This window comes from Bufo bufo, chromosome 3, assembly GCF_905171765.1.
Source record: "Bufo bufo chromosome 3, aBufBuf1.1, whole genome shotgun sequence".
Taxonomy (NCBI): Eukaryota; Metazoa; Chordata; class Amphibia; order Anura; family Bufonidae; genus Bufo; species Bufo bufo.
Window position 1 is genome coordinate 388007623 of NC_053391.1, and position 550295 is coordinate 388557917.

The window sequence follows — 550295 nt, forward strand, 5'->3', positions numbered from 1 at the left end:
ATCCGCCTCAGGCCCAGCCACCACTGCATTTACCCAGTGTGCTGTTAGGGAGATATAACGTCCCTGACCATGCACGTATCTGTAGTTAGGTGGACCTTGCCACAGATGGCGTTGCTCAGTGCACACCTGATTTTGTCCCCCACTTGGTTGTGCAGGGAAGGGATGGCTCGCCTGGAAAAGTAGTGGCGGCTGGGCACGACGTACTGTGGGACAGCCACTGCCATAAGGCTTTTAAAACTGTCCGTCTCCACCAGACAGAATGACAGCATTTCAAAGGCCAGGAATTTTGAAATGCTGGCATTCAGGGCCAGGGATCGCGGGTGGGTAGGGGGGTACTTCTTTTTTTGCTCCAGTGTTTGGGAGATAGACAGATGAACGCTTCCATGGGACATTGTGGAGATGCTTGGTGACCCAGGTGGTGGTGTTGCTGGCAGTCTGGCTCATCCTCTGTTTGCGGGGGGGCAGGTGCCACTGTCACTCCAGAGAGAGATGAAGAGGCCGAGACTGCAGCAGGAGGAAGCAAGAGGAGCCAGAGAGCTTTCTTTGTTTTTGAGGTGTCTACTCCACTGCAGCTCGTGCTTTGCACTTAGATGCCTGGTCATGCAGGTTGTGCTCAGGTTGAGAACGTTTATGCCTCGTTTCCGGCTCTGATTGCACAGCGTTCAAACCACTTGTGTCTTGTCATCAGCACATTGTCTGAAGAACTGCCACGCCAGGGAACTTCTTGGAGCTGGCTTTGGTGTGCTCGGTCCCTTGGTGCAGTGGGCAGTAGCAGGCGTACTGTCTAGGGGACGGCCGCACCACTTTTGCACCCTGCTCCCTCTTCTGCTGTGCTAGTGGCTCTGTGCGACCACTGCCTCTTCCTCCGAACTACACAGGTCACTCGCTTGACCTTGATTCCATGTGGGGTCGACGACCTCATCGTCCGCCACATCATCTTTCACCCAGTCTTCACCCCTGCCCTCCTTGTCGATCTGCACACTGCAGAAAGCCACAGCAGTTGGCACCTGTGTTTTGTCATCATCCGAGACGTGCTGCGGTGGTCCTCCCATGTACTCATCCTGAAACATAAGTGGTTGGGCATCAGTGCACTCAATCTCTTCCACTTCTGGGGCAGGGCTATGTGAATGGCCCTGGGAAACCCTGCTAGCAGAGTCATCAAAAAGCAGAAGAGACTGCTGCATGACTTGGGGCTCAGACTGCTTGGCTGATTTGCAAGGGAGTGAGGTGAAAGACTGATGGCCATGGGCTGTAGGTGCCAACTCTGATCTTTCAGCAGGAGACTGGGTGGGAGACAATGTGAAAGAACTGGAGGCACTGTCAGCCACCCAATCTGCTATTGCCTGTACTTCTTCTGGCCTCACCATTCGTAGAGCCGCATTCGGCCCTACCAAATAACGCTGAAGGTTCTGTCGCCTACTCGCACCTGAGGAAGGTGTTTCACTTGTACGTGTAGCTGGCACAGATCGACCACGTCCTCTCCCTGCAACAGGAGCTCCACCAGCAGCACCACGACCGGGGCCACGTCCCTTATTTGAGGCTCTCCTCATTCTTTGCGTTCACCAACCAAACTTACAGATGGTTTATGTCAGGCATGTAACCACCAATACACAACAATTAAGTTCACTGACAGTAAGGCAGTGCCGGTGTCATAAAGAGGAAAAATGTATTGAGGTCACACAACAGTGTGACAGGCGAAATTGGAATTTGTCAACCAACAATGTAACAGCAGTATTGACTAGTTGTATTGGAGTGTCACAAATGCAGCAAAGGCCGCAAATGTAGTGTCTTGCACAAAATGGGTGTTTTTTTAAAACCAGAATATAACAGCAGTATTTAACACTTGTATTGGACTGTCACAAATGCAGCAAAGGCCACAAATGTAGTCTATTGCACAAAATGGGTGTTTTTTTAAAACCAGAATATAACAGCAGTATCTAACACTTGTATTGGACTGTCACAAATGCAGCAAAGGCCGCAAATGTAGTCTCTTGCACAAAATGGGTGTTTTTAAAACCAGAATATAACAGCAGTATTTAATGCTTGTATTGGACTGTCACAAATGCAGCAAAGGCCGCAAAGGTACTTTATGGAAAAAAAATATGATTTTTTTCACCCACAATTAACCACCTCAGCCCCTATAGCTTAAATACCCTTAAAGACCAGGACACTTTTTACACTTCTGACCTACCCTACTTTCACCGTTTATTGCTCGGTCATGCAACTTACCACCCAAATGAATTTTACCTCCTTTTCTTCTCACTAATAGAGCTTTCATTTGGTGGTATTTAATTGCTGCTGACATTTTTACTTTTTTTGTTATTAATCGAAATTTACTGATTTTTTTGCAAAAAAATTACATTTTTCACTTTCAGTTGTAAAATTTTGCAAAAAAAACAAAATCCATATATAAATTTTGCTCTAAATTTATTGTTCTACATGTCTTTGATAAAAAAAAAATGTTTGGGTAAAAAAAAAAAATGGTTTGGGTAAAAGTTATAGCGTTTACAAACTATGGTACAAAAATGTGAATTTCCGCTTTTTGAAGCAGCTCTGACTTTCTGAGCACCTGTCATGTTTCCTGAGGTTCTACAATGGCCAGACAGTACAAACACCCCACAAATGACCCCATTTCGGAAAGTAGACACCCTAAGGTATTCGCTGATGGGCATAGTGAGTTCATAGAACTTTTTATTTTTTGTCACAAGTTAGCGGAAAATGATGATTTTTTTTTTTTTTCTTACAAAGTCTCATATTCCACTAACTTGTGACAAAAAATAAAAAGTTCTATGAACTCACTATGCCCATCAGCGAATACCTTTGGGTGTCTTCTTTCCAAAATGGGGTCACTTGTGGGGTAGTTATACTGCCCTGGCATTCTAGGGGCCAAAATGTGTGGTAAGGAGTTTGAAATCGAATTCTGTAAAAAATGGCCGGTGAAATCCGAAAGGTGCTCTTTGGAATGTGGGCCCCTTTGCCCACCTAGGCTGTAAAAAAGTGTCACACATGTGGTATCTCCGTACTCAGGAGAAGTTGGGGAATGTGTTTTGGGGTGTCATTTTACATATACCCATGCTGGGTGAGATAAATATCTTGGTCAAATGCCAACTTTGTATAAAAAAATGGGAAAGTTGTCTTTTGCCAAGATATTTCTCTCACCCAGCATAGGTATATGTAAAATGACACCCCAAAACACATTCCCCAACTTCTCCTGAGTACGGAGATACCACATGTGTGACACTTTTTTGCAGCCTAGGTGGGCAAAGGGGCCCACATTCCAAAGAGCACCTTTCGGATTTCACCGGCCATTTTTTACAGAATTTCATTTCAAACTCCTTATCACACATTTGGGCCCCTAGAATGCCAGGGCAGTATAACTACCCCACAAGTGACCCCATTTTGGAAAGAAGACACCCCAAGGTATTCGCTGATGGGCATAGTGAGTTCATGGAAGTTTTTATTTTTTGTCACAAGTTAGTGGAATATGAGACTTTGTAAGAAAAAAAAAATCATCATTTTCCACTAACTTGTGACAAAAAATAAAAAATTCTAGGAACTCGCCATGCCCCTCACGGAATACCTTGGGGTGTCTTCTTTCCAAAATGGGGTCACTTGTGGGGTAGTTATACTGCCCTGGCATTCTAGGGGCCCAAATGTGTGGTAAGGAGTTTGAAATCAAATTCTGTAAAAAATGGCCGGTGAAATCCGAAAGGTGCTTTTTGGAATGTGGGCCCCTTTGCCCACCTAGGCTGCAAAAAAGTGTCACACATGTGGTATCTCCGTACTCAGGAGAAGTTGGGGAATGTGTTTTGGGGTGTCATTTTACATATACCCATGCTGGGTGAGATAAATATCTTGGTCAAATGCCAACTTTGTATAAAAAAATGGGAAAAGTTGTCTTTTGCCAAGATATTTCTCTCACCCAGCATGGGTATATGTAAAATGACACCCCAAAACACATTCCCCAACTTCTCCTGAGTACGGAGATACCACATGTGTGACACTTTTTTGCAGCCTAGGTGGGCAAAGGGGCCCACATTCCAAAGAGCACCTTTCGGATTTCACCGGCCGTTTTTTACAGAATTTGATTTCAAACTCCTTACTAGAGTTGAGCGAACATCTGGATGTTCGGGTTCGAGAAGTTCAGCCAAACTTCACGGAAATGTTCGGGTTCGGGATCCGAACCCGAACCGAACTTCGTCCCAAACCCGAACCCCATTGAAGTTAATGGGGACCCGAACTTTTGGGCACTAAAAAGGCTGTAAAACAGCCCAGGAAAGAGCTAGAGGGCTGCAAAAGGCAGCAACATGTAGGTAAATCCCCTGCAAACAAATGTGGATAGGGAAAAGAATTAAAATAAAAATAAAAAAAATAAAAATGACCCAATATCAATTGGACAGAGGTCCCATAGCAGAGAATCTGGCTTCACGTCAGCAGAGAATCAGTCTCTTCATGGCAAAGCAAAGAATCTGGCTTCATGTCAGCACAGAATCAGTCTCTTCATGCCCATGCCATAGCAGAGAATCTGGCTTCATGTCAGCACAGAATCAGTCTTCATGTCATAGCAGAGAATCAGGCATCACGTCACCCACCACTGGAACAGGCCACTGTCACACATTTAGGCCCAGGCACCCAGGCAGAGGAGAGAGGTCCCGTAACAGAGAATCTGGCCTTATGTCAGCGCAGAATCAGTCTTCATGTCATAGCAGAGAATCAGGCTTCACGTCACCCACCACTGGAACAGGCCACTGTCACACATTTAGGCCCAGGCACCCAGGCAGAGGAGAGAGGTCCCGTAACAGAGAATCTGGCCTTATGTCAGCGCAGAATCAGTCTTCATGTCATAGCAGAGAATTAGGCTTCACGTCACCCACCACTGGAACAGGCCACTGTCACACATTTAGGCCCAGGCAACCAGACAGAGGAGAGAGGTCCTGTAACAGAGAATCTGGCCTTATGTCAGCACAGAATCTGTCTTCATGTCATAGCAGAGAATCAGGCATCACGTCACCCACCACTGGAACAGGCCACTGTCACACATTTAGGCCCAGGCACCCAGGCAGAGGAGAGAGGTCCCGTAACAGAGAATCTGGCCTTATGTCAGCGCAGAATCAGTCTTCATGTCATAGCAGAGAATCAGGCTTCACGTCACCCACCACTGGAACAGGCCACTGTCACACATTTAGGCCCAGGCACCCAGGCAGAGGAGAGAGGTCCCGTAACAGAGAATCTGGCCTTATGTCAGCGGAGAATCAGTCTTCATGTCATAGCAGAGAATCAGGCTTCATGTCACCCACCACTGGAACAGGCCACTGTCACACATTTAGGCCCCGGCACCCAGACAGAGGAGAGCGGTCCCGTAACAGAGAATCTGGCCTTATGTCAGCGCAGAATCTGTCTTCATGTCATAGCAGAGAATCAGGCTTCACGTCACCCACCACTGGAACATGCCACTGTCACACATTTAGGCCCCGGCACCCAGACAGAGTAGAGAGGTCCTGTAACAAAGAATCTGGCCTTATGTCAGCGCAGAATCAGTCTTCATGTCATAGCAGAGAATCAGGCTTCACGTCACCCACCACTGGAACAGGCCACTGTCACACATTTAGGCCCCGGCACCCAGACAGAGGAGAGAGGTCCTGTAACAGAGAATCTGGCCTTATGTCAGCGCAGAATCAGTCTTCATGTCATAGCAGAGAATCAGCTTCACGTCACCCACCACTGGAACAGGCCACTGTTACATATTTAGGCCCAGGCACCCAGGCAGAGGAGAGAGGTCGCGTAACAGAGAATCTGGCTTCATGTCAGCACAGAATAAGTCTTCATGTCATAGCAGAGAATCAGGCTTCACGTCACCCACCACTGGAACAGGCCACTGTCACACATTTAGGCCTCGGCACCCAGACAGAGGAGAGAGGTTGCGTAACAGAGAATCTGGCTTCATGTCAGCACAGAATAAGTCTTCATGTCATAGCAGAGAATCAGGCTTCACGTCACCCACCACTGGAACAGGCCACTGTCACACATTTAGGCCCCGGCACCCAGACAGAGGAGAGGTTCATTCAACTTTGGGTTGCCCCGCAATATAATGGCAAAATGAAATTAAAAATAGTATTGAATGAGGAAGTGCCCTGGAGTAGAATAATATATTGTTAAGGGGAGGTAGTTAATATCTAATCTGCACAAGGGATGGACAGGTCCTGTGGGATCCATGCCTGGTTCATTTTTATGAACGTCAGCTTGTCCACATTGGCTGTAGACAGGCGGCTGCGTTTGTCTGTAATGACGCCCCCTGCCGTGCTGAATACACGTTCAGACAAAACGCTGGCCGCCGGGCAGGCCAGCACCTCCAAGGCATAAAAGGCTAGCTCTGGCCACGTGGACAATTTGGAGACCCAGAAGTTGAATGGGGCCGAACCATCAGTCAGTACGTGGAGGGGTGTGCACAGGTACTGTTCCACCATGTTAGTGAAATGTTGCCTCCTGCTAACACGTTCCGTATCAGGTGGTGGTGCACTTAGCTGTGGCGTGTTGACAAAACTTTTCCACATCTCTGCCATGCTAACCCTGCCCTCAGAGGAGCTGGGCGTGACACAGCTGCGTTGGCGACCTCTTGCTCCTCCACTGCCTTCACCTTGGGCTTCCACTGGTTCCCCTGTGACATTTGGGAATGCTCTCAGTAGCGCGTCTACCAACGTGCGCTTGTACTCGCGCATCTTCCTATCACGCTCCAGTGTAGGAAGTAAAGTGGGCACATTGTCTTTGTACCGGGGATCCAGCAGGGTGGCAACCCAGTAGTCCGCACACGTTAAAATGTGGGCAACTCTGCTGTCGTTGCGCAGGCACTGCAGCATGTAGTCGCTCATGTGTGCCAGGCTGCCCAGAGGTAAGGACAAGCTGTCCTCTGTGGGAGGCGTATCGTCATCGTCCTGTGTTTCCCCCCAGCCACGCACCAGTGATGGGCCCGAGCTGCTTTGGGTGCCACCCCGCTGTGAACATGCTTCATCCTCATCCTCCTCCACCTCCTCCTCATCCTCGTCCTCCTCGTCCTCCAGTAGTGGTCCCTGTCTGGCCACATTTGTACCTGGCCTCTGGTGTTGCAAAAAAACTCCCTCTGAGTCACTTCGAAGAGACTGGCCTGAAAGTGCTAAAAATGACCCCTCTTCCTCCTCTTCCTCCTGGGCCACCTCCTCTTCCATCATCGCCCTAAGTGTTTTCTCAAGGAAACATAGAAGTGGTATTGTAACGCTGATAACGGCGTCATCGCCACTGGCCATGTTGGTGGAGTACTCGAAACAGCGCAACAGGGCACACAGGTCTCGCATGGAGGCCCAGTCATTGGTGGTGAAGTGTGTCTGATCCACAGTGCGACTGACCCATGCGTGCTGCAGCTGAAACTCCACTATGGCCTGCTGCTGCTCGCACAGTCTGTCCAGCATATGCAAGGTGGAGTTCCACCTGGTGGGTACGTCGCATATGAGGCGGTGAGCGGGAAGGCCGAAGTTACGCTGTAGCGCAGACAGGCGAGCAGCGGCAGGGTGTGAACGCCGGAAGCGCGAACAGACGGCCCGCACTTTATGCAGCAGCTCTGACATGTCAGGGTAGTTGCGAATGAACTTCTGCACCACCAAATTCAGCACATGCGCCAGGCAAGGGATGTGCGTCAAACCGGCTAGTCCCAGAGCTGCAACGAGATTTCGCCTATTATCTCACACCACCAGGCCGGGCTTGAGGCTCACCGGCAGCAACCACTCGTCGGTCTGTTGTTCTATACCCCGCCACAACTCCTGTGCGGTGTGGGGCCTGTCCCCCAAACATATGAGTTTCAGAATGGCCTGCTGACGTTTACCCCGTGCTGTGCTGAAGTTGGTGGTGAAGGTGTGTGGCTGACTGGATGAGCAGGTGGAAGAAGAGGAGGAGGAAGCTGAGTAGGAGGAGGAGGAGACAGGAGGCAAAGAATGTTGCCCTGCGATCCTTGGCGGCGGAAGGACGTGCGCCAAACAGCTCTCCGCCTGGGGCCCAGCCGCCACTACATTTACCCAGTGTGCAGTTAGGGAGATATAGCGTCCCTGGCCGTGCTTACTGGTCCACGTATCTGTGGTTAGGTGGACCTTGCCACAGATGGCGTTGCGCAGTGCACACTTGATTTTATCGGACACTTGTTTGTGCAGGGAAGGCACAGCTCTCTTGGAGAAGTAGTGGCGGCTGGGAACAACATACTGTGGGACAGCAAGTGACATGAGCTGTTTGAAGCTGTGTGTGTCCACCAGCCTAAATGACAGCATTTCATAGGCCAGTAGTTTAGAAATGCTGGCATTCAGGGCCAGGGATCGAGGGTGGCTAGGTGGGAATTTACGCTTTCTCTCAAATGTTTGTGAGATGGAGAGCTGAACGCTGCCGTGTGACATGGTTGAGATGCTTGGTGACACAGGTGGTGGTGTTGGTGGTACATCCCATGTTTGCTGGGCGGCAGGTGCCATCGTTCCTCCAGAGGCAGAGGAAGAGGCCGAGGCGGCGGCAGCAGCAGAAGAGGCCGAGGCGGCGGCAGCAGCAGAAGAGGCCGAGGCGGCGGCAGCAGCAGCAGAAGAGGCCGAGGCGGCGGCAGCAGCAGAAGAGGCCGAGGCGGCAGCAGCAGAAAATGCAGCAGGAGGAGCCTGTGTGACTTCCTTGTTTTTAAGGTGTTTACTCCACTGCAGTTCATGCTTTGCATGCAGGTGCCTGGTCATGCAGGTTGTGCTAAGGTTCAGAACGTTAATGCCTCGCTTCAGGCTCTGATGGCACAGCGTGCAAACCACTCGGGTCTTGTCGTCAGCACATTGTTTGAAGAAGTGCCATGCCAGGGAACTCCTTGAAGCTGCCTTTGGGGTGCTCGGTCCCAGATGGCGGCGGTCAGTAGCAGGCGGAGTCTCTTGGCGGCGGGTGTTCTGATTTTGCCCACTGCTCCCTCTTTTGCTACGCTGTTGGCTCGGTCTCACCACTGCCTCTTCCTCCGAACTCTGAAAGTCAGTGGCACGACCTTCATTCCATGTGGGGTCTAGGACCTCATCGTCCCCTGCATCATCTTCCACCCAGTCTTGACCCCTGACCTCCTGTTCAGTCTGCACACTGCAGAAAGACGCAGCAGTTGGCACCTGTGTTTCGTCATCATCAGAGACGTGCTGAGGTGGTATTCCCATGTCCTCATCATCAGGAAACATAAGTGGTTGTGCGTTAGTGCATTCTATCTCTTCCACCCCTGGTGAAGGGCTAGGTGGATGCCCTTGGGAAACCCTGGCAGCAGAGTCTTCAAACAGCATAGGAGACTGCTGCATAACTTGAGGCTCAGACAGTTTCCCTGATATGCATAGGGGTGATGTGACAGACTGATGGGCTTGGTTTTCATGCGCCATCTGTGCGCTTTCTGCAGAAGACTGGGTGGGAGATAATGTGAACGTGCTGGATGCACTGTCGGCCACCCAATTGACTAATGCCTGTACCTGCTCAGGCCTTACCATCCTTAGAACGGCATTGGGCCCCACCAAATATCCCTGTAAATTCTGGCGGCTACTGGGACCTGAGGTAGTTGGTACACTAGGACGTGTGGCTGTGGCAGAACGGCCACGTCCTCTCCCAGCACCAGAGGGTCCACTAACACCACCACGACCATGTCCACGTCCGCGTCCCTTATTAGATGCTTTCCTCATTGTTTTCGTTCACCACAATTTTGAGAATGGCAAATTTGGGAATAGTTTTTCAACCCAGAACAAAAAGTGTGCTTTTACGGTCACTACAAATAACTTGACCAGCTAAAACAGTACAGATTTGGTTGAATAGAAATGTGAGGCCTGTTTTTTTTTTGCGCTGTGTGACAGGTATAGGTTTAATCACAGAATCAGACTTCTATCTGCACGCTAGCGTGTGTCTTAGGTTTTTCTGAATGACACTATCAGTACCTTCAATGTAAGATATCCTTTTTGGGATAGATTTCAAGTAGGCCTCAAATACCAGAAACTAGTTATTTTGAGAATGGCAAATTTGGGAATAGTTTTTCAACCCAGAACAAAAAGTGTGCTTTTACGGTCACTACAAATAACTTGACCAGCTAAAACAGTACAGATTTGGTTGAATAGAAATGTGAGGCCTGTTTTTTTTTGCGCTGTGTGACAGGTATAGGTTTAATCACAGAATCAGACTTCTATCTGCACGCTAGCGTGTGTCTTAGGTTTTTCTGAATGACACTATCAGTACCTTCAATGTAAGATATCCTTTTTGGGATAGATTTCAAGTAGGCCTCAAATACCAGAAACTAGTTATTTTGAGAATGGCAAATTTGGGAATAGTTTTTCAACCCAGAACAAAAAGTGTGCTTTTACGGTCACTACAAATAACTTGACCAGCTAAAACAGTACAGATTTGGTTGAATAGAGATGTGAGGCCTGTTTTTTTTGCGCTGTCTGACAGGTATAGGTTTAATCACAGAATCAGACTTCTATCTGCACGCTAGCGTGTGTCTTAGGTTTTTCTGAATGACACTATCAGTACCTTCAATGTAAGATATCCTTTTTGGGATAGATTTCAAGTAGGCCTCAAATACCAGAAACTAGTTATTTTGAGAATGGCAAATTTGGGAATAGTTTTTCAATCCAGAAAATAAAAAGTGCTTTTACGGTCACTACAAATAACTTGACCAGCTAAAACAGTACAGATTTGGTTGAATAGAGATGTGAGGCCTGTTTTTTTTTGCGCTGTGTGACAGGTATAGGTTTAATCATAGAATCAGACTTCTATCTGCACGCTAGCGTGTGTCTTAGGTTTTTCTGAATGACACTATCAGTACCTTCAATGTAAGATATCCTTTTTGGGATAGATTTCAAGTAGGCCTCAAATACCAGAAACTAGTTATTTTGAGAATGGCAAATTTGGGAATAGTTTTTCAATCCAGAAAATAAAAAGTGCTTTTACGGTCACTACAAATAACTTGACCAGCTAAAACAGTACAGATTTGGTTGAATAGAGATGTGAGGCCTGTTTTTTTTTGCGCTGTGTGACAGGTATAGGTTTAATCACAGAATCAGACTTCTATCTGCACGCTAGCGTGTGTCTTAGGTTTTTCTGAATGACACTATCAGTACTATCCATGTAAGATATCCTTTTTGAGATAGATTTCAAGTAGGCCTCAAATACCAGAAACTAGTTATTTTGAGTGGCAAATTTGGGAATAGTTTTTCAACCCAGAACAAAAAGTGTGCTTTTACGGTCACTACAAATAACTTTACTAGCTAAAACAGTACAGATTTGGTTGAATAGAGATGTGAGGCCTGTTTTTTTTTGCGCTGTGTGACAGGTATAGGTTTAATCATAGAATCAGACTTCTATCTGCACGCTAGCGTGTGTCTTAGGTTTTTCTGAATGACACTATCAGTACCTTCAATGTAAGATATCCTTTTTAGGATAGATTTCAAGTAGGCCTCAAATACCAGAAACTAGTTATTTTGAGAATGGCAAATTTGGGAATAGTTTTTCAATCCAGAAAATAAAAAGTGCTTTTACGGTCACTACAAATAACTTGACCAGCTAAAACAGTACAGATTTGGTTGAATAGAGATGTGAGGCCTGTTTTTTTTTGGCGCTGTGTGACAGGTATAGGTTTAATCACAGAATCAGACTTCTATCTGCACGCTAGCGTGTGTCTTAGGTTTTTCTGAATGACACTATCAGTACCTTCAATGTAAGATATCCTTTTTGGGATAGATTTCAAGTAGGCCTCAAATACCAGAAACTAGTTATTTTGAGAATGGCAAATTTGGGAATAGTTTTTCAATCCAGAAAATAAAAAGTGCTTTTACGGTCACTACAAATAACTTGACCAGCTAAAACAGTACAGATTTGGTTGAATAGAGATGTGAGGCCTGGTTTTTTTTTGCGCTGTGTGACAGGTATAGGTTTGATCACAGAATCAGACTTCTATCTGCACGCTAGCGTGTGTCTTAGGTTTTTCTGAATGACACTATCAGTACCTTCAATGTAAGATATCCTTTTTGGGATAGATTTCAAGTATGCCTCAAATACCAGAAACTAGTTATTTTGAGAATGGCAAATTTGGGAATAGTTTTTCAATCCAGAAAATAAAAAGTGCTTTTACGGTCACTACAAATAACTTGACCAGCTAAAACAGTACAGATTTGGTTGAATAGAGATGTGAGGCCTGTTTTTTTTTTGCGCTGTGTGACAGGTATAGGTTTAATCACAGAATCAGACTTCTATCTGCACGCTAGCGTGTTTCTTAGGTTTTTCTGAATGACACTATCAGTACCTTCAATGTAAGATATACTTTTTGGGATAGATTTCAAGTAGGCCTCAAATACCAGAAACTAGTTATTTTGAGAATGGCAAATTTGGGAATAGTTTTTCAACCCAGAAAAAAAAGTGTGCTTTTACGGTCACTACAAATAACTTGACCAGCTAAAACAGTACAGATTTGGTTGAATAGAGATGTGAGGCCTGTTTTTTTTTGCGCTGTGTGACAGGTATAGGTTTATTCACAGAATCAGACTTCTATCTGCACGCTAGCATGAGTCTTAGGTTTTTCTGAATGACACTAACAGCACCTTCAATGTAAGATATCCTTCTTTTTGGGATAGATTTCAAGTAGGCCTCATATACCAGAAACTAGTTATTTTGAGAATGGCAAATTTGGGAATAGTTTTTCAACCCAGAACAAAAAGTGTGCTTTTACGGTCACTACAAATAACTTGACTAGCTAAAACAGTACAGATTTGGTTGAATAGAAATGTCAGGTCTATTTTTTAGGCACTGGGTGACAGGCTCAACTTGCCCCTGATATAGTATATGGCCAAAAAATAACCACACTGTTGATGGTTAAATGCACTTGGGTGACACAGGCTCAGCCTGCACCAGATGTAGTATATGGCCAAAAAATAATCAGACTGTTGATGGTTAAATGCACTTCGGTGACACAGGCTCAGCCTGCAGCTGATGTAGGATATAGCACAAAATAACCACACTATTGATGGTTAAATACACTTGGTGATAGCTTGTGCTGGCGCACCACAAGTCACAAAATGGGCGCCGATCACCCCAGAAAAAAAGGGATCTAAAAACGCTCTGGGCAGCCTAAAAAAAGTGAGCAAGTCAATATTAGCACTTCAATGATCCACAGCTGCAGATCGATCACAGAATGAAGTCTTTTGGAGGAGTTAATCTGCCTAATCTCGCCCTAACGTCGCAGCTGCAACCTCTCCCTATGCTGCCAATCACAGCCATGCCAATAGTAGGCAAGGCTGTGATGGCCTCTTGGGGCAAGTAGTATGACGCTTGTTGATTGGCTGCTTTGCAGCCTTTCAAAAAGCGCCAAGAAAGCGCTGAACACCGAACCCGAACACGGACTTTTACGAAAATGTTCGGGTTCGGGTCCGTGTCACGGACACCCCAAAATTCGGTACGAACCCGAACTATACAGTTCGGGTTCAATCATCCCTACTCCTTACCACACATTTGGGCCCTTAGAATGCCAGGGCAGTATAACTACCCCACAAGTGACCCCATTTTGGAAAGAAGACACCCCAAGGTATTCGCTAATGGGCATAGGGAGTTCATGGAAGTTTTTATTTTTTGTCACAAGTTAGTGGAATATGAGACTTTGTAAGAAAAAAATAAAAAAGAAAAAAATCATCATTTTCCACTAACTTGTGACAAAAAATAAAAAATTCTAGGAACTTCTAGGAACTCGCCATGCCCCTCACGGAATACCTTGGCGTGTCTTCTTTCCAAAATGGGGTCACTTGTGGGGTAGTTATACTGCCCTGGCATTCTAGGGGCCCAAATGTGTGGTAAGGAGTTTGAAATCAAATTCTGTAAAAAATGGCCGGTGAAATCCGAAAGGTGCTCTTTGGAATGTGGGCCCCTTTGCCCACCTAGGCTGCAAAAAAGTGTCACACATGTGGTATCTCCGTACTCAGGAGAAGTTGGGGAATGTGTTTTGGGGTGTCATTTTACATATACCCATGCTGGGTGAGAGAAATATCTCGGCAAAAGACAACTTTTCCCATTTTTTTATACAAAGTTGGCATTTGACCAAGATATTTCTCTCACCCAGCATGGGTATATGTAAAATGACACCCCAAAACACATTCCCCAACTTCTCCTGAGTACGGCGATACCACATGTGTGACACTTTTTTGCAGCCTACATGCGCAAAGGTGCCCAAATTCCTTTTAGGAGGGCATTTTTAGACATTTGGATCCCAGACTTCTTCTCACGCTTTGGGGCCCCTAAAATGCCAGGGCAGTATAAATACCCCACATGTGACCCCATTTTGGAAAGAAGACACCCCAAGGTATTCAATGAGGGGCATGGCGAGTTCATAGAAAAAAAAAATTTTGTCACAAGTTAGCGGAAATTGATTTTTTTGGTTTTTTTTCTCACAAAGTCTCCCTTTCCGCTAACTTGGGACAAAAATTTCAATCTTTCATGGACTCAATATGCCCCTCAGCGAATACCTTGGGGTGTCTTCTTTCCAAAATGGTGTTATTTGTGGGGTGTTTGTACTGCCCTGGCATTTGAGGGTCTCCGCAATCATTACATGTATGCCCAGCATTAGGAGTTTCTGCTATTCTCCTTATATTGAGCATACGCGTAATGAGATATTTTTTTTTCCTTTCAGCCCAAGAAAAAGGAGGGGAAAGGCGTCTGCCAGGACCTAGGAGCTCCGCCCAACATCCATACCCACTTAGCTCGTATGCCCTGGAAAACCAGAATTCTCCATTCACATCAATCGATTTTTTTTTATATATATACAAAGTGTTTGCCAAAGTATATGAACACCGCCACCTCCTCAGCTCATATGCCTCGGCAAACGTATCTTTTACTGCAGAGGAGAAATCTCGTCTTGCAGCGCCGCATACACCGACTTGCGTGTAATCTGACAGCAGCGCAATGCTTCTGTCAGAATGCACATCAGTGCTGCAGCTAGTCGATCGGTTGGTCCACCTGGAAGGTAAAAAAAACAAAACAAAAAAGAAAAAACCAGGCCGCAACGCAATAAATTTATTAACTTTTGAACAGAACATATAAACTTTTTTTAACTTTTTTAACTGAACGTTAACTTTTTTACTTACCGGTAATTTTTTTTTTGTTTAGTTTTTTTTACCTTTATAGAACAAACCTCTCCTTCCCCATGGGACAATGTGCAAAGCGCAAATCGCCCAAAGATGTGGCGAAGTACGTTATGCACTTTATCCCAGGTGAAAGGAGAGGTTTGCAGCAGCTGTGAGTAAAAGGGCCCTAATAGCCCTGTGTGCCTGTCCTGTGAGATGCAATCCCTATGCTAAGTGTACCTGGGTGTGGTACTTCCGGAAACACTCTCCAAAGCATAGGGCAGGGTGGTCAGGACAGTCAGGACAGAAATAGCGGGTGTCACGCCTTATTCCACTCCTGCTACAGACACGACATCTTTTTCGGGGTTACGGTTGGGTTGAGGTACCAGGAACGACACTGGGGAAATGTTGCTCGTGTAGACGGCTAACTACACTGGTGGATGGGGCCACGGAACCTTCTGGATACAGGAGGTTCTCGATGATCTCTTCCTGGAATTTGAGGAAGGATCCTGTTTCTCCCAGCCTTACTGTAGAGAACAAAACTATTGTACAGAGCCAATTGAATTAAATATACAGACACCTTCTTATACCAGTGTCTAGTGCGTCGGGAAACTAAATACGGAGACAACATCTGGTCATTGAAGTCCACCCCTCCCATGAGCAAATTATAGTCGTGGACTGAGAGGGGCTTTTCAATGACACGGGTTGGTCGCTCAATTTGTATTGTCGTGTCTGCGTGAATGGAGGAGAGCATGTAAACGTCACGCTTGTCTCTCCATTTCACCGCGACCAGTTCTTCATTACACAAGGCAGCCCTCTCCCCCCTTGCAATACGGGTGGTAACGAGCCGTTGGGGGAAGCCCACGCGACTAGTTCGCGCGGTGCCACAGGCGCAAATCTGTTCTAGAAACAAATGCCTAAAGAGGGCCACACTTGTGTAGAAATTGTCCACATAAAGATGGTACCCCTTGCCAAATAAGGGTGACACCAAGTCCCAGACTGTCTTCCCACTGCTCCCCAGGTAGTCAGGGCAACCGACCGGCTCCAGGGTCTGATCTTTTCCCTCATAGATCCGAAATTTGTGGGTATAGCCTGTGGCCCTTTCACAGAGCTTATTCAATTTGACCCCATACGGGGCACGCTTGCTTGGGATGTATTGTTTGAAGCCAAGGCGCTCGGTAAAATGTATTAGGGACTCGTCTACGCAGATGTTTTGCTCGGGGGTATACAAATCTGCAAATTTCTGGTTAAAGTGGTCTATGAGGGGCCGAATTTTGTGGAGCCGGTCAAAAGCTGGGTGGCCTCTGGGACGGGAGGTGGTGTTGTCGCTAAAATGCAGGAAACGGAGGATGGCCTCAAATCGTGCCCTGGACATAGCAGCAGAGAACATGGGCATGTGATGAATCGGGTTCGTGGACCAATATAACCGCAATTCATGCTTTTAGTTAGACCCATGTTGAGGAGAAGGCCCAGAAAAATTTTAATTTCGGAAACTTGGACTGGTTTCCACCGGAAAGGCTGGGCATAATAGCTTCCCGGGTTGGCGGATATAAATTGTGTGGCATACCGGTTTGTCTCTGCCACGACTAAGTCCAAGAGCTCCGCAGTCAAGAACAGCTCAAAAAATCCCAGGGCCGAACCGATCTGAGCCGTCTCAACCCGAACTCCAGACTGGGCGGTGAAAGGGGGAACTAATGGTGCGGCTGAAGTTGGTGACTGCCAATCAGGGTTTGCCAGCACCTCAGGGATTCTAGGGGCTCTACGGGCCTGTCTGTGCGGTGGCTGCGACGGGGTAACTACTGCACGTGCCACCGTACCAGCTTCAACTGCCTTTCTGGTGCTCGCCACTTCACCATGTTGTACGGCAGTGCTGGTACTAGGTCCAGGGAGGGCTGCGCTGCTGGTGTATGCCTCACCACGTGATCCGGCAGCGCCAGCCCCACTCTGCTGCTCTTGAAGCGGATCCTGCGCAACCTGTGGTCTAGCGACACGGAGCCGGGTACGCCTGGTTCTGTCAGGGACCTCCACCTCCTCGTCCGAACTTTGGGTCAGAGAGCCACTGCTTTCTACAGGTTCATATTCTGACCCGCTAGATTCGTCAGATGAGGGTTCCCATTCCTCATCCGACTGGGTCAGAATCCTGTAGGCCTCTTCAGAAGAATACCCCCTGTTTGACATTTTGGACTACTAAATTTAGGGGTATTCCCTGAGACTACCCAAGAAAAAAAGCAAGCCTGTCTTACAAAGGGGAGGCTAGCGAAGTACCGGAGGCCGCTGCGGTTGATAAAAAATATCAAAACAGATTTTTTTATCGCCGCAGTGCTTGTAAAGTGAATGTGCAGTGATCAAAAAATAATAATTTTTTGTCACTGCGGTGTGGCGGGCGTGGGAGAACGCACGTGTGGGCGACCGATCAGGCCTGATCGGGCAAACACTGCGTTTTGGGTGGAGGGCGAACTAAAGTGACACTAATACTATTATAGATCTGACCGTGATCAGTTTTGATCACTTACAGATACTATAAAAGTACAAATGCTGATTAGCGATACGCTAATCAGCGAATCAGTGACTGCGGTGCGGTGGGCTGGGCGCTAACCGATCGCTAACTACCTAACCAAGGGGCCTAAACTATCCTAAAACCTAACAGCCAATACTAGTGGGAAAAAAAAGTGACAGTTTACACTGATCACTTTTTGTCTTTCACTAAGTGATTGACAGGGGCGATCAAAGGGATGATCAAAGGGTTAATTGGGGTGCAGGGGGTGATCTGGGGCTAAAGTGTGGTGTTGGTGCTACTCACTGTGAAGTCTGCTCCTCTGCTGGATCCAACCGATGAAAAGGACCAGCAGAGGAGCAGACAAGCCATATAACAGATCATATTTACTAATATGATCTGTTATATGGCTTGTGATTCGTTTTTTTGAAAATCGCCAGCCTGCCAGCCAATGATCGTTGCTAGCAGGCTGGTGACAAAATTGTCCTTTAACTTTTGCCGGCCCGCGATGCGCATGCGCGGGCCGGCTTTGAGCGAAATCTCGCGTCTCGCGAGATGACGCGTATATGCGTGACTCTGCGCAGCGCTGCCGCCTCCGGAGGCGGTTAAACAGATGGATTTAACAGATTTTCTTTCACTATCACAAATGCAGTGCCCACAGAATCTAACAGATGGATTTACTTGGATTGTACTTTACAGAATTTTTTTTTAATATGTCACTCCCTGGGTCCCTGAACTCACAGATGGATTCCCTATATTATTTTCCCTTCCCCTGGCACATATGCAGTACAGGTGTACTTAAAAAATGGGTATATGTTGCCCACTGAACTAAAAGAACAGGATGAAATTATTGTCCCTGGCACATATGCAGTGCTGGTGCACTGAACTTGCACAAAATGGCCGCTGACGCCCACCTTACTAACAGACAGATAAAACTTATTTTTCTGTGTCACTGGGCTCAGGGCAGGGTACAAAAATGTTGCATTGCACCCACAAAAAAAAAAAATCGCTGTAGATAGAGTTAACAACAAGTTCTGATAACAGATAGATTCTTTCCTATTCTCTCCCTCACAGCAGCAGCATCCTATTCCTACACTAGTAAGAGCAGAGTGACATGTGGCGCTACGTGACTCCAGCTTATATATAAGCTGGGTCACATGCTGCACTGGTCAATCACAGCCATGGCTTTACAGTTCGGGTTCGCTCAACCCTAGTTGACTCGATCTTTGACTTTGTCACACATGACATCAGACTCCCCCAGCCAATAGTCAATAGGTTCGTCAGACACAACCGTTAGTTGGCATGGCCCGGGAGCAGGCCCTGTGCCCTCACCTGTCCTGAACCTGCCTCTGTCATTTTCTGTTCCCTCAGCCAGAGAAGTAATGTATGCTGTGGGCTCATCTCAACTATACAGTGAGGACGAGCTACTAGAAGATAGTCAGCAGCTACTAGCAAGCCAAGATGTGGAGGAGACATCCGCCGCTTCCTCCAATAGATGGGCAAGTAGTGATGAGGAGAGTTGGTGTTGCGAGCGGTATGGCTCCTGACCCAGAGAGGGTTGAGGAGGAAATCAGTGACGTGCAGACAGTACTCGATGATGATGATGTAGCTGATCGCACTTGGGAGCCGGGTGACGAAGGGGCTTCATCATCATCGGGAGAAGAGGCTGGCAGTTTGCCCGTGATGCAGCAGTGGAGCCAGCAAGTTGCTAGCGTGGCTGGGAGTCAGAAGGGTGGCAGCAGTGGGAGGTTGGTATCCAAACGCTCCCGGGTGCCTATCTGCCCGGGAAGTAGTGGTGCACGGGTTCACGGAGGCAGCGGCGGTAGCAGTCAGTCATTGCGTAGTGTTGGGGGTAAAATCACCTTCTCAGCGGTGTGGCAGTGTTTTGTTAAGCCACCGGAGTAGGTCAACACGGCCATATGTAGAATCTGTGAGTAGAAGGTGAAGCGTGGCCAGGGTGCCAATGTTGGCACTACGTCCCTGCGTGAACATATGCAGCGTTGCCATAAAGTGGCCTGGGAGAACCGTGGCTCCGATGTGGTGGTCCAGCCTGCCGCAGCAACCGCTGCATCACTCAATGGCACGCACCTGATTTCAGGCAGTCAAGCACCCACCACCTCAGCTGAAGGGAGCTGTCTGTCCTTCCCATCATCTACTGGTCCTGATGCTCATGCTCCTCGTCATCCTGCTCCTCCTAGTCAGTCATTTTGTCAGCAATTGATCACCAAAGCGATTGCCAAGTGACAACAGTATGCATGCACTCATCCAACGGCGCAGAAGCTGAACGTGCTCCTGTCCAAGTTGCTGGTGCTGCAGTCCCTCCCTTTCCAAGTGGTGGACTCTGCACCTTTCAGAGAACTGATGGCTTGTGCAGAGCCGAGGTGGAGAGTCCCAAGCTGTAATTTCTTTGCCAAAAAAGCAGTACCAGCCCTGCACACACATGTAGAACAGAAGGTGGCCCAGTCCTTGAGCCTGTTGGTGTCTGCCAAAGTGCACAGCAGCTCCGACCTGTGGAGCTGTAACTACGTTCAGGGACAATACATGTCCTTTACTTCCCACTGGTTGAATGTGGTTCCTGCACAGCCACACCAGCAACTTGGCCAGGTGACGCCGCCTTCTGCCTCCATGTTGCCATGCCATTGGTCCTGCGACAATGTCCGCCTCTGCCTCCTCATCCTCCACCGTGTCCTCAGCCTCCACTGCAGGGACAAATCATGATGCCCCTCCAGCATACCACATGTGCAGGGAACGGCGGTGTCACGCTGTTCTGCACCTCGTTTGCCTGGGCGAACGGAGTCACACAGGGGAGGAACTTCTCCATGCCCTTCATCAAGAAATCGAATCCTGTCTTTCTGCGCAACAACTGAAAATCTGAACCATGGTGACCGACAACGGGAAGAACATTGTGTTGGCGCTGCGTCAAGGAGAGCTGAGCCATGCACCCTGCATGGCACATGTGTTCAATCTGGTTGTTAAGCGGTTCCTGAAGTCTTCCACCCATCAGCAAGACATCCTAAAAATGGGCAGGAAACTTTGCATGCACTTCAGCCACTCGTACACCGCAAAGCACACCCTACTTGAGCTGCAGTGGCAGAACAGCATCCCCCAACCGAGGCTGATATGCGGCGTTTCCACCGATTGGAATTCCACCCTCCATATGTTGGACCAACCTTACGAACAGAGAAAGGCCATAAATGATTTCACTCCCCTGTGTAACTTCGATGTCAGCCAGTGGCAGCTCATGCGTGACACCTGCCGTTTACTCAGGCCCTTTGAGGAGGCCACGCCTATCTGCGCCATCGTCCATCCTCTCACAGGTCTGACCAGGGGGGCCCTTTGTTCTCACGTTCCCCTGCCATGGCTGCTGGGGAGGGGTGGGATGGCAGGAGCAGTAACAACACCATCAGCATCAGCCTGAGTCTAGAGTCTCTGATGAGCAGCTTCCTTCACCAGCATAGTGCAGGACCTGATACAGCACGTGGTGGCATACTTGGACAGCACCCTGCCACCCAACAATGAAGATCCGCTGGATTACTGGGCAGCCAAACTGGATTTGTGGCCACAAATGGCCGAGTTTGCCCTGGAAAAGCTGTCCTCCCCATCCAGTAGTGTGGCATAAGAGCTGGTGTTTAGTGCGGCGGGGGCCATAGTTACCCCAAGAAGAACTTGCCTGTCCAACCAAAATGTGGAGAGACTGACCTTTGTCAAGATAAATCAGGCATGGATCAGCCAGGATTTCCACCCACCAATACCTGATGCATCAGACTAGATCATCCATGGTTCCACACCAACACTTAGACAAAAGAGACCTGTTTCTTCTTTCTACCTGTCTCAGCTACTATTCTGGCAATGTATAATGGAAAAATTTGCACCTGTTCTGTGTTTTTGACCTGCACCTGGTTTTGGCTCACAATCACTGATGGAAATCACTGATTGAACACTGACCATACACTGACTGTGAGAAAGTGGCCCAAGACATTGTACATTCAATGGCACATGGAATTATAAAAGTCGATGATAAGTGTAGGCAACGTAGTTGCCGTATTTGTGGGAGGGGAGGCTCCTGCACTTACTACTTAAGGCACCTCCGTGCCCTCCCCCCTGGCAGCTATCATCACGATTCCCGGCACTGCAGCGTGTGCCGCGTCACTTCCGGGTCACGTGGTGCATCAGCGTCCGACGGCCGCCGTCCTGCGTTCCACAGCGCTTCACCTCCGCATCCAACTCCAGCTCCCGTCCGGCAGGTATCCCGGCACAGGTAACGGTCGTGTGCCCCCTGGCTTCATGCCCCACGTCCAGGCGGTGGAGGGTTCGGCAGCCGTGCGCCACTTCGCGGCAGCCACCTTCACGGTTCTCGCCGCAGCAGCGTGTGCCGCGTCACTTCCGGGTCACGTGGTGCATCAGCGTCCGACGGCCGCCGTCCCACAGCACTTCACCTCCGCCTCCCGCTCCCGGCTGCAGCCCCAAACGTTTATCCTCAGTGCTTGCTTCCGGTGTGCTGCGGGGTTCATATACCCAGCGTGACAGCATCCACGCAGGGTGCATAGGGAATTGCATCGCCACATTCCGTATCCCATGTGTCTTGACATACCGTGGCTACAGTGTCGTCCACGGTCTCGATACCGCACCAGCCAGTACGCAATTCAAGGCATACCCACGCAGCATATGGGTGGCACATACTGTGTAGACGTCTGGTGTTTTATGTTCCACAGGTTGTTCACTATTGCCAGTCGGTAGTTGGTACTGTCTATGTCATTGCTGTATTTTATCCCATAATAGGTGTCTTCCCAGGCTCCAGGGGCTCGAACGGTCATAATATCTAACTCCTACTTATCCTGGTGCAGGTATATTTCAGTAACATGGTTAGGTCAGGCTTAGGTTTTTCAAAGCTGACCTGGTGCTCTGTTTCGCTTCACAGTCTAGTAGTCACGTACTTCATCAGTCAGGATCCAGTAAAGAGAATTTTAAAATTTTTTGGGGTTTTCCTTTCTCCCTTCTCTTCTCTCCTCCTCTCTCTCTCCCCCTCTCTCTCTCTATTCACCAGGGGCTCCACTCCTCACCAGGGGTTTCATGTACAGCCATAATTACAAAAAAAAGAGAAGGGGGGGGGAGTTCCCCCCACATCCTCAGGCTCACAGGCGGTCCTGGCACGTTCAGCCTCGTCAGTTCTGTCACGTCCTCAGAACTCACACGCAGTCCTGCCACGTTCAGCCTCGTCAGTTCTGTCACGTCCTCAGACTCTGACGATAGGCACGGCATATCTCAGCCGCGTCACTTCTGACACGTCCTCAGACTCATACGCCAATTCCGTCACATTTCGGCATCGTCAGTTCTGTCACGTCTTCAGACTCAACGTAAGACCTGTCACGTCCTCAGGCAAACTCGTCAAGTCTGTCACGTTTTTAGACTCGCTTCAAGCCCTGTCACGTCTTCAGGCACACACGTCAAGTCTGTCACGTCCTCAGACTCAGTCTAAGTCCTGACACGACTTCAGGCATACGCAACTCTGTCACGTCTTCAGAGATGACGCAAGTCCTGTCACGTCTACAAGCGCCAGTACAGTCCCAGCTCGATACGGCCTACAGCTTGCACATACATGCCTCCAGTCTCGCACGCGTCCACCGGAGACGCCCATTCACATGTAGACGTGGGCCCCCACGGCTATCAGCAGTCAGGGCTGTACATGCCCCGTCTCGTGGTACACAATGTGGCAGGCGGGTGTCAGGGTACACTAGAGTTGCCTGGCTTGTTGCGTGTCATTCTCACAGGCACTTCAATTGTAGGAAATTGTAGAATCCGCACACCTTGGTATGGTGGTGGGTGCTCGCAGAGGACTTCAGTCGCAGAATATATAAGGATAATCCACGGCACACCAATATCTTTTTACTTTGCAAATTTATTGTAGGTACATATTGGTATTTCACAAGATTTTGTCAATATATGACTAGTCGCGCCATAACTGTGATATAAGCAAAAATCACATATACATATATTTTTTTGTAGGCCTTGCTATGTCCCAACGTTTCGGTCCTGTCAGAGACCTTTCTCAAGGGATCTGAAAAGGAGTATAAATAAAGGTTTTATTTGGCGTCTCAAAATGGCGACCATAGTGCACTATTGACCCATATGAAAACATAAACGAAATAGGAAGAATTTATATATATATATATGCATGCATGTATGTATACATGTATGTACACGTGTATGCAATTACACACACACATACACACACACATACGCACACACCCATGCACAAAAAACCGCATGCAAACATATAGATCTCAGATTAATGACTTTGGTAAAGAGAGAGTAAAAGGTAGGTAAAGTAGGAGGGAGAATGAGGATATATGACTGGTCAAGTAGATGCTGTTTCTGATAAAGAGAGTACATGATAAATGAGATAAGGCTAGCGCATGAACCCTTACTCATCAGTAAGATATCAGTCAGAATTAGGAATCAATCAAAAAGGTGGGTAAGATTTAGTATGGTGAGCTTAAAAACGTTATGTCTATAGATAAATGGAGTAGCAGTTAGGATATGCGTATATAGTATCTCGATCTGTAGTGATACATGAACTTACCCTGGCCGGTTGGTAGAACTGCATGGTGTAGGCGCTGTGTATGTGTACCTCTGGTGGCGTTTTAAGACGAGCGGCCGGAAGTCATGTGTCTGCTTTGACCTGTGTCCGGGTTCAGCGGGTCACATGATCGTCAGTGACGTCATGTGAGCAGCGCGGCCGCAGGACACAGTGGGGCATGCGCACTAAGTGCTGGGATGATAGGTAGAGGTCTAGTATTGTGCTAGATATATGTGTTATATTACGTCTGGAGGGGTGAATAATGGTAATAATTGACTGGGGATCAGACAGCTGATTGATTCACAAGAAGGGGGAGGGGTTGTATGAAGAATATTAAAGATATTTGAAGTAGAGAGTGTTTGTAGTTCTATGCTGCTGCTTGAATAAGGGAGAATAGGGACAGTTGTCGAAGTAAAAAAGGGGTCACATACATATATAAAAGGAATAATTTGAAGCATAATGTAGCAATTCCTTTGATTCTCAGCATACTCAGATATAAAGTATAAAGAAAAAAGATGAGAAATAAATAACAAAAAAGACAAAAAAAGACAAAAAGAGACAAAAAAACAAAAAACGAAAGGCGAAAAAACATTATATAGTTCTTGGATTTTATGAATGAATATATAAGCATATAGGTATCTATGCGTACTAAAATCTTATACTATATTCTAATCTATAATGAGGTGGAGGGGGTTGGGGGTGGGGAGGGGAAGGGGTGGAAGGGAAAGGTAGGAGGGGAGGCGGGGGGGGGGGGGGGGGGGGGGGGGGGGGAATGGGGGAAAAGAGGGGGAAAAAAGGGGGAGGAATTAGTTTTCTCACCAACTTGTATATTGACTATGTTTATAATCCAACTAGGGAGCCTGAAATAAAGGAGAGGTACATACGTATTAATATCAGAAGTAACATTATAGTACCATATCAGTCCACAATATTCAAAGATAAGTATAAATATTTAGAGATCACAATAAAAGTCACATTCCCGATTAAGGCCTCTCGGGGATAAGGTGTCCAGTCGGTGTATCCAAAAGCTTTCTCTTTCTTTCAATGTTTTAATCCTGTTGCCGCCCCTCCATGGGGTATTAACTTGTTCCAAGACCTGGTAGCGTAAGGATGAAATCTGGTGGTGGTGTTCCTTAAAGTGCGCTGGGATTGGTAACAGTAATTGTTCAGTCCTAACGGTGGATTTGTGTTTGGAAATACGGTTCCTTATTTGTTGCGTGGTTTCACCCACATAACAAAGTCCACAAGGGCATTTAATTAGATAGACAACGAATGAGGAATCACAGGTATAGTAGCCTTTGATAGGGAATCTTTTGCCCGTGTGTGGATGTGTAATAAAGTTACCCTTAATCACACTTGAGCACTGTGCGCAATGTAGGCACGGGAAGGTGCCATATTTCGGATTTTGTAAAAAACGTTGCTTAGGTATTTTTTCTAAAGGTCCAATATCTGCACGGATGAGGTGGTCCCTAATATTTTGTGATCTTTTATAACAGGTGATAGGAGGAGACTGGAATTCTGGAATCTCGGGGTATGCTTGTGACAGTATAGACCATTGTTTTCTGATTGTTTGTTGGATTTTTGGAGCCAGGGGATGATATGTGAGAATGCATGGTATCCGTGGTGGGGGAATGGTGGTTTGTGGAGTAGTTTGTTTGCTTATTGACGATTTGTTAGTGATCAATTGGTCAGGGTAGCCCCTTTGTCTGAATTTGGTTTTCATATCCGCTTGTCTCTGTTGTAATGTTAATGGATCTGTTACTATTCTTTCTAACCTTGTGAGTTGAGATTTAGGGAGTGACGCTTTGGTGGCTCTAGAGTGGTTACTGGTATAATGTAGTAAGCTGTTCCTGTCCGTTGGTTTATTGTAAAGGTCAAATTGGATGTGACCTGATGGATCTTTCAGAACTAGGGTGTCTAAAAAACTAATTCTCTCAGTATTGGTTATGACTGTAAACCCGAGTTCAGGGTAGATGTTATCAAGGTAATGATGAAAATGTAAAGCACTTGATATAGGACCTTTCCACAAACAGAAAATGTCGTCGATAAATCGGAGCCATGTTTTTGCGTGCTGTTGGAAAAGATGATGTGTGTAGACGAACTGTTCCTCAAAGTGGATCATAAAGGCGTTTGCATAAGGCGGGGCTACATTGGCCCCCATTGGCCCCCAGGGGTACCGCAATGGGGGCCAATGTAGCCCCGCCTTATGCAAACGCCTTTATGATCCACTTTGAGGAACAGTTCGTCTACACACATCATCTTTTCCAACAGCACGCAAAAACATGGCTCCGATTTATCGACGACATTTTCTGTTTGTGGAAAGGTCCTATATCAAGTGCTTTACATTTTCATCATTACCTTGATAACATCTACCCTGAACTCGGGTTTACAGTCATAACCAATACTGAGAGAATTAGTTTTTTAGACACCCTAGTTCTGAAAGATCCATCAGGTCACATCCAATTTGACCTTTACAATAAACCAACGGACAGGAACAGCTTACTACATTATACCAGTAACCACTCTAGAGCCACCAAAGCGTCACTCCCTAAATCTCAACTCACAAGGTTAGAAAGAATAGTAACAGATCCATTAACATTACAACAGAGACAAGCGGATATGAAAACCAAATTCAGACAAAGGGGCTACCCTGACCAATTGATCACTAACAAATCGTCAATAAGCAAACAAACTACTCCACAAACCACCATTCCCCCACCACGGATACCATGCATTCTCACATATCATCCCCTGGCTCCAAAAATCCAACAAACAATCAGAAAACAATGGTCTATACTGTCACAAGCATACCCCGAGATTCCAGAATTCCAGTCTCCTCCTATCACCTGTTATAAAAGATCACAAAATATTAGGGACCACCTCATCCGTGCAGATATTGGACCTTTAGAAAAAATACCTAAGCAACGTTTTTTACAAAATCCGAAATATGGCACCTTCCCGTGCCTACATTGCGCACAGTGCTCAAGTGTGATTAAGGGTAACTTTATTACACATCCACACACGGGCAAAAGATTCCCTATCAAAGGCTACTATACCTGTGATTCCTCATTCGTTGTCTATCTAATTAAATGCCCTTGTGGACTTTGTTATGTGGGTGAAACCACGCAACAAATAAGGAACCGTATTTCCAAACACAAATCCACCGTTAGGACTGAACAATTACTGTTACCAATCCCAGCGCACTTTAAGGAACACCACCACCAGATTTCATCCTTACGCTACCAGGTCTTGGAACAAGTTAATACCCCACGGAGGGGCGGCAACAGGATTAAAACATTGAAAGAAAGAGAAAGCTTTTGGATACACCGACTGGACACCTTATCCCCGAGAGGCCTTAATCGGGAATGTGACTTTTATTGTGATCTCTAAATATTTATACTTATCTTTGAATATTGTGGACTGATATGGTACTATAATGTTACTTCTGATATTAATACGTATGTACCTCTCCTTTATTTCAGGCTCCCTAGTTGGATTATAAACATAGTCAATATACAAGTTGGTGAGAAAACTAATCCCCCCCCCCTCCCCCTTTTTTCCCCCTCTTTTCCACAATTCCCTCCCACCCTTCCCCCCCCCCCCCGCCTCCCCTCCTACCTTTCCCTTCCACCCCTTCCCCTCCCCACCCCCAACCCCCTCCACCTCATTATAGATTAGAATATAGTATAAGATTTTAGTACGCATAGATACCTATATGCTTATATATTCATTCATAAAATCCAAGAACTATATAATGTTTTTTCGCCTTTCGTTTTTTGTTTTTTTGTCTCTTTTTGTCTTTTTTTGTCTTTTTTGTTATTTATTTCTCATCTTTTTTCTTTATACTTTATATCTGAGTATGCTGAGAATCAAAGGAATTGCTACATTATGCTTCAAATTATTCCTTTTATATATGTATGTGACCCCTTTTCTACTTCGACAACTGTCCCTATTCTCCCTTATTCAAGCAGCAGCATAGAACTACAAACACTCTCTACTTCAAATATCTTTAATATTCTTCATACAACCCCTCCCCCTTCTTGTGAATCAATCAGCTGTCTGATCCCCAGTCAATTATTACCATTATTCACCCCTCCAGACGTAATATAACACATATATCTAGCACAATACTAGACCTCTACCTATCATCCCAGCACTTAGTGCGCATGCCCCACTGTGTCCTGCGGCCGCGCTGCTCACATGACGTCACTGACGATCATGTGACCCGCTGAACCCGGACACAGGTCAAAGCAGACACATGACTTCCGGCCGCTCGTCTTAAAACGCCACCAGAGGTACACATACACAGCGCCTACACCATGCAGTTCTACCAACCGGCCAGGGTAAGTTCATGTATCACTACAGATCGAGATACTATATACGCATATCCTAACTGCTACTCCATTTATCTATAGACACAACGTTTTTAAGCTCACCATACTAAATCTTACCCACCTTTTTGATTGATTCCTAATTCTGACTGATATCTTACTGATGAGTAAGGGTTAATGCGCTAGCCTTATCTCATTTATCATGTACTCTCTTTATCAGAAACAGCATCTACTTGACCAGTTATATATCCTCATTCTCCCTCCTACTTTACCTACCTTTTACTCTCTCTTTACCAAAGTCATTAATCTGAGATCTATATGTTTGCATGCGGTTTTTTGTGCATGGGTGTGTGCGTATGTGTGTGTGTATGTGTGTGTGTAATTGCATACACGTGTACATACATGTATACATACATGCATGCATATATATATATATAAATTCTTCCTATTTCGTTTATGTTTTCATATGGGTCAATAGTGCACTATGGTCCCCATTTTGAGACGCCAAATAAAACCTTTATTTATACTCCTTTTCAGATCCCTTGAGAAAGGTCTCTGACAGGACCGAAACGTTGGGACATAGCAAGGCCTACAAAAATATATGTATATGTGATTTTTGCTTATATCACAGTTATGGCGCGACTAGTCATATATTGACAAAATCTTGTGAAATATCAATATGTACCTACAATAAATTTGCAAAGTAAAAAGATATTGGTGTGCCGTGGATTATCCTTATATATTCTCACAGGCACAACTTGCATGATCACTCTTTCTTTCCTAAGTAGTTCACCAGGGTGCATGGTTACGGGCAGTCGTCACGGTCAGCCAGCCATAGTGTCATGCATTTCATATATTCTAGATGGAGCTGCCACACAACCAGGTTCCGACTGGATCTGCGTCATCCCAAGCCAGCGGGACGTACAGTCAGAAAGAGGCATTACGCCTTCCCTTAGGTCATGGACCATATCCAGAATTACCAAGGAACTGTTACGCAGAGGGATTCCTTTCCCTGCATCTGCCAGGAAGGCTGAACTTTTTTGCTTGCTACAGTCCGAACCAGGCTCGAGTCAAGAGATGTTTACGTCCAATACCATACAGACTTCCATTACCCAGTTACACGCGGCAATTAACAACATGGCGTCCTCCATGTCAGGCTTCCAAACCAGTCTAGAGGCAATTCAGAACAGGGCATCCACATTCAGCTCTGGCGCCCCAACACTCATGTCTCCGTCAGTTCCCTCGACGTCTGCAGCGACCCCCCCCCCCCCCAACTTCCCCAATGTCGCACCATCACATTTCATACCGGCCAACGTTAGGCAGGACATTCTAGACGGTAAGGACGTCAATTTAGCCTGTCTGCTCATCGCTACACACGAGGTACCCGATAATAAGACCATCGCCTGTGGGGAGGTGTCTGTCATCCTCAAGTCACGGAACGTCAGGCTAAACCGCAAACTCAGCATTACTGAGTTTGTGCTGGCGTTTAGCCTATACCGGGACGTCATCTGTTCCATGTCGCCCAGTCGCCGTGAAGAATTAGACCTGTACCTCTACAAAGTGGTAGATCTAGGCCACAAATACGGTGGCATGGCCTTCTACGAGTATCACAGGTCTTTTTCCGCAATGGCAGCAGCCTTGCTCACACAGTTCCAGCACACCGTCGACTGGGCAGTGACGGACACCGAGCTTTTTTGCCGCCATTTTGCAGGCTTGAAAGCCCCCGCTTGTTCCACTTGCAGTTCACACTCCCACACCGCAGAGTGGTGCTCCTCCAGCAATCCTCCGTCAGGCGGCTCCCAGACTAGGCATGCACCCGATAGCGTAATGCCCAAATCCGCCACAGGGGTTGATAAATTAGGCAGACCCATCAAGTACTTAGGCAAATCGCAAATTTGCAATAACTTCAATTACACAGGGTGCTTCTACAGCCAATGCCGGTTGCTGCATTTATGCACCAACTGCTTCAGGGCCCACCCCAAGACAGAGTGCCCCCAGAAAGGCCTTTACCCGGCATGACTAGGCAGGGTGCATGTAGACACGCTAGCCACATTCCTGGCTGATCATCCAGACCAACAGTGGGTGAGGTTCCTCCTAAACGGTTTCACCGTAGGTTTCCACACAGGCCAGATATCCCTACCACAGACCACGTACGAATGCAGGAATTTGCTCTCTGCTGTCAGGAACCCAGAGGCAGTCAGTGGCCTCATTCAAGCAGAGTTGGCAAAGGGCTACCTGATAGATCCTCTGCGTCAGCCCCCTTTCGATTGCTGGAGAGTTAGTCCGATAGGCATGGTTGTTGGCAAGTTCTCCAATAAAAAACGCCTGATTTATGACCTGTCAGCTCCACATTCTTCTGACGTGCCTAGCCTCAATGCTCTCATTCCCTCCGAGGAATTTGGCATGAAATATGCGTCCATAGACGAGGCAGTTCAGGTCATACTGTCTTTGGGGCAGCACACGTGCCTGTCAAAGGCAGATATCACCGACGCTTTTAAACTGCTGTCCATTCACCCCCAACTATGGCAATGGCTAACTGTGTCACTTTTGGCTCAAAATCAAGCCCTTGGTTGTTCGATCAGTTTGCCAGCAGTCTACACTGGATCCTTGAGCACACCTTCAGTGCCCATCACGTCATCCACTATCTAGACGACTTTCTGCTGATCGAACCTCCGTCACGGCCTCCCGGGGACCTAGGGGTCCTGACCGAAGTGTTCAGCAAACTCGGTGTTCCAGTAGCGGATCATAAGCTCGAGGGCCCACACACCAGTTTGACTTTTTTAGGTATCCAACTAGACACCGTCACGTTGCAAGCTAGTTTGCCTCCGGACAAGCTACGTAGAATCAGAGATAATATCCATGAGTTAGCTTGCGCGGGCATTTGTTCCAGAGTGGAGCTCCAAAGTCTGCTTGGCATGCTCAATTATGCCATGAGGATCATCCCGCAAGGCAGGACTTTCATCTCCAGACTCCTTAGCCTTCTTCCATCAACCACCGACCAAGATAGCCAGGTGAGGCTAGATCAACAAGCTCTGGCCGATCTAGTCATGTGGGACCAGTTCCTTTCCAACTGGAACGGTATTTCATTGTTTACTCCCTCAGTGTCCAGCCACTCCCCCGTCCTCCACTCCGATGCTTCATCAGCTCTGGGCTTCGCCGCCATTTACGGCAACCACTGGATGGCCAGCGCTTGGCCACCCGAGGTTACTACCATACCTGGGTTTTCCCAGTCATCCTCGTTGTTCGAGATCTACCCCATTGTCGCTGCAGCACAGGCGTGGGGAGCTTACTGGCGCAAGAACACAGTGTTGATTCTGACCGATAACGAAGGTCTGGCAGCACTGATCAATAAGGGTAGGTCAGACTCGAGTGAGATCATGGCCTTCATGAGACGGTTCATCTGGTTGGCTTTACAGCACCAATTTCATTTCAAATGCGCACATATTCCCGGCAAGGAAAACGTGGCAGCAGATGCTCTATCTAGAGGTAAACGGCAATTTTTCTTTCAGATTCCACCAGAGACGGACCCCGTACCAACCCCTACACCATCGTACAACCTGTTAGTCATGCCTTGAACACGCACCTGGTCACAGCCAGGCTCCTCATGCAGAGGTCATTGTCCGAGAACACGGCCAGGATGTACAAGACGGCGTGGTCCCATTTTTCTAGGTTCCAGCTAAAGTGTCCACAACTGGGCATGGACGATATTACATATTTACTCGCATTTATAGCTTTTTGCCACTCAGACCTCAAACTAGCACACAACGCACAATCAAGTCATACTTAGCCGGTATACAACATTGCTGGCATATCTCCTACCCAGATAGACCCTCGCTATTCTCCGCTCACCCTATTAAAACGATCCTCAAGGAGATCCAGAATTCAGCAGCCGTCAGCACAATTTCCAGGAGACCCTTCTCCGGGGACATGTTTAAGTCCTTAGTGGCCATCCTAGATACCAACCCCTTCGGATTAAGGACTAGCGCCTTAGTTAAAACCGCCCTGTATCTATGCTTCTACGGCTTCCTACGACCCGGGGAATTCACGTGCCCTATTTCCCGCAATACTTTCATTCAGAAATTACATTTACAACACTTAGGCTCCCACTATGTGCTCACACTTAATCATACCAAAACGACCAGACTCGGCGAGACCACCAAGGTTAAAGGGCTTCTGTCAGCCCACTAAACCGTTTTTTTTTTTTTTGTTTACTAATAATCCCTATACTGCGAGCTCTGCATACATAAGTTAAATAATCATTTTGGTTCAGTAGAATTTGATAAAAAACTATTTTTAAAATATGCAAATTACCTTGCTACCAGCAAGTAGGGCGGCTACTTGCCGGTAGCAGCCGCATCCTCCGATCCTAATGACGCCCCCTCCGCATTGTGATTGACAGGGCCAGGGAACGGAATCGTTCTCTGCTGGCCCTGCCTGTTAGCATTCAAAATCTGGCGCCTGCGCCTGCGGCCGTACCTATCTTCAATCTGCGCAGGCGCACTGAGAGGCGGCCACTCGCTCGGCCGCTCCATCCTCAATGCGCCTGCGCCGATGACGTCACCCGGCGCAGGCGCATTGAGGAGCGAGCGGCCGCCTCTCAGTGCGCCTGCGCAGATTGAAGATAGGTACGGCCGCGGCGCAGGCGCCAGATTTTGAATGCTAACAGGCAGGGCCAGCAGAGAATGATTCCGTTCCCTGGCCCTGTCAATCACAATGCGGAGGGGGCGTCATTAGGATCGGAGGATGCGGCTGCTACCAGCAAGTAGCCGCCCTACTTGCTGGTAGCAAGGTAATTTGCATATTTTAAAAATAGCTTTTTATCAAATTCTACTGAACGAAAATGATTATTTAACTTATGTATGCAGAGCTCGCAGTATAGGGATTATTAGTAAACAAAACAAAAAAAAAACGGTTTAGTTGGCTGACAGAAGCCCTTTAAGTATTTTCCCACAGGCAATGCATGGTGCCCAGTAGCAGTATTTAACAAATGGTCGGTGCTGATCAAACACGACGCACCTCACTCCCCTTTGTTGGCTTACGATTCCAGCCCACTCACTATCCAGACTTTACTTAGGTTCATCCGCGCATTGTTGCCGGGACTGGGTGTGGATCCTTTGAGCATCACCGGCCATTCATTCAGGATAGGCGCAGCATCAGCCGCCTCTAAAAACAATGAACCGGGTCACATTATAAAGAGATTAGGGCGGTGAAAATCATTATACTACACTCGCTACATCCCCGACCCTAAACGCGAGATGTCTTTAGCTTTCCGGAATTTGTTACTGTAATATGTGTTAATACAGTACTTTGTTCACATTACTGTGTCGCGTATTTTTGGCCCCTTTAGGCTACCCTTTACAGCAGTTCCGCCACTACTCTACTGCTATGCTTAGGTCACGGTTGTTCTGATAGTCGATCCGAGTACAAGTGTAGGCAACGTAGTTGCCGTATTTGTGGGAGGGGAGGCTCCTGCACTTACTACTTAAGGCACCTCCGTGCCCTCCCCCCTGGCAGCTATCGTCACGATTCCCGTCACTGCAGCGTGTGCCCCTCCCACCCAACCCCTTTTTATTATCCTTCCCTATAGGGTGGCCCCCTTTAGGCTACCCTTTACAGCAGTTCCGCCACTACTCTACTGCTATGCTTAGGTCACGGTTGTTCTGATAGTCGATCCGAGTACAAATTATCACTATGGCATATATGACATGTCCAACATATTCTGTGTATAAATCATCTGTAATGCTTATCCTCGATTTACATGAATGTAAGAAAATACTAAATGTTTTATTACAGTAGGGGAACTTTTCTTTTAAAGTAAGTGCAATTAAAGTACTGTAAATGCAATTTGTCTGATTCTGCCCGAAATAGCTGAGTGCTTGTATTAAGCTTTCTCTGGCACTCCAATAGAGGGGAATGGAATGGCAGTGCAAATGCTTATCCTGCTGCTCCATTATTTTCAAGGCCCTCGCTGGGTATGGAATCCCTGTTCTCATGATTGGTGGGGATTCCAGTGGTTGAACCCACACGATCTACATATTTATATCCTGTGGACAGGAGATAACTTGGCTGTTGGTGCAGATGAGGGAGCACTTTGGACATTGCTGCCAACAGAGATACATTATATTTGCTGTGTATCTTTCTCCTTGAATGTGTGCATGCAATCATGGGTACCAAAATCTTCAGAGAAGAAAGAACATGATAAATGAGTCATTTTGTTGTTTTCATGTGGCTGGGTTTAGCTACAGCCTAAGGGATTTAGCCATCATTTTTCAAAAGTATTTGTTCTTTTCAAGCAAGTTGACAGTAAGAGAATTGTCTTTTATTTTCTTACTAAATAGAATACTGAATGTTCCTGGGGACTTAATAGATTATCACTTGAAATAGTATCATTTAGTCAATTTCCTTCTTGCATTACTACAGTGCTATGTTCTATACACTTTTTATATACTGTATTAACAGCGTTATAAAAGTTACTACTATGATTCTACAGGACAGTACTGCCAGAATATACCTATATGCTAAATCATAGCAGTTCTGAATGCACACCCAGCTATAGGCGTAAGAAGATTATTTACCTAATACTTCCCAGTACTCTTTTTAATCATTATTTTCAAAAAGTAATAGGGGAAAAAAGTTTACTATGAAAAAGATAATAGAAAGTTACCACGACCATGACACAACAAATCCTAACCTTTCCAGTTTCTGCACGACAATCACTATAATTAAGTATATAGGATTATCTTGGATCTAGTGGCAATTGTAGTATGACTATTAACAGGAGCGTACACAAATCTCATATGGTCCCCTTCTGCCCCACATAGTTTCTCAGTAGACATGAATCAAACACTCCCAGGTAATGTGACATGCCAAAGCGAGACTCCCCACATTTCTGATGAAATAGCATTTTTTTTGTGGAAATATCTAATAATTAAAAAAGTTTAAAAAATGTAGTTGCACTCAGCCACACCTGTTTTATCCAATGTCCAAAAGTAGAATAAAATAGACCAGATGCTGTATTAATATGAAGCTCATTCTGAACACCATATTTCTCAATATACAGGGTGGGCCATTTATATGGATACACCTTAATAAAATGGGAATGGTTGGTGATATTAACTTCCTGTTTGTGGCACATTAGTATATGTGAGGGGGGAAACTTTTCAAGATGGGTGGTGACCATGGCAGCCATTTTGAAGTCGGCCATTTTGAATCCAACTTTTGTTTTCTCAATAGGAAGAGGGTCATGTGACACATCAAACTTATTGGGAATTTCACAAGAAAAACAATGGTGTGCTTGGTTTTAATGTAACTTTATTCTTTCATGAGTTATTTACAAGTTTCTGACCACTTATAAAATGTGTTCAATGTGCTGCCCATTGTGTTGGATTGTCAATGCAACCCTCTTCTCCCACTCTTCACACACTGATAGCAACACCGCAGGAGAAATGCTAGCACAGGCTTCCAGTATCCGTAGTTTCAGGTGCTGCACATCTCGTATCTTCACAGCATAGACAATTGCCTTCAGATGACCCCAAAGATAAAAGTCTAAGGGGGTCAGATCGGGAGACCTTGGGGGCCATTCAACTGGCCCACGACGACCAATCCACTTTCCAGGAAACTGTTCATCTAGGAATGCTCGGACCTGACACCCATAATGTGGTGGTGGTGGTGATCTTGCTGGAAAAACTCAGGGAACGTGCCAGCTTCAGTGCATAAAGAGGGAAACATCATCATGTAGCAATTTCGCATATCCAGTGGCCTTGAGGTTTCCATTGATGAAGAATGGCCCCACTATCTTTGTACCCCATATACCACACCATACCATCAATTTTTTTGTTCCAACAGTCTTGGAGGGATCTATCCAATGTGGGTTAGTGTCAGACCAATAGCGGTGGTTTTGTTTGTTAACTTCACCATTCACATAAAAGTTTGCCTCATCACTGAACAAAATCTTCTGCGTAAACTGAGGGTCCTGTTCCAATTTTTGTTTTGCCCATTCTGCAAATTCAGTGCGCCGATCTCGGTCATCCTCGTTGAGATGCTGCAGTAGCTGGAGTTTGTAAGGGAGCCATTTGTGAGTAGCTAATATCCACCAAATCCACCCATCTTGAAAAGTTTCCCCCCTCACATATACCAATGTGCCACAAACAGGAAGTTAATATCACCAACCATTCCCATTTTATTAAGGTGTATCCATATAAATGGCCCACCCTGTATAATACACTGCTCAAAAAAATAAAGGGAACACAAAAATAACACATCCTAGATCTGAATTAATTAAATATTCTTCTGAAATACTTTGTTCTTTACATAGTTGAATGTGCTGACAACAAAATCACACCAAAAAAAATATGGAAATCAAATTTTTTAACCCATGGAGGTCTGGATTTGGAGTCACCCTCAAAATTAAAGTGGAAAAACACACTACAGGCTGATCCAACGTTGATGTAATGTCCTTAAAACAAGTCAAAATGAGGCTCAGTAGTGTGTGTGGCCTCCACGTGCCTGTATGACCTCCCTACAACGCCTGTGCATGCTCCTGATGAGGTGGCGGACGGTCTCCTGAGGGATCTCCTCCCAGACCTGGACTAAAGCATCTGCCAACTCCTGGACAGTCTGTGGTGCAACGTGACGTTGGTGGATAGAGCGAGACGTGATGTCCCAGATGTGCTCAATTGGATTCAGTCCATAGCATCAATGCCTTCGTCTTTCAGGAATTGCTGACACACTCCAGCCACATGAGGTCTAGCATTGTCTTGCATTAGGAGGAACCCAGGGCCACCCGCACCAGCATATGGTCTCACAAGGGGTCTGGGGATCTCATCTCGGTACCTAATGGCAGTCAGGCTACCTCTGGTGAGCACATGGAGGGCTGTGCGGCCCTCCAAAGAAATGCCACCCCACACCATTACTGACCCAATGCCAAACCGGTCATGCTGGAGGATGTTGCAGGCAGCAGAAAGTTCTCCACGGTGTCTCCAGACTCCGTCACGTCTGTCACATGTGCTCAGTGTGAACCTGCTTTCATCTATGAAGAGCACAGGGTGCCAGTGGCGAATTTGCCAATCTTGGTGTTTTCTGGCAAATGCCAAACGTCCTGCACGGTGTTGGGCTGTAAGCACAACCCCCAACTGTGGACATCGGGCCCTCATATCACCCTCATGGAGTCTGTTTCTGACCATTTGAGCAGACACATGCACATTTGTGGCCTGCTGGAGGTCATTTTGCAGGGCTCTGGCAGTGCTCCTCCTGTTCCTCCTTGCCTAAAGGCGGAGGTAGCGGTCCTGCTGCTGGGTTGTTGCCCTCCTACGGCCTCCTCCACGTCTCCTGATGTACTGGCCTGTCTCCTGGTAGCGCCTCCATGCTCTGGACACTACGCTGACAGACACAGCAAACCTTCTTGCCACAGCTCGCATTGATGTGCCATCCTGGATAAGCTGCACTACCTGAGCTACTTGTATGGGTTGTAGACTCCGTCTCATGCTACCACTAGAGTGAAAGCACCGGCAGCATTCAAAAGTGACCAAAACATCAGCCAGGAAGCATAGGAACTGAGAAGTGGTCTGTGATCACCACCTGCAGAACCACTCCTTTATTGGGGGTGTCTTGCTAATTGCCTTTAATTTCCACCTGTTGTCTATCCCATTTGCAAAACAGCATGTGAAATTGATTGTCACTCAGTGTTGCTTTCTAAGTGGACAGTTTGATTTCACAGAAGTGTGATTGACTTGGAGTTGCATTGTGTTGTTTAAGTGTTCCCTTTATTTTTTTGAGCAGTGTATAAATACTGTATTAACATTCAGCCACTATAGGAATATATCTAATAAATACACTCTATCCACTACTTCAGAGAAAAACAAATAATAAATAAAAATAAATATGGAAAACTGCATCAAGATACAATATACACTTAAAGGATAAAAAAACAGATGAATGCAATAATATTGATTGTGTATCTGACATACTTGAAGCAAATTATCTTATTACTTGAAATTGCAAATCGCGATTCATATGCTAATGCCGCCCTTCATTAAGGTTGCAAGTACATACAAAAGGATCGATTAATGGTGTACATTGTAGTATTATACCTCAGTATCGCTGACTACACTGCCTGCGCCTGACTCTGGTGAACAGCTGATATGTGTGTAGGGCTCGCAAAGCTGGCCACGCACAGATAGACTGCTGGGTTGATCGAATATAGTAAAATACCCATATCCCTGCCAGACTCAATTTTGGCACAGTACGATAATGCAATATATCTATCCTCACTAACTATTGACATCAACCTGTCTGCCACAGAAATATAAATATAACACCTGAATAGGTGTCTATAATTACTGAATAAGGGGACAGGATCCCTTGGTTGCCGCTGGTAATTACTAGCAGCTACTAGTTCAGTAGATATAAAACCCCGCTGCACACTGACAATTTTAAACATATTTTTTTCTATTACACTTATGTTTTAAGAATGATGAAATAAAGATATATATTTTAATATTAGATAGAGACCCCTAAAGGGATTTGGTTTGGTCTATTGACCGTGGTATACATTGTTTACTGTATATGGTGTTACTTTACACCCTACCCCCCACTCTCAGTATGGCTACAATAGGATCTAAGGCCCCTTTCACATGGGCGAGGAGGGGCTGGAGGGGTTAAAAATAGGGCTGGAGGGGTTAAAATTAATTAAAAAAAATTTAACTCACCTTAATCCACTTGTTCGCGCAGCCCGGTTTCTCTTCTGTCTTATTCTTTAAGGAATAGGACCTTTGATGACGTCACTGCGCTCATCACATGGTCCATCACATGATCATTTACCATGGTGATGGATCATGTGACGAACCATGTGATGAGCGTAGTGACATCACCACAGGTCCTTTTCCCGTGCACAGCACAGAAGAAGACAGAAGAGAAGACGGGCTGCACGAACAAGTGGATTAAGGTGAGTTAAAAATGTTTTTTTATTATTTTTAACCCCTCCAGCCCTATTGTACTATGCATTCTGTATTAAGAATGCTATTATTTTCCCTTATAACCATGTTATATGGGGAAATAATAATAATCGGGTCTCCATCCCGATCGTCTCCTAGAAACCGTGCGTGAAAATTGCACCACATCCGCACTTGCTTGCGGATGCTTGCGATTTTCACGCAACCCCATTCACTTCTATGGGGCCTGCGTTGCTTGGAAAACGCATAAAGAGGAGCATGCTGCAATTTTCACGCAATGCACAAGTGATGCGTGAAAATCACTGCTTATCTGCATGGCCCCATAGAAATGAATGGGTCCGGATTCAGTGCAGGTGCAATGCGTTCACCTCACGCATTGCAGCCGCGCGGAAATCTCGCCCGTGTGAAAGGGGCCTTACAAGTGAAGTACTTGTTTATTAACTAAAATCAGGAAAATAGCTAAAATAATGACCAGCAATAAAAAATAGCAATGAATAAAAAATAGCAATAAATTTTAAATAGTGATAGATGCAGGAGCATACACAAACAAATAAATTACAAACCGGATTCCAAAAAAGTTGGGACACTATACAAATCGTGAATAAAAACTGAATGCAATGATGTGGAGGTGCCAACTTCTAATATTTTATTCAGAATATAACATAAATCAGGGAACAAAAGTTTAAACTGAGAAAATGTACCATTTTAAGGGAAAAATATGTTGAATCAGAATTTCATGGTGTCAACAAATCCCAAAAAAGTTGGGACAAGGCCATTTTCACCACTGTGTGGCATCTCCCCTTCTTCTTAAAACACTCAACAGACGTCTGGGGACCGAGGTGACCAGTTTCTCAAGTTTAGAAATAGGAATGCTCCCCCATTCCTGTCTAATACAGGCCTCTAACTGTTCAATCGTCTTGGGCCTTCTTTGTTGCACCTTCCTCTTTATGATGCGCCAAATGTTCTCTATAGGTGAAATATCTGGACTGCAGACTGGCCATTTCAGTACCTGGATCCTTCTCCTACGCAGCCATGATGTTGTGATTGATGCAGAATGTGGTCTGGCATTATCTTGTTGAAAAATGCAGGGTCTTCCCTGAAAGAGATGACGTCTGGATGGGAGCATATGTTGTTCTAGAACCTGAATATATTTTTCTGCATTGATGGTGCCTTTCCAGACATGCAAGCTGCCCATGCCACACGCACTCATGCAACCCCATACCATCAGAGATGCAGGCTTCTGAACTGAGCGTTGATAACAACTTGGGTTGTCCTTGTCCTCTTTGGTCCGGATGACATGGCGTCCCAGATTTCCAAAAAGAACTTCGAATCGTGACTCGTCTGACCACAGAACAGTCTTCCATTTTGCCACACTCCATTTTAAATGATCCCTGGCCCAGTGAAAACGCCTGAGCTTGTGGATCTTGCTTAGAAATGGTTTCTTCTTTGCACTGTAGAGTTTCAGCTGGCAACGGCGGATGGCACGGTGGATTGTGTTCACTGACAATGGTTTCTGGAAGTATTCCTGAGCCCATTCTGTGATTTCCTTTACAGTAGCATTCCTGTTTGTGGTGCAGTGTCGTTTAAGGGCCCGGAGATCACGGGCATCCAGTATGGTTTTACGGCCTTGACCCTTACGCACAGAGATTGTTCCAGATTCTCTGAATCTTCGGATGATGTTATGCACAGTTGATGATGATAGATGCAAAGTCTTTGCAATTTTTCACTGGGTAACACCTTTCTGATATTATTCCACTATCTTTCTGCGCAACATTGTGGGAATTGGTGATCCTCTACCCATCTTGGCTTCTGAGAGACACTGCCACTCTGAGAAGCTCTTTTTATACCCAATCATGTTGCCAATTGACCTAATTAGTGTTAATTGGTCTTCCAGCTCTTCGTTATGCTCAAATTTACTTTTTCCAGCCTCTTATTGCTACTTGTCCCAACTTTTTTGTGATTTGTTGACACTCTGAAAATTGGAATCAACGTATTTTTCCTTTAAAATGATACATTTACTCGGATTAAACGTTTGATCTGTCATCTACGTTCTATTACAAATAAAATATTGACATTTGCCATCTCCACATCATTGCATTCAGTTTTTATTCACAATTTGTTTAGTGTGCCAACTTTTTGGGAATCCGGTTTGTATATGCACACATGTATATACACATATATATATTAAATTTTACTACTGAAAAATGCTAGTAGAAAGGGGATTAAAAGGTTAATCGACAGGAGGCCAGTGGGGCGCTGCTCAACACCTAATGTCATTGTATTTAATTAATATTAAAAAAATTGCAGCATCTCTGTAACCCTTAACAGTAATCTGCCATTTTCTTCACTGCCAGGTCTTTTTATAGCATGGTCATGGAAACCAATCACAGGCCGGTTCTCACGGAAATTAAGGTTAAATACATTGTTAACCAATATGACATAATTGTTTTGACAAGCTGTCATCACCAATTAAGCTGGATTGCCAGAGAACCGGCCTGTGATTGGTTCCCATGACCGTGGGAACTAGAATGTGATTGGCTAAATATTCTGTATTGAGCGATCAAGAGCTATAAAAAGACCTGGCAGTGAAGAAAATGGCAGATTACTGTTATTAGGATACAGAGATGCTGCCATTTTTTTTATATTAATTAAATACAATGACATTAGGTGTTGAGAAGCACCCCACTGGCCTCCTGTCGATTAACGTTTTAATCCCCTTCTACTAGCATTCAATTATTTGCTCAGGGGATGAAGTGATGAGATCGGTTATTTACAGTTCTGTATGGTACTTTCTATGGTTCAGTTCAGCGCCTCCGTTTTTTTAATTATTTATAATAAAAAATCGAATTATAAATTTTTATTCATAAAAATACAAGTATTGTGTTTGCAGTGATCTACCAGCGCTGCACCGACTTTCCCCGTGTGTAGTGTGTGTCTGCCAGCCTTAGGATGTGCTGTCATTAGTCCTCCTTATGATGTGCAGTGTGTGAGGCTGGTGGTCACAGGTCATGGCTCTGCCAGCTCTCCAGGGCACAGGAGACCCTTTCACTGCTGGTGCCCTGGAGCGCATGGCATCAGTGTGTACAGAGACACTGTATAGTGCACGGGAACTAACTAAGTGACTGTACAGTTCCATGCGCCATCTGGTGTTCACAAACCAACATTGCACCCTGAATTTTCTCAATGGCTATTTACGCGATTTGGGTTTGCTAATTGAATTGGAAATCGCTTTGCGCTGCTGCGATTCTGAAGGGAGCGCTAACGATGGTATATCTGTATGCCAGGAGGCTGTGTGCAACATGTACCCCAGAGTCTCTAGATCACTTACGCCAGGTGGAAGTGGGAGACACTTCGACGGAGGCTCTGCTGGACTCAGGGAGTCTGGTGACCCTAGTAAGGGCTACCCTGGTGCAGTACACTGAGTATACTGGCTGGAAAGTCATCACTGACTGACTTTGTATGTTCTGGCCCTAAAACATCAATGAAAGCATGGGGGTGTCTTTACTCCGTAATCCCACCATTGTGTAATGCAAAGCCCGCAAATAAAAGGGTGGCTTAATCCTGTATTCCCTTCCCTACATCATAGCCTGAAGAAGTTTGGCTTATAGCACGTTCACTATGATGTCTATGAGGAAGCTAAATATAAGGCTCTAAGGCTTGAGGTACCATACCTTAGGCAAACGCTCAGAAGGGGAGGTATTTATCGTCTCCAGGTCTTCTGGCTAGTCACAGGAGGAGGGTCTTTAATCCCGTGCGCTCCTGGAAATGAGACACCTCCAGATGGGAACAATCCGGAACATTAAACAAGCGGGAAGGAGCAGTCTAGGGCTTCTAACGATTCCCGAAGCAGCAGGGGTACCTGTGAAGTAATTACTGGACCTGTCTGGACTTACCATTTGGTCCTACCCGGGTGTAGGCCATTGGTGTGAAAGGTCCCTATGAAGACAGTCCGTATGAAGGGGGGAGAGAACAAGAGCTGTGAAAAGGCACACTTTAAGTAAATTGAGACATTTTTTGTTAAGTGCAATGGTTAAGTGCAATCATGTTAAACAGTGCATAAATTCACATTGTGGCATCTGGATGGATACTACACACAATGGGCAGGACACTTAAACGCTACATAACAGTAAACAGGTACACTGGTGCAAAATATTAAATAGCATGAGGATGGAGTGCAAGCGTTTATGTTGCCATAAAACATTTTATATAAGAGTAGTGCAATTTATAAGTGCAAGGATAGGCTCAACAATAACTTGAGTCCTTATTCCTAGGAGTGCTTGAAGTTGCAGAATCCTCTGGAAACTGATAAAAGTTCTTTGCAATCCACAGGGCAAAAGTTAATTGTAATTCAAAGGGTTAAAAGTTAATATAAAAATAGCAGCAACAGGCTATCAAGTAACCTGAGAAAGGGGATAAAACTTTCAACTTGGACGTAAGGGTTAAGTGATGATGGGGGGAGTCCCAACTAGCATGACCATCTGGATGAGGACAAACAATGGCAACCTGGAACAAAACGGTTAAAACACACAACATGCCAACAGGTCCTCACCCGTCAGGTAGCAGTCCACGGAGTGGCTCCCAAACAATGTCATTGATGATTTTTTAGTAGTAGGGACACCTTACAGGTAGGTGTCCAGCTCTTCATCACTACTAGAGCTGCTGAAGCGCATTAGAGGTTGCTCTAGCCTCTGGTGGTAGCTTAGAGTAGCGTTGGTGGTGGTGCGCCACTGCCCTCTACCGGTGACTGTAGAGGTTGGCTGTGCAGACAGCCTGGTGAATGCTGCAGCAGCTTGCCGCAAATCGGAATCCACAGCCGGTGCGGGAAGGGGCAGAACTTCTGGCTGCAGAGGCTCGGGAAGGCCTGGAGCAGATTGCGAGAGCTGTTTCCAGGGCAGCATGTAAGGCGGCATAAAGCACGGCTGTACTTTAGGGTTGAACATGAGCACACTGTTATTTATCTGTCCCACCCTCAGGGTTGGTGGTGGCGACAGATCCGGTATTAGTGGAGCCGGTGCAGGTTGTGCCTTTTCTTTGAATAACAAGCGGCCATCCGGGGTTTCTTGCAAACAACGAGTCCTGCCCGCAGAGCCTGGATCCTCCTGCCAGGTCTCTGGGGTAATGGCAGGGGAAAGTGGTTTCTGCAACAGGGTGACTCCCGCAGCAAAGAGTCCCTGCATGGAACGCATGGGGGTGTACTCCACCTGGTCCCCAATATACAGGTTGTGCCTTTCCTGGGGCAGATAATGTCATTTCACCGAGCGGCGGCCCACAAATACTTCGGTGCCCGAATAATTGTCCTATAGGAACCCTACACCTCGCTCCACAGAAAACCATAAAACCGTCCCGGTTCTCCTGGTCAACTTGGGGTCTCCCGACTGGGGGTCGTCTATCACTTGTTTGACGCACTCCTCAACGGCGGATATGTATTCCCATACCGTCTGGGCAAATGCGGTAATCTCGTGGGGAACATAAGGGTTGAGACTACGCAATTTGTCATAGCTGGGCGGCGGAGTGGAATCACCGGCCGCCTCCGCCGCACCAGTAGGTGACGGACGCGGTGCAGGCCTGGGCCTAGCGGCAGGTGCTGGGGTCTCTGGGCGCGGTGCAGAGGCGGACACGGACCGGGCCGGGGCCTCAGGGAGCGCGGCAGCTCCTACCTTTTGTTGCGGCCGGGCGGCCGGTTCCGGTGCCTCCTGGGTGCCATCTGGGGGTGCCATCTTTGTCTCAGCCAGTGACTTGTTAGTGGCGATGGGTGCTGCGTCAGCGGCGTCCTCCGCGGGAACAGTCTCAACGTCGACCTCCATCTGGCTTGGCACGTCGTCTTCCGCGGGGGGCGCTTGACAAGGCGGAGGGATCCACAGCCTCCGGGAATTCCATCAGGTCTGGGCCTTGTGCAGCAGGAACCGGGACCTCAGCAGCTAGGTAAGGCAGGCGGTCTTGCTCTTGTTGGCAGGGAGGAATCCACAGCCTCCGCGGTGGCAGCAAATACAGAGGGCCCACTCTTCTTTGAGACTTGGGAGACCTGGATCTCCGGTGGGGACTCTGGGTAGACTGGGTCGTCTACAAAGATCATTTGGCTCCACTTAGGCTGGGGAAATGCCATCTTGGCGACCTCTTGCATCCAGCAGACAGCGAGTTCTAAGGGAGTGGCCCAGAGGGTGGAGTCTTTATCCCCTCGGTCCACAATAGAAAGTTCACTTTCGACATTTTCGCGTCTTTGAGGGGGCGTGTATTCGACATCTTCGCCATCTTGGAAATCCTGGATGAGCTGTTGCGCCATGAGGGAAACATGGCCGATTAACCCTTGCAGTGCCAATATGTACAAGGCTGCTTTCTCGGGTCCGGTAATATAAGTAAGGAAGTCCATTTTCAACAGTTTTTCTACAATCTTAAGCCCTTGTAATGTTGTGTAACATGCGATTTAAGTCCGTTTTAGCACACAATTAGATCCGGTTCTGTAGTTAGGGATGGACAAACAATTTCAATCCGATCCTGTTCGTGACGCCACTTGAATGCAATGAGCAGGACAGTGGGTCAGTGGGAATGCTATGCAGTGGGTCAGTTTATATGTGTATAAGTTTGTGACGCCAGTTGCAGCTTGCGCAGGTACTGTAGCAGGGCCCTTTAAGATGTTATGAGCTCACGTACCAGGTGAGGAATTCCAGAGGGGGATAATGTCTCTGTGTAGTGTCAACAGTGTCTCCTACCTGTAATACGGCTGGACTCCTGTATCCCGGCTCACATGCAACAAAATTGAGTGTTGTTAATAGGAGTAACTGAGGAATGATGGGATTCCACACATATAATAGGGTCCAACTTGTCTTTACTTGGTGGTATGATATGCAGCTTTGATCCAAACAATTTACAGCAATAGCCTAGGGTCCCAGCAGGTTTTGGCAATATGCGGCAGGAATTTATATGTATTCTGCATCTATTCATACGCCTATTAGAATCTGGCAGGTATGTATCTTCTGCTCTGTCTATGGTCTGATTGATATGGGTCTGACTAGCTGATGAGGTACTTATCTTCTCCTTGTCTTGGGATCTTTACTTACAGGACTGCTCACAGGGTATGGTGGTTTCTTCCTGGAGATCTGATAGTTCTGTGAAGGGCTGCTTTCTTTGTCTACCAGCTGAGGTAAGGGACTCAGGCTGGGAAGGTTGACCTTGGCCTCAGCCGAGGCTTGGATCCTTGGTTGGGGCCCCTGGTTCTGGGAGCTCCTACTAACACGACCTACCCCAGCAGGGGGGTGGCTCACACTCTGACTAACTTCCTTCTCCCCCTCATAAAGCATGGCATGGGACATCCCACTCCTGCTCATGTAGGGAAGACTAGACTGGAATGGACTGTTCCAGGCTAGAAGATAACTACGACCTGCTGCATACTGCTGCCACCTGCTGGTGTACATTAAGAACTACAGCAAATATACATTACAGGCACAAAAATATACATTTTGGCAAATACACAGTTACGTTACACAAGATGATAAAACACATTCACATTTAACATTATGAAGCAGGGGAACAGAAGTTTTAGTGACATACTTCAGGATGTTACACATGTAAGGATCCAGTGGCAGGTAATACAACTGCACCAAGTGCATCAGTTTGACTTGGGGTCAAACCCAGAGGGCAGAGACTCAGTGATGAAGTTTGCCGAGGGCTCACTAGTTGTACCTCCAGGATGGTCCCAGTGTACCTGGCTACTTCCCTGCAGAGACTGACGGTGCAAGCACCAGTAGACCACACAAACATGAGGACTGTAACCTAGGCACACGAACTGGAACCCAAACAGCCACAAAGGGCACAGTTCAGACAAGACATAACGGGAACTAGAACACAAGCAGATGCCTGGTAGAGATGGCCTTGCGGTCGCCCCGGCAGTCGTTTTGTGGCAAACTTTGCTCGTAGGCGGTTCGCCGAACAGGCGAACATATGGCGATATCCGCCGACGCCACGTTCTTTGCATTGTGCAGAACTTTGACCCATGACACATCCATCAGGTGGGACAGGACAGCCAATTGAGACAGTTCAGCACATGGACTCACCCCCTACCTTATAAATAAACCTGATCTGGCAGCCATTTTACATTCAGTTTTCTGCCAGTGTAGGGAGAGGTTGCTGTGTGGAGCAGGGACAGACTGTTAGTGACACCAAATGCTAGCTAATAGGGGCACAAAAGTACTTTTAAGGACTGGTATAGGTGTGCTATCGATGGGTGTGATATACTTATAATATACTTTCTAACATATTTACCGGCTTCCTGCAAATACTCATTATTGGGTTCTATATACCTGTTTCTACAAAATACTGTTAGAGTGGATTGATATACCGGCTTCCACCAAATATTGATTGAGGTCTGCGATACACCAGCTTCCCACGAATATTGATTTAGGGGTATGATTTACCAGCTTCCAGCAAATACTTATTAATGGGTACTATATACTTGTTTCCACAAAATACTGATAGAGGGGATTGATATACCGGCTTCCACAAATACTGTTCTTCTATAGGGACTTTGTCACAGGGTCATTTTGAAAATGACAGGCAGAGGAAGAGGCAGGCCATTCCGCAGGGGTTGTATGGGTTGGGCAGGTGCACCAGGCCGGAGCCTAAGTGGGAAGTTGGAGATGGTGCGTTGTATTATGTCAAAGGACGCACCAGAGTTGGTTGAGTGGCTCACACAGCCTTCCGCTTCTGCACCATCCTCATCCTCTGTATCAGCACCCTCCTCACTCTCTGCTGTGTGCACCCCAAAGACACCACCACCACCACCACCATAGCCCCTCCACTCGAGTCAGACAAATTATTTTCCAATTCATTCCCAGACCTTACCGATGCGCAGCCATTCTTGGCATCGGATGAGGAAGAGGAGGTAGCAACGGCCACCATCCAGCGGTCTGACGACAGTACCAAGATTAGCCCAAGGAGGGTGGTCCCTGCTGTTGCTGCCTACTCCGAGATCTCTAATGTCAGTGGTGGTGAAGGTGACGATGATGACATGTCGATAGACATCACGTGGGTGCCTACAAGAGAGGAAGAGGAGGTGAGTTCAAAGAGAGAGACGGAGCAGCAGACAGGGAGGAGGAGGAGGAGAAGCAGGCAGAACTCGCAGTGCACAGGAGGCAAAAAGCAGACTGCAAATGTATCTGGAGCGAGCCATGCACGCGCTCCCAGGATGTCGGCACATGGCTCCGCAGTGTGGGCTTTTTTTAACGTGTCAGCTGCTGACAATAGTGTTGCCATCTGCAGCCTGTGCTGTCAACGCATAAGTCGCGGTAAGCCCAACACTCCCATAGGGACGACCGCCTTAAGGAGGCACCTGGCCTCCCATCACCAAGCCCAGTGGAAGCAACACCATCAGAACCCACAAAGCCACACTCCCGGCGGTCCACGTCCTGCCTCTTCTCCTTCTCCTCTATCCTCCACTCTACCTTCCACCGTGCCGTCGTCGCGTTCATCTGGCAAAAGGCAGGCTTCCGTGGCCCAAATGTTTGAACGTAAAAAGTTGATTACGCCAGATAACACTCTTGCCCAATGGCTGACCGCCGGCTTGTCAGAACTGCTAGCCCGCCAACTACTGCCATATAAACTGGTGAACTCAGAGGCCTTTAGAAAATTTGTGGCCATTGGCACACCGCAATGGAAGATCCCCGGAAAGAAATATTTCTCCCAGAAGGGCATCCCAGAGGTATATGGCCATGTTCAGCCGCAAGTGAATGTATCTCTGGCACAGTGTAGGTGCCAAGATACGCGTGGTCTAGCAAACACAAGCAGGGAAGGTACATAACTTTTACTGCCCACTCTGTGAACCTTCTGATGGCTGTCAAGCATGCAACCCGTGGCACCCGTGTGGATTTGGTGTTACCACCACGGATTGCATGCAGGCCTGCCTCTTCTTCTCCTCCTCCTACTCCATCCTCCGTCTCCTTCTCGGCTGACTCCTCCTTTTCCACTGCTACCGCCTCTTCCGCTGCACCCCCACAGCTCTTCAGAACCTATTAGATATGCCAGGTAAGACGTTGCCATGCTGTGCTGCGACTGTTGTGCCTGGAAGCCAAGAGCCACACCGGTCCTGCACTCCTTTCAGCTTTGCAGTCACAGGCCGATCAATGGCTAACCCCGCTCAATTTGACAGTTGGTAATGTGGTGTGTGACAACGGTGTCAATCTGCTGAGCGGCAGGGAACAGGGCAAAATGACACTGAATTTAGTCATGCAGCGATTCGTTGCCAACTACCCCGGGGTCCAGAAGGCCAGGAAAATCTCTGGCCATTTTAGATCTTACACTGCCATGGCTCGCATTGCTGACGTTCAGCGGCGACACCACTTGCCTGTCAGACGTCTGATTTGTGACTGCCCAACGCGCTGGAACTTCACCTTGTTTATGCTTGATAGGCCGCTCCAGCAGAAACGTGCCGTTAACTACTACCTGTATGAACTCTGCGGTAGGACAGGTTCTGGGGAGCTTTTTTTTTTTTTCACCATGCCAGTGGCTGCTCATGCGTGACGCATGCAGACTTCTGCGGTCATTTAATGAGATCACCAAATTGGTCAGTCGCAGCCAGGGTGCCATCAGTGACATTGTACCTTACGCCTTCTTTCTGGAGCGTGCATTGCGTTGTCATTGATCAAGCAGTCGAGTAGCAGGAGCAGGAAGATAAGGAAGTCGCAATGTTTAATGAATTCCCAGGGGAGGCTACTCCATCTGAGACGTCAGCAGGAGTCTGAAGAAAAGTCAGAGGAGGATGGAGCCTTGGGGGAAGAGGAGGAGGAGGAGCAAGAAGAGCAGGCTTTAAACTTTTCTGGGATCCCTTGTGTTGTCCATGGATGGGGGGAGGAGACCGAGGACGACATTCTGGGCGATGAGCAAGAGCTCCACCGCTCCACCGCTTGAAGAGGGACCCCTGTATAAAAAAGCATAAAGAGTAAGGACCAGTACTGGGTGGCAACGTACTTAGATCCCCAGTACAAACACAAACTGGGGGTCATGTTACCAGCATCACAGAAGGCTGTCAGAATGCAGCATTTCCAGGTCTTGTTTTGAGAGATGCTGCAATATGCTGTTGCGGGCTCTGGCAGAGGAATTTCAACCCACAGAGAAACAGTTGCGGGTACCAATCCTACAGTGCATGCAAGAAGAGGGTGGTTTGAAGATGTGTTGGTCACTTTGGATATGAGATCATTCTTGCAGCCAACCCATCGACAGCCGCCCTCCGGATCCAGCCTCAGGGAATGCCTAGACCGACAGGTGCCCGACTACATTGGGTTATCGGCCGATGTGGACGCTCTGAGAAGTGAGGAATCCCTGGACTACTGGGTGTGCAGGCTTGACCTGTGGCCAGAGCTGGCACAATTTGGCCCTTCGTCGAGTGTCCTGTCCGAAAGGACGTTCAGCACAGCAGGTGGGATCATGACCGATAGGCGCACTCGCCTAGCTCACAACAGTGTGGACTACCTTACATTTCTAAAAATGAATGAGGCATGGATCTCAGAGGAATTCAACACCTGTGATGACCACGTTTAATTGAATTTCCTCATGCCAGCCCACACATATCCGCCACCACAGGTGGCGCACCGCCAATATATACAGACCACACAGCTGCTGTGGGGTCCAGAGCGCATGGAAGGCCCCGCACCCGAACATCTGTATTATAGTTATATCGGGCATTGAGGCGGCCCACTTGTCTTCCGTCCCGCTTTTCCTCTGTTCAGGTAGGTGTGCGGGCCCCTTCATCCTCCCTGCCCTAAGGGGTTAAAAATAAAAGAACACCTCATCCACTTGATGGCGCAGCCGGCATCCTCTTCTTTCTTCTTTCTGCAGGACATGCAAAAGGACCTGCGATAACATCATCGCACTCACCACATGATGAGCGCAGTGACGTCACCGCAGGTCCTGCTGAATGACGATAAAAGAGGATGCCGGCTGCTCGATCAAGTGGATGAGGTGAGTTTTCTATTTATTATTTTTAACTAATTAAAATGTGGCTAGCTGCCAAAAGTGAATATATCTAGATGGGGACTTTCACCTAGCTATGGATACTGTGCAGCATACAGTTATAGCTGCTATAGCTCAGTGATATATATCGAGACACTGTCCCCCATTTGTTGGAGGGTGGGGATGTTAGGTGCGCCTTATTGAGATATAGCACCACTGCTATTAGCATTCAGTAATCCCCTGAGCCTAACATACGTCTCACTGGGTTCCTGGCTTTGAGGTGTGGTATACAAAGAGTTGCCACCTGCTTAACAATCCCTATACCCTCCTTTGAGGCTGGCTACAGATAAACTGATTCCCTAACTCGCGTGCTTCTATTTAGCAGGCACAGTTCATAAGGGGGCCTGTTGGCATACAGAAGAGCAGACACAGTTCATAAGGCAAGGGGGGCTATGGTGGCACTGGTTTACGATTGTGCCAGCACCACCATAACACCCCCCCCCCCTCATGAGCTGTGCCTGTGTGCTGCTTATAGTGGACATTTCCCTCAGAAAATGAATGGGGCCAATTGGAAGCATTTTTTTCCCGGTATTGAGACCCTGTGATAGATCTCAAAACCGGAAAATAGAAACGCAAGTGTGAAAGTAGCCTAATACGTACCCCGTTGCCCGGCACCTGCGCCGCTCCTAATGCCTACATGGCTGCCACTGCTAAGAGTATGGAAGGGGAGGAGCCAGGGCAGGTGGTGGGATGGGCCAGTGGTGGTTAGTGGGTGGAGTTAGTGGGGCGCCATTCAGATTCTTGCTATGGGGCCCAATGATTTCTATGTACGGGGTGGCCGCCAACCAGAACAAATAATGGTCCCTGTCTTATGTAAATACAGTGGCATAAAAGGCCTTTTCTGTCCGGTGAATACCTAATGTTTGGGGCCACGGAGGAATTCAACACCTGTGACGACCATGTGTTATCAAATTTCCACTATTATCATTTTATTTTTTTTCAAGAGGAGGGATTTTGTTAGCCTTTTTTTTTTATCCAATTTTATATTTTTAGTTCTTTTAAACATATGTATTTGACATGTATTTGGCCTGCAGTAAAATTTATATCCAATGACCGTCTAATATAATCACTTGTTCTTTTCTGTACGTTGAATGAATAATTTTTGAGGCCTGTACTCCACTGGCCTGAAGAAAAATTTATATCCAATAACCATCTAATATACCTCCAGCCACATAATCACTTGATGTTTTCTGTCCGGTGAATGAATAATTTTTGGGGCCTGTAGTCCACTGGCTTGCAGTAAAATGGATATCCATTGACCGTCTAATATAACTCCAACCACATAATCACTTGATCTTTTCTGTACGGTGAATGCATAATTTTTGGGGCCTGTAATCTAACTGGCCAACAGTAAAATTGTTATACGGTGACCGCCTAATGTACCTCCAGCCACATTATCAATTGTTCTTTTTTGTACTGTGAATGAATAATTTTTGGGGCCTGTAGTCCACTGGCCTACAGTAAAATTGATATCCAATGACCGTCTAATATACCTCCAGCCACATATTCACTTGATGTTTTCTGTCCGGTGAATGCCTAATGTTTGAGGCATGTATTCCACTGGCCTACAGTAAAATCGATATCCAATGACCGTCTAATATACGGATGTAGCAGGGTTAACGCCCATGCTTTATGTTATCTAAGGTAAATGCAACTAAATGCGTTAAACATTTTTTTTTTAATGGCTTTCGTTTCAAGATAACGCAATGAGTTAAGAAATTTGTGTTAAGAGTGTGTGTGCTACCCCTGCTACATCTGTACCTCCAGCCACATAATCACTTAATGTTTTCTGTCCAGTGAATGAATAATTTTTGGGGCCTGTAGTCCACTGGCCTGCAGTAAAATTGATATCCAATGACCGTCTAATATAGTGATGTAGTAGAGTTAACACTCATGCTTTCTTAGATTTCTGAGATGTGTTATCTAAACTAAGCAAACACCTTCAATTGCTTTTCAATGGCTTTTGTTTCAAGATAACACAATGATTTAAGAAATTTGAGTTAAGAGTTTGAGTGCTAACCCTGCTACATCTGTACCTCCAGCCTCATAATCACTTGATGTTTTCTGTCTGGTGAATTCCTAATGTTTGGGGCCTGCACTCCCGTGGTCTAAAATAAAAAATTTCTAGGCTCTAGCAGGGCACATTTTTTTTTGCATGGGAATTTTTTTTTGTGGGAATTTTTGCCATTGAATGGGGCCTGCTGACAACTTGCGATTCGCGAGCATTTGTTCGCCAAATGTCCCGGCCGATGTACGTCCATCACTAATGCCTGGACCCCATGCAGAACGGATGCATGGTGGTCAAAGATAGAACAGCCCACACAGGCAGCCAACCATATGCCTGGTCCCCATGCGAAATGACACATGGTGGTCACAGACAGAGCTGCTCAAACAGGCAGATGTATGGACCCCATGTGAACGACACATGGCGGTCACAGACTGGGAACACACACGCAGCAAACAGGCTCTGGATGGCCCAAACAAACTACCAGTATAGAAGATCGTTGAGCAGCTTCCACAGTTTTCATGTGTGCCACCTGTGTCTGGATGTTGGACATCGAAAGTGGAAGCTGCTTAATGATCTTCTCTACTGATGGTCTGTCTGGGCCATTACATTGCACATTTCTGTCTCTGCCTGGACCATTTGCACATGCTTAGTACAAAGAAATTTGGTATCATGGTGACAATTACGTGTCCTGCCATTGACAGCCAACCATTTTCAGCTTTGCAGTGGCATTGTGAATGAGAAACCTGGACTGCTACAGACTGGAGCATAATTGTTTTTCTGGTCCAACAATAGTAAGGTTCAAGTATGGAGGCCTTGTTGTGAGAGCTTCAATCCTGGCTTTGCTGTGAAATGACATAATGCCACAGCTACTAGTGTGATGATGTTGGGAGCCATCACATACGTTGTTTACCCTTAGTAGTGATACTGCCAAGCGATATTTGCAGAACTTCCTGCAGCCAAATGTGTTGCCTTTCATGGCAGGGCTTCCAACTGGCGTTTTTCAACAGGTGTAGCATGGTGGCTGGTAAAGTACTGGAGGGGGTGTATATTTCACCCAGAATGCTCAGATGGCTGGGATAAAAGAATCCAGGAAAGCTGGGTGGTTTCAGCAAGGTATAGTTTGCTGAGGAACTTTTCTTTAAAGTATTTTATGGGCTGGGATTTTTATGGAATGGCATTTAGGTGTTAGAAGTGGTACATGCCATTCCCTCTCCACTCCAGTAGAACACTTTCCTCTAACCTGAAGCAAACCGAGGTGTAGCTGCTGGGCTCATTACTGTGGGGAGAAATGCAGAGCTGAAATGCTCATTCAGAGTTAGTACCTGGATATTGCATGACCTACTAGCTGTATAAAGCCTGATCCCCCTGTTTGTATTGATGCTGAGAGATAGGTGAGGAAACCTTGTATATAGTTAGCACCCAGATGGGCAGGTATTTTGTTTTTCATAACTGGTCTGGTTTATGTTGCCGTGCGCTCAACCAAGTGAATGTTTAGCTTGGATACCACTGTGCTGCTTGTAAAATAATATTTGGACTTTTAACCTGTTGGAGCCTGTGGATCTGTCATCGCCAACCCCACACCCAGATCGCGACACCAGATAATGCTTGCCTATACACACCAAGGTTTTCCCAGGAATGTTTCCACCAGACTGCAAAATTGCCTGCCCGGTCACCATATTTATTGGCAATCAAGCATTTATAGGACTACCCGGGATGCCAGCTTTGACAGCCTATGAGTGTGCAAAATCTGTGGGTATACAGGGAGTGCAGAATTATTAGGCAAATGAGTATTTTGACCACATCATCCTCTTTATGCATGTTGTCTTACTCCAAGCTGTATAGGCTCGAAAGCCTACTACCAATTAAGCATATTAGGTGATGTGCATCTCTGTAATGAGAAGGGGTGTGGTCTAATGACATCAACACCCTATATTAGGTGTGCATAATTATTAGGCAACTTCCTTTCCTTTGGCAAAATGGGTCAAAAGAAGGACTTGACAGGCTCAGAAAAGTCAAAAATAGTGAGATATCTTGCAGAGGGATGCAGCACTCTTAAAATTGAAAAGCTTCTGAAGCGTGATCATCGAACAATCAAGCGTTTCATTCAAAATAGTCAACAGGGTCGCAAGAAGTGTGTGGAAAAACCAAGGCGCAAAATAACTGCCCATGAACTGAGAAAAGTCAAGCGTGCAGCTGCCAAGATGCCACTTGCCACCAGTTTGGCCATATTTCAGAGCTGCAACATCACTGGAGTGCCCAAAAGGACAAGGTGTGCAATACTCAGAGACATGGCCAAGGTAAGAAAGGCTGAAAGACGACCACCACTGAACAAGACACACAAGCTGAAACGTCAAGACTGGGCCAAGAAATATCTCAAGACTGATTTTTCTAAGGTTTTATGGACTGATGAAATGAGAGTGAGTCTTGATGGGCCAGATGGATGGGCCCGTGGCTGGATTGGTAAAGGGCAGAGAGCTCCAGTCCGACTCAGACGCCAGCAAGGTGGAGGTGGAGTACTGGTTTGGGCTGGTATTATCAAAGATGAGCTTGTGGGGCCTTTTCGGGTTGAGGATGGAGTCAAGCTCAACTCACAGTCCTACTGCCAGTTTCTGGAAGACACCTTCTTCAAGCAGTGGTACAGGAAGAAGTCTGCATCCTTCAAGAAAAACATGATTTTCATGCAGGACAATGCTCCATCACACGCGTCCAAGTACTCCACAGCGTGGCTGGCAAGAAAGGGTATAAAAGAAGAAAATCTAATGACATGGCCTCCTTGTTCACCTGATCTGAACCCCATTGAGAACCTGTGGTCCATCATCAAATGTGATATTTACAAGGAGGGAAAACAGTACACCTCTCTGAACAGTGTCTGGGAGGCTGTGGTTGCTGCTGCACGCAATGTTGATGGTGAACAGATCAAAACACTGACAGAATCCATGGATGGCAGGCTTTTGAGTGTCCTTGCAAAGAAAGGTGGCTATATTGGTCACTGATTTGTTTTTGTTTTGTTTTTGAATGTCAGAAATGTATATTTGTGAATGTTGAGATGTTATATTGGTTTCACTGGTAAAAATAAATAATTGAAATGGGTATATATTTGTTTTTTGTTAAGTTGCCTAATAATTATGCACAGTAATAGTCACCTGCACACACAGATATCCCCCTAAAATAGCTAAAACTAAAAACAAACTAAAAACTACTTCCAAAAATATTCAGCTTTGATATTAATGAGTTTTTTGGGTTCATTGAGAACATGGTTGTTGTTCAATAATAAAATGAATCCTTAAAAATACAACTTGCCTAATAATTCTGCACTCCCTGTATGTGCCAAAGTATACCATAAGGAACCTATATGCCTCCATGCCCAATCGTATGTCATCTTATATCATTCAATTCCAACAATTCTCTCTTGGTGCTTTATTTTTTGTTGAATTGAGCACTACACCTGTTGATATAGACAGGGAATGCTATGCCATTCTGTGTACTCATTTTCACAAAATTGGATTTATAAAGCATCATCTGCTGTTATAAATAGGTAATCCGTGTTATGTTTTGCTCAAGAGCTAAATTCCCTGTTTAATTCCATGGGAAGCAGTAATTGCTGTTTGTTTGTATACCACTCCAGGACTCCTCCCTTCAGAAATCAGCTTTAAACTTTCCACTCTTTAGAAGATATGATCTGTATGATTCCTTTGTTCATGTAGGAGGGCATTTCTGGGAATGTGACTTCAATGTGGCTGTGAAAGATAACAGATGTGCCACTCTTTCCCTATGACACCACCGAAGAGCCTGAGAAAGACTGTGAAGCTGATTATGGAAATTGATCTCGATAGAAATGCTAAAATGAAAACAAGTCCTTCATCATATCCTATAGTACAGTGTATCGCCAAGAGGTCTGTACGCTGCAATAAGAAAGCCTCAAGCTAATTTATTAGCTCAATCTATTTATGCCCCTTCACGGTATAAAGAAAATACAAGCAACAGCTTCTTTTGCTTTGCTATATAGTAAGAATCATTCACCTGCAATCCTTCCAATGTTTAGTACACAGTAAACATGAGCTGCATGACACAAATGATAAGCCAACCTCACTAGATACTGTGATGGTCATTCTGGTACTATTCTGTCAAAGGTAGATCTTTCAGCAGCAGCCCCCTCCTTATTCAAAGCTAAAGTTATGTTCAAATATCTGCACTACATGTCTAAGATAGATAGCTGTACTCACATTTGCATATGTAGTTATGGAGATCACAATTGTGAACAGAAATATTTTTATTTCTCCTATGATTGTCATGTGTGCCAGTCTCCTTTAGGGAACATAATTCTTTCAATAGAAACTGTCATGCAAAAGTTTTGGAGATGGGATATCAATGAACACTGTAATAATTTTTTTTAAATTGCTAAGCCTTATCAAAATCTGTTAACATCTTGTTTTAAATAACTGCCATACATTACAATACAGGGGATTGCAGACACTTTGTGGGGTCAAATATGCTTCAATGACACTCTACTGCTTGGATGGAGATGACCACCAATATGCAATCTGGTCAAGTAGAACACCTTTGAAACAATTAGGTTTGGGAGTCCATTTCCTCTCACCTATTGCACATAGTCAATGTTATAACAGACTTTGATCCAAATTTCAGGAAAAATTGGATTTCAAATCAATTTTTTCTGAAATGGTGGTAAAAAAAAAAAAAACGTGCTCACCTCATCCATTTGCTTGTCGAGAGGCCATTGCGGCCATCTTGATTAAAGAAACCTTGCAAAATCTCAAACCCGGCCAGCATGATGATGCGTGATTTCGCATAGTTTCTTCAATCAAGATGGCCGTGCCGGCCTCTCTGCGAGCAAATATATAAGGGGAGTATGTATATATTTTTTTAACCCTGATTAACCCCTGAAAGGCCTCAATTTTAATGTCAGATGCCATGATCAGTGTGAAACACGGCATCTGAGAGGTTCAATGATGGGAGGCATGGGGAATAATAGCTCAATCGCCGTTAACGGTCATTCCGCCCGCTACATAAAATGGAATGCGATTCATGACGAAGTAATTCATAATTAATCAAATTTCTTTGTGAAATTCACAAAACAGCCAAATCGAATGTTTGATAACTTCGCTCATCTCTAATCTGCACTAATCATTAATTTACTTATAAAGGGCTTGAAAATTGAAATGTATCATAAAATTTTTGACAGTTTGCAAAATAACTCTCTGAGTGGAGCTATGAGAGAAGAGATAAGGTCAATCAATCTGTGTGAAGGGGCAGAGGAAGGCAAAGGCCATGTTGCAACTTTTATTACCATTTGGTTCCGACTGTGCAGTGCAAACTTTGTCTTAGGCATCATTTTAGATGAAATCCTGCCCGCGTATATTTTTCATTTTCATAAAAAACATTAAGGAAGGACTGCTCCAGAAATGCTAATCATATTCATGTTTGCAGATCAGAAATAGCAGGAGCTTACGTATGGCGAGCACATGTTTGAGAACCAAATATAAACATTAAAATACGCTTGAACTTTCAATAAATACATTATTTTTAACAGTCAGTTAAATGAACATATGGATAGAAAAAACATGTTTATAGAAAGCCTAACAGGTAAAAAGAATAAATAAAGTAAATGTCATGGCTAAAAATAATTAACTGGTGATTCCTATAGTATTATACAGTACATTTGCATTAGTCAGAAACTACATATTACTATTATTTCAATAAAAAAAATTCATGTATATTAAATCTACATAGTCCTTTACAATGGCCATGTAGCAACTGTTTTTATTGAATAAAGTGGCAACTCGGTGATGTACTATAACAAGTTCTATATTTTAGATACTTAACCCGCTGAGAACGTGGCTATTTTTGGTCTTGAGGACACAGCAACTTTCATGCTTTTACATTACATTTACAGTACTCTTTATTTTTATAATATTCTTTTTTTTTGGGGGGGGAGGGTAAAAAACCATTCTTCAGTCTGGTTCCTATCAGCTTCAGCTACTGTTTCCTATGAGAGTGAGGTATCCAGTGACCCGTTTTGCTGAGTAGGGTGTTATTAGCTCCTTTTTCTCTCTCAGAGGTACAAAGTACTTTTATATATCAGAATTGGGCTGCTCCCTGAGCAAATTTCCCAAAGCTCCTGCAGCAGTGAGGTTAAAACGCTCCCTTACGGCACCATGTTGCTTCACTCTCTCACTCCAACTCTCTACTCAACTAAAGCTTCATGCAACCCATCCCTTGGTAGGAAGTGGTACTAGCCCACTACTGCCCAAAAGGGGGAGAATGAAATGGTAAGTTTCATTCTGACTAAGGATCTGATACTTTGCTGTTGGTGGTACAGTTGGTGGTGCAAACCAATACAATGGTGGCAAACCATTTGTGGTGACAGGTCCTCTTTAACTCTATTTTGCTAGTAACTATGAATTCAGCAATGACAGATTTTTATTGTGTTCTATGTTTTACTACTTTTGCATATCAGGTTAATGTTTCACCATATTCTGAGAAGCATTGTATATATACTTTTTACATTGATGGAGCTGTGTGAAGGCCTGTTTATAGGGACAAGTTGTACATAGTTTTCATTGGTACTATCTGGGGGTACATATGAATTTTTGATTACTTATACTGTTTTTGGGAGGAGAAATGGACATAAAGCAGTAATTCATGCATTTTTTATGTTTTAAAGGAGAACTAAACTCTGAAAAACATCAATAACACAAATAAGCAGTTTAGGAGAGATCTTGCAAAGAAATTTTTGTTTCCCCACTTTTCTCCATTTTTGACAATAGAATGGCTAGGTGAACAAAAAATTCTGGAGAGGGGCGAGGATTAACCAGCCACACTGAAATGTGGGCAGATAGATCTGCCTGCTCTGCTGTGGCAGTCCCTGCTGTTGATCCCCACAGTCTCTTTCTCTCCTACTCCCCTGAGATCTATCATCTGTCTCATAGCCTTTTTATTTTGCTCATTCTACTCCAGACAATTTCATTTCACCCTATTTACCCATTGAGACAGAGTTCAGCAGTGCAGAGAAGCGGTGAAGGATCTGTAAGGACCGTTGTAATGTCATGATGTGGACAGGGCTCCTGTGCTATGTGAGAGCTTAGTGGTTTCTCTCTATAAGCTTACAAATACTAAGAGTTGTAGTTCCCTGTAATGTCCTCTGATAGTCCATAATAACATCCTAGCAATGCTGGAACTTGTAGTTCTCTCCTCTTACTGTATATCCCTTTCCATTTAAAAGACACTGATGCCCCAAAATAACAGTCTGAACATGCTAGGAGTCGTAGTTCTCTCTTCTTAGACCACTCTTCCTATAATATCCACTGATGCCCTATAATAACAACTTTACATGCTGGAGTAATAATGACTCTCACTAGAGAGGACAGTCACTAATAGATTTCTGACAGTTAGAGAAGACTTCCATCAGAACAGGCACTGTTTCTGCAAACTCTTGTCTGGGTTGCATTTGTATATATTTGAGTGGGAAGGCGGATTTATCTTGGTAAATTTAGTATTCCGAATTACTAACTAGGAGATTCCTTCCAACAAAATGGCCACCCTCCCTGTGTAGTCAAAAGTTATCCAGATTAATCCCAGCCCCCTCCTACTATACTTCCTGACTCACATGCACTAGCACTAAGCTTACATGCACATGCACTAACAAATGCACTAGGGGGAGAAGAGGGGTAAAAAAAAATCTCATGGCCAAAAATATAGTGTAAGGTAGACATTTCTGATATATGAGAAATCACTGCCTAGTGAAAAGCAAAACAAAAAATACTGATTAAAAATAAGGAGGTAAGAAAAACACCTACAGTGTATAAGTACAGGTAAATTAGGTGTTATACAGGGGAAATGAGCAGTATTAGTTGACTGTCTAAGTCCCCTTACCATCAATTAGCCCCACTTGATGGTTAGTATGTGTTGGTGATATTTGTGGTCCTGAGCAGGCACAGGCAATTACCCATTTCAAACACCCTGCCTGGTAATAAAGGTATGACTACAACCCGGTATGTGAACTTTATTCACTGAGTCCAAATAAATGACTGAGGTTGCAGTCAGCCCAACTTCACATGTGAGTCAGAACTGTGTTATTGACACGGGATGTGTCTTTATCAGACATACACTCTCCCTATAGTTCTCTTTTCTCTGTCTATAAATAGTTAATTAGACCACCCTGAAGTGCCAGTGCTGATCCCTCAGTGTGCTGTCTATGTTGTCACTGTTCCTTGCATTGTCTACACTGTGCTCTTCTGCTCATTGATTACTAGTGCTCACTGCTGAACTAATTGTAAATTCTAAGTCTCCTCTGGTTTAGCGTGCTCAACACGTGTTTCCACAGTATGCGTGTGTCATCAGGAGCAATCGAGGCTAAAGCATTGATGGCCACCACATGAATGGTATGTGGTAGGGTCTCCAGCTCTAGTGTGGTCGTAAGGAGGCCGCTGAATTTGGATTTGTAAGTACAAATCCTCACCCCCAGCGTGAGGGTTTGGCCAGTATTGTCAGTAGCATATTATTGTGGTGCACCTTGGGCTCCTATATGCTGGAATATATTGGCCAAAGTTTTTAACATCAGCATGAGGGTTTGGCCAGTATTATCAGTAGCATATTATTGTGGTGCACCTTTTGCAGTGACTTATGGATTTTTATATTTTCATCCACCGATTATTCCATCATGTGTAGGATGTTTTTGTGGTGCATGTGGTTCGCCGCCGACATCCTTCATTGTATGCATTTTTGCTAGTGATTGCCACGGATCACATGCGGAGGGATTACTCCCCCGGGTATAAACACGCTACAGTGTTTGGGGTTATGAGCACTTCCTCCCATTTAGGCCACTTCATTCTGTGATTTTTTTCTTGATATATATGGAATGTGCCATAGTTTATCGTTGGTAACATTCTGTGCACCTGGTAGCCTGTGTCACATGGCCTGGTATAGGTGCGGCTTGCAGCCTTAACCTACCCTCCCATTGTATTGGTGATCTTACTATGGAGGCATGTGGGAGTTTGGCTGTGAGCCGGACCTCAGCACCTATCAGACTGTGTTCACACACTGTCGATATGTTCCTGACTGGAATATATTGGCCAAAGTCTCCGTTTTTAACATCAGCTTGAGGGTTTGGCCAGTATTGTCAGTAGCATATTATTGTGGTGAACCTTTTGCAGTGATTTATTGTTGTAATTGTACTGACCCAGAGAATGAATGGCACGGGTCAGATTTGCAGCATAGGTAACGCCGTAGGGAGAAAACCCGTACAACTGTGGAGGAATTGCGTTTTTGTTTTCTAATATCACACAATTTGGATTTTTTTTCCCACTTCCCACTACATTGTATACCATAATAAATGGTGGCATTAGAAAGTACAACTTGTCCCACAAAAAACAAGCCCTCATATGGATATTTGAACGGGAAAATAAAAAAGTTCAGGCTCTAGGAAGACAGGGAAGAAAAAGGAAAAGGCAAAAAAAAAAAAAACTCTGGTATCCTTAGGGTTAAAACAGCAGACACCCAGCGGCTATACCTCCACAGCACTTGCCATTTTTAAAGACCAGACTTCACTCGTACATGTATGGTGGATGTCCGAAAAGGTTTATGCGTTGTACAGGTCATCAAAATTGTGACAATACCAATTATACTGTGTACTAATTTTTATATTTTCAATAAAATATTAATGGGGAATAAGTTTTTTGTTGCTTTATTCTATTTAATAGTTTTTAACTGATAGGTACACTATGTGGATCCCATAAGGCCTTTGGCTGCTATGGAATCCATCATTAACCTGTATTTCCATGAAGGCGGTGCCATTGGTCACTATTCGGGCCATTAGCTGGATGTCAGCTGTTAAGTTACAGCTGGAACCCACTACTGATGGTGCAGGCACAGCCGTAGTGTACAAAATCTAATAAGTTCACCTTATTCCAATTTTAGCATTGCACTTTGTGTCCATCCCAAGTGTAACCCTGGCTTATGATTGCTGCTCTGTGTGGGTGTATGAACAGATGCTCTGGAGTTCAGCTAGTCCTTTAATAATTACACGCACACCAATGTACAGTTACATGGTGGTGAAGTCTAAAGGGTATGGAACAGGCTCATGTGCTGAGCCTACTCCATACGCAGCAGTTGCTGGCTGTGTAACACAGTAGGTACCCAGACGCAATTACTGAGATTAGCAATAACACCGATCCAAGTCATTTAATCCTTCAGATGACATGGTCAGCAGTGATAGCGGCATCAGTTGGGTTTGGCAGAAGGAGGGGCTTCCCTCAGCCTTCTGATCAGAGCCTCCAATGCAAAAATCGTGGCACTCCAATTGCTTGCCATGACCGTCTAGGGAAAGTTCCCAGGGCTGTCATGGCTAACTGCCTGAAAAGACATGCATGAGGCGCAGCTTTTCAGGCATATATCAGAATCCCATAGACCGCAATATTATTCTATTTCAGTCTATGCGACAAGCAATCAGAATATTACATGTTCAAGTCCCCCGAAGGGACTAAAAATTACAGTAAAAAAAAGTTTTAATAAATGCAAAAAAAAATTAATATTGAAATCACCCCTTTTCCCAATTTTACCTATAAAAAATAAATAAGAGTGTGTTCACATCAGCGTTATGGATTCCGTTTTTGTTTTCCGTTATAACATGGTTATAACGGAAAATAACGGAATCCATAAGACGGAAGTCAAAATGGAAGCCTTTAAGAGGCATTCCGTTTTGATCCTTCATAATACAAGTCTATGGGCAGCAGAACGGATCCGTCCTGATTTCCATTATGCAGGAGTTCAGTCCTGCATAACGGAAACCAGACTGATCCATTATGCTCCGTTTTTCTTAGCTGAACAGAAACTTCTTTATTCGTCACCCATGTGACGAGCATTTCGGCATACAATTTGCCTTTATCAAATAACAGGTGATGATAGCTCAATACAACATATACAATGCACCATTTAAATACACCTTTTGAATAGCCCACCCCTAGTCATGTGAGCGGTCATGTGACTGTGATTGAAGGCATACGCCCCCAGCCACATGACCAGTCACCTGACCGTGGCGTCATGTTGCTATGTAACCCCGTGTAAATGGAACTCAATCAATAGGAAATAAAATAGAACACGGCAGAGTATGTATCTACATTCATACATTACTACAGCGTCTGAGTCATCAATGATCCATTATGGAACCAAATACAAACATATTATAGTATACAGATATTCTTTTAAATGAAACTACTCAATGAATATTCTTTGTTGAGGCCTTTGGGGGCTAGCGTCTCGAGCCGGTGGATCCAATATGCTTCACGCTGGTGGAGCATCTGGATACGATTTCCTCCACGTCGTGGTAGGGTCACTTCCTCTATAATTTGGAAACGTAATTGTGAGATATGATGTTTTTTCTCAATGAAGTGTTGAGGAATGGGTAACAAAATATTTTCTTTCCTGATTGTGGATTTGTGTTTTCCCACTCTATCTTTTATGCGCATTGTTGTCTCTCCAACATAGCATAACCCACAAGGACATTTTAGTAAATAGATAACAAAACTACTGTCACAAGTAAAGTGACCCCGTATTGGGATTTGTTGTCCTGTATGTGGGTGTGATATGTTGGAGCCCTTGATAACATTTGAACAATGAACACAGTTCAGACAGGGAAATGTTCCCTTCCTGACTGTGGAGAAAGTGAGCTGTCGCAAGGACGTCCTGTCACTACCTATGTCCGCCCGATTGATCTTATCTCTGATATTGTAATTACGTTTATAACACATCATAGGTAACTCCCTATATTCCTGAATTGTAGGGTATGATCTTTGTAAAATATGCCAGTGTTTATTGGCAATTGCTCTTACTCGATCCATCCAGGGGTGATATTTAACAATAAGTGGTATTCTCTGTGTTTTCTCATTTTTTTTTTGTATTATTATGGGATTTTCTACCTTATGCCTTTGTTCATCTAACAGCTTAGACGGATAACCTCTATTGACAAATTTTTGTGTCATTTCCTGCATCCTCAAACTACGTGTATCAGGATCCATTACAATTTTGGCCACTCTTTTAAATTGCGAAAAAGGTAGTGATTTTTTTTATAGCTACAGGGTGATTGCTGTGGAATGATAACAGGCTATTTCTATCAGTTTCTTTGACATATAAGGCAGTTGTAATCCTGTTATTCATTCCTCTAATTACCCATGTGTCAAGGAAGGAAACACGGTGTGGATCTTGGTGCAGTGTAAACTTCAATTCAGGTCTTATGCTGTTAATATGATCCATAAAGGACATCAGGGTCTCAGTGCCGCACCGCCATACGCTAAAAATATCGTCGATAAAAAGTTTCCAACATATACAATGGTTTTGATATAGCACATTTGGGTAGATATACTCTCTCTCAAAATGTGCCATATAACAATTTGCGTACGGCGGTGCGGCATTGGACCCCATCGCGGTCCCACACCGCTGCTGGTAAAATGTATCTTGAAATAAGAAATAATTACGTCGTAGGACAATAGAAAGTAGAGACAGAAAAAAATCTAGTGCTCTAGTCTAATAATGCTTGAACAGCCAACAGGCCTTTTTCATGGGTTATACTTGTATATAAGCTACATACATCCAGGGTGACTAGGATACAGTCCTGCGACAGCTCAATCTCTCTTATTGTCTCTAAAAAGTGTTGTGTGTCCCTCAAATATGAGGGGGCCTTTTTAGTAAGAGGGGTCAACACTTTATCCAGAAAGATTGCAGGGGGAAAAAAGGACTGAATCCGTGGCTGCAACTATTGGGCGTCCTGGGGGCCGTTCCAAGGATTTATGCACCTTGGGAAGTGTATAGAACACGGGTGTTACAGGGTGTTGGTTGATTAAAAATTCTGCTAACTTTTTGTCAATAACATTTTGTTGTAAATTATCATCAACCAAAGCCTGTAACTCCCGCTTTATTGTCCAGACCGGATCCCCCTGCAATATTTCATAGACATTCTGATCAGACAACTGTCCCAGTATTTCCTTAATATAATAATCCTTGTCTAATATGACAAGGGCTCCCCCTTTGTCCGCGGGTTTAAAGATCAGGGAGTCATCATCGGTCAAATGATTGACTATCTGTCTCTCCTCAGCGGATAAATTGTGATGTACATAGTAATCTCCTTTTTTATACTTTGTAATTAACATGGAAATATCACGCTGTACCAATTGTATATATGTTTCACTCGGATGGTATATTTTCGGAGGCATATATTGGCTTTTCAGCCTTAAACCAAATTGTTGCAGATTTAACATCGATTGTGCATTCTCAATCGGAACAATGTCATGTGAAGCTACATTGGATTTTACCAGCAGCGGTGTGGGACCGCGATGGGGTCCAATGCCGCACCGCCGTACGCAAATTGTTATATGGCACATTTTGAGAGAGAGTATATCTACCCAAATGTGCTATATCAAAACCATTGTATATTTTGGAAACGTTTTATCGACAATATTTTTTGCGTATGGAGGTGTGGCACTGAGACCCTGATGTCCTTTATGGATCATATTAACAGCATAAGACCTGAATTGAAGTTTACACTGCACCAAGATCCACACCGTGTTTCCTTCCTTGACACATGGGTAATTAGAGGAATGAATAACAGGATTACAACTGACTTATATGTCAAAGAAACTGATAGAAATAGCCTGTTATCATTCCACAGCAATCACCCTGTAGCTATAAAAAAAAATCACTACCTTTTTCGCAATTTAAAAGAGTGGCCAAAATTGTAATGGATCCTGATACACGTAGTTTGAGGATGCAGGAAATGACACAAAAAATTGTCAATAGAGGTTATCCGTCTAAGCTGTTAGATGAACAAAGGCATAAGGTAGAAAATCCCATAATAATACAAAAAAAAGACAGAGAAAACACAGAGAATACCACTTATTGTTAAATATCACCCCTGGATGGATCGAGTAAGAGCAATTGCAAAATAAACACTGGCATATTTTACAAAGATCATACCCAACAATTCAGGAATATAGGGAGTTACCTATGATGTGTTATAAACGTAATTACAATATCAGAGATAAGATCATCTGGGCGGACATAGGTAGTGACAGGACGTCACTTTCTCCACAGTCAGGAAGGGAACATTTTCCTGTCTGAATTGTGTTCATTGTTCAAATGTTATTAAGGGCTCCAACATATCACACCCACATACAGGACAACAAATCCCAATACGGGGTCACTTTACTTGTGACAGTAGTTTTGTTATCCATTTACTAAAATGTCCTTGTGGGTTATGCTATGTTGGAGAGACAACAATGCGCATAAAAGATAGAGTGGGAAAACACAAATCCACAATCAGGAAAGAAAATATTTTGTTACCCATTCCTCAACACTTCATTGAGAAAAAACATCATATCTCACAATTACGTTTCCAAATTATAGAGGAAGTGACCCTACCACGACGTGGAGGAAATCGTATCCAGATGCTCCACCAGCGTGAAGCATATTGATCTACCGGCTCGAGACGGTAGCCCCAAAGGCCTCAACAAAGAATATTCATTGAGTAGTTTCATTTAAAAGAATATATGTATACTATAATATGTTTGTATTTGGTTCCATAATGGATCATTGATGACTCAGACGCTGTAGTAATGTATGAATGTAGATACATACTCTGCCGTGTTCTATTTTCTTTCCTATTGATTGAGTTCCGTTTACAGTGGGTTACATAGCAACATGACGCCACGGTCAGGTATCTGGTCATGTGGCTGGGGGCATATGCCTTCAATCACAGTCACATGACCGCTCACATGACTAGGGGCGGGCTATTCAAAAGGTGTATTTAAATGGTGCATTGTATATGTTGTATTGAGCTATCATCACCTGTTATTTGATAAAGGCAAATTGTATGCCGAAATGCGCGTAACATGGGTGACGAATAAAGACGTTTCTGTTCAGCTAAGAAAAACGGAGTGCTGGTCTTTCTAATATATTTCTAGAGTGATCCGACCTATTGACCGCGCACCCGGACCTTAAAGAGCGCAGTGCCGTCCATTTGTTTGTATTAATTGATCCATTATGCTGTCCATAGACTTGTATTATGACAGAATGCGAAGAAAATAAATTGGTTGGTCCAGCTTGTATTCGTGGTAATCCAAAGGCTTTATTCAATATTCAATAAAATCCAGGTACAAGAGTGCAGGTCTACATGTTTCGGGCACAATACAATCTTAGCCCTTACTCATGACAATTTCCAGTACACTGAAAGAGGTTTTTATAGAGAGGAGGGAGGGACTGACTTCCTCACCTGAGGTAATCAGGTTGAGGTTCAGCCACTCCCATCCACAAATCAACACTTGATTAAAAACATACCATAAATTCATGTGGTTCATAAAAACATATATTCAGAGAAATAACAGTGACATATTCAGAGAAATAGTAATAAAAAAGCAAAATAAGGAAAATAAGAAAGGGAGGAATAATGTATGATCAATAAATTGAGGATCAATATTGTAGGATGAGGTCAAGTTTTTTGTTGAGACCATGGGGTTGGCGACTTTCTAACTGGAAAATCCAGTAAGATTCTCTATTTAAAAGTTTGCGTTTTCTGTCGCCACCTCTTAAAGGTTTTTTGACTTTTTCAATACCTTGTGCTGACATACATGAGACATCCCCACCATGCACTGTGGCAAAGTGGAGACTTGCCGCAGATACATTGCGATTTGCATGGTGCGGTATGTCTGATATATGTTTTCTAATGCGCGTTTTTATGGCATTTGTTGTGCATCCTATATATTGTAGCTTGCATTTGGTGCATGTTATGCAGTAAATGGCAAAGGTGGTATTACAATTGAGAAAGGAATGTATCTTGAAAACCTGACCGTTAACAGTGGATTCAAAATTCTGGCTAATTTTCATGTATTTGCAACAAATACAGATGGAATGACCACATTTATAGTTCCCTTTTGTAGATAACCATGTACTTTGGGTGGAACGAAGTTTATCATTTCTAAAGAGGGAGGGGATTACTGAGCTGGCAATGGTAGGTGCTTTTTTGGCTGCACATTTTACGCCTTTTTGTGCCATTGCTGCCCATGCTTTGTCGCATGCCAGAACTGGAAAGTGTTTTTTTACAATATTACAGATTTGAGTGTATTCTTTGCTGTATTGTGTTACAAAGATATTTTTTCTTTCCTGATTCAATGTCTCTCTAGTGTTGTGATTGTGTTTTTTTGCATTTGTACTAAGTAGTGAATTCCTGTCAATGTTTGATACTTCTCTGTTGCATTTATCCAGCATTTTTTGTGAATAAGCCCTATGTGTCAGTCTTTTGGTAATGTTTTTTGCCTCTGTTTTGTAAGCTGACTCGTCACTGCAGTTTCTCTTGGCTCTAATTAGTTCTCCCTTGGGTATATTTCTGATGGTGTGTATGGGGTGGCATGATTTTGCATGCAATAATGTGTTACCAGCTGTTTGCTTTCTGTGTGTGCTAGTATATATGGAGGCTGTGGCGGAGTCCCCCCTGAGTCTGAGATCTAAAAATTCAATGTTGTTGGTACTGTATTGAACGGTAAATTGAATACCATTTATACATGAATTCAGATAATCCGTGAATGGCGGTATGGCAGCCACATCACCCGACCAGATAAAGATCAGGTCGTCGATGTAACGGCCATACCACCTCACATGATCCGAGAAGGGGTTGGTGTCGATGAGGAGAAAGCTCCTCTCCCACCATGCCATAAAGATATTAGCTATGGAGGGGGAGAACTTGGCCCCCATCGACACCCCCGATGTCTGCAGGAAAAACTTTCCATCAAACATAAAATAATTTCGTCTCAGGAGGAAGTCCACCACAGCCACCACATACTCTGATAGCACCACAGAGAAATTCCCAAAGTTTTCCAGAAACCAAGTCAGGGAGGTATGAACCATGTTATGGGGGATACTGGGATAAAGTGCAATTACATCCGCAGTGACCCAGGAACATTTCTGGGACCATTCAAGCTTCTGCATTGCTTGTAAAACTGATTTAGTATCTCTTAAAAAGCCAGGAATGTTGGGGATCAAAGGCTACAGTAACGAGTCAACCCACTGACAGAGGCGTTCAGAGTAAGACCCTATACCCGAGACAATTGGTCTCAGGGGGGGTGGAAAAATTAATTTGTGGACTTTTGGTAGGGCATGTAGGATGGGGGTGACAGGAAAGGCAACAAAAATATAGTCCTGTTCTTTTTGACTGAGAATGCCTAGGCTGAAACCATGCAACAACAGAGTTTTTAGTTCTGATTGAAAAGAGGGGAGCGGGTCACTTGATAGACTCATATACGTCTTGTCATCTTGTAACATCCGATTAATTTGACATCTATAGAGTTCACTATCAAGAATGACCACAGCTCCCCCCTTGTCAGCCTGTTTCACAACAATATCATCTCTATTTTGGAGATTGCGCAATGCTAATGATTCTTTCCTAGACAAATTGTCAGTGTAGAGGTCATTATGCTGTGAAGCTACAAGAATGCTCAATGAGACAAGATCCCTTTCAACCAGTTCCTGAAATCTATCCAGTGCATGAGACCTAGATTGCACCGGATAGAAATCACGGTTGGAGGGGTTAAAGTCTGATGAACAGTGCATAGTATCAAGAGGGAGACAAGTGTTTTCCAATTCAATTAAATCATAGATGTGTAACATTTCATTGAAGGACATACTAGTAACACTGGATGTCTGGTCTGGTATAGACAAAGCAATAGTTTCATTAAGGTCTGGTTTAACATTGGAGGCGAGCACACTGACCGCAGCATCGCATGGACTACACAGCTGTGAGTCAATTGATTGAAAATGCTGCTGCAGGGTTAAGCTGCGGGCCAGTCTGTTCACGTCCAATATGGTTCTATATAGATCAAAATGACAGGATGGCGAAAAGGTGAGACCTTTGCCTAGAACTTTAAGTTCATGTTCCGATAAGATGCACGCCGACAGATTGATTATCTGTAGTTCGTTTTCCCCCGTCTGGATCTTGCAGGATAGCGACGGCCTTCGATGTCTCCGTCCCCCTCTGCGTTTTTTGACATTTGTTTGTGTGAACCAGAACCTTGTGTGGAGCGGATGCTTGGTGTCTCCATCTGAAGTTGATTAGTATCACTTTCTGATTCAGCAGAGTCAGCCTCGGTTGAACTGAATGAAACTTTGCGACGTTGGGCTTTTTTGGATCGTAAGACTCTCAGAATGGATCTCGGTGTATGTGACCGCATTCCTGGCCAGGTATATACTTCTTTGCGATTGTAGTCAAGTAAATCTCTGTTGAATTTAGATTGCTTCATTTGCATGAGGGCTTCCTCAGTTGCTGCAAGGTCCTCCTTTAGTTTATCATCAAATTTCAAGAATGCTGGATTATTAATGTGTTCCAGCAATGAATCTTGTGTAGTTTTGATCTCCTTTCTTAAATCTTCCAAGGTTTGTTTTTCATTTTGAACAATTAAGTCCATGAGTTTTAGGGAGCAATTTGATAGGATAGATTCCCATTCCGTTAGAAATAAATCTGAATAGATGGTAGATGGTTTCTTTTTTAAGCGTAGGCCTCTGGGGATCATTTCTTTTTCAATATACTTTTTAAGTGACGTATAGTCCCACCAGGTGCGAAGCTCTTTTAAAAGCAGTTTTTCTAGTGTAGACATTAGTGTAATGGAACGCAGACTGTCCTGGATATCTTGCTGTGGCTGTTCAAAAATGGCATTAATTTTCAGGAATCTTTCCTGTTCATCCTCCATCGGACGCAATGAAGCGTGTGCCATAATGTTAGCCAGTGTCGCAGAAAAAACAAATGAAGATAGAAAGCTGTGGAAGGGAGTGCACGCTCTCGGGTTCTTTAAAAGGCATTCCGTTTTGCTTTCCGTCATAATAGAAGTCTATGGGAATCATAACCGATCCGTCTGGTTTCCGTTATGCAGAGCGGAAAAAAAGTCCTGTTGACAAGACTTTGTTTTCCACCTTGCATAGCGGGAACAAGACGGATCCATTATGATTCCCATAGACTTCTATTATGACTGTACAAAACGGAATGCCTCTTAAAGGCTTCTGTTTTGACTTCCGTCTTATGGATTCCGTTATTTTCTGTTATAACCACGTTATAACGGAAAGCCATAACAGAATACATAACGCTGATGTGAACCCACCCTAAGCAATAAAAAAATAAACATGGTATTGATGCATCTATTAAAATATAAAAATATTTTTCCTGTGTAGTGCACACTGTAATGGGGAAAAAAACATTGAATTTGCCATTTTTGGTCACCTTATACCCTGTGGTAAGGTGCAGGGTATCGTAATGGATGGCAGATACGTGTCACCGAGGTTCCTGGCCTCGGTGAGGTAAGAGACGGATTTTATGTGTTAACAGCAGAAGCTGTTGACACCTTTAATACTTAGTGTGGCTGCAAAGCCAAATCCGGGCCGGCTTTTATTGGGAGTAGGTAAAGAGTTGGGCGGGTGCCTACTCCCCACGTTCCAGGACCAGGTTTTGGAGCTGGGATTTAACCACTTCAGCCCCCCTAGCTTAAACACCCTTAATGACCAGGCCACTTTTTACACTTCTGACCTACCCTACTTTTACCGTTTATTACTCGGTCATGCAACTTACCACCCAAATGAATTTTACCTCCTTTTCTTCTCACTAATAGAGCTTTCATTTGGTGGTATTTCCTTGCTGCTGACATTTTAACTTTTTTTGTTTTTAATCGAATTTAACGATTTTTTTGCAAAAAAATGACATATTTCAGTTGTAAAATTTTGCAAAAAAAACCAACATCCATATATAAATTTTTCTCTAAATTTATTGTTCTACATGTCTTTGATAAAAAAAAATGTTTGGGTAAAAAAAAAATGGTTTGGGTAAAAGTTATAGCGTTTACAAACTATGGTACAAAAATGTGAATTTCCGCTTTTTGAAGCAGCTCTGACTTTCTGAGCACCTGTCATGATTCCTGAGGTTCTACAATGGCCAGACAGTACAAACACCCCACAAATGACCCCATTTAGGAAAGTATACACCCTAAGGTATTCGCTGATGGGCATAGTGAGTTCATAGAACTTTTTATTTTTTGTCACAAGTTAGCGGAAAATGATGATTTTTTTTTTTTTTCTTACAAAGTCTCATATTCCACTAACTTGTGACAAAAAATAAAAACTTCCATGAACTCACTATGCCCATCACGAAATACCTTGGGGTGTCTTATTTCCAAAATGGGGCCACTTGTGGGGTAGTTATATTGCCCTGGCATTCTAGGGGCCCTAATGTGTGGTAAGTAGTTTGAAATCAAAATCTGTAAAAAATGGCCGGTGAAATCCGAAAGGTGCTCTTTGGATTGTGGGCCACTTTACCCACCTAGGCTGCAAAAAAGTGTCACACATGTTGTATTGCCGTACTCAGGAGAAGTTGGGAAATGTGTTTTGGGGTGTCATTTTACATATACCTATGCTGGGTGAGAGAAATATCTTGGCAAAAGACAATTTTTCCCATTTTTTTATACAAAGTTGGCATTTGACCAAGATATTTATCTCACCCAGCATGGGTATATGTAAAATGACACCCCAAAACACATTGCCCAACTTCTCCTGAGTACGGCAATACCACATGTGTGACACTTTTTTGCAGCCTAGGTGGGCAAAGGGGCCCACATTCCAAAGAGCACCTTTCGGATTTCACCGGCCATTTTTTACAGATTTTGATTTCAAACTACTTACCACACATTAGGGCCCCTAGAATGCCAGGGCAGTATAACTACCCCACAAGTGACCCCATTTTGGAAAGAAGACACCCCAAGGTATTTCGTGATGGGCATAGTGAGTTCATGGAAGTTTTTATTTTTTGGCACAAGTTAGTGGAATATGAGACTTTGTAAGAAAAAAAAATAAAAAATAAAAATCATAATTTTCCGCTAACTTGTGACAAAAAATAAAAACTTCCATGAACTCACTATGCCCATCACGAAATACCTTGGGGTGTCTTCTTTCCAAAATGGGGTCACTTGCAGGTCGGATGCGGACCCATTTACTTCAATGGGCCTCAAAAGATTCGGACAGCATTCCATGTTGTGCCCACTTTCGCACGTCCATTCCGCGGCATCTGCAAAAAAATAGAATGACTGCTCTATTGAGGGCCGGACGTTCTGTAAAATGTGGAATGCACACAGTTAGCATCCGTGTTTTGTGGATGCTCAGTTTGCGGACTGCAAAACGGACATGGTCATGTGCATGAGGCCTAAAAATTAGTTTTTTAGTCAAGGACAGTTTTCTTCTGAGTTTAGTGCAGCAGTCTTCCGTTGATGCAAGTTTTGTAAAGCATTGGTCATTTCTATCAGCTAACAACAATATTATGGGATGTTCAGGTCTCACTTTGTGGAGAACAAGATCACATTAGGCTACTCTCACATCTGCGTTTTTGCGGCTGCATTCGTTCAGAATAAATCCAGTTGTATTATATTGAAAATAAAGAAACTGTGCATCTGGCACCATTGACTTACATGGTTTCTGGTGCAGGATCCAGCTTCTTCAGCTTCCCATGCCGCACACAAAAAGGTTGCTTGCAGCGATTTTGTGCCTGGCAAGGGAATGCAACAAACCAGAATGGAATGCATTCTCATTCAACGCTGTTGTGAAAATAGCCTTAGATCAGGGATGCTCAACCTGCGGCGCTCCAGCTGTTGTAAAACAAAACTACAACTTCCACCATACCCTGCTGTAGGTTGATAGCTGAAGGCTGTCCAGGCATGCTGGGAGTAGTAGTTTTGCAACAGCTGGAGGGCCACAGGTTGAGCATCCCTGCCTTAGATGAATGTCTTGGCAGCAGTCTGTGCAGTGTTTATGCCATATGGAGTTATTAGCTTCCTAATAGCTTCATATTATTAGGTATAAGGAAATACCATCCAATTTGAGTATGTGATATGTCCTTGGAGACCCCTTTTCTAGGACAGGGGAATTGCCACTGGAGCATAGCTGACTCAGAATAAAAAGGTTGTCCCAGAATGACAGCATATCAACATCCTACTTGATAGGTGATAAATGATTGTTAGGTGGAGGTCCGACCTATGGTAACCCCACTGATCATGAGAATGTGGGTCCTATGTCTCCCGTTTAACAGATTGGTGGTTGAGCAGGCACACTTCCACAAACAGCAGTACCACAGTGGCAGTGAGCAGCAAAGGGCATGCTCAACCACTTCTCCATTCATGAGGGGGACACAGGCCCCCTATTCCCATAATTGGTGAGGTTTCCCAACGGTTGTACCTTTTAATAGAGGGCCACCAATCAGAGGCTTACCACCTGTTCTTTTATCATTCTAGGACAACTCCTTTAACATCCACCCCTTTTTTTTTTTTTTTTTCTTAAACTTACACTGTAATACAGGATATGTAATAGTAACGTTATGTTTAATATAGCTGTACTTCATTTTTCTGGCACAGAAAATACTAGTTGAAAACACAGTATTTCGAAATAACTTGAAACAGTGGGGAAAAAAAAATCTCCAAGAAGATAATGAGGCTTTAATATACTATACAGTAGTACAGTAGATAGACGTTTTTCTAGCAAAATTATCACAAATAACAATAACTTAAGACAATGAATGGTACTTGTACCCCCTGATAATCAGGTATATCAATATTTTATACAGTGACTAATACAAAGTGTTATTAACAGCAGGTCCTGAAATGGTTTTGGTTATCTATCTATCCATCTCAAAGTCTTAGAAATACTTCAGTGTAAGAACATATTAAAAGAAAATCTTTTGGAATAGTGCATAACAGAGAGATTAATTGAAGTACACTTAAAATGTGGTAGTATAATACAAACAAGTAACTATAAGTTAAGCAATCATAAATATATTCCAAATATATTAGCTGTATGTCTGGTAAATCCAATATCAAGGAAATCCACTCAATATACCAAAGCGCTCCTTCCACTTTCCATATTCAGTCCTGTGAAGTTATATTTACTTTAGCGTAGGGTGTGAAGGACTGAAGTGAAGGGACTAGCTGATGTTTGCTCTTACTGCCTCTATGCCTTCACAATGAACCTCACTTTGAAATAACTATTGTAGCTATAAAGGGGTTTTCCAAAACCAGCAGAGCTGCAATACTGCTCTCAGAGGTGGTGCTGTGTTTTGTTTTTTGGCAGAAGACAAGTGTTTTTTCGTTCCTGGACAACCCTTTTTTAGCCGATCTGCAGAAACTGCTGGAGCAGATTTATCAACATACCGCAGCTGTAAACCTGAAGTCGGATTACCTGTTTTCTTCCTCCAGTAATCTCCTACACTATAAAGACCAAAGAAATATCATCTAGAAGGCTGAATAGGAGTGTCACAGTGTGCACAAAAAAGTTTTTGGATAGTTTGGTAGTTGTTTTAATTACTGAAGTTATTGATGTCAATAAACAATTATACAATGTCAATACAATTATCCAAACAATTTAGCTGTAGAAACAAACTTTTATACGTACAACACTCTAAAACACACAAATCCATATACTAATTACATACAGTTGTAATAGTTAACAAGCATGTACCATATTAAAATAGGTGGATACAAATACTCAACCAATGACTGAAAGAATTTACACATTACACAATATCTATAGACCCGCACTTGATGATCGATTGTTTGATGACATATTGAAAGTGGCAGCTGGTATAAAATTACTGTTTGAGGTCAAGTGTATACTTTTTTCCTGTGCAGTCAGCGGCGTAGATTTGCATTTCCATGGTGTTTTCCTTGATATAGAGAAACATAAAAAAGCAAGATATTATATCAGAACTTTCCACTTAACCATAAAGCCTAGTTCACACATGAATGTGTTTTGTTTATTGATCTGTATCAAAACCAGCCGTAGAGCCTACACACAGTGGAAGCTCCATTGCTGGTTTTGGCTCACAATCACTGAAGTGTGAATGATGCCTAAAGCAGAAAAATAATAGGACAGCTTCAAAGGACGTTTCTGCACATGTTGGAAAAACAAGCAAAGGACTTCTGCATCCCATATTTTAACAGGTAGTGCGAGCCTGTGCCTGCTCTGCTAAGCTAAGAGAGCTGACATGCTCCACTCAGCTAATCCTGGCATAGTACATGGGTATAGGGTACCCATGTGCTATGCCAAGAGCTAGTAATCGTCCAGGGAGTACGGACAGGAGCAGCAATATGAGCTCCTGCTGCCCATTCATAAAATGTACTCCGTACACCGCTGAGCTGTCAGCAGTGTACGGAGAACTGGGTTTTAAGCGCACAGTGAAAGTGCTTTAGGTAGGAAAGAGTGTAGTAAAAATAGAAAATGAATAAATAAAGTATATTAGAGATCGTTTTATTAGGGCATTAGGGACAACATATTAAAAGTTTGTGTAAAGGTTTAGTTACTCTTTAAATGATGAAGTCTGTAAGGAAACAATCAAAGTCCCTGGGTAGCATAGTGGCTCAGTGGTTTGGACTGGTGCCTTGCAGTGCTGCGGTCCTTGATTTTAATCCAACTAGGGGCAATATCTGCATGGAGAGTGCATTCCCTCCCTGTGTTTGCATGGGTTTCCTCTAGGTACGGCGATTTTCTCCCACACTTCCAAATATACAAATTGGCTTCCTATGAAATTGACCCCGTGTCAGAATTATAATAATTCTGGTGGATCGTATGCCAGTGGAGTTAGCTTCTAAGACTGGCGTTAGAAACGCCAGTCTTAAAACATTCCCCATATTGTGTTATGGTCCCTACAAAGATACCTATCATTCCTCCCCTACAACATCCACACGCTGCCCTGCGATAAAATGCATTTAGTGATGCAGTAACGTGTACGCATTTCTGTACACTCATACTTGGGGTGCATGGAAGCAAAGTATAGTGGCTCACGTCACCACTACATGTGCACCCAGTCAATGTGTTCTACCTCTAATGGGGTAGGTGTAACATTTCACAAATCTCGCTGTCCCTACGATTTGTTAGTTTTTTTACCAGTAAATATCCTTAATATATTTACTATGTTGCTCCAGAAAGTGTCAGCCTGGTTCTTAACTACATTTACACCCCAAGTTATATTCTATTTGGTACTTTGATACAGTTCAGACTTCATGCAGTGTCCTGGAAGACCACCGCAAAGTGTTAACATACAATACTTTATGCACTCTGTACGTCTGTATACACAAGCTGTATATGGAGTGAGAGGTCCTTGGCTACTGTTGTTGGGCAGAGCTGGCCCCACCTCTTCCTCTCTGTGAGAAAGTAAGTTAGCCTAGTGTTAGCCGCAGTCGATGGAACAGTAAAAAAATATGTGGTGCACGGCAAAGGGAGTCTTCAGGCCCTGTGCATTACACACCATAAGGGTCCATTCACACGTCCGCAATTTCGTTCCGCATTTTGCGGAATGGAATTGCGGACCCATTCATTTCTATGGGGCAGCACGATGTGCTGCCCGGATCCAGAATTGCGGATCCGCACTTCTGGGTCCGCAATTCCGATCCCGAAAAAAAATATAACATGTCCTATTTTTGTCCGCAATTGAGGACAAGAAAAGGTCATTTTCTATGAGAATGCCGGCGATGTGCGGTCCGCAAAATGCGGAACGCACATCGCCGATGTCCGTGTTTTGCGGATCCACGGATCCGCAAAACACACACGGACGTGTGAATAGACCCTAAATGTGCCAGCCCTTGAGGGAGGAGAATTACTGAATGCATCAAAAAGTTCAGTGACCTTACAAGGATTGCAAAGCGTTTGTCAGAGAAAGGTAACGTGTCTACATTGAAGCTAGAGACATCTCTGCATGCTGGTGGGAGTAAATAAGCTCCAGGCCTTCTACTATATCAAAAAGGACAGAAAGCATCTACTGTCTAGAGACTGTATTCCACTCAGAGTGAGAGAGATCATTTGCACCCCTTGGTCGATTTGGGAAAATTTGCAGAACATGAGAGAGACACTCATACCCCTGGGACTGTAAAGACTGCATCCAGTGTGTACAGTGCTTTTGTGAGCCACCTACCAACTGCTGCAGTAAAGACTATACCTTAGTTCCTCAAAGCCTACCTCATTATTGTCTCTTTCCACAGAAGACCCTGCCTTGCATCGCTAACACCAAGAGCACCCCTAAACACCATCAGGCAGGGGTGTACCAATGTCATGGAGTGCCCTGAATGGCATAAAAGGTGCACTCTTCCCATCACTGCACGGCCCAGGCAGTGTCAGAACTGTGAGTACTACTACTCCTACCCTCTGCACCGCCCCTGAGACTCACTGAATTCAGATGAAATGAAAACAATTCATTCATTTTATTACTTATTTTCTATTGTATATATATATATATATATACACTGCTCAAAAAAATAAAGGGAACACAAAAATAACACATCGTAGATCTGAATTAATTAAATATTCTTCTGAAATACTTTGTTCTTTACATAGTTGAATGTGCTGACAACAAAATCACACCAAAAAAAAAAATGGAAATCAAATTTTTTAACCCATGGAGGTCTGGATTTGGAGTCACCCTCAAAATTAAAGTGGAAAAACACACTACAGGCTGATCCAACTTTGATGTAATGTCCTTAAAACAAGTCAAAATGAGGCTCAGTAGTGTGTGTGGCCTCCACGTGCCTGTATGACCTCCCTACAACGCCTGTGCAGGCTCCTGATGAGGTGGCGGACGGTCTCCTGAGGGATCTCCTCCCAGACCTGGACTAAAGCATCTGCCAACTCCTGGACAGTCTTTGGTGCAACGTGACGTTGGTGGATAGAGTGAGACGTGATGTCCCAGATGTGCTCAATTGGATTCAGGTCTGGGGAACGGGCGGGCCAGTCCATAACATCAATGCCTTCGTCTTGCAGGAACTGCTGACACACTCCAGCCACATGAGGTCTAGCATTGTCTTGCATTAGGAGGAACCCAGGGCCAACGGCACCAGCATATGGTCTCACAAGGGGTCTGAGGATCTCATCTCGGTACCTAATGGCAGTCAGGCTACCTCTGGCGAGCACATGGAGGGCTGTGCGGCCCTCCAAAGAAATGCCACCCCACACCATTACTGACCTAATGCCAAACCGGTCATGCTGGAGGATGTTGCAGGCAGCAGAACGTTCTCCACAGCGTCTCCAGACTCTGTCATGTCTGTCACATGTGCTCAGTGTGAATCTGCTTTCATCTGTGAAGAGCACAGGGCGCCAGTGGCGAATTTGCCAATCTTGGTGTTTACTGGCAAATGCCAAACGTCCTGCACGATGTTGGGCTGTAAGCACAACCCCCACCTGTGGACGTCGGGCCCTCATATCACCCTCATGGAGTCTGTTCCTGACCGTTTGAGCAGACACATGCACATTTGTGGCCTGCTGGAGGTCATTTTGCAGGGCTCTGGCAGTGCTCCTCCTGTTCCTCCTTGCACAAAAGCGGTGGTAGCGGTCCTGCTGCTGGGTTGTTGCCCTCCTACGGCCTCCTCCACGTCTCCTGATGTACTGGCCTGTCTCCTGGTAGCGCCTCCATGCTCTGGACACTACGCTGACAGACACAGCAAACCTTCTTGCCACAGCTCGCATTGATGTGCCATCCTGGATAAGCTGCACTACCTGAGCCACTTGTGTGGGTTGTAGACTCCGTCTCATGCTACCACTAGAGTGAAAGCACCGGCAGCATTCAAAAGTGACCAAAACATCAGCCAGGAAGCATAGGAACTGAGAAGTGGTCAGGTCACCACCTGCAGAACCACTCCTTTATTTGGGGTGTCTTGCTAATTGCCTATAATTTCCACCTGTTGTCTAACCCATTTGCACAACAGCATGTGAAATTGATTGTCACTCAGTGTTGCTTCCTAAGTGGACAGTTTGATTTCACAGAAGTGTGATTGACTTGGAGTTACATTGTGTTGTTTAAGTGTTCCCTTTATTTTTTTGAGCAGTGTATATATATATATATATATATATACACGAGAGAGAGAGACATTTTGACACAAAATTGAAGTTAACCCAACATTATCTTACTATACTAATATTTTACATTTAGGGTACATTCACACGACTGCTCCATGTTTTGCGGTCCGCAAATTGAGGATCTGCAAAACACGAATACCGGCCGTGTACTTTCCGCATTTTGTGAAAAGAACAGGACCAGCCCTATATAGAACTGCCTATTCTTGTCAGCAATTGCGGACAAGAAGAGGACATGCTCGATATTTTTTGCAGGGCCGCGGGACAGAACTACAGACGCTGTCCGCATCTTTTGCAAGCCCATTGAAATGAATGGGTCCCACCCATTCCGCAAATTTGCGGAACAGATGCGGACCCAGAAATACGGTCGCGTGATTGTACCCTTATACAGTGCAAAATGTCACATTTTCTCCTGGTTCATTTCTGTGTTTTAGGACAATATATTCTATTAACATGAAACCACAAACAGCCAGCTGCATGTTTGAATGATTACGTCCATTAATCAGTCTGCAACGTTCAGATAATCATTGGGCAGTGAACACTGATAATTTGCACAGTTGCTCACAAAGCACATAAAGAGAGAAAAAAAAAAAAAACAATGACAGAAAATCAAACCCCATGCACTTGTGAGAATAGCACAGACATGATGAGGGTAACTGTGGGGGTTGGGAAGAGACGCAGCGTGGAGCTTATTTACAGCAGCCAATTTATTTTTCAGCTGCATTTAGTTTTTACTCCTAAGAACAGATAGAACAAACTATTAAACGCAAGGATCCTTGAATGACTTTAAGCCATTTGCAAAGTGTGACAGGCACCCTGAGAACAAAGATTTACAACAGTTTTTATTCTTATATCCAATTTTCTATCTCTCACTTGATGAAATTACTAGGGGGAAATTTCATATGCATTCTAAAATTAATCAGTTTATTCTTTGTTAGATCTCTTTCCTTCATCTTCTTCATATATAGAAGTTTAAATCCCGGTAGAGATGACTCAATTAATACTTTTAAATAATGTGCTATGCTGCTGCAATGCAGGTTATGATATTAAAAATAGCTTTATTACATTCAATAATTTTTTCCCTTAAAGGTCTGTTAATCCCATTATTAGATAACAGAGCTACTTTCACACTAGCGTTCAGGTGTCCGCTTGTGAGCTCCGTTTGAAGGGGCTCACAAGCGGCCCCGAACACATCCGTCCAGCCCTAATGCATTCTGAGTGGAAGCGGATCCGCTCAGAATGCATCAGTCTGGCGGCGTTCAGCCTCCGCTCCGCTCAGTAAGCCGACACCTGAACGCTGGGTGTCCGCCTGGCCGTGCGGAGGAAAGCGGATCCGTCCAGACTTACAATGTAAGTCAATGGGGACGGATCCGTTTGAAGATGACACTATATGGCTCAATCTTCAAACGGATCCGTCCCCCATTGACTTTCAATGTAAAGTCTGGACTGATCCGTTCAGGCTACTTTCAGACTTAGTATTTTTTTTAAACTATAATGCAGACGGATCCGTTCTGAACGGATCCAAACTTCTGCATTATAGGAGCGGATCCGTCTGAGCAGACATCGGACAGACCCGCTCTGAACGCAAGTGTGAAAGTAGCCTAAGAAGATAATACAATTCACCCATAGGCCATAATATTAAAATAAAAAGCAAAGCAACAGCTCAAGTTAAGTTAATGTTAAGTGTTTAGTCTGCTGCATTCAGATGGATTACAAAGTTCATGTTTAACCCCAAAAAATTTTTGCCTCTTATTACTGACACCACACCTTCAATCACCAATCTAAGGCTACTTTCACACTAGCGTTTTAGTTTTCTAGTATTGAAATCCGTCAAAGGGGCTCAATACCGGAAAAAAACGCTTCAGTTTTGTCCCCATTAATTGTCAATGGGGACAAAACGGAACTGAACAGAACGGAATGCTTCAAAATGCATTCCGTTCCATTTTCCTATACCAGAGAGCAAACCACATGTTGCAGTTTGCTTTCCGTGCTGGGATGCGGATCCGTCATGATCCCCAATGCAAGTCAATGGGGACTGATCCGTTTTCTCTGCCACAATAGAAAATGGATCCAACATGACCCACAATGTAAGTCAATCGGGACGGATCCGTTTTCACTGACACAATAGAAAACTGATCCGTCCCCATTGACTTTCAATGGAATTCATGACGGATCCGTCTTGGCAATGTTAAGGATAATACAACTGGATCCATTCATAACGGATGCAGATGGTTGTATTATCAGTAATGGAAGCGTTTTTGCTGAACCCTGCCGGATCCAGCAAAAACGCTAGTGTGAAAGTAGCCTAACACCTCTTGTCATTGTACTAACCAGAGGTGGAGCAGAGAGTCATCTGCATGTAAAACGTGTTCCCTCACAGGAAAAACACATTTGGTTAGCAGGAGCTTTGGACCTGAACTTAAAGGGGTTCTCCAGGAATGAATTAAAATGGCAGACAGTAATCTGTCCTAGAATGTGAGCAGAACTTGTTGCCTCCACTTGCAGAGCTGCCTGGGGGAAGGGGAGGGGGTGAGGGTCAGGGTCTCACTATACACTACACTTTGGTACTTTCATATACTAAATATTGGTGAGTTTTTCTGTCAGGCTGCTCAGACATCATGGCATATCACAGGCAGGATCATGTCATTACCATCTATTGTAGAACAGTGTGCAGGGAGGACCAGAAGCCATGTGGGCGATCCTATTGGTGATTGACCTGTATACAAGGTTAGCTGTCACTCATTCATACAGTATCTCACAAAGGTGAGTACACCCCTCACATTTTTGTAAATATTTTATTATATCTTTTCATGGGACAACGCTGAAGATGTGACACTTTGATACAATGTAAAGTAGTCAGTGTAAATTTGGTGTACCCTCAAAATAACTCAACAGACAGCCATTACCAAACAAACAAAAGTGAGTACACCCGCAAGTGAAAAATTGTGCCCAAAGTGTCAATATTTTGTGTGGCCACCAGCACTGCCTTCACTCTCTTGGGCATGGAGTTCACTAGAGCTTCACAGGTTGCCACTGGAATCCTCTTCCACTCCTCCATGACAACATCATGGAGCTGGTGGATGTTAGAGACCTTGCGCTTCTCCACCTTCCGTTTCAGCATGCCCCCCAGATGCTCGATAGGGTTTAGGTCTGGAGACTTTTATGGGCATTCTTGTGCATCAGCTTTAGAGGAGGCTTCCTTCTGGGACGACGCAGTCCAATTTGATGCAGTGTATGACGTATGGTCTGACCACTGACAGGCTGACCCCCACCCCTTTAACCTCTGCAGCAATGCTGGCAGCACTCATATGTCTATTTTGAAAAGACAACCTCTGGATATGACACTGAGCACGTGCACTCAACTTCTTTCGTCGACCATGGCGAGGCCTGTTCTGAGTGAAACCTGTCTTGATAAATCGCTGTATGGTCTTGTCCACCGTGCTGCAGCTCAGTTTCAGGGTGTTGGCAATATTTGTGTAACCTAGGCCATCTTTGTATAGAGCAACAATTCTTTTTTTTTCAGATCCTCAGAGAGTTCTTTGCCATGAGGTGCCATGAGAGTGTGAGAGCGATAACACCAAATTTAACACAACTGCTCCCCATTCACACCTCAGTCACATGACACCAGCGAGGTAAAATGGCTAATTTGGCCATTTTCACTTAGAGGTGTACTCACTTTTGTTGCCAGCGGTTTAGACATTAGTGGCTGTGTGTTGAGTTATTTTGAGGATACACCAAATTTACACTGTTATACAAGCTGTACACTGACTACTTCGCATTGTATCAAAGTGTCATATCTTCAGTGTTCAGCAAAAGAAATCCCAGCAAGCGTTCTTGTCTTCAATATGTTATACTCTTTAATCCAACTACAAAATTAACAGGACGCGTTTCGGCCCGTCCAGCCTTTCTCAACTGCAGTTGAGAAAGGCTGGATGGGCCGAAACGCGTCCTGTTAATTTTGTAGTTGGATTAAAGAGTATAACATATTGAAGACAAGAACGCTTGCTGGGATTTCTTTTGCTGGATTATACATAGGTGTTGCCCTTTCCCGTGCAGTGTGAATTTGGATCGTGAGCTGTTGATTTTTCTCCTATATTTTCAGTGTTGTCCCATGAACAGATATAATAACATATTTACAAAAATGTGAAGGGTGTATTCACTTTTGTGAGAATCTGTAAGAAAATTAAGCAGCAGTGCACACGTGCAATCACTGCTCCTTTCAAATAGGAACTTGATACCCCAACATTAGTGATCTTGGGGGTCCAACTGCAGAAATTGGTCATGCCATTCTGGGACAATGCCTTTAACCCCTTCAGGACCCTGCCATTTTTCACCTTAAGGACCAGGCCATTTTTTGCAAATCTGACATATGTCACTTTATGCAGTGATAACTTTAAAACGCTTTTACTTATCCAGGCCATTCTGAGATTGTTTTCTCGTCACATATTGTACTTTATGACAGTAGTAAAAATGCCAAATTTACCCAAAATTTTGAAAAGTTTGAAAATTTCCAAATTAAAATTTCTCTAATTTTATAATAGATAGTAATACCTCCAAAAATAGTTATTACTTTACATTCCCCATATATCTACTTCATGTTTTGATCATTTTGTGAATGCCATTTTATTTTTTGGGGATGTTGGAAGGCTTAGAAGTTTAGAAGAAAATCTTGGAATTTTTCAGAAAATTTCCAAAACCCCCTTTGTGAGGCTTACATAATAGAAACCACCCAAAAATGACCCCATTTTAGAAACTACACCCCATAAGGTATTCAAAACTGATTTTTCTAACTTTGTTAACCCTTTAGGAGTTCCATAAGAATTAATGGAAAATAGAGATAACATTTCAAAATTTCACTTTTTTGGCAGATTTTCTATTTTAATAAAAAAATTTCAGGTACAAAGCAAGGGTTAACAGCCAAACAAAACTCTATATTTATGGCCCTGAATCTGTAGTTTACAGAAACACCCCATATGTGGTCATAAACTGTTGTAAAGGCACACAGTATTGCGCAGAAGGAAAGGAACCCATATGGTTTTTGGAAAGCAGATTTCACTGGGATAATTTTAAGCTGCCATGTCACATTTGAAGACCCCCTGATGCACCCCTAGAGTAGAAACTCCAAAAAAGTGACCCCATTTTAGAAACTACACCCCTCAAAGTATACAAAACTGATTTTACAAACTTTGTTAACCCTTTAGGTGTTCCACAAGAATTGAAGGAAAATAGAGATGAAATTTTGAATTAAAATTTTTGGGCAGATTTCCCATTTTAATCCTTTTTTTTCCACTAACAAAGCAAGGGTTAACAGCCAAATAAAACTCAATATTTATGGCCCTGATTTTGTAGTTTACAGAAACACCCCATATGTGGTCGTAAACTGCTGTACAGGAGGACAGCATTGCGAAGAAGGAAAGGAAAGCAAAATGGTTTTTGGGAGGCAGATTTTGCTGGACTGTTTTTTTTGACCCCACTATGGGATAAGGTGGTACATATGATTTTTGGTTTCTCTATATTACACTTTTTGTGAGGCAAAGTAACAAAAAATAGCTGTTTTGGCACTGTTTTAATTTTTTTGCTAATTATAACGTTCATCTGACAGGTTAGATTATGTGGTATTTTTAAAGAGCAGGTTGTTACGTATGAGACAATACCAAATATGACAATTTTTTGGGTTGTTCGTTTCAGTTTTACATAATAAAGCATTTTTTTATTTTTATTGAAAGCCGTGTATAGTCTTGTGTATAGGCAATTTTTTTTCGGGATGAGATGACGGTTTGATTAGTACTATTTTAGGGTGCATATAACTTTTTGATTGATTGCTATTACACTTTTTGTGATGTAAGGTGACAAAGAATGGCTTTTTGACACCGTTTTTATAACTTTTTTTATGATGTTCACTTGAGGGTTAAGATCATGTGATATTTTTATTGAGCAGGTTCTTACGGACATGGCAATACCCAATATGTCGATTTTTTTTATTTATGTAAGTTTTACACAATGATATAATTTTTGCAACAACAAAAAAATGATGTTTTAGTATCTCCATAGTCTGAGAGCCATAGTTTTTACAGTTTTTTGGCGATTGTCTTAGGTAGGGTATCATTTTTGCAGGATGAGATGACTGTTTGATTGGCACTATTTTGGGGTGCATATAATTTTTTGATCGTTTGCTATTTCACTTTTTGTCAATTTTTTTACACCATTTTCATATTTTTTATTTATGCTGTTCACCTGAGGGATTAGGTCATGTGTTATTTTTATAGAGCAGGTTGTTACGGATGCGGCGATACCTAATATGTATACTTTTTTAATATACTTAAGTTTTACACAATAACAGCATTTTTGAAACCAAAAAAATTATGTTTTAGTGTCTCCATAGTCTAGGAGCCATAGTTTTTTTTTCTTTTTTGGGCGATTTTCTTAGTGTATAATTTTTTGCAGGATGAGGTGACGATTAGATTGGTACTATTTTGGGGGGCATACGCCTTTTTGATAACTTGGTGTTGCACTTTAAGTGATGTAAGGTGACAAAAAAATGTTTTTTTTAGCAGTTTTTATTAGATTTTTTTTTGACGGTGTTCATTTGAGGGGTTAGGTCATGTGATATTTTTTATAGATCCGGTTGATACGTACGCGGTGATACCTAATTTGTCTACTTTTTTTTTTTTCCCTATTTTTTTAAATAAAATTTACTTTATTTTGGGAAAATGAATAACAATTTTTTTTTGCACTTTATTTTTTGTCCTACTGTGGGACTTTAACTTTTGGGGGTCTGATCCATTGGCTGTAAGTGTATTACAGACTGTAATACACTAACAGCCTGTTTGCCTGTGAGATCCACGCGGCACATCAAGGGTTAATGCGCCAGCATCAGTGATTTCACCGATGCCGGCGCATGCCACAGGGGTCTGGCTATCAGGGACTGCCAGACCCCGGCTGCGGATTGGGTGGGTGCAGGAGATGTACAGCGCCAGTCCTTACGTCACGGACATCTGCGCCGTAAATGTACGGCGCGGGTCCTCTACGGGTTAAACTACACAGATAACTTTGGCAAACAGTATACAACACCAATAAACAAAGACAGTTTAGAACTTTAGGACAAGATGCTTGTAAAGATCAAAAATCCAAGAGAGAAAGGAGTTAGTGTAAAAAATGTAAAGTCTAAGCATTCATTTACTAGCTGGGCCCCTTGCCAGTGGTGCTGTACTTTTCCCTTTATAAGATGCAGTGCATCTTATAAAGGGAATACTAGCAAGCGCTTCCATAATGGAAGCGCTCACTAGTCTGCAGGAGGAGGGGAAGAGAAGCATTGTGAGCGCTGTCCAGTACTTACCCCTCCTCCTGCTCGCTCTTCTCAGGGCCCACTCTGCTGTGTCCTGGCTGCCTGCAGCGTCAGGAGATACAGAACCCACTCTGACCTGACGATGCAGGAGGTCAGCTGACTGCAGCGCGGGCCCTGAGAAGACAGCCAAGACAAGGAGAGTGGCGGCAGGAGAGGTAAGTTACTTTATTACTTTAAGGTCTGATCTGAGGTCTGATATAGAGGTCTAATGAGGGGTCTGGAGAGGTCTCACTGGGGGTCTGGAGTGGCCTATGGGTGGTCTGGAGGTCTGACTGGGGGGGTCTGGAGGTCTGACTAGGGGGGTCTGAGGTGGTCTAATGGGGGGTCTGGAGGTCTGACTGGGGTCTGAAATGGTCTAATGGGGGTCTGGAGGTCTGACTGGGGGTCTTAAATGGTCTAATGGGGGGGTCTGGAGAGGTCTGACTGTGGGGTCTGGAGAGGTCTGACTGTGGGGTCTGGAGAGGTCTGACTGTGGGGTCTGGAGAGGTCTGACTGTGGGGTCTGATTGGGGGTCTAGAGGTCTAATGGGGTCCTATATGGGGGTCTGGAGGTCTAATGGGGGTCTTATCTGAGGTCTGATATTGGGTTGGGGTCTTACATGGAGGTCTAATGGGGGTCTGATTTGAGGTCTAAAACTGGGGTCTTATATGGGATCTGACAGAGGTCTAAAGGGGTTTGGTCTGAGATGGGATCTGTGTGGTACCAGTATTTTCAGGGGGACTATTTCTGCAGGAAAGTATTGGGGAGCACAGTGGACACAGTATTGGGGGTGGCAGGATGGGGTGGTGAGAAGGTGAGGAGGAGGATGGAAAAGTAGGAAAGTAAGATGTCTGTTTGTTAAACTCTGCAGAGACGAGGCGCGGCTGAAAGAAGTCACCATGGCGGTCTGGTCTGACAGGAGAAGAAGAGGAAAGAGAATATCTAAATCAGAGAAGAAAAGTCACTGGATGTAAGAGGTACATATGTGGCGCTGTGTGACCCTGTATGTTCTGTAGCGCTGTATGTAATGTTTTCCAAGTATGTCTTTAAAGGGGTTGTCCGCTTTTTTTTTTGTATGAGCGCTGCCTTGTCTGCTCTGTTTACCTGCTCATCACTGCAAATGCTACAGCAAGCAGGTGAACAGAACAGAGAAAGCAGCTCTCATATGAGCGCTGCCCTCTCTTCAAATAGCTGATTGTCGGGGGTGCCTTGAGGACCCCGGCTGATCTGATATTGATGACCTATCCTCAGGAGAGGTCATCAGTAGTAAAAAGGACAACCCCTTTAACAGTAGGACTGGAGGCCATTTCAATATTTGCCTTGGGCAGCAGAAAAGCTAGGTGCTAGGTGCACCAGCTCTGATTGAAGGGGGGGGGGGGCCCAAGCTGAACTCTTGCACCAGGGCCCATGAGCCTTTAGCTACCCCCCCCCCCTCCCCGCCCCCGGCTGGAGAGATGCAATAAAGACATTGTTTAGTAAATATTTCAACTTGACATGAAGAAAATGTTAGCAAAATACTGGCTTGCAACTTGGGTTAGTGCACCACAATTAGGCACATATAAATGTTATACCCGTTATGTGACGACCAGCATTTCTTCTTTTCAGGTATTTTGCCATCTTCTCTTCTAACAGAAACATATAAGTATTAAATACTTGGTTTAAATTGGCAATGTAAAAAAATGTATCTGCCAATATGTAAAAAAAAAAGCCTGTACAAGTAATATTTTAATGAATCTTGTTATACATGGAGCAGCACTATACTTCCTTAGTGCAATGAGAAGACTATGAAGGACATTTATCAAGACCGCCTAATTTATGAGGAGGCGCCTCCTTTTGGAAATATGTTGAGGGTGGTGTTAAAACGTCACGTGTAACAAAATTTGTCACAATGGTCTCCGGGCATAGCCAAGCCCTGTAATCGACTGTCTCTGGAACTCCCATTGAAATTAACAGAACAGCTGCAGGGGGTATGGTCTCCCCGTTCTTGCGATCAGTGGGGTCCCAGCAGTAAGATAGGGGATACCTTATTGTAACTGGAATACCCCTTTAAGGGTATGGCCACACGATCAGGTTTCCTGATGCAGTTCTGAAAGCCAAAATCAAGAGTAGATTATAAAAGGAGAGAAAGTATTAAGGATGGATATAACACCTCCTCTTTTTTGAATCCACTCCTGGGTTTGGCTTAAAAAACTGCATCAAAAAAAAAACTGAACGTGTGGCCATACCATAAGAATGGAGGAAAGCTATTAATAAAAGTACTACTTCTTTCTTTGTCATTAGTGATTTCAGAAACCCTTACCTGGACCACGTCTGCTGATGTCACTATCATAGCCTTCAATAAATTCTCCGGGACAGCTTTCAGTGGCACTTCCGGTACCTCCTCGATCACTGCCAAGACTGGTCAGACTACCTGACAAGCCACTGGAGAGAATCCCACCAACATGTTTCTTGTGATTACCACCTGAAGTCAGAGTGGGCTCAGTACTGGAAACTAACAGGAATAAGATATGAATGTTTTACATATACAGCCTATATACATACACAGTAGATACATGGGGCATAACAAGAAATGACTGGGCCCCATAGCAAACATTTGAACGGGCCCCCACCCAGCTACACTCCTGAGAGATCACCCACTCATGCCATACAATTCCAGTGCTGAGTGTAACACCAAAAATGACATGCTGTAAGGTTATGCAAATCAAGGAAGTAGCGGGTGTTACTAATATCTGCAGATGATCATACTTTCAAGCACCTAGCTCTAATGTGTGGAATGTGGGAAGGGCATAAAAGTCAGATTGAAAGCAAAGGTTTTTTTAGCCACCAATTATCAAAGCTCCACCTTCCTGTAAGTCATGCACCTAGTTTTGTGTTTTTGCTTACACAGATACAATGGCTCATCCATATGACGGCTGTGCTGAGCACTGGATCTTGTCCAGTGTAAGGAAAAAAGCACAGATACAGCTACATGTGCATAGATTACAGAACTCACAGGAGCACCATGACCCTTTCAGTGCGATGACCAGCAGGGGCACTGGACCCCCACTAACAAGACATGTACAACCTAATTTCCAGTGGAAATCGATATACTGCACAGGCAGCAATATGGTAAGATGAGGGTCAGAGCAATGTAGAGGAAGCAGGGAAAGCGGGAGATGTTACTTGCAGTCCTATGTACCATATATAAAACAGAGATGCATCTAACTACAGATGGTAGATGTCACCTGCACTCTGAGTAAAGATAATGTAGTAGATGCTACTTGCAGTCCTATGTAACACCAAACATAACACAGTGATAGCTCTGAGTATGGATGGTAGATATCACCTGAAGTCCTATGTAACACCACATATAATATAGCTGTAACTCTCGGAGTACAGAATGTAGTAGATGTTACCTGCAGTCCTGTGTAACACCACACATAACACAGTGATAACTCTCCGAGTAGAAATAATGTAGCACTGAACAGAGGAGTCAGACTGTGGTATGCTGGGCCTGGACCCTGTATCCCTTAGGGTACTTTCACACTAGCGTTTTTCTTTTCCGGCATAGAGTCCCGTCCTAGGGGCTCAATACCGGAAAAGAACTGATCAGTTAAATCCCCATGCATTCTGAATGAAGAGTAATCCGTTCAGGATGCATCAGGATGTCTTCAGTTCAGTCTTTTTGACTGATCAGGACAGAGATAAAACCGCAGCATGCTACGCTTTTATCTCCGGACAAATAAACTGAACACTTGCCTGAATGCTGGATCCGGCATTTTTTTCCATAGGAATGTATTAGTGCCGGAATCGAAACTGATTAGTTTGTCCGTATGACAAACGGACAAACAGATACGTTCTTGCAATGCATTTGTGAGATGGATCCGCATCCAGATCAGTCTACAAGTGCTGTCCGGTTGCATGCAGATTGCCTGATCCGGCAGGCAGTTCCGGCGAAGGAACTGCTTGCCGGATCACTCTGCCGCAAGTGTGAAAGTCCCCTAAATAATTAATAGTTAGGCCTCTTTCACACGGGCGTGTCCGGATTAGGTCCAGATGCGTCCCGGTGCATTGTGGCAAACCCGCGTGAGTAGGAACGCAATTGCAGTCAGTTTTGACTGCGATTGCGTTCCGATTTTCAGTTTTTATCGCGCGGGTGCAATGTGTTTTGCACGCGCGTGATAAAAAACCGACTGTTACCCAGACCCAAACTTCTTCACAGAAGTTCAGCTTTGGGTTAGTTGTAGTGTAGATTGTATTATTTCCCCTTATAACATGGTTATAAGGGAAAATAATAGCAGAATGCATAGTACAATAGGGCTGGTACAATAATAATTTAACTCACCTTAATCCACTTGTTCGCGCAGCCGGCATCTCTTCTGTCTTCATCTGTGAGCAATAGGACCTTTGATGACGTCACTGCGTTCATCACATGGTCCATCACATGATCCATCTGTGATGAGCATAGTGATGTCATCAAAGGTCCTATTGCTCACAGATGAAGACAGAAGAGATGCCGGCTGCGCGAACAAGTGGATTAAGGTGAGTTAAATTATTATTTTATTTTTTTAACCCCTCCAGCCCTATTTTACTATGCATTCTGTATTCAGAATGCTATTATTTTCCCTTATAACCATGTTATAAGGGGAAGTAATAATGATCGGGTCTCTATCCCGATCGTCACCTAGCAACAGTGCTTGCTTGCGGATGCTTGCGATTTTCACGCAACCCCATTCATTTCTATGGGGCCTGCGTTACGTGAAAAAATCACAAAGAGGAGCATGCTGCGATTTTCACGCAACGCACAAGTGATGCATGAAAATCACCGCTCGTGTGCACAGCCCCATAGAAATGAATGGGTCAGGATTCAGTGCGGGTGCAATGCGTTCAACTCACGCATTGCACCCGCGCGGAATACTCGCCCGTGTGAAAGGGGCCTTAGTTATCCTCCTCCATTTCCTGGCTGATCTCCCGGCCCATGCCCTCTGCTGGCGAGAGACCCTGCTTAGGCTGTAGCTACGCCACTGAGTCTAAACACATTTTATACAGTTTTTAAAAAACTGTGATCATTATAAAAATTTTGCACCCATCTACAACAAGTTCACTATCCTTCCGTAGACCACTGATTTTAACGCTTTCTCTTGGTGCACCAGGAGATGGCTGATGAGTCCCCATGTCAGTAGGAGCTACCAAGGAGCACAGAGAAAAAATAAGTAGGTAAAACTCCCCTCTTTGTGCCCTAGACATAACCACAAGCAATTTACCAATAAATCTTATGAAGTTCTACAAAAATGGAGCTTACATTTAAAAGACTGTGAAATATTCATGATGAAGGCAGGGGACAAAGTTTCTAATTAATTACTTACCGGAGTCAATTCTATTTTTTCGGCACTTTTCATTTCTGGAATCAAATGATGCTTTATCATCCAAACTTGAAGAACTTAATTCGGAGTCACTTTCACTGTCACTGGAAGCCACTGCAAAACAAGACAGCACTACATTGCTCCACCTGCAATATTCACAAATATGACTGCAAATACAATAACCTAAGTCTCACGTAGCAGCCAATGTAGTGGCCAAAACACAGGCTCAACATACCCGTGATGCAATCAAACATGTGACTTCACTTTTTCATATTAAATGTTTAAAAGGGCATTGCTATGTTACTGTTCATTGACAATGACCATGGTTACAAAGTACTCCCAAAACTGTGCAGCCATTATCATACTGTCGCAGTTGCTAAGAAATGACAATCAATGCAGTGGTGGAATACCTTCTTTTAAAAATAACAGGAATAATGAGACATACAAATTTAAATATCTCTGTAAATAAAAATCCTAATTAAAAAAACTTCATCTATGACATGCAATACATGATCCCTTTAAAGTATTCATGGACATTTTAAAGTAGTAATATAAATTATTTTTGTGCCCATGACAAAAATTGGACAAATGCATCTGATGGCATGAAACTGTTTCTCTGGGGATTTTTCTACGGGTACTATGAGGTGGGCAGATATTTTTTCATTCACAAGCAGCAAGCAATGATTTAGTGAGTAATTTGCATTTGCAAATATTTTTTCACTTTTTGTTATGTTCGTTTCGCTTTTTCTGCGATTGTTGCTCATTTGCCGCTAGAGCATTTACATTGTCAACGACTGACAGACAAGGGGATATGACAGTGATTAACAATAATCTTTCAGTCAGGTAGATTTGCCCAATTGAAGGAAAAAAAATAGTCTATCACTCATTGTTCAATTGCTGCATGCAATTACATGCTGTGATAATTTCTCAAATTTTAATGATATGAAAATTTTAACGATAATCAGCCCATCTGATTAAATGTAAAGGCACTTAAATGTAGTTAGCATATGAACTTCAGTCTGCGTTGGCATGCTCTGTGACAAATTTATCAAATGTCACATGTTGCTTGATAGACCTTGCACATCTCTTACTTCATCCCTCTACTTTGAGACTTTTAAAAAAAAGTGATAAATCTGGAGTGAAACTCATTGACAAAGCTAACTATGCCCACTTTCCCACCCACTTTTCAAAACTAGAGATATTTTAGAACTGCAAAAAGTCACAAACTTTTTGTGCACGTAACCAGTAACCCCAAAAAGTCACAAAAGTCCTATTTTGCTACTTTTTTTTAAGCCAGAATTCGGGAGTACAGGGAGTCCTCTATATAATTATATACAGTGGCAAGCAAAAGTTTGGGCACCCCTGGTCAAAATTACCGTTACTGTTAAGCAAGTTGAAGATGAAATGATCTCCAAAAGGCATAAAGTTAAATATGAAACACACTGAGCTGATTGCTCAGCTGCTCTATTACTCTGTGCTAGTGTTTCTAATGGAGTGCCGCTCTATTTAAATCCCTTCCTGGCCATACACCAGTGCCAGTGATAGTCTTTGACTCACTAGCTGTGTTCCTAGTTCTTGCTCCTGTGCTTATTTGGATTGCTTGTGCTTCTGACCATTCTCTGTCTCTCGTTTGGTACTGCGTAGTCCATCTGGTTCTGATCTTGGCCTGTCTTATAAACACTGATGCAGGTGATGCAAATTTCAAAGCTTTATTAATACCCAGACTCCTCTAACCTTGTCCCAAACAGCAGACATGGGTTCTTCTAAGCAGCTGCTTGAAACTCTGAAAATTAAAATAGTTGGAGAAGGCTATAAGAAGATAGCTAGGCATTTTCAGGTTGCCATTTCCTCGCTTTAAAATGTAATTAAGAAATGGTAGTTAACAAGAACAATGGAGTTCAAGAGAAGGTCTGGAAGACAAGTGAAAAAAAAGAAGAAAAAGAAACCACTGCTTGTAGGATTGCTAGAAATGCAAATCAGAACCCCCCAGAGCCCCCTCTTGACTGCAAAAGACCATCAGGAAGATTTAGAAGACCCTGGAGTTGTGGTACACTGTCCTACTGTTCAGCGCCACCTGCACAAATATGTGCTTCATGAAAGAGACATCAGAAGAAAACCTCTCCTGCGTCCTCACCACAAAATTCTGCATCAGAAGTTCACAAAAAACATCTAAACAAGCTTGATGCATTTTGGAAACAAGTCCAGTGGACCAATGAGGTTAAATTAGAACTCTTTGGCCACAATGAGAAAAGGTATGTTTGGGGACAAAAGGGCACAGAATTTCATGAAAAGAACACCTCTCGATCCTTTAAGCATGGGGTGGATCAATCATGCTTTGGGGTTGTGCTGCAGCCTATGGCACGGGGAACATTTCACAGGTAGAGGGAAGAATGAAATCAACGAAATTCCAGCAAATTCTGGAAGTAAACATAATACAAACTGTAAAAATAGCTGAACTTGAAAAGAGGATGGCTTCTACAAATAGATAATGATCTTAAACACACCTCAAAAGTGGCCATTAATGAGAGTTTCAAAAAGGGATGATTACTGGCTTTTGGGCTAAGAGTGATAGTACTTTTGAAAGTGTGCAGTTTGTCAACTGTTCAAGTGCTGCTGTGGTGAATGTATATTGTGAGTGGACAAATGGCACCATTGTGAATAAGCAACATGAAAACTGCGGAGCACCACATGCCATTGATGTGAGAGGTGTACGCCAGCTACGGCGTTGTGGGAGGGCAGACTGGCAAACTACAATGTAGCAGATTACCAACGAAATGAACCAGGGGGGCAAATTTTCCTAATGTTCTTTACACAACATGTTAGATTTGTCCACCATTATGTCGAATGTACATGGTTAAACAGTTAATTTGCTCTTTGTGAACATGCTGATGAACCGTAGGTGATATTTCTTCACAGCACTGTAGGATTCAGGTGAGCCATATTGAGCCATTTCAGATGAGCCAATTCACCTCATGTTTCAGGATTTTGACCTTTTTGGTACTATAAAATGCTCAATCTACTTATAGATACAAGAGTGTTCTGTCAATGAATACAATTGGATATATTGGTTTTCACTCAGTGGACAATTTAGCAGCTGACTGTTCCATACTTCTAGATGGGGTTGCAGAAATCCATGTGCTTGCTGCAGAAACAATCCAATTTAGTTGAATGGAACTAATTTTGAATCCCAGAAATTTCTGTCACAAAGAGTTCATCCAGATTGGTTGCAAAAGGCAGCAGAATAATCTGCAACAAATCTGATGCAAAATTCTCAGGCGACATATTTGGAGATTGTCGCAACATTTGCTGCACGTTTCACCCTATGCATTGCAAAATTTAATATCCACATTGGGAATCTGCAGTATGAATTAACATGCTGCAGATTTAGGGCACCTCCACACCTCCAATCTTCAAGGAAAAAAAGCACATAAATGTGTATTATTTATTGCTTTTATTGTTTTTGGTACGGTTTTGATGTGGTTTTGCCGCAGATCTCACCCTTTATCAAAAACTATGAAATCTGCCAAAAAAGAAATGCAACAACAATTGACATGCTGCAGATTTCAAAAATCCACACTGTATGTAAACTTCCACACCTAACCTAAGTGGACGTGACATTTTTTTAATCTCATATACTTTGCTGGTACTGTATTATGCTGTGGATTTTCTGTATGAAATCCACGCATAATCTGCACCGTGTACAGGCACCCTTAAAATTTGTACCACCAATGATCTCCCACATAGATTTGTTACATGTGTTGATGGAATCCGTTTAAATCTGCAGCATATAATCACAGTGTGGACGTACCATTAGTGTTCCTTGGACACCATCTGCATATTCGGAGTCTCATTTTGATCCAATACTGCTTCATATTCAACAAAACTTTTTGGTCCTTATTAGATACTCTTCATAAATTTTGTTATAAAAGTCTGTTTCCTTATTGAATACATTTACTAGGTAATTTACTTTAAATAAGATTAACAGCATTAGACTATGTTATTCTTACTTTTAGAATGTCACTGCACAGTATATAGCTACCGTAATGCTGCTAAATAGATACTAATACGAGATTCTGATTGCCCACATCGATGTCAATCATCCTGGGCATATGCCAGATTGTACAGTAAATGCAGGGAACTGAATGATCCAAGAGTGGCTCCCAATGCAATCACTGATTAGCCGAATGACCTTTTCTTACAGTTAAATTTTATGAGCAAGGTTAGTGAATTTACATACGCAGTGCAACTGCTTAAAATTATTTGCCACCCTTTGCTTATAACTGTGAGGACCTGCATTCAGATTTCTAAGTGATAAAACTTATCCAATTGACCTGTGGCTGGCAGAGAGCAATTCTAAATGAATAAGATGTGTAATTTTCAACCTCACTTTATTACTTAATGTAGTGCGTAGACTGCATTAACCTTTAGCACGGCTCAGACGATGAGTTAATATCATGCTCTTTGATTCCTAGACACCCACTCATTCACCTACAATTGGCTACATCAGGACCTGTTCATCATTCACTCATTATTTTATTTATTGTTGAGTTAGCATTAACCCCTCAACACCATTCTTATTCAAATGGACAAGCTAAATCTATGCACCACCTATCACAGTGTCTCCAATGATTTTCTGCTATATTTTCTGCACAAATTAGAGTTAAAGGGGTATTCTTGTTAGAGAATGAATAAGGATCAGTGGGGTTCCAACCACTGAGACCCCCACAGATCACGAGAAGTGGGGGCCTCATACCCTGTGGAGCTCCCCTAAAATGGATGGAGATGCTGGTCAGAAAATGTGCACCATTGCACCATTAATTTTTTTGGAAGCTCCGGAAATAGCCAAGTGCTCTAGGGTGCTATCTCCATATAAATGAATCAAGCGGCGGCACACATTTCGCACCAGCCACTCCATCCATTTCAGGGGACTCCACGGGGAACAGGAGCCTGTTCTTGTTCTCAGCGGTAAGACCCCACTAATCTAATGGTTATCCCTTATCCTGTGGATAGTGGTTAACTTTCTCTAACCAGAATACCCATTTAAACAAGACCTAATAAATTCAGAATAAAATTAAAAAGTCCCTTTGGTGCAAAATAAAAGGACAAAAACATTTATGAATATCTCATCCTGACAAGCATTTTGGCCCACAGCCTTCATCCAAAACAGTTACATAGGTTGAAAAAAAACACAGGTATTTCAAGTTTAACCTTTCTCACATCAATTATACATTAATTGCTAAATTATAACCCTCAGTGACATAGTATCTGCCATAGCCACCTCCTGGGATAGAGCATTCTATAGTTGGACTAACTGTAAAGAACCCTTTCTTGTATGAATACTTAAGCATGGTGGCTCAGTGGTTAGCTGGGGTCCTAGGTTCAAATCCGACCAAGGACAACATCTGCATGGAGTTTGTATGTTCTCCCCGTATTTGCATGAGTTTCCTCTGGGTACTCCGGTTTCCTCCCACCATCCCAAAGACAGTTGGATGAAAATGTCTGTAAAGCACTGCGGAATATAGCAATGCTATATAAGTGCATAAAATAAATTAATTAATTAATGAAATTGCTTTTCCAACACATGTAATTAGTGTCCCCTGCTCCAATGTAAAGTCCTCAGAGAGAATAGATAATGTGTCTGTTCTTTGTACTGACACCTCTAAGGCATCTTTGTTCTAGGCTGTACAAGCCCAGTTTTTAAAGCCGCTCATTACAACTGAGAACTTTAACAAGTTCAGCAAGAACTTTTTCAGCTCAAAGCCATATAAAGGCTTTGGGCCTAAATGGACAAACTGGTGAATGCCAGCCTTCTGGTCCATTATCTTTGTTAGGCTACTTTCACACTAGCGTTTTCCCTATCCGCTATTGAGATCAGTCATAGGATCTCAATAGCGGGGGAAAACGCTTCTGTTTTGTCCCTATTTATTGTCAATGGGGACAAAACTGAACTGAACGAACCAGAATGCACCAGAATGCATTCCGTTCTGTTTGGTTGCATCCCCATCGCGGACAGAATAACGCTGCAAGCAGAGTTTTTCTGTTCGTGTTGTGGTGCAGAGCAAGACGGATCCGTCCTGATACACAATGTAAGTCCATGTTGGCGGATCCGTTTTCTCTGACGCAACAGAAAACGGATCTGTCCCCTATTGACTTACAATGGTTTTAGAGACGGATCTGTCTTGGCTATTTTAGAGATAATACAAATGGATCCGTTCATAACGGATGCAGACTGTTGTATTATCCTAACGGAAGCTTTTTTGCTGAACCATGACGGATCCAGCAAAACGCTGGTATGAAAGTAGCCATAGTTTGACATGCATATTTTGAAACTAAAAACTTGTATTTGCCCTGTGCACTTATATATGCTTTATATTTTAGTAGTATGAGGTTTTTCATGTCATGTATATAACAATGTTTGGGCATCCTTTTCATCATTGGACTCTGTTTTAATCTTTGTTGTAATTTTATCTGTACATTAATTAACATTAATTTAGTATGTTGTCAATTCTAGATTACTCAGTGTGTTAGGTGCAAACTCTGCAATATAGGTAACAATATAGGTAACATTAGTAATGAATGAATGAATGAATTATCATAATTTTTAATTATTACATCAACTCCAAACATCTTCTCACCTTGTTTTCAATAGAACAGGGACATCTTATTAATTATATGAAGCACAGATAATTATAGTAACACGTTGCAGTTACACCAGTGTAGGACTTTCATGGTCCCACAAAATTCTAAGAGAAGAAATGTACTGCCGATGCGTGATGACTGCTTTGTATATCTTGTTACTACAAGGAATATGCCTGCTCACTAGTGTTGATCGAGCACCAAAGTGATCAGGTGCTCGAGTAGAACACCTTGGGATGCTCGGTAGAAGTCAATGGAAGTCAATGGGAGAACCCGAGCATTAAACCAGACACCCCCTGCTCTGAAGAGGGGAGGGTGTCTGGTTCACATGAAAAGGTCAGAAATTAATGGAAACACCACTGGAATGGTTCGGGAACAGCATGGGAAGGATGTCTAGATGCATCTTGGACTCCCAGGTCGCTGCTGGGAACGATGTTGTCTGAGTAGTACGCCACTTTTACAGACTGACAATAATACACACAAAACTGAAGATAAAATCGATTTTAGAGGAAAAATTGTTAGGAAACATTCTTTCCTGTATATTTAATTGTATATAAAGTGCAAGTGCTGCCAAAAATTACAAGGAAGAGGCACTCCGATACAACCTGTATATCACATAAAGGAGGGCCTCATTCACATTGTGGTACAATTGTTCATGTAGTGGGACTCCAATACACCCTTTATTACACATAAAGGAAGGCATCATACACACCCTTGAAAAATTATGATTGATGGCCTGCAGGTGACCCTCAAAACATTAGGAGCAAGGGCATGCTGGTGACCCTCAAAAACATTAGGGGCGAAGACCTGCTGCTGATCTGACCATCTAAAACATTAGGGGTGAGGGTCTGCTGCTGAGCTGACCATCTAAAACATTAGGGGCGAGAGCCTGCTGCTGAGCTGACCATCTAAAAAATTAGGGGAAAGGGTCTGCTGCTGAGCTGACCATCTAAAATGTTATGGGTGAGGTTATTGGAACTGCTGTGTGTTCCCCTCGTCTCTTCTCCTCGGTTGGCCAAGGAACTACGTATTTTGCAGCTAGCGTTGTCAGCTGGAAATTTTTGGAGCAATTCTTCCAAAAGGACCTTCTGGTATTGTACCATTTTGCTAGTCCTCTCCACCACAGGAATGAGAGATGAGAAGTTCTCTTTGTAGCGGGGGTCGAGAAGGGTGAACAACCAGTAATCGGTGTTAGCCAAAATGCGCATAACGCGAGGGTCACGGGAAAGGCAGCATAACATAAAGTCAGTCATGTGTGCCAGAGTCCCAACAGACAAGACTTCGCTGTCCTCATCAGGAGGATGAATCTCAATCTCCTCATCCTCTTCCTCCTCTTCGGCCCATCCACGCTGAACAGATGAAATAAACCTGCTATGGGTACTACCCTCTGTAGCGGAGGCAACAGTCTCCTCCTCATCATCATCCAATTCGCGCTGAGAAGACAAACTGAGGGTGGTCTGGTTATCACCCTGTGTACTGTCTGCCCCCATTTCCACCTCTTCCACATGAAAGCATCCTCCTTCAATGTGAGCAGCGAGCATTTCAGTAGACACAGAAGTGGTATGGTTACGCTAAAAATAGCGGCATTGCCGCTCACCATCTGTGTTGATTCCTCAAAGTTGCGTAAAACTTTACAGAGGTCAGACATCAATGCCCACTTGTCGCTTGTGAAGAGCAAAAGCTGACTGGAAAGGCGACGACCATGTTGCAGCTGGTATTCCACTACTGCCCTCTGCTGCTCACAAAGCCTGACCAACAAGTGGAACGTGGAGAGTGTGTGCTCACATCGCACAACAGTCAGTGAGCTGGCAATTGCAAGCGCTGCTGCAGCGTTGCCAGACCGGCGTCAGCTGTAGATGACTTTTGGAAATGGGCACACACGCGGCACACCTTCACCAGTAGCTCAGGCAAATTGGGGTAGGCTTTGAGAAACCGCTGAACCACTAAGTTGAACACGTGGGCTAGGCATGGTATGTGTGTGAGCTTGCCGAGCTCCAAAGCCACCACCAAGTTACGGCTATTATCAGACACAACTATGCCTACTTGTAGGTTGAGTGGCGAGAGCCACAGCTCAGTCTGGTCCCTTATACCCTGCCAAAGTTCTGCGGCGGTGTGCTGTTTGTCACCTAAGCAAATATGTTTCAGCGCGGCCTGTTGCCGCTTCCCCACTGCAGTGCTACACTGCTTCCGGCTACTGACTGATGTCTGACTGGTGCTGCAAGATGAGAATTCAAAGGTGGAAGTGGAGGAGGAGAAGGGGGGTTGCAGCCACTAATGTAGGTGTTGGCGGAAATCCTGATGGAAGTAGGGCCCGCAATCCTTGGCGTCGGTAGCACCTGTGTCATCCCAGGGTACGACTCACCTCCAAAAATTTCACCCAGTCTGCCGTAAGGGAAATGTAGCATCCCTGTGCAAAAGCACTTGTCCGTGTGTCAGTCGTTAAGTGGACCTTCCCAATAACTGTGTTGGTCAGGGCACGGGTGATGTTAGGGGACACATGCTGGTGTAAGGCGGGGACGGCACACCAGGAAAAATATTGGCGGCTGGGGACTGAGTAACGAGGACAGTCACCGCCATCAGGCTGCTGAAAGCCTCTGTGTCCACAAGCCTAAATGGCAACATTTCCAGGACCAGCAATTTGGAAAGGTGCACATTTAGTGCTATGGCCTGTGGGTGGGTAGTTGGGTATTTGCACTTTCGTTCGAAGGCCTGGGGTATGGACATCTGTACGCTGCGCTGGGACACAGAAGTGGATGTGCTAGATGATGGTGCTTGCAAAGGTCCAGGTGCAGGGCGGGAAGCATCCGGGCCTGTGTATTGGACAGGGGATTGGCCAGCACGTAACACAGGGGAAGAGGAGGCAGAGGTGTGACCTGCAGACACTGATTGTGGACCCAGGCGTTTGGCCCACCTATTAGGGTGCTTTGATGCCATGTGGCTGATCATGATGGTGGTGGTGAGGTTGCTAGTGTTCATGACCCTGCTCATTTTGGTACGGCACAGGTTGCAAATGACAATTTTCTTATCGTCCGCACTGTCCTCAAAAAAGCGACTGCAGAACACCTACCCCTTGGCAAGGGAGATTGACGCAAGGGGGTGCTCCGGGAAACAGTTGCGGGCCTGTTTGGTATGGCCTGCCTTCTCCCTTTTGCCACCCTCCTGCCTCTTCCAGCCTGTTGCGGTGCTGTGGATCCCTCCCCTCTGTACTGCTGTCTTTGCTCGGCTTGCCACCTTCCCAGGTTGGCTCAGTGATTTCATCGTCCACCACCTCCTGTTCGACTTCCTCACTCTGGTCATCCTCCTGATTGTTGACCTAACAAGAACCTCACTTATTGACAACTGTGTCTCATCCTCATCAGGAACCTCTTGAGACAATAATTGCAGTTGACTTATTGGCAACTGTGTCTCATCATCATCATCATCCACCTCGTGAAACACTAATTGCCGTTCCCCACAGTCATCTTTTTCTGACTGTGGATGCTCAAGAGCTTGGGAATCAGTGCACAAGATCTCCTCATGTCCCTCTTCAAGCGGACTTGGTGAGAGGTCCAAATCAAGGAATGGCGATGAAAAGAGCTCCTCGGAATATCCGAGCGTGGGATCACTTGTTTGGCAAGACTCTCCATGGTGGGAGGAAGGAAGATCAGGGTAAGGATTCTGTTGACCAGACTCTTGGCTACTGAGACTGGACTTTGTGGAAGACAGGGTGGTGCTTAACCGACTGGAAGCATTATCTGCTGCAATCAAACCGACCACCTGGTTGCACTGGCATTGTGGATGAGTGTGTTTCTTGTGGTCCGGCAGCAGGCACAGTTTCACCGCGCACAGAGCCTCTGCGTGCACTATCAGCAGCACAGCCACTTTCCTGTCCCTTACTTCTCGCCTTCAGCATATTAAATGGTATATATGCTTGGAAGTATGTCACACGTACAGTAGCGCAGGTTTTGTAAGTATATGTGCAAATAAATTAGAGTGAATGTCACTGATATTTAGGATGGGCAAACGTTATACACAGGGGCGTAGCTAAAGGCTCACGGGCCCTGGTGCAAGAGTTCAGCTTGGGCCCCCATTCCCTTAGTGCTTGTTGGCAAGGGGCCTGGAAGCACAAAGCCTTCCTGCTGCCTGAGGCAAACATTGAAAGGGCACCCCCTCATGCCAAATTCTTGACCTAAACCCTTCCCTCTAGCCAGAGGTGTAAATAGACTAGCATGCACTTTCTATAATGCCAGTGTCTTATGTGGCACAAGGGTTTTTGGGCCCCCTCAGGCTCCTGGGCCCGGTAGCGACTGCTACCTCTGCACCCCCTATAGCTACGCCCCTGGTTATACAGGAGATGTAGCACAGGTAATGTCGCTGCCACCGGCAGTGAAAAAATTACACTGAATGTCACTGATATTTAGGATGCGCTAACGCTATACAGGAGATTTAACGCAGGTAATGTCGCTGTCACCAGCGGCTAAACAATTGCGCTGAATTTCACAGCGCAAATGTAACACAACAGATGTAGCAGAGGTTGTGTCACTGTCAGCAGCGGCCAAACTATTGCACGCAATTTAGCGCAGGTTGCGGTAATAATATATATATGTCAGCCAGATTAAACAATAGTCCTTAAAAGGGTCTCTAACACCTTTTACCAGTAAAACCTGCCTAACAAACAAACCAATTCCTGTCCCTACACTATCTGTCCCTTCTGCTGAAGCTCTCCCTGACTAAGACTGAGCCGGACCACGTGTCATCGGGTTCTATATAGACCCAGTGACGCGTTCCGGCCAGCCAATCACTGTAATGCCAGTAGCTAACATAGTTACGACATTACAGTGAGTGCCAGTACCTCCGCGCACGTTTATTGGCTGCGTAGTAGCAAACAAACGTGCGGGGAGGAGACTTGAGCATCGTGCTCGAGCACACGCGGTGTAAAAAAATATTCGCCCAACACTACTGCTCACCTATGCTGTTATAATGGTGATGATATGAGTGAATGAAATACAACTATTTCAGGGATTTGTTGTCTCTATGACCTCTAGATTTTAACACTGCCTGGCAGAAAATACTATTTATTATACAGCTACCACAAGTGGATGATACAGGAATAATAATTGGATTGAGGGATTAAATACAAAAACTTTACATACACTGTCTTGATGTACTATCTAAACAACAATACAATGACAGGATTGCATAAAGGTAAACCCACTGGGAACAGTATAAGCCTGAGGCAATCCAAAGCAGGAATGAATCCCGTATCTCTTGGCACCCAGACACGCATAATGCAGCATGAAAATGCCAAGTAAGACCCTTAGCTAATGCAATACTTGCTGGTTGTCAGAATCATGAACTAATCTCTGATAAAACCTTACAGAACATCTGAAACCTAAAAATCCTTTAGGGTATGGAGTTTGTTTCTTTTTTTTGGTAAATCTGAGTAATGACCAATATGGCTGCCATTGTAGCTGGTTCCTGGTGTCTGAGGGGGCTGATCCACCATATAAGACTGTGTTCACACGTGGCAGATTTTGTTGCAGAAAATTGCTGAAAATCAGTCCCATTCATCTGTGAGGCTTGCAGAAATCCGCATGTTTTTTACCTTCTGATGAATGGTACTATGCTGTAGTTGAATATAACTTATATGGTGATTAAAGGGGTATTCCAGTAAACTAACTTAATTTTGGATAAAATGCATTAAGGCTGCAAGCTGTGACCCAACCAGAATCCATACCTATACATATAACCAGAGCTTCAATTTACCTTGCAATCCATTTGTCTAGCTCCTGTGTGAGTCTGCAACGCACTGAGTATGATGGCGCCTGATCTTCCCTCACAAAACTACAATCCCCACAATCCCTAGCTTTCCTGCTGCTGTTTACTGATTGGCTGTCTGATATACAGTCCGGTCACGCCCCCTCTACTCAGTAATCACCAGCACACTAACACGGCCTTTGTTTCACAAGACATTTAGCTAGAGAACTGATAGCAACACACTGAGCATGCTCGACCACACAGAGGCTCAGAACTACAGGTCGATGCCATGGTAAATTATAAGGAAACACAGTGGGTAGCAGAGGAAGAAAAATACTTTTATAACTACTGAATGGTGAAATTTATATTATATTAGGTGATTATTGATGATGAATTAGTCTAAAACATAAGTTATATTTATGGTAATTGGAATACCCCTTTAACCACTTCACGGGCATCTTCCAACAAGGGAGGAATGCAATCTAAACGCTAGTGTAATTTTTATGAAACATACAGATCCAGCACAGTTTAAAGGGAACTTGTCACTGGGATTTTGTGCATAGAGCTGAGGACATGGGTTGCTAGATGGCCGCTAGCACATCCACAATACCCAGTCCCCATAGCTCTCAGTGCTTCTATTGTGTAAAAAAAACGATTTGATGCATATGCAAATGAACCTTAGAGGAGTCCTGTCCCTGAGATGAGTCCAGCGTGAAGGAGCCCAGCACCGCCCCACATCCTCAGAATCGCCTCCTTGTTCCCGGACGTCGGAAAGCTAGAGCGCCGTAATCTTGCAATGCGCGAACTAGCGCATGTGCAGTGTCGTCATAGTGTTCCTTCCCTGTGCTGGCATCAGCCTCAGGGAAGGAACTGCGCATGCATGGAATAGCCCCTTTAAATGTCAAAGCTGAGAACCTGTTATTGTGACAAGATACAAACTTATTCATGTGCTTGAATGATTTGGCACTAATTAAAAGGTGTGTTCCTTCCTATAGAACAAGAAATTGTGATTGTTTTTGTTAAAAGGAAATTTCCGCAGCAATATTAAATAATACAGAAAGTCTCCAGCAGAGAGCGAGACCACGTCAAACTAATTCTATTAAGGTTTCAATTTAGGAGCACTCCCAAAACAAAAATCTTCATGAAAAATTAATTTTGTGCTTGCAGTACATTGAGATTTAATTAACTTGTGTGAAATAAGGCAGCAAACAAACAACTGACTAAATATAAGGGGACTGCAGGTGTGAATAGCAAATTTAAATTACTTTAATGTGTTTTCACCATAGGAAAATTAACACTAAAGCCAGTGTTAATGTATGCGGGATCCATGTTCACTTTCTATTCAAAGTAACAAAAAACACATATAACACCTTCAAGACTGCTTAATGAATCCTTTGTATTACAACTTACTTGTGCTGGATTTATGATATATGTAAAATACTGTACACACATCCACTGGTTATGCCATTTTCGGTGGCAGGACATTTTCTATACACATTTAAGTCAGTGGGGTTTTTCAGTCTTGTAAGGTTCAAAGTTAAACACTTGTTTTCTGCAGCCTGCATGTTTTCTCATACACTGCAGGCTGCGTAGTCCTGTTCTGTGTGAAATACTTCAGTGGAGTTCCCTGAAGACTCAAGGCTGTATTACACAGCCCGATATGGCAGACGATTGTTTGGAGGGAAGCTTTCCCTTCCAGCAATTGCCTGCTTGCTAGCGGAGGAGACCGCATCCATTACATGCAGCGATCTCCTCCGCAGCATGGGGAGGAGTGATCACTATGCCATTGATCGTCCCCATGCTGTATAGGGGTTTGCCAGCAGCAGATTAGACAGCACGAACTGCTGCCTGCAAACAATTTTTTAACATGTCAAAAGATTTGGATTACCCGATGAACGAGACAATTGGCGTCAGTATTACACTGCAAGATGATCACGCACTACTTTCTCACTTTAGAGAGTTACATCAAGGTGCGCATAGGGGTTACAACATAATTGATATCACCTAAAATATCTGCACTATTAAAATGTGATATTTAACCTGCAAACCATAACAAAAAAAAGTAAAAATACCAATTCAGCTCCTTTTGATCACCTTGAGCAACAAAGAAATTGAACAAAAAGTGACTATGGAATGGAATTTATCATGTAGAGAAAGTTCATACAAGGCACTTACTAATGTATTGTGATTGTCCATATTGCCTCCTTTGCTGGCTGGATTCATTTTTCTATCACATTATACATTTCCCATTTCCAGGAGTTACAGCCAACGCTGCAGCGCAGATATGAGGTGACTAGGACAGGAGCTGCTGTGCTTGCGTGACTATGTGCACTCCCACGGTCCTGGCCACCAGAAATACTTTTCCTATAGTGTACAGGCATGGTCACCGCTGCTGGACTGCAGGGTGCTCTTAACCCCTGGAAATGAGCAGTGCATGTGATGAAAAAATGAATCAAGCCAGCAAAGTAGGCAATATGGACAATCGCAATACATTAATAAGGGTCTTGTATTAACTTTCCATACATGATAAATGCCATTTGCTGAAGTAAGACAACTCCTTTAAGGGGTTATCCCATGATTAAGGTAAAAAATGGAAATCAGATTTAATATTGAGAGATTAGAAAAACAGCAGGTGGGCCTATACAGATAGAGTTCAGAACTCAGTGGCTATACAAAATTTTTCTACATGCAATTACAAAAGTATTCAGATCCAGTTTCTGGTTTTAAAAGCTGTAGAATATTCTTTGTGGTACAACCCCTTTAAACAAATCTCATCCACAACTGCTTTCTTCTAATCCAAAGCATGCCAATTTCTGATGCAAAATTTCAATGTAGAAGGATGAAATGTGCAGTGAAATTCACACATTACTATTTTGTTGTGGCTATGCAGTGAATGCTTTTGGCAAATTTTTCAACAGTGTGTGGACAAAATTTAAAAACTAGCACACCAAATGCCAATTTCTCTATACATTCTCATTTGCATTCAATCCCATCCCTCTCCACTAAGGCTCCATTTATTTGTGTTAGTTATGCTGCAAAAATGTGAACACACACTAATAAAGGATGAGTTTTTTAAATATCCATTTTTGGGTTTAAAAATAAAAGTGGAATTGGGCTAGACTCTATTTATTGCTCTTGAATGCCTCTAAGTATATAACAGTCTGGATAATTATTAGAGACCACCTGAGTCAAACAGAATTTATAGAGTAAGTGATCAATTATTAAAACTTAACATTTAATATGATAAACATAGAAAATTGGTCCCACGATAATTGGATACAATAAATACAAAGAAGGAAGCAATGCGGAGGTTCACCACGCAGGTAATAATGATACTAACAACCAAAACACATTAAAGGAACAAGAGGTGCTCGGCGGCACCAAAAGATAACCAGGTGGTCCTACCGCTCTGATGAGATACTCCTTGGTACAACAGATGCCTAGCCGGTGTTAATGGATGTACACACCGTTGCTAGAGGCAGTTGTAAAACACAGGGTTAAGGATGCTAGGTTAGCTGGCCCTAGTAATACCCTAGGGACCTACAATGACCTAAGTGACCTGACCACAGATCCCCGTGACCAGTCACAAGCAGGAACCTAACCCTGGAATTTGTGCGCCCTAGAAAGCCCTCGCCTGCCTGATCCCTACACGCATGTTTCGCTGAAAGGATGAGTAAAAAGCTCATCAGGGGAAACACGGGAGCTTGGGCTGAAGCTGTGCAGGGTACACTGACAATAATATTAGATGTGTGCTCTGCACAAAGGCAAAGTGTGACCACGATCCTGATGTGGATACAAGTGGACAGACTAACTGTAGGATGATAGGGGGGAAAACTGATGCAAAGCCCCTCTCCTACTAACAAACTCTTGACGCATGGGCTGATGTAGCCTGAGGTAGCTCAAAAAGCCGCCACCTTTTAAAGAAGAAGCCAGCCTCAAAGCGAGGCTTGTGTAGGACATTCCTACCTGACCCAGAAGATGCGGTTAACGCCTGCGCATGCGCGAAAAGACGGATCGCATTAAGAAAGAGGGAGGTCACTGGGCGGACGCTTGTGATGGAGATGACGTCACCGCATCCAATCTCGTTTGTTCACGCGAGATGACGCGACAGTTGCCATGCAATCGGGACGCTATTCCCAGGCACTGTCGGACAGCGCAGCTCCTGATGTGCAGCTGCGCTTTAGCGAGGTATAAGGCATTAGTGACAACAAAGATAATAGTAGAATCATGAATGTATTGACAGTACACAGACACATGTGACAAAGAGAAGGGATGGCAGACTAGAACAACAACCGAGGGGGGGGGGGGCTAGAGAGAGGAAAAGAGACAAGACAAGGACAAGAGACAGAGAAATAGATATATATATTAGAAAGCTGAAGATGAGGTATACAAGATTATGAGGTATACACATAGGCACGGGCTACCTAGATAAAACAGCTGTAGTTGAGCTGCTCGTTCAGGCCCGTGGGTGAGACCATGCGTAGTGTGTAAATCCAGCGGGATTCTCGCTGGAGTAGCACACGATCCCAGTCTCCACCACGGATTGGATGCCCAACCTTTTCAATTCCCATTGCCTTTAGGCAACTGGGGTTACCCTGATGACAGTCATGGACATGCCTGGACACCACTGTGTCCCTCCTATTGGCAATGTCACCGAGACACCTGTGCAACTCGCGTCTGGTCTTGCCCACATACTCCAAATTGCAATCACAGGTAATTTTATAAATTACGCCCTGCGTTTTGCAATTAATGAAGTCCTTGATGGGAAATGTTCTTTTCAAGTTGGAGCTAAAAAAGGTTTTACCTGTCTGGACAATACTACAGGCTACACAGCCACTGCACCTAAAACAACCTGTGGGCCTACGATCAAGCCAGGTGCCCTGCCTGAGCACAGGTGTAAAGTGGCTGTGTACGAGAAGATCCTTAAGATTGCTACCCCTTCTGAAGGTTATCTGGGGGTAGTCATGTATGACTTCCCTGATGTCCGGATCCATCATTTAAATGGGCCAGTGTTTACCAAGGATCCCTCGCATTCTGTCAGCACAACTATCGAAGGTGGCTAGCAGTCGGATCTTTTGGTCTTCAATTGTTTTTACTTTGGGTACCAGAAGATCCGAGCGGGCCGTATCGGCCGCCCTGTGATAGACCTGCTTGAGTACACTGTCTGGGTACCCCCTGTTAAGGAAGATCATTTGCCTTCTTCCTAAACTCTGGCCCCTCGGAGCAGTTGCGCCTAAGGCGTAGGTATTGGCCACATGGAATACCCCTCTTGAGGGGGGTAGGGTGACTACTGCTCCAATGTAGGACCGAGTTAGTGGAAGTGGGCTTCCTGATAATAGTAGTTGAAAGTTCATCAGTACCCTTTCTGGAGATGGAAATGTCGAGGAAAGAAAGACTGTTTGGATCAGATTCATATGTGAATCTCAGTCCTATGTCGTTGTAATTCAGTTTATCAACAAAGCCAGAGAATGATGATTTAGAATCATTCCAAATGATGAAGATGTCGTCGATATAACGGGCCCACAATGTTATAGGCCCGGTACTCGACGACATCTCCTCAGAGAAGACACTGGTTGCCTCCCACCAGCCCAGGAGCAGATTAGCGTAGGCCGGTGCACAAGAACAGCCCATCGCCGTGCCCCTGAGCTGGTGGTAAAGCTTTGTGCCAAAATGAAAAAAGTTGTGTGTCAACAGATACTCAAGGAGTCTCAACACAAAATCATTGTGCTGAGAAAATTGACAACCCCTCATACTGAGGAAGTGACCCACTGCTTTAAGACCAGCTGCATGGGGAATAGACGAATATAACGCCTCAACGTCAATACTCCCCAAAATGGCCTGGGGTCCAATATTGACACCATCAAGTCTTTTAAGGCTACTTTCACACCTGCGTTCGGGTGTCCGCTTGTGAGCTCCGTTTGAAGGGGCTCACAAGTGGCCCCGAACGCATCCGTCCTGCCCTAATGCATTCTGAGTGGACGCGGATCCGCTCAGAATGCATCAGTCTAGCAGCGTTCAGCCTCCGCTCCGCTCAGCAAGCGGACACCTGAACGCTGCTTGGAGCGTTCGGGTGTCCGCCTGGCCGTGCGGAGGCAAGCGGATCCGTCCAGACTTACAATGTAAGTCAATGGGGACGGATCCGTTTGAAGATGACACCATATGACTCAATCTTCAAACGGATCCGTCCCCCATTGACTTTCAATGTGAAGTCTGGACGGATCCGTTCAGGCTACTTTCACACTTATAAGAATTTTTTTTCAACTATAATGCAGACGGGTCCGTTCTGAACGGATCCAAACGTCTGCATTATAGGAGCGGATCCGTCTGAGCAGACATCAGACGGACCCGCTCTGAACGGTAGTGTGAAAGTAGCCTAAGTAAGTCCATAGTGTCCCTGACATATGATGGCAGGGACACTACGAAGGGCATTAGGACCTTATCAATATACACACCAAGATTCTGACTAATGCAACCAAACCCTGAAACGATAGGCCTCCCTTTCAGGGGAGTTGTCCCCTTGTGGACCTTCGGCAGGCTGTAAAACGTGGCATTCACCGGGTGTTTTGGGTACAGAAAGTCCAGTTCCTCTGCAGAGATTAACTTTTTAGTTTTTGCATCCTGAAGGATGTCCCTGAGTTCTAGCAAGTATGAGTCTGTTGGGTTGGATGACAGAACTTCATAGCTATTTTTATCCCGAAGGATCTGTTCACACATACTCCTGTAGTCAACCATGTCCAAGATCACTGTGTTGCCCCCTTTGTCCGAGGGCTTCACAGTGATCGAGGAGTCATTTTTAAGGGCAGTAATGGCCTCCCATTCCTCCCTGGTACAATTATCACACAGGGGGAGTGTTGCTACTTTTTTAAGGTCTGCTGACACAAGATGGAGGAAAACATCCAAGCACGATACGTCACTGCAGGGGGGCATCTTAGTGCTTTTATTCCTTAGGGTCGTGAACGGGCCCAGACCAGTTAGGCCACCATCTAATTCCTCCAAACTATGTAGCAACCTCACATCAGATAATAAACTTAAAGGGATCCCAAGTTCCTGGCACTGCCGCTCATCCATATGTTTAAAGAATTTGCGCCACCTAAGTTTCCTGATGAAAAGGTGCAAATCTTTGGTCCAGGTAAAAGCATCAAAGCGGCGTGTTTCTCAATGGATATGGGATAGCTTGGTCTAAAAAACTCTGGGGTTGTCCTCTACCTCTACCCCCCTCTTCCCCTACCCTTTCTATACAGATTTTTATTTCTCCCGGTTGATGTGCTTGCTTGCTCGTGTTCACTGTCTGAGAGGTCGGTCTCAGTGGTAGATAATTCAGAGGCCACCTCCCTGACAGTGACCTTATCTTTGAGAACAGAGTATGCCTTGTTCTCTTTGAATTCAGCAAGGTCTTTAGTAAACTGCCGGTGCTTCCGTTCCCTGAGATAAAATTGATATTTCTCTATGGAGGCCTGCAGCTGCTTTTCTTTATTATTGAAGTCAGGATCCTGGGTGAAGGTTTTGGTAACTTCAATCTGAGTTTTTAATCTCTCCCCAAGACTCTCAAGATTAATTTTCTCCTCCTCCTCCAGCAACAGGGCCATAAATTGAAGAGAGCTGGCAGTGGCTAATTGTTCCCAGCGGTTACCAAAGCCGGGGCTCCTCTGTCTATTGACAGGGGTAAGTGAAATCCTTAAGCCCCTGGGAACAATGCCATGTTTTATATAATTATCAAGGCTCTGCACCTCCCACCAGCTTGATAGATGTTCCTTGTATAATTTATTTAACTCCTTAAAAGCAGTTTTAAAGGAGGGAATAAACTACTTTTGCACATACGATTTGTCCGAAAAAAAACTCCCTCGCCTCATCAAACCATGTGTCCGTATTAAGGCCAACAGTCAAGAAACCTGCCATGCCAAGGGAAATCAATTAAAACGTAACATTTAATATGATAAACATAGAAAATTGGTCCCACGATAATTGGATACAATAAATACAAAGAAGGAAGCAATGCGGAGGTTCACTACGCAGGTAATAATGATACTAACAACCAAAACACATTAAAAAGGAACAAGAGGTGCTCGGCGGCACCAAAAGATAACCAGGTGGTCCTACCGCTCTGATGAGATGCTCCTTGGTACAACAGATGCCTAGCCGGTGTTAATGGATGTACAAACCGTTGCTAGAGGCAGTTGTAAAACACAGGGTTAAGGATGCTAGGTTAGCTGGCCCTAGTAATACCCTAGGGACCTACAATGACCTAAGTAACCTGACCACGGATCCCCGTGACCAGTCACAAGCAGGAACCTAACCGTGGAATTTGTGCGCCCTCGCCTGCCTGATCCCTACACGCATGTTTCGCTGAAAGGATGAGTAAAAATAAAAGTGGAATTGGGCTAGACTCTATTTATTGCTCTTGAATGCCTCTACTCTAAAAATTGTACTAATTCAGCATCGATCGCTGTGTCTGCACACTATAGGAAAAAGCGCCTACCTCTCTGGTGGCCAAGACCGTGGGAGTCCACATAGGCATGCAGGCGCAGCAGCTCCCGTCCCGGCCTCCTCATATCTACTGTACATTGTCAGACCTCCACTGATCTGATGTTGATGACCTATACTAAGGATAGTATTTAGAATTCTGACAACCTCTTTATAGCTGACAATATGAATTCTGACAAACCTTCTGACTTTATATCAGCTCAGTGCCAATCAAAAAGTAAATAATTGTTACAAAAAAAAAATCAACTTTATGATTTCATACCTACATCAACCAGGCTAAGCCTGACTAGGTCTCCGAGTAAACCTAATGTATATATTGAACAAGGACTTTATTTCATGTTCAGAATTGAGCATTTCCTCAAGTAAAAGATTAATAAACCCTTCATTATTTAAATGAAGGAAATGAGTTGGAAACGTTCACCGCACAGGGAAAACTCTTACTGTGTTACTGGGAATGAAAAACATAGTAATTATGAACTAGTAAATTATCCATCTCAAGTGTGATGAGCAGAAGCAGAGCACGACTCCGTATATTATGATACAAGTTTCAAACATAAAAGGTATAAAAAGATGCATTAAACAATGTCAAACTAGTATAGGCAGGGACAGACTGGGAACTAAACGTGGCCATGGAAAATAAAAGTAAGTGGCCCCTTGTTTTAGGCGGGTCCAAATTGACCAAAGGCAACATAATTAGGCAAGGCCAATATATGAAGTTGGCAGGGTCAGCAGTATACCTCCCCAGCTGAACCGAATACCACAGTGCAGCACAAAATACTGCCACCCGCGCCACAGTTTTCAAATCTACAGATGTCCTGTGGACGTCGATACAGTTAAATTTAGGAGGGCACCTATGGCTGCTGGCCAAGTGCATAGGAGAGAATCAGATCACTATGTACACAGCTGGCGGCCATGAGGAGGGCTTGGGTGGCCCTCCAGGGATCTACGGTTAATCTGCCCGAATACAGTTACAGCAGTTTGTACATAAAGTGGACATGTTAGCTCTCCTGAAATGTTTGTCTTAGTAAGGCCCCTTTCAGACGAGCGAGTATTCTGCGCGGGTGCAATGCATGATGCAAACGCATTGCGCCCGCACTGAATCCGGACCCATTAATTTCAATGGGTCTGATTACATGAGCGTTGTTTTTTACGCATCACTTGTGCATTGCGTGAAAATCGCAGCATGTTCTATAGTCTGCGTTTTTCACGCAACGCTGGCCCCATAGAAGTGAATGGGGCTGTGCGAAAATCGCATTGCATCTGCATGCAAGTGCGGATGCGATGCGTTTTTCAACGATGGTTGCTAAGAGATGTTGTTTGTATACCTTCAGTTTTTTATCACGCGCGTGCAAAACACATTCATTCACATTGCACCCACGCAATAAAAGCTGAACAACTGAACATGATTGCAGGCAAAACTAAATGAACTTCCTTGCGAAATCGCGCATTTTTCACTGAACGCATCCGCAACGCATCCAAACCTATTCCGCTCACGCTCGTCTGCAAGGGGCCTAACTCTTTGCATTCCCCATAATATAACAATTCTGGAGCATCTTTTCTTATAAACTCTTATTGTGCTGTTACTTTGTTATTCCTCCCAGAAATTTATAATTAACGTTTTTGCTGCCAGGCTTGTTTGGACATTTTGGACTTCTAGTAGCCAGGTCACCCTGTTTTGCAAAATATACAAATAAAATCTAAATTACAAAATAAAAAAATATCATACTAACCTTACACACCCCATATGTTTTGTGAATGTAGACCCCTGTCAAAATGTCATAGACACATCTTCACGCAACTTTGCGTCAGGATGTTATTTTTCATAAATATTACAAAAAAGTTGATATTGGGAAAAGTGAGACCCAAGCAAAACTTACCATATTTTTCTCCCCATAAGACACACTTTCCCCTCCCGCCCCCCCAAAGTGGGGGGGAAATGTCACTGCATCTTATGGGGTGAATACTAATGAGCGTGTCCATTATGGAAGCGCTCATTAGTACCGGAGGATCGGGAAGTGGTGAATGCAACGCTCCACTAGCATTGTATTCACTGCTTCCTGGTCCTCTGCAGTCGGCTGTGCTGTGACTGCGCACAAAGTGAGGGCGCTCTGTGACCTCAGGCTGTGCGTGTCGGGTCACAGCACAGCCGACGGCAGGAAGACAAAGGAGCGGCAAAGCCTGGAGCAGGAGATGTAAGTGTATTTTTTATTTTTATTTTATATGCACAGCAATATGAAAGATTCTGGCATCAAATACATCAGTGATAAGGTGGGGCTGCACGGTGATGTGGAAGACAATGGCATCATATATAAATCCAAAGGCTGGCTGCACAGCGATATGAAAGATGGTGGCGTCATATATATCAATGATAAGGTGGGGTTGCACAGTGATTTGGAAGATGATGATATTATATATCAATGATAAGGCAGGCTGCACAGACTCCCTGGGGGTCTGATCTGAGGTCTGAATGGGGGGTCTTATTTATATTGGGGCTCTTAGTAGAGGTCTGATTGGGGGTCATTTACATTGGGGTCTGAGTTGAGGTCTGATTGCGAGTCTGATCTGAGATCTGATTGAGGGTTTTATTAACATTGGGGGTCTGATCTAAGGTCTAATTAAAAATATTTTTTTCTTATTGTCCTCCTCTAAAACCTAGGTGCGTCTTATAGGACGAAAAATACGGTATATGGACCACACTTCTTAAAAATAAATGTCCAACATACCACTTAGGCCTAATGTTCCATGCACATATCTTCATAAAGTCACCAGAATTGGAAAAACCCCAAATCTGGGTTTAAGTTGGAAATATTAAAAAAGTAACTTGTAAAATACAGGGATTACACTACTTGAAAAGTGTGCCTCAAAACCTTTTTTTATATATATTTTTTATATATTTCTTTAAAGCAGGCAACCTGATAATTGCAGTTGCCTTGACTGAATTTTGACAACCATGTCCACCTTCAGGTAACTTTTTGACAAACAGGAATTTTTTTTAAAAATGCATCAAAACAAACATTTGCACCTAAAATTAAACAGATTGAATTATGGATATGCCCCTGCACAATCATATACATTAACAAGAGCCTGTGATCTTACAAACAATGGAATAGAGGCCATGTAATATCATCCACATGTGTTAAAAATGTATACTGTACACGGCAAACAGCTTCCATGTTAGGTCTACATTTTCTGAGAACGTAAAACATATGACACATAAAAATATAACCTAAAAATGAATACACGCGAGACTTTGCGTAATAACTTCATAAATTAATTTGTACTGTAAAAAAACATTTCCCATACTCGGGTTCGGGTCCGAGTGGTGGGTGTTTTATCCAAAGTCGATTCGCTCATCCCTAGTTTCTAGCACAAATGGTACTCCAGTAGAGTTCTTATGGAAATAAAAGTTCATACATACCACACATGTCTACATTCAGTGCTGCATGTGAAATGCAAAAACCACAGGAATGCACCAACCCAACTTTTGCATGCAAGTATTCTGAATTGTTTAGTATAGAATTTTCCATCCCCCTATACTAGTGGTGGCAAACCTATGGCACGGGTGCCAGAGGCAGCACTCAGAGCCCTCTCTGTCGGCACCCGCCTCCTAGAAAAAGTCTATGGTGTACCAATATGCTTTAGACTTTTCCTGCCATTCATCAGCGCAGGGCGCACTATGAACAGCACAGGCAGCGCATTGAATACGCAGGCTATTATAGCTAAATTATAAAGTACATGGAAGATATGCTATATTGGACTGTAGTATTCAGGGTAAATTGTCATGTTGGCACTTTGTAATAAATAAGGCCATCCTTCATATAAGATAGGGCCAGGGGCTATCCATAGTATTCAGTATATTGGGCAGACTAGATGGGCCAAATGGTTCTTATCTGCCGACACATTCTAAGTGGGTTTCGGGTTTCTGATTGGGCACTAGGTCTCTACAAGGTTTGCCATCACTGCCCTATACAGACTGTAATCCTAATTAAAAATGATAAATTCCTGAAACTAATATAATGCCTTTGCTAAGGCCGCTTTCATACAGGTATAATATGGGTGATTTTCTCCTGTATTATGGACCCAGCATAAAAAATTGGGCATAACTTTTTATTTAAAAAGTATTATACCCATCAGAAAAGCAGCTAAATACTGTTGTTTTTTTGGTTTTAAACTATGGTAGTTTATAGTGACACACAATGAGAGAAAATGTCTTTCTGGCTGATGAAAATGATTTCCATCTGTCAGAAACATATTAGATTCCCCTCTGATAATCATTATTACTAAAACTGTAGCATGTAACAGGTTTTGCTAGAGAACTGGTCTGTATAGTTTACTCTATAAATCAGGTATGGACATGATAGGAACCGTGTAAAATATAAACTTTATTGACGTTTGTGTATTTGTGGCGTTTGGTGCAACTTATTTGGTGCTGTGATCTGAAAACTGCTAAACGTTTGGGTCATAGCGTCAATAAAAGGCCTAATCAGGCACAGAGGGGTGATTAGATGAGCCGGTGAATGTATTTTTACTACTTTTCTGGGGAAGAAAATACATAATCCAATCAGAGAGCAAGTATAGGCTTTGTATCAGCTAGAGATGGGAGCCTGACAATCTCAGCTTTAAAACAAGATCAGGACTGTGGTGCTACCCGTGAGTTACAGCCCTTAGACATCAGGTTGGGAGTGAGAGCTGTAGGTACAATATATGCTGCTTTTACTGGAACCAGTTCCTAAGGGCTATTACATTGCCCCATAAGCAGTGGGGATGTGCCTCCTATACATCACTTGACCCAGTGGCATGATGGATGGGGGTACACATCACTGCTGTGATCAGTCATTGACAGCAGAGGCACACATGACTCCTGTCCAACCAGACGTTTAGAAGCAGAAACAGGAAGTGTCAATAACAGCAGGGGACTGAAGGAGGCAGAACCCAGCAGCGGGAAGCAGGTACGTATGGTTGTAGTTATGATAGTTGCAACCGATGTGGCCTAAACCCATTGGTTAGGAGGGGTGTCCACTTTGTTATATTCATATAGCATAGTCCCATTCTATGGTATCTTGAAAAACAGAATCACTATAAGTCTGACTAGATATGATCAGATAACATTGTAGATTAGAAGTATATTAAATTCCCGCAAAACAATCAGCAAAATAGGAGCCGCATTTATGGAAGCCTATATTTTGTGCAAGGTGCTGCAGGGAAGCAGACTCTAGGATTTAAAGGGATTCTGTCAGCTAGGTTTATTTACCATAGCTCTAAGTGCTTTTATTCTGTAAAAAAAAAAACGATTTTATATATATGCAAATGAAGCTAGTAAGGAGCCCAAGGGGCTGTTACCAATGTTTCAGGAGCCCAGCCGCGCCCACTGTGAAGGAGCCCAGCACCGCCCTGCATCCTCCGAATCTCCTCCTTGCTCCAGCGACGTCACACAGTTAAATCGCTGTAATCTCGGGCATGCCATCTAGCGCATGTGCAGTTCATTCCCTGAGGCTGATGACAACACTATGGTGGCACTGACATGCGGTGTACTTGCGCATGCGCGAGATTACACCGCTCTAAGGCCCCTTTCACACGGGCGAGTATTCCGTGCGGATACGATGCGCGAGTTGAAATCATTGCACCCGCACTGAATCCTGACCCATTCATTTCTATGGGGCTGTGCACACTAGCAGTGATTTTCACGCATCACTTGTGCGTTGCGTGAAAATCGCAGCATGCTCCTCTTTGTGCGTTTTTCGCGTAACGCAGGCCCCATAGAAATGAATAGGGGTGCGTGAAAATCGCAAGCATCCGCAAGCAAGTGCGGATGTGGTGCGATTTTCACGCACGGTTGCTAGGAGACGATCGTGATGGAGACCCGATCATTATTATTTTCCCTTATAACATGGTTATAAGGGAAAATAATAGCATTCTGAATACAGAATGCATAGTACAATAGTGCTGGAGGGGTTAAAAAAAATATATATAACTCACCTTAATCCACTTGATCGCGCAGCCCGGCTTCTCTTCTGTCTTCTTCTTTGCTGTGTGCAGGAAAAGAACCTGTGGTGACGTCACTCCGGTCATCACTTGATCCATCACCATGGTAAAAGATCATGTGACGGATCATGTGATGACCGGAGTGACGTCACCACAGGTCCTTTTCCTGCACACAGCAAAAAAGAAGACAGAAGAGATGCCGGCTGCGCGAGCAAGTGGATTAAGGTGAGTTAAAATATTTTTTAGGTTTTTTTTAACCCCTCCAGCCTTATTTTACTATGCATTCTGTATTCAGAATGCTATTATTTTCCCTTATAACCATGTTATAAGGGAAAATAATACAATCTACAGAACACCAATCCCAAGCCCGAACTTCTGTGAAAAAGTTCGGGTTTGGGTACCAAACATGAGCGATTTTTCTCACGCGAGTGCAAAACGCATTACATGTTTTGCACTCGCGCTGAAAAATCGCGCATGTTCCTGCAACGCACCCGCACCTTTTCCCGCAACGCCTGTAAGAAAGAGGCCTAACTGTGCAACGTCGGGGGAGCAAGGAGGATGCGGGGCGGTGCTGGGCTCCATTACAGTTGGCGTGGCTGAGGTCTGATAAAAAAAAATTAAAAATTCTTATTTTCCTCCTCTAAACCCTAGGTGCGTCTTATAGTGGGCGAAAAATACTGTAGTTTTAGTATATTGTGAATTTGTATTATACAAAAAACCTTACTTGCAGATGAGTAGAGTGATGGATAGGTGCACATGTATAACAGATCCCAAAGCCCTGTGCAACAGATATTGCTGTCCCTATTAGTGGAAAACTATTGGTCTTGACCTCATCAGTAACAATACAGTAACCTTTAGTGACAGGCTTTATGATAATAGCTCAAAGAGCTGTATTCCAGGCTGTCACATAATTTTCCATTCCCACCCGCTCATTTCCAGTGGCATCATCTTTTATTGCATTTTTGATTCATTTAGGTTGTCAAGCCTGAACACTGCCATTTTAACATCTACCTGGGAGCATCAGAAATCACATTTCTAATCTGATTTAACAAATCTGGCTGTGAAAAGCCCATTACCTATTTGCTACCAGTGAATGAAATTACACTACAAATGAGAATAATATATCAATGCAAAACACAGAAACCTCAAAGATATAGCCTTCTCTGTAAAGAGCTGTTCATTATTCCCTGCACCCATCTACTCCCAGCATCCATCCACTGACACAAGTTTATTGTGTCTGACATTTCTTTTATCACATGCTGACTCCTGTTTTTTTTTTTTCCTTGCAATGTCATAATTTGCTAAGGTACACTGTTGAAACCAGAACTGTGCAACCTCCGGGTGGTCTACAGGTCGTACTTTAGTAGTGTGAAAATCTTCTGTATTATGTCAGTTATACAATACTTCACATATTGCAACTTCAATTCTGTGAATCAAAATGTGCTGTTCTGTATCGGATTATATTAGAGGCTTAAAATATATTTGGATGGTAAATTGACATTTATTTTCAGTAACCTCTAACGGACAATTACCATAAAAATTCCATTAATTATGAAGGCAAGCAAAAAACCTCTGGAGCATAAGCATAACCACCTTCCTCTCAACTCCCCATACACATACACATTCAGTTCAGCCAAACATGCATGTGTATTCAATGGAAAGAGGAGTGGCGGCTTATCTTCCAGGACAATAAAATGATCAGGCAAAAATATTCATTTTGCTCGATCCTTCTTTCTCCAACATCATCTGTTGGGAGATAGTCAGGAGCTCACCACACACATTAAACCGTCAGTCAAACCCACTGTTCTTGGCAAGTTCGGTGAACACAATGGGGAGAATTTTTCAAGTCAGTTTTGCTAGAATCTGCACCTGAGTACTTTATGCCATATTTATCAAATGTCATGTTGTGTGATAAATCTGTCTTATCCTTAAAGGGATTCTGTCACCTCGTTCTAGCCTATAGAGCTGCGGACATGCACGGCTAGATCGCTGCTAGCATATCCGCAATATACCTGTCCCATAGCGCTGTGTCCTTTTATTGTGTTTAAAAAAAGATTTTATAGATATGTAAATGAAACTGGTAAGGAGCCCAAGGGGCTGTACTAACCTTCTTGGTGCCCAGCCACGCCCCCCTGTGAAGGAGCCCAGTACCGCCTGCTTCCTCCAAATCTCCTCCTTGTTAGATCGCCGTAATCTCGCGATGCGCAAGCTCACACATGCGCAATGCCAACATAGTGTTCCTTCCCTGTGCTGGCATCAGCCTCAGGGAAGGAACTGTGCATGCGCGAGCTCGCTCATTGCGAGATTACGGCGATCTAACTGTGAGCAAGGAGGAGATTCGGAGGATGCAGGCGGTGCTGGCTTCCTTCACAGGGGGCGTTGCTGGGCTCCAAGAAGATTAGTACAGCCCCTTTGGGCTCCTTACCAGGCCCATTTACATATCTATGAAATCATTTTTTAAACACAATAAAAGGACAAAGCGCTATGGGACAGGTATATTGCGGACATGCTAGCGGCGATCTAGCCGTGCATGTCCGCATCTCTATAGGCTAAAACGAGGTGACAGAATCCCTTTAAACCTAACACTTTTGTCAAGAAAAAGCTACTACAGTTTTCCTACTTCACCCTCCTACTGCAGTGAGATGGCGACTTTTTGGTGACTTTTTAAAGAAAGTCTCAATGATAAATCTGGAGTGTAACTTAAACATAGCTAACCCATATCTCAAAACTTGAGTGAGTGGTGTAGAACTGCAAAAAAAGTGGCAAATGTTTTTCACAAGCGAGTGCAAAAAGACAAAAAATCCCTATTTTAAGACTTTTTGAAGCCAGAATTCTGGAGTAAAGGCATGATAAATCTCCCCAATGTGATTCGGGGCCTTTAAAGAAGACTAGGGATGAGTAAACAATTGGTTCAACCAAAGGCCAAGTATCCATCTGAGAACCCGCCTCCTGCAAACCAAGAAGGTACAAGTGTTACCAAGTAATCCTGTCTAAGTTTGAATTGTGGATACATACGCAATTTCTGTGCCAAGTTCAAGTTAAAGGGGTTCTCCAGGAATTAATAAAATGAAAATACGTAAATATAACTTTAATATAAATTTCTTCCCAAATACCTTTTATTAGTTATAATGGCTAGTTTTGTCTAGGAAGCAATGAATAGGAGAAACAAAATGGACGCTGTCCTATTAGTACACACAAACCCTGTTCTAATCACACAGGAGGATAAGTTACTTCACAACACTGAGATAAAGAGCTACCTCATCCTACTCTCTGCTTTGCTTGTCAGGGATTATGGTCCTGAATACAGATAAAATCTTCAGCTGAGTCTCTGTAAGAATGGAGTTCATGAGGAGACATGAAGTACAAAGAGGACGGACAGGACAGACTGTGGTAATGTGGGGCCATGGTAATGGAGACTGCGTACAAGTGCTGCTGCTCATTACCCCCACCTCCTCTCTGTACTTCATGTCTCCTCATGAACAGAGATTCAGGTGAAGATCAGCTGTATTCAGGATCATAATCCCTGACAAGCAGAGCAGAGAGGAGGATGAGGCAGCTCTTTACCTCAATGTTGTAAAGTAACTTGTCCTACTGTGTGATTAGGACCGGTTTTGTGTGCACTAATAGGAAAGCAGCAATTTTATTTCTCCTAATGATTGCTCCTTAGACAAAATGAGCCATTATAACTAATATAAGATATTTGGGAATATATTTATAATATTTAAGTATTTACATTTTCCTTATTCCCGGAGAACCCCTTTAAGTGGAGTCACTGTATTGTTGCTATCCCAGTTTGATTGTGTAAAGCAGTTATTTTAAAGAGACTTTGTGCCAATGTAAAGGATTTAGACTCAAGCTTTGTGGACCACCTGGAGGTCATGGACTGTGTATTGGTATACATGATGTATATTGATGTATATATGAATACAATTAGGCAATATACGCATTTGCACGAGGGTAGCCAGGAGGTAATTCCATGAAGTGTAGTGACTCCTAGTAGATGCAAAGGGCCGGGGAGACAGGAGCAGTCATAAACAAGTGGCCGGTGTGCAAGTCCATGAGAAATAGCTAGGAGTTGAAGACTGTGAAAGGCTGTAGGCTTGTAGAGACCAACAGTGATCTCATAAATTCAGACAGATTATTTTCCTACTTTCAGCGCTTGAAGCTGTGCTGAAATACTAGTACATTGTCAGGACTGCTGTGCATGTGCACATTAGTCCTCTGCATTACATGGCACAACAGTCCAGATTGTGTAGTTTGGTGCAGCTACTAGTGCAGATAGCAGGGTTATGGGGAGCAGTAGGAAAATAAGAAGATGGGATCTGGGCTCTTTATCTGCAGCACTACTCATCTATTACCTCAGATAATAGTCCAAGATCATAGTGATCATGGTGACAGGTTCCCTTTTGGACTGTTTTGGACAATTTACATCTTGCATTTCAAAAGACATAACTTTTTCATTTTTCGGCTGTATATATAGCTGTTTATACAGTGCTGCCCATAATTATTCATACCCCTGGCAAATTTTGACTACAACAAGTAATTTTTTGATGGGAAATGACATAGGTGTCTCCCAAAAGATAATAAGACGATGTACAAGAGGCATTATTGTGGGGGAAAAAAAAAATTTTTTAGCTTTTATTTACATTTGAGCAAAAAGTGTCCAGTCCAAAATTATTCATACCCTTCTCAATAATCAATAGAAAAGCCTTTATTGGCTATTACAGCAATCAAACGCTTCCTATAATTGCAACCAGCTTTTTGCATGTCTCCACAGGTATTTTTGCCCAATCATCTTTAGCAATGAGCTCCAAATCTTTCAATTTGGAGGGTCTTCTTGCCATCACCCTGATCTTTAGCTCCCTCCACAGATTCTCAATTGGATTCAAGTCTGGACTCTGGCTGGGCCACTCCAAAACGTTAATGTTGTTGTCTGCTAACCATTTCTTCACCACTTTGGCTGTGTGTTTTGGGTCATTGTCATGCTGAAATGTCCACTGGTGCCCAAGGCCAAGTTTTTCTGCAGACTGCCTGATGTTTTCGTTGAGAATCCTCATGTATTGCTCTTTTTTTATGGTGCCGTTTACTGTGATTAGGTTCCCTGGTCCATTGGCTGAAAAACACCCCCAAAGCATTAGGTTCCCACCACCATGTTTGACAGTGGGGATGGTGTTCTTTGGGTTGAAGGCTTCTCCTTTTTTACGCCAAATGAAGGAAACATCATCTAACCATAACACAGAAGACCAGAAGTCGTCTTCTTTGTCCAGATGAGCTTTTGCAAAGGCCAAGCAAGCTTTTGTGTGCCTGGTCTGCATCCGTGGAACCCAGCAGTGTGCAGTGTCCGTTGGATTGTCTGCCTTGAGACATTGTCACCAGCAGAGCCCCGATTCACCAGGATGGCCTTGGTGGTGATCCTTGGATTCTTTTTCACCTCTCTAACTATCCTCCTGGCCAGCACAGGTGTCACTTTTGGCGTCCTCTGAAATTTTCCACAGTGCGGAACATCTTGTATTTTTTCTTATTATCTTTTGGGAGACACCTATGTAATTTCCCGTCAAAAAATTACCGTACTTGTTGGTTGAATAAAAGTAACTTTAAGTCAAAATTTGCCAGGGGTATGAATAATTATGGGCAGCACTGTATATATGGCTGTATAAGACCTTATTTTTGTTGAATGAGTTGCATTTTTAAATGCCACCATTTTTTCAATTTTTCTACTTTGCACAGTAAAAAAAATAAATAAAAATTAGTGGAATTAATTAGGTTAATAAACTATAAATAGCTCTGGCACCAGAAATAGGTGCTGGAACTGCATAACATTTTTTTTAACACTTTTATTGTATTTTTGAAGAGGTGTAATGAACAAAAAGCAATGAAAAGTTAGAAACTGAAATGTCACAACCAGAGAGAAGACTGGGACCAACAACAGAACTATGGGGCACAGCATGGAAGATCTAATAATACGGTATATCAGGGCTAGGGGCAGGAACTAGACATAAAGGCCCTCAGAATGTTGATGATGTTCAGGAATTGTGTAGTATATTAAAAAAAGAGTGTCAGTATTCGTGGGAAAGTGATGCATCTGGCCTGCATGTACTATGGGTCAGGAAGAGAGCAGCACAGAGGAAAGGTAATAGTAGACAGGTAACTAACTAGAATTCTTAGAATATAGAATACATGTATTAAATGAAATCTGAAAGCTTTCTTATTATTTATTCCTCGTTACGTAAGGAGAGTTCACATCTGTGTTGGAGGCGCAGTTTCAGGCCTCAGTTACAGATTCCGTTAAAAAGACCAGGTGAAAAAGTCCTGCATGCATTCAGCACATTCAGCACTTCAGTTATTTCCGTTGTTCTGCTCCTCTAGTGGACCAGAACATCTGAATAAATAGTGGTGATGTGAACCTAACTAAAACACTGCATAAATGGACTACACTGACCAAAGATTTATGCAGTGGCTACATTACCCTTGTGAACAAAGGTTTCCATAGCATTATTTCACACTTACTAAGCATGTGCCCATGAAGAAATCACTTGACCTTGATAAGTGTGCTCGTCTCATAAGCCTTTGTATAGCCTTTAATAAGTCATTAGGTGCATCTACTGTACTGGGAAAAAATAATTTCCTGAACAGATGAGAAAAGGTGTCAGAAGATCAAAGGGATGAAAGTTCACACTAACTTTCTGTAAAATGTTAGCTCCTTCCGTTTTGTTCAGTTCTTAAAACCATATCACTGTAATACCGGAAAAAATACAGAATTTATAGGGGTTGTCTGAGTGTTTAATACTGATGATCTATCAGTATCTAATCAGTGTGGTTGGGATTCCCGAAAATCCCCACCTATCAACTATTAAAAAAAAAAAAAAGACCATGGCACTCTGTAAGCACTGTGGCCTCTTTTTAGGAGAATGACATCATGTTCATAGTCAAACGGGGCTTATAGGTTTAACGAATGGGGCCAAGCTGCAATACCAAGCACAGCCACTATCCGAAGGACGGTGCTGTGCTTGGTAAGCTGCAAGGAGAGTGTGACACCAGAGCCCCTGCAGCCTCTTTGTTGGATCCCCACTGACCACATACTAATGACCTATTCTGAGGTTCATCAGTATTAAACACTTGGACAAACCCATTAAAAACACTATCTTGCCCAGATCAGGCTTGAAGACATGTCTGACCATCCTGTATACTCCAATTCTTCCTCTTTTTCTGTGTCCAGCAGCTAAATGTAAACATATTGATCTGGCAGAATACTAACGTAAATTGCTTTGTTAATGTTAAACTGTGGTGATATAGACAAAAGCACAGGATCAACGCTATGTAGGCTGGAAGGTAATCAGAAGATGTCACCTTCAGTATGTTTTTCTGTTAATTATTCTAGATTATCAAGACTTTTACCAAATAAACCCACTTAAATTAATGAAAGTATCTAATCAATTCTAATTAACATTGGCAATTACATTTAAAACGTCAGACACTGGCTTGTCACATTTGCACATTTAAGAAAATAAAGATTGTCAATTAATGTAGACCGATTCCCAATAATAGAAAAAATTGGAAGGAAAGTCTATAACTGCATACAGTGTCTGGTGAATTAAAATGTAAATAAAGCAAAAAAAAAAAATAGATGTTATATGGATTTGCATATGCAAATTGACAATTTTAATAATATAAAGTACTAGCAGAAGGACCTGGCTTCGCACGGGTACATTTCATCTATTTAAGTTAATGTTTGTGTTTGTCGTTAAAAGATATTGACAGTATCCACTATAAGGCCCCTTGCAGACAAGCGTGTCCGAATTGCAGTCAGTTTTGACTGCGATAGCGTTCCGTTGTTCAGTTTTTATCGCGCAGGTGCAATGTGTTTTGCACGTGTGTGATAAAAAACTGAATGTGGTACCCAGACCCGAACTTCTTCACAGAAGTTCAGGTTTGGGTTCAAGGTTGTGTAGATTGCTATTATTTTCCTTTATAACCATGTTATAAGGGGAAATAATACATTCTGAATACAGAATGCATAGTACAATAGGGCTGGAGGGGTTAAAAAATATAAAAAATAATTTAACTCGCCTTAATCCACTTGTTCGCGCAGCCGGGATCTCTTCTGTCTTCTTCTTTGAGGAATAGGACCTTTGATGACGTCACTGCGCTCATCACATGATCTTTTACCACGGTGATGGATCATGTGACAGACCATGTGCTGAGCGCAGTGACATCATCAAAGGTCCTTTTCCTGTGCACAGCAAAGAAGAAGACAGAAGAGAAGCCGGGCTGCGCGATCAAGTGGATTAAGGTGAGTTATATTATTATTTTTTTTTTTTTTAAATCCTCCAGCCCTATTGTACTATGCATTCTGTATTAAGAATGCTATTATTTTTCCTTATAACCATGTTATAAGGGAAAATAATAATGATCGGGTCCCCATCCCGATCGTCTCCTAGCAACCGTGCGTGAAAATCGCACCGCATCCGCACTTGCTTGCGGATGCTTGCGATTTTCACGCAGCCCCATTCAATTCTATGGGGCCTGCGTTGCATAAAAAACGCAGAATATAGAACATGCTGCGATTTTCACGCAACGCACAAGTGATGCGTGAAAATCACCGCTCATGTGCACAGCCCCATAGAAATGAATGGGTCCGGATTCAGTGCGGGTGCAATGCGTTCACCTCATGCATTGCACCCGCGCGGAAAACTCGCTCGTGTGAATGGGCCTAACAGTGACATCTACAGTACCCCGCCCCTTTAACAGTGACCTCCACAGTGGTCTGCCCCCTTAATAGTAATATCCACAGCGCCCTCCCCTTAACAGTGACCTCCACAGCGGCCGTCTCTTTATTAGTGACCTCCACAGTACCCCGTCTCGTTAACAGTGATTTCCACAATAACCCGCCCCCTTAACAGTGACCTCCACAGAGCTCCGTTCTCTTAAAATGTGACGTCCCCAACACCCCGTCCCCTTAACAGTGACCTCTGCAGCAGCCTGCCCCTTAACACTGACCTACATAGCGGACCGTCCAATTATCATTTTTTTGGCCCAAGTTAGCGGAAATTTTTTTTTTTTTCTTACAAAGTCTCATATTCCACTAACTTGTGTCAAAAAATAAAATCTCACATGAACTCACCATACCCCTCACGGAATCCAAATGCGTAAATTTTTTTAGACATTTATATTCCAGACTTCTTCTCACGCTTTAGGGCCCCTAGAATGCCAGGGCAGTATAAATACCCCACATGTGACCCCATTTCGGAAAGAAGACACCCCAAGGTATTCCGTGAGGGGCATATTGAGTCCATAAAAGATTGAAATTTTTGTCCCAAGTTAGCGGAAAGGGAGACTTTGTGAGAAAAAAAAAAAAAACAATTTCTGCTAACTTGTGCCAAAAAAAAAAAATTTCTATGAACTCGCCATGCCCCTCATTGAATACCTTGGGGTGTCTTCTTTCCAAAATGGGGTCACATGTGGGATATTTATACTGCCCTGGCATTCTAGGGGTCCTAAAGCGTGAGAAGAAGTCTGGGATCCAAATATCTAAAAATGCCCTCATAAAATGAATGTGGGCCCCTTTGCGCATCTAGGCTGCAAAAAAGTGTCACACATGTGGTATCGCTGTACTCAGGAGAAGTTGGGCAATGTGTTTTGGGGTGTCATTTTACATATACCCATGCTGGGTGAGATAAATATCTTGGTCAAATGCCAACTTTGTGTAAAAAAATGGGAAAAGTTGTCTTTTGCCGAGATATTTCTCTCACCCAGCATGAGTATATGTAAAAAGACACCCCAAAACACATTTCCCAACTTCTCCTGAATACGGCGATACCACATGTGTGACACTTTTTTGCAGCCTAGGTGAGCAAAGGGGCCCACATTCCAAAGAGCACCTTTAGGATTTCACCGGTCATTTACCTACTTACCACACATTAGGGCCCCTGGAAAATGCCAGGGCAGTATAACTACCCCACAAATGACCCCATTTTGGAAAGAAGACACCCCAAGGTATTCCGTGAGGGGCATGGCGAGTTCCTAGAATTTTATATTTTTTGTCACAAGTTAGCGGAAAATGATGATTTTTTGATTTTTATTTTTTTCCCTTACAAAGTCTCATATTCCACTAACTTGTGACAAAAAATAAAAACTTCCATGAACTCACTATGCCCATCAGCGAATACCTTGGGGTGTCTTCTTTCCAAAATGGGGTCACTTGTGGGGTAGTTATACTGCCCTGGCATTCTAGGGGCCCAAATGTGTGGTAAGGAGTTTGAAATCAAATTCTGTAAAAAATGACCAGTGAAATCCGAAAGGTGCTCTTTGGAATATGGGCCCCTTTGCCCACCTAGGCTGCAAAAAAGTGTCACACATGTGGTATCTCCGTATTCAGGAGAAGTTGGGGAATGTGTTTTGGGGTGTCATTTTACATATACCCATGCTGGGTGAGAGAAATATCTTGGCAAAAGACAACTTTTCCCATTTTTTTATACAAAGTTGGCATTTGTCCAAGATATTTCTCTCACCCAGCATGGTTATATGTAAAATGACACCCCAAAACACATTCCCCAACTTCTCCTGAATACGGAGATACCACATGTGTGACACTTTTTTGCAGCCTAGGTGGGCAAAGGGGCCCACATTCCAAAGAGCACCTTTCGGATTTCACTCGTCATTTTTTACAGAATTTGATTTCAAACTCCTTACCACACATTTGGGCCCCTAGAATGCCAGGGCAGTATAACTACCCCACAAGTGACCCCATTTTGGAAAGAAGACACCCCAAGGTATTCCGTGAGGGGCATGGCGAGTTCCTAGAATTTTTTATTTTTTGTCACAAGTTAGTGGAAGATGATGATTTTTTTTTTTTTTTTTTTTTTACAAAGTCTCATATTCCACTAACTTGTGACAAAAAATAAAAACTTCCATGAACTCACTATGCCCATCAGCGAATACCTTGGGGTTTCTTCTTTCCAAAATGGGGTCACTTGTGGGGTAGTTATACTGCCCTGGCATTCTAGGGGCCCAAATGTGTGGTAAGGAGTTTGAAATCAAATTCTGTAAAAAATGACCAGTGAAATCCGAAAGGTGCTCTTTGGAATATGGGCCCCTTTGCCCACCTAGGCTGCAAAAAAGTGTCACACATGTGGTATCTCCGTATTCAGGAGAAGTTGGGGAATGTGTTTTGGGGTGTCATTTTACATATACCCATGCTGGGTGAGAGAAATATCTTGGCAAAAGACAACTTTTCCCATTTTTTTTATACAAAGTTGGCATTTGACCAAGATATTTATCTCACCCAGCATGGGTATATGTAAAATGACACCCCAAAACACATTCCCCAACTTCTCCTGAATACAGAGATACCACATGTGTGACACTTTTTTGCAGCCTAGGTGGGCAAAGGGGCCCAAATTCCAAAGAGCACCTTTCGGATTTCACCGGCCATTTATTACAGAATTTGATTTCAAACTCCTTACCACACATTTGGGCCCCTAGAATGCCAGTGCAGTATAACTACCCCACAAGTGACCCCATTTTGGAAAGAAGACACCCCAGGGTATTCGCTGATGGGCATAGTGAGTTCATGGAAGTTTTTATTTTTTGTCACAAGTTAGTGGAATATGAGACTTTGTAAGGAAAAAAAAAATAAAAATCACCATTTTCCGCTAACTTGTGACAAAAAATAAAAAGTTCTATGAACTCACTATGCCCATCAGCAAATACCTTAGGGTGTCTACTTTCCGAAATGGGGTCATTTGTGGGGTGTTTGTACTGTCTGGGCATTGTAGAACCTCAGGAAACATGACAGGTGCTCAGAAAGTCAGAGCTGCTTCAAAAATCGGAAATTCACATTTTTGTACCATAGTTTGTAAACGCTATAACTTTTACCCAAACCATTTTTTTTTTTACCCAAAAAATTTTTTTTTTATCAAAGACATGTAGAACAATAAATTTAGAGCAAAATTTATATATGGATCTCGTTTTTTTTTGCAAAATTTTACAACTGAAAGTGAAAAATGTCATTTGTTTGCAAAAAAATCGTTAAATTTCGATTAATAACAAAAAAAGTAAAAATGTCAGCAGCAATGAAATACCACCAAATGAAAGCTCTATTAGTGAGAAGAAAAGGAGGTAAAATTCATTTGGGTGGTAAGTTGCATGACCGAGCAATAAACGGTGAAATTAGTGTAGGTCAGAAGTGTAAAAAGTGGCCTGGTCTTTCAGGGTGTTTAAGCTCTGGGGGCTGAGGTGGTTAATAGTGACCTCCACAGTACCCCATCTCCTTAACAGGGATTTCCACAACACCCCGTCCCCCTAACAGTGGCCTCTACAGCAATCTGCCCCTTAACACTGACCACCATAGCGGACCGTCCCCTTAACTGTGACCTCCACAGTTCCCTGCCCTCTTAACAGAGACTTCCACAGCATCCGCCCCTTTAACAGTGACCTCCACAGAAGCCCACCCTTTAACATAGATCTCCACAGCATCCCGCCCCCTTAACAGTGACCTCCACAGCGGCCTGCCTCTTTAACAGTAACCTCCACAGCGGCCGCCCCTTTAATAGTGACCTCCACAGTACCCCATCTCCTTAACAGTAATTTCCACAACACCCCGTCCCCCTAACAGTGGCCTCTACAGCAATCTGCCCCTTAACACTGACCACCATAGCGGACCGTCCCCTTAACTGTGACCTCCACAGCAGCCTGCCCCTAGGGTGGCCAGACAGTCCGGCTTTCAGACTCCCTGTCCTCCGTCCAGCACAGGGCCTGGACGGACACAGGGATGTCGTTTTGAAAAGCTCACTTTCAGACAGCAGGACTGTGCTGTCTGAGTGTGAGCTGCAGGGAGAAAGTCACCCTCCCTCCCACCGCTGAAGCTGACAGAAGTTGATTTTTACTTTCATTTTTTCAATCCCTGTAGACTGCAGAGTGGGAGGGTGCGTGGTTTAGCAGGACCTAGGGGCAGGGTTTTTAAGTCCGTCTTTTGACGGTGGCCTGAATGGCCACCCTACCTGCCCCTGAACTGTGACCTCCACAGTACTCCGCTCCATTAACAGTGTCATCCACAGCGTCCTGTCCCTTTAAAGCTGACCTAAAGCAGTAATGAAAATGGCTAGGTTGTTATGGAAACCTGGTGTAAAACTGTGTGTAAGTGGAGACTAAGGGCCTGCGAGCTTCTATTGGCTCATAAGGGTCATGTGACCAGGCTTCTATTGGCTAATGCATTTTTTAGGAATCTCTCAGGAACGGTACATCCTAGAGAGCCGAGACCCGGTCTAAAATGTTCCTGGACACCTGATGTACCTGTGTGCCAAATTTTGTGATTGTAAATGCGATGGTGCGGATTCCTTTAGCGGATATACATACATACACACATACATACATACAGCTTTATATATTAGATGTGCTCCAGAAGGTCAATCTGGGAGTACAGGTGGAAGACACAAATTCAGAGTATGTTTGGCCTGTCACCAAACACCATACTGAAGGTGGCATTAATTAAGGGAAAAAGGATTCTGTGCAGCAACCAAAAATACCTGTAATGGGCTATAGAAGACCAAGGCAACAAAAGAGAGACCTCACAGAGGAAAGAAGGGAAACGCAGCTACAGTAGGAGAAAAAAACACATCTGAATTGTGGCACAGTTCCCTTAAAAGTGGCATACATTGCATACTCCAAATTTATCATGCACTTTAGTGTACTTTCACACTTGCGTTAAACTTTTCCGGTATTGACTTCCGTCCTAGGGGCTCAATACCGGAAAAAAAGTTTTAGCCTAATGCATTCTGAATGGAGAGCAATCCGTTCAGTATGCATCAGGATGTCTTCAGTTCAGTCACTGTACGTTTTTTGAACAGTGAAAATACCGCAGCATGCTGTGGTATTTTCGCCGGCCAAAATTCTGGAACACTTGCCTGAATGCAGGATCTGGCATTAATTTCCATTGAAATTTATTAATGCCGGATCCAGTATTAAGTGTTTCAGTAAAACTGATCATACGCAGACCTTTAAAAATGTGAAAAATAATAAATACCAGATTCGTTTTTCCGGATGACACGTAAAAAAACTGATCCTGTATTGCAATGCATTTGTCATACTGATCGGGATCCTGATCAGTCTGCAAATGACATGCGTTTGCATACAATTTTCCTGATCAGACAGGCAGCTCAGGCAACTGAACTGCCTGCCGGAATCAAACAACGCAAGTGTGAAAGTACCCTTAGCCATTTTTTTGTAAAGTACAGAGGTGTGTCAAAATCAAATCATACAATTTATGTCACTTTAGGACAGTATTCTGCCCCAGTGTGCTTACTCAATGAGGTAGTAGTCAGTTATGGAAGGGTCCAGAGTGACAATGAATACAGAAATTTTTGCCCAGAAGTATGAAAATACGACATTACAATGGGAAAATAAATTAAACATACTTTGAGGACCGTGATTATAATAACTAAACATCAGATATAGGTCCACTGTTTACTTGACAACTTTATGAGCGGGTGATTTTCCGTTTTTGTTTTTCCAGCCATAACTTTTTTAATTTATTCCATTTAGATAGCCATATAAGGGCCTGTTTTTGTTTTTTTTTTTGCGGGAGAAGTTGTACTTTACAATTACACTATTTATGGTTGCATACAATATAGTGGTGGAAAAAATATGGGGTGAAATTATTTACAGAAAAAAACAACACAATTTCGCCACAGTTTTATGGGTTTTGCTTGTACAGCGTTTCCTATGCAGTAAAACTGACCTGTCACTTTCATTCTCCAGGTCAATACAATTAAAACACAACCACATATGTACACTATAGTTCTTAATAAATAAAAAAAATGGTTAATGGATACAGACCTGGAATTTAACTTTTTTTTTGCCTTTTGCAATATGGTATTCTATTGTGATTCTAACACCTACAATATTTAAAATAAGTAATGTACAGACACAATTCCACTATTAATACAAGCCTCTATCCAAATCTGAAAACATCTATAAGGCTACTTTCACACTTGCGTTCGGGGTTCCTCTTGTGAGTTCCGTTTGAAGGCTCTCACAAGCGGCCCCAAACGCATCCGTACAGCCCCAATGCATTCTGAGTGGATGCGGATCCGCTTAGAATGCATCAGTCTGGCAGCGTTTGGCCTCCGCTCCGCTCAGCGTTCGGGTGTCCGCCTGGCCGTGCGGAGCCAAACTGATCCGTCCAGACTTACAATGTAAGTCAATGGGGACGGATCCGTTTGAAGTTGACACAGTATGGTGCAATTTCAAACGGATCAATCCCCCATTGACTTTCAATGTAAAGTCTGGATCCGTCTGACTAACTTTCACACTTAGATTTTTTTCTGAAATATAATGCAGACGGATCCGTTCTGAACGGATACCATCGTTTGCCTTATAGGAGCGGATCCGTCTGTGAAGACACCAGACGGATCCGCTCCGAACGCAAGTGTGAAAGTAGCCTAAAACATATACAGTATGATGGAGAAGGGAGGCAGAATTTCCATTAGGTACTACCATATAAATATTAGAATATCACTATTGTATGAGGCAAATCAATCAATAAGATCCTGAGGCTATAAAAAAATATTGATACTAAATAATGAAAAAAAAAATCACAGAAAGAAAAAACAATAAAAACATCCTGCATATGATAAATAAATAAGTGGATGTGCATGACCACATTTTAAAAAAAGACAGAACTTAATAGCACTAAATACAAAGGTTATATATAGGTTTTGTTTCTTTGCAATACATACTTGGAGGTGTGGCCGCCTCCACGTCTGAATGCACTCCTATTATCTCTCCTATTCCACAGGCTGCTTTTGATTAGGTGATACATTCAGCTAAATTGGCTCTTCCTTTCATTGGTTGCTCAAATGCACACAATGGTAACAAGCTGTATCACAGTATATGTGCAGGGTCTGCTCTCCTGAATGTAGATGGTATTAGATAAAGTAGATTCCTACCTGGACTGAGGTCACCTTAACGGGGTAGGTTAGCTCTGATGTGTTTTGATCGAAATATATCTGCTAAGTTATTTATCATATCAAAATGAGGCATTACTCTATATATAACCCTTGCATTTAGTGCTATATGAGGCTATAATGTTCTGTTTTTTCTTTATACTAAATCATGTAAATGTATACATCTATAAATGATACAAATCATCAACCGTAAACAAAAATAAGCAGTTTAGGCATCACTACAAACATGGGCTTGACATCAGACCTGATGCAAATTTCATCCCACAGGTTCCAGGGAACCCAGGTAGACATTAAATGCCTCGGATGGGTCATGTAGTTTACTGCAACTGTTATACTAATATTCTAATTCTTGTATTTTAGTATCTACGGATGTTAATTATTGGCTCAACCTCTCTCCACCATCATACATGTTTTTAATTGTTTTTAAAACTAGATAGAATTACATATGCTAATAAAGTCTGTATTATTAGTGGAATTGTCTCTGTACACTAATTATGTGGAATATAGGGAGTGTTGTATTAATTGGAGGGGGGAGAGGTGGTAATTGTACTGTGATTACTTTAGTGATTTAGCTCATAAGGGCTTTGTTTATACAACAGTTTTTCGGCTGTGTTTGTATATTCTTAACCCCTTCCCGACATATGACGTTATAGTACATCATGGCGGCAGGTGTGTTCCCGCATTCTGACGTACTATTATGTCATGGTGAACGGGCGGGCACCAGAGCACCGCACCCGATCACTGCAGGGGTTCGGCAGTCCCTGTACAGCGATGCCGGCGGATTAACCCCTTCTATGCCGCGATCAGCGCTGACCGCGGCATAGAAGGGATTTGCGGCAGGTGAGGGAGCCCCTTGGGTCCGATGGGTGAGAAGGCAGCCCGATGCCGTGCAGAGGCTGCCCAATGCCTTGCACAGCATCAGGACCTGTCTTCTACTGGTGCCCAGAAGATCCAGCCTCAGGTTGGGTCTCCTAGGCAACCTGTTAGTGTATTACTCAGCGTAATACACTAACAGGCAATGCATTACAATACAGATGTATTGTAATGCATTGCAGAGTGGGACAGAAATAAAGTAAAAAAAAAAAAATCAAATGTTGTTTTAAGTAAGAGAATATCCAGCGTTGAAACAAAAACCCCTTAAAAATACAAATACTTTATTGGTATGCGTTAAAAGGATCCCATAAGGGTCCACTAGATAATTACTAGTAGGTGTACACACAAGAAAAAATTGACCAATAGCCACATCCAGAAAAGAAAAATATACCTGGGGTATGGGAAGTTATATCCCTAAATCTACCCCTATCCTATAAACCTCAGCCCAGGGAAGGCTCCTGATGGTGGAGGCCCCCTGTCCGCGTACCTATACTGCTACCCCTAACTGTACCCTAAAGGGGTGTCGCAGAGATGGCAGACAGTTCAAACCAGGTATGAGATATGGATATTAAATTACCAGCTATAAAGGTGGACTGGATGGGAAAAGAAACAAAAAAGAGACACAGAACATAGTACAGACAGACACAAAAATACACTTAATCAGGGATGACGATGTAGTCATACACCTCTGTCACCTCGACGCGTTTCACCCACGTAGATACTGTGGGATCATCAGGAGGTGTAGTTATATAGTGAATCTATACAGTATTAGTGACTCAATGAATGCCGGTACAAAACCGGGTCACACAGGAACAGTGCTCCAAGATATATGCCGGCTGAAATGTCAGTTCGCAAGCACGCACACTGGAGATCAACGCTCTACGCATATATAGATAAATCAAAAGTGGGGATAAATTTGAGAATACTTATGCCTGATTCAGACTCCATCCAGTACAGACAATATCATCCACGTCCTGTATCAGGCAAAAGACAATCATAAACCGCAATGAGTGTCGGTATCCAGACATCTAGATGTATATACAATTACTAATGATTGCAGACTTACGGTTCTGTGGATGGGGTGGACCCAGTTAGTCAGTTCTCTGTCAGTCCCCTGTCATGATTATTCAACAGAACCCAAACTGTGAATAAGGTATATCATCAGATATAGGCAATGATACAGCCTCTGATCAGTTAAGAAAGATGCTATACTCACATGTTGGAGTCTCCCCCTATGTTCTATATCCCCCTGGTAGGCGATTCACATATAAGTGTGCAGGCTGTATTTAAATAGACCGCCGCATTCTGCCGCTGATGAGATGATTGCCTTCCACCTAGATCCAATATCCTGCCGTTGGAACGCATATGCGTTCCAACAACCGGAAGTCCCGCATCCTTAAGGCAGGGCTAAGTGCTGAGAACGGGCGCCGCCCCCTACAGATACTGGAACGCAAATGCGTTCCAGGAGGCGACTTCCCAGGTGCAGGGCTGAATGGTTAAGTCAGTACCGCCCCTTCCAGGTGCTGGAACGCAAATGCGTTCCAAGGAGCGACTTCCAAGGGGCAGGGTCCTATGAGGTAAGCCAGCGCCGCCCTTCCCGATATTATAACGCGAACGCGCCCCAAAGGGCGACATCCAGCCTCCCTCAGATCAATCAAGGTGCAGTACACTCCATATAGTGTTCTCCTCCATTACAGCCATCCACATCATTACTGCCATATAGAGGAGGGCAGAGTGGAGCAATTGCTATGCACTTATACAGTGCCTAACAGTAACAGCACCGCGGCATAGAAGGGATTTGCGGCAGGTGAGGGAGCCCCTTGGGTCCGATGGGTGAGAAGGCAGCCCGATGCCGTGCAGAGGCTGCCCAATGCCTTGCACAGCATCAGGACCTGTCTTCTACTGGTGCCCAGAAGATCCAGCCTCAGGTTGGGTCTCCTAGGCAACCTGTTAGTGTATTACTCAGCGTAATACACTAACAGGCAATGCATTACAATACAGATGTATTGTAATGCATTGCAGAGTGGGACAGAAATAAAGTAAAAAAAAAAAAATCAAATGTTGTTTTAAGTAAAAAAAGAAAAAAAATGCCTCTCCCCTGATGCTATAAAAAAAAAACACACACATATATTAGGTATTGCCGTGTCCGTAAAGACCGGCTCTATAAATATATATCACATGATCCACCCCATCCGATAAACACCGTAAAAAATACAAATAAAAACAGTTTAAAAAAAAAAAGCTATTTTTGTCAACTTACATCACAAAAAGTGCAACACCAAGCGATCAAAAGGCGTATGTCCCCCAAAATGGTACCAATAAAACAGTCACCTCATGACGCAAAAAAAGAGCCCCTAGATAAGACAATCGCCCCAAAAAATTAAAAAAACTATAGCCCTCAGAACATGGAGACACTAAAACGTCATTTTTTTAAATTAAAAAAATGCAATTATTGTGTTAAAGTAAAATAAATTAAAAAAAGTATACATATTAGGTATCGACGTGTCCGTAATATCACATGACTAAACCCTTTAGGTGAACACCGTAAAAAAATGATATATCTTTTTTTTGTCACCTAACATCATTTAAAGTGCAACATGTAGCTGGCCAGCTAGGACCTGTCCTAGGTTGCTAGTATAGCTTATATGTGTACACAGCTAGACTGGCCAATAGCCTTAATACAGTTCCTATGTTTATGTGTTAAAGACAAACGCAAAGTTATTTACTGTGACATGATGTTTTGGATGTCATATAACTGTTATATTTTGTGTTCACAGAAGCAGAAAAAGATAATATGCCTTTAAGAATCATTTTGTAATGTAAGGTAAGCTCAGTGACACAGCAGAAACAACAGAAAGCATAGTGTTAATCTGTTATTGCTGGGCAGAAGTCTAGACCAATCACAGCCAGCTTCACACACAACCTGTCTGGGAATTCGACTAGCAGGAGCTGCTAGAATCATTAATAACCAGAGACAGGAGCTGAAGAGACATTCACTACACTGAGAGCTGTGTTTTTATGGGAACAGGAGGCCAAAATAGGTATTTAATGTTATATAATGTTCATATTGTTAGTATTGTGATTAGAACTGTATACTGAACGAGTTACACTCACCTAAAGAATTATTAGGAACACCTGTTCTATTTCTCATTAATGCAATTATCTAGTCAACCAATCACATGGCAGTTGCTTCAATGCATTTAGGGGTGTGGTCCTGGTCAAGACAATCTCCTGAACTCCAAACTGAATGTCAGAATGGGAAAGAAAGGTGATTTAAGCAATTTTGAGCGTGGCATGGTTGTTGGTGCCAGACGGGCCGGTCTGAGTATTTTTTACAATCTGCTCAGTTACTGGGATTTTCACGCACAACCATTTCTAGGGTTTACAAAGAATGGTGTGAAAAGGGAAAAACATCCAGTATGTGGCAGTCCTGTGGGCAAAAATGCCTTGTGGATGCTAGAGGTCAGAGGAGAATGGGCCGACTGATTCAAGCTGAGGTATGCAGCAAAGCATTTGTGAAGCCACAACACGCACAACCTTGAGGCGGATGGACTACAACAGCAGAAGACCCCACCGGGTACCACTCATCTCCACTACAAATAGAAAAAAGAGGCTACAATTTGCACAAGCTCACCAAAATTGGACTGTTGAAGACTGGAAAAATGTTGCCTGGTCTGATGAGTCTCGATTTCTGTTGAGACATTCAAATGGTAGAGTCCGAATTTGGCGTAAACAGAATGAGAACATGTATCCATCCTCTGATGGCTACTTCCAGCAGGATAATGCACCATGTCACAAAGCTCGAATCATTTCAAATTGGTTTCTTGAACATGACAATGAGTTCACTGCACTAAAATGGCCCCCACAGTCACCAGATCTCAACCCAATAGAGCATCTTTGGGATGTGGTGGAACGGGAGCTTCGTGCCCTGGATGTGCATCCCTCAAATCTCCATCAACTGCAAGATGTTATCCTATCAATATGGGCCAACATTTCTAAAGAATGCTATCAGCACCTTCTTGAATCAATGCCACGTAGAATTAAGGCAGTTCTGAAGGCAAAAGGGGGTCCAACACCGTATTAGTATGGTGTTCCTAATAATTCTTTAGGTGAGTGTATATGTGTGTTTACTTACAGTTCCACCAAATTCAATTGCAAATACAAATTGCAAATACAAATTGCAAATGCAAATTGGAAGCATTCAGATTCCATATTGCAATCCAAATTGCATACAACCATACCAGATCATACTCAACCAATCTGCAAATAGTCACTGCTAACTGCATACTGCAAGTAAACTATTAGTTAGACCTCATATATACCTTTCAGAGATATCAGAAAGTGCTTAAATAACTTAAAGTGAGAGTACAGATACTCAAGAGAGAAATATATCCACCATTTTATGTTGAATGACAAGATTGAACAGTTGAACCACCATCTTATGCATATCGCCATTTTGTGATATCTTTTCAACACGTGTTATGTACATGGACTATCTGCTGCGGAGGCGGCAGTGTTATATGAAGAAAAGCTGAAGTTAATAAAGAAGTTATTTCAAGCATTTGGTGTGCTCTTTAAACCTACTGTTTCCATAAAATAGCACTAGAGGAATTGCAGAGTAATAGACAGTCTGGTTAGACTAAAAGTCAGAGATATCAAAATTCTTCTAATGCCACAGCGCAAAAGGCACTTCATATTGCTGCGCCTGCCACAGTGGAACTATTGCCCCCAGAGGGCAAAGTGATAGCGCTCCTCAACTTGCACAGAAAAGAGCGCATTACAGCAGCGTAGCGCCAGCATATACTGCTGCGCACCAACTATTCCCTGAGTGAGCAAGCCAAGACACCTCAGCGGCGCTACCATAGAGGCCATAGAACATGTGCATTAGTCAAACTGCAGCTGACTCTTAAAGTGGCAGAACAGCAAAGGCAAGATAGTCAGAGAAAGAGCGCCAACCGTCCTGCGATCCCTAGAGATAAAGAGACGCATGGTGTGAGGCCAAAGTCCAGAGCTAGAGTGCCTGCACCGCTATCCATGGAGAGTTATCACAGATCTTTGCAAGTCACCGCAAAGCATCGTAACTCAGCGCAGAGCATCGCATCAAGAAAAGACAAGTCTCCATTAAGACAGACATTTGTTCCAGCAAACTTCAGATCACAGTATCCTGCTCTTCAGAATAAGGTCAGAGCTTTCCTTTTATTACTTATCATTGCATATAGGCTTTGGCATAAAGAGACATTTTTGTGTTCAGATAAAGACTTTAAAGTAAAACAAAGGACAGTTTGTAATACATGGACTCAATTGCATTTAAAGTGAAAGTCATTTATTGCCTGCATTTATCACTGTTGTATTTAAAGTGACAGTCATTTATTTCTGCATTTGTCAATATTGCATTTAAAGTGAAAGGACTCTTAATATTTGTATTGATTGTTATAGCATTTAAAGTAAAATGTCTGAGCCTAGTATTACCATGCCACTGTTAGAGGATACAAAGATAGAGTAGAAGTTGAAGAGCAAGGGAACCTGTCTAAGGTAGAAGATTCTTTTGCAGCATTAGTCTTGCCTCAAACAAATATTGCCCAAGCAGATGAACTGGAAACAGAAGACAGAAAACCGACCCCAAAGATGCTGGAAAATTTGGAGCAAGAAGCATCATTAAAAGGAAAAAAGTTTGTCAGAATGTATGAGAAGTGGAAATCATACAGGAATGACATTCGTAGAAAGCTAAAGCAAGAAAGTATAAAAATGAACTCGAGTGTTATGGTAGAAACGGGAAATGAGAGACTATGCTAGGTCCTGAGGGGGAACCACAATCTCAAGTGTGACTTCCTTCGGTAGCAGAAGTGCAACCCACATATCAGAGTCCTCAAATACTTCAGCCAAAAGCAAGAAATTAGCTTAACAACTTGCTGTCAAGAAAGCAGAAATTGAGATGGAAGCAGCATCAACTGATGGCTGAAAAGCAAGCTGAAAAGGATGCACAACGCCATCAGATGGAAGCTGAAATGGATGCACAACGCCATTACATGGAAGCTGAAATGGAGGCACAGCGCCATCAAATGGAAGCTGAAATGGAGGCACAGCGCCATCAAATGGAAGCTGAAATGGAGGCGCAGCGCCATCAAATGGAAGCTGAAATGGAGGCGCAGCGCCATCAAATGGAAGCTGAAATGGAGGCGCAGCGCCATCAAATGGAAGCTGAAATGGAGGCATAGTGCCATCAAATGGAAGCTGAAATGGAGGCACAGTGCCATCAAATGGAAGCTGAAATGGAGGCACAGTGCCATCAAATGGAAGCTGAAATGGAGGCACAGTGCCATCAAATGGAAGCTGAAATGGAGGCACAGCGCCATCAAATGGAAGCTGAATTGAAAAGTTTGGAAAGGCAGAAAGAAGTTAAGATCATAGAAGCCAGATGATTCTATTCCTAGATGCCACGGCAATGCTCAGGAGAATGTTACAACCATTGTCCCAGCAAGACCACAGAGAACAGTCCTAGCTAGACTTCCCATTCCGGAACCTACTGTATTTTCAGGGGACAAACTGAATTTCATAGAGTGGAAGGCAAGCTTTGAAATGATCATTGAGCATCATTGCTTCAGTCCAGTTGACAAGTTCTTCTACCTTCAGAGATATGTTGGTGGAGAATTAAGGAAGTTCTTGAAGGTAACTTCTATAGAAAAGACGAAGAAGCCTACAAACAATCTTGGGAAAAATTGAATGCAAGATATGGTCATCCTTTCTTAATACAAAGAGCCTTTAGAGAGAAACTGAATAACTGGCCTAAAATAGGTCCTAAAGATCACTTCAGATTCCAAAAGTATGGTGATTTCCTGCAAGCATGCAGCAATGCCATCCCACATGTTCAAGGACTGGAAGTACTGAACGACTATCTAGAAAACCACAGGATGCTAACTAAGCTACCTGAAGAAGTGGCTTCTAGATGGAATCGCGAATCTAGGTAAGAACTTCCCAAGTTTTAAAGAGTTCTCTGAGTTCGTCAATGAGGAAGCACAGATAGTATGTAATCCAGTAACATCATCTTACGTCTTAAAATCCTTAGAAGAAAGGCCTGTGAGAGATAAGACGTGTAAGAGCAACCAACGCAGCAGCTAAAGGTCCATATACCTACGAGAGCAAGTCCAAAGTCACTACTGGGATCAGTAGAGAGACAGAACCGACAAATCTTCAGACTACCTTCAAGTGTATGTTCTGTGGAGAGAACCACTCCATACATAAGTGCCAACAATTGAAGGAGAAGTCCCAAGAAGAAAAGAAAAAAATTTGTGCTGGATAATTAACGGTGTTTTGGATGCCTAAAAACAGGCCATGTTACTAAGGAGTGTAAGAAAAAGGCCACATGCAGCGTTTGCAAAGGACGTCATCCTACACCACTACATGAAGAACGTCCAAAGAAGGATAAATACTCAATACCTAAGGATACTAAGGAAGAAAAGAAAGTATCTACTAAGGAAAGGAGAAAGCAATGGCACATCAATGGTTGTACCAGTGTGCATTTCAAATCCTAAAAGGAAGAACAAAAAGGTATACGCTACTGGATGCCCAGAGTGACATCACCTTCATTGATCAAGAAATCTGCAAGAAATTACAAGTGGCTACAGAACCAGTGAAGCTCAAACTCACCACAATGACGGGGAGAGACACATTAGTGAACAGTCAAAGGACTAAGAGTTAGAGTACTTCAAACTGCACATTAGATCTACCTCCAGCTTATACAAAAGACAATATACCTCTAGATCGCGATTGCATACCTACCTGTGAATCAGCCAATGGATAGGAGCACCTGTCATATCTCATGAAATGTCCCCGCTAAAGGAGTTTGGTGTTGGACTGTTGATAGGCTACGATTGTCCTGAAGCCTTGGTACCATGAAAGGTAATCACAGGAGGAAAGGGTGATCCATACGCTGTTCAAACTGATCTAGGATGGGGTGTTATTGGAGGAAAACAGCAGATCGCTAACTCAAGACAGGTGACAGGATTGTGTCATTGAATATCTGTCCAAGAGTTACTGTCACCGCCAGCTCTCTGAGAAGGTCTGGCAGACGTTCTTCTGTACCTCTTGCATGATGTTCTTTGTTTTGCTTTCACTTTGTCATCTCTTTTCCTTCTCCCAGCTGTCACCTATTCACACTAATTGCCTCCCTTTATATCCCCCCCCCCCATACTGCCTCACTTTGCGGTTTATATTACTTCCTGGATTGAAGTTATCACTGCTGGAGACTTCTGTTACTGCTTGTTCAGATAAGTCTTTTCTTGTATTGTGTTTACTTGCTGGCTTGATTCTAGGTGACCCTGACTCCCTCCGTATTAAGTGCAGGGAGCCGGTGGTCGTGTCCCCTCACTATTATAGGGTTTTCAGGTGTCACACAGTCTAGGTACGAGGGCATGCAATCGTCTACCTCTGAGACCTTTGTATGAGCTTAGCAGTCAGGGTGAGCTCTTAGGGTTTTCCAGGGGTCACCTTTATGCTCCTTAGTTTGGGATCAAGCTAGTCGGATGTTTATCCATAACTTCCAGCTATCTGCAATATCATCCGTGACAGTTACCAACTGTAAGTCCAGCAAAGGTAATCAAGATCCTTGAATCCGACTTTGCAGATATAAGTTCTAAAGAAAAGAGTGTAGCCCAAGAAGACAAAGTTTGTACACACTCTAGAAGAAAATATTCAGCAGAATCAACAAGGTCATCTTGAAATGCCCTTACCTTTTAGAGAGCGACCTCGTCTGCCAAATAACAGAAATCTTGCCCTAGCAAGATTGAAATGTTTGAAGAAAAGGTTGGAAAGAGATCCCAAACTCAAGAATGATTATTTGAAATTCATGGAAGGCATCCTCGAAGAAGGACATGCAGAGAAAGTTAATAACAAACCTAAAGAAGGAGAAGTGTGGTACAGTCGTGGCCAAAAGTTTTGAGAATGACACAAATATTAGTTTTCACAAAGTTTGCTGCTAAACTGCTTTTAGATCTTTGTTTCAGTTGTTTCTGTGATGTAGTGAAATATAATTACACGCCCTTTATACGTTTCAAAGGCTTTTATCGACAATTACATGACATTTATGCAAAGAGTCAGTATTTGCAGTGTTGGCCCTTCTTTTTCAGGACCTCTGCAATTCGACTGGGCATGCTCTCAATCAACTTCTGGGCCAATTCCTGACTGATAGCAACCCATTCTTTCACTTCACTTCTTGGAGTTTGTCAGAATTAGTGGGTTTTTGCTTGTCCACCTGCCTCTTGAGGATTGACCACAAGTTCTCAATGGGATTAACATCTGGGGAGTTTCCAGGCCATGGACCCCAAAATGTCAACGTTTTGGTCCCCGAGCCACTTAGTTATCACTTTTGCCTTATGGCACGGTGCTCCATCGTGCTGGAAAATGCATTGTTCTTCACCAAACTGTTGTTGGATTGTTGGAAGAAGTTGCTGTTGGAGGGTGTTTTGGTACCATTCTTTATTCATGGCTGTGGTTTTTGGGCAAAATTGTGAGTGAGCCCACTCCCTTGGATGAGAAGCAACCCCACACATGAATGGTCTCAGGATGCTTTACTGTTGGCATGACACAGGACTGATGGTAGCGCTCACCTTTTCTTCTCCGGACAAGCCTTTTTCAAGATGCCCCAAACAATCGGAAAGAGGCTTCACCGGAGAATATGACTTTGCCCCAGTCCTCAGCAGTCCATTCACCATACTTTCTGCAGAAGATCAACCTGTCCCTGATGTGTTTTTTTTGGAGAGAAGTGGCTTCTTTGCTGCCCTTCTTGATACCAGGCCATCTTCCAAAAGTCTTTGCCTCACTGTGCATGCAGATGCGCTCATACCTGCCTGCTGCCATTCCTGAGCAAGCTCTGCACTGGTGGCACTCCGATCCCGCAGCTGAATCCTCTTTAGGAGACGATCCTGGCACTTGCTGGACTTTCTTGGACACCCTGAAGCCTTCTTAACAAGAATTAAACCTCTTTCCTTGGAAGTTCTTGATGATCCTATAAATTGTTGATTGAGGTGCAATCTTAGTAGCCACAATATCCTTGCCTGTGAAGCCATTTTTATGCAACGCAATGATGGCTGCACGCGTTTCTTTGCAGGTCACCATGGTTAACAATGGAAGAACAATGATTTCAAGCATCACCCTCCTTTTAACATGTCAAGTCTGCCATTTTAACCCAATCAGCCTGACATAATGATCTCCAGCCTTGTGCTCGTCAACATTCTCACCTGAGTTAACAAGACGATTACTGAAATGATCTCAGCAGGTCCTTTAATGACAGCAATGAAATGCAGTGGAAAGTTATTTTTGGGATTAAGTTAATTTTCATGGCAAAGAAGGACTATGCAATTCATCTGATCACTCTTCATAACATTCTGGAGTATATTCAAATTGCTATTATAAAAACTTAAGCAGCAACTTTTCCAATTTCCAATATTTATGTAATTCTCAAAACTTTTGGCCACGACTGTACATCCCACATCAAGGTGTTTACCACTCAAAGAAACTAAATAAGATTAGAGTAGTATCTGATTGCTCAGCAAAGTACAATGGTGTTGCATTGAATGATCATCTACTAAAAGGACCAGATCTTACAAACTCTCTGCCTGGAGAACTCTATAGATTCAGAAAGTATCCTGTAGAGGTCATGTGTGACGTTGAAAAGATGTTCCAGCAGTTTCATGTGAAGAATGAAGATAGAGACTTCCTGAGGTTTCTATGGTGGGAGGATGGAGATACAGATACAGAGCCAGCAGAATACAGAATGAATGTACACTTGTTTGGAGCAGCGTCATCTCCAGGTTGCGCCAATTATGGTATGAAGTACCTGGCAAATCAGAATGAAAAGGATTGCCCATTAGCAGCAAATTTTGGGAAGAAAAACTTTTATGTACATGATGGTCTCTTAAGTCTAGAGTCTACAGAATCTGCAATCAAACTAGTAAAAGAAAGCCAAGAGTTATGCGCAAGAGGAAACCTTCACAAATTCATCTCAAACAATAGAGAGGTACTGGAATCCATCAGTGACTCTGAACGTGCAGCAACAATGAAGAATGTAGATCTCAATTATGATCATCTTCCAGTTCAGAACGTACTTGGATTGGGATGGAAAGTGTAGAGAACGACAAGTTCTTTGACATATCTATTGAAGAGAAAGTTGCAACTAGACGAACCATTCTTTCCGCAGTGGCTTCTATATTTGATCCATGGGATTCTTGGCCCCAGTAATCCTCAGAGCAAAAGAAATACTGCAAGAATTATGCAGACAGAAGTTGGGATGGGATGAGCCCATAGCTGAAAATTTGAGGCCAAGGTGGGAGAGTTGGATAAGAGACTTGCAAAACTTGAGAAAAGTTTGAATACCCAGATGTTTTGTACCTCATGATTTCGGAAAGTACAAGAAAATAGAACTTTTCATTATTATCATTTTTTAGATGCCAGTAGTTATGGTTATGGTCAGTGCTCCTACATGAGAGTAATAGGAGAAGAAAAGATACACTGTGCCTTGGTTATGGGGAAGGCCAGAGTTGCACCTACCAGTATTCAGACAATACCAAGACTTGAACTGACAGCAGCCATAGTTTCAGCATCAGTAAGCAAGTTTCTGAGAGAAGATTTGGAATTAAAAATAAATGAACAATATTTTTGGACAGACTCACAAGTTGTCCTAGGATACATAAACAACAAAGCTCGAAGATTCCACATCTTTGTCGCCAACAGAGTTCTGAAAATTCGTGAAATAACAAATCTGGAACATTGGCATCACATTGACACAAAGCATAACCCAGCAGATCATGCTTCAAGAGGCCTGAATGTAACAGAATTGAAAAATTTAAATTGGTTCACAGGTCCAGAGGAAATCACGCCCAGTAAAGGTTACACAGAATTGTCTATGGGTGATCCAGAAGTAAAAGTTGTACAAACATTGAGCACTGCTGCCAAGTGTCTAAATGACATACACTCACCTAAAGAATAATTAGGAACACCATAATAATACGGTGTTGGACCCCCTTTTGCCTTCAGAACTGCCTTAATTCTACGTGGCATTGATTCAACAAGGTGCTGATAGCATTCTTTAGAAATGTTGGCCCATATTGATAGGATAGCATCTTGCAGTTGATGGAGATTTGAGGGATGCACATCCAGGGCACGAAGCTCCCATTCCACCACATCCCAAAGATGCTCTATTGGGTTGAGATCTGGTGACTGTGGGGGCCATTTTAGTACAGTGAACTCATTGTCATGTTCAAGAAACCAATTTGAAATGATTCGAGCTTTGTGACATGGTGCATTATCCTGCTGGAACTAGCCATCAGAGGATGGATACATGTTCTCATTCTGTTTACGCCAAATTCGGACTCTACCATTTGAATGTCTCAACAGAAATCGAGACTCATCAGACCAGGCAACATTTTTCCAGTCTTCAACAGTCCAATTTTGGTGAGCTCGTGCAAATTGTAGCCTCTTTTTCCTATTTGTAGTGGAGATGAGTGGTACCCGGTGGGGTCTTCTGCTGTTGTAGCCCATCCGCCTCAAGGTTGTGCATGTTGTGGCTTCACAAATGCTTTGCTGCATACCTCGGTTGTAACAAGTGGTTATTTCAGTCAACATTGCTCTTCTATCAGCTTGAATCAGTCGGCCCATTCTCCTCTGACCTCTAGCATCCACAAGGCATTTTTGCCCACAGGACTGCCGCATACTGGATGTTTTTCCCTTTTCACACCAGTCTTTGTAAACCCTAGAAATGGTTGTGCGTGAAAATCCCAGTAACTGAGCAGATTGTGAAATACTCAGACCGGCCCGTCTGGCACCAACAACCATGCCACGCTCAAAATTGCTTAAATCACCTTTCTTTCCCATTCTGACATTCAGTTTGGAGTTCAGGAGATTGTCTTGACCAGGACCACACCCCTAAATGCATTGAAGCAACTGCCATGTTATTGGTTGACTAGATAATTGCATTAATGAGAAATAGAACAGGTGTTCCTAATAATTCTTTAGGTGAGTGTACTTGAAAGACTAGCCAGATGTTCAAAATGGAATACAGTCATAAACGTAGTAGCTAGAGTTGAGCGGTCACCTGGGTGTTCGGGTTCGACGGGTTCAGCCGAACTTCACAAAAAAGTTTGAGTTCGGGACCCGAACTTGTCCTCGGACCTGAACCCCATTGAGGTCAATGGGGACCCGAACTTTTGAGCACTAAAATGGCTGTAAAAATATCATGGAAGGGGCTAGAGGGCTGCAAATGGCATCAAATGTGGTTAAGCGCATGGCAAGTGCTCTGCAAACAAAAGTGGATAGGGAAATGACTTTAAAGGGATTCTGTCACCAGGTTTTACCCCTGTCAGCTAAACATATGCTGCTGTTCAGGGCACTTCGCTCAACCCCTGTATGCGCGAGATCTTACAGCAGGAGGAGGGGGGAGGGAGGGAGAGCGAGAGGCGGCACAGAGGATTAGGAGGCGGCGAAGAAGTCTGGAAAGGCGGCGCTGGGCACGAACGGCGGCGGGTGCGGCCGGCACCTTGCATCCATTAACATCCCCTTGGGCACCTTATTTGTTTGACTGACAGGTTAGTAATAGCTGTTTTTTAGCTAAATAAGCCCACAGATGACATTTATAAGCCCACATTAGGAATCGTGAAGACGCCCTGAACATCAGCATATGTTTAGCTGACAGGGGTAAAACCTGGTGACAGAATCCCTTTAAAAAACATAAAATACGTAAAAATAAAAAATAATAATCTTGATCTAGGAGGAAGAGGTCCATATGGAGTAGGAGGTTGAGGAGCCGGTGGATGTGGCGGTGTAGGTGGAAGCGGCGGTGGAGGAGATTGCCTACACTGCTTTTTGGTTTTAAATGTATTTTTATTTTTTTTAATTAGGGTACACCCCAAAATAAGGTGCCCAAGGGGATGTTAATGGATGCAAGGTGCCGGCCGCACCCGCCGCCGTTCGTGCCCAGCGCCGCCTTTCCAGACTTCTGCGCCGCCTCCTAATCCTCTGTGCCGCCTCTCACTCTCCCTCCCTCCCCCCTCCTCCTGCTGTAAGATCTCGCGCATACAGGGGTTGAGCGAAGTGCCGGCGCATGCGCACTTCACTGTAAGAAGCCAAATGGAGAAGTCCGCACGGGCGCATCAGGCAGAGATCTTACAGCAGAAGAAGGGGGAGGGAGGGAGAGCGAGAGGCGGCACAGAGGATTAGGAGGCGGCGAAGAAGTCTGGAAAGGCGGCGCTGGGCACGAACGGCGGCGGGTGCGGCCGGCACCTTGCATCCATTAACATCCCCTTGGGCACCTTATTTGTTTGACTGACAGGTTAGTAATAGCTGTTTTTTAGCTAAATAAGCCCACAGATGACATTTATAAGCCCACATTAGGAATCGTGAAGACGCCCTGAACATCAGCATATGTTTAGCTGACAGGGGTAAAACCTGGTGACAGAATCCCTTTAAAAAACATAAAATACGTAAAAATAAAAAATAATAATCTTGATCTAGGAGGAAGAGGTCCATATGGAGTAGGAGGTTGAGGAGCCGGTGGATGTGGCGGTGTAGGTGGAAGCGGCGGTGGAGGAGATTGCCTACACTGCTTTTTGGTTTTAAATGTATTTTTATTTTTTTTAATTAGGGTACACCCCAAAACATTGGGAAATATAACCTGTGATAACCCCCTCTAGTCATGCTAAACACACGTTCAGACAATACACTGGCTGCAGGGCAGTTCAGCACCTCCAAGGCGTAAAGGGCAAGCTCAGGCCATGTGCCCAATTTGGAGACCCAGAAATTGCAGGGGGCAGAACCATCAGTCAGTTCGTGTAGGCGTGTGCAAACATACTGCCCCACCATGTCGCACGTCCCTGTGATGTTCACGATCCAATTGGATAACTGCTGTATCAACTTTCGATGTTTTCTTTTCTGTGCCTACCATGTTGATCACGGTTAGCGGCGAATCAGGTTTCCACCCGGAGAGGGAGCGTGAGAAAGAGAGACCACATCCAAGGTAGGTCAATGGATGAAATAAAATGTAATCAAGCGGAAATGTGGGACAAAGTATTGAAGCATAAGCTTCCAAGTTAAGGAGGGGGCACGCGGCAATTATCTACTTCCGACTCTGGAAGGTAGTGACAATAAATAACAATACAGGACTCTTAAGATGCCCTGTTATTTGAATGAATAATTAAAAATTACAGGGAATGTCATTGCGGTATTTTGGATCAGGAGACGTTAGACTTTGTTGACTCTAGATAACTTCTGCCTGATCGCACGTCCCTTTGACGACCACCATCCATTTGGATATCTTCTCTATCAACTTTCGATGTTCTTTTCTGAGCCTACCTTGTTGATTACGGTTATTGGCGAATCAGGGAGAGTGAGTGTGAGAAAAAGAGACCACATCCAAGGGAGGTTAATTGTTTCAAATTAAATATGATAGAGCGGAAATGTGGGACAAACTATTGAAGCGCAAAGGTGGGACAACTTGTTAAAGTTTAAGCATTGAATGAAAGAAGGTGGCACGCATCAATTAAAGAAGAATTTCTGAAATTTAATTCCCTGTCACCTATGCAGAGCAGTGGTTTCTATCTGGCAAAATTTGTAAAATGTCACCTGACAATGTAACAGACTATATTTTTAAATTTATGTTCCTGTCACCTATGCAGAGGTGCCCCCGTGATGTCCACCATCCATTTGGATATCTTCTCAATCAACGTTCGATGTTCTTTTCTGAGCCTACCATGTTGATCACGGTTATCGGCGAATCAGGGTTCCACGCCGGAGAAGGAGCGTGAGAAAGAGAGACCACATCCAAGGGAGATAAATACATGAAATTTAATTTTGATCAAGCGGAAATATGGGAAAAGTTATTAAAGCAGAAGAATCGAAGGAAAGGGCCAATTAAAAATTAATTTTGGAAATGTAAGTCCCTGTCACCTATGCAGAGTAGGGGTTTTTCATCGCCAGAAATGGGTTAATGTCACCCACCAATGGAACAGATTATTTTCAGTCCCTGTCACCTATGCAGAGCAGGGGCTTAATCACGTCAAAAATTGTAAAATGTCAACCCAAGAATGTAACAGAAAAATTAGTGAAATGTATTAACCTGTCTACTAGGTAGAGCAAGGGTCTATCACAGACAAAAATCGGTGAATTTCACCCAAAAATGTAACAGACAAATTAGTGAATTTTTTTAACCTGTCTACTAGGTAGAGCAGTGGTATATCACACCCAAAAATTGGTGAATTTCACCCGAAAATGTAACAGACAAATTAGTGAAATGACATAAAATAAAATACTTGATTTATGAGGTGGAGGTCCATATGGAGTCGGAGTTTGAGGAGGCGGTGGACGTAGCAGTGTAGGTGGAAGCAGCGGTGGCAGAGGACGAGGTAGCCAACACTGGTTTTTGGTTTAAATATTATTTTTTTTAAAATTAGGGTACACTCCAAAAGAGTGTGAAATATCAAAAATACAAGAATGAGCAATTGCGCTGTAGTATAACAATGGCTGGTTAAGGTCGGTATACATGTCTATTCTGCACAAGGTACGGTACAAGTCCTGTGGGTTCCACACCGTAGAAGGAGCGTGAGAAAGAGACACCACAACCAAGGGAGATAAATAGATGAAATTTAATTTTGATCAAGCGGAAATTTGGGAAAAGTTATTAAAGCAGAAGGATCGAAGGAAAGGGCCCATTAAAGATGAATTTTAGAAATGTAAGTCCCTGTCACCTATGCAGAGTAGGGATTTTTCATTGCCAGAAATGGGTTAATGTCACCCACCAATGGAACAGATTATTTTTTTAAATTTCAGTCCCTGTCACCTATGCAGAGCAGGGGTTTATTCACGTCAAAAATTGTAAAATGTCAACCCAAGAATGTAACAGAAAAATTTGTGAAATTTATTAACCTGTCTACTAGGTAGAGCAGGGGTATATCACAGACAAATATCGTTTAATGTCACCCGAAAATGTAAAAGAAAAATTAGTGAAATTTATGGATCTGTCAACTAGGTAGAGGAGAGGTAAATCACAGCCAAAAATTGGTGAATTTCACCCGAAGATGTAACAGACAAATTAGTGTATTTTTTTTACCTGTCTACTAGGTATAGCAGTGGTATATCACACCCAAAAATTGGCAAAATTCACCCGAAAATGTAACAGACAAATTAGTGAATTTTTTTAACCTGTCTACTAGGTAGAGCAGTGGTATATCACACCCAAAAATTGGTGAATTTTACCCAAAAATGTAACAGACAAATTAGTGAATTTTTTTAACCTGTCTACTAGGTAGAGCAGTGGTATATCACACCCAAAAATTTGTGAATTTCACCCAAAAATGTAACAGACAAATTAGTGAAATGACATAAAATAAAATACGTACAAATAAAAAATAAAAAACTTGATTTATGAGGTGGAGGTCCATATGGAGTCGGAGTTTGAGGAGGCGGCGGACGTAGCAGTGTAGGTGGAAGCAGCGGTGGCGGAGGACGAGGTAGCCAACACAGTTTTTTGTTTAAATATTATATTTAAATATATATATATTTTTAATTAGGGTACACTCCAAAAGAGTGTGAAATATCCAAAATACAAGAATGAGCAATTACGCTGTAGTATAACAATGGCTGGTTAAGGCCGGTATACAGGTCTATTCTGCACAAGGTACAGACAAGTCCTGTGGGATGCATGCCTGGTTTATTTTAATGAACGTGAGCTTGTTCACATTGGCTGTGGAAAGGCGGCTGCGCTTGTCTGTGATAACACCCCCTGCCGTGCTAAACACACGTTTAGATAATACACTGGCTGCAGGGAAGGCCAGCACCACCAAGGCGTAAAGGGAAAGCTCAGGCCATGTGCCCAATTTGGAGACCCAAAAGTTGAAGGGGGCAGACCCGTCATTCAGTACGTGTAGGCATGTGCACACATACTGCTCCACCATGTTGGTGAAATGCTTCCTCCTGCTAAGACGTTCCATATCAGCTGGTGGTGCTAGTTGTGGCGTGCTGACAAAGCTTTTCCACATTTCGGCCATGCTAACCCTGCCTTCTGAGGTGCTGGCGGTGCCCGAGCTGCATTGGCGACCTCTTCCTCCTCCTTTGCCTTCGCCTTGTGCTTCCACTGTGCCCTTACTGTCAGGTGGGAATGCCACCAGCAGCGTGTCTACCAGCGTGCGCTTGTACTCGCGCATCTTACGATCACGCTCCAGTGACGGAATTAAGGACGGTACGTTGTCCTTGTAACGGGGATCCAGCAGCGTGGCCACCCAGTAATCAGCACAAGTTAAAATGTGGGCAACTCGGCGGTCGTTGCAGAGACACTGCAGCATGTAATCGCTCATGTGTGCCAGGCTGCCCAGAGGCAACGAAAAGCTGTCCTCTGTGGGAGGTGTATTGTCTGTGTCCTCTGTATTCCCCCAGCCACGCACCAGTGATGGCCATGAGCTGGTCTGGGTGCCACCCTGCTGTGAGCAAGGTTCCTCCTCCATCTCCTCATCCTCCACCTCGTCATCCTCCAGAACTGTGCCCTGGCTGGACAATTGTGCACCTGGCATTTGTGGGTGCAGGAACCCACCCTTGGAGCCACTTGTGAATGACTGGCCGGAAACACTACAAAATGATCCCTCTTCCTCCTCCTGTGCCACATCCTCTTCCATCATCGCCAGCAGCATTTTTTCAAGGAGGCATAGAACTGGTATAGTAACGCTGAGAACGGCGTTATCGGAACTGGCCATTTTTTTTTTGTGGAGTACTCTAAACAGCACAACAAGGAACACAGGTCTCGCATGGAGGACCAGTCATTGGTGAAGTGGTGTTGTTCCGTAGAGCGACTCACCCGTGCATGCTGCAGCTGAAACTTCACTATCGCCTGCTGCTGTTTGCACAGTCTGGCCAGCATGTGCAAGGTGGAGTTCCACCTTGTGGGCACGTCGCATATGAGGCGGTGCGCGGGAAGGCCGAAGTTACGCTGCAGTGCTGACAGGCGAGCAGCAGCAGGGTGAGAACACCGAAAGCGTACACAGACGGCCCGCACTTTATGCAGCAGCTCTGACATATCGGGGAAATTTTTAAGGACTCTCTGCACCACCAAATTCAGCACATGCGCCAGGCAAGGGATGTGCGTCAAACCGGCTAGTCCCAGAGCTGCTATGAGATTTCGCCCTTTATCGCACACCACCAGGCCGGGCCTGAGGCTCACTGGCACCAACCACTCATCGGTCTGTTGTTCAAGGCCTGTCCACAGCTCCTGCGCGGTGTAGGGTTTGTCCCCCAAACAGATAAGTTTTAAAACTGCCTGCTGTTGTTTACCCCTGGCTGTGCTGAAGTTGGTGGTGAAGGTGTTATGCTGACCGGATAAGGAGGCGGTAGAGGATGAGGAAGCGGAGTAGGAGGAGGAAGCAACAGGAGGCAAAATGAAGCGCCCTGCAATCCTCGGTGGTGGAAGGACATGCGCCAAACTGCTATCCGCCTCAGGCCCAGCCGCCACTGCATTTACCCAGTGGAGAAATAACGTCCCTGACCGTGCTTACTGGTCCACATATCCATAGTGAGGTGCACCTTGCCACAGATGGCGTTGCGCAGTGCACACCTGATTTTGTCCCCCACTTGGTGGTGCAGGGAAGGGATGGCTCACCTGGAAAAGTAGTGGCGGCTGGGCACGACGTACTGTGGGACAGCCACCACTATAAAGGCCTTTAAAACTCTGTGTCCACCAGACGGAAGGACAGCATTTCAAAGGCCAGTAATTTTGAAATGCTGGCATTCAGGGCCAGGGATCGCGGGTGGGTAGGGGGGTACTTCCTCTTCCGCTCCAGTGTTTGGGAGATGGAGAGCTGAACGCTTCCATGGGACATTGTGGAGATGCTTGGTGACCCAGATGGCGGTGTTGCTGGCAGATCCTCTGTTTGCGGGGTGGCAGGTGGCACTGTCACTCCAGAGGTGTATGAAGAGGCAGAGACTGCAGCAGAAGAGGAAGCAGGAGGAGCCAGAGGCCTTTCTTGGTTTTTGAGGTGTCTACTCCACTGCAGCTCGTGCTTTGCACTTAGATGCCTGGTCATGCAGGTTGTGCTCAGGTTGAGAACATTTATGCATCTCCTCAGGCTCTGATTGCACAGCGTGCAAACCACTCATGTCTTGTCGTCAGCACTTTGTCTGAAGAACTGCCACGCCAGGGAACTGATTGGAGCTGGCTTTGGTGTGCTCAGTCCCTTGCTGCGGTGGGCAGTAGAGGGTACTGTCTAGGGGACGGCCACTCCACTTTTGCACCCTGCTCCCTCTTCTGCTGTGCTGGTGGCTCTGTGCGACCACCGCCCCTTCCTCCGAACTACACAGGTCACTCGCATGACCTTGATTCCATGTGGAGTTGAGGACCTCATCGTCCTCCACATCATCTTCCACCCTGTCTTCACCCCTGCCTTCCTTGTCGGTCTGCACACTTTCGAAAGCCCCAGCAGTTGGCACCTGTGTTTTGTCATCATCCGAGACATGCTGCGATGGTCCTCCCATGTACTCATCTTGCTATACAAAACTACAAGACCCTATCTGGGAAGGGTTTACTATTAATCGACAAATCAAACCTATTAATAAATAGTTACGTTTTATTATCTGGGACAAGTGAAGTTAATAGCCTAAATAGGTTTGATTTGTCGATTAATAGTAAACCCTTCCCAGATAGGGTCGTGTAGTTCTGTATAGCAGTATAAGATAGGGCTTACCCGCCCGCCACATTTGTACACACCTGTTTGTGCAGAGTTTATTTGCCAATGGCTGGCTTTCTATCTCAAACTCACTCCCAGTACATTCACGGCAGAGGCTGAGCACGTTTTCTCAAGGGAGAACCTACCAATTAACCTATGCGATATTAATACAGGCCTCAAAGAGCTTAATAAAACATGCAAACAGTACATCAGGTCTTTATGAGAGATAACAAGCTTAGAGACTTATGTCCAGCAGGGCTTGGTATTCAGAGGTATGAGGATTAACATTGTCCCTAATTCCCATCAGGAAGATGCTGAATTCATAAATGGCTGGCAACAATTGTTAACAGAAAACTCACTGCGGATGTTGCAGTATCTCTTGGAGTATGAAAAAGGTGTATTCAGCAGAGCTAGTACACAGTTAGAAAAAGAGATAGTGAGATAGTGCAAATACAGTGTTTCAAAACGTTACCTGAATTCCCACTTTTGAGCAGAATTTACAAAAGAATGTAGAACGGTTACAGATAGAAATCAAAGAGAGGAAACATAGGAAATACGTCAGAGATAGGCGAGATTTTGACATTGGTCAGATATATACTGTAAAAAGTAATAACTTCCAATTTGATAAAAGGAGAACCAATTATGGGAATACACAAGTATCCAACACTGACATTTCAGAATACGATATTTCAGGCTCTGAAGATCCACCTCTGAGACAGAACTTCAATAGACAAGGGGGAAATAGACGTAGAAACAAGTATCGTGCACCCTCAGCACAAATGAAATCTGCTGTACCCAATACACTAACCCAGACAACTAATACAACATGGAAAAATGCCCCAAGAAGTCTAGAGACAGGAATTGTGGGACAAGCCATGGGGGGTGCAAATATGCCCCTAATGCCCACCAATACCTCATTGGCAACATCCTCATTGGGTTCATTGCCCTATGTGTCGGGCATTGGAGTCAGCCCTATCAGCAGTACAGTGACAGTTGCCCCCTCTCCTTCTATTTTAGGCCAAGGTGTACAATTAAGGGACAGGGACAAGTGGGCCTACAATGTTCGGACGTAGCTGTAATGGACAGTTCACAAATCATCAACCTCTCTAGTTTTAATCTAGAGTACAAACACTACAAGCTACTTAGAAGAGGCCTATCCTTTACCCCCCACACCGAACTTTGACTGTTTTTCTTGGGTAAAGGATGTAAATTTATTCGCAAGAAAATTAGCACTGCAGAAAATGAATAAACAGAAAGAGAGAGACTTTTGAGTGCAAAAAGAAAAAGAGGATGCAGCTCTAGCTATTCTGGAATCCCTTGATTGTGAGAATCAATGTAATCCTGAATGCATTGAACCTCTTTTGTCGTCACTCAAACCCAGGTCTAAGTTTACACCTCTGTTCTCTCAGTATGGCAACATCGAGACCTTTGTCAATCTGGTGACTAAGGATCTTAAGGCCATTAAGACGCCAAGGTCTGTTGTTAACAATAACCTTGACCCAGATGAAATATCAGCTCTCTCAGAACTAAGGGACAATCGGGAGCTTATAATAAAACCATCTGATAAAGGCGGTAATATAGTCATCATGGAGATACAGATGTACGAGGATAATGGGGGGTACGCAGACATATAAGAAACTAGACACTAATCCCACATCGTTGTTCCTTGAGGAATTCAGAGTCATTTTGTTGGCAGCAAGGAGGGACAATTTAATCTCGAAAGATGAATATAAATTCCTGTGTAATTCCTGCCCAACTATAGCAACACTATATGCCATTCCTAAAATCCATAAACAGGCAGACCGATCGTATTGGGCAGTACCTGGTAGACCGATCGTATCGGGCAATAACAGTTAATATGTAGATGCATTCAATTCTCCATTTGTTCCTTCGCTGCCGTCTTACATTAGAGACACCAAAGATGCGGTCACCAGGTTACAGGAGATTCAAGTCAGAGACCACACCTATCTTGCTAGTTTGGATATTGAGGCACTGTACACTAATATAAAGCACGATTTACGATAAAGTTCGGTACGAACCCTAGTAGTAGCTCGAATTCAACGTTTGGCAAAGGGAATCAGAAAGAAGGAATCATTAGGCCTTATTCACACGTCCGTTGTTTCTTTCCTGATCTGTTCCGTTTTTTGCGGAACAGATCTGGACCAGATCTGGACCCATTCATTTTCAATGGGTTCTAAAAAAATAACGGACAGCTCAATGTCTGATCAGGAAAGAACGGAACAGATCAGGAAAGAAACAACGGACGTGTGAATGGACCCTTAATGTAGAAGAAAGACTGAAAGCTGGAAGCTCATAAGACTTATTCAACAGAGATTCTACAGTGAACAGTTGAAGAGACTTAGTCAAGAACCTAAAAGGCTTCCAAGCAACCACCCATTGTACAAGCTTAATCTTGTTCTGCAGGATGGTATACTGAAGGTGGAACGGAGACTGGAAAATGCATCGTTACCTAGCAGAGTGAAGCATCCAGCAATCCTACCCAAAAACTCTACCTTCACAAGATTATTGATCACTACCACAACATATCCTTGCATCAAGGAAGAAGCTTTACCCAAAGCTGTTTGAGAGAAGATGGTTACTGGATTGTGAAAGGAAGCAAAGTTATAGCAAAGTATATAAGTAAATGTGTAGTCTGTAGAAAGGCAAATCGTGTAAACCCATCACCACCATTTTTTTATAGGAGGCTGGATTGCTTTGGCCCATTCATCACCAAGCAAAACCGCAAGGAGTACAAGAGATATGCACTAATATTTACATGACTAAGCTTCATGGCGATTCACCTGGAAATGTTCGAAGATATGTCTACTGACGCATTCATCAACGCCTTGAGATGTTTCATAGCCATTAGAGGTACTGTCTGAGAGCTTAGATCTGACCAAAGATCTAATTTTATCGGAGCAAAGAATAAATTGAAGAAAGCTCTAAAAGAGATTGAAAAATAAAAAGTAACTGAGTATTTGTTAGAGAAACAGTGTGATTTTCATATGAATGCTTCACATGCAAGCCATACAGGAGGAGTTTGGGAAAGACAAATCAGAACTGTGAGAAATGTGTTAAGTTCAGTGTAAAAGAACGCCGGAAGAATAGATGATGCTTCACTTAGGACCCTATTCTATAAAGTAATGTCTATTGTTAACAGTCGTCCACTTACAGTTAATAACATCAACGATCCAACAAGTTTGGACCCTTTAACTCCCAACCATCTACTTCATCTTAAGTCGGATTACATACAGCCACCGCCTGGCAAGTTCACCAAAGAGGATTTATATGCTAAAAGGAGATGGCAAATAGTTCAATATCTATCAAAACAGTTTTGGAATAAATGGAGGAAAGAGTACTTAGCCAATCTTATGATAAGAAGTAAATGGCAAACACCCAGAAGAAATGTCCAAGTTGGTGACATAGTGTTAGTGAAAGAAGAAGATTTACCTAGAAGCCAATGGAAATTGGCCAAAGTTCTAGAACTTCAAAAGGATAAAGACAAACTAGAAAGAAGAGTGTAGTTACAAATAGGAGACTCAAAAATTGTCAAAAAAGGAAAAGTCTCACTACTCCACTCAAGTTGGAACGTCCTATACAGAAGTTAGTTGTTCTACTTGAGTGATAAGACACTTGAGAGGTGAGAACCTGATGGAAAATTCCTCAAATTCATGTTCAAGTCCTACCACTAAGAAAATAGAATTATAGGTAATTTTGGTGGGAGTGTAGTTGGCCAGCTAGGACCTGTCCTATGTTGCTTGTATAGCTTATGTGTGTATACAGCTAGACCTGCCAATAGCCTTAAAGGGATTCTGTCATCAGAATTTAGGCCTATAACCTAAACATATGGCGAGGTCCCTACTAATACACAGAATCCTAAAGTGACCTTATCAAATGCGCCTGTGGCTCTATAATCATATAAAACAGGTTTATATAACCTGTCACTCACGTCAAAATGTGTCCAAGGGGACGTCTCACGATGCAAGGTGCCCGGCTGCAAGCATCTGCTTTCGGTGCCCAGCGCCGCCTTCTGAATTGAAATCTCCGCCCTCCCTTCCATTACAGCCGCCTACCTCAGTTCATTGTTCACTCCTGGCAGCGGCCTCGTTATGTAAAGTGCGCATGCTAGAACCTGCCTTGGCCGCCCGATACAACCTGGGCACCGAAAGGAGATGCCTGCAGCCGGGCACCCTGCATCGTGACTGAGACGTCCCCTTGGACACATTTTGACGTGAGTGACAGGTTATATAAACCTGTTTTATATGATTATAGAGCCACAGGTGCATTTGATAAGGTCACTTTAGGATTCTGTGTATTAGTAGGGACCTCGCCATATGTTTAGGTTATAGGCCTAAATTCTGATGACAGAATCCCTTTAATACAGTTCCTATGTTTATGTGTTAAAGACAAAAGCAGAGTTATTTACTGTGACATCATGTTTTGGATGTCACATAATTGTTATATTTTGTGTTCACAGGAGCAGAAAAAGATAATATGCCTTTAAGATTAATTTTGTAATGTAAGGTAAGCTCAGTGACACAGCAGAAACAACAGAAAGCATAGTGTTAATCTGTTGTTGCTGGGCAGAAGTCTAGAACAATCACAGCCAGCTTCTCACACAGCAAGAGTTTTCACCAATCACAGCCAGCCTCACACACAGCCTGTCTGGGAATTCCACTAGCAGGAGCTGCTAGAATCATTATTCACCAGAGACAGGAGTTGAAGAGACATTCACTCCACTGAGAGCTGTGTTTTTATGAGAACAAGAGGCCAAAATAGGTATTTAGAACAGTTAGTTATATAGTGTTCATATTGTTAGTATTGTGATTAGAACTGTATACTGAATGAGTTATATGTATGTTTACTTACAGTTCCACCAAATTCAATTGCAAATAAAAATTGCCAATACAAATTGCAAACTACAAATTGTAAGCATTCAGATTCCATATTGCAATCCAAATTGCATACAACCATACCAGATCATACTTAACCAATCTGCAAATAGTCACTGCTAACTGCATACTGCAAGTAAACTATTAGATAGACCTCATATATACCTTTCAGGGAGAGCATAAAGTGCTTAAATAACTGAAAGTGAGAGTACAGATACTCAAGAGAGAAATATATCCACCATTTTATGTTGAATGACAAGATTGAACAGTTGAACCACCATCTTATGCATACTGCCATTTTGTGATATGGCGTGTTATGTACATGGACTATCTGCTGCGGAGGTGGCAGTGTTATATGAAGAAAAGTTGAAGTTAATAAAGAAGTTATTTCAAACATTTGGTGTGCTCTTTTCCATAGAATGGCGCTAGCGGAATTACAGAGTAATAGACAGTCTGGTTAGACTAAAAGTCAGAGATATCCAAAATTCTTCTAATGCCACAGCGCAAAAGGCACTTCATAGTGCTGCGCCTGCCACACAACACCAAGCGATCAAAAAGGCGTATGCCCCCCAAAATAGAAGCAATCAAACCGTCATCTCATCCCGTAAAAAATGAGCCCCTACCTAAGACAATCGGTAAAAAAAAACAAAAAAAAACACGATGGCTCTCAGACTATGGAAATACTAAAACATCATTTTTTTTGTTTCAAAAATGCTATTATTGTGTAAAATTTAAGTAAATAATAAAAAGTATACATATTAGGTATTGCCACGTCCGTAACGACCTGCTATATAGAATGATCACGTGACCTAACACCTCAGGTGAACGCTGTAAAAATAAATAAATGAAAACTGCACAAAAGCAACAAATTTTCTTTGTCACCTTGCCTCAAAGTGTAATAATGAATGATCAAAAAATTATACGTACCAAAAAATGCTACCAATAAAAACATCAACTCTTCCTGCAAAAAATTAACCCCTGCACAAGACGATTGGCAGAAAATTTAAAAAATATGGCGTTCAGAAAATGGAGACACAAAAACTATTTTTTTTCAAAAATGCTTTATTATGTAAAACTGAAACAAACAAAGTAGACATAAGGATGTAGCAGGGTTAACACACATGCTTTATAAGACATGTTTTCTAAACTAAATGCTCTAGGCAATTGCTTTTCAATGGCTTTTGTTTCAAGATAACGCGATAAGTTAAGAAATTTGAGTTAAGAGTGTGTGTGTTACCCCTGCTATATCTGTATTTGATATCACTGCGTCCGTAACAACCTGCTCTAAAAAAATAGAACATGATCTAACCTGTGAGATGAATGTTGTAAAAAATAAAAACAGTGCCAAAACATTTTTTGATTAACGTGCCTCACAAAAAACTTAATATAGAGCGATTAAAAATCATATGTACCCCAAAATAGTACCAATAAAACTGTCTCCTTATCACCTAGTTTCCAAAATGGGGTCACTCCTGGGAGTTTCTACTGTAGGGATGCATCAGGGGGGCTTCAAATGGGACTTGGTGTCTAAAAACCAGTCCAGCAAAATCTGCCTTCCAAAAACCATGCGGCAGTCCTTTCCTTGTGCGCCCTACCTTGCGCCCTTACATTCGTTTACGATCACATGTGGAGTGTTTCTGTAAAACTCAGAATCAGGGTAATAAATGTTGAGTTTTGTTTGGCTGTTAACCCTCGATGTGTTAAAGAAAAAAATGGATTAAAATGGAAAATATGCCAAAAAAGTGAAATTTTGAAATTTCATCTCCATATTCCTTTAATTATTGTGGAACACCTAAAGGGTTAACAAAGTTAGTAAAATCAGTTTTGAGTAACTTTAGGGTAGTAGTTTCCACAATGGGGTCATTTATGGGGAGGTTTCTATTACACTCACCTAAAGAATTATTAGGAACACCATACTAATATGGTGTTGGACCCCCTTTTGCCTTCAGAACTGCCTTAATTCTACGTGGCATTGATTCAACAAGGTGCTGATAGCATTCTTTAGAAATGTTTGCCCATATTGATAGGATAGCATCTTGCAGTTGATGGAGATTTCAGGGATGCACATCCAGGGCACGAAGCTCCCGTTCCACCACATCCCAAAGATGCTCTATTGGGTTGAGATCTGGTGACTGTGGGGGCCATTTTAGTACAGTGAACTCATTGTCATGTTCAAGAAACCAATTTGAAATGATTCGAGCTTTGTGACATGGTGCATTATCCTGCTGGAAGTAGCCATCAGAGGATGGATACATGTTCTCATTCTGTTTACGCCAAATTCGGACTCTACCATTTGAATGTCTCAACAGAAATCGAGACTCATCAGACCAGGCAACATTTTTCCAGTCTTCAACAGTCCAATTTTGGTGAGCTCGTGCAAATTGTAGCCTCTTTTTCCTATTTGTAGTAGAGAGGAGTGGTACCCGGTGGGGTCTTCTGCTGTTGTAGCCCATCCGCCTCAAGGTTGTGCGTGTTGTGGCTTCACAAATGCTTTGCTGCATACCTCGGTTGTAACGAGTGGTTATTTCAGTCAACGTTGCTCTTCTATCAGCTTGAATCAGTCGGCCCATTCTCCTCTGACCTCTAGCATCCACAAGGCATTTTTGCCCACAGGACTGCCGCATACTGGATGTTTTTCCCTTTTCACACCAGTCTTTGTAAACCCTAGAAATGGTTGTGCGTGAAAAATCCCAGTAACTGAGCAGATTGTAAAAATACTCAGACCGGCCCGTCTGGCACCAACAACCATGCCACGCTCAAAATTGCTTAAATCACCTTTCTTTCCCATTCTGACATTCAGTTTGGAGTTCAGGAGATTGTCTTGACCAGGACCACACCCCTAAATGCATTGAAGCAACTGCCATGTGATTGGTTGACTAGATAATTGCATTAATGAGAAATAGAACAGGTGTTCCTAATAATTCTTTAGGTGAGTGTATGTAAGCCCCACAAAGTGACTTCAGACCTGAACTAATCCTTAAAAAGTGGGTTTTGGAAATTTTCTTAAATTTTTATTGAATTGCTTCTAAAATTCTAAGCCTTCTAATGTCCCCAAAAAATAAAATGGCATTTACAAAATGATGCAAACAAAAAGTAGACATATGTGGATTGTTAAGTAATAAATATTTTATGAGGTATCACTTTCTGTTTTAAAAGCAGAGAAATTAAAATTTAAAAATTGCGAATTTTTCAAAATTTTTGGTCAATTTGGGATTTTTTCATAAATAAAGTGGAAATATATTGACTCAAATTTATGACTGTCATGAAGTACAATGTGTCACGACAAAAGAATCTCCGAATGGCTTGGATAAATAAAAGCGTTCCAAAGCTATTAGCACAAAGTGAAACATGTCAGATTTGCAAAAAATGGCCTGGGCAGGAAGGTGAAAACTGGCAGAAGGGGTTAAATTTATTTTTCTTTGTTTATTATTGGCTTTGTCTATATCCACTATTATTAGTGTGAACTTCTGTGGATCTGTATTTCATCTGCTGGCATAAAATTGGCGGATACTGAAGTGTATATTCTGATATATAAAGCTGAGTGTATGTGTGTGTGTATGTCCGCTAAAGGAATCCGCACTGTCGCATTTACAATTGCGAAATTTGGCACACAGGCACATCAGGTGTCCGGGAAGGTTTTAGAGCATGTCTCAGCTCTCTAGGATGTACCGTTCCCGAGATTTTCCCAAAATATGCATTAGCCAATAGAAGCTTGGTCACATGACCCTTATCAGCCAATAGAAGCTCTCAGGTCCTTCAGCCTCCACATGCAGTTTTACTTCAGGTTTCCATAACAACCCAGCCATTTTTCTTCACTGCTGTAGGAGAGCTTTAAAGGAAACCTGTCACCAGGATAATCGCTATTGAAGTAAAGCCATGGCCTAATAGCACTTAGTACCTTATTTCCAGATATGCCTTTGTTCCAGCAATAGATGTTTTTATCCTCTGAAAATCCAGTTTATTTGATATGCAAATGAGCCAGTAAGGTGCCCAGAGGGGCGTCACTCTTGCAGGAAGGAGGCCAGACACACCCCCTGCCACAATGTGTCCACCCTCAAAAGACTTAAAACCCCACACACCAGGTCCCGCTGAGCCATGCCCCTGACCAGTTTAGGCCACGCCCCCTCCTGAGCCGACGGAGATTGAAAAAAATGAAGATAAAAATCAACTTCTGTCAGCTGCAGGGGTGGGAGGGAGGGTGACTTTCTCCCTGCAGCTCACACTCACTTAGGCTCCACTACACTTAGGCTCCATTCAGACGTCCGTAGTGCATTGTGGATCTGCAAATTGCGGATCCGAAATGCACCCAGCCGGCACCCCCATAGAAATGCCTATTCTTGTCCGCAATTGTTAACAAGAATAGGACATGCTCTATTTTTTTCTGGAGCTGCAGACCGGAAAATTGGGGCCACGTTCCGAAAATGCGGTTGCGGACAACACACTGTATGCTGTCCGCATCTCTTCCGGCCCATAGAGAATGAATGGGTCCACACCTGTTCCGCATAATTGCGGAATGGATGCGGACCCATTCTACAGACGTGTGAATGGACCCTTACAGTGAGCTGTTCAAAAGGACACGCCCCCCGATCTGGTTAGGACACGCCCCTCCACTCCTTAGCCGACAGGGATTTAAAAAATGAAGGTAAAAATCAACTTCTGTCAGCTGCAGAGGTGGGAGGAAGGGTGACTTTCTCCCTGCAGCTCACACTCAGACTGTACAGTGCTGCTATCTTAGAGTGAGCTGTTCAAAAGGACACGCCCCCGATCCAGTAAAGGCCACTGTTAAGGGGGAGGGCCGCTGTGGAGGTCACTGTCAAGGGGGTGATATGCTGGGAAAGTCACTGTTAAAGGAGAAGGCTGCTGTAAAGGTCAAAGTTAAGGGGGTGGGCTGCTGTGGAGGTCCAATTTTAAGGGACCGGGCACTGTGGGGGGTCAGTGTTAAGGGGTGGGGAGCTGTGGAGGTCACTGTTTTGGTGGCGGGGTGCTGTAGATTCCACTGTTATAGTGGATAGTGTTTATATCTTTTAACGACACACACAAATATTAAATGAAATAGATTAAATATATCCGTGCGAAGCCGGGTCCTTCAGCTAGTAATATATATTTAACAAATTTCACTGGTGTTATAGTGTTATGCTATTTTTTTTTATTTGAGGATTTTTCCTCTCAAAAATAATGTCTGTGTTAACATGTGCAGTAGAAAGCCTCTTCAGCCATGACGACTACAAAAGTTAACATATCTGTACTAACACTCTACATGGAATGTATTACATGTCCTAGGAGGAGTAAAACTGGAAAAGTCCCTTGTAGAGAAGGATTTGGGTATACTTGTGGATCACAGACTAAATAACAGCAGGTATTGTCAATCAGCTGCTTCTAAGGCCAGAAGAATACTGTTGTGTTTTAACAGAGGTATGAACTTGCAGGAATTAATATTACCACTAATTACAATATAATTCTGTAATTATTAGCTCTATTACAAATCATTAATGTATTCTCTAGACAATACAGTTCACTTCTGGGTGCCAGTCCATAGAAAATAATACTTTGGAGTTAGAAAAAGTACAAAGAAGCGCAACTAAACTGATAAGGGGCCTGGAGGAACTTAAAGGGGTTCTGCACTTTCATTTAACTGATGATCTATCCTCTGGATAGATCATCAGCTTCTGATCGGCCTGGGTCCGACACCCAGGACCCCGCCGATCAGCTGTTTGAGAAGGCAGCGGCGCTCCAGCAGCGCCGCGGCCTTCTCACTGTTTACCGCCGGGCCGCCGGCCCACTGATGTCACGACTAGTATCAACTAGCGTGGGCGGGGCTAAGCTCTATTCACTTGAGTGCAGAACACCTTTAATTAGAGATGACTAGATGAGTGAACCTTTTTGAGATTCGGTGCTGAATTTTTCAAAAAGTTCTACCAAGTTCACCAATTGCCAGGAAAATTAGTATATAACACTCAGAATATTTTAGTATAACATGTTATCTGCTTTTGTTATTTTTCAAGAATTTTAGCTTTTTTTCTCCACCGTCCCTAAGCTCTTGAACACAATGATGCAATAGCCAAAATAATATCAGTTTGACACTGAATATGACACAGCTATGAATAAACGCACGCTTGACAGTGTTAAACAGTGTGTTTAAAAATGCACCACGTCATTGGATGCGTTATACATTTTCATATTACAAAGCTTCCAAAAATTGTCCTTTATTAGAGGCAGAAGGTGTTTAAATAAATGGTGTTATGGGGGAAAAAATGAAGCTTGTTGGGGGACCAACCATCCAAAAATTATATCTTAATGGGGTCAAAAGGCCTGTCCATATGACTAGTGATGAGCGGCAGGGGCAATATTCGAATTCGCGATATTTCGCAAATATTTTGTAGAATATTCGTTATATATTCACGAATTTGAGAATATATTCTTGATTGTGAAAATAGGCAATGTATTATTCGCGTAATGCGAGCAAAATACCGGCGTGGGTCACTTATGCTACATTTTTCAAGCTGGTATAAGTTTCCTCAGACTGGAGAAAATGGTTGGCACATCAGAACATTAGAATAGCTTTATATGCAGATAGAGTGCTCCAATATATTGCGAATTTTCAGCAATTAATGATGCGCATATTTTTTCACAATACGTGCAACTTGTGACTTCACAGCACTATGTCTGTAGCATGTATGTATGGACAGTAGAACCTATTACGCTGCCTAACACCCTGCACTGGAACCTATCAACTACACTATAGATCAATCTAACCTACACTGACTATCTCCCCCTAACTATCTGAATTATATATTTAAGTTAACTGTCTAATGTAATACAACAAAGCACAGAGCACAGCCATGACACTGCTGTCTATTTCATAACTGCAATAAACTTTAGAAAATAGCTGCTGGGGAGGTTCTTATATACTAAGGTGTAGGCAACTTTTCTATTGGTTGCTAAGCTGTGACAAAGCCTTCTCATTGGCCCACAAGCTAGAAGAAGGGAGGGATGATTACCTGATGTGTACTGTGTTAAAAAAACAAACAAAAAAAAAACTGAATATTCGATTTTATGAATATATAGCGCCATATTCTAAATATTCGCGAATTCTCAAAGTGCCAATATTCGCGATAAAATTTGCTTTTCGAATATTCACGCTCAACACTACATATGACACACACACATCAAGAGTCCCACCACACCACCTGGGCCATAGCCCAGAAAACTTAAATTTAGGCGAAACTACGTGAGTGCGCCACATTTGCGGACTGATGAGTCAAATTTTCCATATAGCAGCGGTACTCTTGCTTGCCTGGTCAATAGTCCCAACAAACCGCCCAGGCCACACCCCAGAAAGATGAAATTTAGTCTAAAGCACCACATTTGTGGACTGAAAAGTCAAATTTTCCATCTATCAGTTGTACTCTTTCTGGCTTGGCCAAGAGTCCAAGCACACTGCTTGAGCTAGATCACAGAAAAATAAAATTTGAGCGACCGTGCGGAAGTGTGCCACCTTAGCACACTAATAAGTCAAATTTTCCATATAGCAGCGATAGTCTTGCTTGCCTGGTCAAGAGTCCCAACAAACCGAACAGACCACACCCTAGCTAAGACATCACATTTACAGACAGACAAGTGAAATTTTTCGTACAGAAATGGTACTCTTGACTGCATAGATAAGATTCTCACCACACCACCTGGACTACAGCACAGAAAAATTGAATTTGGGTGAAGGTGTGGAGATGTGCCACATTTACAAAAATTAAGTGGTTTGGCAGCAACTGAACCATCAGCAATTTGGCCAGGCAGGAGTTCAGCTTGCACTTAAGCTAATTGCTGGTCGAGAATAGTTTTTGCATGTCTCACGATGGAGCGGAGGACAAGAAGGAGGAGGTGTCTGCGCAGGAGAATAAGCAGCTCATGATAATGACAAGGGCACTATACTGCTTGAAAATGCGATCTGGCTGCCAAAAATATGACCTGAAGAGGGAGGACAGACCTTTTGGAGGTTTTGACTGTACATTGTCCCCATTTTTTACTGCCACAACAGCCACTACATTACTCCTCTGAAGTCACGTCCTCAGAACCCTGATTCGGCTCCCCAGTTGTGTCCAACTCACAAATCATCGCCATAGTCATAACCCTCCCTGCCACTTTTATCAGACTGTGATAGCTCATGGTAGGCTGCTTGGCCCCTCTCTCAATTCCCTGCTCTACATTTGCCCAGAGTGTCACTGTCACTAGCATTGCCCCTACCACCAACACTGTGTCTACAAGTGCCATCATCTCTACCACCAACACAGCTATGCATGGGGTCCCCCACCTCTCCCCTTTAACCTCCTCCACATGGCAGTCCTTAAAAGAAGAAAACGCCCCACTGGAGGGGGGGTGCAGTGAAGACTGATAGGATGCAATTGAAGGAGGCTGCAAGGTGGGGAGCAGGTGGAATGCTGTGACCCCTGGCTCCAAGGCATGGTTGTAGACTGAGAAGTGACCTTTACATCATCCTGTAACTGAGAGGAAGAGTGGACTATCCAATCCACAATCTCATCCTATTTCTCCCCAGTGATAATGTTGAGCCTTTCCAGAGCCAGGAAGAACTGTGGCCTACTACTATTACTTCTGTTCACATATCTGGTGCTGCGACTACCCACATTCTGACTCTGGGAGGATAAGGCCTGGGTCTTTCATTTTGAATCCTTCCGTATTTCAGACATTTTATTATAAGAGCTAATGTAAACTCATGATTTTCCTAACAGCAAAGTTAAAAAATACAATTTCAGAAAATACCTCTCTCTACTTCAAAACCCGTTGCACACTTGTAATGTGAATATTGTCCTCCCACAATACCATTATAACAGTGCAGGAAAGGCCAATGTAAGATTTGACTACTATGTTTGTGGTCATTGCTATGGCCAAGAGGTATCCGAAGAACCCTAGGGAGAGAAACAACGGGAACAACCTGACCCAGCTAGGCGTGTCTTAGCTGACCTGACTAAATGGCTTGTTGTGTGCCCTAAGCCATGATCGTGGGTAGGCCTATAAGTGGGCATACCCTGTGGAAATGAGAAGATAAGGGAGGGAGGGTGGGGCACCTGAAAACACACGCCTGGAAGTGAGGGTGTGGCTCGTATATGAAGAGCCTCCGCCCCTCCCACAAATGCAGGCTGACTAATCAGCCTTACCAACTTGTGATCGTGGGTAGGCCTATAAGTGGGCAAAAACCAAGCCAAGTAGGGTAGAAAAGGAATTCGAATGGCATGTGCAAACTAATCCCCAAGCCAACTGCAAGGCGTCAGGGATCTCGAGCGAAAATTCGGGGTATATGAGGCAAGACCAGTAGGAGACCTACAACCCATCTTGTGGATGACAAGGCCAGAGACATGATGCTCAATATTGCGGATACTGCTCCAAAGCGGAATGGAGGACCGGGAATACGTTGTGAAATGGATCATAAAAACCAACTGGTAAAGTTTGGTTCTAGTGAGAGTACTGGCAATGCCCTAGCCTCAGGAGATCGTGGGACCGCAACCTAACTGCCTAGACTATGCAGGAATGAGGGCCAAAAAGAACCATGTAGATAGGAAGAGAGTCCTTGAATAGTTCCCCAGACAACAGTTAATGGCTAGCCGTGGTCCGCGCGTTGTTCTACTGTGAGTCCCTGAGAATTGTTTTTACGCTTGAGACGTGAAGACCGACCTACTATCTGAATCTTCTACCGTGAGGAAATGCTGGACTTTGTCCAAAATCCGATTCAACATGGTTGTAGGGAGTCTGAGATTAGTGCGGCAAGAAGCTACGAAGCCATAATATACAAGATTCTGTCTATGCCCTCCCATGAGTGAGGGAATGCAATGCAATGAAGTTACCGGCGAAAATGAATTCCTGGTCGTGGTAAAAAGGCAAAGACTTTGTGCGGGGACCTGGTTGACAAGATATGATCGACTACGATCAGAGACTGAAATGTTAGAGGGAATTGCCCTACTTGTTCTTCCTCTAGCAGGACCTGAACGAAAGCATGAACAATTAAAGAAAGATGAAATATCTGCGCAAGACATGACAATGATGCTGTAGGGCGAACCGGACCAGTTTGCGGTCAAAACATAAAGTGAGCAATCAACATGGAATATTAGGAAATTAGGGAAGCAGGTATGTATGCGATACATAGGGGCCAAATCAGCCCAGATGCACAGATGGACAACCAACCAGGCAATCAGCCCAGCAGGACTGAAAACAGTCATCGGGCCCCCGAAGCCATGGGGCCAAAGCTGTCATCGGGCCCCCGAAGCCATGGGGCCAAAGCTGTCATCGGGCCCCCGAAGCCATGGGGCCAAAGCTGTCATCGGGCCCCCGAAGCCATGGGGCCAAAGCTGTCATCGGGCCCCCGAAGCCATGGGGCCAAAGCTGTCATCGGGCCCCCGAAGCCATGGGGCCGAGTTATATATATATATATATATATATATATATATATAATTTTTTTTTAATTATGACTATAAAAAGTGACCTGAATAAGGTGCAGGTGAAATTAAACCATGAGCCTGACCGATGTGGCAGGCGATACCTAAGATAAACTACGTGGCCTGAATAACATGCAAGGCGAAATATCGTTAGGAACGAGAGACCTGACCGACGTGGAAGGTGACCCCAATATGAGTTCAACTGCATGACCTGAAAAGACGAAGGGAAACGTGACAGAAAATGGAGATAATAACGGGCATAAACTAAAATTAAACCTGAATAACATAAGCTGGCAAGCAGGTAAAGATATGAGCCATTCAAAAGCATAGCTGCACAGGTGGACAGACAACCATTGGTCGGAACCCTGAGGCCATGGGGCCGAAGCAACCAGCAGGGGCCCATGGGGCCGGGCAGCCGTCGGGATGCGAACCTTAGAATTAAGGACGGCTGGGGAAAAGATTGGGGCTTAACCCAACGGGTTTAGTAATCAACCGGGACTCGATAACCTAGAAAGACAAAGACATGGGGTAAAGCTTCTTAATGAAATGAGGCTGAAATGAACCGCAAGTACTAATCTGTAAAATATAAATGAACAAAAGAAAACTTCTGAAAGGTGTGCCATGGAAAATAGTATCAGATGGCCGTATGACCTACCAATGTCGATGACAATTGTGAAATCCTCTAAGCCAAGAGCCATGCATGAGAGCCCCTTATGGTGGGAGCCATGCGTGAGAGCCCCTTATGGCGGGAGCCATGCGTGAGAGCCCCTTATGGCGGGAGCCATGCGTGAGAGCCCCTTATGGCGGGAGTCATGCGTGAGAGCCCCTTATGGCGGGAGCCATGCGTGAGAGCCCCTTATGGCGGGAGCCATGCGTGAGAGCCCCTTATGGCGGGAGCCATGCGTGAGAGCCCCTTATGGCGGGAGCCATGCGCGAGAGCCCCTTATGGCGGGAGCCATGCGTGAAAGCCCCTTATGGCGGAACAAGTATCAGATGACCGTGCGAACTACAAATGACGATGCCAGTCGTGAGGTCCTATAAGCAAAGAGCCACTCGTGCGAGCCTCTTATGATTTTTTTTATTTTTATTTTTTAATAAACCACTTATGCAGCACCAGAATGCCTTGGGGACTCGCATTACCATGACCCCCTCCAACAGCAAACCTGGAACACTAACCAGCCTATAACGATGTCGTACCCCTAACAAACAAAACATGAAAAAACGATCATGGGGCCCCCGGAGCCATGAGGCCGGATCAGTCATAGGGCCCCCGAAGACAGAGGGATGACGTTGCGGTGACGATAAGTAATTAAAACGTAAGCCGGACCTGATGGCATATGAAGCGACTTGAATGATTGGATTGGCTAGAAGGTGGCCTAAGGAAGATGACTGCCAACAGGCGTTAAAAATATAGACATTAGTAATCCGAAGCACGTGCATACATAAAACACTAACCACCGCGAACCATAAACATAAACATGAAATTGAAACACAGATGGGAGAAAAAACAAGAGCCTGAGGCATTGCAAGTTCGCTAAGAGAAGTCTCTTATCGTGACAAACAAATAAACAGCTTGTGAAAACATAGCAGGAAACTTACTGGCCCACTGACCTCTGCTGAGGAGCTGTTTGGTGAGCTGGGGCAGGAGACCAATCTGAGTGAATACGAACCAGAAGTAAAAGGAAACCAGTCTGAGTGAATATGAACCAGGATTAAAACAGAAAGTAGGCCTATGGAATGTAACAGACCACCCAGGAAGGGAACGTAAGCCTGAAAAGAACGCAGTTATGTTTGTCGGGAGAGAGGTACCAGAGCGGTGGGTGCAGACTGCCCCGGTGAGATTGAGCAAAACCATGACGTAGCAATGAACAGGAGAATGTAGCTTTGAGTGGGAGCAGAGTACAACACATGATGTAACAATAAATGGGTGAATGCAGCTTTGGATGTGAGTGGTACCTAAAAAACATGGTATGGGCGCAGCTCTGAGTATGGGTAGCGCATGAAAAGCATGGTATAAAGCAGATGTATAAATGCAACCTGAAAGTGAGCAGAGTATTGACATGATGCGAAACCAGACACGTGGACGCAGCTCTAGTAGTGAAAGGAGTTTAGGACAAGATGTGAAAGCAGACATGCGGACGCAGCTTTGGATGTGAACAGAATATTAACTTGATGTGACAGCAGACATGGAAAGCGGCTTCGGCGAGTGAGGTATACGACCTGGTGTAGCAGTAGAAGTGTGAACACAACTTTGGGTATAAGCAGAGCATGAAATTTGGTATAAACGCAGCTCTGGTTGTGAGTGGAGCAAGGTGGGAACACCAGGGTGGTGCATCCAGAGCATGAAAACGGAGTAACAGTAGCAGCTATGGCTGTAAGCCGAGTATACAACATGTAATACCAGGCGTGTAATACGGATCCGGCTGGGTACGGAATGAGATGTAACAGCCAACAGGTGAATGCAGCTTGAATGTGAGACCAATCTGAGTGAATATGAACCAAGAGTAGAAAAGTGCAGGACAGTAAGGACGTGCGGATGCAGCATAGGACATGAAATAAAAGCCGAAAGTGTAAATGCCGCTCAGGATAACAGCAGAGCATGAAAGTGCGGCAGGGTTTTTAAGTACTTGGAGCAGTGAAATACATGAAGTCTAAAGATGGTGGTAGCAGGGGAGACACATGGCAAGGAACAGCTACAGCAAGAGGCCTAAACAATAAACGCTGCGTCTGATCTCCAAACATGACGTCACGTGCAGCCCGGGTAACTATTTCTTTACAGCAAACCGGCTGAAGTAACTTTTCATACGAGACGAGCGAAACAAAGTGAAACTTGTAAGATTTGTAGGAACTAACTCCTATTACCAACAAACAAAGTTGAAAAGAAAATAGAAGTATTTAGGCCCAACGAACAAACCTGAGGTAGCAGATTCTGAGGCAAAGCCTCCCGTTCGCTAGCAAAATCGGTTCCAACCGGCCAGGAGAGACGGCCCCGGCCCAACCTACTTACATAGTATCGCGCGTGCATACCACGGTAGCAGAGAGCAAAATATGAAGCTCCATGCTGCAAAGAAAGACTCCTACCACCAGAGAAGCTAGTTTGCTAATGACACCCAGCAGCAGCTGTGCACCTGAGAACACGAGGCTGTGGCTCGTATATGAAGAGCCTCCGCCCCTCCCACAAATGCAGGCTGACTAATCAGCCTTACCAATTATTGGCATTTAATAATGCAGTTTCAAAAAAGACCTTGTTAAGAATTGATTCGCTCATCCTTTAACTTAATTATTTTATTTGCCAATTGCCCAACTGTGGGGCCAAATTACCAGGAACAAATGTTGGTATGAACACTGATTCCAGATAATAGGCCCATGTAAATGTTCAGTGGATCACCCAATGAATGAATCAAATGCCGTTCATTGGGCTAAATCATTTCTGGCCTGCAGTGCTATATGAACATTAATCTGCTACCCAGAAACAATTAATCTGTATGGGGATGAGCGATTGCAGCAGCCATTACTTGTCCCCATACAGTAGAGGTGATTGCTGCATGCAAATGCAGCTCTTCACCTCCACCGACAAGCAGGTAATTATCGGTAAGGAATGGTCCCTTCCCGATAATATGGTAAAAAGCTTATCCATGTAAATACCCTTAAAAGACAAGGCGGCACTGCCAAGAAAAAGATTCACTCTCTAGAGGCGACAAGGGTTCTTTACCATAACAGCTGTGAATCTGTGGATAGCCTACATCAAGAGCTGGTCACAACAGGAACAGTTGATGGCTTAAGGCTACTTTTACACTAGCATTTTGGCTTTCCGTTTGGGGGATACATTCAGGGTTCTCACAAGCGGTCCAAAACGGATCAGTATTGCCCCAATGCATTCTGAATAGTAAAGGATCCACTCAGAATGCATCAGTCACCATTCTGCTCTGGAGGCGGACATCAAACGCTGCCTCCAGCGTTTTGCTGTCCGCCTGACGAAGTGGATCGAAACAGATCCGTCCTGGCACACAGTGTAAGTCAATGGGGACGGATCCATTTTCTCTGACACAATCTGGCACAATAGAAAATGGATCCATCCCCTATTGACTTTCAATGGTGTTCAAGACGGATCCATCATGGCTATAGAAGACATAATACAACCGGATCCGTTCACGACGGATGCATGCGGTTGTATTATTGTAACGGAAGCGTTTTTGCAGATCCATAATGGATCCGCAAAAAACGCTAGTGTGAAAGTAGCCTATTTTTTTTAGAACAGAATAACTATCTTCTACTATCTAACTTTTTTTTTTTCTCTAATTTGCCGTCATGTTTCAGAATTTATAAAAGACTATTAAACAAGTAACATTTTGGGTCAAAAGTCCTTTGTAACTCTGGTGGTTGCTCCATACATATTTAATTTCTTGTTTTTAAAATCATTAAGCTAGCACTACTGGTTGTTAAACGCCATATGTTTCAGGAAAAAAGGTAGTTGGGAGATCGAATTGTGTTTTTTATGATAATTTTTCCACATTTAATGTTAATGTGTGTGACGGCTTTGCTATAGCTTCAGAATTGACATATGCTCTTTAAAAGCAATCTATCCTAGATAATTGACCATTATGCAATGCTGCATCTGTAATCCCTCATTTCTCATCTAAAGCTTAATAAATAGATGGTTCTGAGAAAAAGTTTTTGAATAGAGAGTCGAATAGAAAAAGTAATTCATAGTTCAATGTTTTCTTATGATTTGAAATGCTAATGCATGCAAAATTAAACATAAAATTAAACAGCCACAAAAGCTGTTAAAACTGGGTTTCGCAAAGAAACACTGAATAGGCATTTTTTTTTTAATCATTGCTTCCACCTCTACAACATTTACATGAAAAAGGAAATGCTTTAAATGAAACTTTTGCATAAAAATGTGCCACAAACAAGAACTGAGGACAGAGCTATCAGATAAATTTTCTATTTAAACTAAAAATAGAAATGGGAAAACTTTTTTAAGATGGTTAGTTCAGGTAACACACTATTGTGCCAAGCTAAATTAAACATATTAGGGATCATTTATTAACACCTAGAGGACTCTACGATTTTCTGTAACTTTTTTATTTTACTGTTCACATAGTCATATGAGGGATAGTTTTTTACAGGACAAGTTGTACTTTCTAATGGCACCATTTAATATTGCCTATGATGTAGTGGGAGTAGGGAAAAAAATCCAAATGGAGTGGAAAAGACTGAAATTTCACCACAGTTTTATGGGTTTTGTCTATTGCAAGCATAGACTTCTATTATCAATGAATGCAATACGGAATGCCTCTTATAGCTTCCATGGTGGATGCCATCATAGAATCCAGTTATGGTCCGTGGTAGTGGAATCCATAACAGGAATCTTCGATAACCCAAACCAGAACTTTGGATGCCGAACTTAAAACGTAAGTTCGCTCAACACTAGTAATTAGCAGTAAACCATGGACACAAATCCATAGCACTTATGCCAGGTGTGAAAGAACTCTAAAAAATGTAATTTGTATCAGCAGAAATGAAGGGGAATCTTTATATCTATGGCATTCATGCTGAACGCAACTTTAAAAAAAAAATGTAATTACACCAGATACCTGGTAAACATCCATTCATACATGACCAGAATTAGGAGTTAAAAGCAATACATAATCCATATATCAACACAAGTTTATCTGTGACATAAACCTGAAAATGATCGATCCATTTTTCTCTGTGCAATTCAAAATCATAAAATGCTAAAATATCTATACAGTACATCAATACACTTGAAAAACCTCAAACGTCAGGATTTATGCTATAGAAAAGATATCTTAATTTCTGTGCACCATTTTATTTTGGTAATAGAATAGTTTTGAACCCCCGTTTTTGGAAAATATCACTAAAAGGGTAGATTTATTAAAATGCTCTAAAATTAAGACAACTTAAACCTAAATGAAACAGGCAGAAGATACGCCAAATTTAGCACAGTCATTCACGCTGTGTGATAGATTTGGAGCATTTTGCTAGATATGAAATTTTTCTCTTTCCTACACCACCTCTTCAGGTAGGTCATAGCACTGAAGAGATCCACCGAACTGAAACAAAACTAATATAGCTTAAACTCATTAGATAAATCTGGCACATTTGACTGAGCCGCCGATTGTTGGGTAGGAAGCGTTCCTTCCCGACATTCGGCTGCTCGTTCACAGTATGAGGACAAGGGATTGCTATAGAGATCCCTGCTCCACATACAGAATTGTGGCTTGATTGATGGTGTCTACACAAGCGACATGATCACCCGATAAACTAGCCTTTCGCTCATTCATCGGGTGATTGGTGGCACATTTAGATGGCCAGATGATCGAGGACGAATGTTCGTAGAAGATATTATGGACGATATAGGTGCATCTAAATGCACCTAAACACATTAAGCAAGATTCATACACTCTATCACACAGCATGAACCACTGTTATCAATTTGATGTGTGTCTGGTCTAGTTTTAAGCTGTCTAAAGTGAAGCCAGTAATAATACCGGTGTATCTACTCGTATAGTTTGTGTTATTCATCAACATCTGCAAACTTGATTGAGCCTAAAACAGAGGTAAGCCTTTCATTTTAAGGGTGTGTTCAAACATTTAGATCTTTTGATGCAGATTTTGAAGAAAAAATCAGGAATGGAATATGAACAGAGGGGACTTATAAATCAAAGACTGCAACTTTTCTTTTTAAACCCATTCTTGGTTTTGGATTAAAAAAAATATATATATCTAAAAACTTGAACGTGTGAACATACCCTGCAAGTGATTTACCACCTCCCCTCAAAGTTCATAAGCTGCTCCTATGTTAAAAGCTCTTTTATGAGGTTTTCCAGGATGACTATGTTTTTTAACAGATATGTTCATGTAGTTACTTACCTCATGTATATCTTCCCACATTTTTTTTTTTTCAATTTGGACTCTCCTGACCCATTTTCACCATGTACAAAAATCTGTCTGGCATGTTTTCATGCCAGAATATAGTACTTCTTGTTACTGTATCCAACCAAACCCATGAGGCACTTTTCCTTTCTCTGCTCCAGCAATGCCCCTACTTTATATCTCCTCCAACCCAGCTAATTATATATTTCCCTATTACTTCCCTTGTAGCTGATTTCACAAGCCCATCAACATGGAAGTAGAAGAGAGCTGCATGGTCATGGTTATGTAATAGGAAATAGAAATACATTACAAAATTACAGTTACCTAAATAAATAATTTGGGGAAAAAGTCAGTGCACCTTATAAGGCGAATCTGTCAAGGAACATGACCAGCGGCACCTTGCAGGCTGATACCCAGGGGCACGCTGCCAGTGTTAAGAAGTGAGGCGGCGCCCTCTAGGAGAAAGTGTGGGGGCAGGCAGTGGCCACTGAAGCTGAATGTAGCCAGCCCGCATGTCCTGTGTTCTGCAGTGCTCTGATCCAGCTCAAAAGGCAGGGGAGAAGACGAGCGATTCTCCTTCTCCTTCTCCTATGCGTTGCTGCCCTACATGTTAAGCTGATTGGTGGTGGGTGCCAGCTGCTCCACTGCCTCCACCAATCAGCTTAGTCAGTCGCCTAACCGAACACCACTGCTGTACTAGGAAGAAGGATGGAAGGGACGTTCCTGAGCCTCTGGCGCCCTAAGTCAGCACTGCTATCCCCTGGGATTCCTGGACTGCCTCCACCTGAAGTTCCTGGGTGAGTGACAGCCTAGATATGAAGAAGTGCAGTTCAGGGGCCGACCTGGACAAATATGTATTACATATGACTATAACCTCGTTCATCCATAGGAATACACCCATTTGTATTCTTAAGGATGAGAAGAGTTATAGTACCTGCTCTCCAACAGCAGCCGTTTTGGAAATGAGCAGCATTTTTTAGAAGTAGATTCAAAAGAAATGAGAAATATAGAGGGAGGACTTATCCTTCCTGCTGGATCCACTTCTGGATTTGGCTCAAAAAACTTTCAGAAAAGCCACAAAAAGCTGTATGTGACACCAGCCTAATGTTTCAGAACAAGCTCTGTTGACAGATTATAAAACCTTTTTATAACATCCTCTACTAGTTGGATGTAAAAAAAAAAAAAAAAAAAAAAAAAAAAAAATTTCAATTAGAAAACACCATTTCATGTTAGTATAAATATTATAGAATATCACAGCAATACTGTATAAGGCCCCTTGCAGACGAGCGTGTGTCATGCTGCGCCGCTCCCGGCCTGACCTCAGAAGTTTAATTTATGCAGAAGCCCATAAAAGGTTTGCATCAGGATGCAATATATGTGAAACAAGGAAGAAGAATGGCCAACTGGTGCTGTAGCTTACCTACAGTGGTGATTTAAAGTTTGTGAACCCTCGAGAATTTTCTATATTTCTGCATAAATTTGGCCTAAAACTACATCATTTCATCACACAAGTTCTAAAAGTAGATAAAGATAACCAAATCAAACAAATGAGGAAAATTATCCAATATCGCATGTCTGTGAGTGGCAAAAGTTTGTGAACCTTTGCTTTCAATATCTGGTGTGAGTCCTTTGTGCAGCAATAAGTGACACTAAACATTTCCGGTAATTGTTGATTAGTTCTGCATCGGCTTAGGGGAATTTTAGACCATTCCTCGGTACAAAACAGCTTAAGCTCTGTTATCTTGGCAGGTTTCCTCCCATAAACTGCTCAGTTCAGGTCATTCCCCAATATTTCTATTGGATAAAGGTCAGGACTTTGACTTGGCAATTACAGGGCACAACCTATGTAATGATTCATCCCCTTGCTGAATTTTCTACATGCTGGCTACCCTGTCACCAACCTAACATACAATGCAGATAAAGCCCTTAATGAACAATTGTGCCATGTCCAGCCAAGTAATTCAGGACAATAGACCAGCAGTCAGATAGGAACTCCATGCATCGTAAATCACTATGATGCAGTGCGTTCAGGTCAGAGGAGCCGCCATTGGATAGGGAAATGTGGCTGACACATGGGCCGTGTTTCCCATACCTAGCATGGTTGTACGCATGAGCGCTTAGGGAAGAGGTAAGAATCAATATGAAGGATATGGAGAGATGATGTGCATGAGCCGTAAGGTAGTACAGCATTCTGCCTAAAACAACCCTTTTCTACAAATATTTCAGAGACTTGTATGACAGATTTGCAGGTTCATGAGCAAAATGAAGCAACTATTCCAATTACAAAACATAATCATATGGCAGCTTTGTATGTGAACTAGCATACACATGCCATTTATTGTATGTTTAAACAAACAGGACACTTGGTGAATAGCCAATCCTTTGCATATGTGACCCGACTCATGAATTCCAGTGTCTAGATGAAAATGACATATAATGTGTGCAAACACGAAGTTAAATTTCAGCTAGAAAATGCAAGGAATTAAGCCTAAAACAACATTCGGGAAGCGACAGAATGAATCAATGACTGGTGTTTGTCTTTCGGTAATTATTCTGTGCCTAGTTTCCTGCTGGCAGAGGATCCAGGTTAAAATGAAAGACCTGTCACCATGCACGACCACAGCTAACTTTCATTTAATTTCTGCCATAAAACAACAGCTGCAGTATAGCCGTCAGTAGGAGGAATAATTAAATCTCAGTACACTAAACTCGATAAATCAGACTGTAGGAGTACTTTGGTTCTACTCTCCATGGTTGTGTTATGTTCACAAACGTGCTGTAATATAGAAGCCAAGTCATGTCTACATGCAAGTGTAAGACCTCTCTCACACGTCAGTGAATCACAGATGTTCTCCATGTACTCTTTCATTTTTATCTATTGTATCTATTTTCAGCTCAGTGATTTTCCAGTGACTGTTGGTCAGTGGTTACTTTGGTCCATGATGAAACAAACCCAATGATGCCAATCAGTCTGTGAATACCACTGACACAACACAGAGGGCATCAATGTTCTATCACCATTGGTAGAAGAAACAAATTTTCAGCCCAGCAGTGTACGTGGACTATGGATGACACATGGACCAAACATGGCTCCTTCCTGTATATCTTCACGGATGAACCACTGACCATCTTGTCACAGATGCCATTACGGACACCGACGTGTGAAACAGTCCTAAAGGCAAAGCTATACAAGTTTTCCTTGAAATTCTATTTGCTTAAAACAACAGTGTTAAAAGGGGTTTTCCGGTGAGGTCATTCTGTTAAGACAGGCCAGAAAGGGTTAAAAATAACAAAGAAGCTTTATTCACTTCCACCAAACCCTGCTACTGCCATTCAGATGCTGCTCTGGTCCACAGGAGAGGCCTGCTCAGCCAATCAATGGCCTTAGCAGGGGGCTTTCTTGGCATTTAAGTGTTGAGTTGGGACAGGAAGCAGAGGACAGTGGGGATCAGAGCGGCATCGGAGCAGCAGTTGCCTTGATCGGCAGAGGTAAGCAATGCTTCTTTATTATTGTAAAGAAATTTTGACCCATTTTTAAGCAAAATTATATGCATAGAAATCCTCACAATACAAAGGTATCCCTGTGGATAGGTGATAAGTATGTAATTTGTAGGGGTCCGACTACGGTTACCCTCCACCGATCACAAGAACAGTCCCTTGCATCTGTATTGCTGAAGCAGCAGGTTGAGCATGTGCATGGCCACTCCATACACTCTCTTTGGGACTGTTAGAAACAGCAGAACTCTGCATTTTGGATTTCTCTGGCACTATCACAGAGAGTGAATAGAACAGAAGAATGCATGCTAGACCTGCTGTTTTAGCCATTTGGGTACAAAGAACTGTTCTTATGATCAGTGGTGATACTAGTGGTGGGACCCCTGCCAATCAGATACTTATCTTATCTGGTGGATAGGAGATAAATGTATAATGAGGTACAACCCCTTTATGCAGTGACACACTGGCATTCCTTCTTCTGTATCTGCTCTTATTCTGTACATATGGACACTGCACAGTACCACTTCTCTTGTCCTGTATACTTGGTGTAATCACCACTATCTGCTTGTATTCTGTACATATAGACACTGCACAGTACCACTTCTCTTGTCCTGTATACTTGGTGTAATCATCACTATCTGCTTGTATTCTGTACATATAGTCACTGCACAGTACCACTTCTCTTGTCCTGTATAATTGGTGTAAACATCACTATCTGCTTGTATTCTGTACATATGGACACTGCACAGTACCACTTCTCTTGTCCAGTATAATGAGTGTAATTCTCACTGTCTGCTCTTATTCTGTACATATGGACACTGGACAGTACCACTTCTCCTGACCTGTATACTGGGTGTAATTCCCAGTATCTGCTTGTATTCTGTACATATGGACACTGCACAGTACCACTTCTGCTGACCTGTATACTGGGTGTAATTCCCAGTATCTGCTCTTATTCTGTATACATAGACACTGCACAGTACCACTTCTGCTGTCCTGTATACTGGGTGTAATTCCCAGTATTTGCTCTTATTCTGTATACATAGACACTGCACAGTACCACTTCTCCTGTCCTGTATACTGGGTGTTATCCTCAGTAATCTGCTCTTACTGTGTGTGTGTGTGTGTGTGTGTGTGTGTGTGTATGTGTGTGTGTATGTGTGTGTGTGTGTGTGTGTGTGTGTATATATATATATATATATATATATATATACACACACACTGCTCAAAAAAATAAAGGGAACACTTAAACAACACAATGTAACTCCAAGTCAATCACACTTCTGTGAAATCAAACTGTCCACTTAGGAAGCAACACTAAGTGACAATCAATTTCACATGCTGTTGTGCAAATGGGATAGACAACAGGTGGAAATTATAGGCAATTAGCAAGACACCCCCAATAAAGGAGTGGTTCTGCAGGTGGTGACCACAGACCACTTCTCAGTTCCTATGCTTCCTGGCTGATGTTTTGGTCACTTTTGAATGCTGGCGGTGCTTTCACTCTAGTGGTAGCATGAGACGGAGTCTACAACCCACACAAGTGGCTCAGGTAGTGCAGCTTATCCAGGATGGCACATCAATGTGAGCTGTGGCAAGAAGGTTTGCTGTGTCTGTCAGCGTAGTGTCCAGAGCATGGAGGCGCTACCAGGAGACAGGCCAGTACATCAGGAGACGTGGAGGAGGCCGTAGGAGGTTAACAACCCAGCAGCAGGACCGCTACCTCCGCCTTTGTGCAAGGAGGAACAGGAGGAGCACTGCCAGAGCCCTGCAAAATGACCTCCAGCAGGCCACAAATGTGCATGTGTCTGCTCAAACGGTCAGAAACAGACTCCATGAGGGTGATATGAGGGCCCGACATCCACAGGTGGGGGTTGTGATTACAGCCCAACACCATGCAGGATGTTTGGCATTTGCCAGAGAACACCAAGATTGGCAAATTCGCCACTGGCGCCCTGTGCTCTTCACAGATAAAAGCAGGTTCACACTGAGCACATGTGACAGATGTGACAGAGTCTGGAGACGCTGTGGAGAACGTTGTGCTGCCTGCAACATCCTCCAGCATGACCGGTTTGGCATTGTGTCAGTAATGGTGTGGGGTGGCATTTCTTTGGAGGGCCACACAGCCCTCCATGTGCTCGCCAAAGGTAGCCTGACTGCCATTAGGTACCGAGATGAGATCCTCAGACCCCTTGTGAGACCATATGCTGGTGCGGTTGGCCCTGGGTTCCTCCTAATGCAAGACAAACCTAGACCTCATGTGGCTGGAGTGTGTCAGCAGTTCCTGCAAGACGAAGGTATTGATGCTATGGACTGGCCCGCCCGTTCCCCAGACCTGAATCCAATTGAGCACATCTGGGACATCATGTCTCGCTCTATCCACCAACATCACGTTGCACCAAGACTGTCCAGGAGTTGGCAGATGCTTTAGTCCAGGTCTGGGAGGAGATCCCTCAGGAGACCGTCCGCCACCTCATCAGGAGCATACACAGGCGTTGTAGGGAGGTCATACAGCACGTGGAGGCCACACACACTACTGAGCCTCATTTTGACTTGTTTTAAGGACATTACATCAAAGTTGGATCAGCCTGTAGTGTGTTTTTCCACTTTAATTTTGAGTGTGACTCCAAATCCAGACCTCCATGGGTTGAAAAATTTGATTTCCATTTTTTTATTTTTGTGTGATTTTGTTGTCAGGATATTCAACTATTTAAAGAACAAAGTATTTCTGAATAATTAACTCAGATCTAGGATGTGTTATTTTTGTGTTCCCTTTATTTTTTTGAGCAGTGTATATATATATATATATATATACACACACATACATACACTTCATAGTATCACTTCTCATGTAATGAATACTGGGTGTAATTACCAGTATCTGCTCTTTTTTGGTATACATACACTGCACAGTAATACTTCTCATGTCCTGTATACTGCAGTATTCTGCCAGCAACATGTTATAGAGCAGGAGGAGCTGAGAAGATATACAGATGTACTGTACCAAGCACCAAAATCAGCGGGTTAGCGCGCCATCCTAAAGATTTATTCACACGTCCGCAAGTGTTTTGCGGTCCGCAAATTGCGGATCCGCAAAAGGCGGACACCGGCCATGTGCGTTCTGCATTTTGCGGACCGCACATGGCTGGCACTTTAAATAGAAATGCTTTTTCTTGTCCGTGTCTAGTGATGAGCGTCAGGGGCAATATTCGAATTTGCGATATTTTGCAAATATTTTCGTCATATATTCGCGAATTTGAGAATTCAAGATTATATTCTTCATTGCGAAATGTAATATTCACGTAATGCGCACAAAATACAGGAGTGGGTCGCTATAGCTACATTTTTCAAGCTGGTATAAGTTTCCTAGACTAGAGAAAATGGTTGGCACGGCAGAACATTAGAATAGCTTTATATGCAGATAGAGTGCGCCAATATATTTGCGCTTTCAAATTTTCGCCAATAGATGGGGTAGGCAAGTTTTCTATTGGTTGCTATTGATGTTGCTAAGCTGTTACAAAGCCTTCTCATTGGCCCACAAGCTAGAAGATGGGAGTGATGATCACCTGATGTGTACTGTGTAAAAAACAAAACAAACCTAATATTCGATTTTACGAATATATAGAGTTATACTCTAAATATTCTCGAATTCTCAAAGTGCCGATATTCGTGATTAAAATTCGCTATCCGAATATTCGCCATGCTGTCCGTGTCTGTGTGCTGTCCACATCTTTTTTGGCCCCATTGAAAATGAATGGGTCCGGATCCGTTCCGTAATGTTGCGGAACGGATCCGGATCCATTTTGCGGGCGTGTGAATTGACCCTAACAGTGTAACTCAATACCAACATTAAGCTTTAGAAGCTTTGCACATAATTAAACTAAGCCATAGTGATAAGCTAGAATGATAACACTCCAGGTAAGACTTTACTGCTGGCTCCATCTGTATATATAGTTTTATAGGGAAAAGACTGAGCAAAACTTGTATTCTACTCATTCTGGGCTGTGACGTCAAGCAGGCGGGCCTATCTGTGATTGACAGCTTCCCTTCTATGACTGTGTATACAGATACACCTGTCAAGAACTGATAGGATCGCCTCCTTGACAAAGCCCAGAATGAGCAGGAATTTAAATGAATAAATTACAACTTGTACTGAATCAAAACTATACATCAATCTGTTCAGCTGCTCCATAACATGCTGTCTGTAGATTGCACTGCATTTTCAACGTGACAGGTTCGCTTTAACAAAAAATTCTTAGACCATTTGCTTAATCTAAAAATATGCCAAATCACGCTTTAAGACTGCAGTCCGTGTGGACCAGCATAAATAACAGTAACTAACAGGTAATAGTACTCCACCTAGTGGCTAAATTTGTGAAATATATTTGCAAATTCACACTACAGAATATATCCTGGTCTTTTGCATTAAGCAAAACTCATAGTGTACTTAAATTTAAAAATCTTTTTAAAATAATCACATAACTAATAAAGGTAAACATTGTTTTGTAGTATATACAATAAGAACAGAACCTTTAGAAAATACTGATGCTGAAAAATATACACTATCAAGGTTGGTTTTGTAGCTGGGCTAATCACCTAAATTCCAGGTGCACAGAGACGATCTCTAGTGTAAGCACATGTTCTATTCTATAATTTGCTCCTTGCATCATCTTCAACCAACCACCTACAATACTGAAAAATCTATTTAAGGCAGCAATACAATCTGCCTACCACACACAATATAAGACATTATTTTACTATATAGCTATCCAGTGAAAGAGCAATCCGACAGGCTGTTTCAGCAGAGGAACAGGCTGCTCTTCAATGTCGGAGCCCGTTTATTATAATGGGAAACAGTGGTGATACAGCTGCTCCCCTTCATTGATGCCGGACAAAAACTGTTGTGTGCAGCAATATTTGTCAGGTCGACTCCCAGCATAAATGCCGGGGAGTGGGCAGATTCTGTCCGGATCCCATTATAGTCAGGTTCAGCGGGCACGCGGCCTTCTCAGGCTATGCCGGTTTCAGAGACCTCCAGCAGGCTGTTTTCTGACGGAACAGCCTGCTGGATTGCTCTGCCGCCTGTGTTAAAGAAGCCATCAGGTTAAACTTTGAGAATTAAACATGTTCACGTATTATAAATACTAAGGTTTTAAAGGGACACTTCTATCAGAAAGGGGTATATTTTTAAACTCAATAGTTATAGAAAACATTTTTTGACTTTATGACTTTTTAATTTCAGCAGTACTATACCACTGAAAATTAAATAGAAAATATTGCTTCTTCTACAAAATACCGATACTTCTGTAGCAGTAAGCACAGAGAAACAAAACTCCTATACAGATAAGTAACGCCATTGTTAGTTTACTGCTGCTGTGAGGGAATATATTATCTGAATGGTAATCCTCATTATCAATAATAGATGAAGAATTGGGATATCAGTATGACATTTCTATTGTCTTGGGGGTAGGCCTAGATAAAGATGCCCACAAAACAGCATTGTACGTATCAGTTTAATGTGGAGGGTTATCCGGGACCACAGTGATGGTCTGACTGAAAGAGTTAAGCGAGCCCAATCTAACAAAACCAAGCAAAATACATGGTGGGACTTCATAATACTATATCCAGAAAACTATCCAGTAATTATTATTATTTTTTTATTTATTTATTACATGGTACATTCACATATAAGTTGTTAATATGTGCTAAAATGTTTGATGAAATTGTCCCTCTCTTTAAAGAATTGCAATTGAATAAAGTAAATATGAAGCATTTTCTAGCAGTGTTATAGCACTAATGCAGTAAGGAGTATGTTACAGCTACCCTGCAGATTATAAGAAATCACTGACCTCGTCCTTTTGCCCACGTGTAAGTTCGATTTGTTACAACGGTCCTCACATCTTGAATCTGAGGCTCGGCTTGTGCATGCCTCAGGTGAAGTTCACCGGCTTTATTTGAAATTTTCAGAGGTAAAATATATTTTGGGATACCTTTGTAAAACCAAGCTCCTGATCTCTTCCAGACCTGTAAAAGAAGAGACATATAATGTAATTAAAGGGAACCTGTTGATAGATTCCATACAATACCGCACTTTGTTTTAAGGGACTACTACAGTTCCACAGGATTCCTGGCATCCACGTCACTGCTTGTTTCTGTAGTAGACTGAATTGTTGCGTGCTTGAGTGTGCACAATATGCTGAAGGTACTGTACTTTGCTCTAGCCCGACTGTGTTAGGGTACATTCACAATTTTGCGGAACGGGTGCGGACCCATTCATTTCAATCGGGCCGCAAAAGATGTGGACAGCACTCCGTGTGCTGTCTGCATCCGTTGTTCCGTTACGCGCCCCCGCAAAAAAATATGTAGCATGTCTCATTCTTGTCCGCGATTGCGGACAAGAATAGGTATTCTCTATATAGCGCCGGCCATTTGCAGTCCGTGTTTTGCGGATCCACAATTTGCGGACCGCAAAACACTTACGGTCGTGTGAATGCACCCTTAGTACCAATTTTTTCATGATGTAGTACTGTCTACTCAATTCTGAAACATAAAAAATAAATTCAAAGGAGTATGAAAAATAAGAATAGAGCTGCTAATCATCTGTACATGGCTAGCACACCGAATCCTAGCACCTAGATAAATGGAAAATACTGTCATTTTACTTAAAGCCATTTTAATTGTCACACCATAAAGAATATGATAGCTAGAAGAACATATAATATGAATGCAAATATTGGCACTTATGTCCACTGCAATCTCCAGAATGTATGGAAATGTGACATTACAAGAGTAATTACCCGCGCTGGCAGAGTCTGACTAAAATGTGTAATTATGCTTTATGTTCTTTGACAAACAACAGTCTGATGGCTTTCAGAAATATAATAGGCGCAGTTTATGCCTGCCTCTCTGCACAGCTGGGAAAGATGAAATCAAATCTCCAATGTTACAAATTTCAGCCACAGAAAAGACAGAGATGACATTTCCCATGCAGACTTAAACCAAAACCTTCTGCATGAAGCTATGCTGTCTGAAAACACTGGACACTTATCATGAACTTGGACGCACTTTAGTAACCCGTTATGTAAACCTGGTATTATACACTCAGCACTTGCAATATGTGTTTCTACGCGATTTCTACACAGCCACCAGAGATGAGAAAATCGAAGTTGACAAAGTGGAATTCAATCCAAATTTCAGGAAAAACTTGATTCGCACCGAATCTGAATTTCCTCACACTTCGTGGTAACGAATCGCATTTTTTCCTAAAATGGCTGCTGCACGTGTTAGGACATGGAGCAAGGAACTCTAGGAATGAGGGATCACCCACAATGCCATGCATGCAGCCAATCAGCAGCCAGCCAGTCCTGTGATGTCACAGCCCTATAAATAGCCTCAGCCATCTTGGATTCAGCCATTTTCCAGTCTACTTAGTGCAGGGAGAGACGTCAGCAGGCGCTAGGGACAGTGGTAGAAAATACTTTAAAACTTTTATTTTGCTGTATAGAAGTTCAGGGAAAGGATAGGGAGGAATCATTCTACAGTATTGAAGCAGAACAGGGTTCAGAAGGGGAGGTTACAGCCTGAGTAATAGGAACAATCCTATTACACCTTGCTGCACTGACTGCGGATCTAAATTGCCATTATATATCTCTGTAATTCCAGCAAACCGTTCTTGTTATTGGGGTGCAAGTGCTGTTTGATACACCCATTGACAGGGTTTATTACAAGGAAATATTTCTACGTCTTATTTCCCCTTGTGTGGTGCAGCTATATGTTCTAAAGGATTTTTTTGCTTGTATTAGTGGGAAGGTCTGATTAGCCGTTGTGTGGTTGAAAATTACATCCCTTTTTCATGTGTATTAGTGGCACAAAAATATATATTTGTCGTTCAGCGGTGCAGTTATATGTTCTAAAGCCCTTTTTGGCGTGTATTAGTGGCAAAAAATATATATATTATTTGCCGTTCAGCGGTGCAGTTATATGTTCTAAAGCTTTTGTGGCGTGTATAAGTGGAAAAAAGTAGGGGCCTATTTGCCGTTCTGCGGTGCAGTTATATGTTCTAAAGCATTTTGTGGCGGGTATAAGTGGAAAAAAGTAAGGGCCTATTTGACATTCAGTGGTGCAGTTATATGTTCTAAAGCAGGGCTGGCCAACCTGCGGCTCTCCAGCTGTTGTAAAACTACAATTCCCACCATGCCATGCTGTAGGCTGATAGTTGTAGGCTGTCCGGGCATGCTGGGAGTTGTAGTTTTGCAACAGCTGGAGAGCCGCAGGTTGGCCAGCCCAGTTCTAAAGCGTTCTTTGCTGTGTATTAGTGGGAAAAAAGCAGACTTTTTTGGGGTGTTTTCATTTCCTTTTTATTTATTTATTTGATCTAACAGTATGTCAGTATGACAGAGAAGTGCCAGGCCCTGTACAGGAGAGTGGCAGAGACCTAAAGGTTTCTGGCGCAGGCACAGGTCGCAGCTGAGTAAGGGGGCGTGGCAGCTGGAGTCGTAGCTCCCTGTTCAACATCTCAGGTAGTTTTAAGACCACAAAGTCAAGGTACACATCATTCATTTGTAGAGCATGTCTTGAACGAACTGATTTTTGTACAATCTTGACTCAGCACTCACTTTTTAGGTCCTGTCTCAGTCATACACACAGAAGATGCAGTCTGCAGTAACTTTTAATTACATAACATGTGTCAGGAGTTCACCTAGTATCACTAGGCAGGTCTGTACTGGTAAGGTTGCCATACCAATCAGACAAGCCCCAGCTGCTGGACCTGTCAGTGTGACTGGAAACCGAGCCAATCAGGTTTCTATAACGGTGTCCAATCCTAGAGCTTGTAGGGGATTTAACCCTTAGGATACCGGAGGTTTTTTCCATTTTGCATTTTAATTTTTCTTCCCTAACTTCCTTGAGCCATGACTTTTTTATTTTTCCCTTCACACAGCTGTATGAGTGCTTATTACTTGCAAGATAAGTTGTACTTTCTAATTCCACCATTTAATATGGCATACAATGTAGTGGGAAGCGGGAAAATTCCAAATGGAGTGGAATTGAAAAAAAAAAACGCAATTCCTCGACCGTTTTACCGGTTTTGTTCCCACTGTGTTCTGTTTGCAGCAAAACTGACCTGTGCCGTTCATTCTCTGGGTCAGTACGATTACAACCGTACCACATATGTATAAGTTTTTATGTCTAAATAGTGTGAGACCCCCATAACTTTTTATAGTTTTATATCTACTGAGCTGTGTGGGGGCTCATTTTTGTGGGACAATCTGTAGTTTTTATTGATACCATTTTGGAGCGTGTGTAACTTTTTGATCACATTTTATGAATTTTTTTTGGGTAAGAGGTGATGAAAAAATGGCAAATCGGCCATTTTGACCCTTTTTTCAGTTACACAATTTGCTGTATTGGAAAAATTTATATTTTAATAGTACGGGCGTTTTCAGTTATGTTTATATTTTTTGTTATTTGTGCATTTTTTTTTATTGTACGGAAAGGGGGGTGATTTAAACTTAGATTTTTTATTTATTTATATATTTAACAGTTTTTTTTACTTTTTTAAATGATTTTGAAGCTCATGTTTGAGATTACAAAATCCCAATTTTTTTTTTACATTTTGAACAATCATGGATTTTTTAACATCCATATATTGTTCAGAATTGCTCCTTTCTTATGCTGGTCAAAATAAAAATTGCAGATTTAATGCCCTGGGTCTCTTCAGCGAGACCCAGTGTATTAAAATTATTTACCGGCATCCTCATTGGACGCAGAGGATGCCAGTAAGAAGCCCAGAAGCGTCAGCTTCCGAGTTTCTCACCCTTTAGATGCTGTGATCTCACTTGATCACGTCATCTAAAGGTTTTAATTGCAAATGCGAACGGGCACCATGTTTGCCCATCGCTCTAGCGCCTTACATGGTAGGTGGTAGTGAAGGGGTTAAGTCAGCTGGTTCCTATCAACATTGCCTGTGATTGCATTTGTCTTCTCTAGATTCTCTACTGTGAGACTTACTACAGACAGTTTTTTTTGTTTGTTTGTTTTTTTACTTCTGGCTTGTTTTTTTGGATTATCCTTGTAGCTGCTGATTCTCCTTACATCTGCTCTCCTGGTATCAATTCTGGCTAGTCTCTGGATTTAATCTCTTGTGTACTGCATTTATTGTGTTTGTTTCTCCTGGTTTTTGACCCTGCTTGCTGCCTTTACCACCCTGGTCCCTCTGAAAGGTCTGCTACCAGTGCACCAGTATTCTGTTATCAAGCCTTGAAGGCGTATCCTGAGTCCCTAGCAGCCAAGTCCACTCTGCCTCGTGGTGGGCTCTGGTGAATACTTAGGGGTAGCCTTAGTTTAATGCTGAGACCACATACCAGCGACCGCAAACTGAACATCTTTTGAACAACTTATGTTCAGATCACCGGCAAATTAACAGATAACCATTTGAACATTAGAGAGATCTAACTATAACATGTAGCAGACGGACATCATATAGCAAAGTAAGAGGTCACATTTGGAGTACTCCTGTCATTTAGGTATATGCGTGAGCTCCGCATTATAAGTACCTATGTATATACGCTGATATGTTGACATGCAATTAGGATATGTAGAATATTTTATTGGGTAAATAAATTTTAATAAATGCAAAAATACTGTGAGCCAGTCTGATTGTTTTTTATGAATTTACTTGATTTTCAGTTGGTAACTGAAAGACTGGGCTCCAGTAGGTTGCTGGTGTAGCTTCTCTACATTGTTAGATTCGTTTAATACTACCCGGATAAGTTTCAGAAGGCTGGTAATAGATTTTGGCTTCACTGGCAGTGGTCTGGATGGTGACTGTAGTACTCCCCAACAACATAAATGTTTAAGACAGATAAAGTGATCATTATTTTTTGCAAAGCATGAACCTGTGATGTTCATGTTTCACTCTTCTGAATAATTATATTTTTCAACTTACAGGCGCGGTGAGGGAAGGACGCTTGCTGGCTGCCAGTTTCCTCACCATGCCTGCACAGAATACCAAACGGCGTGTGATTTCCCCAGGGCATAGGGCAGGGAGAAGGATGCAAATGATGCCTGGCCCTGACAACACTTGGAAGGCGTGACTTGAGGTGGGAGACGGGAGCCTCTAGGTGCAGGAGCAACTCCCCCCCTGCCCCTAGAGGCTCATTTACATATTATAAAAGTAAGAATTCTACAGTAACGGGGGCACAGATAATCATTAGAATAGCAGAGTTAGGTGCAGCTGACATTAGCACATCGCTAATGTCAGCCAGTTTAATACTGAAAATTCTAGTGACAGAAACCCTTTAAAAACTTTTGAATGGACAATGCTATAAATAGAGTTGAGCGAACACCTGGATGTTCGGGTTCGAGAAGTTCGGCCGAACTTCCCGGAAATGTTCGGGTTCGGGATCCGAACCCGATCCGAACTTCGTCCCGAACCCGAACCCCATTGAAGTCAATGGGGACCCGAACTTTTGGGCACTAAAAAGGCTGTAAAACAGCCCAGGAAAGAGCTAGAGGGCTGCAAAAGGCAGCAACATGTAGGTAAATCCCCTGCAAACAAATGTGGATAGGGAAATGAATTAAAATAAAAATTAAAAAAATAAAAATGAACCAATATCAATTGGACAGAGGTCCCATAGCAGAGAATCTGGCTTCACGTCAGCAGAGAATCAGTCTCTTCATGCCATAGCAAAGAATCTGGCTTCATGTCAGCAGAGAATCAGTCTCTTCATGCCATAGCAGAGAATCTGGCTTCATGTCAGCGCAGAATCAGTCTTCATGTCATAGCAGAGAATCAGGCTTCACGTCAGCCACCACTGGAACAGGCCACTGTCACACATTTAGGCCCCGGCACCCAGACAGAGGAGAGCGGTCCCGTAACAGAGAATCTGGCCTTATGTCAGCGCAGAATCTGTCTTCATGTCATAGCAGAGAATCAGGCTTCACGTCACCCACCACTGGAACAGGCCACTGTCACACATTTAGGCCCAGGCACCCAGGCAGAGGAGAGAGGTCCCGTAACAGAGAATCTGGCCTTATGTCAGCGCAGAATCTGTATTGATGTCATAGCAGAGAATCAGGCTTCACGTCACCCACCACTGGAACAGGCCACTGTCACATATTTAGGCCCAGGCACCCAGGCAGAGGAGAGAGGTCGCGTAACAGAGAATCTGGCTTCATGTCAGCACAGAATAAGTCTTCATGTAATAGCAGAGAATCAGGCTTCACGTCACCCACCACTGGAACAGGCCACTGTCACACATTTAGGCACCGGCACCCAGACAGAGGAGAGGTTCATTCAACTTTGGGTTGCCCCGCAATATAATGGTAAAATGAAATTAAAAATAGTATTGAATGAGGAAGTGCCCTGGAGTAGAAAAATATATTGTTAAGGGGAGGTAGTTAATATCTAATCTGCACAAGGGATGGAAAGGTCCTGTGGGATCCATGCCTGGTTCATTTTTATGAACGTCAGCTTGTCCACATTGGCTGTAGACAGGCGGCTGCGTTTGTATGTAATGACGCCCCCTGCCATGCTGAATACACGTTCAGACAAAACGCTGGCCGCCGGGCAGGCCAGCACCTCCAAGGCATAAAAGGCTAGCTCTGGCCACGTGGACAATTTGGAGACCCAGAAGTTGAATGGGGCCGAACCATCAGTCAGTACGTGGAGGGGTGTGCACAGGTACTGTTCCACCATGTTAGTGAAATGTTGCCTCCTGCTAACACGTTCCGTATCAGGTGGTGGTGCAGTTAGCTGTGGCGTGGTGACAAAACTTTTCCACATCTCTGCCATGCTAACCCTGCTCTCAGAGGAGCTGGCCGTGACACAGCTGCGTTGGCGACCTCTTGCTCCTCCTCTGCCTTCGCCTTGGGCTTCCACTGGTTCCCCTGTGACATTTGGGAATGCTCTCAGTAGCGCGTCTACCAACGTGCGCTTGTACTCGCGCATCTTCCTATCACGCTCCAGTGTAAGAAGTAAGGTGGGCACATTGTCTTTGTACCGGGGATCCAGCAGGGTGGCAACCCAGTATTCCGCACACGTTAAAATGTGGGCAACTCTGCTGTCGTTGCGCAGGCACTGCAGCATGTAGTCGCTCATGTGTGCCAGGCTGCCCAGAGGTAAGGACAAGCTGTCCTCTGTGGGAGGCGTATCGTCATCGTCCTGTGTTTCCCCCCAGCCACGCACCAGTGATGGGCCCGAGCTGCTTTGGGTGCCACCCCGCTGTGAACATGCTTCATCCTCATCCTCCTCCACCTCCTCCTCATCCTCGTCCTCCTCGTCCTCCAGTAGTGGGCCCTGTCTGGCCACATTTGTACCTGGCCTCTGGTGTTGCAAAAAACCTCCCTCTGAGTCACTTCGAAGAGACTGGCCTGAAAGTGCTAAAAATGACCCCTCTTCCTCCTCTTCCTCCTGGGCCACCTCCTCTTCCATCATCGCCCTAAGTGTTTTCTCAAGGAGACATAGAAGTGGTATTGTAACGCTGATAACGGCGTCATCGCCACTGGCCATGTTGGTGGAGTACTCGAAACAGTGCAACAGGGCACACAGGTCTCGCATGGAGGCCCAGTCATTGGTGGTGAAGTGTGTCTGATCCGCAGTGCAACTGACCCGTGCGTGCTGCAGCTGAAACTCCACTATGGCAAGCTGCTGCTCGCACAGTCTGTCCAGCATATGCAAGGTGGAGTTCCACCTGGTCGATACGTCGCATAGGTGGAGTTCCGCGGTGAGCGGGAAGGCCGAAGTTACGCTGTAGCGCAGACAGGCGAGCAGTGGCAGGGTGTGAACGCCGGAAGCGCGAACAGACGGCCCGCACTTTATGCAGCAGCTCTGACATGTCGGGGTAGTTGCGAATGAACTTCTGCACCACCAAATTCAGCACATGCGCCAGGCAAGGGATGTGCGTCAAACCGGCTAGTCCCACAGCTGCAACGAGATTTCGCCCATTATCGCACACCACCAGGCCGGACTTGAGGCTCACCGGCAGCAACCACTCGTCGGTCTGTTGTTCTATACCCCGCCACAACTCCTGTGCGGTGTGGGGCCTGTCCCCCAAACATATGAGTTTCAGAATGGCCTGCTGACGTTTACCCCGTGCTGTGCTGAAGTTGGTGGTGAAGGTGTGTGGCTGACTGGATGAGCAGGTGGAAGAAGAGGAGGAGGAAGCTGAGTAGGAGGAGGAGGAGACAGGAGGCAAAGAATGTTGCCCTGCGATCCTTGGCGGCGGAAGGACGTGCGCCAAACAGCTCTCCGCCTGGGGCCCAGCCGCCACTACATTTACCCAGTGTGCAGTTAGGGAGATATAGCGTCCCTGGCCGTGCTTACTGGTCCACGTATCTGTGGTTAGGTGGACCTTGCCACAGATGGCGTTGCGCAGTGCACACTTGATTTTATCGGACACTTGTTTGTGCAGGGAAGGCACGGCTCTCTTGGAGAAGTAGTGGCGGCTGGGAACAACATACTGTGGGACAGCAAGTGACATGAGCTGTTTGAAGCTGTGTGTGTCCACCAGCCTAAATGACAGCATTTCATAGGCCAGTAGTTTAGAAATGCTGGCATTCAGGGCCAGGGATCGAGGGTGGCTAGGTGGGAATTTACGCTTTCTCTCAAATGTTTGTGAGATGGAGAGCTGAACGCTGCCGTGTGACATGGTTGAGATGCTTGGTGACGCAGGTGGTGGTGTTGGTGGTACATCCCATGTTTGCTGGGCGGCAGGTGCCAACGTTCCTCCAGAGGCGGAGGAAGAGGCCGAGGCGGCGGCAGCAGCAGAAGAGGCCGAGGCAGCAGCAGCAGAAGAGGTAGCAGGGGGAGCCTGAGTGACTTCTTTGTTTTTAAGGTGTTTACTCCACTGCAGTTCATGCTTTGCATGCAGGTGCCTGGTCATGCAGGTTGTGCTAAGGTTCAGAACGTTAATGCCTCGCTTCAGGCTCTGATGGCACAGCGTGCAAACCACTCGGGTCTTGTCGTCAGCACATTGTTTGAAGAAGTGCCATGCCAGGGAACTCCTTGAAGCTGCCTTTGGGGTGCTCGGTCCCAGATGGCGGCGGTCAGTAGCAGGCGGAGTCTCTTAGCGGCGGGTGTTCTGATTTTGCCCACTGCTCCCTCTTTTGCTACGCTGTTGGCTCGGTCTCACCACTGCCTCTTCCTCCGAACTGTAAAAGTCAGTGGCACGACCTTCATTCCATGTGGGGTCTAGGACCTCATCGTCCCCTGCATCGTCTTCCACCCAGTCTTGATCCCTGACCTCCTGTTCAGTCTGCACACTGCAGAAAGACGCAGCAGTTGGCACCTGTGTTTCGTCATCATCAGAGACGTGCTGAGGTGGTATTCCCATGTCCTCATCATCAGGAAAAATAAGTGGTTGTGCGTTAGTGCATTCTATCTCTTCCACCCCTGGGGAAGGGCTAGGTGGATGCCCTTGGAAACCCTGGCAGCAGAGTCTTCAAACAGCATAAGAGACTGCTGCATAACTTGAGGCTCAGACAGTTTCCCTGATATGCATGGGGGTGATGTGACAGACCGATGGGCTTGGTTTTCATGCGCCATCTGTGCGCTTTCTGCAGAAGACTGGGTGGGAGATAATGTGAACGTGCTGGATCCACTGTCGGCCACCCAATTGACTAATGCCTGCACCTGCTCAGGCCTTACCATCGTTAGAACGGCATTGGGCCCCACCAAATATCGCTGTAAATTCTGCTGGCTACTGGGACCTGAGGTAGTTGGTTCACTAGGACGTGTGGCTGTGGCAGAACGGCCACGTCCTCTCCCAGCACCAGAGGGTCCACTAACACCACCACGACCATGTCCACGTCCGCGTCCCTTATTAGATGTTTTCCTCATTGTTCCCGTTCACCACAATTTTGAGAATGGCAAATTTGGGAATGGTTTTTCAACCCAGAAAAAAAAGTGTGCTTTTACGGTCACTACAAATAACTTGACCAGCTAAAACAGTACAGATTTGGTTAAATAGAGATGTGAGGCCTGTTTTTTTTTGCGCTGTGTGACAGTTATAGGTTTAATCACAGAATCAGACTTCTATCTGCACGCTAGCGTGTGTCTTAGGTTTTTCTGAATGACACTATCACTAGCTTCAATGTAAGATATTCTTTTTGGGATAGATTTCAAGTAGGCCTCAAATACCAGAAACTAGTTATTTTGAGAATGGCAAATTTGGGAATGGTTTTTCAACCCAGAAAAAAAAGTGTGCTTTTACGGTCACTACAAATAACTTGACCAGCTAAAACAGTACAGATTTGGTTAAATAGAGATGTGAGGCCTGTTTTTTTTTGCGCTGTGTGACAGATATAGGTTTAATCACAGAATCAGACTTCTATCAGCACGCTAGCGTGTGTCTTAGGTTTTTCTGAATGACACTATCACTAGCTTCAATGTAAGATATTCTTTTTGGGATAGATTTCAAGTAGGCCTCAAATACCAGAAACTAGTTATTTTGAGAATGGCAAATTTGGGAATGGTTTTTCAACCCAGAAAAAAAAGGTGTGCTTTTACGGTCACTACAAATAACTTGACCAGCTAAAACAGTACAGATTTGGTTAAATAGAGATGTGAGGCCTGGTTTTTTTTGCGCTGTGTGACAGGTATAGGTTTAATCACAGAATCAGACTTCTATCTGCACGCTAGCGTGTGTCTTAGGTTTTTCTGAATGACACTATCACTAGCTTCAATGTAAGATATTCTTTTTGGGATAGATTTCAAGTAGGCCTCAAATACCAGAAACTAGTTATTTTGAGAATGGCAAATTTGGGAATGGTTTTTCAACCCAGAAAAAAAAAGTGTGCTTTTACGGTCACTACAAATAACTTGACCAGCTAAAACAGTACAGATTTGGTTAAATAGAGATGTGAGGCCTGTTTTTTTTTTGCGCTGTGTGACAGGTATAGGTTTAATCACAGAATCAGATTTCTATCAGCATGCTAGCGTGTGTCTTAGGTTTTTCTGAATGACACTATCAGTACCTTCAATGTAAGATATTCTTTTTGGGATAGATTTCAAGTAGGCCTCAAATACCAGAAACTAGTTATTTTGAGAATGGCAAATTTGGGAATGGTTTTTCAACCCAGAAAAAAAAGTGTGCTTTTACGGTCACTACAAATAACTTGACCAGCTAAAACAGTACAGATTTGGTTGAATAGAAATGTCAGGTCTATTTTTTAGGCACTGGGTGACAGGCTCAACTTGCCCCTGATGTAATATATGGCCAAAAAATAACCACACTGTTGATGGTTAAATGCACTTGGGTGACACAGGCTCAGCCTGCACCAGATGTAGTATATGGCCAAAAAATAATCAGACTGTCGATGGTTAAATGCACTTCGGTGACACAGGCTCAGCCTGCAGCTGATGTAGTATATGGCCAAAAAATAACCAGACTGTTGATGGTTAAATGCACTTCGGTGACACAGGCTCAGCCTGCAGCTGATGTAGGATATAGCACAAAATAACCATACTATCGATGGTTAAATACACTTGGTGATAGCTTGTGCTGGCGCACCACAAGTCACAAAATGGCCGCCGATCACCCCAGAAAAAAAGTGATCTAAAAACGCTCTGGGCAGCCTCAAAAAAGTGACTAACGCCCTAACGTCGCAGCTGCAACCTCTCCCTATACTGATCATAGCAGAGTGACGTGCGGCGCTACGTGACTCCAGCTTAAATAGAGGCTGGGTCACATGCTGCACTGGCCAATCACAGCCATGCCAATAGTAGGCATGGCTGTGATGGCCTCTTGGGGCAAGTAGTATGATGCTTGTTGATTGGCTGCTTTGCAGCCTTTCAAAAAGCGCCAAGAAAGCGCCGAACACCGAACCCGGACTTTTACGAAAATGTTCGGGTTCGGGTCCGTGTCACGGACACCCCAAAATTCGGTACGAACCCGAACTATACAGTTCGGGTTCGCTCATCCCTAGCTATAAACAAAATCAATGATATGCTTCCATGTGAATGTAATAAAAGTTAGGCTGAGTTCACACTTCAATTTACAGTATATAGATAAGGTTCTGGCGGTATACGTTCACACAAATGTTAATATCTCAGCCTGAAAGAACGTTAAATGGAAAAATAATAAATTATTTTATTGAATGAAAAATTGGGGGTTAAGATAAAATCAGGCTTACAGGGAATCAGAAGTGCGGAGAGGGGTCAGTAAAAAAAAATCCGTCACTCTGAAGGCCTGACTAATAACCTGTGGGTCCGGCTATCGCTCAGTATTGGGGCACACTGATCAGCTTATAGCCTGTACCCACTGGGTGTCAATAGTATCACACTCTATACAGGAGCTAACATAACTGAACTAAACCACTTGCCAATTTGATTAGCTCATATATTTGAGCCTAATGGTGGATGGTCAGTATGGTCAGAGCTCCTAAGCTCAATATTGGTGCACCAGGTTAGCACTAATCCTAAAAGACATGTGATCTGTTTCACTACGCTCAAAATGAGGGAGCCAGTGCAGACTGGTTAGCACTTGTTACAGCTACCCCACTCATACAGCAGTCCAAGACACAAGGACTCGCTCTATACGCATTTCTGCATGACTTTTATTTGTCATGCGTCATCAGGAGCGAACGAGTGTCAGTTTGGATGAAACTACTGCACTGTAGCGTGCAGGCTCCGGCGCTTGTGATGGCCGTGTGCGGCCATGTACAAGCCGGATATAAGTAATCTAACCATCGCCGCCAGAGGGTGTGTGCCGGTGTCAGTCACCAATCAGGGATGGAGGCGCGTCCCTCTGACGCGCTCCCTGACGTGACCGTCGCACACTACAGCGTATTACACTCTGGGGAGGAGCACCAATCTGCTTAATGGTATGGGGGACACACATGAGTTCACACTTCAGCTATTTAGTCAGTTATTACCATCAGTTATTGTGAGCCAAAACCAGGTGCGAGTTAAAAGCACAGAACAGGTGCAGATCTTTCCATTACACCTTATCTCTGAGTAGGCCTCATTACTGGTTTTGGTCACAATAACTGATGAAAAGAACCCAAATAGCTGAAGTGTGAACTCAGCCTTAACAATATATTTCCAATCAGTGTCATTCTGAATCACATTTTCATTTTTAACTAGGAGAAAGAAAAGACAGATCTACTTAACAGCCAGTTCATGGAACACTTCTTTCTGGCTTGCCGTTTTCACAAACAGAAGTGATCTGATTGCAAACAGTAACACGGGAATAATTATAGCTCAATAAGGTCACTCCAGACACTCGCCAGCCTTATACAAATTTTCTTTAGACAGTGCTGATATTCCAAATTTGTTGAGTCACTTAATTGTACCAGCACTTGCTAGTAGCTACCAACTCAAAAGTCATGTCAAGCGTTAAAAATGCATAGTGCCTCATTATTTAACTTAAAAGTAATATGTGAATCCATATCAAGAGGTGCCTAATAAAATTATCTATGTCAAGGAAGCCATATCTTGTTCTCTGGCAAACTCAGAAAGTGTACCTTAAAGGACACCTGTTAGCAGATTTGTACCTATGTGCACTTGGCAGCTGAAGGCATCTGTGTTGGTCCCATGTTCATATGTGCCCATATTGCTGAGAAAAATGAAGTTGCCATTACTCCTAGAGGCTCAGCTCTCCAAATGCCGCTCCCTCCCCACTTAGATTGGCCCTGTCAATCCAAGCAGGTTTATACAAGAATACATTTCATAAAAATACAATAAAACATAAGTCTAGCACTTGCTAGTCTAGAAAACCTGCAAACTGAGCAATGGAAAATATATAGGCTTAAATGCTATATGTGAGTGATTGGTGCCAGCTTTACATCTCAGACAACTTTATGAACAAAATGCCTTAGGTCTATTCTACCAATATGGATATATCTGAAGCAATGTCCCCTTGTGCAAAGAACAAAGCAATTTTAAACAAAAATTTCCTTGTCATGAAATGCTCACATAATACAGATATAAAATGCCCACATAATACCATTATTTATGACAGTGCCATAAGCTTAAGAAAATAACAACCACTTGTGAATACAGTGTTGGGCCTTCTTTTCAAAAATACCTTTGGCTCCCAAAAATAAAGAGAGATCCAATAGAAGATATGGATGCTTTGTTTAGGGGAGTATACGTGACATGGAGCTCTGAGAGGGGTACTTTAGCTCCTTCTCCATCTCCTCTGATGCCAACGAATCTTCTCCCAGATCTGCTAGAAATAACAATAAAAATGTTCCCAGATCTATGGTCTACCTTAGCAAAGATTAGAGTAGGAGATTTTATGGGAGACATAGATCATTACCTAAAAGAAAAGCTTACTGAAACAATTAGAGAATCAATGTGGGGGGTTGAGCCCGCACAACCTGCCTGTAGGTGCAGATCACTATGGCGAAATACATATACAAACGGAAAATGCAAATGTGATCGCACACTACATCCAGCACTCTGCCCTCCATGCTGGATGAGACATTGGTGTACATTTTGGCCAAAGCGTATTAAGCCACTCACCGCGTCAAGGTCGTCTCATTTGATTGGTCCCTAACTCTTGTTCCTACCTGTTTATGGGCCATGACAGCCACACAAAGTCCAGGGAATGCAGGTCAGCATGCAAGCCAAGTACACTCTGCTTTTAACCCCGTCCGGTGCCATTACAGCTTTCATCGGATCCAGGGATGCAAGTACCAACATGCATGCTGAGCCCATCATATACTTCTCCTGGAGCCAAATGGCTAATGGTAGGTTCTTTATAAGCAGACTCAGTTTTATACTGACTTTAAAACCAGCCTCCAGGACAGACTGACTGGTCAGGTGTGCTTGACTCAAAGGAGATCGCCACGCCTCCAATATATGCTACAAAGAAAAAATGTGGGGGGTTGAGCCCGCACAACCTGCCTGTAGGTGCAGATCACTATGGCGAAATACATATACAAACGGAAAATGCAAATGTGATCGCACACTACATCCAGCACTCTGCCCTCCATGCTGGATGAGACATTGGTGTACATTTTGGCCAAAGCGTATTAAGCCACTCACCGCGTCAAGGTCGTCTCATTTGAGTGGTCCCTAACTCTTGTTCCTACCTGTTTATGGGCCATGACAGCCACACAAAGTCCAGGGAATGCAGGTCAGCATGCAAGCCAAGTACACTCTGCTTTTAACCCCGTCCGGTGCCATTGCAGCTTTCATCGGATCCAGGGATGCAAGTACCAACATGCATGCTGAGCCCACCATATACTTCTCCTGGAGCCAAATGGCTAATGGTAGGTTCTTTATAAGCAGACTCAGTTTTATACTGACTTTAAAACCAGCCTCCAGGACAGACTGACTGGTCAGGTGTGCTTGACTCAAAGGAGATCGCCACGCCTCCAATATATGCTACAAAGAAAAAATGTGGGGGGTTTCGCCCGCACAACCTGCCTGTAGGTGCAGATCACTATGGCGAAATACATATACAAACGGAAAATGCAAATGTGATCGCACACTACATCCAGCACTCTGCCCTCCATGCTGGATGAGACATTGGTGTACATTTTGGCCAAAGCGTATTAAGCCACTCACCGCGTCAAGGTCGTCTCATTTGAGTGGTCCCTAACTCTTCTTCCTACCTGTTTATTAGAGAATCCCCAACATTCTTCTTGGCCAACTCACAAATAAACACTGTGTGCAGGAGAGCTGCAGGGAAATTCCTGTTTCAAAGACTCCTTACTGACCTAGAGACTCTATTGACAACAACTCATGCAAAACAAAGGAAGATCTCTGAGATCTGCTTGGTGCTGGGGGGGGGGGTCGAGGTGAGGCTACAAAACCACCGTACTTATTGGCATGGGAAAAATAGCTAAATATTGAGCTCTAAGAACAGGAGACAAAAAAGATACTAGCAACCTCTCACGGGTTTTCACAATGTGTCCGCCTACAGGAGAACCATTTTAAACTTCTCTCTAGATGGTACAGAACACCGGAGTTCTTATTCAAAAGAGGGCTTTCTGATTCCCAGCGGTGCTGGAGATGTGGTGAAGGTGTGGGCTCTCTATCACACATATGGTGGGCCTGCCCCACGGATCACAAAGTTTTGGGAGGAGGTAAACAGAGCAGTCAAGAAAATAGCCTTACCAGACTTTAACATCTCTCTAGAGATAGTGGTTCTCTCAAAACCCTCTAGCCATTACACTCCCACAAAGAAAAACCTAATAACTCACCTGATAGCAATAGCTAAGACTCTCATACCACTACATTGGTTAGACACACAATCTCCCACCTTCCAAGAATGGAAAGCGAAGGTAGAGCAAATTTACAACTTTGAAGAAATGATTAGCTGGATAAATAGAAGTCATGATAGCTTCCTAAAAGTCTGGAGATTCTGGGAAATTGTCAAAACTGATGGATAGGAATTCACAGAGGAGTGAGTTAGATTAAATATACTGACTCGGTGTGAAAAGTATGAAAGCAAGTTAAAACTAACCGAATAGCAGATTATAGCCATCTAGATCAGATACGGAAGAATTGGCTAGCCTCCCCCCACCCTTTTTACATTACCCCACTCCTCCTTGTTCCTTCTCAAGGTTCTGATTCTATTAAACAACAATAAGCTCGACATCCGGGGCAGCCCAGAATGTTATATTCAGGATATCTGATGCTAGATGACGGAATATATGTACATTTGTAACCAAAGGAGACCCCCTCTTGAACATATATATACACATCATATACACTGTGTAACAACTGTTATTTATGGCTACCTTGTGAGAAAATTATCAGATTGTAACTGAAATGTTTATCGAATTTGATAAAAAAATTATGAAAATAAAGTATTTAAAAACAAAAAACAAAAAAAACAATAAAGAATTTGAAAAGTGCAAAAATAAATAAATAAATAAAATAAATAAATAAAAATAACAACCACCACACCATACTCAAAAAATTACGTCAGGCTGCACTGCACATAACACAACCATGCATTGTCCAATCAACCACCCCATATACAGTCGTGGCCAAAAGTTTTGAGAATGACACAAATATTAGTTTTCACGAAGTTTGCTGCTAAACTGCTTTTAGATCTTTGTTTCAGTTGTTTCTGTGATGTAGTGAAATATAATTACACGCACTTCATACGTTTCAAAGGCTTTTATCGACAATTACATGACATTTATGCAAAGAGTCAGTATTTGTAGTGTTGGCCCTTCTTTTTCAGGACCTCTGCAATTCGACTGGGCATGCTCTCAATCAACTTCTGGGCCAATTCCTGACTGATAGCAACCCATTCTTTCATAATCACTTCTTGGGTTTGTCAGAATTAGTGGGTTTTTGTTTGTCCACCCGCCTCTTGAGGATTGACCACAAGTTCTCAATGGGATTAAGATCTGGGAAGTTTCCAGGCCATGGACCCAAAATGTCAACGTTTTGGTCCCCGAGCCACTTAGTTATCACTTTTGCCTTATGGCACGGTGCTCCATCGTGCTGGAAAATGCATTGTTCTTCACCAAACTGTTGTTGGATTGTTGGAAGAAGTTGCTGTTGGAGGGTGTTTTGGTACCATTCTTTATTCATGGCTGTGTTTTGGGGCAAAATTGTGAGTGAGCCCACTCCCTTGGATGAGAAGCAACCCCACACATGAATGTTCTCAGGATGCTTTACTGTTGGCATGACACAGGACTGATGGTAGCGCTCACCTTTTCTTCTCCGGACAAGCCTTTTTCCAGATGCCCCAAACAATCGTAAAGAGGCTTCATCGGAGAATATGACTTTGCCCCAGTCCTCAGCAGTCCATTCACCAAACTTTCTGCAGAAGATCAATCTGTCCCTGATGTTTTTTTTGGAGAGAAGTGGCTTCTTTGCTGCCCTTCTTGACACCAGGCCATCTTCCAAAAGTCTTCGCCTCACTGTGCGTGCAGATGCGCTCACACCTGCCTGCTGCCATTCCTGAGTAAGCTCTGCACTGGTGGCACTCCGATCCCGCAGCTGAATCCTCTTTAGGAGACAATCCTGGCGCTTGCTGGACTTTCTTGGACGCCCTGAAGCCTTCTTAACAAGAATTGCACCTCTTTCCTTGAAGTTCTTGATGATCCTATAAATTGTTGATTGAGGTGCAATCTTAGTAGCCACAATATCCTTGCCTGTGAAGCCATTTTTATGCAACGCAATGATGGCTGCACACATTTCTTTGCAGGTCACCATGGTTAACAATGGAAGAACAATGATTTCAAGCATCACCCTCCTTTTAACATGTCAAGTCTGCCATTTTAACCCAATCAGCCTGACATAATAATCTCCAGCCTTGTGCTCGTCAACATTCTCACCTGAGTTAACAAGACGATTACTGAAATGATCTCAGCAGGTCCTTTAATGACAGCGATGAAATGCAGTGGAAAGGTTTTTTTGGGATGAAGTTAAATTTCATGGCAAAGAAGGACTATGCAATTCATCTGATCACTCTTCATAACATTCTGGAGTATATGCAAATTGCTATTATAAAAACTTAAGCAGCAACTTTTTCAATTTCCAATATTTATGTAATTCTCAAAACTTTTGGCCACGACTGTAGTGCCCGCATAGTAGTCTTGCGCAACAATGGGATATAGCAAAAGAAAATTAGGATTTAGGGTGTATAAAAAGAAATAAAAAAATGGAGATTGCAATTTAACATCACTTCTGTATAGACCTAATGTAAGACCAGCTGTTAGACCTAAACTCGAATACGGAATCCAGTTTTAGGCTCCACAATATAAAAAGGATATTGGAGAGCTGGAGTGGGTTCAAAGGAGGGTGGCTAAATTATTAAATGGGATAGACATTTCCCCCATGGGAGGCTTAAAATCTGGCTTGTTCAGCTTTGGAAAAAGAAACGCCTTAAAAAATAAGAAAATTGTGGTCTATACTATAGGACTAGCAGCAGTGTGCAATGACTGAAGCCACAGTGCCTTAATAGAGATGCTAGCAATACAACTAGTAAAACTGTAGAGAGTTCTGTTTTAATTTAAACAAAAAGGAGTACAGAAAAAGCTTAGATTATCAAATGAAGCCCCTACAACACACAGAGACACATAAGGGCCAACTCGGAGTATGCACATGTAAATTCAACTTAAAGGGGTTGTCTCATATCTTGTGGATGTGCCATTAATGTCCGATAGGTGTACACTCCATGCACTGGCCAAACTCTCCATTTCTGGCCATACAAGATGGGGCACAGCCATTGAGATAAGAGCAGGGCCAACACCTATCAGTTATTTAAGGCATATTCTGTGGTTAGTGTGCAAGTGATTTAAATAGAGCAACCAGCCCTCTGATTGGCTGGAGAGGATGGATACATTCATTACATTTTAATATGAACAAATGTGTCTCATTATTAGGGGGGTTACACACTGCATGCTGCACACTAAGAAATTACCTTCAATATGGTGCAGCCATTGGCCACAATGGGTGGCAGCTATATTGTATACTTTAACTTCTTAAGAACTGGGCCAATTTTCATTTTTGTCTTTTCCTCACAATATTCCAAAAGCCATAACTTTTTTACATTTCTGTCCATATAACCATGTGTGTGTTTTTTGTGGGACAAGTTGTATTTTTAATGGCACCATTTAATTTACCGTATCGTGTTGGAAAATGGGGAAAAATATCTTTGCGGGGTAAATTGAAAATTAAAAAAATCCAAGAAAAGTTTTTTAGGTTTTGATATTACAACATTTATTATGCGCTCAAAATGAAATCCTTATTGAGCAGTTCAATACAATTACAGTTATCTAAAATGTGTATAGTTTTTATTATGTTTTACAAAACTTTAAAAAAATTATTTTCTTTGCGTCGCCATTTTCTGATACCCATAACTTTATTAGATTTCCATCTACAGAGCTGTGTATGGCTTGTTTCTTTGTATGGCGAGCTGTAGATTTTATTTGTACTAATTTGGGGTAGGTGCGACTCTTTGATCACTAAATTATTGTTTGGAATGCAGTGATGCCTAGTATGTTTATTTTTATATGTAAAATTGGGGGATTTGAATTTTTAACATTTTTATCTTTTTTAAACTTTTTTTTTACACAGCAATATTTAGTCTCCTTAGGGGACATGAACATGTGATTTTCTAATCATTTGTCCCATAGACTGCAATAGAAAACTATTGCACAGCTTCGCAGGAAGCTAGCTATGTCAGGCCTGGGAACCTCTAAAAGGTACTTCGGGGGTTGCCTGCTGTATTAAACAGCAGGCACAGGCCATGCGTGGAGTGAGCTCAGCATGTCAGCCTGCTTCATACAACCCCTTGACGCTAATGGCATTACATGTATGTGATAATGCATAAAGGAGTTACTTGTAAGAGCAGACCTAAGCTACAGAAATGTAAAGGTATTAGATTGTTCTTTCTAGTAAAGTTACATTTCCGTGTCCACTGTCCAACAATAAAACAGTGAATGTAATTTGATAGCCTTTTCCCATTTTATCTTATGTACATTCATAGTTTCACACAAAATGAAATTTTGTTCCTAAACTTGATCTACTTATATACTCAAGCCATTTTTACAAAGACCATCTATTTCTGACACACTGGTAGATAAACTTACACACATCCAGGCACTACCTTTTTTGCCCTGGGTAAACTGTTATCAGCATGCTATATACTGTACTTGTGCACATTTACATCTCACTATTACTATGCCCTTCTGTGTATAATTTTGTGACTTTTCAGTGTTATACCATATGCAAGATCTTCAGATATTATCATGTTTTCAGTTAACCATTAAAAGGTATCAACAACTGGGGACTGATTTTTATTTTCTACATGTCCTCTTGAAAGCAAATGCAGTGGATTATGAAAAGTGAATTATCTTTTTTTTTTTTTTTACAGTAAACCTCTGCAATTGCATCCTAGATAAATGTGAAATATAGAGAAATGCATAAATACATTGCAAATGTATATAACAGTGAACTCTAAGGTCAAAAGTTATTAAAATATAAATGAGCTAATTAACCTTTCTTGGCATCATGAAGGGCATTTTAGGATCGTTAACTTCTGCGTCAAGGAGCAGAATATGATAGACTAGTTACATGCATACAAAAATATGGGATATACTCTCCACACTTTCAATGAGGCACAAGAAAACAATAGTCATTTCTAGCATAGACTATTTTGGAGTTGTATTTTATATAGGGGATACCAAATTTCTAATACTAATACAAGTGTTATCCAACTGCTTACCCAAGATTCTTCTTAACAAGGCCTTTTTTTATATCATTTGTGGACATCTCTAAATTGTGTAATCATCTCCTTTCAATGTACTACAATTCTTAATTGCACCTGTCACTGTGCAGTGCCACGGAACCAAAAACCAACATCATTTTACAATACACCGTACATGCAAAACCTAAATGTAATATTGTCTTTTTCTTCTCTGGATATGTTGAAATTGCCTTATAGGCAAAAGGTAGAAATATGAAAAATACATGCTGGTAATTAAATTACAATTTTAGAAAAGGTAGCAAACACATAGCACATCACCCAGGATATTAGCCATGGCATGTTAAATGATGAACTTAAGACACATCGGTAAGAAAAATACATTAAAATTGAAAAAGAAAGATTATTTGCTGGAATTACAAAATACATTGTATACCGATTACAGATAAATTCTATGCCCCTTTAGCACTCCTGTATAGCATCTCGTCCTTTTGATCTTCTGGAAGTTTACGGCAGGTTTGTTAATTTTATAGGGGAATACAACCTGAATAGAAAATAATGGCTCAAGAAGTCACCTAATAGAAATGCGGCAAAAAGGATCAGAGTATAGTCTTTTGCTGTGAAGTGGAAAAATCAAAGCTCTACATGGTGAACTCAATTGATGTAAGTAGAAAACATAGTATGCAACAGTAGGTTAATGGGTATGTGTGCAGTGGTATACAGTCGTGGCCAAAAGTTTTGAGAATTACATAAATATTGGAAATTGGAAAAGTTGCTGCTTAAGTTTTTATAATAGCAATTTGCATATATTCCAGAATGTTATAAAGAGTGATCAGATGAACTGCATAGTCCTTCTTTGCCATGAAAATTTACTTAATCCCAAAAAAAACTTTCCACTGCATTTCATTGCTGTCATTAAAGGACCTACTGAGATCATTTCAGTAATCGCCTTGTTAACTCAGGTGAGCATGTTGACGAGCATAAGGCTGGAGATCATTATGTCAGGCTGATTGGGTTAAAATGGCAGACTTGACATGTTAAAAGGAGGGTGATGCTTGAAATCATTGTTCTTCCATTGTTAACCATGGTGACCTGCAAAGAAACGCGTGCAGCCATCATTGCATTGCATAAAAATGGCTTCACAGGCAAGGATATTGTGGCTACTAAGATTGCACCTCAATCAACAATTTATAGGATTATCAAGAACTTCAAGGAAAGAGGTTCAATTCTTGTTAAGAAGGCTTCAGGGTGTCCAAGAAAGTCCAGCAAGCGCCAGGATCGTCTCCTAAAGAGGATTCAGCTGCGGGATCGGAGTGCCACCAGTGCAGAGCTTGCTCAGGAATGGCAGCAAGCAGGTGTGAGCGCAAAAGATACACAGTGAGGCGAAGACTTTTGGAAGATGGCCTGGTGTCAAGAAGGGCAGCAAAGAAGCCACTTCTCTCCAAAAAAACATCAGGGACAGGTTGATCTTCTGCAGAAAGTATGGTGAATGGACTGCTGAGGACTGGGGCAAAGTCATATTCTCCGGTGAAGCCTCTTTCTGATTGTTTGGGGCATCTGGAAAAAGGCTTGTCCGGAGAAGAAAAGGTGAGCGCTACCATCAGTCCTGTGTCATGCCAACAGTAAAGCATCCTGAGACCATTCATGTGTGGGGTTGCTTCTCATCCAAGGGAGTGGGCTCACTCACAATTTTGCCCATAAACACAGCCATGAATAAAGAATGGTACCAAAACACCCTCCAACAGCAACTTCTTCCAACAATCCAACAACAGTTTGGTGAAGAACAATGCATTTTCCAGCACGATGGATCACCGTGCCATAAGGCAAAAGTGATAACTAAGTGGCTCGGGGACCAAAACGTTGACATTTTGGGTCCATGGCCTGGAAACTCCCCAGATCTTAATCCCATTGAGAACTTGTGGTCAATCCTCAAGAGGCGGGTGGACAAACAAAAACCCACTAATTCTGACAAACTCCAAGAAGTGATTATGAAAGAATGGGTTGCTATCAGTCAGGAATTGGCCCAGAAGTTGATTGAGAGCATGCCCAGTCGAATTGCAGAGGTCCTGAAAAAGAAGGGCCAACACTGCAAATACTGAATCTTTGCATAAATGTCATGTAATTGTCGATAAAAGCCTTTGAAACGTATGAAGTGTGTGTAATTATATTTCACTACATCACAGAAACAACTGAAACAAAGATCAAAAAGCAGTTTAGCAGCAAACTTTGTGAAAACTAATATTTGTGTCATTCTCAAAACTTTTGGCCACGACTGTACTATCAGAAATTACATGGATGGTGCACTTTATTGCACTAAACTGTATCATAACATGCCCCTTTTCCTGTTAATGAAAAGATGCAGAGTTTTTATAAGTGTTTTAAGAAAGCAAAAGGTTAGTTGCACACTAGCGCTTTCATATATACGGCAGGCTGTTCTGGATCACTCTACGTTCCGCAATTGCCAGAAACGACATGCTTGCTGTCCGGCCCCATTAACTATAGTGGGGACTGGTGGAGATCCGGCCGCAACTTGGCACAGCTGTTTTCGTCTGGCCGATTCTCAGCATAGTTGCCAGGTTACGGCCGGATATCAGCCAGTTTACATTATAGTTAATGGGGTCGGGCGGCACAGAGATGTGTTGTTGATCCAAGGAGTTATTCCGATTGCCTGATTGGAGTTGGGAAGGATTTTTTTCTCCCCTAAATTGAGGAAATTTGGCTTGTACCTCACAGTTTTTTTTGTTTGTTTGTTTTTTGTCTGCATCAATTTGCAGGATAACAGGCTGAACTGAATGGATTATAAACTGTGTTACTATGTACTGTATGTTATGTTACTATGTTTTCTATACTTTGAAAGCTAATAAGTATTACTGGTGTCTTTATAACCATATATTGTGTCTGTGAACAAACCAGTTATATGTATTAGTTTTCTAAGCATAGAAAACCCTCTATTCTCAACAGCTATAGTAAGTAGTGTATATGATATGTACATGCTAGGATACAGTTCTGCCCTCAGTATGCTGATGTCTAGCCCAGTCAATCAAGGGAAGGGGGACTGTGCAGAACACAGGGGCGTTACAAGAATTCAGCCCCTCCTCCTGGTGCTCCAATGTGCTCATTTGCATATGGATAAAAAGGCTGATATCTCTGCCACTGAGACAGACAAACAAAAGGTATCAATTTAATTAGCATAATCAACCCTACCAGGTCGTATGCCTGGTTTAATTGGGTTGATCATGCTGACTGAGGCTTTTTAAATATGATTTTTTTTTAAATGTAAGATTCATGTGTTACCTAATTCTAAAGATGGTTGGAAAAACTACACATCAGATAAGATTTCTGTTTGCAAAACTTGGCTGTCCTGTACTTAATAGGCTGTACTGGAGGAAGATTGATACTATTTCTATTATATTTTCTCTATATAAAGCAGAGATGCAAGTTTAAATGTCATCTGTAGTCTATCAGCAGAAAATCTGGGAAGCTAAAGAATTATAGTGTCCTGTATCTAAAATGTCTGTGCGGTATATAGCACAGATTGCGACAGGGGACAGGGTTATCCCATTCAAAGCAAATGGCAATAATGTGAGGCATGCATATTATAGAGGAGTAATACATATCTGCTTTGACATTATGATTTGACAAGTTTAATAACAGAGGTGTAAACAGGCCATCCATCACTGTGAAACTCTTTGTAAAACGATATAAATGCTAAAAACTGTTTTTTATATATTGTATTCATATTGTGTTACATCAGCAAAAGGCCTTATGTATAGCAAATGTCAAATGAGCACAAATTTGTTTTTTCATACAGCAGCAATGTCATGTAATCCTTTTGCAAATAACAGAATATAAATGTTAGGAAATACACAGTTGCGGATAATTTAATGTATGAATATAAGAGAACATTTAAAAAGAATTGATATTTCAGAAAAAAGTCGCCTTAAAAAAAATCGACAATCTTTATGCAAGACTCTGCTTAGCTTGTTCAGTTTAACAGCAAGTCTACCTAGAATGGTTTATATTTATCTTTAAAATACATTTTGTTAAACTATACTTTGCAAACTAAAAATGATCAGAGGAATGTAAAGTATAGTTTTCACAGGCACTGTACCTAGTTCTGCACTTAGAGGCGTTCTCCTAGTATCCAAACTTAAACGTCTGTCAATTTTTGGAACAACCAGCTATTTCTGCCTTGAGATGGCAGTACAGCGGTAGGGGACACTTACAGATTTATACAATGGCAGAGGTATAATAATAATAAATAAGAATCTTTATTTATCTAGCGACACCATAATCCACAGTGCTTTAAGGCGGGTTTACACTGGCCAATGGAACAGCTGATTGTCGGGAAGGAAGAGTTCCTTCCCGACAGTCGGCTGCTAGCTCACTACATGCAGCGATCTTCTTCACAGTTTGAGGGTGAGGGATCGCTAAAGCGATCCCTCATCCCCATACAGAATCATTGTTTCTGGGCAGCAGACAGCACAATCTGCCACCCAGAAATGAGGATTGATGTGCCTGCACGACCGACAGGATAGCTTGTTCATCGGGTGATCTGCGGCACATTTAGATGGCCAGATTATAGGGGAACGAGTGTTTGCAGGAATGCTTATTCCAGATAATCTGGCAGATTATTGGTACAAGTTACATAGCAACAAAACAAGAGTGAAACCTGCTCACACTAGTTTACAATCTATGAGGAGATAGGGGGTGACGAAAAGATAACAAATGCACATTTTTGTACAATTGTCCAGCCATCTTAACAAATTAGGGGAGTAGATATAAGGCTGTATGAGCCTGTTACCAGCCAATATCTGTAGTGCCACTGAGAGCATGTGGTATGGTGGATACAGTTTGATGATAGATTAGGTTATGAAGAATGATGTTGAAGGGGGTGGATGAAGACAAGTTACATTAGGAAATGTGATAGACCACCGTAAAGAGATGTATTTTTAGGAAGTGCCTAAAAATGTAGTATTTGGGAATTAGCCTAATTGCTTGGGGTAGAGCATACCAGACAACTAGTGCATCTTGAGAGAAGTCTTGAAGATCGGAGTGAGAGATTTAGATTATGGTGCATGTTAGTCAGACATAATTGGCAGAATGGAAAAGGAGGGGTAGGGTAATAGAAATAAATGAGGGAGAAGATGTAGGGGGATGCAGCACTTTGGAGAGGTTTGTGTGAGAGAATGAGCAGTTTAAATGGAATCCTATACTTTATGGGTAACCAGTGCAGTGACTAGCACAGGGTGGAGGCATTGGAGTAGCAGTTAGATAGATGAGCCTGGCTGCTGCACTCAGGATGGATTAGAGAGGGGAGAGATTAATGAGGGGAAGGCAGATTAATACTGAAGTTACAGTAATCAAGACAAGAATGGATCAGGGGTGAGTTTTTGTTGCTCTCACAGTAAGAAAAGGGCAAATTCTAGAGATGTTTTTGAGGTGTATGCAGCATGAGCAGTCAAACTACTGAATAGAGCGAGTGAAGGAAAGATCAGTGTCAGGCATGACACTGAGAAAGCGGGCGTGCTGCCCAGGAATTATGGCAGTGCCACAGACAGAATTTTTTTTTAGGTTTAGGTAGATTAGTAGATGAAGAAATTATAAGGAGTTCAGTTTTTGAAATATTTGGTTTCAGATAGTGAGAGGACATGACATTAGAGATAGACAAATCACTGGTGTTTTGTAGTAATGCAGGGGTAATTCCACAGGATGAAATATATAGTTGGGTGTCATAAGCGTAAAGATGATATTGAAAATCAAATCTACTGTCTGTCTGTCCAATTTAGGCTATGTAGAGAGAAAAGAGGTGAGGACCTAAAATTGAACCATGAGGAACCCCAATAGAAAAAGGAGAAGAAACAGAGCCAGCAAATGATACACTGAAAGAGTGGCCAGAGGAGAAAATCAAGAGAGACTACTGTCCTTAAAGCCAATAGATTTAAGCATATAAAGTAGGAGATTGGGGTCCACAGTGTCAAATGCTGCAGAGAGATCCAGAAGAATGAGCAGAGAGTAGTTAACATTACATTTAGCTGTCTGGAGGTCATTTGTCACTTTGGTAAGGGCAGTTTCAGTAGAGTATAGAGTGAGGAAACTAGAGTTAACAGAGAGATAGTGGTTGAGGTGAAAGCAGACCAGGTGTTCCAGGAGTTTTGAGATTAAGGGGAGATTAGAGACAGGTCTATATTTATTACAGACCTGTATAGATTCATATGCAGCAAGCCTCTACTACTGGTGACCATAGGCAAAAAGAATTTTATCTAAGAATGTAAAGGGGTTTTCCCACAAATGACATTAAGAAAAATAAACCTACATTTCAACTGCATGGTAACCTGGTAATGACAACCATTGATGCATGAGGTTGAAAACATTTATTAAGTTCAACCTATTATCCAGCAGTGTCAAGCCACAGATAGGCAAATGTAAATCCACATTAGTTAACTGCAAAGGTAGAGAAAATATGCTCTTTCAAACATAGCCTCAGGAAAAGCTTCATACTGTGTATGTTGCCATATTACCAATCCATGCTGCACAGATTGGTAAATACAGGGCCACATCTGCCATGAGGTGATATGAGAATCTTGTCTTAGGCGGCCAACCTGCCTCTGAGGGGATGGTAGTTTGTGCCATGGGCTCCCGTGCCCCACTGTTCAGCTTCATAGGCTGCAGGTCACTAGACCTGAAGTCTATGAGTCAGTAGAACAGCACAAGAGGTCGCAATGATGCAGGCATTTATGATCACACTGTCTGAGATCCAGAGCCAGAGTTCGTCATCATGACCACCTGTGCCAGGAGGCGGCACCTGAAGTCTATGAGTCAGTAGAACAGCACAAGAGGTCGCAATGATGCAGGCATTTATGATCACACTGTCTGAGATCCAGAGCCAGAGTTCGTCATCATGACCACCTGTGCCAGGAGGCGGCACCGCAAATGGTAGCAGGAAAAACTAGTCAGGTGAGTATTTATTAATTTATTTTTTACTGGGGGCACTACAGTGGGCAATAAAATAATGGGGGCATTATGGGGATACTACAGCACTACAGGGGCAATATACTAGAGGAGGCACTACGGAAGTATGACAATAGTATAGTGGGCAATATAATACAGGGGGCATTACAGTACTATAAGAGACAATACAAAGGGCACTATGGGGGCAATACAGCACTACAGGGAGCACTACAGAACTACAGGGGGCATTATAATACAGGGAGAATTATAATACAAGGGCATTGCAGGTGTGTGATAATACAGGCTGAGCAATACATGGAGAATACAGGCTGGAGCATTACCCGTGGGACGCATTATAATACAGGCCAAAGCACTACAGGTGGAATTAAAACATAAAATGGAGCATTACAGCGGGCATTATAATACAGGGGGCAGTACAGGAGGGCATTGTAATACAGGCTGAAGCACTACAGGGAGCACTATACTACATGGAGCATTACAGGGGCAGTTTAATATAAGGGGCATTATAATACTAGCCAGTGTACTATAGGTGGCATTATAACACAGGCTGGAGCACGACAGAAGGCATTATAATACAGTCCAGAGTACTACATGGGGAATTTTAATACACAGGCATTGTAATACAGGCAGGGGCACTAAAGGGGGCATTTTAATATAGGGGCACTACAGCAGGGACAATATAATACAGGCCAAAACACTACATTATAATACAATACAGGGGGCACTACAGGGGAGCATCATAAGACAGGCAATAATGGGGGAATATTATATGCATTGGCACTACAATGAGTCACAATTACAGGGGGCACTGCAGGATGTGTTATAAATACTAGGGCTACAACAAGGAAGCATTAAAAATACTATGGGCACTACAGAGGACTACTACAAAGGCCATTTTAACTACTTGGAGCTTCTACGGGGAGCATTATAAATACTGGGGCCACTATAGGGACATCATTACTGGGAAAACTATAGGGGGCTTTATTACTACTGTGGGCTCGATAGAGGTGCCTTTTTGAGGGGCCTTGTTACTGTTGGGAGCACTATAGGGGAGCCTCATTTGTACAGGGGCACTGTGGGGCATAATTACTACTGGGAGACATTATTATTGGGCACAATATTAAGGGCATTGCCACTAATGGGGGTACTCTTGGGGGGCATTGTCGCTAATGGGGGTACTGTAGATGCTACTATTACTATTGAGAGCATTCTGGAAGCACCATGACTATGGGGGACTATCTGTATGGCACTATCATTTCCGCAATATAGTATTTGGGGACATTGGAGAGCACAGCAGGCACACTATTGGGGGTATCCAAAGGATAACAATGTTGGAGCACCAGAAAGGGGAAGATGATAGATGATGAAAAGATGAGGAAAGAGAACATCTACATCAGAGGAGACATCACTCGACATAACAGGTATGCAGTGCTGTATTAGCCCGTACGTATGTAGGGCTGTATTACCCTGTTGTTTTGTAAGTATGTTTTTAACAGTAGGGCTGAAGGGGGGGGGGGGGGAGTTAAATTGAGAATTAGGCTCCATTCACACGTCCATAATAATGGGTCCGCATCCGTTCCGCAAATTGCGGAACGGGTGCGGACTCATTCATTCTCTATCCGCCTTTCCAGAGCAACACTTTTCTTAAAACTGAGCATGGTATGGATGAGCTTATGCAGCCTTATAGATGTAAGATAACATACCCCAGAAAATTTTCAGCTGGCACACAGTTCTCCCACAACGCACCAAAATTATAAAGAGGAATTTGACCCTTAATAAATTTAGCATATCTGACGCCAATGGACTGCAATTTCATAGTAACTTTCCACTTAATTGTGATACCACAGTACATTACCTGATTAAAACACTTATGATACCACAGTTGCTTAATTGACTAAAAGTATTTATGATATCACAGCATATTACCTGTCTGAAACCCCCTTGTCATGTCACAGTAGGTTACCTTACTTCAAAAAACTTATGATGTCACAGAAGCTGATAGTAGTGATGTAACTACTACACAGAAGCGACTACACTGTTGTGATTTCACAGTAGATTACCAAACTAAAATGTACTTGTGAGGTCACAGTAGCTCATCTGACTAAAACCTACTTGTGATGTCAGAACTACTGTATACCTGACTAAAACCCAGCTATGATTTAAAGGGGTTGGCCAACTTTTTTTTTAATGTCAGATCTTTTTTTTATTAAAGTTTAAGATACATCAAGTAAGCGCATTAATACAGCAGTAAAGGTCAAACAGGATCCTGCTACATGAAGGAAAATACATCATGGACAGAATAGCAACATCAATTAAAGAGATGCACATTACCATGTATTTAATAAGTAAGAACAACCAAATACCCTTCCCATCCCCCCAATCCCGTATCCCCCCTCTCCGTGTGACCACTCTCTTCGGTAAAGAGAAAAATGATAACACATTTATTACTTAATATCCTTCTAAACGTTACTCCAACTTGTGTGCTTCTCACCTTGACTTTCCAAACCCTCTAACCACCATACCATATATGCATCAATCTTTGGGACAGTCATCCAAGTCCGGTCATCCACATCTGCCACTGCTTCTTACATTTTTGCACCGTACCTCTTTTAATATAGACACCACACCTTTTTTTTTTTTTTAGGTCTGCATCACTCTGGTCTCCTGTTTTTCAGCTTCCCGCCTCCCTGCCTGCTCCCTCGGCCCCCTTAGCTACAGCTAGGAAAGGGATCGCTAATATTATGGAGACTTTATGAGATGAATCTCATGGAATATTAGGGGCCTGGGCAGGGGGACAAAAAGAGTGGCAGTCTTTGATGCAATACATAGCTTTCTCCCTGCTATAATTTGCTTACAAGAAACACATCTGACAGGCGAGAAGATAATAGGGATGACCAGGCCATGGATACAGCATGCTTTCCATTCAGTTTTTTCATCATATGCGAGAGGAGTGAGTATAATAATTCATCGAAACATAGATATCAAAATAGTAAATACAGCTATAGATGGTGAAGGTCGATATGTCCTTTTGGATTGTATATTGGAAGGTAGAGCATGGATAATAGCAAATGTATATATACCGCTACCCTTTAAAACAGATGTTTTATTAAAAATAAATGACTTTGTTCTTAAGGTAGGGGATAAACCGCTTTTAGTTATGGGAGACTTTAACAACGTAATGGATGGTAAAATGGATAGGTGTAGACTAGGTAATTACCAATTAACCAACACGGGTTCAAAATTAAAAGACATCACATTAGAATAGGGTTGGATTGATATTTGGAGGGTAATGCACACAAATTTAAAAAGATATTCATGCTTCTCAAAAACTCATAGGAGTTTATTACAAATTGATTTAGTTTTCACTGATAATAAAGGTGCACCGGATATAGAACGGGTTAAGTATGGACAACGCGGAATATCGGATCATAACTCAATTATTCTAAATATAAAAACAAATAAAAAATAAAAAAATAGAGGGATGAATATAAGTATAGGATGGATAAATATAATGGCCACTCACGATAAGGTTTTAAAAGAGATTAGGGAATATTTTGAGATAAATGAGGGCACAGCGGAAAATAATGTGGTATAGGAGGCCGCAAAGGCCTTTATAAGAGGGGTTATCACTAAATATACGGCAATATGTAAGAAGGCAATAAGGAAAAATATAACTGATTTAGAAATAGAGGTGGAAAAAAAATAATAATAATACATCCAAAATCCCATAGTACAAAATTAATAGAGAGTGGATAGAAAAAGTGGCTAAACTGGAAAGTGAATTGCTTCTAATGGCGGAACATAAAAAAAAAATTATGTGAGGGACAATTACATTAATGCACATATTCTCGGTAAAAAGTTATCAGCTTTGGCGGTAACCCAAATAAAACAGAACAACTATATTTTTTGCTTGAAAGACAAATTTGGGCATAGGATTGTTGAACAAAAAGCTAAAATAGATCTGTTTAATGAGTATTTCGAAGATATGTATAGCAGTAAGATAAATAAGAGCTCAGCGGAATTAAAACTGTTTTTGAGGAAAATGACCATTACTACAGTGGGATGCGAAAGTTTGGGCAACCTTGTTAATCGTCATGATTTTCCTGTATAAATCGTTGGTTGTTAAGATAAAAAATGTCAGTTAAATATATCATATAGGAGACACACACAGTGATATTTGAGAAGTGAAATGAAGTTTATTGGATTTACAGAAAGTGTGCTATAATTGTTTAAACAAAATTTGGCAGGTGCATAAATTTGGGCACCACAAAAAAGAAATGAAATCAATATTTTGTAGATCCTCCTTTTGCAGAAATTACAGCTTCTAAACGCTTCCTGTAGGTTCCAATGAGAGTCTGGATTCTGGTTGAAGGTATTTTGGACCATTCCTCTTTACAAAACATCTTTAGTTCATTCAGGTTTGATGGCTTCCGAGCATGGACAGCTCTCTTTAAGTCACACCACAGATTTTCAATTATATTCAGGTCTGGGGACTGAGTAGGCCATTCCAGAACGTTGTACTTGTTCCTCTGCATAAATGCCTTAGTGGATTTTGAGCAGTGTTTAGGGTTGTTGTCTTGTTGAAAGATCCAGCCCCGGCGCAGCTTCAGCTTTGTCACTGATTCCTGAACATTGGTCTGCAGAATCTGCTGATACTGAGTGGAATCCATGCGTCCCTCAACATTGACAAGATTCCCAGTCCCTGCACTGGCCACACAGCCCCACAGCATGATGGAACCACCACCATATTTTACTGTAGGTAGCAGGTGTTTTTCTTGGAATGCTGTGTTCTTTTTCCTCCATGCATAACGCCCCTTGTTATGGCCAAATAACTCAAATTTAGTTTCATCAGTCCACAGCACCTTATTCCAAAATGAAGCTGGCTTGTCCAAATGTGCTTTAGCCCACCTCAAGCGGCACTTTTTGTGCTGTGGGCGGAGAAAAAGCTTCCTCTGCATCACTCTCGCATACAGCATCTCCTTGTGTAAAGTGCGCCGAATGGTTGAACGATGCACATTGACTCCATCTGCAGCAAGATGATGTTGTAGGTCTTTGGTGCTGGTCTGTGGGTTGACTCTGACTGTTCTCATCATTCGTTGCTTCTGTCTATCTGAGATTTTTCTTGGTCTGCCACTTCGAGCCTTAACTTGAACTTTAGCCTGTGGTCTTCCATTTCCTCAATATGTTCCTAACTGTGGAAACAGACAGCTGAAATCTCTGAGACAGCTTTCTCTATCCTTCCCCTAAACCATGATGGTGAACAATCTTTGTCTTCAGGTCATTTGAGAGTTGTTTTGGGACCCCCATGTTGCTACTCTTCAGAGAAAATTAAAAGAGGAGGGAAACTTACAATTGACCCCCTTAAATACTCTTTCTCATGCTTGGATTCACCTGTGTATGTAGGTCAGGGGTCACTGAGCTTACCAAGCCAATTTGAGTTCCAATAATTAGTTCTAAAGGTTTTGGAATCAATAAAATGACAACAGTGCCCAAATTTATGCACCTGCCTAATTTTGTTTAAACAATTACAGCGCACTTTATGTAAATCCAATAAACTTCATTTCACTTTTCAAATATCACTGTGTGTGTCTCCTATATGATATATTTAACTGCCATTTTTTATCGCAACAACCAACGATTTATACAGGAAAATCATGACGATTAACAAGGTTGCCCAAACTTTCGCATCCCACTGTATGTTAACTTCTGATCAAAGGGAAAGTCTGGAAGCTCCTTTAGATCCCATAGAAGTGGAGATGATATTATCTAAGATAATCAAGAATAAGACCCCAGGAATAGACGGAATTCCGTTTGAAATCTATGCTGCTATAAAGAATTACTGACTTCAAAAATGCTTACAATGTGGAATGTTTCGAGGGAACAGGGAAAACTCCCAGAGTCTTTGAGAGAAGCCTTAATAACACTCATTTTAAAACCAGGGAAAGATCCAGAATTTCCGGATTCATATCGTCATGCTTCACTAATTAATACAGATAATAAAATACTAGCAAAAATTTTGGCAAGTAGACTTGGGAGAGTGGTTTCTGGTATCGTTCATGAGGATCAGTCGGGTTTTAAGTCTGGCAAGACTACAACCGATAACATAATTAGATATTTTATGTGTATACAGTTGGAGCCTATAAATTGTGGTGAACGTATGATACGATAGAATGGCCTTTCTTATTTGCTACATTGAAGAGAATGGGATTTGGAGATAGTTTCCTGGGTTAAGTTATTATATACTAAAGCCTCTGCAAGGGTAATATTGAATGGCGAATACTCCGATAAATTCCATGTCGGTAGGGGAGTCAGACAGGGCTGCCCCTTATATCCTTTGTTATTTGCCATAGCCATGGAACCTTTGGCGGATTTGATTAGGCAAGATAAAGAAATAATGGGTTTTAGGTTTGGGGCCCATGAGGAAAAAATTGCTCTATATGCAGATTATATTATGTTGTTCGTAGGGTCACATGCCTCACTTATGAAGATCTTTCACGTTTTTGAAGACTATAGTAATCATGCTGGACTGAATATAAACTGGTCCAAATCGGCCTGTATCCCGATTGATCCTCTGAACGGTTTTGTACCGGGACTACTGGAAATTAAAGAGAAACAAGAACCGGTCAAGTATCTAGGTATTCAGATAACATCCAATTCTAGAGATTATGTACAGTTGAATGTGGTCCCCAAAATACAGGAGATTCGTATGAAAATAGAGGTTTGGAAAAAAAGTATATTTCGATTGCGGGGCGTATCTCATTAGTGAAAATGTGTATATTACCTTCTCTGAATTATACCTTCTGGAATGCACCGGTAATAATTCCCAAAAGTATATTTAAAAGAATAGCTACTTTAATAACGGATCTGGTATGGAGAGGCAAAAAACCAAGAATAAAAGCGCATATATTGCATATTCACAAGAAACAGGGTGGTTTATCAGTTCCGGATTTAGAACTGTATTTTATTTCTGGGCAGATTAAAAATATGATAATGTGGAGTAAGTCATATAGATATAGGACCATGATAGCAGGGATCAATAAAAATCTGGAAAACTGTAGTATTTTTCAATTAGTGGAAGCAGATATTCTATCACAACAACAGTTTAGTAAAAATACCTTTATTTGAGTTGTGGACTAAAGCTTGGAAAATGGCTAGAGAATTATGGCCTCAGAGGGGAATACATTTAGACACCTTGTTGTGGGAAAACATTAATCTTAGGGAATTAAAAATAATCGAACAAAAAATATGGTGGAAATAGGGAATTTTTAGGGTCGGTCAGGTATGGAAAGAGGGGGATATAATTACCTATCAAGACCTTATAAATGAACAAGTAATAGGCGATAAAGATTTGAGGTTCTTCTATTTACAGTTGAAAAATGCTTTGCGAGCTGAGATAGGAGAAGGAACACAAATTGTCGCCCTATCAAAACCCCCAATTAATATCATGCCAGGGGGAGTAAAACAGAACTGGATCGCACATCCACAATGCTATGCTTTGATCTAATCAAACTCGCTTCTCAGCGCCATGTTGAAGTGTACAGCCCCCCATACTGCATGCTGTACAAGAGCCATTAGTGTACATTTTGATCAAAAGGCATAAGCCCACTCACCACGCCAAGGTTGCCTCTTTGAGTGGGACCTACTCTGACAAAAAGGCGCAGCGCAGTGCGGTGACAAAGCGGAACTGCCCTAGTAGGCGGCGGGACCTAATTAATATCACTAAATTAGTAGTAGGCAGAAAATGTATCTCTAAAAAATATGGATGGTTATTACTAGTGTTGATCACGAATATTCGAATTGCGAATTTTAATCGCGAATATCGGCACTTCGAGAATTTGCGAATATTTAGAATATCGCTAAATATATTCGTAATCACGAATATTCGATTTTTTTTTAAATACCAGTTCATGCGAATTTTTATGCGAAATTTTAATTTTCGCAATCGAGAAAATAATGCCTGGAGATCATGAATTCGCGAATTTTCGAATATATGGCGAATATTCGCCCAAATATTCGCGAAATATCGCAAATTCGAATATTGCCCCTGCCGCTCATCACTAGTTATTACAGCAGAAGACAAATAAAAGTGCTATTACTACCCTAAACCATAGATGGCAAGACATGTTAAATACGCAACAGGAAGAATTTGAGGGAAAGGCCATTCAGGCAAAAAATAGGGTATCAAAAAACTTTTGAAACTTGAAATATGTATTCTGGGAATAATGGACAAAATAGAGGCCTCCAAAGACAGAGCTGTAGTATCTAAATTAACATTCTATGCGAGGAAATGTATTATTTATTGCACATTGGGAGATAGGGTGGTACCTACAGTTAAGGAGTGGGAAAATTTTACTAGAGCCTCGCTGATTAGAGAGGAATTACACTTGATAGCAAGGAATAAAAAACATAGATTTGTTAGCATGTGGCAGAAGTGGTTAAAATAATAAGCTGTGACGCCCAGGGAATCCAGGGTGGTTGGTGGGGGAACGGCGAGGGAGTGGAGTGGACCAGACCCCTTTTTTATTTTTATTTCTCCTCTTGTTTCTCCCAGGAGAGGACTAAGCAACAGGGCAACAGGGAGGGTTGAAAGGGTAAGCATTATGAAATTACATATGTAAGGTTAATGTGAAAAAAAAAAAAATGGACTTGAAATGTATTGTTATGAGATTTATATGAATTAGCAAATAAAGAAGAATAAAAAAATAAAATAAACACCACTCTCTATGGATATCATATGATTAACCATATTTATCCATTCAGATTCAGATGGAGGGGCTCGCTGTATCCAATGCATAGCAATGACTTTACGAGCAGCGTATAGTAATTTGGTAATTGCCAGCAACTTAAAGTGTTAGAGATGAGCGAATTTAATATTTTGAAATTCATTCACACTTCGTTTGTTGGTAAAAGGTGAATTGCGTTATGGATTCAGTTACCAAGGACCATAACGTAATTCTACAGGGTGGGCTATTTATATGGATACACCTTAATAAAATGGGAATGGTTGGTGAAAATAACTTCCTGTTTGTGGCACATTAGTATATGTGAGGGGGGAAACTTTTCAAGATGGGTGGTGACCATGGCGGCCATTTTGAAGTCGGACATTTTGAATCCAACTTTTGTTCTTTCAAAAGGGAAGAGGGTCATGTGACACATCAAACTTATTGTGAATTTCACAAGAAAAACAATGGTGTGCTTGGTTTTAATGTAATTTTATTCTTTCATGAGTTATTTACAAGTTTCTGACCACTTATAAAATGTGTTCAATGTGCTGCCCATTGTGTTGGATTGTCAATGCAACCCTCTTCTCCCACTCTTCACACACTGATAGCAACACCGCAGGAGAAATGCTAGCACAGGCTTCCAGTATCCATAATTTCAGGTGCTGCACATCTCGTATCTTCACAGCATAGACAATTGCCTTCAGATGACCCCAAAGATAAAAGTCTAAGGGGGTCAGATCGGGAGACCTTGGGGGCCATTCAACTGGCCCACGACGACCAATCCACTTTCCAGGAAATTGTTCATCTAGGAATGCTCGGACCTGACACCCATAATGTGGTGGTGCACCATCTTGCTGGAAAAACTCAGGGAACGTGCCAGCTTCAGTGCATAAAGAGGCAAACACATCATGTAGCAATTTTGCATATCCAGTGGCCTTGAGGTTTCCATTGATGAAGAATGGCCCCACTATCTTTGTACCCCATATACCACACCATACCATAATTTTTTTTGTTCCAACAGTCTTGGAGGGATCTATTCAATGTGGGTTAGTGTCAGACCAATAGCGGTGGTTTTGTTTGTTAACTTCACCATTCACATAAAAGTTTGCCTCATCACTGAACAAAATCTTCTGCGTAAACTGAGGGTCCTGTTCCAATTTTTGTTTTGCCCATTCTGCAAATTCAGTGCGCCGATCTGGGTCATCCTCGTTGAGATACTGCAGTAGCTGGAGTTTGTAAGGGTGCCATTTGTGAGTAGCTAATATCCGCCAAAGGGATGTTCGACTAATGCCACTCTCCAGTGACATGCGGCGAGTGCTACGCTGTGGGCTCTTGCTGAATGAAGCTAGGACAGCCACTGATGTTTCTTCATTAGAGACAGATTTCATGCGTCCACATTTTGGCAAATCCAACACTGAACCAGTTTCACGAAACTTAGCAAGCAGTTTTGCTAACTGTAGCATGGGAGATGGGTGGTCTCGTAGGGTGTCTTGCATTGAAATCTGCTGCAATGACCCGGTTACTGCGTTCACCAGACATCAACACAATTTCTATCCGCTCCTCACGTGTTAACCTCGGCGACATGTCAATGGCTGTAAACAAAGAGAAACTTGTAAATAACTCATGCAAGAATAAAGTTACGTTAAAACCAAGCACACCATTGTTTTTCGTGTGAAATTCCCAATAAGTTTGATGTGTCACATGACCTTCTTCCTATTGAAAAAACAAAAGTTGGATTCAAAATGTCCGACTTCAAAATGGCCGCCATGGTCACCACCCATCTTGAAAAGTTTCCCCCCTCACATATACTAATGTGCCACAAACAGGAAGTTAATATCACCAACCATTCCCATTTTATTAAGGTGTATCCATATAAATGGCCCACCCTGTATAACGAATGCATAACGGAATGCCTTTAGAGGTTATTCATTACATCATAATTGAAGTCTATGGGATGCAAAATGGATCTGTTCCGCTACCGTTATCCAGGGGAGTTCAATTCACTTTTTATAGCGGACTACGCAACTCCCACATCCAGTACTGGTCCGGACCTTAAGTACAGAAGATTCCGTGGACAAAGAATTTGAAAAAGCTATTTGTCAACATAGATATTTGTTGCAGCATAGGACCTGGACTTTTGCAATGTCAATTGCTACTATGGTATAAGGACCTGTGCACCACGTGATCGGGCGTCTGCACCAGCTGACCTGACCATCTGACTTGCTTAAACAGGATCACCTGATCTAAAACACGCCCTCCAAGCCGTGCGCTCCAAACTTAATCTATCCAGCGTCCAGCGTCCAGCGCCTTGGTGATTACACCTTTCACCACTCCGTGCAAGTATACCATCTATCAATTCATCAATTTGTGGACATACCAACGTTACCGATACTACGGAGTGGTAAGAGTCTCATGGAGACAGTTTGGCAATTAACTATGCAGACGCTAATGGGCAACGTATGATAAGTGGAGTGCATCCATCTTTGCTACAGCTGGACATTGCTTTATTTCAGGAGACAGTGCTTTATTTCAGGAGACTACATTTACCAGATTTTGCATCAATTGAGAGTGCGATTTTGCTTAGTGACATTTCATTTAGGAGTGTTTTTATACATATTGGCCTTTTTTATTGTGTGATATCCTGTATAATTGAATAAATTTTCAATACAGTATTTCTAGTGTTCCACTATTTTTCCAGAAGGTGGTGTGCCTGCTGTCTTCCTTTGTTACATTTTTACTCTTAACTGGGTGGGTGACCCAGTAAGCAGTGAACCCACCGTTATCCGTTCATCTAAGTGTTGAGCCTCCCTATCTTGACACTATTTTTTCCAATTCACTTTTTACCAACAAACGAAGTGTGAATGAATTTCATAAGCGGAAATTCGTTCATCTCTAGTGTTAATGTGTGAGTCCTAATGTGCATTATATGGTACTTAATATATCTATGTCCCATTTTTAAAGCCATTTTGTAGATTATTGCTGTATCCTTCTTAAACACTGACCCTTTACAGAAAACAAAAGATGTAGGATATAGCAAAATGGAAAACTGGAAAAGTACTTTTAATAGTTTTGCTAGTTTCAAATAATGAATTGAAGAAAACAAACCTACGTAGCTATATTTATGGAATTATATTTACGCGTATTGCTTAAGAAAAGTTTACAGGTGCAGAGAGAAAACTGTTTAGCGAACAGCATGATTTCTTGTTACTTCACGGTTGCTTTGTTAGAAAATTGCTCTAGGTAAACAAAACTCGTGTAACATGAAAAATCAGGTTCTCCTCGGAAAGTATACAGCAGCATTTAATAACTGCAAACTCTGTGAGGTTATTTGTCACACAGCAGGAAAAAAAATCACCTTTAAAAATAAGAATGTAATGTATGTTTACTGTCTATATAACCAACATGAACAAATGATAAGAACTGTAACTTATATGAACATTTATTTAAAATGATTATAATACACATATACATGTTATAATAACACAACAGTATAGTGATTTAGCACATTTCAAAACAAATAACTGGTAACCAGTAGCTATGGACTGGTTTGATCCTCACATATACGGTATAACTGCTAAACAGGACCTATGGGCTGGTTGAATCCTCACATACAGTATATAACTGCTAAACAGGACCTATGGACTGGTTGGATCCTTATACAGTATATATAGTGCTGTGTCCCCTTACAGATTTTGTTTTTGCACATTTGTCAAACTTAAAGGGGTATTCCCATCACAGACAATGGGGGCATATCGCTAGGATATGCCACCATTGTCTGATAGGTGTGTGTCCCACCTCTGGGAACAGAGCGGAGAAATGCGCAGCCGACCTCCATTCATTTCTATGGGGCCGCCGAAAATAGCTGAGTGCTGGCTCGGCTATTTCCGTATGCCCCATAGAAATGAATGGGAGCAGGGGCCGCACGTGCGCTGTGCGCTCCCATTCACTTCTATGGAAAATCCGGGGTCCTCCCGCCACAGTTCTCCCCGCTCCATTCTCGGGACCCGCACCTTTCAGACAATGGGGCATATCCTAGCGATATGCCCCAATTGTCTGTGATGGGAATACCCCTTTAAATGTTCCAAATCATCAAACAAAGATAACCTGAGTAAATATAAAACGCTGTATTGAAATGACGATTTCATTTATTACAGGAAAAAAACTATCCCAAACAGCCTGGTCCTATGTGAAAAAAAAATTAATCCCCCACACCACTACCACCATAGCTATACCCAGGCCTGATTACTGCCAGACCTGTAGAATCAAGAAATCACTTAACCCGTAGAGGACCCGCGCTGTACATGTACGGCACAACCGGACGTGACCTAAGGACCAGCGCCGTACATGTACGGCGCGAGTTCCACCGGGCTCTGGGTGAAAATCGTGGGGGGATCAGAGCGCGATGGCTGCTCTTACCGAAATCATTGAGCAGGCACCTTAGCTAGATGCGCCGGGGGGTCCTGTGACCCCATGTCGGCGATCGCAGCAAACCGCAGGTCAATTCAGACCTGCGGTTTGCTGCGTTTCCGGGTTATTCGGGTCTCTGCGGACCCGATAACCCGGAACAGGATTGTGATCGGTGGTGTAATTTTACCCCACCAATCACCATCCCGCGATCCTGAGAGGTGATGGTGACATCACCTCTCAGGATCGCCTCCGATTGGTTGGCGGGCCGGCCGGCGGGAGATTCAAAGGTTGCCAGCGCTCCTCTCCTACTCCTTTTGTGTCCCGGAGCCGGAGGAGAGAGGAGCGCTGCCTGCACGTCGTCGTCGATCTGTGCCAGCATCACCCCATCTGTGCCCCTTGCCCACCAGGACCCGATCTGTGCCCCAGCACCCCGCATCTGATTAGCAGGAGGTAATTAGGGAAAGTATAGGGAAAGGTTGGGCTAGGCAGGGATAATAAAGGGAAAGTTAGTTTGAAAAAAACTTTTATTGCATCACCCTAGGTAGGGTGTCTGTGTGACCCTAGACCCCCCAGGGGTACTGCCGCTTGCCCCCCCCCCAACTTTTTTGGGGTGCAGGATTTTATTTTTATTTTTTTGTGTATGCCAACCGTGGCCGGCACTCTTAGCGTCCGGCCACTGTTAGCGCACCGCACACCCCACCGCTGATTAACTTCGGACGGTTGATCAGCGGTTTTGAATTTTTTTTTCACATTTTTTGCCTTTTTTTAGTTAATCTTTTTTTTTTCTGTTAGTTTTAGGGTGAGTTCGCGAACACCCGTGCCCCCACACACACGCACACCAAATAAAGATTTACACGCACGCACATACACACGCAGACACACACTCCCCTATGGCCCGCCGGACGTTCTCGGCCGAGGAGGCATACGCCCAGCTTGCCTCTGACTCTGAGAGTTCCAGTGAGGACGAGGATGACCCCACTTTCCTGTTGTCATCCGTGTCCTCCTCATCATCTAGCGATGATGATAAGCCCCCAAGGCGGCGGAGACGCCGCCAGGCGGAGCAAGGGGACCGCCATGTTAGGGACCCTGTGGCCCACCCTAGTACGAGCAGCTCTTGGGCTCGTACTAGTTTTCCAGCCCACCAGTTAAATCCACCGGAGCCCCCTGCCGGTGAACTTGTCTGGGGTACCCCAGAGCGATATGAGCCCGCGATTCCTGATTTTGTAGGCCAATCAGGAATCCAGATTTCCACAGTGGGCTTCACTGAATATGACTTTTTGACATTTTTTTTGTGACCAACTGGTAAATCTAATGGTGGAGCAGATGAACCTGTACGCCCAACAGTTGGTTGCTCAACACCCGGGCTCCTTTTTGGCTAGGCCCGGTGGCTGGATGCCGGTCAGTGCAGCCGAGATGAGGACATTTTGGGGCCTCGTGCTGCATATGGGCCTGATCAAGAAACCCAGTGTCAGGCATTACTGGAGTGGGGACGTCCTCTACCAGACCCACTTTACAGTACGGCCATGACACGCTCCCAGTTTGAGGCCATCCGGAAATGTCTGCATTATTCAGATAATGCAGCATGTCCCCCCCCCCCGAGGTGATCCTGCCCATGACCGTCTGTATAAGATACGGACGGTCATCGATCACTTTGGGGCCAAATTTGTACAGGCCTATGTACCTGGAAGGGAGGTCGCGGTTGATGATTCTCTCGTTGCATTCAAGGGGAGACTCATTTTCCGCCAGTATGTTCCCTCAAAGCGGGCGAGGTATGGCGTGAAGCTATACAAACTTTGTAAGAGTACCTCAGGGTACACTTACAAGTTTTGTGTATACGAGTGGCGAGATTCCCGTATTCAACCCCCAGAATGTCCCCCCACTCTGGGTGTTAGCGGGAAACTTGTGTGGGACCTTATGCACCCACTGCTAGATAAGGGTTACCACCTTTACGTGGATAACTTTTATACTAGTATCCCCTTGTTCCAGTCCCTTGCCGCCAGATCCACGTCCGCTTGTGGGACCGTGCGGAAAAATCAACGCGGCCTCCCTACCCTCCCCCTCTAGGTACCTATTCCCGGGGGTGAGACCCGTGCCCTTACCACTGGAAACCTGTTGCTGGTCAGGTATAAGGACAAGAGGGATGTCTTTGTACTGTCCACAATTCATGGTAACGGAATCACCCCTGTCCCTGTGCGAGGTACCGCGGCAACAGTCCTCAAGCCCGATTGTATCGTCGACTACAATTGGTATTTGGGAGGAGTTGGTCTCTCTGATCAAGTCCTCAAGCCATATAATGCCATGCGCAAAAGCCGGGCATGGTACAAAAAAGTTGCGGTCTACTTGGTGCAGGTTGCCATGTACAACTCTTTTGTGCTGTCCCGAAGCGCTGGCAACACAGGGACATTCCTTCAGGCCCTGATCTTTTCGGACCAAGAAAGAGCAGGCTGGAGTACCTCGGGAACTGAAGGCGCCCGGATCGTCCCTGGCCAACACTTTCCAGGTGTGATCCCCCATACTGGAAAGAAGGGACGAACCCAAAAAAAGGTGCAGAGTGTGTCACAGGAGGGGGATACGGAAGGACACCACTACTCAATGTGACACGTGCCCCGATCATCCGGGCATCTGGATTATTGGTTGCTTCAGGGAGTACCACACTTCCATGGAGTACTAAATTTATATCCCAATTTAGCCACTATCGGATAAAAAAACTGGTTCTCAGACTTGACACCCCAAAAAATTGTAAAAACTAAAATAATTTATTAAAAGTATACAAATTAGGTATCTCAGCGTCGGTAATAATCTCCTCTATAAAAATACCCCATGACCCAACCCCCAAGATTAACACGGTCCAAAAAAAATAATTTAAAAATGGTGCAAAAAAAGATTTTTTTTTGTCACCTTACATAACAAAAAGTTTAATAGCAAGCAATCAAAAAGTCATATAGCCTCCAAAATAGTACCAATAAAACCGTCCTCTCATCCTGCAAAAAATGAGCCCCCACATAAGATAATCGGCTAAAAAACAAAAAAAAATGACTCAGACTTTAGAGATACAAAAAAAAACTAAATAATTGTAAAAAAAAGTAGACTTATTAGATATCGCCGCGTCCATAAGAATCTCCTCTATAAAAATACCCCATGACCTAACCCCCCAGATTAACACGGTCAAAAAATAATAATTAAAAACTGTGCCAAAACAGCTATTTTTGGCACTTTTCCATTTCAATCAGTTTTTTCCGGTAACAAAGCAAGGGTTAACAACCAAACAAAACGTAATATTTATTACCCTGATACTGCAGCTAACAGAAATGCCACATTTGTGGTCGTAAACTGCTGTATCACTAAAAGGCAGGGCGCAAAAGGAAAAGACCGACATGGTTTCTGGAAGGCCGATTTTGATCGCCTTTTTTTATTGACACCATGTCCCTTTTGAAGCCCCCCTGATGCCCCCCTAGAGTAAAAACACCCTAGAAGTGACCCCATCTAAGAAACTACACTCAAGGTATTCAAAACGGATTTTACAAACTTTATTAACCCTTTAGGTGTTCCTCAACAGTTAATGGCAAATGGAGATAAAATTTCATAATTTCAATTTTTGGTAACCTTGCCTCACAAAAATGTAATATAGAGAAACCAAAAATCATATGTACCCTAAAAATATCCCCAAAAAAACTGCCACCTTATCCCGTAGTTTCAAAAATGGGGTCACTTTTAGGGAGTTTCTACTCCAGGGGTGCATCAGGGGGTTGAAACAGGACACGGTGTAAATAAACCGGTCCATAAAAATCAGCCCTCCAAAAACCACACGGCGCTCCGTTCCCTCTACGCCCCGCCATGTCGCCGTACAGTACAACCACATATGGGGTGTTTCTGTAAACGGCAGAGTCAGGGCAATAAAGATACAGTCTTGTTTGGCTGTAAACCCTTGCTTTGTTAGTGGAAAAAATGGGTTAAAATGGAAAATTTGGCAAAAAAATTAAATTCTCAAATTTCATCCCCATTTGCCAATAACTCTTGTGCAACACCTAAAGGGTTAACGACGTTTGTAAAATCAGTTTTGAATACCTTGAGGAGTGTAGTTTCTTAGATGGGGTCACTTTTAGGGAGTTTCTACTCTAGGGGTGCATCAGGGGGGCTTCAAATGGGACAAGGTGTAAATAATCCAGTCCAGCAAAATCTGCCTTCCAAAAACCATATGGCGCACCTTTCCCTCTACGCCCTACTGTGTGGCCGTACAGTAGTGTACGACCACATATGGGGTGATTCTGTAAACGGCAGAGTCAGGGCAATAAAGATACAGACTTCAGACCTGAACTGGTCCCTAAAAATTGGGTTTTTGAAAATTTCTGAAAAATTTCAAGATTTGCTTCTAAACTTCTAAGCCTTGTAACATCCCCAAAAAATAAAATATGATTCCCAAAATGATCCAAACATGAAGTAGACATATGGGGAATGTAAAGTAATAACTATTTTTGGAGGTATTACTATGTATTATAGAAGTAGAGAAATTGAAACTTGGAAATTTGCAATTTTTTACAAATTTTTGCTAAATTTGGTATTTTGTTATAAATAAAAATGAATTTTTTTTTACTTCATTTTACCAGTGTAATGAAGTACAATATGTGACGAAAAAACTATCTCAAAGCGTTCTAACTATTACTTCTTAAAAAAAAAAAGAAAAAAAAAGGGACAGATGAAAAAAATATATATCTGCGCCAAAAAAAAGAGCCCAGGTGCTGAGCAGTGAAGTACGGACTGATCAGCACTTGGCGTTCACAGCTCGCACACAGAAAAAGTGGTGCAGAGCAGGAAAAAAAAAAAAAGTAATAGTAAGAATCATATATATATATATATATATATATATATATAAAGTACAGACCAAAAGTTTGGACACACCTTCTCATTCAGAGAGTTTTCTTTATTTTCATGACTATGAAGGCATCAAAACTATGAATTAACACATGTGGAATTATATACATAACAAACAAGTGTGAAACAACTGAAAATATATCATATTCTAGGTTCTTCAAAGTAGCCACCTTTTGCTTTGATTACTGCTTTGCACACTCTTGGCATTCTCTTGATGAGCTTCAAGAGGTAGTCCCCTGAAATGGTCTTCCAACAGTCTTGAAGGAGTTCCCAGAGATGCTTAGCACTTGTTGTCCCTTTTACCTTCACTCTGCTGTCCAGCTTACCCCAAACCATCTCGATTGGGTTCAGGTCCGATGACTGTGGAGGCCAGGTCATCTGGCGCAGCACCCAATCACTCTCCTTCATGGTCAAATAGCCCTTACTTTCAAAGTTTTCCCAATTTTTCGGCTGACTGACCTTCATTTCTTAAAGTAATGATGGCCACTCGTTTTTCTTTACTTAGCTGCTTTTTTCTTGCCATAATACAAATTCTAACAGTCTATTCAGTAGGACTATCAGCTGTGTATCCACCTGACTTCTCCTCAACGTAACTGATGGTCCCAACCCCATTTATAAGGCAAGAAATCCCACTTATTAAACCTGACAGGGCACACCTGTGAAGTGAAAACCATTTCAGGGGACTACCTCTTGAAGCTCATCAAGAGAATGCCAAGAGTGTGCAAAGCAGTAATCAAAGCAAAAGGTGGCTACTTTGAAGAAAATAGAATATGACATATTTTCAGTTATTTCACACTTGTTTGTTATGTATATAATTCCACATGTGTTAATTCATAGTTTTGATGCCTTCAGTGTGAATCTACAATTTTCATAGTCATGAAAATAAAGAAAACTCTTTAAATGAGAAGGTGTGTCCAAACTTTTGGTCTGTACTGTATATATGTTAATTTTTAGCTAGTGTTCTTTTTTTATACTTTTTATACTGCAGTGTCTGCACGAACGCACCAAACGTCCGCTTGCGTGCTTTGTGCAGCCCTGAGCACCAATAAGTACCATTTATTTTACTGGTCGCTTTTGTGCTTAGTTTTTATTTTATTTTTTTGGTGTAAAAAATACTTTGTGTTAGATAGAAATCAATATTAGTCGGTCTGCTCAGTTTACAGTGCTTTTTATATATATATATATATATATATATATATATATAAATCCCCATGTACATATATATAGAAATCAATTTTAGTTAGGTAGTGTTAGTGTAGATTTTTGTACGCACATAATATCTGTCCTGCACCTGATCAGTGCTGATCGGAAACATCAATTTTTCTGACCGGTCTGCTCAGTTTACTGTGCACATTATATATTTTTTTTCGGGTAGTTAGTTTTATCTATATATATAAATCTCTATATACATACAGTCAGGTCCATAGATATTGGGACATCGACACAATTCTAAAATTTTTGTCTCTATACACTACCACAATGGATTTGAAATTAAACAAACAAGATGTCCTTTAACTGCAGACTGTCAGCTTTAATTTGAGGGTATTTACATCCAAATCAGGTGAACGGTGTAGGAATTACAACAGTTTGCATATGTGCCTCCCACTTGTTAAGGGACCAAAAGTAATGGGACAGAGTAATAATCATAAATCAAACTTTCACTTTTTAATACTTGGTTGCAAATCCTTTGCAGTCAATTACAGCCTGAAGTCTGGAACGCATAGACATCACCAGACGCTGGGTTTCATCCCTGGTGATGCTCTGCCAGGCCTCTACTGCAACTGTCTACAGTTCCTGCTTGTTCTTGGGGCATTTTCCTTTCAGTTTTGTCTTCAGCAAGTGAAAAGCATGCTCAATCGGATTCAAGTCAGGTGATTGACTTGGCCATTGCATAACATTCCACTTCTTTCCCTTAAAAAACTCTTTGGTTGCTTTTGCAGTATGCTTTGGGTCATTGTCCATCTGCACTGTGAAGCGCCGTCCAATGAGTTCTGAAGCATTTAGCTGAATATGAGCAAATAATATTGCCCGAAACACTTCAGAATTCATCCTGCTGCTTTTGTCAGCAGTCACATCATCAATAAATACAAGAGAACCAGTTCCATTGGCAGCCATACATGCCCACGCCATGACACTACCACCACCATGCTTCACTGATGAGGTGGTATGCTTAGGGTCATGAGCAGTTCCTTTCCTTCTCCATACTCTTCTCTTCCCATCACTCTGGTACAGGTTGATCTTGGTCTCATCTGTCCATAGGATGTAGTTCCAGAACTGTGAAGGCTTTTTTAGATGTCGTTTGGCAAACTCTAATCAGGCCTTCCTGTTTTTGAGGCTCACCAATGGTTTCCATCTTGTGGTGAACCCTCTGTATTCACTCTGGTGAAGTCTTCTCTTGATTGTTGACTTTGACACACATACACCTACCTCCTGGAGAGTGTTCTTGATCTGGCCAACTGTTGTGAAGGGTGTTTTCTTCACCAGGGAAAGAATTATTCGGTCATCCACCACAGTTGTTTTCCATGGTCTTCCGAGCCTTTTGGTGTTGCTGAGCTCACCGGTGTGTTCCTTATTTTTAAGAATGTTCCAAACAGTTGTTTTGGCCACGCCTAATGTTTTTGCTATCTCTCTGATGGGTTTGTTGTGTTTTTTCAGCCTAACGATGGCTTGCTTCACTGATAGTGACAGCTCTTTGGATCTCATATTGAGAGTTGACAGCAACAGATTCCAAATGCAAATAGCAAACTTGAAATGAACTCTGGACCTTTTATCTGCTCATTGTAATTGGGATAATGAGGGAATAACACACACCTGGCCATGGAACAGTTGAGAAGACAATTGTCCCATTACTTTTGGTCCCTTAACAAGTGGGAGGCACATATGCAAACTGTTGTAATTCCTACACCGTTCACCTGATTTGGATGTAAATACCCTCAAATTAAAGCTGACAGTCAGCAGTTAAAGCCCATCTTGTTTGTTTCATTTCAAATCCATTGTGGTGGTGTATAGAGACAGAAATGTTAGAATTGTGTCCATGTCCCAATATTTATGGACCTGACTGTATATATACAGTCAGGTCCATAAATATTGGGACATGGACACAATTCTAACATTTCTGTCTCTATACACCACCACAATGGATTTGAAATGAAACGAACAAGATGGGCTTTAACTGCAGACTGTCAGCTTTAATTTGAGGGTATTTACATCCAAATCAGGTGAACGGTGTAGTAATTACAACAGTTTGCATATGTGCCTCCCACTTGTTAAGGAACCAAAAGTAATGGGACAATTGGCTTCTCAGCTGTTCCATGGCCAGGTGTGTGTTATTCCCTCCTTATCCCAATTACAATGAGCAGATAAAAGGTCCAGAGTTCATTTCCAGTGTGCTATTTGCATTTGAAATCTGTTGCTGTCAACTCTCAAGATGAGATCTAAAGAGCTGTCACTATCAGTGAAGCAAGCCATCATTAGGCTGAAAAAAAACAACAAACCCATCAGAGAGATAGCAAAAACATTAGGTGTGGCCAAAACAACTGTTTGGAACATTTTTAAAAAGAATGAACGCACCGGTGAGCTCATCAACACCAAAAGACCTGGAAGACCACAGTAAACAACTATGGTGGATGACCGAAGAATTCTTTCCCTGGTGAAGAAAACACCTTTCACAACAGTTGGCCAGATCAAGAACACTCTCCAGGAGGTAGGTGTATGTGTGTCAAAGTCAACAATCAAGAGAAGACTTCACCAGAGTGAATACAGAGGGTTTACCACAAGATATAAACCATTGGTGAGCCTCAAAAACAGGACGGCCAGATTAGAGTTTGCCAAACTACATCTAAAAAAGCCTTCACAGTTCTGGAACAACATCCTATGGACAGATGAGACCAAGATCAACTTGTACCAGAGTGATGGGAAGAGAAGAGTATGGAGGAAAGGAACTGCTCATGATCCTAAGCATACCACCTCATCAGTGAAGCATGGTGGTGGTAGTTTCATGGCGTGGGCATGTATGGCTGCCAATGTAACTGGTTATCTTGTATTTATTGATGATGTGACTGCTGACAAAAGCAGCAGGGTGATTTCTGAAGTGTTTCGGGCAATATTATCTGCTCATATTCAGCCAAATGCTTCAGAACTCATTGGACGGCGCTTCACAGTGCAGATGGACAATGACCCAAAGCATACTGCAAAAGCAACCAAAGAGTTTTTTAAGGGAAAGAAGTGGAATGTTATGCAATGGCCAAGTCAATCACCTGACCTAAATCCGATTGAGCATGCATTTCACTTGCTGAAGACAAAACTGAAGGGAAAATGCCCCAAGAACAAGAAGGAACTGAAGACAGTTGCAGTAGAGGACTGGCAGAGCATCACCAGGGATGAAACCCAGCGTCTGGTGATGTATATGCGTTCCAGACTTCAGGCTGTAATTGGCTGCAAAGAATTTGCAACCAAGTATTAAAAAGTGAAAGTTTGATTTATGATTATTACTCTGTCCCATTACTTTTGGTTCCTTAACAAGTGGGAGGCACATATGCAAACTGTTGTCTTTCCTACACCGTTCACCTGATTTGGATGTAAATACCCTCAAATTAAAGCTGGCAGTCTGCAGTTAAAGCACATCTTGTTCGTTTCATTTCAAATCCATTGTGGTGGTGTATAGAGCCAACAATGTTAGAATTGTGTCGATGTCCCAATATTTATGGACCTGACTGTAGAAATCAATTTTAGTTAGGTAGTGTAGGCTTGTGCGTGCGTGCATCCAGCATTTTTTCTTTCTACTCTTTTCTCTATGTTTCAAATTTATAACAAGTTCCTTCACGTATGAAAACACTACATACACACCCTATACTAAATAAAGTTTTACACATTTCACACAAAACACTCCAATAAAATAAAAATGGCCCGTCCGTCCCAACGAGTTAACTCAGCTGAAGAGGCATAGGCTACTTTCTCGCGTTTGGTGCGGATCCGTCATGAATCTGCACAGACGGATCCGTTCAGATAATACAAACGTCTGCATCGATTCAGAACAGATCCGTTTGTATTATCTTTAACATAGCCAAGACGGATCCATCTTGAACCCCATTGAAAGTCAATTGAGGACGGATCCGTTTTCTATTGTGTCATATTGTGTCTCAGTGAAAATAGATCCGTCCCCATTGACTTACATTGTGTGTTAGAACGGATCCGTTTGGCTCAGTTTCATCCGACGGACACCAAAACGCTGCAAGCAGCGTCTTGGTGTCCGCCTCCAAAGCGGAATGGAGACAGAACGGAGGCAAACTGAAGCATTCTGTGCAGATCCTTTTCCATTCAGAATGAATTAGGGCAAAACTGATCCGTTTTGGACCGCTTGTGAGAGCCCTGAACGGATCTCACAAACGGAAATCCAAAATGCCAGTGTGAAAGTAGCCATACACGTATCTTGCCTCTGATACTGAGTCGGCCAGTGAGGGAGAAGAGGATGCCACTTTCCTCTACTCCTCTACCCCCTCATCATCATCCGCTGATGAGGGACCCTCTAGACGGCACACCAGGGTAGCAGCAGAGGCAGCCCCCCATATGGACCCCACCCCCTGACGATTATTAGTCCTAAATTCCGAATTTTGTGGGCAACTCCGGAATACAGGTAGACAGTGCGGGCTTCACAGAACAAGATTTTTTCAAAATCATCTTCTCTGAAAATTTAGTAAATTTAATGATGGCCCAAACCAATTTGTACGCCCAACAATTTATAGCTCAGTACCCTACCTCGCCATATGCTAGACCCCTTGGTTTGACTCCAGTAAATGCAGCAGAGATGATGACAGTTTGGGGACTCGTGCTGCATATGGGCGTAGTAAAGAAGCCAAACGTCAGACAATATTGTAATTCGGACATTTTCTGCCAGACTCCGATTGGTCAGACCATGACCCGGAAGTGTTTTGAGTCAATTCGGAAATTCCTACACTACAACTACAATACACAGTGCCCACGCCAAAATGACCCGACATTTGACCATCTGTTCAAGGTTAGGCCCGTCCTTGACCACTTTAACACCAAGTTTGCTGAGGTGTATACCCCTGATAAAAATGTATGCGTAGATGAGTTCCCTGTTACTTTTCAAAGGGAGGGTTAGATTCCGTCAGTACCTGCCTAGCAAACGGGCAAGGTATGGCATAAAAATTTACAAACTTTGTGAGAGTAGCTCCTGGTACACCCACAAGTTCCACGTTTATGAAGGGAAAGATTCCCGCATAGAACCTCCAGAATGACACCCCCACCCCATCCAAGCAGTTAGTGGAAAGATTTGTGTGGGACTTGCTGACCCACTGCTGGATAAGGGTTACCACCTCTATGTGGATAACTATTATACCAGCACACCCCTATTCATGTTCCTAACTGCCAGAAGTACTGTGGCTTGCGGCACAGTACGCAAAAATCAGGGCAACCACTGAGAATGGGTGGAAGCAGGGCTCTCCTCCATGAGAACATGCTGGCAGTTAAGTACAAGGACAAGAGGGATGTCCTTTTACTGACCACTGTTCACACAAATACCAGCTCCCCTGCTCATGTGCGAGGTACCACTACCACTGTCCCCAAACCAGTTTGTATCCTGGACTACATAAGCACATGGGAGGGGTTGATCTTTCAGATCAAGTTCTGAAGCCCTACAGTGCAACACGAAAAACAAAAGTGTGGTACAAAAAGCTGGCCCTACACATTGTACAGGTGGCAATGTACAATGCGTAAGCGCTATTTCAATCTGCAGGCCACACAGGAACTTTCCTCCAGATCCAAGAGGTCGTTATCAAGGCCTTAATTTTTCAAACCAGGCTGGTGAGGGTCCCAGTACTTCAGGGAGTTATGGTACTCTTGTTGCACCAGGGCAACATTTTCCACGTTAAGTCCCCCAGACAGCAAGGATGGAAGGACCCAAAAAAGATGTAGGGTGTGTTCCAAAAGGGGGATAAGGAAAGACACAATTTACCACTGCAAAAATCGCCCTGAAAAACCTGGCCTCTGCATGCAGGAGTGTTTTAGAATCGACCACTCATCCATGGAGTATTAATTTCATCCTTGATGTACCCTGTAATTTCACCACCTTATACCTCTGATTTAGTCTGCATAGCTTACATATCCACTTTTCACCAACCACTACATATTCATTTCTGTAAAAAACACCTGTTAGGTCAAAAGTGCCCTTTCCACCCCTTAAAATGTTCGTACGGGGGTCCACTTTCCAAAATGGGGTCACTTCTTGGGGTTTTTAATTTCTGGGGACCTCAGGAATTTTGTTTATGCGACATGGCACCTAAAATTCATATCTGTTTATTCAGGCCTGCAAAATCCATATTTTTGCAGTTTGCCTCTAGAGACCTGCTGTGCGCCAATACAGCAGGCTACAAGCACATATGGGGTGTTTTCAAAAAGGGAAGAAAATGGGAAACACATACTGGGGTGCATTTTCTCTTTTAACCCCTTGTGAAAGTGAAAAATTGGGGTCTCCTAGTAATTTTTCATTTTTACAAATGTATGCTTTGAAATCCTCTCTCTAGTATTTCTGCCTCCTGTGAGACACCTGTTTGCTGAAAAGTATCCTTTTCACCACTTAAAATGTTCGTACGGGGGTGCTTTTTCCAAAATGGGACCTCAGGAATTTATTTAATGCGTCATGGCAGCTAAAATGTTTGACTCTAGAGCACTGTCATGCGCCCATACATTATTTTTTGAGCACATATGGGGTGTTGGTGTATTCGGGGGGAAATGGGAAACAAAGTGGGGTGCATTTTGTCCTGTTACCCCTTGTGAAAGTGAAAAATGTGGATGTAAAGCAACTTTTGTGGAAAAAATTAAAATTTTTCATTTTCACAGCCAAGCGTTTCCTAATTCTGTGAAAGGCCTGATGGGTCAAAGTGCTCACCACACACCTTAAAATATTCCTTGAGGGGTGTAGTTTCCAGAATGGGGTCACTTTTTGGGGGTTTCCACTCAGGGTGTGTTCAATTGCAAGATGGCGCCTGTCAATTATTTCGGTGAAATCTGCCTTCAAAGAGCCATTTGGTGGTCCTTTCCTTCTGACCCCTGTGGTACGCCCATATAGCAGTATACAAGCACATGTGGGGTATTGCTGTAATCAGGAGAAAATGGGCAATAAATTGTGAAAGTGCCTAAAGTCCATTTTTCTGGAAAAAATAAATTATTTTTCATTTTCACAGCCAATTCCATGAATCACCTTTGAGGTCAAAGTTCTCACTACACATCTTGAAATATTCCTTGAGGGGTGTAGTTTCCAGAATGGTGTCACTTATTTGTGGTTTCCACTCTAGGGGCATCTTGGGTTGTCTTCATATGCAACTTAGCTCCCAAAAGCCAATCCTGCTAAATCTGTCCTCCAAAAGCCCTATGGCGCTACTTCCCTTTTGAACCCTGACATGCACCCATACATCATTGTTTTTAGCACATATGGGCTTTTTGGTGTATTCGGGGGGAAATGGGGAACAAAATGTGGGGTGCATTTTGTCCTGTTACCCCTTGTGTAAAGCAACTTTTTCTGAAAAAAATAATAATAATCAAAATTTTTCATTTTCATAGCCAAGCGTATCCTAATTCTGTGAAATGCCTGATGGGTCAAAGTGCTCCCTACACACCTGGAAATATTCCTTGAGGGGTGTAGTTTCCGAAATGGGGTCACTTTTTGGGGGTTTCCACTGTAGGGCCACCTCAGGGTGTCTTCATATGTGACATAGCTCCCAATTACCATTCCAGCTAAATCCGCTCTCCAAAATCTATTTCGTGCTCCTTCCACTCTGAAGCCTGCTGTGCGCCCATACATCATTTTTTGAGCACATATGGGGTGTTTCTGTAAACTCCAGAATCAGGATAATAGAATTTCAGTTTTGTTTGGCTGTTAACCCTTGATGTGATGCAGAAAAAATTTATTAAAATTTAAAATCTGCAAAAAAAAAAGTGAAATGTTTAAATTTCATTCTTGTGGGGCACCTAAGGGGTTAACAAAGTTTGTAAAATCAGTTTTGAATAGCTTGAGGGGTGTAGTTTCTAAAATGGGGTGATTTATGGGTGGCTTTTAGTATGTAAGCCCCATAAAGTGACTTCATAACTGAACTGGTTCTGAAAAAATTGGGGTCTGGAAATGTTCTAAAAAAATTTAAGATTTGCTTCTAAACTTCCAAGCCTTATAATGTCCCAAAAAAATTTAATGTAATTTTCAAAATGATTCAAACATGAAGTAGACATATGGGGAATGTAAGGTAATAACTATTTTTGGAGGTATTACTATCTATTATAAAAGTAGAGAAATTGAAATTTGCTTATTTTTCCAAATTTGTGGTACATTTTTTTATTTTTATTTTTTAAATAAAAATGAAATTTTTTGACTCAATTTTACCACTGTCATGAAGTACAATATGTGACGTGAAAACAATCTCAGAATAGCCTGGATAATTAAAAGCATTTTAAAGTTTTTACCACATAAAGTGACATGTCAGATTTGCTAAAAATGGCCTGGTCCTTAAGGTGAAAAATGGAAGGGTCCTGAAGGGGTTAAATAGAACATGTCTGACAACATTAAGTAGTTTAAAAGATCTAAAAAAAAAAAAGCAACACATCATTCCGCAGTCTAAAGAAATTCAAGAACAGGCGAGAAAGAAAGTCACTGACATCTATCAGTCTGGAAAAGGTTACAAAGCAATCTCTAAGATTTTTGGAATCCATCGAACCACAGTGAGAGCTATTATCCACAAATGGAGAAACACTGAACAGTGGTGAACCCAGCCAGGAGTGGCTGGCCTACCAAAATTAAGTTTTTACAATTAATCATCCAGGAGGTCATAAAAGAACCCAGAACAACATCTAAGGCCTCTTTCACACTTGCGTTGTCCGGATCCGTCGTGTACTTTAGTTGCCGGAAGTGCCCGCCGGATCCGTAACACCGCAAGTGAACTGAAAGCATTTGAAGACGGATCCGTCTTCAAAATGCGTTCAGTGTTACTATGGCACCTAGGACGCTATTAAAGTCCTGGTTGCCATAGTAGTAGTGGGGAGCGGGGGAGCAGTATACTTACCGTCCGTGCGGCTCCCGGGGCGCTCCAGAATGACGTCAGGGCGCCCCATGCGCATGGATGATGTGATCCATGCGCGTGGGGCGCCCTGACGTCACTCTGAAGCGCCCCGGGAGCCGCACGGACGGTAAGTATACTGCTCCCCCGCTCCCCACTACACTTTACCATGGCAAACAGGACTTTAGCGTCCTGGCAGCCATGGTAACCATTCAGAAAAAGCTAAACGTCGGATCCGGTAATGTGCCGACACAACGTTTAGCTTAAGGCCGGATCCGGATTAATGCCTTTCAATGGGCATTAATTCAGGATCCAGCCTTGCGACAAGTGTTCAGGATTTTTGACCGGAGCAAAAAGCGCAGCATGCTGCGGTATTTTCTCCGGCCAAAAAACGTTCCGTTCCGGAACTGAAGACATCCTGATGCATCCTGAACGGATTTCTCTCCATTCAGAATGCATGGGGATAATCCTGATCAGGATTCTTCCGGCATAGAGCCCCGACGACGGAACTCTATGCCGGAACAGAACAACGCAAGTGTGAAAGAGCCCTTAAGCACTTAAGGTCAGTATTCATGATTCAACAATAAGAAAGAGACTGGACAAAAATGGTATCCATGGGAGAACTCCAAGACAAAAATCACTCCAGACCAAAAAGAACACAATGGCCCATCTCACATTTGTCAAAAAAATCTTGATAATCCCCAAGTCTATTGTGAAAATATTCTGTTGACTGACAAGACAAAAGTTCAACTTTTTAGAATGTGTGCATCATGTTACATCTGACGTAAAACTAAGGCCTATTGCACACGACCGTATGGCTTTTTCAGTGTTTTGCGGTCTGTTTTTCACGGATCAGTTGTTCCGTTTTTTGTTTCCGTTGTGTTTCCGTTTCTGTTCCGTTTTTCCGTATGGCATATACAGTATACAGTAATTACATAGATAAAATTGGGCTGGGCATAACATTTTCAATAGATGGTTCAGCAAAAAACGGAACGGAAACGGAAGACATACGGATGCATTTCCGTATGTGTTCCGTTTTTTTTGCGGACCCATTGACTTGAATGGAGCCACGGAACGTGATTTGCGGGCAATAATAGGACATGTTCTATGTTAGAACGGAACGGAAAAACGGAAATACGGAAACGAAATGCATACGGAGTACATTCCGTTTTTTTTTGCGGAACCATTGAAATGAATGGTTCCGTAAACGGACCGTATACGGAACGCAAAAAACGGCCAGTAAACGGGGAAAAAAAAACGGCCGTGTGCAGGAGGCCTAACACAGCACCTCAATAAAAGAACATCATACCAACAATCAAACATGGTGGTGGTAGTGTGATGGTCTGGGGCTGCTTTGTTGCTTCAGGACCTGGACGTCTTTCTGCAATTGATGGAACCATGAATTCTACTCACTACCAGAAAATCCTGAAAGAGAATGTCTGGCCATCAATTTGTGACTTTAAGCTCAAGTGTACTTGGGTTCTGCAGCAGGACAATGATCTGAAGCACACAAGCAAGTCCACCTCTGAATGGCTGAAAAAAAAAGAAGGTTTTGGACTGACCTAGTCAAAGTCCGGACTTAAATCCAATTAAGGCCTCTTGCATACGACCGTATGTATTTTGTGGTCCGCAAAAAATACGGATGACATCCATGTGCATTCTGTATTTTGCGGAACGGAACAGCTGGCCCCTAATAGAACAGTACTATGCTTGTCCGTGATACGGACAATAATAGGACATGTTCTATTTTTTGCGCAACCGAAATACGGAAACGGAATGCACACAAAGTAACTTCTGTTTATTTTGTGGACCCATTAAAATGAATGGTTCCGCATACGGTCTGCAAAAAAATGGAACAGACACGGAAAGAAAATAAGTTTGTGTGCAAGAGGCCTAAGATGCTGTGGCATTACCTTCAACAGGCCATTTATGCGTGAAAACCCTCCATCGTGGCTCAATTAAAACAATTCTGCAAAGAAGAGTGGGCCAAAATTCCTCTACAGTTATCACAAATGCTTGATTGCAGTTGTTGCACCATCCACATTTTGTTATGTCTTGTGCTAAAATAAAAAAAAAACTCATGTTTTCCACCATCATTCTGAACTTAATACCCTATAATGACAAAGTGAAATCCGAATGTTTGAAATCTTTGCTAATTTATTGAAAAGGAAAAAAATAAAATATTGCATTGGCAGAAGTATTCAGACCCTGTACTCAGTACTTAGATAATCTAACTCTGGCAGTCATTACAGCCTCCACTCTTTTGGGGTATGATACCACAAGGTTTGCACACCTGGATTTGGGGATTTTCTGCCATTATTCTCTGCAGATCCTCTCAAGCTCTGTCAGGTTGGATCTATACCATCAGTGGACATCCATTCTCAGGTTTCTTCAGAGATGTTCAATTGGGTTCAAGTCAGGGCTCTGGCTGGGCCACTCAAGGACATTCAAATAGTTGTCCCTAAGCCACTCCTCTGTTGTCTTGGCTGTGTGCTTAGGGTCATTGTCTTGTTGGAAGGTGAACCTTTCCGTCCAGTCTGAGGTCCAGAGCACTGTGGATTAGGTTTTCATTAAGATTATTTCTGTATTTTCCTTTCTTCAGCTTTCCCTCAACTGACCAGTCTCCCTGTCCCAGCCACTGAAAAACACCCCACAGGATGATGCTGCCATCATCATGCTTCACTGTAGGAATAGTATTGGGCAGTGCCTGGTTTCTTTCAAACATGATGTTTAGAATTGAGGCCAAAAAGTTCACTCTTGGTTTCATCAGACCAGAAAATCTTGTACAGCCATCATTCTGAAAGTCCTTTAGGTTCATTTTCGCAAACTTTCATTTGTCTTTTACTGAGGAGGATTCTTTCTAGCCACTCTGCCATAAAGCCCAGGTGTAAAGCGGGGCTGGCGACGTGTGCTCCATTCGCAGCGCTGCCGGTGCCCTGTGCCAGGGGATGGTCAGGAACGCAGCCTGCGTCCTCGTCTCCATGGCAGCAGGCGAGCGGCAGAGGAGGTGAGCGCCGATAATTATGATCGGTGCTCGGCTGTGTTGGGCTGTGTACTGTGAGTCACGTGATGCTGGCCACGTCATGTGACTCATCAGCCAGGGCTTTTTAAACAGGCAGCCTGCTGGTCACAGGTTTCCTGTGATTGGTCTTATTTCATTCACCAGCATATCGTCCGTTAGTGTTTTTTGTGTTTTGACCACGCTCTTGCTACCTTCTTCATTTGACGTGACCTCTTGGCTTTGACCCCGGTGTGAGTTTGACTTAATCTTGCTTTTCCCTTTTCTATTGTTGTTCCTCCTGGCTCCTGACTTCGTCTCGTATTGACTTTGATATTTGATTAACCCCTCAGTGCCTGCCTGTCACTTTGTTTGTTGTTTTCTCCTTTATTGTATTCTTACCTTTAAGGCCCTGCACGTACTCGGATAAGGGACCGCCGTCAAGTTGTACACCATCGCCTAGTGCGGACTGTGCAAGTAGGCAGGGAAAGAGGGGAGGGTGGAGCTCAGGGCGGCACACACTCCTCCCATACGTGACACCAGATTGGTAGAATGCACACAGAGTCTTTGGAGCTTAGGCTACTTTCACATATGTGTTTGGTGCGGATCCGTCTTGTATCTGCACAGACGGATCCGCACCGATAAAGCAAACGCTTGTATCCGTTCAGAACGGATCCGTTTGCATTATCATGAACAAAGTCAAAACGGATCCATCCTGAACACCATTGAAAGTCAATAGGGGACGGATCCATTTTCAATTGCAACATATAAGTAAGGACAGATCTGTTTGGCTCTGCATCGTCAGGCTGCAAGCAGCGTTTTGGTGTTCGCCTCCAGAGCGGAATGGAGGCGGAACGGAGCCAAACTAATACATTTTGAACGGATCCTTATCCATTCAGAATGCATTGGGGCTAAACTGATCCGTTTTGGGCCGCTTGTGAGAGCCCCGACACGGATCTCACAAGCGGACACAGAAACGGCAGTGTGAAAGTAGCCTTAGCCAGAGTGACCATTGTGCTCTTGGTCACCTCTCTTACCAAGGGCCCTATTGCCCCCAATTACTTAGTTTGGTGGGGCGGCCATCTTTAGGAAGAGTCCTGGCTGTTCTAAACATCTTCCATTTATTAATTATGAAGGCCACTGTGCTCTTAGGAACTTTCAGTAGAACAAAAATGTTTTGTACCCTTCTCCAGATCTGTGCCTACAAACAATCATGTCTCTGATTTCTACAGTCAGTTCTTTCCTTCTCATGACTTGGTTTTTGCTTTGATATGCATTGTGAGCAGGGAGACCTTATAAAGACAGTGGTGTGTTTTTTCCAAATAATTTCCACTCATTTATTCATCCATTGACATGGATGAATAAATCAGCTTATTAATTGGATTTAATAATTGAGTGCAACACATTTCTTCTCTATAGATAGATAGATAGATAGATAGATAGTGTAAGGGATCGCTCTTTCTCAGGGGGTCGCAGTCACAGACTTTCACAGACAACCGGATTTAATGTCCACCCTGGTGCTTTATTGTGGCACATCCGCACCCACACAAACATAAGCATCAAAATAAAACAAAACACCTGCCCGTCCGGGCTCTAAATAATACACAGTTTTCCTGACTCACCTCTAAGCACAGGGTATCAGGCTCCAAGCCTTAGCAGGTCTGCCTATCAGACACAAGTCCATACAGGAAGGGATCCAGCTTCATATAGCCTTGTGGCCCCTCCGCCACATACGGTCCAGCAGCCTCCAGGCTGTCACCACACCAGCACCCTTGGGGGAAAGATGGTCCAGAAGTCTTCCCAACTGTGACCGTGCACCCCTCTTTCTGTAGGCATCGCTGGGCCCCCCAAAGTTCAGGCTTTACAAAGCCTTGTGGCCCCTCAGCCCTCCTGGATGAGACCACACAGAGCCTCTGTAGGCCTCTGTTTCCAAGTTTTCTGTCTCAGACTGACACACAGAGGGTTGGTTTTATCCCTACTTGATTACAGCAGGCCTCACCTGCGATGACCTCAGGTAAAAGACAATACCCAGACTGGACGGGTGTGGACTGGCAGATCCCACTACCAAACCAATCCACCAATCCAAATAAAATCCAGCCAAAATGTAAACAAAACTGTCTCAGCAAACTACGCTTTACTGATACCCCTGCAGCTTTCTGGATTTTATTTATCTCACCCAGCTGAGGTATTTGGGTGGGATATACACACCTTCCAGCACTCATACCGTACACATCACCACGATAGATAGATAGATAGATAGATAGATAGATAGATAGATAGATAGATAGATAGATAGATAGGATTGACTCAGACAGATAGTTCTGACACAGGGATAAGCATCACAGGTCCTTGTTCCCAGGTCATTTCTTCTCTGGATTCTGCCATACCGATGCATTTTTTTTTGCTTTGTTCTTGGGTTATTTTGGAGTTGGTCTAAATTAGGAGGTCTGGTGTGAGGTCTAAATTAATTTTGTGTTCTGGGGTGCAATGATCCTGCAAAATCCAACATCCTACATTTTCTAGTTATGTATGATAATGTGTGTGGTACCATTGACTGTGTTTCTGCACTTAGATATTATTCCTGGGAGCAGCAGTCACAACAGTGGGATAGCCAGTCAGAGCAGAGTTAAAGAAAAGGGCACACCAATGTAGACAGAAATAGTAAAAGCCTGATAACAGTAAGTATGTCTGGCACTATTACTGAGTGAAGGCATAAAAGAAGGCATTATTACTGAAAGGGGGCTCTATTAATAAGTGCAGCCAATAAAAGGGGACCCTATTATAAGAGCAGCCTAAAAGGGCAATGTTATTGAGTGTAGGTAAAAAAATAGAGGATTATTACTGAAAAGAGCATATACAGTCAGGTCCATAAATATTGGGACATCGACATAATTCAACATTTTTTGGCTATATACAGTCGTGGCCAAAAGTTTTGAGAATGACAAAAATATTAGTTTTCACAAAGTTTGCTGCTAAACTGCTTTTAGATCTTTGTTTTAGTTGTTTCTGTGATGTAGTGAAATATAATTACACGCACTTCATACGTTTCAAAGGCTATTATCGACAATTACATGACATTTATGCAAAGAGTCAGTATTTGCAGTGTTGGCCCTTCTTTTTCAGGACCTCTGCAATTCGACTGGGCATGCTCTCAATCAACTTCTGGGCCAATTCCTGACTGATAGCAACCCATTCTTTCATAATCACTTCTTGGAGTTTGTCAGAATTAGTGGGTTTTTGTTTGTCCACCCGCCTCTTGAGGATTGACCACAAGTTTTAAATGGGATTAAGATCTGGGGAGTTTCCAGGCCATGGACCCAAAATGTCAACATTTTGGTCCCCAAGCCACTTAGTTATCACTTTTGCCTTATGGCACGGTGCTCCATCGTGCTGGAAAATGCATTGTTCTTCACCAAACTGTTGTTGGATTGTTGGAAGAAGTTGCTGTTGGAGGGTGTTTTGGTACCATTCTTTATTCATGGCTGTGTTTTTGGGCAAAATTGTGAGTGAGCCCACTCCCTTGGATGAGAAGCAACCCCACACATGAATGGTCTCAGGATGCTTTACTGTTGGCATGACACAGGACTAATGGTAGCGCTCACCTTTTCTTCTCCGGACAAGCCTTTTTCCAGATGCCCCAAACAATCGGAAAGAGGCTTCATCGGAGAATATGACTTTGCCCCAGTCCTCAGCAGTCCATTCACCATACTTTCTGCAGAAGATCAATCTGTCCCTGATGGGTTTTTTTTGAGAGAAGTGGCTTCTTTGCTGCCCTTCTTGACACCAGGCCATCTTCCAAAAGTCTTCGCCTCACTGTGCGTGCAGATGCGCTCACACCTGCCTGCTGCCATTCCTGAGCAAGCTCTGCACTGGTGGCACTCCGATCCCGCAGCTGAATCCTCTTTAGGAGACGAGCCTGGCGCTTGCTGGACTTTCTTGGACGCCCTGAAGCCTTCTTAACAAGAATTGAACCTCTTTCCTTGAAGTTCTTGATGATCCTATAAATTGTTGATTGAGGTGCAATCTTAGTAGCCACAATATCGTTGCCTGTGAAGCCATTTTTATGCAACGCAATTATGGCTGCACGCATTTCCTTGCAGGTCACCATGGTTAACAATGGAAGAACAATGATTTCAAGTATCACCCTCCTTTTAACATGTCAAGTCTGCCATTTTAACCCAATCAGCCTGACATAATGATCTCCAGCCTTGTGCTCGTCAACATTCTCACCTGAGTTAACAAGACGATTACTGAAATGATCTCAGCAGGTCCTTTAAAGACAGCAATGAAATGCAGTGGAAAGGTTTTTTTGAGATTAAGTTAATTTTCATGGCAAAGAGGACTATGCAATTCATCTGATCACTCTTCATAACATTCTGGAGTATATGCAAATTGCTATTATAAAAACTTAAGCAGCAACTTTTCCAATTTCCAATATTTATGTAATTCTCAAAACTTTTGGCCACGACTGTATACTACCACAATGGATTTGAAATGAAACAAACAAGATTTGCTTTAACTGCAGACTGTCAGCTTTAGTTTGAGGGTATTTACATCCAAATCAGGTGAACAGTGTAGGAATTACAACAGTTTGCATATGTGCCTCCCACGTGTTAAGGGACCAAAAGTAATGGGACAATTGGCTTCTCAGTTGTTCCATGGCCAGGTATGTGTTATTCCCTCATTATCCCAATTACAATGAGTAGATAAAAGGTCCAGAGTTCATTTCAAGTGTGCTATTTTCATTTGGAATCTGTTGCTGTCAACTCTCAAGATGAAAGATGAGATCCAAAAAGCTGTCACTATCAGTGAAGCAAGCCATCATTAGGCTGAAAAATAAAAAAACAAACCTATCAAAGAGATAGCAAAAACATTAGGCGTGGCCAAAACAACTGTTTGGAACATTCTTAAAAAGAAGGAAGGCACCAGTGAGCTCAGCAACACCAAAAGACCCCGAAGACCATGGAAAACAACTGTGGTGGATGACCAAAGAATTCTTTCCCTGGTGAAGAAAACACCCTTCACAACAGTTGGCCAGATCAAGAACACTCTCCAGGAGGTAGGTGTATGTGTGTTAAAGTCAACATTCAAGAGAAGACTTCACCAGAGTGAATACAGAGGGTTCGACAGAAGATGTAAACCATTGGTGAGCCTCAAAAACAGGAAGGCCAAAGTAGAGTTTGCCAAACAAAATCTAAAAAAGCATTTACAGTTCTGGACCAACATCCTATGGACAGATGAGACCAAGATCAACTTGTACCAGAGTGATGGGAAGAGAACAGTATGGAGAAGGAAAGGAACTGCTCATGATCCTAAGCATACCACCTCATCAGTGAAGCATGGTGGTGGTAGTGTCATGGCGTGGGCATGTATGGCTCCCAATGGAACTGGTTCTCTTGTATTTATTGATGATGTGACTGCTGACAAAAGCAGCAGGATGAATTCTGAAGTGTTTTGGGCAATATTATCTGCTCATATTCAGCCAAATGTTTCAGAACTCATTGGACGGCGCTTCACAGTGCAGATGGACAATGACCCAAAGCATACTGCAAAAGCAACCAAAGAGTTTAAAGGGATTCTGTCACTAAGTTTTGGGCTATAGAGCTGCGGACATGCACGGCTAGATCGCCACTAGCATGTCCGCAATATACCTGTCCCATAAAGCTGTGTGCTTTTATTGTGCTTAAAAAATGATTTTATATATATGTAAATTAGTTTTGTATGTGTCCAAGGGGCTGTACTAACCTTCCTGGAGCCCAGCCACGCCCGCCTATGAAGGAGCCCAGCACCGCCTATGTCCTCCGAATCTCCTCCTTTCATCGATAGATTGCCGTGAGCTCGCACATGCGCAGTTCTTTCCCTGAGGCTGATGCCAGCACAGGGAAGTAACACTATACCGGCACTGCGCATGCGCGAGCGCGCGCATCGCGAGATTACGGCAATCTATCGTTGATGAAAGGAGGAGATTCGGAGGACATAGGCGGTGCTGGGCTCCTTCACAGGCGGGCGTGGCTGGGCTCCAAGAAGGTTAGTACAGCCCCTTGGACACATACAAGACTAATTTACATATATATATGTAAAATCATTTTTTAAGCACAATAAAAGCACACAGCTTTATGGGACAGGTATATTGCGGACATGCTAGAGGCGATCTAGCCGTGCATGTCCCCAGCTCTACAGCCCAAAACTTGGTGACAGAATCCCTTTAAGGGAAAGAAGTGGAATGTTATGCAATGGCCAAGTCAATCACCCGACCTGAATCCGATTGATCATGCATTTCACTTGCTGAAGACAAAACTGAAGGGAAAATGCCCCAAGAACAAGCAGGAACTGAAGACATTTGCAGTAGAGGCCTGGCAGAGTATCACCAGGGATGAAACCCAGCGTCTGGTGATGTCTATGCGTCCCAGACTTCAGGCTGTAATTGACTGCAAAGGATTTGCAACCAAGTATTAAAAAGTGAAAGTTTGATTTATGATTATTATTCTGTCCCATTACTTTTGGTCCCTTAACAAGTGGGAGGAACATATGCAAACTGTTGTAATTCCTACACCGTTCACCTGATTTGGATGTAAATACCCTCAAATTAAATCTGACAGTCTGCAGTTAAAGCACATCTTGTTTGTTTCATTTCAAATCCATTGTGTTGGTGTATAGAGCCAAAAATGTTAGAATTGTGTCGATGTCCCAATATTTATGGACCTGACTGTATAGAGTCCTATTAAGGAGTTGAACAAAAAAAGGGGCATTATTACTGTGAAGGGCATAAAGGGGGTCATATTACTGAGTGGGGTCAATAAAGCAGGTTATTGGAACTGAGAGGAAGATAAATGTGGCACAATTACTGTAAGGGGTTTAGAGGGGGCTAGTACTGTACTGAGTGGAGGCATAAATGGGGGCATTTTAATGAGTGGGACTCAAAGGGGTCATTATTACCGAGTTGGGGCTCAAAGGGGATATTACAGTTTCAAGCACTATTAACCCCTTAGTGCTATATGACATACCTGAAAATTATATATGTTAAGCAGTTGTATAGAGTGGGCTTATCAACTGAGCTCGCTCAATATGCACAATCCACGTACAATGTGCTGGTGATACGAGGTGTCTGGTTTTAGCCAAACACCTCATACAAACTGTCAAACCAGCAAATCAACATCTGAATGGCTAAACAAAACAAGAAAATTAAAGGGGTTATCCTTTGCAGAGTGGTCGTAACCCCTGGATATGAACAGTATATACTGTGATGGAAAAATGAATCAAGCCAGCAAAGGAAGCAATATGGACAATCATAATACATCAGGAAGTGCCTTTTATTAACTTTCTCTACATGATAAATGCCATTTGCTGACAACATTTTTAACAGTATCTTTAGCTCAGGCAATAGGCTAAGAACCATTTCAATGGGAATATGTAACACTGGAAACCACAAAGAGCAGCCATTATCCCTTTGTATTTATTCTCTAAAAAAGGATCTTCTGTTTGTCACCATGAAATCCGGACAAGACAAAGTACACACTGCATCACACTATCAATATTTCGGTAGTCAGAATTTAATAGTCCAGTGCTTTTCATTGGTAAAGAACATTTCAAACTTAATATTACTTATGCATTACCTGTTTTTACCAGCAAGCATGACTAACCAGCAATATTTTTAACTTTGTTTTTCCCATAGCTTCGTATTTTAGTTAATATAAAAATCTATTTTATATTTTTCAATATTTGCACTTGGTTTCCCCCCTCCAATGTTTGCTTATTTACCACAAAGCTATACTTTAAAACATATGTTAATAATTTTTTTTGGAAACAGGACGAGCTGTATAAAGGGTTAACACCATAGGGGGATATAAACCATTTAATTCTGAAGCCAGAAAAGAACAGGCAGGCAATCTATTTCTTGTCCATGATAAAGTGTCCATTTCAAACTGAAGATTAGTACTGCTTCCAAAGTGCCAAAATCTTTCTCCAATGACTTAGATTCATCAGTCTTTTCTAAGACTTGATACTTTCGTATTAAACTTTGTTTCCAAGTACATTACGGATTTATCATTAACTGGTACTAAATTATGAATAATTACTTGTCCATTCACAGAGCAAGGTCAAAACAACCCACAAGTAATAAAGACACATTATTAATGTGCTAGGTTTTACATTTGGCATTGCCAATCTAGCTCATTTGTCCATTTAAGATGGACACCTGGAGAAATCATCTATAAGCTATTATTGTCGGCAACGACAGTACAAAATGTACACATTCTGGATTATAGGACAATTAGCTTTGAAATCAGGTAAGAGAACAGTGTGTTTCCTCCAATAATGTAGAAGCTCAGGAAAGAGTTATATTTGCTGAACACAAGATTACATGGTTACAAAACTAATATCTAATGTCAGTCTAATTCAAGAGAAAGCACAATGTAGAAAAAAATATATAACTTTTGTTTTTGAACCCTTTAAATCTAGCATGTAAAACAGTGAGATTTTATAGAAGCAAAAGAGTCACATAAGTGTTTATTAATGTTAAAGGGGTTCTATACCTTTTTCTTACTGATGATCTATCCTTTGTATAGGTCATCAGCATCTGACCGGCAGGGTCCGACACTCGGAACCCTCGCCGATCAGCTGTTTAAGAAGACAGCGGCACTCACAGTAGCACCACAGCGTTCTCACAATTTCCTGTAGGCCAGTGACATCACGACTATGCCACGTGGGCTGGGCAGAGCTATGTCCAGGCCAGTGAAATAGGACGGACCTGACCTGCAGAAATCAACAAGAAGGGTGTGGCGCCACTGTGAGTGCCGCTGCCTTCTCAAACAGCTGATCGGTGAGGGTCCCAGGTGTCGGACCCCTGCCGATCAAATGCTGGTGATCAGTAAAAAAACGGTATAGAACCCTTTTAAGGGGGCTCATTATGATAACCATGGGTCATATAAGGGCAGGTGTAGGTCATAGGAGAAGGTCCTTTACTTGCCACTTTCTTCAATAAGCCAGAGGAGATATATGCTCTGTGAGAGTGGCTCCCAGGATAAAGGGCCCCCCACCAAACAATGATCAACACTTAAAAATGCCTTATTGCTAAACATAGAATTAAATTGAATATTGTGGCTTGAAAAATATGTATGTTTTGTATACCTTAGCCTTTCTAACATTGGTTAAAGGGATAATGACAGGCCAAATAAGCATATTTAGGTATATATATGACAGTATGTCACGGCTGTATGTGAGCAACAAGAGCATACACAGTAAATAGAGCTACTGACCGGACCCAAACCAGGGAGGACAAAGGGTGACCCCCGTCAGACCCCCAAAGCTCTCCCTATGCTGCTAAGCACATGCCCGGATCCAAATGGTGGAACGAGGCATGCCCGCGTACCTAAAACTGATGACCACTGCAACCCCTACAATAGTGGAAGGGGCACGGCCACCGGTGCCCTGCTCAGTATATGGACGGAACCGGGGTCGCCTCGGATCCAGACAGAAAACAAACAGAAACACTACAATGTCTGCACACCCAACTGAAGGAGCTGCAGCAGCAGCGAAGACAGATCCAAAGACAGCCGGCAACATCCGGAGTACTCGCTGCAGCAGAACACAGGTCCAGTGAAATGATAGCACACAAGTGAAGATACTCAAGCAAGAGATACAACTCAAATGAGAAATATAATCCGCACCCTACAAAGGAGGAGGGGTGATTTAAAGGCAGAGAAATCAAACACAGGAGGAACAGCTGGGAGGAAGGAAACAGAAAGCAAAGACCTCATCACAGGGGCAGAGAAACAGAGGAGAGAGAACTCCTCCAAGCTCTAGTAGTGACATCATCACAGGGGTGGAGAAACAGAGCTGTGAGAACGTCTCAAAGCTCTGGTAGTGACAGTACCCCCCCCCCCCCCCTCTACGGGTGGACTCCGGACACCCAGGACCCACCTTCTCAGGATGAGCCCTATGAAATGCCCTGATGAGGCGAGTGGCTTTAATGTCCGACACCGGAACCCACATCCTCTCCTCAGGACCATAACCCTTCCAATGAACGAGGTACTGAAGAGAACCGCGGACAATGCGAAAGTCCACAATTATGGAAACCTCAAACTCCAGATTGCCATCAACCAAAATCGGAGGAGGAGGCAAAGAGGAGGGTACTGTGGGCTGGACATATGGTTTTAAGAGAGATCTGTGAAATACATTATGTAGATCAAGACGGAAGGCAACAGGATTGACGACTGACAAGATTTTATAAGGCCCAATAAACTTGGGACCCAATTTCCAGGAGGGAACCTTCAGTTTAATATTTCTTGTAGACAACCACACCAGATCACCCACATTCAGGTCCGGACCAGGCACACGTCTCTTATCAGCCACACGCTTATACTTCTCACTCATCTTTCTAAGATTACTCTGAATCTTTTGCCAAATGGTAGACAAAGACGAGGAAAATCTCTCCTCCTCAGGTAAACCAGAAGGAGCCCCTCCCGAGAATGTCCCAAACTGCGGATGGAACCCATATGCACCAAAGAATGGTGACTTATCAGAAGATTCCTGACGACGGTTGTTCAGAGCAAACTCAGCAAGAGGGAGAAATGAACACCAATCCTCCTGGTTCTCTGCCACAAAACAGCGCAAATATGTCTCCAGATTCTGATTGAGGCGCTCAGTCTGACCATTCGACTGCGGGTGAAAAGCAGAAGAGAAGGACAGCCGAACCCCCAGGCGAGAACAGAAAGCCTTCCAGAATCTGGACACAAACTGCGTGCCTCTATCGGAAACAATATCAGAGGGAATGCCATGCAATTTAACAATATGGTCGACAAAAGCTTGCGCCAACGTTTTAGCATTGGGTAAACCAGGGAAAGGTACGAAATGAGCCATCTTGCTAAAACGGTCCACCACCACCAGGATCACCGACTTCCCTGAGGAACGAGGAAGATCCGTGATAAAGTCCATGGACAGGTGTGTCCAAGGACGGGAAGGTATGGGTAACGGGAGAAGGGAACCTGAAGGCCGTGAACGAGGGACCTTAGCGCGAGCGCACGTCTCACAAGCAGCCACAAAACCCTCCACCGACTTACGAAGAGCCAGCCACCAAAATCTCCGAGCAATGAGATCTACCGTGGCTCTACTCCCGGGGTGACCAGCAAGAACAGTATCATGATGCTCCTTGAAGAGTTTGTGACGTAGCTCAGGAGGCACAAACAACTTCCCAGAAGGACAACGGGCAGGTGCCTCAGTCTGGGCAGCCTGGACCTCGGCCTCCAAATCAGAATATAGAGCAGAAACAACTACCCCCTCCGCCAAAATAGGACCCGGGTCCTCAGAGTTTCCTCCTCCCGGAAAACAGCGAGAGAGAGCATCAGCCTTCACATTTTTGATCCCAGGGCGGAATGTAACGACAAAATTGAATCTGGAGAAGAACAGAGACCATCTGGCCTGTCTCGGATTCATACGCCTGGCCGACTCCAAGTATGCCAGATTCTTATGGTCGGTAAAAACGGTGATAGGGTGTCTGGCCCCCTCCAACCAATGGCGCCATTCCTCGAAAGCCAACTTGATGGCCAACAACTCCCTATCTCCCACATCATAGTTTTTCTCTGCCGGGGAGAGTTTTTTAGAGAAAAAGGCACAGGGTCGCCATTTGGCAGGAGAAGGGCCCTGGGACAAAACCGCACCCACACCCACCTCGGAAGCATCCACCTCAACAATAAAAGGTAAGGAAACATCGGGATGCACCAAGACGGGAGCATACGCAAAACTCTCTTTAATCTTAGAAAAAGCTGCAAGCGCCTCCTCCGACCAAGAGGAAAAATCCGCCCCCTTTTTTGTCATGTCAGTGAGGGGTTTGACAACAGAGGAATAATTCAAAATGAACTTTCTGTAATAGTTCGCAAAACCCAGAAAGCGCATCAATGCCTTCTGATTCTCAGGAAGCTCCCACTCAAGTACAGCACGGACCTTCTCCGGATCCATGCTAAAACCAGAAGCAGAGAGGAGAAAACCCAGAAATTGAATCTCCGATACCATAAAAAGACATTTCTCCAGCTCGGCGTACAATTTATTTTCCCACAGAATCCGCAGAACCTGAAAAAGATGATCCTGATGGGTCTGAACATCAGGGGAAAATATCAAAATATCATCAAGATACACCAATACAAATTTCCCCATTAAATGGTAGAAAATACTGTTAACAAAATGCTGAAAGACGGCCGGAGCATTCATCAGGCCGAAAGGCATAACGAGATTCTCGAAATGCCCGTTAGGGGTATTAAAGGCCGTTTTCCATTCATCCCCCTCTCTGACCCTGACCAGGTTGTACGCGCCTCTCAAATCCAATTTGGAAAAAACCTTGGCCCCAACAATTTGGTTGAAGAGGTCCGGGATCAGAGGAAGGGGATAGGGATCGCGAATCGTGATACGGTTCAGCTCCCTAAAATCTAGGCAAGGTCTCAGAGAGCCATCTTTTTTTTTAACAAAAAAAAAACAGCGGCAACAGGTGATTTTGAGGGACGAATATGCCCCTTATCGAGACTCTCGGAGATATAGGTTCGCATTGCGATTCTTTCCGGTTGTGAGAGATTGTAGAGGCGTGCTTTTGGCAGCTTGGCGCCGGGAATGAGGTTAATGGGACAGTCAAACTCCCGGTGAGGAGGTAGCTCCTGAACACCGCTCTCGGAAAACACGTCCGAGAAATCAGAGAGAAATGATGGCACAGTTTTAGTAGACACCTCTGCAAAAGTCGCTGTGAGACAATTCTCTCTACAAAAGTCACTCCACTCATTTATTTGCCTTCCTTGCCAATCAATAGTGGGGTTATGTCTAGTGAGCCAGGGTAACCCCAAAACTAGAGGAGAAGGCAATCCGTTAAGGACAAAACAAGATATATCCTCCACATGAGTGTCACCTACAGCTAACCGGATATTGTGAACAATGCCCTTCAGAGATCTCTGTGAGAGTGGAGCAGAGTCAATAGCAAAAACAGGTATATCCTTTTCTAATGTGCAAACCTGAAAACCATGCATGGCTACAAATTGAGTGTCAATAAGATTGACTGCCGCTCCACTATCGACAAAAATCTCACAAGAAATGACTTTGCTCTCTAGCGCCACCCTGGCAGACAGGAGAAAACGGGAACTGCAGGTCAGAGGAAAAGCATCAATTCCTGCATCAACTTTGCCCAAAGTAGCAGATGAAGCAGAGTTTGATGATTTACCTTTTGAGGTTTTTCTCTTATTATCGCTCTTAGTACAGTTCAAGAATTTCCTAGACGGACAAACATTTGCCAAATGACCTATGCCCCCACAACAAAAACACACCATACTCTGAGGACTAAATCCTCTTATCAGGGGCAAGTCGACCTAGCTGCATGGGCTCCTCCTCAGAGGGGACCGAGACAGGATGAGGCCCCTGCACACTGAATGAGTCCGCACCACTGCCCCTAGACTGACAATGGCTGGACAGAGAGGTCTCGTTTCTTTCTCTTAGACACCTGTCAAGCCGTACCGCCAATGACATGGCAGACTCTAAGGACGTTGGTCTCTCATGGAAAGCAAACGCATCTTTCAATCTCTCTGAGAGACCATGACAGAACTGACTCCGGAGTGCAGCATCATTCCAACCTGAATCAGCTGCCCATCTCCGAAATTCAGAACAATAAAGCTCCGCAGACAGTTTGTTCTGGCATAAAAAACGTAAGTTAGATTCGGCCAGAGCAACACGATCCGGGTCATCATATATCTGCCCCAGGGCCACAAAAAATCTTTACACAGATCAAAGGGAGGGATCCCCTGATGGCAGCGAAAAAGCCCAAGTCTGAGCATTACCCCTGAGCAGGGAGATGACAATCCTCACCCTCTGCTCCTCATTACCAGAGGAATGGGGACACAAGCAAAAATGGAGTTTGCATGCCTCTCTGAAGCGAACAAAATTCTCACTGCCCCCGGAGAACGTTTCCGGAAGTGAGACCTTTGGCTCACAACAGACTCCATGGGCCGGAGCATAGCCCAATGCATGAAGCTGAGTCATAGATTGACGGAGATCCGCTACCTCCAAAGAAAGACCCTGCATGCGGTCAACCAGGCCAGAAAACGGATCCATGTAAAAAAGGACGGTTTTGGCGGATTATAATGTCACGGCTGTATGTGAGCAACAAGAGCATACACAGTAAATAGAGCTACTGACCGGACCCAAACCAGGGAGGACAAAGGGTGACCCCCGTCAGACCCCCAAAGCTCTCCCTATGCTGCTAAGCACATGCCCGGATCCAAATGGTGGAACGAGGCATGCCCGCGTACCTAAGACTGATGACCACTGCAACCCCTACAATAGTGGAAGGGGCACGGCCACCGGTGCCCTGCTCAGTATATGGACGGAACCGGGGTCGCCTCGGATCCAGACAGAAAACAAACAGAAACACTACAATGTCTGCACACCCAACCGAAGGAGCTGCAGCAGCAACGAAGACAGATCCAAAGACAGCCGGCAACATCTGAAGTACTCGCTGCAGCAGAACACAGGTCCAGTGAAATGATAGCACACAAGTGAAGATACTCAAGCAAGAGATACAACTCAAATGAGAAATATAATCCGCACCCTACAAAGGAGGAGGGGTGATTTAAAGGCAGAGAAATCAAACACAGGAGGAACAGCTGGGAGGAAGGAAACAGAAAGTAAAGACCTCATCACAGGGGCGGAGAAACAGAGCAGAGAGAACTCCTCCAAGCTCTAGTAGTGACATCATCACAGAGGTGGAGAAACAGAGCTGTGAGAACGTCTCAAAGCTCTGGTAGTGACACAGTACAGGTCTTATAAAGTGTATTAAAATCATCTAAGTATCCCCCCTGTCCACCTTATAAATACAGTAAACTAAAGTTTTATAACCTGCTTCAATCGTCTTCAATCTGCCCAAGGGGCGGCGTTTCATCTCCACTTGCGCCCAGCCAGCCGCCTCCAACTGCCGTTTTGAAGCGCCGCCCAGCTCATCAATATTCACTTCGCTGGGCGGCTACTACTGTCCACGACTTAACAAGATCCGGCGCATGCCCAATACAATCCTATGGGCATCGGCCTCCGTCTCATCTTCAGCGCATGCGCCCGGCACCCTCACTGGCCGGGATCACATCGCACCTGCATACAGTCTGCTTCTTAGAGGCCGCTTCAGCCTCTGCATTATGCGCATGCGCCGGGCACTGTTCAGCGCAGCGCTTCAGAGCGGGAACAGCAGAAGCCGCCCAGCAAAGTGAATATTGATGAGCTGGGTGGCGCTTCAAAACGGCAGTTGGGGCGAGGCTGGCTGGGCGCAAGTGGAGATGAAACGCCGCCCCTTGGGCAGATTGAAGACGATTCAAGCAGGTTATAAAACTTCAGTTTACTGTATTTATAAGGTGGACAGGGGGGATACTTAGATGATTTTAATACACTTTATAAGACCTGTACTGTCATATATATACCTAAATATGCTTATTGGGCCTGTCAGTGTCCCTTTAAGTTGAAATGGGGAAGGGTCTAGCCATAAATAAGTAGAATATTCAATGTCCCAATAGTACAAGAGTAGAATATATTATTTTGACACTTAAATGAAATCTGGCACTAGTGACCTCCCTATCCAACCATTTGCATAGACACATAGCTGTTATTCATCTGATTAACCACTTGCCGCACACGTAACGCCGATAGGCGTCTGGACGGCAGCGCTCTCAGGGCTCAGCGACGCCCATTGGCGTCATCTCGTGTGAGCCGAGATTTCCTGTGAACGCGTGCTCACAGGAGTGTGCGTTCACAGGATTGCGCAGTTCACAAGTTCAACTACAGCCTGCCAGCAGCGATCATTGGCTGGCAGGCTGTAGATTTTTAAAATAACCAATGAAATGGGTATGTCAGACGCTATTTTGTAAATAGCGTCTGATATACCAGCTACCTGCTCCTCTGGTGGTCCCTTTTGCTTGGATCGACCACCAGAGGACACAGGCAGCTCTGTAAGTAGCACCAATCACCACACACACACACATTACACCCCCCCTGTCACTTATTAACCCCTTATTGACCCCTGATCACGCCATATTAGACTCCCTGATCACCCCCCTGTCATTGATCACCCCCCTGTAAGGGTCCCTTATCACCGCCAGTTACTTAGCTATTTGTTAGGTAGTTAGCGCCCAGCCCACCGCACCACAGTCACTGATTAGTCGCTGATTAGCGTCATCGCTGTCGCTAATCAGCACTAGTACTATATAGTATCTGTAAGTGATCAAGACTGATCGCAATCAGATGTATATCAGTACATTAGGGTCACCTTAGGCTCTACAAAAAACGCAGTGTTCGCCCGATCAGGCCTGATCTTGTGCGCACACTTGCGTTCAGTCCGTCCCACCGCAGTGACAGAATAATTTTTTTTTTGATCACTGCAAAAACACATTAAAATCGCTGCGGTGCTATAAAGATCACTTTTGAGCTTTCTGGATCTTTATTAGCGATCGCAACTTTACTTCGCAAGCACTCCTTTTTACTAGGCAGGTGTGCTCTTTTTCCTGGGTAGTCTCAGAGGAATACCCCCTAAATTTAGTTAGCCCAAAATGTCAAACAAGGGGTATTCCGCTGAAGAGGCCTACAGGATTCTGGCCCTGATGGATGAAAGCGATGGGGACGCCTCACCCGCTGAATCCAGTGGTTCAGAATATGAACCTGTAGACAGCAGTGGCACTCTAACCGCTAGTGAAGATGACTAGGTTGAGGTCCCTGCTATGGTCAGGCGTACCCGATCCCATGTCAGTGTTCTGCATACCCCGCGTGATGAGCCTCATTTGCAGAAGAGTGGTGCTAGCGCTGATCTTTTTTATGGTGCGGCATACACCAGCAGCGCAGCACATCCTGGACCTTCTACCAGCACTGCCGTATTCCCTGGTGAAGTGGCGAGCACCAGAAGGGCAGTTCAAGCTGGTACGGTGGCACGTGCAGTAACTCCCCCATAGCAGCCACCACGTTCACAGGCCCGTAGAGCCCTTAGTCTCCCAGAGGTGCTGGCAAATCCAAATTGGCACTCCCCTGCTTCCGCCACACCGTATTGCCCCCTTTCACCGCCCAATCTCTGAAGTTCGCGTGGAGACGGCTTTTTTTAGGATCAGCCCTAGAGTTTTTTGAGCTGTTCTTCACCGCGGATCTCTATGTTAGTTGTGGCAGAAACCAACCGCTATGCCACACAGTATATAACCGCGAACTCCAGAAAGCTTCTATGCCCAGCCTTTCTGGTGAAAACCAGTCACAGTTTCTGAATTAAAATTATTTTTGGGCCTTACCCTCAGCAGGGGTCTAACTAAAAAAATGTATTGCGGTCCTATTGGTCTAAAGACCCCAATACATTACATGCCCATGTTCTCTGCTGCTATGTCCAGGGCACGTTTTGAGGGCAACATGCGCTTTATGCATTTTACTGACAATAAAACCTGTCATCCAAGAGGCCACCCTGCTTATGACCGGCTCCACAAAATTCGGCCCCTCATAGACAGTTTGTCATCCAGGTTTGCAGATGTGTATACCCCCAATCAGAACATCTGCATAGACGAGTCCCTAGTACATTTTACCGGGCGCCTTGGCATCAAACAGTACATCCCCAGCAAGCGTGCCCGGTATGGGGTCAAACTGTATAAGCTCTGTGAAAGGGCCACAGGCTATACATATCGTTTTAGGGTCTATGAGGGAAAAGACTCAAAACTGGAGTCGGTTGGATGTCCTGACTACCTGGGGAGCAGTGGCAAGATTGTCTGGGACTTGGTGTCACCCTTACTCCACAAGGGGTACCACTTATACGTGGACAATTTTTACACAAGCGTGGCCCTCTTTCGGCACTTACATATAGTCGGAATTCAATGCTGTGGCACAACGCGACCTAGTCGCCGGGGCTTCCCCCAACAGCTCGTTAATACCTGACTTGCACGGGGGGAGAGGGCTTCCTTGTGTGACCAAAAACTGCTCGCGGTGAAGTGGAGGGACAAGAGGGACATTTACCTTCTGTCCACCATTCACGCAGACACGACTGTCCAAATTGAAAGGGCAACTGGAGTCATTGAGAAACCCCTCTCTGTCCACGACTATAACCTTCACATGGGATGGATGGACTTCAATGACCAGATGTTGGCTCCCTATTTATTGTCCTGCCGCACCAGACGCTGGTATAAGAAGGTGTCTGTTTATTTAATTCAATTGGCTGTCTATAATAGTTTTTTTCTTTACAGTAAGGCTGGGAAAACGGGATCCTTCCTAAAATTCCAGGAAGAGATATTTCGGAACTCCTGTCCGTGCCCCAAGTCCCTGATGTAGTTAGCCGGCTACATGGCAGACACTTCCTGAGTTTCTATCCTGGTACCCCAACTCAGCGTTCCCCAAGAAAAAGATGTTGTGTCTGTAGCAGGGCAGGGATAAGGCGTGACACCACCTTTTTTTGTCCTGACCAGCCTGCCCTATGCATAGAGGAGTGTTTCCGCAAGTACCACACACAAGTACACTATTAGTGTAGGGATCGCATGACACAGGACAGGCACACAGGGGTCTTAGGGCCCTTTTACACAGAGCTGCTACAAACCTCTCCTTTCACCTGGGACAAAGTGCATAATGTACTTCGCCACATCTCTGGGCGATTTGCGCTTTGCACATTGTCCCATTGGGAAGGAGAGGTTTGTCCTCTAAAGGTTAAAAAAAAAAAAACACAGGTAAGGCCTCTTTCACACTTGCGTTGTCCGGATCCGTCGTGCACTCCATTTGCCGGAGGTGCCCGCCGGATCCGTAACAACGCAAGGGAACTGAAAGCATTTGAAGACGGATCCGTCTTCAAAATGCGTTCAGTGTTACTATGGTATCCAGGACGCTATTAAAGTCCTGGCTGCCATAGTAGTAGTGGGGAGCGGGGGAGCAGTATACTTACCGTCCGTGCGGCTCCCGGGGCGCTTCAGAGTGACGTCAGAGCGCCCCATGCGCATGGATGACGTGATCAATGCGACATGTCATCCATGCACGTGGGGCGCCCTGACGTCACTCTGAAGCGCCCCGGGAGCCGCACGGACGGTAAGTATACTGCTCCCCCGCTCCCCACTACACTTTACCATGGCAAACAGGACTTTAGCGTCCTGGAAGCCATGGTAACCATTCAGAAAAAGTTAAACGTCGGATCCGGTAATGCGCCGAAACGACGTTTAGCTTAAGGCCGGATCCGGATTAATGCCTTTCAATGGGCATTAATTCCGGATCCGGCCTTGCGGCAAGTGTTCAGAATTTTTGGCCGGAGCAAAAAGCGCAGCATGCTGCGATATTTTCTCCGGCCAAAAAACGTTCCGTTACGGAACTGAAGGCATGCTGATGCATCCTGAACGGATTTCTCTCCATTCAGAATGCATTGGGATAATCCTGATCAGGATTCTTCCGGCATAGAGCCCCGACGACGGAACTCTATGCCGGAACCCAACAACGCAAGTGTGAAAGAGCCCTAAGCAAAAAAGTTAATGTTCTGTTTCAAATGTTATATAAAGTTTATAAAAGTTTATGCCTGTTTTTTTTTTTTTACCTTCTAGGTGGACCAAGTGATCAACCAGCTGCAGCACTGATCTGCATTCTGAAAGAAGCATTGCGCTGCTGTCAGATTACACAAAGTCGGTGTATGCGGCGCTGCAAGACGAGATTTCTTCTCTGCAGTAAAAAAGATACGTTTGCCGAGGCTTATGAGCTGAGGGGCGGTGTTATAAAAAAAAAATAATTCTGGCAATGATTTATTCATCCACATCGATTGATGTGAATGGAGAAATCGGGTTTGCCAGGGCATACGAGCTGAAGTGGGTTTGGATGTTGGGCGGAGCTCCTATGTCCTGGCAGACGCCTTTCCCCTCTTTTTTTTGACAGATTTTTTCATCCACATTGATCGATGCGAATGAAGAAATCTGTGCCGTTCATTTTTTCTTTCAGCCCAGAGGCTGAACGAAAAAAAAAAATCTCATTACCCGTATGCCTCATGCACACGACAGTATTTTTTCACGGTCCGCAAAACGGGGTTCCGTTGTTCCGTGATCCGTGTCCGTTTTTTTTCCGTCTGCCTTCCTTGATTTTTGGAGGATCACCAGACAAGAAAAGTGAAAAAAGAATCTAAGTCAAGTTTGGCTTGAAAATGATAGGAAAAAAACGGACACGGATCACGGACGCGGATGACAATCTTGTGTGCCTCCGTGCTTTTTCACAGACCCATTGACTTGAATGGGTCAGCGAACCATTGTCCGTTAAAAAAATAGGACAGGTCCTTTTTTTTTGACGGACTGGAAACACGGATCACGGACGCGGATGACAAACGGTGCATTTTTCGAGTTTTTAACGGACCCATTGAAAGTCAATGGGTCCGCAGAAAATCACGGAAAACGGAACAACGGACATGGATGCACACAAAGGTCGTGTGCATGAGGCCAAAGGAGAATAGCAGAAACTCCTAATGCTGGCTATACATGTAATGATTGTGGAGACCCTCAAATGCCAGGGCAGTACAAACACCCCACGAATGACCCCATTTTGGAAAGAAGACACCCCAAAGTATTCGCTGAGGGGCATATTGAGTCCATGAAAGATTGAACTTTTTGTGACAAGTTAGCGGAAAGGGAGACTTTGTGAGAAAAAATAAAAAAAATGTAAAAAGTTGTCATTTACAAAGATATTTCTCACACACAGTATGGGTATATGTAAAAATACACCCCAAAACACATTGCCCTACTTCTTCTGAGTACGGCGATACCACATGTGTGACACTTTTTTGCAGCCTAGGTGCACAAAGGGGCCCAAATTCCAATGAGCACCTTTAGGATTTCACAGGGCATTTTTTACTCATTTGGATTCCAAACTACTTCTCACGCTTTAGGGCCCCTAAAATGCCAGGGCAGTATAAATACCCCACAAGTGACCCCATTTTGGAAAGAAGACACCCCAAGGTATTCCGTGAGGGGCATGGCGAGTTCATAGAAGATTTTTTTTTTGGCGCAAGTTAGCGGAAAATGATTTTTTTATTTATTTATTTTTCTTACAAAGTCTCATATTCCACTAACTGGTGACAAAAAATAAAATTTTACATGAACTCGCCATGCCCCTCACGAAATACCTTGGGGTGTCTTCTTTCCAAAATGGGGTCACTTGTGGGGTATTTATACTGCCCTGGCATTTGGGCCCCTTTGCGCACCTTGGCTGCAAAAAAGTGTCACACATGTGGTATTGCCGTACTCAAAAGAAGTAGGGTAATGTGCTTTGGGGTGTATTTTTACATATACCCATGCTGGGTGAGAGAAATATCTCAGTAAATTTACAACTTTGTATAAAAAAATGTAAAAAGTTGTCATTTACAGAGATATTTCTCACACACAGTATGGGTATATGTAAAAATACACCCCATTGCCCTACTTCTTCTGAGTACGGCAATACCACATGTGTGACACTTTTTTGCAGCCTAGGTGCTCAAAGGGGCCCAAATTCCAATGAGTACCTTTAGGATTTCACAGGGCATTTTTACGCATTTGAATTCCAAACTACTTCGCACGCTTTAGGGCCCCTAAAATGCCAGGGCAGTATAAATACCCCACAAGTGACCCCATTTTGGAAAGAAGACAACCCAAGGTATTCCGTGAGGGGCATGGCGAGTTCATGTAAAATTTTATATTTTGTCACAAGTTAGTGGAATATGAGACTTTGTGAGAGAAAAAAAAGAAAAAAAACATTTTCCGCTAACTTGTGCCAAAAAAAATAAATCTTCTATGAACTCGCCATGCCCCTCACGGAATACCTTGGGGTGTCTTCTTTCCAAAATGGGGTCACTGGAGTCCAATCAATGAGATGAGATTGGAAGTGTTGGTTACAGCTGCCCTGCCCTATAAAAAAAACACACCAGTTCTGGGTTTGCTTTTCACAAGAAGCATTGCCTGATGTGAATGATGCCTCGCACAAAAGAGCTCTCAGAAGACCTACAATTAAGAATTGTTGACTTGCATAAAGCTGGAAAGGGTTATAAAAGTATCTCCAAAAGCCTTGCTGTTGATCAGTCCACGGTAAGACAAATTGTCTATAAATGGAGATAGTTCAGCACTGCTGCTACTCTCCCTAGGAGTGGCCGTCCTGTAAAAGATGAGTGCAAGAGCACAGCCCAGACTGCTCAATGAGGTGACGAAGAATCCTAGAGTGTCAGCTAAAGACTTACAAAAGTCTCTGGCATATGCTAACATCCCTGTTAGCAAATCTACGATACGTAAAACACTAAACAAGAATGGATTTCATGGGAGGATACCACAGAGGAAGCCACTGCTGTCCAAAAAAACCATTGCTGCACGTTTACAGTTTGCACAAAAGCACCTGGATGTTCCACAGCAGTACTGGCAAAATATTCTGTGGACAGATGAAACCAAAGTTGAGTTGTTTGGAAGAAACACACAACACTATGTGTGGAGAAAAAGAGGCACAGCACACCAACATCAAAACCTCATCCCAACTGTGAAGTATGGTGGTGGGGGCATCATGGTTTGGGGCTGCTTTGCTGCGTCAGGGCCTGGACCGATTGCTATCATCGAAGGAAAAATTAATTCCCAAGTTTATCAAGACATTTTGCAGGAGAACTTAAGGCCATCTGTCCAGTAGCTGAAGCTCAACAAAAGATGGGTGTTGCAACAGGACAGCGACCAAAAGCATAGAAGTAAATAAACAACAGAATGGCTTAAACAGAAGAAAATACGCCTTCTGGAGTGGCTTATTCAGAGTCCGGACCTCAACCCAATTGAGATGCTGTGGCATGACCTCAAGTAAGCGATTCACACCAGACATCCCAAGAATATTGCTGAACTGAAGATTAATGGTCAAGAATTACTCCTGACCGTTGTGCACGTCTGATCTGCAACTACAGGAAACGTTTGGTTGAAGTTATTGATGCCAAAGGAGGTTCAACCAGTTATTAAATCCAAGGGTTCACATACTTTTTCCACCTGCACTGTGAATGTTTACATGGTATGTTCAATAAAAACATGGTAACATTTAATTATTTGTGTGTTATTAGTTTAAGCAGACTGTGATTGTCTATTGTTGTGACTTAGATAAAGATCAGATCACATTTTATGACCAATTTGTGCAGAAATCCATATCATTCCAAAGGGTTCACATACTTTTTCTTGCAACTGTATGTCAAAACTAAGAAACTGAGCCACAGATCAACAAACATAAAATCAAGTGATCTACAATTTGTGTCTATGCAAACAGTTTGATAGGGAGGTCGCTGGTGACAGATTCCCTTCAATAATTCACTGGTGCGGTTTTAACTTGACTCTCATATGAGATATTCTAAAAGATAGCATAAAATTAAAAATTAAAGAAAGAGCAAATTAATAAGCATTATAGAATAATTATGGGATTTTCCAAAACAACTGATTTCATTGCATGCACCACTCAGGATACTAATTGGCTACAGCGGTCATGTTGCCAATGTGTTGTCTATTTAGCAGGCTGCAGCGGTGCTGCGGGAACTGACAGGTAAGTATTTACCTGTTCTTTATTTCGGGAGGTTCCTCGGCAGGAAATCCATACCAAATTCCATAGCAGAACTTCAATGCAGATGCAGATTTTTGAAGCTGTATGTCAATGGGATTTGTTAAAACTCCATTTCCTTACTGTGTACTGTAGTTTGTTGTGGATTATAAAGTGTTAACCCAGTCTTACTATTCTGGAGAAAATCACAGATCTGTGATTCTGCATTTGTGTCCATTGTGTTTCCGTTGTAGTCCCACATCCATTCCCCAAGTCTGCAAAATATGCAGTGTTGGTTCTGTGGTTCTTTTTGTATTCTTCTTTTTTGTGGTCAGCATTTAAGCTCGAATCCCCTGGAAACACATAGGAAGGTCACACGATCACGCCAGAGCCATTTTCTACTGTTTTCATAGCAGAGCCCTGTTAGATTCTTCTGCTTGACTGCCATTGGTTTCTGGAAATTTTTGGCTGATCACCATGACAAAAAAACTCTGTGAATCTCATCCTACTGTATTGGTTTGCAGTCTGCTATGCTGATGAAGAACTGAGAAAGAGGAGAAGGCCCTGGGTTCACCACATTGTCACCCAGACGGTGATGCAACAGCCCATGGAGGAAGACTGGCTGCATATCGCCAAGGTTTTTTCGACTATATTGGGGTGCTGGATGGCAAACACATCTGCATGAAGAAAACACCTCACTCAGGGTCCTGGTACTTCAATTATAAACAATATTTCTCTGTGGTTTTGTTAGCCATGGCTGACTGTAACTACCGATTTGGTCAATATCAGGGCCAATGGAAGATGTCCACATTTTTCGTGTTTACAGAATGGATGAATGGCTTCAGGCCTACCAGCTCTCCCTCCCAGAGCCCGGAAGACTGCCAGGATATGCAGAACCACTGGCTCAATTTGTCATTGTGGCTGACAAAGAGCTTACTTTGTCATCCCATGTGATGCAGGCCTTCCCAAGATTAGACAACAGAAGACACACTATCAGTTGAGGAGAGTGGAGTAAGCTTTCAGAATACTTTCCACCGAGTGGAAATGTTTATGATTTTAATGTTGTCCCTACAGATGGATTCAGACAATGCCACCCTGGTGATTCAAGTCTGTGTAGTTCTACACAACTTCAAAAGGATCCACAATGCTTCCTTGGATGCTGACCTGGACCAATATCTGAGCTCTGCAACTGTAACTTTGGACCAGACCCTGCATAGAAGACCTAGAACATCAGGATGGCTGTTCGGGAACTTTAAGCAGACTACTTCAGCAGCACTAAAGGAACAGCTCCGTAGCAGATAGACACTATTCGTGGCAGTCACTAATTGGATTTGGACACTTGAGTTTACCAGTTTCTCTAGTTAGTTTCCTCATTGTTGTTTAGTTAGTGCAGGGACTCACAAGAATATGGCAACAGCTTTGAATACAGTTCAAATTTGAAAGGGGTTGATGAGATGAGAAGTCCACAGGTGATGCAGTGTAATAAAACTGCTCTTCTAATTCTGGTGAATTGGCTGAGTAGTTGTAACTACACTATGCCACCACTACAAGAAAGAGAACAACGCCCTAGTAATTTGAAAGTCCTATTTGCTCATGCACAAGCGTCATCAGCTCTTCAAACAGCTGAGAGTCCCGGGGGATGCTGGAAGTCCACCTCCAGCCCAATTCATACCGAAGATCTATCCTGAGAATAGGTTATCAGTATCCTGATATTGCACAACCCCTTTAAAGGCTGCAATAATAAAACATCTAAACTCACATAAAAGACAAGAGACAAAGTTAAACAAGAAAAAACATTTATTTATGGAAAGTAAAATAAATAAACAAATAATCTCTAGTGAAAGGACCCTCTCCACTAGTGGAGTAAACTCAATGGAAAGGTGCCCTGTGAAGTGGGGTAAAATGTTCCCTATCCTCGGAGAACAGAGGTAAAATGGAGTAGTGGAGTCTTGGAGCAGGAGGACCTGGGCCTTGAATACAGTGGCTTGCAGATGATTGGTATATCATTCTCATCCTTGCACGCTCAACGAATTGCTGAATCTCCACGGCTTCTGAGGTCCAGAATACATATCTAGGACCGCAGTGATGAGGCCAATACACTGCAAATGGCATTCTAATGCCACACAAAGAATGTAGGAGGCAGGGCTCATCAGTAAAGTCTCCTCGTGACCCCCACCCCTGTTTCTGTTGAGGTACTTGAGCACCTGAGCATCAATCAGGGCCCAAGTACCTGTATCAGAAACAGGCTGAGGGTGCCCCCATATTCAATGTGCTGGGGGGATGTGAGTAGCCTTCAGTCTGGGTACTGCTGGCTGCAGTGTGGGTCCTGCAAGCTGGTCTTCAGGTGAAGCAGGCTGGGACATCCTGGAGCTGGCAGCTAGAGACTATGTAATAACTGCACATCAATTTGTGTTTCATTGTCAGAGTCTTCCTCCACATCCTCTGCCAGGTGAGCGTGACCAGTGCTGTAAAGTAATAAATACAAAGTATTAGAATCTGTGAAGATTAACCACTGGTGGTAGTTTTGATGACTGAGAACCTCACTTTTCGTGTAGAGCCTGCAAGACATTATTTGATGCTTCTGCAGTTCTAGACCATTGGAATGGGAGCACGGCTGGCATGCGAGAGTTGAGAATCTGCTCTTTGCAGCATGGGCCTAGCCTAATGTTTATTAACCAACAATAGGCATTTTGGTGGTCACTAAGGGTTAAAAAGTTCCACCACAGGGACAATCACCCTTCAACTTTTTGGAACACTTTGGACACCCACCAACTTGGCTGATATACACAACTACACAGTGACTGCACTACAAGGATATCTGATGCAGTGTGATCCTATCCGATTGTCTTCTCTTGTACTGTGGTCACATCATGTATAAGATTACAGTACAATAGCAGCCACGATCAGATATGAATCGTTTCATAAATCACTATGATGAGGTTAGTGTGCGTCAGGGGAGCAGAGTACAGTACGGGAGAGATGTGGCCGACACACGGGACGTTTCACCTGAACCTAGTGTAGTTGTGTGTATCCAAAAATTTTATATTTTGAGACATATCAAATTTTACTTAAAGGGGTTGTCTCACTTCAGGAAATGACATTTATCATGTACAAAGAGTTAATACAAGGCACTTATTAATGTATTGTGATTATCCATATTGCCTCCTTTTCTGGCTTGATTAATTTTTTCATCACATTATACACTACTCACTTCCATGGTTACAACCACCCTTCAATCCAGCAGTGATGGTCATGCTTGCACACTAAGAAAAAGCACAGGCCTATCCGCAATCCCACTGTCGCACTAACCAGAGAGGCCTGCATTTTTTCCTATAGTGGTGGCCGTAACCATGGAAATGAGCACTGTATAATATGATCGAAAAATGAATACAGCAATTAGACAATTATGAAGTGCCTTGTATTAACTTTCTCTACATGATAAAGGTCATTTGCTTAAGTGAGATTGGTCCAACAAAAACTATCTTAGTTACCTATAGCAACCAATCTGATTGATACTTTCAGTTTGATATGGAGTTAAAAAAAAATGTCTTAGAAACTGGAGCTGTTGAGTATACATGTATGGTCTCTTCTTCAGGGAATGATCTGTCAATTCCCAGCATAACAGGTCTTGACGTCTTTTACTGCAAAACAGAAAATACCAAAAAAGAAATGACTAAAACCAAGTGGATTCACACCTGCATGGGTGGTTCACACTTTATGGTGCAACAGGGGGCTTAACATACTTTATGGTTCAATAGGGGGTTCATATACATATATGCCAGTGGAGGCACTTACCCATTCTTTGACACTGAGCCTGGCTCAATTTCTCCCATTGCAACAGCAACCATTCCTGTGCCACCTTCTCCTATGTTGTATCATTTCAGACACGATCATGGTATCGGTCACAGCGCGTGTCCCACAATTCGGCCCTCTCCTGGACCAATGTAATGAACTTGTCATGGTCCACACATGGCATTTTTGGACAAATAGCGGAGCAAGGCCTGACAGTGCAGATAATGACTCTTCTAAGGCTTGTCTGCCCAGTTTTCAAATGGCTCATAGGGATGCCGATTGCCATCTGTGTTTCTTGTAGATCCATTGACTTGAATAGGGCCAGGGACCACATTTTGTGGCCAAGAATAAGACAAGCTCCATAATTTGCAGACCCCATAGAAATGAAAGGGAAAAGATCCCATATACGGTTGTGTGCATGAGGTCTAATAAGAAATTAACTGCTTTGCACAAAAAAACATTGGCCCCTATAAAAATATCTTTGCGGATCCCCATTCCTTGCAAAGAATTGTCCTCTACTTTATTTGCTTTCATAGAACCTTCTACTCAGTTGAGGACTTCGCACGAGTGCTAGTACTGAACATGGAAGGTAATAAAAGAGAGTACAAGTTCAGTTGGGGTTTTTAATATGGTCCTATTTGGCGTGCAGAAGGAACCCAGGAAAGTTCAGCTGCAATGTCTATGGGTACTTTCACACTAGCGTTACTCTTTTCCGGCATTGAGTTTCGTCCTATGGGCTCAATACCGAAAAAGAACTGATCAGTTTTATCCTAATGCATTCTGAATGGAGAGCATTCCTTTCAGGATGCATCAGGATGTCTTCAGTTCAGTCTTTTTTGATTTTTCAGGATGGAGATAATACCGCAGCATGTTTTATCTCTATCTAAAAATCTGGAACACTTGCCGGAATGCTGGATCCGGCATTTTTTTTTCCATTGACATGCATTAATGCCGGATCTGGCCCCGAGTGTCTCGGCAAAACGGATCCGGCATTACGGTGTGCGCATGCTCAGACCGCAAAAAATTTGAAAAAAAATAACTGACGGATCCGTTTTTCCGGATGACACCGGAGAGACGGATCCGGCATTTCAATGCATTTGTCAGTTTGCATGTGTTTTGACGGATCCGGCAGGCGAAATCCTCTGCCGCAAGTGTAAAAGTACCCGAAAAACAATAAGAAATCTGTAAAAATGTACTTTATGTAATAACAGCACATAGTAAATTCTGGCTAATTTTAATTCTTTTAATTCTTATTTGAAATGTTAAATATCAAACATATATTTAAAGCTAATGCCACTTATCTAATCAAAAGATCTATTTTGAAACATATTAGTAATAGTATTAATATTATTCCCATGTTTAAACAAGAAAAAATAAATCTCTACATACAAAGACTACATAGTTTATAAAATGTAGGTACTGATAGATTATGAGTAGAGATAAGCAAATCGAATCAGACCAAGTGGAATTCGAATCGAATATCAGGAAAAAATTTGATTTGCAACAAATGAGAATTACCTCGCGCTTCATGGTAACGAATAGCAATTTTTCCTAAAATGGCGGCTACACGTGTGAGGACCTGGGGAAAGGAACTCTAGGAAGGTGGGCTGACCCATAATGCCAATCAGCAGCCAGCCAGCCCTGTGATGTCACAGCCCTATAAATACGGCGGCCATCTTAGAGTCAGACATTTTCCAGGCAGCAATAGGAAAAACCCCATTGTGAAAAAAAAAAAATGAAAAAACGATTTATAAGTGCAGGGTAAGGATAGGGAGGAATCATTTCACAACATCTTAGTGTAGGGAGAGACGTCAGAAGGCGCTAGTGACAGTGCCAGAAAAGCGATTTACAAGGGCAGGGAAAGGATCGGGAGGAATAATTTCACAGCATCTTAGTGTAGGGAGAGACGTCTGAAGTCGCTATGGACAGTGCTAGAAAAACCTCATTGTGAAAAAAAAAGCGATTTACAAGTGCAGGGAAACATTATTTGGGGATCCAAATGGCCATTATACAGCTCTGGCATTCCAGCAATTTGTTCTTGTTATTGGGGTGCAAGTGCTATGTTGAAAAGCCTTTAGTGGCTTTTATCTGTGGAAAAAGAAAAATATATACGCATTTCACTGTTGCAGTTATTTGTGGTGAAAGACTTTAGTGGCCAATTTCAGTACAGAAAGATAAATATATTCTCAGTTCACTTCAGCGGTTATATGTCTTGAAAGCGTTTAGTGGCTTTTTTCAGTACAAAAAGAAAAATATATTCTCGGTTCACGTCGGTGGTTATATGTGTTGAAAGCATGGCTGGGAGTCAGCAGGGTGTCAGCAGTCGGAGGTCAGGAGCCAAACGTGCCCGCGGTGCACCACCAGCCTACCTGCCAGGGAAGTAGTGGTGCAGGGGTTCACGGAAGCAGTCAGTCAGTGCAGATTGTTGGGGGGGGGGGAATCCCCTACTCGGCGGTGTGGCAGTCTTTTGTTTAGCCACCGGAGGTGGCACAGCAAGTGGGAATAAGAGGAACACCAAGTAAACAAACAGCAACAGGTAAACACACTAGGCCCCAAAGCTAGGGAGGAGGGAATGGTAACCTCCTAACAATCCCTGAGCCTCTCCCTGACTGCTGACAGTATGAGCAAGTCCTGATGGTGAACGAACTCATACGCTGGAACCTAAACCTTGCTGACACTGAAGGAAATCCTAACTTAGGGAGCGGGGAACGAGACAGCCGGTACCTTCCACCGTGAAGGGACCAGCTTCTCCCTGATACCTAGAAGCAAGACACGCACAAAGGAGAAAAACAGGAAGACTTAACTTGAGATGAGCGGGAAGTAGAGGAACCACAAAAAAACAGAATAGAACTCCAGAATGAAAATATCAACCGCGAAGTCAGCAGTAAGAGGCGGACTTAAATAGAGCCTCTTAAACAGCTAACGAGCAGAACCTGTGGAGAGGTGGGATCCTGCCCACAACAACAAACAGAAGGGAAACACAGAAAGACCTGTCAGACTCACGTGCTGCAAGTCTATCCGATCTTCTCAGATCTCTCACAGGGCAGGCAGCGACAGGAGGAGGTTAACATGGCCATATGTAGAATATGTGGGCAGAAGGTAAAGCGTGGCCAGGGTGCTAATGTTGGCACCACAGCCCTGCGTCAAAATATGTAGCGTTACCATATGTGGCATCCTGATGCTGATGCTGCTGCCACTGCCATCTCCACACTATGTCACCTTGCCACTCTGTGGTATCCTGATGCTGCTACTACTGCCATCTCCACACTATGTCACCATGCCACTCTGGTATCCTCCTGATGCTGCTGCTGCTACTGCCATCTCCAAACTGTCACCTGGCCACTCTGTGGTATACTGATGCTGCTGCCATCTCCACACTATGTCACCTTGCCACTCTGTGGTATCCTCGTGATGCTGCTGCTTCTGCCATCGCCACACTATGTCACCTTGCCACTCTGTGGTATCCTGATGCTGCTGCGGCCACTGCCATCTCCATACTATGTCACCTTGCCACTCTGTGGTATCCTGATGCTGCTGCTGCCATCTTCAAACTATGTCACCTTGCCACTCTGTGTTATCCTGATGCTGCTACTGCCATCTCCAAACTATGTCACCTGGCCACTCTGTGGTATCCTGATGCTGCTGCGGCCACTGCCATCTCCACACTATGTCACCTTGCCACTCTGTGGTATCTTGATGCTGCTGCTACTGCCATCTCCACACTATGTCACCTTGCCACTCTGTGGTATCCTGATGCTGCTGCGGCCACTGCCATCTCCACACTATGTCACCTTGCCACTCTGTGGTATCTTGATGCTGCTGCTACTGCCATCTCCACACTATGTCACCTTGCCACTCTGTGGTATCCTGATGCTGCTGCTGCCGCCACCTCCAGACTCTCATTGTGCCACTACGTGGCCTCCTCATACTGCTGCCGACTCCACAATCTCTCGTCATTGTGCTACTCTGTGGCCTCCTCATGCTGCTGCCACCTCCAAAATCTCTCATTGTCATGCTAATCTGTGGCCTCCTCATGCTGCTGCCACCTCCACAATCTCTTGTCGTCGTGCCACTCTGTGGCCTCCTGATGTTGCCGCTACCTCCAGACTCTGTCATTGGGCCACTCGGTGGTCTCCTCATGCTGCTTCCACCTCACCACTGTCATTGGTCCACTCTGTGGACTTCTCATGCTGTTCCTACCCTCCCCACTTCATGACTGGTCCGCTATTTTGGCTTTCGACCTGGCTGACATCATTTATTTGACCTTTCTTCTGATCGGTCAGAAGGAAGGAAAAATGAGACGCACAACGGATCTGTCTGTGTAGCAGCTGTAAGGCCTGTATGGTCCCATCAGAATTGACTTATGATTTGGTAGCCAAAAGCAGGAGTGGGTACAAAACACAGAAGACATGCAAATATTTAATTCACGTGTCATCTCTGTTTTAGATCCACTCCTGTTTTTTTTTTGGCATTACCAATACTGATGGATTATTGAGCAAATGCTGATCGAGTGAAGGCGTATGTGCCACAGACAGGATCTGTTTTTTGTGGGTTATTGTTCTGACGGATCAGAGGAAGGGCAAATTAATCAGTGACGTCAGCACAAACTTACTGCTGGCACCCTCTCCACTCTGTCCGGGGGGCTCTACTTGTATACACGTTTAATAGAACAGGTTCTGTAGACATCTGTGTGGAATCAGCTGGCGGTGTAAAAGGAGTGCGCTTCTTCTTGGCGCCAACATCGACCTGTAAGGTTGAGTTCACACTTGAGTTATTTGGTTCGTTTTGGCCCTGTGACTTCCCCATAAAGTGAAGTGTGCAGTGATTCTAAGACAGATGCCTGTCATCTGCATGTCATACGGACTCACAGTATTATTTCACTACCAAAGCAGACTCCCTATGTGCGTTACTACAAGGCACAGTGTTCTACACCACTATAAAGGCTCTCAGAATTTAACGTAATTCGCCGCAAATATATTCAGATTAATACTATAAAACTGGATGGGCAAGCACTTAAAACATCATGGGACAGGCAAAATATTTAATACTGCATCAATAAAATGAAATAGAATAACACAATAATACAAAAATCATAAAATATCACTCTGGAAGGTGGTGCAAGGGAAAATTCCTGCCGGAATAAATGTGTATTCCAAATTGTGTCCTTGTTAGCGCATCTGATATTACCGCTGAATTTGTAGCAGCCTGTATGTAACAGCTCGTGCACGCTCTGGTCTAAAGTTGTAACTTGCCTGCGGATTGTGTCTGAACCGTGAGCTGGGAAAGTTTGTAACCGCAGTAAGGTGTCAACATGCGGATAATAATTACAAACTTTCCCAGCTCACGGTTCCGACACAATCCGCAGGCAAGTTACAACGCTAGACCAGAGCGTGCACAAGCTGTTACATACAGGCTGCTACAAATTCAGCGGTAATATCAGATGCGCTAACAAGGACACAATTTGGAATACACATTTATTCTGGCAGGAATTTTCCCTTGCACCATCTTCCAGAGTGATATTTTATCATTATTGTGTTATTGTGTTATTATTGTGTTATTCTATTTCATTTTATTGCTGTCTATTTTATTGATGCAGTATTAAATATTTTGCCTGTCCCATGATGTTTCGAGTGCTTGCCCATCCAGTTTTATTGTATTTATTTGCATTTATTGAATAGGGTGATTCAATTTCAGGGTTTTAGCACCTATCCAGAGTCATTGAGGGTGAGCCACCCTAATAGTATAATCTATATTCAGATTGAGCTACCGTATTTTTCGCCCTATAAGACACACCGGCCCATAAGACGCACCTAGGTTTTTGGGGAGGAAAATAAGAAAAAAAATATTTTAAACCAAAAGGTGTGCTTTTGGTGGGTTTAGAACTAATGGTGGTCTGTGGATGGCACTATTACTGGGGATCTGTGAAGGACACTTATGGGGGGGATCTGTCGATGACGCACTGTTATGGGGGGATCTGTGGATGACAGACACTGTTATGGGGGGATCTGTGGATTACGGACACCGTTATGGGGGATGTGACACGGACACTTATGGGGGGGATCTGTGGATGGCACTGTTACAGGGGTGATCTGTGGATGGCACTGTTACAGGGGTGATCTGTGGATGGCACTGTTACAGGGGGGATCTGTGGATGGCACTGTTACAGGGGGGATCTGTGGATGGCACTGTTACAGGGGGGATCTGTGGATGGCACTGTTACAGGGGGGATCTGTGGATGGCACTGTTACAGGGGGGGATCTGTGGATGGCACTGTTACAGGGGGGGGATCTGTGGATGGCACTGTTAATCTATATTCAGATTGAGCTACCGTATTTTTCGCCCTATAAGACACACCGGCCCATAAGACGCACCTAGGTTTTTGGGGAGGAAAATAAGAAAAAAAATATTTTAAACCAAAAGGTGTGCTTTTGGTGGGTTTAGAACTAATGGTGGTCTGTGGATGGCACTATTACTGGGGATCTGTGAAGGACACTTATGGGGGGGATCTGTCGATGACGCACTGTTATGGGGGGATCTGTGGATGACAGACACTGTTATGGGGGGATCTGTGGATGATGGACACTGTTATGGGGGGGGATCTGTGACGGACACTTATGGAGGGATCTGTGGATGGCACTGTTACAGGGGTGATCTGTGGATGGCACTGTTACAGGGGTGATCTGTGGATGGCACTGTTACAGGGGGGATCTGTGGATGGCACTGTTACAGGGGGGATCTGTGGATGGCACTGTTACAGGGGGGATCTGTGGATGGCACTGTTACAGGGGGGATCTGTGAATGGCACTGTTACAGGGGGGGATCTGTGGATGGCACTGTTACAGGGGGGGGGATCTGTGGATGGCACTGTTACAGGGGGGGATCTGTGGATGGCACTGTTACAGGGGGGGATCTGTGGATGGCACTGTTACAGGGGGGGATCTGTGGATGGCACTGTTACAGGGGGGATCTGTGGGTGGCACTGTTACAGGGGGGATCTGTGGGTGGCACTGTTACAGGGGGGATCGGTGGATGGCACTGTTACAGGGGGGGATCTGTGGATGGCACTGTTACAGGGGGGGATCTGTGGATGGCACTGTTACAGGGGGGGATCTGTGGGTGGCACTGTTATATATGTGCCATCCACAGACCCCCCCACCCCATAACAGTGCCATCCACAGACCCCCCCAGCCCATAACAGTGCCATCCACCTCCCCCCCCACCCCTTAATTGTGCCATCCACGGATGTTCCCCATAAAACGGTTATCCACAGATTCCCCCCCCCCCCCCCCCGCCGCTCCAGTATACTAATATAAAATGTCTTATTCAATTAAAAGTTACTAAACATGCCCCCTCACTACTAATATTACCGTACATCCTAACCACTTCAGTAGAATGCAGGCAGGCCGCCCGGCGCCTCACTCACTGAAGTCACTTGCCTGCGCCGCCTGCTTCATTCATAAAGTAGGCGGCGCAGGCACGTGACATCAGGGAGTTACGCTGCCGCCCACCCGGCCTGCCTGCATTCTACTGAAGCAGTTAGGATGTACGGTAATATTAGGAGGGGGGGGGCATGTTTAATAACTTTTAATTGAATAAGACATTTTATATTAGTATACCGGCGGGCTATAGTACACCGACTGCACCGCCCCGCCGCTATTGCCGGCCCCCAGCTCCTCCTCCCAATCCCTCCCCGCTCGCTCGTACATCGCAGCCTGCGATGTAAAACTGCCAGCATTCGCCCCATAAGATGCAGGGGCATTTTTTCCCCATTTCTTTTTGGGGGGGGGGAGTCCATCTTATAGGGCGAAAAATACGGTAAATTATTTTCCCCAAAAAAATTGGCGAACCGGCAAATCGAATTTTTGAAAAATTCGCTCATCTCTAATTAGGAGTATGACTATGACTCAAACATTACACATTTGACCCAATGCAGTTACATAAAACTGCCCAATATGGATGCTTATATTTATCTAAACAATTTAGGAAATATGCATAAAAAGAGGGGGCTGAAAATTCCTAAGTATATCATTTTTTAAACACATTGTATTCCATTATTTATTGCAGAGAATTTAATTGCAGCTTAGCTACTGTCACCTACTGCTAAAATGCTAACGTGTAGATTTAGTTACTAAAATCAAACATGAATGATGCACATTTTTATTTATAATGAAATGCAGTGTGAACTCGTTAGAAACACAACATTAGTTATACATTTCCAGAGCAAAGTAATCTTTCATCTATATTTATATGTATTTTCCATAAATGTTTTTTCAATAAACTTACTCTAAAACTAATGTATATTAAATGTACATAATTTGTTTTAAATGAATAAATTTATATATGTTTTCAAATTCCAGCTCTAGACGATATACGCAATTTGATAGTACTTACAGTAAGCCTTGTAAGAGCATGACATAAAACACAGGGAGGTAGGAATAAGTGCAGAAGAAATGAATGTTAGGGATAACACAGGAAGGTGCATCGTCCGGCTGGTCATATAGGTCAGAATGAAATCTACGGCAGCTCGAAGCTGCCATAGATTCCCGTCTCAATTTGTACCTGAAAACAGGCACAAATAGTCCCTTTTCAGAAAAGTTTTAAGGGCAGCACTGAAAATATTTATCGCAAGCGGCATTTAAAAAGTCACAAACACAGAATGGCACAGGGAGGTGATAAATAGATCATATTTGGTAAGAAAATAGTGCAGCCCTGTTTTTCCCACACACACCACTAGCCCTACCTACATGGATGATCCATTTCAAATGACAGCCCCAACTGGTCGACGGTCACCAACTTATATAAGTGCAGAGACCTAAACAAAAAAAAAGGTACAAATACCGGCAGACAAAGCCAGAACCAGAAGGTGAAATGTCAGAAAACTGGACACAATCACAGAGTCAAATAACAAGCAGGGTCAAAACCTGGAGGTAACGTCAGAAACATAATTGGCAGTCAGAGGTAAGGTCAAATTCAAAGACAAGATCCAGGAGTTCCTAATTGTACAAATGCTAGTGTGGCAATGAAGACCAATTACAGAGAATTGTTGCCAACAGCTGCCTGTCTCAAATCTCCCACTGACAGAAAGCTGGGGCTGGTGGCAACAGCAATGGAACTACCCCCGTGTCACAGTGCACTTCTCTGTGCCCGAGTTGCTGCGTAAGCTGGCTGTTTGTCCTCTTGTATAGTGGCTGCAGGCTGCCCTCCTGTGTAGGCTGGTTACTTGGGGCTGCCTGGTGGCTGCGGTATCTGTGTTGAACTGCCTGTGTATGTTTTCCCTCCCTGATTGTGTTCTGTGGTTCTGTTCCGGTGCCCGGATTGTTGTATGCCCTCGCATTCTGGCAGCGGTGTTCCATGTATGCCGGTTACCAGGGGTAAAGTCTGGTGCTTCTGCTTCTGTTCTGGTTCTGGCCTGATAGGGTTAATCCTCCTGAATTATGGGTGGGCCTGTTCCTGCACCTATTTTTCCCAGTGTGTCCTGTTCCTTTCAGTCAGTTCTGGTTTAGTTAGTCTGTTCGGTTTTCTCTGTTCTGTTCTGTCTGTGAATATGTCAGTCCTGGTCTTGCTTGCTGGGTGTAGTCCCTTGTCGCTGACCTAAGGTGCTTTCTGGCTACACTTCGGTGTGGTATCACCTAGTTCTGCATTTATGTTTCCTGTCTGATCCTTACTTGTTCTGGGATTATGTTATGCCTTGATGTTGCTATGCCCTGTGTCCGTTTGCTTAGCAGAGCTTATCAGCATCAGTTTCTGTCCATGTCTGCATCTGCTTGTTTTATGTCTGCCTTCGGAAGAGGGTCCTGTGATCCCTGAAGGGGATTCGCCATCCATGTGCAGCTCTGCCCGGGGCCGCCTAGATTCTACTGTGCTTGGGGTGCAGGCATCTGCTTCTGGTTCTGTTCTAGATTCCAGCATCTATTGTTCCTGGTTACCTGTGTATCCCTGATAGTTACCTTTGTAGGCATCTCCGTGCCCGCCTGTTCCTGCTGCCACTGACTCTGTTTACGCTCTGGAGTAGCCCCTGGCAACTACCGTGGCTCAAGTCTATCTTCACTACCAGAGGCGCTAGTGAAGACCTGGTGTAGCTTAGTTACTCCCCTCCAGGGTATTGCCAGTCAGTGGCACAGTGGGTTCACACCCACTAATCCTTGCAGTACATTTTGGTTTCCTGGTTCTGTCATTTGCTTTTATTTCTTGTGTAATAAAGTCCTGGTGTACCTTGGTCTGTTTCGCCGGTGCCTGTTTTCCAGACGTCCCGGGGGCTTACCCAGGGTCCCCGTCACGTGACAGTATGAGTAAGAGGTTAAGGGTTGTGTTCAAATGTCTCAGTCCCACACATGTTTTAACTTTGTGAAGGGCTACATTTAGAATGCCCTCCCCTCTTTAATTGCACCTTTGTGAGCATAACCCAAAAAAGCAGTGTTTATGTTCTCTATGGAGCTGCATTTGGAAAGATTTAACATGAAAAAAATCTATACTTTAAACAACTCATGCATATAAATCATCATGGCTCCATTTATTTATGAAATTGGGATTCAAATAGTATTCATCCAAAAAGTATGATTTATTCATAAATCAAATAAAAAGTGACTGCAAACTTGACAACATTGAAAAATCAGTAGCCACAGTGCAATCATTACTTGTGGAATCCACAATGCTATACCAAGCAAGTTTCAATTTTTTTGCTTTACCTCAAGCTGGCTTAAAAGCAGAGATCAAACATTTAAAATGATGACCTGAGAGGAGCAAACAGTCAGTTTAATTTTTTCAGGGTGTCATTTATTTAGTACCCAGTGGACTACTTTTCACACTCCACAAATGACTTTTATGCATGGAGATTGTCTGCCTTTCAGACTTGTCTGCTTTTCAGACTTCCAGCTCATTGAAAGTTTTCAAGGACAGTCTCAAAAAGATGTAATATAGTTAGTAATGTATTTTATCACAAACGCCTACATAGAAGGATGTACTGTATTTCCTAAAAAAAAATGTAACTAAAGAGAAGTTTCCCAGGAAGACTTAAAAAACATGGCCCACAATAACAACAAAACTTTATTTACTGATCTTCACCAATTCCTTTCCGATGCTGCTCTGCACTTCCTGTCCGCTCTCCGCTTGCCAGAAAAGCCCACCTCAGCCAGTGTTTTTTTTTCGGAAGTCCCCTTTAACTTTTGCATTATTTTGTTAAAAATCATTAATAAGTATAGTAAAAGGTTTAGAGTTTTGGGAACATAACCAAGTTGTGTTATATTATTCTCTAACGTTACAACTACTTGCACTTCCTGTTCGAACAGAAACACAGGTAAAAGGCAAGGATTGATTTAGCCTGTAAATGTATTATTCTCTAATTAGCAGAGTCTATAAGCTTCATCTCCACATTTTATTAGTGTTAATAAACTATCAAATAAAGCTGACAATTTTCTGACAGTTCAGCAACATTCAAATCAACATTGGTACTAGTCACACACAAGTAATGCGATTGGCCAGACCAAACAGCTACCATTCAACCTCTTCCTCATCAATAGTGATGAGCGGGAGGTGCCATATTCGATTTCGCAATATTTCGCGAATATTCGCATGAATATTCGTGTTATATTCGTCGAAATCGAATATTCGCAATTATTCCAATTATCGCGAAATTATTTTTTCGCATATTGCGAAAATTTATCTTGATAGTATAAGGCAACGTTCCTATGCTAATGACTATGGCTAGGCTAATATGTGTATTTTACGAAATTTCGTAATATTGCTCTAACTTCGTCTCTTAGAATATTACGAATATTCTAAAAGACGAAGTTAGAGCAATATTAAGAACATTTGCAAAAGTCGAAATTGCGATGCGAGTAATATAACACGAAATAGTCGCATGAAGATTTAAACTTAGCACTGCTATATTCCATATTCTAGCCTAATATGGAATATAGCTGTGCTAAGTTAGCACTGCTATATTCCATATTAGGCTAGAATATGGAATATAGCTGTGCTAAGTTGAAATCTTCATGCGACTATTTCGTGTTATATTACTCGCATCGCAATTTCGACTTTTGCAAATGTTCTTAATATTGCTCTAACTTCGTCTTTTAGAATATTCGTAATATTCTAAAAGACGAAGTTAGAGCAATATTACGAAATTTCGTAAAATACACATAGATTGAATTTAAGCTAATATACTGCAATAGTAATAATTTTTAATAGTGTACATATTTTACAAAACTTAAGTTCAGAAGAGGCAAAAAAAAATTACAGGAAAAAAAAGGGATTATAGCACTATATTAGCTAAATTACAATCAATATGTGTATTTTACGAAATTTCGTAATATTGCTCTAACTTCGTCTTTTAGAATATTCGTAATATTCTAAGAGACGAAGTTAGAGCAATATTACGAAATTTCTAAAAGACGAAGTTAGAGCAATATTAAGAACATTTGAAAAAGTCGAAATTGCGATGCGACTAATATAACACGAAATATTCGCATGAAGATTTCAACTTAGCACTGCTATACTCCATATTCTAGCCTAATATGGAATATAGCAGTGCTAACTTAGCACAGCTATATTCCATATTAGGCTAGAATATGGAGTATAGCAGTGCTAAGTTGAAATCTTCATGCGAATATTTCGTGTTATATTACTCGCATCGCAATTGCGACTATTGCGAAATTTCGTAAAATACACATATAGATTAGATTGTAATTTAGCTAATATGGAATATAGCAGTAAGTTGAAAACGCCACTGACTGGAGCAGCCAGGAAGCCAGGAATCCAAAGGACAGGTAAGAACAACTTTAGGGAAGTGGGAAAGAAAAAAATATAATAAAAAAAAAAATAAAAAAAAAGAATATTCGATTTCGCGAATATATAGAACGATATTCTAAATATTCGCGAAATCTCGAAATTGCGATATTCGAGAAAAAAATTCGCAATTCGAATATATTCGCGCTCAACACTACTCATCAATAGTAACATTACTCTGTTGCTGATGCATTGCTATGAATCTAAAAACAGAAAATTTCCTGTTCATAGACTTGTATCAACCTTGCTGTAGAGATAATGTACTGCTGAAAGTATCTTATTCCTTGGTCTGACTTCTCCTCTACTCCCAGTAACTGTTTTTTCCTTTTTAACTAATTACTTATTTTTTTCAGCTGATAATTTTTATAAACATTAACAGCTCTGAAGCATGTCCTCTCAGTCACTCTCCTCAGCTGCACCCCTGACTGAAAACAAAACTAACTCCTCAGTCACATGTAGCTCCTCCCACTAAGTCTCAATCTGAACAACCAATCAGGTGTCAGACCAAGCACCTGTGACTTCCTGTCTCTTCTGCTGCCACACATTCCCATTGATTTAAAGTGTAACTGCCGTTTCATTTTTTATACCCTAATGGTATAGTACACCCTACTGTATAAATGCTTTTGTGCTTTATAATTTAATCTTTTTCACCTCATAATAACACCCAGAAATGTGTTTCACTTTCACATTGAGCAGGCCTCTTCTCACAGTGTTGTCATGTGCAGGCCGTCTCCTCTCTGATATAAACAAGAGACAGGGAGAGCACTGGGAGGAGGAGCACAGCCCTGAGTGCCTGGTCTCGGGCAGAAAGTGGAGGGGGGAGGTCTGCTATCTCCTGAATGGTAGCAGCTAGAAACATGCAACCGGTCTTGTTTGAAAGCTGACAAGACCAGAATGACAGCTAAAGTCCAAGCAACAGAAGAGATATCACTGTTAGAAATCGAGTCAGGAATAATCGCCGGTAAAACCTGCTTTTGCTTTCACTTTCAGCTACATTCACTGTATCCTGATTTCTATCAGTGATATCTTCCCCTGTACTTCCCCTCTGCTGGTACCCAAGCCCATAATTCTAGCTGGTACCAAACCAGAGATATGAGGAGCTAAAGCAGCCGCCCCCCCCCCCTCCCTGTCAGTGTGGAGGAGAATGAGGGAGCAGCTGCAGAGCTGACAGGAGGAGAGAAAGATAGTAAAAAAATATATATAGAAGTGTAGAAATGTGACATCATCATCAGTATAGTGACCCACATAATAAAATTACGTTATTTTTACCACACAGTGGACGCTGTCAAAGCAATTTTTACATTTTTTTGTGGAATTTTGTGTCTTTATCTTACCCCCTAAAAATAAAATGATAAGTTATTTAATACACTATATATACACCCCAAAATGGTTCCTAAAAAAACTTTTAATGTGACTATTAAGAGGCTAAAACAAATGCTTACTGATTTCATGTAATTGCAGGGCTTGTCTCTTGTTAGCTGTATGTAAGCGGATACACACTGGGGTAGTGGGGGAGGTTATCTGCATTCTGATTGGTCTGGTCTGTCTCTGGTTAGCTATATGTGAGAGGATACACACTGCTCTGGGGTAGTGGGGAGGTTATCTGCATTCTGATTGGTCCTGCTAGTTCACGTGAGGAGAGCAAAGGCTTATGGGAAGTGAGGGAAATATAGGATGGCCTCAAGGACATGGAAAAGATCACCACAGCTAGTGCAGCAGAGGCCATCTTAGGAAGATGCTGAAATGGAGGCACAGAAAAATAGGGTTGCTAAGGGCTGAATACAGACATCAAAAAGGTAAAATGAACAAAAAAAATAAAGCTTTATGAATATCTTCCCTTCAGCAACACATATGTTAGGGTCCATTCACACGTCCGCAAAATGGATCCGCATCCTTTCTGCAATTTAGCCGAACAGGCACGGGCCCATTCATTTTCAAAGGTGCCGGAATGTGCTGTTCGCATCCGCATTTGCGGATCCGCACTTCCGGATCCGCCAAAAAATAGAACATGTCCTTTTCTTGTCCGCAATTGCGGACAAGAAAACGCATTTTCCATGAGAGTGCCGGCGATGTGCGGTCCGCAAAATGCGGAACGCACATTGCCAGCGTCCATGTTTTGCGGATCCGCAAAACACATACGGACGTCTGAATAGACCCTTAGGAATTTAATTTTTGGTAGTGAAATGGTAGTTACACTTTAAATGTGTCTGTTCACATTTCAGTATTTTTTTACTGACCATGGGTCAGTAACAAAATCACGGAGACATGCACTACTTTGATCAGTGATGCAGACCAAGCACGCCCATAGAAGTCTGGCATCCGTGGTGTGTCCGTTTTTAACTGAAGACTGATAGGAGATTCTTTGGAAATAAATTTTCAGGTGAGCAATGTCAGTGAATTACGGATGACATAAGGATGGTAAAAACGGACACAGAGGAACCACGGATCCTTCACGGACATCGTCACGGATGAAACACATACACTTTTTTCACGGGCGGGTCCCTGACACAGAAATTTGGATGAGGCCTAAATCTTCAACTGCCACAAGCCATATGTTCTGTTAGAAGCTGTGGCAGTTACAAGGAGAGGGCTTCAGCAGAAAGGACACACCCTCTGAGCTGCCAGACTGAAGATAATCTAGCAGAGCAATTGGAGCATTAAACGTGGAGATTTCTGGACCGACGTGAGGTACAGGGCTGGTTCTACCATTGTTAGAAAGGCATTATCTTGTACTATATGATGTCTTATTTCCATTTTTTACATCAATCATGGCATTACCCCTTTAAGTATAGGTAAGTAAACTTTGCACACAAGTGATACTCAGATTTTCTTTAAAACTGAAAAACACATAGTAAGATTTATTATCTTCTTACAGAATTGCCACTAGAGTTGTAATAATTAGGAGATTAGACTTAGTGCCGTTAGGGATAAGATGTGAGCACATTCTCTGCGCTGTGCTTATGTCAGACAGAATGTTTCAAAAGCTTATTTCGGTTTCTCCTAAATTTGCATATAAACACATAGGGGGAGATTTATCATTTCCCTTGCGCCAGAAAAGTGGCTTTAAAAAGCCATAACGTGTGCGTTTTTTATTTTTTAAATGCGACTTTTGGAAAAAAAAAAAAAGTTTCAAGTGGCTCTTTTTACGCCACCCTCACTACTTTTCCAAAAGGGGGCACGACAAGGGTCTGAAAGGGATGTGGCCAGCAGCTGAGAAAAATTCATCTTCATTTCCACCAGTTTTCTGGTGCAAATGAAGCCAGAAACATAAGGCAGCTCTGAGCTGTCAGATTCCTGTTTAGGTGCACGGACTGCAGGAGGATGCACCTAATTTATGATGAGGCCTTCGACTCGTCATAAATGTGGTGCATCATCCGACAGTGCAGGGGATAACAAGACTGGCACAGGAAGCACCTGTCTTGATAAATCTTCCCCATAATTTACATAAACCCCTGTCTGATTCACCAAACATAATAAATGCAGCAAGTTCTGTTTGCAATATTGAATGTTGTGAATTTGTACACTATGTGCCAAGAAAGGTCAGGTCAGTACCTAGTAACTAGTGGAGTTACACCGGATATCAAAGTCTCAATACTTTTTTGTTATTTTGATACCCGGGTTTCGATACGATATGGACATTGGCATTTAGTATCAGTCCCTTGGCAGCTTAGTATCAGTCCCTTTTAAACAACATGGTGTGCGCAAAGCACAGCGCAAGCCATGTTCTCATAAACGGCCACACAGTGGAGAAGGAGGGAGCGCGTCCCTCCCTTCTCATTGAGGCTCAGCCGATTGGGGGGGGGGGAGGGGTGACCAGTAACATCAAGTTGTTACTGGTCATATGGTGATGACATCATCAAAGGTCCTTTAACTTATCAGCATCCAGGAAGATCTTGCTGCAGGAGGAGATATGTGCTTTATGCTGTGTGCCTGTACTCATCTGAGGCACATGGGCTTATTGCTAGGACCTCATATAATGAGCAACATGGGATTAATTATTATTAATATGAGGCACATGGAGGTTTAAAATTAATAACACCATGTGCCTCACATTAATAATGACCTCATTATGTACCCACTCACATAGTGGACAACTTGGGGTTATATACATGATGGGGTTATATATTATTGTTGGGCATATAGAGGTCCAAATTGATAAAATCATGTGCCTCACATTAAAGGGATATTCCCATCTCAGACAATGGGGGCATATCCGGGGATCGGCCACAGCCAAGAGCTCTCCCCATAGGATTGAAAGGGAGCGCACCACGCTTGCGCGGCCACCGCTCCCCTTCATTTCTAGGGGGCCGACAGAAGTAGTCAAGCGCAGCCGCCCTCCATTCATTTCTATGGGGCCGCCAAAAATTTTCGAGCGCTGGCTCAGCTACTTCCATCGGCCCCATACAAGCGGGGGGGGGGAGTGGCCGCGCAAGCGCAGTGCACTTCCATTCAATCCTATGGGGAGAGCGCTTGCCAGCAGCTGCTACCTTCCCCACTGCCCCCATTGTCTGAGATGGGAATAACCCTTTAATAGTAACTAAACCCATCATGTTCCTCACATTAAACACATGTTGTCATTTATGTAAAGAGGTACCATAGTTAATAGGGTTACTATTAATGTGAGGCATGTAGTTTTATCAGTTGAGAAAAAAAAAACACACACACAAAAAAATACACATTAACGTCATGTGTGGGTATTTTTTGTGATTTTTTGTTTTTTACGTGGTATCGAGCAGAGCAATACTTTTTCTTGGTATTGAAACCGAATTAAATTTGGTTATTGCGACAACTCTAGTAACAAGTATGTAACCTAAAACCAGCTCGCCCCACTGAAGTTTCAAAGGTGCAGGAACACGCACAAAGGAAGGCACGCCAAGTCCAAACAGAGAAAAAATCCAGCATTCTAAAAGAGGTTTTGTCACTTCAGCAAATAGCATTCATCATGCACCGAAAGTTAATACAAGGCACTTACTAATGTATTGTGATTGTCTATATTGCCTCCTTTGCTGGCTGGATTCATTTTTACTCAAATTATACACTGCTCGTTTCCATGGTTACAGACCACCCTGCAATCCATCAGTGGTGGTCGTGCTTGCACAATATAGGAAAAGGTGGAGGCCACTCTGGTGGACGGGACTGTGGGAGCTCACATAGGCAGATGCTTTTTTTTTTTTCTTTACAGTATGCAAGCACAGCCACCGCTGATGGATTGTAGGGTGGTCATAATCATGGAAACGAGCAGTGTATAATGTGATGGATAAATGAACCCAGCCAGGAAAGGAAGCAATATAAGCAATAATAAAAATACATTAGTAAGGGCCTTGTATTAACTTTCTCTACATGATAAATGCTAAATGATATATGCTGAAGTGACAAAACCCCTTTAAAGCTTCAATAAATACTTCCTTTATTTCCACAAGTAAAACATCTGTACACCATCCTAAACTGTAACAATCGCTTACGCATTTAAGATATATGTATCCTTACTCAGGACCAAGTAGTAACTAGTATGTTCCTTATTAATAGCACTTAATCAAGAATAAACTCATTATAATAACTCATTGCAGTCCCGGACTCAAACAAAGTTGCCTAATCTCTTTATTTTACAAACATTAATGACATGTTTATTTGTTTTTATTAAATACATGTTTAGTAAATAAAAATTTTGTTATTCCATGAATTGTAATGGTGATCACTTAAATATAGAAATCTATCTTTAAGTTTAGAGGGGTATACTGTGTATTGTATTTAGGTTGATTTTAAATGATTAAATCAATATTTTGTATTAAATCAAATCTAAGATAAAAACAATAGAGTAGAGGAAGCAGCTGTATAAAATAAAAATGAAAAGATGATAATTTACCTCTCTCCGCTCACTGCATATTTTACACAGCCAGGTGGGCCGCTTCAGGTTGCTGACAGTTTCAATCCCACATTTTGTGCAGACTTTCTAAGACATAAGCAAGCAGAACACAGATTAACAGATAAAGCATTCATATTATTTCTAGACACTAACAATGTTTAAAAAGAAAAAAAAAAAGAATTTTATGTGGCAAATAAATATAAACACTAAGAAGATGCCAGAGAATTGTAGGCTTTAACTAATAGGTCAACATTTCTAGTTAGCAAATGAAAGGACTTACTGACATCTTACAACCACAAAAAGTACTGTAATGCAGTACATAATGATTCTAATTTGCTCACTTTAAGTTCGTCCTTTAACCACATCCCACACAATAAAATTTATATATAAGAAAAAAAAGAAAAAGAAAAAAATGGCAGCACCAATTCACAAAAATATGCAGCGGGTTCTATGTCCAAGGGTGTAACTCCTTACCCCAGAGTAATAGTAGAAAAACGGACAGCACATCCAGTGGAAAATCGTGGTTTAATAGCCCATGTGGGACAGTGAAGCAACGTTTCGGCTCAGACACAGAGCCTTTCTCAAGCATAAAACATAAGTGAAATACAGAGTATAAATAGCCAAACATGAGTAAGGAGTGGAGCATACAATATACATGGTAATTACAATAAAAACACAATATCATAATACAGATCATTATAAAGTGACATACTATCATGTATGGTGATAATCACAAGAAACATAATTATATGTGGAATTAATCAAATAGTGTTCCTATATTACATAAAATCAAGAAATCCCGTAAGTGATACCAATGATCATCAGCTGCTGTGTATAATCATATTCAAATTAAAATATCATCAGGTGGAGTAAAGGATAGGATCAAAACATACCCATCACATACATCATCGGTCCACATGCAATCGATTGCCAAACTAGGCGTGTAACAACTCACAGTGCGCAAGCGCCAGGTTGCGTCCTGATTGTATGATCTCATGGCGTAGCCAGAGTAGGCGTATCGTGAGCCTCCTCCCTTTACAGACGTAACAAGACAGGTCGCTGAATCCAACCTTCCAACGCGCATGCCCACATGGTAACATGTCAGGAAGCGCCATATTGGATATTGGCAAACTGCCCCAAGTTGTATAACTATTATAGTTACGGCCGGTAAGAAGCAAAATAAAGGAAGGGGAACCCCTTGTCAAAAGGGCACACCATCCCAATGGTGGGCATGCAATGAAAGCCCAACAGGCACTGCCATGCCGATCGTGCAGTTATGCACCAACCATACACGCCTCCCACCACAGCCAACACCAGGGTTCTCCTGACAACTACTGGGATACAGTGAGGAAATTATATCAAGGCACAACCTGGACAATGGCACAGGAAACATAAAAACAGTTTTGTATAATGATGGCATGGGATCACGATGTTATTCAGTAGGGTATGTTCGTATCTTCTCCAAATTACTCAACATCATTAATCCAAGATTCTATGAGAAAGGAAAAGAAAATATATATTTTTATATAATCACTTATGTTCAAAAAGCAATCACCACTACAGGAAAAAGAACAGAACATAAAAACAGGGACATTATAAGGCAAACCAACCCTTCAAGTATATAACCCCGGATTATAATCAATGTTTAGACCATTTGGTCTTAAAGTATTCAATGTGTGTATCCAGAACAACTCCTTCTTTAATAGCAAATTTCTGTTACCCCCTCATCTAGGTAAAGGAATATAATCAATTATCCAACATTTTAGTACTTTGGATGATTCAACTCCACAAAATGTTTGGGAACGGGCAAATCCTGAAGTTTTTTCCTAATGGTAGATTGATGGTTATTGAGGCGAGTTTTCAAATCAGTTGAGGTCTCTCCCATCACGTAATAAGAATTACACGTGAGGTAAAAGGGTATCAAATAACTCACATCAGTGATTGGATGTATGAAGTATCTGCCCTTGCAAATGTATCTACAATTAACACAGCTGAGACATGGGAAACAGCCCTGACTACGCTGGGTCAAGGTGCTCTGTGACAATTTAGGACCAGGACCAATGTCAGCTCTCACTACTGTAAACTATTGTATCTAATCTACCATTAGGAAAAAACGTCAGGATTTGCCCGTTCCCAAACATTTTGTGGAGTTGAATCATCCAGAGAAAGTACTAAAATGTTGGATTATTGATTATATTCCTTTACCTAGACGAGCGGGTAACAGATATTTGCTATTAAAGAAGAAGGAGTTGTTCTGGATACACACATTGAATACTTTAAGACCAAATGGTCTAAACATTGATTATAATCCGGGGTTATATACTTGAAGGGTTGGTTTGCCTTATAATGTCCCTGTTTTTATGTTCTGTTCTTTTTCCTGTAGTGGTGATTGCTTTTTGAACATAAGTGATTATATAAAAATATACTTAAGATTTTTTCTTTTCCTTTCTCATAGAATCTTGGATTAATGATGTTGAGTAATTTGGAGAAGATACGAACATACCCTACTGAATAACATCGTGATCCCATGCCATCATTATACAAAACTGTTTTTATGTTTCCTGTGCCATTGTCCAGGTTGTGCCTTGATATAATTTCCTCACTGTATCCCAGTAGTTGTCAGGAGAACCCTGGTGTTGGCTGTGGTGGGAGGCGTGTATGGGGCGGTGCATAATTGAGCGATCGGCACGGCAGTGCCTGTTGGGCTTTCATTGCATGCCCACTATTGGGATGGTGTGCCCTTTTGACAAGGGGTTCCCCTTCCTTTATTTTGCTTCTTACCGGCCGTAACTATAATAGTTATACAACTTGGGGCAGTTTGCCAATATCCAATATGGCGCTTCCTGACATGTTACCATGTGGGCATGCGCATTGGAAGGTTGGATTCAGCGACCTGTCTTGTTACGTCTGTAAAGGGAGGAGGCTCACAATACGCCTACTCCGGCTACGGCATGAGATCACACAATCAGGACGCAACCTGGCGCTTGCGCACTGCGAGTTGTTACACGCCAAGTTTGGTAATCGATTGCATGTGGACCGATGATGTATCTGATGGGTATGTTTTGATCCTATCCTTTACTCCACCTGATGATATTTTTATTTGAATATGATTATACACAGAAGCTGATGATCATTGGTATCACTTACGGGACTTCTTGATTTTATGTAATATAGGAACACTATTTGATTAATTCCACATATAATTATGTTTCTTGTGATTATCACCATACATGATAGTATGTCACTTTATAATGATCTGTATTATGATATTGTGTTTTTATTGTTATTACCATGTATATTGTATGCTCCACCCCTTAATAATGTTTGGCTATTTATACTCTGTATTTCACTTATGTTTTATGCTTGAGAAAGGCTCTGTGTCCGAGCCGAAACGTTGCTTCACTGTCCCACATGGGCTATTAAACCCACGATTTTCCACTGGATGTGCTGTCCGTTTTTCTACTATATATATATATATATATATATATATATATATACACACACACTGCTCAAAAAAAATAAAGGGAACACTTAAACAACACAATGTAACTCCAAGTCAATCACACTTCTGTGAAATCAAACTGTCCACTTAGGAAGCAACACTGAGTGACAATCAATTTCACATGCTGTTGTGCAAATGAGATAGACAACAAGTGGATATTATAGGCAATTAGCAAGACACCCCCAATAAAGGAGTGGTTCTGCAGGTGGTGACCACAGATCACTTCTCAGTTCCTATGCTTCCTGGCTGATGTTTTGGTCACTTTTGAATGCTGGCGGTGCTTTCACTCTAGTGGTAGCATGAGACGGAGTCTACAACCCACACAAGTGACTCAGGTAGTGCAGCTTATCCAGGATGGCACATCAATGCGAGCTGTGGCAAGAAGGCTTGCTGTGTCTGTCAGTGTAGTGTCCAGAGCATGGAGGCTCTACCAGGAGACAGGCCAGTACATCAGGAGACGTGGAGGAGGCCGTAGGAGAACAACAACCCAGCAGCAGGACCTTTACCTCCGCCTTTGTGCAAGGAGGAACAGGAGGAGCACTGCCAGAGCCCTGCAAAATGACCTCCAGCAGGCCACAAATGTGCATGTGTCTGCTCAAACGGTCAGAAACAGACTCCATGAGGGTGATATGAGGGCCCGATGTTCACAGGTGGGGGTTGTGCTTACAGCCCAACACCGTGCAGGACGTTTGGCATTTGCCAGAGAACACCAAGATTGGCAAATTCGCCACTGGCGCCCTGTGCTCTTCACAGATGAAAGCAGGTTCACACTGAGCACATGTGACAGAGTCTGGAGACGCCGTGGAGAACGTTCTGCTGCCTGCAACATCCTCCAGCATGACCGGTTTGGCATTGGGTCAGTAATGGTGTGGGGCGGCATTTCTTTGGAGGGCCGCACAGCCCTCCATGTGCTCGCCAGAGGTAGCCTGACTGCCATTAGGTACCGAGATGAAATCCTCAGACCCCTTGTGAGACCATATGCTGGTGCGGTTGGCCCTGGGTTCCTCCTAATGCAAGACAATGCTAGACCTCATGTGGCTGGAGTGTGTCAGCAGTTCCTGCAAGACAAAGGCATTGATGCTATGGACTGGCCCGCCCGTTCCCCAGACCTGAATCCAATTGAGCACATCTGGGACATCATGTCTTGCTCTATCCACTAACGTCACATTGCACCACAGACTGTCCAGGAGTTGGCAGATGCTTTAGTCCAGGTCTGGGAGGAGATCCCTCAGGAGACCGTCCGCCACCTCATCAGGAGCATGCACAGGCGTTGTAGGGAGGTCATACAGGCACGTGGAGGTCACACACACTACTGAGCCTCATTTTGACATGTTTTAAGGACATTACATCAAAGTTGGATCAGCCTGTAGTGTGTTTTTCCACTTTAATTTTGAGTGTGACTCCAAATCCAGACCTCCATGGGTTGAAAAATTTGATTTCCATTTTTTTGTTTTTGTGTGATTTTGTTGTCAGCACATTCAACTATGTAAAGAACAAAGTATTTCAGAAGAATATTTAATTAATTCAGATCTAGGATGTGTTATTTTTGTGTTCCCTTTATTTTTTTGAGCAGTGTATGTATATATATATATATATATATACATATATACATATATACACACACACACACACACGCTCATTGACAAAGATAAAGCACAAAGAAAACAATGATGATATATGAATGTAATGGAATGAATATAAGAGTGAAAGTATAAGTTTATTGGGGAAAAGTGTACAATTGCAAGGAGACTCTAGTGTGCTGTAAGGCCATCTCTAGCCTGGATACAAGATGAGATATTGCTGGGCATGGAGCTGTAGAGGTTCCATATGGTGTCTTGCAGCACATCTGCCCACAGATGTTGCAGCTGGGCCTGTAGATCCTGCACACTTGCAGGTTGCCAAAGCTCGTATCCCAACTGATCCGATAAATGTGTCAACCAGGCAGGCCAAGGAAGTGATGCAATCTGGTGGAAAAATTTTAGGAACCGCCTGCTGTATGTGGGTGCGCATTATCCTGCTGAAAAATGCCAGTTGGAAGCCCTGCCATGAGAGGCAACACATGTGGCTGCAGGATGTCCTGCAAATATCACAGAGCTGTTAATAGGAGTGACTGTTTTATGCGATGGCTCCTCAGATAATCATACCAGTAGTTGGGACAGTGTTTCGCTCCACAGAAATGGCAGCATTGAAGCGTTCACCACCAGACTTCCATACTCAAACCCAATAGTCATCAAATCCCAAACAAAAACCTTGATTCATTGCTAAAGACAATATGGTTCTAGTCCATAGCAGTCCAGGTTTCTCGTTCATGACACAACTGTAATCCAAGGAGATGGTGGCTGGATGTCAATGGCAGGGCATGTCATGGGAGTCATGACACCAAATTTTCTTCTGCTAAGTGCTTGGAAATGGTCCGGGCAGAGATAGAGTTGTGCAACGAAGGTGCCACCTGTGCCTGGGGAGTGAACAATTAAACTGTAGGAGCTGCTTGTGCTTGTTGGTGGATCAAATGGTCCTCTCTACTGATGGTCTGTCTGGACTGTCCACAGCCTGTTCGCAATGTGTGCATGTCCTGATGTAACCACTGCTCCCAACATCTAACAGCTTGGTCAGCACAGCCTATATGGCGGGCAGTTTATCAAAACGACCATTCTGCATCTCTCAGTCCACTGATGTGCTAAGTCTGTCAACTTGGCAAAATGTATTTTAAGGCATGTCTAGCATTCAATGATCTTTCGCCAAGAGGTACATTAACCAAATGTAGCCTCTGAGAGCCTTTTTATAGGGTAACAAAGAAGCATCTTCATGCTGTTTTGTGGAAAGACCCAATGTCTAATCAGACCACACCCGTAACCATTTACATATCTGCCTGAGACATAACTACATGCTGAGTTTTGGAGAAATACGACATTTCTATTTGGTTGCATTATTTTAACTTTGTCAAAACCTTTAATCTCATTGCCAACAAAAGACACAATCTCACTATAAGGGACAACATAAAAAGATTGAAAAACAATTGTTTACACAGGCAGAAAATCCAAAAGATAACCCCTAATGATCGTTCATAAGACGGCTCATTAGCGATTATCTGGTGGGTAAATGCTTGTTCATCGGGTAATCCGATCGTTTGTGCACACACAAAAATCGTTGTTTACTAGCAGCAAGTATGGGGAAGAATCGTGGCATCAGCAATCTCTCCTCCACATACTCTGGAGAAAATTGCGGAATATTAATGCAGCAGTCTGCTCCACTAACAAGCAGAAGATTTTCAGTAAGGAACGCTTCCTTCCTGACAATCTGCTGTTCTGTTGTCCCGTGTAAAGGGACCTTAACCACTTCCCGACCACCCATTGACTATAAACGTCCTTGGGCGGTCGGTTTATCTCTGAATGGACGTTCTGGAATGTCCATTCAGAGAACGCAGCTGCACGCTAATCGTACAGCTGCCGAGCAGGGGGCCCTCTGTCAATGACAGCAGGGCACCCCAGAGAGAAGGCAGGGACCGTTCCTGTGTGTCCATGCCTTCTAGATCGCTGTATACACAGCGCTCAATTACCGCTGTGTATACAGATCAGGAAGCGCTATGCCGGTAGAGTGCAGGAGCTGATAGGTCTTCCACAGACCTCGATCAACGATGCACTGAGGCTGTACAGCACTGCATAGTGCTGTACAGCCTCTCTAAGGGCTGTATTTCCCCTGTAACTGGGGCTACTATGTCATCCCCAGTTACAGTAGAAATCAATAGTTAAAAAAAATATATCAAGTTAAATGTCCCCCAGAGGTCTTGTATGACCTTATGGAGGACACAAAGCGTAAAATAAAATAAAAATTTAAATAAAAAAATTGTGTTTTGAAAAAAAAAAAAAAAAAGTTTCACATTAAAAAATATTTCCCCCCAAATCCGTTATTTAAAAAATGTTAAAAATATAGAAGAATAAAATAAAATAGACATATTTGGTATCACCGCATCCGCAACGACTGGCTCTATAATAATATCATATGATCTACCCCATGAAGTGAACGCTGTAAAGAAAATAAATAAATAAATAAACATTGCACCAAAACAGATTTTTTTTTTGTGAGCTCACATAGAAAACATAGAATGTGTCGGCAGATAAGAACCATTTGGCCCATCTAGTCTGCCCAATATACTAAATACTATGATTAGCCCTTGGCCCTATCTTATATGAAGGATGGCCTTATGCCTATCTCATGCATGCTTAAACTCCTTCACTGTATTTGCAGCTACCACTTCTGCAGGAAGGCTATTCCATGCATCCACTACTCTCTCAGTAAAGTAATACTTCCTGATATTACTTTTAAACCTTTGCCCCTCTAATTTAAAACTATGTCCTCTTGTAGCAGTTTTTCTTCTTTTAAATATTCTCTCCTCTTTTACCTTGTTGATTCCCTTTATGTATTTAAAGGTTTCTATCATATCCCCTCTGTCTCGTCTTTCTTCCAAGCTATACATGTTAAGGTCCTTTAATCTTTCCTGGTAAGTTTTATCCTGCAATCCATGTACCAGTTTAGTAGCTCTTCTCTGAACTCTCTCCAAAGTATCAATATCCTTCTGGAGATTTGGTCTCCAGTACTGAGCACAATACTCCAAATGAGGTCTCACTAGTGCTCTGTAGAGCGGCATGAGCACCTCCTTCTCTCTACTGGTAATGCCTCTCCCTATACACCCAAGCATTCTGCTAGCATTTCCTGCTGCTCTATAAAAAAAGTGTCTGCCTACCTTTACGTCTTCTGAAATAATGACCCCTAAATCCCTTTCCTCAGATACTGAGGTTAGGACTGTATCACTGATTTTATATTCTGCGCTTGGGTTTTTACCCCCCAGGTGCATTATCTACCTCCCAAAAAACATAATGTTAATCAATCAAAAAGTCGTATGTACCCCAAAATGGCAGCAATAAAAATTTCACTTCATCCCGCAAAAAATGAGCCCCCACACAAGACCATAGCCAGTAAAAAATGTCTCTATGAAAATTGCAACACAAAAACATGATATTTTTTTCTATAAATGCTCTTATTGTGTAAAATGCAAATAAATAAAAAAATACATATTTGGTATCACCGCATCTGTAACAATTGGCTCTACAAAATTATCACATGATCTCCCCCATCAAGTGAACAGTGTAAAAAAAAATTATGCCAAAACATTTTTTTTTGTCGCCTCACAAAAACATATCAATTGATTAAAAAGTCGTATGTATCCCAAAATGATACCAATAAAAACGTCACCTCGTCCCGCAAAAAACTAACCCTCACACAAGACTATAGCCAGAAAAATGAAGAAAATATGGCTCTAAACAAATGGCAACACAAAAACATGATTTCTTTTTTCTAAAAATGTTATTGTGTAAAACATAAAAATAAAAACTAGACCTATTTTGTATCGTTGCATCCGTAATGACCAGATCTATAAAAATATCACATGATCAACCCCATCAAGTGAACGGTGTAAAAAAATAAAATAATGAAAAATGACACCAAACTGCTTTTTTTGTGACTTCACCTCCCAAAAATGAGATAAAAAGCAGCCAGAAAGCCAAAATGTATGCCAATAAAAACTACAACTTGTCTTGCACAAAATAAGAAGTCACGCAGCTCATTCAACAAAAAATTAAAAAGTTATTGCTCTTAAAAACCATGACAGAAAATTCCATGCTGGAAAATCCAGATGTCGCTCACTCACTTCTGAGCCATGTCGTATCCCCAAATAACAGTTTACGGCCACAATTGGGGTGTTACTGTAGTCAGGAGAAAGTGGGTAGAAAATTGGGGGGAGGGATATTCTTCTGTTATCTTTTGTGAAAAAAAAATTGGGCCTAAAGCACCATTTTCTTGTAAAAAAAAAAAAAAAAAGTTATATTTTTCATTTTCACACCCAAGTATTATAAATTCTGTGAAACAGCTGTTGAGTGACGTGCTCGCTACACCCCTTAAAAATTCCTTGGGTGGTAGTTTACAAAATGTGGTCACTTTTTGTGGCTTTTCACTGTGGGGTTACCTCAGGGCCTCTTCAAATGCAAAATGGTGCCCAAAAACTATTCCAGCAAAATCTGCCCACCAAAAACCTTATGGCGCTCCTTGCCTTCTGTGCGCTGCTGTGTGCCCAAACAGCAGTATACGAACACATATGGGGTGTTTCTGCAAACTGCAGAATCAAGGTAATAAATATTGAGATTTGTTTTGTTATTAACCCTTGATGTGTTCCAGGAAAAAATTTATAAAAATGGAAATCTGAAAAAACAAAGTGACATTTTGAAAACAATGGTGCACTACAATGGTAAATGCAATTGACAATATATGGCTAAACCCTCACACTGATATTAAAATGAGACTTTCGCCAATATATTCTTATATCAAGAACATACCGGAGCCCGCGCACCCCGTCAAGGTATCTCAAAGTGGCACAGGACCTACCCTAACCTACCTGTGCTATATGGGCAATTACAGGGGCATAAAAAGGCAGAAAATGTTCAAAACCCCATATGCTGTTGCGCATTTCTAACCGGGGGAACAAATCCTGCACATGTTGCTAACAGCAATCCCCAGCAAAAATGCATGCAATGGAGGATGCCCACAGCAGACCACATTTTCTGCCTTCTAAGACCATTTTATTCTGTTATTCTGTTTGTACATGCACGTATGGTGGTGTGGCAATTCCAAGTTTGAATGTGCCTTGATTTTGATCTATGGGTAACATTCAGGTGCACCTGTGTGGCCTGCGTCACATGAGTCAGTGATAGGTGGGACTCACAGCCTCCTCACTCCTCCCATTGTATGTGTGATTTCACACTGGAGGTAACTGGGAGCTGTTCGCAGTGTGTCAGACCTTATGCCCCCGTAATTGCCCATACGGCCCCTGTAGTTGCCCATATGGCACAGGTAGGTTAGCGTTAGGTCCCGTGCCACTTTGAGGTACCTTGAAGGAGTGCACGGGCTCCGGCATGTTCTTGATATATGAATATATTGGCGAAAGTATAATTTTAATATCAGTGTGAGGGTTTAGCCATATATTGTCAATTTCATTTACCATTGTAGTGCAACATTTTTTGTAAATGTCTGTTTTATTTAGCCAATCACATCCACACATTTGGCTATCCTGTGTAGGATGTCTTTGTGGTACATGTGGTCCTCTGCGGGCATCCTCCATTGTATGCATTTTTGCTGGGGATTGCTGTTAGCAATGGACCACATGTGCAGTATTTTCTCCCCCAGTTAGAAATGCGCAACATCACATGGGGTTTTGAGTATTTTCTGCCTTGTAAGACCACTTTATTCTGGTATTCTGTTTTCACCTCTATTTTGATTCAATTCCTGTGGAATACCTAAAGGGTTAACAACATTTCTAAAACCAGTTTTGAATAGTTTGAGGGGTGTCATTTCTAAAATGGGATAACCGTGATGTTCTTTGTGTTTTTCTTTTATTTTGTTTTCAAATCCTACATAAAGCAAGAGAGAAAAATCAGACGATCAGGTACTGATAAAAAAATCCCATTTGTACACACATATCATCCTGCTACAAAAAAAGTCCTCAATGTCATCCGGGGACACTGACCACTCCTACGTAAAGCTTTCCACAGGTGGAGGAAATCCACAATTTGATCCTTCCTTTTAACCGCAGACCAAGGAACATACGGGATAATACGAGGGCAGATACGCAAATACCCAAACATATCTTTTTATCCACTCCCAAGAGGGGTACTTTTTCATGTCTACATTGTGCCCAATGCATGCATATTCAAAAAGGTTCCACCATCTCACATCCACATTCCGGTAAAGCAATCGATATTAGGGGGTTTTTCACATGTGATTCCGATTACGTAATTTATATCATCAAATGTCCATGCGGACTGGCATACGTTGGAGAAACTTTACAAAAAATACGTGACAGAATCTGTCAGCACAAATCGACCATACGACGGGAAAGTCTATTATTGCCGGTTCCTGCACATTTTCATACTCACGGACACACCATTTCACAACTTAGGTTTCAAGTGATTGAACACGTTCCACCACCACGCAGGGGAGAAACAGAAGTAAAATTCTGAAGCTTAGAGAAGCTTACTGGATTCGTTTATTACAGACCCTTAGCCCAAAGGGTATGAACAAAGAGTATGAAAGTTTTCTTTAGGAAATATTATCTGGATTGATGTCCCATTGCATTTAACAACATGTAGAGAACTGTATTCATATATACTAATGTATATCTACTTTTTCTCCATAGGCCCTTTAAACCTCCTCCTGGATCCAAGTGCCGCTAGTATCTAGTATCCTTTTTTTCATAATATACTGTCGATTTCACCTTTGCTGTTCTGTCTCTCCTTTTTTCCTTTTCTTTTCCCTTTTTTTCTCCATTCATTACTAGTTCTATCTATATTTCTTCATATCTATACTTCTTAACCCCTTATCCCTATTGAGTTTTTATTTTTCTTCTTTATTTCTTTATCCCCTTATCTCTGAATATCTCCCCTGTTATTCTGATTTTCATCTCTCCATTATAGCTATGATAATAGTATTTATTTTTAGTATTAGATCGCACATATATATATAGAATCATATAACCCAGTGCTTCTCAAATAGTGGGGTGCGCCCCCCAGGGGGGGCGCCAGGCTCCATAAAGGGGGTCTCGTTCAGGGCCGGCCTTTGGGGTGTGCGGGCTGTGCAGCCGCACAGGGCGCCATAGCAACAGGGGCGCCGGGCGGCCGACAGCTCGCAGTGTAATATGCGGCAGGGAGATGAGCGCTTCCATTGTGGAAGCGCTCATCTCCCGTTTGATCAGAGGCCGGCGCAGGCGCTGGACGCGATGTACGGAGCGGAGGCCGGGGGAGGGACTGGGAGGAGGAGCTCGGGGCCGGCAATAGCGGTGGGGCGGTGCGGTCACTGTACTATAGCCCCGCCCCACCGCTCCCTCCGGTATACTAATATAAAATGTATTATTGAATTAAAAGTTATTAAACATGCCCCCCTCACTCCTAATAGTACCGTATATCCGAATTTCTTCTGTATAATGCCAGCAGGCAGGCCGGGCGGCCGGCCGGCGCGTCCCTCAGTGATGTCACGTGCCTGCGCCGCCTGCTTTATGAATGAAGCAGGCGGCGCAGACAAGTGACGTCACTGAGGGACGCGCCGGCCGCCCGGCCCGCCTGCCGGCATTATATAGAAGAAATTCGGATATACGGTACTATTAGGAGTGAGGGGGGCATGTTTAATAACTTTAAACGGCGGCGGCGGGCACACGGAATCTGTGGATGGCACAGTTAAGGGGTGGGGGTCTGTGGATGGCACTGTTATGGGGTGGGGGGTCTGTGGATGGCACATATATAACAGTATGTTACAGATCCCCCTGTAACACTGCCAGCCACAGATCCCCCCCATAAGTGTCCGTCATCCACAGATCCCACCATAAGTGTCCGTCATCCACAGATCCCCCCATAAGTGTCCGTCATCCACAGATCCCCCCATAAGTGTGTCTCCGATCCACATTTCTTTCTTTTTTTATTCTCTTATACGTTAATAGGATACAGTGTTATGCAGAGGTGTACTTATAACAATTTTATAGACAAATTATACTATTTACAGTCGCGCGGGGGGCGCAAAATATTTTCTTCTTCCTAGGGGGGGCATGACAGAAAATAATTGAGAAGGACTGATATAACCTAATATATTCTACAACACACAGGTATCCTATTATATTCTTATTCATACCCAGTCCGTGCAGTTAGAGCTATCTAGCTATCTTTTGTTCCACGACCGGGTACTTCCGGCCGTTGGAACGCAACTTCCGGTCCCGTTGCGTTCGACCGGCCGATGCGCATCCGGCCGGTGGAACGCACGGTGTCCCATGCGTTTAGAGCAGGATCCGCCCACCGATTAGGGCGCAATCCTGCTTCCCCCTTTGAAATAGGACTTGTGGGTATAGGACGATACACCCACATAAGTGTTTTGGAGCATAGCTCCCTATTTTCTGGCGTGACTACACCACTTTTCTTCACTTTATCTACATCTACTGCGGCACAGGTAAGGGATGGAAGGCCTTGTTATTATATGAAAACTATGGATAGCCTTGAAATTGTATGGGGATGTGATTAGGTTTTTGATGACCTGATATAATAGGGGTCAATATGCCAATATGCCAGTAACAGTATAAACTATTGGAATGCAGCACTATTCAATTAAAATGACGTATGCATTAGATCCAGGATGTTGGGATTTGTAACTGGATATTTATTCCTTAATATATGATCTTGAGTTGATATGACGCCTCTGCGAGATATGTAATAGGTCGACGCAGTCTTCATCTTATATGGAAAAGTGATTTTGGCTCCAGACGAACTCGAGATTCGGACAAGTGCATTTCTCTAGATTCCATAGTGTCGACATCTGTATTTTATGTTATTTTCGTATATTATTTTTACTTATTATTTTTTTCTACAACTATATGCTGTCAATTGAATATAGTATCTACATATGGCTTTATTATAAATTTTTGTAATTTCTTAGTGTCTAAGGAAGGCTTTGCATAGCCGAAAACGTTCACACGTACTGCCGTATGTTACTTTGCTTCGATTTGAAATCAAAATAAAAGAAAAACACAAAGAACATCACGTTTATCTGCTGTTATCTTCGAAAAAATATTACTTGGGATGGGAACCCTATACACAGCAGCAACCGACTGTTTGCGAACAAATTTTTGTATGAAATTTATAAAATGGGGTCATTTATGGGTTGGTGCTATTATGTAAGCCCCACAAAGTGACTTCTGAACTGAACTGGTCCTTAAAAAAGTTGACTTTGGAAATTTTCTTCAAAATTTCAAAAATTGCTTCTAAAATTCTAAACCTTCTAGCGTCTTAAAAAAAAAAAATTACATTACTAAAATTATGCCAACATAAAGTAGACATATGGGGAATGTTAATTAATAAATATGTTATGAGGCATCACTATCTGTCTTAAAAGCAGAGAGATTCAAATTTAGAAAACGGAATTTTTTCACTTTTTTTTTTATAAAGAAAGGTAAAACATATAGACTCAAATTTACCATTAAAATGAAGTACAATGTGTCACAAGAAAATATCTCTGAAAGGCTTGGTTAAGTAAAAGCGTTCCAAAGTTATTACCGCATAAAGTGACATGTCAGATTTTCAAAATTAGGCCTGGTCAGGAAGGGGGTAAATGGCCCGGTCTGGAAATGGTTAAAGGGGTTCTCCGGGAATTAAGAAAATGAAAGTACTTAAATATTACTTCATTATAAATATATTTCCAAATACCTTACATTAGTTATAATGGCTCGTTTTGTCTGGGGAGCAATCATTAGGAGAAACAAAATGTCTGTGAACTAATGGGACAGCACAAAACCTGCCCTGAACACACAGTAGGATAAGTTACTTCACATTACTGAGGTAAAGAGCTGCCTCATCCTCCTCTACTACTTGTCAGGGATTATGATCCTGAATATAGATAAGATCTTTAGCTGAATCTCTGTAGGAATGGAGTTCATGAGCAATTGTACAGAGCACTTGTGTGCAGTCTCCATTACCACAGTCTGTCCTGTCTGTCCTCTCTGTACTTCATGTCTCCTCATGAACTCCATTCCCACAAAGATTCTGCTAAATATCATATTAAACTGTATTCAGGATCATAATCCCTGACAGGCAGAGCCGAGGATGAGGCAGCTCTTTACCTCAGTGTTGTGAAGTAACTTGTCCTGCTGTGTGATCAGGACAGGTTTTGTGTGTACTAATAGGACGGTTGTTTCTCCTAATCATTACTCCCCAGACAAAAAGAGCCATTATAACTAATGAAATGTATTTGGGAATATATTTATAATAAAGTGATATTTAAATTTTTTCATTTTCTTAATTCCCGGAGAACCCCTTTAAGGTTCTTCACAATTGCATTATAGGTTCCACTGTAGAGTCCATTGCATTTGCTGGGAAAAATGGAAAACAATGCAGCAATTTTTTACGTTCCTGTTAATTTACCTTATCCTGCATTTATGATGTTTTTAATGTGGATTTATTAAATCTTAGTTTTTTTTTAAAGATACAAGTCCTCAGTACCAATTTTTGGATGTGCAGTTGCCTGTGGCAAATGTGGTTTCTGCATTTACAGGTAATAATGCTTTGGAGTATTGTGCAGCTTAACTATCATAGTTTCAAGTCCACCCTGGGCCCCAAAATCGTCAATTCAATCAATAGAGTTTAATATATTATTTTTATCTCTGCCCCAAACAACTTTCATAAAAATAATACTTTTAGAAAACAAAGTAGTAAACAAAAAATATATAGCACTACCAGAATCACAACAATGCATATCTGTAGAACAAGGTAAACATATTATATAAAACCAGTATTGTTTTACGAAAGGGAGGTCTTGTCAAACCAATTTACAGAGCTTTTTGTGAAGTAGTTAGCGGGAACCTGGACAGGGGGCTGCCACCAGATTGTCTGACATTTAGTTATTGCACAAGTGAAGATGCCTTACAGAAGGGTCTTTTCAGCCATGAGTTGTGTGGCTCCCCACTCTAGGATGGTGGAAGGAAACAGTTTCTCACAGACATAACTTAAACAAGGGGGAATTACAGATCTCATGTAGGTCCACAAGCTGGAGACGTAAGGCTGAGTTCACACGGGCGTTGCGGGAAAATGTGCGGGTGCGTTGCGGGATCACACGCGATTTTTCCGCACGAGTGCAAAACATTGTAATGCGTTTTGCACTCGCGTGAGAAAAATCGCGCATGTTTGGTACCCAAACCCAAACTTCTTCACAGAAGTTCGGGCTTGGGAACGGGGTTGTGTAGATTGTATTATTTTCCCTTATAACATGGTTATAAGGGAAAATAATAGCATTCTGAATACAGAATGCATAGTAAAATAGCGCTGAAGGGGTTAAAAATAAATTAATAATTTAACTCACCTTAGTCCACTTGTTCGCGCAGCCCGGCATCTCCTTCTGTCTCCTTTGCTGAACAGGACCTGTGGTGACGTCACTCCGGTCATCACATGATCCATCACCATTGTGATGGATCATGTGATGGATCATGTGATGACCGGAGTGACGTCACCACAGGTCCTGTTCAGCAAAGGAGACAGAAGGAGATGCTGGGCTCCGCGAACAAGTGGACTAAGGTGAGTTAAATATATATATTTTTTTTTAACCCCTCCAGTGCTATTTTACTATGCATTCTGTATTCAGAATGCTATTATTTTCCCTTATAACCATGTTATAAGGGAAAATAATAATGATCGGGTCTCCATCCCGATAGTCTCCTAGCAACCGTGCGTGAAAATCGCACCGCATCCGCACTTGCTTGCGGATGCTTGCGATTTTCAAGCAACCCCATTCACTTCTATGGGGCCTGCGTTGCGTGAAAAACGCAGAATATAGAGCATGCTGCGATTTTCACGCAACGCACAAGTGATGCGTGAAAATCACCGCTCATGTGAACAGCCCCATAGAAATGAATGGGTCGGTATTCAGTGCGGGTGCAATGCGTTCAACTCATGCATTGCACCCGCGCGGAAAACTCACCCGTGTGAACTCAGCCTAACAGTCTTTTAACAGGCAACAGGATTAGTGATTACAGTCTTAGGCTCCATTCACACGTCCGCAAATGGGTCCGCATCCGTTCCGCAATTTTGCGGAACGGGTGCGGACCCATTAATTTTCTATGGGGACGGAATGGATGCGGACAGCACACAGTGTGCTGTCCGCATTTGCGGAGTGCGGCCCCGATCTTCAGGTCCGCAGCTCCACAAAAGATAGAACATGTCCTATTCTTGTCCGCAGCTTGCGGACAAGAATAGGCATTTCTATAGGGGCGCCGGGCGGGTGTGTTGCAGATCCACAATTTGCGGGTCCGCAACACACCACGGACGTGTGAATGGAGCCTTAGAAGAGGCAAGGAGAGTGGTTGTTTCAAAGTCTCTCAATGAAGATACATGTCTTCCGAGAGACATCAGGCAAATATAAAAGTCCCTTTAGGAGGCAACAACTCACTCTCCTACTGGCTTGCATGTTACCCAACTCCCTGGGCATTTCCACTCAGATTGGCAGGAATAAAAATGTTTTTTTCTGCAGTTATCAACACAGCTATCTTTCCACTTGGTGCGGTACAGCACAACCTGCACTGGTGTGTCTTCAGGTCACATCGTCTTTCACATTAAAGGGCTGTGCAAATGGGCCATTGTCATGACATAAGAGGAGTTAGTGACTACCCCATTCTTGCACAACCCCTTTAAAGGATGCATTCACACGACGTGTGCATCCTGCACTTTTCGGAGGCCCCATTGAAAAAACACCTACTCTGTGCCGCAAAACAGACAAGAATAGGACATATTCTATAATCAGCAGCTCAGCCGCACGGATGTGGACAGCGCACAGAGTAACCCATAGCCACAAGTTAATGGTAAAGGATAAATGCTCTTTTGGTAAGAGAGGCAAGGCCATTACAAGTCTGCTTCCTCAAAAGCCAGCAAGATATTGAATGAGATGTACATTTCTAATATGTAATGAAACAAAATGTGCCAGAATTCTGATGCAATGTTCTCTAAAAAGACTGGTGTTTTTGTGTTTTACACCACATTTATTAAGCATTTTAGACAACATTTTCAGTTTTGTCTGACAAGTGCTCATGACTTGCCATAAAATGGTTGTGGCTTTATTTTCTTGTATTTGAAAAAAGATGGCTTTTAGAGAAGAAAGTCATATTTTACCCATTTATAAAGCACAAGTGTGAATGCATTTTGAGTATGCGGTCCAGTTTGGGGTAAAAGTCTATGAAAATCGAAAAGAGTGGGAGAGAATTTAAAGAAGGGTGTAGAAGATCTCAGTTATGAAGACAGGTATTCTAAATTACCTTTTTACAGTCTTGGCAAAAGACAGAAGTAGTGCCCAGTATTCCAAGGTGCTCCCCACATAGCAGGCATTGTGACATTCCATTTCCCATTACATTTTTCCTCATATTTTCTAGTCTTTCCACAAGGCGTCTACAAGTGAAAGCATATAATGTTCAACTGTTCACTTAAGTGAATATCCTAAAAAGTATAAGGACTCATTCAGATGACCGTATGTGTTTTGCAGTCCGAAAAACACAGATACCGGCCATGTGCATTTCGTATTTTGCGTAACGCACATGGCCAACCCCATGATAGAAATGCCTATTCTTGTCCGCGAATGCAGACAATAATAGGACATGTTCTATCTTTTTTGCAGGGCCGTGGAACGCAAGCATGGATGCGGACAGCACACATCTTTTGCGGCCCCATTGAAATGAATGGATCGGCATTCGTTCCGCATAATTGTGGAACGGATGAAGACACATAAATATGGTCATGTAAATGAGCCCTAAGGCTCTTTTAACGCCTGTGGCGAGGTGTTCCGGACGGCAAGTATGGCAGACAATGCTGGGAATCAGCCGAACAAAAAAGTATTTGTTCAGCCAAATCCCGGTATATTTGTCGGGTAGCAACCGGATCTCCGCCAGACCCCATTATTGTCAATAGGGCCAGCAAGCATTCCGGTACCATCTGGTCATGCTGGATCCAAAGAGCTCGGGCGGGCAATTCTCTGCAAGAACAGCCTACTGGAACACCTGCTGGCAGTGTGACAGTAGCCTAGTAGTCTGCACGCAAATAAATATGCAATAGCGGTGCAACTTCATGAAGAAACAACTTATGAGTGAAGATTCACTTTGTAATCCTATATATAATATATATTCCTCCCAACGTCCCAGATCCAGCGGGACGCTCCCATATTTCAGCCTCAGTCCCACGATCCTGGGACAGCTACTGCATGTGCCAACTTCATCCAGAGAATGCTTATACAGTTGCACATACCAGAGATACCTGCTCCACCATTCCCTTGCTGCCAGTGGTTCAGCACAGGCAGGCGCAACAGAGTGATGTCATCTCACATGTCATCAAACCATCCGCCAGGCCACAGGCTGAACAGACGGAAGTTCAGTGCAGACCTGCTCTGCAATGTTTGTTATGGTAATGTAGGATAGGTAAGTATTCCAACTAAAGTGTTATCACTGTGTATGGGGGCGCCTATGAGGGACTTATACTGTGTGGGGACAGTTTTGGGAGCCCCATACTGTGTGGGTGAAACAAAGTGGAGGACACTTATAGGAAATTATACCATGTGGGGAACATAAATGGGGAATCACTCTGTGTGGGGGGCACTTATAAGAACTTTCCATTGGGGCATTCTATTGTGTGGGGGCACTTTGGGCATCATACTGTCTGAGAGAAACTAAGGGTACTTTCTTACAGTTTTAGCACGCTAAGGAGATATTCCTACTATGTGTGGGGCACTATTACTGTGTGGGAGCACAAAGACGACTGGCCGGGATTGAGAGTGTATAGCTGAGCGGGTTTAGAGGCAATGATTACTCCAAAAATATTTACAATGATACCCTATGCCACTGATTTGGTCCCACCCTTACCTTTTGAAAAATTGGAAAGAATGTTAGTATAGGATAGTATCTAATCTGTATCTGTCAGCATGCCTCTCCTCATGTCAGTTGCTCATAAATGATAAGCAGGCCAGTACCTACAGTAGATGATGACCTGTTATTAGGGACAATCGAACCCGAACTGCAAAGTTTGTGTTCGTACCAAACTTTGCGAGTTTGGGTACGCGGACCCGAACCCGGACCTTTTCACTGAAGTCCGGGTTCGGGCGATTTTGAATTACCTTATTATTTTCCACTATAACACGGTTATATCGGAAAATAACAGGATACTTAAGACAGAGAGCAAAAGTGACACAATTAGAGACATTCCATTTTTTATTCCATCATAATAGAAGTCTATGGGAGCATAATGGATCAGTTATGCTCCTAAAGACTTTTATTATGACAGAATGAAATGGAATGCCTCTAAAGGTGTCCCTTTTGCAATCCGTCTTAAGTATCATGTTATTTAATGATATAACCATGTTATAATGGAAAATAATAAAATGAAGTTCGGGTCCCCATTGACTTCGTTGGGGTTCGAGTTTCGGCCGAGCTTGAACTTTGACCTGAAGTTTGGCCAAACGAGGTGGACCCGAACTTCCACGGGTTCGCTCATCCCTACCTGTCATGTATTATACTCAGTGATTGCTCCTTGGCTGCTTTTTAGATCAGTTCCCTTGCAGGAGATAGGTGATCTGTGACTGAAGTCTATCTTCAGTGTCTAGTTTGAGGTAGTCTGAGACACACTCCCTGTCTCGTCATTGGTGATATAGGGTGTTCTGCATACTGAATCAACGATGAGGCACGGGCGGGTGTTCGGGTCAGTATACCTCAGACTAGGCACAGTACATAAACTGTAATTACAGATCTCCCCTAAAAGCACTGAGCTAAAAAGCCGCCAAGGAGTACCAAATCAGTAATACATTTCTATAAAATGTTCATATTATACAGAAAACATGATTACTGTTATTCACATACACAAAATACAATTCTTAAAATAAAATCAGGATACATTTTACTTGTGTAATAGTGCAATTGTATACAACAATTTTTATTCTTGATAAGTTGACCCTGCCTCATTGTCTCTTAGAGTCACTGAGCCAATTTCATTTCAGAGAGGCTTTCAGCTGTATGTTTCTGCCTCTGTGGTTCACCTGAGGAAACCATAGGTCTCTCATGTAAACTGTTGTATACTTGTTAAAGGTACAAGAGCACCAAAGAAACTCCCAGGCAATTTTTCAGATGGAATTCATTTTTCTACCAGAAGATGGCAGAAAAGAAGCACTGCTGGAAATGAAAAAATGTATATATGTGCATGCTGCTATACGTGTTTGTCTAGTTAACTTTAACCTAGTTAACGCCATAGCAGAATAAAATGGAAGAAAATACATATAGAAAATCACAAGTAACGAAAATATGAAGCATGTTGCAAGTACTATATATTTCAGGATACAATGCCCCATAAGGATGATGACTGCTCTATTACAAGTGGCGCATGAAGCAGCAACTCTTCATTCACACACCTGAATTTATTTATGCTATAATTGCATAAAGAGTGAAAAAAAAAAACTAATGCCAGGTCTTATATTTTTACTGTCATAATCTGGGTATGTTTTCATATAACTGATGATGCCCAGACATACCCAATTCTCTGTTGTTCCAGTGTATCTACTTTTTCAGCTCTTCTAATCACTTGGACAATTGACTCTATCTCATTTTGTTCAAGAGACTGATTTTTCCTCTGTTTGTCTGTTTGGAAAGTATGGACAGACCAGCCTGTATGTAGCCTGAAAATAGAGATAAAGCTTATTAAAAGAAATTACATTGATGAAATTGTAAAGCTAAAATGTATATCAGAGAGTAACTGCACAAATATTCCATTACAAAGAAATGCTGTATTGGGCTACCTGGAGTCAAAAGGTTTAAAAAATATATATATAAAAGTATTACAGATGTGTGAACGTGTGCTAAAACAACAACTCATAGATCCCGTTTCTCTGGACATTTGTATATCGTTTTAGTTTTAAGATCTAAATTGGCAAATTAAATCTCAAAATTGGCGAGACTAATCACCAGTCTCCAGTAGTTATAAGGTAGCGCCCCTGTCTGTTTTCTACTAATGACCTTTGTTCTAGTGGACAACAAAATGACTGACAATTTCACTCTGCTGGTGTTCATCATGTGTAGCACAGCAGTCAATGACAGCACTGTTAGGCTCCTTTCAGACGGGCGTTGCGGGAAAATGTGCGGGTGCGTTGCGGGAACAAGCGCGATTTTTCCGCGCGAGTGCAAAACATTGTAATGTTTTCTCGCGTGAGAAAAATTGCGCGTGTTTGGTACCCAAACCCGAACTTCTTCACAGAAGTTCGGGCTTGGGATCGGTCATCACATGATCCATCACCATGGTAAAAGATGATGTGATGGACCATGTGATGACCGGAGTGACGTCACCACAGGTCCTGTTCCTGCAATGAATGCTCACCACAGATCCTGTTCAGCAAAGGAGACAGACGAGATGCCGGGCTGCGCGATCAAGTGGACTAAGGTGAGTTAATTTTTATTTTATTTTATTTTTTTAATCCTCCAGCGATGTTTTACTATGCATTCTATATTCAGAATGCTATTATTTTCCCTTATAACCATGTTATAAGGGAAAATAATAATGATCGGGTCTCCATCCCGATCGTCTCCTAGCAACCGTGCGTGAAAATCGCACCGCATCCGCACTTGCTTGCGATTTTCACGCAACCCCATTCATTTCTATGGGGCCTGCGTTACGTGAAAAAACGCACAAAGAGGAGCATGCTGCGATTTTCACGCAACGCACAAGTGATGCGTGAAAATCACTGCTCATGTGAACAGCCCCATAGAAATGAATGGGTCGGGATTCAGTGCGGGTGCAATGCGTTCAACTCACGCATCGCATCCGCGCGGAATACTCGCCCGTGTGAAAGGGGCCTTAGAGTTCAGCTTCTAGTGGAAATTATAACCCTCTGTTTACCTGCATTTATGATGCCTAGACCATAGTTATTTATTACCATATGTTACTCTTGTTTTATTAGGCGCGTTCTATGGCATCTTTTCATAATGCCATCCACACAATAAAGCCAGGAGGAGAATCAGATGTGTGGCTTCCTTGCTTTTGTATTTCAACCACAGATGTTACTGTAATGAGATGCAGTACATTTATATTTGTGGATACACTGAGCGTACAAAATGAGGAAAAAAAGAAGAACAGCCATCGCCTTGTTTATTCCCTAGTCCTGGACTGCATCTATTCAGCTGGGATACCAACAGAGAGCGATTGAGCCGACGGTTATCAAGCCGTATCTTCATCATTTTTACATCCCCTGATGAATCTGACAGTACCGCCTGTCAGAGGAAACGCGTCGGGAGAAACTATATAAAAATACCTGACTATGCTGCCACTTGGAGACTACTTGTAGGGTGAGAATAACAGGGCCAGCCACCGATAAGTGGGGTCGCTCCCTAGGGGGTGATTCTCCCGCACATAGGCGGGAGACCTCTCCGCTTTTAGGCAGGGTAAAACTAGTCCACTAGGGATACTCTCCTATATATCTGATCCATCACAAAGAGAATCAGTAACTAAAATATTATTGGACCACCTTTTCAGCAGACCAAGCTACTACTGCGGATCCAACAGGACCACCTATCTGCCTGGATACCAAAAAGTACCGCGAATTTCTCATGCAACAAACCGTGAGTGGTGACTATAATAATTGGTCTGACTGTATTCTCATCCTTACTCAGTGCATTGTACTGTTTATTTGTGCATGGTTTGACATATGCCAGATTTTTTCACATGCAGTCATCTATAACTAAAAATGTGGACCTATTTTTTAAATAATCTGATAAAAGTTAAGTTTTAGTAGGATAACTAACCAGTGAAATATGTTAAAGATAATACAAACGTATCCGTTCAAAAAGGATGCAGGTGGTTGTATTATTTGAACGGATCCGTCCATGACGGATCTGCACAAAACGAGAGTGTGAAAGTAGCCTTAATACAAGGCGCTTACTAATGCACTGCGATTGTCCATATTGTCTCCTTTGTTGGCTTGATTCATTTTTCCATCGCATTATATACTGCTCATTATACAACAGGGGTCATGGCCACGTCCTGATCGGGGCTGGAGCTGCTACGCATGCATGCTTGCACACTATAGGAAAAAGTGCTGGTCTCTCATAGCTCACATAGGCCGGTGCTTTTTCCTATAGTGTGCAACCGCCGTCACCACTGCTGGATTGCAGTGTGATTATAACCCCCTCGATACGAGCAGTGTAGAATGTGATGGAGAAATTAATCAATCTAGCGAAGGAAGCAATATGGACAATCACAATACATTAGTAAATGGCTTGTTATAACTTTCTTTACATAATAAATGGCATTTTCTGAAGTGCCACAACCCACTTAATCCAACAATGCTGTATATTTGATCTGACAAAGGTTGAACTTGATGAATATGTCTTTTCAGCCTGTGTAACTGTAGTATCTGACCTATGGACTAGATATACAGTAGCAGTACGAACAAGTAGGTAAATAAACTCTTATATTATATCTACTGTATTAAAAGGGAAGATAGTAATCACACTTGAGATTTTTTTCTTTCTTGTCAAAACATGTAAATGGTGATCAATAAGCACGTATTATAGTAAGAAATTGTACGTTTTATTATTACTTTGATTATTGCAATCATTTTCTAAAATAAGAACTTTAAAACTATGTCCCAAGGTATCAGCTGTTGCTCTGCTTTCATATAGTATATAGCAATTGTTTTGATTTAAAAAAAAAAAAAAAAGGATTTGGCAGAGAAAGAACAAATATCAGAAATGAAAGATGGTAAATACTGACAGAAAAGCTAACAGCAAGAAAAATATTTCACAGATGTGCCTCACATAATAAAATCCCTCTCTTCTCACCATTCAGTTTGGTTATTTACCAACTCAAGTAAAGTAAAAATTAATCAAATAAACTAGAACAAGAAAAGGGATTCAGTGGGATCAGATGAATAGCTCTCACTTTACTAGAACAATTCCCTTGGTCAATCTGAACCCATTTTCTTTATGTTGCATATGGTACCTCTATAACACTACCATCAGAAGAGCCAGACCTGACAAATACATCATTACACTAACCACATTACTTTGCAGAACGAGAACAAGTAAATTCATACAAAGGCAGGTCCAATAATTATGTATCTGCTTTAAGCAGGGCAGGGGCGTAGATAGGAGGGGGCAAGAGGGGCACATGCCCGGAGGCAGAGAGTTTAGAGAGCACCCGGGCAGTTGACTTACATAGTGAAGCAGGCAGCTTAGCAATCCCCCACAGGCCACATATCACATTGCAGGGCTGTGTGGGAGGAGCGTGCAGGCCTGGGAATCAGCCCAGTAGCACGATGTGTGGGTGACCGCATCATGCTGCTGCTGGGGAGCATCGGATGGGAAAACAGGCGAGTATTCAGCTTTTTTTTTTTACTTTATTAATGGAGCTGGATGGGACACTCCTGAAAAGGGCAGAATGTGGGCATTACTACTGTGAGGGGGCACAATGTGGCTATTACTACAGTGAGTAGGCAGCATGTGGATATTACTGCTGTAAGGGAGGCACAATGTGGATATTACTGCTGTGAGGAGGCACAATGTGGGCATTACTACTGTGAGGAGGCACAATGTGGGCATTACTACTGTGAGGGCACAATGTGGGCATTACTACTGCGAGAGGCACAATGTGGACATAAGTACTGTAATGGGTGCACAATGAGGACAAGATTACTGTGAGGGGGTACAATGTGGGTGTTTCTACTGTGAGGGTGCACAGTGTGGACATAACTAGTGTGAGGGGGCACACTGTGGACATAACTACTGTGAGGGAGAACACTGTGGACATATGTCCACAGTGTGCCCCCTCACAGTAGTTATGTCCACAGTGTTCTCCCTCACAGTAGTTATGCCCACAGTGTGGCCCCTCACACTAGTTATGTCCACACTGTGCCCCCTCACAGTAGAAATGCCCACATTGTACCCCGTCACAGTAATTTTGTCCTCATTGTGCGCCCATTACAGTACTTATGTCCACATTGTGCCTCTCGCAGTAGTAATGCACACATTGTGCCCTCACAGTACTAATGCCCACATTGTGCCCCCTCACAGAAGTAATGCCCACATTGTTCCCACTCACAGTAGTTAACTACTGTGAGTGGGAACAATGTGGGCATTACATCTGTGAGGGGGCACAATGTGGGTGTTACTATTGTGAGGGGGCACGATTTGGATATTACTACTGTGAGGGGCCACAACGTGGGTATTACTGTGAGAGGGCACAATTTGGGCATTACTACTGAGAGGGGACACAACGTGGATATTACTACTGTTAAAGGGCACAATTTGGATATTACTACTGTGAAGGGGCACAATGAGAACATTACTGTGAGGGGGTACAATGTGGGCATTACTACTGTGAGTGGGGACAATATGGATATTACTACTGTGAGGGGGCCCAATGTGGATATTATTACTGTGATGGGGCACAATGTGGGCATTAGTACTTTGAGGAAGCACAATGTAAGCATTACTACTGTGAGGGGGCACACTGGATATTACTACTGCGAGGAGGCACAATGTGAATATTACTGCTGTGAGGGGGCACAATGTGGGCATTACTGCTGTCAGGGTGCACAACGTGGATATTACTACTGTGAGGGGGCACAATGGAGCTATTACTGCTGTGAGGGGGCACAATGTGGACATTACTGCTGTGAGGGGGCACAATGTGGACATTACTGCTGTGAGGGGGCAAAATGTGGACATTACTGCTGTGAGGGGGCACAATGTGGACCTTACTGCTGTGAGGGGGGACAATGTGGGCATTGCTACTATCAGGGGGCACAACGTGGATATTATTACTGTGAGAGGGCACGATTTGTATATTACTACTGTGAGGGTGCACAATGAGGACATTACTACTGTGAGGAAGCACAATAAGGACATAAGTACTGTGAGGGAGCACAATGTGGGCATTACTACTGTGAGGGGGACAACATGGATATTACTACTGTGAGGGGGCCCAATGTGGATATTATTACTGTGATGGGGCACAATGTGAGCATTAGTACTTTGAGGAAGCACAATGTAAGCGTTACTACTGTGAGGGGGAGTAATGTGGGCATAACTACTGTGTGGAAGCACTAAGGGGAAGGCAAAACACCTGATTACCCTGTTATACATTGAGAGGGCTAGGTCTTAAATGGCCAGCACAGTGTTCCCTGCTGGGGATATATGAGGGACAGATACACATAGCGTGTATGTGATTATTCTTTTTGCTCTATCACCACTGCGACCTAGTTCCGGTCCCAGCGGACATCACGCCAACGAAACCCTGAAGGCCGTAGGACCAGTTTGTTGTTTCACTGGTACCGCCACATACCCTATGATAGATTTTATCAGGTGTACATATTGGGGGTCATTTACAAAGACTGTCTTTTTATGCTGATCTTTGTCAGAACTTTAGCTTAATTTATGAATTAGGTGCACCTCAGCAGTCCATGCGCCTGGACTAAAAAAAACTTGGGCCCCTAGTTTTTACCCCTCTTTTATGCCTGTTTTCAGGCACAAAAGATAGTAAATGTGTCAGGGCCGGAGTCTCGACTCCACTCCTAGGTAGTTTTTAAAAAGGGGGCTTTCGAATATTTTTATGCCTAAAAAGGCCTAAAAAATATGTGTAAGGATATTCTTAAAAGTTAAGTTTTAATAACTCTAGGGGGACTGGGTGGGATTGGGCGAGTATAATTATAATTAGAGGCATGGCTTAATATAATAAAATTTGCTGCAGAGTGGCACACTGCTGATATTATCTCTCATTCTCTTTTGCTAAAGTTGGTAAATATGTGGGGGAGGGGGGGGGTGTTCAAACTGAATCCTTGCCCCGGGTGCAGGAAAGCCTAGCTACACCTCTGAGCAGGGGTAGGCAACGTTAGTGAGGTGGAAATCTACTGCAATAAGACAGAGGGCTCCCAAGATCTACCATCATTAAAAGGAATTTGTATAACACAGTAGAAAAGTTACCCACTCAAGATAGTACAATCTGTAGATCTGCAAGGTTCTTTCAGAAATAGACCAAAACTTTGCTGAATATTTAGGCCTTCTTACAGAATTAGAAGTTGCACATTTGTTGCAACCAAGTACTGTAGACCACAAGTGAATTGAGCATATACCGTGGATTTGCACATTTCTCTGATCTTAGAACTATAAAGGGTGAAATCAATGCTGGAAACTTTCTGCTGTATCTAAACAAAGAAAGCCTTTGATGCACAGCCTTTATGGAGGACATGCAAACATAAAAGATTAATAAAGTCTTATCAGGCAAGACAGTGTCTTAGATGAACAATGACATGCCTGAAAAGTATTGCACAGTTTGTGAAACTGCTCGTTAATAATATTTTACTTCAGTGACAAAAATTTAATAAAATGCGTATTTAGACTGGCAGTCAAAAGACCCACTGATGCCAACATTGAGCTTATACTACAAGTGGTAACGCTATTGAAAAAGTGTTTTGGTATATATAGTTATATGTATTTATCTGCTTTCTATTCGCACGTGAGTAATACATTTTCATGGAGAAGTTATAGTAACATCACTTGAATTAGACAAGCTTAGTAAACTTACTTGGCTCTGAGGGCTAGCTGTCTATCATTGGGGCACACCCATTGGTCTCTTCCATTGCCAAAAATGGTATCTGTCATGTTGATCTGTTATAAGAAATGAAACAATTTTCCTTAAAAAATAGATTAGATCGTACAGGCAACATATGTCATTGGCCATTAAGTTAGGTTAGGGTTCCATGTTGACCTTTTATTGCAAGATGGTCACAATAAAACTGAGGGCTACCACAATTGTCATGCAACAACAATGTTTCCCTGAAGAGGAAAAACTTGTGTGACAGCTGCAGGAATTCCAACATTGTACAAAGTCATTTGCAGCTTTGACCCCTGCAAGGAAACAGTAAAGTTGTATTTGTCATGTCAACCCAATTTTACCGCAAGCATAAGTTACCATTAAACTTTACCATTGCCTTTAGTCCAAACCACACATTTCAATGAAAAATAATACACATTATTATTGTCAATACTTGGCATAATTATTCTACAAAATTAAAATTACAAATGAAAGTACTTAAACTGAGATAAGTAATTTGGTTCTAAAATTCTTAAATTCGACCCAAATCTTAAAAAAAAAATTGATTTTAGCAAATTCAAATTTTTTTGTAATTCAAAAGCGAGCAAGAGTAAAAGTGCGAGAGAGAGTGAGAGCAATTGAGTGTATACATTTTAGGTTGACCTTCATTAAAAGCATTATAGAAGAAATCAAACAGTAATACTACACAGTAGGCAGTAGAAGTAATATCAAATTAACCATGTCTTTTCATTAGAAATATACCAAATTACTTTTTATACCAGCGAATTCACTAGCAATGGGCACCCGGGGCAAATAGCACAGACTTCTAGCACAGGGCCATGGATCCCTGGGCATATGCCACTTATACCTGTAATCTATGGTAAAGCCCATGACACTCTGATCTGCCTACAGGATGCCAGGACCACACACAATACATCAGCATCCTAACATCACTACGTTACACCACCTGCTGTAACTTCACAGACAAGAAGAGGCTTCAGTCCCTTCATTTATTATGGGATTGGGTTAGGCGAGTAGGAGTTTTATTTTATTCTTGCAAACAAAGGGAACACAAAGGTGAACTTTTTTTTAATTGCGTGTGGGTCCCACATTATTCTTTTGGGTCACACAGTGGCAGATATAGGGCACACATAGGGCATTTTACTGTGGTGGACACAAAAGGAGTTATCATTGGGTTAGGCAGAAAGAGGGTATTAGAACTGTCAAGGTGGTATTATTACTTTGAAGTCACACCATAGAGTATTATAACTATGAAGAACCACATTAGAAAAAATAACTGCTGTGTGGGGAGCACAGAGGGTTCACCATCACTTTGTGGAGTATTAAGAGGAGTGTAATATTAGGTATTAAATCATCTCCACCTTACACCAACAGATTGTTAATCTCTTGATTACTAAAGACTACTAATTAAAAAAGGTATAACTAGTGATGAGTAAATTTCTTGAAATTCAATTTGTATTTGATTTGGCCAAATTCGATTCGGGTCTCAATAAATTCAAATCTAAATGCAAATACTCCAATTGCCCTGAAAACTTGTGGATGACAATCTGAGGTCTCCTAGGACTGTATGCAACTCATTTAAAGGGGTTATCCCATCTTAGACAATGGGGGCATATCGCTAGGACCTACACCTACAAGGAGAACGGAGCGGAGAAAGTTGAGCCGAGCGCTGGCTCGGCTTTTTCCATCTGCCCCATAGAAATGAATGGGAGCGGTGGCCGCGCATGCGCAGTGTGCCCTCTTGAACTTTCTCGGCTCCGTTCTCCTTGTAGTGGGACCCGCACCTATCAGATAATGGGGGCATATCCTAGCGATAAGACTCCATTGTCTAAGATTGGATAAGCCCTTTAAATGAGTTGTATACAGTCCTAGGAGACCTCAGATTGTCATCCACAACTTTTCAGGGCAATTGGAGTATTTGCATTTAGGTTTGAATTTATTGAGACCCGAATCGAATTCACTTCAAAGGGAGAGGCGGGAAGCTGCGCCTGATGGTGGATGCACCCCGGGGAACCTGCACCTGTCAGACAATGAGGGCATATCCTAGCGATATGCCCCCATTGTCTAAGATGGGATAACCCCTTTAAGCTCTTCAATGTCAAACTAACATTAATCATGTTAAGTGATGGAAAGTGACAGAAACATACGGCCACATCAGCTCCCCCTTAACATCCATTAAGTCAGACAGTGGGCTCATCCTGACCAGCTATCTATCAACTGACAGGATTCAGCATCATCATATACTCCCCACTGCCTAGATACAGGAGCTAAGTATCATTTCTCTATATCTCTGGTATCCTTTGTTTGTCCTACAAATTAGGGCTTGTCTATCACCCCCCGATGATCTGCCAGGAGCAGGTGAAACGCATCAGGGTTTTCAGGACTACCTCTTAATCAATGAATCAAAAATTATATTCTTGTGAGCAGCGTTGTACATTAGTGAAGAGAATAAGGGTACACATGGGGACTTGCCGATGAGGTGTAACTTCATGTGGAGACGGCTATGTGCATGAAATTACATATCTGGGAAAAATCACTATCCATGTCCCATATAGTGTTGCACCGGGTATCGAATTATCGATACCCAATCGATACTTTTGTACCGGTATCTATTCGATACTGGGATTTGCCATTTACCGAGCAGCGTAGTATCAGAGAACATGGAGCGCGCTGCTCTCAGATTTATAAAAATTTATTACAAGCCCCTTCACGTGTGAAAACACAACATACACACCCCTCACACCCCAATAAAATAAAAATGGCCTGTCCATCCCAAAGAGTATACCCAGCTGAAGAGGCATACGTAATGCTTGCCTCTGATACTGAGTCTGCCAGTGAGGGAGAAGAGGATGTGACTTTCCTCTACTCCTCTACACCATCATCATCATTATCCGCTGATGAGGGACCCTCTAGAAGGCGCCCCAGGTAGCAGCCTCCCAGAGTAAACCCTAATGGAACCCACCTCCTGACAATTTAATGGTGGCCCACACTAATTTATACGCCCAACAATTCACCCTTTAGATCCTCTGCCTGCTCCTGCTTCTCCTCTCCTGTCACCTGTGTAGAAAAACCACCCATTTTGCTACACATTGCTTGTGCTCCAATGTCCTCCTCCTCCAGTTCAGCCCCCACAGGGCTCATGTGGCCGTGAGATCTAGGCGCCATGTCTCCAATCCCCTGACCAACCAGATTTACCAGCATCTTTTCCAGGACATGAAGCAGTGGAATTACATTGTTGATCCCGTAGTCCTGGTGACTGACAAATAACGTGGCCTCCCCAAAGGGCTTCAGCAAACGGCAGATGTCACGCATGAGCTGCCACTGGCTGACATTGAAGTTACATGGAAGTACTCCTGTCCGCTTGGATCATCAAGAAATAGTTTATGGCATTTCTCTGTTCATACAGTCGGTCCAACATATGGAGGGTGGAATTCCAACGGGTGGAAACGTCGCATATCAGCCTATGTTGGGGGATGCCGTTCTGCCACTGCAGCTCAAGGGTGTGCTTTGCAGGGTACGAGTGGCTGAAGTGCATGCAAAGTTTCCTGGCCATTTTTAGGATGTCTTGCAGATGGGTGGAAGACTTCAGGAACCGCTTGACAACCAGATTGAACATGTGTGCCATGCAGGGCACATGGCTCAGCCCTCCTTGACGCAGCGCCGACACCATGTTCTTCCTGTTGTCGGTCAACATGGTTCAGATTTTGAGTTTTCGCAGAGAAGGCCAGGATTTGATTTCTTGATGAAGGACACAGAGCAGTTCCTCCCCTGTGTGACTCTGTTCGCCCAGGCAAATGACGTGTAGAATGGCAGAATCCAAGATGGCTGAGGCTATTTATAGGGCTGTTACATCACAGGGCTGCTGACTGGCTGCATGCATGGCATTATGGGTGAACCCGCCTTCCCAGAGTTCCTTGCTCCATGTCCTCACACGTGCAGCAGCCATTTTCAGGAAAAAATGCAATTCGTTACCACGAATCGCGAGGAAGCTTGGCTTTGATGCGAATCTAATTTTTCCTGAAATTCGTATCGAATTCCACTTCGTCAGCTTCGATTCGCTCATCTCTATTAGCAAATCTTCCTAGCATGGTTAAGTTGACATGAGAATTTAAATGTCAAGTCTATTTGGAGATACAAGTGCTTTCCATTTTATCTTCACTTCCTGGAAACATGTTCATTGAAGAGCTCTTTGCTGCTGCTGCTGTCGTCAAGGTGCTTAGGCTTACGTATGACATCCTGCACAATGTTTTATGCTGTATAAAGATACATTTTACTGATAATTGAGGGTACTGCAATTACAAAATCTAATAAAGTAGGAATACCCTAAATATAAAACCAAGTAGATTTTAATTTGACGATTCAGACCTAAAACATTTATATATAGACTGAATCATAACATGGCTTGAATAAAAATCACAAATCTGGCTGCTTTTGTGTCTCATATAGTGTAGCAGTGCATAATCATTGGCATTAAAAATGTTCATGTCTCAATACAAAGTTTAGATAAAGTTTAGATAAAGGCCTCTCCTTATCACAATTTCAACTCATGCTAGCTGGCAAGTTCTCTGCTCCTTGTTTATTTCTGACTGTTCTGAAAGTTACAGGATCATTACTTAGGGCATCAGTTAAACTGCAACAAAGGTATAATTCACTAAGCCGGAACCTGCTGAAATCAGGAGATTTCTACTAAAGCATTTAATCCTTTTCTGTAGAGTCTACAGCTGCACAATTTAGTAGTTTACTTTGGCTTATTTTAGAACGTGCACAATTCTTTTACATTTATTTTGAGTCTAGATAGCTCTTGACTTGAATAGGACAAATAGTTGTTTCATACTAAACCCATCAGGTTGCTGCTCTGACTGGTCAATGTAGAGCCCTTATCTCTGAACTCTTGACAGCTCATAAACACATTTAAGCCATATTTGTATCAATTTGATAAGAACATCATATAATGTCATATAATGACAGCAGAGTAGGCTGCTACCAGGCACTTTTGGTATTGGATTATCTCCACCATACCCAATTGTTCTTTCCCCCAACATCATCTGTTGAGGGAGTGTTGGCACATAATATAATTGGCTGCGTTTCATATGCAAAATCTGTCTTTGATGATTTAATATATGTATAGCTATGTCAACACAAAAGATTCCAAAAATGACACCCAATGGGCACCCACAAGGCTACTTTGCAATTAACAAGACATGGTAACATTTTAATTATTTATCCTACAACCATTATCTAAAACATTGCTACAGTATTCACAAAGTTGCAGCTCAAGCTAAAAACTACTCACCTAGCTCTTTAATCCTGACACAGACTTTCGTCACTTACATTAAGGAAGTGATAATGTGCAAACACACTTTACACACTCTGTACATGACCCACTGTTTGGATTCACCTGGGTGTTTATGTGGAATTGAAAGGAAGTTGAAAGCACCAATAAATATAAAAGGAATCCTGCACAAAAACCAGTTTTTCCAGTACAATAGGGAACTAGACAAGTACATGCTTGTCAAGGGTCACCATTAAAGTGAATTTTAGATTTATTATATACAATTAATTTTTTTTTTACAACAAAGGAATACAGAATACATACAGCACAGTATGTGAATAGGAAGCTACTATAAATGCTTGGTCTTACAAAAATGTTTGTCAAATCAAAAGTCTAGTTTATTTGCCTCAGTACGTTGTACTGTATGTATAGCAATCATCTGATGCTCTAGTCATAGATCACAACTCTGCCATAATGGAGCCAAGCCAAAATAAAGTCAAACTGCAAGCAATGAGGAAAATAAATAGCATGTCACCTATAGAGACTGACACAAATTTCACTGCACAAAGTTTGCTGCTTCTGTTTTTATGGTGAAAATTTGCATTAACTCTAGATTGTTATGAAGTGTGATCAGATGAATTGCAATAGTCACAAAGCGAGGCATTACTTGCCATGAAAGTGAACTTAAACCGTACGCTACCAGCAGAGTACATGTATGGTGCTGGAGCAATGGGCAAACATGGCGTCCACTGGCGCATGCAACGGGCGTCATGGCCAGCGGGTCTCCGCTGTTCGAAACAGCAGAGACCCACGGCTAATGACAGCCACCGCTCGCAGTGATTAAAGCCTTTAGATGCCGAAATCAAGTGAGATTACGGCATCTAAAGGCTGCAGCCAATGAGGATGCCAGTAATTGAATTCAATGCCCTGGGTCTCTCTGAAGAGACCCAGGATATTAAAGCTGCAATTCTTATTTTGGCCAGCAGGTGGCAGGCCAACATAAGAAATGAGCTATTCTGTACAAATAATGGGTCTAAAAGACCCATTATTGTTCAGATTTATTTTTTTTTATGGATTTTGTAGGCTCAGTAAAAAAAATTAAAAAAAGTTTAAATCACCCCCCTTTCCGTAGAATAAAAAAAATGTATATATAAAAATCATGTGTATCACTGTGTCCGAAAATGTCCATACTATTAAAATCTAAAATAATTTTTCCAACACGGCAATGGTGTAACGGAAAAAAAGGGTCAAAATGGCTAATTTGCCCTTTTGTCATTGCTTTTCTTACCCTAAAAAAACTAATAAATGTGATCAAAAAGTCACATACACTCCAAATCATATCAATAATAACTACAGATTGTCCTGCCAAAAATTAGCCCCCACACAGCTCAGTAGATATAACTATAAAAAAGTTATGGGTGGCAGAATATGGTGATGTAAAAAAATAAAATAAAAGTTTACATTTATTGTTACACTATTTAGACATAAAAAACCTATACATATGTGGTATCATTATAATCATACTGACCCAGAGAATGAAGGGAACAGGTCAGTTTTGCCGCAAAAGGAACGCTGTGGGAACAAAACCCATAAAACAGTGCGCTTTTTTTTCCAATTCCACCCCAAGTTATGGCTCAAAGAAGATTGGGAAGAAAAATGAAAATGCAAAAATGAAAAAAAACTCCGGTATCCTAAGGGTTAATCACACAAAAAAAAATTTTCATTTCTGCCTTGCCACAAAATGACCTGCTAACATAACTTCAGTGATCTTCTCATTAAGTCAGGAGAAAGTGTAAGAGTCCATTCACACGTCCGTAAGTGTTTTGCGGATACACAAATTGCGGATCCGCAAAACACGGCCACCGGCAATGTGCATTCCGCAATTTGCAAGCCGCACATCACCGACACCATAATAGAAAATGCCTAATCTTGTCCGTAATTGCGGACAAGAATGGGACATGTTCTATTTCTTTGCAGAAACAGAAGCACGGATCCGCAAATGCGGATACAGACAGCACAATCCGGCCCCTCTGAAAATAAATGGGTCTGCGCCTGTTCTGCAAAATTGCGTAACGGATGTGGACCCATTTTGCGGACGTATGAATAGACCCTTAATGAGGACATGACAGATTACATTACTCTGTCATGCTGACCGAATTAGAAGAGCAGACTGGTTGATGGTGATTGAAATCATTGTCTTCTTCTGTTAAGCATGGTTACCTTCATGGAAACGTGCAGCCATCATTGCTTTGCATCAAAGAGGCTTTACAGGCAAGGACATTGCTGCTTATTAGATTGCACCTAAATTAACCATTTATTGGATCATCAAGAACTTTAAAGAGAAAGTTTCAATTGCTGTGAAGAAGGCTTCACGGCGCTCAAGAAAGGCCTGTCTCCTAAAGAGGATTAAGCTATGGGATCATGTCACCACCAGTACAGAGCTTGTTCAGGAATGGCAGCAGGCAAGTGCGAGTGCATCTGCACATACAGTGAGACAAATTATTTTGCAGGATCTCCTGATAAGAAGGGAAACAAAGAAGCCACTTCTCTCAAAGAAAAACCATCAAGGTCAGACTGCATTTGCTCGCATCGGTGTTTTGATTAATCTTTTCTACCCTGGAGTTTTTTTTACTTTTCCTTTCCGTTTTGCGCTCTCCAGAGCCATAACTTTTTTTTATTTTTCCACTCACATAGACGTATGAGGGCTTGATTTTTGCGGGACAAATTGTACTTTCCAACGCCACCATTTAATATTGCGTAGAATGTAGTGGGAACAAAATTCCAAAGGTGGTGGAATTGGGAATTGTCATTTTCTGAACCCTATACATTTTGTAGTTATGTGCGTGGAGCTGTATGTTTTGTGGGAGAAGTAACCAAAAAAAACTGCAAATTACCCATTTTGACCCTTTTTTCATTTCGCCTTATATGATTAATAAATTTTATTTTTTTACATTTTTTATCCTCATTTTAGGGAAATGTGGGTGAATTTTTTTTTTTTTTTTACTTTTTATAGTTCCCATAGGGAACTATAACGATCAATCATTAGATTGCTATTGTCATAGATTCCAATGCACTAGCATTGGAGTCTATGATGATTTTACTAGTTTCCTATGGAGCCCTGCTACATGCACCCGGTTGCTCTGGTGCCCGCTCACATGTCAGGAAAGGGTTAAGCTCTTGTATGCCGCAGTCAACTATGACCGCGGCATGTGCAGGGTTTGCAGAAGAAGGTAACTCCCTCTTCAATTCCATCAGGTCACCGTACTGTGGTGACATGGGCTCGAAAGGCTGGTATGGCTGCCCGATACCTTCCACAGGTATCGGAGCCCGCCAACTACGGAAGCCTGTGAGACCCAGCCCCTGGCTGGTTCACATAGGCACTCTGTCAGTGTAAAATCTGAAAGGCAATGCATTATAATGTATTGTAATGCATTGTAGAGGGGATCAGACCCCCAAATATTTAAAGAGGACCTTTCACCAGAATAAAGTATCTAAACTAACTATACAGACGTGTAGAGCGGCGCCCAGGGATCCCCCTGCACTTACTGTTATTCCCGGGCGCCGCTCCGTTCTCCGGTTATAGCCTCCGATATGTTCATAGTTAGGCTCCACCCAGGGGAACCTGCCGGCGTCTCTTTCTCCTATGCTGTAGCGCTGGCCAATCGCAGCGCTCAGCTGGCCAATCGCAGCCAGGCTATGAGCTGAGCGCTACGATTGGCCAGCGCTACAGCATAGGAGAAGGAGACCGCGGCAGGTTCCCCTGGCTGGAGCCTAACTATGAACATACCGGAGGCTATATCCGGAGAACGGAGCGGCGCCCGGGGATAACAGTAAGTGCAGGGGGATCCCTGGGCGCCGCTCTACACGTCTGTATAGTTAGTTTAGATACTTTATTCTGGTGAAAGGTCTTCTTTAAGTCCCACATTGAGACAAAAATTAAAAGTAAAACAAAAAAAAGTATTTAAAAATAAAACAATTAAAAGTTTCAAGTAAAAAAAAAACGCTATTTCCCCTCATCAAGCCATATGCAATAAAAAAAATAGACACATTAAGTATTGCGCAACTGTAATGACCAGCTATATAAAAATATCATATGATCTACCCCAATAGATGAACGCCATAAGAAAAAAAAAAAAGCCATTTTTGGGTCACTTTGCCTTACAAAAAGTGTAATAGTGAATGATCAAAGAGTACTACGCACTGCAAAATGGTACCACTGAAAATGTCACCAAATCCCGCAAAAAATTAGCCCCTACACAAAATTATTGGCACAAACATAAAATAAAAAATATGGCTCACACAATATAGCAACACAAAACCAGGATTTTTCTTTTTCAAAAACGCTTTCTTTCATTGTGTAAGATTGCAAACAAAAAAATAAAAATAGATATATTTGGAATCTCTGCATCCATAATGAACTGTTCTATAAAAATATCACATGATCTACCCTGTCAGGTGAATGCTGTAAAAAAAAAAAAAAAATTTAATGTGTCAAAATAGCCTTTTTTTTTGTCACCTTGCCTTACAAAAAGTGTAATAGAGAGCAATCAAATGTACTATGTACCCCAAAATAGTACCACTGAAATCATCAACTCAACCAACAAAAAATGAGCCCTCGTACAAGATGATCGGCAGAAAAATAAAAAATATATATATATGGTTCTCAAAAACGGCGACACAAAAAAACAAAAATGCTTTGTGTAAAAGTGGCAAGACATAAAAAAATATAAAAATGTATAATATATATATACCTCTGTAATCGTACTGACCAGCAAAATAAAGGTTACATGTAATTTGTCCCGCATGGTGTTCACCGCAATAACAAAACCCAAAAAGCAATAGCAGTTACTGCCTTTATCCTATTCTTTATCCTACTTCCCAAAAAACTAAATAAAAAGTGATCAAAAAATTGTATGTACCCCAAAATAGAATCAATGATAAAGTTCAGTTGAGAGAAAAATAAAAAGGTATTGTCAGAAAATAGCTGTACTGGTCTCCAGAGGTTGATCAATAGCAACATGGCGCCCGTAAACCATTTCACCAAAATCTGCCCTCCAAAAACCACATAAGCGCCCCTTCTCTTCTGATCCCTGCCGTGTGCCCAAACAGCAATTTACGACTACATATTGGGCGTTACCGTGTTCAGGAGAAAATGCTTAAGAAAATTTGAGGTGCTTTTTCTTCCACTGTTTGCCTTCAAATGTGACATTATGCCCAAAAACTATTTTAGCAAAATCTGTCCTCCAAAAACAATATTCTGTTCTTTTCCTTCTGAGCCCTGCTGTGTACCCATACAGAAGTTTATGAAAACATCTGGAGTGTTTCTGTAATCTGCAGAATCAGGTTAATAAATACTAGGTTTGTTTTGCTGTTAACCCTTGCTGCCTTATAGGAAAAAATGGATTCAAATGTAAACTCTGCCCAAAAAAGTAAAATTTTGCCACCATTCTCCTTTAATTCTTGTGAAACATGTAAAGGGTTAAGGCCTCCTGCACATGAACATGTGCACCCTGTGGCCGTGCTGCCATTCACTTTAATGGGTCCGTGATCCACCCGTTCCGCAAAAAGATAGGACATCTCCGGATTTGCGGACCCATTCAAGTCAATGTACATTTACATAAAGTACATTGTGTCATGAGAAAACAATCGCTTGGATAAAAGTAAAATCATTCCAAAGTTATTACCACATAAAGGGACATGTCAGATTTACAAAAATAGGCTTTGTCAGGAAGGTGAAATGCCTGTATCCTGAAGAGGTTAAGTGAGAAGTGTTATGTTTGGAGAAAGGAAAACACTGCATTCCAGCATAAAATCCTCATCCCATTGGTGGCAATATCATGGTTTGGGCTGTTTTGATGCATCTGAGCCAGGACCGCTTGCCACCACTGATGGAACAATGAATTCTGAATTTTACCAGCAAATTCTAAAGGAAAAAGTCAGTACATCTGCCTTTGAGCTAAATCTGACATTTAAGAAATGTGTTAAATCTTTAGGCCTCTTGCACACGACCGTGGTTTGGGTGCGACTCGGGTGCAGACCCATTCCTTCAAAGGGGCCGCAAAAGATGAGGACAATGATAGGCATTTCTATAATGGGTCGTCTGTTCCGTTCCGCAAATTGCGGAAGGCACACGGGCGGCATCCGTGTTTTGCGGATCCGCAATTTGCAGACCACAAAACACGGCATGTTCGTGCGCAAGAGGCCTTAGGTATTTCAACAGAATAAACAAAACTCAGGGGTTCATTTACTAACCAGAAATATGCCTGGATTTGGCATATTTCTGGTGCAGATTGCGACTCAAAAGGTCCTTTGCACAATCTGAGACTTTGCCCCGCTAAGTGCGTGTGGCGTGCGTGGGGAAGGGCCGGCAGGTCCATCTCATCAACCATTTTCTACTCCTGTTTTATGCATAGAAAATGGTCTAAATGTAAGACAGCTAGGACGCTGTATTACATTTAGAATTGACAGTGGATGCACCAAAGTTATGTAGAGGCCGGTGCCTGATAGGTGCGGGGAGAGCTGTGGCTGGAGGAACCCGGGTTTCCAGGGGGTTCGTCCACCACAAAGCGCTGCTCCCATACAAGTGAAAGGGAGCGCATCGCCTCTGCTTCCATTAATTTCTATAGGGAAGACGGAAATAGCCGCGCAAGCGCTCAGCTATTTTCGGCGGTCCCATTGAAATGAATGGAAGGTGGCTGAGCATGCGCAGTGCACCCTACATTCATTTCCCCGCTCCGTTCTCGTTGTAGGTGCAGGTCCCGTACCCATCAGACAATGGGGAAATATCCTAGCGATATGCCCCCATTGTATGTGATGGCAAAACCGCTTTAACCCCTTAAGGACAGGGCTCATTTTCACCTTAAGGACCAGGCCATTTTTTACAAATTTGACCAGTGTCACTTTGTGTGTGAATAACTTTAAAACGCTTTTACTTATCCAGGCCATTCTGAGATTGTTTTTTCGTCACATGTTGTACTTCATGACACTGGTAAAATGGAGTAAAAAATTCATTTTTATTTATAAAAAAAAACAAAATTTACCAAAAATTGGGAAAAATTAGGAAATTTCCAAGTTTCAATTTCTCTACTTCTATAATACATAGTAATACCTCCAAAAATTGTTATCAATTTACATTCCCAATATGTCTACTTCATGTTAAGATCATTTTGAGAATTACATTTTATTTTTTGGGGACGTTACAACTCTTAGAAGTTTAGAAGCAAATCTTGAAATTTTTCAGAAATTTTCCAAAACCCACTTTTTAAAGGACCAGTTCAGGTCTGAAGTCACTTTGTGAGGCTTACATAATAGAAACCTCCCAAAATTGACCTCATTTTGGAAACTACACCCCTCAAGGTATTCAAAACTGATTTTACAAACTTTGCTAACCCTTTAGGTGTTCCTCAAGAGTTATTGGCAAATGGAGATGACATTTCTGAATTTACATTTTTTGGGAAATTTTCCATTTTAATCCATTTTTTCCAGTAACAAAGCAAGGGTTAACAGTCAAACTAAACTTAATATCTATTGCCCTGTTTTTTTAGTTTATAGAAACACCCCTATGTGGTCGTAAACTACTGTACGGGCACACAGCAGGGCGCAGAAGGAAAGGAACACCATATGGTGTCTGGAAGGCAGATTTTGCGGATTGGTTTTTAGACACCATGTCCCATTTGAAGCCCCCTGATGCACCCCTAGAGTAGAAACTAAGTAAAAAAAAGTGACCCCATTTTGGAAACTACGGGATAAGGTCACAGTTTTGTTGGTACTATGTTAGGGTACATATGATTTTTTGTTGCTCTATATTACACTTTTTGTGAGGCAAAGTAACAAAAAATTGAAATTCTGAAATTTCATCTCCATTTGCCATTAACTCTTGTGGAACACTTAAAGGGTTAACAAAGTTTGTAAAGTCAGTTTTGAATACCTTGAGGGGTGTAGTTTCTTAAATGGGGTCACTTTTTGGAGTTTCTACTCTAGGGGTGCATCAGGGGGGCTTCAAATGGGACATGGTGTCAAAAAACCAGTCCAGCAAAAACTGCCTTCTAAAAACCATATGGTGTTCCTTTCCTTCTGCGCCCTGCCGTCTGGCCATACAGCAGTTTACAACCACATATGGGGCATTTTGTTTGGCTGTTAACCCTTGCTTTGTTACAGGGAAAAAATGGATTAAAATGGAAAATTTGCCAAACAAATAGCTGTTTTGGCACCGTTTTTATTTTTTTATTATTTACAACGTTAATCTGACAGGTTAGATCATGTGTTATTTTTATAGAGCAGCTTCTTATGGACGTGGCAATACCTAATATGTATACCTTATTTATTTATTTAGGTTTTACACAATAATATTATTTTTGAAACAAAAAAAAAAAATGTTTTAGTGTCTCCATAGTCTGAGAGCCATATTTTTTTTCATTTTTTGGGTGATTGTCTTATGTAAGGTATCTTTTTTTGCGGGATGAGGCGACGGTTAGATTGGCACCATGGTGGGGGGCATACGCCTTTTTGATCGCTTGGTGTTGGACTTTTAGTGACGTAAGGTGACAAAACAATTTTTTTTTAGCACAGTTTTTATTTTATTTTTTTGACAGTGTTCACCTGAGGGGTTACGTCATATGATATCTTTATAGAGCCGGTCGTTATGGACATGGCGTTACCTAATATGTATACTTTATTTTTTTAAGTTTTACACAATATCATTTTTGAAACAAAAAAAAAAAACCATGTTTTAGTGTCTCCATAGTCTGAGAGTCATAGTTTTTTCAGTTTTTGGGCGATTGTCTTAGGTAGGGTATAATTTTTGTGGGATGAGATGACAGTTAGATTTGCACTATTTTGGGGGGCATACGACTTTTTGATCGCTTGCTACTACACTTTCTGTGATGTAAGGTGAGAAAAGAATTGCTTTTTTGACAGTTTTTTTTGTTTTGTTTTTTAACGTGGTAGTTTTATAGAGAAGGTTCTTACGGACGCGGCGATACCTAATATGTCAATTTTTTTTTTTTTACGTTTAATAACAAAGCATTTTTGAAACAAAAAAAAATCATGTTTTAGTCTGAGAGCCATTGTCTCATGTAGGGGCTCATTTTTTGCAGGATGAGGTGACGGTTTGATTGGTACTATTTTGGCGTACATAAGACTTTTTTGATCACTTTTATTACCTTTTTTGAGAAGTAAGATGGGCACAATTTCATCATAGTTTTAATTTAAAAAATTTTATGGCGTTCACCGTGCGGGGAAAGTAACATGACCATTTTATAGATCAGGTCGCTACGGACGCGGTGATATGAAACATGTGTAGGGAATTATTTTTTTTGTGATAAATGTGTTTTTATATTTTTACTTTTTTTTTACCCAGACCCACTTGGTTCTTGAAGATCCAGTGGGTCGGATGTCTGTATAATACAATACAGTACACTATATAGTGTACTGTAATGTATTTTCACTTTACTTAGTCTGATCAGACTTCTGCCTTTAGCAGAAGTCTGATCAGCACCATGGACAGCCGGAAACCTATGAAGAAGTCTGGTTGCCATGGTAACCATCACTCGCTGCCACAAAAGAGCAGGGGGTGATGGGGAGGGAGGGGGGCCCCCTCCCTCTGTGATCCCGTCAAGAATCGGGGGCTGAAAAGGCACAGCAGCCCCCCGATGGGAGAGGGAGGGAGCTCTCTCCCTGTTAACCTCTTCCATACAGCAAAGAAAAAAGGGGGGGTCAGACAGCACATCCCAAAGCAGTTTGTGCTGGAGGTGTGGCTGCCTTCATAGTCGTGCACTCCTTCCTCGTCTGCCCCATAGGCTGATTTTAATTATTGTGAGTATATAGCTTGGCCTGCTCCCCCTCACTCACTGAAAGCCATTTGGCACCAGGAGAGAGATAGTTTGTGGACTCTCATTGCAGTCCTTGGTGGCCATTTGGCTCCGGGTGTGGTGTGTAGTTGTCATGGTCTTACCTGCTTGCTGCTCTCCTTCGTTTGACATGTGCTGGCGGCCATCTTGGTTTCTGGGTTTCTTGTAGCCTTCCACCCTGCTGCTCCTCCTTCCCCTGGGAGGAGCTGGATGCCTAGCTCATATATATAGGAGGTCTGTGGCTTCAGTTCCTTGCTTGGTCCTCTTGTGTTCACATGCTTCTAAGACTGCTGCTGCTTCTGGTTCCTGATCCTGGCTTCGTCTGACTACCCTGCTGGTTCCTGATCCTGGCTTCGTCTGACTACCCTGCTGGTTCCTGATCCTGGCTTCGTCTGACTACCCTGCTGGTTCCTGATCCTGGCTTCGTCTGACTACCCTTCTGGTTCCTGACCTCTGGCTTCGCAAAGACTCTGCTCGGTTTCACCATCCGTTTGGACTCTTGCTTTACAGCTTTATTTTCAATAAAGCCTTCTTATTTTCACTTATCTCTTGTTGTACGTCTGGTTCATGGTTCCGTGACATTAGGACCAAGCCATGAATTCTGACGGTACAGGGCCATCCTCGCTACCCACGCTGGTTGCCAGACTTGATCAGCAGGATCACCTGTTGGGTCGGTTCGCTGTGGCGTTGCAAACCCTGCTTGAACGCACGGCTCATTTCGCTCCCGTTGCCGATGGGTCGGTTGTCGCTCCTGGGCTCGCTCCTACTGCCGCTCCGGTTGTTGCGCCAGAGTCTACCCCGACACCTGCTGTTGCGCCTGCGGTGTTTCGGGGTATGACCGGTTCTGCCCCTCTTCCACAGCGCTTTGGGGGAGAGCCAACTCAGTGCCGAGGTTTCCTTAACCAGGTGGGCATTTATTTCGAGTTGCTGCCACATGCCTTTCCTACTGAGAGTTCAAAGGTGGGCTTCTTGATCTCGCTGCTCTCGGACAAGGGCTTGGCCTGGGCCAGCCCTTTATGGGAGAACAACAATCCGGTGGTTGCCGAGTTTTCCGGTTTTGTTACTTCTCTTCGGAAGGTATTCGATGTGCCGGCTCGTGCTGCCTCTGCTGCGAAGCTCCTTATGTCCATCAGACAGGGTTCACGATCCGTAGCTGAATACGCCATTGAGTTTCGTACCCTGGCAGCAGAGGTGGGCTGGAATAATGAGGCTCTGGTCGCTGCTTTCTCTCATGGTCTCTCGGATGCCTTGAAGGATGAGGTTGCAGCTAAGGACCTACCAGTTGAGCTCGAGTCTCTTATTTCTTTCCTGATTTTGATTGACACCAGACTCAGGGAGAGACCTTCCTTTAAGGAGAACCTGCGGAGGTCTTCTAACAGATTGGTGCCTACGTTTGCTGTCCCACCCGTGCCTCCCTCTCCTCCCACGCCTCCTGGGGATGACTTGTCTGGGGGTGAACCCATGCAGCTGGGGTTTGCTCGCCTGTCCGAGGGGGAGAGGGCACTCCGGAGACGCGAGGGCCGATGCATGTACTGTGGTCTCGGTGGGCATTTTCGGTTGGCATGTCCGAACCGTCCGGGAAACGCTCGTACCCTGAGATCCTGTCGGGGCAGATCTTGGGTGGAGTCTCCTCGTCCCCGGTTTCCCGTGTTGACAAACCACTGATCACTGTTGTCCTCTCCTGGGTCGGGGGCTCGGTGACGACCCAGGCGTTGGTGGACTCTGGTGCTGGTGGTTTGTTCATTGATAGTGTGTTCGCTGCCGCCAATTCCATTCCTCTGCAGGCTCGAGGTTCCCCACTGGCTCTTGAGGCGATAGACGGCAGACCCCTTCTGCCGCCACACGTGACTCATGAGACCCTTCCAGTGGGGATAGCCATTGGTGCCGTTCACAGAGAGTCGGTCTGCCTCCAGGTTATTTCGTCTCCACACTACTCGGTGGTCTTGGGGTACCCCTGGCTCCAGAAGCATAATCCGACTTTCGATTGGAGATCGGTCGAGATCCTCTCGTGGTCACCGCAGTGTGGGGCTAGTTGCATCCATGGGTCTGTCAAGTTGCTGTGTACTTCCTCGGACTCTCTGTTGCCTCCTGAATACGAGGAGTACCGGGATGTATTCGATAAGGTGCGCGCGGTTGCCCTACCTCCGCACCGCCCATACGATTGTGCCATAGAGTTACAAGCTGGTGCCGTTCCTCCTCGTGGCAAAGTCTATCCACTGTCGGTAGCGGAGAATGAGGCCATGGAGGAGTACGTGAGGGAGGCGCTTTCACGCGGACACATTCGCAAATCTTCGTCCCCGGCAGGGGCTGGATTTTTCTTTGTGAAAAAGAGGGGCGGTGAGTTGAGGCCTTGCATCGATTACAGGGGTCTCAATCGCATCACGATCAAGAACGCTTACCCGATACCCTTGATTTCCGAGCTGTTCGATCACCTTAAAGGGGCCACGGTCTTTACCAAACTCGACCTGAGGGCGGCATATAACCAGGTAAGGATCAAGGCGGGCGATGAGTGGAAGACCGCGTTTAACACCAGGACCGGTCATTACGAATCCTTGGTTATGCCCTTTGGGTTGTGCAATGCGCCCGCAGTCTTTCAGGAATTCATCAACAATGTTTTCCGTGACCTGTTGCAGCAGTGTGTGGTAGTCTATTTGGATGACATCTTGGTATATTCTGAATCCATGGAGGCCCACATTCTGGATGTCAGACGAGTGTTGCAACGGTTACGAGAGAACAAGCTGTTCGGTAAGCTTGAGAAATGCGAATTTCACCGATCCCAGGTAACCTTCTTAGGTTACATCATTTCCGCTGAGGGGTTCTCCATGGATCCTGAGAAGGTTTCGGCTGTCTTACAGTGGCCCCAGCCCAGTGGTCTTCGTTCCCTGCAGCGCTTTTTGGGCTTCGCCAATTATTATCGGAAGTTCATCAGGGACTTTTCCATGCTGGCCAAGCCTCTCACGGATCTGACCAGGAAGGGCAGTAATTCCCAGGTCTGGCCGCTCGAGGCCATCCGAGCTTTTGAGGCCCTAAAGTCCGCCTTTGTGTCGGCTCCGATTCTGTCGCATCCCAACCCAGGGTTGCCCTTTGTCCTCGAGGTGGACGCGTCTGAGACGGGAGTAGGCGCCCTTCTGTCTCAGCGTAGAACACCAGAGGGTCCTCTGCTTCCTTGTGGGTTTTACTCCCGGAAACTGTCTTCCGCGGAGTGCAACTATCAGATTGGTGACAGGGAGTTATTGGCCATCGTGCAGGCCCTTAAAGAATGGAGGCACTTGCTCGAGGGTTCGGTGGTTCCGGTTCTCATCCTGACGGACCACAAGAATCTGACCTACCTTTCTGTGGCCAAGAGATTGACACCACGTCAGGCCAGATGGGCTCTGTTCTTGTCACGTTTTAATTACGTGGTCTCCTACCTACCCGGTTCCAAGAACATCAGGGCGGATGCCTTATCACGGCAGTACTCCGAGCTGTCCAGGGAGGAGTCGATTCCGACTTCGGTCATACCTCCGAATCAGATCCTGGCCGCCATTCGCACCAGCCTGACCTCTCCCCTGGGTGAGCAGATTTTGGCGGCTCAATCTGGTGCTCCCTCTGGGAGACCCAACGGCAGATGTTTTGTGCCTGAGGAGTTGCGCACTCGGTTGTTGCGAACCTACCATAACTCCAAGACCGCGGGGCATCCTGGAAAGAATCAGCTGTCCTGGGCTGTTTCACGTCTGTTCTGGTGGCCTTCCCTACGTTCCGACATCGCCGCATATGTAGCGGCATGCTCCGTTTGTGCCCAGAGTAAGTCCCCTCGGCACCTTCCGTTGGGCCTTCTGCAACCCATAGCCACCGGGGAGCGCCCATGGTCACACCTGGGGATGGATTTCATTGTGGACCTCCCTGCATCCCGAGGCCATACGGTCATTCTCATGATTGTGGATCGGTTTTCCAAAATGTGCCACTGTGTTCCTCTCAAGAAGTTACCCTCTGCACAAGAGTTGGCCACGATTTTTGCCAGGGAGGTCTTCCGGTTGCACGGTTTGCCTAAGGAGATTGTGTCGGATCGGGGGAGTCAGTTTGTGTCCAGGTTCTGGCGCGCCTTTTGCTCCCAGTTGGGGATTCATCTCTCCTTCTCCTCGGCCTACCACCCTCAGTCCAATGGGGCCGCAGAACGATCCAATCAGGCCTTGGAGCAATTCCTTCGTTGCTATGTCTCCGATCACCAAGACAATTGGGTTGACCTCCTGCCTTGGGCTGAGTTTGCCAGGAACACGGCGGTGAACTCTTCCTCTGGGACGTCTCCCTTCATGGCCAATTATGGGTTCCAACCTGCCGTGTTACCGGAGGTATTCTCTCCCCAGGATATTCCGGCTGTGGAGGATCACCTTTCCGTCCTACGTGCTTCTTGGGTACAGATCCAGAAGTCCCTTGAGGTCTCTGCGCAGCACCAGAGACTCCAGGCTGATCGCAGACGAGCGCCTGCTCCTTCCTACCAGGTCGGAGACCGTGTATGGTTGTCCACCCGCAACCTCAACCTTCGAGTGCCCACTCCCAAGCTGGCGCCTCGCTTTGTTGATCCCTTCCGAGTGCTTCGCAGGGTAAACCCGGTAGCCTATGCCCTTGCGCTTCCTCCTGGCATGCGGATCTCCAACGTGTTTCATGTCTCCCTGTTGAAGCCACTGGTGTGTAATCGTTTCACTTCCTCGGTTCCTCGGCCTCGTCCGGTCCAAGTGGGCAATCGTGAGGAATATGAGGTGAGCAATATCCTGGACTCACGCCTGGTCCGCGGTCGGTTGCAGTTTTTGGTCCATTGGCGTGGTTATGGTCCAGAGGAGCGTTCCTGGGTTCCCTCCGCAGATGTCCATGCTCCTGCCTTGCTCCGAGCCTTCCACGCACGCTTCCCTCAGAAACCGTTTTGTGCTCCGCGGAGGAGGGGCCCTTGAGGGGGAGGTACTGTCATGGTCTTACCTGCTTGCTGCTCTCCTTCGTTTGACATGTGCTGGCGGCCATCTTGGTTTCTGGGTTTCTTGTAGCCTTCCACCCTGCGGCTCCTCCTTCCCCTGGGAGGAGCTGGATGCCTAGCTCATATATATAGGAGGTCTGTGGCTTCAGTTCCTTGCTTGGTCCTCTTGTGTTCACATGCTTCTAAGACTGCTGCTGCTTCTGGTTCCTGATCCTGGCTTCGTCTGACTACCCTGCTGGTTCCTGATCCTGGCTTCGTCTGACTACCCTGCTGGTTCCTGATCCTGGCTTCGTCTGACTACCCTGCTGGTTCCTGATCCTGGCTTCGTCTGACTACCCTTCTGGTTCCTGACCTCTGGCTTCGCAAAGACTCTGCTCGGTTTCACCATCCGTTTGGACTCTTGCTTTACAGCTTTATTTTCAATAAAGCCTTCTTATTTTCACTTATCTCTTGTTGTACGTCTGGTTCATGGTTCCGTGACAGTAGTGGGCCCGGCAAGCATGTAGGTGCCTGCATTCTTTGGATACTAATAGGGGCCATTTTGGCACCATAAATGACAGAAATCAAAGCAGGCCCAGCATGCATGTGGAACCTACACTCCCTGAATTGTATGGCAGCCGACATGGCACATAACAGGTAGTATTTAGTGTTAAGAACCCGTCTTACAGAGATCGCCTTGACGTGCGGCAGACTGGCTCAAATAATTTTGTACAAAATGATTTGCCAAGCATCTCTAACTCATTAGCATAGTACATGCAATTACTATGCTATTTTGTACTTTATATTTGAATGCAGTGAGCTGTTGCATCACATGCTTTGTTTTACAGTCTTCCATACAGCGGTCCCTACGGACCGCGGCATGAAAGGGGTTAAACGGTTGACATCTGTGTGATGAGGTCAGCCATTTCAAGCAGAGTGTCAGCAATGTGCTGACACTCTACTTGCTAACCGCTCGGCCATCCTGAAAATGAGAGGGAGGGCGGGCAGATGATCGCGTGCCCTCCCTCCCTCCTGCACCCCCGGCTGCAGGGGGGGGGGGGGTAAACATAAAAAAAGGCATTTTGAAGTTTCTGATCCGTGCGGTCACGGACCGCGGGGATCAGAAATGAATTGACCTGCAGTTTGCAGTGATCGCCGATATGGGGGTTCACAGGACCCCCCTCGGCATTGACCTAGGGTGCCTGCTGATTGATTTCAGAAGGCACCCAGTTCCGATCACCGCCCGCCACGCGGCGGTGATCGGAACTACACAGGACGTACCTGTATGCCCTGTGTCCTTAAGTACCAGGACATCAGGGCGTACAGGTACGCCCTGTGTCCGTAACAAGTTAAGGTTTGTTGAGGCCTTGACATGGCAAACCATATGAAACCCCCCAAAAGACGCTTTATAAAACATCCCAAGGATTTCATCTAGGGGTATCAGGAGTATTCTGACCCCCACAGTTGCTGGGCCATGAAAATAAACATTACATTTTTCCAATTATATGTATTTTTAGCTCAAAATATTTTATTTTCAGAAGGGTTAATTGAAGAAGATAGCACCAAATAAATTGTTAGCAATTTGTTCCTGTAGCAGAATCAGGATTAGATCTGATGGTCAGCCATGTTGCATTAGGCAGACATATTGTGTTCACACCTCAGAAAGGACTTTAGCAAAGAGTTAAAGTGAGAAATAGCTTGGTTAGTGAATAATCCTGATGTACTTTGGCTAATTATTATTAAAGCGCCAGTCATTCCATGGCGCCATACATATGATAAGGGTTGCACATACATAATACAGACAATTGCACTAAGCATAAACAAGACGCGTTACAAACTGGTACAGAAGGAGAGAGGGCCTGCCCGTGAGGGCTTACAATCTACATGATAATACATGAGTTTTTAGTAATTGATTGAAATGGTTACCTTTAGAAAGTAGATAACATTTGCATTAGTGATGGAGGTTTTGACCTAGATAAATGTACATGACTAATGAAACTTAATTAGGACATTGAAATGTTTAGGACCATGTTCAATCCTTATATAATATGTCTTATACAATAGGCCCTCCTTTTTACAATCGTCGTTCACAATGATTTTTAGACTATACAAGCATGTTTCCATGGTGTCACAAACTTGATCCTACTTTCACCATAAAATCTTTAGTCCACTAGTCCATAATTAGGCAATTCATGGGAATCCCTAGATCCTTCTCACATCCCTCTCCCTTCACTAAGGGGAGTCAGATGGTGAAACTGTCATTTTACCTCACACCATAAAATATACAGTATAATTTAAGCCGCATCAGGTATCTATACAGCTGCGCTTTATGTCCATTGGTTTACATATGTGTCAAGTATAACACCTGTGTCATATGTATGTTCCACAAAGTGCCACTGGTGACAGGTCATACATTTGTTAAGCCACCAGTCACATATGGCAGCCTTTCTACCAAAATTATCTTCTACAATATCTCCCTCTAGACTGAACTGGCATAAGTCCCCGTTCCAGGATGGCTAAAAAAAAAAACAACAACTTCCTATTAGAGTGCATGCGGAGCCCCTTTTCCAAGATGGCTGAAAATAACCCCTTCTAAGTAGGATGCATACGTGGCCTCTCAGAGCACTGTCCCCCTTAATAACGGCATATCATCTCGTCTCCGACTACTGTATCCGTTCCTCATTTCCAACAGTGAGGAATGGATTCAAAATTACAAGTAGTGCTATTCAACACACAGCACTACCCTCTTACAAGATGGCTAACACCCTTCACTTTGATTAAGATGCATGCTCTATCTTGGTCATGCACTACTCAGCAGCTCCTTGTCTAGGTGATGATCCAAGGCTTCCACCACATCCCTGTATATATCACTCAGACCCTATCCTTGCCCATTGTCCTGACAAGGGCTATGAATGGCCGCTACTCGTAACCCATCAGCAGGGAGGCCAATTTAACCCTAGTCAAATCATGACTTTAGTGGTCCAAGCTCCACAATATATTTGTGCACTCTTATGGGGGACTTTCTGCTCCTTATCATCTGTATTTGGACAAATAGGATGTAATTGTGCCTAAACTATAGCTCTGTTTAGACATGCTACTACCTCCCAGGTACTAACCACCTATTAAGGGATTGGATTAAGATATCATATATACACTCACCTAAAGAATTATTAGGAACACCTGTTCTATTTCTCATTAATGCAATTATCTAGTCAACCAATCACATGGCAGTTGCTTCAATGCATTTAGGGGTGTGGTCCTGGTCAAGACAATCTCCTGAACTCCAAACTGAATGTCAGAATGGGAAAGAAAGGTGATTTAAGCAATTTTGAGCGTGGCATGGTTGTTGGTGCCAGACGGGCCGGTCTGAGTATTTTTTACAATCTGCTCAGTTACTGGGATTTTCACGCACAACCATTTCTAGGGTTTACAAAGAATGGTGTGAAAAGGGAAAAACATCCAGTATGCGGCAGTCCTGTGGGCAAAAATGCCTTGTGGATGCTAGAGGTCAGAGGAGAATGGGCCGACTGATTCAAGCTGATAGAAGAGCAATGTTGACTGAAATAACCACTTGTTACAACCGAGGTATGCAGCAAAGCATTTGTAAAGCCACAACACGCACAACCTTGAGGCGGATGGGCTACAACAGCAGAAGACTCCACCGGGTACCACTCATCTCCACTACAAATAAGAAAAAGAGGCTACAATTTGCACGAGCTCACCAAAATTGGGCTGTTGAAGACTGGAAAAATGTTGCCTGGTCTGATGAGTCTCGTTTTCTGTTGAGACATTCAAATGGTAGAGTCCGAATTTGGTGTAAACAGAATGAGAACATGTATCCATCCTCTGATGGCTACTTCCAGCAGGATAATGCACCATGTCACAAAGCTCGAATCATTTCAAATTGGTTTCTTGAACATGACAATGAGTTCACTGTACTAAAATGGCCCCCACAGTCACCAGATCTCAACCCAATAGAGCATCTTTGGGATGTGGTGGAACGGGAGCTTCGTGCCCTGGATGTGCATCCCTCAAATCTCCATCAACTGCAAGATGCTATCCTATCAATATGGGCCAACATTTCTAAAGAATGCTATCAGCACCTTGTTGAATCAATGCCACATAGAATTAAGGCAGTTCTGAAGGCAAAAGGGGGTCCAACACCGTATTAGTATGGTGTTCCTAATAATTCTTTAGGTGAGTGTACATGTACATATCTGATATATAGGCAATCCTAGTACAGTAATTACCAATAGCTGTATGCTTCACATCTAATTACATAAACCTCACTATAAGGGCTCGTTCACACGAACGTGTGATGCCCGTTGCCGTATTGCGGACCACATTTGCGGATCCGCAATACACGGGCACTGTTCCGTGGCCATTACACATCACAGAAGCGGACCCTTTAATTTCAATGGGTCCGCAAATCCGGAGATGTGGAACGGAAGAACGGAACAGAACACTACGGAAGCACTACGGAGTGCTTTCTGGGGTTCCGTTCCGTGCTTCCGCACCGCAAAAAGAGAGCAAGTTCTATCTTTTTGCGGTGCGGAAGGATCAGAGACCCATTGAAGTGAATGGGTCTGCAATCCCCATGCACCTGCCCCACGGACGGTGCCCGTGCATTACGGACCGCAATTTGTGGCCACAGCACAGGCACGGGCTTCACACGTTCGTGTGAATGAGCGCCCTAACGGATATACCCATCAGGGAATGAACTATATGATCTGGTCATTTGCTTTTTCCTTTCTCTCCATATTCTCCCGCTTGCTCTTCCTGCTGTTCTCTCCTTTCCAATCATGGTCATGAATATGATGAGTGGCATAAGAAATATTCGTTTTCACGATATTATTGCGAATTTTTCACATAATATTCACAATAATTTTGCGATTTCTAGAATTCGTGATCTCCAGTCATTATTTTAGCGATTGCGCAAATCGGCACTAATGATGCGCATATTTTTTGCGCAATACATGCAACTGCACATTTTATCAGGTCTGAGTAGATATTACTGATTTGTGCACTAAGTATTGTTGTGACATCACAGCACTATGGGCTAGATTTATCATTAGCTCAAGTCAAAATAATGGAGTGAAAAAGTTGCTAATTTTGGTGCAATTCCTAAAACTGCGCAAACATTTTCGACTTTATTGGCTCTGCGCCATGCTCGCCAGTTTTCTGAAAGTGGGCATGTTTTCTTATGTAAATGAATCTCTAGACAGATTTACTATTGCGACAATTTAAAAAGTGACAAAAAATTTCGCAATTTCACTCCAGTGAGGACCATGCTTATCTTATGCGACTTTTTAATAGAAAAACGATTAAACTGAAAGATAAACTGCTACCGCCAAACCACATTTATCACAGTACTAAAGGACTAAATCTCCCACTAGCTATCTGTATTATATATATGACTTAACTACATATCTAATGTAATGGATCCAGATGAAAGCACAGACCACAGCAATGTCACTGCTCTCTCTCTCAGAACTGCAAAAATGGCTGCTGGGGAATTTCTTATATAGTAAAGCGGTAGGCAACTTTCCTATTGGTTGCCAGGGATGTTGCTAAGCTCTGACAAAGATATTACAGACTTCTCATTGGCCCACAAGCAAGAAGGGAGGTTACTGATGAAAAAAAGAAATCTTGATTATTCACGATTATAAATATATAGCACTATATTCTACATCTTTGCGAATTCTCAAAGTGCCGATATTCGCGATAAAAATTCGCGATTAGAATATTCGCAATCAACACTAGTCATGAATCCATATACACTGCACCATTCTTCAGTCATTTTACCTCCAGATATCAATCATGTATTTTCTAATCATCTTATGAATTGCAAAACACGCTCTCAAGCAGCAACTATGCAAGTACACAGATGGTTGCGAGTGCCAAACTTATTTCCAATGCATTTAGGACAGTGCGCTGTCCATCAGGGAAACATGATGATGAACAGCGCACTGTCCTAAATGCATTGGAAAGAAGTTTGGCACTCGCAACCGTCTGTGTAGTTGCATAGTGACGTCACTAGTTGCTCCTTGAGAGCACGAGTTGCAATTCTGAACAAACGGAATCGTGCCACCGGCCAGGGCGCGATCCATAGCCTAGATACCAGACCCGTCACAGCACGAGTCCCACACTGCATTTAGAGAAAGACAGATGCCGCAGAGAAAGAAACCATCAGTAAGAATTTGGAATAGAAACTGATCGTACTACTGCAGGTATCTTTCAGCAGGGGGATCATATGTTATTTGGGGAAGGTAGTGCGCGGTATAGAGATTGGTCTGAAATTGTGTTTTGCTCATGGTTGTTTTATATTTTAGGACACAGCGATACCAATTTTTATTTTATTTTATTTTTTTCCAATAATAAAGTACAACATAATGTGAAAAAGCATATGGTTTTTTTTGTTGTTGTTACCTGGACATTTTAGTATGCAATGTCCTGATTGCTGGTATAATACTACAAGTTTAGTACACGTCAGTTTTTGCCACTGGCAGGGTGTAACTGGTTTTGGTAGTTGGCAGACCCAGATGCGATTGTTCGGCCACTGATCTTCATAGCAACCATTAGCACACCACAACTATGTTACGGCGGTGACTACAGTATGTCTAGAGAGAGGGAACTCTATCCCTCTGTCAACCACTTAGATGCCGTAGTTGCTTTTGACCAAGGCATATAAGGGGTTAAACTGGGATCTGAGCAACAGTAGCTTCGAACCTGGCAGTTGCAATAAAGTGTCAGCTATATGTCTCAGTTCCTGACCCCACGCCATCCACTTGATGTAACTGTTCATCGCACTGTCCTATATATTGTTACAATCACGATTTACACGTACACCGTTTGGCAGGAAGAGGTTAACGTGAGAATCAAGCAAAATATATAATTCTATATATGTTCCAGTGAAGCAGCCCCCCTTCCTCTAGTCCAGGAATGGGCAAACTGCGGCTCTCCAGCTGTTGTAAAACTACAACTCCTAGTAAGCCTAGTCTGCCTACAGCTATCAGCCTACAGCAGGGCATGATGGGATTTGTAGTTTTACAACAGCTGGAGAGCCGCAGTTTTCCGATCCCTGCTCTAGTCTATCCGGTGTCCAGATGTAAGGCAACTGACTGCAGAAGTCCCCTCCTCCGGTAACAGCGAACATTAGGTACTGCCACTCTTGGCTAAGTTCTGGTTGCTCAGATCCCCAAGTTCAAGAATTAACTGTTCAATTGCTGAGGGGTGAGGAGGACGTTTAGAAAGTTTATATCCTGTTCACTTTTATTGTCAATTACTTGGTTTAGTGTTCTCATAAGATCCTAATCTTAACATTTGCCTTTTTGGCCTAGCTCTGTCTGGGAAAATACCTCATAAACTGATATAATCATTAGATAGTAAATGCCAGATGCTCAATAACAGAATATTTATTAGACTGTTTTATTGCACAAACTATGCATTATTCTGAATCAGAGAAACAGCAACATTCTCCCTTTCCCTCGGAGCTTGTCACACAGAACCCAGTTAGGAATAGGTGACCAAGACAAAATGCAAATATGACCAATTTTCAAATTTACGCCTGAAGAAAAAAGGATGGTACCATGACAGTCAGTACTAAAAGGGTTTATCACTTTCATTAAGGGAAACATAATGAGAGTCTTGCAGGTATAATTATCGTTTACTGGCTAACAAAATTAGAAGCAATGATGATATAGGGCAAGTTTTCCAGATAACAGCCTGTGTTCACATCACATTTTTGTCCTACGTTTAACATATAGACAGGACGTATATATTAAACGGACGCCTCAGACGAGTGCTATACAGTTGTATCCGTCACCACAGGGTTCATTGTTAAAAATAAAAAAAGTTATCCGTTAATGTATATGTTTTTTTTGCAGGACACTGCAGCATGGAAGAGAGTAGTGTTCTATTCTTTTGCATCCTTTTTTTTCACAAATATATGTTAAACATGGGACAAAAACCACGAGCAAGCAGACGACTGTCCCCAATCGTCCCCATACAGAGTCATTGCTTGCCAGCAGCAGAGTGCTGTTTAGACAGCACAATCTGCTGCCAGCAAACGATGATTTAGGTGTCCGCATCAATAACACCATAACCTGATGAACGAGTTTTGCTGGTTTATCGGGTAATTGGCGGCACCTTTACTGAAGTGTGATAATCTGCCTGAAAAGGGCAGTCTAAAGGGGCCTTTAGTAATTGTTATACAGATCTGGAGAGACCTGTATGGAGGAGTGGCCCAAAATCCCTGTTGCAGTGTGTGCAAACTGGTCAAGAACTATAGGAAACGTCTGACCTCTGTAATTGCAAACAAAGGTTTCTGTACCAAATATTAAATGGGTTGTCCGGGTTCAGAGCTGAACCCGGACATACAGGCAGCCCCCCTGATGTTAGCATCTGAGCATCTCATGCTCTGATGCGCTCCCTTGCCCTGGGCAAGGGCTCTTTTGTTTACAATAACACACTGCCGGGCGGAAGCTTCCGCCCGACAGTGTGTTCGGTAACGTCACCAGCTCTGATGGACGTGCTTTAGACCTGCCCTAGCTGCTTTACTGGCTAGGGCAGCGCTAAAGCCCGCCCATCAGTGCCGGTGATGTCACCAGGCTTCCTGGCAGCCCCACGGAGAGCCTGGTACATCACCGGAACTCTGGAAAATCCTTTGCCCTGCACAATTTAGCGCAGTGCAAAGGAGAGCATTGGAGCATGAACTGCTCTGATGCTCAAGTCAGGGGGGCTGCATGGGTGAAAATGGAGGTATGTCCGGGTTCAGCTCTGAACCCAGACAACCCCTTTAAGTTCTGTTTTTCTACTGTATCAAATGCTTATTTCATGCAATAGGAGATAAAAGAGAGATAGGAGGCAGCGCCTCATGTGTGGTATTGTCTCGTAATAGGTGCAAGAGATAGATAAAAAACTCTTACCAGAAGATGTTGTGAAGAGTCACAACACCTATATGAAGCTTGTGCTGATTTTCCCGATCAGCGTGCGGGGTGCCTGCGCTGCTGCCTAGGTTCCAGCCCCGTGCCTTGGAGGCATTCGTCGGGGAGAAGTAAGTTGCAGAAGAAGAAAGAAGATGAACCTTTGGATGGCGCTGTCAGCAGGAGTCGGAAGCAGGTAGGTATTGGTAACAATACTTTTTTATTTTCAGTCAACGCGTTTCAGGGGCGGAGAGATCTCCGCCCCTGAAACGCGTTGACTGAAAAATAAAAAAGTATTGTTACCAATACCTACCTGCTTCCGACTCCTGCTGACAGCGCCATCCAAAGGTTCATCTTCTTTCTTCTTCTGCAACTTATTTCATGCAATAAACAGATATACACTGCGTGCAGAATTATTAGGCAAATGTGTATTTTGACCACATCATCCTCTTTATGCATGTTGTCTTACTCCAAGCTGTATAGGCTCGAAAGCCTACTACCAATTAAGCATATTAGGTGATGTGCATCTCTGTAATGAGAAGGGGTGTGGTCTAATGACATCAACACCCTATATTAGGTGTGCATAATTTTTAGGCAACTTCCTTTCCTTTGGCAAAATGGGTCAAAAGAAGGACTTGACAGGCTCAGAAAAGTCAAAAATAGTGAGATATCTTGCAGAGGGATGCAGCACTCTTAAAATTGCAAAGCTTCTGAAGCGTGATCATCGAACAATCAAGCGTTTCATTCAAAATAGTCAACAGGGTCGCAAGAAGCGTGTGGAAAAACCAAGGCGCAAAATAACTGCCCATGAACTGAGAAAAGTCAAGCGTGCAGCTGCCAAGATGCCACTTGCCACCAGTTTGGCCATATTTCAGAGCTGCAACATCACTGGAGTGCCCAAAAGCACAAGGTGTGCAATACTCAGAGACATGGCCAAGGTAAGAAAGGCTGAAAGACGACCACCACTGAACAAGACACACAAGCTGAAACGTCAAGACTGGGCCAAGAAATTTCTCAAGACTGATTTTTCTAAGGTTTTATGGACTGATGAAATGAGAATGAGTCTTGATGGGCCAGATGGATGGGCCCGTGGCTGGATTGGTAAAGGGCAGAGAGCTCCAGTCCGACTCAGACGCCAGCAAGGTGGAGGTGGAGTACTGGTTTGGGCTGGTATCATCAAAGATGAGCTTGTGGGGCCTTTTCGGGTTGAGGATGGAGTCAAGCTCAACTCCCAGTCCTACTGCCAGTTTCTGGAAGACACCTTCTTCAAGCAGTGGTACAGGAAGAAGTCTGCATCCTTCAAGAAAAACATGATTTTCATGCAGGACAATGTTCCATCACACGCGTCCAAGTACTCCACAGCGTGGCTGGCAAGAAAGGGTATAAAAGAAGAAAATCTAATGACATGGCCTCCTTGTTCACCTGATCTGAACCCCATTGAGAACCTGTGGTCCATCATCAAATGTGAGATTTACAAGGAGGGAAAACAGTACACCTCTCTGAACAGTGTCTGGGAGGCTGTGGTTGCTGCTGCACGCAATGTTGATGGTGAACAGATCAAAACACTGACAGAATCCATGGATGGCAGGCTTTTGAGTGTCCTTGCAAAGAAAGGTGGCTATATTGGTCACTGATTTGTTTTTGTTTTGTTTTTGAATGTCAGAAATGTATATTTGTGAATGTTGAGATGTTATATTGGTTTCACTGGTAAAAATAAATAATTGAAATGGGTATATATTTATTTTTTGTTAAGTTGCCTAATAATTATGCACAGTAATAGTCACCTGCACACACAGATATTCCCCTAAAATAGCTAAAACTAAAAACAAACTAAAAACTACTTCCAAAAATATTCAGCTTTGATATTAATGAGTTTTTTGGGTTCATTGAGAACATGGTTGTTGTTCAATAATAAAATTAATCCTCAAAAATACAACTTGCCTAATAATTCTGCACTCCCTGTAAAAAAAAAATAATCATACAATGTGATTTTCTGGAATTTTTTTTTAGATTCTGTCTCTCACAAGTGTACCTACGATAAAAATTACAGACCTCTCCATTCTTTGTAGGTAGGAAAACTTGCTAAATCACCAGTGTATCCAATACTTATTTTCCCCACTGTATATGACAATGTGAAAACAACACAGCATTTATAAATTATATTATATTACTGCGCCCGCACGGAATCTGGACCCATTGATTTCAATGGGGCTGTGTACATGTGCCTTGGTTTTCACGCATCACTTGTGCGTTTTGTGAAAATCGCAGCATGTTCTATATTCAGCGATTTTCGCGCATTGCTGGCCCCATAGAAGTGAACGGGTGCGGATGCAATGCGTTTTTTTCATGGATGGTTGCTAAGAGATGTTGTTTGTATACCTTCAGTTTTTTTTCACGCGCAAGCAAAATTCAAAAAATCGTATTGCACCCGTGCGATAAAAACTGAGCAACTGAACGCGATCGCATACAAAACTGAATGACTTTGTTTGCGAAATCGCGCATTTTTCACTAAATGCATTCGCAACGCATCCGGACCTAATCCGCACTGCTCGTTGGCCTTAGATGGGGTGGTCAATGACAGCCCGAGGCTCTACAAGGGCCTTCTAGCTATCGAAACCTTTGAGGCCCAGCCCCAGGCTGGGTCTCATAGGTGAACTGTCAGTGCAATACTGACAGTTACAATGCATTACAATACAGCATGTATTGTAAAATTGTTCAGACCATCAAAACATGATATCGTCTTGTGCGAGAAAAAAAAAAATATCCCTTTCTCCTCATCAGGCCGGTTACTAGTCGTGAAAACGTCACCTTAAAACAGCAAAATCATTGCCAGAAAAAATAAAATAAAATTATGGCTCTCAGAAAATGGCAACAAAATTTGAAAAAAAAATTGGAGGAACAAAAAAACTAGAAAAAATTGGGATATCTGTAATCATACTGACTAGAAGAGTAATATTAACATGTCATAGGTCACAATAACAAAACCCAAAATGCAATGGCGAAACTGCCTTTTCTTTATCCTGCTTTCCAAAAAGCAGTATGTACCCCAAAACTAGTGGTACCCTAGAGACTGTGCAAAAGCATTGATCAACCAATCAAAATCTGCACTGCAAAAGCCAAAAGGCTGTCCTTCCCTTCTGAACCCTGCAGCATACCCAAAGATGTCCACATTGGTGCCATTTCCATACCCAGCAGAACCCAACTAAGGGGCATGGTGTAATTGCACAAGATGAACACAACATACATGGTACTGAAATGCTGCATCAGTGGAAAAAATGCAAATTTTCATTTTGCAAAGCCCACTACTCATTAATTTCTGCAAAATACTAATGGTAAAGAGCTTAAGGAATGTACGTTAGTTTCCAAAATGAGATCACGTTTTAAGGGTTTCCACTGTACAGGTACCTGAGGGGCACTGCAAATATGACGTAGGGGCTGAAAACTATTCCAGCAAAATCTGCACTCTAAAAAACTGTGATCCTTCTCTTCTGAACCCTGCCGAGTGCCCATACAGCAGCTTACATTCACATTTATTGCATTTCTGCCCCAAGTAGAATCTGCCTATAAGGCCTCATGTACATGACCGTTGTTTGGGTCCGCATCCGTACACGTACATCAAGGAAATCCAAAGTGGTTTCTCCGAAGTTTTCATTATGCTGATTTAAAAACTGGACAAATTCCTCACACGTCTGCCGCGAGCCTTGCCATACCATAAAGACATCATCCACGTAGCGCAAAAAGAGCTTAATATGCTGCAAGAATGGATTTGAGGTGGAACAGACATAGCGGTCTTCAAAGACTGCCAAGTATAGATTGGCGAATGTGCAAGACACAGGTGTGCCCATGGCCGTACCATAGATCTGCCTGTACCAGCACCCCCCAAAAGTAACTGTGGACCCTCAGATAGCAGAGCATCACCCGACTGGGTCTCACAGTTTATCGTCCCGCACCTGTGTCCTGATACATTATTAGCAGTGCCGCCTCATATCTCTTCGTATGCTGTATTCATTTGGTTCCTTCAACTTGGGAGGCAGAGCACGCTATATCACAGTCTGCACGGGCTTAAAAAGACGGGATGGCCACTGAAGAGGAGATACCCAGTCTGAACATGGGCAGAGAAGGGGCGGACGCGTTTTTCACTGAGTGCAACTCCCGAGACACACTACAATCATTGAGCATTAAGACTCTGGAAATGCGTGTCAACAATCTTGCTTATAAAGAGGTCCAACTGTTTTGGACAGTAAATTCACTCACATTATACAACATGAGTGGCAGAGTTCCTAGAGGACTCAGGATTTATAAGGAGCTCCTCCAATATGAGGAGGATGAAACATTTGCAGCGGAGTGGAAAAATCTACACATGAACTTCTCCTCCCAAATACTAGCCTTGGTACTAAAACGGGAAGAACAGGAGTACAATAAAATCAGTGAAGACCTTAAAAATTCAAAAAGTGCACTTGCATCAAGATTGACTGAAAATCAAATGGCCACCTTTGAAAAAAGACTTAATAAGAAACTAGTCATTACACAGAGTGACATTAAGGAAAGGAAAAAAGATAAATTTCTAAGAGACAAATGCGACTATGATAGTGGAAAAATATTTGACTGGAACAAAAGGAAACAAAGAAGAAGACGTCCGCAGAGGAAAATTAGAAGTGATTATTGGACAACTGATAGTGATTCTAGTATGTCTGACGATACTAATAATACCCGAAGCACAACAGAGAATGAACCCCCTTTAGACGCAGCACAAGAAGGGGAAGGAAAGGGAGAAAGAAGACCAGCAAGGAAATCAGCGCACAACAGGAAACAGGTGTCATGGCGTCAATGACACCATCTCCAAAGAATGTATCTGAAGATAATCTTGTAATCAATCTGACTAAACTTCAATTGACACCTCCTTGCATTAGTGCCCTCAATAAAGGGCTCGGTTTCAGTCTGGTGGAAAACTTCAATCCAGTGATATTTGAAATAGATCTATTCAGAGCTATACGCAAATTACAACTGCATAAAATGTATAGTAGTTCCCAACATATACTAGGGTCCAAGAGAGAGGGGGAAATTCCGGCCCACACGAATGTGTTGGGGTTTAAATTGGACGAAACCTATGATGAAACAGAAATTGCCTGCCTAGAATTCCTAGCTGACACAGAATTAAGTGGTCTCCCCGCCCCCACTGCAGAAGCAGGTCGCTTTGAGGGAGGCATAAAATCGACATACTTCCCCCTTGCCTGCCAGGAGTAGCATTGACATTTTTCATAAACAAATATTAAGAGATGTGAAGGCCTTAGTATACCCAAGAGCAGAGAATAATACCACTAAGGAGGAATCGTCTGCCATTAAATGGCTAGCTAACAGAGATGATGTCATAGTGAAACCGGCAGACAAGGGGGGCAATGTCGTCCTCCTTACCAAGGAGTATTACCTACAAGAAGCATATAGACAGCTGGGAGACACCTCTGTTTATTTAAAGTTAGGGAATGATCCCACCTCGGCCATCAAAGCACAACTCTGTGAATTGCTGACACGCTACATTGAGGTCGATCGTGGATCGGCTTGTACCACCATTCCCCAAAAAACCTACATGGTACTTTATACCTAAAATTCACAAATCACTGACCCAAATCCCTGGCCGCCCTATTGTGGCGGGGATAGGGTCAATGACTGAACCATTGTCTAAATACCTGGACTGGCTTTTGAGACCGCTCTTGTCTCATGCCCCTACATATTTGCGAGACACCAATGCCTTCCTAAAAGGATTTCCAGTGGCAGGAAGATTTTAACTTGGTGTCCCTTGATGTGGAAAGCCTCTACACCCGTATACCACACGGGGAGGGTGTACAGGCAGTCATCAAGGTGTTGAGCAAAACTGACAAGAGCGCCATCTATTGCACCTTTGTCCAGGAAGCACCCAATTTTGTACTCAGTAACAACGTGTTTACTTTTGGGGGGTGCTGGTACAGGCAGATCTATGGTACGGCCATGGGCACACCTGTGTCTTGCACATTCGCCAATCTATACTTGGCAGTCTTTGAAGACCGCTATGTCTGTTCCACCTCATATCCATTCTTCCAGCATATTAAGCTCTTTTTGCGATACGTGGATGATGTCTTTATGGTATGGCAAGGCTCGCGGCAGATGTGTGAGGAATTTGTCCAGTTTCTAAATCAGCATAATGAAATGAATATGAAATTCACACTAAACTTCGGAGAAACCACTTTGGGTTTCCTCGATGTACGTGTAACTATTGACGAGGGCACCTTTGTCACCACCAGCTTCCGTAAACCCACGGCCACAAATTCACTACTTCATTATGACAGTTACCATCCACGTAGCGTAAAAAGAGCAGTCCCCTTTGGACAATTTGTGCGCTTGAAACACATTAACAGCACAGAAGCAGGGTACACTATGCAGGCCCAGGAATTGAAGGAGAGACTCCTACACAGAGGATACCCGGAATCAGAATTAAATGCAGCAGTAGAGAGAGCAAGTGTAATGACCGGCGACATGCACAGGGAGGGAAAAGGGAAAGCCCTGCCCAAGGGAGAGGGAAAGGTGGTGACCCCTGACTCACCTTGCGGCTGGCACCTGACTGCCCTGACGTCCCTAGACGGGTTCCTCACCCGTGCGGCGATCACGTGCCTAAACCCTGGCTTTCCCTAAAATGAGCCCTAGATAGTGAACGGGCCGGTGGGATCGCTAGTCCGCACCACTGACACTAGGAGGGAAACACCAGGGAGAGGACAGACAATACAGACAAACACATACACCCAGGTGGGCGTCCACAGCAGACCACAAAAGGTCCAACAGGGATCCGGAGGGTAGCGTTCTGGACCAACAACCAGAGAACGCAGCAACACAGCTCCAGAGGGTCAGAATAGATGTCCAGGCAGGAAGCTCTATATCTGGCAACCAGAGAAGTGTGAGAGGGGAATATAAGGAGGTTGGGAGTGCTGGACAAGGAACAGCTGAGAAGGAGCTACGGATCCCTGAGTGAGCCAAAAGGGTTTGCAAAGCAAACCCAGAAAGCTACCATAAGGAAACAGCCCTATCTTACATAGAGCGCACAGCCAACCGCTGCGACTTCCTGACCCCGGGTATAACGGAGTCAGGCGTGGTTCTAGACACCCTCGTGACAGCAAGTCAATTCACACAGAGTGAACTACTAAAAAGGAAGAAAAACATTTCTAAAAAAAGTGCCACAAATAGGTTCGCATTTGCCTTTAAGTATAGCCCCCTAGCAGACACCATAAAACAAGTTGTACTTAAAAATTGGGACATCCTCAATAATGAAGAGGGGCTCCAAGATTTAACATGCAACAAACCTCTTATCACCTTCAAAAGGTGCCATACGATTAAAGACAAGTTGGTGAGGAGCAGACTTAAGGAGTACAAGGCCAGTAATTGGCTCACTGAACGTATACCAATAGGGAGCTATAAATGTGGAGATTGCTCTTTTTGTCAATATGTTTTACAGGGCAAATATTTTTTCTTTGCAGGCATTAGGCATAGAGTTAAACAATTTACTACATGTAGAACAAAATACGTGGTATACATGGTTTTATGCTCCTGTGGATCCTTCTACATAGGGAAGACGATCCGCCCTATGTATGAGAGATTCAGGGAGCATGTTAATTCAGTGAAGTCAGGAAAAGGTTGTCCCAGACTTATTGACCACATTCGTACTAAACATGACTACAATACTAAATGCCTAAAATTCGCTGCCCTTGAACATGTACCTGCCCCGGCACTAGGTAGAGATAGGGACCGCCTCCTTTTTCAAAAGGAGGCGGAGTGGATTATACGCACCGCTGCTATGGGTCCATTGGGACTAAACGATCGAAACGATCTTAGTGTTTGTCTATACAGATAGAGGACCACGCACACGATACAGGCACATTTTAGTTGTCAGGGAAAGTTATGTTTCTACCCTCCCTGTTTCTGTAGTAGGCGGGATGTATATGTTTTTAGCGTCCCTGGTTGCCGTGGCAATGTGGACGCATTTAAATGAGCGTATGGGTAGCGCAACTTTGTCAGAGGCCAGAAGAAGCGCAAAATGGCCGTCGCCAGCTGATCACTCAGCGTCCTACGCACTGTCCGCCCCAGCCCTCTGTAACTTCGACCTTCATTAATAATAAAAATGAATTTTACTGCAAAGTGGTGAGTGCCGCTATCATTTATTCCTTCTTCTTGGATTATTGTATGCTTTACTGTGGACCCTCAGATAGCAGAGCACCACTATACATTGCATCACCCGACTGGGTCTCACAGTTCATCATCCCGCACCTGTGTCCTGATACATTATTAGCAGTGCCGCCTCATATCTCTTCGTATGCTGTATGTATTATGTACTCTGACTGTCATCTTGGAAGTGATTATAATTACAAGTACTTGCTTCATTCACTTGAATGGCACAATTATTTGTAAATACACTGCGCCACTGCTGCAAGGAAGATGACGCGTAGTGTAATGAAGAGGAAGCAGCGTTCACATAGAGCGCCACCTCCTCTTCAAACAGCTGATTGGTAGGGGTGCCAGGTATTGCACACGCTCCGATTTGATAGAATAGGTCATCAATATAACAGCCCTGCACAACCCTTTAAGCTGCATTCACACAGTCAGTATTTGATCAGTGATTGTAAAAAAAAGTAGAGATGAGCGAAAACAGTCGATTCGCATAAAACTTCATTCTAATACTGTACGGAGCAGGAGCTCCGTACAGTATTAGAATGTATTAGCTCCGATAAGACGAATAAGCAATAACTTCATAAATTCGTTTGAACTGTAAAAAAAAAAACATTTCCCGAACTCTGGTTCGGTTCCAAGTGGTACCGTACAGTATTAGAATGAAGTTTTATGCGAATCGACTGTTTTCGCTCATCTCTACTTATGACCCACTCTGTTTTTTTACAGTATAAATCAATTTTTAAAGTTATTATGCGAAGTCTCACGAGACTTCGTGAAGTAATAACTTCGGCTCCTAGGAGCCAATACATTCTAATACTGGACAGGGCACTCGCTCCGTACAGTATTGAAACAAAGTTTTAAGCAAATCGACTTTGGATGTTTCATCCGAAGTAGATTCGCTTATCTCTAGCAGCTATCGACTATTTTTGTAATCGAGTATTCTATCGATTAATCCAACGATTAATCGAGTACTGTAATAAATTATTAAAAGAGCATTTTTCTTTATAAAAACTGATCAGCCCCCCGTGCCATCACCTGCCCCACCAGTGCCACCATCTGTCCTGTCCCCCCCCCCCCCCCCCAGTGCCACCACCTGTCTCCAGTGAAATAAATACTTACCTCTCCTGTCGGGGCCCTGCTCCACAGCTCATCCTCTTCTCTGCGCACTGCACTGTCGTCCTGACGTCACACAGCGTCAGGTCATTGTGCGCATAAGCGTGCACTATGTTCTGACGATGTGTCAGGAGGAAAGTGCAGTGCGTTGCGGGCAGGCGGGTGACCACGGAGTGGTGAGTAATAGCAAGTGCTTTAGTCACGCTCCGTGGTCACATGACACAAACAAATCCTCGATGCAAAAAATTTGCATCGAGGATTTTTTAGTGGCAAATTACACGATTCAATCGAGTAATCGCTTTAGCCCTATATGAGGAATTATGGGAGTACTGTTCAGTAGATCCGAGATCGGGCAGGAACCCACAGCATCATAAATCAATATAATGCAGTTACTGTAGTTTGTGTCACAGGAGCAGTGCTCAGCCTAGGAAATACTGCTCTCAGAGTGTGTTTTATGGACTATATACACTCGTGTGAAACTGGCCATATTCTGCCAAGCACTGGTCCAGCAAGTGCCCAGGAGGCGGTGCTTCACTGTGAGGCGCACTCTGCTCTCTGCAATGAGCTGCTTCACAGCCCTTCATCTCTACACAGAGTGACAGATTAAGAAGTCTCCTGACTGGATGCTACTGCTGTCACTCAAAGCAAAGGGAAAGGGGTTGTGATGCAGTTCCAAATGGAGAGCATTTCACAATGAAGCATTGCTCCAGTACTTTCAAGAGAAGCGCCAAGCAGGATAAAAGTTCATATACAACTACTCCTGATAACAAAAGCTTCACAAAAGGTATGTTTTTTCCTGGTCTGTTTGGACACCACCTTTGCATATATGCACATATATGAACCATATCACTACTGGCCAGAGCCCGGCTTTTTACGTCAGTCTTTTACTCCCCATTTTCTCTGGCTTTGCTGCCAGAAGATGCACCTTCTCATAAGTTAGGCGTACCTTCCGGCAGTCCATGCGCCTAGCAGAAAAACTAAACCAGCCCCTGGTTGGAGTAGTTTTTTGCCAATATTTTTTTAAATGTAAGTAAATATGTTGAGGCCTAGGTCCTGGCCAAAGCCTCTGGCACACCCCCGCCATACCCTTGACACTCCTATGTGTCAAATACAGTGCAAAAATGCCCCTGCGACAAAAAGTCAAAAAAAGCGGGTCGTACGACATTTTTACACCAAAAACATGTGTAAAAATGTTCGGAAATGACTAGGGATGAACGAAGTTGTGTTCTCAAGATCAGCGTACAAGGTTCAGGTTATCTAATAATTCCATTATGGATTCCGGGTACCACGGACCATAAGTTATGGTTTGTGGTATTGGAATCCATGACGGAATTCTTAGATAACCCGAACCTTGTACGCCGATCTTGAAACACAAGTTTGCTCATCCCTAGAAATAACCCTCAAGAACAAAGTTTTCAAGCATCAGGAAACATCAAAGAAGTTCCACTGTATTGTTCAATGGTGGCAACTTATACAGGGTGCAATATGTTATACAGTACTATCGCAGACATGCTGGGAGAGACAGTACGCCATATAGCACAGTGCTCACATTGTAATAATTGTCCCTATGTGAACATGGCGAAAATGAGAAAATCTTAGAACAAAATCATTGAACAAATAAAAAGTTGCTTTATTTGCAAGTACTTCCAGGTCTTGCACAACTCATGGTAACATGCTGTGGCAGTGAAATGTATTAGATTTTTTCTTAGTCTTCACCATATGTACTTCCTTACTCTTTTCAATAACACTATGAGCCAGTCTGCCAACAATCCATTCATTTCCGTCAACTGCACATTTACATAATCTGCTCACCTCAGAAGTTAGAAAAAAGAAAGAACCACTTACCTAATAAAAATTTGCAGCCTTCCCTGTATTGGTTGCACGTTCATTACAAGCCAGCGTTAAAGCCAAATTAGCTGAAACATTTTACCTTCTGCTTGTGCATTTAGAACTTGCTACAAGGTGGAAATCCACGCCTAAAATGAGAAAATAGATCCTCCCAACTGTTGAGAGTCTGGGAGCAGACAATCACGTGGTTCAATTATTCAGCAGCTAACAACATCCTGTTACCACTTGCACAGTGTGCATTAGTTAAAGGTACAGCAGCTGCAGGCACACAAGATGTCCAGGAGAGAAAGAGCCAGGCAGCGTAACTGAGATCTTCCTTAATCAATTTACAGCGCTGTCAATGAGCACAGCTAAAAATAATTCTCCTTACGTACAACAGTGAAGGCTTGAATTTTAAATACATTTTAGCATAAGAAAGCACACAAAAGGGCAGATATGCCAATATTTCCACAAAGTGCTATACATATTGTGGGGTTTGGATCTAAAAGACAGGATTAGCGGACGCAGTATAGAGGCAACAAGTTCTTTGGATCAAACAGTTCAATACTTCACTCACACTTTAGGCAAGTGACAAAACAAGCAGTCATATACAAGCAAAAAGTCACCTTGTGTTGGTGGAAATTCACACTATGCGGTAACTCTGCCCCTAAGAGTCCCTGAGCATAGCAGCACTAACCTGTTTTTACGCCAAACAGGTAGCAAGCCTTCATCCAGACACAAGGCTCCAAGATCCCAACACAGAGACCTCACTTCTGAGCCCAGCTGCCTATTTAAGGACAGCCAGGTGCTGCCAAAACCCGGACCGGCACTTAAAATCCGGTCCGGTATTTGACCTCACCTGGCTGTAAATCAGCCCAACAGCACATGCTGGGAGAAAAATACCTATTTTCCCAGACCAAACCTCTCACTGTGTCACATACCACCCCTTCCCCTTTGTTCAACCCTGAGGAGGTGAACACACGCTAGACAGTGTACCTGGGACAGGGCATCCACATTTCCCTGTAACCGGCCTGCCCTGTGTTCCACCTATAAGGGTCAGCCCCTAGAAACACCAAGTTACATTGCTAGTGATTAGGTTTCACACAGGCTGTGATGCCTTCCTCCAGCCACAAGAGGCCGCTGTGTAAGAGTGAAATGAAGTTGTTGGTTCTAGAGGATGTAGGAGAAGTGCAAGTTCCCGGGCTTAAAGATCTGGAGTGCGGTGTCCTTGCTGATGTGGGACAGATCAACAGAGACTGTGAAGTATGTCCGAGAGGAGTGATATCGTTCAATCCAGAGATCAGTTACAGGACGGGTTACTCCTGTCAGAGCTGAACTATGTGGATGCCTGTACCTGCAAGCTAGACAGAGAAAGGAAAAGACCGTGCTGAGACAAGCAAGCGACCGGATCAGGAGCCAGACTACCTCTGCCTCCACGTACCAGACCAAGACAAGCAACTATCTACAGCACTGAGTGTGCACCGGTGCTAATCTGTGATAGGTCATAGAGCAGGATACTTTAGTCAATGCATTGTAGAAACGTGCCCTGGGTAGCAGGGGCAGACAGGAAAATAGTAGAGGAGAGTAGCCTGTATTTTTATGTGCTTGCTGGTTGTGGTGCAATTTTTGGATGCAAAGTTCAGTTATCCTTTCTGTAAATTTATGTAAACTTGTTAACACTGTTCGTGTCATTTCTCGATTGCGCCCCTGGTGCATCGGCACAATACTGTTAATCCAATTTTCCGGCCGTTATATTTTGTTCTTTAACCCCTTAGGGACCCATGACGTACCGGCACGGTATGGTTCCAGAGTCCTTAAGGACCCATGACGTACCGGTACATCATCTATAGTTCCGATGACCGCGGCACCGGCGGGCGGTGATCAGAACACGGTGCCTGCTCAAATCATTGAGCATGCACCACGGCTAAATGCGCGGGGGGGGGGGGTCCTGCGGTTTGCGGCTTTTACCTGGTGCGGCGGCGGTGCCATCGGGTCCCCATAGGGCTGTGGGGGGGACCCGATGGCATGGAAGGCAGGGCGATTCCTTCCTTAGGCATCGCGCTGCCTTCCGGGGAAGAGCCTATGAGATCCAGCCCCCTGGATCTCACAGGCCTGAACCTGTATGAGTAATACACACAGTATTACTCATACAGCCAATGCATTCCAATACAGAAGTATTGGAATGCATTGTAAAGGATTAGACCCCCAAAAATTCAAGTCCCAAAGTGGGACAAAAAATAAAGTGAAAAAAAAGTTTATAAAATAAAGTTTCAAGTAAAATTAAACAAAAACATCCCCAAATAAAGTAAAAAAAATGGTAAAAAATAGGGGGTAAAAAATAAGTTTACATATTAGGTATCGCCGCGTCCGAATCGACTGGCTCTATAAACATATCACATGACCTAACCCCTCAGATGAACACCGTTAAAAAAAAAAAAAAAAAAACTGTGCTAAATAAACAATTTTTTGTCACCTTACATCACAAAAAGTGTAATAGCAAGCGATCAAAAAGTCATATGCACCCCAAAATAGTGCCAATCAGTCATCTCATCCCGCAAAACATGAGACCCTACCTAAGATAATCTCCCAAAAACTGAAAAAACTATGGCTCTCAGAATATAGAGACACTATAACATGTTTTTTTTTTGTTTCAATAATGATATTATTGTGTAAAACTTAAATAAAATAAAAAAGTATACATATTAGGTATCGCCGCATCCGTATCAACAGGCTCTATAAAAATATCACATGACCTAACCCCTCAGATGAACACCGTAAAAAAAAAAAAAAACTGTGCTAAATAAACCATTTTTTGTCACCTTACATCACAAAAAAGTATAAAAAGTTCCGTAGGCGGCACTCACCTGGTCAGTCTTGCAGTGAAAGCACAGATGGTGCTTGGAAGGGGCACCAGTTGCAAACTGTATAAAAATAAGACGGGATATCCAGCTTTCCAAAAAAGACGTTGTTCTTTATTCCAAAATGACACAGGATAAAAAACAATCCAACACAAAAAGTGTAATAGCAAGCGATCAAAAAGTCACACGCACCCTAAAATAGTGCCAATAAAACCATCATCTCATCCCGCAAAAATCATACCCTACCCAAGGTAATCGACTAAAAACTGAAAAAATTATTGCTCTCAGACTATGGAAACACTAAAACATGTTTTTTTTTGCTTCAAAAAAGAAATTGTGTAAAACTTACATAAATAAAAAAAAAGTATACATATTAGGTATCGCCGCATCCGTGACAACCTAGTCTATAAAAATATCACATGATCTAACCTGTCAGATGAATGTTGTAAATAACAAAAAATAAAAACGGTGCCAAAACAGCTATTTCTTGTTATCTTGCCCCACAAAAAGTGTAATATAGAGCAACCAAAAATCATATGTACCCTAAACTACAGGGTGGGCCATTTATATGGATACACCTTAATAAAATGGGAATGGTTGGTGATATTAACTTCCTGTTTGTGGCACATTAGTATATGTGAGGGGGGGAACTTTTCAAGATGGGTGGTGACCATGGCAGCCATTTTGAAGTCTGCCATTTTGAATCCAACTTTTGTTTTTTCGATAGGAAGAGGGTCATGTGACACATCAAACTTATTGGGAATTTCACAAGAAAAACAATGGTGTGCTTGGTTTTAACGTAACTTTATTCTTTCATGAGTTATTTACAAGTTTCTGACCACTTATAAAATGTGTTCAATGTGCTGCCCATTGTGTTGGATCGTAAAATGCAACCCTCTTCTCCCACTCTTCACACACTGATAGCAACACCGCAGGAGAAATGCTAGCACAGGCTTCCAGTATCCGTAGTTTCAGGTGCTGCACATCTCGTATCTTCACAGCATAGACAATTGCCTTCAGATGACCCCAAAGATAAAAGTCTAAAAAGGGTCAGATCGGGAGACCTTGGGGGCCATTCAACTGGCCCACGACGACCAATCCACTTTCCAGGAAACTGTTCATCTAGGAATGCTCGGACCTGACACCCATAATGTGGTGGTGCACTATCTTGCTGGAAAAACTCAGGGAACGTGCCAGCTTCAGTGCATAAAGAGGGAAACACATCATCATGTAGCAATTTCGCATATCCAGTGGCCTTGAGGTTTCCATTGATGAAGAATGGCCCCACTATCTTTGTACCCCATATACCACACCATACCATCAATTTTTTTGTTCCAACAGTCTTGGAGGGATCTATCCAATGTGGGTTAGTGTCAGACCAATAGTGGTGGTTTTGTTTGTTAACTTCACCATTCACATAAAAGTTTGCCTCATCAGTGAACAAAATCTTCTGCGTAAACTGAGGGTCCTGTTCCAATTTTTGTTTTGCCCATTCTGCAAATTCAGTGCGCCGATCTGGGTCATCCTCGTTGAGATGCTGCAGTAGCTGGAGTTTGTAAGGGTGCCATTTGTGAGTAGCTAATATCCGCAAAAGGGATGTTCGACTAATGCCACTCTCCAGTGACATGCGGCGAGTGCTACGCTGTGGGCTCTTGCTGAATGAAGCTAGGACAGCCACTGATGTTTCTTCATTAGAGACAGATTTCATTCGTCCACATTTTGGCAAATCCAACACTGAACCAGTTTCACAAAACTTAGCAAGCAGTTTGCTAACTGTAGCATAGGAGATGGGTGGTCTCGTAGGGTGTCTTGCATTGAAATCTGCTGCAATGACCCGGTTACTGCGTTCACCAGACATCAACACAATTTCTATTCGCTCCTCACGTGTTAACCTCAGCGACATGTCAATGGCTGTAAACAAAGAGAAACTTGTAAAATACTCATGAAAGAATAAAGTTACGTTAAAACCAAGCACACCATTGTTTTTCGTGTGAAATTCCCAATAAGTTTGATGTGTCACATGACCCTCTTCCTATTGAAAAAACAAAAGTTGGATTCAAAATGGCCAACTTCAAAATGGCCACCATGGTCACCACCCATCTTGAAAAGTTTCCCCCCTCACATATACTAATGTGCCACAAACAGGAAGTTAATATCACTAACCATTCCCATTTTATTAAGGTGTATCCATATAAATGTAGTACCAACAATACTGCCACCCTATCCCGTAGTTTCTAAAATGGGGCCACTTTCTTGGAGTTTCTACTCTAGGGGTGCATCAGGGGGGCTTCAATTGGGACATGGTGTCAAAAAAAACCAGTCCAGCAAAATCTGCCTTCCAAAAACTGTATTCCTTTCCTTCTGCACCCTGCCGTGTGCCCGTACAGCTGTTTACGACCACATATCTGGTGTTTCTGTAAACTGCAGAATCAGGGCCATAAATATAGAGTTTTGTTTGGCTGTTAACCCTTGCTTTGTTACTGGGAAAAATCTATTAAAATTGAAAATTTGCCCAAAAATTTAAATTCTGAAATTTCATCTCCATTTGCCAATAACTCTTGTGGAACATTTAAAGGGTTAACGACGTTTGTAAAATCAGTTTTGAATATCTTGAGGGGTGTAGTTTCTTAGATGGGGTCACTTTTATGGAGTTTCTACTCTAGGGGTGCATCAGGGGGGCTTTAAATGGGACATGGTGTAAAAAAAAAAAAAAACTGTCCAGCAAATTCTGCCTTCCAAAAACCGTATGTCATTCCTTTCCTTCTGCGCCCTGCCGTGTGCCCGTACAGTAGTTTACGACCACATATGGGGTGTTTCTGTAAACTACAGAATCAGGGCCATAAATATTACGTTTGGTTTGTTAACCCTTGCTTTGTAACTGGAAAAAATTATTAAAATGGAAAAATCGGCCAAAAAGTGAAATTTTGAAATTGTATCTCTATTTTCCATTAATTCTTGTGGAACACCTAAAGGCCCCTTTCAAACGGGCGAGTATTCCGCGCGGATGCAATGCGTGAGTTGAACGCATTGCACCCGCACTGAATACCGACCCATTCATTTCTATGGGTCTGTTCACATGAGCAGTGATTTTTCACGCATCACTTGTGCGTTTCGTGAAAATCGCAGCATGCTCTATATTCTGCATTTTTCACGCAACGCAGGCTGTTAACCCTTGCTTTGTAACTGGAAAAAAATTATTAAAATGGAAAATCTGCCAAAAAAGTGAAATTTTGAAATTGTATCTCTATTTTCAATTAATTCTTGTGGAACACCTAAAGGGTTAACAAAGTTTGTAAAATCAGTTTTGAATACTTTGAGGAGTGTAGTTTCTAGAATGGGGTCATTTTTGGGTGGTTTCTATTATGTAAGCTTCACAAAGTGACTTCAGACCTGAACTGGTCCTTAAAAAGTTGTTTTTTGAAAATTTCGGAGAAATTTCAAGATTTACTTCTAAACTTCTAAGCCTGGTAACATCCCCAAAAAATAAAATATAATTCCCAAAATGATCCTAACATGAAGTAGATATATGGGAAATGTAAAGTAATAACTATTTTTGTAGGTATTTATATGTATTATAGAAGTAGAGAAATTGAAACTTTTTGGCAAATTTGGTATTTTTTTTATAAATAAAAATGATTTTGTTTTACTTCATTTTACCAGTGTCATGAAGTACAATGTAGTAACATAGTAACATATTACATAAGGCCGAAAAAAGACATTTGTCCATCCAGTTCGGCCTGTTATCCTGCAAGTTGATCCAGAGGAAGGCAAAAAAAAACGGAGGTAGAAGCCAATTTTCCCCACTTTAGGGGAATAAAAAAATTCCTTCCCGACTCCAATCAGGCAATCAGAATAACTCCCTGGACCAGCTCTCTAGTAGCTATAGCCTGTAATATTATTACTCTCCAGAAATACATCCAGGCCCCTCTTGAATTCCTTTATTGTACTCACCATCACCACCTCCTCAGGCAGAGAGTTCCATAGTCTCACTGTTCTTACCGTAAAGAATGCTTTTCTATGTTTGTGTACAAACCTTCTTTCCTCCAGACGCAGAGGATGTCCCCTCGTCACAGTCACAGTCCTGGGGATAAATAAATGATGGGATAGATCTCTGTACTGACCCCTGATATATTTATACATAGTAATTAGATCTCCCCTCAGTCGTTTTTTTTCTAAAGTGAATAACCCTAATTTTGATAATCTTTCAGGGTACTGTAGTTGCCCCATTCCAGTTATTACTTTAGTTGCCCTCCTCTGGACCTTCTCCAGCTCTGCTATGTCTGCCTTGTTTACAGCCCAGAACTGTACACAGTACTCTATGTGTGGTCTGACTAGCGATTTGTAAAGTGGTAGGACTATGTTCTTATCACGGGCATCTATGCCCCTTCTGATGCAACCCATTATCTTATTGACCTTGGCAGCAGCTGCCTAACACTGTTTTTTGCAGCTTAGTTTGCTGTTTATTAAAATTCCTAGATCCTTTTCCATGTCAGTGTTACCGAGTGTTTTATCATTTAGTATGTACGGGTGACTTGCATTATTCCTTTCCATGTGCATAACCTTAAGCAAGCCTTCTACAAGATCATTAATAAATACACTGCTCAAAAAAATAAAGGGAACACAACAACACAATGTAACTCCAAGTCAATCACACTTCTGTGAATCAAACTGTCCACTTAGGAAGCAACACTGAGTGACAATCAATTTCACATGCTGTTATGCAAATAGGATAGACAACAGGTGGAAATTATAGGCAATTAGCAAGACACCCCCAATAAAGGAGTGGTTCTGCAGGTGGTGTCCACAGACCACTTCTCAGTTCCTATGCTTCCTGGCTGATGTTTTGGACACTTTTGAATGCTGGCGGTGCTTTCACTCTAGTGGTAGCATGAGACAGAGTCTACAACCCACACAAGTGGCTCAGGTAGTGCAGCTTATCCAGGATGGCACATCAATGCGAGCTGTGTCAAGAAGGTTTGCTGTGTCTGTCAGCGTAGTGTCCAGAGCATGGAGACGCTACCAGGAGACAGGCCAGTACATAAGGAGACGTGGAGGAGGCCGTAGGAGGGCAACAACCCAGCAGCAGGACCGCTACCTCCGCCTTTGTGCAAGGAGGAACAGGAGGAACACTGCCAGAGCCCTGCAAAATGAACTATAGCAGGCCACAAATGTGCATGTGTCTGCTCGAACGGTCTGAAACAGACTCCATGAGGGTTTTATGAGGGCCCGACGTCCACAGGTGGGGGTTGTGCTTACAGCCCAACACCGTGCAGGACGTTTGGCATTTGCCAGAGAACACCAAGATTGGCAAATTCGCCACTGGTGCCCTGTGCTCTTCACAGATGAAAGCAGGTTCACACTGAGCACGTGACAGACGTGACAGAGTCTGGAGACGCCGTGGAGAACGTTCTGCTGCCTGCAGCATGACCGGTTTGGCATTGGGTCAGTAATGGTGTGGGGTGGCATTTCTTTGGAGGGCCGCACAGCCCTCCATGTGCTCGCCAGAGGTAGCCTGACTGCCATTAGGTACCGAGATGAGATCCTCAGACCCCTTGTGAGACCATATGCTGGTGCGGTTGGCCCTGGGTTCCTCCTAATGCAAGACAATGCTAGACCTCATGTGCCTGGAGTGTGTCAGCAGTTCCTGCAAGACGAAGGCATTGATGCTATGGACTGGCCCGCCCGTTCCCCAGACCTGAATCCAATTGAGCACATCTGGGACATCATGTCTCGCTCTTTCCACCAACGTCACGTTGCACCACAGACTGTCCAGGAGTTGGCAGATGCTTTAGTCCAGGTCTGGGAGGAGATCCCTCAGGAGACCGTCCGCCACCTCATCAGGACCAAGCACAGGCATTGTAGGGAGGTCATACAGGCACATGGAGGCCATACATACTACTGAGCCTCATTTTGACTTGTTTTAAGGACATTACATCAAAGTTGGATTAGCCTGTAGTGTGTTTTTCCACTTTAATTTTGAGTGTGACTCCAAATCCAGACCTCCATGGGTTGAAAAATTTGATTTCCATTTTTTTATTTTTGTGTGATTTTGTTGTCAGCACATTCAACTATGTAAAGAACAAAGTATTTCAGAAGAATATTTAATTAACTCAGATCTAGGATGTGTTATTTTTGTGTTCCCTTTATTTTTTTGAGCAGTGTATATTGACGAAGAAACAATCTCAAATTGGCCTGGATAAGTCAAAGCGTTTTAAAGTTATCACCACATAAAGTGACACTGGTCAGATTTGCAAAAAATGGCCTAGTCCTGAAGGTGAAAATGAGCCCGGTCCTTAAGGGGTTAAAGTCAGTTTATAACATGGTTATAAGTGAAAATAATAGCATTCTTAATACAGAATGCTTACTAAAAAGTGGCTTGAGGGGTTAAAAAAAATATATATTTACTCACCTCATCCACTTGTTCGCGCAGCCGACATGTCTTCCTTCTTCTTTCAGGACCTGCCAAAGGACCTTTGATGACGTTCTTCATTCAGCAGGACCTGCGCTGACGTCACAGCGCTCACCACGTGGTAAGCGCGATTACGTCAAAGGTCCTTTGGCAGGTCCTGAAAGAAGAAGAAGAAAGAAGAAGATGCCGACTGCGCGAACAAGTGGATGAGGCAAGTTAATTGTTTTGAATTTTTTAACCCCTCATGCCCCATTTTAGTAAGCATTCTGTATTAAGAATGCAATTTTTTTCCCTTATAAAATAATAGAATCTACAGAACACCTAACCCAAACTTCAATGAAGAAGTCTGGGTACCACAATGCATTGCACTCGCGCAGAAAAATCTGAGCAACGCAATGCAATCGCAGTCAAAACGACTGAAATTGCATATGCACTCGCACAATTTTCCCTGATTGCAGACGCAATGCATCCGGACCTAATCCGGACTTGCTCGTCTGCAAGGGGCCTTAAATGGCAGAATTGTGCATCAGTCCTAAGTGAGTAAATGATCGCATGAAAAGGAATTTATACACAACCTTAGGCCACTTGCACACATTGTGGAATACAAAGCGCAGCATATTACACAAATCTCATGTACACTTTGCAGATTTTCTTTTTGCAAAAATTGACCTGCTGCATGGATTTTAAATCAAATAGCATGTCAATTCTGTTTCCGGTTTTAGCTGCAGATTTCACCCTTTTCTATGGAAGGGTGGTGTCATGGACGTTTTCGCGACAAGTGGCGGGAGATCTGTGAGACTGGCAACACATGGTTTGATCTGACAGATTTTCCCTGTGGATCAATAGGCGTCTGTGTTGTTTCTGGTATGGGCACACCTCTTGCCTCAGGTGTTGCTAATGTGGTCATTTAACCTTCCTTATTTATAGTTGCTTCTCCCACTATGCCGTGCGGTTTATAGCTTCAGTTTCAGTTGTGGATTGCTGGTGTGTGGATCTCAGTGGAGTTCCTGGTGTTTCCATAGCTCATTTGAAGTTAAGTCTTTCCTTTCCCTTTTTGTGTTTTGTTTGGGTTCTGTGTGTTGCTTTTCCATATTGTGTGTACTGAGCCTGAAGACTCCTGTTCGTCCTTCCATTTGGAGGAAAATGTAGTCTCGTCCCTGTCATTAGTACCAGGGTCCTATAGGTCTAGATAGGGCCCTAGGTATTCCTTTGTATGAACACACCTACCTCTGGGGTCTGTTCATACTGGTAGTCATTATGAAACCTACACAAAGGCCTCTCTGTCAAACTAGACAGCTACAATTACCACTTGTACAATATCCAGAATAGACTAAAACAAGCAAGTGGAAGTAATGTATCAAAAATATCGTTTATTATAAAATATAAAGTATGGGGAAACAACAGGATGGTATACAGTATACAGAAAAGCAAAGGGCCATGCAACACCAATCCATGCACCTATCGATCTGTGCAAGATAAGACACAGAGTAGTACAGCCAATAAACCGGGGCATTAGCTCTGGGACAACCGGAATGGCACAAAAGTGATCGCCACAATGGGGCTATGTGCAAGATTGCAGAAAATCGTGTCTGGTTGACCATGAGCTATCCCACACATCCCACAATACATAGGCAACAACACTGACCAATATGACAGTAAACCCTCAATTGGAGTAACTATCTAGATATCAAAAAAAAATTGGCGAGATAAACCTGAAGATACAGGACCCACCATGGATATACACTCACCTAAATAATTATTAGGAACACCTGTTCTATTTCTCATTAATGCAATTCTCTAGTCAACCAATCACATGGCAGTTGCTTCAATGCATTCAGGGGGGTGCTCCTGGTCAAGACAATCTCCTGAACTCCAAACTGAATGTCAGAATGGGAAAGAAAGGTGATTTAAGCAATTTTGAGCGTGGCATGGTTGTTGGTACCAGACGGGCCGGTCTGAGTATTTCACAATCTGCTCAGTTATTGGGATTTTCACGCACAACCATTTCTAGGGTTTACAAAGAATGGTGTGAAAAGGGAAAAACATCCAGTATGCGGCAGTCCTGTGGGCAAAAATGCCTTGTGGATGCTAGAGGTCATGTTTACAACCGAGGTATGCAGCAAAGCATTTGTGAAGCCACAACACGCACAACCTTGAGGCGGATGGGCTACAACAGCAGAAGACCCCACCGGGTACCACTCATCTCCACTACAAATAGGAAAAAGAGGCTACAATTTGCACGAGCTCACCAAAATTGGACTGTTGAAGACTGGAAAAATGTTGCCTGGTCTGATGAGTCTCGATTTCTGTTGAGACATTCGAATGGTAGAGTCCGAATTTGGCGTAAACAGAATGAGAACATGTATCCATCATGCCTTGTTACCACTGTGCAGGCTGGTGGTGGTGGTGTAATGGTGTCGGGGAGTTTTTCTGGGCACACTTTAGGCCCCTTAGTGCCATTTGGGCATCGTTAAAATGCCACGGGCTACCTGAGCATTGTTTCTGACCATGTCCTTCCCTTCATGACCACCATGTATCCATCCTCTGATGGCTACTTCCAGCAGGATAATGCACCATGTCACAAAGCTCGAATCATTTCAAATTGGTTTCTTGAACATGACAATGAGTTCACTGTACTAAAATGGCCCCCACAGTCACCAGATCTCAACCCAATAGAGCATCTTTGGGATGTGGTGGAACGGGAGCTTCGTGCCCTGGATGTGCATCCCTCAAATCTCCATCAACTGCAAGATGCTATCCTATAAATATGGGCCAACATTTCTAAAGAATGCTATCAGCACCTTGTGGAATCAATGCCACGTAGAATTAAGGCAGTTCTGAAGGCAAAAGGGGGTCCAACACCATATTAGTATGGTGTTCCTAATAATTCTTTAGGTGAGTGTATATGGAAGTGCCGTATGGGGATGCCAGGCTGTACTAAGCGCAGGACGTACCTGAAGACATGGTGAGTGGATGGATAACAGACCCTGACGAAGCCGCTGAGGTGAAACGCGCATTCAGGTCTCGCGCTCAGGGTCTGTTATCCATCCACTCACCATGTCTTCAGGTACGTCCTGCGCTTAGTACAGCCTGGCATCCCCATACGGCACTTCCATATATATCCATGGTGGGTCCTGTATCTTCAGGTTTATCTCGCCAATTTTTTTTTTTTATATCTAGATAGTTACTCCAATTGAGGGTTTACTGTCATATTGGTCAGTGTTGTTGCCTATATATTGTGGGATAGCTCATGGTCAACCAGACACGATTTTCTGCAATCTTGCACATAGCCCCATTGTGGCGATCACTTTTGTGCCATTCCGGTTGTCCCAGAGCTAATGCCCCAGTTTATTGGCTGTACTACTCTGTGTCTTATCTTGCACAGATCGATACATACTGGTAGTCAGTCAGGATCTTGGCTAGGGTTTTACTAGGAGGCGTCCTTCTTCCTTCCCTAGTTCTCAGGCCCGATTCCCTGTTCCCCCTTTCCCTCTTATGCTCGGTGTGGTGTATCCCTCCCACACCGAAGCATGACAGGTGGGATCTATGGCAAATCCGCACCAAAAACCGCAATTAGACATTGCAGATTTTGGTGCAGGTATGCTGTGGAAACACACATAAATCCGCACAGAAATTCATGCAGGTCTTATGTGCATTCTCCCGCACCCATGTACAGGAAGCCTTAGGGTGCTGCTGACACATGTTCCAGCTTTTTGATGCAGTTTTTTAAGCCAAAATCAGGTGTGGATCATAAGAGGAGAGAGAGTATTAAGGACAGATACAACTTCTCTTTTCCAAAACTGCATCAAAAAACCTGAACGTGTGTCAGCACCCTTAGAATCAAAATGCTTGCCTATCATTAGCTTTAAATCACTAAATGTGATAGTGTCATTAATGGCCTAAATGATCATCTACTCATCTAAATCCACCATTGAGTGAAACTGTTTGCCAAAAGTCCAGGCAAACAGAAAGTTAGAGCCAGGACAGGAAGTAGAATACATTATGTGACAAAAAATTACTGTGCATCCAGAAAACCATCCAAATGTTTTTCATAAAAGAAATGACAAAGAAAATTCACATATAGGCTTATAATATATGGTAAAAAAAAATTGATGGTAATGTTTCTAAGGTGTATTCTCATGTGATGGCAGTGTGCTGCACAGTCAAAAACTTTGTTACAAACCGCACCCATATTTGCAGCAAATTGTCACAGTACAGTATTGCAATGTTTTAACTGTGCTATTTTAAGAGCATGTTTCCACACGGCAAAAGTCCACTGCTATTTTGCTGCAGCAGGCCTGAACAGAATCCTCAGTGACAATATGAGCACCAAATCGTGCTGATTTTTCTGTGGATTTCCTGTAGATTTCACCCTTTGCATTGCAAACTGTGAAATCCATGGCTGATATCTGCAATATAAATAGACATACCACAAATCTAAAATCTGCACTGCATGTCATGTTATGTGCCAATTCCAGCCAGAGTGTGGATGAGATTTTTTACAATGTCATGCACTTTGCTGCTACTTTTGCATGCAGCGAATCTGCAATATTTACATCACATAATATAACCTTACATATAAATCATGTTAATAACACATGGCCAACAAAGCTAGTTACTCCGCTAGCAGTATGCTAATAAACCAGATGATACAACAGGATTCACAGCACGCCTGAATGAGATTTACCGTAAGCCTAAAAGGAAAATCAGCAGGTGCCAAACACAACATCAAAATACACAAAGAACTTGGCAGCCACAAGACTTAACAGTAAGCAGTACTGAACAAATATGAATAGCACCATACACCCCGCTTATAATTAAATGCTAAAACGTACTGAAAATACTAAATAGTGTACAGTATTTTGTACGACTGGTTAATGTATGTATCGTTAGTCTTAATACAAACAAAAACATACATACAGGAACATCATCCCTAATCTGGCTACACCTCAACTGGATATATTAGTATCTGAGCCATAAAGCCAAATTGCATCAGGCTGACAATGCACATTATATACTGTATGTGTCAGCCAAACCCACTGATTTGGACAGAACCAGCCAACCAGCTAATTTATATGTGGGCCTCCTGACTGCCCACCCCCCCCCCCCCCGCCTCCTTAACCCCTTAAGGACACGGCCATATTTCACCTTAAGGACCAGGCCATTTTTTGCAAATCTGACCAGTGTCACTTTATGTGTAAATAACTTTAAAACACTTTTACTTATCCAGGCCATTCTGAGATTGTTTTTTCGTCACATATTGTACTTCATGACACTGGTAAAATGGAGTAAAAAAAAAATACAAAATTTACCAAAAATTTGGAAAAATTTGCAAAATTTCCACATTTCTATTTCTCTACTTTTATAATGGATAGTAATACCGCCAAAAATAGTTATTACTTTACATTCCCCATATGTCTACTTCATGTTTGGATCATTTTGGGAATGCCATTTTATTTTTTAGGGACGTTACAAGGCTTAGACGTTTAGAAGCAAATCTTGAAATTTTTCAGAAAATTTATAAAACCCACTTTTTCAGGACCAGTTCAGGTCTGAAGTCACTTTGTGAGGCTTACATAATAGAAACCACGCAAAAATGAACCCATTTTACAAACTACACCCTTAAGGTATTCAAAACTGATTTTACAAACGTCGTTAACCCTTTAGGTGTTCCACAAGAATTAATGGAAAATAGAGATAACATTTCAAAATTTCACTTTTTTGGCAGATTTTCCATTTGAATACATTTTTTCCAGTTAAAAAACAAGAGTTAACAGCCAAACAAAACTCTATATTTATGGCCCTGATTCTTTAGTTTACAGAAACACCCCATATGTGGTCGTAAACTGCTGTACAGGCACACGGCAGGGCGCAGAAGGAAAGCAGATTTTGCTGGACTGTTTTTTTGACACCATGTCCCAATTGAAGCCCCCCTGATGCACCCCTAGAGTAGAAACTCCAAAAAAGTGACCCCATTTTGGAAAGTACGGGATAGGGTGACCGTAATGTTGGGACTATTTTAGGGTACATATGATTCTTGGTTACTCTATATTACACTTTTTGTGAGGCAAGGTAACAAGAAATAGCTGTTTTGGCACAGTTTTTATTTTTTGTTATTTACAACATTCATCTGAAAGGTTAGATTATGTGGTATTTTTATAGAGCAGGTTGTCAGGGACGCAACAATACCAAATATGACAACTTATTTTGTTATTTGTTTCAGTTTTACATAACAAAGCATTTAAAAAAAAAAAAAAAAAAGATTCTTTAGTGTCTCCACATTCTGAAAGCCATAGCTTTATTTATTTTTTGGGCGACTGTCTTGTGTAGGGGCTCATTTTTTTCGGGATGAGATGATGGTTTGATATGCACTATTTTAGGGTGCGTATGACTTTTTGATCGCTTGCTATTACACTTTTTGTGATGTAAGGTGACAAAAAATGGCTTTTTTACATTTTTTTTTTTTTTTTTTTTTACTGTATTCACCTGAGGGATTAGGTCATGTGATATTTTTATAGAGCAGGTTATTACGAGCGTGGCAATACATAATTTAAAAAAAGTAGACATATTGGATATCGCCGCGTCCGTAAGAACCTGCTCTATAAATATTACCTAACCCCTCAGGTGAACACCGTAAAAAAAAAAAAGTGTAAAAGCCATTTTTTGTCACCTTACATCACAAAAAGTGTAATGGCAAGCGATCAAAAAGTCATACGTACCGTAAAATACAGGGAGTGCAGAATTATTAGGCAAATGAGTATTTTGACCACATCATCCTCTTTATGCATGTTGTCTTACTCCAAGCTGTATAGGCTCGAAAGCCTACTACCAATTAAGCATATTAGGTGATGTGCATCTCTGTAATGAGAAGGGGTGTGGTCTAATGACATCAACACCCTATATTAGGTGTGCATAATTATTAGGCAACTTTGGCAAAATGAGTCAAAAGAAGGACTTGACAGGCTCAGAAAAGTCAAAAATAGTGAGATATCTTGCAGAGGGATGCAGCACTCTTAAAATTGCAAAGCTTCTGAAGCGTGATCATCGAACAATCAAGCGTTTCATTCAAAATAGTCAACAGGGTCGCAAGAAGCGTGTGGAAAAACCAAGGCGCAAAATAACTGACCATGAACTGAGAAAAGTCAAGCGTGCAGCTGCCAAGATGCCACTTGCCACCAGTTTGGCCATATTTCAGAGCTGCAACATCACTGGAGTGCCCAAAAGCACAAGGTGTGCAATACTCAGAGACATGGCCAAGGTAAGAAAGGCTGAAAGACGACCACCACTGAACAAGACACACAAGCTGAAACGTCAAGACTGGGCCAAGAAATATCTCAAGACTGATTTTTCTAAGGTTTTATGGACTGATGAAATGAGAGTGAGTCTTGATGGGCCAGATGGATGGGCCCGTGGCTGGATTGGTAAAGGGCAGAGAGCTCCAGTCTGACTCAGACGCCAGCAAGGTGGAGGTGGAGTACTGGTTTGGGCTGGTATCATCAAAGATGAGCTTGTGGGGCCTTTTCGGGTTGAGGATGGAGTCAAGCTCAACTCCCAGTCCTACTGCCAGTTTCTGGAAGACACCTTCTTCAAGCAGTGGTACAGGAAGAAGTCTGCATCCTTCAAGAAAAACATGATTTTCATGCAGGACAATGCTCCATCACACGCGTCCAAGTACTCCACAGCGTGGCTGGCAAGAAAGGGTATAAAAGAAGAAAATCTAATGACATGGCCTCCTTGTTCACCTGATCTGAACCCCATTGAGAATCTGTGGTCCATCATCAAATGTGAGATTTACAAGGAGGGAAAACAGTACACCTCTCTGAACAGTGTCTGGGAGGCTGTGGTTGCTGCTGCACGCAATGTTGATGGTGAACAGATCAAAACACTGACAGAATCCATGGATGGCAGGCTTTTGAGTGTCCTTGCAAAGAAAGGTGGCTATATTGGTCACTGATTTGTTTTTGTTTTGTTTTTGAATGTCAGAAATGTATATTTGTGAATGTTGAGATGTTATATTGGTTTCACTGGTAAAAATAAATAATTGAAATGGGTATATATTTGTTTTTTGTTAAGTTGCCTAATAATTATGCACAGTAATAGTCACCTGCACACACAGATATCCCCCTAAAATAGCTAAAACTAAAAACAAACTAAAAACTACTTCCAAAAATATTCAGCTTTGATATTAATGAGTTTTTTGGGTTCATTGAGAACATGGTTGTTGTTCAAAAATAAAATTAATCCTCAAAAACACAACTTGCCTCATAATTCTGCACTCCCTGTAGTGCCAATCAAACAGTCATCTCATCCGCAAAAATCATAACCTACCCAAGATAATCGCCCAAAAACTGAAAAAACTATGGCTCTCAGATTATGGAGACACTAAAACATGATTTTTTTGTTTCAAAAATGAAATCATTGTGTAAAACTTGCATAAATAAAATAAAGTAGACATATTAGGTAATTTTTACACAATTTTTTCATTTTTGAAACAAAAATAAATAAATCATGTTTTAGTGTCTCCATAGTCTGAGAGCCATAGTTATTTCAGTTTTTGGGCGATTATCTTGGGTAGTGTATAGAGTTGAGCGAACACCTGGATGTTCGGGTTCGACGAGTTCGGCCGAACTTTCGAAAAATGTTCGGGTTCGGGATCCGAACTCGACCCGAACTTCATCCCGAACCCGAACCCCATAGAAGTCAATGGGGACCCGAACTTTTGGGCACTAAAAAGGCTGTAAAACACACCCGGAAAGGGCTAGAGGGCTGCAAAAGGCAGCAAAATGTAGTTAAATCCCCTGCAAACAAATGTAGATAGGGAAATGATGAGTTAACATAAAATAAATAAAAATTAAACAATATTAATTGGAGTGAGGTCCCATAGCACAGAATCAGGCTTCAAGTCACCCACCAATGGAGAAGGTCACTTACTATTATTTTGACCACAGCACCCAGACAAAGGAGAGAGGTCCCACAGCAGAGAACCAGGCATCATATCACCCACCACAGGAGTAGGCCACCATTTAGTTACTTTGACCCCTACACCCAGACGGAGGAGAGAGGTTACACAGCAGAGAATCAGGCATTTAGATCACCCACCACAGGAGTAGGCCACCATTAAATCAGACCCCGGCAACCATGTCAGATGGCACAAGCATAAGCTTTATATCAATCAGCACAGGGGAAGGCGACTTTGACAGACTTTGACCCCTACACCCGGACGGAGGAGAGAGGTTTCAAAGCAGAGAATCAGGCATTTAGATCACCCACCACAGGAGTAGGCCCCAATTTAATGGGACCCCGGCAACCATGTCAGATGGCACAACCATCAGCTTCATATCAATCAGCACAGGAGAAGGCGACTTTGAAAGACTTTGACCCCTACACCCAGACGGAGGAGAGAGGTTTCACAGCAGAGAATCAGGCATTTAGATCACCCACCACAGGAGTAGGCCCCCATTGAATCAGACCCTGGCAACCATGTCAGATGGCACAACCATCAGCTTTATATCAATCAGCACAGGAGAAGGCGACTTTGAAAGACTTTGACCCCTACACCCAGATGGAGGAGAGAGGTTTCACAGCAGAGAATCAGGCATCATATCAACCACCACAGGAGAAGCCACCATTTAGTTACTTTGACCCCTGCACCCAGGAAGAGGAGAGAGGCCCCACAGCACATATTCTGGCATCATATCAGCCACCACAGGAGAAGCCACCATTGAGTTACTTTGACCCCCGCACCCAGGAAGAGGAGAGAGGCACCACAGCACATATTCTGGCATCATATCAGCCACCACAGGAGAAGCCACCATTGAGTTACTTTGACCCCCGCACCCAGGAAGAGGAGAGAGGCACCACAGCACATATTCTGGCATCATATCAGCCACCACAGGAGAAGCCACCATTGAGTTACTTTGACCCCTGCACCCAGGAAGAGGAGAGAGGCCCCACAGCACATATTCTGGCATCATATCAGCCACCACAGGAGAAGCCACCATTTAGTTACTTTGACCCCTTCACCCAAACAGAGGAGAGAGGTTCCACATCAGAGAATCAGGCATCATATCAACCACCACAGGAGTAGGCCACAATTTAATGGGACCCCGGCAACCATGTCAGATGGCACAACCATCAGCTTTATATCAATCAGCACAGGAGAAGGCGACTTTGAAAGACTTTGACCCCTACACCCAGACGGAGGAGAGAGGTTTCACAGCAGAGAATCAGGCATTTAGATCACCCACCACAGGAGTAGGCCCCCATTGAATCAGACCCTGGCAACCATGTCAGATGGCACAACCATCAGCTTTATATCAATCAGCACAGGAGAAGGCGACTTTGAAAGACTTTGACCCCTACACCCAGATGGAGGAGAGAGGTTTCACAGCAGAGAATCAGGCATCATATCAACCACCACAGGAGAAGCCACCATTTAGTTACTTTGACCCCTGCACCCAGGAAGAGGAGAGAGGCACCACAGCACATATTCTGGCATCATATCAGCCACCACAGGAGAAGCCACCATTGAGTTACTTTGACCCCCGCACCCAGGAAGAGGAGAGAGGCACCACAGCACATATTCTGGCATCATATCAGCCACCACAGGAGAAGCCACCATTGAGTTACTTTGACCCCCGCACCCAGGAAGAGGAGAGAGGCACCACAGCACATATTCAGGCATCATATCACACACCACAGGAGAAGGCCTCTTTCAGTGATTTAGGCCTTTAGACCCAGACAGAGGAGAGAGGCACCACAGCACATATTCTGGCATCATATCAGCCACCACAGGAGAAGCCACCATTTAGTTACTTTGACCCCTGCACCCAGGAAGAGGAGAGAGGTACCACAGCACATATTCTGGCATCATATCAGCCACCACAGGAGAAGCCACCATTTAGTTACTTTGACCCCTGCACCCAGGAAGAGGAGAGAGGCACCACAGCACATATTCTGGCATCATATCAGCCACCACAGGAGAAGCCACCATTTAGTTACTTTGACCCCTGCACCCAGGAAGAGGAGAGAGGCCCTACAGCACATATTCTGGCATCATATCAGCCACCACAGGAGAAGCCACCATTTAGTTACTTTGACCCCTGCACCCAGGAAGAGGAGAGAGGCACCACAGCACATATTCTGGCATCATATCAGCCACCACAGGAGAAGCCACCATTTAGTTACTTTGACCCCTTCACCCAAACAGAGGAGAGAGGTTCCACATCAGAGAATCAGGCATCATATCAACCACCACAGGAGTAGGCCACAATTTAGTTTCTTTGACCCCTGCACCCAGGAAGAGGAGAGAGGCCCCACAGCACATATTCTGGCATCATATCACACACCACAGGAGAAGGCCTCTTTCAGTGATTTAGGCCTTTGGACCCAGACAGAGGAGAGAGGTCAGAGATTAGCTTCATATCCCCCAGCACAGCAGAAGACCGCTTTATTTGACTTAGGCCTCAGCACCCAGACAGAAGACAGAGGTAGCATGGCAGAGGTTATGGCTTCATGTCACCCGTTAGTTTAACCGGCCACTTTCATCTGGTTAGGCCCCGGCGCCCAGACAGAGAAGAGTTTCATTCAACTGTGGGTTTCATAAAATTTGTATCAAATAAAGAAGTGGCCCGTAGCACAACAAGACATGTTTTAGGCAGTTAATAAGGACTACTCTGCACAAGGGAGGGACAGGTCCTGTGGGATCCATGCCTGGTTCATCTTTATGAAGGTCAGCTTGTCCACGTTGGCTGTGGACAGGCGGCTGCGCTTGTCAGTAATGACGCCCCCTGCCGTGCTGAATACGCGTTCAGATAAAACGCTGGCCGCCGGGCAGGAAAGCACCTCCAAGGCATAACATGCTAACTCTGGCCACGTGGACAATTTCGAAACCCAGTAGTTGAATGGGCCGAACCATCCGTCAGGATGTGGAGGGGTGTGCAGACATACTGTTCAACCATGTTAGTAAAATGCTGCCTCCTGCTAACACGTTCCGTATCAGGTGTCGGTGCAGATAGCTGTGGCGTGGAGACAAAACTTTTCCACATTTCTGCCATGCTAACCCTGCCCTCAGATGAGCTGGCCGTAACACAGCTGCGTTGGCGACCTCTTGCCACTCCTCTGCCTTCACCTTCCACCTGTTCCCCTGTGACATGTGGGAATGCTCTCAAGAGCGCCTCTATCAGCGTGCGCTTGTACTCGCGCATCTTACGGTCGCGCTCCAGTTCAGGAATTAAAGTGGGCACATTGTCTTTATACCGGGGATCCAGCAGGGTGGCCACCCAGTAGTCTGCACACGTTAAAACGTGGGCAACTCTGCTGTCGTTGCGCAGGCATTGGAGCATATATTCGCTCATGTGGGCCAGGCTACCCATGGGTAAGGACAAGCTGTCCTCTGTGGGAGGCGTATCGTCATCGTCCACCGTATCCCCCCAGCCACGCACCAGTGATGGGCCTGGGCTGCCACCCCGCTGTGAACTTGCGTCATCCTCGTCCCCCTCCACCTCCTCCTCCTCATCCTCCTCGTCCTCCAGTACAGTGCCTTGGCTGGCGACTTGTGAACCTGTCCTCTGCTGCTTAAACAAACCTCCCTCTGAGCCACTTCGAACAGACTGGCCCGAAAGTGTTAGAAACGAGCCCTCATCCTCCTCCTCCTCCTCCACCTGGGCCACCTCCTCTAACATCATTGCCCTAAGTGTTTTCTCAAGGAGACATAGAAGTGGTATTGTAACGCTGATAACAGTGTCATCGCCACTGGCCATGTTGGTGGAGTACTCGAAACAGCGCAGCAGGGCACACAGGTCTCGCATGGAGGCCCAATCATTGGTGGTGAAGTGGTGCTGTTCGGCAGTACGACTGACGCGAGCGTGCTGCAGCTGAAACTCCACTATGGCCTGCTGCTGCTCGCACAGTCTCTCCAGCATGTGCAAGGTGGAGTTCCACCGGGTGGGCACGTCGCATATGAGGCGGTGAGCGGGAAGGCCGAAGTTCCGCTGTAGCGCAGACAGGCGAGCAGCGGCAGGATGTGAACGGCGGAAGCGCGCACAGACGGCCCGCACTTTATGCAGCAGCTCTGACATGTTGGGGTAGTGGTGAATGAACCTCTGCACCACCAAGTTCAGCACATGCGCCAGGCAAGGGATGTGCGTCAAACCGGCTAGTCCCAGAGCTGCCACGAGATTTCGCATACCACCAGGCCTGGCTTGAGGCCCACCGGCAGAAACCACTCGTCGGTCTGTTGTTCAATACCCCGCCACAACTCCTTTGCGCTGTGGGGCCTGTCCCCCAAACATATGAGTTTCAGAATGGCCTGCTGACGTTTACCCCGGGCTGTGCTGAAGTTGGTGGTGAAGGTGTGTGGCTGACCGGATGAGCTGGTGGAAGCAGTGGAGGAGGAAGCCGAGTAGGAGGAGGAGGCTACAGGAGGCAGAGAATGATGCCCTGCGATCCTAGGGGGCGGAAGGACGTGCGCCAAGGAACTGTCCGCCGGGGGCCCAGCCGCCACTACATTCATCCAGTGTGCAGTTAGTGAGATATAGCGTCCCTGGCCGTGCTTACTGGTCCACGTATCTGTGGTTAGGTGGACCTTGCCACAAATGGCGTTGCGCAGTGCACACTTGATTTTATCGGACACTTGCATGTGCAGGGAAGGCACGGCTGTCTTGGAGAAGTAGTGGCGGCTGGGAACCACATACTGCGGGACAGCCATGGCCATCAGCTGTTTGAAGCTGTCTGTGTCCACCAGCCGGAATGACAGCATTTCAAAGGCCAGCAGTTTAGAAATGCTGGCGTTCAGGCCAAGGGCTCGAGGGTGACTCGGGGGGAATTTGCGCTTCCTCTCTAAGGTTTGAGATATTGAGAGCTGAACGCTGCTGTGTGATATAGTGGAGACGCTAGTTGACGGTGGCGGTGGTGGTGGTGTCGGTGGCACATCCTCTGTTTGCTGCTCGGCAGGTGGCAACATTCCTCTCAAGGCGGAAGCCGAGGCAGCAGCGGTAGAGGGAGCAGGGGGAGCCTCAGCGAGTGCCTGGTTTTTAAGGTGTGTACCCCACTGCAGTTCATGCTTTGCATGTAGATGCCTGGTCATGCAGGTTGTGCTGAGGTTCAGAACGTTAATGCCTCGCCTCAGGCTCTGATGGCAGAGCGTGCAAGTCACTCGGGTCTTGTCGGTAGGACATTGTTTAAAGAAGTGCCATGCCAGGGAACTCTTTGAAGCTGCCTTTGTGGGGCTGGGTCCCTGTTGGCGATGTCCAGTAGCAGGCGAACTCTGAGGGCGGCGGCTCGTCTGCTTTGGCCCCCTGCTCCCTCTTTGGCTTCGCTGTTGTCTCGGTCTCACCACTACCTCTTCCTCTGAACTGTGAAAGTCATCGCCACGACCTTCAGTCCATGTGGGGTCTAAGACCTCATCGTCCTCTGCATCGTCTTCCACCCAGTCTCCCTCCCTGACCTCCTCCTGTTCAGTCTGCACACTGCAAAAAGACGCGGCAGTGGGCACCTGTGTTTCGTCATCATCAGAGAGTCGGTGACTCTGCTGTGGTGGTATTCCCATGTCCTCTTCATCTGGAGACATAAGTGGTTGTGCGTCAGTGCATGGTATGTCTTCCTCCACTGGGGAAGGGCTAGGTGGACGCCCCTGGGAAACCCTGGAAGCAGAGTCTTCAAACAGAAGAAGAGACTGCTGCATAACTTGTGGCTCAGACCGTTTCCCTGATATGCTTGGGGGTGATGTGACAGACTGATGGGCTTGGTTTTCAGGTGCCACCTGTGCGCTTTCCGCAGAAGACTGGGTGGAAGACCATGTGGTGAACGTGCTGGAAGCACTGTCGGCCACCCAATCGATTAATGCCTGTACCTGCTCAGGCCTTACCATCCTAAGAGCGGCATTGGGCCCCACGAGATATTGCGGTACATTCTGCCGGCTAGTTGAGGGAGTTCGTTCCCTACTGTGTGCGCCTGGGGCCGAACGGCCACGTCCTCTACCAGCAACAGAGGCTCCACGGACACCACCACGACCGCGTCCTCGTCCCTTAATAGTATTTTTCTTCATTGTTGCGATTCAACTCGCACCACAATGAAATATATTATTTTTTATAAGCAAAATCCCCTCACTGGAATACTTTTAGTCTTTTGACTGTATGGATTACAGATGGAATGACTGTTATATGTGAGTACCGCTTTCTTTGACAGATTCTAGTATGGGTACATATATGTTTTCCCAACCCCAGCACATTAGTTTGCTAATTCCAGATGTATGAAACGCAGGCCTAACTGTATCTAGTATATTGAACGCCAGATAAACTAACTTGGCCTTTTTTAAATAAAAAAAATTCCCTCACTGGAATACTTTCAGTCTTTTGACTGTATGGATTACAGATGGAATGACTGTTATATGTGAGTACCGCTTTCTTTGACAGATTCTAGTATGGGTACATATATGTTTTCCCAACCCCAGCACATTAGTTTGCTAATTCCAGATGTATGAAACGCAGGCCTAACTGTATCTAGTATATTGAACGCCAGATAAACTAACTTGGCCTTTTTTAAATAAAAAAAATTCCCTCACTGGAATACTTTCAGTCTTTTGACTGTATGGATTACAGATGGAATGACTGTTATATGTGAGTACCGCTTTCTTTGACAGATTCTAGTATGGGTACATATATGTTTTCCCAACCCCAGCACATTAGTTTGCTAATTCCAGATGTATGAAACGCAGGCCTAACTGTATCTAGTATATTGAACGCCAGATAAACTAACTTGGCCTTTTTTAAATAAAAAAAATTCCCTCACTGGAATACTTTCAGTCTTTTGACTGTATGGATTACAGATGGAATGACTGTTATATGTGAGTACCGCTTTCTTTGACAGATTCTAGTATGGGTACATATATGTTTTCCCAACCCCAGCACATTAGTTTGCTAATTCCAGATGTATGAAACGCAGGCCTAACTGTATCTAGTATATTGAACGCCAGATAAACTAACTTGGCCTTTTTTAAATAAAAAAAAAATTCCCTCACTGGAATACTTTATGGCTTTTCACTGTATGGATTACAGGTGGACTGGTATTAGTAGGGGTGACACAAGCACACCCAAGTCCCTGATGTAGGATTTCTATGGCACAGACCACTATTACAAGTGATTAATGGACGTTGGGAGAGATTGTGCTGCAGCACTAGTCCCAAGATGGCCGCCGCCTATCAGCCCAGTAACATGTGCCACAAAATGGTCTGCACAACCTTTAAAAAAAATAGCCTTGGACTGTGCTGCTAAATCGCTATTGGTCTGAATCCCAGGTGTAGATGTCTGACTTGTTTGGAGCTTTGGAATGCACACTGTGGCAGCTTCTGCTGCAGCACTACAAGTCGCAAAATGGCGGCCGGCGGTCAGCCCAGGTACATGTGGATGGAAAAATCACTCTGGCCACTCTAAAAATAGCCAATCCCTATCAAAAAAGCAGCTCAGCTGCAGTTGTTCAGATGAATCACAGGTGGAGGAGAGAAATTTGCTTCCAGTTATTCAATTATCCCTGCCTATTCTCGCCCTAGCATCAGCTGCGTCTATCCCTGTTCTATTCACATCGGGAGTGAGCACGTCCCGACGTGCGCACAAGCTTATAAAGAGGCTGAGTCACATGCTGCACTTGGCCAATCACAGCCTTGCCAATAGTAGGCATGGCTGCGATGGCATCTTAGGGCAAGTAGTATGATGCATGTTGATTGGCTGCTTTGCAGCCTTTCAAAATGCGCCAAAATACATGCCGAACGACGAACCCGAACCCGAACTTTTACGAAAAAGTTCGGGTTCGGGTCCGTGTCACGAACACCCCAAAATTCGGTACGGACCCGAACTATGCTCGAACTGTTCGCTCAACACTAGTAGTGTATGATTTTTGCGGGATGAGATGACGGTTTGATTTGCACTATTTTTGGGTGCGTACAACTTTTTGATCGCTTGCCATTACACTTTTTGTGATGTAAGGTGACAAAAATGGATTTTTTTTTACACAGTTTTTATTTTATTTATTTTATGGTATTTATCGAACAGGGTGCATCGTGTGATATATTTATAGAGCTGGTCATTACAGACGCGGCGATACCTAATATGTGTGGTTTTTTTCAGTTTTTTATTATAAAATAAGGGGAAAGGGACTTTTTTTTTTTACTTTACTTTATTTCTGATGTTCACTTTTGGGGGTCTGATCCCCTCTGCAATGCATTACAATACATTTGTATTGTAATGCATTGCCTGTTCGTGTACTACAGTGAGTAGTACACAAACAGGTTGCCTAGGAGAACCAGCCTGAGGCTGGATCTCCTCGGCTCCTGTAGAAGGCAGTGATCGGAAATACACAGGGTGTACAGGTACGCCCTGTGTCTTTAAGTATCGGGACATCAGGGCGTACCTGTACGCCCTGTGTCGGTAACAGGTTAAAAAAGTTTTCTAATTTGCATCGACAACCTTTAAAATAATCATTTATGAAGGTCGCTGTAATTTGGTAATGTATTTCTTTTACCTTTATTGCTGCTTTCTTCTGTACTGGGCTGTAGTCACATGACCATGTCCATGCAGCTCTTTCCTATTATGTTATGTCCATAAGCGTGTCAAAGCAGCAACAAGGGCAGTGATAGGTGAGTATCTATGTAAGTAGGGTTGCGTCGCTAGGGGTGGTGCTGGAGCAACAATGGGAAGATGTACATGAGGTAAGCAAATACAGTGCATGAGCATATCTGTTAACCGCCTAACGCAGGATCGCGTTCCGGAGGCGGCTCACCCAGGCAGAGTCACGCATATAGGCGTCATCTCGCGAGACGCGAGATTTCCTGTGAACGCGCGCACACAGCCGCGCGCGTTCACAGGAACTGCAGGTAAGCGAGTGGATCTACAGCCTGTCAGCAGCGATCGTTCGCTGGCAGGCTGTAGATGCGATTTTTTTTAACCCCTAACAGGTATATTAGACGCTGTTTTGATAACAGCGTCTAATATACCTGCTACCTGGTCCTCTGGTGGTCGCTTTTGCTTGGATCGACCACCAGAGGACACAGGCAGCTCTGTAATAAGTAGCACCAAGCACCACACTACACTACACCCCCCCTGTCACTTATTAACCCCTATTAACCCCTGATCACCCCATATAGACTCCCTGATCATCCCCCTGTAAGCCTCCATTCAGACGTCCGTATGTGTTTTGCGGATCCGATCCATGGATTCGTGGATCCGCAAAACACATACGGACCTCTGAATGGAGCCTTACAGCGGGGTGATCAATGACAGGGGGGTGATCACCCCATATAGACCCCCTGTCATTGATCACCCCCCTGTAAGGCTCCATTCAGACGTCCGTATGTGTTTTACGGATCCATGGATCGGATCCGCAAAACACATACAGATGTCTGAATGGAGCCTTACAGGGGGGGTGATCACCCCATATAGACTCCCTGATCACCCCCCTGTGATTGATCACCCCCCTACAAGGCTCAATTCAGATGTCCGTATGTGGTTTGCGGATCCGATCCATGGATCTGTGGATCCGCAAAACACATACGGACGTCTGAATGGAGCCTTAAAGGGGAGTGATCAATGACAGGGGGGTGATCACCTCATATAGACTCCCTGATCACCCCCCTGTCCTTGATCACCCCCCTGTAAGGCTCCATTCAGATGTCCGTATGTGTTTTACGGATCCACGGATCGGATCCGCAAAACACATACGGATGTCTGAATGGAGCTTTACAGGGGGGTGATCAATGACGGGGGTGTGATCACCCCATATAGACTCCCTGATCACCCCCCTGTCATTGATCACCCCCCTGTAAGGCTCCATTCAGAGGTCCGTATGTGTTTTGCGGATCCACGGATCCATGGATCGGATCCGCAAAACACATACGGACCTCTGAATGGAGCCTTACAGGGGGGTGATCAATCACAGGGGGGTGATCAGGGAGTCTATATGGGGTGATAACCCCCCCGTCATTGATCACCCCCCTGTAAGGCTCCATTCAGACGTCCGTATGTGTTTTGCGGATCCGCAAAACACGGACACCGCGGATCCGCAAAACACATACTGACGTCTGAATGGAGCCTTACAGGGGAGTGATCAATGACAGGGGGGTGATCACCTCATATAGACTCCCTGATCACCCCCCTGTCATTGATCACCCCCCTGTAAGGCTCCATTCAGACATTTTTTGGGCACAAGTTAGCGGAAATTGTTTTTTTTGTTTTTTTTTACAAAGTCTCATATTCCACTAACTTGTGATAAAAAATAAAATCTCACATGAACTCATCATATTCCTCACGGAATCCAAATGCGTAAAAATTTTTAGACATTTATATTCCAGACTTCTTCTCACGCTTTAGGGCCCCTAAAATGCCAGGGCAGTATAAATACCCCACATGTGACCCCATTTCGGAAAGAAGACACCCCAAGGTATTCGCTGAGGGGCATATTGAGTCCAGGAAAGATTGAACTTTTTGTCCCAAGTTAGCGGAAAGGGAGACTTTGTGAGAAAAAAAATATATATCAATTTCCACTAACTTGTGGCAAAAAAAAATATCTGCTATGAACTCGCCATGCCCCTCATTGATTACCTTGGGGTGTCTTCTTTCCAAATTGGGGTCACATGTGGGGTATTTATACTGCCCTGGCATTTTAGGGGCCCTAAATCCTGAGAAGAAGTCTGGGATCCAAATGTCTAAAAATGCCCTCCTAAAAGGAATTTGGGCCCCTTTGCGGCCCTAGGCTGCAAAAAAGTGTCACACATGTGGTATCGCCGTACTCAGGAGAAGTTGGGCAATGTTTTTTGGGGTGTCTTTTTTACACATGCCCATGCTGGGTGAGATAAATATCTCTGTCAAATGACAACTTTGTATAATAAAATGGGAAAAGTTATCTTTTAGAGAGATATTTCTCTCACCCAGCATGGATATTTGTAAAATGACACCCCAAAACACATTGCCCAACTTCTCCTGAGTACGGCGATACCACATGTGTGACACTTTTTTGCAGCCTAGGTGGGCAAAGGGGCCCACATTCCAAAGAGCACCTTTCGGATTTCACAGGGCATTTTTTACACATTTTGATTTCAAACTACTTCTCACACATTAGGGCCCCTAAAATTCCAGGGCAGTATAACTACCCCACAAGTGACCCCATTTTGGAAAGAAGACACCCCAAGGTATTTTCTGATGGACATAGTGAGTTCATGGAAGTTTTTATTTTTTGTCACAAGTTAGTGGAATATGAGACTTTGCAAGGGGAAAAAAAAAATCATCATTTTCCGTTAACTTGTGACAAAAAATAAAAAGTTCTATGAACTCACTATGCCCATCAGTGAATACCTTACGGTGTCTACTTTCCGAAATGGGGTTTTTCTACTGTCTGGGCATTGTAGAACCTCAGGAAACATGACAGGTGCTCAGAAAGTCAGAGCTGCTTCAAAAAGCGAAATTCACATTTTTGTACCATAGTTTGTAAATGCTATAACTTTTACCCAAACCATTTAAAAAATATATATATAATAGATTGGTGGTTGGCTCACACTCAGGTGGTTATGGGCAGGTGCTACTAACTCACAACTTGGGTGCCCGGACCCAAAAAGATTTGTAAATGATAGAAAAAGAAAGGAGTGAGCACTCGCACCATCTAGACCATAGGATATATTTAATAAATGGTATGCAATAAATCAATCACATCAACATTCAAATGCAATAAAATTTCATAAAATAATGGTTGGTGCCAACATAAAATAACACTGACGAATGGTAGTTGTGCAATCCTTGCGTACTTAGTTTTTAAAACTAGCACTTTATGCCGCGTAGAGTTGCATAGTAGAAGAACCACTCTGAATAGTGGTAATACCGCAGACCGCAGTCGACAGTTCTAATATCCCAGTGAGAAGTACATATAACTCCAAGTTAATATTCAAGTGTCCTCGTGCATATAGATATGTCTTCCAGTATGACAGTCTCTCCACAATTAATCCGATATAACCACACAGGGCTATAGATAGCACGCCACTAAGTATACAGTTCAGGTTCCTACCTTATCCCAAATTGTTCCAAATTGTTCCACGCTGAGCCGTCCTACCACGAGAAGCGAGTGATGCCGGCTGCTTCGGCGTCTCACGTCGCAGATCTCGGGTTGCTGACGTCACGGTATCGCGGGATCACAAAATTCGGCTGATAGGAATAATAAATCGTTGGTGGAACCTCTAGTTATCTCCTGTATCCTAGAGCGGTATTATTGGGATTCCTTATCGCATGGCCATGCAATGTCTTTCATCAGGATCCAGTGGGTTAGGTGGGCGCTTCTCTTCCAGTCACCAGACGCGTTTCGGGGCATCTACACCCCTTCCTCAGTGGTAAAAGCGCAAGTCCTCCTTCTCCACCTTTTATAGTCCATTCGGTATTCCGAAAAATCCGGATTTTGGACATATATACTCCATTGCGGTTTTCATGCGGTAGCATTGCCGTTTTTTCAACCTAGTTGCGTTTTTTCATAAGTTAGGTTGAAAACACAGTGGGATTGACGAATACCCCAATCATAAGTTAAAACAACATTTTAATACAACATTTTAAAACAACATTTTAAAACAACATGAGTTAAAACATATATTAGATATATTAAAATGTTGTTTTAACTTCTGATTGGGGTATTCGTCAATCCCACTGTGTTTTCAACCAAACTTATGAAAAAACGCAACTAGGTTGAAAAAACCGCAATGCTACCGCATGAAAACCGCAATGGAGTATATATGTCCAAAATCCGTATTTTTCGGAATACCGAATGGACTATAAAAGGTGGAGAAGGAGGACTTGCGCTTTTACCACTGAGGAAGGGGTGTAGACGCCCCGAAACGCGTCTGGTGACTGGAAGAGAAGCGCCCACCTAACCCACTGGATCCTGATGAAAGACATTGCATGGCCATGCGATAAGGAATCCCAATAATACCGCTCTAGGATACAGGAGAAAACTACAGGTTCCACCAACGATTTAATATTCCTATCAGCCGAATTTTGTGATCCCGCGATACCGTGACGTCAGCAACCCGAGATCTGCGACGTGAGACGCCGAAGCAGCCGTCATCACTCGCTTCTCGTGGTAGGACGGCTCAGCGTGGAACAATTTGGGATAAGGTAGGAACCTGAACTGTATACTTAGTGGCGTGCTATCTATAGCCCTGTGCGGTTATATCGGATTAATTGTGGAGAGACTGTCATACTGGAAGACATATCTATATGCACGAGGACACTTGAATATTAACTTGGAGTTATATGTACTTCTCACTGGGATATTAGAACTGCCGACTGCGGTCTGTGGTATTACCACTATTCAGAGTGGTTCTTCTACTATGCAACTCTACGCGGCATAAAGTGCTAATTTTAAAAACTAAGTACGCAAGGATTGCACAACTACCATTCGTCAGTGTTATTTTATGTTGGTACCAACCATTATTTTATGAAATTTTATTGCATTTGAATGTTGATGTGATTGATTTATTGTATACCATTTATTAAATATATCCTATGGTCCAGATGGTGTGAGTGCTCACTCCTTTCTTTTTCTATCATTTTTTTTTACCCAAACATTTTTTTTTTATCAAAGACATGTAGAACAATAAATTTAAAGAAAAATTTATATATAGATGTCTTTTTTTGAAAAATTTTACAACTGAAAGTGAAAAATTTCGGTAAATTTCGATTAATAACAAAAAAAGTAAATATGTCAGCAGCAATGAAATACCACCAAATGAAAGCTCTATTAGTGAGAAGAAAAGGAGGTAAAATTCATTTGGGTGGTAAGTTGCATGACCGAGCAATAAACGGTGAAAGTAGTGTAGTGCAGAAGTGTAAAAAGTGGTCTGGTCATTAAGGGTGTTTAAAGGGTTTCTGTCACCCCATTAAACCGTTTTTTTTTTTTTCCTTTACTAATAATCCCTATAGTGCGATCTCATGATACATAAGCAAATTAATCATTTTGGTTCAGTAGAATTCTCTAAAAATCGATTTTTAAAATATGCTAATTACCTTGCTACCAGCAAGTAGGGCGGCTACTTGCTGGTAGCAGCCGCATCCTCCGATGGTAATGACGCCCCCTCGGCATGCTGATTGACAGGGCCAGGGAAGGGAATCGTTCTCTGCTGGCGCTGTTAGAATTTGAAATCTCGCGCCTGCGCCGTACCTGTCTTCAATCGGCGCAGGCGCACTGAGAGGCGGCCGCTCGCTCGACCGCTCCATCCTCAATTCGCCTGCGTCGATGACGTCATCAAGTACACCCAGAAGAGAAGACGCCGGCATCGCTGGAAGGAGGCGGAGAGTCTGGTGACGTCGCTGGATGCTCGAATCAGGTAAGTATGTACATAATAAGCATGCTGCCACAAAAACCACCAACGAAATGGGAATAAATAATTTTATAAAAATGACAGTTATTAACACTATACCACCAACGATTATTAATAATAAATCTCTTCCGGGTGTACTTGATGACGTCATCGACGCAGGCGCATTGAGGATGGAGCGGTCGAGAGAGCGGCCGCCTCTCAGTGCGCCTGCGCCGATTGAAGACCGGTACGGCGCAGGCGCGAGATTTCAAATTCTAACAGCGCCAGCAGAGAACGATTCCCTTCCCTGGCACTGTCAATCAGCATGCCGAGGGGGCGTCATTACCATCGGAGGATGCGGCTGCTACCAGCAAGTAGCCGCCCTACTTGCTGGTAGCAAGGTAATTAGCATATTTTAAAAATCGATTTTTAGCAAATTCTACTGAACCAAAATGATTAATTTGCTTATGTATCATGAGATCGCACTATAGGGAATATTAGTAAAGAAAAAAAAAAAACGGTTTAATGGGGTGACAGAAACCCTTTAACCACCTCAGCCCCCAGTGCTTAAACACCCTGAAAGACCAGGCCACTTTTTACACTTCTGACCTACACTACTTTCACCGTTTATTGCTCGGTCATGCAACTTACCACCCAAATGAATTTTACCTCCTTTTCTTCTCACTAATAGAGCTTTCATTTGGTGGTATTTCATTGCTGCTGACATTTTTACTTTTTTTGTTATTAATCGAAATTTAACGATTTTTTTGCAAAAAAATGACATTTTTCACTTTCAGTTGTAAAATTTTGCAAAAAAAACGAGATCTATATGGAAATTTTGCTCTAAATTTATAGTTCTACATGTCTTTGATAAAAAAAAAATGTTTGGGTAAAAAAAAAATGGTTTGGGTAAAAGTTATAGCGTTTACAAACTATGGTACAAAAATGTGAATTTCCGCTTTTTGAAGCCGCTCTGACTTTCTGAGCACCTGTCATGTTTCCTGGGGTTCTACAATGCCCAGACAGTACAAATGTAGTATACGGGAGTTGTAATACCCGTTACTACCAAAGGTCACTTGGTGTGCTGTCGTCCCTCTTAATTATGGGAAGTTGCTATATGTCAGTTTTATAAGATGTAATGTAATGTGTGTATTTTCCTGTCACTGAAACTTGCACTTACAGGCCTGCTAGGGGTGTCATTCCTACTTCTAGTCCATAGAGGGAGCTAGGGAGCCCTAGTTTATATAAAGCCCAGTCAGGGAAGTGCAAAGGAGACGGAGTCTAGTGTCTGTAATCTACAGTTGGAGTTTAGACAATGTCTGAGACAAGTCCAGGCCTGAAGCCTGCTGTTCAGGAGAAGATTCCCTCCTGAATACCCATATGCAGAAGCAGGAACATCTTAGCCTAAGGGCCTGAGGAACCATTCAGAAGCTAGGAGAGACTGAGGCAAAGATCAGAGGAGCCAGAGGTACTGAGAGAAACAGAGGAGGTACTTATTTAAGCCATAATCAAGGATATAAAGCCAGACTTAGGTTAATGGGCCTTGGTGAAGAATTGCTACATTCCAGGATCAGACAGAGTTAGAGTGCAAGCTCCTTTGCTGCAAGTCCTGTGTTCAACACTCTGTAATTACCCTGCTGTACTGAATTGCCTGCATCGACCGAATTGCAAAATCGACTGTATGCTGAGGAACGGCGTTTCCAATATTGTCTCTGCCTGCAACCTACTAAAGTTGGAGTTCTGTTTTAAGACTACGTTTCCTCCATTTATTCCTGCATCCGCAAACGGCGTGCCACCGTTTACTTGGCACTGGCGTCACGAACTATTCCTTACCTATACCTGCCCTTGCAGAGAGTCAGCCGTACCAGGTTAGTGTCTATTGCACTACATCACCCAGAAACACCTATTGCACACAACTTGAGTACGCTGCACCTCTCTTTTGGCGTTTCACGAACAGGATACGCACGCTTTCTAGTGAAGAAGCGTGAACTTTGTGCCTTATACCGTTGCCCTGTGACCAAAGTGACATTTTCCTGTTTTATTCAAGTGGACTTTGTGGATTAAAAATCATACCCAAAGTGTGTCAAAAACTTCTAAAAAGCGCTGTACAGTATTGCGCTGCACAGAGGAAGAAAATCGACGCATTGGAGTGTGGTTTTGTGGACTTTAAACATTCCTGCTTGCCGTCAGTGAATAGACAGCGTTTGTACCTAAAGATGGCCGCTGGGCTTGCTGAATTTACTGCTGCGTCACCTTCATCCCGAAAAGGCGGGAAAAATTGGCGCCTTTCTGAGGAAAAAGCGGGAAGAAGGTCAAGGGCAGGCGCCACGGCTTATCTGGACATTTGCATGTCTGCCAGCATGGACACCGCCTTCCATATACTGGAATACCTGGGGGGCGGCTCCCCAGTGCAGTGGGAGGAGCTGGCTACTCTAATTGACGCGACCCTATCGCTCTCCTCAGAAGGATCGAGCATGTTGGATTGTGAGCAGAGTGTTGCTGCAGCGTCCGTACCAAGGATTGAAAAGATGACTGACACCGGTGTAGAACCAGAGGAGGCTCCACCGGCCTACGCTCCGGGACCGGAGCAACCCGCCTGCCGCACCAGGGAGAAAGAACCCGAGCCCTACTATGGCTCATGGAGGGACTTTTTCAGCCATCGTTCAAATGGTCTTCCCTGATGGCGGAGATTCGAGAGGCCGCTATCAAGCGAAATACCAAGACTAAGATCGTGTATGAGGAATTGACCAAGACCATTCACGAGAAGCATACACACACCCAACCCCGCCTGGAAAGGAGAAAGGGAGTGGTGCTGTCGTTTGACAAACCCCGTGGCTACGGGTTTATTCAGGACTATCTTACTGGCAGAGACCTCTATGTCAATCGAAGGTCTGTCAAAAGAGACTACCTCCCTTCGTACCAGCACAGCCTCCGCGAGGGAGAGGAAGTGGAGTACACCCCTGCCGAGGGCCTGCGAGGCCCCTATGCGACTGCTGTGACCCGTCCGAAGCGAGGACCTGAGGATTGGGAGGCAGAAGAAGAAGAAGACTACTCTGGCTGCGAGCGAGAACCGGAACGCTCTCCAGAGCCGGCCCATCACGCCTTTCAGGAGCGGAGCTCCTTCATTGGGCCAAACGTCTTCTGGCAGCCAACCGTGTTGGAGAAATGGGTGAGCCCCTATCCTTCCCCCGAGCTGCCTCGTCGGGAGAAGACAATATCTGAGCTGGAGCAGTTGAAAGGACTTAGTGCTACCTTCCAGAACATCCGGATGGGACGGAGACCAGATGCAAGTCCAGAACCTGAAGAGGCCGAGTCTGCGTCATCGGTGACTGTACCTGCGCCGGCGGCGCCAGCAGAGAACAGCGACTCCGACACAGAGAGTATCGGTGAGCAGATCGTCCGGCTGGAGGAGAAGTTGCGGGAGTTGCGTAAGACCTACACCGCCAGGATCCAGACACCGCCGAGGAAGGATGAGGTAAGGGTGCCTGTCACCACCCGCCGACCGCCTTCTGTTGTCACCGCTCCGTCAGTGCCCCAGACCGGACCCGCGATTGCCGTGAATTGCTGCACCCAGAGCACCGGACCGCTTGCTGCGGCGGCGCCAAGCATGTCACACCCTGCAGTGATTATGCCAGGGCCGGCACGGTCCATCAGAGGGTTCACCCCTAGGCCTATGGGGCCAATACCTATTAGGGGCCCCTTTACCCTGCAGCTGCCCCCTGATACTGTTATGTGGGCACATCCTCCTGTAGAGGACTACTACAGACGATACCTGCCAGCAGAGCCAAGTAGCTACAATATGCCACTGTGATCAGCCTGCTAGGCCTTTGATTTATTTCTTCAGAAGGTGATGTTAACCCTTCCAGGACAGGAGTCCTATGTTGCTGGTCCTTTGTTGCAGCTGCCAGTTTGTCCACGGCTCAGTAGTAGGTGTTGAAATCTGAACTGAAATCACAAAGTCAGCAAGGCCACGTTTGTTTCCAGGACCTCCTGCCTGCTTTTGTTACCCCACACCAAGTTGTGCCTGTTCCTTTGTTGCACCTTTTACCCTTCACCCCCTTTTCAGGTTGATCAGGGGTGTTACAGCACTTGTCTTTGCTGTCCATTTTATTGTGCAACCTGTTACCAAGGAACCGTGCCCTGAGACAGACTCAAAAGTACCTGAGCCTCTGAGATTCTTATTCTTTTAAAAGTAATGTGCCCAGAGATGGACTCCACCGCATGAGAGCCTCTGTGATTTAATAAGAAATAACCTGGGTACGGACTCATGTTTGTTATTTGAGCCTCCAAGAACTTTTATACCGTTTTATACTGTTTTATCCATTTTGCTGTTCTATTATGGACTTATTCATTGTCATGGACTATCCTGGTTATAATTTTACGCTGTGCCAGGTCAGCGCCCCCGTTCCATTCACTATCCTGAGAGAAGAGAACGACGCCCCTTGTCACCACACTTCACTTTTGCCAATTGGACCTGATGTAAATGTAAATGCAGATGAATTACATGTATGTATGCCTGCATGTCTCTATTTTCTATTTCAGGTAGAGATTCCAGTTGGGAGACCCATGATGGAGTACGAGGTCGTACTCAGCTTAAAGCAGTGGGGTATGTAGTATACGGGAGTTGTAATACCCGTTACTACCAAAGGTCACTTGGTGTGCTGTCGTCCCTCTTAATTATGGGAAGTTGCTATATGTCAGTTTTATAAGATGTAATGTAATGTGTGTATTTTCCTGTCACTGAAACTTGCACTTACAGGCCTGCTAGGGGTGTCATTCCTACTTCTAGTCCATAGAGGGAGCTAGGGAGCCCTAGTTTATATAAAGCCCAGTCAGGGAAGTGCAAAGGAGACGGAGTCTAGTGTCTGTAATCTACAGTTGGAGTTTAGACAATGTCTGAGACAAGTCCAGGCCTGAAGCCTGCTGTTCAGGAGAAGATTCCCTCCTGAATACCCATATGCAGAAGCAGGAACATCTTAGCCTAAGGGCCTGAGGAACCATTCAGAAGCTAGGAGAGACTGAGGCAAAGATCAGAGGAGCCAGAGGTACTGAGAGAAACAGAGGAGGTACTTATTTAAGCCATAATCAAGGATATAAAGCCAGACTTAGGTTAATGGGCCTTGGTGAAGAATTGCTACATTCCAGGATCAGACAGAGTTAGAGTGCAAGCTCCTTTGCTGCAAGTCCTGTGTTCAACACTCTGTAATTACCCTGCTGTACTGAATTGCCTGCATCGACCGAATTGCAAAATCGACTGTATGCTGAGGAACGGCGTTTCCAATATTGTCTCTGCCTGCAACCTACTAAAGTTGGAGTTCTGTTTTAAGACTACGTTTCCTCCATTTATTCCTGCATCCGCAAACGGCGTGCCACCGTTTACTTGGCACTGGCGTCACGAACTATTCCTTACCTATACCTGCCCTTGCAGAGAGTCAGCCGTACCAGGTTAGTGTCTATTGCACTACATCACCCAGAAACACCTATTGCACACAACTTGAGTACGCTGCACAAACACCCCACAAATGACCCCATTTCTGAAAGTACACACCCTAAGGTATTCGCTGATGGGCATAGTGAGTTCATAGAACTTTTTATTTTTTGTCACAAGTTAGCGGAAAATGATGATTTTTTTTTTTTTTTCTTACAAAGTCTCATATTCCACTAACTTGTGACAAAAAATAAAAAGTTCTATGAACTCACTATGCCCATCAGCGAATACCTTGGGGTCTCTTCTTTCCAAAATGGGGTCACTTGTGGGGTAGTTATACTGCCCTGGCATTCTAGGGGCCCAAATGTGTGGTAAGGAGTTTGAAATCAAATTCAGTAAAAAATGACCTGTGAAATCCGAAAGGTGCTCTTTGGAATATGGGCCCCTTTGCCCACCTAGGCTGCAAAAAAGTGTCACACATCTGGTATCTCCGTACTCAGGAGAAGGTGGGGAATGTGTTTTGGGGTGTCATTTTATATATACCCATGCTGGGTGAGAGAAATATCTTGGCAAAAGACAACTTTTCCCATTTTTTTATACAAAGTTGTCATTTGACCAAGATATTTATCTCACCCAGCATGGGTATATGTAAAAAGACACCCCAAAACACATTCCTCAACTTCTCCTGAGTACGGGGATACCAGATGTGTGACGCTTTTTTGCAGCCTAGGTGGGCAAAGGGGCCCATATTCCAAAGAGCACCTTTCGGATTTCACTCCTCATTTTTTCCTGAATTTGATTTCAAACTCCTTACCACACATTTGGGCCCCTAGAATACCAGGGCAGTATAACTACCCCACAAGTGACCCCATTTTGGAAAGAAGACACCCCAAGGTATTCCGTGAGGGGCATGGCGAGTTCCTAGAATTTTTTATTTTTTGTCACAAGTTAGTGGAAAATGATGATTATTTTTTTTTTTTTTTCATACAAAGTCTCATATTCCACAAACTTGTGACAAAAAATAAAAACTTCCATGAACTCACTATGCCCATCAGCGAATACCTTGGGGTCTCTTCTTTCCAAAATGGGGTCACTTGTGGGGTAGTTATACTGCCCTGGCATTCTAGGGGCCCAAATGTGTGGTAAGTAGGTAAATGACCTGTGAAATCCGAAAGGTGCTCTTTGGAATGTGGGCCCCTTTGCCCACCTAGGCTGCAAAAAAGTGTCACACATCTGGTATCTCCGTACTCAGGAGAAGTTGAGGAATGTGTTTTGGGGTGTCTTTTTACATATACCCATGCTGGGTGAGATAAATATCTTGGTCAAATGCCAACTTTGTATAAAAAAAATGGGAAAAGTTGTCTTTTGCCAAGATATTTCTCTCACCCAGCATGGGTATATGTAAAATGACACCCCAAAACACATTCCCCAACTTCTCCCGATTACGGAGATACCAGATGTGTGACACTTTTTTGCAGCCTAGGTGGGCAAAGGGGCCCATATTCAAAAGAGCACCTTTCGGATTTCACAGGTCATTTTTTACAGAATTTGATTTCAAACTCCTTACCACACATTTGGGCCCCTAGAATGCCAGGGCAGTATAACTACCCCACAAGTGACCCCATTTTGGAAAGAAGAGACCCCAAGGTATTCGCTAATGGGCATAGTGAGTTCATGGAACTTTTTATTTTTTGTCACAAGTTAGTGGAATATGAGACTTTGTATGAAAAAAAAAAAAAAATCATCATTTTCCACTAACTTGTGACAAAAAATAAAAAATTCTAGGAACTCGCCATGCCCCTCACGGAATACCTTGGGGTGTCTTCTTTCCAAAATGGGGTCACTTGTGGGGTAGTTATACTGCCCTGGCATTTTCCAGGGGCCTTAATGTGTGGTAAGTAGGTAAATGACCTGTGAAATCCTAAAGGTGCTCTTTGGAATATGGGCCCCTTTGCCCACCTAGGCTGCAAAAAAGTGTCACACATGTGGTATCGCCGTATTCAGGAGACGTTGGGGAATGTGTTTTGGGGTGTCATTTTACATATACCCATGCTGGGTGAGAGAAATATCTTGGCAAAAGACAACTTTTCCCATTTTTTTATACAAAGTTGGCATTTGACCAAGATATTTCTCTCACCCAGCATGGGTATATGTAAAATGACACCCCAAAACACATTCCCCAACTTCTCCTGAGTACGGCGATACCAGATGTGTGACACTTTTTTGCAGCCTAGATGCGCAAAGGTGCCCAAATTCCTTTTAGGAGGGCATTTTTAGACATTTGGATACCAGACTTCTTCTCACGCTTTGGGGCCCCTAGAATGCCAGGGCAGTATAAATACCCCACATGTGACCCCATTTTGGAAAGAAGACACCCCAAGGTATTCAATGAGGGGCATGGCGAGTTCATAGAAATTTTTTTTTTTTGGCACAAGTTAGCGGAAATTGATATTTTTTATTTTTTTCTCACAAAGTCTCCCGTTCCGCTAACTTGGGACAAAAATTTCAATCTTTCATGGACTCAATATGCCCCTCACGGAATACCTGGGGGTGTCTTCTTTCCGAAATGGGGTCACATGTGGGGTATTTATACTGCCCTGGCATTCTAGGGGCCCTAAAGCGTGAGAAGAAGTCTGGAATATAAATGTCTAAAAAATTTTACGCATTTGGATTCCGTGAGGGGTATGGGGAGTTCATGTGAGATTTTATTTTTTGACACAAGTTAGTGGAATATGAGACTTTGTAAGAAAAAAAAAAAATAATATTCCGCTAACTTGGGCCAAAAAAATATCTGAATGGAGCCTTACAGAGGGGTGATCAATGACAGGGGGGGTGATCAATGACAGGGGGGTTGATCAATGACAGGGGGGTTGATCAATGACAGGGGGGTTGATCATCGACAGGGGGGTGATCAATGACAGGGGGGTGATCAGGGAGTCTATATGGGGTGATAACCACAGTCATTGATCACGCCCGTGTAAGGCTTCATTCAGACGTCCGGATGCGTTTTGCGGATCCGATCCATCTATCAGTGCATCCGTAAAAATCATGCGGACATCTGAATGGAGCTTTACAGGGGGGTAATCAATGACAGGGGGGTAATCAATGACAGGGGGGTGATCAGGGAGTCTATATGGGGTGATCACCACAGTCATTGATCATGCCCCTGTAAGGCTTCATTCAGACGTCCGGATGCGTTTTGCGGATCCGATCCATCTATCAGTGCATCCGTAAAAATCATGCGGACGTCTGAATGGAGCTTTACAGGGGGGTAATCAATGACAGGGGTGTAATCAATGACAGGGGGGTGATCAGGGAGTCTATATGGGGTGATCACCACAGTCATTGATCACGCCCCTGTAAGGCTTCATTCAGACGTCCGGATGCGTTTTGCGGATCCGATCCATCTATCAGTGCATCCGTAAAAATCATGCGGACGTCTGAATGGAGCTTTACAGGGGGGTAATCAATGACAGGGGGGTGATCAGGGAGTCTATATGGGGTGATCACCACAGTCATTGATCACGCCCCTGTAAGGCTTCATTCAGACGTCCGGATGCGTTTTGCGGATCCGATCCATCTATCAGTGCATCCGTAAAAATCATGCGGACGTCTGAATGGAGCTTTACAGGGGGGTAATCAATGACAGGGGGGTAATCAGCGACAGGGGGGTGATCAGGGAGTCTATATGGGGTGATCACCACAGTCATTGATCATGCCCCTGTAAGGCTTCATTCAGACGTCCGGATGCGTTTTGCGGATCCGATCCATCTATCAGTGCATCCGTAAAAATCATGCGGACATCTGAATGGAGCTTTACAGGGGGGTAATCAATGACAGGGGGGTGATCACCACAGTCATTGATCATGCCCCTGTAAGGCTTCATTCAGACGACCGGATGCGTTTTGCGGATCCGATCCATGTATCAGTGCATCCGTAAAAATCATGCGGACATCTGAATGGAGCTTTACAGGGGGGTGATCAGGGAGTCTATATGGGGTGATCACCACAGTCATTGATCATGCCCCTGTAAGGCTTCATTCAGACGTCCGGATGCGTTTTGCGGATCCGATCCATCTATCAGTGGATCCGTAAAAATCATGCGGACGTCTGAATGGAGCTTTACAGGGGGGTAATCAATGACAGGGGGGTAATCAATGACAGGGGGGTAATCAGGGAGTCTATATGGGGTGATCACCACAGTCATTGATCACGCCCCTGTAAGGCTTCATTCAGACGTCCGGATGCGTTTTGCGGATCCGATCCATCTATCAGTGGATCCGTAAAAATCATGCGGACGTCTGAATGGAGCTTTACAGGGGGTTGATCAATGACAGGGGGGTAATCAATGACAGGGGGGTGATCAGGGAGTCTATATGGGGTGATCAGGGGTGATCAGGGGCTAATAAGGGGTTAATAAGTGACGGGGGGGGTGTGGTGTAGTGTAGTGTAGTGGTGCTTGGTGCTACTTTACTGAGCTACCTGTGTCCTCTGGTGGTCGATCCAAACAAAGGGGACCACCAGAGGACCAGGTAGCAGGTATATTAGACGCTGTTATCAAAACAGCGTCTAATATACCTGTTAGGGGTTAAAAAAAACACATCTCCAGCCTGCCAGCGAACGATCGCCGCTGGCAGGCTGGAGATCAACTCTCTTACCTTCCGTTCCTGTGAGCGCGCGCGCCTGTGTGCGCGCGTTCACAGGAAGTCTCGCGTCTCGCGAGATGACGCGTATATGCGTGACTGTGCGCAGGGCTGCCACCTCCGGAACGCGATCCTGCGTTAGGCGGTCCGGAGGTGGTTAAGCTAGGGGAGCTGAGGTGGGTAAAAAAACATAGTAATACCCATAAAAAACTCTTTTGCATTATTAAACAATTGTGTGATTGTAAATCTTTCTCAATGTGCATTTTTGTAGTTTGTGTTGTATAATACTTGTTATAAATAACTAGTGTTGATCGAGCACCAAAGTGCTCGGGTGGAACACTTTGTGATGCTCAGGTTCTCGGCAGAGCACCCGAGCACAATGGAAGTCAATGGGAGAACCCGAGCATTAAACCAGGCATCCCCTGCTCTGAAGAGGGGAGGGTGTCTGGTTCATAGGAAAAAGGTCAGAAATTGATGGAAACACCACTGAAATGGTTCGGGAACAGCATGGGGAGGATGTCTGGATGCATCTTGGACTCCCAGGTCGCTGCTGGGAACGATGTTGTCCGAGTAGTACGCCACTTTTACAGACTGACATAAATACGAACCAAACCGAAGATAAAATAGATTTTAGAGGAAAAATTGTTAGGAAACATTCTTTCCTTGTATATAAAGTGCAAGTGCTGCTAAAAATCACAAGAAAGAGGCACTCCGATGCAACCTGTATATCACATAAAGGAGGGCCTCATTCACATTGTGGTACAATTGTACAGGTAGTGGGACTCCTACACTCATAAAGCCTATGAACTAAGTGAAAGGGCTGCCAAAAATTACAAGCAACCGGCACTCCAATACACCCTTTATTCATCCGGCATCATACACACCCTTGAAAAAAAATGATTGATGGCCTGCTGGTGACCCTCTAAAGCATTAGAGGTGAGGGTCTGCTGCTGATCTAACCATCTAAAAAATTAGGGGTGAGGGTCTGCTGCTGATCTGACCATCTAAAAAATTAGGGGTGAGGATCTGCTGCTGATCTGACCATCTAAAAAATTAGAGGTGAAGGTCTGCTGCTGAGATGACCATCTAAAACATTAGGGGCGAGGGCCTGTTGCTGATCTGACCATCTAAAACATTATGGGCGAGGGCCTACTGGTGACCCTCTAAACATTAGGGGTGAAGGTCTCCAAGGCGTAGAGCTCCAGTTCGTGCCACGTGTCCAGCTTGGACACCCAATAGTTGTAAGGCACAGAGGGATCATTAAAGGACGCTGACAAGCAGGGCCGATCCTAGGGTCACAGGCGCCTGGATGCAGAAATATTTCTGGCGCCCCCACATGGGCGTGGTTATCTTACTAACTCCTCCCCTTTACAATGTTTCTATGGCAACAACTTCAGCCCCCAACTTCAGCCCCACCAATTTGCTTTGACAATAACTTAGTCAACGGCTTTGACAAGTCAAAATAAATATCATGTGCCAGTAGCCAGAGCCCCCCATATCATGTGCCAGTAGCCAGAGCCCCCCATATCATGTGCCAGTAGCCCCCCTTATGTGCCAGTAGCCCCCTATGTGCCAGTAGCCCCCCTTATCATGTGCCAGTAGACCCCCTTATCATGTGCCAGTAGCCCCCTTATCATGTGCCAGTAGCCCCCCTTATCATGTGCCAGTAGCCCCCCAAAACAATGTGCCAGTAGCCAGAGCCCCCCCCCCCTTATCATGTGCCAGTAGCCAGATCCCCCCCATTATCATGTGCCAGTAGCCAGAGTGCCCCCATATCATGTGCCAGTAGCCAGAGTGCCCCCATATCATGTGCCAGTAGCCCCCCATATCATGTGCCAGTAGCCCCCCTTATCATGTGCCAGCCCAGTAGTCCCCCCTTATCATGTGCCAGCCCAGTAGTCCCCCCTTATCATGTGCCAGCCCAGTAGTCCCCCCTTATCATGTGCCAGCCCAGTAGTCCCCCCTTATCATGTGCCAGCCCAGTAGTCCCCCCTTATCATGTGCCAGCCCAGTAGCCCCCCTTATCATGTGCCAGCCCAGTAGTCCCCCCTTATCATGTGCCAGCCCAGTAGTCCCCCCTTATCATGTGCCAGCCCAGTAGTCCCCCCTTATCATGTGCCAGCCCAGTAGCCCCCCTTATCATGTGCCAGCCCAGCCCAGTAGTCCCCCCTTATGTGCCAGCCCAGTAGCCCCCCTTATGTGCCAGCCCAGTAGCCCCCCTTATCATGTGCCAGCCCAGTATTGTACCTATATAAAAAAAAATAAAAAATAATACACTTATACTTACCTCCAGCAATGCGATGCAGGCCGCCTCTTCCGTCTGTGTCCCTCGCTATACGGCTCAGGCGACGCGATGACGTCATCGCGCCGCCTGCACCGGCCTCTGATAGGCTGCCAGCACTAAGCCGGCAGCCTATCAGAGGAACAGGAGGGGACACACCTCTCCCTCCTCTGCCGCAGCACAGGCATCTGTATTGCCGTCCTGAGGACGGCAATACAGATGACTATGGAGATGAGCGCTTCCGCAATGGAGGCGCTCATCTCCTGCTCTGCCCTGCCGCCGGCCGCGGCCGCCCCCACTTGTCACCAGGGCCGCGGCCTTGCGGCACTCAGGCTTGCCGGCCCACCGGGAAATTTCCCGCTATCCCGGCAGGCCAGTCCGGCCCTGCGCTCGGCGCCTTTCGGGTGACAGCGCTGGGGTGCGGGGCACCCACTGCACCCCGTGTAGGATCGGCCCTGCTGACAAGGTCTGCTACGTAGTCCTTCCCCATCTTCCAAAACTTTTCTCTCCTTGTGACACTAGGCCACGCATCAGGGTCATTGTGCTGGCGGGGTGTCATGAAACTGTCCCAGGCCTTGAAGAGTGTTGCCTTGCCTCTGTTGGAACTGCTGTGTGTTCCCTTCGTCTCCCATCCTCGGTTGCCCAAGGAACTACGTACTCTGCCGACCTTCTGGTATTGCACCATTTTGCTAGTCCTCTACACCACAGGAATGAGAGATGAAGTTCTCTTTGTAGCAGGGGTCGAGAAGGGTGAACAACCAGTAATCGGTGTTGGCCAAAATGCTTATAACGTGAGGGCCACGGAAAAGGCAGCATAACCTAAAGTAAGCTATGTTTGCCAGAGTCCCCAATCTCCTCATCCTCTTCCTCCTCTTCAGCCCATCCATGCTGAACAGATGGAATAAACCTGCTATGAGTACTACACTCTGTAGCGGAGGCAACCGTCTCCTCCTCATCAATTTGCGCTGAGAAGACGAACGGAGGATGGTCTGGTTATTACCCTGTGTACTGTCTTCCCCCATTTCCACCTCTTCCACATGCAAAGCATCCGCCTTCATTGTGAGCTGATAATAGCGGCATCGCCGCTCACCATCTGTGTTGATTCCTCAAAGTTGCATAAAACCTCAGAGGTCAGACATCCATGCCCACTCATAGGCTTGTGAAGAGCGGAAGCTGACTGGAAAGGCGACAACCATGTTGCAGCTGGTATTCCACTACTGCCCTCTGCTGCTCACAAAGCCTGGCCAACATGTGGAATGTGGAGTTCCAACGCATGCTCACGTCGCACAACAGTCAGTGAGCTGGCAATTGCAAGTGCTGCTGCAGCATTGCCAGACCGGCGGCAGCTGTAGATGACTTTCGGAAATGGGCACACACGCAACGCACCTTCACCAGTAGCTCAGGCAAATTGGGGTAGGTGTTGACAAACCGCTGAACCACTAAGTTTAACACGTGGGCTAGGCATGGTATGTGTGTGAGCTTGCCGAGCTCAAAAGCTGCCACCAGGTTACAGCCATTATCAGACACAACCATGCCTGGTTGTAGGTTGAGTGGCAAGAGCCACAGCTCAGTCTGGTCCCTTATACCCTGCCACAGCCTTTCGGCGGTGTGCTGATTGTCACCTAAGCAAATAAGTTTCAGCAGGGCCTGTTGAAAAATAGTGGCGGCTGGGGACTGAGCAACGAGGGACGGCCACCGCCATCAGGCTGCGGAAAGCCTCGGTGTCCACAAGTTTAAATGACAACATTTCCAGGGCCAGTAATTTGTAAAGGTGCGCATTTAGTGCTATGGCATGTGGGTGGGTGGCTGGGTATTTGCGCTTTCGTTCAAAGGCCTGGGGTATGGACATCTGTACGCTGCACTGGGACCCAGAAGTGGATGTGGTAGATGGTGCTTGCAAAGGTCGAGGTGCAGGGCGGGAGGCATCCAGGCCTGCATCTTGGACAGGGGATTGGCCAACACGTAACACAGGGGAAGAAAAGGCAGTGGTGTGACCCGCAGACACTGATTGTGGACCCAGGCGTTCGGCCCACCTATTAGGGTGTTTTGATGCCATGTAGCGGATCATGCTGGTGGTGGTGCGGTTGCTAGTGTTCCCACCCCTGCTCATTTTGGTACGGCACAGGTTGCAAATGAAAATTCTTTTATCGTCCGCACTTTACTCAAAAAAGCGCAGGACTGTGGAAAACCTACCCCTTGGCAAGGGAGATTGCCGCAAGGGGGTGCTCCGGGGAACAGTTGCGGGTGTTTGCCCACCTTCTCCCTTTTTCCACTCCACTGCCACTTCCAGCCTGTTGCGGTGCTGCGGATTCCTCCCCCTCTCTACTGCTGTCCTTGCTCGGCTTGCCACCTTCCCAGGTTGGGTCAGTGATTTTGTCGTCCACCACCTCCTCTTCCACTTCCTCACCCTGGTCCTCCTCCTGACTTGTTGACCTAACAAGAACCTCACTTATTGACAACTGTGTCTCATCCTCATCATGAACCTCTTGAGACACTAATTGCGGTTGACTTATTGGCAACTGTCTCATCATCATCCACCTAGTGAAACACTAATTGTCGCTCCCCACCATCATCTTTTTCTGACTGTGGATGCTCAAGAGTTTGAGAATCAGTGCACAAGATCTCCTAATGTCCCTCTTCAAGCGGGCTTGACGAGAGGGCGAAAATAAAGGAATGGTAATGAAAAGAGCTCCTCTGAATATCACTTGTTTGCCAAGACTCTCCATGGTGGAAGGAAGGAGGATAAGGGTGAGGATTCTGTTGACCAGACTCTTGGCTACCGAGACTGGACTTTGTGGAAAACAGGGTGGTGCTTAACAGACTGGAAGCATTATCTGCAGCAATACAACCAACCACCTAGTTGCACTGCTGTGACGTTGAAAGTGGTGTCCTGCGCCGCCCTGCAAACTGGGACATGAAGCTAGGTATCGTGACATGGATGAGTGTGTTTCTTGGGCTCTGGCAGAAGGCACTGTTTCACCGTGCACAGGGCCACGGCCTCTGCGTGCACCATCAGCAGCACGGCCACTTTCCAGTCCCTTACTGCTCGCCTTCAGCATATTAAATGGTATATATGGTTGCAAGCATGTCAAACGTACAGTAGCGCAGGTTTTGTAAATGTATGCGCAAATAAATTAGACTGAATGTCACTTATATTTAGGATGGGCAAACGTTATACGGGAGATGTAGCGCAGGTAATGTCGCTGTCACCAGCAGCCAAACAATTGCACTAAATTTCACAGCGCAAATATAACACAACAGATGTAGCAGTGGTTGTGTCACTATCAGCAGCGGCCAAACAATTTCACGCAATTTAGCGCAGGTTGTGCTAATAATATATATGGCAGCCAGATAAAACAATAGTCCTTAAAAGGACTTTTGGGTCTCTAACACTTTTCACCAGTAAAACCTGCCTAACAAACAAACCAATTTCTGTCCCTACACTATCTGTCCCTTCTGCTGCAGCTCTCCCTGACTAAGGGCTCGTTCACACGAACGTTTTTTGCGTTCCGTATACGGGCAGTTTTTTTAGTCCTGTATACGGAACCGTACGTATCCATTCCGTTTTTCAGTTTTTCTGCTCAAAGATAGAACATGTCATAATATTGCACGCAAATCACGTTCCGTGGCTCCATTCAAGTCAATGGGTCCGCAAAAAAAAGTAACACATACGGAAAATTTTATGCCCAGCCCAATTTTTTCTATGTAATTACTTTATACTGTATATGCCATACAGAAAAACAGAACGGAAAAAACTGAATGGAACCGGAAACACTACTGAAACAAAAAACGGATCCGTTTATTTACTATTAGCCCCCTTAGGGGCTTCAACCCTTGTCCTATTCACCCTAATAGAGCTCTATTAGGGTGAATAGGATCTCGCACTCTCCCTGCTGCCCGATGCTTTGTGCACACAGCAGCAGGAAGCTTACCATGGCAGCCAGGGCTTCAGTAGCATCCTGGCTGCCATGGTAACCGATCGGAGCCTCCGGATTACACTGCTGGGGATCCGATGGGAACTGTCACTGAGGAGGAGGGGACCCTGTGGCCACCGCCACCAATGACTTTAATACAAGGGGGGCACCTGAGGGGTTAACTGCCGCAGATTGCAGCTCTCCGTCATAGATGTCAGGTGCAGGCTATGTGATTCTGCAGCCAACACCCGCCTCCTGTATTTGAATTAATGGGGGAGTTAACATCATTGGTGGTGCAATGGCCACAGCCCCTCCCCTCCTCTTCTCCTCTGTCTTTTCATTGGTGGCAGCGGCAGAGGGGGGAGGCAGATACTGTTTCTTTCTCCCCTGTGCTGCTGACCAAACGCCTGCGCTGGGCCCGCCACAAATTTTAAGGCACATTGGCGACTATTTTGGTCGCCATCTGGAGTGCTGAAATAGATGATTGCATGTTAAAGTCAAAAAAAAAAAAAAAGTGAATAAATCTGTGATTTTTTTTATATATATAAAAAAAATAACAGATATTGACATTCAAATCACCCCTTTTCCCCATTTTAAAAATAAAAATAACAAAAAAAGATTTTTATCGCCACGTCCTAAATGCCTGCACTATAAAAATATAAAAGTAATCATCCTTTGGTATCAATGAAAAATACAGATTGCCCTGCAAAAACACAGCCCTCACATAGCACTGTAGACGTAAATGTAAAAGAAGCAATTGGTTAAATTAACAGGCACTCTTTCATCCAAGGCTGTATCGAGGATACAAATATAGAATGGTGCAAATAGTATTGTGGAGAGGTATAGTAAAGAGAACTGATTTTATGTGACCACCTTAATATTCGTCAACATCTAGATTAATAATTAATTGTTCTTATAGTGGTGTATAAATTCTAGCATATATAAATAAATATTAATGCATTAAACTCCCTGTTAGCCGGGCCCTTGCTGTATCCGCCGACATCGCCGTTTTCAGCAATGCCGGCGGATTAACCTATTCTATGCCGCGGTCAGCGCTGACCGCCACATAGAAGTGAATAGGTGATTGGGTAAAGGAGCGCATCGGGTCCCCACGCTGCTGTGGCGTGGGACCCGATGTGTGACAAGGCAGCTCGATGCCGTGCAGAGGCTGCCCAATGCCTTGCATGGCATGGGGATCTGCCTTCTACGGGTGCCCAGGAGATCCAGCCTAAGGCCTCATGCACACGACAGTATTTTTTCACGGTCCGCAAAATGGGGTTCCGTTGGTCCGTGATCCGTGACCTTTTTTTCGTCCGTGGGTCTTCCTTGATTTTCGGAGGATCCACGGACATGAAAAAAATGTCGTTTTGGTGTCCGCCTGGCCGTGCGAAGCCAAACGGATCCGTCATGACTTACAATGCAAGTCAATGGGCACGGATACGTTTGACGTTGACACAATATGGTGCAATTGCAAACGGATCCGTCCCCCATTGACTTTCAATGTAAAGCCAGGAGTTAATATACCATAGGATCGGAGTTTTCTCCAATCCGATGGTATATTTTAACTTGAAGCGTCCCCATCACCATGGGAACGCCTCTATGTTAGAATATACCATTGGATTTGAGTTAGATCGTGAAACTCATATCCGACAGTATATTCTAACACAGAGGAGTTCCCATAGTGATGGGGACGCTTCAAGTTAGAATATCCTACGAACTGTGTACATGACTGCCCCCTGCTGCCTGGCAGCACCCGATCTTTTACAGGGGGCTGTGATCCGCACAATTAACCCCTCAGGTGCCGCACCTAAAGGGTTAATTGTGCGTATCATAGTCCCCTGTAAGAGATCAGGTGCTGCCAGGCAGGAGAGGGCAGACCCCCTCCCTCCCCAATATTATATTCATTGGTGGCCAGTGCGGCCTCCCCTCTCCCCCTCCCCCCCAGTTAAAATCACGTTCCGAATCCCCATCATCGGTCCGAAGCATACATAATAGAAACCACCCAAAAATGACCCCATTCTAGAGACTAGACCCCTCAAGGTATTCAAAACTGATTTTACAAACGTTGTTAACCCTTTAGGTGTTCCACAAGAATTAATGGAAAATAGAGATACAATTTCAAAATTTCACTTTTTTGGCAGATTTTCCATTTGAATATTTTTTTTCCAGTTACAAAGCAAGGGTTAACAGCCGAACAAAACTCAATATTTATGGCCCTGATACTGTAGTTTACAGAAACACCCCATATGTGGTCGTAAACTGCTGTACGGGCACACGGCAGGGTGCAGAAGGAAAGTAATGCCGTACCGTTTTTGGAAGGCAGATTTTGCTGGACTGTTTTTTTTTACACAATGTCCCATTTGAAGCCCCCCTGATGCACCCCTAGAGTAGAAACTCCATAAAAAAGTGACCCCATCTAATAAACTACACCCCTTAAGGTATTCAAAACTAATTTTACAAACATCGTTAACCCTTTAGGTGTTCCACAAGAATTAATGGAAAATAGAGATACAATTTAAAAAATTTCACTTTTTTGGCAGATTTTTTCCATTTGAATATTTTTTTTCCAGTTACAAAGCAAGGGTTAACAGCCAAACAAAACTCAATATTTAAAACTCTGATTCTGTAGTTTACAGAAACACCCCATATGTGGTCGTAAACTGCTGTACAGGCACACGGCAGGGCGCAGAAGGAAAGGAATGCCATACGGTTTTTGGAAGGCAGATTTTGCTAGATTGTTTTTTTGACACCATGTCCTATTTGAACCCCCCCTGATGCACCCCTAGAGTAGAAACTCAAAAAAGTGACCCCATTTTAGAAAGTACGGGATAGGGTGGAAGTTTTGTTGGTACTAGTTTAGGGTACATATGATTTTTGGTTGCTCTATATTACACTTTTTGTGAGGCAAGGTAACAAGAAATAGCTGTTTTGGCACCGTTTTAAAAAAAAAAATGTTATTTACAATATTCATCTGACAGGTTAGATCATGTAGTATTTTTATAGAGCAGGCTTTCACGGACGCGGCGATACCTAATATATATCCAATTTTTTTATTTATGTAAGTTTTACACAATGATTTCATTTTTGAAACAAAAGGACCGCAGGATGAGAATGCTCGTCCTCTAGCGCTAAGTGCCGGCGATTTAGGATGAGCATTCTCGTCCTGGGTCGTTAAGGGGTTAAGGACCAGACAGATTTTTGCAAATCTGACACGTGTGACTTTATGTGGTGATAACTTTAAAACGCAATGAAAAATTTGCCAAAAAATTGAAATTCTGAAATTTCATCTCCATTTTCCAATAACTCTTGTGGAACACCTAAAGGGTTAACAAAGTTTGTAAAATCTGTTTTTAATACCTTGAGGGGTGTAGTTTCCTAAATGGGGTCATTTTTGGGTGGTTTCTATTATGTAAGCCTCCCAAAGTGACTTCAGACCTGAACTAGTCCTGAAAAAGTGGGTTTTAGAAATTTTCTGAAAAATTTCAAGATTTGCTTCTAAACGTCTAAGCCTTGTAACATCCCAAAAAATAAAATGGCATTCCCAAAATGATCCAAACATGAAGTAGACCTATGGGGAATGTAAAATAATAACTATTTTTGGAGGTATTACTATCTGTTATAAAAGTAGAGAAATAGAAATTTGGAAATTTGCTAATTTTTCCAAATTTTTGTTACATTTTGTATTTCTTTATAAATAAAAATGAATTTTTTTGAGTCCATTTTACCAGTGTCATTAAAGGGCTTCTGTCACCCCACTAAACAGTTTTTTTTTTTTTTGGTTACTTTTAATCCCTATACTGCGATTTATGCATACATACTGTAATTAATCATTTTGGTTCAGCAGATTATGTTAAAAACGTACTTTTAAAATAAGCAAATTACCTTGCTAGCAGCAAGAAGGGCGGCTACTTGCTGGTAGCAGCCGCATCCTCCTATCCTAAAGACTCCCCCTCCGCATGTTCATTGACAGGGCCAGCGGACTGGATCTTTCTCTGCTGGCCCTGTTTGCATTCAAAATCTAGCGCCTGCGCTGTACCGTTCTTCAGTCTGCGCAGGCGCACTAAGGGGCGGACACTCGCTCGGCCGCTCCATCCTCAATGCGTCACATCTACACCCGGCGCAGGTGCATTGAGAATGGGGACGCTCGCTCGGCGCTCCTTCCTCAATGCGCCTTCGCCGGGTGTAGATGTGACATCATTGGCGCAGGCGCATTGAGGATGGAGCGGCCGAGCAAGCGTCCGCCTCTCAGTGCGCCTGCGCCGACTGAAGACAGAATTTTGAATGCAGACAGGGTCAGCAGAGAGAGATCCCGTCCGCTGGCCCTGTCAATCAACATGCGGAGGGAGCGTCCTTAGGATAGGAGGATGCGGCTGCTACCAGCAGTAGCCGCCCTACTTGCTGGTAGCAAGGTAATTTGCATATTTTAAAAGTACGTTTTTAACATAATCTGCTGAACCAAAATTATTACCGTAATTACAGTATGTATGCATAAATCGCAGTATAGGGATTATAAGTAACCAAAAAAAAAAAAAAAAACAGTTTAGTGGGGTGACAGAATTCCTTTAAATACAATATGTGACGAAAAAACAATCTCAGAATGGCCTGGATAAAGTAAAAGCATTCTAAAGTTATTCACACATAAAGTGACACTGGTCAGATTTGCAAAAAATAGCCTGGTCCTTAAGGTGAAATATGGCCGTGTCCTTAAGGGGTTAAGTAGAGTATCATTTTGCGGGATGGGGTGACGGTTTGATTGGCACTATTTTGGGCTGCGTATGACTTTTTGACCGCTTGCTATTACAATTTTTGTGATGTAATTGTAAAGGTGACAAAATGGCTTTTTGATACCATATTTTTTTTTTTACGGTGTTCACCTGAGGGGTAAAATCATGTGATATTTTTATAGAGCAGGTTTTTATGGATGCGGCGATACCTAATATGTATACTTTTTTTTACATTTAACACAATAAAAGCATTTTTGAAACAATAAAATTATCATGTTTTAGTGTCTCCATAGTCTGAGAGCAATCGTTTTTTTTATTTGGGCGATTGTCCTATGTAGGGGCTCATTTTTTCAGGTGATGGTTAGATTGGCACTATTTTGGGGGGCATACGCCTTTTTGATCCCTCGGTGTTGCACTTTTAGTGATGTAAGGTGACAAAAATTGCTTTTTTTTACACCGTTTTTATGTTTTTTGGTGTCTATTTTTTATTATAAAATCAGGGAAAAGAGGCGTTTTTTTTTTCTTTTTTTAACCTGAAACTGAATTTTTTTTATTGAAAACACCTTAACTTTTTTTTTTTTTTACTTTATTTCTGTCCCAGTCTGGGACTTCTACTTTTGGGGGTCTGATCCCCTCTGCAATGCATTACAATACATCTGTATTGTAATGCATTGCCTGTTAGTGGATTACACTGAGTAATACACTAATAGGTTGCCTTGGAGACCCAGCTTTAGGCTGGATCTCCTGGGCACCCGTAGAAGGCAGATCCCTATGCCGTGCAAGGCATTGGGCAGCCTCTGCACGGCATCGGGCTGCCTTGTCACACATCAGGTTCCAGGCCAGAGCAGCGCGGGGACCCAATGCGCTCCTTCACCCGCCGCAAATCACTTGTATGTCGTGGTCAGCGCTGACAGCGGCATGGAAGGGGTTAATCCGCCATCATCGCTGTAAACAGCGATGTCAGCGGATACAGCAGGGGCACGGCTACCATGGACTGCCGGACCCCTGCAGTGATCGGGCGGGCGCAGCTCCTGCACCCGACCGATCAGCCTGTCGTGCATGTACGACAGAATGCGTTCTGGCACAGCTTACTCCGCCGGACATGCACGACATTTTGAGTTAAGGGGTTAATCCCCAAATGGACTCAATGCAGAAATGGAGCTCTTCGTTTTTTTGTAGACATGGGGTGGGTGCCCCTCATAGACGTGACATCGAGGTCCGGCTGTTCTACCAGCACCTCGATCTCTCCTCCGTGGGAGGCCCCCACCCCCATACCCATCTGCAAATTCATACCTGAAAGAGAAAAATATACCACCATATTCTTGCATATATTAGCTAGGTTTATTGTTTAATGCTCAAGCATAATTTATGCGTAACTGATATATTGTCTCTATATGAAAGACTATGGAAAAATATACAACTGCCGATCTATTCCAGATTTTCCAGGCAAAATCCTGAAATGATTCCCGCTCGATGTAGCCAGCATTTAAAGGTCTCCAGCACAGATTGCATTCATGTACCACTGAAGGAGCATGTAAGCTCCGAAACGATTCTGAGGAGTATATGAATGCAATCTAAAGAAAATTCCAATAAAGTATATACACCGAAAGTGTCAAGAATAAATATCATCATCCACTAAAAGGAGGGAATATCGCTGCAGAAGCCAATAGGCGGATATCCAGTTGGGCTGAGGTTCCTACAATCCCCGAACACAGCGGTGATTCAAACAGTCCGGAGCAAAAGTGCGCCAACACGTGGGATGCCACGTGAGGCGCCAACCTCAGGAAACCATTACCACACTTCTGGCTGAATGGAAAGACACGGCCGGTGAAAGTATCAAAACTGCTCCCAGTACAGACATCAATACGGTAATCAAGCTACAGCAGTAGCAGACACTAACATACGGTATTGAAATACGTACTGAGCTCAGTATGAACATTGTATCCTATTATAAATGAACTGATTCAAGATAGCAATTAGAACAAGAATCAAAGGGACACTATCACAATTATTTTTGTATTTTTTCATTTTTTTATATCAACATTATGAAAAAAATCTATCCTATAAACACCCATCAACAATTTAATATATTGTTTATATATTATTTATAAACTTTTTTACATTTCCCATATTTTTTGTTTTTTTCTACTTATATATTTTGTCACCAGTTTCTTTTTACAATCACTGAAGCAGACGTTTTGTCCCCTGATTAATATGATAAAAAGCAAGTTCATTTACTTATTATGGAAATACTGAACTAGCAATATATAGGGACACAGACTTTCTTTAACTATTTTTAATCATTGATTTTTATAAAAAAAAATTTTGCTTCATTAAATTTTATATTATCAGAGTTTTATAAATTAATATTTATTTATTTATATATGCTGGAATTTATACACCACTATAAGAACAACAATTATTAATCTATTTATTTTCAATCATATTATTAGATGTTGACAAACATTAAGGTGGTCACATAAAATCAGTCCTCTTTACTATACCTCTTCACTATACTATTTGCACTATTCTACATTTGTATCCTTGATACAGCCTTGGATGAAAGAGTGCCTGTTAATTTAACCAATTGCTTTGTACTTCTTTATGAGGTTCTTCAGGGGAAACCTTTTCAACAGAGCACCTTGTTCCATTGTATCGTGACAGGTGAGCCACCACATACTCATCTATATGTAAAAAAGTTATGGTGGTCAGAATATGGTGATGCAAAGAAAAAAAATATTTCTTTTAAAGCTTTTATTTTTCATAAGTATTAAAACACAAGAGAATCTATGAAAATGTGGTATTGTTATAAACATACTGACCCACAGAACAAAGTTTACACGTCAAATTTATGACATAGGGCACCCATAAAACTATGATGTGGGTTTTTGTATAACTCCACCCCATTTAGAATATTTTTTCCAGCTTCCTACTACATCATATGCAATATTAAATGTTGCCATTAGAATGTACAACTTGTCCTGCAAAAAGCAAGCCCTCACACAGCTATGTGAACAGACAAAAAAGTTATGGCTTCTGGAAGGCAAGAATAAAAAAAAATTGCTGGGTCTGGAAGGGGTTAAAGGAGTTGTCCAGTATTTTTATATTGAGGGCCTATCCTCGGGATTATTAAATATATGCATTTCATGAATTTTTCAGAATGACAGGGTTTACATACCAGACATACCAACAATTCCCAATTCTTGATAAGCTGGATATAACACACATAAAAGACATGGCCATTCTATAATGCTGTCTCCTGACATTTAATAAATGTCACAGCCATTAATCAGTCTGAATGCCCCTTTATATCTGGATACTCTCCATAAGTGGATTTTAAGTAATACTTTATCTTGATTCATAGTGAAGAATTTAATTAGAAAATATGTAACAACCTTTAAGGTGAAGTCCACGAAAACATTTCCTTTTTGTAAAATAGCCAATTTTACCAGTCAACTTTCAATGTGACAGCGCAATAAATTGAAGTAATTGAATAGAGGCTATAACAATGTTGGTCCAGTGCTCTCGGCGCTGCTGATCGGTTGAGAGGAATCAGATAGGTTCATCTAGATATAACACACAAGGTGCTTATTCCCGCAGTTGGGCCCCTAGTCTCCCACCCCCTGCACAAGTGGCACATAACTGTTTTGACCAGCTTGTAAAAACCTGCTGCCCCACGTGACCAACTCCCTCTGAGGGTGATGTCTAAGCACACCCCTTGTTCTTCACATGACACCTCTGATGGTGAGGAGAGACTTTCCCGAGGGGTGTACCAGGTGCTACCTCAGAGGAGAATTGGAACACAACGGACTTGGGACCAGAGAGTGAACCACTTGACTGACCTCCAGGTGACAATTCACCCAGTGGATGCTGGGAGGCAAGAGGCTGATCAGACGAAAGTGTAGCCAGGGTACGAAGGCAGAAGTCAGAGCAGGTGGCAGTCAGGCAAAGTCCATAAACGTAGATCAGGGTCAGGGCAGGCGGCAATCAGGCAAAGTCTGTAAAACATAATCTGAAGTCTGATACACAGAATGACAAGAACCAACAGAACACCTTAGCTCAAACAGGAAACTAGACAAGCTAGGAAACTAAGTTGCTCCAGTGCCTTCCTGTGAAAGGAGGCGCCTTTAAATACCTCCTGCAGACCAGCTATAGGCAGGGGAAGATAGAGGGTGTGCGCAGGCTACCTCACGAAGGGAGAAGAGACAAGCCTGCACACACCCTAAAGACACACAAAGAACTCTGAGCCAAAGTGTAAGCTCTGCTCAGAGCCAGGAGGGAAATGCTGGTGGCAGGAATGCAAACCACAGCTAAGAACCCCGTTGTCAGAACAGCGTGCAGCAGCGGGAAGGAGTGAAGGATCCCAACACAGTAGACTGACTACAATATATACAGTTGCAAGAAAAAGTATGTGAACCCTTTGGAATGATATGGATTTCTGCACAAATTGGTCATAAAATGTGATCTGATCTTCATCTAAGTCACAACAATAGACAATCACAATCTGCTTAAACTAATAACACACAAAGAATCAAATGTTACCATGTTCTTATTGAACACACCATGTAAACATTCACAGTGCAGGTGGAAAAAGTATGTGAACCCCTAGACTAATTACATCTCCAAGAGCTAATTGGAGTGAAGTGTCAGCCAACTGGAGTCCAAATAAATGAGATGAGATTGGAGGTGTTGGTTACAGCTGCCCTGCCCTATAAAAAACACACACCAGTTCTGGGTTTGCTTTTCACAAGATGCATTGCCTGATGTGAATGTTTCCTTGCACAAAACCTACGATTAAGAATTGTTGACTTGCATAAAGCTGGAAAGGGTTATAAAAGTATCTCCAAAAGCCTTTCTGTTCATCAGTCCATGGTAAGACAAATTGTCTATAAATGGAGAAAGTTCAGCACTGCTGCTACTCTCCCTAGGAGTGGCCGTCCTGTAAAGATGACTGCAAGAGCACAGCGCAGACTGCTCAATGAGGTGAAGAAGAATCCTAGAGTGTCAGCTAAATACTTACAAAAGTCTCTGGCATATGCTAACATCCCTGTTAGCGAATCTACGATATGTAAAACACTAAACAAGAATGGATTTCATGGGAGGATACCACAGAAGAAGCCACTGCTGTCCAAAAAAAACATTGCTGCACATTTAGGCCTCTTTCACACGGGCGTCATGTTTTTTTGCCCGGATAAGATGCGGGTGTGTTGCGGTAAAATGCAAAGCGTTTTAATGCGTTTTGCACCCGCATGAGAAAAATCGGCATGTTTGGTACCCAGACCCAAACCCGGACTTCATCACTGAAGTTCAGGTTTGGGTTAGGTGTTGTGTAGATTTTATTATTTTCCCTTATAACATGGTTATAAGGGAAGATAATAGCATTCTTAATACAGAAGTAAATTAGGGATGGAGGGGGTTAAAAAAAAAAAAAGTTAACTTACCTGCTCCATAGCTGCCAGTCTCTGTTCTATCTTCAGGCCCTGGCAAAAGACCTGTGGTGACGTCACTGTGCTCATCACATGGTCCAATCACATGGTTCATCACCATGGTGAGGGACCATGTGATTGGACCATGTGATGTGACGTCACCACAGGTCCTTAGCCGGCAGCTCAACATTACAGAAGACAACGATCTGCAACTACGCGATCAAGTGTGTTGGCTGGTGCAGATGATGGAGAATAAATCAGACATATATGGATGGCTGTAGTTTACTAGGATTCATTTGTATTGAAGAGACATACAGCAGAGAGCATGGTGCTCATGTTAGCACAGGAGATATAGAAGAACAACAACCATAGATAACAGGAAAATGCAATAACAGATAGTCAACACATACTGTAGAACATTATGATAGAGTATTTGTGTATAGTGACATCTAGTGGTCAGACTCAATACTTCAAATACATAGGCATACAGGGAAATAAACCAAGCAATGTATAACATAGCATGAAACAATGTTCAGTCTCCAACACCCCTTCTCATTGTGAAGTGCTTAATTAGACAAACCGATTCTTCTCGTTAGATCTATATGTCTCTTTGCGTGCAAAGGCTTAGTAAGGATGTCTGCTAACATTTCCTCAGTGGGACAGTATCGTAGATCCATCTGTCCTTGCTCTTGCAAGTCTCTTAAGAAGTGATATCTCACGTCTATGTGTTTGGTTCTCGGGTTTATCCGCTCTGTCTGTGCGAGTGCTATACATCCTTGATTGTCCTCATAGATTGGCGTGGACTCTGTCTGGTTCTGATCTAGATCTTCCAGCAATTGTCTCAACCAGATTACCTCTTGCCCTGCTTGTGATGCGGCCACATATTCTGCTTCGGTGGAGGACAGTGTCACTGTGGACTGTTTTCTGGTGGTCCAGCTGATCAGCCCGTCTTTGAATAGAAACAGGTGTCCACTGGTGGATTTCCGATCACTGGGGTCACCTGCCCAGTCTGCATTCAGTTTAAAGTCTATTGTTCCCTTCAAATAGCTCATGATCCTTTTTGCTGCGTTCCAGTCCATCTGGGTTGGCTGGGATACTTTTCTGCATAAGAATCCCACTGCTGTGGCTATGTCAGGCCTTGCCACTGTAGCAATGTAGAGTAACTTCCCCATTGCCCTTCTGAATTGTGAGTCATTTTGCAAGGGGTTAATTCTTTAAGATAATTTGTCTCCATAGGCGAGTTGACTAGTTTGGCATCATTGAGCCCAAAAGTTTCAATTACTTCCTGTATTTTGTGACTCTGGTTAATAAGAAAACTACCATCTTTTCTCTTTCTATCTGCATGCCTAGGAAGTGTTTGACATCACCTAGATCTTTTGTTTCAAAGTCCATGTTTAAGACCTCCAGCAGTCTGGAACAATCCCCTTCTTGCTCATAACACACTAACAGATCATCTACATAAATGAGTACAAAGATCCACCTACCATTTAGTTTCTTGGTGTATAGGCAGGGATCGGCCTTGCTCCTCTGAAAGGATTCTCTCAAAAGCGCCTCATTAATCTTCATGTTCCATGCTCTGGCTGCTTGCTTGAGCCCGTAGATCCCCTTCTTAAGTTTACACACCTGTTCTGGCTTTTGTGGGTCTACAAAGCCCTCTGGTTGCTCCATGTAGATCTGTTAAGTCACTGTGTAGGAAAGCGGTTTTTACATCAAAGTGCTTTACTAGCATTTGTTTTGTAGTTGCAACTGTGAGTAGAGCTCTGATTGTCGTATGTTTGACGACTGGGGCAAATGTCTCATCGTAGTCTTCTCCATATTTTTGGGAGTATCCTTTGGCTACGAGTCTCGCTTTATATCTCTCAACTGTACCATCAGTGTTGTATTTGACCTTGAAAGTCCATTTACAGCCAATGGCCCTCTTTTTGGCCGGCAGTTGCGTTAGCACCCAAGCCTGCGTGTCCTGTAGTGAGATGATTTCTTCCTCAGCTGCCTTTATCCATCTCTTGGCTTCCCTCTCCGGGAGTTGCGATATGTCTTTCCAACAAGTGGGTTCTCTTACGCAGGATGTTTCTACTTTGTACGAGAGTCTGTTGGGGGGTTTACCTTTGTTTTCCCTCCTTGAGTGTCTTGGTTCAGCGTCATTAGCTGGTTCAGTTTGTTCCAGTCTCTTCTGTGACACAGTATCACTCTCGGGGGTTTGTTCCATAGGAAAAAAAAACTGCTCAGCGTTATTTGGTTCTTCTGCTCTTGGCATGGCTGGCTCCATTACTTCATTTCTCAGGTCCTCGATAAATGTTACGCTGCTGCTGATTGTCACTTTATCGGTCTTTGGGTCTAGGATTCTGTATCCTTTGGTGTTGTCGGCATAACCAACAAAGACACCTTCAATTGCTCGATTTTGGAGCTTGCTGTGCTTTTCTCCCGGAATGTAAGCAAAAGCTTTGCTTCCAAATATCTTGAGGTGTCCTATGCTTGGTTTTCGACTGTGCCATAGCTCGTATGGAGTTTTGGTTGTTGCCTTGGAGTGTAATCTGTTTTGTAAGTAGGTGGCCGTTTGTGCTGCTTCTCCCCAATATTTTTCAGGGAGTCCAGAATCAGTCAACATGCAACTGATCATTTCAGTCAGGGATCTGTTTTTCCTCTCTGCTACCCAGTTCTGCTGTGGAGTATATGGGACAGTCTTTTGATGTTCTATTCCTAGTTCCCTGAGTGTATTCTCTACTTGAAACCCGGTGTACTCGCCACCATTATCACTTCTGAGTACTAATGCCTTTCTGTGAAATTTATTGCTTACTTTGGTAACATAGTCCTTCAGCTTGTCGAATACTTCTGACTTATTCTTCATTAGGTATGTCACTGTAAACCTTGAGTAGTCGTCTATAAAAGTTAATATGTATTTATTTCCTCCTGGGGTGGTTGTTCTCATAGGCCTGCATACATCTGTGTGTATTAGTTCGATCGGTCTTCTTGCTCTGCTTTCACTTGCCTTTGGTGGGGTTACTCTGGTGGCTTTGGCCTTGATGCAGCATTCACACCTTAGCGTGTTTGGGCAGCCTGTTAACTTGAAGCCTTTCGTTAAATCCCATCTGGCCAGCTCCTGTATGCTGTCAGGTTGCCTGTGGCCCAGACGTCTGTGCCATAAATGAATACAGTTCTTGTGCTTATGTGTGCAGAGCTTTGTTTCTTGCTCAACAACATCAAGTTCATAAAAGGTGCTTACCCGCTTTAGCTGTTGCTATCACTCTTTCCCCATCTTGGATAGTGCATTGGTCACCTTTAAACGTTGTGGTTAGTCCTTTGCTTGCCAGTCGCCTGACTGATATAAGGCCGCCATTGAGTCCGGGAACAATACAATACATCCGTCATTGGTATTTTTAACACTTGTCCATCCTCATTTTTACAAGTGACTATTCCATATCCTGTTCCTTCAGCAGTTGTGCAACTCCCGTCTGCAAGATATATGGTTTCTTTCTTGTCTGGATTGAGCTCTACGAAGAATTCTCTATCGTTAGTCATGTGACTTGTTGCTCCAGAATCTATATACCATTTATGGTTGGTGACAGCATCTGTCACTTTAAAAGTTCTGTGCCACGCTGCTTGGTCGTTGTTTTTCATCATGGTTATGAGTGCCTGATTGGGATCTTTTTCCCTCTGCTCATTCCTCCACAATGGACAGTCGCGCTTGAAATGCCCAGCCCTGTTACACCGGAAACATAGTTTGGCCTTCCAGTTTGGCATCTTAGTGTCTGTTGCTTTAAGTGCTGCTCCTGTATCGCTCTCTTGCCTGTGAGAAGTTTGCTCCTTTCTGCGCTTGTATTCATCTGAAAGTCGAGATTTCACCAACTGTAATGTGAGTTCTTGCTTCAGATCTTGTCTCTAATGCATTAATCAGAGGGTTGTATGACTCTGGCAGGCTGCATAAAAGTATTGCTGTCATATGGTTATCTTTGATCTCCTCTCCGAGGTCCCTGAGTTGTGCAACAATTTCCAGCACGCTTCTTATATGTTTCTTGCATATCCCCTTCTGGAGTCAGTTTTGACTGATACAGCTTCCTTAGTAAATATAACTTGTTGTTTAAGCTAGAGCTCTCATGTAATCTATGGAGTGCATTCCACATACCTTTGGCAGTATCTTCCCCTTTTATGTGGATAAGCTGTTCATCTTCTACCAGTAGGGCTATTGTGGCTCTTGCCTGTCTGTTTTTCTTATCCCACTCCTGGTTGTCTACATCCGGCCTGTCTGTGGTGAGGACATCCCATGTGTCATCTTTGCTCAGCAACATCTCCATCTTGAACTTCCACATCTGGTAGTTGTCACTATTTAGCTTAGTGATCCCTAGTTTAAGATCCACGCTGCTAGCCATGATTAATGTACCTTGCTCGTATTCCAAGCACCTGGATACCTCAGAGCAGATTTCCTCCGCAGCTTGATCAAAGATGGTGTGCAGATGAAGACTAGGACTCTGTTCCGACTGTCTGATGATTCACGTGGTCTGGGCCCATAACATTTGTTGGCTGGTGCAGATGATGCAGAGAATAATCAGACATATATGGATGGCTGTAGTTTACTAGGATTCATTTGTATTGAAGAGACATACAGCAGAGAGCATGGTGCTCATATTAGCACAGGAGATATAGAAGAACAACCACCATAGATAACAGGAAAATGCAATAACAGATAGTCAACACATAGAACATTATGATAGAGTATTTGTGTATAGTGACATCTAGTGGTCAGACTCAATACTTCAAATACATAGGCATACAGGGAATTAAACCAAGCAATGTATAACATAGCATGAAACAATGTTCAGTCTCCAACAAAGTGGACTCGGTGAGTTAATTTATTTTTATTTTTAACCCCTCCATCACTATTTTACTTTACATTCTGTATTCAGAATGCTATTATTTTCCCTTATAACCATGTTATAAGGGAAAATAATACAGATCGGGTCCCCAGCCCAATCGTCACCTAGCAACCATGCATGAAAATCGCACCGCATCCGCACTTGCTTGCGGATGCTTGCGATTTTCACGCGGCCCCATTCACTTTTATGGGGCCTGCGTTGCGTGAAAAATGTAGAATATAGAGCATGCTGCGATTTTCACACAACGCACAAGTGATGCGTGAAAATCACAGCTCACGTGCACAGCCCCATATAAATGAATGGGTCAGGATTCAGTGCGGAATACTCGCTCGTGTGAAAGGGGCCTTACAGTTTGTACAAAATCACCTGGATGTTCCACAGCAGTACTGGCAAAATATTCTGTGGACAGATGAAACCAAAGTTGAGTTGTTTGGAAGAAACACACAACACTATGTGTGGAGAAAAAGAGGCACAGCACACCAACATCAAACCCAACTGTGAAGTATGGTGGTGGCGGCATCATAGTTTGGGGCTGCTTTGCTGCGTCAGGGCCTGGACGGATTGCTATCATCGAAGGAAAAATGAATTCCCAAGTTTATCAAGACATTTTGCAGGAGAACTTAAGGCCATCTGTCCACCAGCTGAAGCTCAACAGAAGATGGGTGTTGCAACAGGACAACAACCCAAAGCATAGAAGTAAATCAACAACAGAATGGCTTAAACAGAAGAAAATACTCCTTCTGGAGTGGCCCAGTCAGAGTCCTGACCTTAACCCAATTGAGATGCTGTGGCATGACCTCAAGAAAGCGATTCACACCAGACATCCCAAGAATATTGCTGAACTGAAACAGTTCTGTAAAGAGGAATGGTCAAGAATTACTCCTGACCGTTGTGCACGTCTGATTTGCAACTACAGGAAACGTTTGGTTGAAGTTATTATTGCCAAAGGAGGTTCAACCAGTTATTAAATCCAAGGGTTCACATACTTTTTCCACCTGCACTGTGAATGTTTACATGGTGTGTTCAATAAAAACATGGTAACATTTATTCTTTGTGTGTTATTAGTTTAAGCAGACTGTGATTGTCTATTGTTGTGACTTAGATGAAGATCAGATCACATTTTATAACCAATTTGTGCACCAATCCATATCATTTTTAAGGGTTCACATACTTTTTCTTGCAACTGTATATGTGTATAGGCAGTGTAGGACACCTCAACCAGTCTACTATGATCATATAAAAAACGGATTATTTAGGAGACTACCCAGTTTATTATTATAGACGCAATGAAGTGGCTGAGATGACTGATAAGTACAGAATAGGCAGGGGAACCAGTATCCTCTTTTCCCAGGCACTCACCTTATCAAAGCTGCTGCAGGGAACCCATGGACCCCCATAATCAATCATCTTGTAGTGTCTTGCTGCTTTCTGTTGCATTGTGAACAGGCAGGGGCGGACTGAGTGGTCGGGCACTTCGGACGTGGTCCGAGGCCCCGGCCGGGATGGGGGCCCGCCGCAGCAGTGCACATAACGTTAGTCGTCACTGTGTTCCTTCTGCACTGCACTGACGTCACACACACAGCCAGTGGCGTAAACTACTGGGGAAGCGGCTGCTTCGGGGCCCGGGGCCCGGCAGCGTGTGTGACAGTTTATTTTCAAGTTAGTTAAATATGATCGATTCTTCAGGGCCCCTTCACAGCAGCAGCGGAACAGGCCCCCTCGCTAATGTGATCTTAATCTTACAGTCTCCTGAAGTCTCCCGATGTGTCTGGGATTCGAACCCACAACCTTCATGTATCAAAGGCAAAGCATTTACCCACACAGCCATAAAGGCTGCCTTGCCAATATCTGAAAAAATATGAGACTTCTACTGTTGTAGCTGGCTAAGTGTACATCTATACACATGACAGCTGCCCCAACACACCCAGCACTGCTATATCTCTATATGACAGCTGCACCAGCACACTCAGCTCTACTATATCTCTATATATGACAGCTGTCCCAGCAAACCCAGCTCTGCTACATCTATACACATGACAGCTGCCCAAACACACCCAGCTCTGCTACATCTATACACATGACAGCTGCCCCAGCACACTCAGCTTTGCTATATCTCTATATATCTATCTACTGTATAGCAATACTTAGAGATATATAGATGTAGCAGAGCTGGGTGTGCTGGGGCAGCTATCATATATAGAGATATAGCAGAGCTGAGTGTGCTGGGACAGCTGTCATATAGAGATATAGCAGTGCTGGGTGTGTTGGGGCAGCTTTCATGTGTAAAGATGTACACTTAGCCAGCTATAACAGTAGAAGTCTCATATTTTTTCAGTCATTGGCAAGGCAGCTCTTATGGCTTTGCCTCTGATTCAGAAGGTCGTGGGTTCGAATCCCAGCAGAAACTTTTCTGAAATACAAGCACTGACTCCATATATGGACATACAGGGTGGGACACAGGAAGAGGCTGCATCGCATCGCTGACATGGAGGTAAGTATAAGTGTTTATTTTTTTTTTTTAATACCCAACTGTTACTGCCATGGGGGGAGCGGGAGGCACTTGATACTGGCACATGAGGGGAGGGGGGTTGGCACCTGATACTGGAACATGGGGGGGGCGGGGAGAGAGGCACTTGATACTGGCACTTTTTTTGGGGGGGGAGATAGCACTATGATACTGGGACATGGGGGGGGAGGCACTTGATATTGGCACATGGGTGGGGGGAGAGAGGCACTTGATACTGGCATATTGAGGGGAGATGGCACTATGATACTGGGACATGTGGGGGGGAGGAGAAAGGCACTTGATACTGGCACATTATTGGGGGGCATTATGGGGGACACTAGGCCGGCAGCCTATCAGAGGCCGGACACTGAGGGGCATCTACTGGGGCATTTTATACTGGTACATTATGGGGGGCACTAACAGAAAGGGGGGAGATGAGCACTATGGGGGAATTTACTGGGGGCACTATATAGGGGTATTTTATACTGGGACATTATGGGGGCACTATGGGAACATTAGCTCAACTGGGGGCATTACAAGGGGGTATTTTTGCACTGTCACATTATAAGGAGAATTATTCCTACTGGGGGGCATTATGGTGGGCTTTATTACTCCCCCATGGTATGACCCCCTAGTAGCAGCACCAGCCTCTCCCTGCTCTGCTATCCCTCTGCCTCTTCTCCAAATCCTTATTATGAAATCTTTCTCATTAGGATAAAACACAACATCAGCTCCGCCGTGTCCCCGGCCAAAGTGTTGAAGTGGCGTCCGAGATCCCCAAGGGCCAAGCCAAGTAACAGTAAGTTTTCATATGAAATATGTTTATGTTATACACATATAGCCTACACTGTGCCACACAATATACAATATACAGCTACACTGTGCCCCACAATATACAGTATACCGCTACACTGTGCCAAAGGAGTGGGGTTTACACAGGAGGAGGGAGGTGCGAAGTGCGCTGGAGGGGCCCTTACAAATATTTGCTGTGGGGCCCAGTCACTTCTAGTTACGCCCCTGCACACCGCAGCGCTGTTCGCGCACTCATTGGCGCTGTGGGATTCGCTGGAGAAGGAAGGGATCTCTGAGAAGCATGGGCACAGAGTTCGCTGAGGTAGTGGTTTTTGGTTAAGTGGTAGCCTAGGCAGCTTTACGTCTCAGCCATGTCTGGTCTGAAAGAAATTGAAAGACTGTGCTGGGCTGGCGGCGCTGCTGTTGCTGTGGGCTGTGGCAGGGCCGGGGTGAAAAGGGGAGAAAAATAAGTTATAAAAAAGTCTGATAAATACCAGTGTGAATGAAGGACTGTTAAAAGGGGTTAATAAATACTGTGAATGGGGGACTGCTGAAGTGGTTAATAAATACTGTGAATGGGGGACTGCTGAAAGGGGTTAATAACTATTGAAGGCCCTTCACAGTAATTATTAACCCCTTTCAAATGTCCCCTGTTCACAGTATTTATTAACCCCTTCAGCAGTCCCCTCTTCACTGAAGAGGGGACTAGTGAAAGGAGTTAATAACTACTGTGAATGGGGGACTCAGGACTGCTGAACTAGGTTATTTTTTTTTCTTTTGCCGGGCACTTACTGGGAGAGGGGCATCGTTTATCAGGTTAAGGATGTGGCCTAGAATGTCCTCCTTTTTGGGGTGAAGCAAGTGGCCACCCTAGTCGCGAATCGTAATACTTACCTGTATAGGATAGGACTCAGGAGGGGCCTGGTCCTGTACATGTGGGTGGGGCTTGCGGCAGAACATGGGTGGAGCCTGTAAGGGGGCCCTTGATTTATTTTGCCCGGGGGCCCTGAACAGGTAATATTTGAATGTAGTCATACAGTGGGGCCCCTAAACAAATTTTACTGGTGGGTCCTAAGCAACCCAGTCCAACACGGATTTCAGGTCAAAAGTTGCACCCACTAGTTATTACAATTATGGTATTCTTACATACTCTATTTAAAAAAAAATAAAAAATAATATATGACCTACAATATGACCTTGATTCAGTGCACCTTTAGGCCCCTTTCACATGGGCGAGATTTCCAAGCGGGTGCAATGCGTGAGGTGAACGCATTGCACCCGCACTGAATCCGGACCCATTCATTTCTATGGGGCTGTGCACATAAACAGTGATTTTCATGCATCACTTGTGTGTTGCGTGAAAATCGCAGCATGCTCTATATTGTATGTTTTTCACACAACGCAGGCCCCATAGAAGTCAAATATGGCTGCGTGAAAATACCCAAGCATCCGCAAGCAAGTGCGGATGCGGTGCGATTTTCACGCATGGTTGCTAGGATGAAAGTCTATTCACTGTATTATTTTCCCTTATAACATGGTTATAAGGGAAAATAATAACACTCTTTAATACAGAATGCTTAGTAGAAGGTCAATTGAGGGTTAAAAAAAAATAAAAATAAATAAACTCACCTCCTCCCATTGATCGCGTAGCTGCCGGTCTCCTTTTCTTTCTTCAGGACCTGTCAAAAGAGCTGTGGTGACATCACTGTGCTCATCACATGATCCATCACCATGGTGATGGACCATGTGATGAGCTCAGTGACATCACCACAGGTTCTTTGACAGGTCCTGAAGAACGAACAGGAGAACATGCCGATTTTTCTCACGAGCGTGCAAAATGCATTAAAACGCGTTGCACTTGCTGGGAAAAATCACGCATTTCCCCGCAACGCCCGTGTGAAACCAGCCTTAGGGTACTTTCACACTTGCGGCAGAGGATTCCGGATCCGTCTCTCCGGTGTCATCCAGAAAAAAGGATCCGGTATTAATTTTTTTAGCATTTTTAAAGGTCTGTGCATGCGCAGAAAGGAAAGCCGGATCCGTTTTGCCGGAACACTTAATGCCAGATCCGGCACTAATACACTTCAATGTAAGTTAATGCTGGATCAGGCAAGTGTTCAGTATTTTTGGCCAGAGAGAAAACTGCAGCATGCTGCGGTATTTTCTCTAGCCAAAAAACATAAAAGGGACTGAACTGAGGCATCCTGAACGAAATGCTTTCCATTCAAAATGCATTAGGATAAAACTGATCAGTTTATTTCCGGTATTGAGCTCCTGTGACGGAACTCTATACCGGAAAACAAAAACGCTAGGGTGAAAGTGCCCTTAAACAGCTATTTCAAAAGTCTAGAACCTTTTCCTAGTAACAGGCATTCTGTTTAACCAAAATATTACACGGAGAACCAGATTCATGTATGTGGAGACCCCCAAGAAAAACACTGAGAAGCAGAGAAAGCTCATAAAAAATAAAATAAAAATCAGTAAATGGTATAACCACAAAATTCAAATGAACAAAGTGTGCCAAACACACACATATCCCATATGTTAGATTTTAACATGGAAACCAGTGGCATCTGTCAGATGTATATATGTGAGGAAATCATCTGAATGTACAGCTCTGACAAAGTGCAGAAGCAGTGTGAATTGACAGATTGGTGGGGGGGGTGACACCCGGAACTTCGGCAGATCAGCTGTTTTGAGGAAGCCGCAGCGCTCACTAAAGCTTCATTGAGCCTCATCATCTCATCACAGCTTACAAAGCACGACATCCTCTATTGGATGGCCGCTGTGTTGGATATTGCATCTTAGCCCCACCCATTTAAAATGGGATTGAGCTGCGCCTAGGCCATGTGACCAATAAACGTGACATTACATAGCCTAGAAAAAGACTTAAAGGGGTTGTCTCAGACAATTGTGGCATATCGCTAAGATATGCCCCCATTGTCTTTATAGATGCGGGCCTCACCGCTGGGACCCGTACCTATATCTAGAACGGAGCCCCGAAAGGTGGTGGCTGAAGGACTCCGGTCCGGCCACCACCAAGCCGGCTTCCCATAGAAGTGAATGGGAGCGTACCGCGCATGCACGGTATCAGCACCCATTCATTTCTATGGGGCCGACGGAAATAGCAAGTGGTAGCGGGCCAGGATTTGGAGCCATGTCTGAGGATTAAAAAGGTTATGGACTGTAGTATATGACAATGCAAAATATTTTATTTTGAACAGAAAAGTGATTATGCTGAAAAAGTAGTAAAACATAAAAAAAAAACTATATCAATTTGGCATCACCATAACCGTATCAACCCACAGAATAAAATTATATCATATTTACTGCCAAAAGGAACTCCATAAAAAAAAAAAATAATAATGATAATTGTCATTTTTACCCACTTCACGTCCACAAAAAAAGTTATAAAAAGTGATCAATAAGATGTACCCAAAAATGATACCAATAAAAAGTACAGCCTGTCCCGCAAAAAACAAGACCTCAAAACAGCTACATTGGTGTAAAAATAAAAAATAAAAGTTATGGACTTTAGTATATGACGAAAACAAAAACTGATTTTATGCTGAAAGCAGGAAAACAAAAAAAGCTGTATAAATTTGGTATCACCATAACCGTATCAACCCACGGACTAAAATTATCGTATAATATTTACTGTAAGAGGAACCCCATAAAAGATAAAAATAAAAAACTCTGACAGAATTGCCATTTTTACCTACTTCATCTCAACAAATTTTTTTATAAAAAAAGTGATCAAAAAGACCTATGTACCCCAAAATGATACCAAAGAAACTACAGCCGTTCTGCAAAAAACAAGCCCTCACACAGCTACATTGGTAAAAAAATTTCAATGTTATGGTCCCTAAAATCTATTTCAGAAAAATACATGTTAGAAAATCCTGATGCTGCCTCCCCAAACAGTGGTTTACGACCACATATATGGTGTTGCCGTATTCAGGAAAAAAACTTTTTCCTGTTACCCCTTGTAAAAATAAAAAAATTGAATTTTAAAATATTTCCTCCATTTTGCTTTAATTCATGTGGATCATGTGGTTGAAAAAAGTTTGTAAAACGGGTTTAGTTTCTAAAATGAGGTCATTTATGGGTGGTTTCTACTATGTAAGCCCCAAAAAGTGACTTCATAACTGAACTGGTCCTTAAAGTGGCTTTTGGCAATTTTCTTAAAAAATTTAAAATTTGCTTCTAAACTTCTAAGCCTTCTAACTTCCTGAAAAAATAAAATGACAATTAAAAAATTATGCCAACATAAAGTAGACATATGGGGAATGTAAAGTAATTATTTTATGAAGTGTCACTATTGGTCTTAAAAGCAGAGAAATTCTAATTTTGAAAATTTTGAAACACTTCAGAATTTTCTGCAAATTTTGCATTTTATTATGCATAAAGGAAAAATGCATTAACTAAAATTCACCACTAACATTAAAGTATGATGTTTCACGAGAAAACAAACTCAGAATGGCTTGGATTAGTAAAAGTATTCCAAAGTTATTACCAGATAAACTGACATGTCAGATTTGAAAAATGGGGCTCCGGCATTTGGTCCAAACTGGCTGTTGCCTGAAGGGGTTAAATCATATGGACATTTAAAAAACAGCAGATAGCAGAGACACTCTGGGAGCATGAACATAATAATGTGTAAAGGGACAGTCACACCAAGCTTTTCACATTGTATTCTGAGGACATTCTCAATTACTTACTTTTTTAACCCCTTACTGATGAGAATTTCTTTAGATAGTATTAACCACTGCATTCTGATCCCCCTAGCTAGTTCCGCATGCACAGCCGCCCTCCATTCATTTCAATGGGGCTGCTGAAAATAGCCGAGCACTGGCTCAGCTATTTCCGTCTTCCCCCATAGAAATTAATGGGTGAACCCCATCAGGTGAACCCCGTAAAAAAATAAAAACAGTGCCAAAACAGTAATTTTCTGGTCACCTTGCCTCACAAAAAGTGTAATACCAAGCGATCAAAAAGGCATAGCCCAAAATGGTACCAATCAAGCCGTCATCTCATCCAACAAAAAATGAGCCCCTACCTAAGACAATCACCCAAAAAATAAAAAAATATGGCTCTCAGAAAATGGAAACACAAAAGATTCTATTTTGTTAACCCCTTAAGGACCAGGCAATTTTTAGTAAATCTGACATTTGTCACTTTATGTGGCAATAACTTTAAAAGGCTTTTACTTATCCAGGCCATTCTGAGATTGTTTTCTCGTTACATATTGTACTTTATGACAGTGTTAAAATTGAGTAAAACATTTTTTTATTTAGAAAATAAAATAAAAATTTACCAAAAATGTGGAAAAATTATTAAATTTCCATATTTCAATTTCTCTACTTTTATAATAGATAGTAATACTTCCAAAAATAGTTATTACTTTACATTCCCCATATTTCTACTTCATATTTGGATCATTTCGAAAAAAAAAAGATTTAAAAAAATGATACAGCGCTACAGCATGGGAGAATGAGACGCCGTCAGGTTCCCGTGGGTGGAGCCTAACTATGAAGATACCGGAGGCTATACCGGGCGAACGGAGCGGCGCCCAGGGATAATAGTAATAGTCGTGGCCAAAAGTTTTGAGAATGACACAAATATTAGTTTTCACAAAGTTTGCTGCTAAACTGCTTTTAGATCTTTGTTTCAGTTGTTTCTGTGATGTAGTGAAATATAATTACACGCACTTCATACGTTTCAAAGGCTTTTATCGACAATTACATGACATTTATGCAAAGAGTCAGTATTTGCAGTGTTGGCCCTTCTTTTTCAGGACCTGTGCAATTCGACTGGGCATGCTCTCAATCAACTTCTGGGCCAATTCCTGACTGATAGCAACCCATTCTTTCATAATCACTTTTTGGAGTTTGTCAGAATTAGTGGGTTTTTGTTTGTCCACCCGCCTCTTGAGGATTGACCACAAGTTCTCAATGGGATTAAGATCTGGGGAGTTTCCAGGCCATGGACCCAAAATGTCAACGTTTTGGTCCCCGAGCCACTTAGTTATCACTTTTGCCTTATGGCACGGTGCTCCATCGTGCTGGAAAATGCATTGTTCTTCAACAAACTGTTGTTGGATTGCTGGAAGAAGTTGCTGTTGGAGGGTGTTTTGGTACCATTCTTTATTCATGGCTGTGTTTTTGGGCAAAATTGTGAGTGAGCCCACTCCCTTGGATGAGAAGCAACCCCACACATGAATGGTCTCAGGATGCTTTACTGTTGGCATGACACAGGACTGATGGTATCGCTCACCTTTTCTTCTCCGGACAAGCCTTTTTCCACATGCCCCAAACAATCTGAAAGAGTCTTCATCTGAGAATATAACTTTGCCCCAGTCCTCAGCAGTCCATTCACCATACTTTCTGCAGAAGATCAATCTGTCCCTTGATGTTTTTTTTGGAGAGAAGTGGCTTTTTTGCTGCCCTTCTTGACACCAGGCCATCTTCCAAAAGTCTTCGCCTCACTGTGCGTGTAGATGCGCTCACACCTGCCTGCTGTCATTCCTGAGCAAGCTCTGCACTGGTGGCACTCCGATCCCGCAGCTGAATCCTCTTTAGGAGACGATCCTGGCACTTGCTGGACTTTCTTGGACGCCCTGAAGCCTTCTTAACAAGAATTGAACCTCTTTCCTTGAAGTCCTTGATGATCCTATAAATTGTTGATTGAGGTGCAATCTTAGTAGCCACAATATCCTTGCCTGTGAAGCCATTTTTATGCAACGCAATGATGGCTGCACGCGTTTCTTTGCAGGTCACCATGGTTAACAATGGAAGAACAATGATTTCAAGCATCACCCTCCTTTTAACATGTCAAGTCTGCCATTTTAACCCAATCAGCCTGACATAATGATCTCCAGCCTAGTGCTCGTCCACATTCTCACCTGAGTTAACAAGACGATTACTGAAATGATCTCAGCAGGTCCTTTAATGACAGCAATGAAATGCAGTGGAAAGGTTTTTTTTGAGATTAAGTTAATTTTCATGGCAAAGAAGGACTATGCAATTCATCTGATCACTCTTCATAACATTCTGGAGTATATGCAAATTGCTATTATAAAAACTTAAGCAGCAACTTTTCCAATTTCCAATATTTATTTAATTCTCAAAACTTTTGGCCACGACTGTAAGTGCAGGGAGATCCCTGGGCGCCGCTCTACATGTCTGTATAGTTAGTTTAGATGTTTTATTCTGGTGAAAGGTCCTCTTTAAGTCTTCTGAAATAATGACCCCTAAATCCCTTTCGTCAGATACTAAGGTTAGCACTGTATCACTGATTTTATATTCTGCTCTTGGGTTTTTACGCCCCAGGTGCATTATTTTGCACTTATCAACATTAAATTTTAGTTGCCAGATTTTTAACCATTCCTCTAGTTTTCCTAAATCCTTTTCCATTTGGTGTATCCCTCCAGGAACATCAACCCCGTTACAAATCTTTGTGTCATCAGCAAAAAGACACACCTTACCATCAAGGCCTTCTGCAATTTCAATGATAAAAGATATAGAGATCTGAATATACTCTATTGACTACAACCCTCTGTTGTCTGTCCCTCAGCCACTGCCTAATCCATTCAACAATATGGGAGTCCAAGCCCAAAGACTGCAATTTATTTATAAGCCTTCTATGTGGGACAGTATCAAAAGCCTTACTAAAGTCTAGATAAGCGATGTCTACTGCACCTCCACCATCTATTATTTTAGTCACCCAATCAAAAAAAATCAATAAAGATTAGTTTGACATGATCTCCCTGAAGTAAACCCATGCTGTTTTTCATCTTTCAATCCATGGGATTTTAGATGTTCCACAATCCTCTCCTTGAGTATGGTTTCCATTAATTTCCCCACTATTGAGGTCAGGCTTACTGGCCTATAGTTGTCAGATTCCTCCTTACTACCTTTTTTGTGAATGGGCACAATTTTTCACTTTCACAAGGGGTAACAGGACAAAATTCACCACACATTTTTTTCCCATTTCCCCCGGAATACGCCAACACCCCATATGTGCTCAAAAACTGATGTATCGGCGCACAGCAGGCTTCAGAGTGGAAGGAGCACCATATGGCTTTTGGAGAGCGGATTTAGCTGGAAAGGTAATTGGGAGCTATGTCGCATGTGAAGACACTCTGAGGTGTCCCTACAGTGGAAACCCCCAAAAAGTGACCCCATTCTGGAAACTACTGTCACGACGGGGAGTGGGGTGTTGTGCCTTTTCATAGGTAAATGCATTGATATCCAATTTATTCTAGTCAAGATGGATGTTCATTTCCTTTAAGAGCCATGCTTGACTATAGTTGCAATTTTGTATGTCTTGAGTAGGCCAAATTAAGGTCACACAAAGGTTTCTGCTCTTTAATGTTATTCTTCTCATGAATGTACCAGTCTGAGAAGAGGCCTCCTTGTTTACTTACTTAAATTTATGACGAGCAATAAAGATAAGCTCTGTGCAGCTGGTGATAATTACCTATACAATTAGGCATTTATTAATGAAGCAAAATATATAATATGTATGTATTCATTTAATGAGCCTTAGTTAGTTCTTAGCATAAGACAATCAGTAGGACATATATATATATATATATATATATATATATATATATTTGTTTATATTATATTGTTATATGTTACGAAGACAACATGTATCCAGTATATTGCATATATTTCTCATTAGAAGAGTGTCTGTGAAGATGTGTGTTTTGTAACAATTAATCACATCTTTGGTATGACAGAGGAGGTACTGATATCTCTGAGAAAACAAGGGCATTTACGATCCATAAATTAAGTGTGAGAAATGTTTAAAGAGACGCCTAGAGGTCTGTCTCTAATTGCTACAAGTGTCAGAATTAATCCCTATGGCTTTGAATTAAAGCTTCTAAGGTCAAAATGTATATTCAGACTTACATAAGTTAACCCTTTATACTATGATGCAAATAGCTTATACAGCAGTGCCACCTAGGTATCAGTAGGTGACATTACAATAGTAGCAAAAATGCATTCTGGGTAAGGTTATGATGTCACATTTTATCAATGGTCACGCCCATCCAACAATGATTGGAAAATTCCAAACTAGGAAGGTGTGTCTAACTGATAAGTTTGTGATCATAAGCCATACACAGGAGGGAGAAAAAAAAAAAGTGAGAGAGAGGAGAGGAGAAGTTGAGGTCTATCAAGATGAAAGCCATGGTGAGATGTGCTATGATGGACCACCCAGCTTTCCTAGGAGCAGAAGTGAGATTCCTACTAGGACTTGGTAAGAGACACAGAAAATGATATTTCATTTTATTAAGACTAATTTGATAGTGTGGGTGAAATTATACTATCTAGATTGGCGAATAAATAAATGATTAAATTAATTGATCATCTCCATATTGAGATGTAGTCTTAGGATATTGTGAGGCTTCATTCTACCTGCAGAAGAATCTAGACTCATAATCTAGCAAAGCATTAAGTAATTGTATATATGTGTATATATATATATATATATATATATATATATATATATATATATATAAATAATAGAGAAAGCAGGACTGCACTCCAAATTGTGATGAAAATCAAAGCAGTTTTATTCACCCATATTATGGCAAATCTTGCGACGTTTCAGCTCATATGATCCTTTCTCAAGCATAGAGATAGTGAAAGTGAAGACATATAAAGCATTTCAACATGTCCCACCCATCAAGGTGTGGTTGCAATCAGCTTAAATTACAAACATGTGATACAAGTATAAAGTGCATGTTTCCAAAGTGACTAGTGTCATACGTTCTATAATAACAGGATAAAATCCATTGCATACAGAACGCAACATATACATAACTTTGTTCCAATTAGAATAATAAAATATGTTGTCCAATACCAGACAAGGGAAGGAAGCCACTTAAAGGGGAAGTGCACACACAAGCATAGAAAGCTACACGTTGCCGTAGGCAACAACATGCGTGGCAACCATGTCACGGCAATCACCCAGAAGGCCGAGACACTGCCACTGCATGCACACACAGCAACACGTTGCCGCGGGAAACCGCAAGTGTGGCAACAGTGTCACAGCACACACCATAGGCAGTGACCACTACACCCCTCAAGGAATATTTCAAGGTGTGTAGTGAGCACTTTGACCCATCGGGCGTTTCACAGAATTAGGAAATGCTTGGCTGTGAAAATGAAAAAAAAAATTTTTTTCCAGAAAAAGTTGCTTTAGACCCACATTTTTTACTTTCACAAGGGGTAACAGGACAAAATCCACTCCACATTTTGTTCCCCATTCCCCCCCCCCCCCCGAATACGCCAACACCCCATATGTGCTCAAAAACTGATGTATGGGTGCATTGCAGGGCTCTAGAGTCAAACAGCTAAATATGGATTTTACTTACCTGAATTGGCAGACATGTATTTTAGGCGCCATGTCGCATTAAATAAATACCTGAGGTCCACAGAAATGGAAAAACCCCAACAAGTGACCCTATTTCGGAAAGAGCACCCCCGTACGAACATTTTAAGTGGTACAAAGGATAGAGGTCTCACAGAAGACAGAAATACTTGGAAAGCATTTCAAAGCACATATTTGTAAAAAAAAAAAATAATAATACTAGCAGACCCCAATTTTTTTTAAAAGGAAAAAATGCACCCCAGGTTGTGTTCTAAATTTTCTCCCTTTTCAGGAAACACCCCAAATGTGCTTGTAGCCTGCTGTATGGGCGCACAACAGGCAAACGGCAAAATATTAATTTTGCTGACAGGGCTGAATTGGCAGACATGGATTTTAGGTCCCATGTCGCATTAAATAAAATTCCTGAGGTCCCCAGAAATGAAAAACCCCAATAAGTGACCCCATTTCGGAAAGAGCGCAAAAATTTCGTTTTTATAAAGAAATACGTTATTTTAAGAAAGTTTTTCTTCTTAGAGTACTCGATTAATCGTAAAAATAAAATCGATAGAATACTTGATTACTAAAATAATTTGTTTAATGCAGCCCTACCTTACTCGTTTAATGCAGCCCTACCTTACAAAATGCATAATATAGAATGATCAAAAAGTCATATTTATACCCCAAAATGGTACCAATGAAAATGTCCCCTCATCCCACAAAACATTAACCCCCACATAAGACAATCACTTAAAGGGATTCTGTCATGAGATTTGAGCCCTATAAAGCCCTATATGGCCAGGTCCGTACTAATAACATGAATCCTAAACTGCCCTTATTAAACCTGCTTGTGGCTCTATTAGCCCAAAAAACTGGTTTTTATAAGCTGTCACTCACCTACCTAAGGTGCCCAAGGGGTTTTAAGTTAACCCAGGGTGCCCGCCCGCACCCCTCGCCGTCTGGTGCCCAGCGCCACCTTCCTCACCTCAGCCCGCCTCCGCAATCCTCCCGTCCCTCTGCTAGATCCGGCACCTGCACACTAGGCTCAGCCTGATGCGCCGCGGACTCCTGGAAACGGCTTCGCTGAGCGAAGTGCGCGGGCGCATCAGGCGGTGCATGCGCACTTCGCTCAACGAAGCCGCTGCCAGGAGTCCGCGCCGCATCAGGCTGAGCCTAGTGTGCAGGTGCCGGATCTAGCAGAGGGACGGGAGGATTGCGGAGACGGGGCTGAGGTGAGGAAGGCGGCGCTGGGCACCAGACGGCGAGGGGTGCGAGCAGGCATCCTGGGTTAACGTAAAACCCCTTGGGCACCTTAGGTAGGTGAGTGACAGCTTATAAAAAACAGTTTTTTGGGCTAATAGAGCCACAAGCAGGTTTAATAAGGGCAGTTTAGGATTCATGTTATTAGTACGGACCTGGCCATATGTTTAGCTTATAGGGCTCAAATCTCATGACAGAATCCCTTTAAATAAAAACCAATGGCACCCGTAAACCAATCCTTTCTTCTGAGTCCAGCCATGTGCCCCCACAGCAGTTTACCACTACATATGGTGTGTTGCTGTATTCAGGAGAAAATGGTAACAAATAATGGGGTGCTTTTCTACTGTGAAAATGAAAAATGTGGGGCTAAAGCAACATTTTATTGGAAGAAATGAAATGATTTCAAATTCTGTAAAACGCTTAGGGGGGTCAAAGTTCTCAGTACACCCTTTAATATCTTTTTTAAGGGGTGTAGTTTCCAAAATGGGGTCACTTTGAGGGTTTCTACTGTAGGGTCACATCAGGGTCTCTTCAAATACAAAATGGTGCCTAAAAATCCATATGGCGCTCCTTTCCTTCTGACCACTGTCACGTGTCCATGGAGCAGTTTACCACCACATATGGGGTATTTCTGTAAACTGCAGAATCAGAGTAATGTATATTGAGGTTTATTTTGCTGTTAACCCTTGCTGTGTTGCAAGAAAAAAAAATTGATGAATATAAAAAAAAAAATCTACCAAAAAAATTTCACCTCGATTTTCCTTTAACCCCTTAAGGACTCAGCCCTATTTCACCTTAAGGACTTAGCCATTTTTGCAAATCTGACCAGTGTCACTTTAAGTGCTGATAACTTTAAAACATCATTTATAAAAAAAATACCAAATTTACCAAAAATTTGGAAAAAAATGAAAATTTCCAAGTTTCAATTTCTCTACTTCTATAATACATAGTAATACCTCCAAAAATAGTTATTACTTTACATTCCCCATATGTCTACTTCATGTTTGGATCATTTTGGAAATTATATTTTATTTTTTGGGGATGTTACAAGGCTTAGAAGTTTAGAAGCAGATCAAAAACCCAATTTTTAGGGACCAATTCAGGTCTGAAGTCACTTTGCGAGGCTTCAAAACTTATTTAACAAACTTTGTTAACCCTTTAGGTGTTCCACAAGAATTAATGGAAAATAGAGATACAATTTCAAAATTTCCCATTTTTGGCAGATTTTCCATTTTAACAATTTTTTTCCAGTTACAAAGCAAGGGTTAACAGCCAAACCAAACTCAATATTTATGACCCTGATTCTGTAGTTTACAGAAACACCCCATATGTGGTCGTAAACCACTGTACGGGCACACGGCAGGGCGCAGAAGGAAAGGAATGCCATACGGTTTTTGGAAGGCAGGTTTTGCGGGACTGTTTTTTTTGACACCATGTCCCATTTGAAGCCCCTCTGATGCACCCCTAGAGTAGAAACTCCATAAAAGTGACCCATCTAAGAAACTACACCCCTCAAGGTATTCAAAACAGATTTTACAAACGTCGTTAACCCTTTAGGTGTTCCACAAGAGTTATTGGCAAATGGAGATGAAATTTCAGAATTTCAATTTTTTGGCAAATTTTCCATTTTAATTCATTTTTCCCAGTAACAAAGCAAGGGTTAACAGCCAAACAAAACTCAATATTTATGGCCCTGATTCTGTAGTTTACAGAAACACCCCATATGTGGTCGTAAACTGCTGTACGGGCACACGGCAGGGGGCAGAAGGCAAGGAATGTCATACGGTTTTTGGAAGGCAGATTTTGCTGGACTGGTTTTTTTTGACACCATGTCCCATTTGAAGCCCCCCTGATGCACCCCTAGAGTAGAAACTCCAAAAAAGTGACCCCATTTTAGAAACTACAGGATAGGGTGGCAGTATTGTTTGTACTAGTTTAGGGTACATATGATTTTTGGTTGCTCTATATGACACTTTTTGTGAGGCAAGGTAACAAGAAATAGCTGTTTTGGCACCGTTTTTATTTTTTGTTATTTACAACATTCATCTGACAGGTTAGATCATGTGATATTTTTATAGACCAGGTTGTCACGGATGCGGCGATACCTAATATGTATACTTTTTTATATTTATGTAAATTTTACACAATGATTTCTTTTTTTAAACAAAAAAAATAATGTTTTAGTGTTTCCATAGTCTGAGAGCCATAATTTTTTCAGTTTTTGGGCGATTACCTTGGGTAGGGTATGATTTTTGCGGGATGAGATGACTGTTTTATTGGCACTATTTTGGGATGCGTGTGACTTTGATCGCTTGCTATTACACTTTTTGTGATGTAAGGTGACAAAAAATGGTTTATTTAGCACATTTTTTATTTTTTATTTTTTACGGTGTTCATCTGAGGGGTTAGGTCATGTCATATGTTTATAGAGCCGGTCTATACGGACGCGGCGATACCCAATATGTATACTTTTTTTTATTTATGTAAGTTTTACACCATAACAGTTTTTCTAAAACAAAAAAATGATGTTTTTGGGCGATTATCTTAGGTAGGGTCTCATTTTTTGCAGGATGAGGTAACTGTTAGATTGGTACTATTTTGGTGGGCAAACGCCTTTTTGATCGCTTGCTGTTGTACTTTTTGTGATGTAAGGTGACAAAAAATGGTTTATTTAGCACAGTTTTTATTTTTTACGGTGTTCATCTGAGGGGTTAGGTCATGTGATATGTTTATAGAGCCGGTCTATACGGACGCGGCGATACCAAATATGTCTACTAAATTTTTTTTTCCTATTTTTTACCAATTTTTTTTAAACTTTATTTGGAGAAAATGAAGTTTTTGTTTATCTTTACTTGAAACTTTTTTTTTTTTTGCGGGGGACTTTATTTTTTCAACTTTTTTTTTCAATTTATTTTTTGTCCCACTTTGGGACTTCAACTTTTGGGGGTCTAATCCCTTTTACAATGCATTCCAATACTTCTGTATTGGAATGCATTGGCTGTATGAGTAATACTGTGTGTATTACTCATACAGCTTCCGGCCTGTGAGATACAGGGGGCTGGATCTCACAGGCTCATCACCGGAAGGCAGCGCAGATGCCTAAGGAAGGCATCGCACTGCCTTCCATGCGATCGGGTCCCCCCTACAGCCACATGACCTAACCCATAAAGCACAGGAAGTGACGCGTGCCGGCCCTTAAGGAAGTGCTGCAGGAAACAAGTAGCAAGCATGCTGTGGCTAGGGCTGAGAGGAAACTGTGGAGCGCATCCCAGAACAGTACCTACACAGACAGGGCCCAGGACTGCAGCGGTGAATAGGAAGCAATGGCCGCAGATCACCGCTGAACACTGTGCCCGGGACCTCGGCAGTAAGCAGGGGAACAGTGGCGCACAGCGGCCGCTGTTACAGGCCCCTCAAACAGATTTTACTTACGTCGCTCTCCAGCACCCGCGTCGCTTATTATGCCGGCACGGCCACTGCAGCATCTCCCCGATGAAAACATCCGGCGACAGGGTGGGGCAACCAATAGCAGGCCGCGACAGGGACATGCCTCCCTAGCATTGCGGGTGACGCTAGGGAGGCATGTTCCCGTCGCAGCCTACTATTGGCTGACCAACCCCCACCCCTGATGCCATATGTTTTCATTGAGGGGCGGGAGATGAAGCGGCACAAAGCGGGTGCTGGAAAGCAAGGTAAGTACAACCTCTGTGAGGGGCACGAGCATATGGGGGGCATTATAGGTCTTAGATAACCCCTTTAAGGGTTCTGTAAAGGTCTGATGTTGTTATCACAGCTGCAGCCATTGTTCATCTCTTGCAGTCCAATGATATGATGTCACTATGAACACTATATTAGCATGCACAGAGGAAAACTAAAAATAGTGGGGGGGAACCAAATATCTACAGGTACAGAAGAGTACAGAGAGCAATCAGGAAGGTAACAATATTTCAAAGTTTTTACATTTTAGGCCTATATAAAAGGGGGAACAGGGGATAACTATTAGATTGGTGGGAATCTGACCACTGTGACCCCCAGCAATACAAAAAACGGGGACCCCATACTAGGGATCGACCGATATAGATTTTTTAGGGCCGATACCGATAATTTGTGAACTTTCAGGCCGATAGCCGATAATTTATACCGATATTATGGGAATTTTCATTTTTGAAAAAAAAAATAAAAAATTTCCTACACAAATCTGCTGAAAATTAATATGTTTATTGTTAACGTGTATTTTTTTTTTTTGTAAATGTTTCTTTTTCATTTATACTTAATATATTTTTTTTTTTTTTTACTAACTTTTAGCCCCCTTAGGGACTAGAACCCTTGTCCTATTCACCCTGATAGAGCTCTATCAGGGTGAATAGGATCTCACACTGTCCCTGCTGCTCCGTGCTTTGTGCACACAGCAGCATGGAGCTGAACATGGCAGCCAGGGCTTCAATAGCGTCCTGGCTGCCATGGTAACCGATCGGAGCCCCAGGATTACACAGCTGGGGCTCCGAACGGAGGAGCAGGGGAGAGGGGATCCTGTGGCCACTGCCACCAATGATTAATACTGGGGGGGGGCTTGGGTGGGGGGGCGCACCGCGCCACCAACGTTTTTAATACTGGGATGGGGGTGGGGGGCGCACTGCGCCACCAATGATTAATACTGGGGGGCTTGGGGGGGCGCACTGCGCCACCAATGAAGAGAAATCTCTCATTAATTCATATACAGGAGGCGGGAGCTGGCTGCAGAATCACATAGCCGGCTCCCGACCTCTATGAGCAGTAGCTGCGATCCGCGGCACCTGAGGGGTTAACTACCGCGGATCGCAGCTATTGCTCATAGAGGTCGGGAGCCGGCTATGTGATTCTGCAGCCAGCTCCCGCCTCCTGTATATGAATGAGAGAGGTATCTTCATTGGTGGAGCGGTGGCCACAGCCCCTCCCCTTCTTTTGTCCTCTCTCCTCTAATTGGCGGCAGCGGCAGCAGCACAGGGGGGAGGGAGACACTGCTTCCTTCTCCCCTGTGCTGTGCTGCTGAGGGAACACGGAGAGCGCTGAGAGCAGCGCGTTCTGTGTTCCCCATAAGTTATCGGTATATCGGCAAAATAGATGCCAATACCGATAACTGTCAAAATCCTGAATATCGGCCGATAATATCGGTAAAACCGATAATCGGTCGATCCCTACCCCATACCTAGAAGCGTGGCTAGTTGAGCATGTGCCCTGCCGTTCCATTCGTTCTCTGTGCAGGAATAGCAAAAAAAGTGTCCAGCTCTTATCCTTAAAAACCAATGCTTTATTCTTTCACATATTCAATTAAAATCCATGTGTACATGTGCTTCAGTTTCTCCGTTTGTACACATGGATTTTAATTGAATATGTGAAAGAATAAAGCATTGGTTTTTAAGGATAAGGAGCTGGACATTTTTTTGCCATTTCTGGATTGCTCACCTGGTAGCGTCTAGACCAGTACAGTCCGTGACTCCTTTAAAAAACTGGAGGTGAGTGCTGCCGTAAATGAATTGTTTTTTTGCATTCGTTCTCTGTGGTACTGTCAGAGAAAGCAGAGTACAGTGCCTAGCAATTTCCAGCAAAGAGAATGAATGGGGCAGCAGGGTGCATGCTCAACCATCCACTCCATTCATTTTAGGGTAGCGTGTTCCCGTTATCATGGTCGTGGGGGTTTCACCCACGATATAAGTTTAATCCCTGCCATTTTTCACTTTAAGGAGCAGGCCATTCTTGGCAAATCTGACATGTGTGTCACTTTATGTAGTAATAACTTTGAACTCTTTTACTTATACAAGCCAATCTGAGACTGTTTTCCCGTGACACATTGTACTTTATCATAGTGGTAAATTTCAGTTAATATTTTTCATTTTTATAACAAAAAACTAATTTACAAAAAAAAAATATGAAAAATAAATCGGAAATGTTCCAAATTTCAATTTCTCTGCTTTTAAAACAGATAGTGATACTTTATATAATAGTTATTACTTTACATTTCCCATATGTCTACTTCATGTTTGGATCATCTTGTGAATGTATTTAATTTTTTGGGGACGTTAAAAGGGTTAGGTAGTTTAGAAAATTTCAAAAACGCACATTTTAATGACCAGCTCAGGTCTGAAGTCACTTTTAGAGTTGAGCAGACACCTGGATGTTCGGGTTCGGCAGGTTCGAAAAAATAGTTCGAGTTTGGGACCCGAACCCCATTGAAGTCAATGGGGACCCGAACTTTTGGGCACTAAAATGGCTCTAAAATAGTCCTGGAAAGGGCTAGAGGGCTGCAAAAGACATCAAAATGTGCTTAAGAGCATGGCAACTGTTCTGCAAACAAATGTGGATAGGGAAATGACTTAAAATAACATAAAATACAGAAAAATTAAAAATAACAATCTGGATCTAGGAGTCGAAGATTGAGGAGGAGGTGGATGGGTGGATGTGGCGGTGTAGGTTGACGTGGCGGTGTAGGTATAATCGGCGGTGAAGGAGGAATAGGTAGCCAACACTGATTTGTGTTATTTTTTATTTTTAAATTGGAGTATCCCCCAAAATATTGGGACATATAACAAAATAAAACAAAGAATAAGTGCACTTGAATACAAGAATGGATGGTTGAGGTTGGTATAAATTTCTATTCTACACAAGGTACGGACAAGTCCTGTGGGATCCATGCCTGGTTCATTTTAATAAACGTAAGCTTGTCCACATTGGCTGTGGCCTGTGATAATGCTCTCTGCCGTGCTAAACACACGTTCACACTATACACTGGCTGCAGGGCAGGTCATCACCTCCAAGGCTGACAAAGCTTTTCCACATTTGGGCCATGCTAACCCTGCCTTCTCAGGTGCTGGCTGTGCCCCAGCTGCGTTGGCGACCTCTTTCTCCTCCTCTGCCTTCGTCTTGTGCTTCCACTGTTCCCCCGCTGTCAGGTGGGAATGCCATATGCAATGTGCGCTTGTAGTCGCGCATCTTCCGATCAGTAACAGATGTTTTCACTAAATTTAGTTCCCTGTCAGCAATGCAGAGCAAGGGTTCATTCACGGCAAAAGGGGGTTCATGTCACCCAGCAATAGAACAGAGGATTTTGAGAGATTTAGGCCCCTGTCACCCAGGCACAGCAGGGGTTCATTCACGACAAAAGGGGGTTCTTGTCACCCAGCAAAAGAACAGAGGATTTTGGGAGATTTAGGCCCCGGTCACCCAGGCACAGCAGGGGTTCATTCACGGCAAAAAGGGGTTCTTGTCACCCAGTAATAGAACAGAGGATTTTGAGAGATTTAGGCCCCTGTCACCCAGGCACAGCAGGGGTTCATGTCACCCAGCAATACAACTGAGGATTTTGAGAGATTTAGGCCCCTGTCACCCAGGCACAGCAGGGGTTCATTCACGGCAAAAGGGGGTTCATGTCACCCAGCAATAGAACAGAGGATTTTGAGAGACCCAGGCACAGCAGGGGTTTGTATACGCCAAAAATGGTAAAATGTCACCCGACAATTGAAAATAAGAATTTTTTCAATTTAGGGCACTAAAATTGGCACTTTTTTTTTTATTTTAAATGGCTCTAAAATAGTCCTTGAAAAGGCTAGAGGGATGTAAAAGGCAGTAAAATGTGCTTAAGAGGGAAATAACTTAAAATGAAATAAAATAACTAAAAATGACAAATTATTAACCTGCAACTCAGAGAAGGAGGTGGATATGGAGTCGGAGGTTGAGGAGGCGGTGAATGTGGTGTTGTAGGTGGAGGCAGCAATAGAGGAGGAGGAGGTAGCCGACAATGTTTTTTTATTTTTTTTTATTGGGGTAGGTAGCCCCCAAAATATTGGGACAAATAAAAAAGAAAACAAAGAATCATTGCACTTGACTTGAGTACAAGAATGTATGTTTGATGGTGGTATAAATGAAGCCTGGTTTATTTTAATGAACGTGAGCTTGTCCACGTTGGCTGTGGACATGCGGCTGCATCTGTCTGTAATGACGCCTCCTGCCGTGCTAAATACACGTTCAGAGAGGACACTGGCTGCAGGGCAGGCCAGCACCTTCAAGGCATACAGGGCAAGCTCTGGCCATGTGGACAATTTGGAGACCCAGAAGTTGAATGGGGCAGAACCATCAGTCAGTACGTGTAGTCGTGTGCACAGGTACTGTTCCACCATGTTGTTCAAATGCTGCCTCCTGCTAACACGCTCCATATCAGCAGTTGGGGCCGTTTTTTGCGGCGAGGTGACAAAGCTTTTCCACATGTCGGCCATGTTAACCCTGCCTTCTGAGGTGCTGGCACTGACACAGCTGCGTTGGCGACCTCTTCCTCCTCCCCTGCCTTCGCCTTGTGCTTCCACTTGTCCCCCGGCGTCAGTCGGGAATGCTCTCAGGAGCGCATCTACCAGCGTGCGCCTGTAGTCGCGCATCTTCCGATCACGCTCCAGTGAGGGAATTAAGGACGGCACATTGTCTTTGTAACGGGAATCCAGCAGGGTGGAAACCCAGTAATCAGCACACGTTAAAATGTGGGCAACTCTGCAGTCGTTGCGCAGGCACTGCAGCATGTAGTCGCTCATGTGTGCCAGGCTGCCCAGAGGTAAGGACAAGCTGTCCTCTGTGGGAGGCGTATCGTCTGCGTCCTCCATATCCCCCCAGCCACGCACCAGTGATGGGTCCGAGCTGCGTTGGATGCCACCCCGCTGTGAACATGCTTCACCCCCATCCTCCTCCAGTAGTGGGCCCTGGCTGGCCAAATTTGTACCTGGCCTCTGCTGTTGCAAAAATCCTCTTTCTGAGCCACTTCTAAAAGACTGGCCTGAAAGTGTTAGAGATGACCCCTCTTCCTCCTCCTGGTCCTGGGCCACATCCTCTTCCATCATCGCCCTAAGTGTTTTCTCAAGGAGCCATAAAAGTGGTATTGTAACGCTGATAACGGCGTCATCGCCACTGGCCATGTTGGTGGAGTACTCGAAACAGTGCAACACGGCACACAGGTCTCGCATGGAGGCCCAGTCATTGGTGTTGAAGTGGTGCTGTTCTGCAGCTGAAACTCCACTATGGCCTGCTGCTGCTCGCACAGTCTCTCCAGCATGTGCAAGGTGGAGTTCCACCTGGTGGGCACGTCGAATATGAGGTGGTGAGCGGGAAGGCCGAAGTTACGCAGTAGAGCAGACAGTCGAGCGGCGACAGGATGAGAACACCAGAAGCGCGCACAGACGGCCCGCACTTTATGCAGCAGCTCAGACATGTCGGGGTAGTTGTGAATGAATTTCTGCACCACCAAATTCAGCACATGCACCAGGCAAGGGATGTGCGTCAAACCGGCTAGTCCCAGAGCTGCAACGAGATTTCGCCCATTATCGCACACCACCAGGCCAGGCTTGAGGCTCACTGGCAGCAACCACTCGTCGGTCTGTTGTTCTATACCCCGCCACAACTCCTGCGCGGTGTGGGGCCTTTCCCCCAAACACATTAGTTTCAGAACGGCCTGCTGACATTTACCCCTGGCTGTGCTGAAGTTGGTGGTGAAGGTCCGTCGCTGACCGGATGAGGAGGTGGTAGAAGAGGAGGAGGAAGCCGAGTAGGAAGAGGAGGCAAAGAATGATGCCCTGCAATCCTTGGCGGCGGAAGGACGTGCGCCAAACAGCTCTCCGCTTGGGGCCCAGCCGCCACTACATTTACCCAGTGTGCAGTTAGGGAGATATAGCGTCCCTGGCCGTGCTTACTGGTCCAATTATCTGTGGTTAGGTGGACCTTGCCACAGATGGCGTTGCGCAGTGCACACTTTATATTATCCGATACTTGGTTGTGCAGGGAGGGCACGGCTCTCCTGGAGAAATAGTGGCGGCTGGGAACGACGTATTGTGGGACAGCAAGCGACATGAGCTATTTGAAGCTGTCCGTCTCCTCCAGCCTGAATGACAGCATTTCAAAGGCCAGCCGTTTAGAAATGCTGGCATTCAGGGCCAGGGATCGAGGGTGGCTAGGTGGGAATTTACGCTTTCTCTCAAAGGTTTGTGAGATGGAGAGCCGAACGCTTCCGTGTGACATGGTGGAGATGCTTGGTGACGGAGGTGGTGTTGTTGGTGGCACATCCTCTGTTTGCTGGGCGGCAGGTACCAACGTTCCTCCAGAGGCAGAGGAAGAGGCCAAAGCCAAGGCAGCAGCAGTAGAAGAGGGAGCAAGAGGGGCCTGAGCCCTTTCTTGGTTTTGAAGGTGCTTACTCCACTGCAGCCAGTGTCTCGCATGTAGATGCCTGGTCATGCAGGTTGTGCTAAGGTTCAGAACGTTAATGCCTCGCTTTAGGCTCTGATGGCACAGCGTGCAAACCACTCGGGTTTTGTCAGCACATTGTGTGAAGAAGTGCCATGCCAGGGAACTCCTTGAAGCTGGCTTTGGTGTGCTCGGTCCCTGGTGACGGTGGCCAGTAGCAGCCGAACAGTTTTGGCGACGGCTGCCCAGCTTTTGCACCCTTCTCCCGCTTTTGCTACCCTGTTGGCTCAGTCTCACCACTGCCTCTTCCTCCGAACTCTGAAAGTCAGTGGCATGCCCTTCATTCCATGTGGGGTCTAGGTCCTCATCGTCCCCTGCATCGTCTTCCACCCAGTCTTCCTCCCTGACCTCCTTTTCGGTCTGCACACTGCAGAAAGACGCAGCAGTTGGCTCCTGTGTTTTGTCATCAGAGATGTGCTGAGGTGGTATTCCCATGTCCTCATCAGGAAACATAAGTGGTTGTGCGTCAGTGCATTCTATGTCTTCCACCCCTGGGGAAGGGCTAGGTGGATGCCCTTGGGAAACCCTGCCAGCAGAGTCTTCTAACAGCATAAGAGACAGCTGCATGACTTGAGGCTCAGACAGGTTCCCTGATATGCACGGGGGTGACATGACAGACTGATGGGCATGGGTTTCAGGCACCACCTGTGCGCTTTCTGCAGAAGACTGGGTGGGAGATAATGTGAACGTGCTGGATCCACTGTCGGCCACCCAATTGACTAGCGCCTGTACTTGCTCAGGCCTTACCATCCTTAGAACAGCATAAGGCCCGACCAAATATCGCTATAGATTCTGGCGGCTACTGGGACCTGAGGTAGTAGGTTCAGTAGGACGTGTAGCTGTGGCAGAACAGCCATGTCCTCTCCCTGCAACAGAGGCTCCACCAACACCACCACAACCGCGTCCCTTATTAGATGTTTTCCTCATAGTTAGTGTTTACAAAGCAAAGTAAAAAGTGGTTAAGTCTGTTAAAAATAATTAAACGCCAATAAAAAACCCTGATGTAGGGTATTGCACTCAATTTTTTTTTTTAACTCTATATGACAGCGGTATTTGTGGCCTATATGTGACACTCACTTATGCACGTCTTATCCCAAATGTGCAGTATATCAGAGGCTTTTTTCACCCCAGTATGCCAAAGCTGTATTTCTGGACTTGCAGATAGTCTGTGCTGGTGCACTATCGTTGCATAAAATGGCTGCCGATCATGTATTGATATTGACTAACTGAAGAAAAAAAAGTTCGTTTTTAACAGTAGTTGGCTCAGGGCAGGCTTAAAAAAATTGTGCACTGCACCCACAAAACACTTTTGCTGTAGATCGCTGAGTACAAAAAAACGTTCTTGATCAGATTTCTCCCTGATCTCTCCCTCACAGCAGCTGCAGCCTCTCCCTACACTAATCCGAGCAGAGTGACGGGCGGCGCTACGTGACTCCAGCTTAAATGGAGGCTAGGTCACATGCTGCAGTTGGCCAATCACAGCCAATAGTAGGCATGGCTGTGATTGCCTTTTGGGTCAAGTAGCATGACGCTTGTTGATTGGCTGCTGTGCAGCCTTTCAAAAAGCGCCATAAAAATCGCCGAACCCAAACTTTTACATAAGTGTTGGGGTTCGGGTGCCGAACCCTAAAGTTCAGGTTCGCTCAACTCTAGTCACTTTGCGAGGCTTACATAATAGAAACCACCCAAAAATGACCCCATTTTGGAAACTACACCCCTCAAGGTATTCAAAACTGATTTTACTAACTTTTTGGGTGTTCCACAAGAATTAAACAAAAATGTAAATGAAATTTCAAAATTTGACTTTTTTGGCAGATTTTCCATTTTAACCACCTCAGTTCCCCTAGCTTAAACCCCCTTAATGACCAGACCACTTTTTAAAATTCTGCACTACACTACTTTCATGGTTTATTGCTCGGTCATACAACTTACCACCCAAATAAATTTTACCTCCTTTTCTTCTCACTAATAGAGCTTTCATTTGGTCGTATTTCATTGCTGCTGACATTTTAACTTTTTTTTATATTAATCGAAATTGACATTTTTCACTTTCTGTTTAAAATTTTTCAAATAAAACTACATTTCTATATAAAATTTTCTCTAAATTTATTGTTCTACATGTCTTTGATAAAAAAAAAAATGCAATAAGTGTATATTTATTGGTTTGGGTAAAAGTTATAGCGTTTACAAACTATGGTGCAAAAATGTGAATTTACGCACTTTGACTTTCTGAGCACCTGTCATGTTTCCTGAGGTTCTACAATGCCCAGACAGTAAAAACACCCCACAAATGACCCCATTTCGGAAAGTAGACACCCTAAGGTATTCGCTGATGGGCATAGTGAGTTCATGGAAGTTTTTATTTTTTGTCACAAGTTAGCGGAAATTTTTTCTTTTTTTTTCTTACAAAGTCTCATATTCCACTAACTTGTGACAAAAAATAAAATTTTACATGAACTCGCCATGCCCCTCACAAAATACCTTGGAGTGTCTTCTTTCCAAAATGGGGTCACTTGTGGGGTATTTATACTGCCCTGGCATTTTAGGGGACCTAAAGCGTGAGTAGTAGTTTGGAATCCAAATGCGTAAAAAATACCCTGTGAAATCGTAAAGATACTCATTGGAATTTGGGCCCCTTTGCGCACCTAGGCTGCAAAAAAGTGTCACACATGTGGTATCGCCGTACTCAGGAGAAGTAGGGCAATGTGTTTTGGGGTGTATTTTTACATATACCCATGCTGGGTGAGATAAATATCTGTAAAAGACAACTTTTCCTATTTTTTTTATACAAAGTTGTCATTTTACAGAAATATTTCGCTCACCCAGCATGGGTATATGTAAAAATACACCCCAAAACACATTGCCCTATGGCGATACCACATGTGACACTTTTTTGCAGCCTAGGTGCGCAAAGGGGCCCAAATTCCAATGAGTACCTTTTAGGAGGTCATTTTTAGGCATTTGGATTCCAGACTTCTTCTCACGCTTTAGGGCCCCTAAAATGCCAGGGCAGTATAAATACCCCACATGTGACCCCATTTTGGAAAGAAGACACCCCAAGGTATTCCGTGAGGGGCATGGCGAGTTCATAGTTGTTGTTTTTTTGGCACAAGTTAGCGGAAATTGATTTTTTATTTTTTTTTCTCACAAAGTCTCCCTTTCCACTAACAAAAAGTTAAATCTTTCATGGACTCAATATGCCCCTCAGCGAATACCTTGGGGTGTCTACTTTCCAAAATGGGGTCATTTGTGGGGTGTGTTTACTGTTCTGGCATTTTGGGCGGGGCTAAATTGTGAGCAACCCTGTAAAGCCTAAAAGGTACTCGTTGGACTTTCGGCCCCTTTACGCACCTAGGCTGCAAAAAAGTGTCACATATGTGGTATCGCCGTACTCAGGAGAAGTAGGGCAATGTGTTTTGGGGTGTCTTTTTACATATACCCATGCTGGGTGAGAGAAATATCTCTGTAAATTGACAACTTTGTATAAAAAAAAAAATAATTCTCTTACAAAGTCTCATATTCCACTAACTTGTGACAAAAAATAAAATTTTACATGAACTCGCCATGCCCCTCACGAAATACCTTGGGTGTCTACTTTCCAAAATGGGGTCACATGTGGGGTATTTATACTGCCCTGGCATTTTAGGGGCCCTAAAGCGTGAGAAGAAGTCTGGAATATAAATGTCTAAAAAATTTTACGCATTTGGATTCCGTGAGGGGTATGGTGAGTTCATGTGAGATTTTATTTTTTTGTCACAAGTTAGTGGAATATGAGACTTTGTAAGAAAAAAAAATAAAAAGAAAAAATTTCAGCTAACTTGTGCCAAAAAAAAAATCTTCTATGAACTCGCCATGCCCCTCAAAAGTGATCTTTATAGCGCCGCAGCAATTTTACAGTGTTTTCGCAGTGATTAGAAAAAATTAAAAATTGTCACTGCGGTGGGGCGGACTGAACGCAAGTGTGCGCACAAGATCAGGCCTGATCGGGCGAACACTGCGTTTTTTGTAAAGCCTATAGAACAAGTCCTATTCTTGTCCGCAATTGCGGACAAGAAAAGGCATTTTCTATATAGTTCTGGCAATGTGCGGATCCGCAAAATGCGGACATCGGACTCTAGGACATGAAGGGAGAAAAGAATGTAACAGGTCTGGTGTCCTGTATCATCTGGACAGGATCTTAAAATTATTTTCCTGGAGTCCGCAACTTACGGACGACATGTGATAACTCGAATGCCTTCTCCCATTGCTCTGAAGAAAATGACTTCGCTAGTTCCTTTTCCCATACTCTTACAAAGGGTAGGGTTGAAACAGTCGTCCCTCCTCTGTAGCTGCCCGTAGATCAGAGACACTAAGTGTGTGGGGGAGGGGAGGATTGGAGGCAAAGCGCTTCAAAAGGTAGTGAGGTCTCTGGCTGTCAGCTTGTATGCTGACAGCCTGCCTGTGAGACCTAGCCTAAGGGTCCCGGTGTTGTGTGGTGCCGAAATTTTCACCGGCGATATTAAGGTCTGCAATTCAGGACCCGGCAGCAAGTCCTTAACATCTGCTAACACACTCAGCAGGGTTGTCTCCCTCTCTTCCAAAGTGGCGGTCACCCCTACTGCTGGCCCTTCGGCCTCGCGTTCCCAGGGTTCTGGCCTCCCGCCCGAGCTAGGCCACTCTGCTGAAGTTACCCCTGGCATCAACAACTTTCACAGCCGGCCAACGTGCTGGAAAGTCTCTCCCTATTATTAGTTCATAAGGTAAGGTGGTGGCAACGGCCACCTCATGGGTCCATTTGCTGCCTCTCGTAAATAGAGACACCAGGGCAGTGGGTTAGTCCTTTAAATCTCCATGTATGCACACGATCCAGATTTTTCGGCCAGTATACTCGTCGGGCCGCACCAGGGTAGCTCTTAACAGGGACACCAGACTCCAACAAAGCCACTGCCAGAGTCTTCCACTTCTTCCTGGTATAGGTGGTTATTGTCTATAGTCTCTGGGATACCTGATGCACACAGCTTCCTGGCATACGAGTTGCGTTATCCATAGTTAGTCTGCATGGATTTGCTCGATGGGGACAGTCAGCCCTTACGTGGCCAGGCTTAGGACACTGCCATCATACTATCGGAGTCGGGTCTACGAGGGGGGTACACCCCAGGCGGGCTTGGTTGGCACAAGTCTCTGGGATGCAGATAGCAGGGGTTTGGCTGCCCCCCTCCCAAACAAACCCCTTTTGAATTCCTGGTAGCCTCATAGCGTTCCACCATCTCAAGTGCATTACCAGGAGACACCTGGCCGATCCAGTGGTGGAGGGGGTACGGCAAAGCCCTCCAGAACACATCAGCCAACAGACAGTCCAACATAGCAGTGGGACTCAGCACATCAGGTTGCAGCCATTTTTTGTAACAGGTGTAATAGGGTATAATACTGGCACCTCGTGGGCTCAGCCAGGATAAACTCCCACTGATGCACCCGCTGGGCCAGGACTAATACATTCACCCGCAATCTCTCCAGGATCTCACCCTTTACTATCGGGTAATCAGCCGCTTGATCATCCGGTAAGACAAAATACACCTGCTGGGGTCCAGATGCCAGGAACAGAGCGACAACCTCAGCCAATTGCTCCCGGGGTAGCTTCTCTCTCACGGCCACCTTCTCAAAGATCGCCAGATAGGTCTCGATGTCGTCTGCGGGGGTCATCTTGGGGATCGCCGCACGGACCGCTTTCCGGGAATCGTGGAAGCTCTGGGATGCTCCTGCTGCTTGTAAAGCCATCAAATCTAACAGCAGCTGGTTTTGTTTCCTGCTGTTGCAGGTTAGATTCCACGAGGGCATTCACGACAGCCTCCATTTTGTCGAGGGACATGGGTTGTAATCTTGCTGGTTTGATGCAAGACATACAACTGTGCCTGGAAAAACAAATATTTCGGCCTTCACGCCAGCCTCACTGCAATGCCTGCATCCTCCACCAAATGTGGGGATTCGCTTTGGTAGGCAGGTTAGTGGACGCAGTATAGAGGCAACAACAAAGTCTTTGAATTAAACAGTTCAGTTTTTATTCACACATTAAATGGCTTCTGTCACCCCACTAAAGTGATTTTTTTTTTTTTGGGCTAGTTAAATTAGTTATATTGCGATATATGAAAATATAATGGTGTTACCTACTTTGATCCAGCAGTTTCTTCCAAAAACGAAGTTTTATAATATGTAAATTCGGTCTCTACCAGCAAGTAGGGCGGCTACTTGCTGGTAGCTGCTGCAGAAAACCGCCCCCTCGTCGTGTTGATTGACAGGGCCAGCCGGGATCTCCTCCTCCGGCCAGCCCTGTTGGCATTTCAAAAATTGCGCGCCTGTGTTCATTCGGCGCAGGCGCTCTGAGATGAGGAGGCTCGTCTCCTCAGCACTCCCTCAGTGCGCCTGCGCCGATGACGTCTTCTATTTCGGTGATGTCATCGGCGCTACTGCAGTCCCGGTTGCCATGGTTACCGATCGGAGCCCCAGCGATTAAACTGGGACTCTGATCGGTACTCTCCGTTGCCACCAATGATAGGGGGGAGATTTTAATTAGGAGGGGGAGGGAGGGCCCACTGGCCACCAACGAGTTAACTACAGGGGAGGGAGGGGGGGGCCGGCCGCACTGGACAACAAAGAGTTAAAAATAGGGGGGGGGGGGTCTGCCCCCTGCTGCCTGGCAGCACCTGCCAGGCAGCAGGGGGCAGTCATGTACACAGTTCTTTTAGTATATTCTAACCTGAAGCGTCCCCATCACCATGGTAACGCCTCTGTGTTAGAATATACTGTCGGATTTGAGTTTCACGATCTAATTCATATCCGACAGTATTTTCTAACATAGAGGCGTTCCCATGGTGATGGGGACGCTTCAAGTTAAAATATACCATCGGATTGGAGAAAACTCTGATCCTATGGTATATTAACTACTGACTTTACATTGAAAGTCAATGGGGGACGGATCCGTTTGAAATTGCACCATATTGTGTCAACGTCAAACGGATCTGTCCTCATTGACTTGCATTGTAATTCAGGACTGATCCGTTTCGCTCCGCACGGCCAGGCGGACACCAAAACGACTTTTTTTTCATGTCCGTGGATCCTCCAAAAATCAAGGAAGACCCACGGACGAAAAAACGGTCACGGATCACGGAAAAACGGAACCCGTTTTTGCGGACCGTAAAAAAAAAAAAAACGATCGTGTGCATGAGGCCTAAATCACATTAAATCTGCTTTGCTGCAAAATTGCATGAATGCATCCGTGACTGTAAAATGCTGGGTGTCTATGTTTTTAAAATATATGGTATGGGGAGGGGGGTGGGATAATAGAATTGATAAGGCACATTATGTTCACTATAATAACCTTATGAATTATTATGACTGACTGTTATTAGTTCAAAATATCACTTCTCTTTAACAAAAAGCATTACATTATAATACAGATCTTTTTTGTTCTCCAAATTAATCCCCAATAAACAAATCCCCAACTTTCCCTCAGTGTACTTCCTGCCATTTTGATATGTGTTCCATAAGTATGAATGAGCCATTTTGTGGGCCATGACAGCTATTATGGTGCGCTGGTGGACAACATGTCAAAGCAGCAACCTAAGGGTGGGTTCACACATAGGTTTTGTGGCAGTTCTTCTGGCACTTTTTTGAGCCAAAGCCAGAAATTGATCAAGGAGGAAGGAGAAGCACAAGTCTTTTCTTTCTATTGTTTTTTCCCTTCCAACCCACTTCTTGTTTTTGCTCAAAAAACTGCCTCAAAAACTTCCAGAAATCTGCCACAAAAACCTGTGTGAACCTACCCCCATGGTTGCACTGGAAACGTAAGCAAGAGAATATTATAATGCAGAGCGTATGAACGCAGTAATGCATGCACCAAACTTATAGCACATCCACAGCAGTTCAAAATTGTATGCTGAAAGTACTCAGCCCTTTCATAGTCAAGAACGTGACATCTCCTTGTAAAAAGGAGCCAAAATAATGCTAACAAGACGCAGAAGCTTCCTTGTGCCTCCCAAAAACGATCAATGCTACAGTACCTGCCCAAAAACCGCCACATAACTCCAGCAATTAGACCACATGATTCAAGCTGCAAAACTTTGTTCACGCAGGTGATTTTGCATCTGATGTTGCACTTGTCACACATGCGGTTTTGTTTATTTATGGGGAGGTTTTGTGGCTACCAGTTTGATAGCATGAGCTGAAGCTCCACTAATCACTTGTTAACGTCAATTACAAAATAAAAATAAAAAAGAGCTGCTGCTTTGGTAACCCAAATAGGCAGAATTTGCCAACCAAGTGAACTGTTGGCACTCCCTCTTCATTATGGTGCCTGTCAAAAGTTATACATTTGTGATCTGCAATTCCAAGGTTTGCCCAGCACTTACCTTTCTGAATTTCAGTGGTGCCTGAACTGTGGCAGAATGCAGCAGCTCAAATGCATGCAAGCTCCCATGAGTGGTTACAGTGACATTAGTAAGAAACCAAAGCACTTGCTCAAGAATCCAGATGTCTCTATGTTGTAGCTGCTAACCTTCTGCAGTCCTAGTTCTACTCTACACTGCCCGTCTACTTCAGCCATGAGCCTTCCCATTAGCTCTCAGCACACTGTCCTATACATCATTCCTGTTTCATCAACCAGGGAGACTGCATGTGTGAGAAAGATAAGTCGAAGCCAATGTGGAAATTGACAACTGTATGGAGTATGTAGGAAATACGTGGTTAGCACTCTAAAATTGCCCTCAAGAGTAGAAAGGTGTATCTGTTGAAAGGTATAGAGAGGTGTAGGATGGTAACACCAGCAAGGTTAGAATAAATCAAGCTGTGTCAATAACAGAGGATCTGTCCTAGGAACACCAAGGAATAGTAAAACCAAATAGTTTCTTTAAATGTGATGTTTTAATGAAGTCATCTTGACCTCCAACGACCTCATAAGAGCCTTCTCCTTTCCCACCGGGAACAGGAGAGCAGGAAAGGTATTCATACACATTAGTAGATCAAAACAGACGATTTTAACCAAAAGAAGATCTTCCTTGTTCCCAGAAAGATTGTTTGTCCTTTATTGAACATGGCCAGTATGAATGACAATAGCCAATATGGCTAAAATGTGTATGGCTTCATCTGTGGAAGCGTTGTTCACCAGATCGTTTGTTCAACCATCACCCTTATTCTATTTAAAGTGTATGGCCACCTTGAGCATCATAATAGGTGGTTTAAGATTGAAGAATAGCAGGGATTTTGGGATGTTACCAGTATTTAGTAACTAAAAGTGCTGAACGAGTGACAGGGACATGGCTGTCATGGATGTGCGTGGGAGTAAAGACTAGCCTGTCTGGTCCAATCTCACAGTAGAGCTACTGTAGAATAAACTTCTGAAAAAGTTAATTCCGGCTATGATAGACTAGTGTCAAAACAGATAATGCATCACAGCTTGAAATGAGGGCTTATGGGATGGCATAGCCACACCACAGTCCATGTACCCATGCTGTTCCGTGTTCACTGTAACACTGTAGTGGAATTCTGAAAAAAACAAATCTGACATTCTCTAAACTGTCTGGGGCCTGATAAAATAGTAAAAGCACTAACCTTCCCAGGCCTCCCGATCATGCTGCAGTCAGTCACCCACCGGCGCCATTATCACCCCATTCACATGCAACTATACATTATTTAAAAAAAAAACTTAATAGGAGAATAATAAAACTGATAACTAAATAAAAGGGAACTCCCTTTTATTTTGGTGTCAGTTTGTATTTAAAGAATAAGGAGGTATAGTTTGCAAAAAAGAAAGTATTGTTTTCAGTTCTCCCCAACTAAAGCAAAAAAATTAAAAATATTAGATAAAAAACCCCATATGTCACATAAAAGTCATAAAAATTATTGTGGTAGTCCAACAAATGCAACTGCTAAACCATGTGCACCAAATCACAAAAGAAGGTGTCTGGTCATGAAGGCCTTTTCAGACCTGGTCATTAAAGGGCTAACCAATGAGCATTTTCCTCTGCAGTGAAGGAAAGTGCTCATTTATGAATAGAAAGGTAGGGTGAACGAAAATGCCCACACTTAGAGGTTGGAGTTATAAAAAAAAAAAATAGCACTGTAAATCTGATTGTCAGCAATATATACATAAGCTAAGCAAGTTTTAGGAAGGGGGGGTTGTATTTCCTCATTTTCCTGGTTCTCTTCTGGCCCTTTGTTTACCTGCAATAACAAAAATCTCTGGAGTTTCCTCAAATATTTGTGGGCATCAAAAACAGTGCTCTTCCCCCTGCTCTGCAAAGGGAGTAAATAAAACTGCTGCCCTGAGTGAAATGTCTGTTGAAGAGATGTGTACTCCGCACACCATAAATCCACTGTGGGTGCCCGTGAGAGTTGTAGAACAGATAAGGTTAATCCACGGCACTCCAATTCATGTGCAATTTTTTTAACATTTTATTGTGTTTACAGATTATCATTGTGTACATCCAGATTAAATGATAAGTATGTAGCCAAATAAATCATAGTTCCCGGACGTTTCGGTTTAATTATGACCTTCCTCAGCGGGCTCTTAGTGGCGGTGCAGTAGGTATGAGGCTGAGTGAAATGTCTGACTGCTGGGATACTCAGCAACATGTTGTATATGTAGGACTACAAGTCCCAGCTGTACAATGACACTGCTGATACACCGGACCTTCCACCTACCTGTTCTTGTGCAATGCTCTGTGTCTGCAGGATGAGGAGGGAAAATCCTGTGTCTCTTCACTGCCTGCAGCTTCTCAGCAAAGCCTACAACCCTGAGTTTGTGCTGCTGATGGTAGAAGGGGTTAATCTTTCCTGAAGAATCCAGTGGGAGGATGACACAGGGCAAAGCCAGGGCAGAAGAGCATGGCCAGCACAGTGACGTCTCATGCACAGATACAGACCTGCTCCTCAGGCTTGTTCACAAATCATCATCAGAGCAGGGAGAGAAGCTGACATCACAGGTCATGTGACCCTCAGTGAAATCTGAGACTGATGTTTGTAAGTGAATTGAAAACCCTTCACATTTGATTAGTTAGAAACATACAAAGAACAAAAAAAAATAACTCAGACAACCCCTTGAAAAGGGAACCTGTCACCGGGATTTGGGGTATAGAGCTGAGGACATGGGTTGCTAGATGGCCGCTAGCACATCCGCAATACCCAGTCCCCATAGCTCTGTGTGCTTTTATTGTGTAAAAAAAAAAAAAAAAAAAATTTGATACATATACAAATTAACATAAAAAAAAAAAATCATATCTTACTTGCGTGACCAGAGAAGAGTCATATTTTCAAGCTCTGACTCATCTCAGGTTAATTTGCATATGTATCAAATCGGTTTTATTTTTTACACAATAAAAGCACACAGAGCTATGGGGACTGGATATTGCGATTGTGCTAGTGGCCATCTAGCAACCCATGTCCTCAGCTCTATACCCAAAATCCCGGTGACAGGTTCCCTTTAAGCTCCCATTAGAGAAGAATGATTGTTCCCAATAATTGGCATGACAAATATTCATGGGAGCAATCATTCCTTGTGCCAATAAACTAGCAAATGCTCGTTGGTCGGCTGATTTGCATCTTTCTTTTGCAGGATGAAAGATGCAGTTATCGGCAGCACATGTCTGTGTGCAATTATAGAAATGAACAATGGGGCTTCTTTTTTGCAGCCCCATGAAATAGAACAATGTGACAATGCAGCTGTCACTGTGGGGAGTGGGGGAAACCCCCCACCGTACAATGTAAAGCAGACGGACAAGCAACTAGGCCAGAGGCTGGAATAAGGGAGCTGGTCACTTCCTATTGCTTCCCTAATCCTTGCCCTAACTCCTCATAGAATGAGCGGACCTGGATGGTAGGATGGCTCATACCCAGGAAACCCAGGACCCTGAGTCACTCTGATAGTCCCTCAAATAGAGAAAGGGGATGAGACACGGATGAACAGGAGTCTCACTAGCCAAGCTATTGGATCAGCAGGCAAGAGCCCTGAACAACACGCACTTACCTGCCGCTGCAATCACGACGACTAGACCCCATGCAGATGTACTGGAACCCATTCACCTCACAATACAAAACACAGCACAAAACACAAACACGGAATCCAGCAAACAAGAAACTGCCTGGACCCCCATGCGGATAGGATGCATGGCGGCCCCAGCAGAGCTGCACACTGATTGGTGGTTCCCCCTCCAGGGAACCTTGATACCCCATTCCGGAGGCACAGACAAACAAGGGGATGTCTAGCAACTATGTCGGGCATTACACCAAACATACCAGACATAGAACACCAAACTAGACATAACAACAAATCCCCAAAACAAACCCACACCAAACATAACAGGCAAGGTAGGGAACAAGGACGAGAACATAAGGAGACATCGCTAAAGACCTTGATGTTCCACAAGGAGGCCTTCACGGACTGTTGACACATCCAGAGAGGAGCAAAGCTCCTTCTCCTACAAAGGCAGACAAACAACTGACCTCAATCTCACAACTCCAACATAAGAGCCATGAGGCCACACCCAGCTCCACCTTGCACACACCTTAACCCCGTACACACCAAAATGGGAAGGAACACCAGACTTAAAGGGGAAGTGTCCAAACATGCTAAAACAACACGTTGCCACCGGCAACAAGCATGCGCGGTACAAGTGTCACGCTCTACAACCACCAGAACATGACACAGCCATGACAGCAGCCCCCAGACCAACAAAGGTTGTGCACCCCTAATTTAAAGGATTCAACACTGCATGTCCACAATACTGAACTCCAGGACCTCTGAAAGCACATTCAATGCACTTTATACTGAATTCATCTTTTGAAACCAATAAAGATGGTCAGTGAGTGCAAAATAATTTCCTCATTTTCAGTGTTGAATGTGACATTCGAGTGTATATTGCTGTCTATTGCTTAGTGTATGGACCTAATTTCAGAACAAAAAAATAATCTAAGCTAAACAAACTATTATACTGAATGGCAAAATACCTTTCAGTAGCATGTCATTCGATAAAAAAGTCCATTTCCAGTAAGTCTGATGGCTTTCCATCTCAAGCATGATAGTAAATTAGGACTGCATTTGTACAAGTGCCCTCATACCTTATGCTAGTATATAGTACCTAGTAATGTATTTCTCTGAATGTATCTGCGGCTGCACACTCCATTAAAGTAAGGCCAAGGCCACATCTCCACCAGCTCAGCAACATGAACATACTGCGCGTCTCTACAAGGAAAAGCACAGCAAAAAGCATTATTTCCTGCTCTTTAATGCAAAAACTCACATAATCATGATTTCAACACAGTTTCAAACACTGGTGTAGGGTTATTCTCCCCATATATACAGTTAAAGGGATTATCCCAGCATTAAAGGGGTTGTCCTCCCCCAATGTCTGAGCCCCTCATATATCACCCCGACACCCGTGTCGCTCCTGATGCCCGCAGGCCACCGGTGTATCTTTTGAATGTTTTGATCCGCGCGATGGGGGGAGCAGCCAATAGCAGGCCGCAACATGGATTAGGCTCCCTAACATTGCGGTTAACAATAGGGAGGCTCGTCTCCTTCGCAGCCTGCTCTTGGCTGCTCCCCCGGATGTTTTAATCTGCGCAACAGAGAGATGCGGCAGTGGCGTGCGGGGATCAGAAGCGATGAGGGTGCCGGGAGCGGGGTAAGTATAACCTATATGAGGTCCCGGGCATCAGGAGGCATGTTTTAGACTTTGGATGACCCCTTTAATGTAAAAAAAAAATAATCAGACCTTTTATAGTACACCACAACGTGGGACATTTATAAAGCTCTTTACACCACTATTGTGGTGTAAAAAAGTAACAAAATATGGCGAAAGGCATATGTGCAGCATAATTTACGATTATTTTTTTTAAGCTTCTCAACACTTTTCTAAAGAGGCTAAAATAGGAGGGGCTTCATGGGAAGGGCTTAGTGCGGCCCTCCAGATTTACTATAACTTGTGCCAGAAACTGACTTGGCATGGCAGGTGGCAGGGCATAGATGCGCCTAATTTAACAGAGCCTCTTAATAAATTAGGCGCATCTGACTCCAGTGCAGGAAGATCATGACGCTGGATATGGGTACGCCGGTCAGGGCCGGCATCCGCACCCGGCATACCCTGGCAAGTTCCGGGGCCCACTGCTCAAAGAGGGGCCCACTGCTCCTAGAGGGGCCCACTGAGCTGCTATGAGCACTTCCATCAATGACACTGCTGTCCTTTCATTTACGCAGTACCCCTCTGGTGGCGGCTGCTGCAGAGCTTCAGACACGCCCCCTCTTCACTCCAGCAGAGCAGCAGGTTACCTTACCAGCTTTAGACACGCCCCTTCTTCACTCCAGCAGAGCAGCAGGTTACCTTACCAGCTTCAGACACGCCCCCTCTTCCCTCCAGCAGAGCAGCAGGTTACCTTACCAGCTTCAGACAGGCCCCCTCTACACAAGACGTGCTGCCTGAGGAGAGAGACCGCAGGGCTGGAGCAGAAGTGTGAACACAGTCTGTGAGTCTGCACACTCTTCTAGCTGCTGCTGGATGCTGTATACCAGTAACTTCATGCTATTTGGTTGTTTTACTGCCTCATTAAGCAGTTTGCCTCCATGACACCTGCCCCCCCTTCATATCCTGTCCTATCTCATCCTCATGAAGCCCCTGCTGTCTCCTTTCCTCCCTCATGTATCCAGAGCTCCTGATCCACCCTCCTATCTCATATTGCTGCCCTGCACAGACCTCCTGTCCCTACAGATTGTATGAATCCCCCTCAGAGCCCCTTCCACCTACTTCCTGTGTCCACTTACTTGCTGTGTCCACCCCTCCTGTCCATCGAGGGCCCCGGGCCCCTGTTTCACTCCTTTGCCTCTCATTATGATGGAGTCTGAAACGCATTCACCATAAGGACCTTCTAACGTCACAGGGTCATGTGACTGTGCCCCCTTTATACCCTGCATTGTGCCCTCTTACCACACCCTGTGCAGTGCCCGTAGTCATTCCCTGTATTGTGCCCTCTTATACCCTTTTATCCGGTCACGGTATGGCGGTGTTATCCGGTCACTGTACAGAGGTGATATCCAGTCAATGTATGGCGGTGGTATCCAATACCTGAATGGCTATAACTGTATCCCTTTCCCTGCCCACGCCACCTTTTTTAGACCTGGCATGAGTGGAGAAAAGTTGCAGATTGCGGTGCTAAGGACCTTTGCACCACAATCTGTGTCAGAAATACGCCTAACATACTGTAGATGTATTTCTATATAATAAATGACCCCCTAATTGTATTATTATTCAAGGGTAGGGCTAATATCTTTATAGTATATAGATTCTAGTGTATTATACTGTGCCCTGTATTTCCCAATACATAAATAATCCTTGGGAGACACAGTCCTTACCCCTGACCACCAGGACCAGGCAGCACTCTGTTAGTTCATGGCGGCCTACTCTCTCCGCCCCGCTGCTCCGCTGTGTACTAGCGCTTATTCTGACACTAAGGCTGAGTTCACATCACATTTTTGCCATCAATTTAATGCATACCAAAAATGTATACATTAATAACAGATGCCTCAGACTGATGCCGTACAGTGGCGTCCATTCACCAGAGAGTTCCAGTGTAAAAAAAACATATACAGTACAGACCAAAAGTTTGGACACACCTTCTCATTCAAAGAGTTTTCTTTATTTTCATGACTATGAAGGCATCAAAACTATGAATTAACACATGTGGAATTATATACATAACAAACAAGTGTGAAACAACTGAAAATATGTCATATTCTAGGTTCTTCAAAGTAGCCACCTTTTGCTTTGATTACTGCTTTGCACACTCTTTGCATTCTCTTGATGACCTTCAACAGGTTGTCCCCTGAAATGGTTTTCACTTCACAGGTGTGACCTGTCAGGTTTAATAAGTGGGATTTCTTGCCTTATAAATGGGGTTGGGACCATCAGTTGCGTTGAGGAGAAGTCAGGTGGATACACAGCTGATAGTCCTACTGAATAGACTGTTAGAATTTGTATTATGGCAAAAAAAAAGCAGCTAAGTAAAGTAAAACGAGTGGCCATCATTACTTTAAGAAATGAAGGTCAGTCAGTCGAAAAATTGGGAAAACTTTGAAAGTAAGGGCTATTTGACCATGAAGGAGAGTGATGGGGTGCTGCACCAGATGACCTGGCCTCCACAGGCACCGGACCTGACCCCAATCGAGATGGTTTGGGGTGAGCTGGACCGCAGAGTGAAGGCAAAAGGGCCAACAAGTGCTAAGCATCTCTGGGAACTCCTTCAAGACTGTTGGAAGACCATTTCAGGGGACTACCTCTTGAAGCTCATCAAGAGAATGCCAAGAGTGTGCAAAGCAGTAATCAAAGCAAAAGGTGGCTACTTTGAAGAACCTAGAATATGACATATTTTCAGTTGTTTCACACTTGTTTGTTATGTATATAATTCCACATGTGTTAATTCATAGTTTTGATGCCTTCATAGTCATGAAAATAAAGAAAACTCTTTGAATGAGGTGTGTCCAAACTTTTGGTCTGTACTGTACGTTAACGTATGCATTTTTTACTGGACTCTTCAGGATACAAAAAACGTGGCGTGATGTGAACCCACTGAAGGGGGGGGGGGATGACATACAAACATTTGCTGTGAGGCCCAGTCAGTTCTAGCTACATCACTGCACAGCTCCTTCTCTCCTCCAGGCCCGGCCCAGCGGTGACATGATGACGTGTGTCTCACTGCTGCAGTGGGCAGGAGGAGAGAAGGAGCGCAGGGAGGTGAGCTGCGGTTAGTGAATGACAGGACTGCCGGCTCCCCTGCACTCCAACAATGATAGGTATGTGAGGGGGCCACTGGGGGGGTCATTACACTATGAGGGCCCCTTATACAGTATAATGACCCCCCCATTTAGTGTAATGATCCCCAATGACCCTCTATTCAGTATAATGACCCCCAGAGCCCCCATTCAATATAATGACCCCCAGTGACCACCATACAGTATAATGACCCCTAGCGCCCCCCCTCAGTGCCCCCAGTGTAGGGGCCGCTGGGGGTCATTATTCTGAATAGGGGGCGACTGGGGGTCATTATTCTGAATAGAGGGCCACTGTGGGGTCATTATACTGTGTGTGGGGCCACTGGGGGTCATTATACTGTGTGTGGGGGGGGGCATTGGGGTGGTCATTATGCTGTGTGAAGGGCCATTAGTGGTCATTATACTGTATAGGGGCCAGTGGGGGTCATTATACCCTGTGGGAGCCACAGGGGGACATGTAAATGTAAAAAAAAATGCCTCAAGGGGGCCCACTGGGATTTATCGCCCAAGGGCCCACATGAACCTGGAGCCGGCCCTGACGCCAGTCCTGATAAATGTCCCTCAATCTCTTTCTAACAAAGCTAGATCCAAACCTGTGCTTAACATGGATCCAGAGATCTATTCATTCATTGCTCCAATTGCTCTTCTAGAATTTTATCAAGCTGGCAATTTCAGGGAGTGTGTCCTTTCTCAAGAGGAGCGTTGTTTTTGCTGCAGCTCTCTCCCTGTAAATATTATAACATTTAACAGGAGATGGGCAGGTGACAATTGAGGGATGAACTGAGCATGTGCATCCACCTAAGCCAGGTGGATAGAGAAATAAGGGGAAGAACACACAGCAGGTGGTGCTATACAGATACTTTATATAGAATAACTCAGCGGCTACACTATATTTTTAATGACATCCAATTACAAAGGTATTCAGATCCAGGAGTTGGTTTTAAAAATGCATTATACTTTTCTTGGGACAACCACTTTAATGTACATTTTATATACCATTATTGAGCGTACAACTATGGAAACATGTATACTCAAATTTAAACTGAAATATCATAATCTAACAATTGACAAAAGTAAACATCTTCTGTATCTGAAAATTCTACAACTTGTTCTTTCCAATGTGCATAATATACTGGAGATCATCAAGCTGCCTATTGGGTATGGAGACTGTTATGAGACGCTGTACAGGAAGAGGCTACTTAACAAGGACATTTATGGCATATCCACAGATAGAGAGAATGAGATCCTCCAATCCACCTGGTGAGGCGGCCGCTGGCTCCTGCATTCATGGGGAGAATGAAGCGTGCTTGGCTGTTTCCATGACTCCCATATAAATGACTGGATAGATCTGCCACCTCTCCACAGCTGCTGTAAGGCTGTGTTCACATCAGGTTTTTGTGCTATGTTTAATGTTTACGCTTTTAATGTATACTTTTTTTGCTGGACTCTTCAGGATGAAAAAGCATAGTGTACTATGTATTTGCATCCTTTTTTTCCCCCCTAATGTACAGTACAGACCAAAAGTTTGGACACACCTTCTCATTCAAAGAGTTTTCTTATTTTCATGACTATGAAAATTGTAGATTCACACTGAAGGCATCAAAACTATGAATTAACACATGTGGAATTATATACATAACAAACAAGTGTGAAACAACTGAAAATATGTCATATTCTAGGTTCTTCAAAGTAGCCACCTTTTGCTTTGATTACTGCTTTGCACACTCTTGGCATTCTCTTGATGAGCTTCAAGAGGTAGTCCCCTGAAATGGTTTTCACTTCACAGGTGTGCCCTGTCAGGTTTAATAAGTGGGATTTCTTGCCTTATAAATGGGGTTGGGACCATCAGTTGCGTTGAGGAGAAGTCAGGTGGATACACAGCTGATAGTCCTACTGAGTAGACTGTTAGAATTTGTATTATGGCAAGAAAAAAGCAGCTCAGTAAAGAAAAACGAGTGGCCATCATTACTTTAAGAAATGAAGGTCAGTGGGTTAGCCGAAAAATTGGGAAAACTTTGAAAGTAAGGGCTATTTGACCATGAAGGAGAGTGATGGGGTGCTGCGCCAGATGACCTGGCCTCCACAGTCACCGGACCTGAACCCAATCGAGATGGTTTGGGGTGAGCTGGACCGCAGAGTGAAGGCAAAAGGGCCAACAAGTGCTAAGCATCTCTGGGAACTCCTTCAAGACTGTTGGAAGACCATTTCAGGGCACTACCTCTTGAAGCTCATCAAGAGAATGCCAAGAGTGTGCAAAGCAGTAATTAAAGTAAAAGGTGGCTATTTTGAAGAACCTAGAATATGACATATTTTCAGTTGTTTCACACTTGTTTGTTATGTATATAATTCCACATGTGTTAATTGATAGTTTTGATGCCTTCATAGTCATGAAAATAAAGAAAACTCTTTGAATGAGAAGGTGTGTCCAAACTTTTGGTCTGTACTGTATATGTTAAACATTGGCTAAAAAAGTGATGTGAAAACAGCCTTAGCTGTGCTCCCTGAATATAATAGTTTCATACATTGTGGCTACTAAAAATAATGTCACACGGGGCTACCTGAAGATAAACTTTGTCTGCTTGGCTAATACTAACACACAGTGTGATTCCCTGAATATAATACCACCACTCACTCTGTATACTAGTGTCACACACTTGTTGCGCTGTCCCGCTCCCCTGACCCTACCTGGCGTCACATCACTTCCACTGCCCTGTCTGTTGCTGTGCCAGCGGTCCAGCCCTCCTCTGCCCACCAGCAGCGGGCCTGACCGATGGCATCCCACAGCATTTTGAAAAAGGCTTCTTAGCCGAAAATTCGCATATGGATTAAAATCACTACGGGATTTGCATAATTTAGTAGTGCTGCCTCTCTTTTTGTACTGCCTGACCCATTGGTGCTTCACGTCGGCAGCTGCCTGGTGGCTCCCCTGCAGCGAAGTCCAGATCTCTGTATAGAGTTACAGCGTGAATATCAGGGGACTGCAACACCCTTAGGTCTAGCCCAAATTCAAACCAGTTGGTTGGCCCAGTGATTTCACACCCACTGCCCGTAACAACACTCTGCACCCTGAAAATAACAATGCCACACATTGTACAATCCCCTAGTGCCATAATGCCCCATAAAAATAATAGTGCCATACATTGTGCCCCGTGAAAATAGTGATACAATGCCCTGTGAAAATGACAGTTTCCCACATTGCATTATCAACTGAAGTGTCAAAAAAGGCCTCTGCAAGATAAGTGCTACACACAAGTCCCCTGAAATATCATAATGCCCCTATACTGTCCCCATTTAGCAAGGTGACCAAAAAACTGTAATTCTGGCAACATTTTTAACTCAATTTACTGTGCTAGATAAATAACATAATATTGCAATATTTCAGTCATTTATGGACAGGGTGATACCAATTATGTTTATGTATTCTTATTGTAATATGCTAAATGACAAAAGTTTTCTTTTTCATTTTTGATATATTTTTTTGTAAATATTTTTAAAACCTTATGAAATCATTGTTAGGCCTCTTTCACACGACCGTTTTTTTTTTCCGTTTTGCGGGCCGTTTTTTGCGTTATACGGAACCATTCATTTCAATGGTTCCGCAAAAAAAACGGAATGTACTCCGTATGCATTCCGTTTCCGTATTTCCTTTTTTCCGTTCCGTTGAAAGATAGAACATGTCCTATATTTGGCCGCAAATCACGTTCCGTGGCTCCATTAAAGTCTATGGGTCCGCAAAAAAACGGAATGCATACGGAAATGCATCCGTATGTCTTCCGTATCCGTTCCGTTTTTTGCGGAACCATCTATTGAAAATGTTATGCCCAGCCCAATTTTTTCTATGAAATTACTGTATACTGTATTTGCCATACGGAAAAACAGAACGGAAAAACGGAACGGAAACGGAAACACAACGGAAACAAAAACGGAACAACGGATCCGTTTAAAACGAACCGCAAAACACTGAAAAAGCCATACTGTCGTGTGAAAGAGGCCTTAACTTTTTGTTCAGCAATTGTGAAGGGGAGGAAGCACATGGATATTGGGGTCTTATCTTAGGTCTGCAGGGATCGGAGGGAAAGGGGAGGGGGGGTTGATTTGATGTCTGCAGAGATCTGAGTGAGGTTGGGGCAAATTGATATTGGGGTCTGATGAGAGCTCTGCAGGGATCTGTGGAGGGGTGCACATGAATTTTGGGGTCTGATCTGAGTTCTCCAGGGATCTGATGATTTAGGGGGGAACATGAATTTAGGGTCTGATCTGAAATCTGATTTAGGGCTTATGCACACGACAGTATTTTGCGTTCAGTATACTGGCCGTTTTTGTAGTTCAGTATGCGGAACATATACTGAACTATTCATTTCAATGGTTCAGCAAAAAATACTGAAGTGTCTCCGTGTGCATTCCGTTTCAGTATTTCAGTATTTCTGTACCGTGAAAAGATAGAACATGTCCTATTCTTGTCCGCAAATCACGGTGCTTGGCTCCCTTCAAGTCAATGGGTCCGCAAAAAAAACGCAACACATACGGATATGCATCCGTATGTCTTCCGTTTCCGTTCCGTTTTTTGCTGAACCATCTATTGAAAATGTTATGCCAAGCCCAATTTCATCTATGTAATTACTGTATACTGTATATGCCATACGGAAAAACGGAACGGAAAAACGGAACGGAAACACAACGGAAACAAAAAACGGAACAACGGATCCGTGAAAAACGGACCGCAAAACACTGAAAAAGCCATACGGTCGTGTGCATGAGGCCTTAAGGGATGATGGGGTGGCGGTTATAGGGAACCACATTAATTTGGGGTCTGATCTGTGGTCTGCATGTAAGGAAAGGAGGTTATAGGAAATCACATGAATTTGAAGTCTTATCCTGGGGTCTGTATTGGTGGGAGCTACAAGGTGGCAGTGTTTAACCCCTTAGTGGCCACCCATACACCTTTTACGGCGGTCACAAAGGGGCCTTAGACTGGCAGCTGCTTTTTCATGGCAGCCCAGTCTAAGCGCTGCACGGGTCCCCCATGCAGTGGGGAGTGGAGAGCCAGCTCTCACATGAGAGCCGCAGTCCTGCTCTAACAGCCCGGACCAGTAGGAGTACCGGTCTGGGCTGTTTAATGCTTTACATGCCATGGGCAATTGCACCTGCTGCATATAAGGCGCTGATAGAGGGAGCAGACTCCCTCTGTCTCCCATCGGCACCCCGAAATGTGATCGCAGGATGCCGATGCGTGCAAAGGCTAGCTGGGGTTTGATATAGCCCCAAGCCAGCCTTGAGTATTTTCCAGTGGGCTGTGCCTCTCTGGCGCAGCCTGCTGGCCAATGTCAGTATAGCACTGACATTAAAATGCACTGCACTATAGGGATAGTGCATTGTATTTTAACCTCCTCCCGACCGCCTAACGCAGAGTGCGTCCTGCGGGCGGCCGGGTTATTCCTCATAGACGCATCGGCGCGTCCTCTCGCGAGATGCGAGATTACGCGCATAGCCGGCCCGCGCATGCGCAGTGCGGGCCGGCAAAAGTTACAGGAGGAGTTCGTCACCAGCCTGCCAGCCAATGATCATCGCTGGCAGGTTGGTGATTTTCAAAAAATCGAATCACAAGCTATTTAACACATTATATTTATAAATATAATGTGTTAAATGGCCTCTGTGTTCTCTGCTGGGTCCTTTTCGTCGGTTGGTCCCAGCAGAGAGCACACACCACTGTGAGTACACCAAACACTACACATTTAGCCCCAGATCACCCCCCCCCCCCCCATCACCCCAATTAACCCCTCCAGGAGTGGAATAAGGCGTGACACCCGCTATTTCTGTCCTGACTGCCCTGACCACCCTGCCCTATGCTTAGGGGAGTGTTTCCTGGAGTACCACACACAGGTACACTTAGTATAGGGATTGCGTGACACAGGACAGGCACACAGGGGTCTTAGGGCCTTTTCACACAGAGCTGCTGCAAACCTCTCCTTTCACCTGGGACAAAGTGCATAATGTACTTCGCCACATCTCTGGGCGATTTGCGCTTTGCACATTGTCCCATGGGGAAGGAGAGGTTTGTCCTATAAAGGTAAAAAAAAAATCACAGGTAAGCAAAAAAGTTAATGTTCCAAAAGTTCAATAAAGTTTATAAAAGTTAATGTTCTGTTTCAAATGTTATATAAAGTTAATGTTAATAAATTGATTGTGTTGCGGCCTGTTTTTTTTTTTTTTTTTGTTTTTTTTTACCTTCTAGGTGGACCAACCGATGAACGAGCTGCAGCACTGATGTGCATTCTGACAGAAGCATTACGCTGCTGTCAGATTACACAAAAGTCGGTGTATGCGGCGCTGCAAGACGAGATTTCTCCTCTGCAGTAAAAAAAATACGTTTGCCGAGGCTTATGAGCTGAGGGGCGGTGTTCATATCCTTTGGCAAACACTTTGTATATCAAAAAAAAATAAAAAAAATTCCGGCAATGATTTATTCATCCACATCGATTGATGTGAATGGAGAAATCGGGTTTGCCAGGGCATACAAGGGGAGTGGGTTTGGATGTTGGGCGGAGCTCCTATGTCCTGGCAGACGCCTTTCCCCTCCTTTTTCTTTTTTTGGCAGAGATTTTTTCATCCACATTGATCGATGCGAATGAAGAAATCTGTGCCGTTCATTTTTTCTTTCAGCCCAGAGGCTGAACGAAAAAAAAAAATCTCATTACCTGTATGCTCAATATAAGGAGAATAGCAGAAACTCCTAATGCTGGCCATATATGTAATGATTGTGGAGACCCTCAAATGCCAGGGCAGTACAAACACCCCACAAATGACCACATTTTGGAAAGAAGACACCCCAAGGTATTCGCTGAGGGGCATATTGAGTCCATGAAAGATTGAACTTTTTGTCCCAAGTTAGCGGAAAGGAAGACTTTGTGAGAATAAACAAAAAAAAAATTATTTCCGCTAACTTGTGCCCAAAAAAAAAATCTTATATGAACTCGCCATGCACCTCACGGAATACCTTGGGGTGTCTTCTTTCCAAAATGGGGTCACATGTGGGGTATTTGGGGTCACAATGCTATTATTTTCCCTTATAACCATGTTATAAGGGGAAATAATAATGATCGGGTCTCCATCCCCATCGTCTCCTAGCAACCGTGCGTGAAAATCGCACCGCATCCGCACTTGCTTGCGGATGCTTGCGATTTTCACGCAGCCCTATTCACTTCTATGGGGCCTGCGTTGCGTGAAAAACACACAATATAGAGCATGCTGCGATTTTCACGCAACGCACAAGTGATGCGTGAAAATCACCGCTCATGTGAACAGCCCCATAGAAATAAATGGGTCGATATTCAGTGCGGGTGCAATGCGTTCACCTACCGCATTGCACCCATGCAGAAATCTCGCCCATGTGAACGCAGCCTTATACTGCCAGCAAATGTATTTACAGCACAGGGAATGTTTCACACACTTCACAAACTTGGTGCAGATTTATGACAGCAGCCACAGAAGCAACAGTTTTTATAAGGCCTCGTTAAGATTTCCGTGTCAGTGTCACGTCTGTGAAAGAAAGCGTACGTGTTTCATCCGTGAAGCTGTCCGTGAAGAATCTGTGGTTGCTCCTTGTGTCCGTTTTTACCATCCGTGTGTCATCCGTAATTCACTGACGTTGCTCAGCTGAAAATGAATTTCCAAAGAATCTCCTATCAGTCTTTAGTGAAAGGCCTCATGCACACGGCCGTTCCGTGCATTGAGGACCGCAATTGGGATCCCCAATGCATGGGCAACATCCGTGCAGCGAGCCGGACCCATTCAACTTGAAGGTGTCCGTGGTCTGTCCGCACCGCAAAAAAATATGACATGTCCTATTTATTTGCGGTGCGGAACAACGGAAAGAAACACCACGAAAGCACTCCATAGTGCTTCCGGTGTTCCGTGACTCCGTTCCGCAATTCCGGTGATGCGAACCCATTCAAGTGAATGGGTCCACATCCGTGATGCGTGGTGCACGCGGCCTGCAGCCATGGATTGCCGACCCGCCATTTGCGGGCCCAACGGCCATGTGCATGAGGCCAAAAATGGAAACAACACGGATGTGTGTCAGTGATTTTCACGGACCCATAGACTTCCATGGGCGTGCTTGGTCCGCATCACGGATCGAAGTAGTGCATGTCCCCGTGATTTTTTTACTGACCCACGGTCAGTAAGAAGAAGGTAAAATAAGAACAGACATATTTAATTCAATGGGTCAGTGAAAAACGGAAATGTGAACGAGGCCTGAATGTGGTAAGTTATGTCTCCTATGTAACCTCCAAGCAAGGTTAGAATTTTGGCGGATCAGAAACTAATAAGTCTGGGTTCACATCACGTTTTTGTCTTTCGTTTAACATATACAAAAAAAAGCACCCGTTAACAGATGTCTCCGACAGATGTCATACAGTGGCATCCGTCGCCATAGAGTTCCACTGTAAAAAAAAAAACGTATACGTTGTTTCACTGGACTGTACAGGATGGAAAGGCGTAGCGTAAGGCTCCATTCACACGTCCGCAAAATGGGTCCGCATCCGTTACGCAATTTTGCGGAACTGGTGCGGACCCATTCATTCTCTATGGGGACGGAATGGATGCAGACAGCACACAGTGTGCTGTCCGCATCCGCATTTGCGGAGCGCGGCCCCGATCTTGAGATCCGCAGCTCCGCAAAAGATAGAACATGTCCTATTCTTGTCCGCAGCTTGCAGGCAAGAATAGACATTTCTATAGCGGTGCCGGGCGGGTGTTTTGTGGATCCGCAATTTGCGGGTCCGCAACACACCACGGACGTGTGAATGGAGCCTAATACTCTTTTGTATCCTTTTCTCCCCAAACGTATATATGTCAGGCCTCATGCACACAAACATATGCATTTTGCAGTCTGCACATTGCAAATTCGCTAAATATTAACGAGGTCCGGAATTTTTGCATCCGCATTTTTTGAGGACCCATTGACTTCAATGGGTTTGTGGTCCACATTTTGCTTCCAAGTATAGGACATGTTTAGTGTTTTCAAGTTCGGGGTACAAGGTTATCTAATCTAATTCCGTTATGGATTCCGCTACCGCAGACGTTATGGATTCCGTGGCAGCGGAATCCATAACGGAATTCTTAGATAACCCAAACCTTGTACGCCGATCTTGAAACACAAGTTCGCTCATCCCTAGTCCCTGTTATATTTTTATGGAATGGACATATGGCGCGGAAGGCACATGGATCATACGTGTGATTTCCGCAAAATCTTAGAATATGTCTGCAAACCGCGGACCACAGACCAGTCAATGGGTATGCAAAAAAAAATAAAAAATGCAGAAAACAAATGCTCCGCATCCGTATTTTTGTAGATCTGTGATTTGCAGACTACAAAACAGATACACACATGATGTAAACCCAGGAGTTTTACCAATGGCTCACCTCCTTATACCCACTTCTCTATAGATATAAATATATTACTGAGGCACAAAAAACAACAAGCCACTGAAACTCATGAAAACAATCAAGTTCTAAGAATCCGAATGTTCTGTAAAAGTAAAGCCAGAGCTGAGCATCCAGAAACCTGGGGCACAGACTGAGGAAACTTACCTCAGCAGCAGCTGCCGGACGTGTCTGAGGAGAAGCTGCTGTGGACGGCTCTGCTACAGGGAACGAGCAGCTGGCAGGGTGACGGGCCCGGCCGTCACAGGAGCCGGCACGTCACAGGCTGAGTCACAGGTGCAGACAGCTACACGTGTCTCCTCTGGACATGGCTCCTGCTACAAGCTGTGGATACTGATAGAAGGGCAGTACTGTACACCTGTCCGTCTATCCTCATGTGAACACTACCTGCTGCTGTGTATCTGAGTGAGGTCTCCTCAGGAAAGTATTCTGCTGGAAGAAATAGTAGAGACAAGGAACTCTAGAGCTCTGGGCAAACGGCACCCCAACAACAGGCCACAATTCTGTTGTCAGACGGATCCGTCTTGTATCTTTTTTCACATTTTTACATGTCTGCGCATGCGCAGGCCGGAAGGACTGATCCGGCATTTCGGTATTTTGAATGCCGGATCCGGCACTAATACATTCCTATGGGAAAAAATGCAGAATCCGGCATTCAGGCAAGTCCTTCAGTTTTTTTCCCCGGAGATAAAACCGTAGCATGTTAGGCCTCTTTCACACTTGCGTTGTTGGGATCCGGCATGCACTTCCGTTGCCGGAGGTGCCTGCCGGATCCGTAACAACGCAAGTGTACTGAAAGCATTTGAAGACGGAACCGTCTTCCAAATGCGTTCAGTGTTACTATGGCACCCAGGACGCTATTAAAGTCCTGGTTGCCATAGTAGGAGCGGGGGAGCGGTATACTTACCGTCCGTGCGGCTCCCGGGGCGCTCCAGAGTGACGTCAGAGCGCCCCATGCGCATGGATGACGTGATCCATGTGATCACGTGATCCATGCGCTTGGGGCGCCCTGACGTCACTCTGGAGCGCCCGGGGAGCCGCACGGACGGTAAGTATGCTGCTCCCCTGCTCCCCGCTACACTTACCATGGCTGTCAGGACTTTAGCGTCCCGGCAGCCATGGTAACCACTCTGAAAAAGCTAAATGTCGGCTCCGGCAATGCGCCGAAACGACGTTTAGCTTAAAGCCGGATCCGGATCAATGCCTTTCAATGGGCATTGATCCCGGATCCGGCCTTGCGGCAAGTCTTCAGGATTTTTGGCCGGAGCAAAAAGCGCAGCATGCTGCGGTATTTTCTCCGGCCAAAAAACGTTCCGTACCGGAACTGAAGACATCCTGATGCATCCTGAACGGATTTCACTCCATTCAGAATGCATTAGGATAATCCTGATCAGTATTCTTCCGGCATAGAGTCCCGACGACGGAACTCTATGCCGGAAGACAATAACGCAGGTGTGAAAGAGCCCTTACGGTTTTCTCTTTTGCCTGATCAGTCAAAATGACTGAACTGAAGACATCCTGATGCATCCTGAACGGATTACTCTACATTAGGAATGCATAGGGATATACCTGATCAGTTCTTTTCCGGTATAGAGCTCCTGTGACGGAACTCTATGCCGGAAAAGAAAAACGCTAGTGTGAAAGTACCCTCAGGTGTGGACCCATCCACTTCAATGTCCACATCCGTTGATCCGTTCCTTGGCCCCGCAAAAATTATAAGTCATGTCCGTTTTGCAGACAAGAATAGGCATTTCTATAAAGAGCCGTCCGTTCTATTCCGCAAATTGCAGAAGGCACACAGGCTGCATCCATGTTTTGCGGATCTTCAATTTGCGGACCGCGAAACATGGCACGTTGGTGTAATCAAGCCCTAACTCTCATCAATCTACATGGTTGCTGTTGTCTGGCTGTTTCCATTGTGGTAAAAGTAGATTTAATATTTGCAAATATTTAATCACAACTAACAATTTTGCATCAACACAGACATCTCAGGGTAGACTCACTCCACCGCTTAGTTTTCTGTTCTTCTGATCCATCAAAGGAACACACAAATAAAAAGCGATCCGTTATACTCATTTTGCATCCGTTTTAGGCTACTTTTACATTAGCATTTTCAATTCCACTATTGAGATCCGTCATAGGATCTCAATAGCGGAAGAAAAAGCTTCAGTTTTGCCCCCATTCATTGTCAATGGGGCAAAACTAAACTGAACGAAATGGAATGCACCAAAATGCGTTCCGTTGGTTGCGTCCCCATCGCGGACAGAAAAACGCTGCAAGTGGTGAGGAGTAAGACAGATCCGTCCTGACACACAATGTAAGTCAATGGGGACAGATCCGTTTTCTCTCACACAATAGAAAACTGATCCGTCCCCCATTGACTTTCAATGGAGTTCATGACGGATCCGTCATGGCTATAGAAGACATAATACAACCGGATCCATTCATGATGGATGAATGCGGTTGTATTATTGTAACGGAAGCGTTTCTGCAGATCCATGACGGATCCGCAAAAAAAAACGCTAATGTGAAAGTAGCCTTAGCCATTTCCGTCTCCAAGAAGGACTTTTTCTAAAATAATAGATCTCAGATGGAAATACCTAAAACAGATGCAAAATGGGCATAACGGATGCTTAAAAGAAAGGATTCGTTTTTAGTTTTTTATCTTTACGTTCCCAGTCGGCCTCTGGTGCTTCCTACAATAGGTAAGAAGCACCAGGGGCCGACTAGGAACGTAAAGAAAAAAAACTAAGGGTGGTCCCATGTTGTAGGGGGGTCCCAAAAACTGACAGAAGGTAGAGCCAATATAAGTAGACAGGGCCAGAAATACTATAGTGCAGCATAAAATACTGCCCCAGCAGAACCAAACACACAGTGCAGCACAAAATACTGCCGCAGTATTCAGCTCTGCCAGGATGGCAATACAGTTGCAGGAGGGCACTTTCTTCTGCGTAAGTACTAGATGCTGAGAGCATCAGATCGCTATGTACCCAACCGGTGGCCATGAGGAGGCCTTAGGCCCACCAGTAAATGTCCCTGTAGGGTCTATAGCCAGCCTGCCCCTGACAAGCACTGTCAGATTGACCAGAACACGTATAGGTGAACATATATGACAATATAGCTAATTCTGCTACTAGGAATTTGTCAGATGCGGACAAACATTTTGTTCACATCCATCAAGGCAATCTAAGATGCCACGTAAATCCGCACATGGGGGCGACTGGGAGAGCTTTTAGTAAGATATAGAGAGGCATATTGGAGGTGGACTCTCAACGCCAGATATCCAAATGGATTGGATTCAAAAACTGATCCTAATTATTGATGTCTGGGCCGGATCGGACACCTGTGAGAAGTACCTCCGTACTATTAGCGTGGCCACGCTACGAATATTACAGCTGTAAGACAAAGCATACATTGTCGGAACAAGAAAGCACAGACCAAAGAGGCATTGTCTTTGTTCCATGCCGGAAGAGTAACAGGTACGGACAAACCAAGTCCTGCGCCAACTCCCGCGATATTTCGGGATAGCCGGCGAGAGAAACTGGGAGCGTGACGCTGGTATCCACCTGCACCGCTCAACCTTCATTTGGATGAGAAGGAAGGTAAGAGTTATTCCTTCCCAAAGTATTGACCGACCTATAAGGTTATAAACATTACTTACGGCTAACAAGCTGGTTATCACATCAGAGACCTATACCTCTGCAAACTCTGTGGAAGAGATTAACCATCACCATAAGGCCTCATGCACACGACCGTTTTTTTTTGCGGTCCGCAAAACGGATTTCCGTTGTTCCGTGATCCGTGACCGTTTTTTCTTCCGTGGGTCTTCCTTGATTTTTGGAGGATCCACAGACATGAAAAGTGAAAAAAAAAACTAAGTCAAGTTTGCATTGAAAATTATATTGCATTAAAAATGATAGGAAAAACGGACACGGATCACGGACGCGGATGACTATCTTGTGTGCATCCGTGATTTTTCACGGACCCATTGACTTCAATGGGTCCGTGAACCGTTGTCCGTGAAAAAAATAGGACAGGTCATATTTTTTTCACGGACTGGAAAAACGGATCACAGACGCGGAAGCCAAACGGTGCATTTTCCGATTTTTCCACGGACCCATTGAAAGTCAATGGGTCCGTGAAAAAAGACGGAAAACGGAACAACGGCCGCGGATGCACACAACGGTCGTGTGCATGAGGCCTAATTATGCTTTGGATATCCACCTGCTCTTAACGCGGATTGATTGATATATATGGGACAAGAACCCACGTCCATACTAGAAATTTGATATTCCAATTAGTGGACTTCCGTGTCCAACTACAACTATTACTATCTGGACAGTTTGCACTGGTTGGACATTGTGTGGACTGTGTATATGTGAAGTGTTAGATCCTAACATATTGTTTTTCCATGACATCAGTACTTTGACGTTTTTACCTATTTTAACTCATTTTATTATTGTACATGTACCAATTAAATTGATCTAATAAAATTTTTTAGATAAGTCCAAGTGCCAGAGTGCTCACCCATTATTTTATTATCTAAAGGCTATTTGACTAGAGGGTGGGTGTCCCTCCTATTTGGGTTAGCAGCACCTGACTCCATAATCTGCTTGAAGCGAGCCACCATATTGCAATTTTAGGTTATAATGTATTTGATCTAATGGTATATGAAGGGTTAATACGATGCCTCACTCCTCCCAAGCTCTGAGGGGGCAGTGCGGAGGGGATTCAATGGAGGTTTCTTTCAGGTTTGAAGTACGTCAATGCTTTTATGGTGGACTGTAATGTGTTTTTAATGGATTTATTAGAATGAAATAACCCACATAATGTCGCTAATATATTTACCATTCTACAGTGATCTCGACAAAGGCTTTCATTCAACGGCTAATGTTACAAAAGAAAATTGCTATATGTAAATAGTCTTCAGCATACAGAGTCTGTATTGAGGACTGAAAATCAGCCATATTATTTATTCATTGTGGATCTGCCTGAAAGGCTCCCCGCACGCTGGACCATAGTATCCCATACGCGAGCGGTCTTGTGCACAGCAGCTATTCTCACACGTCTTGTCAGCTTGTTATTTCTACCTGTATTGCAGTATGATGTGGCATGAGTCACGTTGTGATTGAAGAAGAAGTAATGGCCACATCTATCCAGGGGATTAATCAGGGCCCCGCCAGGACAGCCTGTTTTCTACCCAGTGTATGGATCAAAAGCTATTGTTCACATTCTTATGACTAATAGGTCTACGAAATCTATATGCCTAGCTGTGTAGTTCAGCTTAGCAGTGCTCATTAAAGGGCAGATTTGTACCTGGCTGACCTGTTCCATGTGCACTTGGCAGCTGAAGGCATCTGTGTTGGTCCCATGGTAATATGTGCCCGTATTACTGAGAAAAATGATGGTTTAATATATGCAAATGAGCCTCTAGGAGCAACGGGGGCGTAGCCATTACACCTAGAGGCTCAGCTCTCTCTGCACCTGCCACGCACTCTACATTATGATTGACAGGGCCAGGCATGAGGACGTTTTCACTGCCTGAAATCAATGGATATGTGGTCTGTCAATCTGAATATAGCCTTACTCTAGCAGAATTTTTACAAAGGCTAGTGTATAAATCACCAGGGTGCGTGTTTTATATTACCTTTTAGCAAACATCTGACTGCAGTGTTTTTGCAAATAAAAATATATAACTATAACTTTTTTTTTTTATATCAATATAGCCATTTGGGAGCTTGTTTTTTTGCAGGACAAGTTGTAGTTTCTAATGGCACCATTTTGGGGTTCACAAAAACGTATTGATTTACTTTTATTAACTCGTTTTTCGGGGATGGGGAAAAATAGCAATACCTGAGTTTTAACATTATAAATATTTTTTTTTGTATAAATAATATCATAATTTTACTCTCTGGGACAGTCTCATTGCCGCGTCCCAATTCTCATAACTTTTTATTTTTCTTTCTACAAAGCTGTAGTCCCTCAAGGGGACTTTTATAGGCAATCTTTTGATCACTTTTACAATACATGGCACTGCATATGCAATGCTATGTATTATTCTGTCAGCGCTATACTGACATCCACCAGCAGGATGCGCTAGAGAGTCATGGCCTGCTACAAATACACTGAAGGCAGGCTGGGCCTTCAGTAGGCACTAGGCTGCCATGCCAAGACATCGGAACCTCACAATCTCATTCGTGGGGTACCGATGGAAGACAGAGGTCGCTATTGACCACAGCATCTAAGGGGTCAAATGGCCTGGATTGGATCTTCTGCTGCTCCAGGCTGTCATAGCAGGAGCCAGTCCCCCACTCTCCGGTGCACAGGATACCTGTAAAGCGCTTGGACTTAGGCCCCTTTTACATGGGCGAGATTTCCGCACGGGTGCAATGCGTGAGGTGAACGCATTGCACCCGCACTGAATCCGGACCCATTTATTTCTATGGGGCTGTTCACATGAGCGGTGATTTTCACGCATCACTTGTGCGTTGCGTGAAAATCGCAGCATGCTCCTCTTTGTGCGTTTTTCACGTATCGCTTCTTCCGTTTACATTCCATTTTTTGCGTTCCCTATATGGAACCATTCATTTCAATGGGTCCGCAAAAAAAAAAAAAACGGAATGTACTCCGTATGCATTCCATTTCCGTACTTCCATTTTTCCGTTCCGTTCAAAGATAGAACATGTTCTATTATTGCCCGCAAATCACGTTCCGTGGCTCTATTCAATTCAATGGGGCTGTAAAAAATTCAAAACGAATACGGAATGCATCCGTATGTCTTCCTTATCCGTTACGTTTTTTCCGGAACCATCTATTGAAAATTTTATGCCCAGCCCAATATTTTTATGTACTTACTGTTTAAGCATTATTGTATGCTTCCATTTCCGATCCGTAAAAAAATGGATAACAAACGGAAACCAAACGGAAAAATGGAACGGAAACACAACGGAAACAAAAAACTGAACAACGGATCTGTTAAAAACGGACCGCAAAATACTGAAAAAGCCATACAGTCGTGTGCAGGAGCCCATAGCCTGGTGTTGGCAAGGGCGTGGACAACTTATTCATTTCTTTATTTTATTTTATTAATGTATTTAATTATTTTTATCTTGTGTTGATAAATGCAATCTAGTAAGAGGAGGAGCACTAATCGGTTGTACACCAAAATAGGTCATGAGAAAGGAAAACACAATATATGGTTATTGTCTATTTAAAGTAAATGCCACAATACTTTAGATACAGTTATTTGAACAGCTGCACAGTAAATACAAAGGTTAAAATAGCACATTACCTGCAGTGGAAACCTGCCTGTAACTTCACCTGCCTGGAGATAACGCAGTTCAGTCACTGTATCTCACCAACCAACCATGATCCATCTGTTTCATAGAAGCAAATAAATGTTATCTTACCCTTACCATGTTAAAGTGTGTGTATTCTTGTGGACATTAGATATTTGTAGCTATGATACAGCTATTCTTTTATTATTCAGTCAGTAGTGACATTCACTAAAAATCTTACCAAGCGTAAGGCCTGTACATATTTTGGTCCACCACGGATCCGCAGAATACGGATACCTTCCTTGTCCAGTCAGTATTTTTCTCACTCCAATAAATAGAAATAACTATTCTTATCCACGATCCAGACGAGAATAGGCCACGTTCTATAATTTACATAACAGACACACAGATCCGCAAAAATACAGAAGTGTGCATGGCCATGAAATGAATTGGTCAATGTGCTATCCAAAAAAATTCAGATACCACACAGATGAAAAATTTGGTCGTGTGCATGAGGATGAGACCACACATCAGTTCTATTCGATCTACATTAGTGCTGTGTATGAAAGATTAAACTAGTGGAATTTGTTCAGTATTTAAATATGAGGTGATCTGAATTATAGGGGTCATTTACTATCCAGAAATACGCCTACATTAGGCGTATTTCTGGCGCAAAGGTTATTAGCGCGACTGTTCTTTTCTCACGCCAGGTTTAACCCCTTCAGGACCGTGCCATTTTTCACCTTAAGGACCAGGCCATTTTTTGCAAATCTGACATGTGTCACTTTATGTGGTGATAACTTTAAAAACACTTTTACTTATCCAGGCCATTCTGAGACTGTTTTCTCGTCACGTATTGTACTTCATGACAGTGGTAAAATTTTGTCAAAATTTTTTATTTTTATAATTTACCAAAAATTTACAAAAATTTGCACATTTCAATTTCATAATAGATAGTAATACCTCATATGTCTACTTCATGTTTGGATCATTTTGTGAATGCCATTTTATTTTTTGGGGCTTAGAAGTTTAGAAGCAAATCTTGCAATTTTTCAGAAAATTTCTAAAAACCCATTTTTTCAGGACCAGTTCAGGTCTGAAGTCACTTTGTGGGGCTTACATAATAGAAACCACCCAAAAATGAACCCATTTTATAAACTACACCCCTCAGGGTATTCAAAACTAATTTTACAAACTTTGTTAACCCTTTAGGTGTTCCACAAGAATTAATGGAAAATGGAGATGAAATTTCAAAATTTCACTTTTTTGGCAGATTTTCCATTTGAATCCATTTTTTTCCCGGTAACAAAGCAAGGGTTAACAGCCAAACAAAACTCAATATTTATTTTCCTGATTCTGTAGTTTACAGAAACACCCCATATGTGGTTGTAAACTGCTGTATGGGCACACGGCAGGGCACAAATGGAAAGGAACACCATATCGTTTTTGGAAGGCAGATTTCACTGGGATAATTTTAAGGTGCCATGTCACATTTGAAGACCCCATGATGCACCCCTAGGGGAGAAATTCCAAAAAAGTGACCTTATATTAGAAACTACACCCCTCAAAGTATTCAAAACTGATTTTACAAACTTTGTTAACCCTTTAGGTGTTCCACAAGAGTTAATGGAAAATGGAGATAAAATTTAAAAATTTCACTTTTTTGGCAGAATTTCCATTTGAATCCATTTTTTCCAGTAACAAAGCAAGGGTTAACAGCCAAACAAAACTCAATATTTATGGCCATGATTCTGTAGTTTACATAAACAACCCATATGTGGTCATAAACTGCTGTACAGGCACATGTCAGGGCGCAGAAGGAAAGGAACGCCATGTGGTTTTTGGAAGGCAGATTTTGCTGGATTGGTTTTTTGACACCATGTCCCATTTGAAGACCCCTTGATGCACCCTTAGAGTAGAAACTCCAAAAAAGTGACCCCATTTTGAAAACTACGGGATAAGGTGGCAGTTTTGTTGGTACTATTATAGGGTACATATGATTTTTGGTTGCTCTATATTACACTTTTTGTGAGGCAAGGCAACAAAAAATAGCTGTTTTGGCACCGTTTTTATTTTTTGTTATTTGCAACGTTCATCTGACAGGTCAGATCATGTGGTATTTTTATAGTGCAGGTTGTTACGGATGCGACAATACCAAAAATTACAACTTTTTTGGTTGTTTGTTTCAGTTTTACATAAAGCATTTTGAAAAAAAAAAAATTTGTGTCTCCACATTCTGAAAGTCGTAGTTTTTTGTTTTTTTTCGGGCCACTGTCTTATGTAGGGGCTAATTTTTTTCGGTATGAGATGACGATTTGATTGGTACTATTTTAGGGTGCATATGACTTTTTGATCGCTTGGTATTACGCTTTTTGTGATGTAAGGTGACAAAAAATTGCTTTTTTGACACACTTTTTTTTTTTTTTACAGTGTTCACCTGAGGGGTTAGGTCATGTGATATTTTTATACAGCAGGTTCTTACAGACGCGGCGATACCTAATATGTATACTTTTTTTATATAACAGCATTTTCTACACCCAAAAAAATATGTTTTAGTGTCTCCATATTTAGCCATATTTATTTTTATTTTTTGGGTGATTGTCTTAGGTAGGGGCTCATATTTTGCGGGATGAGGTGATGGTTAGATTGGTACTATTTTGGGGGGCATACGCCTTTTTGATCGCTTGGTGTTGCACTTTTTTTTTTCAATTTAACATCTTTATTACTATACAAACAGTACACAAAAATATAATTGGGAATTAGTATACATTTTCAAACCCCCTTATTTCCCCCCCCACCTCTTCCTCCCCCCTTAGCCCCCCCCAGCATATGATGCGTGCGCCCCCGCCTCCCCCCACTACCCCTCTTGAAAAAAAATAAGGAAGGGAGGAGAGAAAGGGGGGCAAAAAAAATAAAAATAAAAAATAGATATAATATAAAATAGTAATTTTTACATTTGTACAGTCCTATCAGAGTTACCAGCCGTCCCATATCTTAGCCCATTTCTCAATTCCACCCCTCTGCTTATAGAGAATCCGCTCGTAATTTTTCACCTTATTGACCAGATTTATCCATTTATTTACTTCTGGGGCCTGACATGCAAACCAACTCCGACTGATCAGGACCCTGGCCATTAGTAATATTCTGCCTATTAGGATCTTTTGGGGTTTATGACTAGTTAATATCGAGAGATCGTTCAGTAAAAACAATTGTGGCTCAAGAGGAATCCGTGTTTTTAGTTTGTAAGTAAGAAACTGGTTAATACCACTCCAATATGCCCCGAGTTCTGGTGTTGCACTTTTAGTGATGTAAGGTGACAAAAAAATGTTTCTTTTAGCGCAGTTTTTATTTTATTTTTTTGACGGTGTTCATCTGAGGGGTTATATTTTTATAGAGGCGGTCGATATGGACGTGGCGATACCTAATATGTCTACTTTCTTTTTTCCCTATTTTTAACAAAAATGATTTTACTTTATTTTGGAAAAGAACGCTTTTTTTTACTTTAAACTTTTAATTTTTTTGTAAAACTTTATTTTTTTACTTTTGTTTTTACTTTATTTTTTGTCCCACTCTGGGACTTCAACTTTTGGGGGTCTGATCCCCTTTATAATGCTTTACAATACTTCTGTATTGTAAAGCATTGGCTGTAAGTGTACTACTGAATGTAATACACTTACAGCTTCCTGCCTGTGAGATCCAGGGGGCTGGATCTCACAGGATGTCGCGGAAGGCAGCCACAATGCCTAAGGAAGGCATCAGGCTGCCTTCTCTGCCATCGGGGAGCCGTGCAGGGGTAATGCGCCGGCATTGGTTAAATCGGATGAAAATAAAAAATGTTCTGTCATCTGTCAGCTAAAATAGTCCTCCGTTGTTAAATTTCACCCAGACAAATGATCGTTTTGTTTGAAATTGTCAATTTTGATCAACTTTAGACTAATGTGTGTGGCCACCTTTAGACTAGTTTTACATTATTAAAAACAATGATATCAGTGACTGCTGGACCCCTGCCACTGATCGGGCGGGCTCATCTCCTGCACCCGCTCTATCACCGCACCGTACATGTACGGCGCTGGTCCTTAAGTCACAGACATCTGCGCCATACATGTACGGCGCGGGTCCTTAAGGGGTTACTTTCTATACATAAATACTATTTTCTGAAGTGAGACAACCCCTTTAAGGATATTATTTATGCTGACATTTTTTTTATTCTTCTCTTTCTATTCGTAGGCAACCCCTTTACTCCATGGAATTTGTCCAACTGCCATGTGGATTTCAGATGGAATTTTATTTTCCTATGATGCATAATTGTCAAGCGCTGCCCAAGAGTTACATCAGATTAAACAGTTAGGCAGGTCTGAAAACGGTTTAACATGATGACCAAGTGTATTTGTTTCAGCCTAAATAAATATTTAACACAGTGAACACACTGATACAACCGGAGGAGCTCTCAGCACATATATCATTGTTTTTAATAATGTAAAACTAGTCTAAAGGTGGCCACACACATTAATCTAATGTTGATCAAAATTGAAAATTTCAAACAAAACGATCATTTGTCGGGGTGAAATTTAACAACGGAGGACCATTTTAGCTGACAGATGACAGAACATTTTTTATTTTCATCCGATAGTGGGATGAAAGATCTTTCATTCAAAGAAGGATTGTTTGTGGATGAAAGAAAGAACGTTTCCAAAAATGTCCATTGCCCTATTTCACTGAACATGAATGGCCAGTTTGAACCATTTTCACGGCCAATATGGATTAAAATGTCTACGGCCATGTCTGTGAAATGATCATTCACCAGATGATTATTTAACTGCTGTTCAGTTATCAGTTATCAACCAACTTCTCTCGAATCTCTATGACCACCTTAAGGATGCTTTCACAAAGTACTTTACAGTGTCCATCTTAATATGTTGGGATGATTTCCTAAGGTATTGCTCATATTGACGCCACTGTATAACATTTATTCCCCAGATTAACTAGACTTCCCTATTGCACAGACAGATGGAGGCCAGAAGGACACCAGCCAAGCCCCCAAGACGTAGACCTGCTGTCACGACTGCTACCCCAGCAGCAGTCGTGTCGCACCAGACGGAGGGGAAGGGGGACCCTTATCTACGGATGTGAATAGTATGGCCACCCCTGACTAACCCTAAGCTGGCACCTGTCTGCCCTGATACCCTAGACGGGGTGTGAACCCGTGCGGCGAGCAGGATGCCTAAACCCTCAGTCGCCCTAAAAAGGCCTAGAGTGGGGAAAGGCCGATGGGAGCACTAGTCACCATCACTCATGTCTAGGAGAACAGCAGGGGAAGACAGCAACAAACAAACTATATCAGAGAGCGTCTTTTAATTTTTCAGACAACCCCTGGCAGTACTGACTCCTAAGGGCCGAGTCGTTCCATAACGTATCAGTAGCCCACCTACGGAATTCGGAACAATATAGTTCAGCAGACTTGTTCTCTTGCCGAAGTCTACGTAGCTTAGACTCAGCCAGTGAGACCCTGTCCGGGTCATTATATACGAGACCCAGGGCTTCAAAAAACTCCTCCACTGATCGTAAGGCCAGAGAGTCTGATGGGAGGGAGAAAGCCCAAGCCTGCGGATCTCCTTGCAGGAGAGAAATTACAATACCCACCCGTTGTTCCTCACCGCCGGAGGATCTAGGGCGTAACCTGAAGAACAATTTGCAAGCTTCTCTGAAGGTTACAAATTGGTCTCTCCCTCCAGAGAACCTATCAGGTAAAGCCACTTTTGGCTCAGGAGTACCTTGGCTTCCCGTAGCAACGGTGGAACCCAAGGATGGCTGCTGCTGCTGCAGCACTGTTGCTTTTAATCCTGCCACTTCAAGGGATAATCCCTGTAATTGTTTCGCCAAAACCGTAACCGGATCCATAGTGGAACAGAAAAATACAAAGCAAAAAAAGGCCAGATATACTGTCACGACCGCTACCCCAGCAGCAGTCGTGTCGCACCAGACGAGGGGAAGGGGGACCCTTATCTACGGATGGGAATAGTATGGCCACCCCTGACTAACCCTAAGCTGGCACCTGTCTGCCCTGATACCCTAGACGGGGTGTGAACCCGTGCGGCGAGCAGGATGCCTAAACCCTCAGTCGCCCTAAAAAGGCCTAGAGTGGGGAAAGGCCGATGGGAGCACTAGTCACCATCACACATGTCTAGGAGAACAGCAGGGGAAGACAGCAACAAACAAACTATATCAGAGATAGACTTATCCAGTCACGAGCAGAGAAGGCGATCCCAATCACGACAGTCCACGACGGGACAAGAGCTCCACAGCAACACCATCAAACGATCACCTTCAAAGGTCAGAATAGAACTGGAAGTAAGGACTATATCTGGCAATGACTGCAAGTGAAAGTGAAACTAATATAGTAGCTGGGAGTGGCAGACAGGACTCACCTGAGAAGGATGCCTACAAACTCCCAGTCAGGACAAAAAGGTTCACAAGGCAAAACCCAGATGACATACCCTGAACCACGGAGCAAACTCACAAGCTATCGCGAGTAGCAAGTCGCTGCGACCTTCTCCTCCCAGACCTGTCTGGATCAGTCACAGTCGTGACAGTACCCCCCTTTCTACGAGGGGCCCCTGGACCCTCAAGACCAGGCCTCTCCGGATGGGAGCTATGAAAAGCCCGAATGAGTCTGTCCGCTTTTATCTCTGATGCTGGAACCCACATTCTCTCTTCGGAACCATAACCTTTCCAGTGCACCAGGTACTGAAGAGAGCGGCGAACATATCGTGAATCAACAATCTTTTCTACCTGAAACTCAAGACTGCCATCAACAACCACCGGTGGAGGCGGTAGCGGCAATGGTTCAGGAGGTTCTACATATCTCTTAAGCAGAGATCTGTGGAAGACATTATGGATCCTTAGAGTCTGAGGTAGCTCCAGACGAAAAGCCACCGGGTTAATGATCTTAATTACCCTATAAGGACCAATAAATCTCGGACCTAATTTCCACGAGGGAACCTTCAACTTGATATTTCTGGTAGACAACCACACCAAGTCATTCACCCCAAGGTCCGGACCTTCAGAGCGCTTCCTATCAGCCGCACGTTTGTATCTACCACCAATTCTCTTCAAACTTTCTTGCACACTCTGCCACACTGAAGAAAGTGAAGACGCAAATCGTTCCTCCTCGGGAATCCCAGACGGCCCCCCCTCACTAAACGTACAAAACTGAGGATGGAAACCATACGCAGCAAAAAATGGTGACTTTTCGGTGGATTCTTGACGACGATTATTAATGGCAAACTCGGCTAACGGTAAATAAGATGACCATTCCTCCTGATTTTCGGAAACAAAGCATCTCAAATATGTCTCTAGGTTTTGATTGGTACGTTCAGTCTGACCGTTGGACTGTGGATGGAAAGATGAAGAAAACGACAGATGAACCCCTAAACGAGAACAAAAAGCTTTCCAAAATTTAGAAACGAATTGGGTACCACGATCCGAAACAATATCGGAAGGGACCTCGTGAAGCTTCACGATGTGGTCAATAAAAACCTGAGCCAGTGTGTTAGCATTAGGCAATGCGGCAAGAGCAATAAAGTGCACCATTTTACTGAATCTATCAACAACTACAAGAATAACAGTCTTCCCCGCTGATACTGGTAGATCCGTAATGAAATCCATTGACAGGTGCGTCCAAGGCCTGTTAGGGATGGCCAGAGGTAAAAGACGCCCTGCCGGACGAGTATGATCTACCTTAGAACGAGCACAGGTAGCACATGCAGACACAAAATTCAACACCTCCTGGCGCCATTTAGGCCACCAGAACCGACGAGACACTAACTCAGAGGTTGCCCTACTACCTGGGTGTCCTGCCAGTGTGGAGTTATGATGTTCTTTTAGTATCTCCAGTCATAAATTTTCTGGCACAAACAGTTTACCCGAGGGGCAGGAGGCCGGGGCGTCCCCCTGAGCTTCCAACACCCTCCCCTCTAAACCTGAGTGTAATGCAGAGACCACCACCCCCTTTTGCAAAATGGGCTCTGGTACCTCAACATCACCCCCTCCAGGAAAACTTCGAGACAATGCATCTGCCTTAGTATTTTTTGCCCCCGGGCGATAGGTTATTACAAAATTAAACCTAGTAAAAAATAACAACCACCGAGCCTGTCTAGGGGTGAGACGTTTAGCAGACTCCAGATATAATACGTTTTTGTGATCAGTAATCACTGTGACGTGATGAACCGCCCCCTCCAAAAAATGACGCCACTCCTCAAAAGCCAACTTAATAGCCAAAAGTTCCCTGTTGCCAATATCATAGTTCCTTTCTGCAGTAGACAATTTCTTCGAAAAGAAAGCACACGGACGCCATTCATCAGGGGACGGGCCCTGAGATAGTACCGCTCCCACCCCCACCTCTGATGCGTCAACCTCTACAATAAAAGGAAGCGAGACATCTGGCTGTACGAGAATAGGGGCCGAGGTGAATCTCTCCTTCAGAGATGCAAAGGCAGTTTTGGCTGCATGTGACCATTTGGAAAAATCGGATCCCTTTCGGGTCATGTCCGTCAGTGGTTTGACCACCAAGGAATAGTTTTTTATAAACTTTCTATAAAAATTGGCAAACCCCAGGAAGCGTTGCAATGCCTTCAGGTTCTCAGGCAGATACCAGTCTATAATCGCCCGGACTTTCTCTGGATCCATGCGGAAACCTGAATCTGACAACACATACCCCAGAAATGGCAGTTCTTTTACGGCGAACACACATTTTTCTAACTTAGCAAACAATTTGTTGGCCCTTAATATCTGCAGCACTTGTCTCACATGGATCTTATGTGTATCCAGATCCGGGGAATAGACCAGGATGTCATCAAGATATATCACAACAAATCTCCCGATAAGGTGACTAAAAATTTCGTTGACAAAATGTTGGAATACCGCAGGCGCATTAGTAAGACCAAATGGCATGACCAGATTTTCATAATGCCCTTCCTGAGTATTAAAAGCCGTCTTCCACTCATCCCCCTCTTTGATGCGAACCAGGTTATAGGCTCCTCTGAGATCCATTTTGGATTAAAGATAGTCGGGAATGAGAGGAAGAGGATAGGGATCTCGGATAGTTATCCGGTTTAATTCCCGGAAATCCAGGCAAGGACGTAGGCCCCCATCTTTCTTTTTAACGAAAAAGAACCCTGCAGCCACAGGTGAAGAAGAGGGTCTGATGTGTCCCTTAGCCAAACTCTCCGAAATATAATCTTTCATAGCCTTCCTCTCCGGGCCGGAAAGATTGTATAACCGGGTTTTAGGTAGTTTGGCCCCAGGTAGTAGATTAATCGGGCAATCATATGGACGATGAGGTGGTAACCCCTGACAACCCTTCTCAGAGAACACATCCATAAAATCTGACAGAAAGGCAGGTAAAGATGTTACAGAGAGTGTAGAGCACCTACTACTCAAGCAGTTGTCCTTACAATGTTCACTCCACTCCACAATCTCCCCGGCCTGCCAATCCACCACTGGATTGTGAGTCACCAGCCAGGGAAGCCCCAATACCATAGGAGCCGGAAGACCGTCCAGGACATAACACGAGATATGCTCTTTATGGAGGTCCCCTACCTGCAGATGGATATTATGAATGATCTGAGTTAACTGTTTCTGAGTAAGAGGGGAGGAGTCAATTGCAAAAACAGGAATAGTTCTGCGTATCGGTTCTGGAGTAAAACCCAGAGCCTGAGCAAACCGTGAATCCACCAAGTTGACCCCCGCCCCACTGTCCAAAAAGACGGAACAGATCTCAGTCTTATTGCCCGCCTCAACGATAGCGGACAACAAAAACTGAGACATGTGTATGGAGGAAACGAATACGCCCAGACTGTTATCCTCCGCACAATCTGGGGACTCTAGTTTTCCGGCGGCTCCTTTGTTTGTGGTCTCTTGGGTTCTGAGGGACAAACCTTTACAAAATGACCCCTCCCCCACAACGAAAACAAACCTCTGACCTACAGCGGAATTTAGGAGGATTCACCAGTCTAGTGGCGCCCCCTATTTGCATTGGTTCGACTGGATCATAACAAACCGATCCCTGCCCTATAGAGGCCTCCATAATATTTAATAGTCTCTCCCTGAGTCGTCTGTCGATTCTTATGGACAGAGACATAGCAGCCTCCAGAGACCCAGGGACCTCGTATACCGCCAGCGCGTCTTTTAATTTTTCAGACAACCCCTGGCAGTACTGACTCCTAAGGGCCGAGTCGTTCCATAACGTATCAGTAGCCCACCTACGGAATTCGGAACAATATAGTTCAGCAGACCGGTTCTCTTGCCGAAGTCTACGTAGCTTAGACTCAGCCAGTGAGACCCTGTCCAGGTCATCATATACGAGACCCAGGGCTTCAAAAAACTCCTCCACTGATCGTAAGGCCAGAGAGTCTGATGGTAGGGAGAAAGCCCAAGCCTGCGGATCTCCTTGCAGGAGAGAAATTACAATACCCACCCGTTGTTCCTCACCGCCGGAGGATCTAGGGCGTAACCTGAAGAACAATTTGCAAGCTTCTCTGAAGGTTACAAATTGGTCTCTCCCTCCAGAGAACCTATCAGGTAAAGCCACTTTTGGCTCAGGAGTACCTTGGCTTCCCGTAGCAACGGTGGAACCCAAGGATGGCTGCTGCTGCTGCAGCACTGTTGCTTTTAATCCTGCCACTTCAAGGGATAATCCCTGTAATTGTTTCGCCAAAACCGTAACCGGATCCATAGTGGAACAGAAAAATACAAAGCAAAAAAAGGCCAGATATACTGTCACGACCGCTACCCCAGCAGCAGTCGTGTCGCACCAGACGGAGGGGAAGGGGGACCCTTATCTACGGATGGGAATAGTATGGCCACCCCTGACTAACCCTAAGCTGGCACCTGTCTGCCCTGATACCCTAGACGGGGTGTGAACCCGTGCAGCGAGCAGGATGCCTAAACCCTCAGTCGCCCTAAAAAGGCCTAGAGTGGGGAAAGGCCGATGGGAGCACTAGTCACCATCACTCATGTCTAGGAGAACAGCAGGGGAAGACAGCAACAAACAAACTATATCAGAGATAGACTTATCCAGTCACGAGCAGAGAAGGCGATCCCAATCACGACAGTCCACGCCGGACAAGAGCTCCACAGCAACACCATCAAACGATCTCCTTCAAAGGTCAGAATAGAACTGGAAGTAAGGACTATATCTGGCAATGACTGCAAGTGAAAGTGAAACTAATATAGTAGCTGGGAGTGGCAGACAGGACTCACCTGAGAAGGATGCCTACAAACTCCCAGTCAGGACAAAAAGGTTCACAAGGCAAAACCCAGATGACATACCCTGAACCACAGAGCAAACTCACAAGCTATCGCGAGTAGCAAGTCGCTGCGACCTTCTCCTCCCAGACCTGTCTGGATCAGTCACAGTCGTGACACCTGCTCACGGAAACATTATGAACAGCACTGGGGATGAATTGCCCTATAAGAGGGTTGCCTGGGATCAGGCTCCCACGGATCATTTAAGTAAATAATGGGATATCCCAGAAAGCATTGCTCTTAAAATATCCAAGTAATACACAATCACTGAACAGAAATATCAAACCCTGACTGGTAAATAGGATCCTACCAGCCTATTTTTTCTACTGACAATTAATAAAAGTAAATTCTGCATTAGCATAAAATGTAAACAGATTGTGGTCTGTGCATTTCATTATCTTTTTTATCCAATTAAATGTAATAAATGTTTTCTGATTTTGTGCAATGACAATAAAAAGTGTGTGAGATGCATATAAAATACATGCAAATAAATAGCTATGGCTTGTAACATTATAGCATTATAACAATATAGACAAAAATGTAGCAAGTGTCCCACTAAAGAATGCATAAAAATGGAGAAAGAAAGTTTTCATATCCTCTATAGCTACCGATTATTAAACTAAAAATTTGAACCTTGTTAAGTCTGTGTGAGTTATAGCTTTTTTACATGGGCCAAGGATCGGGATAGTTATCGGGGACAAATGTTGATATATACACTGGTTTCTGATAATTGGCCAAATCACCTGACAAACAGGCCAATGCTTATTAATTGATTCATGCCGCACCTAAAATCATTTGTGGGCAGCACATTGCCTTGTATGATCACAGTACTATTAGTTCATGCCCATACAGAGGGGAAGAACTTGCAATGAATGGCATAGGGCAATATAAATAGGCCCTTGCTGCGCCATTGTCAAGTGAGATACGTGTAATAGTCATAGCACCAATATGTAATGGTATGGTATGATATGATATACCATATTTTTTGCCTTATAAGACACACAAAGTGGGGGAAAATATCGGTGCATCTTATAGTGTGAATATTAGGGAGTGCTTCAGTAATAAAGTACAGCAGGACTGTACAGCAGGACTGGGGAGTGATGAATACAGCACTCACCGCTCCCTGGTCTTCTGCTAGTGCCGAATGCTGTGCATGTGATGTCGGGTCAGAGCACAGTACGACATCAAGAGTACTGGATCTCAGGGGTGGCAGCAGCGTCCAGAAGAGGAGAGGTGAGTTGATTTTTTTTTGTCTGATCTGAGGTCTGATTGGGAGTCTGATTAACATTGGGGGTCTGATCTGAGGTCTGATTGGAGGTGTGATCAAAATCGACCTTCTAATGGGTATGTGTGTCTGTTTTCCACATGGGTCTGGGTTGAGGTCTAATTAACATTAGGGGTCTGATCTGATGTCTGAATGGGGGTATGAGCTGGGGTCTAATTAACATTGGGTTTCTGATCTGTAACATGGCCACATGTAGTGGGAGTAGCTCCTGCAGACTGAACATCACTCTGCAGTGCAGCCAGGCTTTATCAATAAAGTTACCTGTTTAACAAAACAGAAAACAGATCTGTCGGGATAGTCTGATGGAGAGACAGGGGCAAAGAAAGCACAGACATGAAAAACAGGTATTGGGGGCATACTGTATATATGCATGGTGAGAGGTGTTAGGAGCACATAAAAAGAATTTTGATTTTGGGATCGGACAACCTCTTTAACATCGGGGGTCTGATCTGAGATGTGATGAAAAATATTTTTTTCTGAGTTTCCTCTTTTAAAACCTAGGTGCGTCTTATGGGCAGGGGCATCTTATAAAGCAAAAAAAATGCAGTAATCTGATTAAATTGAAAATGTTAGTGCACAGAATATTTAACATCTTATGGATTACTTCTGTCATTTAATAATTTACTAATAATAGCTCTTTGTGTCAGAAGCAACAATAGCTCAAATTTAATTACAAAAGGTCATCTTCTAGTTGTGCACATTGTCATAAAAACGTACAAGCTACTAATGAAGAAAGATCATAGCATTTCAATGCTGAGCTTGTCCCTTAGTAGCAAAAATAAATCTAGTAATATGATGTGTAATAATGAAAATGGAATAATTACAGATGTTAAAATACAGCTAGGTGATCAACTATACCATTAAAAACATCCAATCATTGTCTTGTGTGAATATAAGACAGCATGTCTTAGCAATAAAACGTTAGGCATGAAATCAGGTTCTTTGTAAACATTTCTGTAATTCCCGTGCTGATGGATGCAGATTTAAGACACAGCTTGTCAAGCTGTCTCAAAGAGTGGAAGGGAGCATTAGCAAAGTTCCCTCTCACTGCAGCAAAGCCTCTCTGCCATAAACGTGCACAATACCATGCTGATTTACACCAATGCATGGCCTTGTAGATTCTGGACCTTCTGATTTCCGTTTCTCTGAAGCACTTTTGCGTAGCAGATGCTTCCTTGGCTATATATTTCCTCAGAGACAAACGTTCTCTGAGCTCAGGTCTAGCTTTGATGAGCTTACATATGCAGGTCCTCTCTCTTCCTCAGCCAAGCACAGAATCGACTAACTAACCAGGGTGCGGACCCAGGTTCATCTCTTGGCATCCTAAGGAGATGAGCCAATAACGTAACCCTTAGCTGTCCATACAGTGCTATTAGGTATACAAATACTATAAATCAAACGATTTTACTTAACAATACAACATTATCAATTACCAACAACTGCCCTTTTGCAGTAATCCTGTTCTGGGGTGCTACACAAAGATGCTTGAACTAATGCCACTATACAACTATCACTTCATATTGCTGACTTTTTTTTATTTTGCGTACCCATAGAAATGAATAGGTCCATGTGCAATCTGCAAAGAATGCAAAATACAGTCGCATGCATGAGCCCTAACTGCTAGACAATCCTTCTGACAGTGGCGTCCCCAGGGGGGAAGGCGGGGGCGGTGCACCCCGGGTGCCGGTTCTGACGGGGGTGCCAGCAGGCCCGGAAGCAATGAGCGCTTCCATCAATACAGATGGAAGCGCTCATTGCTGAAGCACTGACACCCCTGACCTAGTCCCACATACTGCGGCAGGGCAGGGAGCGGAGCACATAGTTCCCTGCCCCACCTCCGATCACTGCCATAGGCTTCAGGCCTAGTAGGCCTGAAGCCTATGCGGTAGTGATATCTCGGCGCAGGCGCGCATGATGACATCATCGCGCACGCCTGTGCCGGGACTCAGCAAGCAAGCGCAGGTTAGTATTTAGCTTTTAGGGTTTCCTTCTTTTTCTTTTTTCTTTTTTTCTTTTATGTGCCAACTTTGGGGGGACATGAGGGGGCCGGGGTGCACAGAGGACGTGTGGGGGCAAACTTTTATTTTATAATGTGGCAACTTTGGGGGACATGAGGGGGGTGCACACAGGAGGACGTGGGGGGAATATGGTGGGATACTGTGTGGCACAGTGTGGGGGGGGCAATTTATTATAGGAGGGATGGCAATGTGGGGGACACTACTGTGTGGGGGCAGCGTGGGGGACCCTATTGTGTGGGGGCAGCGTGGGGGACACTACTGTGTGGGGGGCAGCGTGGGGGACACTACTGTGTGGGGGGGCAGCGTGGGGGACACTACTGTGTGGGGGGGCAGCGTGGGGGACACTACTGTGTGGGGGGCAGCGTGGGGGACACTACTGTATGGGGGCAGTGTGGGGGACACTACTGTGTGGGGGGCAGTGTGGGGGGCAGTGTGGGGGACAGTGTGGGGGGGGCAATTTATTATAGGAGGGATGGCAATGTGGGGTACACTACTGTGTGGGGGCAGCGTGGGGGACACTATTGTGTGGGGGCAGCGTGGGGGAAACTACTGTGTGGGGGGCAGCGTGGGGGACACTACTGTATGGGGGCAGTGTGGGGGACACTACTGTGTGGGGGCAGCGTGGGGGACACTACTGTGTGGGGGGCAGCGTGGGGGACACTACTGTATGGGGGCAGTGTGGGGGACACTACTGTGTGGAGGGCAGCGTGGGGGACAGTGTGGGGGAAATTACTGTGTGGGGGACACTACTGTGTGGGGGGCAGCGTGGGGGACACTACTGTGTGGGGGCAGCATGGGGGACACTACTGTGTGGGGGGGGCAGCGTGGAGGACACTACTGTGTGGGGGGCAGCGTGGGGGACACTACTGTGTGGGGGGGAAGCGTGGGGGACACTACTGAGGGGGGGGCAGCGTGGGGGACATTACTGTGTGAGCGGCAGCGTGGGGGACACTACTGTGTGGGGGCAGCGTGGTGGACACTACTGTATGGGGGCAGTGTGGGGGACACTACTGTGTGGGGGGCAGCGTGGGGGACACTACTGTATGGGGGCAGTGTGGGGGACACTACTGTGTGGGGGGCAGCGTGGGGGACAGTGTGGAGGAAATTACTGTGTGGGGGACACTACTGTGTGGGGGACACTACTGTGTGGGGGACTACTGTGTGGGGGGCAGTGTGGGGGAAATTACTGTGTGGGGGACACTACTGTATGGGGCAGTGTGGGGGACACTACTGTGTGGGGGGACTACTGTGTGGGGGCAGTGTGGGGGAAATTACTGTGTGGGGGCAGCGTGGGGGACACTACTGTGTGGGGGAAGCGTGGGGGACACTACTGTGTGGGGGGCAGCATGGGGGACACTACCGTGTGGGGGGACTACTGTGTGGGGGAAATTACTGTGTGGGGGACACTGCTGTGTGGGGGGCAGCATGGGGGAATTGCTATGGGGGAGGCACTGTAGAGGCCAGTCTATTATTTCTGGGGACACTATAGAGGGATTATTACCTGGAGCACAATATAGGGTGTTATTATTATTACTGGGGGCATTCTAGGGGACGTTATAGCTGCTGTAGACACTATAGGAACATTTGGGGTCATTTATCAAACTGGTGTAAAGTAGAACTGGCTTAGTTGCCCATAGCAAGCAATCAGATTCCACCTTTCATTTTTGACAGCTCTTTTGGAAATCCAGTTCTACTTTACACCAGTTTGATAAAGGACTCCAATTATGTATATTAGGGTAACTACACTGCTCAAAAAAATAAAGGGAACACAAAAATAACACATCCTAGATCTGAATTAATTAAATATTCTTCTGAAATACTTTGTTCTTTACATAGTTGAATGTGCTGACAACAAAATCCCACAAAAATAAAAAAATGGAAATGAAATTTTTTAACCCGTGGAGGTCTGGATTTGGAGTCACACTCAAAATTAAAGTGGAAAAACACACTACAGGCTGATCCAACTTTGATGTAATGTCCTTAAAACAAGTCAAAATGAGGCTCAGTAGTGTGTGTGGCCTCCCTACAACGCCTGTGCATGCTCATGATGAGGTGGCGGACGGTCTCCTGAGGGATCTCCTCCCAGACCTGGACTAAAGCATCTGCCAACTCCTGGACAGTGTGTGGTGCAACGTGACGTTGGTGGATAGAGCGAGACATGATGTCCCAGATGTGCTCAATTGGATTCAGGTCTGGGGAACGGGCGGGCCAGTCCATAGCATCAATGCCTTCGTCTTGCAGGAACTGCTGACACACATGAGGTCTAGCATTGTCTTGCATTAGGAGGAACCCAGGGCCAACCGCACCAGCATATGGTCTCATAAGGGGTCTGAGGATCTCATCTCGGTACCTAATGGCAGTCAGGCTACCTCTGGCAAGCACATGGAGGGCTGTGCGGCCACCCCACACCATTACTGACCCAATGACAAACCGGTCATGCTGGAGGATGTTGCAGGCAGCAGAACGTTCTCCACGGCGTCTCCAGACTCTGTCACGTCTGTCACATGTGCTCAGTGTGAACCTGCTTTTATCTGTGAAGAGCACAGGGCACCAGTGGCGAATTAGCCAATCTTGGTGTTCACTGGCAAATGCCAAACGTCCTGCACGGTGTTGGGCTGTAAGCACAACCCCCACCTGTGGACGTCGGGCCCTCATATCACCCTCATGGAGTCTGTTTCTGACCGTTTGAGCAGACACATGCACATTTGTGGCCTGCTGGAGGTCATTTTGCAGGGCTCTGGCAGTGCTCCTCCTGTTCCTCCTTGCACAAAGGCAGAGGTAGCGGTCCTGCTGCTGGGTTGTTGCCCTCCTACGGCCTCCTCCACGTCTCCTGATGTACTGGCCTGTCTCCTGGTAGCGCGTCCATGCTCTGGACACTACGCTGACAGACACAGCAAACCTTCTTGCCAAAGCTCGCATTGATGTGCCATCCTGGATAAGCTGCACTACCTGAGCCACTTGTGTGGGTTGTAGACTCCGTCTCATGCTATCACTAGAGTGAAAGCACCACCAGCATTCAAAAGTGACCAAAACATCAGCCAGGAAGCATAGGAACTGAGAAGTGGTCTGTGGTCACCACCTGCAGAACCACTCCTTTATTGGGGGTGTCTTGCTAATTGCCTATAATTTCCACCTGTTGTCTATTCCATTTGCACAACAGCATGTGAAATTGATTGTCACTCAGTGTTGCTTCCTAAGTGGACAGTTTGATTTCACAGAAGTGTGATTGACTTGGAGTTACATTGTGTTGTTTAAGTGTTCCCTTTATTTTTTTGAGCAGTGTATTTTTTCAGCAGTATAGTACCTGGGGCATTGGGGGGCACAACGGTCACAGGTATTGGGGGTGGCAGCAGGATGACACTGTGGGGACACCAGGATGGAGAGGTTGATGGAAAAATTTAGAAATCTAACGTGTCTGTGTTACAAACTCTGTAGAGACGAGATGCGGCTGAAAGAATTTCTCATGGCGGTCTAACGGAGGAGAGGAGGAAAGAGAAGGTCTACATGACAGGAGATGTCCCTGGATGTAAGAGGTATGCGGTCAAGTATTGGGGGGGTGCCAGAGAAATGACCCGCCCCGGGTGCCAAACACCCTGGGCACGCCACTGCCTTCTGATCCAATTGCATGCAATAATATTTTATAGACCGGTACACATTTTTCTTTTCCTTTTCCCATGGACCGCTAATTTTTGAACATCTTTGAGAATCTTAAATGTCAATACCTCTAATTGTTATGGATTTCAGTAGATGGCTAAGCCATCTGACATTGTTAATGAAAAGATCAGAGCAGACTCCTTACAAGTAATCTTTCTCAAGTTAACTCAAGTTTTAAGCAATGTTCTTTAATGCCACCTACATCTCACCATCAATCACTTATGTCTTGTTATAGCTTCTCTTCCCCTTTCGTTAATGAGGCCCTTTTAGATGCAAACTTAACCTTTTGTTGTAATGACAGATAAATACATTATCTCCGTTAAGTACCCATGTACATTAGCCAATACACAGGGTAATAATAGGGAACAAACAATTCATTCTCCTTCATTGCCAGCTCGTTAAAGCTGCACTTACTTACATGCAGTAATCATACCCTCTATATAGAAAATCCTTATAGACTGCAAAAGTACACAATCACAGTCTACCATATTTGGGATTGAACAGTTGCATCTTCAAGTCTCCTAGGAGGACAAAAAAAGGAAAAAATGTTTTTTTTAAATGTTTAAAAAAAAATAAGAATGGAGGGGGTATTCTGGTTAGTTTAAGTTATCCCCAAAAATTATGCTGTGTATGCCTGACATGCTGCTCCATTCATCTCTATAGGACTGCCAGAGATAGCCGAGTACAGTACTCAGCTATTTCCATTTTTTGCATAGAGATGAAAGGAGTGGTAGTGCACATGCCACTGATATCCCAGCAGTAGGACCCTATCTGAATAAAAGTATCCTGCATAACGAAAAAAATTAAAATGGAGAAATCAATGTTTTGGGTCACCTCACCCCATGAAAAATAGTGATTAAAAATTGAGCAAAAAGTTGTATATGTGGTCTGCAGGTTATTAGCAGATATAGCGAGTGCAGGGCAGGAGCTCCCATGTCACATTGCTGCTCTACCTGTGCCCGCTCTGCTAAATCCTGAAATATTATGCATTTTACCAAGGAACCTGTGGAGGTGACGGGTCAAACGCCTCCAGAGGTTCTGGTGACAGACTGAAAATATGCGTTTGCTGTTTGGTCTAAAAGGTATGGCACCATGGAGCCGCGCTACAAGCAAACTCTCTATCTTTCTAGCCGTGCACAAGGTCATGGGAAAGGACCGAAACATTGGCCACGATCTAATGTATTGCTGGATGGAAAAATACAAGAATATATTATCTGAGTGCCATGGTGATTATAACTATTAAAAACACCCAGACCCATGTATGTCAACCAGACTTTAAAAGAGCAGCGCTGGTACAGGTAGGAGCAGGGATGCTCCAGGCTGGACAGCGCTCAGTGAGCCCAGAGGGGAATCCATATTCAGTACGAGAGTACAGATTCTAAAGTGCAATAGGCACCTGAACGTCAGGCGCCTATTTTAGTAGTTAAAAAAGTTTTAAAAAAATTATAGTACATTACAAAAAACGTTTAGGTTTAGGTACTGTGACACAGTGAGAGGTTTAGTCTGGGAAAACAGGTATTTTCCTCCCAGCATGTGCTGCTGGGCTGATTTACATCCAGGTGAGGTCAAATACCGGACCGGTTTTTAAATGCTGGTCTGGGTTTTGGCAGCACCTGGCTGTCCTTAAACAGGCAGCTGGGCTCAGGAGCCATGTCTCTGTGTTGGGATCTGGGAGCCTTGTGTCTGGATGAAGGCTTGCTACCTGTTTGGCGTGAAAACAGGTTGGTGCTGCTATGCTCAGGGACTATTTGGGGCAGAGTTGCCACATGGTGTGAATTGCCACCAACACCGCAAGGTGACTTTTTGCTTGTTTATGACTGCTTGCTTTGTCACTTGCCTAAAGTGTGAGTGAAGCACTGAACTGTTTGATCCAAAGAACTTTTTGTTGCCTCTATACTGCGTCCGCTAATCCTGTCTACCAGAGCGAAACCCCACAATTGGTGGAGGATGCGTGCATGAGCAGTGAGGCTGATATTTTTGGTTTCTGCATTATTCAGGCACGGTTGTATGTCGTACATTAAACCAGCTGTATTACAACCAGTGCCCCACAAAATGGAGGCTGTTGTGAAGGCCCTCATGGAGGCTAATCTGCAGCAGCGAGAGACAAACCTGCAGCAACGCTAGGCTAATAAGCAGCAGCAGGAGACTAACCAGTTGCTGTTACAACATGTGATGACTTTGCAGACAGCAGGAGCAACCCCCGAGCGTCCACGATGCCCGGAAAGCAGTCCGTGCCACGATTCCTAAGATGACCCCCGCAGATGACATCGAAACCTACCTGGCGATGTACAAGAAAGTGGCCATCAGGGAAAAGCTACCCCTTGACCAGTGGGCCAGCGGGTGTATTTCGACTTGCCAAACGATCAAGCGGCCAACTACCAAAAAGTAATGGGTGAGATTTTGGCAAGAGTGGGGGTGAATGTGTTGGTCCGGGCCCACCGGGTACATCAGTTGGGGTTTAAGCCTGCTGAGCCTGCAAGGACCCAGTATTATGACTTACTCTTGAAAAAGTGGCTACAGCCTGATGTGCTGAGTTCCCTGGCCATGCTGGATAGACTATTAGCCAATATGTTCTGGAGGGCTTTGCCATACCCTCTTCAGCACTGGATCGGTCAGGTGTCTCCTGGTAATGCCCTTGAGATGGTGGACCTGGTGGAACGCTATGAAGCTAGCAGGGATCTAAAGGAGGGTACTGTCAGGAGGGGGATCAGCAAACCCTGGAAATCTCCAACCAGGCCCGGAGATTTGAGCTGATAAAACCCGCCTGGGATGTACCCATGCCGGACCTGGCTTCGATAGTCTGCTGGCGGTGTCAGGAGCCTGGCCATGTAAGGGCTGACTGTCCCCATCGGGTTGAGCCCATGGACGCTATATGCCAGGAGGCTGTGTGCAACAGGTACCTCAGAGTCTCTAGATCACTTGTGCCAGGTGGAAGTGGGAGACACTCCAGCGGAGGCTCTGCTGGACTCACTGAGTCTGGTGACCCTAGTAAGGGCTACCCTGGTGCGGTCCACTGGGTGTACTGGCCAGAAAGTCGGGGGGATGTGCATCCACGGAGACTTAAAAGACTACCCCACCGCGCTGGTGACTCTAACCATGGTGGCTGGTAGATGGACCCACGAGGTGGCTGTCGCCACAAATCTACATTATGAACTCATAATAGGGAGAGACTTCCCGGCACTGTGGCCTGCTATGAGAGTGACTGATACCCATGAGAAAGGGTTAATCTTAGCAGAGTGGCCCGGCTCAGGGGGGGAGACCAGACTAGCCCCCAGCCACATTTCCGTAGTCCCCTAGTACCTCTCCCGATTATCGAAGTACTGGTTGACCGAATAGCTATGGACCTCATAGGCCCAGTACCGAAGTTCGCCAGAGGGCATCAACACATCTTTGTCATTCTAGACTACGCCACTCGGTAGCCGGAGGCGGTGCCACTGAGACATACCTTGGCCAAACTCATAGCTAAGGAGTTAATGGAGATGTTTTCCAGAGTAGGACTACCTAAAGAGGTTCTGACTGACCAAGGGACCCCTTTTATGTCCAAGGTGATGAACTCTGTAAGTTGCTGCACATAAAACAACTACGGACTCCGTTTACCATCCGCAAACGGACGGTCTGGTAGAACGGTTTAACTGAACATTAAAAAAATATGTTGAAAAAGGTAGTGTCTAAAGATGGGAAGGACCAGGACCTCCTTCTGCCCTACCTCATGTTCTCAGTGCGAGAGGTACCCCAGGCCTCTACTAGGTTCTCGCCCTTCGAACTGCTATATGACAGACACCCTTGCGGTCTCTTGGACGTGGCCAAAGAGGCGTGGGAACAACAACCCACTCCACATAAAAGTGTCATTGAGTACGTTACCCAGATGCAAGATCGGATAGAGACAGTGTTGCCTCTTGTTAGGGAGCATATGGAGGGGGCTCAGGGAGCCCAGAGTCGGGTCATTAATCGGCAGGCTCGGGTCCGGATCTTTAATTCGGGTGATCGGGCTTTGGTTCTGGTGCCGACCGTGGACAGTAAGTTCCTGGATAGGTGGCAGGGGCCCTACGAGGTACTCGAGAAAATTTGAGATGTAAACTACAAGATACACCAGCCAGGGTGGCGAAAACCAGAGCAGGTTTACCATGTGAATTTACTCAAACCGTGGAAAGATAGGGAAATTTGTACAGAAAACAGCCCAGGGCTGGGTTTTCAAGGAGAAGACGTACCGACCCCTCTGTCTGATGCAAGAGAGGCGGCTGCCACAGTAAAATTTGCTGACAGCCTCTCCTCTAAACAGACTCAGTTAGTCGGAATACGGATGTGTTCTCGGACCTCCCTGGACGCACTTCCATAATCCAGCATGACATTGTCACTAAACCTCAGGCAAAAGTCCGATTAAAACCATACCGGGGCCCGAGCTAGACATCATTGAGGAGTCAAAAAGTGAGTGGGCCAGTTCTATAGTATTGATATCCAAGCCGGACGGGACTTTGCGGTTTTGTAACGACTTTCTAAAACTTAACGAGGTTTCCTAATTCGATGCATATCCCATGCCCTGGGTGGATGAGCTCATCGAGAGGTTAGGACAAGCCTGGTATTTTTATGTTTTGGACCTCATGAAAGGGTACTGGCAGGTGCCCTTAACGGAGGCTGCCAAAGAGAAAACTGACTCCATCACGCCTGAGGGTCTGCATGACGCTTCCACCACTTTTCAGCGACTAATGGACATTGTGCTTCGTCCACATCGTCGGTACGCTTTGGCTTACATGGACGATATTGTCATCCACAGTACCAACTTGGAAAGTCACCTAGCCAAAGTGCAGGCTGTAGTTAACTCCCTTCGGAAAGCTGGCCTAACCGCTAACCCAAAAAAATGTGCGATAGGGTTAGAAGAGACTAAGTACCTGGGGTATGTCATTGGGTGCAGAGTCATCAAACCACAAGTGAACAAAATAGAGGTGATACGGAATTGGCCCCAACCTGTCACCACTGGGCAAATAAAATCATTACTGGGAATGGTGGGCTATTACATGAGGTTTGTTCCCCACTTTGCTACTCTAGCCGCGCCCTTGACAGGACTCTTGAAGGGACACAAGTCAGTGATCGTTCGCTGGGATGAGCGGGCGGAAGAGGCTTTTTCCACTTTGAAGTCGACCCTGTGCGGGTCACTGGTTTTGGTGACGCCCGACTTCAATAGGGAGTTCGTAGTACAGACCAATGCCTCCAAAGTAGGCCTCGGTGCTGTACTGTATAAGGAAGTCAACAGGGAGGAGCATCCCGTTGTCTTCCTCAGCCGTAAGCTCACACCACTCACCCCAGCCGAGACCCTGTATAGTATAGTGGAGAGAGAGTGCCTGGCTATCAAGTGGGCACTAGAATCTCTCCGCTATTATTTATTGGGGAGAAAATGCAGCCTGGTGACTGACCACTCCCCTCTCAAGTGGATGACCCAGGCCAAGGACAGAAATGCCCGTGTTACCCGATGGTTTCTCTCCCTACAAAACTTTACGTTTTTGGTGGAACACAGGGCAGGCAGGTTACAGGGAAACGCGGATGCCCTGTCCCAGGTACACTGTCTGGCATATGTTTACCAACTCAGGGTTGAACAAAGGGGAGGAGTTATGTGACACAGTGAGAGGTTTGGTCTGGGAAAACAGGTATTTTCCTCCCAGCATGTGCTGCTGGGCAGATTTACAGCCAGGTGGGGTCAAATACCGGACCGGATTTTAAATGCCGGTCTGGGTTTTGGCAGCACCTGGCTGTCCTTAAATAGGCAACTGGGCACAGAAGTGTCTGGATGAAGGTTTTCTACCTGTTTGGCGTGAAAACAGGTTGGTGCTGTCAGCAAGGACTCTTTGAGGCAGAATTGCTGCATGGTGTGAATTACCACCAACACCGCAAGGTGACATTTTGTTTGAATATGACTGTTTGTTTTGTTACTTGCCTAAAGTGTGAATAAAACACTGAACTGTTTGATCCAAAGAACTTATAGTTGCCTCTATACTGCGTCCTCTGAACTTGTCTACCAGAGCGAGTCCCCACACTAGAGATGAGCGAATTTCCAAGGACCATAATGCAATTCTATGACGGAATGCATAACGGAATGCCTTTAGAGGCATTCCTTTATCCATTCCTTCATAATAGAAGTCTATGGGCTGCAAAATGGATCCGTCCAGTTTCCGTTATGCAGGAGAGTCCTTGCATTTCATAAGCGGAAATTCGCTCATCTCTAGCAGTAACCTTTTATTCAATGTTGGGAATGGGATTGCTATCATTATGTTAATTTCTCTATGTAGTTATTTGATTGAAGGACTGATGAGATGACACCTGAGGTGCTGTTGTCACTATGAAAATACAGCTAAATATATGTACAAGGTACACGTCCTAAAAATATGAGAAACAAAAATATTGAAAAGGACGCTAAAATGGAGCAAAATAATAATGGTTTTATTAGTGCTCATAGGAAGGGGGGTGAAACCTATATGAATCAAAATAGGACTAATCCGTCTATCCTGGTTGGTCTAACCTCATGTAGATTCATTGACACTACCTAATGTATATATAGGAGGTCTATAGAAGGTATCATGAGGGGGTAGTCGGACTGAAATATCTAAAAACCGCCGCACTGACACACGGATATGATGCTCCGACCGGCAAGGTAATGCCGGTATAATGTGCTGACGGAGATGGATACTGTGTGTGTATAATCCCTGGGGAACTGGGATTCCCAAAGTTGTTCACAGGAATTGACACACACTGCAACCAATTGTACGCGTTTCTGTGCAAGTTAGTACATGCACGTCATCAGGAGCCAGGTAGCCACTACACCTAACTGCCTAACGCCGATAGCAGAGGTTTGAAATCGGCTTGCTAACAGTGTTTGTCACGCTGCACCGAATCCTGGTGTGGGAGACGGTGTACTGATAGTTGCATATAGTCTCGGCTCTGTACTGGCCGCGAGGCGGCCAGGCAGACGCCGTGATTTAAAGAGGAACACCACGCCCCCAAGAACACGCCTCCTGCCGGCAGCCAATCCGCCAGATCAAACAATCATATTGGGCTGGTCCACTGACGGCTATGGAGGAATGAGGATGCGTTCAGGGGGAGTCAGCGCAGCAGCGCTGTATCATAACAAAATAACAGGGACATATCAGCGGCTTACTATATGACAGGCAGCAATATTAAAGGAGCAAAATCGGAAGCCCTAAAGATAAGCAAGCAGTATCAAATAATGGTTAAAGTTATCGAGAATGACCGTACTGAACTGTATGGAGGATATCCATATACATATTATGATGAATAGTTAAAGTGAAGGTAATATTGCAGAAGATGACATATATTGATAAATATATGATAGATGTCCAAATGTATGTTGCAGTGAATCATCATCAACATATATCAATGGATGAACATGTCACCCTCTCACAATGACAGATCAATGCCAACATGTCTATCGACTAGATATCATCAAATAAAGGACACACATAATCAAATAAACGGAACATAGGAGATGGCATCATTTAGACCACTAGGCTTGATGGTACCCAGCCTAAAAATCCATTGTGCCTCCTTTTGTAAAAGAATGCGGTCCAAATCACCGCCTCGCGGTGATCTCTTCACGGTGTCAATGCCCTGAAATTTGACAACGGAAGCATCACCGCTATGGCATTCAACCACATGGCGGGCGATAGGTGTGTCCTGACATTTGTTGATATCAGATACATGTTCCCCTATCCGCCGTCTTAGCTCCCGTATCGTTTTGCCAACGTATTTCAGGCTACATTTACATGTCATCAAATAGACCACGCCAGTAGTTTTACAATTCACGAATGGTCTAATGAAGAATGTTCTGTCAGATGCATAACCAGAGAATGATTTGTTCTTGTTGATATAGCCACAAAACTTGCAAGAGCCACATGGAAACGTTCCCGAAACGGGATTATGTAACCAGGTATGTTGTCTAGGACTCTGGTACATACTATGAACCAAAATGTCCCGCAAATTTTGGCTGCGACGGAAGGTAATTGCTGGCTTGTCCGGGATATGATGACCAATATCCGGATCGGATCTGAGGATGTCCCAATATTCAGATAGCACGTTGCGCACTTGATCATGGGCGCTATCAAACGTGCCGATGATCCGCACACTCTCCATCCCTGATGGAATTAATTTGGGAGATAGTAGCGAATCTCTGTTGAGACTCAAAGAGTGATGGTAAGCTTCCTTGAGTAATTGGGAAGGATAACCTCGAGATAGAAATCTATCTTGAAGGTCACCAGCAGCTTTTCTGAAATCCGATAGCTGGGAACAATTCCTGCGGGCCCTTAAATATTGTCCCTTAGGAATCCCTCGTTTGAGAGCTTTTGGATGACCACTCTCCCATCTGAGTAGGCTATTTGTAGCCGTGGTTTTTCTATACATGCTGGTGACTATATCACCAGATGTATTAAGTTTAATGGTCAAATCCAAGAATGAAATCTGACTCTCATTAATTTCCGAGGTGAAAAATAAACCCAGCTCATTGTTATTCAGAGCTGCCACAAATTCATGGAACAAAGTGGAACTGGCCCCCCAGAGGATCAGCACATCATCTATGTATCTGATCCACAGGGGGACAGCTCCAACGAAATGCTCCATGTCATCAGAAAAAAACAGCTCCCTTTCCCACCAGCCCAGGAAGAGATTCGCAAAAGTAGGGGCACAGGGACTGCCCATTGCGACTCCCCTGAGCTGGTGGAAAATCTTACCATCAAACAAAAACACATTGCGCGTCAATATGAACTCAAGGAGTTCCATGATAAAGGCATTATGGCCTAGCAGGTGTTCACCCCTCTGTTGGAGAAATGAGAGGACCGCTCTACAGCCCAATTGATGGGGAATCGAACTGTAGAGGGCCTCCACATCTAGACTGGCCAATTTAGTACCCTTATCACAGTGGATACCATTGAGCCTTGCTAGTACATCCATGGTATCCCTAACATGGGACGGCAGGCTGGTTACGAAAGGTCTCAAAATAGTATCCACATAGGTGCTGATGTTAGCAGTGAGACTACCTGTACCCGAGACAATTGGCCTACCTTTCAAAGGCTCAAGGCCTTTGTGTACTTTCGGTAGGCTATATAGAGTGGCGAGAACCGGAAACTCAGGAAGCATAAAAGCAAATTCCGTTTTATCAATCAATTTGTTCGCCAACGCTTTCATTAAGATGTCTCGTAGTTCGAGTCTAAACCCTTCAGATGGATCAGATGGAAGCTTCCTATATGTGGATTGGTCACTAAGGATGTTCAGACACATCTGCTGATATTTATCATGTCCCATCACCACAATATTGCCACCTTTATCAGATGGTTTAATGACCAATTCAGTATCCATCTGCAGTTTTCTAAGGGCCTCCCTTTCGGGCCAACCCAAATTATCAGCACTACCCTTAGGTATGTCCAATTGACGGAGCTTATTAGTCACCACAGACACGAAAATGTCTGTGGTGACTACCCCCTCATGATACCTTCTATAGACCTCCTATATATACATTAGGTAGTGTCAATGAATCTACATGAGGTTAGACCAACCAGGATAGACGGATTAGTCCTATTTTGATTCATATAGGTTTCACCCCCCTTCCTATGAGCACTAATAAAACCATTATTATTTTGCTCCATTTTAGCGTCCTTTTCAATATTTTTGTTTCTCATATTTTTAGGACGTGTACCTTGTACATATATTTAGCTGTATTTTGATTATTCTCAATTGTTCATTCTACCTAGGGAATGGCAGGTTTCTTGTCAGGCAGCATCAATACTGAGCAATGGATGGGTGACCCTGGAGAGGTTTTTTCTGAAAAGGAGATCACCTTCTCCTCTCAAGCAATCAGTATCTCCTCAGCTTTTAAGCAAGTGACCCGCATTTACAAAAATTTTGTTAGATCTTGGTGGGAGGTACAGTCCTTAGAGGTCTATCTGAAAAATAAAATTGTTCCCAGAGGTTTGCGTAATCCCATTATACCTGCCTTTCGGTTAAGATCTCCGGATTTTATAAAAAAGTGGGAAAAAGAATCTGTGGAATCTTCTCTGCGGCTGATGTTATTACTGTTAGAGGAAGAGAGAAAGGTTCTGACTTTGGCAGAAAATGAGCTAAAAGAGAACATTGAGACAGTTAAAAAATTCAATAGCCACTCTGACTTTGTCAAGAAGGAAGCCCTCCTTCAGTCTTATATTGAAAAATATACGGCCCAATTAAAAGAGAAAAAACATTCTCTCTTTAATAGAGATATTAAAGACTTTAGAGAGGGCAAAATCTTTGACTACAGTGTCAAGCATTCAGATGCCTTAGAGCTGGACACTGATGTTTCATCCTCTGAGTGTGACACTGAACAGGAAACATCAGATAGAGCAAATCCCACTCAGTCATACAGGAGACAAGGTACAGGTAGAGGCAGAGGTAGAGGTAAGGGACGGAATAAGGGTAGAGGTGGGAACACTGGTGGAAGGGTTGGTTTTTTAGACAACACTCCCCCAGTGTCTCAGTACCTACTTCGGAACAAAAATTCCACGAACATCAGACCCTAGCTTTACCACAAGCGTCCTCTGCCAGTAATTTGGAAGAACTACAGGTTATCAACCTTTCACCTCGTCCCCTTACCCCTCTGGAAATACAAGTTCTTCGGAAGGGTCTATCATTTGTACCCATCCGCAGATTTGACCTATTTGGTTGGGTAAAGGACCTGCACCTCTTTGCTCGTAAGTTGAAGTGGCGTAAATTCTTTGCCACTCATGATCGACGCAAATGTGAGGAATTAGGGATAGATCTATCAGATCTCCCTGAAGTGCAGATTTTGTCAGACCTATACTCTGAAGCCCTACGAAATCCCGGCGAGGGTCCTTTTACGGATTTACGACCTCCTTCCAAGAAAATGCCTCCACTAAATGATAACACACCCATTGACATTTTCGTGTCTGTGGTGACTAATAAGCTCCGTCAATTGGACATACCTAAGGGTAGTGCTGATAATTTGGGTTGGCCCGAAAGGGAGGCCCTTAGAAAACTGCAGATGGATACTGAATTGGTCATTAAACCATCTGATAAAGGTGGCAATATTGTGGTGATGGGACATGATAAATATCAGCAGATGTGTCTGAACATCCTTAGTGACCAATCCACATATAGGAAGCTTCCATCTGATCCATCTGAAGGGTTTAGACTCGAACTACGAGACATCTTAATGAAAGCGTTGGCGAACAAATTGATTGATAAAACGGAATTTGCTTTTATGCTTCCTGAGTTTCCGGTTCTCGCCACTCTATATAGCCTACCGAAAGTACACAAAGGCCTTGAGCCTTTGAAAGGTAGGCCAATTGTCTCGGGTACAGGTAGTCTCACTGCTAACATCAGCACCTATGTGGATACTATTTTGAGACCTTTCGTAACCAGCCTGCCGTCCCATGTTAGGGATACCATGGATGTACTAGCAAGGCTCAATGGTATCCACTGTGATAAGGGTACTAAATTGGCCAGTCTAGATGTGGAGGCCCTCTACAGTTCGATTCCCCATCAATTGGGCTGTAGAGCGGTCCTCTCATTTCTCCAACAGAGGGGTGAACACCTGCTAGGCCATAATGCCTTTATCATGGAACTCCTTGAGTTCATATTGACGCGCAATGTGTTTTTGTTTGATGGTAAGATTTTCCACCAGCTCAGGGGAGTCGCAATGGGCAGTCCCTGTGCCCCTACTTTTGCGAATCTCTTCCTGGGCTGGTGGGAAAGGGAGCTGGTTTTTTCTGATGACATGGAGCATTTCGTTGGAGCTGTCCCCCTGTGGATCAGATACATAGATGATGTGCTGATCCTCTGGGGGGCCAGTTCCACTTTGTTCCATGAATTTGTGGCAGCTCTGAATAACAATGAGCTGGGTTTATTTTTCACCTCGGAAATTAATGAGAGTCAGATTTCATTCTTGGATTTGACCATTAAACTTAATACATCTGGTGATATAGTCACCAGCATGTATAGAAAAACCACGGCTACAAATAGCCTACTCAGATGGGAGAGTGGTCATCCAAAAGCTCTCAAACGAGGGATTCCTAAGGGACAATATTTAAGGGCCCGCAGGAATTGTTCCCAGCTATCGGATTTCAGAAAAGCTGCTGGTGACCTTCAAGATAGATTTCTATCTCGAGGTTATCCTTCCCAATTACTCAAGGAAGCTTACCATCACTCTTTGAGTCTCAACAGAGATTCGCTACTATCTCCCAAATTAATTCCATCAGGGATGGAGAGTGTGCGGATCATCGGCACGTTTGATAGCGCCCATGATCAAGTGCGCAACGTGCTATCTGAATATTGGGACATCCTCAGATCCGATCCGGATATTGGTCATCATATCCCGGACAAGCCAGCAATTACCTTCCGTCGCAGCCAAAATTTGCGGGACATTTTGGTTCATAGTATGTACCAGAGTCCTAGACAACATACCTGGTTACATAATCCCGTTTCGGGAACGTTTCCATGTGGCTCTTGCAAGTTTTGTGGCTATATCAACAAGAACAAATCATTCTCTGGTTATGCATCTGACAGAACATTCTTCATTAGACCATTCGTGAATTGTAAAACTACTGGCGTGGTCTATTTGATGACATGTAAATGTAGCCTGAAATACGTTGGCAAAACGATACGGGAGCTAAGACGGCGGATAGGGGAACATGTATCTGATATCAACAAATGTCAGGACACACCTATCGCCCGCCATGTGGTTGAATGCCATAGCGGTGATGCTTCCGTTGTCAAATTTCAGGGCATTGACACCGTGAAGAGATCACCGCGAGGCGGTGATTTGGACCGCATTCTTTTACAAAAGGAGGCACAATGGATTTTTAGGCTGGGTACCATCAAGCCTAGTGGTCTAAATGATGCCATCTCCTATGTTCCGTTTATTTGATTATGTGTGTCCTTTATTTGATGATATCTAGTCGATAGACATGTTGGCATTGATCTGTCATTGTGAGAGGGTGACATGTTCATCCATTGATATATGTTGATGATGATTCACTGCAACATACATTTGGACATCTATCATATATTTATCAATATATGTCATCTTCTGCAATATTACCTTCACTTTAACTATTCATCATAATATGTATATGGATATCCTCCATACAGTTCAGTACGGTCATTCTCGATAACTTTAACCATTATTTGATACTGCTTGCTTATCTTTAGGGCTTCCGATTTTGCTCCTTTAATATTGCTGCCTGTCATATAGTAAGCCGCTGATATGTCCCTGTTATTTTGTTATGATACAGCGCTGCTGCGCTGACTCCCCCTGAACGCATCCTCATTCCTCCATAGCCGTCAGTGGACCAGCCCAATATGATTGTTTGATCTGGCGGATTGGCTGCCGGCAGGAGGCGTGTTCTTGGGGGCGTGGTGTTCCTCTTTAAATCACGGCGTCTGCCTGGCCGCCTCGCGGCCAGTACAGAGCCGAGACTATATGCAACTATCAGTACACCGTCTCCCACACCAGGATTCGGTGCAGCGTGACAAACACTGTTAGCAAGCCGATTTCAAACCTCTGCTATCGGCGTTAGGCAGTTAGGTGTAGTGGCTACCTGGCTCCTGATGACGTGCATGTACTAACTTGCACAGAAACGCGTACAATTGGTTGCAGTGTGTGTCAATTCCTGTGAACAACTTTGGGAATCCCAGTTCCCCAGGGATTATACACACACAGTATCCATCTCCGTCAGCACATTATACCGGCATTACCTTGCCGGTCGGAGCATCATATCCGTGTGTCAGTGCGGCGGTTTTTAGATATTTCAGTCCGACTACCCCCTCATGATACCTTCTATAGACCTCCTATATATACATTAGGTAGTGTCAATGAATCTACATGAGGTTAGACCAACCAGGATAGACGGATTAGTCCTATTTTGATTCATATAGGTTTCACCCCCCTTCCTATGAGCACTAATAAAACCATTATTATTTTGCTCCATTTTAGCGTCCTTTTCAATATTTTTGTTTCTCATATTTTTAGGACGTGTACCTTGTACATATATTTAGCTGTATTTTGATTATTCTCAATTGTTCATTCTACCTAGGGAATGGCAGGTTTCTTGTCAGGCAGCATCAATACTGAGCAATGGATGGGTGACCCTGGAGAGGTTTTTTCTGAAAAGGAGATCACCTTCTCCTCTCAAGCAATCAGTATCTCCTCAGCTTTTAAGCAAGTGACCCGCATTTACAAAAATTTTGTTAGATCTTGGTGGGAGGTACAGTCCTTAGAGGTCTATCTGAAAAATAAAATTGTTCCCAGAGGTTTGCGTAATCCCATTATACCTGCCTTTCGGTTAAGATCTCCGGATTTTATAAAAAAGTGGGAAAAAGAATCTGTGGAATCTTCTCTGCGGCTGATGTTATTACTGTTAGAGGAAGAGAGAAAGGTTCTGACTTTGGCAGAAAATGAGCTAAAAGAGAACATTGAGACAGTTAAAAAATTCAATAGCCACTCTGACTTTGTCAAGAAGGAAGCCCTCCTTCAGTCTTATATTGAAAAATATACGGCCCAATTAAAAGAGAAAAAACATTCTCTCTTTAATAGAGATATTAAAGACTTTAGAGAGGGCAAAATCTTTGACTACAGTGTCAAGCATTCAGATGCCTTAGAGCTGGACACTGATGTTTCATCCTCTGAGTGTGACACTGAACAGGAAACATCAGATAGAGCAAATCCCACTCAGTCATACAGGAGACAAGGTACAGGTAGAGGCAGAGGTAGAGGTAAGGGACGGAATAAGGGTAGAGGTGGGAACACTGGTGGAAGGGTTGGTTTTTTAGACAACACTCCCCCAGTGTCTCAGTACCTACTTCGGAACAAAAATTCCACGAACATCAGACCCTAGCTTTACCACAAGCGTCCTCTGCCAGTAATTTGGAAGAACTACAGGTTATCAACCTTTCACCTCGTCCCCTTACCCCTCTGGAAATACAAGTTCTTCGGAAGGGTCTATCATTTGTACCCATCCGCAGATTTGACCTATTTGGTTGGGTAAAGGACCTGCACCTCTTTGCTCGTAAGTTGAAGTGGCGTAAATTCTTTGCCACTCATGATCGACGCAAATGTGAGGAATTAGGGATAGATCTATCAGATCTCCCTGAAGTGCAGATTTTGTCAGACCTATACTCTGAAGCCCTACGAAATCCCGGCGAGGGTCCTTTTACGGATTTACGACCTCCTTCCAAGAAAATGCCTCCACTAAATGATAACACACCCATTGACATTTTCGTGTCTGTGGTGACTAATAAGCTCCGTCAATTGGACATACCTAAGGGTAGTGCTGATAATTTGGGTTGGCCCGAAAGGGAGGCCCTTAGAAAACTGCAGATGGATACTGAATTGGTCATTAAACCATCTGATAAAGGTGGCAATATTGTGGTGATGGGACATGATAAATATCAGCAGATGTGTCTGAACATCCTTAGTGACCAATCCACATATAGGAAGCTTCCATCTGATCCATCTGAAGGGTTTAGACTCGAACTACGAGACATCTTAATGAAAGCGTTGGCGAACAAATTGATTGATAAAACGGAATTTGCTTTTATGCTTCCTGAGTTTCCGGTTCTCGCCACTCTATATAGCCTACCGAAAGTACACAAAGGCCTTGAGCCTTTGAAAGGTAGGCCAATTGTCTCGGGTACAGGTAGTCTCACTGCTAACATCAGCACCTATGTGGATACTATTTTGAGACCTTTCGTAACCAGCCTGCCGTCCCATGTTAGGGATACCATGGATGTACTAGCAAGGCTCAATGGTATCCACTGTGATAAGGGTACTAAATTGGCCAGTCTAGATGTGGAGGCCCTCTACAGTTCGATTCCCCATCAATTGGGCTGTAGAGCGGTCCTCTCATTTCTCCAACAGAGGGGTGAACACCTGCTAGGCCATAATGCCTTTATCATGGAACTCCTTGAGTTCATATTGACGCGCAATGTGTTTTTGTTTGATGGTAAGATTTTCCACCAGCTCAGGGGAGTCGCAATGGGCAGTCCCTGTGCCCCTACTTTTGCGAATCTCTTCCTGGGCTGGTGGGAAAGGGAGCTGGTTTTTTCTGATGACATGGAGCATTTTGTTGGAGCTGTCCCCCTGTGGATCAGATACATAGATGATGTGCTGATCCTCTGGGGGGCCAGTTCCACTTTGTTCCATGAATTTGTGGCAGCTCTGAATAACAATGAGCTGGGTTTATTTTTCACCTCGGAAATTAATGAGAGTCAGATTTCATTCTTGGATTTGACCATTAAACTTAATACATCTGGTGATATAGTCACCAGCATGTATAGAAAAACCACGGCTACAAATAGCCTACTCAGATGGGAGAGTGGTCATCCAAAAGCTCTCAAACGAGGGATTCCTAAGGGACAATATTTAAGGGCCCGCAGGAATTGTTCCCAGCTATCGGATTTCAGAAAAGCTGCTGGTGACCTTCAAGATAGATTTCTATCTCGAGGTTATCCTTCCCAATTACTCAAGGAAGCTTACCATCACTCTTTGAGTCTCAACAGAGATTCGCTACTATCTCCCAAATTAATTCCATCAGGGATGGAGAGTGTGCGGATCATCGGCACGTTTGATAGCGCCCATGATCAAGTGCGCAACGTGCTATCTGAATATTGGGACATCCTCAGATCCGATCCGGATATTGGTCATCATATCCCGGACAAGCCAGCAATTACCTTCCGTCGCAGCCAAAATTTGCGGGACATTTTGGTTCATAGTATGTACCAGAGTCCTAGACAACATACCTGGTTACATAATCCCGTTTCGGGAACGTTTCCATGTGGCTCTTGCAAGTTTTGTGGCTATATCAACAAGAACAAATCATTCTCTGGTTATGCATCTGACAGAACATTCTTCATTAGACCATTCGTGAATTGTAAAACTACTGGCGTGGTCTATTTGATGACATGTAAATGTAGCCTGAAATACGTTGGCAAAACGATACGGGAGCTAAGACGGCGGATAGGGGAACATGTATCTGATATCAACAAATGTCAGGACACACCTATCGCCCGCCATGTGGTTGAATGCCATAGCGGTGATGCTTCCGTTGTCAAATTTCAGGGCATTGACACCGTGAAGAGATCACCGCGAGGCGGTGATTTGGACCGCATTCTTTTACAAAAGGAGGCACAATGGATTTTTAGGCTGGGTACCATCAAGCCTAGTGGTCTAAATGATGCCATCTCCTATGTTCCGTTTATTTGATTATGTGTGTCCTTTATTTGATGATATCTAGTCGATAGACATGTTGGCATTGATCTGTCATTGTGAGAGGGTGACATGTTCATCCATTGATATATGTTGATGATGATTCACTGCAACATACATTTGGACATCTATCATATATTTATCAATATATGTCATCTTCTGCAATATTACCTTCACTTTAACTATTCATCATAATATGTATATGGATATCCTCCATACAGTTCAGTACGGTCATTCTCGATAACTTTAACCATTATTTGATACTGCTTGCTTATCTTTAGGGCTTCCGATTTTGCTCCTTTAATATTGCTGCCTGTCATATAGTAAGCCGCTGATATGTCCCTGTTATTTTGTTATGATACAGCGCTGCTGCGCTGACTCCCCCTGAACGCATCCTCATTCCTCCATAGCCGTCAGTGGACCAGCCCAATATGATTGTTTGATCTGGCGGATTGGCTGCCGGCAGGAGGCGTGTTCTTGGGGGCGTGGTGTTCCTCTTTAAATCACGGCGTCTGCCTGGCCGCCTCGCGGCCAGTACAGAGCCGAGACTATATGCAACTATCAGTACACCGTCTCCCACACCAGGATTCGGTGCAGCGTGACAAACACTGTTAGCAAGCCGATTTCAAACCTCTGCTATCGGCGTTAGGCAGTTAGGTGTAGTGGCTACCTGGCTCCTGATGACGTGCATGTACTAACTTGCACAGAAACGCGTACAATTGGTTGCAGTGTGTGTCAATTCCTGTGAACAACTTTGGGAATCCCAGTTCCCCAGGGATTATACACACACAGTATCCATCTCCGTCAGCACATTATACCGGCATTACCTTGCCGGTCGGAGCATCATATCCGTGTGTCAGTGCGGCGGTTTTTAGATATTTCAGTCCGACTACCCCCTCATGATACCTTCTATAGACCTCCTATATATACATTAGGTAGTGTCAATGAATCTACATGAGGTTAGACCAACCAGGATAGACGGATTAGTCCTATTTTGATTCATATAGGTTTCACCCCCCTTCCTATGAGCACTAATAAAACCATTATTATTTTGCTCCATTTTAGCGTGCTGTTGTCACTATGGCATCACAAGTAGGCAGACTGCTCCTCTGAAGATGCTTGCTGTGAAGCATGCTGGGATTTTTACTTTCACTTTGCAGCTGCTCTGCCCAAATAGCCTCTCATCAATGTGAGCATGCTATGCTGAATACAGTAGAAAAAATATATATACACAGTATATCTATCATGATGCAAATACCTCTTGGCTTTAGTTATTGTCTAGGGCACTTTATTGTTTTTTATACATATAATGGCCAAACCCTTAAAGACTGTAACAAAATGCGAAAAAAGTCAAGGGGGTGAATACCTTTGCAAGGCACTGTACTTGCTGTAGCATCTGACCATGGAGGTTGCCCTCATGCAAAGGACTGATTAGCCCCAATGGAGCCGGGGTTTTTATGCAAGGACCATCATTGTGATGTCATGAAATATCATGTGCTCATTTGCATATTCAGTTGTCTATCCCCAATAATCATCTATATGTCTATCTCTTATATCTACCTATCTCATATCTATTTATACATTTATCTTTTTTATCTATTATCTATCTATCTATCTATCTATCTATCTATCTATCTATCTATCTATCTATCGTTCATCTACCTGTCTGTCTATCTAATATCTATCTATCGTCTATCTATCTATCTATCTATCCATCTATCTGTCTATCCCCAGTAATGAATCCCCAGTTTGTCCTGTGAGTCAGTTGGAGAATCTCCATACATACCTGCTTTAGCTTCTGACAATGGAGGTCACCTAATATTGTCTGATGTTTTTATACAAGGGTCACCAATATGATGTCATGGAGTATTGCGATGTCATGAGCTCATTTACATATGCCGCTGTCAATCGGAATATCTTTTAAACTGTGGAAAACCACTTTTATTGCCTGTCAGACTGAAAACTTGTCACCCACAGCATCCCGTGGACGCAATATAAAATTGGCCAAGATCAGCTATCAGTTACTAGATGGCCCAGGAGAAGAAAAACATTTGGAGCTGCCTCTGGAGGGCCACTAGGGTCTATTTCTTTGAATCAAAACCTCGTAGACATATAGGGGTTGGGCCCTGAAAATAATTTTCTTTAGTGGGTCCAAGGAACCCCAGTCCAACCCTGACCTCAGCTTACTAAAACTCACTTCTGTTACATTAGCTTACCTAATGGAAAAGCAATTATGATGTCATAGAGCCATGGGCGTCCGCAGGGAGGGGCAAGGGGGGGCAAGAGCCCCCCCCCTGGGGATTGCCCCCCTCCCCCCCCCCCCGAGCTGCTCAGAAGTGGGGGGGCGGTAGTGGAGCACAGGGAGATGAACGCTTCCATTGTGGAAGCGTTCATCTCCATAGTCATCTGTATCGCCGTCCTCAGGACAGCGATACAGATGACTGTGCTGAGGCAGGGGAGGGAGAGGCGTGTCCCTTTCCCTTCCTCTGATAGGCTGCAGGCACTAGACCGGCAGCCTATCAGAGGCCGGCGCAGTACAGCCGTACTGAGCCGTACAGTGCGGGACACAGGCCGGAAGAGGCCTGCATCGCATCGCTGCCAAGGAGGTAAGTATAAGTGTTTTTTTTTTTGGTGTACAATACTGGTGGCTACTGGCACATAATGGGGGTCTCTGGCTACTGGCACATAATGGGGGTCTCTGGCTACTGGCACATAATGGGGGTCTCTGGCTACTGGCACATAATGGAGGCTCTGGCTACTGGCGCATAATGGGGGGCTCTGGCTACTGGCACATAATGGGGGTCTCTGGCTACTGGCACATAATGGGGGCTCTGGCTACTGGCACATAATGGGGGGCTCTGGCTACTGGCACATAATGGAAGGGCTGTCATTACTGGCACATAATGGGGGGGCTGTCATTACAGGCACATAATGGGGGGGCTGTCATTACTGGCACATAATGGGGGGGCTGTCATTACTGGCACATAATGGGGGGCTGTAATTACTGGCACATAATGGGGGCTGTCATTACTGGCACATGATGGGGGGCTGTTATTACTGGCACATGATGGGAGGGCTGTTATTACTGGCACATTATGGGGGGGGCTGTTCTTACTGGCACATTATTGGGGGCACTATAGGGGCATCTACTGAGGCCACAAAGAAGGGGTGTTTTATATGGGGGCTCTGTACAGTAGAATTTTATACTGGGACACATTATGGCGGGTACTATGAGGAAGGGGGAGAGGAGTACTATGGGGTCATCTACGGGGGGCACTAAGAAGGGGTATTTTATACTTGCAAATTATGGGGGACACTGAGGCCATCTACTGGGGCATTTTATACTGGTACATTATGGGGGGCACTAGGAGGAAGGGGGGAGAGGAGCACTATGGAGGCATTTACTGGGGGCACTATATAGGGGTATTTTATACTGGCACATTATGGGGGCACTATGGGGACATTAGCTCAACTGGGGGCATTACAAGGGGGTATTTTTTGCACTGTCACATTATAAGGAGAATTATTTCTCCCCCATGGTATGACCCCCTAGTAGCAGCACCATCCTCTCCCTGCTCTGCTATCCCTCTGCCCCTTCTCCAAATCCTTATTATGAAATATTTCTCATTAGGATAAAGCACAACATCAGCTCCGCCGAGCCCCCGGCCAAAGTGGTAAAGTGGCGTCCGAGATCCCCAAGGGCCAAGCCAAGTAATTGTAAGTTTTCATGTGAAATATGTTTATGTTATACACATATAGCCTGCACTGTGCCACACAATATACAGTATACCGCTACACTGTGTAGTCTGTTCTATAAGCACCATTGTTTTGTGGCGGCGGACAGAAAATAATCTGGAAGTGCCCCTCCCGAGACCAGGCTCTGGATCCGCCACTGCACAGCTCATGCGTTATTATACTTTGTGATAATGAATATGCCCCTCCCCTTCATTACATTCTCAGAAACAAGCAGAGCATGGATGTCAATAAAATTATGCCCCCCCCTGGAAAAATTTCGGCGGACGCCCATGCATAGAGCCTTTCCTGACTAAAAGCTGCTTACCGGACAAGAAGTGGGCCCCGGTGTACACACAGGTTGCACATATGGTATATTCATCCCTGTTTGCTGTGTACATGTTTTTATGCACCTGTTTGCTACGGCTGTGCTTGAAATAACTGAACTCAATAATTAGGAGGTCTGTCATCAGCAATTACAAAAATGAAATGTAATGCTTTCAAAGAATTAAAACACAGTGTTAGAACGCTCAGTTAATGTATAGTATACAGCTGGCTTCTATGCATCACCAATGCAAACAACCATTTCCGATTTTTTTTTCTCAAATCTTACAAAGAATGGAAAATGTATTCTCGGAGCCGCAGCTAAGCCTGTACTCTGACTGCAGACTTCAAATTCTGACAGTAGATTAGAGGTTGCCATGGCAACCCTCATTCACGACTAAAGAGTAGAGATTTTAATTGCTATTACGCCATTTACCGATCTGGGGACAAAAATCAGAAAAAGCATCTAACACACACCTACATATTGACATTGCTCTGTCAACATTATAGCTGATGTAAATGTAAATATAATTTTCAACATCATGAATATATCAAATGATGCCCAGGGTTGTATAGTACCTGGCAAGATACACAAAAGAGAATTAGAGGGGCTGTAAGGGCTTCACCGCAAAGACTATGGTATATCAGTAAAGGGGTTTTCTAGAACTTACATATTGAAGAACTGTCTTCAGGATAGGTCAATATCAGAACTGTGGGGGTCCAGTACCTGGCATTCCCACCGATTAGCTGATTCGGGCAGATGCCAGCGCCAGAAATTACGCAGTGGACAGGAGAACCTGTTGAAACAATGGGATTTGCATTGGTGGTTCGAAGTCACTGTGCGTAGAGCAGATACTTCAGGTCAGATTTCTTCATCGGCATCTGGGTCTACCAATTCTAATCTGTTGGATCTGATGTTGCAAGATGTTGAACGGTACAGGAATGCAGGACCCGTAAACCATGTTGTGTCCTTAACCACCTCAGCCCCCAGTGCTTAAACACCCTGAAAGACCAGGCCACTTTTTACACTTCTGACCTACACTACTTTCACCGTTTATTGCTCGGTCATGCAACTTACCACCCAAATGAATTTTACCTCCTTTTCTTCTCACTAATAGAGCTTTCATTTGGTGGTATTTCATTGCTGCTGACATTTTTACTTTTTTTGTTATTAATCGAAATTTAACGTTTTTTTTGCAAAAAAATGACATTTTTCACTTTCAGTTGTAAAATTTTGCAAAAAAAACGACATCCATATAGAAATTTTGCTCTAAATTTATAGTTCTACATGTCTTTGATAAAAAAAAAATGTTTGGGTAAAAAAAAAATGGTTTGGGTAAAAGTTATAGCGTTTACAAACTATGGTACAAAAATGTGAATTTCCGCTTTTTGAAGCAGCTCTGACTTTCTGAGCACCTGTCATGTTTCCTGAGGTTCTACAATGCCCAGACAGTACAAACACCCCACAAATGACCCCATTTCTGAAAGTACACACCCTAAGGTATTCGCTGATGGGCATAGTGAGTTCATAGAACTTTTTATTTTTTGTCACAAGTTAGCGGAAAATGATGATTTTTTTTTTTTTTTTTTTTTTCCTTACAAAGTCTCATATTCCACTAACTTGTGACAAAAAATAAAAACTTCTATGAACTCACTATGCCCATCAGCGAATACCTTGGGGTCTCTTCTTTCCAAAATGGGGTCACTTGTGGGGTAGTTATACTGCCCTGGCATTCTAGGGGCCCAAATGTGTGGTAAGGAGTTTGAAATCAAATTCTGTAAAAAATGACCTGTGAAATCCGAAAGGTGCTCTTTGGAATATGGGCCCCTTTGCCCACCTAGGCTGCAAAAAAGTGTCACACATCTGGTATCTCCGTACTCAGGAGAAGGTGGGGAATGTGTTTTGGGGTGTCATTTTATATATACCCATGCTGGGTGAGAGAAATATCTTGGCAAAAGACAACTTTTCCCATTTTTTTATACAAAGTTGTCATTTGACCAAGATATTTATCTCACCCAGCATGGGTATATGTAAAAAGACACCCCAAAACACATTCCTCAACTTCTCCTGAGTACGGGGATACCAGATGTGTGACACTTTTTTGCAGCCTAGGTGGGCAAAGGGGCCCATATTCCAAAGAGCACCTTTCGGATTTCACTCCTCATTTTTTCCTGAATTTGATTTCAAACTCCTTACCACACATTTGGGCCCCTAGAATACCAGGGCAGTATAACTACCCCACAAGTGACCCCATTTTGGAAAGAAGACACCCCAAGGTATTCCGTGAGGGGCATGGCGAGTTCCTAGAATTTTTTATTTTTTGTCACAAGTTAGTGGAAAATGATGATTTTTTTTTTTTTTTTTTTTTTCATACAAAGTCTCATATTCCACAAACTTGTGACAAAAAATAAAAACTTCCATGAACTCACTATGCCCATCAGCGAATACCTTGGGGTCTCTTCTTTCCAAAATGGGGTCACTTGTGGGGTAGTTATACTGCCCTGGCATTCTAGGGGCCCAAATGTGTGGTAAGTAGGTAAATGACCTGTGAAATCCGAAAGGTGCTCTTTGGAATGTGGGCCCCTTTGCCCACCTAGGCTGCAAAAAAGTGTCACACATCTGGTATCTCTGTATTCAGGAGAAGTTGAGGAATGTGTTTTGGGGTGTCTTTTTACATATACCCATGCTGGGTGAGATAAATATCTTGGTCAAATGCCAACTTTGTATAAAAAAATGGGAAAAGTTGTCTTTTGCCAAGATATTTCTCTTACCCAGCATGGGTATATGTAAAATGACACCCCAAAACACATTCCCCAACTTCTCCCGATTACGGAGATACCAGATGTGTGACACTTTTTTGCAGCCGAGGTGGGCAAAGGGGCCCATATTCAAAAGAGCACCTTTCGGATTTCACAGGTCATTTTTTACAGAATTTGATTTCAAACTCCTTACCACACATTTGGGCCCCTAGAATGCCAGGGCAGTATAACTACCCCACAAGTGACCCCATTTTGGAAAGAAGAGACCCCAAGGTATTCGCTGATGGGCAAAGTGAGTTCATGGAAGTTTTTATTTTTTGTCACAAGTTAGTGGAATATGAGACTTTGTATGAAAAAAAAAAAAAAATAAGCATTTTCCACTAACTTGTGACAAAAAATAAAAAATTCTAGGAACTCGCCATGCCCCTCACGGAATACCTTGGGGTGTCTTCTTTCCAAAATGGGGTCACTTGTGGGGTAGTTATACTGCCCTGGCATTTTCCAGGGGCCCTAATGTGTGGTAAGTAGGTAAATGACCTGTGAAATCCTAAAGGTGCTCTTTGGAATATGGGCCCCTTTGCCCACCTAGGCTGCAAAAAAGTGTCACACATGTGGTATCGCCGTATTCAGGAGAAGTTGGGGAATGTGTTTTGGGGTGTCATTTTACATATACCCATGCTGGGTGAGAGAAATATCTTGGCAAAAGACAACTTTTCCCATTTTTTTATACAAAGTTGGCATTTGACCAAGATATTTCTCTCACCCAGCATGGGTATATGTAAAATGACACCCCAAAACACATTCCCCAACTTCTCCTGAGTACGGCGATACCAGATGTGTGACACTTTTTTGCAGCCTAGATGCGCAAAGGTGCCCAAATTCCTTTTAGGAGGGCATTTTTAGACATTTGGATACCAGACTTCTTCTCACGCTTTGGGGCCCCTAGAATGCCAGGGCAGTATAAATACCCCACATGTGACCCCATTTTGGAAAGAAGACACCCCAAGGTATTCAATGAGGGGCATGGCGAGTTCATAGAAATTTTTTTTTTTTGGCACAAGTTAGCGGAAATTGATATTTTTAATTTTTTTCTCACAAAGTCTCCCGTTCCGCTAACTTGGGACAAAAATTTCAATCTTTCATGGACTCAATATGCCCCTCACGGAATACCTGGGGGTGTCTTCTTTCCGAAATGGGGTCACATGTGGGGTATTTATACTGCCCTGGCATTCTAGGGGCCCTAAAGCGTGAGAAGAAGTCTGGAATATAAATGTCTAAAAAATTTTACGCATTTGGATTCCGTGAGGGGTATGGTGAGTTCATGTGAGATTTTATTTTTTGACACAAGTTAGTGGAATATGAGACTTTGTAAGAAAAAAAAAAAAAAAATTCTGCTAACTTGGGCCAAAAAAATATCTGAATGGAGCCTTACAGAGGGGTGATCAATGACAGGGGGGGTGATCAATGACAGGGGGGGTGATCAATGACAGGGGGGGTGATCAATGACAGGGGGGTGATCAATGACAGGGGGGTGATCAGGGAGTCTATATGGGGTGATAACCACAGTCATTGATCACGCCCGTGTAAGGCTTCATTCAGACGTCCGGATGCGTTTTGCGGATCCGATCCATCTATCAGTGCATCCGTAAAAATCATGCGGACATCTGAATGGAGCTTTACAGGGGGGTAATCAATGACAGGGGGGTGATCAATGACAGGGGGGTGATCAGGGAGTCTATATGGGGTGATCACCACAGTCATTGATCATGCCCCTGTAAGGCTTCATTCAGACGTCCGGATGCGTTTTGCGGATCCGATCCATCTATCAGTGCATCCGTAAAAATCATGCGGACATCTGAATGGAGCTTTACAGGGGGGTAATCAATGACAGGGGGGTGATCAATGACAGGGGGGTGATCAGGGAGTCTATATGGGGTGATCACCACAGTCATTGATCATGCCCCTGTAAGGCTTCATTCAGACGTCCGGATGCGTTTTGCGGATCGGATCCATCTATCAGTGCATCCGTAAAAATCATGCGGACATCTGAATGGAGCTTTACAGGGGGGTAATCAATGACAGGGGGGTGATCACCACAGTCATTGATCATGCCCCTGTAAGGCTTCATTCAGACGACCGGATGCGTTTTGCGGATCCGATCCATGTATCAGTGCATCCGTAAAAATCATGCGGACATCTGAATGGAGCTTTACAGGGGGGTGATCAGGGAGTCTATATGGGGTGATAACCACAGTCATTGATCATGCCCCTGTAAGGCTTCATTCAGACGTCCGGATGCGTTTTGCGGATCCGATCCATCTATCAGTGCATCCGTAAAAATCATGCGGACATCTGAATGGAGCTTTACAGGGGGGTAATCAATGACAGGGGGGTAATCAATGACAGGGGGGTGATCAGGGAGTCTATATGGGGTGATCACCACAGTCATTGATCATGCCCCTGTAAGGCTTCATTCAGACGTCCGGATGCGTTTTGCGGATCCGATCCATCTATCAGTGCATCCGTAAAAATCATGCGGACATCTGAATGGAGCTTTACAGGGGGGTGATCAATGACAGGGGGGTGATCACCACAGTCATTGATCATGCCCCTGTAAGGCTTCATTCAGACGACCGGATGCGTTTTGCGGATCCGATCCATGTATCAGTGCATCCGTAAAAATCATGCGGACATCTGAATGGAGCTTTACAGGGGGGTAATCAATGACAGGGGGGTAATCAATGACAGGGGGGTGATCAGGGAGCCTATATGGGGTGATCACCACAGTCATTGATCATGCCCCTGTAAGGCTTCATTCAGACGTCCGGATGCGTTTTGCGGATCCGATCCATCTATCAGTGGATCCGTAAAAATCATGCGGACGTCTGAATGGAGCTTTACAGGGGGTTGATCAATGACAGGGGGGTAATCAATGACAGGGGGGTGATCAGGGAGTCTATATGGGGTGATCAGGGGTGATTAGGGGTGATCAGGGGCTAATAAGGGGTTAATAAGTGATGGGGGGGGGGGTGTAGTGTAGTGTAGTGGTGCTTGGTGCTACTTTACTGAGCTACCTGTGTCCTCTGGTGGTCGATCCAAACAAATGGGACCACCAGAGGACCAGGTAGCAGGTATATTAGACGCTGTTATCAAAACAGCGTCTAATATACCTGTTAGGGGTTAAAAAAAACACATCTCCAGCCTGCCAGCGAACGATCGCCGCTGGCAGGCTGGAGATCAACTCTCTTACCTTCCGTTCCTGTGAGCGCGCGCGCCTGTGTGCGCGCGTTCACAGGAAATCTCGCGTCTCGCGAGATGACGCGTATATGCGTGACTGTGCGCAGCGCTGCCACCTCCGGAACGCGATCCTGCGTTAGGCGGTCCGGAGGTGGTTAAGGTGGCTTGGTGCGACAGATCTAGTCACGTGGTCCGCAGGATTATGCTGTGTGGGCATGTAGTACCACTGTTTGTTTGTTTTTTTGCTTTTCAGCTTTCTTGACACATACCAGAAACATAGTGATCCATTTTAATGTGGACACCCTTAGTGTGAAATGTGGACAGGACACTAACTGCTCCTATCACTGGCTACAAAGTCGTAGGCCTCATGCACACTATTTTTGTTGTGCATCCAGATGCAGAGCTATTAATTTCAATGAGGCCACAAAAAAAATTCTTTATTCTACTGTACCACAAAAAAAGACAGAACATGTCCTATTCTTGTCCATCTTAACATGACATAATAGATAGAAAAATGCAGAACGCACATGGCTGGTATTTTGTATTTTGCAGATGCATGAGGCCTTAGAAGGATCATTTCCTCATTTATAAATACATATGCTGCCTGGTCAGCTGGGACAAGGAGTAAGCAGCCACTTAGGGCACCTATGACTGAAGGGAAAATTAATGTTTTCTTAAATAGCGCTTAAAAATGTTAGCATCAGGTGTATATTTGGAGCTGGTTAGGGCACATAGGGCAAGCAAATGAATGTAGCTGTCATTAACACCAGTGACTTAAACAAGGATATATATTTGTATCGTGTTAGCCATTAAATAGAAGATAAGAAAACATAAAAATTGAGATTTCTCAGTGGTTGATACCATTTAATTGCTAACTGAAAAGATGATGACACAAGTGAAAACTTTTGAGACTACTTATGCCTATTCGTCAGGTGTCTTTTAAGGCTGAGTTCACATCAGTGTTCAGCCTTTCCATTCTCCTGCTCCGTTATAGGAGCAGGAGAACGGAAAGGATGGATCCAGCACATAACTGAGCCAAATGGAGCTTATGGACCCCATAGACTATAATGGGGTCCGTTAGGTTTCTGCTCAGAGGAAGATTTTTGAAGTGGAGACAAAAGTCCTGGGCGCACAACTTTTGTCTCCGCTTCAAAAATCTTCCTCTGAGCAGAAACCTAACGGACCCCATTATAGTCTATGGGGTCCATAGGCTCTGTCAGGCTCAGTTATGTGCTGACATCCTCCCCATGCTGTTCCCGAACTATTTCAGTGGTGTTACCATCCATTTCTGACCTTTTCCTGTGAACCAGACACCCTCCCCTCTTCAGAGCAGGGGGTGCCTGGTTTAATGCTCTGGTTCTCCCATTGACTTCCATTGTGCTCGGGTGCTCTGTAGAGCACCCGAGCACTTTGGTGCTCAACCAACACCACTAAACATCCTTCTCAGAAGAATATCCATTTCATGAATACAACGAACCCATAAAAGACGTATAAGGACATAAATCCAATAGAAACATTTATTCCTGATCTGAGTGTGTCAAAGGTCGTCATCAGCTTGTTATTGGAAATTTCCTTTTAGTAGCAATACTTTCATATTGTTGATGTTGTGGTCATGGTTGCAAAAGTGTTTTGTTAGAAGCAAATATTTCCCTTCTTCTTTTATTGTGTGGTGGCAACGGGAGTTCATTCTAGTTCTAAGCTTTTGATCAGTTTCACCAACATGAAGACCCCCAGTAGGATATTTGGTACATGCAATCAAATAGGCCACATTTTGCATGGCACAGGTGAAGGTACCTAGGATCTTGTAGTTCTGATATGTATTGGGGATCTGTACTTTGTCAGTTATCATTATGTTTGGACAGGTCTTACATTTGGTCTATTTGCAAGGGTATGTTACTGTTGTTGAAGAGGACAGTGAGCTTCTGACAAGGATGTTTAGTAGTGTTGGTCGAGCACCAAAGTGCTTGGGTGCTCTACAGAGAACCCGAGCACAATGGAAGTCAATGGGAGAACCAGAGCATTAAACCAGGCACCCCCTGCTTTGAAGAGGGGAGGGTGTCTGGTTCACAGGAAAAGGTCAGAAATTGATGGAAACACCACTGGAATGGTTCGGAAACAGCATGGGGAGGATGTCTGGATGCATCTTGGACTACCAGGTCGCTGCTGGGAACGATGTTGTCCGAGTAGTACGCCACTATTACAGACTGACAATAATACGCACAAAACCAAAGATAAACTGCTTAAACTGAATCAAGCTTTCCTCCAATTTATTGAGGTTGGTTTTTAGATTATCATCAAGTTCTTGAAACATCAGTTTGTTAACATGGCAAAGCAGATTGCCCTGTGTCTTTTTTATTTAATCTCTGATGTCTATTAAAGCAGATTCCTCATATTTGACAATAAGTTGCATTAATTTCATAGAACAAGTGGATAAAGTGTCTTGCCACTGCGTTAACAACAAGTCGGAGTAGACCATGGTGGGTTTCTTTTTTATTCTCAGCCCTCTTGGTATCATATTTCTAGCCATGTATTTCTTGAGGGATATGAGATCCCACCAAGTGATCAGTCTTTCCAAAGCTGTCATTTGGATTTTTAGATCCAAGGTGTCCTGAGTGGTAGGGTCGGGAACATTGAAAATGGTATTCATTTTTTTCATTCGGTCCTCACATTCATCCACGGACCTTAAGGCTATATGCGCCATGTTCACCGTTGAATATGCTTGAACCAAACCGCTTATACAATATTACACTGGGAGTGCACGCTGTCCGTAGAAACAGTTCATATAAAAAGGTAGAAAGCTGCAGTGCTCACCTGTGTTCGCTTAATGGGAGGCACGGATTAGAGCCCGGACTTGGCTGCAACAATATAAGGAAAATAAAGGTGAAATCCAGCTTCCCATAAAAAACGATGTCTTTATTTCTTTAGCGGTAAAAGCATATTCATTACACCAAAGGTCTACGCATTTCGGACAGTGAAATCTTAGTGCTTAATCATGCAATCATAGTAGGTCTTCTGAGAGCTCTTTTGTGCAAGGCATTATTCACATCAGGCAATGCTTCTTGTGAAAAGCAAACCCAGAACTGGTGTGTGTTTTTTATAGGCCAGGGCAGCTGTAACCAACACCTCTAATCTCATCTCATTGATTGGACTCCAGTTGGCTGACATCTCATTCCAATTAGCTCTTGGAGATGTCATTAGTCTAGGGGTTCACATACTTTTTCCACCTGCACTGTGAATGTTTACATGGTGTGTTCAATAAAAACATTGTAACATTTAATTCTTTGTGTGTCATTAGTTTAAGCAGACTGTGATTGTCTATTGTTGTGACTTAGATGAAGATCAGATCACATTTTATGACCAATTTGTGCAGAAATCCATATCACTCCAAAGGGTTCACATACTTTTTCTTGCAACTGTACATGGGCCATAACGAGGGCCAATACTCCACGCTCCATATTAAAAAGGATGACGCGCTCTAGGAGGAATCGTCCATCCCGGGTCTGCTTCAGTTCAACTGAGGTGGAGTCGTCGACTTCGGCTACTTAAATCGCTGAGACTTTTTCTGGTAATGTTACCCATGACAACTCCGTGAACAGAGATACACAGAGGAGGAGATCGGGAGCAAAAAACTATGGGCGGGGAGGAAACACCGCAAGAGGACGGCGGTATCCTTCCTGTCGCAAAGCGGAGTAACAAGTTGTTAACCTTTCATCTGCCATATCACCTGCATAGGAATCTCTCTTAAAGAGAGGACTATCATTCTTACCTACATTCCATTTTGACCTTTATCGTACCATCTTAGACGTAAATCGTCTGGCACGGAGTTTAACATTAAAGAGACATTACCAAATAGAAAAAGTAACTCCGGAAGTTTTTTCACAGGGGGAGATAGATATCACCCCTGAGATAAGAGAGGTTCCTCTCTCCCATATTGAATGTGATGATTAGGACAATGTCTAAAATGTCTGTTATGCTGTTTGATATCACAGAGCTGGCACAGGTAGCCACCCTTCAGGAGATGTGTCGAGAGCGGACTTCCTATACACAAAATACATCTAGACATTTCAGAGTCTCCAATAGAGACTTTTATCCTATCCACTCCAGGTTTTCTGCTCTCGACAGATTTCAGGAATTGGTGGAAAAAGATCTCTGCAAGCTTCATGAAATAACTAATTGCCATGGTAATAAGGACAATGATAAGACAAAAGATGGTCGGTCAGGAGAAGACAAGAGTGTCTCCCTGATTACTGCTCAATAAACAATAACGATAAACTAAAGGGGGCAGTAACTATATAAAATGTCACTTTTATTAAATAATAGGAGATAAAAGACGGCCCCTACAGACAAACAATAAGTAAGACAAATACATACACAGACTGGTACACAAACAAGGACCAGTTAATTAAGATGTGGCTAAAGTGTGAGTAATGGACTGGACCAGTAATGGCAGGCCGGGCACAGCTATGTCAGGTCAGATCAGCTAGCCCTAGTAACTCCCTGCTTGGCCTGGTCCGCCCTATAACATATATCCTCGGGACGGGGTCCAAAAAGCCCCGCAAGGGGTGGCCCAGACAGGAGCTCTTTTCCTATGTAAATGACCCTAGTGAGGCCCTAGCATATAAGGAAAAGATGGTCCGTCCAGAGGAACAAAAAACACACACAATTACCAAAAAACGTAACCCCAACACAGAAAATATCCACTGGAAGGGATAAAGTGAGAGGAATACTCATGTGTCCCGACGCGTTTCTTCAAAGAGAGTATGCCCCAGGATTCATCAGGGGACACGGGGCAGTTACTACAGTTAGGTTGCGGCTGAGTTTTTTGTTTGGCAGCGGTCGGGCGTATGGCTCTAATTCCACCAACAGACTGTGACCCAGGGTGGTGGTGTCCGCAGTGGTGGGGTGACCGGCCCACCACTGCGGACACCACCACCCTGGGTCACAGTCTGTTGGTGGAATTAGAGCCATACGCCCGACCGCTGCCAAACAAAAAACTCAGCCGCAACCTGACTGTAGTAACTGCCCCGTGTCCCCTGATGAATCCTGGGGCATACTCTCTTTGAAGAAACGCGTCGGGACACATGAGTATTCCTCTCACTTTATCCCTTCCAGTGGATATTTTCTGTGTTGGGGTTACGTTTTTGGTAATTGTGTGTGTTTTTTGTTCCTCTGGACGGACCATCTTTTCCTTATATGCTAGGGCCTCACTAGGGTCATTTACATAGGAAAAGAGCTCCTGTCTGGGCCACCCCTTGCGGGGCTTTTTGGACCCCGTCCCGAGGATATATGTTATAGGGCGGACCAGGCCAAGCAGGGAGTTACTAGGGCTAGCTGATCTGACCTGACATAGCTGTGCCCGGCCTGCCATTACTGGTCCAGTCCATTACTCACACTTTAGCCACATCTTAATTAACTGGTCCTTGTTTGTGTACCAGTCTGTGTATGTATTTGTCTTACTTATTGTTTGTCTGTAGGGGCCGTCTTTTATCTCCTATTATTTAATAAAAGTGACATTTTATATAGTTACTGCCCCCTTTAGTTTAAGGACAATGATAACTCTCCTGGATATTTCAGGAGAAGTAACATGTCCAAGGAAGAATTTGTAGCATTGCGGGATCTCACCAACAATCCTACAATAGTGATAAAGGAAGCTGATAAGGGGGTTCAGTGGTGTTGCTGGATAGCGATGTGTACAAAACAGAAATCTTAAAAATGTTACAAGACAGAACCGTATATGAACCGCTTAAAAGCAACCCACTCCCTTTCTATCAGCTTCGTTTGAAAGGGATTTTGCAGGAGGGTTTTACTTTGGGGATATTAAACCAAAAAGAAGTAGATTTCATTTTTGTAGATCAGCCTATCATTTCCATTTTCCATGCGTTGCCAAAGGTCCATAAAGGAGGGTTTCCACCCCCTATGAGACTGATTGTGGTGGGCATTGGCTCATACTCCAAATGGCTGTCAGAGTGGGTGGATTCCCTTCTTCAGCCTTTGGTACCTCATATGCCCGGCTTTCTAATCGACACACGGACAGTGTTACAGTCCTTTGAAAGCTTTACATGGACCAGGGAATACACTGCCTGTCCAAAAATAAGTCGCCACCTGGATTTAACTAAGCAAATAGTTATGAACCTCCTATTGAATAATTAATGCATGGGGCGATTATCTTTCAGCTGGCAACAAGTTTTTTAACCCCAACTGGTGCAATGAGTTGCTTCACATTTCCTAAACAACCATGTCGAAAGACACATCTCGTGGTCATGGAAAAGATGTTAGTCTGTTTGAGAAGGGTCAAACCATTGGCATGCATCAAGCAGAGAAAACATCTAAGGAGATTGCAGAAACTACTAAAATTGGGTTAAGAACTGTCCAACGCATTATTAAAAACTGGAAGGAAAGTGGGGAGCCATCGTATTCAAGGAAGAAATGTGGCGGGAAAAAAATCCTGAATGATCGTGATCGGCGATCACTTAAACGTTTGATGAAATCAAATCGAAGAAAAAAAACAGTCGAACTCGGGGCTATGTTTAATAGTGAAAGTAAGAGCATTTCCACACGCACAATACAAAGGGAACTCAAGGGATTGGGACTGAACAGCTGTGTAGCTGTAAGAAAACCACTAATCAGTGAGGCAAACCAGAAAAAGAGGCTTAAATTTGCTAGGGAATATAAATTTTGGACTCTGGAGCAATGGAAGAAGGTCATGTGGTCTGATGAGTCAAGATTTCACCTGTTCCAGAGTGATGGGCGCATCAGGGTAAGAAGAGAGGCAGATGAAGTGATGCACCCATCATGCCTAGTGCCTACTGTACAAGCCTGTGGGGGCAGTGCTATGATCTGGGGTTGCTGCAGTTGGTCAGTTCTAGGTTCAGCAACAGTATGTGCTCCAAGAATGAGGTCAGCTGACTACCTGAACCTACTGAATGACCAGGTTATTCCATCAATGGATTTTTTCTTCCCTTATGACACGGGCATATTCTAAGATGACAATGCCAGGATTCATCAGGCTCAAATTGTGAAAGAGTGGTTCAGGGAGCATGAGACATCATTTTCACACATGGTTTGGCCACCACAGAGTCCAGACCTTAACTCCATTGAGAATCTTTGGGATGTGCTGGAGAAGGCTTTGCGCAGCAGTCAGACTCTACCATCATCAATGCAAGATCTTGGTGAAAAATGAATGCAACACTGGATGGAAATAAATCTTGTGACATTGCAGAAGCTTATCGAAACAATGCCACAGTGAATGCGTGCCGTAATCAAAGCTAAAGGCGGTCCAACAAAATATTTTTGGTGGTGACTTTTTTTTGGGACAGGCAATGTATGTTTGGATTACGGCAGATGTAGTCTCACTTTACACAAATATCTTATCATTTAGCAGTTAAATGCATGCACTGGTTTTTGGCTGCATATAGCAATTATACGCTGGAATTACAAGATTTTCTCTGCACTGCACTTGAATTCTTATTAAAGCATAATTTTTTTATGTTCAATGGAGACTTTTTTCTACAGATTTCTGGAGTTTCCATGGGTGCCAAATTCTCACCATCAGTTGCAAATATCTTTATGGCGTGGTGGGAGAAGCATTTTTTATTTACAGAGACTAATCAATTTTTTATCTCCATTAAATGGTATGGACGCTACATCGATGATTTGCTGTTGGTGTGGAGAGGAGATGTGGTGGACATACCATTTTTTGGAGATTTCTTAAACCAGTGCATGGACTCAATAAAATTTTGTCCTATAACACGATATCCATACCGTTTTTAGATCTTTGCCTTTAGGGGGATGTGGCCATTTTTTACCACATGGGTGGGATGGCAGGATGTTGCCAGGAGAGTGGTGTTACTTGCAGCATTTTTCCACCTTCAGGAAAAATACTGCAAGTAGCACCACTCTCCTGGCAACATCCTGCCATCCCACCCATGTGGTAAAAAATATACCAAGGGGGGAAATGATTAGGGCTAGGCGCAATTGCTCCGATGATTCAGGTTTCATGGAGGAGGCGCAAGTCATCGCAAGGAGATTGCAGGCGAGACAATATTGCACTAAAAATATACAGGATGCCATTGCATCAGCCATGTCCCTCAAAAGGCAAAATTTTTCCAGATGAACGGTTAATAAATAAAAGTAAGAACAATGATAAAAACAAAAACAGGAATAGGAAGAAACAACAGCAAAATACCAATTTGGCTTCTGACAGAGACAAACAAACTACCTTTGTAACCAATTACAGTGAAGAATATATGATGGTCTGTAATATTGTCAGAAGTCACTTACCTGTCCTCAATGGTGACCAGGGATGCGACGGGATAGTGTCCTCGGGAGTCAGGTTTGTAGCATGCATGTGGGACAAAAGATTAGCCTGTCTTTTCTATGACCACCCTAAATGCCAGCAGACATGGTTATCCTATAAAGGAAATTTTAAATGCGGCAGTAATAGGTGTATATGTTGTGGATATATGAATATTAGTAAAAGTATTACGTCTACAGCTAATGGTAAAACCCACAAAATAAATCAACTCCTGAATTGCAACACTGATTTTGCAATATATGTTATTACATGTAAAGAATGCCACTTACAATATGTGGGATGTACCACAAAACAGATAAAAACTAGGGTTCGTAAATACCTTTTAGATATTCCTAATTTTAAAACACATACTCCAGGGAATAGAAAGAGTGTCTCGCCCTATTTGAGGAGGTGACCATAAGAGCACGCTCTTGAGCAGAGAAGCTTATTGGATGTTTAGTTTGGGGAGCTGCGTACACAATGGTTTGAACAAAAAATATGACATAGTTTTGCAATATAAATAGCAACTTTTATGCACAAATTGGGTGTTTTGTGAGGTTCCCCCCCTCCACAATCATGTGACGTATGTGGATAATCAGCATTAGGGGTTACTATGTTTAAAAGGAAGTGGTTTTTCTTTTCACTTTTGTATGTCATGATTAAGGACTAAGATCTCACTGTCCGAAACGCGTAGACCTTTGGTGTAATGAATATGCTTTTACAGCCGAGCATGATGGGAGTTGTAGTTTTACAACAGCTGGAGGGCCGCAGGTTAAGCATCCCTGCCTTACAGCATCCAAGCAGCAGAGAGGTACCTTTGAAAAGGTGTGTCTATAGAAAAACCTTTGTCGATGACACGGAGCACACTGCTATGATGAACACACTGCATTTCTTCAAATAACGATGGCGAGGGAATTACAAAATGACAGAGATTAGGGCTCGTCCGTGATTTGAACACGGGACCTCTTGCACCCGAAGCGAGAATCATACACCTAGACCAACAAGCTTAACCGCTTGAGGGACATAAGTTTTTTTTTTCATGTGTCAACATGCAAAAACCAGGAAGAGAAGGCTTCAGAAAATGGAGACACAAAAATATTTTTTTTCAAAAGTGCTTTATTATGAAAAACTGAAACAAACAAAGAAAGTAGATATATTTGATATCACCACGTCCGTAACAACCTGCTCTATAAAAATAGCACATGATCTAACCTGTCAGATGAACGTTGTAAAAAATAAATACAGTGCCAAAACAGCAATTATTTGGTTACCTTGCCTCACAAAAAACGTAATATAGAGCAATTAAATATCATATGTACCCCAAAATAGTACCAATAAAGCTGTCACCTTATCCCCTAGTTTCCAAAATGGGGTCACTTTTGGGAGTTTCTACTGTAGGGGTGCATCAGGGGGGCTTCAAATGGGACATGGTGTCTAAAAATCAGTCCAGCAAAACCTGCCTTACAAAAAACATGTGGCACTCCTTTCCTTCTATGCCCTGCAGTGCGCCCATACAGCAGTTCACGACCACATGTGGGGTGTTTCTGTAAACCGGAGAATCAGGGTAATAAATATTGAGCTTTGTTTGGCTTTTGCTAGACACCTTTTCTTTATTCCAGCACTGGTACCGCAATTTACTTTATACATAAATGTTGAGTTTTGTTTGGCTGTTAACCCTCGATGTGTTAAAGAAAAAAATGGATTAAAATGAAAAATCTGCCAAAAAAGTGAAATTTTGAAATTTAATCTCCATTTTCCTTTAATTCTTATGGAACACCTAAAGCGTTAACAAAGTTTGTAAAATCAGTTTTAAGTAATGTGAGGGGTATAGTTTCTACAATTGGGTCATTTATGGGGGGTTTCTATTATGTAAGGCTACTTTCACACTAGCGTTCGGAGCGGATCCGTCTGATGTTTCATCAGACGGATCCGCTCCGATAATGCAGACGTTTGCATCCGTTCAGAACGGATCCGTCTGCATTATTACTTAGAAAATTTTCTAAGTCAGAAAGTAGCCTGAGCGGATCCGTTCAGACTTTACATTGAAAGTCAATGGGGAACGGATCCGCTTGAAGATTGAGCCATATGGTGTCATCTTCAAGCGGATCCGTCCCCATTGACTTCCATTATAAGTCTGGACGGATCCGCTCGCCTCCGCATGGCCAGGTGGACACCCGAACGCTGCAAGCAGCGTTCAGGTGTCCGCTCACTGAGCGGAGTGGAGGCTGAGCGCTGGCAGGCGGATGCATTCTCAGTGGATCCGCCTCCACTGAGAATGCATTAGGGCCAGACGGATGCGTTCGGGGCCGCTCGTGAGCCCCTTCAAACGGAGCGCACGAGCGGACACCCGAACGCTAGTGTGAAAGTAGCCTTAGCCCCACAAAGTGACTTTAGACCTGAACTGGTCCTTAAAAAGTGGGTTTTGGATATTTTTAGATTTGCTTCTAAAATTCTAAGCCTTCTAACGTCCCCAAAAAATAAAATGACATTTACAAAATGATGCCAACATAAAGTAGACATATGGGGAATGTTAAGTAATAAATATTTTATGAGGTATCACTTTCTGTTTTAAAAGCAGAGAAATTGAAATGATGAAAATTGCAAATTTTTCTAACTTTTTGGTAAATTTGGGATTTTTTTCATAAATGAAGGTGAAATACAGTACAGACCAAAAGTTTGGACACACCTTCTCATTCAAAGAGTTTTCTTTATTTTCATGACTATGAAAATTGTAGATTCACACTGAAGGCTTCAAAACTATGAATTAACACATGTGGAATTATATACATAACAAACAAGTGTGAAACAACTGAAAATATGTCATATTCTAGGTTCTTCAAAGTAGCCACCTTTTGCTTTGATTACTGCTTTGCACACTCTTGGCATTCTCTTGATGAGCTTCAAGAGGTAGTCCCCTGAAATGGTTTTCACTTCACAGGTGTGCCCTGTCAGGTTTAATAAGTGGGATTTCTTGCCTTATAAATGTGGTTGGGACCATCAGTTGCGTTGAGGAGAAGTCAGGTGGATACACAGCTGATAGTCCTACTGAATAGACTGTTAGAATTTGTATTATGGCAAGAAAAAAGCAGCTAAGTAAAGAAAAACGAGTGGCCATCATTACTTTAAGAAATGAAGGTCAGTCAGCCGAAAAATTGGCAAAACTTTGAAAGTAAGGGCTATTTGACCATGAAGCAGAGTGATGGGGTGCTGCGCCAGATGACCTGGCCTCCACAGTCACCGGACCTGAACCCAATCGAGGTGGTTTGGGGTGAGCTGGACCGCAGAGTGAAGGCAAAAGGGCCAACAAGTGCTAAGCATCTCTGGGAACTCCTTCAAGACTGTTGGAAGACCATTTCAGGGGACTACCTCTTGAAGCTCATCAAGAGCCAAGAGTGTGCAAAGCAGTAATCAAAGCAAAAGGTGGCTACTTTGAAGAATCTAAAATATGACATATTTTCAGTTGTTTCACACTTGTTTGTTATGTATATAATTCCACATGTGTTAATTCATAGTTTTGATGCCTTCATAGTCATGAAAATAAAGAAAACTCTTTGAATGAGAAGGTGTGTCCAAACTTTTGGTCTGTACTGTATATTGACTCAAATTTATGACTGTCATGAAGTACAATGTGTTACGAGAAAACAATCTCTGAATTTGTTATCAAAGTTATTACTACATAAAGTGACACATGTCAGATTGGCAAAAAAATGGCCTGGGCTGGATGGTGAAAACTGGCCCGGGGTAGAATGGTTTAATATGCTATGGCTTCACCCAAGTGGCAGATAACTTGTGTATTGTGCTGTGTGAGTGAAAAATAAAGCTCTGTTTGTCTGAGAAGTCTCTCATTGCCGACCCTACCGCAAGTACACGATCCCTACAACAGGAAGTAGTTGCAGTAGTTGAGTGGGATGAAAGTGATTCAAGCGTTCATGGAATGTTTTTAGTTGTTGTTCAAATCCAGTCCAGATGATTATGATATCAATGTACGATAATAGGCAAAAGGTTTGATGGGGGTTTTCAAGCTTGGCTATAAGCAAATTTGCATATTGTGGTGTAAGGATATAAAAACCATACCGTGGGCAGTGAGCAAGTTTGTGTCACCCATGACTGTATAGATTCTCCACTTCTGGCAATTCTGTTGCCTTTTTGTAAGTTCATATATGGGTCCTGTAATAAAGCTGTCAACCCTACTAGACTGTCCAGGGGGGCAAATAAAACAGCAGTTAAGGTTCAGGGGGTCCTGGCCCCCACCATTTAAAGCATAGTATTATGAAAAATACAACCATTCCACGGACCCGTGGAAGAATGACTTACCTTGGCTGCGAGCTTTATGCTTGGGCCATAACCAGATGTGTGCATTCCTTTTCCTGTTCAGCAGCATAGTAGTAAATTAATCTGAACAGGAAAAGAAGGGCACTTATCTGGTGGGGGCTCGAGTGGAAGAGCTCGCAGCTTGAGCAAGTGCAGCAGGGTCAGCGGCACGGAGGACGGGCATTAACAAAACCATCTTTCTCCCACAGGTCTGCAGAATGCTTGTATTATTCATATGGTCAGGGTCCCTTGAACATCTTATGCTCTAGGCTTCTGATTGTAGGGTTTCCCTAAGGAAAACTTGAGCGCATGTGTTTACTGATGGCATCCATTCCCCATAAGCGGCTATGCTAGAAAAAAAAATGTATACCGGTGCTGCTACACTATTCCATATAGTAAAAAGTTGCAATTCTGGTGGATATCGCTCAGGCAGAGGAAAAAAAAACATGCTTTTGACATGCTTCGGTTTACCGGGGGCCTAAGGGTCCACTTATAGTATACAGCGGGGGCTTTCCTGGAGTGTACGCTTAATACAGACTGCAGTGTTTAATATGATTTTATATACATCTAGTGGGGTCCTGTTCAACTGAGCAGTTATTAGTATGTAGCCGGTGGCAATTGTCAGTGGGGTGGGACACTTTTGTGTAGGGCAAACTGACCAGTTTTTATAGGGAGGATTCTGGTACTAAGCAGCCAGCTCTGAGGAGCCTCTCCTGATCTCTGATGACAACTATTACAAGATAGATAATAGATAGATAGATAGATAGATAGATAGATAGATAGATAGATAGATAGATAGATAATAGGATAGATGATTGAGAGATAGATAGATAGATAGATAGATAGATAGATAGATGATTGATAGATATTAGATAGATAGATAGATAGATAGATAGATAGATAGATAGATAGATAGATGATAGATAGATAATAGATAGATCGCTAGATAGATAGATAATAGATATTAGATAGATAGATAGATAGATAGATAATTGATTGATAGATATTAGATAGATAGATAGATAGATAGATAGATAGATAGATGATTGATAGATATTAGATAGATAGATAGATAGATAGATAGATAGATAGATAGATGATAGATAGATAATAGATAGATCGCTAGATAGATAGATAATAGATATTAGATAGATGATTGATAGATAGATAATAGATAGATAGATAGATAGATAGATAGATAGATAGATAGATAGATAGATAATAGATAGATAGATGATTGATAGAGAGATAGATATTAGATAGATAGATAATAGATAATAGATAGATAGATAGATAGATAGATAGATAGATAGATAGATAGATAGATAGATATGAGATAGATAATAGATATTAGATAGATAGATAGATAGATAGATAGATAGATAGATAGATAATAGATATTAGATGATTGATAGAGAGATAGATATTAGATAGATAGATAATAGATATTAGATAGATAGATAGATAGATAGATCGATAGATAATAGTTATTAGATAGATAATAGGATAGATGATAGATAGATAGATAGATAGATAGATAGATAGATAGATAGATAGATAGAATAAATGAACTCCGCAGCACATCCGAGTAGTGAAGAAGTAAAAGAAGCTTTAATCACCAAGCATGCGACGTTTCAATCCTCTCAATGGGATTTTTCTCAAGCAGTGACATTGTGGGCAGTGCACAGTACATATTTAAACACATTGACATAATTAAACAATCAATGAGTAAATTACAAGCATTTAAAGTGATGTATTAAAAAACTGACAACAACAGTGTTATCAATACAAAATAGCATTTCATGAGATTACATACAGTGTTACAGTGCAAACGATACCTGTATCAAATCCAACGTACAGTGTACAGACAAAATACTTTACTAACAATCATGATTAATTCAGGTGTATGCCATTATAATAACCAAAAATGTGCAGGTGTACCTCAGTAGAATGATGAGTTAGATCACAGGAGTGTGCGATGGAGTCAGAACACATGGGTCACGGCGTCTCAGACATACCAATGCGCATGTCGCAGGACCTTCCTGGGGATTCCGATCACATGATCACCCACTCTGGTCATTCGATGTAGTGCGCATGTCACATGCTCACAGGTCCTGCGACATGCGCACTACATCGAATGACCAGAGTGGGTGATCATGTGATCGGAATCCCCAGGAAGGTCCTGCGACATGCGCATTGGTATGTCTGAGACGCCGTGACCCATGTGTTCTGACTCCATCGCACACTCCTGTGATCTAACTCATCATTCTACTGAGGTACACCTGCACATTTTTGGTTATTATAATGGCATACACCTGAATTAATCATGATTGTTAGTAAAGTATTTTGCCTGTACACTGTACGTTGGATTTGATACAGGTATCGTTTGCACTGTAACACTGTATGTAATCTCATGAAATGCTATTTTGTATTGATAACACTGTTGTTGTCAGTTTTTTAATACATCACTTTAAATGCTTGTAATTTACTCATTGATTGTTTAATTATGTCAATGTGTTTAAATATGTACTGTGCACTGCCCACAATGTCACTGCTTGAGAAAAATCCCATTGAGAGGATTGAAACGTCGCATGCTTGGTGATTAAAGCTTCTTTTACTTCTTCACTACTCGGATGTGCTGCGGAGTTCATTTATTCTATATTGTTTGGAGGTGGATCGCCGACTCAGCCGCTGGCACTCCGTCTGTACCTTTCAGACAGTGGTGCTGCCCACATTCCTTGGTCTATAGATAGATAGATAGATAGATAATAGGATAGATGATTGATTGATAGATAGATAGATAGATAGATAGATAGATAGATAGATAGATAGATATGAGATAGATAGATGATGAATAGATAATAGATAGATAGATAGATAGATAGATAATAGATATTAGATAGATATTAGATAGATGATAGATAGATAGATAGATAGATAATAGGATAGATGATTGATTGATTGATTGATTGATAGATAGATAGATAATGGATAGCTAGATAGATAGGAGATATATACACTGCTCAAAAAAATAAAGGGAACACAAAAATAACACATCCTAGATCAGAATTAATTAAATATTCTTCTGAAATACTTTGTTCTTTACATAGTTGAATGTGCTGACAACAAAATTACACAAAAAAAAATAATGGAAATCAAATTTTTTAACCCATGGAGGTCTGGATTTGGAGTCACACTCAAAATTAAAGTGGAAAAACACACTACAGGCTGATCCAACTTTGATGTAATGTCCTTAAAACAAGTCAAAATGAGGCTCAGCAGTGTGTGTGGCCTCCACGTGCCTGTATGACCTCCCTACAACGCCTGTGCATGCTCCTGATGAGGTAGCGGACGGTCTCCTGAGGGATCTCCTCCCAGACCTGGACTAAAGCATCTGCCAACTCCTGGACAGTCTGTGGTGCAACGTGACGTTGGTGGATAGAGCGAGACATGATGTCCCAGATGTGCTCAATTGGATTCAGGTCTGGGGAACGGGCGGGCCAGTCCATAGCATCAATGCCTTCGTCTTGCAGGAACTGCTGACACACTCCAGCCACATGAGGTCTAGCATTGTCTTGCATTAGGAGGAACCCAGGGCCAACCGCACCAGCATATGGTCTCACAAGGGGTCTGAGGATCGCATCTCGGTACCTAATGGCAGTCAGGCTACCTCTGGCGAGCACATGGAGGGCTGTGCGGCCCTCCAAAGAAATGCCACCCCACACCATTACTGACCCAATGCCAAAGCGGTCATGCTGGAGGATGTTGCAGGCAGCAGAACGTTCTCCACGGCGTCTCCAGACTCTGTCACGTCTGTCACATGTGCTCAGTGTGAACCTGCTTTCATCTGTGAAGAGCACAGGGCGCCAGTGGAGAATTTGCCAATCTTGGTGTTCTCTGGCAAATGCCAAACGTCCTGCACGGTGTTGGGCTGTAAGCACAACCCCCACCTGTGGACGTCGGGCCCTCATATCACCCTCATGGAGTCTGTTTCTGACCGTTTGAGCAGACACATGCACATTTGTGGCCTGCTGGAGGTCATTTTGCAGGGCTCTGGCAGTGCTCCTCCTGTTCCTCCTTGCACAAAGGCGGAGGTAGCGGTCCTGCTGCTGGGTTGTTGCCCTCCTACGGCCTCCTCCACGTCTCCTGATGTACTGGCCTGTCTCCTGGTAGCGCCTCCATGCTCTGGACACTACGCTGACAGACACAGCAAACCTTCTTGCCACAGCTCGCATTGATGTGCCATCCTGGATAAGCTGCACTACCTGAGCCACTTGTGTGGGTTGTAGACTCCGTCTCATGCTACCACTAGAGTGAAAGCACCGCCAGCATTCAAAAGTGACCAAAACATCAGCCAGGAAGCATAGGAACTGAGAAGTGGTCTGTGGTTACCACCTGCAGAACCACTCCTTTATTGGGGGTGTCTTGCTAATTGCCTATAATTTCCACCTGTTGTCTATCCCATTTGAACAACAGCATGTGAAATTGATTGTGACTCAGTGTTGCTTCCTAAGTGGACAGTTTGATTTCATAGAAGTGTGATTGACTTGGAGTTACATTGTGTTGTTTAAGTGTTCCCTTTATTTTTTTGAGCAGTGTATATAGATAGATAGATAGATAGATAGATAGATAGATAGATAGATAATAGGATAGATGATAGATAGATAGATAGATAGATAGATAGATAATAGGATTGATGATTGATTGGTTGATTGATTAATAGATAGATAATAGATAGATAGATAGATAGATAGATAATAGATAGATAGATAGATAATAGATAGATAATATATATTAGATAGATAGATAGATAGATAGATAGATAGATAGATAGATAGATAGATAGATAGATAGATAATAGATATTAGATAGATGGATAGATAGATAATAGATAGATAGATAGATAGATAGATAGATAGATAGATAGATAGATAGATAGATAATAGATATTAGATAGATAAGGGATAGATACATAGATAGATGATTGATTGATTGATTGATTGATAGATAGATAGATAGATAGATAGATAGATAGATAATAGGATAGATGATTGATTGATAGATAGATATTAGATAGATGATTGATAGAGAGATAGATATTAGATAGATGGATAGATAATAGGATAGATGATTGATTGATTGATAGATAATACAGATAGATAGATAGATAGATAGATAGATAGATAGATAATAGATAGATAGATAAGGGATAGATAGATAGATAATAGGATAGATAGATAGATAGATAGATAATAGGATAGATGATTGATTGATAGATAGATATTAGATAGATGATTGATAGAGAGATAGATATTAGATAGATAGATAGATAGATAGATAGATAATAGATATTAGATAGATGATTGATTGATTGATAGATAGATAGATAGATAGATAGATAGATATTATATAGATAGATAGATAATAGATATTAGATAGATAGATATATCATAGGATTAATAGATATTAGATAGATGATTGATAGATAGATAGATAGATAGATATTAGATAGATAATTGATAGATAGATAGATAGATAGATAGATAATAGGATAGATGATTGATAGATAGATAGATAATAGAT

At 43.6% G+C, this 550295-nt stretch overlaps 1 protein-coding gene across 3 annotated transcripts; it reads right to left on the reverse strand.

Annotated features, from left to right (window-relative positions):
- Nucleotides 1–75980: 75980 nt before the first annotated feature.
- On the reverse strand, nucleotides 75981–479434 carry RPH3AL (rabphilin 3A like (without C2 domains)). Of its 3 annotated transcripts, none has more exons than XM_040424764.1 (10): nucleotides 479414–479434; nucleotides 323855–323937; nucleotides 316815–316958; nucleotides 313570–313699; nucleotides 295193–295279; nucleotides 189959–190133; nucleotides 94027–94137; nucleotides 90981–91172; nucleotides 90253–90306; nucleotides 75981–77182 (listed from the first exon to the last, which is right to left on the reverse strand). In XM_040424764.1, exons 2-10 carry the CDS (start codon nucleotides 323929–323931, stop codon nucleotides 77148–77150), a joined length of 1005 nt encoding a protein of 334 aa, XP_040280698.1. In that variant the 5' UTR covers nucleotides 323932–323937; nucleotides 479414–479434; the 3' UTR covers nucleotides 75981–77147. The 3 variants fall into 3 exon arrangements, with proteins under 3 accessions (XP_040280698.1, XP_040280699.1, XP_040280697.1); XM_040424765.1 differs by lacking the exons at nucleotides 90253–90306; nucleotides 479414–479434 and adding exons at nucleotides 360334–360343; nucleotides 364013–364164 and having other exon boundaries at nucleotides 323855–323939; XM_040424763.1 differs by lacking the exon at nucleotides 479414–479434 and adding an exon at nucleotides 363998–364164.
- Nucleotides 479435–550295: the final 70861 nt, after the last annotated feature.

Excerpts from the sequence above, each read along its gene's own strand:
- RPH3AL (XM_040424764.1), bottom strand. The coding sequence starts at position 323,931 with ATGACAGATACCATTTTTGGCAATGGAAGAGACCAATGGGTGTGCCCC. Across the intron at positions 316,959-323,854 it reads CAGCTAGCCCTCAGAGCCAA|GCTACATACAGGCTGGTCTG; the intron begins GTAAGTTTACTA and ends CTCTATTTTCAG. Across the intron at positions 295,280-313,569 it reads TTTGCCAAGACTGTAAAAAG|AAAGTCTGCACAAAATGTGG; the intron begins GTAATTTAGAAT and ends CTTATGTCTTAG.